We start from the raw sequence: 576,716 nt of genomic DNA, 5'->3' as shown, positions 1-576,716 counted from the left end.
GGGAGCCCCCATGCACAAAGTGTGTACCCTGTAAGGAGAGCCACCCAGCATGAAAAAAGTGCAGCCTGCCCAGGAGTGGCACCGCACACATGGAGAGCTGACACAGCAAGATGATGCAACAAAAAGGGACACAGATTCCCGGTGCCACTGACAAAAATACAAGCGGACACAGAAAAACACACAGCAAGTGGACTTAGAGAGCAGACAACGGGGGGGGGGGGGCAGGGAAGGAGAGAGAAATAAAAAGAAATAAAATAAAGAACTAAAGGAAATCAGGAAAATGACAGATAAATACAAAGAGACTATCAATAGAGAAATAGAAATTATGAACAGGAATCAAATAGAGCTGAAGACCACAGAACAGAAAGTAAACTTCCGGAGGGGTTCAGCTGTAGATTGCAGCCAGCAGAAGAAAGAATCCCTGAACTTGAAGATAAGGTAATTGAAATCATCCAATGTGAGGAGCAGAAAGAAGAATGAAGAAAATTGAACAGAGGCTGAGGAACCTGTGGGACATCATAGGGTTGTGCAGTGTGATAGCCCCAGAAAGAGAAGAGAGAAAGTAACAGAGAGAATATTCAAAGAAATAATGGTTGAAAAACTTCTCAAGTCTAATGAAAGACATGAATATACTCATCCAAGATGCACAATGAACTCCAAATAGGCTAAATGCAGATAAACCTACACCACACCATGTTATAATCAAACTATAGAATGCCAAAGACAGAATTCTGAAAGTTGCAAGAGAGAAGCAATGTGTCACATACAAGGAATCCTCAAAAAGACTGAATGCCAATTTCTTATCAGAAACCATGGAGGCAAGAAAGCGATGGGAAGATATAAAGTGCTGAAAGCAAAAAATTGCCAACCAAGAATTCTGTATCTGCCAAAACTTTCTTTCAAAAATGAGGGAGGGGTGGCGGACTTGGCCCAGTGGTTAGGGCATCCATCTACTACATGGGAAGTCCGCAGTTCAAACCCCGGGCCTCCTTGACCTGTGTGGAGCTGGCCCATGCGTAGTGCTGATGCGTGCAAAGAGTGCCCTGCCACGCAGCGGTGTCCCCGCATAGGGGAGCCCCATGCGCAAGGAGTGCGCCCCATAAGGAGAGCCACCCAGCGCAAAAGAAAGTGCAGCCTGCCTAAGAATGGAGCCGCCCACTCGGAGAGCTGACATAACAAGATGACTCAACAAAAAAGAAACACAGATTCCCATGCCGCTGACAACAAAAGAAACGGACAAAGAAGATACAGCAAATAGACACAGAGAACAGACCACCGGGGTGGGGGGGCGGGGAGGGAAGGGGAGAGTAATAAAATAAATAAATAAATCTTTAAAAAAAAAATGAGGTAGGGATTAAAATACTCCCAGATAAATAAAAGCTGAGGGACTTGGTCACTAGTAGAACAGCCCTATAAAAAATGCTAAAGGAAATTCTGCAAGTTGAAAAGAAAGGAAAATATACAACTGACAAAAGCCACATGAAGAAATAAAGATCTCCAATAAAAATAATGACATGGGTAAGTACAAATATAAATGCTGGTATTAGCATATTTTGGATTTGTGGCTCCACTTTTTACTTCCTACAGACCTAAAAGGCAAATGAACAAAATTCAATGATAAATCAGTGGTTTTGGACTCATAACATAGAAATCTGTAATTTGTGACAAGAACTACTTAAAGGTGGGGGTCAAAGGAGAATAGGAACATAGTTTGTATATACTAGTGAAGTTAAGTTAGTATCAAAGCAAACAAGATTATTTTAGATTTAGGATGTTAAAATTAAGCTCCATGGTAACCATAAAGGAAATATCAGAGAATATGCAAGCTCATAGATACAAAAATTAGAGTACTAGTTGCCAGTGGTGTGGAGCAAGGAGAATGGGGAATTAATATATAATGGGTTAAAAGTTTCTGTTTGGAAAAATGGGAAAGTTTTAGTAATGGAAAGTGGCAAGGCAATATTGTAAATGTTATTAATCCCATTGAATGGTATGCTTGGGAGTAGTTTAGATGGGAACATTTATGTTGTATATATATTCTTACAAAAGAAAGAAGCAGAAAGGAAGAAAGGGAGGGAGGGGCAAATTACTACAGACACGACACTTAAATATAATACATGATCTGGATGGGACCTAGCAACAGGAGAGATAAGGCTGAAAGGGACATTACTGGGACATAGGGAAAAATTGGAAGGTAGACTCAGCTTTATATTACTATTAAATTTCTTGAACTTGAATACTGCACTTTAGTTGGTAACATAAATGAACGTTCTTGTTCTTAGGAAATGTACACGGCAGTATTAAGTGTTCAAGGAGTATGATGTTTGTAACCTACACTCAAGTGTTCAGAAAACGGATTGACAGAGAGATAGTAAGATGATTCATAGTTGGAAGGAAGGGATGGAGGAAGGAAAAAAAGGAAGGAAGGGAGGAAGGGCAAATGTGGCAAAATATTAAAATTGGTGGAATTGGTATCGGGGGTAGGAGAATGTTGGAATTCTCTGTATGAGTTTGTCTTATTTTTATAAGTATCCTGTAAGTTTGAAATTATTCCAAAATAAAAATTTTTTTAAAAAAGAAAAGAGGGATGGTATTAGAAACCAGAAGCCACTGACATTGAAACACACTGTTTATAAGAATTTTGCCACAATGGCTGACAAGACAGCCAAAGACATGATATATGAAATCTGGCAGTTTGCCATGGCATGGCAGAAAAGAACTGACAGTTTGGTGAACCCAAGAGAAGTCACAAAGCAGGAGTGAAAGAAATTTACTAGATTTTAAGCAGGGAAATATTTTTGCTCAGACAGCACAAATCATATAAACACAAACTAGACAGTATCACAAAAGCAATGTAAAATCTAGGCGCACAGAAAGTATTACTTGTGATAGAGACTATACGAAATATAGGAAATTAGGTATTGGTGCTAGGTACTATTTGTGAATTTAAATCCTAGATCCTAGTTTGAAATGTATTTTTAAGTTATAATTCACCTAAACAAACAGAAACAGTGAGATTTCTTTGAGTAATAGGGAAGGTATTAGACTGAAAGCCCAAAGGTTTAATATAATGTTTTTAAACAAATACCATGGCATTGCTAAAATCTAATTTCCTCACTGGTAAACTGAGAAGAAGAATATCAGCCTCAGAGGATTCTGTGAACATTAAATGCAATAATGTTTGTGGGAACATCAAATAAATTGCCAATACTATTCAATGCTCACCAACTTTCTTAGGATTCCTGCTCAGTTGCTACGTAGCAATTTGACCTTACCAGCTGTAAAATATTAGTGGAGATGGGGAGGTTTGACTAGATTATCCCTTTAAACTCTCATATGCTCTGCTTATATAAATCTTCACTTCTTTTCAAAATTACATAAATACATGTTGTAAGACAAGCAATTAAAATGCATAAGTAAGAACACAGCATCCCCACACCCAGTGAGTAGGGAGAAAGAGAAATTCAACTGATAAGGAAAGAGGCAAAGCTGCCCATGTGATCCCATATATTGTATGTGGTATGAAGCTCTGTCAGTCATGAAAAACACTGGTGAAATTTATCAGTGCGATAAAAATTTGAAAAAAAGTATTGAAATGCTGGCTGAGCCCTGTCATACCCCATTAAAAGGACACATGCCAGAGATAACCAAAGAACACACCAATGCCACTTCTCCATTTATTTGGTAAGCTTCTCAGTACAAACGACTGTCTCCCTCCCTGTGAAACCTTCCCCAAATTGCTCTTAGAGCACTGTGGCTATATATATATATATATATATATATATATATATATATATATATATATATATATATATATATACACACACACATATGAATAGTCAGCAAATGATATATATCATTTGCTGACTATGCATTTATAGGTGCTTGGTTTACATGTTTGCCTACTATCATTAGACTGCTAGATCCTTAAGAATTAGAAAAATGTCTTATTCAATTTTATATAGCCTAGCCAAGCACAGTGTCTGACACATAAAAATGTGGATTTATGGAGTGAATAAATTAGTTAAGTGAATACTGAAAACACAATGCACACGAACAGAAGCTGGCTCTTAGGTCAACATAATAGACTTCAAGCTTTAAATGGCGTCTGACACAGCCTCTCCCAAATTTCTCTTAAAACATCTATGAATATGGATGGGGGGAAGAGATAAAAACACACCACCTTGAAAATTAAGACATTTTCCTTAACCACTGTTGGAGACTGAATCATGCCTCCCCCAAAAGACATATTTAAGTTCTAACCCTTATGGGTGTGAGCCTATTTGTAAATAATAGGACTTGTGAAAATGTGATTAGCGCAGGCATGCCAAACTGAATGAGGGTTGGTTTTAATTCAATATGGCTGAAGTTCTTATAAGCAATGGAAATTGGTCATGGAAGTACAGACCAGAGCAGGAGATAGAAGGAGACAGATTGCTATGTGATGGAAGCAGAAATTGAGCCACCCACCAGAATGCTACTGACTTTGAAGAAAACAGCCCACTGATATTTTGAGGTTATACTTCTAGCTTGAAAACTATAAGCCAATAAATTCCTGTTGTTTAAGCCAACCACAGCAAACCTGGCAAACTAAAATAACCGCTCACCCTGCTGATGGAGCTGTGCTGAAGAGTGTAACTGGTAAATCCTGTGTTATTCTACCTGAGCAGAAAGACTCTGCCCGTATGGAAAAAGGTACAAAGACCAGTCATTTCTCCCAAGCAATCTGGGTCCCTGGAATAAGAATCCAAGACCTGTTCCAATCCAGAAACTGGACAGCTGAGCTTCATTAGCTACCTGGTGCTTTCCCTGGTTGCCAGAACATTCTTTCCTACCTTCTCAAACTTATACAGATCCAACTTTTGAATTATGGATAAAAGAAACCAAAGCAATTGGAATGGAAGCCATAATCAAAGACATAATTGAAAAATCATGACTTGGAAAAATGCCTTTCAACTGTGCAGATTTAAAGAGCTCACTATGTTCTAGAAAAAAATGTGTGTGTGTGTGTGTGTGTGTGTGTGTGAAAAAAATTCCACAATGAGGTGTATTCTTGGAAGAGGTTTTAATACAAGGATAAACAAACAAACAAAAAAAACCTCTTCAAGCATCCATGCAGGAAAAACAAATGACATCTAGAAGGGAAAAATATCAAACTGATCTCAGATTTCTCCTCTGTGGTATTAGCTGTCAGAAGGAAATTAAATGAGGTGCAGCGGTGCTCAGAGATGTATTCACCAAGGGCAATGAATGTCTCATGATGCTGGAGGAGGTTGTTGTTATGGGGGGAGGAGTGGGGTGAGGGGGTGGGGGGTATATGGGGTCCTCATATTTTTTTAATGTAACATTAAAAAAATAAAGACCAAAAAAAGAGTAAATGCTTTTCTACAAAAAAAAAGAAGGAAATTAAGCAGAGTCTACAGAATTTTGAGGGGCAAATGTTAGGATTCACTGTGTTGAATTACAAGTTAAACCTATGGACTTTAGTTAATAGTACAATTATAAAAATGTGTTATCATCAATTGTAACAAATGTTCTCTACCAGTGCAAGGTGTTGGTGGTGGCATGGTATACAGAAATCCTGTATTTTATGCATGACTGTTCTGTAAACACACAGCTTCTCCAATAAAGAAAAAAAAAAAAAGGTTGTAATTCAAGATTGTATACACAGCTCTTAACACTTTCAGTTTCAAGTGAGAGGAAACCCGGTTCAAACCAGTTTAAGGGAAATATTAGCATACTGGTTCACAAAACTTCCAAGGTAACTTTAGATACAGTTAGACCCAGAGGCTCAAATAATGTCATTCTCCCTTTTTCTCTTCCTTCCCTATCACCCACCCCACCATCTCTTGCTTCATCCTTTTTCTGCTCTTGTTTCTATAGGTACACTTTTCTCTATTCCAGGAAACATAGCCATTGCCAACTTCAAGCCCACATTGTTTTAGCTCATGATTCAAATGAAAGATAGAATATCTGCATCCATAAGATCTCAAATCTCATGAACATACTTGGTTTGCCTGTACCCATATCATGTCCAGCCACCAAGAACAAAGGGCTGAAGCAATACTGGTCAGGCCTGAGTCACTCACTATCGCCACAGCCAGCATTTACACTGTGATTAACAGTCCCACAAGAACCCTGTGATATGGGAGAGAGAGAATTCCTTAACAGGAAAAAATGGGTGCTGGACAGTAAGAGCAAATGAAACTACATTTCATCCCATGCCTACTCAACACATACTCATACACATTTATGCAATAGAGTTTCAAAAGTGCCTCCACCTAATGTCCAACTAGTGTATAACCAAAATCCACTCCAAAGGAGACAACCCTCCATCACATCCAGTTAATAACTGAACCCCAGGTCCAGGATCTCTGGGGGAAGTACACCTCTCTCACAGCCTGATATGATTCCTCGTCCAGCATCAATGTTATAATCCCCTACACTCCCATTATACAGAAGAGAAGAAAAAACAAGATGCCTTTGATGTATCCACAGTGTATATCATACCCTGCAAACTACCATGCTGACCTTGGATTACCCCAAGGTTTACCGTCTAGACAGATTGACCAGATTCTTTATTCTCCAAAGCTGTGCCTAAATGAAGGCTAGGAAGGCGTCCTCTTTTGGAGGTCCTGCCCTTAGCAGCCCTCTTGGTTTGGTGTCATTACAAAGAACTGGGATTGCCTTAAAAACTGAGCAATCCCAAACTCCTGTTTGTAAGCTTGGCATTTCCTTCACAATTCAATGCCATTAAAACCTAGTCAGACTAGACAATTAACTGAAGCCACTGGAAGAAATAAAGATATTTGGTAAAGATAATGATATAGGCAAATACAAATACCAGTACTATAATATTTTTGATTTGTAACTCTACTTTTTCAGTTCCTACATTCTCTCCAAGGCAAATACATAAAATGTAATGATTAAAAAAAAAAAAAAAAACAAGCTCTAGTCAGCTGCTAGTTGAGTCTATTTTGAACAAGCAACACCAAAAGTCTCGCCTTGCGGTGTCTTGGATTATGGCTGACCCTTCTGTATATCATAGCAACAGGTCTTAACCCTCAGTTAAATGATCCCCACCTTCAATTCAGGCTAAGGTGCTGAGGCAGAGCTAATCCAGCCTGTGCCCAGGCTGCATCCCATGGGTTGGTTATTTACACTGGAATGAACTGTTGCCTTTGTGGCCAGTGAGTGCTCAGCAGGAGATTTGGGAGAGGGATTTCTGATACCCTATCGTTTTTGTTCCCATACCTCCCACCCAGCTCACCACCCATGTGGCCCACCTCCCTGCCTCTTCCAACAGTAAGTTTAGCTTGGAGGAGGAATATAGGGGTATTGACTTTCGTAGTTCCATGAGATACATGATTATCTGACCCACAGCAATCTTAGATTACTGTTCATATCCAAAGGGGGGAAAAGGTACCTCTTGACAAAATTATATACTATTTCCTTCTTAATTTCAGAGAAACCAGTTTACACCATTTTTTTTTCTTTTCTTGAAAGACATGCAAGAAGCAGGCAACATCCAGACATTTTTGACCAACTTCCCTACAGTTTTACTCTCAGCAGGCACATGGTCTGAGTCCAAACAGACAATAGTTGACTGTTTAATATGTTTCAGAACAGCATAACAAGGATCTCAACTTTCCTGCCCTTGATATGGGCATCCATATCACCCTGTGCCAACTTATATCAACCAATTCCTCCTCATTGTAGAATCTGTCTCTAGCAATGGCGTATGCCTAGAACCAATTTTATAACTTAATTCATTTGTAAATGACAGAGAATCAACTCAAACTAACTCAAGATTTTTTTAAAAAGGGAATTTATAGGTTTGTGTGACAGGCAAATCCAAGAGTAAGACACACAGCTAGATCCAGGATCTCAAACAAGTCAAACTTTCTCACTCTCTCTTTATTATCTATCTTCCTTTACATTTCTTAAATTTGTTTGTTTGAGATTTTGTTTGATTAGCTCTGCTTGTGTTGGCGTCACCTCTCCTGCCAAAGATAGACTCTATTCACATGACAGGAAAGATGACCACTGGCAGCTCAACCCTACGTTCACATGGCTCACAATTCATACATGTAATTTAATTCAAGGACCCCAGATAGCCCATTATGGGTTGTGTGCCCACCCCTCCTGGGTAGATCATTGTGGACAAGCCATCACAATTAGCCAGGCCTGGGCCTTACCCACCCAGGAGTGATTTTTGTACCAAAACTACATAGGTTGGGGGAGAAAATGTTTCTCAGCTAAAAACCAGGATACTAGGCAGAAAAGAAAAATGGAAACTCCATCACTATGACCAACTTTCTTTCATGCTTAATGGCATTCCCAAATATTCATGGAATCAGAAAATATACTACCCATTTATCTTTCCTGAGAAGGGTACTTGAGGAAGAATTCTAGCTAACCAAAATATGAATCGAAATTAAAATACTAAGAAATGAAAAGTTCAAATACTTAAAAAAAAAAAAAATACTTCCTTTCCATTTTGAACTTGGGAATCAAGATTTACTTGTTTTTTTGGAATTCTGGGGTGAGTCTTGGCCACTCTTTTCTGAGCAACTTTCCTTCTGCTTCCTTTCCTTTCCCAATTCCAAGAAATCTGATTCTCAAGTCATATGCTCCATCATACATTTCAGATAGCATCTTTTATTGGGTTTGACCAGTTAAAAACTATAATTGGCTGAAGCATCTTCTGGTGTCAAGAATAGGGAGTACTAAAAGAAAAAAAGAAATGCAGTTTGTCATAGAAACACAGGAACCAACCTAAAAAGACACCTATTGGCCAAAACTGGAACAATTCATACAATTTATGTAACAAAATGAATAATGATAGTATTAGGGTATAGCCCAAAGATGAGATAAATACCCATGAGTCCATGCTGATATGGAAAAAAAAAGATTAAATATAAGAAATAGGGAAGGGCAACTCCTCCTTAAAGAAGAATTCCAATTAATAAGTAGGAATAATGAGGGGAATAGAAAATCACTATTAGAAGACCACAGTAAAAATTGCTGCAATTTTATTTCAACATCATTAGCCAGTAGGGAAATGCAAATCAAAACCACAAGGTACCAACTCAGAAAAACAACAACAACAACAAATAACAAGCAAATAAGAAACAAGAAAAAAACACACAAAAAATGAATAAAAATAAATTAAAAAGATACCACCTCATCCCCACATGAATGGCTACTATTAAAAAAAAAAAACAGAAAATAAGTTTTGGTGAGAAATAGGAAACCTTGTATGCTATTGCAGGGTGTATAAAATGGTGCAGCTGCTGTGGAAAATAGTTTGGTTGTTCCTCAGAAACTATAGAATTACCATATGACCCAGCAGTCCTACTTCTAGGTATACACCCAAAATAATTCAAAGCAGGAACTCAGATATTTTTACACCAATGGTCATAGCAGCACAATTCACAATAGCCAAAAAGTGGAAGCAACCCAAGTGTTCATCAATGGAAAAAGGGAAAGACAAAATGTGGTATAAATATACATTGGAATGTTATTCAGCCAGGAATAAAGTTCTGATACATGCTACAACATGGATGAAACTTGAAGACATCATGTTGAATGAAATGTCAGACACAAAAGGACAGCTATTGCATGGTTCCACTTACATGAAATACTAGAATATGCAATTTCATAACGACAGAATGTAGACTAATGGTTACTATGGGCCTGGGGGAGGGGAATCAGAAGTTAATGCTTAATTGGTACAGAGTTTCTGTTTGGGATGATAAAAAAGTTTTAGAAATGAATGGTGTAATGGTAGCCCAACATTGTGAATGTAATTAATACCACTGAATAGTATATTTGCAAGTGGTTAAAATGGGAAATTTTATGTTGCATATAGGTTAGCACAATAAAAAAAAATATTTAATGCTCCAGGCAAGATCCACTGATGAATGCTGAAATTGGCAAGTGCAATTTGAAGGAGAAATTGCATCGTCTCAAATACATACTCATTTCAAAGGGAAATATAGCAGCTTGATAGTAGAGAAACCTGGTAAATACCACCTTAACGAAGTTATCAGGTTAACATCACCAATAATAGAGTATATCAGCATCATGTACCAATTGATATGATGCACTGAAAAGGGCTATAAAATCTTTCCCAAAAATGCGTAATCTCAATATAATCATGAAAAAAATATCAGGCACACCCAAATTGAGGGACATTTTACAAAATACCTAACAAGATTTTTCAAAAATATCAAGGTTATCAAAGACAAGGAAAGACTGAGGAACTGTCACACATTGAAGGAAACAAAACACAATGCGGGACCCTGATTGGGCTTCTGGATCAGAAAAGGAACCTTAGTGAGAAAACTGCTGAAATCTAGATAAAGTTAGTTTAGTTAATAGTATTGTACCAATAGCAATTTCTTAATCTTGACAATTATACCTTGGTTATGTAAGATGTTAACATTAGGGGAAGCAGGGTGAAGGTATGTGGAAAGTCTCTGTGCTATTTTTATAACTCTTTTCTAAATTAATATCAAGATACAAAGTTAAAGACAAAAAGACAATAGATGGTGATATTCTGTGATGGTATCTGTTACAAATGTCTAAACTGTCCACATGGTTGGAGTACAGGATTGAGAAAATTACTAACTAAAGTTTTCCCTTCTCCCCCCAAACAATCATATAGAAAAATATCATTTTTGTTGATAAATCTGAGGAAGAATTTCTATACTTTAAAGGTTAATAAGAAAAAAAAGTTAATAAGAAAAGGAATTAATGATTTATCATCTTCCACTAGACCTGTGTTACAGTGCCAAATATCAGTACACATAATTTGGTCCACTAGGTTTTTAAAGGCTAATATAATAGTATATCATTATAAAAATGTGAACTTGTGTGATCTATGTATCTTTAAAAAAATTTGCTAAAAAAAAAAATGGGAACTCGTGTCCAGTTGCATGTGTGTGAATCACAATACAACCCCTTAATAGCCACATGCTTTGGAGAAGAAATTCATCTTCTCTGTGCCTTACTTGCTTTTTCTGTAAAAAGGGTTAATAATGGGCTTCTCACAGGGTTACCATGAGGACTAAATGGGTTATTAAATACAAAACACCTAGAACAGTGTCTCATACTTCATAAACATTAAATCAAAGTTAACTGTTGTGGTTGCTATTAAATAAACTATACAGGGGATATCACTTGTAATGGAATGCCAGACTTATATTTCAGTCTTTATACTTTTCTGTACTTTTCAAATTTGCTTTAATGCTATATTTTTAAATGGATTTTTAGAAAAAGTTCATACCATATATTTGTAATTTTGATAAAACACATGTACTTTCTTCTTTTATTACTCCTCAATGCCCTCTAGAAAGGCCCCTACTCCTTAACAAGGATTGTCAGACCAGCCCCTCTTTTCCTTTCCAGCCTCTTTTCTGATTCTCACAACTTCACAATCCTGTCATATTTAACTCCTTTGAGCTCCTCAAAATGCCACTTTCTGTCTCCACTAAGCCTTTCTAAATTGTTTCTTTCCTGGAACAATTTTCTCTCCCTTCCTATCCTGACTAATATCTTCACTTCCTTTGGATCTCAGATTATTTGTTTGTGCATTCATTTACTGACTCCATTCATACAACAGATTTTTATTAAGCTTCAACCTTATGCCATGACTCTGGGGATCAGTGGCAAACAAGTCTAGATCCCTGTATCATCAAGATCCTGGCAGAAAATAGATGGCACACTCAAAGTGGGTAATTCAGAGAGAGTTTAACAAAGGGATAATTTACAAAGGTGTGAGCAGGGTGTAGAGAAACTACAAAGGATGGTTACAGTGGACACCGTCACCAGCCCCTGGGCCTGAAGAGGCAAAGGAAGGGAGCAGTTAGTAGAGACTGGAGAAGAGCTTGTGGAGAATGCCACCTGACAGGAGCTGTGGCTTCAGTCAAGGGCACAGCCATCCCCCCAAGACCCCAAGAGAGAGAGCCAGAGGAATAAACACCCAACTCGCCCTTCCCCTCTCTCCCATCTCCTGCTGGTGTTCCACAATAGCAAAACCCAACCTGAAGCCAGAGGCAAGAACGGTTGGTGCAGTCCACATAAATGAGTCTGCCTGGACAATGTGCAGGACAGAGAGGGGCAAGCATCTGGGAAGGCAAGCTGAAAAGCTCAGCACAAACCCTGCTTTCAACAGAGGGTACATTCCCAAAGGGGAAACCAGACAACATAAGATAGCTAATATTCAGTGAGCCCTGCTCTGTGCCAGGCACATTCCAAGCACTTTTTTACATGTAATAACTTCCTTAACTCTCACAATAGCTAATGAATTCCATTTTATAGATTAGGAAACTGAGATGCAGAAAGATTAAGAACTTTGTGTAGTGTTGTAAAATTGATAAGTGAAAGAGCTAGTTTCAAATCCAGGAAGTTCAACTTCCTAGACCACATTGTTTTGTACTCCCTGTCTGCTCTTTGTGTCTGTCTGTTGTGTGCTGGACATTTTTTTTAGGAGGTATCAGAAACCAAACCCAGGACCATCCTGTGTGAAATGGAGGCACCTAATCACTTGAGCCACCTCTGCTCCTATTTATTGTGTCTCTCATTGTGTCTCTTTGTTGAGTCATCTCATTGCATCAGCTCACTGTTTTGCTTGTCTTCCTTAGGGGGCACCAAAAATCAAACCTGGGACCTCCCATGTAGTAAGCAGGTGCCCAACTGCTTGAGCCACATTCTTTTCCCAGGAAATGACTTTTAAGTTGAGTATTGAGTGATGAGAATGAGCCACCACGCAAACAGCAAATCTGGGCTGGGGAAAGGTGGGGTAAGTAGGCACAAAGGCCCTGGCATGAGCAAACCTGGCACATCTGAGGACACCAAATAGGCCTCTGCAGCTGGAGTCTAGTTGGCAAAGGAGAGTGTGATGTGAAATGAAGTTTGAAAAATAGGCAAAAGCCATGGGATGAAAGAAGGTGGCAGGTTTTAAGTAGGGAAATAAGTTGATAAGATTTATGTTTTTAGAGAAGATTGTTATGGATGCTGTGTAGTGAACTTTGGTAGGGGGTGCACAAAACACAGAGAGATCAGTTAGGAGACTATTGTAGTTATTCAGACCAGAGGTGGTGATGGCTTGCCACAGTAAAAATGATTCTGGGTATATTTTGGGGGTAGAACTGATGGGGCTTTATGATAGATTGGCTGAGTGGCGATCAAGGAGAATTTATTGAGGAGAAAACTGGGAAAATAAAAGATGGGGTTCAAGGTCAAGAAGCAATGTTTTGTCCATGTTCATTTTGAGGTCTCTATTAGACATGCAAGTGGAAATATTAAGAAGACAGGAAATCTACAGTCTGGAGTTCAGGAGCAACTTCATGACAGTAGTTAGAAATCAGATAGTCATTAAGTATATATGTAGTAGTATTCATTTATTTTAAGAATTCACTCAATTTTACTGTTGTTAAATGTCTCCATTTTCAATTAACATCATAGGGAGTAAGGCACCCCTATAACATTATATATGGAAAAAACAGTTGACATCTGAAGTCACAAGGCAGATGGAGACTTTCTAGGGAGCAAGCATGGCCAGAGAAGACAGCAGAAGTCTGAATGGTGCTGCCTTTAGATGTCCTGATGGAAATGAGATGGCAGCAATGGAGATTAAGCAGCAGCTGATAAGACAGGAGGAAAATCTGCAATGGTTTGTCCTTGAGTTTAAGAGGAAAAAAAACAGTGTTTTTATGGAAAGGAAGACAACTCTGTTGAATGCTACGACAGGCTATGTGACACAAGGAGAAAGAAATGGCCATTAGTTTGGCAATGTGAGTTTTGTTGGTTACCATGAAAACAAAGGTAAATGGCAGGATACTATCCATGTCTGCTGGAGAAGCACTCCTGGGAGTAAACAAGGACAAAGAAGCAATAGTAAATGTGGGAATGCCCTGTTGCAATGCACAAAGATTTAGCAGGACATCAGATTTGAGAAGGACCATGACCACTGGATGTAATGGGATACCGAATGGGATGCTTCACAGGAGTTTGGAGCCAGCCCTATTTTGCCGGCTTGGCATTTGTTATTTAACGGAGAAGCAGCTCCTCCTCTGGCATGGTAAGAAGGCTGAGGCTCAACTCTTGTGGTTGATCACCTCAGCACTCCACATGGCTGGTTTCAGTGGCGCCCTGCTGGAGACCAGCTCCTTTCCTCGAAAGCTAACCTGCATGAAATCAGTAATGAACGAGTTAACTCTCACCTTTCTCAGTGATCTTGATAAGAAGAGTTTCAATAAGGTGGTGAAATTAGTTGAGAGAATGAAAGGAGAGAAAACAAAAAAGCAAGTGAAGATGACTCTTCCATATAGCTCACTGTGAAGTAGAGTAGAGCAATGTAGCACTAGCTAGAGGGGGACATGGAGTCAGGGGAGGGTTGTTTCCAATAAAGTATTCTAGGGCAGGTTTCTATGCTGATGTGAGCAACCCAGCAGAGAGGGATAGTACAGCAGTGAAGGAACACAGCCTAAAACAGGAGTAAGACCAGCCTTCAGCAGCATGGGGACACTTCCTTCACTGCAACTGGATGAAAGGAAGGGATCACTGCTGGTAGGTCTACAGATTTGGTGTGGAGTAAATGAAGGTGTCCCTTTTGTGTCATCAGTGAAAGTGAGTCTAGAAGTTAGTTTTCCTAAGGGGCCTTCCAAGGACACCTGCACGGAGTCTGTGTGCTCCAGAAAGACCTTTTACCTATTTCTTTTCACTGATAACACTATTTGAATTTTCTGCTTTCTTGAATATCCCTTTCTATACTATTAATTCGCTCCCTGAGAAGGGGTATCCCATCTTGTTTATAATTGTAGCCACAGTACCCAGCACATTGTAGGTGTTCAATAAATATTTCTTGAACAATTGAGCTGTCACTAGATGGAGAAAATTTTTCTTCTACTCTTTCTATATTATTCTAAAGTAATAAACATATTACTTTAATAATAGGAGAAAAATTTAAGTCAAATATAATGCTATTAAAATGAGCAAGAGTAATGGAAAATAGTATTACAGATAAAAGGGTATAGAATGATGATAAAACATATGCACCATGGAGGAGATAAGAGGCAGAAAAAACCTGGGAAATAAAGTAAAGGAAGCATGAAGGAAAGAAAATAAACGTGGGAAGAATTTGGAAGTTGTCTTTAGAAAATGAGTAATGTTGATTTTGTAGATTCTAGTATTAAATATATTTTCCATTAATTGCAAATTCATCCCACAAATGTGGAACGTAAGAAAACCTTTCTTAAGGTTTATTAACTGTGTTAGTTATCTATGGCTGTGTAATAACATGACTTGAAATAACATGACTCAGTAAGCATTTATCATCCCATACCATTTCTGTGGGTCAGGAATTTGGGAGCAGCTTAGTTGGGTGGTTCTGGTTTTTGGAGTTTGCAATGAAGATGTTGGCTAAGCTGCATTCAACTGAAGATTTGAATGGGCCTGACAGATACAATTTCAAGACCATTCACTCAACTGCTTCTGGTTGTTGGCAGGAGGCCTCAGTTCCTCCATGTGGGCCTCTCCATGGACTACTTGAATTCTCACAACATGATAAATGACTTTCCTCAGAGACCCAAGAAAGAGTAGGTGGAAGCCACAATGTCTTTTATGGCCTGGTCTCAGAAGTCACACACCATCATTTCTGCAATATCCTAGTGGTTATGTAAGTCAGTTCTATTTAATGTGGGAGGGACTAGACAAGGGCATGAATACCAGGAGGTGTCACTGGGGACATCTGGAAGACTGGCTCTCACAGGGTCCAATAGGAAAAACTGGGATGGCTCCTTTTTCTGCAATAGTACAAGTCAGAATGAATGAAAGAATGAAGCAAGGTAAATGAATCGTTTTCAGTTTAATGTTTTTGTGTTGATAAGGCAGAAAATAACAGTGGAAAAAAGCAAATATCAAACTTCACCTACCTATATTAAAAGACTGGCCTAGAAGCATAAACTCTGCTTTTAAAAATGCTTTGATTTTTTTAGCACAAAGGGGCAACCTATAAAAATACTTCTTGAATACAGTGGCACAGCAGAGAATAAAAATAGTGATCTCAAATGAAAAATCAAGAAAGTATATCCAAAAATTACTGAATGAACCCTTTTTCCACTCAAAACAGACTGGTGATGAATTTATCACTGAAGACATTTTTAAGCTCTTTGAAATTTTGCAAGAATGCGAAATGTATCACAAGGCAAGTTATTAATTAAAATCAATATAGATCTGGGATTTCATCTATTCAGTGTATGAACTGCACCTACCTCCCCTCCAATTTTCCATCCCTAGCTCCCCATACTCTGAATTGAAATTTTCTTACTTATCTCTTCTTTGTTTGCATCCAATCTGTCATGGATAATATGATACAAATGCTTGGACAGAATTTCTAAATTATGGTGACAAGCGTTGGAGGAGATAAAAAGGAAAGGTAAGCTTAGAAAAAATGAGAGGAATTGAAGACAAAAAGCTCCAACATAGACCAGGGAGATGGTGAATACTCTTCAAGCACATTAGGAGGTAACCAGTCAGGAATAGACATCAAATCTCTGCTTTCTTGGTCCCCGGCACTTTCTCCCTTTGTTATGGAAGTCACCCCAGTAGCTAGGATGACCAACTATCCCAGTTTGCCCAGGACTGAGATATTTCTGTGAATGCAAGATTTTCAGCCCTAAAACCAAGATAGTCCCAGGCAAACAGACAATTGGTCACCCTGGCTATGAGATTTTTTAAAAAGATTTATTATAATTATAACTCCCCCAACTCACTGTTTGTGGTCAATATCTGCTCTGTCTGTTCATTGTGTGCTCATCTTCTTTTTTGGAGGCACAGGGAACCGAACCTGGGACCTCCCATGTGGAAGGGAGGTGCTCCCTATTGTTGTGTCTCTCCTTGTGTTTTCCTCCTGTGCCTCTTCTTTGCATAATCTTGTTGTGTCAGCTCGCCATCTTGCTCATCTCTATAGGAAGCACCGAGAACCGAACCGGGACTTCTCATGTGGTAGGCGGGCACCCAACTGCCTGAGCCACATTCACTTCCCAGCTATGTGATTTTTTTTTTAAGTGTATGTGAGATCCAGGTGCATCTTCAGACTTCTACCCACTACCTCTGTGTACATGGCAATCACATACCCCATCCTCACCCCTACCAGCAACCCCCGCGGGATTCAACATTTTTATTTAGAATTATTTTGGCACTTAACAGTCTGCTTACTGCCATTTAACCATTTTTTATACCTCCTCTCACTAATCCTTTGCAGGTCACACATCTCCCTTTAGAATGATATTGATTCATTCAGCTAATCAAGAATTCTAAACTCTCACTCAAGAAGCTCATGATGAATGCTTTATTCTAATTCAATCTGTCAGTACCCATTTCTCCTCTCCCTGCAAGTAGATCTAATAAAGTCAAATTTCTACTATGTCACTAAATCAGAAAATGCGAGAGCAACAAAGTTGGAAATAGCCTTAGAGAAGTAAGTATTCTTGACAGAAAGGATAGATTGATCCTTATAATATTCAGGAAAAGAAAAAAAATGTACTTAAGAGAACTGTGTTTGATAAAACACAAAGCCACACCTAAACTCTAAATAAATCCTCTCACAAAGCTCTGGAAACTATAGGTTAATATAGCAGTTTGATATTATTGATGAACTCCAAAAAGAAATATCGGATTTTATTTGTAAACTGATCTTTTCCTCTGGGCATATTAGATTATTTTGGATTCAGAGATTTACTTAAGTAATTCTGTAAACCTCTTGTGCCAGTCAGGCATGGCAAAGGGCAGAGTTGAGGGTTCTTAATGTTAGAGTTTTGATGTTGGAGTTTGATACTGAAGCTGGAACCCTGGGAAGAGAGGAACCCTAAGCCCAGAGAGAAGAAGACCTGGGAAGAGAGGAACCCAGGAAGCCTGAGCCCTGTCAGATGTTGGCAGCCATCTTGCTCCAACACGTGAAATAGACTTTGGTAAGGGAAGTAACTTATGCTTTATGGCCTGGTATCTGTAAGCTCCTACTTCAAATAAATACCCCTTATAAAAACCAACTGATTTCTGGTATTTTGCATTGGCACCCTTTTGGCTGACTAAAACAGTTACTATTTGGGAAGGATGGAAAATGAGGACAAAATGAACGTAAGGGTAAAGACAGAGGACTTATCTTTTAAAATGGAGAAAAACAAAGTGCAAAGACTAGGGATCAAGACTCTTTGGTGCAGTGGAAATACAGCTGCCAATGCATGTGTGAAAATATGTCAGAAGAGCTGGATCAAAGAGGAAAAGACAGAGAAAAAGAGAAGGGAGCTAAAGAAGGGGAAAATAATATTAGCATATTCTGCTTAACAAAATTAATATGCATTTGTAAGTATTTAAGTATTCATACTATGTAAATGCCTTTTGCAAATGAGATTATAGATTTGCTTGCAAACAGTAAGCATCTAAATAAATGTGAGGTGCTATTATTTAAAAACAAAACAAAAACTAGTGGAGGATATTGGCAGCGTGCCCCACAGAAATCGCGAGCTTCCAGGAAGATGCTATCTATAAAGAAATGTGCAGTGCCTACAGCATCCCCACAGCTAGAAAACGAAAAATAAACCTCTCTGTCTGAGTTCTCCCATGAATTGAGAGGCTGGCTTGTTAGACAGTAACATGGTGAGCTTCAGGATGGATGTTCAGAGGACAGAATCCTCGGGCTTACGATTGCTCAACGAAGTTCCTCTGCGGGACCAGAGCAGACTTACACAGGGTATTAACCCAGGTAAATGCCCCTCCAGCTCTGCTCCTTCTGGCTGTGAGCACGTCTGTGCTGCTCCTCACTACTCAACTCCCCTCCTCTCCCTCATCCACAGAGCTGACAAAGCACAAGGACCGCAGGGGAAGTTGAAGTCGCTGGGCTCTTAGATCAGTTCTGCAGGACACAGCAAAATCCAAAATAGATTGTGACCTGCTGATAATCTTTCACAGCTAACCAAGTGATCATCGATTAAAAATAGCTTTGACATGTATCGCACATCTATTTCGGGCCTCGTTTTATTTGGAATGCAAATACCGCTGGAAGCCAGAGCGACATGAGCAGCAGCTGGAAATCTACTCAGACATTCTAGCCAATTCACATCAAGCTCAGTTGGCAAAATTAATGCCACTCTGGGGTCCTGGGGAAGGAGAGATTGTTAATTATGCCTCACTGCCCAGTGGTTTCTATTATGGACACATCTGGACTGAGAGGCTCATTTGAAATCCCCAATTTCACTGCTTCCCAGAGACTAAACCAAGTTCAAAAATTGATTTGCGGTGAATAGAGGGTAGCACATGCGAAGTGCCTGGCGCACAGAGGTAGGCCCTAATGAAAGTATGTCCTAGTTTCAAAGGCTCTTTTTATGCGGCAGGTGTTCATATTTTATTCAGTGTTTCTTACCACTTCCTGAAGTACAGTGTTTGCGACAGGTTTCTCAGTAAATAATCAAGAAAAAACACATACCCATCCCTGCACCGCAGGGCTAAAGAGGCTGGTTTGCACAGTGCCCTCATCCACCACAAGCTTTTTTATTTTCATCTCTCTTAAGGGAAGCCAGGTTGGAGGCTGGTCGGTTTTGAACAGAAAGACTTTCAAGGAATGTCTATGCCCTGCATCAAGAAACACAGCCGTTTGTTCTGAGGAAAACGTCCCTCCAAATGATTACCCAGCCCTGTTTTGGCAGCAGGAGGGGTTGAGCGGAGGCTGTACTGTTGGGGGTACTATCTTTGAGGAGAGAATTAAATCAGATACTCAGTCAAAGCAAGGGTGGCTGTTCAAATCCTATGGGGCTTTAATTTTAGCACACTGGCCACTTTCAACTGCACTTAGGCCTCAAATAACACAGGTTCTTCACCTCTCTATCTTCCACTCCGACAATTTCCCATGAGACCACCAGTGTTCCCGGCTGGAGAAGAGAACTGCCCCAGACCAGCTGGAGCCTGAGATAGGGACTTAGTTCCAGGCTCCTCTCAGGAAGTTAGATGTCCCAACTTGAGGTGATGTCAGAAGCCCTGGGAAGGTTTGTTACCTTATATCCACTCTCCCCCAAACTGCCTGATGACTAAGCTTCATTTCAAATTTCAAGGTTTGATCCTTAACAAAGTATAAATGCTCTTAGGAGAGGACAGTCACCTTTTATTAGTTACTTATACCTGATTGTGGCCAAGTCTCCAACCTTTTTCTGACAATTGGAATTCTGATGGGCAGAGGAAAGCTAGAGTGGAGGGCAGAGAAACAGCTGTCCCTAGAGGAAGGCACCATGATTAAAGCCACTGAAAATTAACTCCCCTGGAGAACTTAATAATTTTGCCTACAGCTGACCTTGCTTAGTACATCTTAGTTTGCGTAAGCCACTTGGTTGATGGATCAACTTTACAGAAATTGGCCTTGGATAAGATTGAGAAAAATCAATCAGGTGAGGAACTTTAATTACAGGGAGCTTTTTTTTTTTTCTTTTTAAAATTTAGAGTTGTAGATTTACAGAAAAATCATGCAGAAAATGCAGAGTTCCCATATACCCCCCACACACACATACACACAGTTTTCCCTATTATTAACACTTTGCATTAGTGTGGTACCTTTGTTATAATTGATTATACAATACTATAATCATACTATTAACTATAGTGCATAGTTTACATAAAGGTTTACTGCTTCTGTTGTACAGCCCTATGGTGTTGTTTGGTTTTTTCTTTATTTTAATAACATAGACACCCTAACATTTTCCCTTTTAAACACATTCAAATATATAATTCAGTGGTGCTAATCACATTCATGTAATCGTGATACCATCGCTACCATCCATTACCAAAGCTTTTTTATCATCCCAAAAAGAAACTCTATACCAATTAAGCATTAACTTCCCTACCTCCACCCCAACCCCTGGTAACCTGTATTCTAGTTCCTGACACTATGAATTTATTCTAATTATTTCATATCATTGTCCTATTGTATCTGGTTTATTTCACTCAATATGATGTCTATAAGATTCATCCAAATTGTTATATATATGGGAACATCATTCATCTTTATAGCTGAATAATATTCCATTGAATTTATATACCACATTTTGATTATCCATTTATCTATTGATGGATACTTGGGTTGCTTCCATCTTTTGATAATTGCAAATAATGCTACTATGTACATCAATGAGCAAATATCTGATGGAGTCCCTGCTTTCTGTTCATTAGGGTAGATACCTAGAAGTGGGATTGCCAGATCATATGGTAATTCTATACTTAACTTCCTAAGAAACCACCAAAATATCTTCCACAGAGTCTATACCATTTTACATTCAAACCAAAATGAACAAGTGTTCTTATTTCTCCACATCCTTTTCAACACTTGTTATTTTCTGGTTTTTAACAGTAGCCATTCTAGTAGGTGTGAGATGGTACTCATTGTGGTTTTGATTTGAATTTCCCTGATGACTAATAATATTGAGCATCTTTTGATATATTTTGGTCATTTGCATAGATAGTTCTCCAAAGAAGATATATAATTCTTTTCCCCTTTTTAAATTAGGCTTTGTGTTTTTGTTGTTAAGTTATTGGAGTTTTTATATATTTCATAATCATGAGGTTAAATCTTAATACTCTAAATCTATAACATTCACATTTGCTTTGATGGCAACTTAACTTCAATAGCATACATATACACTGTTTCTCTATCCATTAATCCCCCCACATTTTTGTTGTACTTGTTACAGATTATACATTGTATGTCCAAAATCATAGATTTATCCTTATTTTTACACATTTGTATTCTAGAAACTGTAATAAATAAAAGTAGAGTTAAATACCAAAAAATACAATCATACTGGCATTTATAATAACCCATATGTTTACTTTTACTAGAGATCTTTATGCTGTTTCAATTCACTGTCAAGTGTCCTTTTCTTTCAGTCTGAAGAACTCCTTTTAGCATAGCTTATTGGATAGGTCCTGGTGATGACCTCCCTCAGCTTTTACCCGGGAATGTCTTAATCTCTCACTCATTTTTGAAAGACATTCTCACCACATATTAAATTTATGATTGGCAATTATTTTCTTTCAGCACTTTAAATATTTTGTACCACTGCATTCTTCCCTCATGGTTTCTGATGAGAAATTGGCACTTCATCTTATTGGGACTCCCTTGTAGTTATATACATTGTATACAAGTCATGTACATTGCTTTTCTCTTGCAGCTTTCAGAACTCTCCTCATCCTTGGCATTCATCAGTTGACAATTATGTGTCTAGGTGTGGTTCTCTTAAAGTCTATCCTGTTGGGGTTTGTTGGGCTTCTTGAATGCAAATATTCATGTCTTTTGCTAAATTTGGGAAGTTTTCTGCCATTGTTTCTTTTAATATTCCTTCTGTCCCTTTCTTTCCTTCTCCTTATGGGACTACCATAAGGCATATATTGGTATACTTGATGGTACCACACAAGTCTCTTAGGTTCTGTTCACTTTTTAAAATTCTTTTTTCCCTTCTGCTCCTGAGCCTGAATGACTTCAACTATCTTATCTTTTAGATCCAGCCCCAATCTGCTGTTGAAATACTCTAGATTTTTCATTTCAGTTATTGCAGTCTTTCAACTCTAGTATTGTTTGCTTCCTTTTAAAAATTGCTATCTCTTTATTGATATTCTCATATTGTTTGTTAGTTGTTTTCCTGATATCCTTTAGTTTTCTGTTTTCCTTTATCTCAATGAGCGTAATATTGAAGATACTTTTTAAATGTCTTTGTCCAGTATGTCCAAAGTCTGGTCATCTTCATTGATAGTTTAAGGATTTTTTTCCTTGTTCCTTTGGATGGGCCATCATTAATTTTTTTTGTAATATTTTGTTGCATATTTTGCATTTTAATATTTTTAAGTGTTAATTCTGTGATTTAGTCCCTGAGCTGTGTATTCCTTACATTTGTATCCAGTAGTGATATGACAGATTTCTTTGAGTACCAGGAGCTTACAAAAACAAACAAATGCAAAAAAAAAATTTGGCATGTACTTGCAAGTTGACTCTGCATTGGCTGGTGCTCTCCTTCAGAGTTTAGCCCTCCAATAAAGAAGATTGGCCTGAGTAAATTGAAGAAGCAGAGCCCTCTCTGTCTTTTCTGAGACTGCATCTTGTCCTGGGCTTGTGCTTTATCATGGCCTTAGAAACTCCCCTAATTTGAATGCCCTCTCTACTCCCTATGAAATAGACTTTCTCTCCCTGCCAGGTGCTCTATTTATTATATGATGGAAAGTAGGTAATCCTTTGCCCTGGGCTGCTTTGAATTAATTGTTTCTTAACTGCTTTAGCTGTCCACAAGCTACCTTTGCCTGCAGGGGAACTTCTGGTAGGGCAATCTAGAAAAGAGTTTCATGATTAAGTCTTTCAGGCTGCCACCAGATAGATTGGCCCTGACATAAAAGCACCCCAGTGTGTTACATAGGGGTTACCCTGTTCCTTCCAGATAAAGGTCAGTGGCCCAGAATGGAAGCACAGGCTGGTTCCACACCACACAGAGAGGAAGGGATCAGTAAGGGTACCATGAACTTATTCTACAATTTTAAAAAAGGTTTTATTTATTTATTTCTTCCCCCTCCTTGTTTGCACTTACTGTCAGCTTTCTGTGTCTCTTAGACTTCTTTTTTTTTTTTTTTTAGGAGGCACTAGAAACCAAACCCAGGACCTCCCATGTGGGAGGGAGGCACCCAATTGCTTGAGCCACATCTGCTCCATGCTTGTTGTGTTTCTCATTGTGTCTCCTCATTGCATCATGTTGTTGCATCAGCTTGCAACAACAGCCCATCACATTGGCTTGTCTTCTTTAGGAGGCACTGGGAACCAAATCTGGGATATCCCATGTGGTAGGCAGGTACCCAACAGCTTGAGCCACATCTGCTTCCCATTCTCCTACAGTTTTTAAAGCTGCATTTTCTTGAATCAGCACTCACCCAGTTACTGAAACCTTTAGCCATTTTCTGGAATTTTGAGGAAGATGGTTCAGCCAGTTTTTGCTAGTTATTCATAGGTTCTGTGGGGAAATAGCCACTCTTGAGCATTTTAAAAGGGCTTTCAAATGGCTAGTGCTACACAACATTGCATGTCTATCCCTGGGTAGTATGTTTCCATGCCTGGAAGCATTTAACAGAGTCTGAATGAGTTTCTGACAATGGTGCTAAAGAGGGCAATTTTGTGTTAGATGGGCATTGGAATTAGATCAAGTTTAAAGTCCATTCCAACTCTAAGGTAATGTCAGTTTACTCAATGATCTCATGGAGGCATGTGATTCTAACCAATGGAATTGAAGTCAGTGTGGCATGATAATGCCAAACCAGGAATTCAGGTGCCCAGAATGCATGGGATTGAGGAACCAAGCCACAACTCTTCTGTACCTGTTTGAACTGCCTGGAGATCAAAGAAGGGACTCCCAACTTATCTAGCCTATTTACAGAGATACTTGAGACAGATAAGGGAAAGTTCTCTGGTAGTCACTGTGCAGAAACCCTTGCTCAAGAAGCAGCCTCAGCAAGAGATGCCCAAAGCCAATGGGATAAAAGGTGATAGGTAGCTTTAGGAAATGCCTCTTGCATTTCTTTCCCATGAAAACAAACACTAAGACCATGAACAGTACTTCCAGTTCAAGCTAGAGAACCAAGTAAAAGAAGGAAATGACAGCTTGGGGTCAGATTTGGAAACTAGGTAGAAACCAGAATTGGTCAAAACTAGCTAAGGTGGAACCTGGGTTCAGAAACCTGATGGCTGATGGATAAGAATGGTGCAATGGAAAGAGCAGTGCTTTATTTTGTTTTATTTTTATTTTTTGGAACCAAACAGATTTGCACTCAAATCCCAGTTCTATTATATGATCTTAGGCAATTTACTTACATTTTCTGAGACTTATTTTTCCACATAGGTAAAAAGGAGCTAATAATGCATCCCTCAAAAAGTATGTAAGGGTTAAATTAGATAGGCTCGGGCAGGGGGAGGGAGGGGGGTGTCTCAGAGCAGGCATTCAATAAATTTTAATTATCCTGCCCTCTACTTACTTGGTATAGTAGTTCTCAACTCTGGTTGCATATTAGAATCACCTGGGAAATTTTTAAACCACTCTTATGCCTGAACTTTGCCTGCTTTTAGAGATTCTGATTTAGTTGATCTGGGCAGGGTATAGTCATCAATATTTTAAAAGATCTCCCTAGGAGATTCTAATAGGTCCCCATGATTGAGAGCTATTGTCCAAGTATAAGAGAAAAAACACCATCTTTGGATTGGAAACTTTCTATTATAGTTTAAGCAAATTACTTTATTTCTTTGAACCTTGATTTCTTTATTATTAAAAAGGGAGTAATATTCTGATTTTATAGGATTGCTTTGAATAACTAATGAGATACATTTTATAAAGCTCCTAAAAGAAGTAAATATTAGTAGGATCTCAGTAAATATTAATTTTTACTTCCCTTTCTTGTCTTTAATCAAGGAACACACATTTGCCAAAGTATTGCTAAAATAAATAAGAACAACAGATATGAGACATTACCAATTAAGGCAGCCTTGAAATTAAGATACCTACTAATTTCCTCAGGCAATACTTTCTCACCTATCTTCTGCTAGAACATGGGTTAAATTATAGGACAGGGATAGCAAATATCTTGAACATTTACCCCCATTCCTCACCTCCACGCTCATGGCAGACATCACTAATCAATTACAGCACTCTTTCCTACTGAGCACAGGTGAGGCTTCAAATTCTTTACCACCCAACACACTCAAGCCTAAACTAACAATCAATCAGAGCTGGCATATGTATTGAAACAAATTTGTTATCCCTATCTTAGGTCATGGGCTGCTTTAAACCTGGGGATGAAGCATATTTCAGAAACGATAAATGGGAGCTCAGGTGTTTCATTAGAGAAAAGGCAGACCTCAAGAGGCTCCCAGCACTATGCAATCTGATCTATGCTAAGCAAAGAATTTATGCTTTCTGGTGAGTGCATGGAATGAGTGAAAAGCTAAGGTAGAAAACAAAGAGCCAGTACCTACATGTTGTTTTGTGCACTCAAGGTATGCTAACCTCCCACAATTTTCAGAAAGTGATATCACATTGCTTTTCAAAAGGCAACTTATTTCTCTGACTTAAGAAGTGTGAAACTGAAAATTTCAGTGTTTCTCCCCTAAGGTGATAGGCAAAGGCTCTGATGAGAAAGCCTCCATGAAGTTCAAGTCTATGGATCAAAGCTTGACATTGGTACCTGCAGGCTTGTCACAGCTGAGACCTCGCGAATGCCAAGGCTAACAACTGGTGCAGGAGGCTGGGATCCTTGAACACTGTGCTCACCAAAGGAAAGTCAACAGTTCTGCAAATGGAGGCTTCTGCTAACACTTATTATTGATTAACTCTTTTGCTAGCCATAAACGTGTTCACTTGGTTGCAGAGTAGTGTTTGACTCTGCTGGGAAAAATAGTGATGTGGGTTTGAACTGATTCCACAACAAGCACAGGTTATAATCCTGAAAGCCTTTTTTAAAAGTCTTTTATTTGAAGACTTAAATAAAACTGAAACTCACTGCAATCAATCAATCTCCTCTCTCTCTTTCTCTCTCTTTTTAGAAAGATGGAATGCCTTTCTTTGGAAAGTTTCAGAAAAAGGAGCTAGGGTATGGAACTAATGCAAACAGAGGAGAGGGTTGATTTTGTTTGATTTGGTTTTCACCACTAAAAACTGCTATATCATCACTCCACTGAAGAAGTCAGCTCAGTGGGCGGAAATCATGCGTTGTAGAGGGAGTTTAGAGAAGCAAGCAGAGGTATGGACAGGCAGCCAGAGACCAAGGATGCAGGCAGGCAGCGAGACATGGGAGGGTGGAGGTGAGATGTGAAGGTGATGGGCAGAAGAGACAGCTGGCATAATTGGGAACTGGAGCAAATAAGTAAATATATTTAGACTAATAGGAGCCGACATTCTCATGGCCAGAGAATGAATTTATGAACATTGAAAGGAGGGAAATCTAAAAATAACCCTGAGGTGTTAGACTGTAATTGAGGTATCAGTATGAACTTATATATTGTGTGTAGGTATATTGTGTGTATGAACTTATATATTGTATATTGTGTATGAACTTATATATTGTGTGTAGGTATATATAAAAATATATATACCTACACACAGATATATACATACATACAGATACAGACATAATTATAAGATGTACATGTACATACATATGTATGTATTTCCTAGCTCTTTCCACTGAGTTGGCCTAAAAGCAATGATGTCCCCGTAGTAATGAACATATTGGTCATTGTTTCTACATACTGTCCTTTACTAAAAGAAGCCAGGGGACCTTCAAGTAATGAATGACTCCAGGGCTGTGGCAGAGAACGTACAAATTGAACCTGAAATATGTACTTATGCCAGAAAATAAGGAAATGCTCAATGAGTGATGGGGATATCTCAAAAGGACACAAAAGCCAGCCTGAAAACATCAAATTTGGGAAAACTTGAGCACTTAAAAAACTTAATAGGAATAGATTACAACCAATTGAATAAAATAAGAATTCATGTATCCATGTTGATATAAATAAGTGAATAAGTGACTGAGGGGGGAGAAAAGTTCCTTCTTAAAACTAAGTAAAGTAGAACAAACTATGTAAACACTCACCATTTGGCAACCTTCAAGAAGCTGGTTGATTCAGTAAGTGGATGCTAAGGCTGTTAGTTGGAAGTTTGCTGAGGAGCAGGTTATTGACTAATCTCAGTATGCACCTCCACAAAATACTAATGAAAACTAAAATTCAATACCCCTCTTAAATTTAAGGTGGGGAGACCCAGCAGACACCAACATAAAAAGCACAGGATCAAAGTTAGCATCACGTGGGCAGAAGAGTCAACAACATGCACTTCCTGTTGTGAAGTACTGAGAACAATAAAGCGTCACTTCTACAGAGTTCCTGCCGAGAATGCACAGACTCAGTATGCTTCACAAGAGAACCTCACAGGAAGTGGATTTGGCTCAACTGATAGAGCATCCGCCTACACATGGGAGGTCCAGGGTTCAAACCATGGCCTCCTGACCTGTGTGGTGCACTGGCCCACACACAGTGCTGACACATGCAAGGAGTGCCATGCCACGCAGGGGTGTCCCCCGCATAGGGGAGCCCCATGCACAAAGAGTGCGCCCCGCAAGGAGAGCTGCCCCGCGTGAAAAAAAAGCACAGCCTGCCCAGGAGTGGCACCACACACACAGAGAGCTGACACAGGAAGATGATGCAACAAAAAGAGATACAGATTCCCAGTGCCACTGACAAGAATGCAAGTGGACACAGAACACACAGCAGATGGACACAGAGGGCAGACAATGGGGGGGAGAGGGAGGAGAAAGAAATAAAAATTTAGAAATACTAATAAGAGAACCTCACAGACCCAGACTGGAGGTCACCCTACAGATTGAAAAGACCTGGACTCTTTAAAACTGTCAACAGCACGAAAGGCAGGGCTAGACAGAGAAAACAAGATAACGAAATGCAACACGTATACTTAGATAGTATCATGTAACATAAAGGAAAGAGAACATTTGGGATAACTGGCAAAATATGGATGGGGTCGGTGGGCTGGAGAATGTCGACAAATTTTGCTAACCCTGATGTGGAGGGATGTATGCTTGTTCTATAGAAATGTCCTCGTTTGGAGGAAATACATACTGGAGTATGTATGAGTGATGTCACGTATTTTTAACTTGCTCTCAAAAGGTTTAGAAAAAAGACTGATGATAATGGATATACATAGAGAAAGAATGGGCCATGGAGCAAATGTAATAAAATGTTAACAATTGGAGAGTCAGGTGAAAGAGGTTCAAGTGCTCTTGGTATTTTTCTGGAAACTTTGAAATTATTTACAAATAAATTACATAAAATCTATTATATAGGCATATATATGTGTATACCCACACATAACCAGATGACGAACAAACCAATTTTTAAAATAGGCAAAAATTTGAACAGACCCTTTATAATAGAAGATAAACAAGTAGCAAATATGCATTTAAAAAGTGCTCAATATCAAACCACAATGAGATACCACTACATACCCCAGAAGGGCTAAAATTTAAGAGACTGACAACACCAAAAGTTGGAGGGGATATGGAGCAACTGGAAATCTCATACACTGCAAGTGGGAGTTGTAAAGTGATACAACCGTGTTGGGAAAAATTCTAACAGTTTCTTAGAAAACTAAACATAAACCTACCCTATAACACAGGAATTCCAATCCTAGGTATTTTCCCAGGAATATTTTTTCCACAAAAATACTTTTATTCAGAGAAGAATTTTCATTATAGCCAAAAACCAGAAATAGCCAAGGTATCCATCAAAAGGAAGAGATTGTGTCACAGTCATACAATGAAATATTACCAAGAAAATGGATCAAGCTACTCACACAGGCAAAAACATGGATGAATCTCAAAAACACTATGCTGAATGAAAGAAGCTTTGCACAAAAGACATATTATGGTTCCATTTATATGAGGTTCTAGAACATACATCTATGGTAGAAAAAAATTAGAGCAATGATATGGAAGGAAAGCATGGGGGTGGTGGTAGGGAAGACGGTTGGTTTGGAGGTAGGAAGTTGCCCCAGGGAAAGCATGAAGGAACTCTCCAGGATGGTTTTGCTCACTTCTTTTTTTTTAAAGATTTTTCCTATATTTTATTCAAGAATTTTTACAGTTTTTCAATTTACATTTGTCTTAAAATTTTGAATATAGTGTTTTTGTAGTCAGTTAAGTTTGCATCTCTGTTCATTTTTTTCTATAAATATCCAAATGTTCCATCACCAGTTGTTTGAAAGACTTCCTTCTTGAATTAAATTGCCTTTGCTCTTGATAGGTGTTTGAATTACACAGACTGGGCGGCAGACTTGGCCCAGTGGTTAGGGCATCCGTCTACCACATGGGAGGTCCATGGTTCAAACCCTAGGCCTCCTTGACCTGAGTGGAGCTGGCCCATGCCCAGTGCTGATGCATGCAAGGAGTGCCGTGCCACACAGGAGTGTCCCCCGCGTAGGGGAGCCGCACGCGCAAGGAGTGTGCCCTGTAAGGAGAGCCACCCAGCGTGAAAGAAAGTGCGGCCTGCCCAGGAATGGTTCCGCACACACGGAGAGCTGACACAAGATGATGCAACAAAAAGAAACACAGATTCCCGTGCTGCTGACAACAACAGAAGCAAACAAAGACAACGCAGCAAATAGACACAGAGAACAGACAACTGGGGTGGGGGGGAAGGGGAGAGAAATAAATAAATAAATAAATCTTTGAAAAAAAAGAATTACACAGACATAGTCATTAGTCAAAACTCGATGAATGGTACATTCAAGATTTGTGCATTACCTTGAATGTAAGTTATACCTCAAAAGGAAAGAAAAAGAACCACAAACAAATATTAAAGTTTAGTCAATGATGTGCTTATTGATGTATTTAGGGGAAAGTATCACTTACTTTAAAATGCAGTCCCAAAATGGATGGATTAATGGACAGAGACATTATGACAGTAGCTATGTCATAAAATAAGTACAGTAAAATATTCCTTGTAGATTCTAGGTTATGGACATATAAATGTTCCCTGTAAATATTTTTACCTTTTCTGTATGTTTGAAAATTCCCAATAAAATGTTGGGGGGGAAATTTTTTTTTAAAGATTCATTTATTTATTTGTTTTCCCCCCTTACCCTCCTCCCACCCTGCTGTTTTTGCTGTGTTGTCTTCTCTTCTCATTTTTTCTCCTCTAGGATTCACCGGGATTTGATTGGAGACCTTTGATGGGGAGAGAGGTTCCCTGTCAATTGCACCACCTCAGTTCCTGGTTTCTGCTGTGCTTCACCTTGACTCTCCCCTTGTTTCTCTTTTGATGCATCATCATCTTCCATGACTCACTAGTGTGGGGCACTGGCTCACTGCTTGCACAAGACTGGCTCACCACACAGGCATGCTTTCTCTTCTTCTTTGTCACCAGGAGGCCCCAGGGATCGAAACCAGGTCCTCCCATATGGTAGGCAGAAGCCCAATCACTTGAGCCACATCCACTTCCCTGGAAAATATTTTTAAAAAACAAAATCCTGCTGTGCACTAAAAGTGAGAGAGGTGTGGAGTTACCAATGTGAAAACAGGATAGTGCAAAGCAATCGAATCCACTGAAAAGCTTGGATAAACTGCACTGGAGTATTTCTCCCTAGTGGGTCCTAGAAAAATGAGACAACAGAACATCTACATGTCAGTTCTTTCCATCATGCCTAATGGGAGAGATCACTCAGTCTGACTATCCTTTGACCACTGGTGGAGAAATATTCTAAACCACCAATTCGACCTATTCATTTTTACTGTGTCTGCTTCTGAAGGTGTTATCAGTTATCGAACTGCATGAAAACAACTTGTTTGATGTAACCGAATGTTCTTTCATTTCTGTTCTAGATCGATTGTTATCTACTGGGGAGTATGCATCAGAATCAAATGTATTACTTTTTTTTTTAAGATTTATTTATTTCTCCCTTCTCCCCTCCACCTGCCCCCATTGTCTGCTCTGTGTGTCCATTTGCTGTGCATTCTTCTATATCTGCTTGTCTTCTCTTTAGGCAGCACTGGGAACCAATCCTGGGACCTTCCGGAGTGGGAGAGAGGTGCTCAATTTCTTGTGCCATCTCAGTTCCCTGATCTGCTGTGTCTCTTATTGTCTCTCCTCTGTGTCTTTTTTTGTTGTGTCATCTTGCTGTACCAGCTTTCCTTTCGAGCTAGCTTGCCACGTGGGCTGGTACTCCTGCTCAGGCCAGTACTCCTGCATGGGCCAGCTTGCCTTCACCAGGAGGACCCAGGAATCGAACCCTGGGTCTCCCATATGATAGATGGGAGCCCAATCACTTGAGCCACATCTGCTTCTCAAATGTACTACTTTTTGTTATTAGTATTTTATACAGTGTTCTGCTCCCTACTTTTTGCTTATTGTATCATTGGACATCCTTCCATGTGAATACATATAAAATAAATCATCTCTAAAATGGAAAAATGGTGGTTGTGAAGACTAATTTAGTTAATACGTGTAACTTAAAACAATGTCTGACACACAGTAATTGCTTCATTAATTATTGTTATTCCATTGTAAGTGTTCCATAATTGTTATCTATTGATGGGCATGTAGGTTGCTGCTAATTTTTCCCTATTATAAATAATATGGAAATGAACAGCTTTATACATATATCTTGATACATATAAATATTACAAAGATCAATTCCTAGAAGTGGAACTGCTGGGTCACAGAAAATGTACCTTGTGTCAATTATCTATCTATTGTGTCTCAGTCTCTCCTACAGTCTCTCCTGCTTGTTTGAACCAGGGCTTAGAATCTGTAAACTACCTTCCCTAGACTCTCTTGCTAGCTGGCTTCTTGTTGGTTTCTTTCAGGAAGATATTGCCAAATTAACCTTGAAACAGTTGCATCAATTTATATTCCCACCTACAGTGTATGAAAGGATCTCTTTCCTTACCTGTGGAGTTTAATTTAAAAAAAAAAATTACAGCTATAGGGCCTCATTCCAGAGCTACTGAATAAGAATTTGCAGGAGCAGGGCCTGGGTATATGTGTTTTCTAAAAGCATCACAAGGGATTCTGATGCACAGCCAGGCTGAGAACCACATTCTAGATCTTTGTTTATGAAGCATGGTCCCTGGACAGGTAGCACCATTTGTTAGAAATGCAGAATCCCTGTATTTTAACAAGATCCCCAGGGCATCAAATGCACATGTTTGATAAACACTGTTCTAAGGGGACATCAGATGAGGAGAAATGGAAGCAGGTTTTGTGGGACCTAAAGCCTATATAACTTGGGGAGTCCTTTTTACCCAAGGAGAATACAAAATTGCAAATAAAATTGAGTACAAATTGAATATTTACTTTCAGTAAACAAATCATGGTAAATTACAAATTTTTAAGAGCTGAAAAATACCACAAACATCACAAATCCAGGGAAAAAAATAATAAAACATGTTTGATGAGTTCACATACCTCTATGATATTTTCCTATATACATGACCAAAAATTTGTATTCTATAGAGAGAAGAGAAAGATAATTCATTCTTTCCCTTTTCATGTATACTAGAAATTTGATTAATTTTCTAATTTGATCATTTAGAAGTGTTTTCCAACTCCCCACTTCTTGTTACAAGGTCACAGGAATTTTCAGTTTTGTCAAACGTGGCATAAGTTCTAACCAGTTTCTTTCATTCGTGAGCTGTAAGAGTTCTGGCATCTCATGTTTCTTGTGCACTGACTAATTTTAAATACCCTTTGAATCAATGACATGCATTAACCCTCTTATAGTCCATGTCCTTATATGGGCTGTGTTCATCTTACCATGACTTTCATTTTCCTTCTGCTCTTTTGTTCCTAGTCTGGAACTGTCCCAATTTCTATACACTTCTTTATACTCCTGTTATTTTGTCTATATTTTCTTTGCTATCATGATTCTGTGTCTTGTCTTTAAGATTTTTGCCATCACAGTCGTTAGCTCTTGTTGTGATAAAATGGAGTTTTCAACATTTGGAAGTTTCTGCTAGTCGTCTTCCTTTTGGTTTAAGTTTTCATTTTCCACTAGGATATAGTCTTCCCTTCACCTTTGGTTATTAGTACGATGGATCGTTCAAAAACAATCTGAACTGAACACATACACAAGAGCTACTCAAATGCATTTTAACATTGTGACTACCTTGTATTGAGCTGCACAATACTCTTAGACTTCATTTATTGCCTTATTGATGAATTTAGAAGTTCTGTCAATGGGGTCCTTGTTTCTTGAGGGCTTTTTAATGTGTCAATGATGAGACTGCATGCCATTTCTTGTGAAACCACCAGCATTCGTCTAGCCAAGATACATCAGGTATGCTAAGACATTTGGGGATGCATAAAATGTGCAACATCCCACAAAGACATACTCACTGCTTGCAGTACAATTAACTGTTTTTGCCCCTACAAATGCAGGAATTCTGGTAAATTCTATGTTTGCGCAAGTACCATCAATAAAAGAGACAAAAGTATATTTACAATTGTATGTGCTACATTATTGCGTATATTCTTGACAGAAGAGCATTTCCTTTTTGTTTAGGTATCATTGTGAACAGAATCATCCACTCCAAATTTTACATATCTGATGGCTGGAAGAATTTTCCACAGACCAGTTCTGGCTCTGCACATCTCAAATCTTGTTTCTCCTATACTACCTAAATGTGCCCAGTACCTAGTGTTGTAGATCACATTCATTCCATGGTACCACACATGACCCTGCATCCTCATGCCACCATGCTGGGCAAGTAAACCCAGTGCGTGTTGGAAATTTTCTTGGAAGCCATACCTACACTAGGATGGCTAGTAATATTGTAACCATACACAGCAATAACTGCAAGCTACATGAAGATGTACCATTAAACCCAAAATAAACAAATTCCAGATAGAATTTCCCTTTATCCAGATCTGAAAGATGCTGGCAGCCACTTCAATGCTACACCACACCAGGAGAACTGTGATGGAGGGAGAGATGGATTGCAAAGAGACAGCTGTCTTAACCATTTGCAGTTAAAATATCTTACTTTTGAAATCTTACAAAAATACGTGACTGTGTAAAGACATTGGCACCCCTCCTCCCCGCCCCTGTCCCGGCCCCAGGGCTTTGAAAGGAGCTGTGCAAGCAAAGAACCCTGAAGCTTAAGCTTCATTAACTTCACAGTAAATCTGTCCCCACAGAGTAGCACATAGAATCAAAATGATAGATGAGAAAAGTATCTTCAGAGATCATCAAACACAATCCCCTTGATATAGAGATGAGGAAACAGAGGCCCTCAGATTATGTGAGCCTGGGGAAGTGACACAATCTGGTTAGTAACAGAGCTGGGACAAGAATCTTGACTCCAAGTCCAGGGCTATTTCTCTGAAGTGCTTCCAGCTTTGTGGTTTTCCCCTTAAGATCCCAACACATTGAGAGCTAAATTTATGCCCAATGTATGTGGAAGGAAATAAAAAGTTAGAAGAGGTATCACTCCAGATTTCATTTAAGCAAAGTACCATTTAAATATCCTTTATTCCTGTGATCAGTCTCACAGCCTCTCACAAGATACTTGCCAACAGAGGTATTTTGCTGATCCATTGAATCGTACTTGACAGAAAAAAAATCCCTTCCAAAGTAATAATAATGCATATGTTGATGAGATGGTACTAAAATAGGCATTCTCTACCCTAGAGAAGGAAGGATGCTAATACTAATGCTAATGTTAGGCTATTATAAGTACTTCATGCTGTGGGCTCTATTCTGATTTGCACCTTGAGATAAGGATTTAATGACCCTCACTTAAATTACAGTATCTATTTGTTTTTTATGATAGTATAGCATGTTCCTATACTAACATTTTGATTCAATCATTTCCATGCTGAAGATTTATTTTGCCTGACAATTCACACATACCACATAATTAAAACAACTTAAATATTGGATACCAGGGCCAATTCTGTTGTCTTCATTCATAAAGGCATTGATTAAATGCCTCTGCTGTGCCAGGCACTGTGATAGATGCTGGGAGATGGGGGAAGCAAGCAATTAAGGAGGGGATACAAAAATGAATGACACTGGAAGCAGATGTGGCTCAAGTGATTGGGCTCCTGCCTACCACATGGGAGGTCTGTGCTTTGGTTCCTGGTGACTTCAATGGAAGAGAGCAAGCTGTCACGATGGGCAGGTATGGCAAGCTGACACAACAAGATGATACAACAAGAGACACAAGAAGAAAAACATAAAAAGAGGCTAAACAAAGTAGGGAACAGAGATTCCCAGTGCCTCCTAAAGAGGATGAGCAGGATAGCAAGCTGGCACAATGGGCAGGCATGGCAAGCTGATACGGCAAGATGACACAACAAGAGACACAAGGAAAAACATAACAAGAGACACAATAAAGCAGGGAACAGAGGTGTCTTAAGCAATTAGGTGCCTCCCTCCCACATCAGAGGTCCTGGGTTTGGTTCCCAATGCCTCCTAAAGAAACAAAGAACCAAAGCAGTTCCTGAGGGCTATGGAGACACCCAGGTCCTATCCTATGGTCATGGCAGAAGACTCTGGAGTTCAGTGCCTTGTCAGTGGGTCCTACTTTGGAATTTGTGCTCCTGAGTGTGATGGAGTTGGACTCAGATGTGACATCTCTACACATGCCTCTTCTGTCCCTTTTATTGAACCTGTGGTTGGTGTACACCTAGGAGACTTGAATCTCTGGGCTGTCTCATGTGCCAGCTGGGCCCTGAGCCTTAGCAGTGTTGCAGCACCTACTCTCCAGTTCATTGGACTTAGCCAGGTCAGCTGACAGGGAGGTAAGGATGGACAACCACCACACAAAGGAACCGAGAGAGTCTACAGCTGTGGGCACAAGAGTCCCATCCACCAGATATGTGGGATCAAAGGCCTCTCTCAATTGAGAGGTAGAATGGGCATCTCCACCCCAGGATCCTCAAGACTGGGGAATAAAATAAGAGTGGACTTACTGATATTCTACTATAGAATCATTGTGACTCTAGCAACGGATATATCATTGATGTGGAGACAGTGGCCAGGCAGTTGCTGAAGGCAGAGAGGGAAAAGGAGGTGTGATATGGGGGCATTTTCGGGACTTGGAGTTGTCCTGAATGATACTGCAGGGACAGAGGCAGGACATTATAAATCCTGCCATAACCCACTGAATGGACTGGGGGAGTAAACTACAATGTAAACTATAATCCATGCTGTGTAGCAGTGCTCCAAAATGTATTCATCAACTGCAATGAATGTGCCACACTAATGAAAGAAGTTGTTGATGTGGGAAAAGTGGGGCATGTAGGGAGTGGGGCATATGGGAACCTCCTATATTTTTTAATGTAGCATTTGGTGTGATCTAGATATCTTTTAAAAATAAATAAAAAATATATTTTAAAAAAGATACAAAGACAATGAACAGACACAGCAAGTGCAAACATCGAGGGACTGGGGAGAGATAAATCTTTTAAAAAAAATGAATGACACAAGTTCTTTGCCTTCATGGAGCTCATAGGCTGATGGAAGAAATAGGTACCTGGCCTAATCATGGCAAAGTAATATGGCGACATCTGAGAGCACAGAGGAGAACGGTGATTCTACCAGGGAAGGGTTTGGAGAGCTGACACTTGAGTTAATTCTCAAAAGCAAATGTTCATCGAAGAGAGAGGAGAGAGAGCATTACAGGAGGAAGGACTTGCATGTGCCAAGTTTGGCAATGTGAAGGGAAACATTCAGGATACACAAACTAGAGAGCACAGAGGGGGTAGCAGAACAAAGCGCAAATGCAAGGGGTGTCAGATGAGCCTGGAAAGGTTTTGTAAACCATGCTAAGGAATTTGGACTTGATTCTCTATGAAATGGGAAGCTTCTAGGCAACAAAGTAACATAATACAACATAACGCACTTCTGATGCTGTGTGTGGCAAAGGTCCAGGCAAGAAATAAGGACCTGAGCTCTGAAAGCCCCATTGACTATGACAACCATAACCACCGGCAAAGAATCTCAAGAGGTATCTTCTGAAAACTCTTATATTTCACAGTAAAAGTCTAAAGCCAGAAATGCCAGGGCTGGCTAGTCAGACCAGAGCCCTCCCATTTTTCTCATACAGCAAACAGCTATTTATGATATATAGTTCCTAGATTATTTCTGTAAGTAAATAACACATGTTCCAAGATGACCTGTATCTGATCCTTACCTCCTACCCCAATTTTTCTAATGATTTCATGTACCATTGACTTTTTTTTCTTTACCATTAGAGAGGCAGATCTAGATTTATTGAGACAAATGATGTCAGAGACTTGGGACTTGAGAATCAAACTCCTGCCTTCTTGGTCCTTAAAGAAAACACAGAAATTCACTGGCCCTGTGGGAACCAAAGTGTAAGTTTATTACTAGCAAATCCCCTATAACCCCCAAAATGGGGAGCTGACAGGTCAAAGCTGGACTGGAGGGGAAAAGAGTAAAGTTCAGGGAAAATGAGTCTTCTGCTCCCACCCCCAGTCGATAGCTGGGGCCGGAGCCCTCCTGCAGGTTTCTAATAAGGTGCAGGCCTGCAGATCTGACCACAGGTGCGCTCACACAGCCGTGGGAATGCATGAGGTCTGCCGCAGGCACCAGGACAAAGAGAGAATTTCCTATTCTTGCCCAGGAGAGAGGGAGGGGACAGAGCCTATAACTCCTGTGTACAAGCAGTGGAAGCCAAGGGGCGGTCAGTTATCCCAGTCAAGTGCGGCTGAGTCAAGTCTCAGATTCTGACCGGATTAATCAGCTGCCTCCGGGGGTAAGAGCGCCTCCCCGCATGGTGAGGGGGCCAGACATGTTTGGTGGAAGGAAGGGGTTGCCTGATAAAAGACAGAATGCCCAGTTAAATTTGGATTTCCCATAAATAAACAATGTAGTAGAAATATGTTCCAAAAATCACATGAATCATACTTATGCTAAAAAATAATTCAGTGTTTATCCTAAATCCAAATTAAACCGGGCCTCTGTATTTTCATTTGATAAATCTGACAACCCTCGTAGAAGGCTTCCTGGCATAGACATTCACCTCCCCATACCTGAATTAGAACCTCAGAATTCTAGAAATGGAAGGGAGCTTTAAAGTTGCCCACTCCACCAGCTTGGAGAGAGAACTGTGCTAACTGACACAAAGTTCACAACTCCTCATCACTGGCAGGCTCAGGAATAAGATACACCTCCAGGATCCTATTGCAGGGCTCAGTCCCCTCTGTCACCTTAAGCCCCTTTTGTCCCCTGGCTCATTAGCTCCTGGATTATATGAAAATTCCCCAAGGGTCAAAAACATTATTTTTTAATATCTTCTCCCAATGCCTAACACAATGCTTTATGAGGCCTGGCAGTGCTATCGATACTGTAGCTTGGCAGGCCACGTGGCTAAATTACCTGGATAACTGCCACCTCTTTCCACTTCACTCATACCTTCTGTTTTCTGTGCTTGTGAACCTGTTTTTGCAGTGGGTTGGTTGCAGGGAGGCTGGCACAGTCTTTAGCCAGGTGTGAAAATTGTCCTAACCCTCCTGAGGCTATGAAGTGTGACTTTCTGAATAACATCCCGGCTTTGTGAAGGATCCTCTCTTGTGAGGTAATGGGTTCAAGGAAAACACAGCTGAGATCTGCGAGCTTGCATACAAGGCAGTGGTTCTTTAACCAGGAACTTCAACTTCCTCCCCAGCAGACCTTTGACAGAGCTGCCAGCAAAGAACCATCTGGATGTTCAGGATTAGCTTTCTCTCCTCTCCTTGCCTCCCTCTTGTGGACAAGCAGGCAAGTAGTAGAACAATGGAAGTGAAGAGTCCTCACCAGCCGGCAGGGAAGGACAGACTAATGGGTTCACCACATATGCCGTTTGTCAGGCCAACCCCTCACAAATTTGGGAGGCAGGTTGTCTTCATGGCCTTTCATCACTTCTCATGACTCATACCACTTTGTCCTTTCCTTGTCCCCCAAGACCCTGAGGGTCTTCCCTCCATCTCACCCACCCTCACCTCCACCTCCAAGTCCTTGGTCACTTTCCACTACAACCCAACCAAGTCAATCTTCCTGGAGTTCCAGTGCCCTAGGCAAGTAACTACTTTCTCCTCTGGGGAACTGGCATTATTCTAGTTAGAAGTGAAAGGACTTCACTTCAGTGCTTAAGAAATGGAAGTTTCCTTAGCTAAGCAGTTGACTCGTTATCTCACTTATATTCATAATCCACACAAGAAACCAATAAAGTAGATACCATGATTACCTCCCTTTTATAGATGAGGTAACCAAGGTTTGGAAACATTAAATAACTCCCTCAAGCTTTTAGTCTAAGTGGCGGAATTAGGATTCAGGCTCAAGGAATAGGACTGCAGAAATCTCTGTCTAGTAGAACTTTCGGTGATGACAGACATGTTCTGCATTGTCCAATAGGGAAGCCACTGGCCATAAGTAACTACTCAGTACTTGAAATGTGGTGATTGCAACTGAGGAGCTGATTTTAATTAATTTTAATTTTAATAGCCACAGATGACTAGTGGCTACTGCATTGACCAGCATAGCCTAGAATATAACCACTATGTTATTCTAGTTACCTGCTTCCCCGACACACCCGCCCTCACACACACGTGTACAACACACACTCATGCACAATCTGACTGGGTCAGGAGATATTTTGTTCACTTCATTCCTTGCCCTCAGTCCACACAGATTTAAGTCCAATCCCGACTAGAAAACTGGTAGTTGACTTTATATCTTCTTTGATGCAATAAGGTGAAGAAAAATGAATTGATGCTATATGTTGGAGAAAAACGGCACTTACTGGGACACAGAGACTGATATGACCACAGGCAGAGAAAGAATTTATTGGGAAGCTCTCCCAACAGAGGGAGTTTGAAGAACAGACTTCAGCTCCCACCAGCATGGTGGGGGTCTAAAGAGATACTTCAGCCCCCTCCTGGAAGGGGGGATTTGAATTTATACAAAACTTTCCTAGGTGGGGAAATGATAGTTGGTGGGAGGGGGTTGAGGGTCCAAGTGAGGTACAGGGGCCAATAGGAAGCCCTAGAGGTGAAAATTTTTCCTGATAGTGACTAGAAGATAGTAGGTTAGGGAGTTATGGTTTCTTGGAATGCTGCAGGAGCAGATGTTTCTTTGATCTATAGGAATTTCTTCTCCCTCTGATATGCAGGTAGGGAATGTTTCCATTTCCCTTTACTCCAGTCTCTATGTGGTTTCTTTGTTTAACCTGTGGGAAAATGCCATGACCTTAAGCACGTAGGGTTATAGGAGATGGGGTTAGCCTTTCCCCAATGCATATCAGGAAAAACTGGGCTACAGTTTGTTAACTATTGCAAGCCTCTAAAACTATAAAAGATAAAGATTCTTATCCTTGCTCTGCTAGTGACAAGCCACATAATTTCTCTGGGCCCCAGTTTCTACCCCAGTACAAGGACAGAATTATACTCCATGATCTTGAAGATCACTTCCAGTGATTGCAGTTCTGCAATTCCAAATTGCCCCTACTGAACCTCTCCCCTGCTCCCAAAGTGGCATATGGAAAACAAGAGCACCAGGTGATGAGTCTGGCACCAACAGTGATTACCTGGTAGAAGAATCAGCAAGCATGCTTGATTGTGCACATCCAACACCCCATAATATATGGGGTTCTTTTTTTAAAACCCTAATCAGAGATTTCATTTGCATAATTAACATCTTTAGGAATAATTGCAAATGACACATCTGTTCACCATCACCCCATCCTTGACAAACTGTGTTATAAACACAGTTTCTTCAGCTCTATAAACACTTGGTACTTGTACTTTGCTGGTATCTCTAGTCACTTTCTACCTTGGGAGGGTATGACCCTGTATGACCTCACCTTGTACAGTCCCATCTCCCCCACTGTGGTGCTCAAACTTGATCAGGATCTGCTTGCAATAAATACCTATTTTGACTGGCCACAGAACATAAATAAATCTTAAAAAAAAAAAAACTTATTTATTTCTCTCCCCTTCCCCCTCTCCCCTGGTTGTCTGTTCTCTGTGTCTATTTGCTGTGTCTTCTTTGTCCACTTCTGTTGTTGTCAGCGGCACAGGAATCTATGGTTTTTTTTGTTGCATCATCTTGTTGTGTCAGCTCTCCATATGTGTGGTGCCATTCCTGGGCAGGCTGCACTTTCTTTCATGCTGGGTGGTTATCCTTACGGGGCGCACTCCTTGTGTGTGGGGCTCCCCTACGTGGGGGACACCCCTGCGTGGCACGGCACTCCTTGTGCGCATCAGCCCTGCGCATGGGCCAGCTCCACACAGGACGAGGTGGCCCAGGGTTTGAACCGTGGACCTCCCATGTGGTAGATGGTTGCCTTAACCACTGGGCCAAGTCCACCATCCAGAACATGAGTTCTTAACCTTGGCTTTCTAGACCAAGACTTAAGAGGATTCCCTAATTTTTATGAAGTTCTGGGTGAATATACTTGCATATATTTTCTGGGGAGAAGGTTCTTGGCTTCCATTAGGGTTTCACTGGGTGTCCATGACCCAACAAACAGGTAAAAGCTCCTGCTTAGAGGAAAGAACAATGGACAATGAATACCCACAGACAATGAAGCTGGGTCCTCTCTGTCTTTGGGTGATGCCAAAGATTGTTCCTTTTTGGAAGAAAGGCCAGTTTTATGTGTGACCACCCATGGGTATGATTTGATGGCATCGAGAAGTCTCTCTATCTAGTGCTTCTCAATTTTAGCAAGCCTATGAGTTGCTCTTTGACCTTGTTAAAATGCAGATTCTGATTCAGCAAGTCTGGGATGGGCTGAAGATTCTTCTGGTAGTCCACTGAACACATGGGGAATATGAAGGTTCTAGGCCTGGGGGGGGGCTCTGTCACATTCCCTAATGGAACAGCAAGAATCCCCTGAGTGCAATGGCTAAGACCAATAAGGAAGGATGGCCCAACAATGAGCCCTTGATGCTAATGACTATGCTTGTGAGCCTGTGTGCCTGAAATAAGAACTAGGCCTAGAGCTGCAGGGTGCCTAAGAGTTACCTCCTGGGAGCCTCCATGTTGCTCAAATGCAGCCAGTCTCGAAGCCAAACTCAGCATGTAAATGCATTGCCTTCCTCCCAGGGTGGGACATGACTCCCGGGGATGAGCCTCCCTGGCAATGAGGGATTACTACCAAGTACCAGTTGATGATGTCACTGGAGAACGACCTTGAATAAAAGGGTCAACTCAGACCAGCAGAATATCTCAGCCAACATGTAATATCAGGAATTAAAAATCTTTTTGACCTTGAATAAAAGGGGGAAATGGAAAGAACAAATGAGTTTATATGGCTATGAGTCTCCAAAAAAGAGCTGGGAGGTCATCAGAGGGGTCACCCTTATGTACACCTCAACAGAGTCCCAGAGACAGGTAAAGTAGATACAACCCCAGGTATTGGTTCTTGTGAGGGCTACAGAGACCCACAAGTTCTATGGTCATGGCAGATGGAGTTCAGTGCTGTGTCAGTTGGCCCTACTTTGGAGTGGGAAGAAGAGATGTGGTGTGGGGGCATTTTTAGGACTTGGGGTTGTCCTGGGTGGTACTGCGGGGACAGTTACTGGACATTGTGTGTCCTCCTATGGCCCACTGGGTAGACTGGGGGAGAGTATAAACTTAAATGTGGCCCATTGACCATGTGGTGCAGCAGTGCTCCGAGATGTGTTCACCGAGTGCAGTGAGTGTCCCATGATGTTGGAGGAGGTTGTTGTTGTGGGAGGAGTGGGGTGAGGGGGTTGGGGGGGTTGTGGGGACCTCATATTTTTTGAATGTAACATTAAAAAATAAAGACCAAAAAAAAAAAAAAAAAAATAGAAGGTTCTAGACCAAAAGTACGCTAGCATCTTTTTAGCTCCCCTGCATCTGCTTGTCATCTAGTTACTTACCACAATTCTGAATTTCCTGAGAGATATAGCCCAGAGTACACTTTATTCCCTAATTAACTTTAAAACAAGGATCACCTTTCCTCCAGTTTCCATTATAGTTTCATCGTTTACTTCTAAGACCTAGGTGTTATAGGTTATGTGCAAAATGAAGCTACATTCCCAACCTGAGTGTGTATATTCCCTACGCCTTCAACTAGCTTTAAAGGTAAAGCTATGGAATGAAGTTTGAAGCTTAAATTTAGGACCACTCATCTAGGCTTTTGTCTATTTATGGTAGAATAATATAGAGATGCTAGTCCAGTCATTATTTCATCTCAAGCAGGGTACAGATTACATTATATTCTTATTTCAAAAAGGGAAATACAACCATAAATATCATGGTCCAGGTTACAGCAGATAAACACAATTTGACTGATTTAACTAGTCTTTTGTTACATCTTGTTGCTTTTCTGCTTTTTGCAGCTTGTTCCTTTGCAGTCTAACTATTCGGATAATTTATTTTTAAGTGCACAGTTTAACAGTTTGATAATAGGGAGTAAAGTTGAAGAACCTTATAACCCAGTGATACCACACTTAGGAGATACCCTGTAGAAAAAAACTTCATACACAGGCCTGAGGGGACTGCAACAAAAATTTGTATTGCAGCATTGTTTGCAGTACAGGAAAAACCTATTTATCAATAGGAAAAAGTTAAATAAATGTGAGATTATTTATACCCAAGCAACACAATGATGCAGTTAAAATAATTGAATTAGATTTATTGGTAGCCACATGGGTAAATTGCAGCATAACATGCAATGTAAAAGTTTTTTAAAAAGGATACATGTAGAATATACCACATAGGTTAAGATTAAAATCCCACACTAAAGAGTACTACATATTATTTCCATTAATATATATACTTACATAGAGTAAAAATAGTTTTAACAAGAAAGATAAATTGTGATGTTATTGTTAGAGGTTTGTAATAATTAACAAGCTGTAGCTCAGTTTCCCCTGATATGCATTGGGAAAAGGCTAACCCCATCCCCCATAAGCCTACGTGTCCAAGGGCATGACACTTCCCCACAGGTTAAATAGAGACGGGAGTAAAGGGAAATGGAAACCTTCCCTACCGACATATCTGAGGGAGATGAAATTCCTACAGATCAAAGAAACATCTGCTCCTGCAGCATTCCAAGAAACCATAACTGCCTAACCCACTGTCTTCTAGTCACTATCAGGAAAAAGTTACACCTGTAGGGCTTCCTATTGGCCCCTGCATTTCACTTGGACCCTCAATCCCCTCCCACCAATTATCATTTCCCCACCTAGGAAAGTTCTGTATAAATTCAAGTCCCCACCTTCCAGGAGTGGGATGAAGTCTGTTCTTCAGACCCCCTCCGTTGGAAGAGCTTCTCAATAAATCTTTGTCTATAGTCATTTCAGTCTCTGCATCCCAGTAAGTGCCATGTTTTCTCCAACAGTTATGATAGCCATTCCCTCTGGAAAAGAAGAGAAAGGAAAAAGAGATTTACCTATACTGGGGTGGAAGAAGAGATTTACCTATACTGCAACGTAAGATTGTAAAGGAAGGAAGAGAGAGAAACAATGCTCATATGGCCAAATGGAAACTCTTGAGACTGGGGAGTTGGTACTGAATGTCTATTGTATTATTTTTGCAGTTTTCTTGTATGTTTAGCTATTTCCAAAATGTTAAATGTTTTAAAACAATGGACATCTCACCAGTACAGGGACTTTACCCACTCCTGTGGCCCCCTATTCTGTGGGAACTTCCTAGATCAATTAATGATGGAGGTACAAGTAAACACATCCCAGGATTAAATGCTAATTCTCACCTTTCCTCATCCCACACAAACTATTTTTCCTCACTATTCTATACATGTATTGCCTTTGGTCTCTGCCAGATGTCACTGGCCCTAGGAGACAGGATAAGAGGGAAAAGTGTGAAAACATGAAACCAAACCCTTGTAAGACAAAGAGTAGCACTTCCTGTTAGAGCCCACTTTGAAATGCTCTGTGTTTCTGTCACCCCAGGTATTCTGATTCATTCTGAGCAGATACAGGTCATTTAGCCAGCCGACAGGAGGAACAATTACTGGTGGCTTAAAAGATTGGTTGATTTCTCCGGTGCCTATTTGCCTGCAGTTCTGGCTCTCTGACAAATCAAGTCAGATCAATTTGTACCCTAAAGAGTAAATGGGAGGATGCGATTATTTTCTGGTTCAATAGAAAAGCATTCCATTTCGAAAGGCTGCTGCCTGCATTTCTTTTGAGATTCAGTAGGAAGGGGTCAGTTCCATAGAGGGTAAACTGTGGGTTCTCAGGAAGACAGCCTGGCTTTGCCTCTTGCCTAATCTCTGGGAACAGAGGCAGGACATGGGGTAAGCTGTGAGCATTCTCCACTGAGAGAGAAGTCTCCACATATTCCACTATTAAGGAATGTTTTCTTTGCCTCCTCCAAAGCAGTGAGTCTTCTGTGAGTGAGAAAACATGCTAAAGATTGAGGAGGGTGGAAACCTAACTCTACTAATCCACTAGATTTTGGTCTAGAAAAGTACTCTTGAGAAAGAATCAAAAACTATAAACAAACTTCGAAACAACAGGAGGGAAACAAAGGTGGGAAAACATAGCCAGTTTGGACACTGACTCTGACGCCCTTTATACGACTGCCAAAAGATCTGTGGGCCGAGTTGTAGCGTAGGGGGACAGGCCAGGAAGTAAAGCTTTGAGGGGTTCCAGGTTCCCTGTTCTGTGGGCTTCCCCTGTGGGATCTACATTCTCAGACATGATCTAAAAGTTGAACTCAACCTTCAGGGTCAGATGCTGCCCCACCCCTGCACATTTTCCATTCCCTCACCCACAGACATTGCAATTGACACGGAGGAGATGGAATCATGCAGCAGAAGCATGTGGGCTTTCAGCTGATTAGCTGTGAGACCTTGGGAAACTACTTAAGCTTCAATTTCCTCATCTGTAAAACAAGAACAGTAATAGTACCTACCTCGCGGGGTCGTTGTTAATGGCCTTGGTGCATGTAAAGCTCATAATGCAGTACCCAGTACAGATCAAGTACTGTACCGATGTTCATTAGAACTGTTGTCATCTACTGCCTTAGAAGTGTGATGCTATTTGGTTCCCTGTGAAGGCAGGAGATTTTTTCATCTAAATATTAGTGGGCATAGGTCTGTTACATGCGCATTAGCTCACTGAGTCATTCCCATTATGGAACTGTCATCCTTTCTCGTACTGTGCTCCATGACAATGAGGCATTCACCCTCGTTTCCCCATCTCTACGACAAACTTCATAAGGTAAATTTATTCATCAGTACCACGGAGTAGCCATGGACAAGTCAGAAGCCAAGAGCACTGGTTCTTTCTGTGGCAACAGTCAGTTGTATATTATTTCTGTCTTTCGGTTTCTTCATCTGTAAAGTGAGGATCATTTTTCATGCTCTGTTTACTTCACCGGATTACAGGAAACAAAAAACCATTGCGAAAGAACATTGAATTGCAAAGAATAAGGCAGAAATGTAAGAGTCCGTTGTGGGTTGGTTATCTTTATTCTGGCATCCCCAAGGCCTTGAATGTATAAACACAACAGAGTCTAAAGTGATAACACCTAGAATATAGAAACTACACCTCCCTAACAGTGCTTTAACCATACCTCGCATTGAAAATCCGCCACTGGAACCTTCCTAAACATTCTTGATAATGGTGGATCTCTGAGCTTAAGTTTAAAAATTTTCAATGTAATTATAAATTTCCATCTGTAATCTGCTATATGCTGCCACATGTTACATAAATTTAGCAGATTAAAAGCATTTCATTCTAAAATTAGAAACTGACCAAATACAGTTTCTAGCTGGTTCATGTATAGGATTTGTAGTTGATTCTTTAAACTTCTTTATTTTCCTAAAGGAATGCTAATGGACAAATAAATTATTTACTCCTTTTGATTAAAAGATTTTTTTTTTAAAGATTTGTTTATTTATTTAATTTCCCCCCCTCCCCTGGTTGTCTGTTCTTGGTGTCTATTTGCTGCGTCTTGTTTCTTTGTCCGCTTCTGTCGTCGTCAGCGGCACGGGAAGTGTGGGCGGCGCCATTCCTGCTCTTTCTATTCACGCTGGGCAGCTCTCCTTACGGGTGCACTCCTTGCGCGTGGGGCTCCCCTACGCGGGGGACACCCTTGCGTGGCACGGCACTCCTTGCGCGCATCAGCACTGCGCATGGGCCAGCTCCACACGGGTCAAGGAGGCCCGGGGTTCGAACGGTGGACCTCCCATGTGGTAGACGGACGCCCTAACCACTGGGCCAAAGTCTGTTTCCCTGATTAAAAGATATTAATGCTAAATTGCTATCTAGTATTGTAAAATACTAACCAGTTTGACATTTTCTGACTGTATATTGAAAGTCTCTTAGAACTGTAGCCAAGCCCATTACAACTTTGTTTGCAATAGGAAATGGCTCCCACTTAGGATCGTTTTCTTTGTGTTTCTCTAAAGCCTGGAATAATACCTACTGTTATTGTTATCTGCTGCTCGGTCCCAACAGCAAACGATGCTCACAAAGTACTGCAAATTGTAAATAGTTTATTTGCAACAAGTTATTTCCTGCTGCTAAAGGCTTATGAGCACCCTGCTTTGTGTCCCTGAGCGATTTGGGGATGATTAATCACCACTCCTGCTTTGAGGATGCAAATATAGGCAATTAGGGAAAACGCACTCATTGATATTAATGGGATTTATTTCAGATTTTTTTATAAGTGTGCAATCTCCCTAGTTATGGTGAGATCAGGACCTGAGGCCCTCTTCTTCCAGGGAATGACCATGTCCTTATCTTTGTGCCTTTGTTCACACTCTTCCCTCACCCCACCATTCCTCTAGCCCTCAAAATCATTCCAGTTTAAGAAAAGCTCACATGCCACCTGTTCTGAGACTCCTTCCTACCCCAAGCCCAACCAAATGGTCCTCCCCCTCCTCTAAGTTCGGATAACAACACACCCAAACCTCTGCATAAATGCTTAGGTCCTTCTGCTTTGCTTTCTAATTCTTTTATGTCTGTCTCATATTGAATTTTAAGTTCCTTGAGGACTGTGGCCCATCTCATTCAGATTAGTCTCTCTCAACATACTAGTGTAGCATGATGCTTTGCACACAGTATACACTAAATATGAACTGACTCCTATCATAACAGCCATAACGCAGCCATTCAGTAAGCATCTACTGAGTTCGTCCTATGTCACAGGGTTGTGCCAGGCCCCGCAAGGGGAAAGGAGTTAACTAGGATAAATAAGATACAATCTAGAAAGGCAATAGTCGTGCCAATAAAAAATTATAACGTATTGTGACACACGCTCTGATAAAAATATGCAAATAGTATGGGAACACAGGAGAAGTTAGAGCTAACTCTACCAAGGGAAGTCAGAAAGGTATCACAGAAGAGGCAGCCTTCAAGCTTCCACCTAAAGGATGAGCAGGAGTTCACCAGATGCAGGGGTGTGGAATGTGTAGAAGGCATTAAAAGAAAAAGGAGGGAAGCAGATGTGGCTCAAGCAATTGGGCACACACCTACCACGTAAGAGGTCCCAGTGTCAGTTCTTGGTGCCTCCTAAAGAAGACGAGCAAGACAGTGAGCTGATGCGACAGGCTGGCACTGTGAGTTGACATAACACAATAACACAATGAAGAGACAAGGCGAGGAAATGCAGTGAAGAGACAACAAGTGGGAACAGACGTGACTCAAGCCATTGGGCACCTCTCTCCCACATGAGAGGTCCTGGGTTCCGTTCCTGGTGCCGCCTAAAAAATAATAATAAGGCAAGCACAACACAATGAACAAAGACAGAGAGCAGAGAGCAAGCTCAAACAACATGGGTGGGGGAAGAAATAGATAAATAAAATGAATATTTAAAGAATAAAAAAGAAAAAGGAGTCATTTGTGCAAAATCATAGAGACCTGAAGAAGAATGGGGGAGAAGGATCACTGTGATTGGAGCACTAGGCATGCGGTGACATGTGTAGAGAGAGAAGGCTGAAGAAGTGGAGCCAGACTGGGAAATATTTCAAATGCTCGACTGAGGAGTTCTACCTTAACCCAGCAGGCATGAGATCTACTGGGGTTTTGCCGCAGGAGAATAAGTGAATCATACCTGGCTTTTACAATGGCCGTGCTGGTAGCTAGCAGCTTGGTTAGCCCTTGTTTCTATTTCCTGTCCCTGGCACTGGTATTTCACTACTCCCTGGAAAATGACGGTGAGTGTCCAAGAACACTTAATTCCCCCTAACGCTCCAGACCAAAGCAACCCGATTCTCTGAATACAAATGTACTTTTGCATACTTTCACATAAGCAATCACAGTAAAATAAATGTTGTTGATTAGCGTTGGTCTTCAAGACTAACAGCACATAACTTCTCCCCCCTCCCCCATAAAAAAAGTTTTTATAAAGAGTCAGAGAGGAAGTGAAGTGGGGGGAGGCAAATGGAATGTATGAATAAAGCAATCAGTCGCTTAATTAAGTGAAACTATCAGCTTCTATGAATGTGACCCTGAAGCCTTATTTTGTTTGCATTTCAAATCATTTGTTCTAAAGAACGAGGAGAAAGAGGAAGAGATAGGATTCATCCATGTACCCCTTCCCCTCCCAAACACAAACTCCAAACACACACACACACACACACTTTCAGGCAAGCCGTATCTAGACCCTTTTGTCAACAGTGTGAAGTCTGATTTGCAAGAGAACTGTACCTTCTTGGTCAAACAGGAACTCTTTCAAAATGGAACGTTAGTGAAGAAGAAAGATAGAAAAGTAAATATGAACCATGATGAGTTTTATCTACTGGGCGTAAAAGACAGGCTAGTCAATAAAACATAGCCACAGCCAGGGTGCAGTCTTGACCTGTTGTATTTTCCCTGGAGGTTCCATCCAAGCTGAGGAAGGGGAAAGAGGCTGAGCCTCTTAAATGTGGGAAGGAACAACTGCACTGTTACAGGGCAAAGAAGGGTGCCCTGAGGCTGTACCTGCAAGGGCTGCACGGAATGGGAGAAACATAGAAAAGAAAGCTTAAAAAAAAAAAAAAAGAAAGCTTCACACTTGGAGAAGTGACCCTGCAAAAGAGGTAGAAATGGAAAGAAACAAACAAACAAATACAGCTAGCCAGATGTTTTCAGAATAATTGAAGGATCCTTACGCTATAATCATGGTCAGCCTAGAGGACAGTCGGGAAGTAAGGAGCAATACTTCAGAACCTAGGAATTTTCTGTGCATACAACTATTACTATTTCTCAAAATAAAACATTAGTTCTCTGAAATATAGTTCTGCATTAAATTGGCAAAATAAGCGCCTCCCCCCTTAAAATTGTGTGTTAGCAATATGATCTTTGCTCAATGGCATGCGAAAGATATGCATTTCCTTTTTAATGGCAACAGTTTGCTGTACAAATTCTGCCTGGTGGTAAGAGGTAATTACCTTGCCCAATGGTAATTTTTAATTCCTTTTTGAAAACCTTTTTCAGGTGATCATGAACAAATCACATCCCCCCTCTAGACCTCAGCCTCCTCCTGGACTTGGAGAATTAAAGAGCTTATACCTATTCTTCCATTCCATTCCTTATTAGGTTAAATTGCATGCCCCCAAAAAATATGTGTTCAGTCCTAATTCCTGGTATACCTGTGACTATGACCTTATCTGGAAGTAGTCTTTGCAGATATAGTTACTTAAGATGAGATCATACTGGATTAGGGTGGTCTCTAAATTCAATGACCAGTATCCTTATACCCAAAGTTGGCTGAACTACCAGGTTAAGGGCACAGTGCTCCAGATTACCAAGTCTGTCCAAGACTTCTGACACTGCCTGCAAGTTTAAGGTTTCCTTATACCACCTTCAGGTTCCATAATTTGCTAGAACAACTCAGAAAATTCAGGAAAGCACTATACTAAGACTGCTATTTTACTATAGTGAAAGGATACAAATTAACCTGCCAAAAAAAGAGACACACAGGGCAAGGTCTGGGAGGCTTTCAAATGCTAAGCTTCTGTAGTCCTCAGGGAGGCACTGGCCTACCAGCATTAATGTACAGTGATATATGTGGACTATTGTCAACCCAGGAAGCTCCCTCAAGCTTTGGTGTTTCATTACATAGATGTGATTGACCGAACCGTTTCCACATGGTTGTACTCAATTTTTAGCCCCTCCCTGGAACTCAGGTTGATATCACCTGACTTACTTAACTTCCCAACCCTCTAATCTCATGGTTGGTCTTTCTGGTGTGGCCAGCCCCTGTGCTAAGACTGTTGGTGTGCCTGATCCCACTCTTGAGTCACCTTGCTAGCTTAAACTATCAAGTGTGGTCTCAGGGACCCTCCATTAACAAAGACACTCCTTTCACTCAGGAGATTCCCAGCACCCAGGACAAAAGCCAGACCTCTTTTAAGTGAAACCAAATTCCTGACTACATAACTAATGAAAAGAAAGGACACAGGACACACAGAGAGAGGGATCACAGTGAAGAAGGCCATGTGACAAAGGATTAGAGTGACACAGCTATAAGCCAAGGAGCACCAAGATTGGCCAACACCACCAGAAGCTAGGATAGCATTGGAGAGTGAGGTCCTACAAACACCTTTATTTCAGACTTTTGGCCTCCAGAACTTGGAGAGAATAAATATCTGTCATTTTAAACTTCACTACTTGCAGTATTTTGCTACAGCAGCCCTATGAAACTAATACACATGACACATGATGTATTAATGGGCACATTGTGCCTATATATTCATTACAGGATAAACTCTGAACAGTCCTGGCTGTGTTTTAGAACTTCTCATCAGTAACAGAACCTGGGCAAGGTGAATGGGATGGGTGCCTTGAGCTCTCAGAGCTGTGTTTAAGGGTCCAGAAGACAGACTTATCAAACCACATTTTTGGACTTCTCCTAGCTTCAAAACCATGAGTCAAGGAAATGTATTGGAGAGGCAATATACTTTTTTGGAGATTTTTGTTTGTTTATTACTATTTATTTTTGTTTCCTTTGCTTTTTTTTTTCCTTGGTTCTTGGTCCAGCAGACTGAGGAATGGGAGAACTAGAGTTCCAGAGATACCACAACACTCAGAATGTCCAGTTCATAACAGAAAAAAAAAAAAAATTACAAGACATACAAGAAGAGAGGAAAATGTGGACAAGTCAGAACAAAAAAGACTTTTTTTTTTTGATGGAAATTATTCCAGAAGAAGCTCAGTCTCTGGGATTACTAGTCAAAGATTTTAGATCAACTCCCTTAATCAGGATAATGAGCTAAAGAAAAACATGGACAAAGAACTAAAGGAAATCAGGAAAACAATATATGAACAAAATGAGAATTTTGATGAGCTAGAAATTATAAAGAAAAAAATGGGAATTCTGGAGCCCAAAAGTATAACTGAAATAAAAATTTCTATAGAGGGGTTTAAAGGAGATCGAAGGAAACAGAAGAAAGGATCTGTGAATCTGAGTATAAGATGATTGAAATTGACCAGTTTTAGGAACAGAATGAAAAAGTAAATAAACAGAACATGTGAAAACTGTGGGACATGATCAAGCATAACAATATACACATCATAGGATTCCCAGAAGACAACAAGGGGGCAAATAAAAATATTCAAAGAAATAATGACTGAAAACTTCCCAAATCTGAAAGATATGAATATACTGAAATAAAATATACAAAGAATTCCAAGCAGGATGAAACTAAAGAGATCTACACCAATACACATTATAATCAAACTACCAAGAGCCAAACAGAAGAGGGGAGATGTGGCTCAAGCAGTTGAGCAGCTGCTTCCCACATGGGAGGTCCCAGGTTCAGTTCCCAGGGCATCCTAAAAACAAAAACAAAACAAACAACAACAACAAAAGACAAATAAATGAAAAAACCCAACTCAGGGGACTCAATGTGGCTCAGTTGCGCACTGGCTTCACAAATATGAGGTCCTGGTTTCAATCCCTGGTCCCTCTACCCCAAAAACACACACACACACACACACAAAAGAGAGAAGCAACACATCTCATACAAGGGATCCTTAATAAGACTAACATCATATCTCTTATTAGAGACCACGGAAGCCAGAAGGTAATACAGGACAAATCTAAAGTGCTGAAGGAAAAAAATGTTTTCCAAGGATAATATATCTGAGAAAGATGTCCTTAAAAAGTGATGAGGTAGTGGATATGGCTCAAGCAGTTAAGCTCCTGTTTCCCACATGGGAGGTCTCAGGATTGGTTTCCAGTATCTCCTGGAAGAACAAACAACAAGCAAAAAAGCCAACTCAACGTAGCTGATGTGGCTTGATGGTTGAGCACCAGCTCCCACATATGAAGTCCTGGGTTCAATCCCCAGCCCCCAGTACCTCAAAAAAAAAAAAAAAGTGATGGAGAAATTAAGACATTTCTGGATAAACAAAAGCTGAGGGAGTTCATTACCACTAGACCTGCCTTAAAAGAAATAATAAAGGAAGTCCTTCATATTGAAAAGAAAGGCATTAGATAGTAACTTGAAGCTGTAAAGAAATAAAGACCTCTAGTATAGGTCTGGGTTAATACAAATACCAGTATTTCTGCATTTTTTCATTTGTAATGCATTTACTTCTTTTATGGCTTAAAACTCAAATGAATAAAAAAACAAGCATAAACTTGTTACTGGGTACACAATGTATAAAGATGTAATTGTGACAAGAACAACATAAAGGAGAGGTACAAAGGGATATAGGAACAGGGTATCTGTAGGCAACTGAAGTTAACTTGGTACCAACATAAATTAAATTGGAATAGACTTATGATATTAAATATAATTCTCTTTATAACCATAAACATTTTTTAATCTGACACAAATGTAAATGATTGTAATTCACAATGGCTCATTATAGAAGATTATCTAAACCAAAAGAAAAGAAGTAATGGAGAAAAGGAGGAACAAAAAAGGCACACAACCTACCAAAAAAAAAAAAATTAGCAAAATGGCAGAAGTTTTGCCTCATCAATTACCTTAAATACAAATGGAGTCAATTCTCCAATCAAAAGGCAGAGATTGGCAGACTGAATAAAGAAGCATGATCCAACTATATGTGTTTTACAAAAGACTCATCTTAAATCCAAAGTTGCAAACAGGTTCAAAATGAAAGTATGAGGGAAATTATTCCATTGCAATAGTAATCAAAAAAGAGCAGGGGTAGCTATGCTAATATCATTTAAAAATTGATTTTAAATTAAAAGCTGTTAGACAAGGACATTATATCTCTATAAAGAGGGTCAATTAAACAAGATGGTATAACAATCATAAACATATGTGCCTAACAACTCTATGATTATCTCAATATATACGAAACAAACATTGGCAAGATTGAAGGAAGACATAGACAGCTCTACAAATACAGTTGGAGTTTTGTTTTAGTTCTTTTTTTAAGATTTATTTATTTCTCTCCCCTACCCCCTCACCCTAGTTTTCTGTTCTCCGTGTCTATTTGCTGCATGTTCTTCTTTGTCTGCTTCTGTTGTTGTTAGTGGCACAGGAATCTGCATTTCTTTTTGTTGCATCATCTTATTGTGTCAGCTCTCCGTGTGTGCAGCACCATTCTTAGGCAGGCTACACTTGCTTTCGCGCTGGGCGGCTCTCCTTACTGGGTGCACTCCTTGCGCGTGGAGCTCCCCTATGCAGGGACACCCCTGCGTGGCACAGCACTCTTTGTGCACATCAGCACTGCGCGTGGGCTAGCTCCATACGGGTCAGGGAGACCCGGGGTTCGAACTGCAGACCTCCCATGTGGTAGACAGACGCCCTAACCACTGGGCCAAGTCTGCTTCCCTGGTTGGAGATTTTGATACACTATTTTCGATAGTAGATAAAACATCTTGGCAGAAGATTGACAAGGAAATAGAGGACCAAAAAAGCATCATAAGCCAACTAGATTTAACAGACATATATGGAACATTTCACCCCAAAGTAACAGAGTGTACATTCTCTTTAAGTACAGATGGATAATTCTCCAGGATAATTATATGTTAGGGCACAAGAGAAGACCCAATAAATACCTTCTCTGACCACAATGGAGTGAAGCTAGAAATCAATAACAGAAGGAAAACTGAAAAATTTACAGATTTGTGGAAACAACACAGTCTTAAACAACCAATGGGCTAAAGAGGAAATTACAAGGGAAATTAGCAAATACTGGGAGAAGAATGAAAATAAAGACAACATACCAAAACTTATGAGATACATACAGTAAAGGCATACTCAGAGGGTAATTTTTAGCTAAGAATGACTATATGAAAAAGGAAGAAAGATCTCAAATTAGTAACTTAACTTCACATCTCGAGGACCTAGAAAAAGAAAATAAAAGTAAACCCAAATTTATCAGAAGGAAGTAAATAAGAGATAAATGAAACAGAGAATTTAAAAAAAAATAGCAAATCAATGAAACAAAAAGTTGGTTCTTAGAGGAAAAAGATAAAATTGGCAAAACTAGGCAGAATAATAAAGAAAAAAATAGAAAAGCTACAAATAACTAAAATCAGAAATGAAAGTGGTGATATCACTAATGGTCTTACAGAAATAAAAAGGATTATAAAAGAATAGATGCACAAATGCCAACAAATTAGAAAATAAAAACAAAATGAAAAAAATTCCCAGAAATATACAAGTTACCTAAATTGATACAAGAAGAAACAGAAAACTTAAATCTATAACAAGTACAGAAATTGAGTCAATAATCACAAGACTTCTACCAAAGAAAAGCCCAGAATCAGATGGCTGGTGAAGTCTACCAAACATACAAAGAAGAATTAACACCAATCCTTCTTAAATTCTTCCAGATATTTCAAGAGGAGGGAACACTTCCATGCATATAGCTAGCGTTACCCTGATACCAAAAACTGATATAGACATCTAAGAAAAGAAAATTAAGACCAATTTCCCTTATGAATATAAATGCAAAATACTAGCAAACTGAAGGCAACAGCATATTTAAAAGATTATTCACTAGACCAAGTAGAATTTATCCCAAAAATGCAATGGTGGTTCAACATTAAAAAAATCACTGGAATACACCACAAAGATGGGAGGGGAAATCCACATAATCATCTCAAAAGACATAGAAAAGACGTTTGATAAAATTCAACATGCTTTCTTGATAAAAACACTCAGAAATCTAGGAATAGAAGGGAACTTACTCAGCATGATAAAGGCCATTTATGAAATACCCACAGTAAACAAGGAGGAAACATTTATTGAACTACAGAAACATGCCAAACATTTGACATACTCATTTAGTCTTCAAAACAACTTTTTGATAGATTATGTCATGTTTTCTACCAACTACTTTTTATGCATTTTGCTATGTTTGGGGAATTCCCCAATTTATGGTTCTGCCTCCCCAAGGTAAAATCAGAAAATTTGCTTCCACAGAAACTTTTCATCATGATGCCTAGGATCTGCCACTAACATGTACCCAGGCAAGAGTTTCAGAATTAATGAGCCAGAGGAAGAAGGTGCTGCACGGGACATATTTGCTGACAAGGGTGGTGAAAAAGGCATGCAATTTTCAGGGGTATCAGTTGTTGTAAGACCAATACTTGGACCTAAAGTGGTACTAGTGGTGGCAGAGATACAGTAGCATTTGAGTTCCCAGCAGCCATACAAATTGAAGAATCATTGCTCTGGGGGAAAACAGTGTCAGCAGCTTAACTGCTTGAGTTGTTTCTGCAGCATAGTTTCAGGTATTGACCCCAGAAGCTTAGACTCAAGCCTATTTCTCTAGCCTTACCAACAATTTTGTGAACAACCCAATATCCTTTTAAATTTTTATCTAATCAGCGAGAATCAGCTTCTGTTGCTTACAACTAATAACACTGAACATTCAAAATAAATACTGCTATTTCTTTTTACTGAAAGGAGTTCAGAATTGAAAGATGGAATCTAAAAAGGAAAGAAAAATAACTTGCCCAAGGACATACTGCTCATAAGTAACAGAGGCAGGATTTGAACCCAGCACTGTCTGAGTGGAAACTGGGAAATGATCATGGAAGAAGTATCTGTGTGGAATGGGATAGGAAAGGGTCCTGGCAGCATTTTCCATTTCCACTGACTCTAGAAACTCAGTTGTCAGAACGTTTTTTCTCTTTGTTTGTACTCAGTCACTTTTCTGTCTGTGTGTCCATAAACATATGGTTGATGCTAAAGATCAGTCAGCACCACTGTTCTGATTTCCATTGCTAACTTCAAATATTGCCATATTGCCATGACAGTGATGCCACTATCCAATACAAGACTGATGTAAATAGCAGCAGATAATGAGGCACATTGGCCAAGCTCTGCTTTTGAACAGTGTGCACTACTATCTAGAGAACCAAAAAGAGAGGTTAAAGAGTGAGCTTTATTTCAAAACCCAGCCTATAGATTTTATCAAATGAAAACTGAACATATAGACAAACACATAATAAATCTGAAATCATCTGTTAAGAACTTGAAAATTCCAATATCAAAAAAGAAAGATCTCAGGCAGGTGCTAGGAGTTAGGGCAGTTCCAAACAAAATGGGAAGTAGCAGAAATCTGTCTCAGAGCCCTCATTCTCCCATTCTCTCCCCCTTTTACTCCTAAATGGTGTTCTCAACTCCATCACTCCTCAGATATTTAGATTAAACTCTCTCTCCAGACTCCAAACAACTCACTCATATCTCTTCCAAACCAAGAGACAAATGACAAATAGCAATTTTAAGAACTATTCCTCCCAGAAGCACTTGCACTTAAATTTTTTTAATTATATTTTGTAGTGGACAGTCATTGAAGTTGCCCACAAATCCTTCTGTATCTTATAAAAAATAATTTCAATGTATATATGAATAAAATGTAGGTAACGTATGTATTCATTATAAAGCATAATAAAATAATGAATATTTGTGGGCTTTCCCAACCTAAGAAATCGTTTGCTCTTGTTCTTCCCTTTTCTATTCTCCGGCCTCTTTACCAGATACCCCAAAATATTTTTGGTAGTTTCACACTCTGTGGATCCTACCTTCTCAATTTAAAAATATGTTAAAAACTGTATTGCCCAGCCCTCTCGACATATGATGTAGATTTCACCAATCAGATGCACCCATGTAAGACTGATCAAAACTAAGTTATATGGGGAAAAGGAAGGGCAGCAGGTAACCATACTTTTTGTATGGACTGGAACTAACAGAGGTGGTGGGTTCCTAATCAAGACAGGGGTAGTAGCTCTTTTGGAGGGCCATTTTTGCAGTGAAATACACACTGGAGTTTTTCCTGGAAACTCAAAGCCTGTCTCTTCAGCCTTCCCAGTGACTCTTTAAATTCTTTATCCTTTACTAAATCCCTTTCTGTTTAAAGGAACCAGAGTAAATTCAGTTGGTTGTAACAAAGGAAAACTGACCAATAGTGAAATTAGACCTGAAATGATTGCAAGCAACAGAATTCAAGAAATGGGAACCTTAGATTGGCTATCTGAGCTGGTTGGGTTTGAAATGAGTGAATGTTTTATTATTGATAGGTCACTATTCATGGTACGTGAGGTGGTGAAACTGCTACTTAATTGATCATCTATGGTCATCTTGGAATAACACGCCTACTGAAGGCAAGGTTTTAACTTCCCTTTTGATTGCTGCAACACACCACTATGTAGGACGAAAGAATAGGAGGATGGATTTGTAGGGCTGCCTCTATTAGCATCAGTGAGTTTTTAAAAAGAAAGATTTTAAACTCTCAGATCAAGTGGTTATTAGAGAAACAGGTAGTTTTTATGTCTGCCCTAAAAGAATTTCTTCTCTCTGATCACTGGGATGACATGGCCAAAAAGTAAATGCAGAGTCTGGTCTGGCCAGTTACTGAATTTCAATATAGGTTCAATTCATGTCCTCACTAGATCTCTTCTGTGAAAGTTATTTGGGGCATTATTTGGGAAGAGTGGGCCATGAGAATTGGAATGAACAAATTTGGGGGATCTGGATGACACCAAGTACCCTCAAACATCTTTGTGATTCCCTTGTCAGAAGAAGCAGCCCTCCTCCCCTGTCTGAAGATGCTAGTCTGGCCCTGCTTGAAGATCTTATAAAGACTTCACCTTAAGAGAGTTTTCACATATGGGAACGCTAGTTCTCCCTATTGTCCCACACCCTATGAACTTTAATTCTCTTTTGACTTATAACTAATTCCAGATCCCAGCATGAACATCAGGGCCAATTAGAAAGTCAAATCTGGAAGGAAAAGACTCATACACATAAGAATTACAAGATTTTGATAATTAAATATTGGCAAAAACCTGGAGAATGTACCAGTATTATTCTACCAGAAATATAACTTAATGGCCAAATTATTGACATTGATATGCTAACCAGAGATCCTAGATTTAATGTGCTTAGCTTGAGCTAATTATTAATTCGATTAGTTGACTGAAACCTGGACTCCACTGTGGCCTATTGTTGAAATCTAAGATTTCAGAGATTTAGATAAGAATGTTGGAATAGTAACATCTTACAAATACCCTAACCAAGCCTAGATGACACTCCTTTTTCTAAGGCACTGAGAGAAAAAAAAGTAGTGATGAAAGGAGAACCAGAATCCTTGAGAAGGATTTTTAATTTCTTCTGTGCCCTAGTATGAAGGTGCAGGGACTTGCTATTGAAATTAGTTCCCTGATTTCCATGGGGATGATGGGCACTCAGAGTGGCAGACACCAAAGAGTAGGAGTTACCTCCCAACACCAAGTGGATGTTGTTACTATAATCACAGAATGATTTGACTTGCAGGATTACTGGTAGTTAATTGATCACAGGATTCCTAAGATTAAAGTAGATGGGCAGCCTGCAAAGAATATACTTGACCTATATAATTGAAAAAACTCAAGCACTTGTGAGCCTAGACTTAAATCATCACACTAGAGAATCATGGCCTGCCTTCCAAAACCCAGGCTCTTAATTCAGTGGAAGAAAGGGAGGCCTTTTGCCCTTGAGGAAGGATATCTCACAAGAATCTATGAAAATCTCCTACCCCTTCCCCAGAGGAACCTGCATACATTTATCAAAGCACCTGTGCACTGGAGAAAGGGAAATACTTCCACCTTTTTCAAATTATCGGGCATGGCTTTGAATTTACGCTACTCCCTTGGGATCCATTATGTCACGGTCACTGTCTCCTCTCCTCCCAGTCTGATTAGGGTCTTATGTATGGGGAGCCAATGATAAATGGAATTTGAGACCAAGACTGTCTTATGGTGGGCAGAGTTCTGTGAATCCAACCTATGGTTATTTCCTCCAGTCCCTGAATTACAGTTTGAATGGATTAATGCAACAAATAGCAGGATCCTCAAACTGGCTTCCCAACCCAAAGTAAGCACTATTGGGATTTCCCCTTCTTAATAAAATAGTAAACCAAAAGCAACACTACATTTTGAAGGGAATTCTGGAAATTAATGATGTCAAAGGAAACAGCAAGGATGTTGATTTCTATTACATCCCTGCTTAATTCATCAGCTTAACATGTGCAGTAGACAGATGGATCTTACAGCCTGAGAATGATTATTAAAATCTTAATCAGTAATTTCAGTTGCTGCTGCTCTTCCTAAAGTATTCTCTACCAGGGCAAATTGTCACTGCTCTGGCATCTAGTATGCAGCTCGTGCCCTTACAAAAATGTTTTGTTTTTTGGGGTATTTTTTCCCTACCCTAATATGCCTAAGACACCAGAAGCAATTTGCTTTTTACCTAACAAACCTTCATGTCCTTCCCCTAAGCTATGGATATTCTCTGTACTGTTTTAACAAGTAAGAAAAATGAACTATCATGAATGAGCATTATTTATTTCAGGTCTCCAGAACTAACAGCCAAACAAAACTAACAGAAATATGGGCTATGTAAAAATTCATACCACAGTCAGTGGATGTGCAGAGAATAACTGGGGGATATTTGGGCCTTTCCTATTTAATAAACGCCCAAGAATGAGAATTTTGATTATTTTTCTCAAGCACTCTTAGAAAGACTATCTTAATTGAAGCAGTCCACATGCTGTTATTCCACATGCAGTCAATTTAGTAAATCAAATATTCTAAGATTTAAAAAAACAAAAACAACTCCATGGAACTGACAACTCAATCCTGATCAAAAGCCCTGATAGAGACAATCGGTGAGACTCAACAGCCTTTGATTAGCAAAACATTCTCATTCTCACCAAATAATAGCAATTTCGTTGGGTCTTTTGTTTGCTTGTTAATATAGACATAGCCACAGAGCTATTCCTTTTTCTCTAGGTTCTGAAACCAATACGAATTTGCTAGCTTGACTGAAAGCTTACACTCTCTGGACCTCAACAGAGAAAGAATAACAACAGTACAACCCCCTATAAATTCCATCAGTAGAGGAGTTATGAAGATGAATGAGGCCATATTGGGCCAATTTCCTGTCTTATGTAAATCTAAGACAAAGTCATAGTCACACGGGATTAGAACCACAGGCACTGTTTTTCAAATTCTCAGAAGAAAGTCACTTTATCAACATAAACTTGGCACAATTTTGAAACATAGCAGCATCCATCTTATCGGCCCATTGACTTGCTGTAGTAAGTTGTGGTATTTTCCTTTTTATTTTATGCCCAGAGCCACACAAAGATTAATGTTACAAGTTAAGCAAACAGTACGGTATTTCCAGCTTTCTCTGTTGGCTAATATTACAGTTCTTTCCCAGCTCCCTGAGAACCACCGGGGAAGGTCACACATGTGCTGTGGAGATGGTTAGTACCACTGTCCGTAATGTTTAGTCCACAGATTAATGTCCATGTTCAAAGGCAGGAAAGGCAAGGAAAAGCTGCCATGTGTCATCAGCTGCAGAGGTGCGCAGTGACGAATCAATTTAGAGAGTATACTGTTTACGAATAAGAAAGAAGATCTGTACCCAGCTCTGGGTCAGAAACAAGCCCTGATTTTCTGGACAAGAAGGCAGCAGAGAAATATCACTTCCAAGGAGACCTGCTGGTTTCTAGAGTTTGAAAATATCACCTCTGTCAACAAGTACTGTCAAGAATGTCAGCAAGAGGCCCTTGAGAAACTTTACTTTTGATGCCAGGGGGGAAGAAAGGACTGATTCCTAGGTGATGCTGAAAAGTGAATGTCCCGGGACCCCTTTTCCAGTGCTGGCAGAATTAACAACTGAACCCTCAGTAACCTGAATTAGGTCACAGAGAAGTCAACAGTCACATGTGTCTGAGCACCCGCCATGGGTCAGAAACCAGGCTAACATGGAAGATATACACGGCGTAAGCCAAGAAACCTTCCACTAATTCACAAGTCCAGTAGAAGAGACAAACATGCAAGCTAGTCATTACCGCATAAAGTTCCCAGGACCTGCCTTTCCCCGAGACAGAAAACGATGTCTTTCCCTGTTCATAGGCATAATCAACCCTCTAGATCTGAGCCCAGAGGGCATTTTCACCAAGGTGACCACTGAACACAGGGGCAAAGAGCTGAGGCTGAACAGGCTCAAGCTATATGGCTATTTGTATAAAGCTGGAAAGCCAAACAAACATTGAAAAGAAACATCATGCTACAAAATATGGGAGACTGAACAGTGAGAATCCAACGTGTCACAGAAAATCAGCCCAAGCAGGAGAGCAGCCTTCCTCAAACTTTAATCAAAAAAAAGTACCTGGGCATCCAGTTATAGTATAGATTCTGATTCCCGTAGTTCCTTCCAAAAGGCTAAAGCCTGCGTTTCTAATAGCTTCCCAGAGATGCCAGTGTTTGCCTTGTGTTTTCTTGTCTTCAGATCAGAGTTATCTGGGGAATATATAAAATTCCAAAGCCCAGGCTTCACCCCAGGCCTATTAAGTAGAAATTTGGGGCAGGGGAGGGGGGTACAAGCACCGATAGTTTTGAACCTTTCCAGGTAATTCCAATGTGCAGATAAGTTTGGAAACCACATCTCGCCACTAAGTTGGTTTTTATGTGTAGAATTCATCTCATTCCATTCTAATAAAGAATTGATTGAACAGCCCAGAGCAGAGATTCTCTGTCCTGGCTGTACTTTAGAATTACCTGCATGCATTTAAACTTTTTGGCTATAGCATTTTCCACCACCCAGGAGATTCCACTTTAATTGGTCAGGAATAAGGCTCAGGCATGGGTGGGGTTTAAAGCTGCTCAGGTGATTCTAATTGAAAACCATGAGTTGAGATGATTCCATGTTAACTGGGACCTTCTGTTCAGTCTACCTCTCAGCTCACTAGCTCTAGCCCACTTTTCCTATCTTCTGGGTTTGTCCCCGCATCCCATACTCTGATGTCCATTTGATTATCCAAGTATTTAAGGGTGGCAGATGATTAAGAGAGCACAGTACCCTTTAGTCAAGTTTCTCCAGCAGGTACTAAATGCTGTTAGAAATCATAGATTCAATCCCTCTAAGTATCAGTTAGCTTCATAACACAGAAAATTCTGATGTATGGCCACAAACCACAGAGTTTATTTTAGCCTCTCACATATATGTCATTGACTACAAAAGCAGCCAGGAAAAAAGGCTAGTTCATTCATACAACCTTTCCTGCTAGGGAGGTGGGGCAGGGCAGGGGATTTGGAGAAAATGGGCCTTAGAAGGGTCTCATTCATTCATTGAAATATATATATATTTATGTATTTATTGAGAGCTTGCTATATACTACGTACAGTTCAAGGTGTTAGAATAAAGTCAGCAAGTACTCCCCTAGCTGTGCTTTCTGCCCTTTACCAGATTAGCATCAAAATCCAAAGTCTTGTACCTTAAATGTGAAATAAGTAAAGAACAAAGAACTCATTCACAATATTATCTTTGGGTTGATAAAAAAAATTTTAAAGCATATTTACAAAGTCACTCTATTAAGGATGGAAAAGGGGGAAATTATGTGAGTCATTGAAAGATTTCTGGGGTTAATTATAGCCTCACAATGCAGAGCGTCAGCAATCAGGCATTTTATTAGTCCCTATGTGCCATCCCTAACGTTAGATCTAGAGTTTTATATAAATGCCACATCTAGGGCACAGTGTCAGGAAGGGCTAAGGTGAAAACACTTTATAAACATTGATTACTTCTTGTTATACCTTGCTAATGTAATCTGCTTTGCAGATTAGAATTAGCATAATATTATGAGTAATGCCAGGCAAAAATGGTCTAAACTACAGTGCCTCTTGTTTGGGGATTTGGCTTTGTTCTTCAGGAAGTTGTTTTAGGAAGGGCATAGCAAAACCTTGTATTTTCTTGCCAGAGTTGCAAGGGAGAACAACTTCTTTGCCCTTTTCTTTTTGATATAGCAAATCATGAGTAATAGACTTCATCACTGTATCATGTATGAAGGCTCCTGACCAAGGAACATTCAATAAAATTCTGTTGTCACAAGGTTTTTTGTTTTTGTTTTTTGTTTTTTTGGTTCCCCTTGACCTTTCAGATCAAAACTGTGACTAATAGCAATGTTTGGCCAATTACATTTATGATGTGCTACTTGTCAAGAACCCAAGCCATGCCCTCTCTAGAAACATGGGCTTGTATACACCTACACATAAGTACAACTCTTCAAGGGACTAATTTTCTACTGATTGCATGTTGGCCTTCTCACCTACCATATTTTACTGTAAATACCTGGCAGGCAGAAGCCTTGCTTATTTTGTGGGCCATATTTCCTACCTGCTGTTGGACTTCTTGTAGATCCTTGATCATTGCTCACCCACATCCTTTAACATCACTCACTGAGAAACATTGACATGAAAAGAGACACTAGCCACTGATCCTCCAATCACTGTTGAATCCAAAGGGGCCCCTGGCACTTCCTGCGTCCTGGGAGGAACTCCTGTTGCACTGATGCTTGGGTCCCATCTGCAACATTTAGCTTCATCTAAATCTCTGTATTCTGAATGTGACTCACTCTCTTGGACTCAGAAGCTCCCCCATAAACTGCAAGACATCTGCCACTCTGATGTACACTTGACTGTTCTGAGCTGGCTCTCCATCTCATTCCTCTGGAACCACCTTACCCCAATCCCTTGATCTTTTTCCACTCACAACCCAGAACTGAAAACCATATTAGCTCTTGTGTCACTCGAAAGTAAAATGGCATCCTTAGCCCAAAGACTTTGTTAAGCTTGTAATTCTCTGATGGCAGCAGTAAGAGATGGATCTGTAGTTTTGACTTTTCCCCATGTGAAAAATATCCTTGTATTACTCAATAACTCTGATCCTTTGAGAAAACATTTTTTTCTTATGAGGTGGATTGATGTTGATCACCAAGAGTTCTCATTTTTCCCATTAATCCCATTTTCACATTTTCCTAATGTTAGATATTTCCATCAGTGCTATTGTACTTCTTTAATTATAGAGAAGAGTAAGGAATTTTTTAAGTGCTTGATTCAAAGATGGTCCAAATTTTTAACTTGCAAGTACTTGCGATTAAGATGAACTGCTCAGTTATCAGGGGAATTTTATTTTATGCAACTGATACTTTCATGTTTTTCCCAATTAGAAATATCTTTATTCTTTTTCTCTGTCTATAAGAGTAATACTTGCTCATTATAAAACTTCAGAAATATAGGAATGCATACATGAGAAAGTGAAAATTGCCTGTAATCTCACCACCCAACTTCTGTGAATATTTAGATTAAGATATAATTCACAAACCATAAAATTCACCATGTTAAAGCATACAATTCAGTGGTTTTAGTATATTCACAAGGTTGTATAATTGTCACCACTACCAAACTTTACAACATTTTCATCACCCCCAAACACCAACCTAATAGAAATCACTCCCCATCCCTCATTTACCCACCCACACCAACCCCTAGCCACCAGTCATCTACTTCCTGTCTGTATGGATTCACGTATTCTGGACATTCTATGGAAATGGAATCATATAATATGCAGTCTTCTCTAACTGACTTCTTCCTCTTTGCATAACGTTTTCAGGTTTATCCATGTTGCAGCATATATTAGAATGTCATTTCTTTTATGGCTATTTCAATATTCCATTGTATGGATAGACGACATTTTATTTATCCATTCATCTGTTGATGGGCATCTGAACTGTTTCCACTCTGGGGCTATTATGAATGCTGCTGGTGTGAACATCTGTGTTACTGCAAGTGGATGTTACATACGAAAGGAGTGAGCAGAAGATTTAAGAGTTATTACGTGTTTCTGTGTTTCTTGCTCTTTCCATCTGCCATGAGGAGACTGTTTTCAGCTTGGGTCCCAGAATAAGACACAGGAGCTGAAATGCAGCTGACTACAATCTTTGACATGTATATGGAAAAGAAATCAATTGTTATTAAAAGTCACTGAGAGGAAAGCAGATGTGGCTCAAGCAATTGGGCTCCCATCTACCATATGGAGGGTCCCAGGTTCAATTCCCAAGGCCTCCTGGTGTAAAGCAAGCTGGCCCATGTGGTGCAGAGAGCTGGTACAACAAGGTGATGCAACAAAAAGAGACACAGAGGAGAGACAGTGAGAGACACAACAAACCAGGGAGCTGCGGTGGCTATGGCAATTAAGTGCCTCTCTCCCACATGAGAAGGTCCTGAGATCAGTTCCTGGTGCCTCCTAAAGAGAAGATGAGAATAGAAGACAAGCAGACACAGAAGAAACTGCAGCAAATAGACACAGAGAGCAGACAGCAAGTGCAAGTGGGGTGGGGTGGGGGGATAAATCTCTTTTTAAAAAGCCACTGAGATTTGAGGGTCACTGATACTCTAGCAAAACTGGCTAATGCAGAAATCATTGTTCCACCCAAGGATATAGTGTGACATCTTTACAGATGTAAACTTAAAACAGTGCTATTACAGAAAAGGAGGTCCAAAGAGATTATGGGACTTGTCCAAGGTGACAGAATTAGTAAGAGAGACAAGGTCAACTTCAGACTCCTGGTTTGCAATCAGTTTTCTTTCTAATTAAAACAAAGGAGACAGTAATCTTGGAAATTTTGAATCATGCGGAAAACAGCCACACTAATTGGTTAGCTGGGAATAATGTAAAATTTATAGGGTTTGGGGAAATTACAGGATGTTTATGAAGATCCTCAGGCAAGTGCGTGACTGTTAGACTAAAAATTCCAAACTCGCTCATGCTGTACTAATGAGTTAATACTAATTGGGAAATTGCAATAACTTGAAATGTGTGTGTTGTGCTCCTTGCAAAAAGTTTTTTAAAAGAAGGGAGCGTATTATAAGAGATAATCCTTGTTCTTTATCTCTGCAGCCTTCTGGTCTGGGATCTCTACAGACAAATAAGTGGTTTGCAGGATACAAACCATTTTGCTGCCTCACCAACCTGCCACTCTGATATGCATGATTTAACACAATTGCCTGCCCTTGCCCCAGAGGCCAGAGCTTAGCCTGCAAGGAGCCACTGGGGGGAAGGAAATCGTGGCCAGCACCTACCTGCCCATACTCCAGCTTTAAGGCAGAGTTTCCATCTGTTTTTCTATCTTAAGCTCGTAAACAAATCACAGTTTTTGCATTACTAACTTTCAGAAAGAAAGGATTTGGGTAAGTCACCACTATTGTTAAATATTAACAGGCAGCTTACAAATCGCCCTGGTTGGAGCACTCGGGCTTTCAGTCTTGATTTCACTTGTGGATGATACAGCGGCTACTGGGGGTCTTCAGAAACTAGAGACGTAGCAGGTCAATACAGGAGTCTTCCTTCCTTATATTATACTGAGTAGACAAATAACTGATTTCCATGCTTTAATAAAGGTGAGAATACTTAGGTAAGAAGGATTTTCATGAATTCCTTTTTTCTCAGACTTATATGCATTTATTCACGTAAACACAGCATACTACCAGTATGCAATCATTACATATATTATATTTCCCATAATTATTATGGCATTTTCCTTTAGAAATAATCTCAGTCTTATCCCCTCAATTTGCCAGCAAGGAAAACAACATCCTCACAACTGAAAGGGCATTTCCCACGTGATAAAACAGGTGGTAAGAGTTGGAACTGTAATTCCCACCTCCTGACTCCCTATCCAGTGCTCTTTCCACTCCATGCCATTTTCTTAGCAAGTGTATAATCCAAGAAAGAATGCATAAATTCTGTTCAAAAGAGAGTAAGATGACACCACTGAATCTTCTAGAAAGTTGAACCATGCATAGAAAGTGCCCTGACGATGGGCATAAGCCCTGGCAGGATCTAGGAACCAAAAATCTACTTAAGTGGTGGCTGAATGCGGACACAGACCTTTTTTCTGATGACAGAGTATGACCAAGTAAGTTTCTACAGTCAGCACATTGTCTGCCTGTGGGACAAACCAGGACTAGTGAGAGATAGTGTCTTCAAGAGTGAAAGAACAAGAAACATTTGGAACAAGAAACATTCAAAACAGGAAACTTCTGAAACATTTCAGAGGGCATTTGTAATACACTGCAAATATATTAGCCCATTGAGCTGAGCCAGATCTGAGCTTTGGTCAATAGAAAGAAGGGCGACTGGCTGGTTCCCAGGAGGTTAAATATTCTCCCCATCCAGTCAGGAACCTTCAGGACCCAGGTCTGAAGTGAGAGCCACATTCTGTTGACTAGTTTCAGGGCTTCACCAGGGTGTCCTCATTTCACCACAACCCAGGTGAGAAAGGTCAGGGGAAACAAGATCCTGACAAAGGGGGATGGGAAGAAACTAAACTTACCAGGTGACCCTGCAGTAATGCTCCTGAGCCTGATCCAAGCTCAAGCTTCCAAGAGGGAATTAGAAATGCCCTTCATGGGAGGTTCGCACAGAATTTAGCCTATTTGTTTTTAAACTTCTAGGTCATTCCTAGGTACAGAGTTTCATAAGGCCCCCAAGATAAGCCAGTGTTTGGAAGGCTAAAGAGGTGAGATACCCGGGCTCAGCAAACTTGTGGAAAAACTGACGTCATTCATTGTTTTAAGGCCTCAGAGAACCAACAGCCTAAATGGCTGTGCTTTTTATGCTTTAGACAATTGCTGGGGGAAGCGGGTGGGAGAAGGAAGCTCACACTGTGAAACAGTGTGGAAAGTAGACTGGGTGTGAATAATCATAATAGAAGGATCTTTCTCATATAAGTAGGAAGAGTTGTAAATCAGTGGACTTTTAAGTAAAGACCTGTACACACATGGTTATTCTTGACTCTAAATTTCTTCCTCTCAACTCACCCAGATAGCCTCTGTTCACTGAAAAAAGAAAAAACAACCAAAAAAACACAATTCAAAATACCAAATAAATCTTTACTCTGGCTAGAAAACTCCACTGTGAAGTCATTCCATCACTGCTTGTTATTAAGTAATTTCTGTTTTTAAAAGATGCTGGTGGTTGTTTCCTTTCTCCTTTCAAACCTGCCCCACCTTCAACACTCTCAATCAGCTATATCTGAAAACTTACCTACAAAGCAGGTCAAGGAGGATTTTATCTGCACTTTCAACTGGAACCCAGGAAGTTAGTTTGAGTAGCATGATCAAGGACACAGAGCCAGCCAGGGGCAGAGCACGAGCCATGCCCCAAGAATGCTTGCCCCATTATCCCACTGCCTCTAGAAAACCCTTGCTGAGACTCAAGTTCCTCCAGCTTTTATTGTCGCCATTAAAAATATTAATGGCCCAAGAATCCAGAAGCCTAACTAGAATTTTCTTGAAATGCCTTACCATAGTAGGGGCACACTCTGTGTGAAGCATCATTAAACTCCACTGCCCATGAGCCAAGTAAAAGGAAAGAGCAATCAAATCCCATTTGTGAAACTAAAGGTTTACTCAAAGTCGTTCAAAGTCACCCTCATTAGCCTGAGCTTTTTTTTGGTTTTTATCTTCTTTATTTTTATTAGCCTAAGCTTCTTACCCACATTACAATCCCACCTCCAGGACAAGGAGGCTCACTCCAGCAGCACTCTAGTGTCAGCATCTTCATTGCCAGAGGTAGAAATTATATCTGAGATTTTTTAACGTGTTTAAGGGCCGGCCTTGGTGAGTCACTCTTCTCTTTCTCTCCATCCCCTTGCCCTCTACCCTTTGCAATCCATGGTTATGATAGGAACCCAATGGGAACTACCAAGGGCCAGATGGAGGAAGTGCCTTTTGCTCCCCAATAGCAGGGCAACGTGGGCTCTGAATGTGACCCCACCCTGAAGAGGCCAGGAGCCCAAGACCAGCTCCAGGAACCAATCGCAATGAGATGTTGCCAGTTGTTGGTCCTCCTGACCATGACCCTGTGCTGAGGATGGAGCTGCTGCCAGAACCTCAGCAGTCAGGGCCAAAGTTGACATATTCCCCGGTCCACCAGACTTGTTATCAAAGGCACCTATCCATTTTTCAACACCAAACAGATTCAGAGCACGAGGCTTCCAAATCAAGGTTTGGCCTGTTCGCCGTGAGAAATGTGGGGCTAGCACATTAAATTCTCATTTTAATCACTCAGCCTATGTTTGATGTGGGAGCAAAAAGTCCTCCAAGGGTGGGCCTGGATGACATCAGCCTGCTTCTTACCTGCCAGCAGCATGCAAAGGAAGGACACCTGTTGCCTAACCCCATTTCCACCTGAACTTGTCATGTGACTGTGAGCAAGTCACAGGAGCTCTCGCAACCTTCTCAGTTTCCCTACCTGAGAAAAGACAATGTCCTCACCTGTGGGGTATTTCAACCATGTGTTGAGCACCACAGGCAAAGACACGTGGTAAGCTGTAAAGCACTGTGCTGGAAAGGGAGGCTGTGTTTTCTTTTTCATCTGTGCTAGCATCCTGCCATGTGAAAATGTGAGGATTTGAGGCAGCTGAAGCTGATGTGAAGCACAAGATTTTCATCATCACCAGCATAGCCTAGTGGCTGTCCATTTAGAAGGATTCTCAAGGGCCTTTCTAATTACAATAATGTATTCGTATACCTGTAGTACTAGAAAAACCCAGTACAGCATCACTATTGACGCATTATACTGAACCTTTGTAACCAAAGGTTAAGAATTATATAGATGCCTTTATATTATTAAAAAAAAAAAAAAAAGCAAAAGGTTAGTAACTGAAATTGCTAAAACTGGCTGGATTTAGTCTAGACCTGCTTTTATGATGACCATTCTAAACAGGTCTCAGCCCTGTTTATGGTTATGCAAAATTTAGACTCTCCCTTGTGTTTAATCACTCTGCCTTCTATTGATATCCATGTGGAACACCTTGTGACTAACCTTGACTCTGTACTTTCCTGTCCCAGACTCTCAATCTCCCTTGTGACTGACCTCTACTCTGCACTCTCCTATCCCAGAACCTGGATCTCTGATGATGATGATAACCTGGTAACTCACCCTGGCTGGTACCCACCCCACCATGTTCAACCCCTTGTTGTTTACTACTGAAGGAACCTGTGTCCACTCCACCCCAATTATCCATTAGCATCCTGATGGTATAAAATATTAGAATTTCTGCAGTTTGGGGAGGTTGATTTGAGATTGTACATCTCCGGTCTCCCACTGGCAAACAAATCTTTTCCTTCCTAGCCTAGTTTAGTTTGTCTGTCTATTCTGCCACGCTGAGCAAATTGACCCAGCTGAGGACCATCCTGGCCCCTCTTCATACCCCTTTATGCCTGTCTGTCTGTCTGTGTATGCTCCTAGTTAAACCTCAGTAACACAGGGACACAGAGCTCTCCAGGAATTTTTTTAAAAGTATTGCCTGTTAAGGATATCTTTTTCTCGGATCTTCTCACCAGCTATTCACCTAAAATCAAAGGTCTCCAGGGAGCATGCAGAACCTGGCCTTTTTTCTAAAACCCTGTTTTGTGTTGTATGGAGTACAAACGAGCAGGAATTGCTGGGATGGCAACTGTTTGGAAAGCTGCCTGGGCATGTAGCAAAAGCCTCTGTCAGCCAGACTAAAGGGTGGCTATGGTTTCTGTTTGTTAAAAAGCAAAATAAACAACAACAGAGAAAAAAACTACAGTCTTCAACAAGTAATCTGAAGTGGAAAAAAAGGGAGAGAGATGGCTTCAAGAGACTTAAAATCATGTTGCCGTCACGTACCCCCCATGACGATGCCATGAGAAGAGCCCCTTGCCTCTGTGGTACTCTTCCCCAAAATCCATAATCCCAGTGTAATCACAAAAACACCAGACAAATCCATTGGAGGAACTTTTTACAGAATACCTGACCAATGCTCTTCAAAACTGTCCAAGTCATGAAAATCAAGGAGAGCCTGAGAAAATGGCACAGATCAGAGGAGATTAAGGAACAGTGATGACAACGCAATGGGCATCCTGAACTGGCTCCTGCAGCAGAGAAAGGACATCAAGGGGAAAACTGACAAAATTCAAATAAAGTCTGAGGTTTAATTCATAGTAATGTACGAGTATTAGTCTTTGAGTTTTGACAAATACACAAAGGTTATATAAGATGTTAACGTTAATGGAAACTGGCTGAAGGGTGTACAGGAACTCCCTGTACTGTGTTTACATCTTCTCTGTAAATCTAAAATCCTTCCAAAATAAACTGTTTATTTTAGAAAGAGAGAAAAAATTAAAACAAAAAACTTATCAGCTAATCCTTTTGTGGGATTTTGTTTGAACCCAGATCAAACAAACTATTTTAAAAATTCATTTATAAGACTACTGGAAATACAAACATTGGATATTTGATAATATTAAATAATTAGTTGTTAATTATTTTAGGTAGCTAATGGAATTGTGGTTATATTTTTTATATGAGTATCTTTTAGAGATACAAATTAAAATTTTTAGAGATGAAATGACATGCCTTGAATCTGCTTAAAGTAAAACATATGAGACGGAAGTTGGGAGATCATCAATTAAACAAAACATGAGCAGGTAATTGCTGAAACTGAGTGATGGGTATATGGGAATACATTGTTCCATTCTGCCTTCTTCTGTATAGGTTTGAAATTTTCCAGAGTTAGAAAAAAGTTTAATTTAAAAAGGCAAAGAGGGGAAGCAGACTTGGCCCAGTGGTTAGGGCAACCGTCTACCACATGGGAGGTCTGCGGTTCAAACCCTGGGCCTCCTGACCCATGTGGAGCTGGCCCACGCGCAGTGCTGATGCGTGCAAGGAGTGCCCTGCCACGCAGAGGTGTTCCCGCGTAGGGGAGCCCCACGCGCAAGGAGTGCACCCTGTACGGAGAGCTGCCCAGCGCGAAGGAAAGTGCAGCCTGCCCAGGAATGGCGCCACACACGGAGAGCTGATGCAGCAAGATGACACAACAAAAAGAAACACAGATTCCCGTGCCACTGGCAACAACAGAAGCGGACAAAGAAGAAGATGCAGCAAATAGACACAGAGAACAGACAACCAGGGTGGGGGGAGGGGAGAAAAATAAACAAATAAATAAATCTTTTAAAAAAATAAAAATAAAGAGGCAAAGAAGAAAAGCCATAATCCTCTACATTTTGCCCAGATCCCACTCGTTATCCCTGTGGCTGCACTCGCCACCTCAGCAGCCCCCATTCTTTCCATGCAGTCTCACCAAAACCACAGGCCAGGGCTGGGATCAAAGTTCTCTCTAGACCCGTCCATTTACAAGTCCCTGAGGACCTGCTAAAGAGTCCTGGAACATCATCAGCCAGCAGGGAAACCGACCCCGGGAGCCTGAAGAGGGGCCGTCCCCATCCAGCGCCAGCTCCCCACTTAACTCTGCTGGCCACAGAGGCCACCCAAGCCCAGCAGGGAGAAATGAGGGTGTTTGTCTGGGTCCCCACCGTCTTGTCCTCTAGCCCACCACAGGAGCAGAGAGGTGCCGCCTCTCCCTCTGCGCTGGTTTGGACATTTAACTCCTTTGAACCTCAAAGCAAAGTGGATCCAATCACAGACGAGCAGGAAAAGAAGTGAGTGAAGGCTGAATTTTAATGTAAACTTTTTTCTTCCCAATGCAGAAGTCTTATTAAAGAAACAGCAGGATGCTGACAGGAAACTGTTTGTGAGTAGGAATAACACTTATTATAACAAGTCGGAACAGCAGGCAGATAGGTTTGTTTGTTTGTTAATTATATCTGGTTTTATTTTCTAATGAGTGCCTGAAGAAAGGGGGGAATCATTCTGACAGCTGTTTGAAACCAACTTTTAAATCCTCTTAGATAGAATTTGCAGAGCAGTTGTATTCTACGAAGCAAGAGGAGGTCTCCCTCCCACATTTTGTCGATCAAATCTGTGAAGCTTAATGACTTATAATTCTGTGAATGGGGATCTAAATCCCTGCTTTAATTGATGCCTGTGTCAATAGAAACAAAGTTTTTTTGCTCACAAGCTGAGACATGCGGAATGCATATGTAATTTCCCAGATATAATTTACAGCTCTAGTCTACGTATGATATTGCCAGAAAGACAAAGTTCATTTTCCTTTAAAGGGAAATGTTAACTTTATCCAGATGAACTTAACTAAATGCCTACACAACCATGAATCAGAAAATATACAACTATTGACATAAGGACTCAAATGTGAAATAAAAAACAAAAACACCTGTCTGGGAGTGGGGTTGGGAGTAAGTCAAGGGGCAGCAGTATTTTTAAGGGTAAATTTAAAATTATGCCTCCTGCTTTTTTTTTTTTTTTGGTCAGAAATTAGTAGTTATCTAAAGGAAGCAGCATAATTCACATCGTGGCATTTTTATCCAGGATTAAATTTTTGCATTACACATTCACACTCCATTTCCATTTTTTTCTTAAATCCAGGCGCTTCATAGCATAACTATAAATACCTCCAAGGCCAGTCAAGGCTGCTTTGGAGACCAGGTCCGCGCGCAGGCGTAATGGCCTTGAGGTCAGGAGAGGCAGGAGAAGTGAGCTACCTGCAAGGAGGACCAACGGAAACTTACCATCGGATCACACCTAACCACAGCGGAAACTGGCGCGCCCAAGGCCTGGTGAGGGGCCTGGTGCTGGAAAATACCAGCTGCCGAAGGGGCCGCCCGTCCCCTGACCACAGCACGCTTCACGGGCCATCCCCGGGACTGGGCCCACTCGGGCAGGAAGGCAGGGCCGGTAAAGAGCTGTCGTTCTCAGCCCCTCTTTTGCATAAGGGAGACCAAGGAGAAAGGTGTGACTTACCAGTGCTCATTAGGGAGGGGGAAGAACGGGGAGATCCCAGCCTCGGCAGACACAGCTCGTGCAAGCATGTCGGCCCTCCCGTCCGGAGTGTGCATTTTCGCCTTACTTTAAATGCTCTTACAACTACACGACTAGTCCTTGAAGTCTTTCGCACACCTGTGTCAAGAAACTTTCTACCCTAGGTTGAGGTCTTTCCCCAAAACCGCTCAGGGCCTCTCCAACATCAGTCTGAATCATTTGGGGGGGAGGGGGGCGGGGAGTGACAAAAGAAATAGAATAACTAAGGGGAAAAGCAGAGTTTGCTGACTAGATAGTAGTCCAAAATCATCTCAGTTCCCAGAGGGCTTGCCCTCCTTCCTTTTCTCTTGCATGTCCCTTCTCCCAGACCACCTTTCAAAACTCTGCCTGGAACGATGCCTCTTGCAGGAAGCCCTCCTTGGTTAAAGGACCTGACCCTCTCATTCTACTCCTTGCCACAGCAAGGGTGTCTGTGTTTGGCCTTTGGTCCATAGGAGCCTGTTTTGTATCATTACTAAAGTGTTCCTATGCCTTTGTTTGTGCCTTTATTTCATTTATCTTCTTATTGTGAAGTTCTGTAAGGCGCCTACTGTGTCTTCTCTTTGCTGAGTAGTTCTCCAGAGAACTGTCTCAGGAAGACTGCCCATCAGTGTGTAGCTCCAACATCGAATCGATGAACTGATGGCCTTTGTGTTCCTTCTAAAAGTTTGAGAGAAAAAAATGGTATAAATGACTTCAGTCTGATTTATTTTTAAATACCTGAGCCCATTTTCATGTGTCATATGGGAATAATATTAAATTCCTTCTTATTTTTTTCCCTTTCTGTTTTAAGACTGGCTCGTTTTCACTGAATGAAGGGTTTCTTCCGGCTTGCTTGAACTTTACTAACAAGCTTAGAAAGCAGCCCACTGGCTAGGCGCGAGGCTGGGTCAGCACAGACGTAGGTGACAGAGCTCAGGGGCAGCCGAACACCTCGGGCAGCAGGGCCTCCTGCTCAGAGGGAAGGCTCAGCCCCTCCTGGGGTCAACGCGGTGTCTGCAGCTTTGGGGAGTTTGGCACCAGAAAGGGCTCCAGGCGCTGACTGCGGAGTCCCTCTAGGGAGGCAGAAGGAAATGGAGTTCTTTGTCAAATCCTCAAGTCCATGGGATTCTGGCAAATAGACAGGGTTAATTCCAGATGAACGAAGGTAGGGCAGGAGAGTGGGAGCTGTCTTCTAGGGATTAAAGTAATGGAATTTCCTATTTGAGCAATTCTGAAAATGGAATTTCTTACCCTTTTATTAGTGTCCAAGGTACACAGGAGCCCTCCTGAAGCCGTGGCGGCGATATTTAGCTTTGCGCTGGGATTTAGTGTACGTTGGGATTTGGGAAGGGCAGAGAAGCCGGTGTGGAAGGACACAGCCCTTCCGCCACTGAGGGCCAAGGCGCCAACTCCAGCCCACAAGGTGGCCCCGCTTGGCCTGCTTCCCCACCAGCAACGCACCAGCCTGCTCCCCACAGGAGTTCTAGAGCACCAGGAGAGAGCATGCTGAGAATGAGAAGCTGTATGAAATAAGCTCAGGTGGGGGTTAGGCAAGAAATCAGGTGGAGGGGTGGAACAACGAGAGAAAGACCGTCCAGTTCTCCGCCTTGGGGAGGCACCCCAGCTTCCTCCCGGAGGTCAGGCCGCGTGGTGGGAGGAGCTGGAGAAGGGGAAGGCGGATGGAGGGAGCAGGAGACCAGGGCTGGAGTCACAGGGTTTCTAACTGAGGCTCCGGCACACACTAGCTGGGATGGCAGTAACTTGCCATGCTTTTCTGCTCCCCGGTTCCCTCCTCTGTAAAGTAAGCACGGCCAGCCTCGTGCACATGTCACCTGCCCTCAGAAGGGCCCATGAGCAAAAACCGTCCCCCTCCCCCCCACTTAATGCTTTGTTGCCACCATCTTGAAATTCTTAATGCCAAGGGGCCCCACAATTTTATTTTCCACCGGGCGCACACATTATATAGTTAGTCCGGAAAGCAAGGGTGAGGTAGTGGGTGGGTCTGGTTAAATTAATGTATTCACTTATTTTGTTTTTGTTTTAAACTGTTTATAAAATTATTCCATGAAATCTGGGTGATGAGAGGATGAAAAAATAGAAAGGTGGGAAACGGACTTTGGCCCAGTGGTTAGGGCGTCCGTCTACCACATGGGAGGTCCCCGGTTCAAGCCCGGGGCCTCCTTGACTCAGTGTGGAGCTGGCCCATGCGCAGTGCTGATGCCCGCAAGGAGTGCCCTGCCACATAGGGGTGTCCCCCGCGTAGGGGAGCCCCACACGCAAGGAGTGCACCCGTAAGGAGAGCCGCCCAGCGCGAAAGAAAGTGCAGCCTGCCCAGGAATGGCGCCGCCCACACTTCCCGTGCCGCTGACGACAACAGAAGCGGACAAAGAAACAAGACGCAGCAAATAGACACAGAGAACAGACAACTGGGGGAGGGGAGGGGAATTAAATAAATTAAAAATTAAAAAATCTAAAAAAAAAAAAAAAATAGAAAGGGAATACAGTAAACATGCTTCTGTTGACAAGGTGTGGTATGGAGCAACGGGCTGCTCCAGTTAACTGGCAAGCTTAGCTTAACTCCTCTGTATAGATTATCATAGCAATTAAATACTACATTACATATTAAACACTAAAATTTATACTGATGGTATTTTACTCTTCTGGTTCTTTCAGTGCCATGGGATGCTCATGCTGGATTACAATTTTCATTGACTAATACAACATAAAAAAGATGTCTGATTGCTTTAGTCTCATTTTATCCTAGTTATGTCTGGTAATATTCATAATACCAAGGAAATGTGTATTAAAAACTGAATATGAGTAGGGATATTTGCTGGACTCTGGAATTTCAGAGTTAGGGTTAGGGATAGGATCTGGATTAAAGTTAGGGGTTAGGATTAGGTTAGGGGTTAAAATTAGGGTTAAGGCAGAGTACCTGCCCTTGAGACATATTAAACATGGATATGTGCCAGCCTATTCATGCAAATAAATAAAATATACACACATATAAGCACACACCATAACAGAAGAAGGAAGTCCCTGTTAAAGGCCCATGAGGCTCAGAGAATGTTGTAGGAATTCAGGGCAGAGGGGACTCTCAGGAACCAGGAAGCCAGTCCCAGCCGTCTCTGTCTCCAGGGTGGCACAGGCTGGGTCCCATCGTACCAAGTCTGGGAGTCACCACAGAGTCAATGAATGTGTAGTGAGCAGCTGTTTCACAGGATACCTGACTAGACCTACGGAGATACAAAGGTGGTGGAGCACAGCTCCAGTCCAAGTAAATAGAAAGCACATAAAGTGTGACTCCTCAGTGAGCCATCAGACCTCCCTCTGGCAACTGAGTGACAGAGAACTCTCAGAGAATACGATCGAATAGAATTCTTTTGAGTTATTGAATGAGAGAGTGGGAAAAAATGAGAATACCAATCAGAAGGATCAAGAAAAGCAGTCTTCCAGCCATAGGAATGCATCAGAGAATTGCAAGATGAGAATGTGGCTTAGGGTGGAGGCTCCGGTTTTACTCATTATCCAACCGCCTGACAGTCCCAAGATCTCCCCGATCCTATTTGTTCCTGGTGACATTCACAAAAAATATTGTTAGGCTACTTTTTTTAAAATTGAAGAAATACACAGTATAATTTTTGCCTTGCTTTAAGCAACCCTGATATTTGAAATCCAAACAAACATAAATCACTGAAGGATCCCGGACTTTATAAAATGTCTCACCACAAGATGGCCTAAAAAAGTAAACTCCTATAGAACATTTTAGGTAGAATTTTACTTATAAAAAATTATTTATATGCAACATTAAAGCAGTACATCTGCCACATAAAGTCAGTAGCCTTGTAGTTGACCCAAAATCATAAATAAAATAAGAAGCAGTCATCCTTCATCAGTATTATTCAATTGAGACATCTCAAAGAACAATCTAAGCAACAGTCTTCCTGTCAGAGGCTATTTTATTAAACAGCAGCTTTCCATTTTCCTGCATGTTGACAGGGAGTTGATCTGCTGAAGTAGAAAGAATAAGAAAATATATCCCTACAGGATCATTTCTTCAGCCCCACTAAATATTAGTCTATACACATATATTTCAACTTCAGTGAAGAGTTTGAAGTAACAGATCAGCAATCAGCCATTTCCCAGAAAGTTCTAAAATGAAGTAGTTCAAAGATTTGTAAGCACTTAGAAATAAAGAGGTGATCACTCAGAGTTAGCCTATGTTCACCAAGGAAAAGATCTTGACAAATGACATCCTTTTTAAAAATTACTACACCAGTAGAGTTGAAAAATGCCATACATGAAACATACCCAATTTTTAGCAATAAATTTGATTAATCATGAAATCATCACAGGCAAAGTAGAAAAAGTGGGTATAATGGAAATGCAGTTACATGGATTTGTACGGTTATATGAACTTGCATTTTCTGACACCGAGTGATTGATAAATGGACTCATGGCTGAGCTGAGATTAGAAGTGTAGAAGCTACAAGATGAAGAGTACAGAAGAACATTCTTGCCAGAGAACAGTTCATGAGAGGAAGCAAGGCAAGTAAAAAGAACTAAAAGAAGGCCAGAGTGGCTGGATTGCAGCAAGCAAGGTGGAGCACACTTGAGATACAACTGGAGAGGTACAGGGCATTGTGGACCAGTAAAGGAATACCTTATCCTGAAATAATGGGAAGGCAGTCAAATATGTTAAACATGTGTGGGACGGGAGGTATGTGGATCAGACAAAGAAATCATTCTGGATACATTGTGGGCAATACGGATCAGAATGGTGGCAGTTAGACCATAAGGAAGCTATTTTGGAAATCCAGGTAAGAGGTGATGGTAGCTTTGACAAGGATAGTGGGAGTACAAGTAGGGAGAAGAATTTTTATTTTTTTTTTTGCTTTTTAAAAAAAAATGTATTTATTTATTTATTTGTTTGTTTGTTTGTTTCTCTCCCCTTCTCCCCCATGCCGCTCCGGTTATCTGTTCTCTGTGTCTATTTGCTGCATCTTCTTTGTCCACTTCTGTTGTTGTCAGCGGCACGGGAACTGTGTTTCTTTTTGTTGCATCATCTTGTTGTGTCTGCTCTCTGTGTGTGCAACATCATTCCTGGGCAGGCTGAATTTTCTTTCGCACTGAGCGGCTCTCCTTACGGGGCACACGCCTTGCATGTGGGGCTCCCCTACGCGGGGGACACCCCTGCATGGCACGGCACTCCTTGCACGCATCAGCACTGCGCATGGGCCAGCTGCACACAGGTCAAGGAGGCCCGGGGTTTGAACCGCGGACCTCCCATGTGGTAGATGGACGCCCTAACCACTGGGCCAAGTCCACTTCCGAGGGAGAAGAATTTTGATTCAGATAGAGTTAGGGAGCAAAACTGAATTTGAAGGGTAAGACAGATGGAAGGATCATGGCAACTCCGAGCTCTGACTTGCTTAACAATGGCTGGTGATACTGTTAGGTGAGAAAGGGAGCACTGGAAGAGATTTGAGGGAAAGGTCAAGAGTTTGGTTTTGAATGTTGTGGTTTGAAGCTATATGTACCCCAGAAAAACATGTTCTTAAATTCAATCCGAGTGCCTGTCCTCAGGGCCAGCAAGGGGAGTTGATCTTTACAGTGAGCCAGGCCACTAGGAGCAGGGACCCACACCCTGCAGTCCCCCTGCAGTCCCAGGAGTACATGTGCAATCTGGACACAGGGCCCACCAAGGTCCTGCAAGCTGACTAAAAAGCACCTGCACAGCTCTCCAAGAAAGACCCACATGGACCCCAGGGCTGGCTGAGTGGTGATGCGATCCTGTTGGAGCTGCTTCAGGAAACTACAAAGCAGGAGGTGTCTGGATGTCAATTTGGAGAGACTGCAACAAAATAGTGCTTCCTCAAGGTAAAACTGGATTTCTAACTCTGAACTCGGAAGCTGTGGGAAAGTAAATCCCTTCCCCCTAGGGCAAAGGGCTGCAGCTTTCCCTGAGAACTACCGGCCACAAGGCAGAGTTCCCAAGCCCTGTGTTCCCCTAAACACATGAGCCCTAAGCCCGTGTTCCCCAAACTCCCGCAACCCACATCCCACAGACCCATATACTCCGAGTCCACATTCTCCCGGGCCTCTGTTTCCCAAACCCAGCACTCCCAGAAATCTGGCACTGCCCTAGCCCACTGGGCTAACTTTGGGAGCGGGAGGATTTAGATGGGAGGTACAGAAGGGCCCAAGGAGTGCAGATTCAATTTTCTGGTCCCCCACTTTTACTGAGTTTGGAGAAGCATACCAGCTAACTTGGGGAGAGCCTAGGAAGAGAGGAGAGGCAAATCTGCTGAGAGAGCCCGATTTACCTAAATGCCCTGGGATAGGAAACTTGGTCGGAGTGAACGTGGAGTCGGAAAATTAACTAGCCCCCTGTAGCACACCTAAGGGAGAGGGACAGTAGGCAGTGCTTTCCAGGCTTACAAAAGCATATTTATGGTTCCTGGCAGTGGGTGAGTGCTCTCTCTCCAGAAATTAAGAGACATTATTTTCTGAGGAGAGTTGGTTCACCAGGGACCCATTTGAATCCCCTCCAGGAGCCTTCACACAGCTTTCCTCCTGCCCTGGAAGAGAGGGATGTGAGGAAGGGAGAAAGGGGGATGTCAGATGCCTAAGCAGTTTATTCAATTGCAAAGAGGATTCCTTCTTTGAGACTTCTCTGGTCTTTCTTGTTGGCTTGTTTTCTTGTTTCTTCTTCCTCTTTATCCCCCCACAGCCCTTTTATTTCTTTTTTTCCTTTCTCTTTCTCTTGCTTGCTTCCCCCCCCCCCTTTCCTTTTTCCCTTTTTTTCCTCTTCTTTTCTCTTTTTTTTATATTAAGTGCTGCAGGCAACATTATTATTTGCTGTGCTTCCTTGTCCTCAATTTCCTCCTTCCTGTGTGTACTGATTTTAGCTACCAACTCTATCCCCTTTCCTTTACACCTTTCTATCCTCCATCATTTATTGTTTCTCTTGCATCCCACCTCTTTTCATTTAGCCCCCAATATTTCTGACTTTTTATCTCTAATACCTCTATTCTTTTTTCTTTTATTCACTCTTCATATTATTGTCCTTTCTTTTCTCTTTACCTCTCTCTGGAACACACTGGCCTTTTAATTCATACTATATTCCTCCCATATTCAGTTTACTATCCCATTATAGATACTCCACTTTTTTACTGTTATAACCCCATATAGGAGTTCAATATCCATTCTCCTATATCTCATTAGATTCTTCTGCTAACATCCACTATTAATACTACTTTAATCTTTTTTCTTTTCTCACCCCTTTTGCTGTCTCTGGCCCTAATATTTTCCTCCAAGGGAACTTAGCCAACAACAAGGAAATAGAATAAGAAGATTAAAGTGACAAAGGGAAAACTTAACACGCACACAAAAACAACCTAATTGAACCCTGACGTGAAAAAACTAATCAACTGAATAAACCCATCAAGATACAGTGATGACCAGACAGCAACAAAAAACTATAAACCATACCAATAATCAGTAAAACATGGCCCAATCCAATGAACAAACTAAAAACCAGGAAGAGGAGTGGAATACCAAACAACTAATTAAGGCTCTCAAAACATGTATCATGGACCAATTTAATGAAATGAAGGAAGAGATTAAGGATATTAAGAAAACACTTGGGAAGCATACAGAAGAAATTGTAATCATGCACAAAAAGATAACGGATATGATGGGGATGAACAGCACAATCCAAGAAATCAAAAATACACTCTCAGCAAACAACAGCAGATTTGAAGAGGCAGAGGAAAGAATTAGTGATTTGGAAGACAGTACATCTGAAATCAAACAGATAGTAGAATTGATCAATAAAAAAAAGATAGGAAAAATCCAGCAGGGACTTAGAGACCTGAATGACAATGCAAAACGTGCAAACATACACATTATAGGCATCCCAGGAGGAAAAGAGAAGGGAAATGGGACAGAAGGCATGTTGGAGGAAATAATGGCTGAAAGCTTCCCAAACCTACTGAGGGAGGTGCATGTACATGTCCAGGAAGCACAATGCACCCCAAATAGCATAAATCCCAGCAGGTCTGCCCCAAGACATATACTTGTCAAATTATCCAATGCACAAGACAAAGAGAAAATACTAAAAGCTGCAGGAGAAAAGAGAACCATCACTTACAACGGAGACTTCATAAGATTAAGTGCTGATTTCTCATTTGAAACCATGGAGGCAAGAAGGCAGTGGTATGACATAGAATTTCCAACCAAGAATACTCTATCCAGCAAAGCTAGCATTCAAAAGTAATGGAGAGGGAAGCTGAGTTGGCTCAATAGTAAAGCATCTGCCTACCACATGGGAGGTCCAAGGTTCAAACCCCGGACCTCCTTGACCCGTGTGGAGCTGGCCCATGTGCAGTGCTGATGAACGTAAGGAGTGCTGTACCATGCAGGGGTGTCCCCTGCATAGAGGAGCCACATGCACAAGGAGTGCACCCCATAAGAAGAGCCGCCCAGTGCGAAAGAAAGTTCAGCCTGCCCAGGAGTGATGCTGCACACGTGGAGAGCTGACACAGCAAGATGACACAACAAAAAGAGACACAGATTCCCAGTGCCACTGACAAGAATAGAAGTCAACACAGAAGAACACACAGTGAATGGACATAGAGAGCAGACAACTGGGGGGGAAAGAGGAGAGAAATAAATAAAAATGATAAAACAACCTATCAAAACTTATGGGATGCAGCAAAAACTATACTGTGAAGGAAATTCATAGCCATAAATTCATACATCAAAGAAAAGAAAGAGCTAAAATTGAAGAACTAACTGAACAATTCAAGGAATTAGTAGGAAAAAAAAACAACTAACTCCAAAGAAAGAAAGAACAAAGATCAGAGCAAAACTAAATGAAATAGAAAATAAGAAAGCACTTGAAAAAATAAACAAAACAAAGAGCTGGTTCTTTGAGAAGATCAATAAAATTGACAAATCCTTAGCTAGACTAACAAAGAAAAAAAGAGAGAAGATGCAAATACACAAAATAAGAACTCAGAAAGGGGATATTACCACTGACCCCACTGAAATAAAGACTATCATAAAAAGATACTTTGAAAAACTATATTCCAACAAGAAAGACAATTTAGAGGAAATGAACAAATTCCTAGAAACACATAAGCAGCCTACATTGACAAAAGAAGAAATTGATGATCTCAACAAACCAATCACAAGTAAAGAGACAGGATCAGTCATTAAAAACCTCCCAACTAAGAAGAGCCCTGGACCTTCACAGGTGAATTCTACCAAACATTCCAGAAAGAACTAACACCAGTCTTGCTTAAACTTTTCCAAAAAATCAAAATAGAAGGAACATTGCCTAACTCATTCTATGATGCCAACATTACCCTAATACCAAAGCCAAAGATGCCACAAGAAGAGAAAAATTACAGATCAATCTCTCTAATGAACCTAGATGCAAAAATCCTCAACAAAATATTGGCTAATCACATTCAACAAGACACTAAATGAATTATACACCATGACCAAGTAGGTTTCATTCCTTGTATGCAAGGATGGTTCAACATAAGAAAATCAATTCATGTAATACATCACATAAACAGATTGAAGGGAAAAAAACAAATGATCATATATATAGATTTAGAAAAAGCATTCAATAAAATACAGCACCCTTTCTTGATTAAAAAACACTGCAAAAGATAGGAATAGAAAGAAACTTTCTGAACATGACAAAGGGTATATGTGAAAAACCCACAGCTAATATCATTTATAATGGTGAAATCCTAAAATCTTTCCCTCTAAGATCAGGAACAAGGCAAGGAGGCCCACTATCACCCCTTCTATTTAACATTGTGTTAGAAGTACTTGCTCAAGCACTGAGGCAAGAACCAGATATAAAAGGAATCCAAATAGGAAAGGAAGAAGTAAAAATTTCACTATTTGCAGATGACATGATCCTATATATAGAAAGCCCTGAGAAATCTACAACAAAGCTTCTAGAACTTAAAAATGAGTTCAATAAAGTTGCAGGTTACTAGAAAATGACCTTGAATTAAAGGTTCAATGCAGATCAGCAGAATATCCCTGTCTACATATAATAACATGACGTTAAAATGCTGTTTGACCTAATGTAAGGGGGAAATGAAAAGGAGAAATGAGTTTATATGGCTACGAGTCTCTAAAAAAGAGTCTGGAGGTTGTCAGAAGGATTGCCCTTATGCACAACTGAGCAGAGTCTAAGAGACAGATAAAGTAGATACAACCCCAGGTATTGGTTCCTTTGAGGGCTAAAGAGACCCACGGGTTCTATGGTCATGGCAGATGGGGTTCACTGCCATGTCAGATGGCCCTTCTTTGGAGCTGTTGTTTCTGCGTGATGGAACTGGACTCAGATGGGATCTCTTTTCACAAGACTTTCATGCTACTTTACTGGAATTGTAGTTGGTATTGGGGTTTAAGATATATTTAGGGGATTTGAATCTCTAGACTGACAATATGATAGCCAGGCCCTGAGCCTCAACAGACTTCAGCTCCTACACTCTGATTTATTGGACCCACCCCACTCAGCTAAGATGGAGTTGAAGAAGGACAACCACCACACCATGGAGCCTAGAGTGCCTACAACTGAAAGTAGGAGTGGAATCTGAGCCTCCTCTTGACATAGAGGTGCAACGGATGTAACCAATCCAAGGTCCACAGAGAAAAGGTGGCATTGGTGTGGGAAAAGAGGCCATGGTGGCTGATGGGTATGGGGAATGGGAGGAAGAGATGAGGCGTTTTTGGGACTTGGAGTTGCCCTGGATGGTGCTTCAGGGGCAATCACCGGACATTGTAAACCCTCCCAGGGCCCACTGGATGGAATGTGGGAGAGTATGGGCTATGATGTAGACCATTGACCATGAGGTGCAGAGATGCCCAGAGATGTACTTACCAAATGCAATGGATGTGTCATGATGATGGGAGTGAGTGTTGCTGTGGGGGGAGTGGTGGGGTGAGGGTGGGGGGGTTGAATGGGACCTCATATTTTTGGAATGTAGTATTTTTACAAAATGAATAAAATTTAAAATAAATAAATAAATAAAGTTGCAGGTTATAAGATCAATCCACAAAAATCAGTAGCATTTCTGTACATTGATGATAAGCAATCTGAGGAGGAAATCAAGAAACAAATACCATTTACAATAGTAAATTAAAAAATCAAATATCTGGGAATAAATTTAACTAAAGATGTAAAAGACTTACAGAAAACTACACAATGCTGTTCAAGGAAATCAAAGAAGTCCTAAATAAATGGAAGAATATTTCCTGTTCATGGATAGGAAGACTAAATATTATTAAGATGTCTATCCTACCAGAACTGATCTATAGATTCAATGCAATTCCAATTAAAATCAACACATTTTTTAATGAACTAGAAAAATTAACTATGAAATTTATTTGGAAAGGAAAGAGATGCTGAATAGTAAATGAGATATTGAAAAAGAAAAATGAAATCAGAGGGATCACTCTACCTAACTTCAAAGCATATTACAAAGCTACAGTAGTGAAAATGGCATGGTATTGGCACAAGAATAGACACACTGACCAATGGAACCAAACTGAGAGTTCTGATACAGATCCTCATATATACAGTCATCTGCTATTCGACAAGGCCATCAAACCCACTCAACTGGGAGAGAATGGTCTCTTCAACAAATGGTGCCTAGAGAATTGGATATCCATATGCAAAGGAGGAAAGAGTATTACCATCTCACACCTTCTACAAAAATCAACTCAAGATGGCTGAAAGACCTAAATATAAGAGCCAAGATCATAAAGACCTTAGAAAGCAATGTAGGGAAGCATCTACAGGACCTTGTAATAGGAAACAGCTTCATGAACTCCACACCCAAAGCATGAGCAGCAAAAGAACAAATAAACAAATGGGACTTCCTCAAAATTCAAGCCTTTTGCACCTCAAAGGAATTTGTTATGAAAGTGAAAAGAGAACCTACCCAATGAGAGAAAATATTTGGTAACCATATATCTGATAGGAGACTTATATCCTGCATATATAAAAAACTCCTATATCTCGAAAATAAAAAGACAAACAACCCATTTGAAAAATGGGCAAAACACCTGAACACACTCTTCTCCAAAGAATAAATACAAATGGTTAAAAAGCACATGAAAAAATGCTTAAAATCACTAGCTATTAGGGAAATGCAAATCAAAACTACAATGAGATACCATCTTACTCCCATAAGACTGGCAGCCATCAAAAAAAACAGAAGACTACAAGTGCTGGAGATGATGTGGAGGAATGGAAACACTCATCCACTGCTAGTGGGAATGCAGAAGGATCCAGCCATTCTGGAGGATAGTTTGGCAGTTTCTCAAAAAGTTAGCTATAGATTTGCCATATGACCCAGCAATTCCACTGCTGGGTATATACCCAGAAGAACTGCAAATAAGGACACAAACCGATATATGCACACCAATGTTCATAGCAGCATTATTCACTATTGCCAAAAGTTAGAATCAACCCAAATGCCCATCAACAGAAGAATGGATAAATAAAATGTGGTATATACATATAATGGAATACTACTCAGCTATGAGAAGGAATACAGTACAAAAACACATGATAATATGGATGAATCTTGAGGACGTTATGTCAAGTGAAGCAAGCCAGGCATTGAAAGACAAATACTACTTGACCTCTCTGATATGAAACAAGCAAACCAAACTGTCTCAGAGAATTAGAGACTGGAAGATAGGCTTAAAGGAATTTGAGGGGGGGGGGGGAGAAGAAGGTTGCGAGCTGACGCCTACATGGGTGAAGTCTATGATAAGCTGGAGGTTAGCATTTGTACAGGGAAGAGATAAGATGGGGGCATAGGGATACCATTGGATGGAGATTTGAGGGCTTGAGGGGGCCTAGGGTTGGGAGGATGGGTCAGATGGCCCAAAGAATTGGGGGGAGGGCCAGGGGGGACAGTTGAATATGGGAGAATCTCAGGTATATGGTTGAAACTATAATGTTGAGAAAACTCTTTAGAAAATATAATAAGGAAGGATTACATGTTGAAGGTGCTTATGGAGGGGGCATCTGGCAAAGGGGCACATGGCTAGGGAGTGTGTGAGTGCTCAGTTTGTCATAATGTGTTAAATCATTGGGTGGAGACCATACAATGAATGTGAAGTTGTACCCATGTTCTGGGGAGACCTGATGATCTCAAACAGAGAGAATTGTGTCCCTCAAGAGAATCAGTGGCTCCCAATGGGTTAGGGCAATCTAGTATGTCAAGCTCTCAGCATTGTTGCAAGTATCTTTAAACCTGGTCTCTCAAGTAGTGAAGATTGATTGTCATTCTGGGCCCTGAGGAGAAGGGGAGAGAGGTAAAGAATAGATGGAAGCAGGGCAACTGGGGGGGGGGGGGCAATGGAAGTGCTCCACAAGATCATGTAATGATGGATATAGGACATGTTAACATACACCAAAAATGTATATAAGTTTATAAGCTAAAATGTAAACCATAATGTAAAACATAAGGAAACTAAAAATTTAGAAATTTATACTGTCTAAAACATAAACCATAATGTAAACCAAAATGGAACCATGTTTGATAACTATGTTTCAAAATCTGTACATCAGCTGCAGCAAATGTAACAGGGACATGTAAAAAGATCTTTGCTGGGGAAGGGGGAAAGGATTTGATACTGGATATATGGGAGTCCCCTATATTGTATATGTGAATTACTGTGATCTAAAACTTTTTTGAGGACAAAATTAAAAATTAGAAAAAAAAATTTTTTTAAGGAATGGATGTAGACACTGAGGAAAAAATGAAAGAAAGTGCCTTGCCACTGTACATATAGGGTAACACCTATTACACTGATGAAAGGCAAAATGTTAAAAACAAATCTTTATAATATTGTTCATTTTTATTAATACACCAATTTATTTTTACTTTATCTTAGTATTTCTAAATTAGTATATATACTTCAATCTTTAAACACATCACTATATTTCATTTTCCTATTAATTGAATTTGGCAATATATTAGGCTTCATTGTTGAAGAAATTTTGGACCACAGAGAGGTTCAACTATGGCAGGGGAGGAACACTGGCATGGGGTGTTATTGATGGGAGGGCCACATGGTTGGGAGAGAGTTCTCCAGGGCATGTACATAGGGGACATAAAAATGTTTAGAGAACAGTTACAAATGACAACTGAGGGAGTGCTGAGTTTCTAGCCAGGGGAGCTCTATCACATTCCCCAATGGAACGGCAACCATCCCCCAAGTGCAACAGCAAAAACCAACAAAGAAGGATTTTCCAACAATGAGCCCTTGGTACTGATGACTATGCTTATGAGTCTGTGTGCCTGAAGTATGAACTAGACCTAGAGCTGCAGGGTGCCTAAGAGTTACCTCCTGAGAACCTCCATGTTGCTCAAATGTAGCCACTCTCTAAGCCAAACTCAGCATGTAAATGCATTACATTCCCCCTAGTGTGGGACATGACTCCTGGGGATGAGCCTCCCTGGTGCCGAGGTATTACTGGCAAGCACCACCTGGTGATGTAAATAGAAAAAGACCTTGAATAAAATGGTCAACTCAGATCAGCAGAATATCTCGGCCCACTTGTAGGATCATGTGATAAAAACTGCCTTTTGACCTTGAATAAAAGGGGGAAGTGGCAAACTCAAATGAGTTTATATGGCTAAGAGTCCTCAAAAAAGAGTCAGGAGGTCATCAGAGGGGTCACGCTTACACACTCCTCAGGAGGACCCCAGAAACCACCAAAGTGGATACAACCCCAGGCACTGGTTCTCCTGAGGGCTACAGAGACCCACAGGGATATGGTCATGGCAGGTAGCTCTGGAGCTCAGTGCCATTTAGTGGGCCCTACTTGTGTCCTGAGTGTGATGGAGTTGGACTCAGGTGTGACCTTTCTACACATGCCTCTTCTGTCACTTTTAATGAATTTTTGGTTGGTGCTAGCATTGGTGTGTACCCAGGAGACTTGAATCTCTGGAGTTTCCATGTGCCAGTTGAACCCTGAGCCTCAGTAGAGTTGCAACTCCTACTCTCTGGTTCATTGGACTTATGCAGATCAGCTAACAGGGAGGTGAAAATGGTCAGTCACCACACAGGGAACTGAGAGTGCCTACAACTGCAAGCAGGAGAATTGCATCCATCATCCATGTGGAATCTAATGGATGTGGAGTGGACATCACTATCCCGGGGCCCACAGAATGGAGGAATAAAATATGGATTAGAGGGGGAAAAAATTTTACAGTAGTTCAGATTTTTTTCTATGCATATTTATAATATGCAGATTTGTAAAATTGAATTTTACTATATATTATAATATAATTGTTTTAATAACTATATTGTTGAACATAATTCCCTGTTTATATTTCTATGTCATATTTTTAAGTGGCTATCAAATGTATGGATGTTTATTTAAGATCTGATTTATTTTGAGCACTAAGGTAGTTCTCAATTTTTTCACATTTTTAAACATTTTTACTACAAAAATAAATAAATAATAAAATAAAAAATTCAATCCATTCTTGTGAGTGTGAATCCATTGTAAGTAGATTTTTTGATGAGGAGTCAACCTCCTCATTCAGGATGGAATTTAATTCTATTACTGGAGTCCTTTATAAATGGAATGAATGCAGAGAAAGAAAGTCAGGAAAGCACAAAGGTGAAAGTAATGAAACCTGGAAGATAAGGGAGAGAGCAGCAGATGTCGCTGTATGCCTTGCCATGTGGCAGAGGAGCCAAGGATCGCTGGCAGCCAGTCTTCAGGAAGAAAGCATCAGCTTGGTGATCCCTTGATTTTGACATTTTCATAGCCTTAAAACTATAAGCTTCTAAGCTAATAAGTTCCCACTGTTACTAAAAGAAATATGTTGAGTTTTAGAGACCTATGAGACACCTAAGTGGTGGTGTTAAATAGGAAATTGGATATAAAGGTCTAGAACTTAGATGAGAGGTCTTGGCTGGGGAAATAATTTTGCCATGAACAAAGTATAGAATAAAAAGAGGGTTTTGGACTGAGCCTTAAGTATTCTAATATTTACTGATCTGGGCAGGACAAGATAAGTCTTAAAAAGATAGAAAATTAGCAGAGAAGATAGAGGAAACAAGAAAAGGTATTTCATTGAAGTCAAGAAAAAACAGTGTTTTGGAGAAGATGGGATGATCAACAGTGTGGACCACTGCTGAGAGGTCAAGAAAAATGAATGTCATTAGCTTAAGATAAGTAGTTGATGGAGCAGGAACAAACCTGAGAGTGACCAAAGAAATGAATAGGAAGGGAAAAAATAGAGTCAGCAAGTATAGGCATTCTTTCTAGAAGTCTTTGTAAAGGGGAGAGGAGATTGTAATATTGGGCTAGAGTTGTCTCTGTCCCTGCCCTCAGTGGAAGTCTTGAGGATGCTTAAAAGCTGACAGGAAGCAAGATGGTGGCAGAGTAAGGAGCCCAGAGTCAGCTCATCCTATAGTGCAGTTAGTAATTAGTTAGAGCTATCTAAATTACCTGTTTGGGGGACTGAGGAAACCAGAGAATCATCCTGCAACATCCTTAGAAGAATGGAGAGAGGAGACTGCCCAACTGCAGTGAAGATTCATGAGTAGAGCACTCCATTCTGCAGAGGCTGGAGCCCATCCCCCACTAGCAGCTCAAGCTGCCTCAGGAGCTATTGCCTGCTGAAGTTGGAAGCTTCATTTCCCAAAAATGGGAAGGAAGAGACTGTTGGGCACTAATGTCAGCCACTGATCAATAAGTTCAACTGGCTAAAGACCAATCCTAAGAACAGCTAAAGTTTGAACATGTCCAAGTCAGAAAGGCTGGTAGCCTCCATTCTAATTCTGCCTTCAGCATAAGGGGAAGCAGGGCTGATTGAAAATCACAGTGAAGGTAAAGACCAGCTTCTTTCCACGTAGGTCATATTGCAGGCCTAGCCTAGGCTCCAGCCCCACCTCCAACAGTGAGGAAGCTGAGGGGACCTGCACCAGACTCTCCAGGAAACTGCAGGTGCTTTCAGCCTGCATGGACTAGACTGCTGGGCACTCCTGTGGTTCCATCCCCAACCCTGGATGTCCCCAACAGGACAGAAGGGACAGAGTTCCCTTAGTGACTCTGGGCAACTGCAGCTGCTTTCAGCCTGCTGGGTCCAAACTGTTGGATACAACTCTGACTCCATCCATGTCCCTGACAGGGCAGGAGGAGGGATAGTGTGCCCTCAGCCTCTCTGGGCAATTGAAGTTGCATTTGGCCTGCATGAACTAGATTGGCATGCAGTGAGCAAGCCTGTGAAATCATCTCCTCCTCCAATAAAATAGGAGGGGGATGGTGCTCCCTCAAACTCTCTGGGCAACTGCAGGTGCTTTTAGCCCATACAGACTAGAGTGTTGGACAGTCTGATGGTTCCATCCCTGCCCCTGACAGGGCAGAAGGGGCTCCCTCAGCCTTTAGCTGGGCCTTTAGCCCACATGAACTAGATTTTTGGACACATCCATAGCTCTATCCCCACCCCACACAGGGGAGAAAGGGGATGGAGCTTTATCAGTCTCTTCAGACAACTACAGATAGTCTTGGCCTGCACAGCTTGGATTACTGCGCACACCTACAGCTCTGTCTCTACCCTACCACTGGCATAGGAGAAAGGTGGAAGAAGTTTCATGGGTTCCTGGGACAACACAGGCAACTTCAGCCTCTATGGCTTACAGTACCAACTGCATCCTCAGCTCCTATCCACAACCAGCAAGGGAGAAAGCACAAGAAATAGATGAAAAAGAGCTGAAAATTTTCAGTTTGGCTAAACATGAGGCACTATAAAGTTCCAAATTAAGTTGAAATAAGTATCAAACAGGAGCCATTGCACAAAGCCAAACAAATAGAAAGCCCTAGACTAAAGAGAGAAAAGAGGCCAAGAATAAATACATCTGGTAAATCAGATGCTGAGACACCAACAAAAAATTACAATCCATACCAAGAAACAGGAAGATATGGCCCGGTCAAAGGAACAAACTAGGTCTCCAGATGAAATAAAGAAGTTGAGACAACTAATCATAGATGTTCAGAGAAATCTCTCTAATAAATTCAATGTAATGGCTAAAGACATTAAGGATATAAAGAAGACATTGGGTGAGCACAAAGAAGAATTTGAAAGCATACATAGAAAAACAGCAGATCTTATGAGAATGAAAACCACAATAAATGGAATTTAAAATATACTGGAAGCATATAATAGCAGGTTTGAAGGTTTGAAGAGGTGGAAGAAAAGATCAGTGGGCTTGAAAACAGTCCTCTGAAAGTGAACATACAAAAGAACATAAAGAAAAGAATGGGGAAAATTGAATAAGGTCTCAGGGATCTAAATGACAGCAAAAGATGTGCAAACATGTGTCATGGGTATCCCAGAAGTATAAAAGAAGGAAGAAGGGAAGAAGGAATATATAAGGAAGTAATGATAGAAAATTTCCCAACTCTATTGAAGAACATAGATATCTGTATCCAAGAAACATAACATACTCCCATCAGAATAAATCTGAATAAACCTACTCCAAGATACATATTAATCAGAATGCCAAGTGCCAAAGATAAAGAAGAAATTCTGAGAGCAGCACAAAAAGTAATTCATCATATACAAGGGATGCCCAATAAGAGGAAGTGCTGATTTCTCATCAGAAACCATGGAGTCAAGAAGGCACTGGTATGATATGTAACATACTACAAGAGAAAAACTGCCAGCCAAGAATCTTATATCTAGCAAGACTGCCTTTCAAAAATGAGGGCAAGTTTAGAATATTCACAGATAAACAGAAACTGAGAGTTTGTAACCAGGAGACTGACTTTGCAGGGAATAGTAAAGGGAGTGCTATAACCTGAAAAGAAAAGACAGGAGAGAAAGGCTTGGAAGAGAGTCTAGAAATGAAGATTATATCAGAAAAAAAGTTACTAAAAGTGAAAAAAAGAGTGATGAAAACAAGATATGACAGATAAAGCCCAAAGAACAAAATGGGTGAAGTAAGAACTGCCTTTACAGTTATAACATTGAATGTTAATGGATTAATATCCCTAATTCAAAGACACAGACTGGCAGAATGGATAAGAAAATATAAGCCATCAATATGCTGGTTACAAGAAACTTACCTTAGACCCAAGGATACAAACAGATTGAAAGTGAAAGGCTGGAAAAAGGTATTCCAAGCATGCAGTAACAAAAACAAAAGCAAGCAAACAAAAAAAGCTGGAGTAGCTATAGTTATATAGAATGAAATAAACTTTAAAAGCAAAGCTGTTATTAGAGACAAGGAAGGTCATTATATATTAATAAAAGGGACAACTCATCAGAAAGAAAGAACAATCATAAATGTATATGCACCTAATCGAATCTAAGAATACATTAAAAGAATTATGAATCTTACCTTCCCCCCAGCATGGGACATGACTCCTGGGGATGAGCCTCCCTGGCACTGAGGGATTACTACCAAGCACTGGCTGATGATGCATCTGGAAAAAGACCTTGAATAAAAGGGAGAAATGCTAAAGACAGATGAGTTTATATGGTTAAGAGACTTGAAAATGAGTTGGGAGTTCATCAGAGGGGTGGCACTTTTGCATGTCTCAGCAAGATCTCATAAACAGAAAAAGTAGATACTACCCCAGGTAGTGGTGCTCCTGAGGGCTATGGAGATACCCAGGTCCTATGGTCATGGCAGATGGCTCTGGAGTTTGGTGCCTTGCCAGTGGGCCCTACTTGGGAGTTTGTGCTCCCAAGTGTGATAGAGTTGGACTCAGATGTGACTTATTTACACATGCCTCACTTTAATTGAGCCTGTATGTCCGGGATACTTGAATCTCTGGGCTGTCCATGTGCCAGCTGGACCCTGAGCCTTGGTGAAGTTGCAACCCCTGCACTCCAGTTTGTTGGACTCGCCCAGGAGAGCTAACAAGGAGGTGAGGATGGACAACCACCACATCAAGGAGCCAAAAGAGTCTACAATTGCAAGCAAGAGAGTCCCATCCATCAGCCATGTGGGAATGAAGCCCCCTCTCAATTAAGAGATGGAATGGGCATCACCATCCCAGAGTCCTCAGGATTGAGGAATAAAATATGGACTAGAGTGGACTTACTGGTATTCTACTATAGAATTATTGTGATTCTAGCAATGGATGAAATTATATCATTGATGTGGAGACAGTGGCCACTGGAGTTGCTGAAGGCAGAGAGAGGGAAAAACAGGAGTAATATGGGGGCATTTTCAGGACTTGGAGTTGTTCTGAATGATATTGCAGGGACAGATGCAGGACATTATATATCCTGCCATAACCTACCAAATGGACTGGGAGAGAGTGTAAACTACAGAGTAAACTAAAATCCATGCTGAGTAGCAGGGTTCCAAAATGTATTCATCAACTGCAATGAATATACCACACTAAGGAAAGAAGTTGTTGATGTAGGGAAAGTGGGGGGTGTGGGGAGTGGGGCATATGGGAATCCCCTATATTTTTTAACATTATATTTTGTGTGATCTATATATCTTTTAAAAATAAATTTTAAAAATATATTTGAAAAAAGAATTATGCATCATAATGAAGTGAGCTTTATCTCAGGCTAGCAAGGGTGGTTCAACACAAGAAAATCAATCAGCATAACACACCGCATTAAAAAAATCAAAGAATAAAAATCACATGATCATCTTGATTGATACAGAAAAGGCATTTGACAAAATCCAGCATCCTTTCTTGATAAAAACATGCTAAAAGATAAGAATCACAGAAAACTTTCTCAACATGATAAAGGGCATATCTGAAGAACACACAGCTAACATTGTACTCCATAGTGAAAGACTGAAAACTTTCCTGTTGAGATCAGGAACAAGGTAAGGATACCCTCTATCACCACGCTTGTTCAATATAGTGCTAGAGATTCTAGCTAGAGCAATCAGGCAAGAAAAATGAATAAAAGGCACCCAAATAGGAAAGAAAGAAGTAAAACTTTTGCTATTCACGGATGATATGATCCTATACCTAGAAATTTCAAAAAAATCTACAACAAAGCTATTAGAGCTAATAAATGAATTCAGCAGAGGCAAGATACAAGACTAATACACAACTATCAATAGTGCTTCTATGCACTAGTAATGAGCAATCTGAGGATGAAGTCAGGGGGAAAATTCTATTTACAATCGCAACAAAAAATATCCAAATATTCAGGAATAAACTTAATCAAGGATGTAAAGCGCTTGTATTCAGAAAACTACAGTGCATTGCTAAAAAGACATCAAAGAAGACCTAAATAAATGGAAGGACATTCTGTGTTCATGGATGGGAAGACTAAATATTGTTAAGATGTTAATTCTACCCAAATTGATATACACATTCAATGCAATCCCAATAAAAATTCTGACAGCATTTTCTAAAGAAATGGAAAACACAATTATCAAATTTATTTGGAAAGGTAAGGGGCCCAAAACAGCCAGAAATGTCCTTAAAGGAAGAATGAAGTTGGAAGAGTCTCACTTTTGGTATTTAAATCATATTTCCTAGCTACAGTGGTAAAAACAGCATGGTACTGGCATAAAGAGACTTATAGAACAATGAAACCCAACTGATGGTTCAGAAACAGACCCTCACGTACATGTATGGTCAAGTGATTTTCAACAAGGTTGTCAAACCCACCCAGCTGTGTCAGAACAGTCTATTCAACAAATGGTACTGGGACAATTGGATATCCACATCCAAAAGAAAGAAAAAGGACTCCCATCTCATACCTTATATAAAAATTAACTCAAAATGGATCAAAGACCTAAATATAAAAGCTAAAACCCCTAGAGGAAAATGTAGGGAAAAGTCTTCAAGACCTAGTGGTAAGTGATGGTTTCTTAAATCTTACACTGAAAGCACAAACAATGAAAGAAAAAATGAATAAATGGGACCTCCTCAAATTTAAACATTTTTGTGCTTCAAAGGATTTTGTCAAGAAAGTGAAAATGCAGCCCATTCAATGGGAGAAAGTATTTGGAAACCACATATCCAATAAGGGATTGAATTCCATGTAATATAAAGATATCATACAACTCAACAATAACAGAGCAAACAATTTAATTTTTAAATGGGCAAAAGACTTAAATAGACATTTCCCCGAAGAGGAAAAACAATGGCAAAAAAGCACATGAAAAAATGTTCCATATCACTAGCTACTAGTGAAATGCAAATCAAAACTACAATTAAGATATCATTTCACACCTCATAGAATGGCCATTATTTTAAAAACAGAAAACAGCAAGTCCTGGAGAGGATGTGGAGAAATAGACACACTCTTCACTGTTGGTGGGAATGTAGAATGTTGCAACTGCTGTGGAAGATGGATTGGTGTTTCCTCAGGAAGCTAAACATAGAACTGCTGTATGATCTGGCAATCCCCTTAATTAGGAATATATCCAGAAGAACTGAAAACAGTGATGCAAACAGACATTTGTACACTGATGTTCATAGCAGCATTATTCACAACTGCCAAAATATGCAACCAACCCAAGTATCTATCAACCAGTGAAAAGATAACAAAAATGTAGTCTATACCTAAGATGCAATTCTAAGCTCCTGGAAGATGAAGTGAAATTGGAACACATATGATAACATGGATAAACCTTGAGGACACTATTCTAAGGGAAATAAGCCAGACACAAAAGGACAAGTATTGTATGGTCTCACTAATATGAACTAAATATGAAGAATAAACACACAAAGTTAAAACCAAGACTATAGGTTACTAAGAGGTAGGATGAGGACTGAGAAGGGGTATACTGATGCTTAATGTATGTAGAATTTTCAGTTAGCTTTACTGTGAAAGTGTGGAAATGGATAGAGACGATGGTAACACATTATAGTGAGTATAACACAGCTAGTTTGTAAATGGGATTGTGGCTGAAAGGGGTAATCTGGAGATTTAAGTGTCAATTGAAAGAAAGCTAGAGAATAATCTAGGGACTGAATGACATAGTGAACTCAAAGGCGGATGAGGATTGTGGTTAACAATGCCAATACAAGAATGTTCTTCTATGAACTAGAACAAATGTGCAACACTATCAAAAGGTGGTAAGAATATGGTGATACATGGGAAAATACAATTAATGTAACTTATGGACTGTAGTCAACAGCAATATTGTAATATTCTTGCATCATTGTCAAGGAAGGTACTATATCTATGCTAAGGGTCAATAATAAGTGAGTATGGAATTTTATCTTTTGGACTAAGGTTTACTGGGGCAGTGATTGGACATCACTGAGATGAAAGTGAGAACCACTGAATGTACACTTTGGATAGAATATACAAGGCATGAGACTGTACAGCACAGTGAACATGTGGTGGAAGATGGACTGTAGTTAACAGTACGAACATGAGTGTTCTCTCAGGAACTATAACAAATGTACAATACTAATACATAAGGTTAATAATAGGGGATATATGGGAAAAAAAAACACCAAATGTATATTATGGACCATAATTACTGGTAATAGTCTGATCATGTTCTTTCACAATATGTAACAAATATTCCACAACTGTGTAAAGTGTTGATGGAGGGGTGTTATATAGGAATTCTGCACATTATGCATGATTATTTTGTAAGCTCACAACTTCTCTAATAAAAAATAAAAGTAAAAAAGTATATGAATAGGGAAGAGGATTTGGCTCAACTGATAGAGCATCTGCCTATCACATGGGAGGTCCAGGGTTCAAACCCAGGGCCTCCTGACCTGTGTGGTGAGCTGGCCCATGTGCAGTGCTGATGTGCACAAAGAGTGCCATGCCACTCAGGGGTGTCCCTCGCATGGGGAATCCCATGCACAAGGAATGTGCCCCTCAAGGAGAGCCGCCCTGCATGAAAAAAGCACAGCCTGCCCAAGAGTGGCGCTGTATACACAGAGAGCTGACACAACAAGATGACGCAACAAAAAGAGACACAGATTCCTGGTGCCGCTGACAAGAATACAAGCAGACACAGAAGAACACACAGCAAATGAACACAGAGAGCAGACAACTGGGGGGAGGGGAAGGGGAGAGAAATAAATAAATCTTTTTTTTAAAGTATATGAATAAATAGGAAGTTATTTTAGAGAAAACCATCATATCTACATATGTTATGCATTCTCATAAGATTATTAGAACACAAATCATTCATAATAATTGTATATGGATGAAGGATTGTAATTGGGTAGGGTTTTTTCTTTTCCTTTTTTCTTTTATTATATATATTTTCTTTTTTTCTAAGTTAATATGTATTAATTCTGTTACAAAGAAAAAGCACTGATCTGAAAAGAAAAAAAGCTTACAAGAAGAATCCAGTTAAGACATTGAATATGAAAGTAGAATGAAAGAGAGCACAGCATAAGTAGAGGAGTAGGGTGGGAGGGGAGAGATGGCTATGGAGACTTGCCTTTTAGCAAGAGACATGAGGCAGGTAAATTTGCCTGGTCACAAGGTGGTCACAAATGGAGGAAACTGTTGAAATTATGACCATACTGTTGGAGAGTGAAGCAGTTGGAGCCAAAGTCTTGATGATACTCTCTGGGTTGAAGAGTCCAAGCAAAATATTTATGGGAAGTTAGTAAGATACTACTGAAGAAATCCTAGCCCAAATAAAGAGCTGTTACTATCCAAAATTGAAATAGCAGTAGCCCCTGTGAGTAAGAGTCCTCAGGGATCTCTTCTGAGTTGAAATCCAGACCAGTCATTTTCTAAGGAAATCCTACCAGGTGTGTTTCTTCATCCAGGCCACAAAATTATTTCCCAGAAGCATAACATTTTGCGAATAAGGAAACTGATCTGCACACCTGGTATGGCTCATCTCAACCCAAATGGAAGAATTTGGAGTTCACACGGGTCAAACTTCCTAATGTTTTTAAAAGTGTGGGATACCACCATCCTAGTTATGGTGTCTTCAGACACCCCCAGCCCTGTTAAAGTCAGGGCAGGGAAGAAAATCTACTCTTTTTTTTTAAAGATTTATTTATTTACTTTATTTTTCTTTATTTATCCCCCATCTTCCCCAGATAGCTCTCTTGTCTGTCTGCTCATTGTTTGCTCACCTTCTCCAGGAGGCACTGGGAACCAAACCCGGGATCTCCCACATGAGAGGTGAGTGCCCAAGTGCCTGAACCACATACACCATGGGGTGCGGTGTCTGCTGGCTTGTGGCATCTGCTCGTTGCAGCAGCATCTAGCTTGTTGCAGTAGGGGCAGCCTCTAGCTCATTGCAGGAGGGGCAGCCATCTAGCTCATTTTGTAGCAGGGCGGTGTCTGCTCATCTTCCTTTAGGATCCGAACCCGAACCCGGGACCTCCCATGTGGTAGACAGGCACCCAACTGTTGAGCCACATCTACTTCCCAGGAAATCTACCTTGCCAGGCTTTGTGTAGGTCGCTTGTGCAGCCATTATCTCATTTAATCCTCATAACACTCTGTGATGTCTGGACCTGAGCCTCTACCCAGAGGGAGGGAAATCTGCTCTGCAGATTCTCTAGCCTTTTGGGCTGGTTATTTCACCTACCCAATGGCTTCATATATGGCCCCAGGATAACCTGGCCTGCCAGGTCCATGTGGAGGGAGGTGTCTGAGTTTGCGGCAGGGCATTTCCCTGAGCATTTCAACACTTCCCCAGCCAACCCGACTGCTGGGAAAGGTTTGCATTTTTATCTTCTCAACTTTCCTTTTTTCCAAGTTGTGTTCCAGGCAAATATTTGTGGTCATTGCCCAATAAAACCAAAGTATATAAATGTCATCTGCTAAAAAAGAGAAGGGGGAGGGGAAGGGATTTACTTAGTACTTACCAGGGACCTAATGCATTTTTCTCTTTCAGGCCAATAACAGCAACACCTCCTCACCCTCAAAACGTTTTCATTGTACTCTGACAGTGCCAGAGCAAGCCAATGAACAGAGCTTTAAGGAGGGGGGTGACACCCAGGAAATAGGAGGTAAATCTCCTCCTCTCTCCGCATCAGTTTATATATTGTCTGTCTTTCCACTAGGGACCTTTAGGATCAGCAGTTTCCTTGTTACCATTATCACATTACACAACACCTTCTATAAGAGCACCTCATTATTCAGCTTCTAATGTTCCTATGAATTTTTTCTTGGTATCTTATGTTTCCCAGCTTTATATTCAAGTGATATGAAAATCATAAGTAGAATGCTAGATAGGGAAGCAGCCTTGGCTCAACGGATAGAGCGTCCACCTACCAAATGGGAGGTCCAAGGTTCAAACCCAGGGCCTCCTTGACCCGTGTGGAGCTGGTCCACGCACAGTGCTGATGCGTGCAAGGAGTGCCGTGCCATGCAGGCGTGTCCCTCGCATAGGGGAGCCCCACGCGCAAGGAGTGAGCCCCGTAAGGAGAGCCGCCCAGCGTGAAAGAAAGTGCAGCCTGCCCAGGAGTGGTGGCCTCACACACGGAGAGCTGACACACAAGATGACGCAACAAAATGAGACACAGATTCCCGGTGCTGCTGACAAGAATAGAAGCGGACACAGAAGAGCACACAGCGAATGGACACAGAGAGCAGACAACTTGGTGGGGGAAGGGGAGAGAAATACATTTTTTGAAAAAAGAATGCTGGATATTGACTACTGGACTGATAAAAGCAGCCTCTGAAATAGCACCTCCAATCCCAAAGGATCTCCTCTTTCACAGGGTAAATAAACATGGTACATATGAAATCCCCAAGTGCCCTGAGGATTCCCGAAGCAGATCAGCAATTCAGAAAGCTGCTCCACTCTCAAATTCTTCTGAAAGGAATTTCTATTTCCCTTCCCTCTCCTCCTTTCGTGCCCCTGCCACATCCCTACTTTTCCCCTTCCCAGCCACAAACTTCCTCCATGCAAAAGGGGGGAAGTCTTTCTTTCCAAGATTTGCACCAATCCGTCCCCAACTGAGCTCAGTGATGACTCAGTCAACAAAGAATTATCAAATACCTGCTAAGTGTGAGACTAACCTCCTTTCATTGCCTGTCACTGGCCTACATCGTTAAGAATGAGCAACATAGCACTTTGAAAACACATACTGTGGAAATGCTGAATAATAATGAAAACTAATAATAAGCCATCAGCCTGGGTAGAAAGCAGATTTGACTGAGGTGGATAAAATTACCTGAGGAGTACAATGAGACTACTGAATAAAGTGAGTCAGCACCCACACACGTGTGCTATTTGTAAAAGTGATATTCTTTATTCAGCTTTCAAATCACACCTGGTGTTCAAAGCCTATCTTTTTCCTAAGGCCCTTGAAAGCATTTCCTTTTTAACATACATGTGGCATTGTCTTATTCACTGGAATAATTTCAAGGCATGGTCTCTTTTCACCAGGGCAAATTAGATATGACCATACCTTTGAGTTGCTCACCGTTGAGCAGGGTAGCAGACACCCCCACAAAAAATAACAATAGAGTGTGACAGGTGCTATGATAGCAATCTGTATCATCATTAGAGTAGGGCCCCAAAAGCCAGACCTGGGTTCTACCTGTGGAAGGTAATAAAAGACCTCACAGAAGGGATGAGAAGGAATGACTTAGCCAAAAATGCATGACATTTCAGGTCCACGTTGAAGCCCCGAGTATCACTTTTCCATAAAGTCTTTCATTAAGTGACTAATCTTTCTAGATATAAAAGAAGTTGTTATTTCAGGCAGTAATGAAAGATAAGATTAGGAGCTGTGGTATTGGCGCTACCAATATAGTGAGATGTTTCTAAATGAGGTCTGTGGTCTATATTTTCTTCTACAGAACAATCTATAGTTACTGTCAAACTTTCCTGGTTCTCAACTGGCTAATTGGTAAACAAAATAAATCGTATTCTCAAACAAGTTGAGAAAATTTTCTAACCAGGTATCTACTACAGGTGCACATGCTAGAGCTGTGACTTCACCATTTAAAATACGTCTTGCGAAATTTGAATGAGGTTTGCAGTTTGATTAGCAGTATTGTACCAATGTTAGCTTTTTAGTTTTGAAAATCGTACTGTGTTTTACAATGTTAAAATCATGTTAACATTGGGGAACTAGGGTCAAGGATATATGGAAACTCTCTATACTAGCTTTGTGAATTTTCTGTAAATTTAAAATTAGTTCAAAATAAAAATGAATTAAATTTGTATATATGTATGCATGTGTGTATGTATTTACATTTTTATTAAATCTATGTTACTCAAAAGTGTGTTCCACAGACAAACTCTGTTACTAATCATAGACAAGACAAATATGGAAATTGAAAGCAAGCACTTAGAAACTTTTATAACAATTTAACATTTCTACACCATTTAAGCATATGATCATTCTCCTAGAAGTTTATTTTTAATGCATTTTAAAAAATAATCAGTCCATGACAGATTGGAGGAAAAAATTTTAATGTCCTTCACTGGACATAGTTTGAAGCATTGGATAAGACAACTTGTAATAGTCTAACAAATAGTTGCATTAATAAACAACGCGTGGTCCAGAAATGCTTATTTCACATGGGAACAGAAGAAAATACTGGGATCAGTACCCTCTCCGGTATAAGGAGAGAAGGTTCTAACCAACTTTTAATTCTAATAGATGAGCCTAAGTCATTAGAACTAATCTTGGCCCATTGGATACAGCTCATATTACTTTAATCCAGTGGTTCCCAAGGTTTTTCAATTCATAGCATCTCAGAGAGCCAGTAATTTTTTTCACAGAGCCCCTAGGCTAGACGAAATACCTAGCAGAAATATCATTTAAGTAGTTAGATCCAAACAACTTAGCTATTTCAAAAATAAAGGAAAAAATATTTGTATTTCATTCTTTAAAAACCACAATAATTTATAACAGGATATATATGTCATTTGGACACCATGATGGTTAAGTTTGTGCATCCATTTGGCTAGGTTATGGTGTCCAGCTGTTTGGTTAGGCAAGCACTAGCCTGATTGTTACTGTGAGGACATTTCATGGATTTAAATCATCAGTAAATTGATTGCATCTATGGCTGATTATATCTACAATAGATTGAGGACATTCCCTTCAACAATGAGAGAAGTTTCATCTAATCAGTTGAAGGCCTTAAAAGGAGAAGGGATGATTTCAGCAGTCAGAAGAGAGAATATCCATCTCTACTTCAGCTAGCCAACTTCTCCTGGGGAATTCATTGAAAACCTTCATCAGAGTTCCCAGCTTGCAGCCCATCCCTACAGTCACACGAGCCAATTCCTATTAAAAATATATCCCAATATACTCATGTATCTCCTGTTGGTTCTGTTTCCCTCAAGAGCCCTGACTAATACAGCCACTGACCATCTTCTCACACTTGGAACTCATGGATAGCTCCACCTGTACCTCCTGTCCCACACTGATTTTCATGTGGTATTTGTATTTTATACGAGCAACTGCCAAAAACCCAGCCACTCAAAGAGACGACATTTTTGAAAAAAATAGAGCACAATCTAAGTTGAAAATGAGCACTCCCTAGAGGTAGAGGTCAACCAGGTGTCCAACAGGATATGGAGTCTTGAAATGCTTCCCTTGTCATTCAAAATGGTCCACAGCACCTCTCTGAGTTTGCTATGGTGCCCTGGGTGCCTAGCTCACAGGTAGGGACTGTGGATTTTTTCATTTTAATTCTGTTTCCTTTTTTGATTCTGTGTTCTTATTAGCAAAATGGAAGCGTCTACTCTGTGGCTAGCAACTATCTCTGTTAAATCTGGGGTTAAGCAGAATATACCACTTCTGTCATGCTGTAACTCTGACTTTTCACTCCCAGTGCTCAAAAAGTTGTATATTCCCTCTCTGCTCTTCATCTCTGATGAAGCCTGGACAAGTCCAATGGCCCCAGGGGAACAGTGAAGAGGCCAATGGGCAGGAAACCCAACTATGTGTCTAAGGGAGCACAACAAAATCTTTTGCCTGTTTTGCCTTTAAATAACAATACAGTTCTCATCTATGGTATTTATTTTTTAATTGACAATTAGATCAAGACTGAAAGCAGTACAAAAACAGTTATAAATTGCTACCTTTCTCACACTAATTTTTAACCATTCTCAATCATGTCTTAATCTAGTCCTGATTTTTTTATCCAGTTATAATTATTTCACTCACTCTAAATTCCTGTAGTCAAAAGTCCCTTGGGTCATATAAGTTGCTCTGACAGCAGTACAGTGAATTTAAGCATAGTTTGAAATCAAAAGTCTTTGTTTTTTTCATCTGAATTGGTACCTTCTCTTTCTCATGACCACCACTATCAGCAGCAGCAGCATATGGACTATTTATTCTGTTTGGTTGGTGTCAAAAGTTGGAGAGATGACCTCCCTGTGCCCCTGTTTCTAGCTTTGCCCCGCCTAATTTTCCATAGGCAGGGGAAAGGAGGGGGAGAGGAACTCTTATACTTTTCATATCTGCTGCAAGAATGTCTCTTCCTAACAACAATAAAAGCAACATTTTCTCTCTGTGTTTGTCTCTCTCTTCCTTTTTCAGGTCTCCCAGCTTCTTTAATCTACTGTTTACTAGCTGCTACAGTTGATTCAACCTGCCTCAGATATTAAGCTACTGTCTTCTGGTAGAGAGCATATTCCCTGTCCAGGGATGAAGCTTATCAGAACATACATTTTTAAAAGCCTCTGTCATAATAATCAGAGTGTAGTTTTATAGAGTGGCACACAGTAGCTTCACATTCGAAGACAGGTATCTGATGCCAGGACGCAGCAGAGTAAAGCCCTCGACCACTGACCCCATTTTCACCAGCTTGATGTGAAATTCCCCCTTCTTTCTTGCTAGGGCTTTTCTGTAAATCAGATGTCAGCAAATACATTGGATTCTTTGTGCTTTAGTCTGTTTACCATTTTGAAAGTGTTGAAAGAGTTAGGCACATTATTCACTCAACTGTAGCTACTTTCCAATTACCTGGGGGGATTAGCAGGATACCTTTTTCCAGCAGGGATCCCAGAAGCCACCTCGCTGTGTTTAGAGTCCAGCTGGCACACAGCCTTCAGTGGGAAGGCTGATGGATGGTGTTCAGTAAAAATGAAAAGTCTAGGAAAAGTACAGGCTCCTGGCCCAGAACAAAGCAGCAGAGTGATGGTTCCTTCTGGGAGTAGGAGTGGGAGCGTTTTGTTGCCCTGTTCCTGGGGAAAAAAGTAAAATCTAAACTTCTTGGCAACAGTGACTAATTCCCCATGACAGGGCCTCCTGCTTTTCCAGAGCCCCTTTTTTTTTTGAGTAGTAAATGACGGGCCTCTCAATAAGAGCTGACAGAGGATGAAACAGAGAAGAAGTAAAACCAAATCCTTAAACATTACCCGTATTGTAAAGCAGGGGGACATTTTCAGAAGCAAGGAAAGAGATTAGCCACCCCCAGATCTCCCTCAGACATGTTTTCTTCCTTCCTGACTCATTGGGATTCTTTAGGAAAGCCTGGTGAGAAGGGTTTATGAAGCAGGCAAGGAAACCAGCCTTTCCTGGCAACACGGAGAATTTTTATTTCAGATTCTGCAAATCTTCAAGAACAGACTCGGTGTTCTAGGCCGGCATCCAGCAGGAGTTCAGCTGCAGAGGAGGCAGATCAGATGGTAGGTGCCGTCAGCCAGAGCCCCGAGGACTTGCCTGTGGCAGCACCTCTCTGGAAGTTTGAAGATGCCGGGCCGGGTTCGTCTTCTGAAACATGCAAATGTCACCAGCCGGGAATGGCAGATGCCAAGAGGCGTCTGAAAACAATTTTCCATCTGCTAATGGGTTAGGCTTCCTGGGACACAGATTAGAAAAGTTTGAAACAAAGTGACGGAAGCACCGGCTTGGCTTTTCACGTATTGTTATGGTCTCTCGGTCATTTCCTGCCTTTGGAATTTATTTCCTATCCGGGTTCAACAAAACCTGATGAATGACAAGAAGGGCTTTGCCGCGGACCGTGAGAGGCAGTTCTGCACCTGTTTCTCTGCAGTGGCTGCATGTCCCGTTTTCCGCCCCTCCCCACTCCTGCTCCTGTCTGCTCACACTGAGCGCAGTAGGAGGGATGCCTTAGGAATGGAACGACAAATTAGGGAAGGGAGCCATCTCCAGTTGAGTCAGATGAATCCTCTTGTTCCTGGAAGACAGAGAAAGGACAGGTTGGGGAGAGCAAAAATGAAGCTTCATCTAGGGGTCCCTTTATCCTTTACCACCAGCACCCCGTGAGAGGATGTAGCCCCTCTTGCAGGAAGGAGGTTGAAACCAGCTCTAACCTCCTGGAGTCAGCCAGCAGGCCACAGGACAGGGACAGTTGCGACACAATGACCAGCTTTGTTTTATTGTGCTAGTATTTATTTCCCACTTTGTTCCAAAAAAGGGCTTAAGGTAGCAATAAACTGCCTTTCTAGCAGCATTCCTCTGCTCATGTGAATCTTTATTACAAAATCTTTCTGCAGCCCAGGGTATGCCCTGAACACTCACTGCAGCTCTGCAATGCAGATACCCCCAGAGGCCAAAGGGGACCCTCCAGCTCCCAGGGCTGCAGGAGCTGGTCAACACTTAATGCCGTGGCTGCTGCCCCTGCCCGGCGCTCTGAGTCTGCAGAGGTATATCTCTAGTGGGCCAGGTCCTAAGTTCCTTCTGAACAGCCAGTTCATACAGTCCTCGTCAGGAAGAACTTTACGGAGGCCGTTCCCACAGCTGGAGCCCTTCTCTCTCCACAGTACCCAAGAGGCCAGAGTTCACAGCTTTCGAGGAAGGAGTAATTTTTGCCCCCAGCCTCAGCCTAAACACAGCTAACCTCGCAGCAAGTGCCACAGTCTATAGAGAAGAAGGTACAACCCATGGTCAGTCCTTACCCTGGTACCACCCCATCACCAGAACCTTCAGGATCAGAACTTGTGCTCGGTCAGTTTAAACTGTCTTTGCTAGAGGCTGCAGAATGCCGCCACAGTTGAGGGTTGATAGTGAGGCTGACACTGGGTTCTCCCTGTGCCTCAGGAGTGACTCAAACTGACCTTCCCAGTCATCCCACCAGGTTTTCACAGGAATGGTCTCCTGTGACCGTCGCTGCGATTGTTCCTAAAAGAATTTAGGAAGTTCTAGGGGAAGTAAGTAGGTAGCAAGGGGAGGAAATGGCTCTATAAATACGCAGGGGCAGGGACACCTGGTGAGTATGATTTTTGAAACAAGAAGTCTGCCCAAGGGCCCCAATATTCCCCTACAAAAAATACCCCAGCACATTAAGACATTATGTTTCCATATAAACATGTAACCTGGGGCTGGTAACTGATTCCACGGGTCTGGCAGGGGGTCAAGAATCTGCATTTTTATCAAGTCTACCTGCCTATACTGGTACAGGCCTATGAACCATACTTTGGAAAACTGTGGAAGGACTGGTGAGTCAATGCCACATTAGCAGGGATTAGCAGGTAATGGGGGGGAGCATTGCACCTGGATTCCATGCCAGTCTTTGGCATAGTCTAGCTGTGTGAGCTTGGGCCAGACAACTTAGCAATTGATTTCTCCAAGACTGAAGGCCACAGATGATGAACTGCAAACACTAGCTGTGGGCTGGGTTCTAAACCATGGCTCAGAGGGCTACAAAGTAAGAGGTGACGTCCAAAGGGTCAGAGGGGTTGGGACTCCCCCAGTTGGCCCTCAGAGACCCTCAGAGGCCAAGGCAGACCCTTCGTCCTAACCATTTCCAAGTAGGAGAAAGGGAAAGGGAGAAGACTGTTCATTTAATGCTTGATATGCATTATTTTTTTTTAATTCTCAATGAACCCTAGAATCATTATTCCCATTTTGAAGCTGAGACCACTGAGTATCAAGAGGTTAAATAACTTTCCCTAGATTCCAAGGTCACATGATTATTGAAATGATTGAGCTGAAATTTGAACCCATTTCTGGCACAAAGACAATCATAACTGAAACTTTGGCAGTGGTCATTCTGAAATAGCCTCAAAATACTCTCACCTCTCCCTAACCTTCATCCTACAACTATCCCTCTCTCTCTTCACCTCATCCTAATCTTTTCTCCATCCCTGGCCTCCAACTAATCTCTCAGCCACACTTGGTTTCCTTTTTGTTCTTTACTCTTTTTTACTTTGTTTTTTCTTTTATTTATTATTAAATTTTTTCCTGTTTTTCTTTTGTTTTCTTGGTTTTTCTCTCCCACAACGTCTTGACCCCAGGGATAAAACCTCATGCTGCCACTGCTCCTGGGCCTAGGAGCGCTCTTCTGGCCCTTGGCTACTTCAATACCTTGTAGTGGGTCCTACTGCAGTTTGAGAATCCTCAAAAGTGTAAGAAGCATCTGTAAACTTGCTGACTTGAGAACCCCACCCCCACGTCTCTTCTCAACTCAGGGCAGAGAGAGAAGAGACCTGGGTCGGCCAGTAAGGGCACATTTTTTTTTACAAAATTCCCCAACAAACCTCAATTTCCCAATAATAGTGATCATTCTGGGATGCTGGGCACCCCCTAGTGGGAGTAATGGAGAGAGAAGACAGAGTGTTTTGATGCTGTTCTCAATAATCTGTCCACCCCCAACTTCCTGCCCTCAGCCACCTTTGCCTTCTTGCCCATCTCACTGTTCTTTTGGAATGATTCATTCATCCCACGATGACTGGGCCTTTTGCCCCATAAAGCCCTCCCAGTCTTTAGAGACGTAATGAAGCAAAATTAAGCAGTAGGCAAGTCAGGCAGAATAGCAGGAGAGACTTCCTATTGTGAGAACTTTGAAACCCTGAAATAGCCTTATAAGGCAAACTAAGGCCAAACTGCCCTGGGCAAAACAATGGAGAATATCTTGGAAAGATATTTTTGGAAGTGAGGAGGATGAGGGAAAGGCTATTTCCCTGATTTCAAGATATAAATAAGCTAATGCCCATATCTGACACCCTCAACCTGAATTCAAGACTTATATTAATATCCTATGCTGTTTTACCTCTTCTGAGGGCAAGAAAACACCCAACATATACCCATTTTAGAATGAACAGATGAAGCCTTATCCTGGTAGAGGGGCAGCCCCTCTGTGGACTAGGCACTGCCTACCATGGCAGGACATTCTGAAAATCTGTGCACCATCACCCACTTCTGCCACATTTTATTAAGTGACTTGCAAGGCCAGCAAGATTTAAGGAGTGAGGAAATGGAGTCAACCTCTTGAAGTGAGGAGCTATGGGATATTGTGGTCATGTTTTTCTTTTTTTTTTTTTTTTTTTTTTTTTTAAAGATTTATTTATTTATTTAATTCCCCCCCTCCCCTGGTTGTCTGTTCTTGGTGTCTATTTGCTGCGTCTTGTTTCTTTGTCCGCTTCTGTTGTCGTCAGCGGCACAGGAAGTGTGGGTGGCGCCATTCCTGGGCAGGCTGCTCTTTCTTTTCACGCTGGGCTGCTTTCCTCACGGGCGCACTCCTTGCGCGTGGGGCTCCCCCACGCGGGGGACACCCTTGCGTGGCACGGCACTCCTTGCGCGCATCAGCACTGCGCATGGCCAGCTCCACACGGGTCAAGGAGGCCGGGGGTTTGAACCGCGGACCTCCCATATGGTAGACGGACGCCCTAACCACTGGGCCAAAGTCCGTTTCCCATGTGGTCATGTTTTTCAATCCTTTTCAACATGGTATTCTTTGATCAAACTTCACACATGATTGAAATCTTATTGTCATCTCTTCCCTATGTTCCCAATAAAATATATGGCAAGGTAAGGTATAAAATATATATATATATATATATTTATTTATTTATTTATTTATATTAATATAATGGGTGGGATGGCAACTTTCACTATGACATTCATCCCTGGAGGATCTTATCCTTATGTAGAACCCCCACCACCACAGATGACTTTAGTTGAGTCATCAACTCAATAGTGCCCGTTCAAGTTGATCTTCTCTGATATATCCATTAAAACATTGCTCATAATGCTTCCAACTCCAGTGCTGGATTTGCTATGCCAAGGCTCCTGCCTCATCTTCAGCCTAGTGGCTTTGGCATTCTAACCTCACAACTGCTTGATCCCTCTGTTTTTCATTTGAGCTCCCAAGATCCAGATTCTCCAATTTGCTCATTCCCTTACCCACTATAGTGGTGATCTCATGTTGAACAGCTAAAGTAAAGGAGCAGAAGGTAAAGGATGCTCAATGGTCCAAGCAAGGAGACTCTATAAATATATTGTAGGGCACCTCACATTCCTTCCTTTATAAGACATTTCCTCACAGTGTTGATCCCTTTCATTTATTTTTTCAGAGTCTTTTGATGATGTTAATCTGATAACCAGGAACTTTGGAAGAATCTCTCTGCTCAGGCACTTCCATTTTTGTGTCCACATTGGCCACATTCCAACCTCACTAGCGGCATCACAGAATTAAACGCTCTGTGGAGGGTTAGAGGACAAACTGAACATAAGTTCACTGGACATCTGGGAGAAGGAAGAAAGGTCAAGGCTGCTCCAGCTTGGTCAGCCTCTCAGGCCTGACAGCAGAAGTTGGAATTCCTTTCCGCATAACTTGGATTTGAATTAAAGGCATTTTTAGTCTGGAAACCCTTGGACTGAAAACCCTTCACTCTGCATGGAACCCTCACGGGGCAGAACACGGTTCTTAGCTGGCAGGAAAGGCACATTGACATGTGACCCCACTGCCTTCACCAAGGCAGGAAGACACAAAAGCTGTGGGGGGTTAGCTGAACCACGTAGAATGTTGCTGTCAGCGTAGTCCATTCTAAACCAGATCTGCTGGTCATGCCCTTGTAGGAGAAGTGTGGTGATGTGTTTACATGCTCTGAGATGCAAGCATTAGGGAAAGAAAATGAGAACACAAGGAATTAACCTAACGAGTGATTGCTTTGGGTGACTGGTAGGCAGAGACTAATTATCAGTAAAAAGGCCCCAGCTCTGACAATTAAGGGTAAGAGAATTTTCTTCTACTTCTGTCTCTATTCTAGAAGAAATATAAATCAAACCATAAGTCTAAAGGTAAAGGAACTGTCACCTGGCGAGAGAACTAAACAAGCCATTACATTTTAATCAGACATTAGGACTGTGAAAAGGAATACTTTAAACTGCTAATTAAAGTGTTTCTTTTCTACAAATTAGGATGGGTCAGATTAGACACTGAAAAGAAGGGTTATGAAAAAATTCTTTTCATGCAGGCTAAGAAGCCTTCATTTGGACTATCTTTAGTATGCTAGATTCCTAGCACTGTATGTTTTCCAAAAAAGCAAAATGTGAGCAACCAAAGCAAAGCAGTTGTGGGAAATTCAGATGTGTCCTTTCATGGTAAAGGTGAGGAGAGGGTGGTTCAGCTGGCCCAGAGCTGCACCAAACAGAACTCAATGGTATGCATCTTTGGAAGTGCCCAGAGGAGATGAAACCAACTCTGGGCCCCTAAGGCAGTGCTCATTCGCAGAGGAACAGGTCTAAGTTGCCTGCCAGTGCCTATGACAAGTTAGATAGGCATTATCGGCTAATACCCCCAAGGCAAGGGAGTTAGGTGCCAGCTGGAGATCTCCCAGGAAAGGCAAATATGTAGTTCTTGGATGATATCCCAGGAAACTAGGTGAGGGCTTGAACTATGGCCAGAGAAGCTGGGTGTGTAACACCTGAGAAGCTGGGTGAGGGTCATTAGTTTTATACTCCAGTGCTGAAGAAAAATAGGGTGTGGCAGGTCCATGAATGGTAGGTATGAGCATTCCAAAACCTAGATAAAGTTTAGGGAAGCAGCTTCAGTAGATACGGAACACTGGTCACTCATGCTGTTCTTAAACCTTTTTTTTTCCAGTTCAGTTTCTGGTTGGTTTAAAGCTACAACATAAAGAAGTTCTCAGTAAATTTGAGGCTAAGAGGTCATAAATTAGATGACATGGCCAAATTTGCAGCATGTAGCTAAGGAGAAAAGGCAAGGCTCCAGAAGAGTCTCATTTGATTTGAAAGGGAAGATGGCTATATTGCTGAGTCATTGTAGCAGTTTGATATGGTTATGAATTCCAAAAATAGATAATGGATTATATTTGTAATCCAGTCTGTACCTGGACATGCTTATGATTAGGGCTTTGATTGGGGCATGTCATTAGGACATTGAGTCCCCACCCCTTGGTGAGTGGGGACTCACAGATAAAAGGCATGGCAAAGGACAGAGTTGAGGGTTTTTGATGATGTAGTTTTGATTTTGGAGTTTGAAGTCTTAAGCTAGAGCCCTGGGAAGTATGCTGACAGAGGAAAGAGAAGCAAGCCCCAGGAAGAGAGGAACCCTGAGCCCAGGAAGAAGTAAGACCCTGGAAGAAAGGAACCCAGGAAGCCTGAACCCTCACAGACATCAGGAGCCATCTTGCTCCAACACATGAAAATAGACTTTGGTGAGGGAAGTAACTTATGCTTCATGGCCTGGTATCTGTAAGCTCCTACCCCAAATAAATACCCTTTATAAAAACCAACCAATTTCTGGTATTTTACATCAGCACCACCTTGGCTGACTAATACAGTCATATTTACTGATTTACATATTTTAGTTTGCTAGGCTGCTAAAATGTAATATACCAGATATGGGTTGACTTTTGCAATAGGGATTTATTAACTTAAAAGCTTACAGTTCTGAGACCATAAAAATGTCCAAATTCGGATGATGCTTTCTCCCTGAAGACCAGCTGCTGGTGATCCCAAACCCCTTTGTCATATGGCAGGACACATGGCAGCTTTTGCTGACTCTCCCTTCTCTTCTGGGTTTCATAGCTTCCATTCTGACTTTCTGTCCCCTCTGTATCTTTTACTCTCTGTCTTCATCCTGTTTATAAAGGACTCCAGTAAGAGGATTAAGACCCACCCTAGGTCATGCTTTACTAAAGTAACCTAATCAAGAGGTCCCACCCTCAATAGGTTCACACCCACAGGAATGGATTAGCTTTAAGGACATGATTTTTCTGGAGTCCATAAAAACCTTAAACTACCACAGTGAAATTAAAAGAAAAACCTCAGGTCTTCTTTTAACTTAGTTTTCCTTTCTTCACTTCCAGGAAGGCTACAAAACACCCTATGATGTCATTTTCTCCCTTTATTTTCCTTTTGGCCCACTTATGTCAATGGTATGCTGGAGCCACTTATACCATCACCCAAGAACTGATTGTGTGTATCTCCTTCCCACTCCGTGTTTGGTAAGATCATCTTGGCAGCTTAAAATTAGCCATGATGGGAGTATTTATGCCACGGAAATTGACAAATGCTACAAATCAGGGCTTTCTATTTTTCCCTAGAGAGCCAGTTGTTAAACATTTACTGGCATGTCATGCCTATACCTGAAAGATTTTACATGGGGTAGAGGTAGTGAGCTGAGGGGTAAAATATAAGAGTTTGAGAAGGAGACTGGCAAAGCCCAGAGTGTAGAGAGAGAAGTGGTAGATTGCCCAGCTCAGTTCTGCCTCACTCACAGACATATGCACCCACCCCCAAAATAAGCCTTGGATTCAGTATTTAATAATCATTTGAAAAGAACCTGTTCTATGTCTGCAATAACATGTATGCATTGTTTTCTGCTGGTTATGGGGGTATTTTATTTTCCTACTTGTTTTGAGGTTTATGGTGCAGGGTATAACAACCTAGGGTACACAGAGTAGTTTTCCTATTATGGGTTTAAAGCGTTTTCACATATATCTAATCCCATTTTTTTCCTCTTCCATCACCCCAAATAACAGTACTGTTTGTTTCCTTTTCTCCAAATGTAGCTCCCATTGACCTTGGGCTCAACATTTTATCTCTTTTAAAAGTATCCCTGAGCATGATAACTATTTCTCTCTCTAAAGTAGTTTCTTTAGTTTTAATGTACATACAAATCACCTACAGATTCATATTCAGTAGGTCTGTGGTTCCAGGGCCTGAGGGGCCCTAGTTCTAACAACCTTCCAGGTGACACTGATGCTGCTGTTCAGTAGATCACTTATTGAGTAACAAGTCCTAGATTGGATCTCTAATCAATTTTGTCTCCCACACCTCTTCTACCTCTTCTACCATAAGAAGTCCCACCTACATCTCTGGAAGGGATAGTTCCACGTATCATGGGACTTCCTGTCTCCCTTGACCAGGAGACTGGACCAGGAATAGAATCTGAACCAAGCAATGACATCCATTTGCCAGATAGATTCTCTTGCAAGAACTTGAACTAGAATGCTGTCCTAACCTGGGTGGTTCCCCACAAGCTGAGGCTGAGATAAAGGTTTGCAAGTGTTAATTAATTTAGGGATCTCAGGGACTGTGAAAGTGGGAAGGAAGAAAAACCAGGATGTTATTGAACTGGCCACTACAAAAGGCAGCAGGTGCTCAGACCTGTGGGACCTTGCAATGAGCCTTCTGCTATGCATCTCAGTACTGTCTCAATCATTTTTCCAGCCTTTCCTCTAAAAACAGTATATTAAATGCTTGTTTTCCAGTTTTATCCACCTTCCAATGTTCAATATGATAGATTGGATTATATACCCCAAAATAAACATGTTCTTAATCCACAAATCAATGGTTATAAATCCATTGTAAATAGGACCTTTTTTTTTTTTAAGGCAGTACCAGGGATTGAACCTGGGACCTCATGCATGTGAAACAGTGCTCAACCACTGAGCTATACCTGCTCCCCTAGGGCCCTTTTTTTTTTTTTGTCTTTATTCATTTTTTAAATATTACATTCAAAAAATATGAGGTCCCCATTTACCCCCCACCCCCCTTACCCCACTCCTCCCCCCATAGCAACATTCTCCTCCATCATCATGAGACATTCATTGCATTTGGTGAATACATCTCTGAGCATCGTTGCACCTCATGGTCAATGTCCACATCATAGCCCACACTCTCCCACGTTCCATCCAGTGGGCCATGGGAGGACATACAATGTCCGGTAATTGTCCCTGCAGCACCACCCAGGACAGCTCCAAGTCCCAAAAATGCCTCCATATCTCATCTCTTCCTCCCATTCCCCACACTCAGCAGCCACCATGGCCACTTTCTCCACACCAATGCCACATTTTCTTATATTACTGATCACGATAGTTCATGAATAGAATATCAGTAAGTCCACTCTAATCCATATTCTATTCCTCCATCCTGTGGACCTTGGATTGGTTGTGTCCACTCCACATCTATATCAAGAGGGGGCTTAGATTCCACATGGATGCTGGATGCAATTCTCCTGCTTTCAGTTGTAGGCACTCTTGGCCTCCCTGGTGTGGTGGTTGACCTTCTTCAACTCCATGTTAGCTGAGTGGGGTAAGTCCAATAAACCAGAGTGTAGGAGCTGAAGTCTGTTGAGGCTCAGGGCTGGTTATCATATGGTCAGTCCAGAGATTCAGATCCCCTGGGTATATATTAAACCCCAGCACCAACTACAATTCTGGTAAAGTAACAGGAAAGGCGTGTGAAAAAAGATCACATCTGAGTCCAGCTCCATCACACAGAAACACAAACTCCAAGGAAGGGCCAACTGACATGGCACTGAACTCCATCTGCCATGACCATAGAACCTGTGGGTCTCTGTCGCCCTCAGAAGAACCAATACCTGGGGTTGTATCTACTTTATCTGTCTCTGGGACTCTGCTGAGGTGTGCATAAGGGCGACCCCTCTGATAACCTCCTGGCTCTTTTTTGGAGACTCATAGCCATATAAACTCATTTTCCTTTCCATTTCCCCCTTGATTCAGGTCAAAAAGCATTTTTAACTCGCCTAGGGCCTTTTGAAGATGTTATTTTTAGTTACGGTATGGCCTAACTGAAGGAGGGTAGGCCTTAATCTGATTACAGAAAGCCCAAGGGAGGAGCCAGAAGCAAGAAGTCAGCAGGAAATGGAAGAAAAGGAAAAGCACATTGCCACATGACAGACACTCATTACTAAGCATTCCCTGTGCACCCCTACTTTTTGCACTTTTGGACCTGACCTCTGAACATGATAAAAGTATCTTTGTCATTTGGTCAGATCTTGGTTTCTCAAATATCTTTCTGTCTCTGTGCTCTGAAAGGCCATTTCATGAAAGAAGTTGAAAGTTCCATGTGGGTATTGACATTCCCATTGTTGAGGGCCTAAGATAAAGTGGTCATTCAATGTGTACTAAATTCTAATGACTAAACATATCTCATGATTTCTCTGAAATCCAGTATTAAATGGACATCAACCGTGTCCATCATAAATATTCATCTGTTTTCCTTAGAGGATTATTCATATGTCAAAGATATTTGTGGAGGAAATGAAAGTGATAAATTCAATATATATTTACTCTTATTTGAAAGGCTAATTTATTTTTAGAGTACCTTTTAATAAAAGCCTTTAAGTAAGAGAAATATCCTTTTTTAAAAAGTCTTCTATCTTCAAGCTAATAATTTACACAAAGACAGTTTATTAATGTTTTGTTTGTTGAATGAACTTTAGCCAGTTGACGGGCTATGTAAATAGTCCAGTTCAGAGGAGGGTAATATAAAACACAGTTCTTAAGAGGTCAAATTGATGCCTTCTCTACTAACAGTGCTTTGGAATTGTTTTTCTAGAAAAGAGGTAGCAACGATTCAAGTCATTCCCATTCTTACCTTGTCTCCTTGGTGATTTATAGTCAGTTCCAGAGACTGTTGGATAGAACTGGTATACTGTCTGTGGGATAGAACAGGGCAGGAATTGGTAAACTTTTTCTGGAAAGAGACAAATAGTAAATATTTAAAGCTTGACCATCCTGTCCTCAATTTAAAATTTAACAGGATGAGCGCCATTATTTAGAATTCTCCTGAGAGAGTAGGCCCCAAACAGAAGATTTGGCATACTCCCTCTTTTCTCTTTTCTGTTTTTTAAAATTGCCGTTGAAAATGCATCCTGTGTTGTCCTTCTCTTTGGCAATTTCCTCTGGAGCTGGAGATTTCATTATGCAAACATTCAATACTTTGAAACTTCTTGAGAGGAAAGGAATTTGTTCCAGTCCTGTTATTGTACTTTAAATGAGAGATAGCAAACAGCTGTTGTGATTTGACCTGCATTCAAATTCTATGTGGTTTGTGTGATATCAAATTATATTTTTCTCTGAGATTTATGGCTACCTTTGTCAAAACCTCTAGGTTCCCATAAATCCCCAAATATATCAACTATTACCAAGTCTGTTTGCCTTCCCTCCCAGACCTAAAGGCCGTTCTGGGAAAAGAAAGATTAAAATGTTTCTCTCGGAATGTTAGTTTGACTGAGATGTTATTTAGATTTTTTAAATTGCCCAAATGCCTGGGGTGATCTGAAGGGAAATGCTGCAAAGCCTAATGTTGCCTAATAAATAGGGCAAGTCATGCTTAGTCAGGCACAGTCCTCAGGGAAGAGCAAAACACTCACTCTTGTCCCGAAGGTCAAAGCTCCTCAGCTTCACTTGCTTTCTCTTCTGTGTCCGTATGGGTTTCTAAACGATAGACAACTAGCTCATCATTCTTTATAGCAAACTTGCCCTGTTCAGATTACTGTGTGGTTTCTCCCTTCTGTTTGGACCCAGGGTCACACTGGGCCTGCTAGATAGTGAGCTCCCCGAGAGGAGAGGACCAGGCTGCAAGGCTGGGACAAAGGAGGAACATGTGAGTCCCCTAAATCCTTGGAGCTGCAGGGTGGTACAAGTGCAGAGCGAGCACCTGAGAGTGGGTGCTCCTTAAATTTTGCAGCCTGGGTCCCCTGCCTGGCCACCTTGGTCCAGTCCTCCTGAGCTATAATTTGTTTTTTTGTTTTTTGTTTTCTTTTTACAGCTTAGTCTAGCACCTTCCACAGGATTCTAGTTAGCGCTCAATTAACATTTGGTGAGAGGCTGAACTGACTTTCTCCTTCTCAGGATCATATTTGTGCTGCAGCTTAAGAAAACATTTGAGTCTGGAAGTGCTCTGTGGTGTTCAAAAATGATACTTTAAAATCTATAGACCCAGGTTCAAGCCTAGCCCTGCCATATCCCTGATCAAGTTACTCACTGTACCTCAGTTTCTGTAGCTGTAAAATCCATAAAACAGTAGTACCTATTTCATAGGGTTGTGGGAAGGATTAAAGAAGACAACGCATATAAAGCACTAAGCTGTGTGCCCTCAAATGTTATCTTGTAGTACTGATGGAGGGCTAACGCCACTGCCTATTAAATTAAACCCGAATTCCTCTGAGCTTGAGCCACAGACTGATGAAATAAAAAACAAAATCCATCATGTTGATAATTAGTCCTTCAAGGGGTCTAAAGTCACAGAAGTTGAACATTGTCTCTCACTCTCCCAAGAGTCAACCAAAAACCAAAGTGAACACGATTTAGGAAGGAATGTGAAAAGCATAGCAATGGCACTGATCTTCTTTCCCATATGGGAAGTTTAGATTAGATAAATAAATATACTCCCTATTCTTTCATTTTTTTCTACACTTCAAAAAGTTAAAATTTTATTCAAATTCAAATTCAGTGAGAATGGTTTGTACCCATTTCATGTTCCAGGCATTATGGTAGGTAGCAGAGATTTAAAAATAAATAAGACCTCTTCCTTGCTCTGAAGGAGCTACAGTTCTTGGGGTACAGATAAGCATATAAACAAAGCAAATCTTTTTTGAATGATAGTAACTCTAAGACGGAATTTACCCCCAAAAGGGTGATGCAGGAGGGCAAGGTCGGAAATCCTTCCCAGAGGAGCAAAAGGTAGTATTGGTCCAGCTATTGTGCTGAAGGCATTACTTGCATTATTCAGGGGACTAAACTGGTGTTTTGTCTAAAACTCCCTCTCTATTAGTTGATTTTGAATGTCTAATACTGACAATGATAGCTACCACTTATTGAGTGCTTAGTATATGCTGGGTATTTTAGGAGCCTCAATGCACTTTTTTGGGGAGGAGGCCACCAAATAACTTTATTTGAAAGAATGATAAATGAAAGAACTTGGTGGACATCGATACAACTTATAGGAAAGGTAAACCCAACACGCATGCAGTACCGTGTGATTCTGCGGAAGCCGACATAAGGTTTAGCTCTCATCATCACTGCTTCCCAGAGTGTGCTTGTCAAAGAGATACTCTGCCAAGCCAGAATCCAGGGCCCCCATCTTGTGCAAGTTGGTTACGTAGTTACCCAGTTCTTTGATTCACGTAATGGATCTCAATGAAGTCACACAAATGGGGGTCATTTTTTGTCAGTGGCCAGTTCCAGTAGTGACTGATTCACCCTTTTTTCCAAGTGTAATGCACACTCCATTGCATTCAGCCCACTCTCCCAATCATCTCCTTCTGGTTTCTTGATACCCTGAAGGAAGATTCAGCCACCTCGTTGGTTTCTGCAGCTTCATTAGTTTCTTAGCATGTTCCCTCTCCTCATGAGATTGGTGAAGAAAATATTTGGCAAAGTTCTTCCAAACCACATCATCACAATCAAAGTAGTAAGGCATCAACGGGTAGACATAAGAGGTGTAGAGCTCCAGGTTGCTCTGGCGGTTGATGGTGGCCTCCGAGTCCTGGTTGTAGTTCTGGCGCACCGGCAATGGGGCTGTGGTCATCATGGCGGGCGGTTGAGAAGCGGCAGTGGCAGCTGCGCAACACTGCAAGGATGGTGGAAGGCAGTGGGGGGTGGCTGGCCGACAGGGGCAAGCCCTGGATTCCGTTCAACCACTGTTTTGTTTTGTTTAAGATTTATTTTATTTATTTCTCCCCCCGCCCAACCCCTCCATTGTCTGCTCTCTGTGTCCATTCGCTATGTGTTCTTCTGTGTCTGCTTGTATTCTCATTAGGTGGCTCCGGGAACCGATCCTGGGACCTTCCGGAGTGGGAGAGAGGTGATTACTCTTGCACCACCTCTGTTCCTGTTCAGCTATGTCTTCTTATTTTCTCTCCTCTGAGTCTCTTGTTGTGTCATCTTGCTGTGCCAGCTCTCCGTGATGGCTGGCACTCCTGCGCAGGGTGACATTCCTTGCATAGGCCAGCACTCTATGTGGGCCAGCTCGCTGCATGGGCCAGCTTGCCCTCACCAGGAGGCCCTGGGCATTGAACCCTGGACCTCCTACATGGTAGATGGGAGCACAATTGGTTAAGCCATGTCCATTTCCCCGTTCAAGCACTTTGAAGGAGGAAATCATGGCAACTCTCCACAGAGACGTCTGGCCCTCAATTCATTTTTAATCCTTTGTGGGGGAAAAAAACCCTGGAAGGTAGGAATCATTGTCACCATTTTATAGACAAAGGAATTGAGACTCTGAGAGAACAGTTAACTTTCCCTCATTGGTGGTGCCAGCAGCACCTTCCCCAGCACTGCTCTTAACCTAACTGGTGACTGCCCAGTTTCTAGGAATCTGTTTTCTTTTGGGACACCGAATCACACAAGGCCTATAGAATATTTCTAACTAAACAAACCTGACCTGAATTCCTTTATAAAGCACTGGCTAGCAAATAGGCCCAATCCAACTGGCTTTTATTTACAACTACAAGTTACATTTTACCAGAAAAAATAGAGGTGCTGCTGGAATCAATTTACCTATTATATTACATCTCTAAAAGAGTTCCTCCAAGTTATTCATTGAAACTACAAGAATAATACAAGAAAATGTTCTTGGATTTTATACCATCCTTGGCTCAATAAGTAAAGCTCCCAGCACAAAGCTTGATATACAGCGGGCAGTCACCAACCCTTAATCCTCCTCCCCCTCCCTTCCTCCGGTTCAAGTTGTAGAAACAAAAACAGTGAGCTCTGCAGGCAGGTCAGGAGAGAACAGCCGGGAAGCAGGTGATCCAAAGACAACAGGATAGAGAATCACAGGTGTATCACCAACAAGCATGGTTCATGGCCCTCTCCAAACCAGCTCCTGAGGGATGATTTTGCCAGTTGTGGTTTCAGACGGGGACTGACCTCAGCCCCAAGCCTCCCATTCACTTGGCTGGGAATTTTGCAAGCCAGAGAGGCAGTACATCTACTCTCCATGGCCCCCTTAACTAAGTTCCCTATTAATAGAGATAAATGCGATGAGAATAACCAAGGGACTGCACTGGAAACTATAGAACTAGGATAGGATGCATAAGATGGGAACCCATGCGAAGGCCAAAATGGGATACTCTCTTTATGAATATTCCCAGGGAATAGTTTTGAGGTGCAGGATGGAGGGGGCAGGGCATGTATAAGCATATAGCAGTTTAGATTCCGGTGTTTCAGAATGAACATTTGTAGCATTTGAGCCATAAATTGTCCTAGTTTGGGTTGGAATGGCAATGAGACAAAGAGATTTCTATGTGCTGAGCACTTTGCCTGGTACATAGAAAGTACTCAATAAGGAAGAGCCGCCACTATCATTATCATTAAGACTAGTTCAAAAGCAGTTTGTGAAGGCCATTTCATGAGTCTGTATGTGTGGTGGGTGTTTAGTCAGGGTTCTCTAGGGAAACAGAATCAACAAGGGATATCTGTCAATAGTGTGTGATTATATAAGAGTCTCTCACACAGTCGTGGGAATGCCCAAGTCCAGGTTCTAAAGGCAGGCAATGAAAGTCCAATGAAGGTTCCTGACGAGTTCTGGGAGATGTTGGCTGTCCAAAGACGAGCTGGGAAATTCTCTCTCAATGATGGAATCACTTCCTCTTTTAAGGCATTCAACTGATTGGGTTAAGCGTCACTCTTGCCAATGAGAATCTCCTTGACTGATGTGATTATAACCAACTATCTATGATTTACCACTGCAGTAAAGTCAAGTCCATAAAGACAGTAAAATACAAGTCCATAAATGCCCTTGTATTACAGTTAGCCCAGTGCTTGCTTGATCAAACAACTGGGCACAATTACCTGGCTGAGTTGACACAATAATAGCCTAACCATCACAGTGGGATTCTGAGTTGGGTATTGTGGTAGGCTGGAAAACGTCCCCCCAAAGATATCAGGTCCTAATTCCAAAAGCCTGTCGATGTTACCTTACTTGGAAAAGTGGTCTTTGCAAATGTGATTAAATTAAGGATCTTGAGATGGGGAGAGTAGCCTGGATTATACAGGTGGGCCCTAAATGTAATCACAAGGGTCCTTATAAGAGAGAAGCAGAGAAGAGGTCAAGGTGATGAGAAGATAGAGCAGAGGGAGATTTGAAGACACTAACCTTAAAGATTGGAGTGATGCGGCTACAGGCCAAAGAATGCCAGCCACTACCAAAAGCTGGAAGAGGCAAGGAACAGATTCTCCCCTAGAGCCTCTGGAGGGAGCGCAGCCCTGCTGACACCTTGATTTTGGCCCAGTGATACTGACATTGGACTTTTGACTTACAGAACCATGCGAGAGTAAATTTCAGTTATTTTAAGCCACCACATTTGGGTATTTGTTATAGCAGTCATAGGAAACAAATGCTGGTATTAACTGGCTCTTCAACCTAGCAAAATTTATCAGTAAACTGTTATCCAGCATGAATGGAATGTGTTGTTCCAGTTCATGGGTATTAACTCAATTATGCAGGTCCCAAAACAAGGACAATGGTATGCTGGTAAACCAGTTCTCTGGGCAGAAAAATAAAAGCCCCGATTTGCTGCAAATGCCAACTTCTATGGAATAAATACTCTCAACATGGACAATTTCAAAGGCTGAATATATGGCTTGCAAAATTCCTTACTTTTTAACTATAGGTTCTCACTAGCTGGTATGAGTTAGCCCAGCATATCCCTGGTTAAGGTATTCTAAATCACTGGTAAACTGCTCTAAAACTATATTGAGCATCATTTAATTTCTCCTTGATAATTCTGAAGGGTACTTCATGGTATTATAGTTCCAGAGCGGTGACATGGGGAACATTAATTACTGTTGTACTGTGTGTTCGCAGGGTTGCTAATCAACAGCATTCTGGTAGATAGTTTACAACTCTGTGAAGGGTTGAGAAATAACAGGCAGAAGCAGGATGGCCTATCCTTTATCAGTTGTATGAATTCATTCCTTAGAGAGTTCTGGAAGGAATCCAGAGCAAGCCATTGCCTTACTTAGGTAAATTTATTATGATATAAATAGTAATAGCAGAGACAGAAATCATAATCATTCTCTTCCAATGGAATATGGCCTTATAATTTTCTAAATGAATTGGACTTTCACCTTGAGGAAAATGAATAAAGGCTTAATCTCAACTGGAAACAGATGGAGTGTGTAAAATTCAGTCTCTCTCTTCAACCCCATGCTACTGACTTCTGAACAGCATTCCCCTCATATTTATCAGAAGCTTGGGAAATTTTTCTGGTTCCTGGGAAGAAAGTTAACGAAAACATATGACATCTCTGGCAGGAGTCGCAATTTCACACAAAAACTTTCTTGCAATAACTTCACATATTGCTTTCCCTGGTGGAATCGCTATCTCTAAGGAAAGCTTGAGTCTAAATAACTCTTTTTAATGAAAGTGAGAGTTAAATGCTAAATCTAGCAGCCTATATTTCTCAAGGAGAAATCTTCATCTAATTTTCTATGGATGACGTTATCACAGAGTTAAGTTCTTTCCGTTTTTTTTTTTTCTTTAAGAGTATAAGAAAAATTTGAAACTTCTCAAGTGAAAAATGCCAAGCAAGTACAATTACTACTCATGCAACTCAGCAGAGTTCCCTGTAAATAAAATACTGCAGAGTATTTCCTATTTACATGAAATTAGAGGGGAGGGGGCACCGGAGAGAGGGTTGGCAGAATTTATTCTTCAATTAGATTTGTTATGGGAATCAATTCTTTCAAAATTTCAAAATGTGCCTGATTTATATAGAGATACTTACATATAAAATACATTTATATAAAATATGTAATTGATATGTGTGTGTGTATATATATATTATATATATAATATATAATGTGGAAATAAAAGCAAGAAAGTTAATAGCCATCCTTGCCAGTAGAGTAAAACTATTACAGCATTAAACAATGAGGTTATCACCTGTTGTTTCAATTTGGAAGCAGCACATGTCTTTTATGTGCAAGGGCAGGATCTGAACCACAGGCTCTCTGATGCTGGACCTCGCAGTATGCCCCCCATATAAAGATTTCCAGAATACATTTGTTCATCATCACAGTGCATTGCTAATGCATTGACTAATTGTTTTGTTTGTGGAATGATCTAGACCTTGCATAGAATATTAAGAAAACCTTTGCAATATACATTTTCACAAGCCCGGAAAGTTATTTCCTTCACTCTAACACAAATGTCTGCCTATAACAATTTTAACTAACGGTTTCCCACAAGTAAGTAAGTTCAAGAATCCCTAAGAAGAGTGTAATAATAAGATGTCAAATATCTTGGGTAGCGGGAGAAAGAAAGAGACATGTAGAGAAATAACAAGCCACAGAAACCTACAATGCAAGCTCTTAAACTTGCACATTTAATTTCAAAGGCTACCCCAAGAATTCCATAGAGTGGTCTTGCTCTTAGATAAAATCAGTTACAAGAAATGCAGAAGCAAATGTGGCTCAAGCTGTTGAGCACCTGCCTCCCACATTGGAGGTCCCAGGTTCAGTTCCAGTGGGTCCTGAAAAAACAAAAACAAGCAGAAGCAAATGGAAAAAACCAACTGAGGGAAATTGATGTGACACTGGCTTCTCATATACAAGGTCCCGGGTTCAATCCGTGGCCCCCAATACATTAAAAAAAAAAAAAAAAAGCAAAGGAATAACCCCTAAATAGAGAGAGGATCATGGTTTTTTTATTACAATACAAACCGATGTTTAAATCCTGGTTGTCCATTTACAAGCCGAATAATAACCTTGGAAAATTCACCTAATTCCTCTGAGTCTTATTTTCCTCATTTCTTGAGTAGAATAATTAAACCTAATCCATAAGACTTTTGAGAAGATGCATGGGAAAAGCTCTAATTATTGTCCAACAGACAGGAAGATGCATTTTGTGGTTTCCTCTGAGGCTGCAAGTGAATTGACATGGATTTCTCTGCTGGTTTGTGCTGGAATGTCTGTTTTGAGAGGGTGGTGGCTCCTACACTTCATCTGCCGACCTTGATCACCACAGAGGAGTCACCTGGCTGTGGTTAAGGACAGCCAGGTCCACTGAAGTGGTTCACATCACTTACACTCCCAACCAGGCAAGAGAAGCCCCCAAACCCTTGCCCTGCCAGTTTGCTGCCTGGTTTCCCCTTATTTCACCCCTAGGAAGTGACACAGGGGCAAGCCACACGGTGGTAGCTGACACCATAGGTTATTTTTCCCACTCTGTATCTTTCAAACAGAGAGGCACAGCGGTAAGGAGTGTTTTGAAGTCAAACGACTTCTCTTCAAATCCTGCCTCTGTCCTGTCAATTTCCACTTCTGTGAATGACGTTAACAAAAGTCACTGCCTCACAGGTCCATTAGGAGAATCAACGGCCAACTCTAGAGTGAGTATTCTCTCCATGCCAAGTACTATTCTATGAGCTTTGTATAAATTAGCTCATTTCTCACTTTCAACTCTGTGAAATATTATCCCCATTTTACAGGCAGAGAATCTGAAACAGAGTTTCCGTTGCCTGTCCAAGGAGCAGAGCCCTATTAGGCAAGCTCCAGTGTTCCTGTCATTAGCCACTGTACAACCCAGCCCCTCAAAGAGGCTTCTTTGTGAATCCCTGCTTACGTCACCACCTGAAAGGCCATTGGATCTGTTCACGGCATTTGTGGTCCGGCTCATCAACAGATGAGGTTATAGTACAGACATTTTGGGATCTTTCTGGCTGGATTCTTCCAAGCCATTGGAAATTTCAGTGAACAGCTTGGCAGAACAGTCCACAGGACCTGCAGTATTTGTTTTTCATCCTCTGAGTAATTTGGCACTTGATCTCACCAAACTATTGGGAAATCTATTTTACTGACAACCAACTTCCAAAGTGGTGAATCTTGGCAAAAACGTAGCCATCAGTTAGACTAACAATTTTTCTACGTAATGATTATGTGAGTTTAAGTGCTAAAACTTAGTTGTATAATTTGAAAGGAAAATCTTTTACATTAATGGGTGTAGGAGCAAGAGGGGAATGAGGACAGAGGAAAAGTTTAAGGATTAATGGTAAAAGTTTGCAGATATCCCAAGTGGGGAAAGAGAAAAACAGATGGCAGCAGAAGGAAGATACAACTGCATTCTTATTGGACAGGTTTTGTTTTGTTTTTTAAGATGGTACCAGAGATTGAACCCAGGACCTCATACATGTGAAGCCAGCACTCAACCACTGAGCTACACCCGCTGTGCTCTTATTAGATATGTTTTTATCACCATTTTATCCATGTCTTATAGCTTTTCTGAAAAATCAGAGCAATCAAAAGGATTACAAAATGATTCTCCTCTGCATCAACTGTGTTTCCACCCCCACTCCCCTCATGGCTCCCTCGTCTGTTTGTGCATTAATTTGTGCTCATTGTCTGCTTGTTGCTTTTTGTTCCTGTTTTTGTTTTTTGTGGCTCATTTCTTGCTTGTCTTCTTTAGGCAGCACTAGAAACCAAACCTGGAATCTCTCATCTGGGAGGTAGGCATTCAACTGGTTGAGCCACATCTGTTCCCCAACTGTGTGTTTGTGTTTTTTTAAGACTTTATATTTATTTCTCTCCCCTTCCCACCCCCTGTTGTCTGCTCTCTGTGTGTTCTTCTGCGTACACTTGCATTATCTGGCAGCACTGGGAAACTACGTCTCTTTTTTTTTTTGCGTCATCTTGCTACGTCAGCTCTCTGTGTGCGCAGCGCCACTCCTGGGCAGGCTGCACTTTTTTCACACGGGGTAGCTTCTCCTTGTGGGGTGCACTCCTTGTGCATGGGGCTCCCCTACGTGGGGACACCCCTGCATGGCACAGCACTCCTTGCATGCTGCAGCACTGCACGTGGGCCAGCTCACCACACAGGTCAGGAGGCCTGGGGATCGAACCCTGGACCCTCCATATGGTAGATGGACGCTCTATCAGTTGAGCCACATCCACTTCCCTCCAACTGTGTTTTGTAGAGGAAAGAATAAGTGTTCTCAGACACAACTACCAGGTAGTCTGGGATTTTAGCATCAGTCTTGATACTCACCAGCTTGGGCAAGTTGCTCAACCAATTTGAGCAGAAATTTCCTTTTATCTAAAATTTAAATGATACTATTCATCCAACAAACTGGCTATAAGGGTTAAAGAATGTTAAAATTTTGTCACATGGATCCTCAATAAGTGGTACTGGTTATTATCTTTGATTGGTTTCTCTTTGACTAAATTTCTGTGACCTAAAAAAATAAGCTTTATTTAAGGCAGTTATCCCAATATTTTTACGGATGCAGGAATTTTTTTAATCCAATTTAAATGTATCAATGTTGTTCACTTGAGTGGAAGAAATTCTATAATGGAGAATTCATTTTCTAATGACTAGGCAAAATGAGTTGAGTAAGTTATCTGAGTAGGTCAGGGAAGAAAGCTGTTTTCCCCCTCTCTGTCTCTGGGTTCACTCGACTGCTGCAACCCTCTAATTTGTTTTAGCTATGGAGATATGGCCATTCCATTTCCAGTTTTTCCCAAGAACTAGAACTATATTTTGAAATAGGGACTATTAGATTTAGAAAATCACTTTTATACAAATAGAACTCGTTTACAGTAGTTATTCAAATACCCTGTGACAGCATAATAAAAATTTTGGGGCCTCATTTAATTAAATGTCCTGTGTTTACTATTCTCAGCAAGTAGTTACACATTTAGAAACTACTCTCTTTCATGTATCTAAAACAGTATTTAACATTAAGACAATTTATTAAGAAGTAACTTGGTGATCTGAAAGTGCTGATGTGATTTCAAAATGTATTTAGGATGAATCCAGCCCACTGGGGCTTGTATTCATAGATCTAGGAAGTAAGGAGCTTATCATAGGCTTTTCATAGCTGCCTCAAAATACCAAAGAGAAGATAAAAGGCAGAAATCAGGATTGCCTAATTCAATAAAAAGGAACCTTCCCACAGACTGAATCAAACTTGGAAAACAAATGAATGGAAGATTAAACAATGAAGTCTGAGTAATATTACTTTTTTCCCTATGATTAAAAGCCTGTCGGGCATCGTGAGTCAAAATGTAAACACATACTAGTTATGGTGGAGCTCAGTGAGTTGTACTTCTGGTAAACCACAGCTGCCTCACATTTACCATTGAAAAGGCGCTTTGGGGGAATGAAACTAGCCACCAACTTTCAAGTACATGATACAGTATTCATAGTAAAGAAGCCCTTATGAATGGAGAAGGCATTCTTAAAATATTCTAATAACTTTCGTACATTCCAAAAAATATGTTTATAATATAAAATCCTTATATTTTTCTTATACCTAACTCAAAAATATTCAAGCATTTCCCATTAGGTGCTTAATTTTAAGGTTCAAACTTTGGGATGTCTTCCTTTTTATGAGCTGGCAGCTTTACAAATGTACTAGTCCAAAAATATAGATTGAAGCTTCCTCAACTGCCAAGAAACATGTGGTATAATTAGAGAGAACTAAGTATGGAATCAGTTGATAATAGTAAAACTAGTATTTATTTATTTACTATGTGCCAAACATTATGCTAAGCATTGTAGAAGAATTATTCCATTGAATCAGCAATCCCAACGATACAAAATCCAGTATCCCAGATTATAATCTGGTTGATAAAGAATTAAATCCCTAAATGAAAATAGAAGGCATTTCACAATTTGTAATTTTAAGTTGCTTAAATTAACTGTGTACTGATACATCTAATTATGCATAACAAAGGTCTTCACTCAAATTCTAAGCAATTCCTGTGCAATATATTTACTAGACATTTATATCACCTTTTATTTTATTTTATTTTTTTTAAGATTTATTTATTTTTCTCCCCTCCCCCACCCCCGTTGTCTGTTATCTGTGTCTATTTGCTGTGTCTTCTTTGTCCACTTCTGTTGTTGTCAGCAGCATGGGAATCCGTGTTTCTTTTTGTTGCATCATCTTGTTGTGTCAGCTCTCCGTGTGTGCGGTGCCATTCCTGGGCAGACTGCACTTTCTTTTGCGCTGGGCGGCTCTCCTTATGGAGTGCACTCCTTGCGCATGGGGCTCCCCTACGCGGGGGACACCCCAGCGTGGCAGGGCACTCCTTGTGCGCATCAGCACTGCGCATGGCCAGCTCCACACGGGTCAAGGAGGCCTGGGGTTTGAACCGCGGACCTCCCATGTGGTAGACGGACGCCCCAACCACTGGGCCAAGTCCACCACCATATCACCTTTTATATTAATCTTGCTTTTTGTAGGTCCAGTTGAAGACAAAAAGACAAAACCTCCTTCTCCATACGTTAAATTTACTTTCTCTAACTGATCCTGTCATCAGAAACCCATGGCTAAGTCTGAAGCATCTTCTAAGACTTGGACAGTTCACTTATTCTTCACACAGTATTAAGTACCTACTGTGTTCTGTGCCCTGGGGACACAAATAAGACATGAACACTGCCCTCAAAAACATGCAGCCTACTAAGAGACATGTAAACAAACCATAGAAAATATAATGTGCTACATATAATAGAGTCAGGTAGGAGAGGGCTCAAAGGAGGAAGTAGTCACTTTTTGCTCCGGTCCGGCGGCGGCGAGTCCAGGGGCCTGTGGGAAGAAGCAGGGTGGGGCAGGAGTCGAGAGAAGAATGGAGACAAGACAGGATTCTGATCAAGTCTCGTTTATTGGGGGTAAAACACGGGGATATATAGAGAGGGAAGGGAACGTGTACATAGGTGATAGGCTGGTCTTGTGGGTGGCAGACGTCCAAGGAGGGGATTGGCCAACAGTTCGCACCGGGTCTGTGGAGTTTTGCGCCTTGCGCACGTGTATTGCTGTGGTCACCTGAGTAGTGGCGGGAGGGGGAGAACAAAGAAGCAGGGAGGAGAAGAATAAGGAAATGACAGGGCAGATTTGTGAACTCCGCCATGTTGTGAGATCCACCATGTTGTGGGAGGTTGTAGATAGGTCTCACAGCGGGTGGCTCCCTACAACTTTTCCCAGAAAGAAAGAAAAATTCTAAAAGCCTTCATGGAAGTAAAGAACATAAACGGGAGCATCTTATCTGTAGATGAAACTGTGATTTTCAGTGATTGTTCAGTTTACTTGTATGTTCAATTTACTCTTTTGTCAAAAGTTGAATTGCCTTAAAAAAAAAAATAGCATAGGATTCTATATCTTATTCAGCCACTATTCCACACTGTTTTTCTTCCTATGGCAGACATTCTATTTCTTCCAACACTTATCTTGACACTTTTTTAAAGTAACTAATGTTTTACTATCATTGTAAAAATTCTTTTCAAAGACCTGTGATGCAATCCAGTAATACCACACTTAGGTATGTATTCTGTAGAGAAACTCTCACAAGGAGGCAAGTAAAAGAATGCATATTCCTGCATGTTTGTAAAATAAAAATAATAGAAACAACTTATAGATCCATCAACAGGAAAACTGATAAACTGTGGCCTTTTTATACAGTGGAATACTATAAAGCAGTTTAAAGTAACTAGAGGATATATGTTAATAACATGTTGAGTGAGAAGTTAGAGAAGAAAGCAGAGAATATATCATTTAATAGATAAAATAAACACATATACTGTAAGTACAAAATAGTATAAGTACAAGAGATCACATAGGAATTAAAACAAGAAATTCAGGATCATTGTTACTTCTGCAAACCATGGGAGAGGAATACAGTCAGGTTAGTTATAGGGGCTTTAACTATATCAATAAGGGAGGAGGGAGAAGAAAAGGAAGAAAGGGAAGGAAAGGGAAAAAGAGGGAAGGAGGAAGAAAAAGGTTCTGAAGCAAATATGGCAAAATTTTATTATGACTGAGCTGAGTGGTAGATACACAATTTTTGTTTGTTATTCTCTGTATTTTGCTGCATGTTTGAATTATGCAATATAATGAAAGATGTGCTAATCTTTATAATATTGATCAGCAGTGTTATTAACCAAACCTAATTCAAACAAATCTGGGCATAAAAAATTAACCAACTGGGCGTATCACTTTCTAGTTCCACTAATAAAGACATCTCTTTGCTTCTGGGGAATATTTACATTGCAACTTCCCAGTCCTCTTCTAGCACGTACTTAAAAAAGGCAAATTGAATGTCTTGGTATTATAAAGGTGAGTGCTAGTGCTTATCATCTATTCCGTTGCCAAACCAATTGTGATAGAAAGAGCTGCTGGGAAACACAATGGTAAAGGAGTGACTAACTGTTCCAATACGTATTTATACATTACTGTTTTTTGTTTTGCTTTGTTTTGTTTTTTCTTTTCAGATTTCCCAACTGTTTTAGGAAGGAGGTTCACAATTTCAAAGGTCTCCAAATGAAAATCCCATTGTTAATCATTTTGCTAATGACTAAATTATTAGCTCTAGAGATTAATCGGAATCTCCTGTTGGTAAATAAAGCAACCAGAGACAAATCTATATTTGGTCTCTGACATCAAAGTAAGGTGAAGATTTGAAGAGGACTGGGAGAATGGAGACCAGTCCAAGGCCTAACTCTGCCACCAGCTAGTGATTTTAGGGTGTTTGGGGTGTTATCTCTCTGAGTCTCCATGTCATCATCTGTAGAATGCAATATTGGATCTGATTATTCTAAAATCCTTTCTAGGTATAAAAAGTCTCTCATTTGTTGGCCTGAAACACAGCAAGATATGAGCACTTAGATTAAACTGTGGGTAATAAAAAAACCTGTAAATATACTTTCACAAGTCTGAAAAATGAGGTAGAAATATGTCTCCTTGTCTATATTAGTCAGCCAAAGGGGTGCTGTTGCAAAATACCAGAAATAGGTTGGTTTTTATAAAGGATATTTATTTGGGGTAGGAGCTTGCAGATACCAGGCCATAAAGCATAATTTACTTCCCTCACCAAAGTCTATCTGGAGCAAGATGGCTGCCAATGTCTGCAAGAGTTCAGGCTTCCTGGGTTCCTAAGTTCCTGGGGCTTGCTTTACTCTGGTTTCAAGGTTCCTTCCTTCCTGGGGCTGGCTTCTCTGTCCTCTGCATGCTGACTTCCCAGGGATCCAGTTTAAGTCTTCTTCATCAAACTCTAAAATCAAAACTCCAAGATTGAAAGCCCCCAACTCTGTTCTTTGCCATGCCTTTTATCTGTGAGTCCCCACCCACCAAGGGGTGGAGACTCAACACCCTAATCGTAATTCAATCATGCCCAGGTTACAGATCACATTACAAATAAAATCCAAGGGGCAGAGGTGGTGCTAAGGTCTTTCCTAATCCTGGGCCTTGCATGACTACGTCTTGCCTGCAATGCCCTTTGCCTTACTCTTTTCTCAAAAAATTGTGGTACCATATGTACAACATAAAATTTCCCATTTTAACTACTTCCAAGTATACAATTCAGTGATGTTAATTACACTTACAATGTTGTGCTGCCATCACCACCACCTTTTCCTCCTCTTCACATGGCTGACTTGTCTCTGCTGGAGGCCCTCCCTGCCCACCCTACCTCGAGTAGAGCCCCTTCTTAGGTTTCACCACCTCTGCCCCTTGTTCCCTTCAAGATATTCATTATAGCCTGCAACTGATTTATTTAATTTTTTTAAGGTTTATTTTTTATTTATTTCTCCCCCTTCCAACCCCCAAGCTGTCTGCTCTCTGTGTCCATTCGCTGTGTGTTCTTCTGTGTCCACTTGCACTCTTGTCAGATGGCACCAGGAATCTGTGTCTCTTTTTGTTGTGTCATCTTGCTGCATCAGCTCTCCGTGTGTGTGGTGCCTCTCCTGGGCAGGTTGCACTTTTTTTGTGTGTGCTGGGCAGCTCTCCTTGCGGGGCACACTCCTTGCACTTGGGGCACCCCTATGTGGGGGGAACTCCTGTGTGGCACAGCACTCCTTGTGCATGGCAGCACTGTGCGTGGGCCAGCTCACCACACAGGCCAGGAGGCCCTAGGTACCGAACCCTGGACCTCCCATGTAGTAGGCAGATGCTCTATCAGTTGAGCCACATCCACTTCCCTGATTTATTTTTCTGATTTCTGATTTGGTTTGGTTTGGTTTTGTCTTGTCAGTCTCCTCTACAAGAACTAGAATCCCCAGAGAGCGGAGACTGAGTCTGTCCTGTTCGTTTACTTTATCACCGGAATGTAACAGAGTGGCTGGAACACAGGAAGTCATGAATTAATATGTACTAATTGGATGAATGAATCTCTAGCTTCCTTGAATCCTGAGCAGCCCCTTCATAATACTCCAGCTTCCTTCAGCCTTTCCACTTTGCTTTCTGCCCTGACCTCACTGGTCTTCTCAACCACACAGGATCCTATTCCCTGCCTCAATCTCTTGGCTGGATCAGCCCTTCCGGTCTTGATCCCTCCCCATCAGGATACAGAATGAACAACATCTGTTTGTCTTGGAGTGGTTTCTCTTGCTGCCTCAGTAATCAGCTAAAACTGTTAACCTCAATTCCTCTTTGCTGCCTCTACTTGTCAAAGAAACAGCCAAAACCACAGCTGCTTCAGGATCCCACAGCTAATCCTTGTGAACTGGCTCTAATTATCAAATCTCTAGAAAGCACAAAGTTGATAGTGGCTAATACAATGACAGAATTAATATGACAATGATCCTCACAGGCTGGTCAATCGCATCTGGAATACTATGTTCAAGTTGGACTCTATATCTCAAGGAGGAAATACTGAAAACTTAAAGTATGTCCAGAAGACAGTGATAAGTTGGTAAATTGTTGAAATGGGCATGATTATTACATGCAGCTAAACACATAGACTCTGAAGCCACACTGTCTGAGTTTGAATCCTGGCTCTACCACTTACTATGTGATATCTGGTAATTTAATTAACCTTGAGCCTTAGTTTCCCCATCTGTAAAGTGAGACTAATCATAGTGCCTACTGTAGAGGGCTATTCCAAGAATTAAACAAGTGAATATCTATAAAGCACTTAAAACAGTATCAGGCACATATTAAGTATGAGTGTCAGATACTGTTATGTGAAGAATGGTTAGGAAATTGATACAGTATTTTATTCATTCTCCAAGTGTCTTGCTACTTAGAGTTAGCTCAAGGACTCTCAGCATTGGCATCACCTGTGAGATTGTTAGAAATGCAGAATCTTAGGCCCCACAATTCCTTTTTTTTTTTTTTAACATTTATTTTATTTATTTCTTCCCCGTTTCCCCTTTGTCTGCTTTCTGTGTCCATTCACTGTGTGTTCTTCTGTGTCTGCTTGTATTCTCATTAGGCGGCTCTGGGAACCAATCCTAAGACCTTCTGGAGTGGGAGAGAGGCAAGTACTCTCTTGCACCCCCTCAACTCTGTATTCTGCTATGTCTTCTTATTTTCTCTCCACTGTGTCTCTTGCTGCGTCATCTTGCTGCGCCAGCTCTCAGCATCGGCCGGCCCTCCCGCAGGGTGGCTTTCTCATGCTGTGCAGCATTCCCACACAGAGGGGCATCTCTGCACGGGGTGGTATTCCAGCGTGGGCTGGTACTTCGCATGGGCTAGCTTGCCACGTGGGCCAGCTTGCCCTCACCAGGAGGCCTGGCCATTGAACCCTGGACCTCCTATATGGTAAATGGGAGCCCAATTGGTTGAGCCACATCTGTTTCCCCCCTCCCTTCTGATAATCAGAATCTGCATTTTAACAAGATCCCCAAGGAATAGGCAATTCATGCACACATTCAGGTTTGAGAAGCACTGCTCTAGAAGGCACAACTGGAGCTAATTTGGAAGGTAGAAAGAGACATAGTAAGTAAGAGGTCACTTTGATATAAGAAAAAATAATGATTTTTTCATTCTTTATGCCCCCTTCCCCTCTCTCCTTCTCTCTTCTTTCATTCTTTTCATAAATACAATTTAAAAAGGAAAATGCACACCAGACAGAAAGAAGAAGCAATAAGCAAGGGTATGTCAATCCCACCTCATATGCCATCACCACTCCCTGCCAAGAGCTGCACCAACTGGGCTGCTGCCCCAGATGGTACCGTGCTAGGGCATTCCCAAACAGAAGGCACCAGGTCTCTCTTTCCTCACCTGCCAGAGAGGAGACTCAGAGTCAAAAGCAGGCCAAGATGTTAAAAAATGAGAAAAAAAAAAAGACTTGAATAGGCATTTCTCTAAAGTTATGTAAACGGTCAAAAAGCACAAGAAAGGATGCTCAAAGTCATCAGGCATCAGGAAAATACAAATCAAAACTACAATAAGAGAAATCACTGTGGCTTATTCAGATGAGTTCCCATCTACCATATGGGAGGTCCTGAGTTTGTGTCCGGGGCCTCCTTGTGAAGGCAGGCTCGCCCACATGCTGCCTGGCCCGCAAGTGCTGCGGAGTGACACCCAGCCCACAAGTGCTGTGGAGAGCCTACTCAGCAAGGTGACGCAGCAAAAAGACAGAGACAGGTGAGAACACAGAAGAGTGCACAGCAAATGGACATAGAGAGCAGGGGGAGGGAAAATAAATAAATACAGACATAGAATAACATACAGTGAATGGACACAGAGAGCAGACAGCAAGCAAAAATTTGCAAGGAGGGGGGTTAAAAAAAAACTACAATGAGATACCATCTCATACCCATTAGAATGGCTACTATTTAAAAAATGGAAAACAACGAGTGTTGAAAAGATGTGGGGAAGTGGGAAAATGCATTCATTGTTGGTGGTAATGTACAATGGTGTAGCCATTGTGGAAAACCGTATGATAATTCCTCAGAAATTTAACTATAGAATTAGCATATGATTCAACAATCCCTCTATTATATATATACCCCCCAATATTGAAAGCAGAGACTCAAACAGACATTTTCACTCCAATGTTCATAGTAGCATTATTCACAATTGCCCTAAGATGGAAACAACCCGAGTGTCTAAAAGATGAATGGATAAACAAAATGTGGCCTATCCATACAATGGAATATTATTTATTTGACTGTAAAAAGGAACGAAGTTCGGATGCATGCTACAACATGCATGAAACTTGAAGACAACATGTTGAGTGAAATAAGTCAGAAACGAAGGAACAAATACTGCATGATGTCACTTATATGAAATAAGCAAAATAAATATATTCATAAAGTCAGAAACAGTAAGGGGAGGAGAATGGAGTATTAATGTTTAATTAGTATGGAGTTTCTCTTTGGAATGATCTGCCATCGAACTATAGGAATGGAGGCACAACTTTGTATATGTAATTAACACTACTGAATTGTATATTCAGAGAGGGAAATTTTAGGTTGTTGTCTTAGTTTGCCACAGGGCTACTGAGGCAAAGTACCAGAAATGGGTTGGCTTTTATAATGGGAAATTTATTATGGCTAAAAGCTCACTGTTCTGAAGCGATAAAGTGTCCAAATTAAGGCACCATCAGAGATGTTTTCTCACCAAAGTCAGCAATCGTTGATGCTGGGGTCCTGCAGTGTGGCAAAGCAAGAGGGCTGCCAATCTCTGCCAAGGTCTCTGACTTCCCTCTAGAATCTGCCATCGCCCAGACCGCAGCTGTGGGGAACCAGGCATAGGGCTTTTCTCTCACTCTCAGCTGCTCTGCTTTCTTTCCTAGTTCAGCTGTGAGCTATCAGGCATATGGCTCTTCTTTTCAACCTTGAGTTACTCCATGGGCCCAGCCTCTCAAGGGCCTCTTTCTGTGCCCAAATGCTCTGCTGATTCTGGATTCTCAGACCTCCCTCAGCCCTTAGAGCTTCTCAGTTTCCCTGCAGTTCTCTCTCATACATGGCAAGATCAATGTGGCGGCTTCCTTTCTCTGTGTGTCTGTCTGTCACTGTGTCTGTTTATATCAGCTCCAGTAAGTGACTCTCGACAACAGTCATGACTCACTGGCATAGTCCAATCAAAAGGACCTACACCCACAGGAATGGATTAGTTCAAAAACATAATCTTTTTCTTCTGGGGATTCATAAAAGAACTTCAAATTGTTGAATATAAGTTATCATAAAAACACAAACCCATGATTTGTAACGAAGATATCACACTAATGTAAAATGTTAATAATAGGGAAAACTATATGTGAGAAGAGGGTACATGGGAACTTTGTTCTTCCTGCATGATATTTTTGTAATCCCACAACTATTCCAATTAAGAAAAAACAAACAAACAAACACAAAACAACCTAACTAATTCCTCTTAGTAGTCTAACCACTGAAAGGAAGAGCTTCCCAAAAGGTGGAATCCCAACATGAGCTGCTAGACCACACCCCTGCACTGCAGTCAGGGAAGGTCCCTGCCCCTGCCCTACCCACTGGGGAAGGGGATGGGGAAGCAGGGATGGGAGGAGAAAGGAACTGGGAGCTGCCTAGAGGCCCTCGCATTGAAGCAGGCAGAGCACCCTGTGTCTAAGTCTAAGCCTCACTCACAGAGAAAATCCATGGAGAATCTAGCCAACAACATATTCAAGTCTGGCTCAAAATCACTCATAATGTCTACCAATGAAAATCAATTTCAGCCTCAAGAAGGAATAAGAGAAATAAAGAAGTTGCTAACTGAACTGCAAAGATATATCCAAGAAACCAGGGGAAAGTATATTCTTGTTTGGTCCTACATTGTGACAAAATACACTTTATTTGAAGGGGTCATTTTACAAGAGTCTTGGCTGTAAGGAAAATGCTACAGAAAAAGCAGGCAAGATCATTACAAAGGAATACAGTATCATCCTGCTGATGGGACAATACAAATGTGTTGTCACATACAAGTTTCTAACATCATTTTCTATGCATTCAGTTTTTTAATTAGTATATAAGATACTCTACACCAGGGATCCTATTTTATTTCTTTCAATTTCCATAAATAGAAAGTAATACATTATATTGCATGCAGTAAGTGATCAATACGTGCATTAATGAATTTCAGGAGGTGCTGCTCTCATCAGGACTTAAATCGATTTGATAGTAATCAGATGATTAATAGCATTAATATAAAGAAAGTAAAAGACCAGAATCTCCCCCAATCCTCTTCTCCCTACTTCCAAACAGGTACTTATTACACAGTAAGACAGTAGGGTGGAATGGCTAAGAAAAAGTATATACAAACAAGGATTAAGAATCCATATTCTGCCTCTCATTTGCTGTGTGACTTCTACCGTTAAATGAGTTCACATTTATTGGGCTTCAATTTCCTATCAATAAATGAAGGGAGACAGCAGATACCAAAGCAAATAAGAATTATAGGGCTGGATGTCAAAGAGATAACTGGGCTGAGATTCATTTCTACCATATTTCCTGGCAGAGAGATCCCCAGCCTAATCTTCACTCTGTCCCTGGCTTCCCACGTTGCTGCACGTGAGGAATCCAGCCTGCCTCATTTCTTCATTTGGAAAGTCCATGGCCAGTGAGACCTGATTGGCTGTTTTGGAAAAGACTATAACTCCATCAGAGTCCAGAGTTAAATTATCCTCCATTACAGCAATTAACCTACATTTAATACAGATGGAATTACTCAGAATTTTAGTGGCCCTGGAGGACCGGGCACTTTGGTCTTAGGGTGTGAAGAGATGGGGTCGGAGGAGAGAAGGGATTTGGAATCAACTGATACAGCTACCTGTTGGTGTGTGACATCCAAGAAGCAAAGATCCCTGTCTTCCAGGTGAGGATGGGGGGTGGCAAAGAAAGGAATCGGACTTGTCCTGACTCCCCGCCAAACAAGGCCCCTGTATTTGAGGAGTCTAAAATGTGGATTTTCTTCCAAGGCTCTTCATTACTAAGCCAAGGGTCAGAAAGGTGGAACTAATAGAATCCTTACTTCAATGTCAGAACAGTTGCATGAAAATCTGGTGCCAAATATGTAAGTTATTGTATCAAAAAAGGAGGAGGAAAGCAAAGAATTAAGAGGAACAGGAGTGATACAGATGCCACCCTCCCCCAGTCTTCAGCTATCTTATAATGACCAAAATCACTGAAAGGTTTAGGAAGCCTACACTGTATTTAGGGACTATGTTAAGTAACAGATTAAAGAGAAAGGAAAAGGAAAATAAAATCTTATCAAGAAGGAAATGGGCCCAACAGCAAAAGAATCCCTAGACTATCACTGAAGTAAACTATTTTTTTTTAAAGATTTATTTATTTATTTCTCTCCCCTCCTCCCCCACCCCGGTTGTCTGATCTCTGTGTCTATTTGCTGCGTATTCTTTGTCCACTTCTGTTGTTGTCGGTGGCACGGGAATCTGAGTTTCTTTTGGTTGCATCATCTTGTTGTGTCAGCTCTCCGTGTGTGCAGCACCATTCCTGGGCAGGCTGCACTTTTTTTCGCACTGGGCGGCTCTCCTTACGGGGCGCACTCCTTGCACATGGGGCTCCCCTACGCGGGGGACACCCGTGCGTGGCAGGGCACTCCTTGGGTGCATCAGCACTGCGCATGGGCCAGCTCCACACGGGTCAAGGAGGCCCCGGGGCTTGAACCGCGAACCTCCCATGTGGTAGACAGAAGCCCTAACCACTGGGCCAAGTCCGCCACCATGAAGTAAACTATTTAGAAAACTCTGAACCTATTAACCCTTAGGAGAGGAGAGGAGAAATGTTTATCTTTCTTGGCTTATCTTTCACAGTTCGGAAACTTGGTGAAAGTTCAATCAGAATTACAGAATTGTGTCATAATTTTTAAATGCATTATTGAAGCTTCAACTTATTAAAATAAAAACCAATTCAATGGAACAAGATAAAGATCATGTAAAACTGAACATTTAGAAATGGATTGATTTCAAATGCAAATGTTTCCTGCCCCAAATGGAGATTATTATATATATATATCTGCCCTAAGAGTATTATTCAGATAATGAAAATTGAGCCCAAAGTTGTAATTCAGTTTACTGGTAGTGTTTCTCAAGGTGACTTATGGAAAATAAAATGAAACAAATTTTCTACCTACAGCAAGGATAATTTACATTTGCTTGAATAGTGTTAACCAAGGTTTGGTATTGTCCTAATTTACTGCTTGATTCTTAGCTCATTTAAAAAACAGTAGCAGCTTCTCTAGCAAAATTTTATTCATTCTTTTATGCTATAATTGTAGAAATTTCCTCACTCTTGCATTCTACTAATTTCCATTAATTATCATTAAATTAGCAGATTAAATTTTGTTGAGATCTTCTATTTTCAACCTAAGTGTTTGTTCCTCTAATTTTGCTACCCTCATTAGGGAGCTGTCGGCTCAAAAATATTTGTTCTTTTGTGTTTCCTTATTTCTGTTTACTCTTTTCTCCACCTATAGTTAATCATTGAAGGTTTTGTTTTCATACTACTAAAATGAGTATAAATGGCCATTTTTTAAATCCTTAGCTTTTTTCTTAACCAGAATATTCTAGACCTTCGCTCTGTTAGGAAGCTCACCATTGCTGATACCAAAAAGAGTTAATACTGTTAATAAAGTTAATGTGATCATTGATTGCTATGAAGGTGCTCTGTGTACCACACCGGTCTCAAACCACTGGGCTGTGCAGTCTCTGGGTGGCACTGGGGCACTTGGAGTAAAGCATTGACCTTTTCAGTCAATGAGTCACCATTTTTAAAGCTGTCTGGTGTTTTTAATTTCATTCTTATGGCCTAATGGTGTCTGATATGAATCCTGGAAACTTTCTGCTTCCCACAAGAGGGTCAACACCATTATTTCTCAGTTCCTCTCATAACCTGAAGGGTTACTGGGAGCCCAAACGGTTCTACTTCCTTTGATTCTTGTTCAAAATGTTGTTAATCAAATCTTCAAGTACAGTAAAATCTTCTTACTTAATCCTTTTCTCAGATACTGGAATAGATGGAAGAAAGTTATGGAAAAATACGGAACTCTTGAAAATAACCACTGACCAGGCACCACAGTTGAGAAAGAAAAAAGAGAGAAGGGAAGAGAAAGAGAGGGAAGAAGGAAGGGAGGGAGGGGGAGAGGGAAGGATGAAGGAGGAAAGAAGGAAAGGAAAAGATGCTAATCAAAAAAAAAAAGAGAAAAAAAAACAAAATTGTAGGTTTGATTCATTTTTCATTTGTAACATAGTATGAGAAAAAGCAGATTTTTAAAAACATGTGTAGTTGAATAGATTGTCAATAGATCCAGGGTCTTACCCTTAGGTGGTTGGTAATTTTGATGAAAACAAGTATTGAAATTTGCTATATATGAAAAGAGATCACTCATGGTGGAATTTTTAAAACTTTTTAGTATCTGTGTCAAATAAGCCTAATATCGAGAAAACACATTTCAACACATATAAATGGAAGAGAGCTATATGAAAAAAAAGAGAGAGAGCGAGCTGGTATATTGACCTCTACATTAATTACTAAGAAGTACAATTCACTCACATTTCTTCAGTAAAGAAGATAAATTCTATGGGGATTTTAGCATTATTGAAACCAAAGTAATTACTGTTTAATGACACCAAATTCTCTGATAAAAAGGCTTCTTTGAAGTTTAACATTTTTAAAACAGTATTTCAGATTTCTTATATATCCATTTAAATTCACCATGTGACACTGGAAACCAAATGTATTATACCTACATTACATTATAATGAATCATTGCCACTAGACCAACAGGAAGTAACATAAAAACCCAGAAACAATGTGATATTTTTTCAGAGTTAATTTGATGTTATGTTTTTTTAACGTACCATTTTCTTCTATAGAAGAGACAAATATTCCAACATATATGTGTATTGTATATGCATAATATATAGCATGTAATTATACATGCACAGGCATACATATATAGATGTGCATTGATGTATAAATGACTTCTTAATTTTATCACAAATACATTGCTCTTGTTTCTTCCAGTTATAATTTTAAAATGTTCCTTTTAAAAAATTTTTAAAAAGCATTACATGAAATAGTCTTCATGACATTAGGCATAATCTGCATGTAGTATATGGTTCTTTGGAGGTTTATTTCTTTCTGCATCTAAGCATGATTTTTTTTTTCTTTTACTAAAATTAAATTAGCCATAACAATTATACCAGCCATATCTCCATGTGCTCTAATTCTGGTAGCATCCGCAGATACCTAACCCTTGGCGCGTACTACCTCAGACAGATAGAATCGTGTAAAATTCGAGGAGTGGGCCTTCTGACCCTCTCCCCACCTTGCATTATTTCATAAGACTCAGGACTCAGTGGTAGATACTTATGGCCACACGTCTTTTTGTTTTTTTAATTTTCAGAGAAAGCCTCAAACAATTAGATTGAGTATACTTAAACCGCAGCGTCAGAGCATTTTTGGCAAGAAGGTATCTGAGAGAGCATTGGCACCTCATTTTACCCTGAAGTAAAGTGACTTGCTCAGCACCACACTACTTGGGACCAGAAGTTGGGCCCCATCCCCAGGTGATCAAACCTTCCTGTGTGTGTGCGCTGTGCGATAAACACAAATGAGTGTGGTATGCGCTTCACTGAAAAGCAAATGAGGAGCAGCACTCCAGAACAGCACTCAGCTCTGCAGGAAACACAGTCCTCTTCTCCTTCAGTAGGAATTTATAGATTTCATAAGCACAGCCACATTTTCAAATAAGGAAATAAGGAATAAACACAGCAGCATAGGCAGTATGTGTGCTAAAAACAGAATGTGTCTCTTCTTATCTCAGAAGTACTTCCTATACGTTTTCTTCACTTGAGAAGTGAAGCTAAATTTGACTAAAGACATTTCTGACACATCACATGAGTCTGCCACTGGTTTAGAAGAGAGTGAAAACCGAAAGAAATGCCACATATTTCATGGTGTGATTCAGTTTCTTTCCAGAAGACGCTTCCTTTGAAAAGGCATACATGAGGAATTTACCTTTCAGATATGCTTCTTTTAATTTTTTAAATATAATTGTGATGTAATTAACCTCATCTGCATTTCAAAGCTTCTGAGGCTGAATTTATCACCAGCACTAAGCACAGGATCCCTTTTCATGAATCCAAATAAGGAACAATGTACTGAATTATTAGATAAGCTTCTGTGCTCTGTTTCAAATATTTGCTTGAATTATTTAGCCTCTATATAGATGGAACCTTGAATATGTTCAAATTCTTGAAATATTTTATTATTTAATCTTCATATTCTTAAATCCTGTAGGGTATGCTTTTGCTTTTCATATGGAAGTGAAGATTCAGTCCAATTTTTTTTTTTTAGTAGAGAGTGTATACAGTGCAGAGTCCAGATAGGGGAGGAGATACAAACATAAGCAAAATAATCTTCAGAGATTAACATAAAGTGGGGTTACAAGGCTATAACAGATTTGTAAAGCACAAGTTATAGAGTTTCTGAAGAGAAAGACATTCCTTCAGCTGTGGGCTAAAGGAAACAATTTTAGAGAGAAGTTGACTTCCCTGGGCACTGAAGGACTGATGGGAATTTTACAAGTAGGGGACGGTAGAAATGAGGGGGCTGAGACCTCAACTTCACTCACGTTCCTGTTTCCCTCTTTGAAATCCCTTTTAGGTATGACAGCCATGCAGTCATCTTCTCAGCTAGGACCCTAGCTTCTCTGGATTAAATCATAATTCTGCCTCCCACACCTGGCACATACATTCTGACTATCCCAGAAACCCTCTAGAGGGCTGCCCCTTCTCCCCTTGCGCAGGGAGACCCCCCCATTCAGCTCTTCCAGGCATCCCAAGCAGGCCCTAAAGAAGCAGTGCCAAGCCCCAGTCACAATTTCATCCCATCCCCACCACTCCTCCCTCTTGAGGCCTGCTCGGTGAAAGATGTCCTCCAATGTTAACAATGTTCAGTGATTCAGTGACTCCCCAGATGATATTCTCTTAACATGGCATGTAAAGCTTTTCTGTCCAGTTTCAGCTCTCACCTTTCCCTGGCTTTCAGCAACTCTTTGTAGTTTCCATACCATACACACACACATCCACATATACACACAAACTTGCACCCAGCAGAGTCTAGTTTGCTTCTGTCTTGTGCTCCCTCCTCTGTCTGGAATATTACTCCATCCTCCCAGGACTGTCCAAACAATTCCTACTCATAGTCAGCTCTAATAAATTATTTTCTTTTGAATAACTTCTTGCTCTCTCTCTAAGGTAAATCAATTTAGCCTTGCTGGGCTGCACCCATCATCTCCATCAGCACAACAGTCCCAATGTTTTGCCCATACAACAAAGGATTCTTCCCTCTTAGTAGGCAGGAAGGGTGGGTAGCAGGGAATAAAGCTGTGACTACAAATTAAGCTTGGTTTTTTGGGAGGAGGACAGAGCCCAAATCACATATTTTCATGCAAACACATCTAAACATCACCCAGGTCACATTTAATTATCCTGCTTCACTGGGAGATTACTGCAGTTGTCCAAAAGAAAAAAAAACAAGGGACCACAGCAAGTGTGTGGACAGTGCAATGGCAAGGAAAAGGAAATCCAAGGAAAGAGAATCACTAGGATGTGTAATTAACTGGCTCTGGGGAAAGCAGGAGGAATCCAAGATGATTGTTTTGAGCCTTAGAAACTGAGAGAAAGATGGTGTCTTTGACAGAATTTGGCAGTTTCGAAAGGGGAGGAAATCTGAGGAACTGGCAGGACCTATCAAGTGGAATGTGTCACAAGCAGACCTGTAGAGACAGCTCAGAAGAAAAAAGCCCTGGGATACAGGTAAGGACTCACCTTAGAAATCATTGAAGGGAAATGGATGCAGCTCAAGCGATCAGGCTCCTATCTACCATATAGGAGGTCCAGGATTCGATTCGTGGGGTCTCCTGGTAAAGGCAAGCTGGCCCAAGCAGAGTGCTACCCCAAGCAGAGAGCTGGTGCAGCAAGATGATGCAACAAGAGGAAGACACAGAGGAGAGACAATAAGAGACAAAGCAGATCAGGGAGCTGAGGTGGCACAAGAGGTTGAGCTCCTCTCCCCCACTCCGGAAGTCCCCAGGATCAGTTCCTGGTGCCTGGTGCCGCCTAAAGAGAAGACAACAGACACAGACACAGAGGAATACACAGAGAATATAAATAAAATAAATCTTAAAAAAAAAAAAAACTTACTGAAGATGAGAGAGTGTGGAAGATCAAGAGAGAGAGAGGGTAAAGGACTTGGCTTTGTGGGACATCCACAGTTACAAAATGGAAAAAGAAGTGAAAGCAGTTAAAAAAAAAAAAAAGGAAAGAATGAGATGAGGTAGTTAACCAGGAGAGTGAAGCATCACAGTAGTCAAAGGGAGAGAGGGAAAAAAGGAAGAGCTATCAACATTGTTGGATGCTGCAAGGGAGTGAAGAATGTCGACTGAAGAACTACTTAATTTGGTGATGACAACATGAAGGTGTGATCTTAGAGAGAGAAGTTTCTAAGACTATAAGGGAAGCAAATGGGAGTGGACTTTTAGCCAAGATGGTGCTTTGTAAATGGGAGAAATGTTCACAATCCCAGAATTGGAACAGAAATGATATAGTAAATGGTCTGAAGATGTAGACCTTCTAGATTCTGCCAGAAGTAAACTGGCAGTCAGGAGCTCAACTCCTGCAGAGTATTGGAAGCTAAATATCCCCCAAGGGAGAAAAGAGACTCTCCTGAAATCAAGGGTAGGGATAGGGCTCTCCCCTTGAATGGGCTTTGGGCTTGTACAAATCTGCTACCCAGGGAGAGTAGAAGAGAAAGACATTCTCAGCCACAATCTGACTCTGGAGAAAGGATCTTATAGGATAAGACATGGGTCTGTCCTGGGAGTCCTAGAAAATGGATAGAGGTAACCACAGAATTACTAGATAGGGAAGGTTGAGCCCAGAGAGAGGAAGGAAGAGGGGAAGCAAGGGAAGGGGGGAAGGGAGGGAACAATCGCTAAGACAGCTAAAAATAGAAGCAACAACATGGAGAATTCACACTGACAAAGAATAATGGAACATCTGAAAATTACTTCTTTTAAATGAGTCTGTTCAAGATTCTCAAAGGAATTAAGCAGAGTAATAACACCCGTAAAAATTATGAAGAGCAAATTGGCATTAATGAAACAAGTATGGATGATTATGAAAAGGAACCAATTAGAATCCTGAGCATTAAAAATATAGCCATAGTAATAATTAAAACACACACACACACACAGAATGGATGAAATAAACTTTAAAGTGGACATGCTTAAAGGAAATTTTAGAAAATTGGAAGATAATACTATACAGAGAAATTTACCCAGAACAAAATACATTTACACACTCACACAACTCAGATTAAGAGAAGTGTAAATTAAATGGAAGACCTCAACATACCAAACTACTATGAGTTCCTGATGAAGAGAACACAGGGTACATTTATTTTAAAGATAATAAAAAAAGATTAGCAATAATTAAGTATCCAACTCAAGGAGTTAAAAAGAATGATAATGTAAATCTAAATAATGAGAAAGGAAATAATAAAGACAGGTAAAGAGATTAATAAAACAGAAACACATACACACAAACTAACATATACACATACACACATATCATAGGTGACTAACAAAACCAAAAGCTAGTATTTTGAAAATCTAATAATACTGACAAACTTCTATTGAGGCTTATTTAGAAAAAAAAGAAAGCACAAAAAATATTAGGACAGAAAAGGAGAACATAATTAAAGATTCAAGTAAAGTTTAAAAAGACAAGCTTTTAGAATTTTTAATTCTTAAGAAAATATTAAAAACATCATGTTACTAAATTTGAATACATAGATTCAATAGAAACAATTAGAAAAATATAAATTATCAAAATTAACTATGAAAGAAATAGGGAGCCTGAATAAATTAAAAAAACAGTAGTAGATCAGACAACAATCGATCAAAATATTCCCCTTTGACAAACATCAGGCCCAAATGGTTTTAACAAATGAGATTTTATGAAACTTTCAATCAATAAATAATAGCTATCATATAAAATGATTTGAGAAAATTGGGAAGGAAGCAAATGCTATCCAATTCCTTTATGACTCTAGTACAGCCCTGATACTCAAATCAGACAAGAACAGTAAAGAAATTATAGACCAAACTCATTTCTGAGCAGAATTGAAAAGATCCTCAATAAAATACTAGTAAATTAAATTCAGGAATGTATTTAAAAGAATAAAAATACATTACAACCAAATAGAATTTATCCCAAGAATACAAGAATGGCTTGACATTTTAAAAAATTAATAAATCTGTTCACAATTTTTATTTTTTTGCTATTACAACAAGCCTATGCCAAACATACAATTAAATTCCCTTTGTGCATATGTTAAAGAATCTCTCTTGGGTTTATACTTAGAATAGGCATGGTCTGGAAGAAGGATATGCTTAGCTTTTAACTATTTACAAATTGTTCTCCAAAAGTTTTTTGCACACACTTACACTCGCACAAGCAATGTATGAGTGTCTGCACCCGCAAGTCACTGCCAACACTCATCAGACCTCCATCCTCAAACAAATGCTGATAAGGGTCTTTTGTGAATTCTACAAGTATTTATTGAGCACCGGGGAGAGCAATAGGAAAAGAAGTCCAAACGGTAATGGGCTGAGAGGATGAATATGGTGTTATGATAACCCTGTGATAACTTTCACTTGAACTGACTGTGTAAAGCTGTTTGGTGATTTGACTTAGGTTTTATAAAAGAATCACTCTGGTTGCTGTGCTGGGAACAGACTGTAATGGACAATGAAAAAAGCAGAAAGACTAGTTAGGAGACTATTGATTCAGACAAAAGATGAAGGTGGCTTGGACCACCATAAAAACATCACATTTTAAAATGTTTGCATTTCCCAGAATTATAATGAGATTGAGCCTAATTTCATATGTTTATTAGTTATTTTGAGTTTCCATTTTTGTGAATTACCTATCCATATTCATTTCTACTGTTACTTCTCCCAATCAGTATCTTTGAGCTTTTAGCTTGGTATCTTTTATAGTTCAATATCTTCTCCCACTCAGTATCTTTTACTTTTCTTTGTGCTGTAAATGGAATTGATGTTTTAAATTGAAAAGTAGTCAAATGCATCAATGGACTTGTGGTCTGTGTTTTTTATGTCTTACTGGAAAGCTCTTTCCCTAATCCTATATTATAAAAATACCTACTTTTTAATAAAAGTTTCAATTTTTGCTTTACTTATTTCATCTTTAATCCATTTGAATTTTATTTTTCTAAATATTGTGAGGTAAAGAGTCATTTCATTTTATTCCCTATGGACAACTCATTGTCAAGCACCATTTTCTGAACAGCCCATCGCTTACTGAATTTTACTTAGGTTCTTGACTTCTGCTGAAGAAATGCCCAAGTTTTACTTGCGTGGCCACAAGGCAGAGGAAAAATGGCAAGAGCAGTACTGAGAGGGCAGGAACGGGTCCACAGGTGAGAGAGCATGAAAGTGAGAGAGAGCCTTCAGGCCTCGCTTTTGAACTGTTAATTATTCCACTCCTTTACAATTGGCAGGGAAGGAGTTCCAGGTGTTTGCTGTTTTGATTGATTACCCTACCCATCAAGTCCCCATGAAGGCCCAATGATAAAGTCCTTGGGGAATATCCGGGGCTTCTCCTGGCTTCCAGAAGAAGTCTTTGTTCTGAATGGCAGAATCTTGGGGGTGGGGTCTTCCAGGAGCCATCTTGGGCGTTACTGGTGTCCATGTGGACTCTCTGCCAGGTTCCAGATCTGTCTATTGATTCCCTGTCTTACTAGCCCGCTTCACATCTTTTCCTCACTGATTTGCAGTGCTACTGCTTGTATCATATACTAAATTTCCACTTATGTGTAGGTCTGTTTCTGGGTCCTTTATTATATTTTCACTTGTTTTATTTATTTCTCCCTGGGCTAATATCACACTAATTAAATTATTATAATGTTTATACACATACATATGCAATATATACATCATACAGGGAGAGAGAGAGAGAAATACCTGAAAAAATAGACTCCAAACTCTCCCAAGGTGTTTGCCCTAGGGAGAAACCTGGAAGGCAGGTGGGGGGAGAGGATGGAAGAAAGAATTTTGCAGTACATGTATTGTATGATTTTTCTTTTTAGATCCTTTGTAGCTTTTGTGAATGTAGGTCTTCACCATGTTTAGGAAAAGACCTTCCCTTTTCTACATTCCTGCTCCCAGTCAGGCATTCTGGGGCCCAGATTTGCATTCCAGTTTAGCTACATTCCTGGGCGAAGCAGTGACTCACCAAGTGCGCCCAGGGCCAGGCCCGGCACTGAAATGTGCTTTAGCCCCAGCTCAACATCTACCCAGACTAACTGGGCAAATCATTTCAGGTGGCTTTCTCGCTTCCAGTTCAGTTATAGAACAAACACCTCACAGTGGGGTGAGAATGAGGGTGCAAGCAAAACACAGCTCTATAGGCTGCCTTCTCCCTTTCCAGTGACTGGGAACAAGCCAAGCCAGTCTTGGCAGTGGGGAGGTAGAGATTTAAGGGGAAATGCTTGTCAACTTTGTGCACTGCTCACAGCAAAAGGGCAAGCTGGGGATACCATTGCTGGAAAATATTTAGTGCAGCACAGTGTTCCCTGCCCAGCTAGCAGACTATATGCAGTTTTTTGTTTTGTTTTGTTTTTGTTTTTTGCACTCTTTGGTAATTGTAGGGCAGACAAAATAGCCCTTCACCCCACAGATGAAGCTCTGGAGAGATGAGCCATAAACCACAAAGACATTGAGTCTGTTTGGGGGGAAGGGAGGCAGGGGAGGACAGGACCCAAATGATGTGAATAAAGAGAATTTCATGCCGTGAGTAAAAGCCTACTTAGGTGTCAGTGGCAGCCTAACAGGAAAAGGAGTTAACATGTTTTTGTAAAACAGTTATGTAAAGTATAAAGCTTAAAGAATACAACTAACTGGACTGTTACTGTCTTACTTCCAAAATGCTGGATTCCCTCCTCCTTTCTTCATTCCACCCCCAAAATGATCTAAAACAACCCTATCAGAATTGCCAAACTGGGGGAAAGGTAAACCATTCTGGGAAAGAAAAAAATAGCAGCTGCTCTAGAAATCTTTTTCAGACCTTGGCTAGGATTGTCCAAGTTATTTTTCATTTTCTTTTCTTCTTGGCTGGCTTGACAGCCCTTCAAGATTTCAGCTGGTTCCAACAGAACTCAACAAAGATCGTTCCAGAGCAGTTTCATATTCCTAAGATTCCTTAAATTTCTGTTTCTTTAATTTAGGACGAAAAACTGCCCAGATTGCACCATTTCCTATGCAAGTTTCTTGCAACGCAAGCTGTGCCTTCCTTCTCCAAGAAGAACAGATAGAGGCAGTTCTGGTTGGGAGGTGGGCGGTGGTCCTTTGGCCCAATAGTACGACTATTTGTCTCTTGAAAGCAAGTCCAAACGCTGTCTGAAAAATTTTTGTAAAGGGGGAAAAAAGGAGACTCTCATGTGCTCACTATTAAAAAAAAAAAAAGAGGCCAGGGACTGCATTGTGGACTTCATTAATTCACTAAAAGTTTATTCCACACCTGTGTGCTACCAGGCTGTGTTCTAGATGTTCGGAATAGCGGAATACCGCAGTGAAGAAAACCAAGTTTCTCATCCCTTCAGGGCTCTCTGTACCAGAGGCTGAAATGAGAAGAGAGCTCAAGGAAGCCCTTTCCTCTCAGCTGGGGTCGTGCTGTTCCCTGCCCTCTTTAGGCTTTCCAGTCTCTTCCTTCCGTCTCTGCTTCTCCCATTCCCGTATTATTATACCCTGCACCTTTCCCCTTTACAATCATCTGTCCCTTTGTAAACATCAAAGGAAGCCAAGCAGGACCCGAGAGCTGATGAAAAGGAGGCCTATGAGTCAGAGGAGGATGTTTTCCTATTTTTCATTTATATAACTCTCTGCTCAGAAGAACCTGAGTGTCTTTTCATTACAAGACTAGCTTGTCTCTTCTTTTTTAGCGATTCCTTGCTTCAGCTCTGATTGTCAAAATCTACTCTTAGCTGCACACTGGTGTTGGCCTATAAACTCCCCAGGGCCCTCAGAGCAGGCTGAAAAGCATTTCTTGTTTCCCTAAGAAGGTTTCCCCCCGCCCCCCCCCCCCCCCCCCCCCGTCTTCCCATCCTTCATTTAAGCTATTTCAAAATATCTCCATACTTCTCAAAATTCTCCAGCCACGTCCCACCCCCACCCCAAATGCTCACCCACTAAACCTCAACAGATGACAATGCTTATACTTCAGAGAGAAAATAGAAGCTTTCACAAGAGAAATCCCACCATTTCCAATCTCCAGTCTATGAAGTTATCTACATCTACATGTTTTTCCCTCCCTTTGTAAAGGGACCGGAACTTACAATCTATCCGTTCCAGCCTTTCAGGAGCACCCCACCACCACCATCGCCAGTTATCCCTTTCTTCCTCAGCCCCTCCATCTCTTCCCCTCTGCTGGATCCTTTCCTTCAGCCTAACACAAAATCCCTGGCCTCTCCCACATGAACTAAGCTGGTGCAAAAACTCATCTAAGGATGAATCATGAAAATTATTAAAGAAAGGAACTAGGACAGGATTTACATAAAGATACTATTAGTTGACAGTTGAATCCTTGGGAATTATCCACTATGTCTCTCACCTTTCCTCTCATAGTCTATTTTTATCAACTTTATCTTCTAATTCTTCTAGTAAAATTTTTATTTTGGCAATCATACTTTTCATTCCCAAGACCTCCTTGTATTTCTAATTAGTCTTTTTTATAGCATCCTTTCTCTTGTTTTAGGTACATAATAGCTTCTTAAATCTTTTAAAATACTTATTAAAGCAGGGGTTTTTAACCACGACCCCCCAACAGGTATATGGAAAGATTTCAGGGGGTCTGTGACCTGGGGTTAAAAAAAGATTGACTTATTACCTTTATTTCCTCTGACTTCTAATTGAAATCTAGCATTTCCTTCACTTATGAATGTATGCAATAAATTACAGTAGTATTCATTTCATATCACATTAGTTGTTGCATATCTCAAAAAATCGCTTATGCTCATTCATACTTCAAAATTACGGTAGTTGTTAGACCTGACACTAGTTGAGTGTCATAAAACCATCTGTCGCTGCATTCCGAGAAGAGGTCCATTGTTTTCACCTCACTGGCAAATGGATCTGTGGAACAAAAAGGGTTAAGAATCCCTGTATTAGAGTTGTTGTTTTTTAAAATAAGTTGATTCCTGTTTCCTGAATCATTTCTCTGTCAACTTTGTGGGATCCTTGTCATTACCAGGTGAGAGCTGACGAGTATACATATTTTATCACTATACCAGGTCACTCTCCTGAACTCCAGAGTTGTATTTTCAATTGCCTAGCAAACAACTCTGCTTGGACATCCTAAAGAAACCACAAGTTTCCTGAAAACTTATTTTTTCTTTTATCTCAGTAAATGGCACTACCAGCCACTCAGTTGTCTAAGTCAAAAACCTAGAAGTAATTTTGTCTGACCCTATTTTCCCTCATCCATAATTGATACATTAATTCCTAATGATTCCATCTCCTTAATATCACTCAACGTTGTCCCACTATTTCTACTTCGTTGAAGAAACATAGTTGGTGTAATTCCTGACATCTCTCCATGATTTAACCACTCTATTTCAGGGAATTTCATGATTTGTAAATTTGGGCAGAAAAAGTTAGGGATGCCCAGTTCAGAGCCACCCTTCATCCTCTTGGCTGCTACCTGCCTTCAGTGAGCCACACATTCTAAGCTTCCAGGTGTAGTTTTCCCCAGAGAGTATCACAGGTTGGATTCCCTGGGAAGCAGACTCAGAGATGGAGATTGGCACACAGGGGTTTATTAGAGAGTGCTTTTAGAATCAACATTTGTGGAAGGACGGGGAAGGGAAGAAAAAGAATGGAATGGGGAGGAAAGGGAAGGAAAGAGATAGATTGAGAAGGGAAGGAATGGGGATTGGGCAAAGGGAAAAGGAGGAAAGGGAATGGGATGTCATGGGATGGGATGGGAAAAGGAGAGAAGAGAAGGAGCAAGAAGGGAAAGGAAGGAGAAGGATGGGAAGCAAGAAATATTGAGTGCGATTCAATCTCACTAAAGGCCTCAACTGGCCTTTGGGGACCTCCAGACATGAGATGACCTTCAGAGTTGTCTCAAATTGGGGATGGGTAGCCAAGCTTTTATATTCTCCATTATGATCAGTCACTGAATGTGGGCCGCTCCAGGGAGTGTGATTTGGGGCATGAGGGCTCACTTAGCCTACACTCACATTTTCATAGAGGGCTGCTAGCTTAGGGTGTCAGCCAGCAGCATTCCCAGCAACCAGGGGAGTTAAGTCCTTTATTTTGGAAGGGATCTGAGTGGCACAGCACAATGTTCACCTCAGAGAAGCCAGCCCCAGCCTAGGGGGTTAGTTAACATATCATTTGCTCTCACAGTAAGCTAAGACCTCAAACTTAGCTCAATCAGCAATAAAGGGCACATTTTAGGTTCCATCTGTCAATCCTTTGCTTTATTGCTTGATTTTCTCAGAGCCTAGGCTGGGATGAGATATGACATTTATACCTCAGTGTCCTTATGGCCACTCTTCTAGATCAGGTCATCTTCATCTCTTTCCTGGACTACAGCTGCAGCCTCTGTCTGGCCATCTTACCTCCCCAGTCTTGCCCATCTCCACACTTTGGCCAAAGGGTGATTTAAAAAGCACAAATCTGACTATTTTACTCCCATGCTTAAAAATCTTCTCTACTTTCCTATTGCCCTCAGGGGTAAGGTCTGAGAAGGCCCAATATTTGGGTTGAAGTTACCTGTCTAGCATGATTCTCTAAACACTCCCTTATTCCTCTACCTCTCTGTACTTGATGCTTTAGCAAGAGAAAAGTACACACAGTCTCTATCAGCAACCAAATGGTTTCTTGATTCTGTGCTTTTAAAATATTCCCCAAGGAATATTGAACTATTTTCTTGTCTGCTTTCCTCACTCAACTGTGAGCTTCTTGGGAGCAGGGACACTTCCCTGTTCTTATAAGAGACACTCAGTAAATATTAAATGAATAAATAAATAAATCTAGAAAGAATTTATGGCCTGCTACATGCATATGTATTAGCAATGGCCACTAAACTTATAGAAAATTGTTCTGCCTTCTATTTAAAGACACTCTGAAACAAGAAGGTATAATTTTTCATCCAGAAATGGCAAAGTTACTAACGATAATAATTGAGGCTAGCCAGGCTATAGCAAAATTGGCATTCTGATACTCTGCAAGTATCAGAAAGCATCTGGGAGAGCGGACTTGGCCCAATGGATAGTGTGTCCGCCTACCACATGGGAGGTCCGCAGTTCAAACCCAGGCTTCCTTGACCCGTGTGGAGCTGGCCCATGCACATTGCCGATGGGTGCAAGGAGTACGGTGCCACGCAGGGGTGTCCCGCACATAAGGGAGCCCCATGCGCATGGAGTGAGCACTGTAAGGAGAGCCGCCCAGCGCAAAATAGAGTGCAGCCTGCCCAAGAATGGCGCCACACACACGGAGAGCTGATGCAGTAAGATGACGGAACAAAAAAGAAACACAGATTCCCGGTGCTGCTGATAAGGATAGAAGTGGTCACAGAAGAACACACAGCGAATGGACACAAAGAGCAGACAACTGGGGTGGGGAGGGGGTGGGTAAGGCGAGAGAAATAAATAAAAAATGAATCTTTAAAAAAATAAAAAAAGGAAGCATCTGGCAAAATGTAACAAGAGTCTTCGTATGTTTAAACCATGTGCCCTAATAAGTGTGCACCTAGAAATCTATATAAGCAGTGAGAGAGGCCAAATGAATGTGCAAAGTATTCATCATGCCATGTTTTTCTATTATACTTTACTCTTGATTGTCCATATCTATATTGAGCATGTTTTAATTTAAATGTCAGCAAAAAGTTAGTAAAATGTTGACAGGGTCCAAGTTAGGATTATAGTTTATGGGAGCCAGCCTCAAGGATGGCCTAATAATCTACTTTCTGGAATGCACACCTTGTTTAATTCCCTCCCACATTGTACTAGCTTTGATCTGTGTGACCAATGGAATATGACAGAAGTGATGGCATGTCACTTCAAAGATTAGGTTATAAAAGATACTATAGCATCCATCCTGGTCTTTCTGTCTATGTCTCAGATCACTCCCTCCTAGGGTAGGCCAGCCACATGGCAATAAACTGAGGCCTCTTGCCAAAACCGCGAGTGAGCTTGGAAGCAAATCCTCAAGCCCCAGTCAAGCCTTCAGATGACTGCAGCCCCAGCTGGCAGCTTGGCTGTAGCTTCCTGAGCCCTTGAGCCAGAAATACCCACTTAAGCAGCTCCTGGATTCTTGATCCAGTGAAATGACAAATGTTCTAAGTCACTGGTTTTGTTTTGTTTTGTTTTGTTTTAAAGATTGATTTTATGTATTTATCCCTCCTCCCCTTGCTGTTTTGCAGTCACTGTCTGCTCCCTGTGTCCATTTGCTATGTGCTTTCTGTGTCTGCTCATCTTCTCTTTAGGAGACACTGGAAACTGAACCCAGGACCTCCTATATGGGAGAGAGGCACTCAGTCACCTGAGCCACCTCAGCTCCCTGGTTTGTTGTGTCTCTCATTGTCTTTCCTCTTTGTGTCTGTTTGTTGCATCATCTTGCTGTGTCATTTCACCGCATCTGCCTGTCATGCCACCTTGTCTTCTGCAGGAGGCACCAGGAACCGAACCTGGGTCCTCCCACGTGGTAGGTAGAAGCCCAATCACGTGAGCCACATCTACTTCCCAGACCACTAAGTTTTGAACAGAGGAACCAGTTGTCCTGGTTTGCTCAGGACTAAGGGATTCCTGGGATGTGGTACTTGCAGTGCTAAAACCAGGGAAGTCTTGGGCAAACTAAGTTTTTCAGCCACTCTAGATGTTTTTTACAGCTTTATTGAGATATAACTCACCTACGGTAATATTCACTCATTAGAAGTATACAATTCATTTGTTTTAGAGTTGTGCAATCACCAACCCTATCCAATTTTAGAACTTTTTAAAAAATATGTTTTATTACAGAAGTTGTGAACTTACAAAACAATCACACACATATGCAGAATTCTCATACAACACCCCGCTATCAACACTCCACACATGGTGGAGCACTTGTTACAGATTATTAGATAATCAATTTTAGAATATTTTAATCACTCCAAAAGATAAACACTATACTCTTTAGCTATTATCCTCCAATATCTTCAATTCCCCCAACCCTCCACTAGCCCTGGATAACCAGTAATCTTTCTCTGGTCACCGTAGTTTAGAGGGTAATTTGCTATGCAGCAAAAAATAGAGCATGGAGGACTGTGGGAAGATGGTGACAGACTAACAGGCAGAACTGAATGATCTCACAAAAACAATGGTGAAAGAGGCAAAAGCTGTCTGAGGGACCTGCTTTGAGGGTCAGGAGCCCAGGATAGTGCTGCATAACTCCCAGGAAAATGAAGGACAGAAAGAAGAAAAAGTCAAAATGACCAACATGAGTTACCAAGCCCCTGAGGCGGCTGGGAAGGGCTCCCCTCCCAAAGCCCCAAGATATTAAGCTGGGGTAGAACACCTGGCTCACTGCAGCCAACTGACAGAGAACAGATGTCTTCCTCCCTGTCAGCTATTTCAAGGGAAAAGGCAGGGGAGGTCAAGGTGATTTTCTTCAGTGAATCCAACCAACAGAACCCACTTTGAATCTCCACTCAGGAGATTCGACAAAGGAACACAGGAAACCCTAGACTGAAACATCTCCATGGAAAGGTGTACTGACTAGCACTATCTGCTGTCCAGTCTGGAAATTGCTTGGACAAAACTGTGCTGTCTGCATCCAACCCGTGGGAGAAAATCTGTGCCCCACTAGTGAGTCCCTGGCCCGATTTTGAAAACTTAAGCTGGGCAATTTTAAAGACTGAAAATAAGTTAAATTAAAATTAAAGAAGAACTGTGTAAAAAAAATAAAAAAAAAAAAAACAATAGGCAAGAGAGAGAAATTAGCTACCAGAGTAAATTCACCAACATATTCAGATGCCGAGACATTAGCAAAAAATTACAAGCCATAATAGGAAATAGGAAGAGATGGCCCAATCTAAAGAACAATACAAATATCCTGAAGAGATACAGAATTTAAGACAATTAATCAGCAATAATCACACAACTCTCCTAAATCAGTTCAAACAATTTTAAAAATATATGACTAAAGAAATAAAGGATATTAAGAAGACAATAGGAGAGCATAAAGAACAATTTGAAAGCCTGCAAATAAAAGTAACAGACCTAATGGGAATCAAAGACACAATGGATGAGATTAAAAATAATTAGAAGCACATAAGAGCAGATTTGAATTGCTCAAAGACAGAATTAGTGATTTTGAAAACAGAACATCTGAAATGCAAAAGCCAAGAGAAGAGAATAGAAAAAAATGGAAAAGACTCCCAGGGAATTGAATGACAATGCAAAATACACAAGCATTCACAATGGAAAATGGGCAGAAAGAATATCTGAGGAAATAATGACTGAAAATTTCCCAACCCTTATGAAGGACATAAATATCAAAGTTCAAGAAGGACAATGCACCCCAAACAGAATAAATCCAAATAGACCTACCTAGAGACACCTACTATTCATAATGAAAAATATCAGAAATATAGAGGATTCTGAAAGCAGCAAGAGAAAAGCAAAGCATTACGTATAAGGGAACCTCGATAAGATTAAGTGCCGGTCTCTCATCAGAAACCATGGAGGTGAGAAGAAAGTGGTATGATGTATTTAAGGTACTGAAAGAGAAAAACTGCCAGTCAAAAATTCTGTATCTGGCAAAGCTGTCCTTCAAAAATGAGGGTGAGTTCAGTCTTCACAGACAAACAAAAACTGATAGAATATGTTACCAAAAGACCAGATTTAAAAGAGATACTAAAGGAGGTGCTGCAGTCTGAAAAGGAAAAAACAAAGGTGAGAGATCTGGAGAAGACTTTAGAAATGACTTTATCAAGAAGGGTAAACTAAGGGATAAGAAGACAGACAATAGAACGATATGACAACAGAGAACCAAAGGGCAAAATGGATGAAGTAAGTAATGCCTTAACAGTAATAACACTGAATGTTAATGAATTGAACTCCCCAATCAAAAGACAAACTGATAGAATGGATAAAAAATATGAACTGTCTATAAGAGACTTACCTCAAACTTAAGGACACAGTCAGGTTAAAAGTGAAAGGTGGGGCAGCGGACTTGGCCCAGTGGTTAGGGCGTCCGTCCACCACATGGGAGGTCCACAGTTCAAACCCCGGGCCTCCTTGACCCGTGTGGAGCTGGCCATGTGCAGCGCTGATGCGCGCAAGGAGTGCCCTGCCACGCAGGGGTGCCCCCCGCATAGGGGAGCCCCATGCGCAAGGAGTGCACCCTATAAGGAGAGCCGCCCAGCGCAAAAGAAAGTGCAGCCTGCCCAGAAATGGTGCCGCACACATGGAGAGCTGACACAACAAGATGACGCAACAAAAAGAAACACAGATTCCGACACAGATTCCCGTGCCCCTGACAACAGAAGTGGACAAAAGAAGACACAGCAAATAGACACAGAGAACAGACAACAGGGGTGGGGGGGGAAGGGGAGAGAAATAAATAAATAAATATTAAAAAAAAAAAAAGTGAAAGGTGGGAAAAAGGTATTCCATACAAATAGTAACCAAAAAGAGCTGGAGTAGACCAGGTAAGTGAAAAATAACTTTATAATATATGAGCAATAATTACTCAGTGCAACTGGTATATTGTTCCTGTGATCAGTATTCTGTAATTCCTTTTCATACAAAATAAACACTTGCTTTTAATTGAGGAGGACTGGAAAAGAGATTTACTCTTGAATACTTCATTTTTCTTATTTCTTATTCATATTCTTTAATTAAAATAATCTATCTGGATCAAAAATGATTTAGAATGACTACTGTTGAAAAGATTTTGAGTTTTTCTGCCTCATAAAATTATTAGTTAGCAAATTCTTATCTGCTGTAATTCATTCCAATAAGATGTGAAGAATTTCCAAATAGGAATTTTGTTATCTGGAAAGATTTACAACCTAAATGGAAATGAAATAACTAAACCAATAATTCATTTCATTCTTAGAGACTATTATGTCCAATAGTTAGAGCTATAATATAAAAATTAGAATTATGTTATAATTAATTTCTATTATATTTGAATTGTTATTTACATTTATAAAGGTTTGTTGCTATGCTATTTTTTATAATTGATTATATTAAATATAACCTGGACTTGCACTCTCTTAATATTTGTAATTTCTTTCAATCTCTTTTTCTATTTATTTTACAATTTTACAATAAAGGACTTTTTAACAGCTAAAAAAAAAATTTCTATTCAGCCATAGATAGATAATACAGGGTTTTGGGTCATAGAATAAAGGATGATTTCTTTTTCATTATTCTTTTTTTATATACTTTTCTGAAATTTGCAAATTTTCTACAATAACTATATTTTTGCTTAATATCAGGAAAAAAGTAGTAAAATTCCAATTTATGGAAAAAAATGATGTAATATTTCATGGGAATCAGCTCTACACTATTCTCTGGTAACAGCACTACACCTCTCCTGCAGAGAAGGCCCTTTCCCAGCTCCAGGTAGTTCTGATGTAGTTGCCAATCAAAAGTCAAGGCAGATATTAAATACATGAATCAGGTTTGAAATGATCAGATTTTTTCTCCCAGTAAATTTATACTTGAGGGTGTCCACAGGGACAAAAGGTATTTAAAGCTAGTCATCAAGAGGCAGAATCCTAGAGAGATGGTTAAGGATATCTTGTTTCCAAGATGTCTGTAAACTTCCTCATTCCTGTTCTTTCCTCTCATCATTTAGCAACTCCTTTAACTCTGTAAGCTATTCCTATCTGGCTCCATAAATCTCTTATTTATTTATTTAAGTTAGTTTCTGTTACTTGTAACAAAAGAACTAACTCATCCAAATAACAATAAAGGGAAGTGGATTTGGCCCAACAGATAAGGGGTCCTCCTACTATATGGGAGGTCCAAGGTTCAAACCCAGGGCCTCCTGACCGGTGTGATGAGCTGACCCATGCACAAGGCTGATGTGTGCAAGGAGTACCATGCCACACAGAGATGTCCCCCGCGTAGGGGAGCCCCATGCGTAAGGAGTGTGCCCCATAAGGAGAGCCGCCCAGCGCGAAAAAAGTGCAGCCTGCCCAGGGATAGCGCAGCACACATGGAGAGTTGGCACAGCAAGATGATGCAACTAAAGGAAACACAGATTTTGGGTGCTGCTGACAAGAATACAAGCGGACACAGAAGAACACACAGCAAATGGACACAGAGAGCAGAAACTTGGGGGGGGGAGAAATAAATAAAAAATAAATCTAAAAAAAGAAACAAATAATAATAAAGACCATTGGGTGAGGAAGTTACACCTCAAAAAAAAATCTATAATTCTACCCCTCCAACATCACAATTGGTCCGTCTTTACATAGTTAGATCAAGGTATGCTTATCATTTTACATTTAGATTTTTCAACCTAACATTAAATCTGCAAACAATTTTAGTGTTTCCATGAGATCTTTTTTTTTTTAGATTTTTATTTTATTTCTTTCTCTCCTCTTCCCCCCATCCCCCACCCCATTGTCGGTTCTCTGTGTCCATTCGCTGTGTGTGTTCTTCTGTGTCTGCTTGTATTATCAGGCAGCACTGGGAAACTGTGTCTCTTTTTTCTTGCGTCATCTTGCTGTATCAGCTCTCCATGTGCAGCACCACTCCTGGGCGAGCTGCACTTTTTTCACGCAGGGTGGCTCTCCTTGTGGGTCGCACTCCTTGGGTATGGCAGCACTGTGCGTGGGCCAGCTCACCACATAGGTCAGGAGGCCCTGGGTTTAGAACCCTGGACCCTCCATATAGTAGGCAGATGCTCTATCATTTGAGCCACGTCTGCTTGCCTCCATGAGGTCTTGTATTCATTTTCAACGTATTTTATTATCTATATGATATACTCATATTTTATTAAAATCTAGGTCCAGTGTTTGGATATTTGGGTTGATATACGTTTTTTTTTTTGCTAGCAGATATAATGTTTACAATGAACACATTCAATGCAAGTTTTGTGCTTTAGTTGAGTTATTTCATTGCTTAGGATAAATTTACAAAATTGAAAAATGGATCTGCTAACGGTGTTATCCTTGTTTCTTTCATGCATTTGACGTGTTGCTTTGTAAAGTGAAAGGTGCTTTTGTGCTACAAGTAATTTTCTGTTTTGTAAGTTTGGATATCCATTTATAAGGTATTCTTAGGTCAGACAAATTTAAATGAATGGAATTTACTCAGTTACAAATTGTGCTCTGTATTATAACTGCTATTCAGGCATTCATGTGATTACAACTTTTTAAATTAACTTTTTATTGAATATAACATACAAAAAGAAAATGGCACAAATCATAAGGGTAGAATTTTAATGAACTTTGATAAAGTGAACATACCCATGTAACCACTATGAAAGCAAGGCAAAGAACGTAAATGGCATTTGAGAAATTCCCTTACACTCCCACTGAACTAGTACCTTTTTTTAGGTAACCATAATCCTGGCATTCAGGGATGACATGAATGACATCCATGTCATTGTGTGTAGCAGTAGTTCATTCATTCTCATTGCTATATAGTACTGCATTTTACAGACACACTATAATTTATTTATCCATTCTACTATTGATGGACACTTCCAAATTTTGGCTCCTACAGACAGGACTGGAATTTCTGGGTTATAGATTATGCACATGTTGAGCTTTCTTAGTTACTTGCTGAACAGTTTTCCAAAGTGATATATCAGTTTATATTTCAGCAGTGTTGGAAAGTTCCAGTACAAGTCTTTGTATATACATATGTTTTTATTTCTCTTTGTGGATGTTTAAAAGTAGGATTGCTGGATCTTATGGTAAGGATATGTTTAACTTTATAAGAAACTGTCAAAGTGTTTTCCAAAGTGGCTGAACCATTAACATTCCCACCAGCATATATGAGAGCCACATTTGCTCCTCATCCTCTCCAAAATTGGTATTGTCAGTCTTGCTAAGGATAGCCTTTCTGGTGGGTGGTTTTAATTTGCATTTCTCTGATGACTGATGACGTTGAGAATCTTTTCATGTGCTTACCACCATTCATAAATTGTCTATTCAAATCTCTTGTCTATTTTTAAAATCGAGATATTTTGTTTTAATTTGAGGTCTTAGTGAGTTGTAAGAATTATTTATGTATTCTTGAAACAAGTCTTTTTCTGATATATGTTTTACAAATATTTTTCAGTCCGTAATTTTTGTTTTCATTTATAAATGTCATATGAAGAACAAATTTTTTTTGTTTTCATGAAGTTCAATTTATCAATGTTTTTCTTTTACATTTTATGCTTTTTGTGTTCTGTTTGGGCCAAATACAAGGTCACAAATATTTTCCTCAATGTTTTATTAACAATTTGTTCATAGATGCTTGTTGTCATTCTTCTTTTAACATCCTTACAATTTTTTGGTCTTATTTTACTGGCTAGGCTCTCTAAGACAATATTGAACAGAAATAATAATAACAGGTATTCTTATCTCATGCCAATTCTTCAGGAAAAATCTATCATTTCACCATGGGGTATGATACTTGCTAGGGACTTTTTTGTAGACACTCTATCTAGGAGCCAGGTCTCTCACTGTCTTATGGAAATGGGGACAACTAGAATGAACATTATCATGTTGTACTGGAATTGGGGGATATTCATATGAAATTATGGTGATAAATGGATAGGTAGATTTGAATATAAAAACATATATACATGTGTATACAAATGTTTATATTTGTATTTATATATGTATGTATTTCCACTCTCTGCCCACTGAGAGGACCTTTGCCAATGACACCTCAGGGTCAATGAGCACTCCTAGCCCTTAGATCTTGATATCCAAATATCATTCAATATCATTATCCAATAAAAGAAAACAGAGCCCCTCAGTAAAATGACTGACTTCAGACTCATGGCAGGGCAAGTACAAGATAAGTCTGGAGCATCTTTTTCTCCCAGAATGAGGAAGTGCTCAAAAAATTGAAGACATGTCCAACATCAAACAGCTTGAAGTGACTCCAGCTCATCTAATCTGGGACCACTTCAGCATCCAAATAAATACCAATAGTAACAAATTATAACCCACTGAATAAAATAAGAATCCATGAATTCATATTAATATAAATTTTAAAAAATATTAAATGAATTAAATAAATAGATAAGATGGGGCAAACTGAAAATCTCATTCTAGAATACTAATATATATACGGAATGATGGGGTTAGAAAACCACCATTTTGCAATCATCAGAATAATAATTAGGAAAGCAGCATCAAATGATGTTAAAAACTAGTGGGAGAACAGGATTTTTACATAGCTTCAAAATATCTCTCCACAAAGTGCTTTTAATTCCATAGAGATAACTAACTTTGCAATGGAGAAACCTGGGGAACATCACTTTAACTAAGAGACCAAAGTTAACTTTACCAATAACGGGACAAACGGACATCACATGCGTCATGGTATTTGTACTGAGATGGACATAACATTGCTTGTGTGGGTTTCCTGCCAAAAGTGCATTACCTAAATCTAATCATGAGGAAACTTTAGTTAAACCAAAATTGTGGTACATTATACAAAATAATAGGCCTGTTCTCCTCAAACCATCAATGTCAAAAAAAGAAAAGAAAAGAAAAGCTGAGGAACTATTCCAGATTAAAGAAGACTAAAATGACATGACTACTAAATGCAATGTATGATCCTGGATTGGATCCTGGTCCAGATAAAACATACTTTTTATTATAAAGTACAAATTTAGGAACTTGGTGAGATTTGAATGTCTGTGGGTTTGATTATAATGATACATCCTGATTTTAATAATTTTACTGTTGTTATACAAGTGAATTTCCTTGTTCTTAAGAAAGACACACTGAAATATTTAGGGATAAAGAGACATTACATCTACAATATACTTTTTCTAATTTTAAAAACAATTTATTGAAGTATATCATTCATATATGAACATGCATAAACAATAATTGTATAGTAAAAGTTGTGGACTTACAAAACAAACATGCATGACATCATACAGGGCTCCCATACATCTCCATACCACAAATACCTTGCATAGTTGTGAAGCATTTGTATGTAACACAAATTATGAAAGAGCATCATCAAAGTGCAATGTACTTTTAATGGTTCAGGAAGATAATATAGTTAGATAAAATGATGAAGCAAATATGATAAAATGGAAACAGACATGAAAAATTTTTAAAAAGATTTATTTATTTTTCTCTCCTTCCCCCCTCCCCCCATCCCAGTTGTCTGCTCTCTGTGTCTATTTGCTGCATCTTCTTTGTCCGCTTCTGTTGTTGTCAGCGGCAGGGGAATCTGTGTTTCTTTTTGTTGCATCATCTTGTGTCAGTTCTCCGTGTGTGCGGTCATTTCTGGGCAGGCTGCGCTTTCTTTCGCGCTGGGAGGCTCTCCTTACGAGGCTCACTCCTTGCGCGTGGGGCTCCCCTACACGGGGGACACCCCTGCGTGGCACGGCACTCCTTGTGCGCATCAGCACTGCGCATGGACCAGCTGCACACGGGTCAAGGAGGCCCGGGGTTTGAACGGTGGACCTCCCATGTGGTAGACAGACAGATGCCCAAACCACTGGGCCAAGTCCACCGCCCCAGATATGAAATCTTGGTGAAAGTTTTACAATAGTTCTTTCTACTATTTTTGCATCTTTTCTGTAAAAGTCTGTAATTATTTCAACATTAAAGATCACTGAAAAGAAATTCCTATTTTGCTAAGAGTTTTTAAACACTAATGGATGCTGAATTTTATCAAATTTCTTTTCTGTATCCATAAGGATGATCATATAATTTTTCTCCTTTGTTCTCTTTATTGGACATATAATAAGACGGTTAATGTCAAACCAGCTTGCAGTCTTGAAATAAACACACATTTCATATATTATATATCACTAAATTTGTTTTTCTGGTATTTAATTTAGGATTTCTTTCATCTCTGATAACAGTAAGACTGTAGTGTTCCTTTCTTCTCAGGCTCTCGGATCCAAATTATACTGGTCTCATAAAATGAATTGGTAAGTCTTCATTTTCTATTCTCTGAAAGAGTTTGTACAACAATGGTGCTATTTCTTTCTTAAAATTTTTTTTTAACATTTATGAATTTACTTGATTTTTCTTTATTTATCCCCACCTTCCCCTAGATGGTTCTCTCATCTGTGTGCTCATTGTTTGCTCACCCGGGACCTCCCACATGAGAGGTGAGTGCCCTCCCTGCAGGCTGTGGCATCTGCTGGTCATAGCATCTGCTCATTTCAGCAGGGGCAGCATCTAGATGGTCGTGGCAGTGGCAGCACCTGCTCATCTTCTTTTAGGAGGCACCGGAACCCCAACCTGGCACCTCCCATGTGGCAGGCAGGTGCCCAACTGATTGAGCCACATCCACTTCCCTCTTAAATATTTTGAAAAATTCAGTCTGGAGATTTTTGTGTGTGAAGATTTAAAATTTTATATTTGACTTCTGTAATAGATGTAAGACTATTTGATTTTTCTATTTATTCTGGTATAAGTGGGATTGTTATAGAAATTTGTCAATTTTATCTAAATTTTCAAATTTGGTATAAAGTTCAAAAGAGTTTCTCCTCAACTCTGTAGCATTTATAGGATCCATAGTGATGTAACTTTTTCCAAGTCTGATATAAGTAATATGTGTTTTTTTGTATGTGTGATCAATCTTGTTAGGAATTTATCATTTTTATTATTCTTACTGGTTTTTTTCACCTGTACTTTTTTTAACTTCATTAATTTTTTTCCTTTTTGCCCTAACCTTTGTAATACTTTCTTCTGGTTTAATTGTCTATTTTTTTCTAACTTCTTGAGATGAACACTTAGGTAATTCTTGATTAAAGCTATGAATTCCAGATGTTATAAAGTTCTTTCTAAACACTGTTTTAGCTGCATTTTTTTTAAGATTTATTTTTTATTATTTATTTATCTTCCCTCCCTTCCCCCCCCCCCCCCGCCCCAGTTGTCTGTTCTCTGTGTCTATTCATTGTGTGTTCTTCTGTGTCCACTTCTATTCTTGTCAGCGGCACTGGGTCTCTGTGTCTCTCTTTGTTGTGTCATCTTGCTGTGTTAGCTCTCTGTGTGTGCAGCCACCACTCCTGGGCAGGCTGAACTTTCTTTTGCGCTGGGCAGCTCTCCTTATGGGGCGCATTCCTTGCTCGTGGGGCTCCCCTACGCGGGGACACCCCTGTGTGGCACAGCACTCCTTGCACACATCAGCACTGCACATGGGCCAGCTCCACACAGGTTAAGGAGGCCCTGGGTTTGAACCATGCGCCTCTCTCCATTGAGCCAAGTCCGCTTCCCTTAGCTGCATCTTAAAATTTTGATGCATGATATTTTCATTGTGATTTAGATAAAAATATTTTCTAATTTTTATTGTGTTTTCTTCTTTGACCTATAGATTATCAAGAAGTTTAATGTTTAATTTCTGTGTGTTTGGAACATTCTAGTTTACTTTTGATTATTAGTGTTAATTCCCCTGGGCTCAAAGAATAGTCTCCATATAATTTCAAACTTTTGAAAGATGATGAAGCTTGCTTTATGGACCAAGTTATGGTCACTTTCAGTAAATGTTCCATGTTTATGTGAAATAAATGTGAATTCTGTAGTTATGGGTGAAATATTCCATATATATCATGTCTATTTTGTTAATCAGGTTGTTAAAATGTTGTGTATCCTCACTAATTTTTTTCCCTACTTGTTCTATCAGTTATTGAGAGATGTATCTGAAAGCTCCTATTGTGACTGTGGATTTGACTATTTCTCTTTTTTTTGCTTTATGTATTTTCAAGACTATTGGTAGTTGCATAAAAATTTAGAATTGTTATATTTTCCTAATGGATTGATGTCTTTATTATTGTGAAATTGTCCTCTTTATTTCTAATAATGCTTTAACAGTTTTTTTCTTGGCTAGTGTTGCATGAAGTGTCTTCTACTATTCCTTCACTTTTAACCCTTTAGGGTTTTGTTTCTTTTTAAAGATTTATTTCTCCCCCCTCCCTCGTTGTCTGCTCTCAGTGTCCATTTGCTGTGTGTTTTTCTGTGTCTGCTTGTATTTTCTTTAGGTGACTCTGGGAACTGATCCTGGGACCTTCTGGAGTGGGAGAGAGGCTATCATTCTCTTGCACCACCTCAGCTCCCTGTTCTGCTGTGACTCTTATTGTTTCTCCTCTGTGTCTCTTTTTGTTGCATCATCTTGCTGCATCAGCTCTCCATGTGGGCCAACACTCCTGCATGGGGCAGCACTCTGCGTGGGCCAGCTCACCACATGGGCCACTGGGTATCAAACTCTAGACCTCTTATGTGGTAGACCAGAGCCCAATTGCTTGAGCCATATCCGCTTCCCCCTTTAGGGGTTATTATGTTTAAATTATAACGTGTATCTTTTGTAACAAGCACATACAAGTGTTTTTTAACCATTCTGAAAAATTTGTCTTTTAATGGAATATTATACCATTTATATTTATGGTAATTAATGATATATTTGTGTTTGTAGCCAGCATCTTAACTTTTTTTTTCTATTTGTCCCACTTGTTACTTGCTCCTTTTTATTTTCTTTCTAATTTTATTTTTGACTTAAAGCTAGTTACCAAGCGATGTAGATGCACAAATAGCCTTCTGAAGAGGTCCACTTGGAGAGGAACTAAGGTCTCCCAAAAACAGCCATCAATAACTTGCCAGCTTTCAGATAACTGTTTCCATAGCTGACATCTGACTGTAAGCTCATGTGAGACCACTCAGCTAGAAACATCTGGTCACTGTTTCCAAATTCCTGACCCATAGAATAAGTGAGATAGCAAATGTTTATTATTATTTTAAGTCACTGAATTTCTGGTAATGTTATGTAGTCATAGGATATAGCCATTATCTCTTTAAATATTGCTACTGCCTCATCTTAGACCCTTTTCCATATCCTTTTTGCTTTCCATGTTTCAGTCAGGATATTTTCTACTTATCTATCTCCAGTACACTATCTCTTTTATAATGAATCCAATGAAAAGAAAACAAGACACAATTTCTCAATCAACTTATCCTGCCACACCTACTAGTATATTCCTAATATTATTCTATTTGGTTTTGTGGTCTTGCCTTGGGATCTAACCATAATTAACCATATTATTTCTATGGGAAATTTTAATTCCAAGTTACAAACATATAAACTTCTAGGAACTTTGAGAACCCAATATATTAATAATATATCTTCTCTATATACCACATGTATTAGTCAGCCAAAGGAATGCTGATGCAAAGTATCAGAAATCTGTTGGCTTTTGTAAAGGGTATTTATTTGGGGTAAAAGCTTATAGTGGCCTCTTCCTCTCGGTCCCATATTGAACCCGAGTTGGAGGAGGCGAGTCAGGTCTCAAAATGGAGGTAAAACCGCCGCCCGGTCGCCCCCAGCCCGACTCCGGCTGTCGCCGTCGTCGCCGGCGGGAGGAGGGCCATGATCCAAAGGAACCAGAGCAGTTGAGAAAACTGTTTATTGGTGGTTTGAGCTTTGAAACTACGGATGATAGATTAAGAGAACATTTTGAGAAATGGGGCACACTTACAGACTGTGTGGTGATGAGAGACCCCCAGACAAAACGTTCCAGAGACTTTGGTTTTGTGACTTACTCTTGTGTTGAAGAGGTGGATGCAGCAATGTGTGCTCGTCCACTCAAGGTTGATGGGCGTGTAGTGGAACCAAAGAGAGCTGTTTCTAGAGAGGATTCTGTGAAGCCTGGTGCCCATCTAACAGTGAAGAAAATTTTTGTTGGTGGTATTAAAGAAGATACAGAAGAATATAATTTGAGAGACTACTTTGAAAAATATGGCAAGATTGAAACCATAGAAGTTATGGAAGACAGACAGAGTGGAAAAAAGAGAGCATTTGCATTTGTGACTTTTGATGATCATGATACAGTTGATAAAATTGTTGTTCAGAAATATCACACTATTAATGGGCACAATTGTGAAGTGAAAAAGGCCCTTTCTAAACAAGAGATGCAGTCTGCTGGATCACAAAGAGGTCGTGGAAGTGGATCTGGCAACTTTATGGGCCATGGAGGGAACTTTGGAGGAGGTGGAGGGAACTTTGGCTGTGGTGGAAACTTTGGTGGAAGAGGAGGCTATGGTGGTGGTGGCAGCAGAGGTAGTTATGGAGGAGGTGATGGTGGATATAATGGATTTGGAGGTGATGGTGGCAACTATGGCGGTGGTCCTGGTTATAGTAGTAGAGGGGGCTATGGTGGTGGAGGACCAGGATATGGAAACCAAGGTGGTGGATATGGTGGTGGTGGAGGAGGATATGATGGCTACAATGAAGGAGGACATTTTGGAGGTAACTATGGTGGTGGTGGGAACTATAATGATTTTGGAAATTATAGTGGACAACAGCAATCAAATTATGGACCCATGAAAGGGGGCAGTTTTGGTGGAAGAAGCTCGGGCAGTCCCTATGGTGGTGGTTATGGATCTGGTGGTGGAAGTGGTGGATATGGTAGCAGAAGGTTCTAAAAACTCAACAGAAAATGGCTACAGTTCTTAGCAGGAGAGAGAGCGAGGAGTTGTCAGGAAAGCTGCAGATTACTTTGAGACAGTCGTCCCAAATGCATTAGAGGAACTGTAAAAATCTGCCACAGAAGGAACAATGATCCATAGTCAGAAAAGTTACTGCAGCTTAAACAGGAAACCCTTCTTGTTCAGGACTGTCATAGCCACAGTTTGCAAAAAGTGCAGCTATTGATTAATGCAATGTAGTGTCAATTAGATGCACATTCCTGAGGTCTTTTATCTGTTGTAGCTTTGTCTTTTTCTTTTTCTTTTCATTACATCAGGTATATTGCCCTGTAAATTGTGGTAGTGGTACCAGGAATAAAAAATTAAGGAATTTTTAACTTTTCAAAAAAAAAAGAAAGCTTATAGTTATAAGACCCTAAAGAGTCCAACTCAAGGTTACTTTTCTCACCAAAGTATGTTGCCACGTATTGAAGCAAGATGGCAGGTGATGTCTGTGAGGGTTCAGCCTTCCTCTCTCTCTTAAGGCTCCATGGGCGGAGCTTCTTCCATTCTCAGCTGCAGACTGGAGGACTCATTTTTTTCCAGGCCTTCTTAGTACTCAGGGTCCTGGTCTCTTCAGCTGCAAACTATCTGGCAAATGGCTCATGTCTCCTCGGGGCCCCAGGATCAAGTTCCTTTCCCGTGTCTATGGAACTCTCTCTCTCTCTTCTTGAGTATCTGCTTCTGTGTTCTCCTTGAGTGAGTGTCCATTTATATAGCCCATTAAGGGGGCGGGGACTCAATCCTGCATGCCCTAATGATATGGTCAAATTAAAGCCCTAATCTTAACATAATCAAGTAAATGTAAAATCTTTGAATTTAATACAATTGAAGGGTATCCCATCCAGAGGAATAGGCCAGTTTACAAACATAATCAATATCTCTTTTTGGAATTCATATATAATAGCAAACTTCCACACAACACCTTGGCCCATCATTAAAGAGGAATACTCTGGTCATTTTGCTGTATGGTTTTGCTTCAATATTAGCACCTACAAATGAAGGTGTATAGGTGAAAGAGTGAGCAGGTAACTGAGCCTGGGACTCCTAAGAAGAGGGATCCAGAGTCAACTAATAGGGTAAGAGAGTTTTCAACCAATAGAATCCATTGCTTTAATTAGTAGTCACCCAATCAGCATCTTTCCTAATCAGCCAATCAGCATCTCCCAGTTATATTACCCTGTTTACATAATATGCTAATCTGGTTTTCAAACCCTAACTAATGCCCTTGCTTGGAACCAGTAATTGACCAATCAGAACATCACAACTGGGGCTCCACCCTGCCAGGGGCGGTCACACAGCTTGACTATATCAAGAACAGCTCCAAAGCCCTGAGTGTGCATTCCATCTTTGCCCCGGCCAGCGGAGCGTTGAGCTGCAACACCAAGTCTAGCGTTGAACACCAAAGCCATGAACACAGAGCCAAGCTGCGAACACCAAGCTGTGAGATGCGACACCAAGTTGAGAATGCTGAGTCGAGCTGCAACAACTAACATCTAGTGGCAAATTGAACTGCAACGCGGAGACCTGTGTGCTTCCACTAGCACCTTGGCCAGGCTTGTGCCTTGGTCCAGGCTTAAGGTATAACACCCAAGGCACTTCCACCAGTGCCTCAGGCCAGGTGCCTCGGCAGGCTTGTGCCTTGGCTAGGCTTGTGCAGCAACACCAGGGAGCATTTCCGTCATCACTCTGACCAGGTTCGAGTTCAATACTGAGCTAATTAAAGTTTGATTGTACTGAGGTCAGGTTTCTTCATTCTGAAGTCCATTCGAACTGTGGCGACAACAATAGGCTCTCTCATCAAATTGGCAAAATAGTTGGTGCCCTTGGTTTTCTTTGCCAGGACACAAAAGATATAGAGATGAAGGGAAGATAATTTTCAGAAATATACCCTCCCTGAGGTGCACTGTAGAGTTTAAAATGCTACCGTAAGTACAGATGCTATTAAGGTTTAATTTAGGGAACTATATAGTGGATGTTGTAGCCCTTAGGCCAAAGAATCAGAGGAGGTGGCCTGGTTTAACAAAACATTACAAAGATCCATTAGGAAAATCCTCAGGTGGTGACTTTGACCCAGACAATGGCAGTTTCAGCTTTTGTTAAAAGTACAAGTACTGACTCATAAACTTATTTTGTTCTTCAGTGCTCAACTTTCAATTCCCAGGAAACACAATATAATCCAGACATTTCATTGTGAAGTTTTAGACAAACCCTGCTTTTAGGTGGATGTCTCAAGCACCAAGTACTTTTTACAAGATGTGCTAGGCATGAATTGAACTCATAGTAATTTTCTTTCTTCCCAAACCCCTACCTGATACCACAGGTGCAAATACATATATATATATATTTTTTTTAATTTCCCTCAGCCATCATTCCCACATCTAGTCAAATAAATCCTGGAGTGAGGGCAAAATGACAACAAGGTTTATTAGTGGGTGGTTATGTGCCATACCATAAAAGCAAATGTTTTTCCAAATAATTTGTAAATTTGGCCTAGGATCAGCTGAAAACTAGAAATTATCTGTAAAACAGTTCTGTGGTCATAAAATGGGTTTTTTAAATCTGCTTTTCCCCATAAGAGATCTTCCACACATAATCATTCAAAAGCTGATTATCCAAAATGTGTAAAACACAAACCGTTATTTCTTCTTTTCCCTTCTGCTGCCTGGTTTTTGGTCATTTCACAGCTCATTAGCAGTCTCTCTTTAGGAAAATAAAAGCAAATACAACTCAAACTAGTATGTTCAACTTTCTATGTAAAGGTTTTGTAGGTAACTTTTATAATTATTGGTTAATACATCACTTCCTTTAATAAGCATCTGGTTAGGCTCTGCTGGGCACTGGGGAAGAATTTTTAAAGTTTAAAACATTGTCCCTGTTCTTAAGTTCACTTAAAAAAAATTGGAGAAACAATGTTTGTGTACGATAAAGTCAAATACTAATGCAAGGCAATATATATTTACACAACTACATGAGAGAAGTCTGGTCTTACAAGCATTACTGTATAAGAAATAGGTGATTTAGAAAAGGGAGAGCACCACAAGGACTCAAGGTCATCAAGGAAATTCTCAATAAGGTCATGAGATCTGAGCTAAATATCAGAGAATGGATGAAATTTCAACATGAAAAAGAAAATTCTGCCAAAAGACACAAGAAAAGCCCAGAATTTCAGGGACCAGGGCCAATCTATACTTTTAAATTCTAGTGACTAATATGACAAACTCTTGTCCTACCTAAGAGCTTTATCAAATCTTTACCTTTTAACATATTTGTCTCATATCTATTTTTTCTTTTTTTACTCCTCCCTCCCTTCTTTCCTCCCTCCCTCTCTGCCTCTTTTTAGTAAAGAAACTATACAGATTCAGCTAAAGCCTTCTGTATACTCTATCATTCTCCTTCTTCCTCAGCAGAAGTAACAGCTATCCTGAATTTGAAATTTATTATTACTATGCATATTTTAAAATATTTATCATATGTAGAAATATCTAGTATTTTTTCATGTGTTTAAACTTATGGTAAATGGTAGCATATTCTATGTATTACCTGCCACTTGCTTCATTCACTTAATATCATAATTTGAAACATTCTACTTCTAGTTGTAGTTAATAATACTGTAATTACTGTATAGTATTCCACTGTGTGATTATACAACAATTTGCTTAACCATTCTCAGTTTGATGAACATGTAGGTTGCTCCCAATTTTTTCCTGCATAGACAATGCTTCAGTGAACATTCCTTTACATGCCTCTTGTGCATTTAAGGAAGAACAAGTTGGGTACATATGGAGAAATAGGATTGTTAAATTATAAGATAAGGGCATCTTTAGCTTTAATAAATATTGCCAAATTACCTTCCAATTTATACTTCGTAACAATTTATATTCCTCCTACTATTGTGTAAGAGCTCCAATATTTTCCTTATCTTTGAATTTCTGATGACCACATCACAGACATGGAACTAACAGAATATATGGAGTCAATTCATCCTCTAAACTGTCTCTGAAGGTGATGCGCAGTGTTGAACCTCTCACTATGACCCAGGCCAGCCCCAAATGGGAAAGAAACCTCTAGAAGAGAATTTTGGATGAGCAAAGAAAAGAGAGGTGTGGTTGAGGATTGGGGGCACATTTTATACATTAAAAAAATTTTTTTTATTATGGTAACATATATACTACTGAAAATTTCTCATTTTTACCACTTTCAAGCATACAATTCAGTAGCATTAATTATATTCATAATGCTGTGATACATCACCACTATATATTACCATGTTTTCATCATCCCAAACAGAAATTTTATTCATTTTTGCATCCCTAATACTCAGTAATCAAGGCTCAGTAAACATTAAATTGAATGGAACTAATCTAAACCCCAAACTGCTTCTTTCTTTCACTTCTCTAAGCTTCAATTTTCCTATCTGTAAATTATGGGTGATAATAATTCAAGGGGCCCTTCCAAAGATAAAATGAGATTTAAGTGTGAAACATTTATAAACTCTAAAGAGCAATGCAAATTAAGCTATACAAGATTAGAAAGCTGCCTCTGTGTCGTGACTTCGCAGATATGGCCAGATAACATTTTAGTAACTAAAAAGCAGGGCCAAATTTCTGACTGGCATTCTTCTTGTAATCCTAATACATCCTAGGGCCCCACATGCCTCCAACTCTGCTCAGGGTATATAGGGCACAAAATATTGAAAAATGGTATTTCAATCTTTACTTTGCTGCTCTGAAAGAACATCAAAGGGGAGTTCATTCATGGTTTCGAGCCACACTTCATTTTTTTTTAATTTCTCTCCCCTTTTCCCCCTCAATTGTCTGTTTTCTGTGTCCATTTGCTGCGTGTTCTTCTTTGTCCACTTCTGTTGTTGTCAGCGGCATGGGAATCCGTGTTTCTTTTTGTTGAATCATCTTGTTGTGTCAGCTCTCCATTTGTGTGGTGCCATTCTTGAGCAGGCTGCACTTTTTTTCGTGCTGGGTGGCTCTCCTTATGGGGCGCACTCCTCGCACGTGGGGCTCCCCTAAGCAGGGGACACCCCTGCACGGCACAGTACTCCTTGCACACATCAGCACTGCATGTGGGCCAGCTCCACACGGGTCAAGGAGGCCCAGGATTTGAACTGCAAACCTCCCATGTGGTAGACGGTCGCTCTATCCACCAGGCCAAGTCCGCTTCCCTGAGCCACACTTCTTTTTTTAAAAAATTTTTTTGTCTTTATTTGTTTTTTTAATGTTACATAAAAAAAAATGAGGTCCCCATATACCCCTCACCCCCTCATCTCATTCCTCCCCCCATAACATCAACCTCCTCCATCATCATGAGACATTCATTGCATTTGGTGAATACATCTCTGAGCACTGCTGCACCTCATGGTCAATGGTCCACATCATAGCCCACACTCTCCCACAGTCCACCCAGTGGGCCATGGGAGGACATACAGTGTCAGTAACTATCCCTGCAGCACCACCCAGGACAACTCCAACTCCCGAAAATGCCCCCACATCACATCTCTTCCTCCCACTCCCTACCCCCAGCAGCCACCATGGCCACTTTCTCCACACCAACGCCACATTTTCTTCGATTACTACTAATCACAATAGTTCATGCATAGAATATCAGTAAATCCACTCTAATCCATACTTTATTCCTCCATCCTGTGAACCTTAGAATGGTTGTGTCCACTCCACATCTATATCAAGAGCGGGCTTAGATTCCACATGGATGGGGGATGCAATTCTCCTGCTTTGAGCTGTAGGCACTCTTGGCTCCCTGGTGTGGTGGTTGACCTTCTTCACCTCCATGTTAGCTGAGTGGGGTAAGTCCAATAAACCAGAGTGTAGGAGTTGCAAGTCTGTTAAGGTTCAGGACCTGGTATCACATGGTCAGTTCAGAGATTCAGGTCCCCTGGGTATACATTAAACCCCAGCACCAACTACAGTTCTGGTAAAAGTAACAGGAGAGGCTTGTGGACAAAGATCACATCTGAGTCCAGCTCCATCACACAGAAACACAAACTCCAAAGTAGGGTCAACTGACATGACACTGAACTCCATCTACCATGACCATAGAACCTGTGGGTCTCTGTAGCCCTCAGTAGAACCAATACCTGGGGTTGTATCTACTTTACCTGTCTCTGGAACTCTGCTCAGGTGTGCATAAAGGCAACCCCTCTGATAATCTTCCAGCTATTTTTGGAGACTCATAGCCATATAAACTCATTTGTTCTTTCCATTTCCCCCTTTTATTCAGATGAAAAAGCATTTTTAACTCCTGGTATTATTATATGTAGACTGAGATATTCTGGTGGTCTGAGTTGACCCTTTTATTCAAGGTCATTTTCTAGTTACATCATCAGCTGGTCCTTGGTAGTAATCCCTCAGCGCCAGGGAGGCTATCCCTGGGAGTCATGTCCCATGCTGGGGGAAAGGCTACACATTTACAAGCTGAGCTTGACTTCAAGACTTGCCAAATTTGAGCAACACGGAAGCTCTCAGGAGGTAACTCTTAGGCACCCTGCAGCTCTAGGCCGTGTTCTTATTTCAGGTGCACAGGCTTACAAGCATAGTCATTAGTATCAAGGACTCATTGTTGGAGTCCTTTTCTGGTCTTTGCTGTTGCACTTGGGGGATTGTTCCTTTTCTGGTCTTTGCCATTGCACTTGGGGGATTGTTGCTGTTCCTTCAGGGACTGTGATAGAGCTCCCCTGGATAGGAACTCAGCACTCCCTCAGTTGTTGTTTTTAATTGTAACATCTATGAAAATATCCAAACATTTTTATGTACCCTGGATATATGCCCTGGAGAACTCCCTGCCAACCATGTGTCCCCTGTCAATAACATCCCACATCAGTATTTCTCCCCTGCCATTGTTGAACCTCTCTGTGATCCAAAACTTCTTAAAAAATGAAGCCCAATATATTGCCAGGTTCCATTAATAGTAAAATGGAATATAGTGATGAGTTTAAAGGTTAGATATAGAATACATATTAATTTAGAAAAATTAAGGTAAAAATAAATTGGGGTATCAAAAAATTTAAAAATGCAAAACCTTTGTTTTTGATGTTTTGCCTTCCATCACTGCAGTAAGTGTTGCCCTGTATGCAAATTGTGAGCCACACTTCATGAATCCCATTCCATTCTCTAGTTTTCAAAAACAAACCCTAAACTCTTTCTCTAGTCCCCAGTTTATTGGGCTTTTGTTTATTTTCTCCTCTCTCCCTTTCTGCAAATTCTTTAAAAGATTGGTTTAGTCCCTTTCTGGCTAAATCCTCTCTTCTCTTTTCTCTTCTCTACTATCCATTCCCTAAATTCCAATCACAAATATACCAAGGATAGGCTGGAAAACACATGCCTGGGAGAAGAATGAATATTCATACCTTAATAAATCATGCCACAGCATAAAATTTTTGTTGTGGAATTAAGTAACATTATCTACATTTTTAATGTTTAAAGATGGAGATCCATACGTATTTTCTGTTCCTTTTCAACAAATAAAACAAAACAAAAAAAGGTTGCTAACCATGTCTCTACACCTTCAGCCTCTCAGAGAGCTCATGACTCCAACTATTGGCATTATTTCTATGACTCCAACTTGTATGTCATGATCCAATCCCCTCTTGTACTTTGTATTTACATCTGCCACTACTTCCCTGAATACCCTCTCATCTCCTCAAACTCAACATGGCTGAATGTGAACTTACATTTATTTCAAATTTAGCTTCCCCTCAGGACTACCATGTTGCCATTGTTGGCATTTATTTTTTAAGATTTATTTTTTATTTACTTTTCCCTCTTCCCCCCCACTCACACCCCCCCCCCCACTGTTGTCTGCTGTCTGTGTCCATTCACTGTGTGTTCTTCTGTGACCACTTCTATCCTTACCAGTGGCACTGGGAATCTGTGTTTCTTTTTGTTGCGTCATCTTGTTGTGTCAGCTCTCCGTGTGTGTGGTGCCATTCCTGGGCAGGCTGCACTTTGTTTCACGCTGGGCGGCTTTTCTTACGGGGCACACTCCTTGCATGTGGGGTTCCCCTACGCAGGGGACACCTCTGTGTGGCACGGCACTCCTTGCGCACATCAGCACTGAACGTGGGCCAGCTCCACACGGGTCAAGGAGGCCCAGGGTTTGAACCGTGGACCTCCCATGTGGTAGGCAGATGCCCTATACATTGGGCCAAGTCCGCTTATCCATTGTTGGCATTTTAGAAGCATGTTTATTGGCCAGGTGTGATACGTATCAGAAGAAAAGAGAATGAGTCCAGAGAGACTAATTACAAGGCTTGTGCCACAAAGCAAAAAACAGATGGCTAAACAAACAAACAAAAAAACAAAACAATACAAAGCAAACCAAACTGAATTCAGGTTTGCATACATGGTGTTTTGGGTTTATTTTGAGGGACCAGGGAATGTTCTCATTAAGCAAAAGATACATAAACCCTATGTGCTAAATATTGGTATCAGAAATGAAAGTGTTATATTTTGAGGCTTTAGAAGTTCATAAAACATTCCTAGATATTGGTACCTGATTTACAGTGTTGATGCTGAAACACAGATGGACTGCCTGTACACATTTCCAAACTTGCCCTTAAAAAGAACTTTATGAACTTAATATAGGCTCTAAATCATTTGTAAGTAAAACACAGTCAGTAGGGACATTTTCTTGAGTTCCCTTACTTTTGTTCCTTTTATGATGAGAACAATTATTCTACTGACACATGTTGAAATTATTCTAATATCAGATGCTTGGCTGGGAAAGTTCATTCTATCAGGTGAGTCCTAATTTGAACATATTTTAAAAATCATCTTTAAGTAAACCAGATGATTAGGTCCCAAAGCGAAGGCCTGGCTCTAATACTGAGGAGAGGCATGCCTTGATCTGGATGGGTTTTGCCACAAGTGCAGCACATGGTTTGTTTCCTGGGGCAGAGATATGGGTCAGGTTGAGAAAGTCATCTTCTCAGCCACCTTGTGCTATGAGCAGGGGGTAGGGAATGATGGAAAACTCTTGGCATAGCAATAATTTAATTTCAACTATTTCTAGTTTTTGTCTGTTTTGATCAAGAAAAACTCTAATTCAGGTTTAGACCGAATTAGTGGATTATTTTTTTCAAAGAGATGAACTTTCTAGATCTGTGAGCTGCTTGCTTTTTATTACAGGTTTCATGGGAAGGAGGGAGAGTCTGTAAGAGACTGATAGTAACTGATAGTAGACGAAAGCTTCTAATGAACAGGCTAGCACAATAATACTCTGGGCAGTATTCTATTCTGGAAACACAATGTATGTAATCATATTTGTTCTGGAATAACTCAGTCTGAACCAACAGGTTTTGGGAACCAGGGCTCACCTAACGGGAATTCCAGGTTCAAAACTGCATAAAAAGGAATCAGGGAAACACTATGATATCTGGCATATCACCAGATAACAGAGAAATAAAACCGGAAGTTTTTTCGATAATATTAATTCAGTTATTCTTGGGTTTATCTCTTATCCAGCATGTATTCAATCTGTATCAACTTGTAGCTTTTCAATATTTTGTTGTCTATTTTTCACGCAGCCTGCACCCTCAAGGATTAGTTGGGCCTGAAAAGATATCAGTTCCCTAAAGCACAGGCCAAAGAGCACCCCTTGAAATCCTTGCTTCCCAAGAAGATATGAGGTTCTTATCTAGAAAATTCATTTGTTTTTGCAAGCTCTTATCTGGTAGCAATTTTAGGTAAGGAAACTCGGTGTTCTGTTTAGTTGGCAGTGTTATATCTGCTTGGTGATGAGAAGATGCTATCTGGTCTAAGTTGTTGGTAGTGCAGGAACTTTACAGTAGGTTATATGAAACCAAGTTTCTTGTCCGTGGTACTTTATGGAAGAATAGGTTCAAGCACACCTGTGATGATCTCATTCAGGGGGTAGAGGGGGGCGTGGAGAGCAAATGAGTTTTTTGATGATGTTTCTGGATCAAGAATCAGGGGCCAAGATGTAGTTGAGATTATATAACCATGGATTGTAACTTGATTATAATTAAAGATTATAATCTGAATGGCACCCCCTGGAATTGGGTGGTACAGTGGCCCTGGGCTTGTTGTAATACTATATTTAAAAAGTGAACCTCAGTTTAAATGGCAGTATAGTTGTTAAAATAGGAAGTTCTGAAGCCCCCTATCATCAATGACCATACTATGTTTGGAATACATGTTTGATTCTTCATACCAGAGTTTAGAAAGGTCTTAATAAATTATGTCCATATGGAGGGATTCAGAGTAGGTGTCTGGAGATCATGATGTATGATGAAAGTTGCAGGGAATCTGGGGGAAGCTATAACTAAGAGGAGGCCTGACAGCGGAAGAGGGAATAGGAACTAACCTCCCTAAGGACAAATCCAGTGGATACTTTTCTGTCTCCTCTTCCTCACTCTTTCTTTGGCATTTAACATTGTCGATCATTTTCTTCTTAAAATTCTCTCCTTTGCTTCATTAATACCATTTGACCAGTTCAGGTCTTTTGAGAAGCAGATGCAAAGACAGAAGTAGAGTGAGTACTTTTCTGAGGAAACACCCTGAAGGAGAAGGGGGAAAAGAAGCAGAAGTAGAAGGGAAGAGTCAAATTACAATGTTGGTCTTGAACAGAGAGCGAGAAGGAGGATGGATTGGGTAGGAGAGCCTCAGTCTGCAGGAGAGCTCTGAAAATGTCTCAGGCTAATGGGAAGCTCCAACAGGGCAAAGATTGCCCATTAGAGGAAGGTGCACTGGGTCAGTTGTGCACCATCGTTGGCTGGGAGCACCTGAGGAAAGCAAGATCTCTGCTGGGTTGGATCCCAAAGGCGAGGTGACTGGAGGCCTCACAGCAGTTACTTCGTTGAAAGGAGACCTGAGTGGCACCTCTGGGGCTGCCACACCATTCTAACCCACATATCATACTGTGGCCCATCTTCTTAGCCTCCCTTGCTTGATTCCCTTCCTTTGCTCATACCCTAAATGTTGGGGTTCTCTAGGAACCTATTTTTTGCTTACTTCATCCATTTTTCCTCTGAGAATTTATCTCAATGCACAATTTCAAAAACTGCCATCACTGTAGATTGATGTTCATTTTAAGGCCACCATTTTCTCTCACCTAGACTATTATCTCTTAACTTCAAGGATCTCCAAACTGTTCTCTTTCATCTCCATTCTTTGCCACCTACCTCCAAATCATTTTCCACACTGCAGCTGGTATGATAATTCTAAAGCACAAATAAGATCAATCCATTCCTGTGCTGAAAATCCATCAATAGCTCCTTTCAGTTTTCAGTGAAAAAAAAAATCTAATTATTTAACACAGGCCCCTTCATTGGACTGGTCTCGGCTTACCACTCCAGCTTCATCTATTACCACATTCCCCTCAAATAGAACTACTCCCAGTGTTGTGAATGTACATTTCATTCCTCTGTATGAAGTATATTTTCTTGCCTGGCTAATTTTCTACTTGACTTTTAAGTCTCAGCTTAGATGTTCCTTGCACTGGGGAGATTTCCATGACCTGCAAAGACTAGGTGTCTTTCTCTATGATTCCAGGACTAGGTGAAAAAGGAGCATGCTAGTTAGATGAAATCTTGGTTGTAATCTACAAAGGGTAGTGAAGGGTAGTAAAATGTCACTTGGGTGCTAAACCTTGGGAAAATGTAATAAGAGGGACAATATTTTACATATCAGAACCTCTCTCAGGGAACAGACTATGTGAAGGAGAAAGGAATACTTTATATAAACAGATTAATGCAGGTGATGGTTCTCCCAAGGGATATGCTAGGCAAACATTCTCAAGCCAGCCAATCCCCACCTCTAGCCTAATCGCAGGCATTTCGAATCGTGCGAGGCCATTTCTGTTGTTGTTGATGTCACTATGACCGGGAGCAGTATTGACACGGGAGGGGTGGAGATGCTGTAATACATGGGGACAGCCCCACACAGGGAAGAACTGTCCACCCCAAAATACTAATAGACCCTCTGCTGAGAAACACTGTGCCAGGAGAGATGCAAACCCAGGAGGACCGCTGAATTGCTCAGAATAACAGGGTGGAGGCTGACAGCTAACTCCTGAGGGCTTCCAGCACTACTTGCTCCCCATTCAGAGCTCAGCTTCACCTGTAAATAAATGTTGAGTACACATTTTTAAAAAATATTAGTTTAAGAAAATAAATGTTTTCCTTTGAAAAAGACCCAAATTATTAGCCCAAGGGCACCCAATACTTCCTTCTGGCTCCACTCCCCATTAATTATCTTGTGATTACCTGAGAGTTTGCCTGTATCCCCAACTTGAGATCATGCCCTATTGCATCACTAGAACCTAGTTTAGTGTTGGTGGGCACATAATACTTCTGTGTTAGTTTAGTTCAGTAAATACTTCTGAACTATGACTTCTAAAATCTAAATATTGGCCCTGTAATATATTTTTCTAGTTTCAGATCCACATTTATTACTAATTTTACATTTCCATTTGAGCACCTCAGACTCAACAGGTACAAAACAGAATCAGCTACTTTGATCCAGTTCTAAAACCCTCCCCAAATTAACTCCAGTTCCCCTGATAATGCTGTCATGAGACTCCCAATGGTCTAGGCCAGAAGCTTGAGTGTCACCCTTGTCTCTGCCCATTTCCTCACTTCTCTAAGCCTGTCAATTCCATCTTCCAATGATTTCCTGATTCCACTCCCTTTTCTCTGTCCTCAGCACCCTTGCCTTAGTTCATATGTTGTTAAAATTGTTCTCAAAAATCTCATCTCTATCTCCATTCCTGTGACTGCTGTCCTTTAAAACATTCTAAAATATATTCAAAATAATAGTAACTTATATTTTGAAGGCTTCAGTACCAAGTACTTCTGACTTTTACATGTATTATTTTATTGACTTCTCCATGTTGAAATAACTTCCCAAGTTCCTTCAGTAAAGGGACAGAGACAAGATTTATGACTAGGTAGCTTGTCTCAGAGATGTGCTAGGCTAGGTTATAAAACTTACTCCATTTCTTTGTAGCTTTAACTCTTAAGTAGCTTCTAATCCTATTGGCATATAAGTCTCTTCATTTGCCAGTTCCTTTTTAAACTCATTGCCACCATCTCTATCCACACCATCTAGGTATACAAATTATCTGTTACATGTGCCACATTCTTTCACATACATGTCTATGTCTGATTTTCCTCCCCTGGTGGATGGCCTGGTTGTAGTGAGTCTTTTTTTAAATTTTTTAACTTTTTAAAATAACAGCTTTAATGAGACATAATTCACATGCCATACAAATTCACCACTTAAAGTGTACAATTTAATGGCTTTTAGTATATTTATAGAGTTGTGCAACCAGCACCACAATCAATTTTAGAACATTTTCATCATCCAAAAAAAGAGAGGAGTGGCAGCTAATGGGTATGTGGCATGGTGAGTCTTTTGAGCTAGAGTTTTCCAGTATTCCTTTCCCAGAGCTGGTGGTATACTGAAAATGTGAGTGGTGGTTATGATGAATGAGTTTGGTAAGCCAAAGTGGATCCAGTAAGTTTCAGACAAGAGGTCCTGAGGGTGAAACTGAACACTGACACAGAAAATCATCAAATCCCTAAGCCAGAGACCCAAGGGATGGGCTAAAAGAAAGGTGGTCTGTATATGCTGACAGCTGGGAGCAGCTATCCATTTTACCCTTTTTTTTTAAAGATTTATTTTTATTATTAATTTCTCTCCTCTACCACTACCCGCCACCCCCACCCCCACCCCCCGCTGTCAGCTCTCTGTGTCCATTTGCTCTGTGTTCTTCTGTGTCCGCTTGCATTCTCGGCGCCACAGGGAATCTGTGTTTTTTGTTGTTGTTGTTGCACCATTTTGCTGCGTCAGCTCTACGTGTGTGCGGTGCCAGTCCTGGGTGGGCTGCGCTTTTTTTGTGCAGGGCACACTCCTTGCATTGGGGCTCCCCTGCAAGGGACACCCCTGTGTGGTCTGGCACTCCTTACAAGCATCAGCACTGCACGTTGGCCAGCTCACCACATGGGCCAGGAGGCCCTGGGATTGAACCCTGGACCTCCATATGGTAGCTGGACACTGTCAGTTCCACGTCAGCTTCCCATTTCACCCTTTTTGTGCTCCTTGCTGCCTGACGCTTACATAGGTGGGTGCTTTAAAAGGCTGGGGCTGAGTGGTCACCCTTGTTTGGCCAACTCCAAAGCATTCTTCAAGATTTGGCTTCAGCATTGTTCCTAAATCTTCCTCCCATCTGCATTAATACCCCTCCTCTGTGCTTCTCACAGTTTTGTGAGACCATAAATACCTTGAGGGCAGGCACTGTGCTGTTTCTTCTCTGTATTCTATACAAGCAGACTCTAATAATTGTTGGTTCTGAATTCGGTATAGTCAAACAGATTTGATTTAGCATAAGAGAAAATTTTAAGGTATATTGTATATACGCAGAACGTAGACTAGTGGCTAAGTCTTTGGTGCTGTACTGCCTTTATATATTTATTTTTTAAAATTAAAGTTAATAGATCATAAAGAACATTACAGTAAAAAACATAAGAGGGAAGCGGATTTGGCTCAGCAGATAGAGCGTTCACCTACCAGATGGGAGGTCCAGGGTTCAAACTCAGGGCCTTCTGACCTGTGTGATGAGCTGGCTGATGCGTGCAAGGAGTGCCGTGCCATGCAGTGGTGTCCCCTGTGTAGCTGAGCCCCACGCACGAGGAGTGCACCCCATGAGGAGAGCCGCCCAGCATGAAAAAAGTGCAGCCTGCCCAGGAGTAGCGCCACACATATGGAGAGCTGATGCAGCAAGGTGACACAACAAAAAGAGACACAGATTCCCGGTGCCACTGACAAGAATATAAGCAGACACAGAAGAACACACAGTGAATGGACACAGAGAGCAGACAACTGGGGGGAGGGGCAGTAAGGGGAAAGAAATAAATAAAAAATAAATCTTTAAAAAATAACAAACATAAGAGGTTCCCATATAACCCACTCCCCATCCCCCACCCCCATTTTTGTAAACTGTATTTTTTTGAAGATATATACATCTCAAAAAATGTTACATTAAAAAACATAAGAGGTTCCCATATAACCCCCACCTCCCCACCCCCCTCCTCCCACACCAACAACCTCCCCCATCATTGTGGCACACTCATGGCACTCAGTGAACACATTTTGGAGCAATGCTGTACCACATGAATAATAGTTTACCCTGTAGTTCACACTCTCCCCTGTACTGCCTTTAAATGCCAGCTTTCTTTGTGAATTTGAGCAGCTTAACCTGTTTCTGCCTCATATTCTTATAAAATGTAAAGGATAGTGCTTATGACGTCAGATTTTTGTGAGAATTAAATGAGTTATTTCTCATGAAGTACTTGGCTTGGTTCCTGATACTTTATAAGCTCATGGTAATGTTTGATATCAATATTTTTTATATTATTATGATCATTCACTAGCACAATCTCAGAATAGGTGGATGGCTTAGGCAGGCAGTGAACTCCCTTTCACTGAAGGTATTCAAACAGCAGTAAATCCAGGAGTGATACTATAGAAGCACTTTCTGAGTTGGAAAGATTACATGACTTCAAAGGATCCTTCTAATCATAGAAGAGGGATGCTTTTTCTCTGATTCAAAGAAAGTGTGATCATTAGTGCTACTTCTAGCAAAGTTGAGGAGTGTTAACATTGAGGAAAAAAATAACATCAAATTTGGCTCTATGTATATATTAAAAAGAGCAAATATCTGACTCTTGGTGAGTGGCGAATTGCAAAAGCCCTTTAATTTATGTTGTAACCCATTTGGCCAATCAGGCCCTTAGAGGAAAATCAATCTCTTTTCAAAAGGCTTTGCCCTGCCAAAATAGAACAAACAAAGCTTTAACCAGGGTTCCAAGCCTACTGGAATGTCTTTTGCCTTTTTAAGAAGTCTATTAGTGATGCAAAAGGGTAGTTATCAGCACAGATGATAATCTCAGCAAACAAAACAGTGAAACCATTAGAAACTTCTTGTGCAACATTCAGTCCTAAGAATTTGGCTTTCCAGCATTAAAAAGGCAGAGAAGGAGAAAAGTGGATCTATCTCCAAATGTGGACAAGCCCGAAGGACGGCATGCACTACACGCTCAGGCAAGTGCCTTCAACAGGCAAAAGCACTGTCTTTAGCCATGAGGAACATTTAGTCGGGAGATTAATTCTCAAGAAACCAGAGCCTGAAGGTAGATAGATCTAGAAAAAATCCAACAATTACTGTTAGGACAGTAATTTAAGTGATACTCTTAAATTACGAATGCTTTAAAATAATTACAAATTAGACCATTTAAAGACTACTTCTAAAAGATGAAGAGAGGACTTTTTCCAAACATCTTTTAGTCAATAGGTATTCAGAATAAACTTCTTTGAGAATTTAATAAATACACAAGGCTTTCGTAAGCAAAAATAATTGAAAAAGATAAAAATGGGGCAATTAACTGGAATTGGTTCCTGGCTATTATTTGGTCATACTTATTTTATCTTTAACAGGTTTGATGGGACATAGTTTCTCAGGAGTCACCAGGCATTAGGCCATAGAAGTGGTCAGAAGGTATGGTTGCCTCAGGGTATTAGGAAAGCATTTCTGAAGCAAATATCCCATGCGGTAGGTTCCAACTGACCATCGCCTGGTTATTTAAAACTTTTGGAAATGCCTAATGGACAGTTTACTGAGAGAAAATTAACCCTCCATCATCCACATGCTTTCTTGGACAGAGAGCATGTTGTAGCGCCGGTCTGCATAGCCTGGATGTAAAGCTCTTAATCTGGGTCCGATGCAGGGCGGGGTTTTGGATAAGTAAGGTCACAGCTAAAGAGCTTCCGGATCAGCATGTGTTGACATTTCAAGTGCGGGACAGGTTCCAGTCGACGTTCCACCCTCCGTTCTCCGCCACCTCTCCTCCGTGGGGCTGCTTGACAGTCTGCACTTCTCTGGTCAGGGTTCGTTCTGTGTTCCGCCCGTGTCCCACGCCTTCCACGAGGGATGGCGGCCGGCCGTTCGGCGTGTTACCCCCAAAGCGTCCCGGGGCCCTACGCACTCCACACCTCCTTGGCTGCCCTCTTTGCTCCCACACAGACCAATTCCAAGGGCCCGAGTACCACGTATCCGTCCAGCGCAGCACGCGTTTTTTTTTTGTTTGTTTGTTTTTTCTTTGCGGGTACAGAGGACAGGGCCAACAGCTTCCCTCCAGGGTGCGTTGGACGAACCCTTCCCTGCAATCCCAGAATGTCTGCGGCCCACGGCGGCATCCTATGTATAAATGCTTCTAAAAAGAGAAGCTTGAGGCATTTGTTCCGCAAATTGAAATTACAATACTACCCGCCTAGGTCCGGGACCAGATACAGCAACGCCGGTTAAACTTGGTCACCTAATGACTACTTTCTGCCTGTCTTCCCTGGGTCCGTCGGGCGGGCAAACCCTTTCTGGTACTGCACCATGACGGTCCCACTCGACTTCGTGCCGCACGGAAGGCGGGGGTGGCTCGGGGTCCGGCCTGACCCACAAGCGCACGCCCGCCCGCCCAACCCCGCAGCTCCCGCGAGCGGGGCCGGCAGCGCGCGGAGGCGGCAGCGCGCGGAGGCGGCAGCGCGCGGAGGCGGCAGCGCGCGGAGCCGGCAGCGCGCGGAGCCGGCAGCGCGCGGAGCCGGCAGCGCGCGGAGCCGGCAGCGCGCGGAGCCGGCAGCGCGCGGAGCCGGCAGCGCGCGGAGCCGGCAGCGCGCGGAGCCGGCAGCGCGCGGAGCCGGCAGCGCGCGGAGCCGGCAGCGCGCGGAGCCGGCAGCGCGCGGAGCCGAGGAGAGTTCCCTCTGGGATTGCGGCTGCGCAAGTCGGGCCCAAGCTGGGAAAAGGGGGAGGAGGGTGAAGGAATCAGAGTAAGGGGGAGGGGCGGCGAAAGCGGAAGCCATGTTGGAGTTTCACCCCGACCAAGGGGCTGCGAGCCTTCTCCTCTCTCTGTGGGTGTGACCCGGGTTCGGCGCCGCAGTGCTGCGGGGGGCGGGGACGGTTAGGCCGGGCGGCCGCAGCGGGAGGGGAGCGGCGGCGGCCGCGGCGTGGAGCCGGGCGATTGTGACCGCCGGGGGCGGAGGGGGCCGGCAGCGGCTCCCACTCTCCGTGTGGCCCCCTGAACGCCCCCCCTCCCCTGCCCGGGAGGGAGGCGGGGGGCACCCGGGCCCGCCATGAATCCCGGCTTCGATCTGTCCCGCCGGAACCCGCAGGAAGACTTCGAGCTGATCCAGCGCATCGGCAGCGGCACCTACGGCGACGTCTACAAGGTAAGGGCGAGGGGCTGCGCGCCGTCGAGGCCGCGGGGTCCCGGCCCGGCGCGGGGAGGGCGAAGGGCTCCGCCGACTCTCGGTGTCCGGGTCGGTGTTGACTCGCGGCGGGAGACGCTGGCGCCGGGAGAAGGGGGGGAGGAGGAGGACTGGGCGCCGAGGGCTCGGCTGCCTTGTATTGAACAAAGAGCCAAATGTGCAACCTCGGGACCTCCGAGTCCGTACCTGAGTCCTCCTTTGGACGCGAGTTTTGACACCTCGCCCCTAACGCGCATTACCTGGGAAAGGCTGAACGGGTGCGGCCCCTCAGCTCACCGGCGGCGAGAGGGTCTGGGCGTTTGGTGCATTGGCAGGGTCAGCAGGGCTTGGGCGTTTGTCAAGCCTGCGTGTTTCAGACCGACCTGGGGTTGCCCGCTGTAGGTTGGGAACCGCTGCCCACCCGGCCTGGTGGCAGTTACTGCACCGGCCCATCTCCATGACAGCCACTGAGCGGACTAGCCTCTCAGCATCGCAGCACAGTTGTTTGTTTTTAAATATCCAATTAATAACTTTCTTTTGTAAAAGAGATCAGGTTGGTATGTTGTTGTTGTTGCTGCTGTTGTTATTTTGAAGGAAGAGCAACTTTGCCTTCTCCAGGTCCAGTTGGGCTATGATGCCATATTAAACTTGTTTGTATCGGTGACGCAGAGGTTTCAACTTTTTAAAAAAAAAAACTTTTTAAGTGAGTTGAATACTTAGAAAAAGTACTGATTTGACATGGTAGAATTCAAAGTCCATTAGCAGTACAGCATTCTGTTGTAGATGGACCACTTCTAAATGTGGGAGGATAAATTGCTCTTCCTTGGCCAGCTCAACTCTTGGCCTCTCATAGACTGCCAAGAAGAGAGGAAGATAGTGCCAAATGTGGCAGCAGTCTTGATTTAGCTGTGTATCTTCTTACTGGAAACTGAAGTTGAACTCCTCCTGTTTCACTTAAAACCTGAGGATGCACAAAGAGCCTTAATTTTACATTTGAAAATTCAGTCTTTATTTTGTCCACATTTAAGCGGTAGGTTTTTACTTTTTACCTTCAATGTAATGCATACAAGTCAGATATGTAATACAACACTGCCAGTATTCTGCATCAGTCTTGTTTTGTGAATGACTTGTTTTCCACAATCGTGTTATTTCATCCCTCTTTCCCCTTGACAAATAGCAAGTGTATGGATAGGCTCCTACCAACTCTTACTGAGCAGTACTGCTGTAGATAAATAAGGTACTGGGGTGCTAAGCACTGGGGTTTGAGCAGTGAAAGACATGGTTGCACAGCTTTCTTGAAGCTTGTATATTTTTTTGCAAGAAGAACATTAAATAATTATTGTATTGCAGTTTTCTTTTGTGTTGCAAAGGAAAAGAGAGGGTTAGGAGTAGGATTATGACCGCATGTAACAGGAGGACCATTGCCTTTAACCTAAGATCTGAAAGATGATTAAGCATGCTTCTGCCGGGTGGTGGGGCAGGGAGATGAGGGAGCACCTGGTGTGAAGGCTGAGGCCGGAAGGAACTGGGAGCATTAAAGGATTTGAGAAAAGGCCTATACTGCCCCAGAAGCCTGAGAGGTAGAATGACCCTACGTTTTTGAGGTCTCTTAGGTCTTACAAGGAGGTTGACTTTCTCAGGACAGTGGGGGAGTCATTGCAAGGCTTTAAATCAGGGAGTGAGATTAGATTCAGATTTTTCAACGATCTCCTTTCTGTAGTAATGAGAGTGGATTAGAGTGGAAAGAGCAGTTAGGAGGCCATTGCAGTAGTACAGGCAAGAATAATGGTGTTTTATAATATGGCAGTGATCATGCAAGCAGAAGTGCCTGAATCTAAGTAGGTTAGGACTGGTTGGGGAATCTAGTTATATTCATGAGAAGTTAACTAAAACTATATTAATGTGTAAGTCATAGGTGGCAGTTTGTACAGTAAATTCTTTCAGAGTTCTTTACAATAATAATTGGCCATGTATTTGCTGTATTGAAAAGAACAACTGGTAGTTAAGCCACATGATGAAAAAGGAAAAAAAAAATAGGGCCTGTAATTTCCTAAGGACATCTAACTGCAATAAAGATATAAGTTGGTTAATCTTGTCATCTGTTTAAAATAATGATGATAATAACTAATATTTATGGAGTGCTTATTGCATGCCAGGCACTGTTCTAAGTTTTTTACTTACTCAGTCCTCACAACTCAAAATAGATGCTGTTATTAACTCTATTTTGCAGTTGAAGAAACTGAGACATAGATTAAAGTAATTTGCCAAAGTTGGTAGGTAGGAAAGCCCAAACTTGAACCAGTTTACCTTTAGAGATTGTATTTTTAACCAGTAGGCAACACATTATCTGGAAAGTCTGGACTAGAGCAGATAATTTATTACTGATGTAACAGCGGAGAAACTGAGGAACATGTTTAACATTTAGTTCAGCTTTAGAGTTGTAGCCACACTCTAGTTAATGTGGATCTTTAAGTAGTAGTTGAAATACTTAACTCCTGGAAAGCGGATGTGGCTCAAGTCATAGAGCTTCTGCCTACCATTTGGGAGGACTTGGGTTCGATCCCTGGGGCCTCCTGGTGAAAAAGAAGAGAAAGTGTGCCTGCAAGGCGAGCCAGTGCCTGTGCAAGTGCCCGCGTGGTGAGCCAGTGCCCCAGGCAAGTGAGTCATGCAGCAAGATGATGATGTATCAAAAGAAGGACAAGGGGAGAGTCAAGGTGTAGCACAGCAGAAACCAGGAACTGAACCTCTCTCCCCATCAGAGGTCTCTGGATCAAATCCCAGTGAATTCTAGAGGAGAAAAATGAGAAGAGAAGAGAACACAGACAACAAAAACAGAAAAACGGGGAGAAGGGGGAAAAATAAAGAAATAAATCTTTAAAAAAATAAAAAATAAAAAAACCTAACTCCTGCTTTGCTGCCAGGCCCTCACTGTTTTAGTAGTCTGCCTGGTGGATGTCAGATAATAGATGTTTGATCCTTGCCTTCCATCTTTTAATACCAGAGACTCAAAACATAGATACCCCATGTGGCTTTAGTCAGATACCCCCTGCCTGCTTCCATCTTTTAATACCAGAGACTCAAAACATAGATACCCCATGTGGCTTTAGTCAGATACCCCCTGCCTGCTAAATAGCCCAAAGCTTAAACTACTTGTGTATTTTTCTATAATATGTTGATGCTCTAAAGATGTGTATTTTTCCTTGTTTTGTTGTTTTACGTTTTTCTGAGTTATACAAATTGTGTTGGTTAGAGAAGAGTACATTAAAAGATTTGTTTTTAAAAGCCAATATATGCAATTTGTTCCTTAATCATTGGTATTCAGGTGCTAAAAATGGAATAATCAAATCAATTAAATAAGTTAGAAACCTTATTATTCACAGTCATTCTTAGAGGGCTGGTGTTTTAAGGAATTTTTATTTGAAAACTATCTTACCCAATAATATAATATATGTATTACATTTAAGATGGCATGATTTAGTTAGAAAGCACTGAATGAGGATGTGGAAGATCTGGGATTTATTACCTATGTGACCTTGTAAAATCACTTAGCCTCTTGAGCTGTTTTATTGGGAAGGTATTATTACCATCGTATGCCCTTCTGCTTTTGGTATTATATAATAAGGTTCACCTAACTCATAAGTTACCTTTTTGTAAAATAGTCTTTAGGATAATCTTTTTTTTTTTCTTGGTCAGTGCAAATATAATTTCATCTGCATTGTTTTAAGATGAAGTTTAAAAAAAAAGTCATACCTTATTTTTAAGTGCTCTGTAATCCTGTGGGCTTTATTTGTCAGGTGAAGTATTTGTAGCAGAGATTACCTAGGGATGAACCTAGGGGTTGTCACTTAGAGCTCCATGACTTGGGCCTCAGGAGGCCCTTGAAGCTCTGTGGAATTCACAGGCTTAATGTTGTATATATGAGTGTTTTTCTGGAGAGATGGTTTATTCATTCAAAGAGGTCCATGAGAAAAATGAAGTATTGATCTAAAATTTTGTTATCTGAAAGAATTTTCCTGGAAAAATTAGGTAGTTCTATACCAGAATACATTATCAACTTTTTATATAACTTTCACATTCATTGAGCTCTTTTCTTAGGTAATTTTCAAATTTAATTTATATTTTTCCTACCTTTTAAATTCTTCATATCCTGCTTTTTCCTAGAGTTATGCTGGAGAAAAGCAAGAGATACTAGAGCTAGAGAGAGGGTAAGGCAAAAGATATTTTGAAGGATATAGTTTTATTGTGTTTCTAAGGAAATATATCTAGTCTTACAGCTTCAGCCTCAACCCTGTGAACAGTTCCTAGATCTGTCTCTAGCCTTGGAAACAGATTGTGGAGTAATTTCTCTAGCCAGTTTAAGAGAAAAATCAAAACAGTTTACCTGACTCTGATAAGGATCTGATTTCCTCAAGGAGGAACTTGCCTCCAAGATTTGACCTGTATATGTATCTATTTGCACATGTAATACATTATTTTGTATTGAGAATGTATAATTAGTAAATTCTCTCATGAGAGTACATTGAACAAACATCATGCACTGAGTAACTATAATATGAAAGGGAATGTGTTAGGGACTGTGACTGGAGTAGTAAAAGTGACAAGGCTTAGTATTTGGCCTTAAGGCATTTATAGGGGATAAAATGTGTACCTTCTTGTTGCTATCATAATTTGAGACCAACATCTTATTGGTTTCCTCGTTTCTATCATATCAAACCTCTTACTGGCTGACAGATTCTCAAAATACTCCATAATCTGGACAATCAACTTCTCTAGTTCAGCAGGTGATTAATACCTGGGTTTTAGAGTCAGCCTGCCTAGTTTCCCCACCCACAAGCTGTTTGACCCTGAACCAATTACTTAATCCCTCTCTTTCTGCCTCAGTTTCCTCAGTTATGAATTGGAGATTCTTAGAAAAGTGTTTAGGACAGTGCCTGACATAATAAGCACTCTGTTAATTGCTGTTACTATCTAATATAGTATTTATTGTTCTGTAAAAGTATATTTCTCCTACTACTGTCTTTCTAACTTACCTAACTCCTGCATGCTTCTGCCTCAGGATTTTTGCTTTTTTTTCCTGCCTAGAATATCCACTACATCTACCCCTTCCCCTTATTCTCAAATCTGTATGGTTTGCTTCCTCATACCATCCAGATGTCACCTTTTAATGAATCTGTGTCTTACTACCCTATAAAAAACAACACCCCCTCACTTGCTTTACTAGGAGTGGATCCAGAATTCTATAGGGCCCTCATTAAGAAAAAAGTAAATTAGGATTAAAAATTAGGTACTAAAGTGAATATTTATTTAGAATGAAGAAAAGATGTTCCAGATGCTGTAATCTGAGCGGTCCCCTTCTTCTGGGATCTCTTGAGACAATTAATCAGAAATGTTCCCATATTGGGTTGATGTATGGGTCCCCTGTATGATGTTATGCATGTTTGCTTTTTGTAAGTTCACAACTTTTATGTGCACTTATTTATGTATATTCATGTATAAAGGATATAATAGTAATAGTAATAATAATAATACAGTGGGTTGGAGAGAAAATATACCAAATGTAAGATACTTTGGTTAGTAGTAATATTTTGAGGATGCTCTTTCATCATTAGTTAAAAATATTTCACAACAATGCAAGGTATTGGTGGTAGGGTCAGGTATGAGAGCCCTGTATGTTTATTTTGTAAGTTCACAACTATTACTTTATACTTATTGTTTATGTATGAGTGATATACTTTAGTAAATTAAAAACATAATAAAAAAATAAAATCAGGGAAGCAGATTTTTGGGCCTTTAGTCCATTGACCTCTTTGCTAGACTACCAATAAACTTTCTCACTTGGGGAAAAAAAAACAAGTGCTCCCATAGAATGCTTCCTAATACCACAACTGTCTTCTCCCCACCTAGAACTCCACATCTCCCAGCAACTCTCAACACTCACAGGGGCCTGGTGGGGGGGGCCTGAACTTTTGAACTTCCTGAAGTTTTGTTAGCTTGATAGAAAGTCTCCCTCTCCTCCATACTCTATCCAATTTTTATCATGGCTTATGTTACCAAATTTTTTTTGTTTATTGCCTCTCTCTCTCCCCTGGAGTATAAATCCAGGAAACTGAAAAATTTGCTTTGTTCACTGCTATCTTCCCAGAGCCTCAAAGAGTACCCGAGACATATTAGATGTGAATGAATGAAGGAACTGACATGAGAGGAACAAACCAAGTGCTTTTTGAGTTTTCAGGAGGGAGATCGTTACAGCAGGCTTTACAGAGGAGGTAACATTGTGCTTGACCTAAAACTCTGGCAGGCATTGATAAGTACAGAATGAATTAAACGTTGTGGGTTATTATTAGGCCTAAACTAAATCATTAGGCTTAATGTGAGTGTCTTCTGCTTATTAAGATATGTTCATAACTATTATGTACATATGAAGATATGCTTCCATTTTAAAGGCAGGACCCTTAGTGCTTAGTATAGCTGTTACATACTATTTGATTTTTGAAAATACATTAAATTGGACTTCTAAAAAAAGGACTTTGATCACCAGTACAAAAAGACCTTAGATTTGAGAGATAAAAATCAGTCATATTTGTTTTCTGCCTTAGTTTTGTTTTTTTGCAGTCTTTTCTTATTCTGGAAGGTGCCACGTTGCAGAATGCTAACTGCCTTGACCTGAGATTATAGGTTTGGGCTCCTAATATGACAGTGTATACTGCCTACCATAGTCCTTAAACTCTGGAAGAATTTTAGATTTGACCAGAATTTATGTAGACTCAAATAGACATCAATGATTTTGTTTGTTTACAATCTTCCTACGAATTTGAGCTTATAAGAAAGTTCCTTCTGTATAAATTTTCCACTTTCTCCTGTTCAAGAGCCTTTCTTCATTACCTGTAGACTGAAGTAAAAAAATTTAAGTCTGATGTTCCAGGCACTGTCAGCTTTGCTGTCTGGCCACTGAAGGGTAAGTAAGGTTTAGATAGATTGGAGGAGGGGAAGAGAGCTGGGAGGAGAGAGGAGAAAGGTAAAGGAGGGAATGGGTTGGCCATACAATCCGGGTTAAATACATAGGTATAGGAGTGGAGACCAAAGGAGAGGATTGACTAAAGAGGAAGGTTGGGAAGCGTGGAAAATAAGACCTGCTAGATAAGTAGGGCCAATTTATAATCCTTCTTGAAAACTAGGCAGAATAGTATAAATATCAAGTGGTAAGCTGTTGGGAGCACTGAAGGCTTTGTACAATGCGTAATGCAGTTAAAAGTTCTTCAGGATTGTTCTCGCAATAATAATGAGAATGGATCAGAGAGGATGAAGGACAGAAGTATCTGCTAGGACTGTGAATCTTAAACTTTATAGTTTCAGAACTCCTTTGCATGTAAAAATCATTGAGAACTCCATAATAGTTTATGTGAGTTATAGTTTGCTATTTATCTTATTAGCTGAGGAATTAACTAAGAAATTTTAAAATTGCCATACCAAACCCATTATATTTTAACATAAATAGTGTTTTTATGAAAAACAACTATATTTCCAAGCAAAAAATTGAAATAAGTGGCATTGTGCAAATCTTTAATATTTGGGTAAATAGAAGACAGCTGAATTCTCAATTTTGTCTGCATTCAGTTTGTTGTGGTATTTTGTTTTGATTGACATATATGAAGAAAATCTGTCTTCTAACATGTTTCTGGTTGAAAGAGGATATTTCAATGCCTTTTCATATAATTATGGATAATCTCTTTGATAACTTCTCACAACCTGACAAGGTTAGTTGCAATGTGGCATTCGAGATTATGTCAATGAACTTTTCCTACTCTATGTTAAATTCTATTGTTTACTCTTAGACTTGGAAAGGATCGTTTTTACTTGTGCATGGTTTTGTAACATCCTGTATTGGTCATCTGGAAAATATGGGTTCCCTGAGTTATCCAGATTTTCTCAAAGTTGTTACATTCCATTATACTGTATAAAAAAGACACGTTCATTAATGTCACTAATCTCATCAGGAAGTGTTAATGGTAGAACTAAGATTCAAATATTCCCTTGAAAGCTCTAAATGTATTATTTGCAACAAATAGTACCAATTGCTTACATTGAAGTGACAGATTCATTTCATTTTTAAGAAAGTGTCTGCCAAATACCCAAACCTGAATAACCATAGTTTGCCTGTCAGTCATTCTATCAAATAAAAATGGTGTTCTCTGAAAAAAAAATGACTAGTTCAGCTTGCAGGTCACAATCACACAAGTGCTGTTCTTTGAGAAAACCCTTGTACTTGGTATGTAGCAGATAGTTTTATTCATGCTTCCCATTTTATCACATTGAATATTAAAATGGTGTATTCAAGGGCCAAGATTTAAGAATATTTGTAATGTTTATGTGTCAGTAAGGGCATTCTTTTTTTTTTTTTTCCTCTACAAATGCTTGACAGTGAAGAGTGCAGTGACTGCTAGTACATTTGGGGGGGCCGCTTCCTTGGTTTGTGCTAAGGAACCAGCAACTAACATTGTTTTTGTATCATTAGTACAATTGTCAACATAGTAAAGGGGGGGCAGATATCTTAGTTTTATTATGAAAATAGTTTTGACCTCACATACGCTCAAAAAAGGATGTCAGCAACCCCCAGGGATCCATGGAACTATGCTAGACGATTATATGGAGTAAGCTAAGGGTGAGTTAAGTGCTGACGGGTCAAACAAGGGTCAGAGTAATAAGAATGGAAAGGATGGAACAGATGAAACCATCTTGGAGAAAAATTTGATAGGACTTTATGGAGAAATAGAAGGGAGGAGAAAGATGATTCAAAGAGGACTTCAAAATTTTATGCCTGATTGATTAGTGCATAGTAGGTATTTGATGAATGTTTGTTCAAATAAATTAATAATGGGTGACTGACATCAATAAAGTTGAGATAAATTTTGGATATTTAATTAGAAACTAAAGAGGTCTGTGGGATTTCTTTTCCTCATTTCTTGCTGTGGTTGATCTAAAGAAATACTAATAATAAGCTTCATTTTTCTGTGGAAAATAATTCTTTAGCAATTGTCTTTAGAAGTAACAGAACTATTAAAGGTCTTTATCTTTCTCTTTGCTCTTAATTGCAAAGATATGTCCTCCTGTTCTAGAAAAATGCTTCATATTTGGAGGTAATTGATATAGGGACTATAGAGTAGAACAGTAGAAGATGGGCTAGATATTTTTATTTTTGGATAATGAAAAATAATGCTTTTGTCTGACTCTTTTTAAAAACTATACATTTTTAAAAAGAAAAAGTAGACAAATAAGGGAACTATAAGAACAATTAAAATGACCAATAATCTTACTCCTAAGAGATAAAACTAGTTAAAATTTTATATATTTTCTTCCAGTTTATTATACACAAATATTTTACAAAAATTGGGTATGCTGTGTGTGTATTTAAAATTTTTATTGAAGTGATATATAGACAACAAAATTTTTCATTTCAACCACTTTTAAATATACAATTCATTGGTATTAATTACATTCACAGTCTTGTGCTTCATTACCAGAACGTATCGCCCCACACAGAAACTCTGTACCTATTAAGCATTAACTCCCCATTCCTACCCCCTCCCCAACCTGTACTCTATTTTCTGTCTCTCTGAATTTTCATATAAGTGAGGTTATACAATATTTGTTCTTTCGTGTCTGGCTTCTGTCACTTAACATGATGTCTTCAGTGTTAATCCATATTGTAGCAATGTAGCAGAACTTCCTTATTTTTATGTCTGAATAATTTATTTTATGTATATCCCACATTTTGTTTATCCATTTATCCATTGTGAACACTTGGGTTGCTTTTATCTTTTGGCTATTGTGAATAATACTGCTGTTAAAATTGGTGTAGAGTAAATACTTGTTCAAGTCCCTGCTTTCAATTCTTTGGGGTATACAACTTAAAAGTGGGACTGCTGGGTCTTACGATAATTCCATGTTTAATTTTCTTAGGAACCACCAAACTGTTTTCCACAGGGGCTTTTTTAGTAGCCTCCTAGTGAGTGTGAAGTGATATCTCATTGTGGTTTTGCTGTCTATTTCTCTAGTAATATTAGTGATCTAGTAATCTAGATTATTACTAAAATATTAGTAACCTAGTATTGAATATCTTTTCATGTGCTTATTTTCTACTATGGTACATATTTTAAACATTAAGTTATCATTTTCTCATGCATCTCTTGACAGCCCTGAAGCAGTTAATGTCTGCTGCTAAGGTTTCCACTATAGATGCAAGAAAAAGAAGGTCCTCGCGCTTTCTGTCTGTCTGGTTGTGGCAGCCAAGATTGAATGGGGGAATATAGGAAGTTCTAAAAACAAGGAACGGGAAATAATCTTTGCAACTCAGAAATAAACTTAAAAACAGCAAAAAAAAAAAAAAGTTTTCTTACAGCGAAATGCACAGACCTTATGTGTTTGGATTAGGTGGTTTTTGACAAGTATGTACTTCCGTGTATATTCCATACCCTTATTAAGATATGGAACATTTCCATAACTTTAGAAAGTTCTTTTGTTCCCCTTCTTAGTTGATCCCAATCTCAACATCGCACGCCACATCCCCACCCAGTGGCATTCACTATTGTGATTTCTTTCACTAGGAAAGCTCCTCTAGAACCTCATATAAATGAGTCATGAATGAATTGCCTTGGTACCTTTGTTGAAAATCAGTTAACAATGTATGTATATGTATGTTCTGGACTGTTTTGTTCCATTGAACTGTATCTACTATCACCAATACTTCAGTCTTACTGCAGGTTTAAAATCTGGTAGGGTGAAATTTGGTTGTGTGAACCCTCCAACTTTACTTTTCCATATAAATTTTAGAGTCAGCTTTCTGATTTATACCAAAAAATCTGGTTGATTTTTTTAAAAAAATTTATTTTTAAATAATTATAAATTCATAGGATGTTAAATAGTAATGTGATCCGTTGTGCCTAACACCCAGCTTTCCCCATGGTGACATCTTTATATAATTAGAGCATTATCAAAACCAGAAAATTGATTGACACAATACAATTAAACTAGGCCTTAGTCAAATGTCACCCATTTTTCATGAACTCATTTGAAAAAACAAGACTTTGTGTATAATTCTCTGTTGTTTTAAAGCTGTTTGGACCCCAAAAAACTATATTCTTAAAGTTAATCCAGGGAAGTGGATTGGCTCAATTGATAGAGCCTCCGCCTACCACATGGAAGGGCCAGGGTTCAACCCAGGACCTCCTGACCCGTGTGGTGAGCTGGCCCACACATAGCGCCGATGGGCACAAGGAGTGCCGTGACACGCAGGAGTGTCCCCCATGTAGAGGAGCTCCACACGCAAGGAGTGCTCCCCTCCAGGAGTCCCGCACAAAAAAAGCGTAGCCTGCCCAGGAGTGGCACTGCACACGTGGAGAGCTGACACAGCAAGGTGACACAACAAAAAAAGGCACAGATTTCTTTTGCCGCTGACAAGAATGCAAGTGGACAAAGAAGGACACACAGTGAATGGACACAGAGAGCAGACAACAGGGGAAGGCGGGAAAGGGGAGAAAAATAAGTAAAAAATAAATATTAGGGAAACGGACTTTGGCCCAGTGGTTAGGGCGTCCGTCTACCACATGGGAGGGCCGCGGTTCAAACCCCGGGCCTCCTTGACCCGTGTGGAGCTGGCCATGCGCAGCGCTGATGCGCGCAAGGAGTGCCGTGCCACGCAAGGGTGTCCCCCGCGTGGGGGAGCCCCACGCGCAAGGAGTGCGCCCGTGAGGAAAGCCGCCCAGCGTGAAAAGAAAGAGCAGCCTGCCCAGGAATGGCGCCGCCCACACTTCCTGTGCCGCTGACGACAACAGAAGCGGACAAAGAAACAAGACGCAGCAAATAGACACCGAGAACAGACAACCAGGGGAGGGGGGAAAATTAAATAAATAAATAAATCTTTTTAAAAAAAAAATCTTAAAAAAAGAAAGTTAATCCATTCCTGTGCATATAAACCTATTGTAAGTAGAACTTTTAATTAGGTGTGCCCTAGGGTGGGTTTTTAATTTTTTTTATTTTTATTTTTAAAAAAGATTTATTTATTTATTTATTTCTCTCCCCTTCCCCCCCACCCTGGTTGTCTGTTCTGTGTGTCTCTTTGCTGCATCTTCTTTGTCCGCCTCTGTTGTTGTCAGCGGCACGGGAATCTGTGTTGCATCATCTTGTGTCAGCTCTCTGTGTGTGTGGCACCATTCCTGGGCAGGCTGCACTTTCTTTCGCACTGGGTGGCTCTCCTTACGGGGCGCACTGCGTGACATGGCACTCCTTGCTCGCATCAGCACTGCGCATGGGCCAGCTCCACACGGGTCAAGGAGGCCCAGGGTTTGAACCATGGACCTCCCCAGGGTGGGTTTTAATCCTCTTACTGGAGTCCTTTATAAAAGAATAAAATTCAGAGGAAGAAAGATAGTGTTTGACTTCCTTTGACTTAACCTTGTTCATTTTTTAGCCCTCAGCATATGGACTACTTTTTAAATTGGCAAAAATGGAAAGAAGAAAGGAAATAACTATTTAAAAAGCTATCCAGTTTTTTAACGTATCTAAGGATTAAAACAAAATCCTTAGAAATCTAGTTTTTTTTTTTCATTTGTTAAAAGAAAACTTATTGAAGTATATTACTCATACATAAACAAGTAGTAGTAATAGTTAACTTACAAAACACATATACATAACATCATACAGGGCTCTCATACCTTACCTCACCCTGCCACCAATACCTTGCATTTTTAACTAATGATTAAAGAGCAGCCTCAAAATATTATTATCAAAGTATTTTTCCCCAACCCACTCTATTATTATTATTTTTTAAATATAATTTATACATGAACACACATAAACAATAACTACCATAAAAGTTGTGAATATACAGAGTAAGCATGCATAACATCATACAGGGTCCCATACATCAACCCACCACCAATGCCTTGCATTGTTATGAGACATTTGTTTCGAATTATGAAAGAATATTGTCAAAATCTTACTACTACCTATAGGTTTTAACTTACATTTAGTGTATTTTCCCCCAATCCACCCTGTTATTATTTTTAAATATATATTTATGACAAGTTGTAAACTTACCAATCTTGCACATGTGCAGAATTCCCAAACAACACCCCTCTATCAACACATCACACCATGGTTGAACATTTGTTACAGATTATGAGATAATATCATTAGATTATTACCAGGTCCACAGCATACATTTGGCACACTTTTTCCATGCTCCCCCATTATCAACACAGTACATCTTTGGCATAGGTGCAGGAATATTACATTAATACTGTTAACCACAGTCCATAGGTCACTCCTGTTGCTTTTTTTCTGTGGTTTTCCACATTGCCACCACACTGCAATGGTGATGTCCATTTGCTTTAGCTCACAAAGGACGCTCTTGCAACTGTATCATCAACCACAATACGCATTGACCTCGGCGTTTACTGTACTATTCAGTCTCTAGATTATTCCCTAGCTTTTTGTCAGTTGGCATTTGCATCCCTAGACTACCATTTTCAGCCACTTATAAACTAGCTGTTACTCACTATAATGCATTACCATCAGCTCTGTACATTTCCACACTTTTACAGTAAAGGTAATTAGAACTTCTACATTAAACATCAGTAGTCCATCTCAGTCCTCCTCTTATCTCCTTTAAGAATCCACCGCCTACCACTGATTCTTGAAGATATTTTCCTACATTTTCTTCTAGAAAGTTTATGGTTCTTGCTTTTATATTTAGGTTTTTTAAATCCATTTTGAGTTAATTTTTGGATAAGGTGTAAGATAGGTTTCCTCTTTCCTTCTTTTGGCTGTGGATAGCCTGTTCTCTCAACACCATTTGTTGAATGGACTGTTTTGCCTAAGCTGCGTGGGTTTGACAGGCTAGTTAAAAATCACTTGGGAAAAAAAATCACTTGACCATAGATGTGAGGATATGTTTCTGAACCATCAGTTCAGTTCCATTGGTCTATGTGTCTGCCTTTATGCCAGTAGCATGCTTTTTTTACCACTGTAGCTAGGTAATATGATTTAAAGTCCGAAAATGAGAGTCGTCCAACTTTGCTTTTCCTTTTTAAGATGTTTCTGGCAATTCAGGACTCCCTACCCTTCCATATAAATTTGATAATCGTGTTTTCCAGGAATTTATTTTAAAATTGCTGGTAGAATTTTTATCAGGATTGCATTGAATCTGTATATCAATTTGAGTAGAACTGACCTCTTATTGATATTTTGTCTTCCAATCTGTGAGCATGAAATATTCTTCCAATTATTTAGGTCTTTTTCAGTTTCTTTTTACAATGACTTGTAGTTTTCTGAATATAAGTGCTTTATATTGTTGGTTAAGTTTATTCCTGAATATTTGGGTTTTATCAATCATATTTTATTTTCACCACTCTTTTGACACTTTTAGTTACTTTTATTGATAAAATCTTAATTTCTAGACTCTCAGGCCTCTCTCCTGTCCTGTCTTTTCAGGCTGTAGCACATTTTTTAGTATTTCCTGTATTCTCTTTATCTGAATATTCTAAACGCATCCTCATTTTTGAAAGATAGTCTTGCCAGATGTAAGATTCTTGGCTGGAAGTTTTTTTCTTGCAGTATCTTAAATATATCATACCACTGTCTTCTGGCCTCCATGGTTTCTGATGAGAAATCAGCACTTAATCTTACTGGATATCCTTTATATGTTATGCATTGCTTTTCTTTCTTGCTGCTGTCAGAATTCTCTTTGTCTTTGGTATTTGACATTCTCTTTAGTAGGTGTCTCAGAGTTGGTCTATTCAGATTTATTTGGATGGGAGTATCTTGCACTTCTTGGACATGGATATCTATGTCCTTCAATCGGGTTGGGAAATGTCCTACCATTGTTTCTTCAAATATTCCTTCTACCCCTTTTCGCTTCTCTTCTCCTTCTGAGACAACAATTACATGTATGTTTGCACATCTCTTGCTGTCGTTTAGTTCCCTCAGGCCTTTTTCCCATTCTTCATCTCTTCTTTTGTACGTTTACTTTCAGAGGCCATTTCTTCAACCTCACCAATCCTTTATTCTTCCTCCTTAATTCTCCCTTCTCAAATCTAATATTATATGATTCCAGTGCATTTTTAATTTCATTTTTTGTGCCTTTCATTCCCATAAGCTCTGCTGTTTTTCTGTGTATACTTTCAAATTCTTCTTTGTGCTCATCCAGTGTCTTAATATCCTTAATCTCTTTAGCCATCTCATTGAATTTATTAAGGAGATTTGTTTGAACATCTGTGAATAGTTGTCTCAATTCCTTTATGTCATTTGGAGGCTTATCCTGTTTCATTAACTGGGCCATATCTTCCTGTTTCTTGGTGTGGATTGTAATTTTTTGTTGGCATCTTGGCATCTGGCTTAGTAGAGTATTTATTCTGGGTACAGTGTCTCTCTTTAGTTTAGGCCTTTCTTGCCCTTTCTCCCTTGCTGGTTGTGTAGTAGGAACCAAGAATGTAGCTGGTGCTGTAAGCTGAGGAGGCTCAAGCTGCCCTCATTGCCCCAGGGACCAATGAAGCTTCTCCCAAATTTCTCCTTTGCCTGCAGGCCTACTCTGTAGTTGTCCAGAGAAACTGGTAAAGCTTCATGCCCCTTTCTCCTCTGCCTGGGGTGGGATGGAGCTGCAGGTATGGGCAGGAATCTGTGCCGCACAGGTCTGAGATGACCACACTTGCCCCTTAGACTTCTGATTAATCAGTCTGTGCCAGCCAGATGTACCTGTAGTTACCCAGAGAGACTGGTACAGGGCCTGCCAGCTTCTTCCCTGCCAGAGGTGGGGCTGAAGCCTAGGCTAGGGCTTCAGGCCAATCTGGGTGGAAAGAAGCTGGTTCCTACTGTCACTGTGATTTTCAGTCATCCCAGCTTCCCCTCATGCTAGGGGCAGAGTCAAAATGACTGCTACTGGTCTCTTTCTGATTTGGGCAGTTTCAAACTTCAGCTGTTCTTAGAGTTACACTTTAGTCAGCTGAATTTACCAATCAGTAGCTAACATTGGTGGCCAACCATTTCTTCCTCCCCTGTTTTTGGGAAATGAAGCTTACAATTCCAGCCACAGAATATCTCCTGAGACAGCTTGCACTACCAGAGTAGGATGATCACTGGCCTCTGTAGCGTGGCCTGTAATTTCCCGGAGAGGCTGGTGCAGGTCACCCTAGCTTCCTCCCTGCTGGAGGTGATGCTGGGACTTAGGCTAGAGCTGCAATCCAACCTGGGTGGAAAGAAGCCCCTACCAGCCCCTCATGCCAGATGCAGAGTTAAGATGGCGGCTGCTGGCCTCTTTCTGACTTGTACAGGTTCAGAGTTTAGCTGTTTTTAGGATTATACTTTAGGCCTCCAAATTTACTAATCAGTAGCTGAAGACCGTGCCCAATCCTCTCTTCTTCCCCTGTTTTTGGGAATTGGAGCTTCCAATTTCAGCTGTGGAATAGCTCCCAAGGCGGCTTGTGCCTCCAGTGGAGGATGGGCACCTGCCTCTATGGCATGGAGCACTCTACTTATGAGTCTTCTCTGCAGATGAGCAGTCTCATCCTTTCATTCCTTCAAGGATGTTGCAGGATGCTCTTCTGGTCTCCTGGAACCCCCAAACAGATACTTTAGATAATTCTGTGTGATTACTAACTGCCTGTAGCATGCACTGACTCTGCTGCCATCTTGTTGGTTGTCTCAAAATCTGGTTTATTTTTATATGTGATACATGTGCATATTTTGAAAAATTCATATTTTTTGAGCTTATTAAAGGCTTGAAAATACACTTACAGACATAAAAAGTTTGCCTCATCCTTAAATGAAAAATAAAGAACACTGCTGGGTTTTTTTAGGGAATCCTAAAGAAGTTCATTCTGATCTTGAAAAGCTTATGGTCTGATTAAGGAAAGAAATATGTGTAAATGGAGCATCTAATGAACATTTCTAAGGCAATATTTCAACCATTGAAAGAGAGTAGTAAAATTTGGCAAATACTATCAAAATTCAATATAAGGGAAAGAAGAATTGGGGTTACTCTGGAAAAGACTTCATGGAGAAGTGAATCTTGCCTTGAGACATGGTGAAATATTTGGTTTGCATTTGTAGGAACTGTAAAAGAGGCCATTCCAAAAGAATAAATATAGATAAAAGGACTGCTGTGGAACTGAGGTTGGGGGAGGGATACTAGACCACCATTCTGACTAAAGTAAAGGTCCATGTTGGGAAATGTGATAAAAATATTTAAAATATCCAAGATACACGTGAGTCATCCTGAAGAATTAGGAACACATTTGATTTCTTGTATTATCTTTTCCAAATTAGGACCACCCTTATTTATCTTTCTAACCTGCTTTGGTAGCCAGTTGGATGGTGTTCAGTGAGTTTCCTTTTATTCCCTTCCCCTCACACTGATTTGCTTAAAAGTTATTTGTTTTACTTCTATACTTTGGATAGTTACCCTTAAAATTTCAACATGTGCACTTGAGTCTAAATCTCTATCACTCTATTCACTTTCTTGTCAGTACATGTACTTAAAAATGCTTAATTTCAGTTACTATCTTGCTATTTTGTATTGTTATTGCCTCTTATTTTGGTTCTACAAAATTCTTATTCTTCCCAGACTAGTCCTTATCAGTTTCTTTGCTCAGCATTGTTTTCTTGGCCTCTCACCCCTTCATTCTGGCTTCAATGATCTTCTTCTTATTGACCATCATTTGGTAGGTTCTCCCTTCTTTTTTTGAAAAGTGAGGGGCACTGTGTAACGCAAACGCGGTCTTCCCCCCCCCCCAAAGGTGTCTCTGTCTTTGCCTTTAACTCATGGTTTATTGGAGGTTTAGAGCTCTAGGTTGACAGTTATTTTATCTAGCACTTTCAAGATCTTGTTCTGTTGTCTTCTGGTACTTGTTGCTGCTGAGAAGTTTCTTTTCCAATTTAATTACTTTCCTTGTTGCTAATTTGTCTTTTCTCTCTGATCAACTTTTAAGAATTTTACCTTTGACTTTGGTGTCCTGCAGTTTCATAGTGATGTTTAGATGTAGATTTAAATAAAAATATTTGCTGTTTTTCTTTACTCTGGTGGTGTATTGTCCATTAGTCCTGAAGAATTCTGAGCTTTGACTATTGTTTCTTCCCCACCTCTCTTCTGTCTCCCTTTAGGGCTTGTATTGTGTGCTTCCTCCTCCTCCTATTTCTCTGTGGCAGTTTGAGATTATTTATGAACCCCAAAAAGAGATTATGTTTGTAAACTAATTTATTCCTCTGGTCGGGATACCCTTTAATTTTATTAGATTCAGCTGAGATGTCTTTGATTAAATTAAGATTAGGTCTTTGATTTGGCCATGTCATTAGGGTGATTCAGGGTTGAGTCCCCACCTCCTTGTGGGCTGTGTAAATGAACACTCTCAAGAAGAACACAGAAGCAGATTTGCAAGAAAAGAGGAGCTCCACAGATATGGAAGAGGAGAGAACTTTGATTCTCTGACCCTGGGAATAGAAATGAGCCATTCTCTTGATAGGTTGCAGCTAAAGAGAAGAGAGATCCCAGTCTACAACTGAGATCAGAAGAAGCTGGGTCCACACAGCCTTAAGAGGAAAGATGAAAGCTGAACCCTTGCAGATATTGCCTGCCATCTTGCTTCAACACATGACAGCAGACTTTGGTGAGGAAGTAACCTTGAGCTGAACTCTTTAGGACTTTGTAACTGTAAGCTTCTACCCCAGATAAATACCCTTTATGAAAACCAACAGATTTCTGGTACTTTGCATCAGCAGCCTTTTGGCTGACTAATACATTCTGTAGGTCTCATAGCATCATATTTTTCCCAACTTTTTATTCTGTGTGTTGCATTATAGTATATATCCTTAGGGTCTTTCATTGTGTCTGTGTTTGACCTGCTGTTCAAAACTTCCATTGCTTGAAGTGGATGTAGCTCAAGCAGTTGGGCTCCTTCCTGCCACATGGGAGGTACTGAGTTCGATTCTTAGTGTTTCCTGGAGAAGATGAGCAAGACAGCAAGCTGGCGTGACTGGCAGGCATGGCGAACTGACACAACAAGATGCAAAAAGATGATGCAACAAGGAGACACAAAGAGGAAAGACAATGAGAGACACAGCAAAACAGAGAGGTGAGGTAGCTCAAGTGATTGCGCTCTCTCCCCCAGATGGGAGGTCCCAGGTTCAGTTCCCAATGCTTCCTAAAGAGAAGATGAGCAGACACAGAGAGCACACAGTGAATGGATGCAGAGAGCAGACAGCAAGTGCAAACAATGAGGGGGTGGGATAAATAAAAATAAATCTTAAAAAAAACACCTTCCATTGCTTTAATTCTTAAACTTTTTTTGGAACTAATTTCACACTCACAGGAAAATTGCTCAAGAATAATACAAAGAACTCTCATATACCTTGCACCTAGATTCACCAGTGGTTATCACTTTTTCACTCTATATGCATATTATAATTTTTTTCTGGACCATTTGAATTTATGTTGTAGGAATGCTCCTTTACCCATAAATACTTCAGAGTGTATTTCTTCAAATAAAGGGAATTCACTTAAATAAAACCATAGTTCAGTTGTCAGAATTGGGATATGTTAATACTCATGCGATCCTGTTTTTTACAGACCTTTTTCACATTTACACCAATGGCACAGTTAATGTCCAAAATAGCATTTTTTCCTTAGTCCAGAAACCAATCCATGATCATATATATTGCTTCTAGTTTCTAAGACTTCTTCAGTCTCTTAATTTAGAATAGTTCCTCAGACTTTGTCTTTTCTAGACATTCATATTTTTGAAGGGTACACATAATTTGTTTTGCAGAATGTCTCTCATTTTGGATATGTATACGTGTATGTACACATCCTGAATTACAAGTTTGTAAGCCTAAAAGGGCTAAAAAAAAAAATAACGGTGTCAAAAGAGGATGCTATTATAGGTATGAAAAGAGCTTATAGGAAGCTCTAAATACTGTATAAGAATTTAATTGAGGGAAGTGGATGTGGCTCAAGTGATACAGCTTCCACGGACTGTATGGGAGGACCTGGGTTTGATCCCTGGGGCATCCTGATGAAAAAGAAGAAGAGAAACTTGCCTGCGCGGTGAGCCAGTGCCCGTTCAAGTGCCTGCATGGTGAGCCAGTGCCCATACAAATTGAGTCACGCAGCAAGATGATGACACATCAAAAGAGAGACAAGGGGAGAGTTGGTACAGTTGACAGGGAATCTCTCTCCCCATCAGAGATCTCCAAGATCAAAACCTGGTGAATCCTAGAGGAGAGAAATTGAGAAGAGAACACAACACAGACAGCAAAAACAGCAGGGCGGGAGGGAAATAAATAAATAAATCTTTTGTAAAGACTTTATTTGAAAGATTAGGATTGGACAATCATCTAAATAAAAGTGATATCAGCCATATTATAGGTAAAATATATAAGAAAAAGAAGAGGAATAAAACAAAATATAATTTGTAGGGACTAGGAACTAGCCAAAGAGTAAAAGAATTGTTGAGAAAAAAGAATGTCAGGAAAGTACAGAAGGGAGTTTGATTAACAAAAGGGTGGCATTTGAAGTTAGATGCAGAAGAAAGCTAGCAGGTGGTAAGGACTGGAGAAGGTTGTTGAGTCTAGTTAGGAGGATCTAATTGCTGTCCGTGGAGTTCTTGGAGTAGTTTGTGAAGAATCCTCATTACAAAGATTCGGAAGATAAGAGGAGAGATGGTAACATTTTCTGCAGTGTATTGTGGAGGAGTTTGATCCTGCTACTCCCTTCTAGTACCATATCATTGCTTTCCTTCCTCTTCAGTGTGTTCCTTAGGAATATTTTTTTGAGCGTCTGTGCTGACCTTTGCACCAGTATTGACAAAGAGGATGAAGAGAATATGATCCCTCTTGTCATGGATGTGGCAAACTAGATATGGGGATAGTACTAAGTAATTTACATCATCAAATAATGTGGAACATTTTCTGGTTAAGTAGTAAATTATGTGATTCTCGATAAAAACTCAGAAGACCAGAAAATTATTGCAGTCCTGGCCAAGTAGCAAAGGCTTTTTAGAGGAGATAGGATGAAAGCTGGGCCTTAAAATACGATTTAGATTTAAATGGGTGAAGTGGAAGGGCATTGAAGTTGAGGTGAATGTCTCAGAACTAAGACCTCGTTGATTGAGGTGTAATCAAGAAGGGGTTATGTAGAAAACAGGTTACCTTACATCAAATGATTTGTGTTGGGCAATAATGGGAAATAGGGGATCTTTATAACAGCAGTAATTATCATTGCACATAGCACTGATGGCAGTGCTTACTATGTAACAGCAAGCACCTCATAGGTATTCTTATTTTAATTTTCCTCTTAGTCTTCTGTGGTAGGCATTATTGTTATTTCCATATTACAGATATGGAAACTGAAGCATAAAGAGGGAGGTCAAGAATAGGCCCAAAGTCAAACATTTAGTAATTGGTGAAACCAGGATTTGAACTCAAGCAGTTTTTTTTTTTAAAGATTTATTTTTATTTATTTATTTCTCTTCCATTCCTCCCCCCCCCCCCCCCCCGGTTGTCTGTTCTCTGTGTCCATTTGCTGCGTGTTCTTTTTGTCCATTTCTGTTGTCAGTGGCATGGGAATCTGTGTTTCTTTTTGTTGCGTCATCTTGACGTGTCAGCTCTCCGTGTGTGCGGCACCATTCTTGGGCAGGCTGAACTTTGTTTCGCACTGGGCGGCTCTCCTTACGGTGCACTCCTTGCGGCGCACTCCTTGCACGTGGGGCTTCCCTATGTGGGGGACATCCCTGCATGGCAGGGCACTCCTTGCGCTCATCAGCACTGCACATGGGCCAGCTCCACACCGGTCAAGGAGGCCCGGGGTTTGAACTACAGACCTCCCATGTGGTAGACGGATGCCCTAACCACTGGGCCAAGTCCGCTTCCCTGAACTCAGGCAGTTTTGACTCCAGATCCCGTGATTTACAGTCACTGTGTTTTGCTATAGAGAAGTAGGTTGTACCTGAATATAAGATATCTTGAGAAGCTGTCTTCAGAGCCTAAATATAATATATTAGAAATAAGGGAACCATTGAACGTTTTGGAACAGAAGAGTAGCCAGCGAGCTGCTTGGTGGCAGGGATCATGTCTTCGTCTTATGAGAGATAAAAGGGATGGTGGAGGTTGTACAGTTAATCCTGAATCTGATGTTATAGATTATCTGGAAGATGCTGTGCCAGCCCAAGAGTGAAGTGGTGATGTTAATTAGATTAGTGACAGGACATTCTTTGAGCATAGATGACCTGGACAATGGTGGTAGTATTCACAGAGATGGAAGAGTTGAGTTCGATTTTGGACAGATTGGTTGAAGTACTGTATTCAAATGGAAAGGTTTGGTTTCTTCCTCCAGGAAGTGGTTGATGAGTAGATTAGAAGGGACCAATGGTGAAGGAAAGAGCGCACATGGGAACAGATATTCTTCAGTGATGAGAGTGTTAAGAAAAGGAACATCTTTTGCCCTGAGTTTTCAAAGGAAGCTCTTATCTAACTTGCTGCTCACTTTAATATCTGGAGAATTCATGATTCATGGTTTCACTCTTTCCTTTGAAGTCTAATGAATGAATGAATAAAATATAAAAGACCAATGCTGTCAATACACATGTATGTGAAAGGTATAGTCCTTAGGAAAAGGTTTGGTATTACAAGTTACTGAATATTTTCTGGCTGAAATAACTAAGAATAATGGAGTGAATAGGGATAGTGGGAATAACCACACTTTTTATCAAGAGTTTTCTTTCAATGCTTGTGTATCCTTAAAATCCTTTTTTTTTTTTTTGTATTTCTGTATGCCATAGTATGTGCCTGCTTTCAGTGCCTCAGAATAGTTGATTTATGATCTCCCTCTGTTCCTATACAGGAGGGTTTACACTCTTGTCTCCTTCCATGTAATTCTTAGGAGGTGACAGGTGGATGCAAGGAAGAAGCATTGAAGGTGCAGAGTGGAAGGAAATCCATATGGGCAATGTCATTACTAAAACTTACTCATTTTTTCCATTTACTATTCCTTGCTGTTGCTCCCCCTGCCCTGTGCTCTACCACCCTTTTCCCCTTCAGTAAAAATTCAAACCCCATACTGTAAAAGAGGATTTAGCAAAAATCCTCTTTTTTTTTTTTTTTGCAGAAACAGGCCACACACACAGTTATGTTTACTTTTTGAATGGCATTCAGCTTGAACAATAATAAGCCAGTCATTGTCAATCTTATTTCATAGTCATTATGTTGACATTTTCCTTTTGGGGTCTAATGTTTCTGTTTCGTGGTATGTTGCTTTGCTAACACTACTGGAGTCTGGTAATCATATAAAATGTTTTGATTTGAATGTTTTGTTTTTCTCCAGTAAACTGTAGTTACATGAAGTTTGGCAAACTTATTTTCTTTCAGAAAACCAAAATTGGAGGTTTCTGTTAATTACTGGGCAGAGCTGCTATTTTTACAGTTGGTTTGTATTGTTTGTTTTGAGATTTCTTTAGCTGTTTCTATCAGGATGCAATAGTTGAAATAAAATTTAGGAACTATTTCTATAATGTAACCTATATTGCTTTTATAAGAAATGATCATATAAAAGTGTGAAATTTAAATCAGATCATGCTTTATAAGATTTTAGACAAAATATTAAAAATGTATGATCTAGTTTGTTTTGGTAGGCTTTAGAAGAAAAGTCTGGAAACCTTATTTTATATGGCAGTAAAGGGATTTTAGTAGCATTGTAGAAATTATTTATGTGATAGGCTGTTTTGAAGAGAAATACCTTTTTGTTTATCTGGACAAAATATCAACTCATCTTTTAAAATTCATGACATTTAAAATTTAAAGCTTATTAAATTCTTTACGATTTTTAAATATAAACTTTATTTTAGAATAGTTTTAGATTTACAGAAAGTTGCAAAGATAGTATAGTTACTGTATATTCCTTACCTAGAGTTTTCCTTTTGTTAACATCTTCCATTATCATGGTATATTTGTTACAACTAAGGAACCAACAATGGTACATTACTATTAACTAAATTTCACTGTTGGCTTGGTTTTCACAGATTTTCCCTAATGCCTATCTTCTGTTGCAAGGTTCCATTCAGAGTATCTCATTACATTTAGTCATCATGTCTCCTTAGGCTTCTCTTGTCTGTAACAATTTCACAGACTTTTTGTGTTTTTGATGACCTTAACAATTTTTAGGAGTGTTGGTCAGGTATTTTGTAGAGTGTTCCTCAAGTTGGGTGTGACCGATGTTTTCCTCATCAGTTAATTGGAGTTAAGGGTTTGGGGGAGTATGACCATGGAGGTGAAGTGTCCTTACTCATGACTTATCACTAGTGATGGTCGCCTTGATCACCTGATTGAGGTAGTGTTCACCAGGGCTCTCTACTGTAAAGTTACTTTTCCCCGCCTTTCCCTATTGTACTCTTTAGAAGCAAGAACTAAACACAGTCTACCCTCAAGCTGTGGGAATCTAAGCTTCACCTCTTTGAGGGGCAGGGAGTATCCTCATAAATTACTTGGGATTCTTTTATATGGGAGATTTGTGTCTTTCCTACCATCTATTTATTTTGTTATTTTATATCAGAATGGACTGTTATTTTATACTTTTGCTTATAATTCAATATCACATTATCTAATTTGTTGCCCCAAGTTTTCCACCTTTGGCCATTGGGAGTTCTTTTAGTTTGTCTCCTTTGTCCCTTTGATAGATTCCCATTTATTTGTTTCTGAACCCTGCCTTACTTTCTTGCACTGCAAGATGCCCTAGGCTCATCTTGTATATTCCCTGCCCCAGCCCTATAATCAGCCATTTCTCCAATGAGCTCTGGTTCCTTTTATTGGAGATTAGTATTAGAATCTACTCAACAGATAGAACTAGAAAATATATATGTATATTACTAACCCATGTATACATATATATCTATAATTATTTCTGTATGTTTTATTCATCTTTATCTATATTAACCTAAATGAGCTCATATTGATAGCTCTGGATCTAATCTAGTACCACATGATAACATTATAGCCACCCCCCACCCCCCCACCCCCGCCTCCATTGCTTATCTGTTACTTCCTCCATCTGTCATCTATTTACGTATTTGTTCAATCTTAGTATACCTCTATGGCTTTTTAGGTATTGTCATTACTCTGGTTTAGTTTACAAGCAAAAACTTTTCTCATACTTTTAAGTTGTTCATAGTCTTTCAAATAATAGTTATTATAGCACTTCTGTGCTAAGTTACTGCTATGTGAACTTTAAGACTAAAATAACCAATTTTAGTCTCACATCAATGCTGTGATTTAGGAACTTTATCTCTATTTTACAGAGAAGAATATAGGGACACAAAGAGCTAAAGTGATTTGTCCAATGTTCCACAGCTAGTAAATGACAGAGCCAGAAGTTGAACCCAAATAGTATGTATGGCTCTGAAGTCCCTACTGTTAACTATTAATCAATACCGCCTAGAGTAGGTGACTAAGTGGAAGTGACTTAGTGGTATCAAAAAAATCCCTAAAATATTAGAAAAACTAAATTTCCTTCGAAAGGCAAACATGCCGAAATGGCATTGCATACTTATTACAGGAAATTTGTTTTCTTCTATTTAATTGAGATCGTGCTTGTAGGGAATAATGCATAGACAGCTTTTTATTTTTTTCCTAAAACCATCCCGTGACAATTGCCAAAAGATTATTTTTTTGCCTTCTGGTGGAAGCATGTGGTTCTCACCATCTTCACATATGTCTCTCGCACAGAGTGGAAAGGAGTGGGTCAGAGTTGCAGTTAGCAGAGGATACCTTATGTTTAGCTTGCTGCTGATCAAGTCTAGAACCAAATCAGTTGAATGATTTTCTTTTATTAACATGCCAGAAATATCTTAATCCATTCTGTTTAACCATTCTGTTTTATATTTGGTTCCACTGGTTAGCTCACATAGAAAAGTTTAGTTATTCTTGAGCTTTGTTTTCAGACACTTGCAGTGAGCACGCTCTTCCTAGCATCTGATGTAATTTTTTTCTCCAATTAGAGTAATTTTAAGTTTACAGAAAAATTGTGCAGGAAATACAATTTCCATACACCCCTTTCCCCCACAGTTTTCCCTGTTATTAACAGTTTGCATTAATGTGGCTCCTTTGTTACACTTACGAAATAATATAATTATAATTATACTATTAATTATAGTTCATAGTTTACATTATGGTTCACTATTTGTATTGGACAGCTTTAAAAAATTTTTTTATTCTAGTAGCATATATACAACCTAAAATTTCCCCCTTTAACCACATTCAAATATGCAATTCATTGATGTTAATTGCATTCATAATGTTGTGCTTCTATCATCATCATCATCATCCATTATCAAAACTTGACCATCACCCCGAACAGAAACTCTGTACCAATTAAGCCTTAACTCCCCATTCCCTACACCCATCCTGGTACTTGGTAATTTATATTCTAGTTTCTGGCTCTGATTTAAAATTTTTAACAGCTGTATTAAGAGATAATTAATATGTCATACAATTCATCTATTTAAAGTATATATTTCATTGATTTTAGTATATTCGTGGAGTTGTATGCCAGTTTAACTTAAATATGAGTCTTAATATTAGAGACAAGATAGTGATAGAGGGAGTTTTCTGAATGTGGTTGATTTATAACACTGCTTATATATTAACTGCTATCAGGGGACACCAAAGTAACTATTATTGCCTACTATTATTTAACTTATAAGGATTGGAGGGACATAAAGACCAAAGGCATTAATAGAGAGGGTTTAGTTTGTTTGGTCTTCATTGAAATAATACAATTGTCTTGTTTTCATCATAATTCCATTTTCTTTTCTCCTTTTTATTGGCTATCTCTTTTCTCCCATTCAATTTTAAGGACATTTAATCTTCTAAGTCTGTTTGAACTAAGTCATAGGTAAGTTGAATTTAGGTCATACTTATTACTTGTCTAGCAGTTATGTAGCTCAGAGAGATCTTTTATGCTTTGGGAATTCTCATTTCTTTAGCATGGAGTATGGTAAATTTCTCCTGTTTATGCAAAGTCAGATCAGTTGGCATGGAAAATCTGAAGGAAACTTTAATCATTAATTCATATGCTATGCTTATTTAGTTATGCTGCATTAATTTAAAATGTTACCCATTCACTTGGAGCTGTTTGAGAACTGTAACTTTTAAATACTACCTCATTTCCTAGGAATTTGAATTTTTCAAGTACAGTCTGTCATTCAGCAGAAACGAAGATTAGTAAAATGTGGTTATGAGCCATATCCAGTTGTGGGCCATTGTGCCTGATTTATGGAATTGTTTAGTCTCTTGACCTTTTTTCTTTTTTAAAGATTTATTTTATTTATCCCCCCCACCCCCACCCCATTCCCCCAGTTGTCTGCTCTTCTGTATCTATTTGCTGTGTGTTCTTCTGTGTCTGCTTGTATTCTCATTAGGCAGCTCTGGGAACCAATCCTGGAACCTTCCGGAGTGGGAGAGAGGCAATTACTCTCTTGGCGCCACTTGAACTCCCTGTTCTGCTACGTCTTCTTATTTTCTCTCATCTGTGTCTCTCGTTGCCTCAGCTTGCTGCACCAGCTCTTCATGTCGGCCAGCACTCCTGCGTGGGGCGGCTTTGCCACGCTGGGCAGCATTCCTATGCAGGGCGGCACTCCTGTGTGGGGCAGCATTCCTGTGTGGGCCGGCACTCTGCGTGGGCCAACTTGCCCTCACCAGGAGGCCCTGGGCATTGAACCTTGGACCTCCTATATGGTAAATGTGAGCCCAGTTGGTTGAGCCACATCCATTTTCCTCTCTTGACCTTCTTGGTTCTCCAAAAAAATTGTTGGTGATAGGATTTGTGATTCTTTATGAAATGGTTTCATGGTTTAATTTTGGATAAATGAATTACCATTTATATAATAATTGGTTTTCATTCAGTATTTAAAGTATTTTATATTTTTAGGAAAATTGAGGCACAATAGGTGGGATAGGAAATAGAAACCTGTTGGCAAATGGAGTGGGGATGGAGGTAATTTCTGAAAAACATTTCTGAGATAGTCTCAAAAGTTATTCTGGAAAATTTGCCTAATGATATAGTAAGCCAAAGTGTTTTTGAATTGCTACTTACCTTTTACACACCCCGGAATGATTTCTGAAAACTCTTAAATAGACCATTTTACTGTAAAACTCTAAAATTCCTAAACACTGGGGCTTGGCAGGAAAATGTAACTTTAAGATAAAGAGCAAGATGTTTTTTTCCTGTTTCTGGAGAGCACTAATTTTTCAGAGAAGAGTTGCTTCTCATTTTTGGCTTTTGATGGAGAGGTTGGTAATGGGAATCTGCAAATAACTCTGTTCCATTACTTACAGATACAGAGGCGTTGAGGTGGAAAGGAATAATGTGCTTTGGGAATATATCAGAATCTTGTACATTCCCTGTGAGAGGCAGGGATTCAAAGTCTCACATGAAAAGCAAAAAATGATCCAAAGCTGGACTTATGCAAGAGCTGCTTATTCATGTATCAGGTGGAACTTGGATGTCTTGTACTCCGGGAACCCTCCAGTTAGCGTTGAGGACAGTTTTGTGAGCAAACTTCCTTGTCTGGTAGCACAGTGTGCCCACTTTTACCCCAAGCTTGCTTTTCTTATGAGAAGGCGTCTGACTTTGTTTCCTTTCTTATTTGGCCCTGTTCCTGGAATCACACCTCTGCCATTTTGCTGTTCCACATACAGCCAGTGGATTCTCACAGTTAATCCTATATTTGTAGTGACTGCCTGTGACCTGTTTTGGGCTGCCAGTTTTTGTTTTCAGATATTTTGTGATGGTGCTTGCTTTTCTTACCAGTACCAGTATCTTGACTACTGGCTCTGTACCCGTTCCATTCTCCAGGCTGCACTGGAGTTTCCAGACCTCTACCTTGATCTGGTCCCCAACTTCAGAATCTTGAGATGTTAGGGGAAGCTGGGTTCTACTCCTGGCTGCCTCATTAATTAAATATGACTGTAGTTCGGTTATTTAACCATCCAGAGTTGTAGTTTTCTCACCTCTTGGATAAGTCCTCTTTAGTTTCTTCGTTGGAATTTTAGTTTTCTTCATCTGGTCCAGGGAGGTTAGCTTTGCTTTTTTACTGCTACTCTACTTTATTTGATGGATTTTATTATACCCTCCGTAAAACTGAAAGTTAGGATTCAGTCTCTACTCAAGCTAAGAAAAAAGCATGTAAACATTTGTTGGGTCTCTCTGCTTGTAATAACTTCAGGGATGCAGACAGATGTTCATTATATGTAATAGACAATGAGAAGATGTAAGAAATCTTTAAAAAAAATACTACATTGTCAGTTTAGAATCTGCCAAGTAGATACTACTTGATCAGATGGTGTTAGATTGTTGGATTTGAATTTTAGCTGCTAGCAGTTTTTAGTTTTATGACCTTGGACAAGTAATTTAACTTCTCTGTACTACAGTTCATCATTTGTTAGATGAGGATGATTAATAGTATTTACCTCAAAAAATTATTGTGAAGTTTAAATAATAAAGCATTTAAATTTTAGCACGGTATGCTGCCCATGTAAATACTCTATGTCAACTATCAGTGTAACAGTTTTTCCCTCATCTTCACTGATATGTAAATTACTATATCCATAATCCTGTTTAGGCATCCCCATCTATAGTAGATATTTCCATGAGGGTTTCTAGGGTTTTATTTTTATTTTCATGTTATTGCATCTCAATAGCATTCTCTCTATCACATCATCCAGGTTTTTTGTTTTCTCCTACATTGAGAAAATTCTGATTTTTTTTTTTTTTTTTTTTTTTTTGTCCCTCCTATTAGAATGTAAGCTTTGTAGGATCAGGAACCTTCTCTGTCCTATTCATTGTTTTTCTCCATCTTCTAGAACAGTGCCTGGGGCACAGTAACTCAGTAAATATTTTGGATGGAGGAGAGGAAGAAATTAATTGCTACAGATTATAGCTGAGGAGGAGATGGCAGTGACTTTGCAGCTACATGTTATGGCTGTTTTGATCTCTAAGGCTGTTTCATAGTGTGTTTTCTAGTTTTAGACCCCCAGGTTGTTCCCCCTGCCTACACTCATATCCTGCTCCGGTTTTCTGCATCCTCTTTCCCTGATGAGAAAGGTAGTTTGCTTGGATTTCTTCCTTGAGCTTCTGTCAGTTGATTTTGCCTCTGGAACTATGTTCTTCTCTGACTTGATTGTTTTTGTCTTGTTTGGTATTATTAGTGCAGTGTGCTCTCTGGAACATTAGATCTTTAAGGTGGATCCTTAATTAAAGGTTTCTGTGGTCAAATGAACTTGGGAAATGCTGCTATTCCCTTCTCCCACTTGAAGAGTCACATTGTGTATTAGCACATTAAGTCCTGCAGGGGATACACTCTTTAACTCTGATCAGTTATTTTCCTAAATTAATCATGAACCTAAACAAATTTATTTTTATTTTGCTTTTTTTCACCTCACTGTGACATCCCAATTCCAGGATACACTTTGGGGAAAGTGGGCTAGCCTACTGCTAAAATCCTCATTTTGTCCTTAATGTAGCCAGTATCCTCGGAATCTGAAGGTATTTAGTCATTCTCCCCATCTGCATACCTTCAGATATTTCTTCACTGCTAATAATCCCAGTTGTTCCTTCCCTTCAAATTGTTTTTTTCAACTTGATAGACCTCTCTGCTCCTCAGCCCGTTTGTAGAACAGACATGTTTGATATACTCAGAACGCATTTAATGATGAAACCTTTGCTAGATAAGATTACTCTTTCTACCCACTTTCTCACCAGTCTGAGGAAATGGACTTTCAGAATCCTAACATTTGAGTTATACCATATAACAAAAACATTAGCATAAACTAATAGTAGCTTTGGATCCTGGCATGTAGTATTATACCCTGGCATGTAGTAGGCTCCAAATAAATGTTGAATAATTAAACGAGACACGGAAATCATATACTACTCTCTTTCTTCACCCTTGCGTAGTCAAATGGAGTGACTGTTTAGAGAGGGAATGTAGGTTGGAATAATCAATCTGGATATGCACCACAAGTTTATAGTATAATTCAAGTAAGCAAAAATCTGCATTTATGGCAGAAGTGAGGGGGTCAAACTGATTTGCTGTCTCTCTATACTCTGCTTTCAGATTGGATTCCAAATCCCAGATTTAACAAAAAGTAGAGGCCAAGAAGCCAGTCTTCTGGTGTATATGTCCATTTCCTGTCTTCTCAGGAAATCCATTTTCAGTTTAAGCCATAAAATTATATGATATTTATCTTACTTGAACATATTAATGTTTAATTACAGTCCTAAATTTCATGGGACATCGGATTCTGTTTATCACCAACTTTAAGTATTTTTAACAGTTACTATGACATCAAAATAATTTGTCCTTTTAAACACATTTTATTATTTCTAAAAGGTGTACTTAATGCCTATCTACATTGTATGGTGTGGGCATGTTTCATTTGAAATAGAACATTACATAGAAAAATAATCTGTAGCAATAACCGATGTACCTTTAATATCATTATTCTACATAGCTCTTTTGGAATTATATGTATTTAAAATAGCTGTTTTATTCATTTGGTTTAATTGCTGGAGTGAGAATCTTTCATCTTTGAAAAGCTTTTGAAAAGTTATAAAAATGTTTTTGTACTTCATTGTATTAAAAGTACTAGTAGACCCGTGTGGAGCTGGCCCATGCGCAGTGCTGATGCGCGCAAGGAGTGCCGCGCCACGCAGGGTGTCCCCCGAGTAGGGGAGCCCCACGCGCAAGGAGTGCGCCCAGTAAGAAGAGCTGCCCAGCGCGAAGGAGGGAGCAGCCTGCCCAGGAATGGCGCCGCCCACACTACCCGTGCCGCTGCCGACAACAGAAGCGGACAAAGAAACAAGAAACAAGACGCAGCAAAAAGACACAGAAAACAGACAACCGGGGGAGGGGAGGGGAAATAAATAAATAAAAAAAATAAATAAATCTTTAAAAAAAAAAAAAAAGTACTAGTTGTGATCTTCAGCCACTCATAGACGTTTAAAAAATCAATCCTTTAAATATCATTTTCATTATAACTAAATTAACATTTGTCTCTTGAAGACAAATTCTATTTTTCTTCTCATGCTTGTATATCTGTTCCAAAATCATGTAGTAAGATTTTTGGCTGTTAGAATGAAATGACTATAATGGGTTTAAGTAGAATTTGTAATAATAATATGTGAGCATGGAACCAAAATTCATATAGGTGGTAAACTTTACAAAAAATTCTAAGATCTTTTCATTACTACCAGTTGCTTTGTTATGATTATATTACTCTAATTTTCTAGAACTGTGAAATTCTGTCTGAATTATTGAAATGGGTCCAGGTTGTTACATGAAACAAGTGACTCAGAACAGAATTCTTGGGTCCAGCTGTTTGTGTTATATTCTACCAATCCATCAAGATTTCAGCAGCCTGTTTTCTTATTAATGTAGTGGTCTCTTCCTGAACTAGGACTCAGCCTTCTTGCTAAAGACAGATTAGCAGCCCCTTTCCCCTATTCGAAACTTCTGTCCTCCCACCCAAACCTAGGTGTAAATAATCAGAAATAAGAAAGCACTAGAAGAGGTTAGCCAAAGTTATTTTCTTGTTATAATCAGAACTGAATACTGAAAAAGTAAATATTGGACATACACAAGTACAGCATTTTGTGTTGTTAGGTTTTGAGTGGTAAGAGCTTTTTCAAAATAGCTTTAACAGTAAAAATACCTTTTTGCTATTTTTAGTCTTTTACTGGAATCAACACTTAGAAACTGTCCACTTTACTATCTATCTTTTCAGTTATTTCTTCCCTTTACCACACTTCTTATCTTACTGACTGTGAATTAGAGGTCTGTTTTTACATTTATTATACTATTAGGTAAATTGACATTGATATGGAATGTAACATATACAGTGATTGAACATAAAATTTGAATAATTTTTTTTTTTAAAGATTTATTTATTTAATTAACCCCCCCTCCCCTGGTTGTCTGTTCTTGGTGTCTATTTGCTGCGTCTTGTTTCTTTGTCCGCTTCTGTTGTCATCAGCGGCATGGGAAGTGTGGGCGGCGCCATTCCTGGGCAGGCTGCTCTTTCTTTTCACGCTGGGCGGCTTTCCTCACGGGCGCACTCCTTGCGCGTGGGGCTCCCCCACGCAGGGGACACCCTTGCGTGGCACGGCACTCCTTGCGCGCATCAGCGCTGCTGCATGGCCAGCTCCACACAGGTCAAGGAGGCCCGGGGTTTGAACCGCGGACCTCCCATATGGTAGACGGACGCCCTAACCACTGGGCCAAAGTCTGTTTCCCTATAATTTTTGTTCATAGTGTTAAACTTGGTATCTACTAAAAGATTTCTCTGCCCTACATTCTAACTTTTTCTGTAAGACAGTCTAGGTACTAAATCACCTTAACAGTAAAGACAAATATACAATACGATGTGATTTTATTTTAGAAACATTTTTTAACTTCTGTGCTACGGTATGCATACAGATTCTGTTTGAGGATTCTAAGAATAGTTACAGTGAGAAAATGAGCTTTGAGGTGTTTTCTATCTTTTTAAAAAGATGCTTTAGTTAGTTGTGATTGACAGACAATTATACTGCACATATTTAAATTGTACAATTTGATAATTTTTTATTTATATACATATGTGAAACTATCACCAGAATCAAAATAACACCCATAATCGTCAAAAGATTTCTTGCCCCTTGTAAACTGTGGACCATAGTTAGAAATAATAGTTTGATTGTGTTCTTTCATAATCTGTAAAGCTTTATTTTCTCTTAAATGTTTGGTATGATTTACCAGGAAGTCATCTTGTCCTGGAAGTTTTTTTGTTTTGTGGGTTTTTTTTTTTAAACTACAGATTGAATTTCTTTCATAGATAAAAGGCTATTTAGGTTATCCATTTCTTCTTTAATTAATTTTGGTAGTTTGTATATATAAAGGAGTTTATCCATTTATCCAACTTGAAATTTAATGGCTTAAAATCATCATATTGTTTCCTCATCCTTTTAATATCTGTAGAAACTGTAGTGCTGTCACCTCTCCTTCCCATTGGTAATTTGTGTCCTCTTTTTTTTTTCTCCTGTTCAGCCTGGCTATAGGTTTATCTTCTCAGAGATGACAGAACTTTAGTTTTATTGATCTTCTTAAAGAACCCACTTTTGGTTTCATGAATTTTTTAAAATTGTTTTGCTGTTCTATTTCATTGAATTCCACCCTGATCTTTTGTATTTTCTTTCTGCTTACTTGGATATCATTTGTTGTTGATTTTTTTAGTTTCTTAAGATGAAAGCTGAAGTCATAAATTCAAAACCTTTCTTATGTTCTAATATATTCATTTGATGCTCTAAACTTCTATGTACTGTTTTAGCTGCATCTCACAGTTTTGTTTTCATTTGCATTTATTTAAAAATACTTTCTAATTTCCCTTTTGATTTTATTTTTTTGCTCCATGGGTTTTTTAGAAGTGTGCTTTTTTTTCCTTCCCCCTCCCCGCCATCCTGCTGTTTTTTGCTGTCTGTATCCATTCACTGTGTGATGATCTTCTGTGTCTATTTCTCTTTTTGTCTTCTTTTCTTGTTTCGCCTCTAGGATTCACCAGGATTTGTTCCTGGGGACCTCTGATGTGGAGAGAGGTACCCTGTCACTTGTGCCACCTCAGTTCCTGGTTTCTGTTGCACCTCTCCTGACTCTTCCCTTTGGCTCTCTTTTTTTGCATCATCATCTTGCTGTGTGATTCACTTGTGTGGGCACACCTTTACCAGGAGGCTCCAGGGATCAAACTCAGGTCCTCCCACATATGGTAGGCGGTAGTCCAATCACGTGAGCCACATCTGCTTCCCAGAAATGTGCTATTTAGTTTCCAAATGCTTGGGGATTTTCCAGAGATCTATTATTGATTCCTAACGTAATTCCATTGTTGTAGGGGAACATACTTATTATTATTGGAATTACTTCAAATTTCTTCAGACTTGTTTCTTGGTCAAGATTAAGTTCCATATATGCTGGAAAAGAATATATTGTGCTGTTGTTGAATGGAGAGCTTTATAAACATCAGTTAGGTCAAGTTGATAGTGTTCAAGTCTTCTTTATCAGTTATTGAGAGAAGATTGGAGAATCTAAACTATACCTGTGGATTTGCCTGTTTCTTGCAATACTGTCAGGTTTGTTTCATGTATTTTGAAGCTCTTTTTTTGGAGCATAAACTTCCTTAGGTTGTTATATCCTCTTGATGAATTGACTTCTGTCATTATGAAATGACCCCTATTATTCCCAGTAATAATCTTTGTTTTAAAATTTGCTTTTTGTGATAGTAATATAACCATGCTTTCTTTTGATTAGTGTGAACATGGTATGTATCTTTTTCCTTCCTTTTACTTTAAACTATTTGTGTATTAATTTTTAATATCATGTTTGTTTGTTTTTGCTAGGCAGCATATGTTTGGGACTTGCTTCTTTTTTGTTTTAATCTAATCTGATAATATCTGCCTTTTAATCAGAGTGTTTAGACCATTTATATTAAATGGTATTGATATGGTGGGGTTTAAATCTACCATCTTGTTATTTTTCTGTTTGCCACATCTGTTCTTTGTTACCTTTATCTTCTTTTGAATAGAGTACTCTTTATCATTTCATTTTATCTCTTTTATTGGTTTATTAGCTATTTGTGGGGTTTTGTGTGTGTGTGTGGTTGCTTTAATTCATCACTGACAACCTTCAAGTAATTTTATATTATTTTACATAAAGCATACGAACCCAATGATACCATACTTCTTCCATTCATTCCCTCCTGTCCTTTGTGGTGGTGGTGTCATATGTTTTACTCATCTGTGTTTTAAAACCCCCAAAATACTGTTACTTGCTGTAATCAGTCATTTATCTTTTAAAAAGATTTGAAAAATAAGAAAATAAATCTTTTATTTATTTACCATATATTTACCGTTTCTGGTACTTTTTAGTCCTTTTCATTAATACTTATTTCTGTTAGGTATAATTTCTCTCTGTTTGAAGGATTTCCTTTAGTATTTCTTGTATTGCAGATCTGAGGGTAATTAATTTTCCCAGCTTTTTAATGTCTGAAGTCTTTATTTTGCCTTCATTTTAAAATGTGTTATTGTGATACATATGTATAAAAAACTCTTATTTTTAAGACTACAGTTCAAGTGACATTAATTATCTTTACGGTGTTGTGCAGCTATCACCACTATTTCTGAAACTTTTTTTTATCATCTGTTAGAAATTTTGTTCCCATTAAGCAGTAACTCCCTATTCCCATTTCCTTAGCCCCTGGTATCATCTAATTTAAGTTCTGTCTCTATGAATTTGCCTGTTCTAGACACTTCATTTAGGTGGAACCATACCATTTTTGTCCTTTTGTATCTGTCTTATTTCACTTAGCGTAATATTTTTAGGGTTCCTTCATATTGTAGCATGTATCATTCCTTTTTATGGCCGAATAACGTTCCAGTGTATGTATACCACATTTTAGCCATTCATCTGTTAATGGACACTTGGGTTGCCTCCACCTTTTTGTTATTGTGAATAATGCTGCTATGAAAATTGATGTACAGATATCTGTTTGCACTCCTTTTTCAGTTCTTTTGGGTATATATGCATATGATAATTTTATGTCTTAACTTTTGAGGAACTGTCAAACTCTTTTCCAAAGTACCTGTCAACATTTTACATTTCCACTAGCAATGCATAGAAATTACAATTTCTCTACATTCTTGTCTTCATTTTTAAGGATGCTTTTTTGGGGTATATAATTGAAGGTTGACTTTTTTTTTTTCCCCCTTCAGTACTTTAAAATGTTGGTTTATATTCCAGTTTGCATTGTTTCCAACCAAAAGTCTTTCATTCTTATCTTTATTCCTATGTGGTTATGTGTCTTCTTTTAGTATTTTTCTCTTTATCACCATTTAAAGCAATTTGATTATGATTGCCTTGATATAGTTTTCTGTGTATTTCTTGTGCCAGACATTCATGGAGATTGTTAGATCTGTGAGTTTTTTAGTTTTCATTAAATTTGGAAAATATTTGGCTATTCAGATTTTTTTTTCTGTTTATGACTGTATTAAACTGCTTGAAGTTGTCTTCCAGCTAACTGATGCTCAGTTCATTTTATTCCAGTCTTTTTTCTCTCTTTCATTTTGCCTAGTTTCTATTGCCTTTTTTTTTTTTTTTTAGTTCATTAATTTTGAATTCTGATGCTATCCTATCCAGTGTATTTTTATCTCAGTTATTTTAGTTTTCATCTGTAGGCATGGTTTGGGTCTTTTTCATATCCTATTTTTTCTACATGGTCTGTGTTTACTGAACATAAAGAATATAACTATAATAACAATTTTAATGTCCTTGTCTACCAATTATATAATTTATGATATTTTTGGACCTATTTTTATTGATTTTTCTTGCCATTATCAGTTGTATTTTCCTACTTCTTTATATGCCCAGTAATTTTGATTAGATTCCAGACATGGTGTATTTTAGCTTGTTGCATATTGGGTATTTTTGTGTTCCTGTTAGTATTCTTGAGCTTTGTTATAGGAAGATTTAAGTTACTTTGGAAACAAATCCTTCTGCAAATTGTTCTTTAAGCTTAGTTAGGTGGAACCATAACAGCCAATCGTTTAGGACTAATTTTTCACAATAAGGCCAGGTAATTTTGGTACACTCAAACAAAGTCTCTCTCTCTCTTTTTTTTCCTTTTTTTTTTTCTTTTTGCCCCCGTGGGTGTACACCATTCCTGGTGGTAGTGTAATACCAGGTTGATGGGTGGAGTGGACAGAGCAAGCCCCTATTCCATTTTCCAGCTCCAAAAATCCAGTTAATATATTGTCCTCAGATAGAGGACGTATCAGATATTAAACTGATAAGAACAGATACTATACTTGATCTTAGCCAAAAGACTGAGAAGCAATAATAATGTCTTTTAAATTGTGAGGTTTTCTACTCTGATTGATTGATCTGATTGATGGGAATTCAATGAATTCTAGGTATTCTCTCCTATCCTTTCTGGTGGTTCTGTTTTAGGCCTTGGGCATTTTCTCACACCCATGCATCAGTTACTACTGAGCTGAAAACTTCAGATGGACCCAGTGCAGGACTCTTAAGCTTTCTCTTTGTGTAGTTCTCTCCTCTCTGGTATACTGTCCAGTGAATTCTTCCCCCCCGCCGGCTTTTCTGGAGTCCTAGCTCATCTCAGCTCGGGGAGACCATCAGACATCATCTGTGTTTTCCTTCCCTGCACTGTGACCTGGAAACTATCACTAGGCTGTAGCGTTACAATCATGGGACTACATAGGTGTTTTTGTTTGTTTTTAAAATGAGGTACTGGGGCTTGAACCCAGGACCTTGTTTATGAGAAGCAGGCGCTCATCCACTTAGCTAAAGCTGCTCCCCAGCATAAGGATTTGTTTTTCCTTTTTCAGGGATCGCTGAATTGCCTGGTGGCCATTGTTTCATGTATTTGTTCAAGACCGAGTGACTTGTTATAACTTAGAGTTATAAATTTATTTATTAAAAACAAAAAATGTTTAAGTGTTCAACCAAAGGACCTAGAAACAGAGCAGAGAACACTCACAGGCACTGCAAGGAATGTAAATAATAAGGAGGGGCAGACATTAAACAGTAATAAAAGAGATGTGGAAGGGAAGGGGAGGGAACAAACAGTTGACCTGCAGGATTCTGGCTTGGGCAATTGGATGATGGTGACATTAACAACCAAGGATTTTTCTTTTTTTTTTTTTTTTGGACAGGGAGGTGTTTGAATTGGAGGCACATGGGGAACAGATGGCATTGATTGTTATAGGGAGCTTAAGCTTAGTAAAGAGGTCTGGGTAAATTGAGTCTGCTTATATTGCCACAGGATTTGGGTTCCTTTTTTTAAACTTGCCACCTTGTTTTTTCTTTTTGTGAGCATGCCTTTAAAAATTTCATAGAAATATGAAATACCTTTTTATCAGATTAAAACCTCCTCCCTTATAAATATTATTTGCCCAGCTGGTTCTTAGATATGAGAACAAAGACCTTACTTAGAGTGGTATCTTGTAATAAACTCCAGAACGTATGCTTGTAACAGGAGCCTTTAGCGTTTTGGCACACTTTCTAAGCAAGTACTCAGATTTCTCTGAGTGATGTAGCTGTGACTTAAATTCTCATTTTCTAGAAGTCTTTGCCAGGCTTATTTGACCCTGGTCCTGGATAACTGGGGCAGCTTTTACTAGATATAGATAGCCCATTTGTCCTACTGCTCATTTAACTAATTAAGTTCATAAAATACTTAAAATGATCTGCCCTTACTTAGCTACTCTCATGTATGTTAGTGATCAATGTAGAATTTTTCCCCTTTCTTTCTTTCTAAACAAAACTCCCAGTCACCCCAAAGACGGAAGCAACCATTTTCCCCTGATTTCCATGGCCCTTTTTGTTTTATTAGAGAGACTAGATTGTGGCATATATTGGAAATAGCCTTTCCTTTTATAATTGCATTCCTTGTCTGGATAGGTGGCTACTGCTTAACATCTCAAGCCTCCTGGTTTGAGCATAATCCCAGCCTGACCTACATTGAACTGGCTATTATTAAAATCTTTACCTACATTGTCAGAAGTATTTATTGTCTGACACTAATGTTTATTCTTTTTGTTGACTTCTTATTGACATGAAGTATGACTGTATTTTGAACACGATGAACATTGTTGCATTTTGCTACAATGTGAGTTTTCAAAGTGGAGTGATTTTTCTGGTTTTAACAGATTGCTTTGAAATTTAGTATAAGCATTTTGAAAAGTGTGATTCTATCAGTGATGGTGTTTTACACAATTAGTATTCTTTTAATTTTAATTATTTCTTTAAATAGCACTCATACGGACAAATATTAACCAAGCCACCTATTTAATTTCATCTTTTTATTTCAGATTTAATTTTTTAAAAAGATTTATTTATTTCTCCCCCCTTCATTGTTTTGCACTTGCTGTCTGCTTTCTGTGTCCATTCACTGTATGTTCTTCTGTGTCTGCTTGTCTTCTCTTTAGGTGGCTTTGGGAACCAATCCTAGGACCTTCTAGAGTGGGAGAGAGGCACTCAAATCTCTTGCGCCACCTCAGCTCTCTGATCTTCATCCCTTAATTGTCTCTGCTCTGTGTCTCTTTTTGTTGTGTCATCTTGCTGTGCCAGCTTTCTGCATGGGCCAGCACTCCTGCATGGTCCAGCACTCCTGCATGGGTCAGCACTCCATGTGGGTGGGCTTTCTGCTTGGGCAGCTCACTGAGTGAGCCAGCTTGCCTTCACCAGGAAACCCTGGGAATCAAACCCTGGACCTCTTATCTAGTAGACAGGAGCCCAGTCACTTGAGCTGCATCCGCTTCCCCAGATTTAATTTTTAGATTATTTTAACATGGTTCAAAAAGCAAAATGCTTTATGAAAAGAAATATAACCTATTTTTACTACTTACCTATTTATTCTAATTATGCAAATAGCTAATTCAAATATATATTATTTCTTCCTCCTTTTACTCAAAGGTTAACATACTACTCTTTTGCACCAGATCATTTTCATACCCTTACATCTCTATTAGTACATATGGATCGTCCTTATTCTAGTTTACTGTGTAACATTTAGTGTCTGGATATTTCCATAGTTTATTCAGCTACCCTGTTTTTGGACACTTGAATGTGTTCAGTCTTTTGCTATTACAAACAGTTTCATAGTGAATAACCTTTTACATGTGTTGTTTTATATATATGTAGGTATCTTGATCTTTTAGGTTCCTAGAAATGGGTTTGCTGGAAAAAAGGCAAATGCATCTGTAGTTTTTATAGATATTGCTGTAATCTCTTTATCAGTGTTGTATATTTTGTGTTTTGTTTTAGTTTCTATAGGCTGTTGGGAGCAATGTACCAGAAATGTGTTGGCTTTTATTATGGGAATTTGTTAGGTTAAAAACTTACACTTCTGAGACCATGTAAGTGTCCAAATCAAGGCATCATCAGAGATGCTGTCCCATCAAAGGTCAGCTGCTGGCGATCCTGGACTCCTTTGATGTGGCAAGACACATGGAGCTAGTCTGTTTGTCTGGGTCTCTACCTTATCCTCTGGATGTACTTCTGACACTCAGCTGATGGTGATCAGATGCATGGCTAGTCTCTCCCCTCTCCTCTTGGTATTCTTTCTTTGAGCTTTTTGGGTGGGCCTGTTGCCAAGCCTCTGTATTTGTCTGATTCTAGCCTCTGGCCTCCAGAACCTCTCTCTGAGCCTCTTGGGGTTTCTCTGTCTCTCCTTTTTTCTGTATGACTGTGCTTTTAGTCCTTTGTTTATAAAGGACTCCAGCAAGAGGACCAAGACCCACCCTGGGTCATGTCTCATTGAAGTAATCCAATCAAAGGGTCCCACACCCACAGGAATGGATTTGCTCTGAGAACGTGATCTTTTCTGGAATCCACAAAAAGCTTCAAACTGCCACACAATGCTACCACCAATATATGAAGGTACCTGGAGGGTCCCTGTGTCCCTACAACTTAGCAAGACAGTGGTTGTATTTAGAGGGATGCTTGCCAATCTGGTAAGAAATGTCAGTGTATTTGTTTACTTGCATTCTGTTTTCATGAGTTAGGTTAAAGCATCTTTTATGTTTTAGGGCCATTTGTATTTCTTATTTTTGTGTACTTTGTCCATTTTCCTACTGGGTGGTTTCTTTCTAGGAATTCTTTTTGTATTAGAGGGAATGGCATTTCATGCTATGAATTGCAAATTTTTTCCAGGTTTGTCAGTTTTCTTTTGGCTTTGCTTGTTAGTTTTTTGTTTTTCAGTTTAATTTTGTTTGCTATGTAGAAGATTTTTATTTTTATGTAGTTTGTTTCTCTTTTCTTTTTTGGCTTCTGGATTTTTTAGTCATAGCTAGAAGGTGGAAAGCCCTAACCTACTCTTAAGGGTTGTAAGGAAATGAAAGATTTATATGTATATTTTTCTTTTCTTTCTCCTTTTTTAAACATTTAAATCTTTGATCCATTTGCAGTTTCTCTGGTATATAGTGTGAAGTATGGATGCAGCATGATATTTTTTTAAATGGTCAGCCATTTGCAAAACACCGTTCATTAGAAAGTCCAACCTTACTCCACTGACTTTGAGATGCTGCCTGTACTAAATTCTCATAGGTGTTTGGGTCTATTTCTAGACTTTCCGTTGTGTCCTATTGGTCTCTTTATTCATTGCCACTTCCATACTCTCTTTTTTTTTTTAATGCTTTATTTTTTTCTTCTTCCCCTTCCCCACTGTTTTTTTCCCCCTGTCTCTGGACATTTGCTTTTGTCTTCTGTGCTCTTCTGGTCTTTCTCCTCTAAGGATTCATCAGGATTTGATCCTGGGGACCTCTGATGTGGAGAAAGGTTCCCTGTCAATTGCACCACGTCATTTCCTGGTTTCTGCTGTGTTTCACCTCAACTCTCCCCTTTGTCTCTTTTGTTGCATCATCATCTTGCTTTGTGACTCACTTGTGTAGACACTGGCTCACCACTTGGGCACTTGGCTTGCCAGGTGGGCACTGGGTCACCATGTAGGCACTAGCATGGACACTCAGCTCATCAGTTGGGCATTCGGCTTGCCATGTGGGCACCCATATTGGGCACTTGGCTCACTGCATGGACACTTGCTCACCGCACAGGCACTTGGCTTCCCACACGGTATTGGCTCGCCATGCAGGCATGCTTTTCTTTTCTTCTTCTTTTTTTCTTTTTCTTCACCAGGAGGCCCCAGGGATTGAACCCAGGTCCTCCCATATGGTAGGCAGAGGCCTTATCACTAGAGCCACAGCCACTTCCTCCATACCGTCTTAATGCTTGAGGCTTTATAAAATATGCTTTAATATTTACTAGAGCTGTTCTCTCATTACTTTTCTTTTTCATAGAATTTTTCTGGTAATTATTGCTTGTTTAATTTTCAATAAGTTTAGAATAATGCCATCTCATTTCTGAAATTTTAAAAAAGCAACTGGTATTTTTATGGGGTTCATGTAAATTATAAATTAACTTAATTAAAATTGATACCTTAGTGAGATTTAGTCTTTTAGGAATGTGATTCTAGCTATCTCTTCATTTAAGTCTACTTTACATTTTTTAAAAGATTTTTAATGTTTGCATCATAAGTTTGTATATATCTGATTAATTGAATATGTATGTATTTATGTTTTAGTTGCTATTGGAAATGTCTTTTTTTCCTTTAGAGCTTGTTGCTGTTTGTATATATGAAGGCTGTATGATTATTTGTGTGTTCATTTTATAGTCTGCCATCTTAGTGAATTCTCTTATGTTTGTAGTGAGTTATTCTTAATATTGTTTTAAAACACATTGAAAGAATAGTTACTATATAGCTTTTTTCTTTTTTAATACTGAGGTCTTTGTTGAGACGTTATTGCACTATACATTTTTCCTGGTGTAGCTATGTAGCATGATGAACACTAGCAAATTGAAAAGGAATCATTTCTCTTTTACTTGAAATTTTAAGGTTTTAAATTGATGAACAGTGGTTATTATGTTAAGGGTATGTATACCTGAACATTTACTGGTTTATGTTGCATAAACATAATGTTATGTCAAATAACTGAGTCAGCACAGTTTTTAAAAATAATTTGGTGTTATAGTTACAATAAACCTCATAGATGCTTCATCAAGTGTAGTACAGTTCTTGGGATTTTTTTCCTTTTTACAGGTAACAAGTGTAGGGAATCTACAAGGCTCCACTAATTTGTTTTAAGGCAGGTTTGTCAGTCAAATAACTGAGTAAGCACAGTTTTTAAAAATAATTTGGTATTATAGTTACAATAAATCTCATCAATGCTTCATCAAGTGTAATACAGTTCTTGGGATTTTTTCTTTGTACAAGTTACAGGTGTAAGGAATCCACAAGGCTCCACTAATTTGTTTTAAGGCAGGTTTATATCGTGGCTGTGTATGGTATCTACATAAAGGCTATTCATTTGGGAAGCTGAAGTAACGTTTCTGGTTATGAATAACATGGTAATTAAGAATATAGTTTTTAGAAGCAAGACAGTCTGGGTTCAGATTTGTTAACTTCTCTTAACGCCAGTTACTCTGCCTATAAAATAGGTGTAGTAATGCCTACATCACACAATCACTGTGGAATAAATTAGACACTGAACCTAGCTTTTAAGGCACAATGCCTGGAATATCGTGAGTGCTTGGTAAGTAGCATTTCTTTTCTGATTATTGTTGGTGTGGTATCATCATCATCATCATCATCATATTCTGAACAGTACAAAGGGCCCTATTTGGAATCAGGAACAAAACATTTCCAGTCAGAAAGTTGTAATATAGTACATGAAACTAATATCCTTCTGTGTTAAAAATATACTACTGGTTATGAGTTAATATTTTATTAAAAATCCATGAAAATAAAACCTTTTAGGAAAAAAACTTTGTTTACAGGCATTATTAGTGTGTGCTAAATAATTAGCACATGTGATACTTTATGAATGTCAGTTTTTAATCCCCAAAGATTGAGTCCCTGAAATAGTAACACACATAAGAAATAGCTGGTTTTCATTTGCTTCACAGTAGGAATTCTTGCTGCAGTGGACATTGGCAAATGTCAGTGAAAGAGCCTGTTATCAGCATTGTAAATTGTTTAGGGAATAGGCTATGATCTGAAATGAATGCTTTCACAAAGTCACAGGCCTTCTGTCAATCTAATGAATTTTTATAATGTTTTAATCTTTGAATATGCTTACTTTTAAATGCCAACATTGTTAACTAGAAATTCGTGTAGTTTCCTCATAAAAACCATTTTCCTTTATAGTTAGAAGGGTTAAGGACACTGCCTTACATTTTCATGGAAGACTGTAAAGCTGAATCTTTGTGCCTTTATTTGGTTCTGTGAATGATTTGTGCTTAAAGCCTTCAGAGATTAAGAATCTTCTAATACTGTGAGTAGTTCATTGAATTATTCATGGATGGGTAGATGGCCCACTTTGTCATTTTTCTTGGATACATTTCTTTAGGTTGTATATATATTCTGCTTTTAAAGTTATTAGCATAATACATTTTGTTTTTCTTTATTGCTAATAATGCTTACCTGAAAAAAAAAATAATGAAGCATTCAAAAAGAAATGGAAGTCCTCTGCTTTCATCTCCCTCTTGCCATATATGCCTTCTAACCACTGGTTACTGGTATGTATCCTTTTAGAGCTTTTCTTTTTCTTTTTCTTTTTTTTAAAGATTTATTTATTTATTTAAATCCCACCCCCGGTTGTCTGTTCTCTGTGTCTATTTGCTGCGTCTTGTTTCTTTGTCCGCTTCTGTTGTCGTCAGCGGCACCGGAAGTGTGGGCGGCACCATTCCTGGGCAGGCTGCACTTTCTTTCGCGCTGGGCGGTTCTCCTTACGGGGCGCACTCCTTGCGCTTGGGGCTCCCCTGTGCGGGGGACACCCCTGCGTGGCGCGGCACTCCTTGCGCGCATCAGCACTGTGCATGGGCCAGCTGCACACGGGTCAAGGAGGCCCGGGGTTTGAACCGCGGGCCTCCCATGTGGTAGATGGACGCCCTAACCACTGGGCCAAGTCCTTTTCCCTAGAGCTTTTCTTTATATATGTGAACTCTGTGTGGGTACGTATGTGTCCGTGTATGTTATACACTCATACAGGCAGGTGTTTTTAAAATATATATCATTTATTATGCAACTTGTTTTCTAATTCAATGACATGTTAAGGAAATCTTATGTCAGTACATAGGCTCTACTTCATATGGTATTTTTTTTTTAAGATTATTTTTTTATTTATTTCTCTCCCCTACCCCCTCTCCCCCACCCCAGTTACCTGCTCTCTGTGTCCATTCACTGTGTGTTCTTCTGTAACCGCTTCTATCCTTATCAGCGGCACTGGACTCTGTGTTTCTTTTTGTTGGTCATCTTGTTGTGTCAGTTCTCTTTTTGTGTGTGGCGCCATTCTTGGGCAGGCTACACTTTCTTTCACGCTGGGCGGCTCTCCTTACGGGGCGCACTCCTTGCATGTGGGGTTCCCCTACGTGGGGGACACCCCCACGTGGTATGGCACTCCTTGCACACATCAGCACTGCATATGGGCCAGCTCCACACGGGTCAAGGAGGTCCGGGGTTTGAACCACATAGTAGGCGGATGCCCTATCCATTGGGCCAAGTCCTCTTCCTTATATGGTATTTCTCAGTATAAATTTACCATAATTTTATTTGATCATTCCAAATAATGAACATAGAGGTTATTTCCAGTTTTATTGTAAATATTGCTGTAGTAAACATTCAAATACATATATTTTTGTACATTTTTAAGAGTATTTGTGGGATAGATTGTTAGATGTGAAATTTCTGGGTCAAAGAGTATTTTAAAATTTTGATACTAAAACTTGATCCTTTAAAAATTATTGTCCTAATACAAACAATGAAAAGGTTATTCAGCTATGATATTGTGCTATAGCTAATAGTACAGTTATAGTTTTTTCTAACAAATGTACAAATGTACCATACTCATTAAGGTGCTAATAATAGGGTAGTTTATGGGAACTCTGCATTTTCTGCATAAATTTTCAATAAATGTACATCTTTAATTTAAAAAATTGTCCCTAATATACACAATGGATAATTATTCAGCTGTAAAAAAGAATGAAGTTCTGATACTTGCTACAATAAGAATGAACCTTGAAGACATCATATTGAATGAAATAAGCCAGGTACAATGGACAAATAGTGTATGATCTTGCTTATAAGAATGAAACAGGTAGTAGATTATAGGATACCAGAGGCTAGGGGTTTGGATGGGGAGAACAGGGAGTTATTGTTTAGTGGGCACAGAATTTTTGTCTGAGGGATGAAAAAGTTGTGGTAATGGATGTTGGCGATGGTAGCACAATAGTGTGAATAATTTATACTACTTGAATTATATGCTTGAAAGTGGTTCAAATGGGAATTTTTGAGATGTATGTATGTTACAACAAAACGTTTAAAAAAATATTGTTTTAATTTATACCTGTATCATGAAAATATGTGAATGCCCATTTTTCTCATATTTTTGTCTATTCAAGACAAAATCATTCATTCTTTTGAATTTTGCCAAACTGATAAATCCCAAATGTATTTTATTGTTTTAGTGCATTTTAAATTTTTTAGTGAGGTTGATAATTTTTAAATATTTATTATTTGTATTTCTTTTTAAATTGCTACTTTTGTATCCTTTTGTTCATTTTTTAAAAGCTTTTTACTTTTTTCTGCCATGTAATATCCTTACTTTGTGTGTAGTCAAATTTGTTGCTATTTTTCTCTCTGGCTTCTGGGTTCATGTTATTTTTGGGGAACCTTCACCTCATAAATATCAAAATGTTTTATAATTTCTTCTAGTAGTTCAGAAATTTTTTCTTTTACATTTAAGTCTTAAAATACTTTGTTTTTGTATATAGGATGAGATAGGCACCTAGCTTTTTCCCCCTCAAATGAACAGACAGTTCTGAAGTGCCTTTTCTCCTCTGAAAGTTTCCCCACTAAAATTGATAACCTTTATCATATTCTCAATTTGGACTCTTTTGTCCATTGATCTATCTATTTGCCTGTTCTTGTGCCAGAAGCATACTTCTCTATGTATTTTGTCTTTTTAGTATGTTTAGATATATGGTATAGCAATTTATCCTCTTCATTATTCTTTGAAAAGTTTTTCTTGGTTAATCTCACATAGTGTGCATTTCCCGATATAATTTAGAATGCTCTTTTTATTTTTCTGAGAAAAAATGGATGATATATCCTTATCTCGGTATGACTGTGGACATACGACTTTGCAGGCTTGGGTATGCTGTGCTTATACAACAAGGCTTCAGTCATATTACTCTTTCAGACTTATTTTCCATAACAATCATCAGTGGCTGTCACTGCCTCTTAACCTTTGAGGTTTGCCTCTTTCTTCTCTCTTAGCTGCCTACCCTACTGCCTCTCTCCCACAGCATGTCCACTTTGTTGGCTTTCTTGCCTCTGCTTTTTCAGCTTCTTTGTGGAGTAACTAACCTTTTATAGATTTCACTGGCCAATCAGAATGCAAGCAAACAATACATAGTACATCAGCTTATAATATTTGGTTTCTCAATTGTCATCACTTTCATTATTGCTACCTGCTTAGAGTGCACTTGCAAATACCAAACAAAATTTTTTTCTTAATTTATGCTTTTGGGCTATTTGATTGCTTAGATTTGCAGAAAGTCTGGCCTCCTAATAACTGAGATATTATTGAAAAATCATTATAATATTGTGTTTCTATCAAGTGCAATTTGAGATGAAATATTTCCTTACTTTGCTACCTTTACTCCTAACATTTCAGTTAAATCCTTGAATGTTGTAGTAGGCTATTTCATGCCAGTATAAAGAGAGCATACTCTGAATTACCTGATAAAGTTAATGATACAATTCTCTACTCTTGGCTAACTTTCCCATAAGTTTGTAATTGCAAAGATGATAAATTAGAGATTTTTTTTTTTAACTTTATAAAACGATTATTTGCTTAACATACACATTCTCCTTAAGAGTCATTTAACTATGAATCCCATACTTGGTTCTAAATTTTTTTTTTGCAGAAACTGCATTTACTGTTTTCCTGAATTTACCTAGTATAATTCATTTTAAGCCGATTCAGATAGATTTCTCAATATTTTCCTAGTTCAGATTTTGAGATTTGCTTCACTGGAAAATAAAGGTATAAAAATCCTACCCTGTGTTCTTTGTCTTAGATATACATTGATACTTAAAACTTTTTTTTTTTCTGTTTATAAAAATATTTGGGGAAGTGGACTTAGCCCAGTGGATGGGGTGTCCGCCTACCACATGGGAGGTCTGCGGTTCAAATCCCAGGCCTCCTTGACGCATGTGGAGCTGGCCCATGCGCAGTGCTGATGTACACAAGGAGTGCCCTGCCACACAGGGGTACCCCCGCGTAGGGGAGCCCCACGCGCAAGGAGTGCGCCCCATAAGGAGAGCCGCCGAGTGCAAAAGAAAGTGCAGCCTGCCCAGGAATGGCGCTGCACATATGGAGAGCTGACACAACAAGATGACGCAACAAAAAGAAACATAGATTCCTGGTGCCGCTGATAAAGACAGAAGTGGTCACAGAAGAACATACAGTGAATGGACACAGAGAGCAGATAACTGGGGGTGGGGGAAAAGGGAGAGAAATAAATAAATCTTTAAAAAAAAATATTTGCTTGCTTCATAATATTTAGGAAACTGAACATTGTGGCAAAGAAAATAAACATTACCTGCCTTGCAAATTTAAAATTCAATTTTATGTATATATCTGTAGGTATGATTAATAATAGAATAATAGTTGATATTTATTGATCTTTATCTGCTTGGCACTGTTCTAAAGTCTTTACAGATATTAACTAGTATTCACAACAACCCTATGAGGTAGTTTATCTCATTTATTATGTCTATTTTACAGATGAGAAAACTGGCACAGAGAGGTTAAGGAATTGCCCAGCCAGGATCATATAATTAATAAATGATAGAACTAGGATTCAAACCTGCAGTACATACTTATAACCACTATGCTATATTCTATTTGTATGTATTTATATTTGCATGCATACATGCACCACCACCTTACCTGCCTGCCTATTTATCTTCCTGTGATAAGGGTTCTTAAGAAATTCTAGTTTACCTCTTGGGTCAAAAGTTAAGCTAACAACAACAAAAAAGTAAAATGGGAAATATTTAACTTTTTAATTTGTGTACTTTATTTGTCCATGTATTTGAGTTATGTTCTGAAATGTCCACTTTTTTTGTTTGTTTTTTTTTGAGTTACTGGAGCCCAGGGTTAAACCAAGGACTTCCTATGTAGGAAGCCAGTGCTCAGTCATTGAGCCACATTGGCTCCCAAGATAAGATGTCCGCTTTCAAAATTTAAAAAAAATAGGCTTTTTAAGAGACAGAATTGTTATAAAGGAAAGGCTTTGCTCCATTATGGCCGTTGCTTTGAGAGCGGTTCTGGACACCTCTGGATTGAAAGTATAGGAGAAAACATAGTTATTTATTCTTGAAAACAGTTACTCAATTAAATGTAATGTGACTCTTGTTAATTTTTGCTCTGGAGAATTATAACCTGGAAAACCTGGAGTAAAGTAGGATTTTAACTATTATATTAGTTTAAGCTGTCACTGCTTCATGCCTGCTCTTGAGCATATGTCCTTCTTAGAGATATTTCTGGTTTGCATTGGCCCCTCCTCCAGTTTTTCCTTTGAGATTAATATATATAATTGAAGTAAAAGCCCAACAGTAACAAACAAATGAGATGCTCTCAAAAGGTGTTAGAAACAGAGGAGAAACATGAAAAAAAGCATTACTCATTGTATTAGTCAGCCAAAGGGGTGTTGATACAAAATACCAGAAATTGTTTTTTATAAAGGGTGTTTATTTGGGGTAGGAGCTTACAGATACCAGGCCATAAAGCATAAGTTACTTCCCTTACTTACCAAAGTCTATTTCCACATGTTGAAGCAAGATGACTGCTGATGTCTGTGAGAGTTCAGGCTTCCTGGGTTCCTCCCTTATTCAGACCTTTTTTTCCTGGGCTCAGGGTTCCTCTCTTTCTGGGGCTTGCTTCTGTTTCCTCTGTTGAGCTTACTTCCTGGGACTCCATCTTAAGGCTTCAGCATCAAACTCCAACATTAAAAACCTCAACTCTGTCCTTTGCCATGCCTTTTATCTGTGAGTCCCCACCCACCAAGGAGCGTCTACTCAATGCCCTACTGACACAAGAGATATACTTAATCAAATAAACCTCCAAATCCAATATAATACTATATGCCCAGAGGAAAAGACCAGTTTACAAACGTAATCCAGTATTTCTTTTTGTAATTCATCAATAGTATCAAACTGCTACATTCATATTGGTCATTCTCTTGTAATAGGCAAATTTTTTGTGTGAAAGGAACAATACTGCTAGAAAAGTTTATATGTAGTATAATAGAAAAATGGTTCTAATATCACTGCTAGGAGTGCTGTGTCAGAGTAACATTCATAGACTTATTGAAGCTAAGATAGTCTGTCTTATAAATACATTTAACTTATTTTGGGATTTTATGTCACGAAAAAAGGATCTTATGTCCTTATTTTGCTGATTTTAATGAAAGGTTTATGTCCAGCTTTCTAATATAGGTACATGTTCTGGTAATTTCTTCACTTACCCCAGATCTAAATGTAAGTGAATTTTTAACTAAAAAGAAGTTTTCTGTTACTTAGCTTTGTATTTTCTTTTAATTTTCATGGATAAATTCTGATTACTACTGACAAAAGTGGAGTTATGAAATGGTAGGTGCTGTATTTAATAACTGATATATTTGAAAGACATATCCATTTTTAAGCTTGAAATTACATTAAATGAAAGTTTTGAAAATAAGCAAAAGACTTCTAAAGAGACAAGGATTTTATTGGATAGATTATATTAATATTTGGTATATTTTTATAATATTATAGTTAACCTGGACCTTCAAGTTTCTGCCCAAAAGTTCACTTTATTTGACTGAATTTTTTATTCTACCAGTTTTAATGGTTTTCAAAAAAGCAGTTTTCAAAACCAGTCAGTTTTGTTTTTATTCACTATATTCATCTATGGAGTCCTCTGTGATTTAATTAAAACACATTTCTGACAAGCTCACTTACCAGTTTCTCCAACTCACAGCAAATTAGGAGGTGGTGGGAGTTGCTTCAAGCAGTATAGTGACAATAAGAAGGAATCAATCACTGACAACCTGATGAGAGAAAGAGGGAGAAACCAAAATCAAAAGAACAAAATCCTTAAAATTAAACGAGGAGAACAGTCTGGATTTATGTGGAGAAATCATTCTTAACCTTTGGGTTATAACCTTTTGAGATATCTGATGGAAGTTGTGGACTTTCTTCCTAGAAAGATTCTTAAACACATAAAATTTGCCTGAGGTCAAGAACCCAGGGATTTAGTATAGAGGCAAATAGCTTTATGCAAGTCAGTAGCCTTTAGTAACCTTTAAGAGTATCACTTTGGGGTAGTTTATAAATAATTGATACAGTTGGCAATACTGAGTTAACAGAAAATGTTAAATTTTTACTTCATACTTTAAAACACACTCTAGCCTAATTGGGGTGAAGTGGTAGCTGAATGGGTTTCAGAGACGCCCAATACAGGAGGCAGCTCAGGAGCCAGAGATGCCCAGGATTTAGAAGAAATCTAGCAGCAGGGAGTAGATGACAGAGAAGTTCAAGTGCATAATACCATTAAGTGTCCCCAAATCAGAAACTGCAGATTACAAGGGAAAGCACTTTTTAATATTAATAACAATTAGGTAGAACAGTGCTATCTTGTTACATAAAAAGCTTTTTCCTTTAAATACTAGAACTAAAAATATTAATAAGCAGCTAGACAAAAAGTAGTACATATTGTTTGACGCCATCTATACAAAATATAAATACAAATAGGAAAGATGGAAACAGAACAGCAGCATGTATGTATGGCAGGGGAAGCATAGAGAGATTGAGAAGTGATTATTAAGGGGTAGAACTTTTTTTGTTTGTTTATAATAATTATTATTGGAATAATGAAAATGCTCTAGTAATGATTGAAGTGATGAATGTACAACTATGTGATATACTAAATATCATTGGTTGGAATTTAGATGTTTTTTTTCTTTATTAATATGTATCAAAATAGATTTTAAAGAATACAAATAGAATTGTTCAGGACACCATTAATAAAATATGTCGATCCACAGCCTATAAATAAATCACCTATAAACAGATGACAGGACAATCTCTCCAGAGTTCTTGCCTGCCCATATTCTGACCTACATTCCTTTAGTAAGTGCTCTTTGTTCACCCATTTCTAATATCTGGAATGGGACCACCCTGGAACAGCAGAATGGTATTTTGGAAAGATGTTAAATATATTTTGTAAAAAAAAGTTTCTTAGGTAAGTGTTGCAAAGAGTACATGCCACATTCTTTTCCTAGAGATTACTAATGCACGATAGCACACTTGAAAATTCTGAAGGTTCTACAGTAAGGAAATCCATTTACTTTTTGTTTGACTTTGCATTTGCCATCATTATTTGTATAAAGGACCCACCCCCACACCCCCAATTCTTTCCCTTCTTTATTAGGAAATCTTTGATTTAGAAAAATATATTCTCAAGTGAATGCCATTTATTCTCTGCTGTATCCTTGGGCCCAGAACAGTGCCTAGAATATAAGAAAAAAAAATTTTTTTTTTAAGTCAAAAAGAAATACTAACTGGATATATCCATATAATGGAATACTACTCAGCAATAAAAAGGAGCGAACTAATGATTTGTGCAACAACTTGGGAGAATTGCACAGGCATTATGCTGACTGAAGGAAGAAAGACTCAGATACATGATGTGTGATTTCATTTATATGACATTCTCAAAAAGACAAGGCTATTGATATGACAGAACAAACAATCATTGCCAGAACTTGGGGTAGGAGAAGGATATGATTCCCAAGAGAGTTTTGGGAGGAGATGGAATACCCCCTTCCCAATTGAAAATATTTTGTTGAATATACACAATTAAATAAAATTCAGTCTTTTACTTTCACTAGTCAGATTTCAAGTGTAGCCTTTGAGGCCTACGTGTCTGCTAGGAGTTATTGATAGTGTAACCTTATAATTGATCATCCAGATTAAATAAACTTTTAATTTTTTCGATTCAAAGCAGGTACTATTTATAATTATAATTATGCTGAGACTAGGTGTCCTGAAATAACCAGAGATGTATGCCACCCTTGCCGTTAGTCCTCTGTGAATTGGTTGCCCTTGTGATAGGTGCCTAGTCCAGTTAGCTGTGGAAAAGCAGACATAAACTTATTTCTTTAACAGGAACTTGTGGGCTAGCCATTTCCTTCTTAAAGGGAATATTTGTCTAGAAAACACCCTGAGTTTGGCTTGTACCTTCACTCAAAAAAACATGTATTGTTCTGTCCATGTGGCTTTGCTCATGCTTTCTTTTTTTTTTTTTCTTCTATCCCATCTTTACTTTCCCTTTTCTATTTTTGTTGTAATCTAGCTTATCTTTCAAACACCTGATTAATTTATCCTTCATAAAGCTATCTGTATACTGTCTATAAGACTCACCAAAGATCCAAGGATGCAAATAGATTGAAAGTGAAAGGCTGGAAAAAGATAATCCATTCATGAAAAAAAAAAAGCTGGAGGAGAGCTATACTTATATTGGATGAAATGGACTTTAAAAGCAAAGCTGTTATTAGAGACAAGGAAGGACATTATATATTTATAAAAAGGGCAATTCACCAGGAAGAAATAACAATCAGAAATGTATATGCACCTAACCAGTATACCCCAAATTACATGAGGCAAACACTGGCAAAACTGAAGGGAGAAATAATGTCCCTACAGTAATAGTTGCAGACTTCAGTATACCAGTCTCATCCTTGGATAGAACATCTGGCCAGAGGATCAATAAAACAACAGAGAGTTTGAATAATATGATAAATGAACTAAAACTAATAGGTATAAAGAGAACATTGCACCCCAGAACAGCAGGATATTCATTTTTCTCAAGTGCTTATGGATCTTTTTCCAGGATAGACCATAGCTGGGTTATAAAACATAACTCAGAGAGTTCATCAAGATCAAAATTATACAAAGCACTTTCTTTGATCATAATGGAATAAAGCTAGAAGTCAACAAAAGGCAGAAAAGGGAAAATTCACAAATATGTGGCAATTAAACAACACACTCAAATATTTAAATCAGTGGGTCGAAGAAGAAATTGCAAGAGAAATCAATAAATATCTTAAGATGAATGAAAATGAGAACACAACATATCAATCTGTAGGATGCCATGAAAGCAGTGCTGAGAGAAATTTATAGTCCTCAATACTTAACATTAAAAAAGAAGAAAGAGCTAAAATCAGTGACCTAACTACACAGTTGGAGGAACTAGAAAACTATTTCCCAAAGTTTTTTTTCCCAAACTACTTCCTAAACTATTCCCAAAGCAAGCAGAAGGAATGAAATAACAAAGATCGGATAGAGCAGACGTGGCTTAAGCAGTTTAGCACCTGCTTCCCACACGGAGGACCCAGCGTCAGTTTTTTGGTCCCTCATAGAAACAAATAAACAACAAGTAAAACAAAAGGAGAAAGCCAACTCAGGGGAGCCAAAGTGGTTCAGTGGTTGAGCATCAGCTTCCCACATATGAGGTCCTGGGGCTCATTTCTCGGCTCCAGTACCATGAAAAACAAAGCAAAACAGAAACACAAAGATTAGAGCAGAAATAAATGAAATTGAGAACAAAACAAGAAAAGAGAGAAAGAGAGAATTAACAAAATCGAAGATGGTTCATTGAAAAGATAACAAAATTCACAAACCCTTAGCTAGATTGACGAAGAGAAAAAGAGAGAAGACGGAAATAAAATCAGAAATGAAAATGGGTACACTACTACTAACCTTACAGAAATAAAAGAGGTCGTAAGAGGATACTATGAAAAACTGTATGCCAACAAACTAGACACTGTAGATGAAATGGAAAATTCCTAGGAACTTATGAACAGCCTTCGCTGACCCTAGAAGAAATAGATGACTTTAACAAACAATCACAAGTAAAGATATTTGAACAGTCATCAAAGACTACCCCTAATGAAAAGCCCAGGACCAGATGGCTTCACAAGTGAATTTTACCAAGCATTCAAAGAAGATTTAAGGGAAGCGGACTTGGCCCAATTGATAGGGCATCCACCTACCACATGGGAGGTCTGCAGTTCAAACCCTGGGCCTCCTTGACCCATATGGAGCTGGCCCACGTACAGTGCTGATGTGTGCAAGGAGTGCTGTGACATGCAGGGGTGTCCCCTGAATAGGGGAGCCCCACGCACAGGGAGTGCACCTCGTAAGGAGAGCCGCCCAGCGCAAAAGAAAGTGCAGCCTGCCCAAGAATGGTGCCACACACACGGAGAGCTGACACAACAAGATGACATAACAAAAAGAAACACAGATTCCCAGTGCTGCTGATAAGGATAGAAGTAGTCACAGAAGAACACGCAGTGAATGGAGAGAGAGAGCAGACAACTGGGGAGGGAGGAAAGGGGAAAGAAAGAAATAAAAAATAAATCTTAAAAAAAAAAAAAAGATTTAATACCAGTCTTACTCAAACTCTTCCAAAAAAATTGAACAGGAAGGAATGCTACTGATCTTGTTCTGTGAAACCAATATCACCCTAAAACCAAAGCCAGATAAAGATATTAGGGAAAAAAATTACAAGCCCATTTCCCTAAGTGAATATATATGCAAATATCCTTAATATATTAAAATAATTATTCATCATGATCAAATGAGTTTTATCCCAGGCATGCAAGGGTATTCAACACAAGAATGTTGATCAGCATAATATACCAATATTAATAAATCAAAGAAGAAAAATCACATGATCATCTTGATTGATGCAGAAAAGGCATTTGACAAAGTCCAGCATCCTTTCTTGGTAAAACTATTTCAAAACATAGAAATTAAAGGAAACTTTCTCAAAGTAATAAAAATATGCAAAACCCACAGCTAACATTGTACTCCATAGTGAAAGACTGTAAGCTTTCCCATTGAGATTGGAACAAGACAACAATGCTCAGTGTCACTACTGTTGTTCAATATAGTGCTAGAGGTTCTTGCTAGAGTAATTAGGCAAGACAAAGAAATGAGGCATCAAGATTGGAAAGGAAGAAGTAAAACTTTCGCTATTGCAAATGATATGATCCTATACCTAGAAAATTCTGAAAAATATACAACAAAGCTACTAGAGCTAATAAACGAGTTCAGGAGAATGGCAGGATAAAAGATTAATATGCAAAAGTCAGTAATGTTTGTATACATTAGTAATGAACAGTTTGAGGAGGAAGTCAGAAAAAACTCCATTTACAATAGTGACAAAAATATTCAAATATTCTGGTAGCTGTCATTTTGACTCTGTCCCTGGCATGAGGGGAAGTGGGGCTGACTGAAAATCACAGTGAAGTTAGGAACTGGCTTCTTTCTACCAAGATTGGATCGCAGCCCTAGCCTAGGTTCCAGTCCCACCTCCAGCAGGGAGAAAGCTGGCAGGACCTGCACCAGACTCTCTAGGCAACAGCCAGTGCTTTCAGGTGGCACAGACTGAATACTCGAACACCTTGGGCTGCATCCCTGCACTCCAATAGGCTAGAAGAAGAGCTGGGTTTCCTCAGCCTTGCCGGGCAACTGCAGATGTTTTCTTCCCACGCAAGCTGGTTTATTAAGCACCCTTGAGTTCCTCAGCCTCTCAGGGAAACCGCAGGCACTTTTGGCCTGCACAAACTCAACTGTTTGGCACATGTGGCTCCACCCCCACCCCAATAGGACAAGAGAGGGACTGTGATTGCCCAGCCTCTCTGGGTAACTGTGGGTGTTTTTCCCACACAGACTGAATAGTCAGACACCTATAGCTCCATCTCTACTCCCAAATAGGATAAGAGGGGAGCTGGGTTTTCTTCAGCCTTTCTGGGTAACAGCAGGCACTTTTGGCCTACATGGGTTGGACTGGTGGGTACTTGTGGAACTGTCCCCACCCCCAATAGGAAAGGAGGGGGCTGGTGTTTCCACAGTCTTTCTGGGCAATGGCAGGCCTGCACAGACTAGTCTGTTAGGTACCTGTGGATCTGTTGGGTGCCTGTGGATCCATCTCTACCACCCAGTAGAATAGGAGGGGGCTTGTGTTTCCTCAGTCTTTCTGGGCATGGCAGACACTTTCAGACTGCATGGACTGGACTCTTGGACACCTGTGGATCATCCCCAACCCCATTAGGATAGGAAGGGTCCGGTGTCTCCACAGCCTCTCCAGGCCATAACGGGCGCTTTTGGCATACAGGGACTGAATTGTTGGGTGCTTGTGGATCAACCCCCACCATCTACTAGGACAGGAGGGGGCCGGTACTTACTTAACCTCTCTGGACAATAGCAGGCACTTTTGGCCTGTGTGGACTGAACTGTTGGGTGTCTCTGGTTCTGTTCCCACCCCCTAAAGGACAGAAGGGGCAGTACTCCCTCAGCCTCATAAGGCAACTGCAGGCATATTTGGCCCATGTGGATTAGATTGTTGGGGACTCCAAAGGGTCTATCCCCCCATCAGCAGGGAGGGAGGGCTGGTGTTTCATGAGTCTGTCTGGGCAACTGTGGTCATTTTGGACCCACATGGCATAGATTACTGCCTACACTGCAGCTCCATCCTTGCCCCAGGTAGAGGAGGAAGGGGTATGAAGCTTCATCAGTCTCTACAGACAGTCTTGTCGTGCACAACCTGTATTATTAAACACGGCTGTTTATAATAAAGGATAAAGGTGGGAGAAGCTTCATCAATTCCTGTAGCATCACAGACAGCTGCCTCCATAGCTTACAGCACCAACTACATTTGGTTCCTACTACACAACAACCAAGGGAGAAAAGACAAGAAAGCCCTGAACTAAAGGGCAAAACTGTATCCAGAATAAATAACATCTAGTAAGCCAGACACCAAGACACCCATAAAAAATTACAGCCCATACCAAGAAACAAGAAGATATGACCCAGTTAAAGGAACAAGAAATGCCTGCAGATGACATAAAGGAATTGAGATAACTAACTCAAAGATGTTCAAACAAATCTCCTTAATAAATTCAAGGAGATGGCTAAAGAGATTAAGGCTATTGAGAAGACAATACTCAGGAGACTTCAATCTCTGGACAGGCCATATGCCAGCTGGACCATGAGCCTCAGCAGAGATGCACTTCCTACTCTCCGGGTCATTGGACTTACCCAGGTCAGCTAACAGGGAGGTGAAGATGGTCAACCACCGCACCAGGGAACTGAGAGTGCCTACAACTACAAGCAGGAGAATTGCATCTGTTAGCCATGTGGGATCAAAACCCCCTCTTGATTTAGAGGTGGAGTGAACATCACCATCCCAGGATCCACTGGATGGAGGAATAAAATATGGATTAGAGTGGACTCACTCGTATTCTACTATAGAACTACTGTGACTAACAATGGAAGAAATTGTATCATTGATATGGGAGACAGTGGCCACAGTAGTTGCTGAAGTCAGGGAGAGGGAAGAAAAGATGTGATGTGGGGGCATTTTTGGGACTTGGAGTTGTCTTAAATGATATAGCAGGGACAGATGCTGGACATTATATATCCTGCCATAGCCCACTGAATGTACTAAGGGAGAGTGTAAACCACAATGTAAACTACAATCCATGCAGTGCAGCAGTGCTCCAAAATGTACTCACCAAATGCAGTGAATGTGCCAAAATGATGGAAGAGGTTATTGATGTGGGAGGAGAGGGATGGGGTGGGGTGTGGGTATATGGGAACCTCTTCTACTTTTTTTTTTTATAAATTTTTCCCCTTTTATTTATTTTATTTTAATTTTTATTATTTATTTTTAAATTTATTTCTCTCCCCTTCCCCCTTCCCAGTTGTCTGCGCTCTGTGTCCATTCACTGTGTATTCTTCTGTGTCCGCATGTATTCTTGTTAGCGGCACCAGGAATCTGTGTCTCTTTTTGTTGTGTCATCTTGCTGCATCAGCGCTCTGTGTGTACAGCACCACTCCTGGGCAGGCTGCTCTTTTTTCGTGGGGCGCAGCTCTCCTTACGGGGTGCACTCCTTGCGCGGGGACACCCCTATGTGGCATGGCACTCCTTGCATGCATCAGCACTGCATGTGGGCCAGCTCACCACACAGGGTTTGAACCTTGGACCTCCCATGTGGTAAGTGGATGCTCTATCCATTGAGCCAAATCCGCTTCCCTCTTAACTCTTCTTAATGTAACATTTTTTTGTGTGATCTATGTATCTTAAAAAAAAAAAAACAAAAAAAAAAAAGACATTGGGTGAGCACAGAAAAGAATTTGAAAGCATACATAGAAAAATAGCATATCTTACAGGAATGAAAGGTCCAATACATGAAATTAAAAATATACCGGAGGCATATAACAGCACATTGGAGGAGGCAGACGACATGTCCTCCAAAAGCAGACATACAAAACAACAGATGAAGAAAAAGAATGGAAAAAATTGAACAGGGTCTCAGGGAATGAAATGACAGCAGGAGACATGCAAACATATGTGTCATTAGTATCCCAGAAGGAGAAGAGAAGGGAAAGGGGGCAGAAGGAGTATTTAAAGAATTAATGGTAGAAAATTTCCCAACCTGATTGAAGGACATAGGTATCTACGTCCAAGAAGGACATCATAATCCCATCTGATTAATTCTGAATAGACCCATTCTGAGACACATATCCATCAGAATGTGAAGTGCCAAAGACAGAGAGAATTCTGAGAGCAGCAAAAGAAAAGTGATGTATAACATATAAGGGATACCCAGTAAGATTAAGTGCCGATTTCTTATCAGAAACCATGGAGGCAAGAAGACAATGGTATGATATATTTAAGATACTGCAAGAGAAAAACTGCTGGCTTAGAATTTTATATCTGGCAAGATTATGTTTCAAAAAATGAGGGCAAGGGAAGCGGACTTTGCCCAGTGGTTAGAGCATCCGTTTACCACATGGGAGGTCCGCAGTTCAAACCCCGGGCCTCCTTGACCTGTGTGGGGCTGGCCCATGCGCAGTGCTGATGCGTGCAAGGAGTGCCCTGCCTCTCAGGGGTGTCCCCTGCGTAGGGGAGCCCCATGCACAAGGAGTGCACCCCGTAAGGAGAGCCACCCAGTGCGAAAGAAAGTGCAGCCTGCCCAGGAAAGGTGCCACACACACAGAGAGCTGACACAGCAAGATGACGCAACAAAAAGAAACACAGATTCCCGTGCCGCTGACAACAACAGAAGCGGACAAAGAAGAACACACAGCAAATAGACACAGAGAACAGACAACTGGGGCCGGGAGGGGGGAGAGATAAAATAAAATCTTTAAAAAAAAAGACTATTTTTTAAAAAATGAGGGCAAGTTTAGAGCATTCACAGATAAACAGAAAATGAGACAGTTTATAACAAAAAGACCAGCTTTGTAGGAAATAGTAAAGGTAGTGTTAAAGCCTGAAAAGAAAAGACAGGAGAGAGAAGCTTGAAAGAGAGTCTAGAAATGATAATTATATCAGTAACAGTAACTAAAAATGGTAAAAGAGTGGTGAAAACAAAATGACAGATGAAACCCCCAAAGGTCAAAATGGATGAAATAAGAACTGCCTTTACAGTAATAACATTGAGTTTAATGTATTAAACTCTCCAATCAAAAGACACAGACTAGCAGAATGGTTAAGAAAATATGAACCATCTGTATGCTGTCTGCAAGAGACTCACCTAGACCCCAGGATACCAATAGCTTTAAAGTGAAAGGTTGGAAAAAGATATTCTGTGCATGCAGTAACCAGAAGAGAGAGAAAAAAAAAGCTGGGGTAGCTATACTTACATCAGATGAAATAGACTTTAAAATCAAAACTGTTGTTAGAGACAAGGAAGGACATTGCATATTAATAAAAGGAGCAATTCACCAGGAAGAAATAACAATCATAAATGTATATGCCCCTAACCAGGATGCCCCAAGATAGACAAGGCAAACACTGGCAAAACCAGAGGGAGAAATAGACATCTCTACAGTAATAACTAGACACCTCAATATACCTCTCTCAGGATTGGATAGAACATCTGGGCAGATGATCAATAAAGAAACAACTTGAATTAAAGCTAGTAAACATAGAGAGAACATTGCACTCCAAAACAGCAGGATATACATTCTTTTCAAGGGCAGATGGATCTTTCTCCAGGATAGACCATATGCTGGATGACAAAGCAGATGTCAATTCAACAAGGTAGAAATTATACAGAACAATTTCTCTGATCATATTGGAATAAAGTTGGAAATCAGCAAGAGGCAGGAAAAGGGAAAATTCATATATATATATATATGGAGATTAAACAACTTCCTCTTAAATAATCAGTGGATCAAAGAAATTGCAAAAGGAATCAATTAATATCTCAAGACAAATGACGATGAGAACACAACCTGTCAGAACTTATGGGAGGCAGTGAAGGCAATGCTAAGAGGGAAATTTATTGCTGTCAGTGCTTTCATTAAAAAAGAGGAAAGAGCTAAAATCAATGACCTAACTACACAGCTGGAGGAATTAGAAAAAGAACAGCAAACTAATCCCAAAGCAAGTAGACAGAATGAAATAACAAAGATGAGAGCAGAGTAAATGAACTGCCAAAAAACTAGACAATGTAGATGAAATGGAAAAATTCCTAGAAATATACAGAAAACCTACACTGACTCTAGAAGAAATAGAAGACCTCAGCAAACCAATCACAAGAGACTAAAACAGTCATTAAACAGTCCCCCAAAATGAAAAGCCCGGGACCAGATGGTTTCACAGATGAATTCTACCAAGCATTCAAAGAAGATTTAATACCAGTCTTACTCAAGCTCTTCCAAATATTTAACAAGAAGGAACACTACCAAACTCATTTTGTAAAGCCAACATCACCCTAATAACAAAGTTAGATAAAAATATTATGATAAAAAAGATAATTACAGACCAATTTCTCTGCTGAATAAGGATGCAAAATTCCTCAATACAATATAATCAAATACAACAACACATTAAAAGAACTATTCATCATAATCAAGTGGGTTTTATACCAGGCATGCAAGGGTGGTTCAACCCAAGAAAATCAATCAGTGTAATACGACACATTAATAAATCAAAGAAGAAAAATCACATGATCTTATTGATGATGCAGAAGACATTTGACAAAATCCAGCATCCTTTCTTGATAAAAATACTACAAAAAATAGGAATTGAAGGAAACTTTCTCAACATGTAAAGGCTATGTTTGAAAAACCCACAGCTAACATTGTACATGGATGAACCTAGAGGACATTATGTTGGATGAAATAAACTAGACAAAAAAGGACAAATATTTTATGCTCTAATATGAAGTAAATATCAAGACTAAACACATGGAGTCAAAACCTAGAGTATAGGTTACTAGGAGATAGGAGGAGGGCTGAGAATGGGTACTAATGCTTAATGTATGCAGAATTTTTAATTATCTTGACTGTCAAAGTGTGGAAACGGATAGAGTTGTTGGTAAACATAGTGAGTATAACACTGCTCATTGATAGAAGTGATTATGACTGAAAGGGGAAGTTTAGAGCCATCAATATAAATTGAAAGGAAGCTCATGAATAATCTTGGGACTGAATAATATAGTGGACTCAGAGGTGGATGAGGTAGAAAAACAAGAATGTTCTTCTATGCACTAGAACAAATGTACATAACTACTATAGGATGTTAAGAATGTGGTGTTGCATGGGAAAAACACAATTAATGTAACTTACGGACTATAGTTAACAGCAGTATTATAGTATTCTTGCATCAGTGTCATGGAAGGTACTATGTCAATGCTTAGGGTCAATAATGGGGGTATGGGATTTTTTCCTGTTGGATTGAGGAAAATGTTCAAAAATTTACAGAGACAACTGCACAACTGATGAAAATGAGAACTGAGTGTACACTTTGGATAGATTGTACAAGGCATAAAACTGTATAATACAGTGACCCATGTGGTAGAAGATAGACTAGTTAATAGTATAAATATGAAAATGTACTTTCATGAACTATAACAAATGTACAATATTAATACATATTGTTATTGGGGATATATGGGAAAAATATACCAAATGTAAGCTATGAACTACAGTTAATGATAATTTTCTGATGTTCTTTCATAATCTGTTAACAAATGTCCCACAACAATGTAATTTATTGGGGAGGGTAGATATATGGGAATTATACACATTATGCATGATTGTGTTGTAAGTTCATATCTTCTTTAATAAAAAATATATTAAAACAATTCTTTATTCAGTTAATTAAGTATGCTGACAGGTAATTTGTATTTTTGTCTTGAAGACTGCTGAAGACTTCTTACATTTTTATTGTGGTAACATATATACATCATAAAATTTCCCATTTTAACCATTTTTCAAATATATAATTCAGTAATATTAATATCACCACCATGTGTTTCCAAAATTTTCTGTCATCCCAAACAACTCTACCCATTAAGTGTTTTTTTTTTAAGATTTATTTTTTATTTATTTCTCTCCTGTCTCTGTCCCCGCCTCCCTGTGTCTGCTCTCTGTGTCCATTCACCATGTGTTCTTCTGTGTCCACTTGCATTCTTATCAGTGGCACCAGGAATCTGTGTCTCCTTTTTTGTTGCATCATCTTGCTGTGTCAGTTCTCTGTGTTTGTAATGCCACTCCTGGGTGGGCTGCACTTTTTTCACACAGGGTGGCTCTCCTTGCAGGGCACACTCCTTGCACGTCGGGCCTCCCTAATGGGGTACACCCCTGCGTGGCACGGCACTCCTTTTGCACATCGGCTGTGGGCCAGCTCACCACATGGGTCTGGAGGCCCTGGGTTTGAACCGCGGACCTCCCATGTGGTAGGCAGACGCTCTATCAGTTGAGCCAATCCGCTTCCCCCATTAAGCATTAACTCCACATTCTCTACCCTCTACCTTCCATTTCCATAACATGTAATCTACTTTCTCTCCCTCAATTTGTGTATTCTAGTTATTTTATATAAGTGAGGTCAAACAGTATCTATCCAAAATTTTGTGTCTGGATTGTTTGACTCGACATGTAGTCTTCAGGGTTCATCCATATCGTAGCATGTATCAGAACTTCATTCCTTTCTATGGTTGAATGATACTCTATTGTATGTATATAGCACATTTTATTTTTCCATTCATCTGTTGATGGATCTTAAAGCCTTCTAAATTCATGATTGACGTGATCAGATGTTTTGGGAGCATGTGAAGAATGTGATAAAAGACTTGGTCAAGGAGCTTAGGATATTCTCAGTTTTCGGCCCTTAGGAAGTCCGAAATTTTTATGTTATTAATAGTGAATTTAAAGTCTTAAACTTTCTGCGGGGTAATGGTTTATAATATTTACCTGGCTCAGTTTTTCAAAATTAATTGTTCTAGATGATTGAAAAAACAAAGAAGTAATAGTAGTTGCAGAGTATGAGAGATAATACTGATTTTTAAGATTTACCTTGTTGCATAACCTTCACTATTGTGTATTTATAGACAGCATAATATTTATTTGAGCCAGAAAATCAAGATTCTTGATGAATTATAATGCTCTAAAGTCCCTTCATTAATGAATAGATGGATTTTAATGAGGAAAGGCTCAGAAATTGAGATTTCTGAGAGTTTTTTCACCTTTCTGTCTTCATTATGTGAATTATCTTAATACTGCTAAATGTGTTACATATTAGAAAATATTTCAGACAGCTTGGAGACAAAAAGAGTAGTATTATTTTAGCTGTCTTGTTTTTTATTGACTCTAAAGTACCATAATTTTAAAACTCTTGTTATCCTTTAGAATATTCTGGACTGATGTCCTTTTAAAAATTGTATTTACAAATCAGTTATATAGTAAATGCTGACTTTTGGTGAACTACTCATCGATAGTTTACTGTCACAGTTTCCCTATTAAATATGTGCTGATGTTAGCTATTAGTAAATCTTTTTTTAGGAGAGTACATTGTGTACGACATTCATTTTGGATGGAACTTTGTGTAATCTTCAGTGTCTATAGAGAGTGTGCCCTCCTGTGGCCAGTTGAAAACAAAATTTCAACTATAAAAATAACGTTAGCTTTATATGAGTTCACATTTCTGTGCTCTTCCTTAATAGATCACCCATACTCTGAATTGCTTTCCAATAGACAAAAAACAAAACCATGGCAGAGTTTTAAAATGTTGTGAATTGGAAGGAGTAGCATCTTTTCTTATTTTATTTGGAGGAGATGCTAAAAAAGATACAATTTAAAGGACAGAGCCTAGAGGAGGAGCCCAGCAGAGAAGAGATAAGACAGCGTGAGGAGTGGCATAGTTTTGATAGTGTTTGTGAAGGTGTATGACTAACATTCGTGTGATATACTTGAATTTTTTCCAGCTGCAGTCTGCCCCCTTTTACAAAACGCTTTCAGAATTAGTAATATTCTGGGTTTATTTCTCTGTTTCATCATTAAATGTTTTCTCATCTTAGAGAAAAAAACAGGTATTTATCCAGCACTACCTGTTTAAAACATCTATCTCATTTAATGGAGATTAAATTTAATTTGAAATAACTGCTCAAATCTGTTTATACTGCTTCTCATAAGTTGGTATCATAAGTTTTTATTAGCTATGGACACTTTGAAGTGACACTTTTTAAGTGAATTTTCTCTAGAAATTTCATTTTAATTTTTAAAAATTGGTAGATCTTTTAATACATCTGTTCTTTCTTTGAGCTGAACTATTAAAAATTAAGTTTTATGTTTTTAGCTACAGATATGTCCCATATCAACCTTCTTTAATCCTTGGCTGATATTTTTAATACCCCAGAATTCTTAGAATGATTCTGTTAGTGATGTTATTCCCTTGTCAGATGTCTGACTGATCTTCACCAATCCTTTAATAAGGTAGTGTTGCAAATAAGAACAATTCTAATCACTGTGAAATGGGTCTTTTTGTGATTAGGAATTTGCATATATTGGATTTTGTTGGGGGATCTGAAAATTAAGATAGTTTCAATTAACAGTAGAAAATATTTTGAAAGTTTTGAAAAATCCACTTATAAAGCATTTTAAATTGACAGTGTTTCATCTTTGCCATTTCTGTACAAATTGAAAAGACAGTTTCTGCTTCTTTATACATAATTACACAGTTGTAAACAGCATGAATCTAATATTGTGAATTGATTCTCAGTGATTTTTATTTTTAATATGTGGCTTGCAAAAACCGAATTTGGTTTGTATTGAACTACATTTACTTGACCATACCATCATGTGTGTTTAATAGGTTGCAGGGGGCCTGTTTTCATTCTTATATGTAACAGCTTTAGCTTTTCATATTCTGAGGTTTTTGAAATGCTTTTTTACATTTTTAAAAAGGTTTGTTAATTAAAAATTTTAGCTAGCCTTTGAATAAATGGTGATATAGTGTAATGTTTAGTTAGTTGCTTCGACTCTGGAGACAGATTGCTAGGGTCCCAGCACTCTTGCTTGATTGCTAGTTATATGGTGCTGCCAAGTTCTTTAACTTCTCTGTTCTTCAACTTAATCATTTTCAACACAGAAATAATAGTAGTATATAATTGATAACATTGTTGTGAAAATTAAATGAATTAATATAAAAATACCAGAATAGTGCATGGCACATACTTAGGTCTGTGTGTATATCAGCTACTATTATTATTGCCATTATTAAATTTACACATGAATTAGTGTTAAAACTTGTAGTGAAGAATATACTGTTTGTTTTAAAAATATAAACCAGTTCTGCAGTTCTTGCATTAAGAAAATATTTCCATATAATTGAAAATAAACAGTAAGCTAAAATAACTTTCATAAAGCTTAGCAATTATCTTTTCTTTCTTCTCTTTTAGGCACGGAATGTTAACACCGGTGAATTGGCAGCAATTAAAGTAATAAAATTGGAACCAGGTAAATTATTTGAGGTTTAATGATTCTTATTTTGCCTGAAGCCATTTGATATCTTAAGGTTTATTTTAGTGATTTTTGGTGAACATTCTCTTGTCTTTTCTAGCATCTTTTTGTCTTTTCTAGCATCTTCTGGGAAATATTTCTTCTGTCTCTTTGAGACCTTTAGAAACCTTGTTCAGTTCTTCCCTGAAAAATAACAAATAATTCAGGGAGGAAGGGAACTCCTGAGGAAACATTGTTCCTTTTGAACTCTAATTAATCAAGCTAACCTGTCACAAATTGATAGTATATATTTCCAGATTAGCACTGTCCTGTGCTGAGGAGAGCAGTGTGATACAGGGGAAAGGACTGAACTGAGACTTAAGTAGTTATAGTTCTTTGTCTCTCACTCCCTTGCTCTCTGAATATGGGCAAGTAGCTTCATTTCTCTTAGTTTCAGTTTTCTCAGTAGACCTACCTCTAACATTGTGTGGCATTAGTATCTCAATAGTTATTTTCTAACTTGAGCAGTTTATGGTAAAGCCCCTAGGACTAATCCATGTTCCTTTTTCTGCTCCAGCTATATTTTATGTCTTGAATCCTCCCATCTCCTGCAAAACCCACGTTTTCCTGAGCTAAACACACACTCCTGTTTATCCTCTCTTAGAAAATTCTTCCCACTCTTTTCTCCATCCCACTGTAAGTAGTAATTGTGCTACTTTGTGGACTAAGTTCCCTAAGTATGATAGTACATTTCAGATGCTTCTACCACAAACTGATAATAATGATTTTATTGCTAAAATAGGTTTTAACTGCAACAAGAGTAGAAATTCATTTGATGACTTTTCAAAGGGTGGGCAAACTTTTTCTGTAAAAGTCCAGATATTATTTAAGGATTTTCAAACTGTCTGTGGGCTCTGTCATACAATTTTCTCTTTTATTCTAAAATATAAAAATCATCCCTAGCTGAAGGGCATAGAAATTCATATCCTGCTGTAGTTTACCCACTCCTGATTTAGGAAACTTTTGCAAGTACCATTAGGTCGACATTTTAAGGATGTGTTGATTGACTATGATCGCATTACACTGAAATATAATGAGTAGACTGTTTTTCAGTTATACATGCTTAGAGATTTTGTGTAGTCTAATTACATTCTAGCATTGCAAGGTAAGGTTATTTCTTTCCTCTGAATCTTATACTCTTCTGTTTACTTAAGTAGGATATTTGGAATGGGTGAAATCTGAGGTAAAAAATATATATATAATAGTAAAAATTTGGCCTAGAAAGTAGGCCTGCATTTTTAATCATTAAGAATTGGCTATCATTTAAAAAAAGAGAGAGAGAGAGAGAGAGAGAGAAAAGACCTGGCTATGTTACTTGATGTCACTATCACTTATCAGAAGTAGTTTGTACATAACGTCATTCCTTCGAATCAATTAAGTTCCTTCTCTTTCAGCCTTTCCTGACCCATGGTCTGATAGAATGACTCCTCTGCAGAATAGCTGTGTTATAGCAGTTAATCACAGCTATATTGTCTTTCTAGAAGTGTTTTTCTATATTCCCAGGTCCTAATAGAATTTGTGTCTATAGCACTGAGCTTAAGGCCTAACACAAAGTTATACATTCAGCATATATTCATTGAAACTTACTTAACAGATGATTTTATTTAGTATCTAACTTTTTCTTTCACAGTTATGTGATTATTAATAGTTAATTTTCTACTTAATATATAAATGTAAAGTTTATATTGAAATAATAATTTTCTGCTCTTGTTATATGGGGGCCTAAATTTACTTATTTGGCTTTACAGTACAGTTTTATATACATTAGCATAAATATTTTACTTTTTCATTTTACATTCATGGCTATTTCCTTGTTCACATTACATTTGTACATGGTTAAACACAGACAATATACCTATTAGCAAATTTCCTTGAAGTAATTAGGAACTTGAAGAATTTTATTGTTCACCATTGTCAATTGTTTTCTAATTACTGAAATGTTTGTGTTGTTATGGTGTCAATCTTGAACAACCATGGTATATATTCATTTAATAAAAAGAAAATATAATTTAAAAAGGACAATAACATTTAATTATTCTACCACCCGGAGATAACAAGGCTTATTTACCATTTTTGTTATTAGATACACTTTTAAATTTAGTTAACATTGGATTCTCTACTTATATTTTTATATCAGCCACAAAAATTTTTATTTTTAATTACTTTGCTTTAATTTGCTTATATCCTATGGGAAATATTTGGTTGGTGAGCTTGAATGTATAGCCCATTGGGTAAGAACCCAGACCAGGCTTTTTTGATTCTAGAAGACATCATTTAAGCCCTTTGTACTTCTATTTCCTTATCTCTAAAACAGGGAGAATATTGATATCTCATAAGGTTGTTGTGGGAATTAAACAAGTTTATATATGCAAGGCACTTGAAAATAAGTAGCTGTTACTGCTACCACCACTACAGTTCTCAAGATACGTAGCTGTTTCATCTACAGCCAACTGCTCTCCTCTTCCCCATGAAGAATTAGACCCCAGCCATATAATTTCAGGCCTAAATAATTCCCTATGTATTGCTAAAGGATAAGAACTCAAAACAAAACCACAAGTAGGAACCTTCATCTACTGCTGCTTGGAACATAAAATGGTATAGTCGTTTTGGAAAACAGGTTGGCAGTTTCCTAAAAAGTTAAACGTAATTCGCCATGTCACCCAGCAAGTCCTCTCTCGAATATTTACCTACATAACTATTTCCTCACAAATTTTAATATCAGTATTATTTATATTAAATTGGGAAAAACTTTAAAAATTGGAAATCTAATGCCCCATCAGAATATGGTATAAACAAAATATGGTATATTCATACAAAGGACTGCTGTTTAGCAATTAAAAGAAACTACTGATCTGTGCTATGGCATGAATAAGCCTAAAAACATTTTGCTAAGTGAAAGGAGTCAGAAGAGACCATGTATTTTATGATTCCATTTATATGAAATCTTGAGAAAAGAGAAATCTTTAGAGTCAGAAAGATTTGAGTGGACTCTGGGATGGGTGGAGAGAGAACATGATGGGACATGGGGATTAACGGTTCACATGGATATGAGGGATCTTATTGGAGTAATGGAAATGTTCTAAAATTCATTTATATAGTGATGGTAACAGCTTGGTAAATTTGCTAATGATCATTTAATTATATACTTGAAATGATTGAATTGTGTGATTTAAAAATATATAACTATAATGTCATTGTTGACTCTTAATAGTATTTAATAATATAGCATCATAAAACCAAAGTCTACACATTATATAGTTAGTTGATGTGTGGACCTTATATGTTTTTATGGAGCTATTATTAATATTGTTACTTGCAGTTAATTGATGTTTAAAATTTCTTCTATATCTGTATGTTCCTCCATCGTAAAAAAATTTTTTTCTTGCAATTTTTGTTGAAGAAACTTAGTCGTTCTGTAGAATTTCCTCTTCAATCTAGGTTTTGCATATAGCATCTTGTAGAATTAACATGGTCTACTTTAGATTGGTAGTTAATCAAGAGGCTTGATTAAATTAAATTTTGATTTTGAAGTGGGGAGGAGGGTCTCTGTTGTGGCTGGTATTATGTTCACATTTTTTCTAAGTTAGAATTTTGATGGCCCGTCTACTTTTTGAAAAAAATTAAGTCTGAAATAGTACTACGTGACTTGAGAGATTATTTTAAGAATTTACACCTCAAGTTTTTATTTTTTAAAAACTACTGATATCCAATTTGAATGCTAAATGAAAATGAATTTATTCAGGTATTTAAACAGAATTGTTTAAGTGTGAAGTCAGTTCAGGTATCTCTCTGTGCCCTCTTAATCATTCATGTGGCTTTAATTTATATTTACTTTCTTGTTTTTACTTTGTTTAACCATCAGACTATGCCTTTTTTAACTTAAATTGAAAAAAATTCCATTGTAATGAAAGAAGAAAATACAATTAAACAAGAAGTCAAAAATAAAATAATGATTCTTCCCATGTAACTACAGCATTTTGGTGATTTTTTCCAAATTTGTTTTGTGTATGTTCCCACAAACATTTTCTTAAATACATATAAGCATACATATTGTTGTTTTGTAATGAATCAATATCTTTTTTTTTATGCCTTTTATTTTTATTTTGTGAAGTACCTGTTCATGTCAGTCACTTAACAAGTATTTATTCATTGTTGTGTGCCAGGCATTGGCCAAGATGCTGGTCAAATAGTACTAAATAAGCAAAAGGAAACTTACCCTTGAGAGGCTTATATTCTAGTTGAGGAAACAGACAATAAACATGTTAAACTTGTAAACAAATAAGAAATTCAAAAGCTAAAATTAGATAATGTGGTTGAAACTGGCTGGGGGCTACTTTAGCTAGCTAGTGTGGTCATGGGAATCCTCTCAGAGCAGGTGATATTTGGGTTGAGTCTCGAATGATGAGAAAACAGTCTAATCCTGTGATGATCTTGGGAAGTCATTCCGGGCAGTTCAAGGTGAGTGCAGTGGGTTTGAGATGAGAATAAGTGCAGCAAATTTATCTGCTGCATTGTTGGCCAGGAGGTTGGAAAAGAAGTTTGTTAGAATTGCATTTCTGAAAAAGTAAATGTACTATGAGTTTATCAGGAGAACTTTCCCCTGAGCTTTGAGTCAACAGTCCTGATTTCTCAAGATATTTTTTGTCAATTCCTGGTTCTCATTTATGTTCTCAAAAATAAAAATTTCTAAATTAGTGGTTAGTTATCAAGTCTGTTATTTGGGACATTTTCTAGGATAAGTAGTAGGACTGAAGAGAGGAAATATGGCATATGTGATAGTTCAGTTCATGTGTCAACATGGCTAGGTTAAGGTATCCAGTTGTTTGGCCAGGCAAGCACTGGCCTGATTATTATTGCTAAGCTATTCAATGGATTTAAATAGCTTTTCATTGCATCAGTGGCTGAGTACATCTACAGTCAACAAAGGAGATTGCCTTCAGTGAGAAAAGTCTCATCCAGTCAATTGAAGGCCTTAAAGGGAGAAATGATGATTTCAGCAGGCAGCAAGAGGAGTTTCTGTGGTGGTTTGAAGCCATATATACTGCAGAAAAACAAGTTTTTAAATCTAGTCATTGGAGTAAACACATTGTAAGGACCTTTTGATACAGGCTACTTCAGTTAAAGTGTGACCTACCTCATTCAGTATGGGTCTCAGTACTATTATTGGAGTCTTTTATAAACAGATTGAATACAGAGAGAGGAAGATAAATCTATGGAAGGAAGAAGCTGAAATCAACAAAACCTGGAAGAGAATGGAGAGACCAGATTTCGCCGTGTGCCCTGCCATATGGCAGAGCAGCTAAGGATTAATGGTAGCCAGTATTTGGGAAGAAAACATAACATTGAGGATGCCATAATTCATATATTTTCTTGGCCTCAAAACTGTATGCTAGTTTTTCTGTGTTTTGGTCTGGCCAGAGCTGAGATTCAGAGAGGACTTTGATCTAGAAAAATAGCTAGAGCACAGACTGAAATAGCCTGAAAAAAGATCTAAGGTTTAGGACACCAGGTGAAAGCTGGACACTGCCCAGAGGAGAAAGGGACAAAGGAGGGGAATCATGATGATAGAACTGTAAATTGAAACCAGTAGCTGCTGCTGCTGCTGGCCCCCTCCTCCACACTAAAGACACTTTAGAATACTCAATCCTCTCGGCCTGCGGCTATAGACAAAGGAGGCTCCAGGGATCTACCACCCCGGGAAAGAGGGGGGAGAAAGACACAGCCTAAGGGTGACTCAGCTTCTGACCCACACATTTGGTATGCTGTGTCCCACTATCCCTTCCAGGTCATGTGGGATCATGCTGTGGTTTGCCCTAGGAGCAAGCACAGGATGGGAGAGATAGGACCCACTCACTGTCCCTCTCTTCTAGCTGGGACTGTCTGTTGAGGACACACTTCCCCAGGAAAGTGACACAGCCTTCCAGGCTGGGTGGGACTGTCCCATTGTTTGCCTTGGGAGCTTGCAATGGGCTAAAGATATATGACCCTCCCAGTCTCCTCTACTGACCAGGACTGATTGTTGAGGACACAGAGCGGAGTGGAAATATTTCCTACCTGGGCAAAGGGAAGGGGCTGCCAGAGAAGCCTTGAGAACCATCTCAGAGAAAAATTGAATTGCAAGGCTCTTAGTCACCAAGCAGGAAGCTCTCTATCACATTGATCAGGTCTGTATTACAACAAACATGCTCCAACCAGGCATTGAACTGAGAAGGCTGTCAAAGAGCGCCAGCTGCTGGCAGACAAAGGAAGTGTACCTGAGAAAATTAAAAATAAGTAATAAGAGAGGCTTTTTCCAACCTTTATAATCCCCTTCCCCAAGGCCCTTAGGGTCTGAGAGGGTCTGCAACCAATTACCAGAGCCAAAGCCCATTTTGAGAAACTAGCAGGGACAGACTCAAAGAGCAGTGGTAACACACAGCCTCCTGTCACTAAATCCCTACAAAATAGAAATTGAGTATCTGAGTAAACTACATCTTAGTCAGATGCCTAGACAGCAACAAAAAATTATGAACCATACTAAAAAAATGGAAGACATGGCCCAAGAAAAGAAATATATCAAAGCTTCAGAAGAGACGCAGGATTTGAAAGAACTAATCAGTGAGATGTGCACAAATTTCAAAAATGAAATAATGAGTTGAAAGACAATATGGCTAAAGAGATAAATGATATCAAGAAGACATTGAGTGAGCACAAAGAAGAATTTGAAATCATGAACAGAAAAGTAACAGAGCTCATGGGAATGAAAGATGCAATAGGTGAGATAAAAAACACAAGAGGCTTACAACAGCAAACTCAAAATGGTAGAAAAAGATAAGTGATACTGGGAAGTGGACTTGGCCCAATGGATAGGGCATCTGCCTACCACATGGGAGGCCCACTGTTCAAACCCTGGACCTCCTTGGCCCTTGTGGATCTGGCCCACGTACAGTGCTGATGCACACAAGGAGTGCCGTGCCACACAGGGGTGTCCCCCGCGTAGGGGAGCCCCACGTGCAAGGAGTGCACCTCATAAGGAGAGCCGGCCAGCACGAAAGAAAGTGCAGCCTGCTCAAGAGTGGTGCCACACACAAAGAGCTGACACAACAAGATGACACAACAAAAAGAAATACAGATTCCCGGTGCTGCTGATAAGGATAGAAGTGGTCACAGAAGAACACACAGTGAGTGGACACAGAGAGCAGACAACTAGGGGTGGGCGGGGGGCAGGGCAAAGGGAAAGAAATGAATAAAAAGTAAATCTTTTTTTAAAAAAGTGATACTGAAGACAGAACAGATGAAATTGAAAAAAACAGAGAAGGGAAAGAAAGGAAAAAAATTGAGAAGGGGCTCAGGAAGTTGAATGGCAATGCAAAAAGCAATAGCATACATTTCATGGGAGTTCCAGAAGGAGAAGAGAAGGGGAAAGGGGCAGAAAGAGTAATTGAGGAAGTAATAGCTGAAAATTTCCCAACTCTTACAAAATAAATGAACTTAGATGTCCAAAAAGCCCACCGTACCCCAATCAGAATAAATGTGAACAGAGCTACTCCAAGACACATGCTACTCAGAATGTCAAATGTCAAAGACAAAGAGAAAATTCTGAGAGCAGCAAGGGAGAAGGAAACCATCACATACAAGTAATGTCCAGTAAAGCTTAGTGCAGATTTCTCACCAGAAACCATGGAGGCAAGAAGACTGGTATGATACAAGTAGGATAGTGAAAGAGAAAAACTGCCAACGGAGAATTCTTTATCTAGCAAAGTTGACCTTCTAATATGAAAGTGAGTTAAAAATATTCACAAACAATCTAAGAGAGTTCATAAAAAAGAATCCAGATTTGCAGGAAATATTAAAGGAAGCCTTAGAACCTGAAAGAAAAAGACAGGAGAGAGAGACCTGGAGGGGAGTATAGAGGAAAGAATAGCAGAAAGGATAACGAAAAGAGTAAAAAGACAAAAATAAAATCTGACATATGAAAACCAAAGAATAAAGTGGTGGAAGTGAATAATGCATTTATAGCTATATCATTGAATGTCAGTGGATTAAACTCCCCTATCAAAAGATACAGGCTAATAGAATGGTTTAAAAAAAAAAACATGACCTATCTATATGCTGCTTCCAGGAAACTCACCTTAGAACTACGGATACAAACCAGATGAAAGTAAAAGGTTGGAAAAAGGTACTCTATGCATATAGTAACAAAAAAAAGCGTGGGTACCTATACTGATATCGGACAAAACAGACTTTAAATGCAAAAAGGTTATGAGAGATACAGAAGGCCAATATATTAGTGAAAGGGACAGTCCACCAGGAAGAAACAACAGTCATACATAACTCTGCACCTAATCAGGGTGCCCCAAAACATGACACAAACTGGCAAAACTGAAAGGAGAAATAGACTTTCTACAATAATCGTTGGAGACTTTAACAGCCCACTCACATCATTAGCTAGAACAACTAGACAGAAGAACAGCAAGGAAACAGAGAACTTGAACAGTATGATAAATGAGTTAGACCTGGCAGACATATACAGAATGCTGCATCCAAACTCAGCAGGTTATACATTCTTCTGAAGTGACCATGGATCTTTCTTTAGGATAGACCATGTGTTAGGCAACAGTGTAGCTCTCAATAAGTATAAAAAGACTGAAATTATACAAAGCACCTTCTCAGATCATAATGGAATGGAACTGGAAATCAATAATAGACAGGAAAAAAGTAAATTCAGAAATGTGTGGAGGCTGAACAACACACTCCTAAATAATCAGTGGGTCAAAGAAGATATCGCAAATGAAATCAGTAAATGTATTGAGATAAATGAAAATGGGAACTCAGTTTAGCAAAATTTATGGGATATAGCGAAGGCAGTTCTGAGAGGGAAATTTATAGCCCTAATTGCCTATATTAAAAAAGAACTCAAAGATTTAACCGAACACCTTAAGAAACTAGAAAAAAAAATTCCAAAGTAAGCAAAAGGAAAAAAATAATTAAGATTAGAGCAGAAATAAATTGAGAACAAAAAACTAATAGAGAACATAAACAAAATCAAAATCTCGTTCTTTGAGAAGATCAGTAAAATTGACAAACCCCTAGCTAGACTAACAAAGATAAAAAGAGAGAAGATACAAATAAATACAATCAGAAATGAAAGGGGGAAAGTTAGGACTGTCCACACAAAAATAAAAAGGATCTTAAAAAAAGATCGTAAGAGGATTATGAAAAACTATTTGCCAGCAAACTAGATAACCTAGATGAAATGGACAAATTCCTAGAAATGCACGACCTACACTGACAGCTGCAAGAAATACAAGAACCTAACAAACTTACCACATTTAAAGAGATTGACTCGGTCACCAAAATCTCCCAGCAAAGAGAAGGCCAGGACCAAATGGCATCACAGATGAATTCTGCCAAGCATTTCGAGAATTAATACCAATCCTGTTTAAACCCTTCCAAAACATTGAAGAGGAGGGAAAATTACCCAACACATTTTATGAAGTCAACATCACCCTAATACCAAAGCCAGATGAAGATCCTACAACAAAAGAAAATTATAGAGTAATCTCTCTAATGAAAATAGATGCAAAATTTCTCAACAAAATACTTGCAAACTGAATCCAACAGCATAACAAAAGACTTATAGATCATGACCAAGTGGGATTTATTCCTGGTATGCAGGGTGTTTCAATATAAGAAACAACAATCAACATAATACACATTAACAAATTGAAGGAAAAAAAACCACAAAAAACACATGATCATCTCATTTGATACAGAAAAGGCATTCAACAAAATCCAGCATCTTTTTTTTGATAAAAACACTTCAGAAGATAAGAAAGAAGAAAATTCCTCAATATGGTAAAAGGCATGTATGAAATAATCCACGGCCAACATCATACTCAATGAGAAAAGTTTAAAAGCTTTCTCTCTTAAGATTGGTAACAATACAAGAATACCCACCATTTCCATTGTTATTCATTATTGTACTAGATGTTCTAGCTACGGCAATTAGAAAAGAAAAAAAAAAATTGAAGACATCCAAATAGAAAAAGAGGAAGTAAAGCTCTCACTATTTGCAGATGACATGATCCTGTATTTAGAAAATCCTGAAGTATCCATGACAAAACTGCTTGAGCTAGTAAATGAGCTCAGCAAAGTGGCAGGATACAATATCAACATGCAAAAATCAATAATGTTTTTGTTCAGTAGTACTGAACAATCTGAAGGGGAAGTCAGGGAAGTAATTCCATCTTACAATAGGACTCCAATACCTAGGAATAAATTTAACCAAAGAAGTACGGGAACTGTATGTAGAAAACAATAAAACAAATCAAAGAATACCTAAAGAAATGGAAAGACATTCCATGTTCATAGATTGGAAGACTAAACTATCATGACAGTATCAGTCCTACCCATACTGATTTATAGATTCAGTGCTGTACCAATCAAAATTCCAACAGCCTACTTTATAGAGTTTGAAAAGGCAATTAACAAATTCATTTGGAATGGAAAGTGCACCCGAATAGCCAAAAGCATTCTAAAAAAGAAGAACGACAAGGGAGAAATTTCCCTGCCTGACCTTGAAACACATTACAAAGCTATAGTGGTCAAAACAACGTGGTACTTGCATAAAGAGATAGACACATTGATCAGTGGAATAGAATTGAGAATTCAGAAATAAACATTCACCTCTACAGCTAACTGGTTTTTGACAAACCTACTAAGTCCATGTTAATGGGACAAAACAGTCTCTTCAACAAATGGTGCTGGGAGAACTGGTTATCTATAACCAAAAGAATGAAAAAGAACCCCTATTTCACTCCCTATACAGAATCAACTCAAAATGGATCAACGGCCTAAATATAAAAACCAGGACCATAAAATTACTATAAGAAAAAGTAGGGAAACATCTTCAGGACCTTGTAGTAAAGGGTGGTTTCCTAGACTTTACAGCCTGTAGCAGTTTGGTTCATGAATTCCAAAAATAAATGTTGGGTTATGTTTGTGAACTGGTCTGTACCTGGGCATGATTAAATTATGATTAGGGCTTTGGTTGGGCCATGTCAGTGGAGTGTTGAGTCCCTGCCTCTTGGTGGGTGGGGACTCACAGATAAAAAACATGGCAAAGGACAGAGTTGGAGTTTTTGATGCTGGAGTCCCAGGAAGTAAGCACAGGAAGGAGATTGGTTGTGAGGAAAGAGAGAAGGCCCTAGGGAAAGAAACAAGACATTTGCCTAATAGTCTACAGCTGGCCTTGTGGAGAGAGGCAAAGCCTAGAGAGCCTCATAGCCTACAGCTGACCTTGTGGAGAAACCAGAGGAGCTGAGCCCAGAGAGAAATGCACTCCAGGAAGAGAGGAACCCAGGAAGCCTGAATCCTTGGCAGATGTCAGCAGCCATCTTTCCCCAACATATGGCAAAAGACTTTGGTGAGAGAAGTAACTTATGATTATGGCTGGTAACTGTAAGCTTCTACCCTGATAAATACCCTTTATAAAGACCAACCCATTTCTGGTGTTTTGCATCAGACTAACAAATTCTGACTGACACAAATTTGGTACTGAGGAGTGGGCAAGGGCATTTGCAATTAACAAAATGCTGGGAGGATAAACATTTTCATTATAAGAAGAAGAAATTGGGAGAGAAACAAGAGTCATGGGTCCTCTACAGTTCAGTATACCTGCAGGGTATGTTCCATTCGAGTCAGAGAGTCATTCTTTTTTTTTTTTTTTTTAAAGACTTATTTGTTTCTCTTCTCTTCCCCCTTGTTGTCTGCTCTTTGTCTTCATTCGCTCTATGTTCTGTGTCCACTTGCATTCTTGTCATGCAGGTCTGGGAATCTGTGTTGCTTTTTTGTTGTTGTGTCATCTTGCTCCATCAGCTCTCTTTGTGTGGCACCACTCTGAGGTGGGCTGTGCTTTTTTAGCCCAGAGCAGTTCTCCTTCAGGCACGCTCCTTGCGTGTGGGCCTCCCCTATGTGGGGAACACCCCTGCATAGCACAGCACTCCTTGCATGTGGCAGCACTGCGCTTGGGCCAGCTTACCACGTGGGTCAGGAGGCCCTGGGTGTAGAACCCTGGACCCTCCATATGGTAGGCAGATGCTCTATCAGTTGAGCCATAATCACTTCCCAAGAGTCATTCTTAAGATGGTGGTTTCTTCTCCCTGGAGCCACAAGGGGACAATATTCTCCCTAACCTTTGGCATACAGGCTCAACCCTCTCAGAGCAACAAGTTGAAGACTTGGCCTTTCCTAATCCATGGGGGACAGGCCCACCCCTCTCAGACCTATGGTGTATGACCTTAACTTTCCTAATCTTTGGGGAATATGTTCCACCCTCTCTGTACCATGGGGCAGCAATACTCCCTGAATAGGGTGGGACATCCACCTTCTTCAACTGCTGGAGCAAACTCACCCTCTGGGTACCCATGGGTGGGGTTCCTCTCTTGGCCCAAGGCAATGTGTTAATTCCAGATCTCAGCTTCCATGGTTTTGTCCTCATTTTCTCCCTTCCATGTCCCTTTTGTTCCAGGCAACAGCAATTTTGTTCATACAGTGCTCTCAAAAGTTTGTTGGTCTACCGTGCAGGAAGTAGGGGTCCAAGCCATCAGACAGTAAGACTTTCCACAAATCTTCTCTAGATAACTGCATATGCAATCCAGATTTATAAGTTCCACATTTAGTTAAGTTCTCAAATGTGGCACTATTGTCCGGGGCTTGATTCCAGAGACTTGGAAGTTCTGGAATCAGTTTACGGTTTTTTTTGTGTCCCAATGTTCAGTTCTCAGCTTATCTCACTCATCTAGCATTTTGCTGTAAGCTGCAAAGAGAAGCCAAGCCTTATTCTCTGAGTTTACTTTGGAAAGTTCATCAGCCATATGACCAGGCTTGCTGTTTTCAAATTCTGCCTTCATTAAACATTGGGAGTCAATCTTGGTAAGTTCTCTGCAACTTTAAAACACGGATTGCCTTTCCTCCAGTTTCCAATAATAGTTTCATTGTTTACTTCTTAGGCTTTGTAAAAGTATCTTTAGCATCCATAATCCTATCAACAGTCTCTTGACCTTTTCCATCAATCATCTCACAATTCCTCCAAAAAATATTCATTTCCGTTACAGCATTGTGGTCACTGCAAAAGCACGAACCAACTTTCCGGTACAAATTCTGTATCAGTGAGCTAAAGAGGTGCTGATGCAAAATACCAGAAATCTGTTGGCTTTTATAAAGCATATTTATTTGGGGTAGAAGCTTGCAGTTACCAGGCCATAAAGCGTAAGTTACTTCCCTCACCAAGTGTTGCCACTTGTTGGAGCAAGATGGCTGCCTGGGTCTGCCGGGGTTCAGACTTCCTGGGCTCCTCTCTTCCCAGGGCTTGTTTCTCTCTGGCCTCAGCTGCTCTGTTTTCTCCACAAAGCCAGCTGTAGACTTTGAGGCAAACAGCTCATCTCTCTTCTGGGGGACCTCTGCTATTTCTAACTGAGGCTTTTCTCTATTCCTCTGTGTCCTTACTTCCTGGGCTCCAGCATTAAAATTCCAAAATGACTTCTGTGCCTTGTCATTTTCTCTGTGAGTCCTACTGATGTAGTCCAATCAAAGCCTTAATCAATATTTAATCAAGTAAAAGTGAAACCTCTGAATCCAGTATATTCTAATATGCCTGGAGGGACCAACTACTTTACAAGCATAATCTAATATCTAGTTTTGGAATTCATAAACAATATCAAGCTGCCACACTGGATGTCCATCAGTCAATGAATGGATAAAGTGTATATTCACACGATAGAATATTATGCAAAGTGTAAGATGAAATGAAATCATAAAGCTTGTGACAACATGGATGAATGTGGGGGACATTTTGTTGAGCAAAGCAAGCCAGACACAAAAGTATGAATACTGCATGATTTGTGTCACTCTGAACCAAATATATTGTGTAACATATTGAATGATTTTTTAAAAAAATTATATGTATCCATACATTTAATTGAAAAATTATGTTTTTATTCAACTGTATTTTGTTTTTATTCATTAATTTCTATATTTTTAGTTAATGTGCAAAATAAAGTTTAAAAAAAACATGTATGCTAATGAATTCCTATTATTTATGCCAAACCATTTCATGGTCTCTGCTTTAAGAAGCCTAGGAAATTAAACAGTTTCTATCTCTAATTTAGCTAGCCAATTCTCCTGGGGAATTCATCAAAACCTTCACCAGCATTCCCAACTTGCCCCCTTCCCTACAGAATTTGGATTCCCCAGTCCTCGTGGTGGCATGAGCCAGTTCCTATAAATATATTTCATACTGTCTGCATACATATATGTATATATCCTGTGGGTTATATACTCCCTAATAGTAATGACTATATTTCAAATTATCAAGATAGCACTGATAATCCATGGTGTTTAGTAGCCATAGAAATATGCAAAATGTCACCAGAGTTTTGTGGAGTTAAAAAGGAAGATAGAAGCAGACATGGCTCGTGCAGTTGAGCTCCTGCCTCACACATGGGAGGTCCTGGGTTTGATTCCCCGTTCCTCCTGAAAAAACAAAAACCAAAAATGGACAAGCAAAACAAATGAAAAAATTCAGGGAAGCTGATGTGGCTCAATGGTTGAGAGCCAGCTTCCCACATACAGCTTCCCAGGTTCAATCCCTGGCCCACAGTACTTAAAAAGAAAAAACAAAGAAAGATATTGGGTGATTGTTCCTAAATATGCTGGAAATGTTGTTAGAGGGATGAGCTGAAGGCTACAAATACCCAGCTCAAACACTGGATGAAAGATGTGAAAGTAAACTTTTTCTTGTAGGTCAGGCTTGAAATTTCTGAAAAACCAGATTCAGAATCTCTTTGTGAATTACAACATAAATTTAATTCCAAACTTTCAGGATGTCTGCTGTTAAAGTGAGGGCATTTATTGAAAAGGAATGGGATCCTGAAAATTGGAACGCAGACTTATGAGCTGATAATGATGACAGTAGGGACATTGAAACCCTAAAATCTGCTGAATCTTCTTTACCAGACAAAACTTTAATGGGGTGCCCTGAGATTGATGTTGCGAGACACTGCTAATTCCTCTCATGACCCTCCTCAGACCCCTCTTTTCTTTCAGACCTGTAATTAGACTGAAGCCCCAACAGGCCCACAAAAATAAGGTACAATGTGTGACCCATAAGGAAGTGTACAACACTCCAAAAGAACTGCATGATTTTTCCAGTTTATATAGACAGATCAGCGGAAATTGTGTGGGAATGGAAATTAAGGATGTGGGATAATAGTAGAAAGAACAAAAGTTGGATCAGGCTGAATTTATTAATATGGGCTTTCTGAGCAGAAATTCTGGATTCAGTGTAGCTCGAGGCGTTATTAAGGATTCTGACAGTTTACCTAGGTAGGTTGGATGAAGCATGGACCAAAACTTGGCTGCGTATATTACCTGAAGTCAAAATGCCAGACTTCTGGGTATGATGAGGAGATCCAAAGGCTTAAAGAGCTGGAAAATTAGAGTGGATTTATCAAGTAAGACCTGCCCACCCACCCCAGGAATGTCTAAAGCACATGCTCTTCACCAGGACTGTGAGTAATAAATTTGTGAGCAGTTCTTTCGTCCCTGAAGAGCTCTGTGGTTGCCCTTCTTTGTACATCAGGTATTACTGTGGAACTGCTGCCATTGAACTTGGGTCCTTAAATGCAATGTGATTGCAATGTGAATGATCAGATCCCACGTTGGCAGGAAGAAAGTGGCAGTATTTAATCATCAAATACAAGGCAGGTGTGGTTACCGTAATGGTGAGCAGAGTCAAAGCAGTAACCAGAATAGTCTGACTAACAAGTTCTGTGGCATTGGTTAGTTGATCCTGGGGTACCTAGAAGTGGAATAGAAGGGCAGATTGCTAAATTCTTATTTGATCTGCATAAGTGGAAGAGTTCTAGATCAAGTGAACCAAAGTCTAACTTGAATCACAAAATCAGAGAGTCACATCCCTTTAATTAATTCCCAGACATGAGACAAGTTACAGATTCCAGTCCCCTTGAATGAAGGGAAGGCTGGGTTCTCTTGGGGAAGAACCCTGCTGTACTACCAAAAATGTATGTTGTTAATCTTTCTTCTAGTCTTCCTCAAGGGACCTGTGGCCTTTTACCAAGATTACTATGTGTTGGGGAAAAGGAAATGATCAGACATTTTGGGGATTATTAGACAGTGGCTCAGAAGTGACATTAATTCCAGGAGATCCAAAACTCACTATGGTCCACCAGTTGGAGTAGGGGCTTATGGAGGTTAGGTCTTTAAAGGAGTTTTAGCTCAGGTCTGTCCCACAATGGGACCACTGAGTCCCTGAATCCATTCTGTGATTATTTCCCCAGTTCCATTATTGGACATACTCAGCAACTGGCACAATCCCCACATTCATTCCCTGACTTATGGAGTAGGGTTATTATGATAGGGAAGGCCAAATGGAAGCCACTAGGATTTTCTCTACCTAGCAAAATAGTAAATCTAGCAATTCCGCATTCCTGGAGGTATTGTAGAGATTAGTGCCACCATCAAGGACTTAAAGGTTGAAGGGGTGTTGATTCTCAACATATCCTCTTCAACTTTCCTCTTTGGCCTGTGTAGAAAATAGATGGATCATGGAGGATGACAGTGAATTTTCATAAACTTATCCAGGTGGTGACTACAATTGCATCTGTTTTTCCAGATGTGGTATCATTGCTTGAACAATTGGCAGATTCCTTGGTTCTTGATAGGCAGCTGTTGAGCTGGCAAATGCATTTTTTCCTGATATCTGTTAATAAAGACTACCAAGAAACAGTTTTTGGTTTTTTTTCCAGCTGGCAAGGCTAGAAATATGCCTTCTCTGTCCTACTTCAGGGGAAATCAACTCCCCAGCCCTGTATCATAGTCTAGTCCACAGAGATTGATCGTCTTTCCTTCCCATAACACATTACACTGGTCCATTGTAGTGATGACATTATGCTGATTGGACCTAGTGAGCAAGAAGTAGCAACTACTGTAGACTTACTGGTGAGGAATTTGTGTGTCAAAAATTGGGAGATAAATCCAACAGAAATTCAGAGGCCTTCTACCTCAGCAAAATTTTTAGGCATCCACTGATGTTGGGAGTGTCCCTTTTAAGGTTGGTAGACATCCCTTCTAAGAAGGCTAAACTGTTACATCTGGCCTCTCCTGCAACCAAAAAAGAATCACCATATCTAGTTGTTCTCTGAATTTGGGAGGCAACATGTTTCTCATTTGGGTGTGCTACACCAGCCCATTTACTGAGTGATCTGAAAAGCTGCTCATTCTAAGTGGGAACTGGAACAAGAGGATAAACAAATGAATCCTTCCTTTATACATAGCCTGGACATTTGGTGTGTACGTCTTTAGTCTTAAAAATAAAAGTCTATAAGGGTCATGTATATAAAGTGACATCTTTTTTTTTTAAAGATTTATTTATTTTTATTCCCTCCCCCCCTGCTGTTTTTGCTGTCTGTATCCATTCACTGTATCATCTTCTGTATCTGTTTCTTTTTGGTCTTCTTGTCTCATCTTTTTCTCCTCTAGGATTCACCGGGATTTGATCCTGGGGACCTCTCATGTGGAGAGGTCCGCTATGCCACCTCAGTTCCTGGTCTCTGCTGCACTTTACCTTGACTCTCTCCCTTTCGTCTCTCTTTTGTTGCATCATCATCTTGCTGTTTTACTCAGTTGCATGGGCACTGGGTCACCACGTGGGCACTCAGCTTGCCACGTGGACACTGGCTCACCATGCTGGCATGCTTTCTCTTCTTTTTCATCAAGGAGGCCTCAGGGATCAAACCCGGGTCTCCCATATGGTAGGCAGAAGACCTATCACTTGAGCCACATCTGCTTCCCTAAGTAACATCTTAGGATCTGAAATGCTGTCAGGTCCTTTTAAAATGAAAAACTAGAGAAAATTAAAAACCAGAGAAATTGCTAGCATATTTCTTCAAGTGGATCCAGAAAACAATAGAGAATGATGGATGTGCAGTTGCCCTTAAAAACACATATCCATATAACAACAAGAATCATGGTAGTAAAATTCACAGCAGCTATTTTTAGGGAACTTGCTTAGAAAAATGTGTCAGAGTTTGTACTAAGCTTTTCATATGCATTGTTTCAGTTAATCTCAAGAATCCAGTGTGGTAGGTAGGCATGGTATTGTCCTCTTCATCTCACAGCTGTGGAATAGAGACACAGAAAAATAAGTAATTTGTCTAGGATTGTATAACAGTGGAAACAGATTCAAATCCAGTTTTGTCTTATTTAAAGCCTAATGCCTATGTTATTATGTATACTTTCTTAGAAATGCTTCCTGGAATTTTTACAAATTCCATTCTCTAGCAATATTTTTTGAAAAGTTTGCCTTTCTACTGTCGGACTCATTGTTCATTTTAAAATTAAAATTAAAATTAAATTCTAAGTCTTTATATATTTTTATTTTAAAGTAAGCGTCATTTCAGGCTTAGAGGAAAGTTAAAGGAATAGTAGTACAGAGGATTTCAATATTTCACCAGATTCCTCAGATCTTAATATTTATTACATTTGTCTTATCTTATTGTTAGGGATACACCTTTCCCCCTAAATACTTTACTGTGTATTTCCTAAAAACATTGACATTTTATACATAACTATACAATAATCAATCAGGAATTAATGCCAATATTATTTAATCCAAAGACCTTATTCATATTTTATCAATTGCCCCAGTATTCTTCTAAGTCAAAAGAAAATCCAGAATCATTTGTTCTGTTCATATGCCAGGTCGCTTTAGTTTCCTTTAATCTGAAAGAGTTCCTGTTTTTTCATGACATTGGCATTTTTATGGACTACAGACCAGTTATTTTATAAAATGTTCTTCATTTTGGATTGGTCTAATGGTTTGTCATGATTAGATTTAGGTAATATACTTTGGCAGGAATACTGTAGAAACAACGTTGTGTTGTCCTCAGTGTATCATATCAGGAAACGCTTGCTATGATTTGTCCCATTAGTGATAGTGTTAACTTTGACTATTTGGTTAAGATGGTGTCTGCCAGGTTTATCCACTGTAAGTTAATATTTCTCCTGTGATAATTAATAAATATCTATGGGGAAATACTTTGAGAACATGTAAATTTCTGTTTACTCCTCATACTTTCACTAAGTGAAATCATTCATTGATGATTCTCACCTGAATTAATTATTCTTTTGATGGCTCTCAGATGATGATTTTCTAACTCCATTGTAATTTGGCTTTCTTCTGTATAGGAAAGCTTTCCCTTCTTCCTTGTTTATGTAGTCAATGTAGAGTCATAGAATTAAAAATTTCCCCCAAATGTTTATAATCCTTTACTAACTAGAATTACCTTGATGTATGGTTTATACCAGATTTTGGCCAGTGGGAGCCTATCAAGCTGATTCTTGTGTCCTTCAGCATGCCCCTATCATTCTTTGAGTATCCCCTCACTTTGTGAAACAAAAAGATGTTTTGGGCACATCTTGCATTTTCCCTGCCCAGCTGCTGAGTCCTCTATTCCTACAATGAGTCCTAGTTCCTTTCATGGCAAACAGTATTTAGAATCAAAGGTCTGGGTGCTGGGTGTGTTCATTGCTCCTGAAGAATCAATTGCTTCTAGGCCCTCTTAGCGGCTAGAGCTAGGAAATACATATACACACATAAATATGTATATACCGACCCACATCTCTTTTTGTCCATCTGTCTGTCAAATTATCCATCCACCCATCTAAGTTTCATTCTTATCATTCCAGTACTAGTCTAAAACCAGAAGGTTCATTTTCCTCTTTCGTAACCTAATTTACATTATCCAAAAATATGTATATTTATTTACTTGCTTAAACCTTGAATATATTAAAGAATTTCAATATTGCTAATCCATACCTCTGAGAAAGTTACTTGGGTTGGTTCCCCTTCCTTTCACATGTGGTTATATTATTTATTTGAACTAGAATCAGTACATTTGTTTCTGATTATATTCAGTTTTTTAGGGTACCCCCCCCCCATCTTCTATTTAAGTTGTTTTCTTTCAGATTATTTTTAGTGTATGTGAAGCTTTAACATGATTCTTAAAGTCAAAACTATACAAAAGGCATACACAGGAAAGTGCCTCCTCCCATCCCCTCATTTTTCTTCTATTCTTTTTCTCCTCATTCCCATTTACCTTGTTGATAATCACTTTCTTTGGTGTCAGTTTTATCTTTAATGTGTTTTGTTACCCCCAAATAGCAGGTACATGCATATTTTATTTCCTCCTCTTTCTTTCTGTCATATATGGTAGCATACTAAAGATATTCTTTTGATATTGCTCTCTTCAATTAACAGGATGTCTACAAAATACTACACATTAGTTTCTAGAAAGTGTCCTCATTTTGCATAGTGCTCCATCTTATGGATATGCCATAGTTAATCCAGTCACTCTGTGTGGGCATTTATATTGTTTCCATTATTTTGCAACATAGACAAAGCTAACAATGTTCATATATTTTTAAATAAAATTACTTAAAGGGGTTTGTAAAACATATATCATCTATACTAATACATGCTTACAAGTTGAATGAAAAGTGAAAGAAGCCAGAAACAAAAGGTCACATAGTGTACGATTCCATTTATATGAAATGTCCAGAATAGATAAAGCCATAAAGTTAGAAAGAAGACTGGATGTTGCCAGAGGTTGGAGAAGAGAACATGGAGAGTGACTGTTCAGTAGGTGATGTGGTCTCCTTTGGTAGTGAGGGAAATGTTTTCGAAGTAGAGAGAGGTGATGGTTGTACAATATTGTGAATGTATAGATGCTGCTAAGTTGTATACTTTAAAGTGGTTAATTTTATGTTAGGTGAATTTCACCTCCATAAAATCTTCTATATCATTCATATAATAAAAATAGCCCTTTACTTGATTTTCCTCATTTATATTGGTAGCATTGACAGTTCAGTCCTGGTTAATCAGTGCCTCTTCAAAAACTTCCCATGAAGAAGAAACCCTGAGGTTTGTCATTTTAATGACATTGTGCCTAAAGTACACATTTTCTACTTGCACCTTTTGTTTGCCTAATCAATTTTCTTTACCTCTCTTGTATTTCACTTTGCAGAGGTTTTTGTTTTGTTTTTCTTTTGTACTGGAAAATGTTGAAGCCTAATGATGATGACGTGTGTATTTTTGTGTTTCTTCATGGTCAGGGATTGGAGTGGTAATAAAGTAATCTAGAAAGATACTTTGGACCAGATTGTGTACCATAATGTTTTGTATTCCACGTCATAAAATCTGGTGTAGGGAAGTATATAAGGTTATTAGAGAGAAGACTAATATTTTGGTTGTGTTTTAGAAGATGTCTGGCAGTAATGTGGAGGATGTATTGAAATTTAAGTTAATACTGGAAACAGGAAATCCAACTAAGAGATGTATTAATAAGGATATTAGCATATAGGTTGACTGCTATAACAAAGAAATCCAAAAATAAAGTGACTTAACCAAGACAGGAGTAATATAATGGTTTAAGGTGAGCCCAGGTTTGCAGGTCAGTTCTGTTCCATGAGGTCATTCCTTCTATCTATTGTTCCATCAACCAGTAGAGCACTCATTCATCTCCTGGTCACTGGTGTATCCATTTTTAGCTTGCAGATGAGAGACAGAATCATTCTCAGACTAGCAAATTTTATTCTAAGGAAGTGAAATGGAAGGTGGTTTGTTGATTCTTTTAATCTTTTCAGAGAATCACCTTTTGGTTTCCTTAATTCTCTGTCCATCTGTCTCTAATCTTTATTAATTCCACTTATTTGTTCACTTTGGGTTTAGTTTTCTCTTTGTTTTTTACCTCCAGGTGAGACATTTGGTTATGGGTTTGAGATCTTTCTTCCTTTTTTTTTTTTTTTTAAGATTTATTTTTATTTATTTCTCTCCCCTTCCCCCGCCCCCGCCCCGCCCCGCCCCATTTGTCTGTTTTCTGTGTTCATTCGTTGCATGCTCTTTTGTCTGCTTCTGTTGATGTCAGCGGCACAGGATCTGTGTCTCTTTTTGTTGCATCAGCTCTCCGTGTGTGCGCCACCATTCCTGGGCAGGCTGAACTTTTTTTTTGCACTGGGCAGCTCTCCTTACAGGGCGCACTCCTTGCGCCCTGTGGGGCTTCCCTATGCAGGGGAACACCCCTGTGTGGCAGGGCACTCCTTGCGCGCATCAGCACTGAGCGTGGGCCAGCTCCACATGGGTCAAGGAGGCCCGGGGTTTGAACTGCAGACCTCCCATGTGGTAGACGGACGCCCTATCCATTGAGTCAAGTCCACTTTCCATCTTTTTTAATGTAAGCTTTTGGAGCTATAAATTTCCCTGTCAGCACAGCTTTTGCCACATCCCATGTATTCTTATTTTTATTCATCTCAGGATATTTTCTAGTTTTTCTTGTGACTTCTTGTTTGACCCATTGATTAAAGGTGCATGGAAGTTTGGTATTGTTTATGAATTCCAAAAATAGATATTGGGTTGTATTTGTAATCTGGTCTGTTCCTTTGGGCATATTAGGTTGTATTAGGCTCAGAGGTTTTACTTTTACTTTGTGAAATCAAGACTAGGGCTTTTATTTGACCACATTATTACGGTGACTCAGTTTGAGACCTTGAGCTATGGTCTATATAAATGGATGCTCAGTCAAAGACAGAACTAAATAAACAAAAGAAGAACACAGAGAGTTTAGTTTCAGATGCTGGAGCCCCAGGGAGAGAGCTGAACATTTGCCTGATAGATTTCAGCTGATGAGACCAGAGCTCTGTTCAGAGCTGAGAAATCCAGGAAAGAAGTGAGCCCTGGAGGGAGATGAGCCTTATGCTAGCCTACAGCCAAGATCAGAAGGAGCTGGGACCATGGAGCCTTTGGAGGAAGAGGAAAGCTGAACTCTCGTGGAGACCGGCAGCCATATTGCTTCAATACATAGCAACAGACTTTGGTGAGGGAAGTAACTTGTGCTTATGGCCTTGTGACTTTAGCTTCTATCACAAATAAATAACCTTTATGAAAGCCAACAGATTTCTGGTGCGTTGACTAATATAGGGTGTATGTGGTTTGATTTCCTCCTTTTTGAGAATTTTCCAGTTCTCCTGTTATTGATTTCTAGCTTCATTCCGTCATGGTTGAAGAAGATATTTTGTATGATTTTAGTTTTTTTAAATTTATTGAGACTTGTTTTGTGACCTATAATATGGTCATTCCTAGAGAATGATCCATGTGCACTTAAGAAAAATGCATTTTCTGCTGCTTTTAGATGAACTCTGCTATAGATGCCTTTTGGTCTAGTTGGCTTATAGTATTATTCAGGTCTTCCATATCCTTATTGATCTACTGTCTCTCTAAATGTTCTGTCCATTATGGAGAGTGGTGTACTAAAATCTCCTACTATTAATGTAGAACTGTTTCTCCCTTCAAATCTGTCAATGTTTGTTTCATATATTTTGGGGCTCTGTTTTTAGGTGCATGTATGTTTGTAATTCTTGATGAAATTAACTCCTTAAATATGTAGTGTCTCTTGGTCCCTTGTAATATTTTTTGACTTAAGGTCTGTTACTGTTTGTCTGTTACTAATAAAACAACCCGAGCTCTCATTTGGTTACTGTTTGCATGGAATATTTTTTATATCCTTTCATTTTCTGTATCTTTACCTGTATCTTTGAATTTAAGGTGAGTCTCTTGGTCATGCTTTTCTATCCATTTTGGTAATCTCTGCCTGTTGACTGGAGAGTTTAACACCTTTACATTTAAAGTTACTACTCATAAAGCAGGATTTCTACTATTTTGCACTTTGGTATTTTTGTTTTGTTTTGTTTTTAATATGTCTTATACCTTTTTTGCCTCTCAGTTCTGCCATAATTGCCTATTTTTATATTTTGTTCGTCCTTTGTAGTGAGCTCTTCAGAATTGCTTCTCATTTTTTCTGGTCATATTTTCTTTGTGGTAAGCAAGGGGCCTAAATTTAGTATCATGAAACTATAATACAGTATTGTTTGATTTGATACAAGCTTAACTTCAAAACATTCATTAACTGTATTTTTGTACCCCTCTGTTCCCCTTCCCTATTTTTATTTATTTTGTCACAGATTATATATTTATATAAGTCCCAAACCATATATTTAACATTACCTTATGCATTTGCATTTTAAACCCTGTAATAAGTAAAAAGTAGACTTACAAATCATTAATACAACAACACTGGCATTTATACTTACCAGAGTTCTTTAATTCTTCACGCAGCTTCAATCTATTATATAGAGTCCTTTCCTTTCCATATGAGGAATTCATTTTAGCATTTCTTGTAGGGCCTCAGTAGTGGTGACAAACTTCTCTCAGCTTTTATTTATCTGAGCATGTCTTAATTTCTCCCTCATTTTTGGAAAGCCATTCTGACAGATATAAGATTCTTGGTTAGCAAATTTTTGTTGTCAGCACTCACTTTATTTTTTATTTTTATTTTTTTTAAAGATTAATTTTTTAAATTTTGCTTCCTTTCCCCCCACTTTGTCTGCTCTCTGTGTCCATTCGCTATGTGTTGTTCTGTGTCTGCTTGCATTATTGTCAGGTCTCACCAGGAATCTGTGTCTCTTTTTGTTGCATCACCTTACTGTGTCAACTCTCTGCATGTGCAGTGCCACTCCTGGGTGGGCTGCCCTTCTGGTGGGCGGTGGCTCTCCTTACAGGGTGCACTCCTTGCACATGGGGCACCCCTACGCAGGGGACACCCCTGCATGGCATGGTACTCCTTGTGCATGGCAGCACTGTGAGTGGGCCAGTTCACCACACAGGCCAGGAGTCCCTGGGTATTGAACCCTGGACCTCCTTTATGGTAGGCAGACGCTCTATTAGTTGAGCCACATCCACTTCCCTCAGCACTCACTTTATGTATGTTAGTCATCCCACTGCTTTTATGTCTCCATGTTATCTAAGACTATACAGGATTTATTTTTATTGATGTATGTTCTAGTCTTCTAGATTGCCAAAAGCAATATACCAGAAATGGGTTGATTTTTTAACAGTGGGAATGTATTATGTTACAAACTTCTAGTTCTTAGGCTGTAAAAATGTCCAAATCAAGGCATCATCAGTACTATACCTTCCTCTTGAAGACTGGCTGCCAGCACTCCTGGACTTCTCTATCACGTGACAAGACACATGTGGGTTTTGTTACTTTTAGGCTTCTTGCTTCGTGGCTTTCTCTTCTGAATTTTATTATCTTATAAATGACTCTAGTAAGAGGATTAAGAATGAGGTGGGTCACATCTTAAGTTAAGATCCTACTCACCAAAAGAGCCTCCTTACAGTGGTCCACACCAACAGAACAGGATTAACTTTAAGCACACTTTTCTGGAGTCTATACAGGTTCAAACCATAACAGTGTTCCCTTGTACCATGACCTGTTTCTTCTCTCTTGAACTTTGGATTCTCTCTTTGTCTTTGGCATTTTGTAGTTTGATTATAATGTGTCTTGGTATGAGTTGTTTTTGGTTTATCCTGTTTGGAGATTGTTGAGCTTCTTGGATGTTTATAGTCATGTGTTTTATTAAACCTAAAAAATGCTTTCAGCTATTATTTCTTTGAATATTCATTCTGCCCCTTCCTCTCTTCACCTTTTGGCATTCTCATAAAGGTTATGTGGTATGCTTGTTGATGTCCCCCCAATCTCTCAAGCCCTGTTTACTTTTCTTCGTTCTTTTTTCTTTCTGCTCCTTACACTAAATAATTTCAATTGTCTTTTACTCAAATTTGCAGAATCTTCCGCCATCTCCAGTCTACTCCTGAACTCCAGTGGGGAATTACAATTTTGGTTACTGTGTTCTTCATCTGCTGTATTTATTTTGTTCCTTTTTTCTGATTTTTATCTCTTTATTGATATTCTCATTTTGCTATTATTTTCTCGATTTCCTTTAGTTCTTTGTGTTTTCCTTTATCTCTTTGAGCATATTTAATGCAATTATTTTTTTAAGTATTTACCTGGTATGCCCAAACTCTGGCCTTCCTCATTGATGATTTCTAATGTTTTACCCTACTCATGTGTGCATAGTGTTTCCTCTTTCTTTGCATGCCTCATAACCTTTTATTGCATATTAGACAGTTTGGTATTTTAATTTGTTATCTTTGGAGTTTAGTCACTGTGTGGTTTGTTCTTTAAGCATGCATCATCTAGTGTTATCACAGCAATTTTTGTAAACATAAGGCACTAACAAAAAAAAAAAAACCATGTACACAAAACACCTTTCTCAGTCTTTGTAGATTGGTCTGTGTTAAACTAACAAAAAGGTTTTTTTGTTGTTGTTTTTTTCTAGCAAAGAGTTTAAAGAGCAGCCTGGGGTGAAAGCTTAGGGTCCTCCTTGATCTTTTCTGCATATACTTCTTATTCTAGGCATGCACACATAGCTCTAACAATTTCCCTTTTTATGCAGATCTGAAATTCCTTTTTCTTCTAGGAAATAGTGTTTTCTTCTAGTTCCAGGTGTTACACTGTATGTCACAACAGCCTGCAATCCTTTGCCCCAGGCACCCACATTCTAGCTATCCTGAGAGCCACTTCTAGGAGCAGGGCATGACTAGCTTGTGACTAGTGTCCGGGGTTAGTCAGGCAGTCACAGGACAGATTGGTGTAGACACATAGGCACCCTAGTATGTGCACAAGGGTTACACTGCTCCTGGAATCAGGACCAGGGATCCAAACTGGGAGCATTTGCCAGCTCTGCACTGAGTCTGGGGAGATGGGTATGGGAGGGGGCAAGCAAGGGCACCAAGAGGTTTTTCTATCATTTTTAAGTTGCCTTTTTCTTGATTCAGCATTCACTCAGTTGCTGCAATCCTTTAACTGTTTCCCAACTCTGAGAAAGATGGTTCTACTAGGTTTTGCTCTTTGTTTAAAGCTTCTGTGGGATGGCTCAGTCTACCATCTTAGTCATGTCACTCCAGGAAGTCTTGTTAAGTGAGTTGGGACAGCTGGATATCCACATGCAGAAAAATGGAATTGGAACCTACTTTCAACATATACAGAAATTAACTCAAAATGGATCACACATCTAAATGAAAGATTTAGTAATAGTAATTGTTTGAGAAGTTTATCTTTTTTTTTCTTAGTAAAAAGGGCATGTTTTAAGGAATGAAAAACAGAAAGACCTCTTGGTAAGAATTTTTGTGATTTTCATTAGATTATTATTTAAGACAAACCTTCATATCTGTTTTCTTTAATATAAGATTCCTGGTTTCTGACAGGGTTTCTGGCACCTAATATCCATTCAGCAAATATTGATTGAATGAATCAAATTAATGAGAGAGATATGGAAACTGGAATAGAAGATATAGCTTAGAAATGGATTAGTTTAAACCCTGACAGTTATTTGTACTAATTAATAACAAGCATTTATTCAAACTTATTAAGTGCCAGGCACTGTTGTGTTTTATATATCTTGACTCATTTAATCCTTATATTAGTATCCGTATGTTTTTATATATATAGAAACTAAAGCAATGAAAGTTTAAATAACTTGACTTAGTTGGTGTAAAGCTGGGATTTGAACCCTGGCAGTCTAGCTCCAGAGCTTGCTCTCTTTCTCTATACTAAGGACTTGACTGTGTTGTGGGTACCATTGGTATCATCACATTCAGGTGAATGTTTATCAGAAAGAATAGAGGTTTCCTGATTATACCCTAAAACTAAATTTAAAATCTTTGGTGACAGAACTAAGAATCTACATTTTAACAAACTGATTTCTGTGCATCTTAAATGAGTAAATGAATTTCATTGGACTAAGATATAAATGTTTTCAAAACCAGTATATCTGCCTAAATTGGACATCTTTTGTGAAGAAATGGATGCATAATAAACCAAAAGATCAACCAAGAAATAAACTCTTTTCTGAAGAGAATAATGTAGTAAGTATAATTAGCAAGCTGTTCCTCACACTCTTGACTTGATGTATAGGTAGAATCTCAAGTGACTATTGGAAAACTAAGAATTAGTCACTCTGAGGTATTAAAAATTTAGCACCATTAGGCTAGAATAACAGGTAGAGATAAAGCTTCAAACGTAACTGAAAGCAGTATTTCTGCCAACAGTGGTGCAGCTTTAAAGCATCCTATCAAGCACTGTCTTTGAGTGGCTATGGCTTCCTTACCCCCTGGGAAATTTTGAAAATCATGGATTATCAGAAAGTTGGCTCTATGTAATTATATCAGCAAGAATAAAACATCTCACCCTTGCCTAGTGATTCTAATTCACTTTAATATAGAGAAGTAGTCTTGATAGTACAAACCAGATGCAGAGTTTCAGAGGGGTTTCTGGACATCATAGTCCATATCAATCTTAGTAACTTGGAAGGTAGCAGGACATTATGTTCACTTTGCTGTGGAGTCCTGAAGTAGACCCCTTTACCCCAGCTCCGCCTTGCTCTAAGTCTATCAAAACACTGCTACGTTTAAATTTCACCTAAATTCTACTCTTCCCCCAAATCTTGTAGTAACTGTATCTGTTTCTTTTTGGTGAGACTGCCCAAGAGTCCTCTGATGTGTGGTCTTCCTCATTGGAGTGGTTCAGTACACCTGATGGTGTCAGACTGCAGGTTTGTTCCTGTGATCTTTAGGCTGATTGGACTAGGACACTACCAAGTCTTCAGACTGATTTTGAAAGAAAATTAAAAATAGATTAAGGTGAAAGCTTGAGGCAGAGCTTACTAGTAGAATAGAACTTGTACATTTGGGCTGCACTTTCATGTTCTGATAAGGAATTAAAAGTATCTACATTATGAGTCCCTTGAATCTTACTTTTTTTGTGTGTGTTTTCAGATCAGTATTTTAGACCATAAGGAACTTCTTTTAGATCATCTATCCCAATGGTTGTTAGATGTTTTACAGCTTTCAAAAGTTTAGTCACAGAAAACCCCTACTGGAGGAGAAGTACTGTTAAAAAAATCTCTTAAGACTAACTTTTACATCTCGTATTGCAGAAAAGTATAACATTTGTAATTTGCTCAGTCACATACCTTATTTGTAGATCTAATTCTCCTTATTCTTGGCTCATGTTCTTTTGTTTTTCACACTAAAAAACACTTAAAGTTAACTTATAATTACTCGTTTGTGTTATTGTTTGCAGTTTTTGAAGTAAAATATAAATGTAGACAGATAACAACATTGATTAATTAGGTAGCAACTTGTGGGAGAAACTTCTAAATGAAGAAACTTGTTCCTTTTCCAAGACGATAAAAAAATACTGAGATTGATAAGCAGTGAAATTCATAGTGAGAAGAAAATAAGCTATGTTTTGTTTCCATGAGAGCAATACTTAATAGATTATAGAGTGGGTATAGCTCAGTGGTTGAGTACCTGCTTTGCATGTACAAGGCCCCAGGTTCAATCTCTGGTACCTCCAAAAAATAAAATAGATTATAGAGCAATATTTGAAAATTGTGAAAGGTACCAGTAAGATCTCATTCCACTGGGTTTTTTTTTTTTCATGGAACTCCAGAGTTAGTTTATGAGTCTTTTTTTTTTTTTTGTCAGCTTTTACTGCTAGGATATTAGTTTTTTTCCTGTCCTGAGAGATAAGAAACATTATTTCCTCTTTTATCTTTCATCATAGTATAGCAAGACTTTAGAGAAATTGTTTATATAGCTCCTTTTCCTATCTCTCTTGAGTGTTTCAGTTAATCCCTTACCACCAGTTGTTTACTCTTTGTTTGCTGCCATTGTGCATAGAGTAGTTATTACATCATTTATGATAATTACTTTTCAGAAGTTGATCATGGATGTTTAGCCACTCTTTAATATATTAGAACCATATTTTTGACTTGAGGATGACTATACTGGATAGATTTGGTATTTACCTATTGAAAAATATTAATGTTCAAAAATAAAGCAAATGACAAAGGACTTATTTAGTATATCTGCAGCTGTTTTCCTCATTCCTAGCCCAGTGCATCTGTTCAGTGAGAGTGAACGTTTATTTTGTATTTTAGTTTGAATGGAAGATAAAAAGACAGTGTTCCTGCCTTCAAGGGGCTTATTACTCAGTGTGAAAATTAACTAGAGTTATGTAAGTAGCTGCCTAACTACAGGAATTTATCCATTAAGCAGAATGTATGTGAGTATATAGGGGTTTGGTGCTGACAATGAGGAAGGATGTTGGCTGTGACTATAAAGAATTAATTCACAGGGTATAGAATAGCTGCCTTTAACTGTTTACTTTGTGAAATACTTAAGATAGGATATTGTGAAAGGACACTAATGAAAAAGAGAGGAGTCGATATAAATTTACTTGGTGGGTTCAATAGAGGTTGTGAGACTCATTTCACTTAGGGTGATTAAGAAAGATAGAGTTCATTTGAGCCTTTAAGACTGGGAAGGGTTTTGCTTTATATAAGAGAATGGAAGATATTTTAATTGTGAAAGCAAAGGTGTTGAAGAACTAGGCGTGTTTGGGAATCAGTGTGTAGTTTCATTTGACCAGAGTAATAGGCTCTGTTTGGGGGTAGTGGGAGATAAGATGTGAAAAGCAGATTGATGATAGTTTAAGTTACCTCAAAGGTTTAGACATTACCATATAGACAGTGAGATTTTTTTTACAGGTTAATAACATGGTGAGAGTGGAACTATAAGTAAATTCAGTATGTGTAGGACATATTGAAGAAAAGAGACCTGATGGTAAGAAGACCTGGTACCATTACAACATCCACATTACATGAGATTTTAGGGTAGAGTATTAGAACTTGAAATATGCCTCGTTGGTTACTGGTGGTAAGGGAAAGGGATACAGTATGTGTCAAAACTTTATTTTGGAGAGAATAGCTTTGCCAAATTGTTTTGACAAACTAACATTTGGGAGCTAATATTTTCATGAGTTTTATTTATCTGTGGTTCAAGAAAATGCTTAGAACAGTGTCTGATACACAGTAAGCACTATACTATCTAGCTTCAAGAATAGGTCAGAAACTACTGGAAAACTTTATTTTATTTTTATTTATCCACTCCCCACCCCTTCAGCTTGCTTGCTCTCTGCTCTCTGTGTCCATTTGGTGCACGTCCTTTTGCGTTTTTGCTTGTCTCCTTTTTTGTGGAGTCACCTTGCTGAGTAGGCTCTCCGCCGCCTGGGCCAGCATCTCTCTACCGCGTATGGGTGAGCCTGCCTTCACAAGGAGTCCCGGGGTTTCGCATGTGATAGACAGGAGCCCACATGACTGAACCACAGCCACTTCCCTAGAAAACTTTATTTTCAAATCAAGTCTGGTAAGAGAGACCAGACAGTCAGTGGAGCTTGAAGCATCTCAAAATCAGGATTATTTCTAAACAGTATGGTTCTGGTTGGTGGGCAGGGCCAGAGAACTGGTCCTGGGACATCACTCCCAGTTATGGGTACCTACTGTATTGGGGTCTTCCATCAGAGCTACTCAGGTAAACCTGGCCCTCAAAAAAGCTGGATCCGAGTAAGAGAAAATCTCCTAGCAGGTTAGTCAGGAATCTCAGGTTAAGCCATTCTACCTGACTACCTAGAAACTGTCTGTTCTTACTGTGGAGACTATTTCCTCAAATATTCCTTTAAAATAAGAAGGGAACAGATTTGATTGGGGGATGGAAGAGAACTGTCAGGGCTTGCCCTAACGATCTCATACTTATGATTTGAGCAGGAATTTGGGAAGCTGCCTATTATTTTTTTACTTTGCCACTGACAGCCATTTAATAAGGGTATTTGTAGTACATAATACTTTTTAAGTTGAATTAACAATACCAAGCCACTTTGGTTTTAGTATAAGTATTTCTCTTTGTTCTTTCTGCATAGTCTCTGGTTCACCGCATTTGCATTCAGTGTAGTTCTGTTTCTCTCCAGGACAAGTGTTCATTCAGAAACCACAGCATGTGACTCTGCTATAGGATTGCCAGATCTTACTTTGAAGAATTTAGGCACAGAGAGAGTAGAAGGAGAGAGATTATTTGCTAATATAGTCTGACCAGGCTCAAATACTCTCCATTCTGCATCCCAGCACAGTTGGAAAAAGTCATTCAAGTACAGGATAAGCTTGTGTATGTGGGCCATCTAGTAACCCAATCTGCCAGAGTGTAGAGCTACATTTGACACTCTTGGAGTATAAGGATTTCTATCCTAACTTAAAAAAGAATTACTTTTCGGTGCTAAAATTATATTGTGTTATTTAGTAATAAAAGTACCACATATTTTCCTAGTGAATTATTTGTTGATTATCATATCCAAGATATAATAGTAATAGTAGCAAATAGTAGCAAATATAGTGCTTACTCCATATCAAATACTGTTCTAAGCATTTACATATCGTAACTAATTTAACCCTTACAACAATCCTGAGATAGGTGGTTATTGTTGTTATTCCCATTTTACAAAGGAGAACATTGTCACAGAGAGGTCAGGTCATTTGTGAAGTTCACACAGCTTAGTTAGGGGTAGAGTTGGGATTTGAATCCAGGTAGTCTGGGACCAGAGTTGATACTCTCAATCACCGCACTGTATTTACTTTAGATTATCACTAAAAGTAATACTAATATCATACTACTTTAGTTTATTATGTTTTGAAATAAATGGGCATTTTGAAACTTACCTTCCCTACTAAAACACTCATATTTGTTTTTTATTCTAGGAGAAGACTTTGCAGTTGTGCAGCAAGAAATTATTATGATGAAAGATTGTAAACACCCAAATATTGTTGCTTATTTTGGAAGCTATCTCAGGTACATTGTTTCCCTTTTGGAAAGTGATAATGACTCCATCACCCAATACATTAACAAAATAAAATTAGTGCTAATACCATGTTTTACAGTTTCCTTCATGTTTTGGAGATATGTCAACATAAATGGAATTTTTATTTAAGACTTCATTAGAACTGTAATCAATATTTTATTTTGAATCTTATCTGTTGTACTCTTGGGATTTCTGTATATGGTTTCAGTGAGGAAGTTAGCAAGTAAAAATTGGTCTTCCTTCAGTCGACTGGAGATATAAATGCACCATTCTGTTGCCCCTTCTTCTAGATTAGGGTGGATATAGAAATTCAGGAGCATTTCTTCCTGGTTTGTTTCCATTAGAACCTTTGTTTTCTTTTGTATTTCTAGCCTCAGAGTATTGCATCATCCCTTTCCTTCATTTCGTCCAAATGACTAAGACTATAATTATTTATTTCAGTGACTTATTTTTCTGAGATCTAGAGTGAACTTCAGAAGGACTATGAATTTGCATCCTCTTGTTTTGGTAAAACCAAGCTGGGTTCCCCAGGTCATGTTCCATTGATCTCAGAGTCAAATATTATTTTTGCTACTCACTTCTATATGCAACTCTGAGGTGAACACTGTGATCTAGTTATTTTTAAGATTCCTTCCAAAGGGAAGATTGAAAAGTGTTTTCTTATATATTTAAAGAACAAAAGCAAAACACCAGTTTTGTTCCTATATGCTGTACCAATGTAAAGGATATACGGATACCTTTGTTGCAGGCTTTCATCTCATATGACCCTGGTATAAAGCACTTTAACTCTCTTGATACGGTACAACACATGGCAAAGGCTGGGAATTCTGCCCTCCTCATCTTTCCAGCTTGTATAAAACCAACCTGGACACCTTTGGTTGTCCAGTCTTCACTAAGTTAAATGGGTGGGATTATTGTAGACACCGTTTTTTAATTAATTTTTATTTTATGGAGCAGATCCAGCTCAGGCAGTTATTGTATCAAGTCAAAGAAACAAATCTCTTAAAGTTAGTTGAATTCATGATAACAGATAATCACAGTTAAAAACATCACTTAAAACCATGTATTTTACTGTTACTAGGACTAGTAAAATGACCTACCTACACTTAATTGAGGGAAATGTTACAAAGTCTTTTTCCCAAGAGCAAATAAGCCTTTTAAAGAGTTTTTGTGCTTTCCATGGGCATTGATCTAAGTGTTTTTCTCAAACTTTGTCTGCATCTTCCAGAACTATGGGGCCATTCAAAGCCTCACCTCTTACTTAATTGGAATAAGCCCCATGCATTTATGGCACCCTTGGTGTGGTGAAATGAGTATGCTTTTTGTTTTTTGTTTTTTTCTTTCTTTCTTTCTTTTTTTTGGCCAGAGAGACAATCACTGCATTTTGTAGTTAAGATCTTGAATTTTGGAGTCAGAGTACCTGGCTTGAGGCCTTGGCTTAATCACTTACTAACTGATTTAAGGCAAATTTCCTAAGTACTCTTTGTCTTAGTTTCCTCATTTGTAAAATGTGGATAATAATAATAGCTACATAATGGGATAGTTATGAAGATTTGGTGGGTAAATAAGTGTAAGCTAAGGACATCACTTGGAACATAATAAATGCTCAATAAATGTTAACTGCTATTATGAGTACTGTCTTGACTACTATTTCTTAACTTCTTTTTAAATACCATCATACTAGTGCCTCCTTTGCACTTTCCAACAACACTGTTAGCAACATTACTCCTATGGTAGATGTTAATTCCATTTTACAGATGCTCGAGTGGGTTTAACATCAGGTTATTGTGTTTAACATTCTAACATTCTAAGTTATTGGCAGAGTGGGGTCCTAATACTATCTGTACTTTCTGTTATATTGTTTTTGTAGATCACTGACTTCTGACTTAACCTTTTTATGTCTTTTTTTTTTTTTTAAAGATTTATTTTTTTATTTATTTTAATTTCCCTCCCCTCCCCCGGTTGTCTGTTCTCTGTGTCTTTTTGCTGCATCTTGTTTCTTTGTCCGCTTCTGTTGTCGTCAGCGGCACAGGAAGTGTGGGCGGCGCCATTCCTTGGCAGGCTGCTCCCTCCTTCACGCTGGGCAGCTCTCCTTATGGGTGCACTCCTTGCGCGTGGGGCTCCCCTACGCGGGGGACACCCCTGCGTGGCAGGGCACTCCTTGCGCATCAGCACTGCTCATGGGCCAGCTCCACATGGGTCAAGGAGGCCCGGGGCTTGAACCGCGGACCTGCCATGTGATAGACGGACGCCCTAACCACTGGGCCAAAGTCCGTTTCCCCCTTTTTATGTCCTTGACCAAAAAAAACAACCAAATAAATCTCCACTCCTTCCTCCCCACCCCAACCCCCAAAAATGACTAATGCTAAACTAAGTTGTACCTTTGATTTTCTGAGTTACTTAGGCAAGAACCTTTCCATGCAATGCAGGTAGGCAGCAAAACATTTGATCATGTTAACCACCAAACTGCAGAGTCCTCTTGGGTTTATATCCATTTTTGTTGATTAGTCCTGGTTCCTACTTGGGGCAAAATAGTACGACTCTTTTTTTTTTTTTAAAGATTTATTATATAATTCCCCCACCTTCCCCGGTTGTCTGTTCTCTGTGTCTGTTTGCTGTGCCTTGTTTCTTTGTCTGCTTCTGTTGTCGTCAGCGGCAGGGGAAGTGTGGGCGGCACCATTCCTGGGCAGGCTGCACTTTTTTTCCGCGCTGGGCGGCTCTCCTTACGGGTGCAGTCCTTGCGCGTGGGGCTCCCCTACGCGGGGGACACCCCTGTGTGGCAGGGCACTCCTTGCGTGCATCAGCACTGTGCATGGGCCAGCTCCACACACGGGTCAAGGAGGCCCGGGGCTTGAACCGCGGACCTCCCATGTGGTAGACGGACGCCCTAACCACTGGGCCAAGTACATTTCCCAGTACAACTCTTTAGTAACACCCCTTAACCTTCATTCCAGACATGCTACAACGGAAAGCCAATTCGAGGTTATGATTGACAAAAATTTTACTTGTTTTAGATTTCAGGAAATGTGTATTCTGACTTTATTTTAAATATCCTTTTTTAAAAGTAAACTTCCTGTTGAAGCATAATGTGCATACACAAATCATAAGTGCATAGCTCAATGTAATAGTATATTTTTATTTTAATTCAAATACTGTAAAGACAATACAAAGAGGAAAATTGTCCAGAAATCAATGTAAAAAAGACAAAATTAGGGTTAGTTTTCAGTGGAATTTTGTTCTTTTGGTGTTATATAATCTAAGATTAGGAACTACTGGTTTAAATAATGATTTTATTCTGTAACTGGTGTAGCTGATGAAAGTGATGAAAGACAATGGCATAACATGGAACAGTTTTAAATCTTCCCTTTCTGTAACTTTTTTCTTCTATAGAGATTTTTCCTTATTCCCTAATTAAAGTCTAGACTGTCTAAATTTGGAATGTAGATTACTAAGGATTAGACTTGTAGAATGTTAGAGCTGACAGGGACTAAGAGGTTTTGTCACCCAGCCCACCTCTTTTGCAGATAAAGAAGTGTCAGATAAATAACTTCCTTTAGGTTACCCAACTACTACTCATTGTTAGCAGTGGGATTTAAACCTGATTCTGTGGCTCCATGGTCCACTGTCTTTTGTATACCATATTCCTTATCCTAGAAGGAGAAATTAAATCTCAGAGGAAAAATATTTCTCCAATTACAAAGGGCAAAGAACTTGTTTGTTTGAGCTTGATTTAAGGAAAAAAGAAAAAAAAAAAAAGAACAACACTAAAATAAACAGTTTCTATCAAATATCTTCCTTCCATGTTACTGCCATTATAGCCTGTTGTAAGAAATTTAGACAAAAAATTGAAGAACTTGAAATGGGTTTGACCCTTGATGAATCAAGGGTTTGACCCTTGATGAATTTTCCCCTTAGGGAAGCAGACTTACCCTGTGAATTTACTCACTTAGTGGCCAGCATATACCTAAGTTCCAGAAGCCCATTTTACAACAGAGTAGCTATGCCCACCTCATGAAGAAAAAAAAAATACTGAGATTGAGCCTCTTGAAAAGGAAGATAGGTAGCAACTCTTCTTAACAGGTCCTAAACTGCTCTGCTCTTCAGTATCAAAGACCTGTATTTATTAAATGTCTGATTACATGTGCTGTACAAGAACTCAAGAGAAAAAAGATTTTCTCTGGAAGTTTAAAATTTGAAGTGAATAGTAAAGAAAAAGGAAAAAAAAAAACCAGAAAAAAAGTAGTACTGGCCTAGTTGTATGCCTTTATATACTTGTGTGTGAATATTTATAAAACAACAGAATCAAATCATCGTAGAGCTATTCTCTACTCCCAGTTCAGCTTCACTATTGGTTTTCTTAAGCTAAGGATGATTTTAGCTACAAGTTCCTTTAAAGATTCCTTAGGCCTGTATATCTTCTAAAAATAAGTTATGGAAATAGTCATGCTTGTCTAATTTGAACTCTTAAACCTCAGGGTGAATAGCAACAAATGGTCCTTAAAAGATAAATCTTACCCATACAGAAAGAACTATTTTATTTAGATCAGATGTTTTAAATCTTTAATTTAGAGTACTGGTTTAGGTGAGCATAATTTATCCATAATAGTAGCTTACATTTGTAAATCATCACCATTTACAAGATGTTCTTACATTATTTCTTACAATATAAAGAGTATTGTATTGGTTTCTAGAAATCAAGATAGATAAAACCTAGTTGTTGCCCTAAAGAGCTTATAATATAATAGGATAAATAGAAATGATCAAATAGTTATACCATAGTATCCTGGGCATAATTATAGAATTTTGATGTAACACCAGAAGTGGTAAAAATGATAAATAGTCTAATTTTGTCAAGGTAGGAGAATCAGAGAAAGCTCCATGAAAGATGTTAATTCCCAAAGAGGGTGTGTTTTAAAGGATTGGTAGGGGGAAGCGAATATGGCTCAAACGATTGGGCTTCCCGTCTACCATATGAGAAGTCCAGGGTTCAATTTCTGGGACCTCCTGGTAAAGGAAGCTGGACTGTACGATGAGCTGGCCCTCTCAAGAGTGCTGGCCCATGTGGAGAACTGGTACAGCAAGATGACACAACAAAAAGAGACACAGAGAAGAGACAGTAAGAGACATAGCAGACCAGGGAGCTGAGGTGGTGCAAGAGATTGAGCACCTCTCCTGTACTCCGGAAGATCTCAGAATCAGTTCCCAGTGCTGCCCGAAGAGAAGACAAGCAGACACAGAAGAACACACGGTAAATGGACACAGAGAACAGACAAAGGGTCAGGGGAGATAAATAAATCTTTATGGGGGGGGGGGGGGCGCGATTACTAGGAATTTGGTGTTGTGGGTGTGTATAGAAAATGGGAATTTCTGGCAAGGGGAATGCATGCATGAAAAGTCATGAAGTGTTCAGGATACAGCTGATATTCTCATTAGAGCATAAGAGGAAAAGGGTGTAGTTGCAATAGGTAAGGCTGTGGAGATTTAGGCAAAAAAGAACCTTTTATGCCTTATTTAGGATCTATAGTTGTTACGCATACCTGTTGAAAGACAAGTATTTTCCGTGAAGAATGGACTAGAGATAGGGGTTTTAGATAGGAAGTGAGTTCGGTTAAATTTATCACAGTAACCCAGAAAATAAATTAGCATGGTCTCTTGGTTATATAAAAACTTGGAAAAGATTTAGGGGTTTTCTTGAGCCCTAGAGAAGACCAGGGAGGGAAACAACAGGATCTAAACTGGAAACATGTTTATAGGTGCCCTTTTGAATGCTCAGAATATGAGAATGAAGATTATAGTTAAGCCACACTGTTTATACCTAGCTACCCTCTTCTTTAAAAAGATAAGCTTTTTAAAAAAATATAGCCCCCCCCCCCACTGTTTTTGCTGTCTGTGTCCATTTGCTATGTGATCTTCTGTACCTATTTCTCTTTTTGTCTTCTCATCTCATCTTTCTCCTCTAGGATTCACCGGGATTTGATCCTGGGACCTCTGATGTGGAGAGAGGTTACCTGTCAGTTGTGCCACCTCAATTCCTGGTCTCCTCCTTGACTCTCCCCTTCATCTCTCTTTTGTTGTGTCGTCATCTTGCTGCGTGACTCACTTGCATGGGTACCTGGCTAGCCATGTGGGCACCCACTCACCACGCAGGCACCGGCTCACCGCACGGGCACTCATGCAGATGCTTGGCTCCCCGCCCAGGCACTGGCTTACTGTGTAGGCATTTGCATGGGCAACAGCTTGCCATGCGAGCACTCGCCTCACCGCACAGGCACTTGGCTTGCCACACTGGCACTGGCTTGTTGCGCAAGCACACCTCTTCTTCACCAGGAGGCCCCCGGGATCAAACCCAGGTCCTCCCATATGGTAGGCCATATCACTTGAGCCACATCTCCTTCCCAAAAAGATAAGCTTTTAATTGTGGAATATTTTAGATTTACAGAAAATTGCAAAGATAATACATCAACTATCCTTTATAACCTTCACCCACCTTTCCCTAATGTTGACATCTTACATAATCATGGTACATTTGTCAAAACTAAGAAATTAATATTAAAATAATGCTGTTAACTAACAGATCTCATTGAGATTTTGCAGTTTTTCCACTAATATTCCCTCTTTTAGATTTAGTTTTCTCTTTATACTTACACAAACCACATTCATTTCTTTCAAGTGCTATAATAAACAGAGGTCAAAACTCAGATACACAAACTTTTGTTCCACTGTATTTTGACCTTTCATAACTCCCATTATTATAATTTGTCCTTTTCAAAAGTTTTTACGTCCCTAAACTCAAGTGGAACAGTATTCTTTGGGGACGAATACGCCATTTTTTAAAAATTTCAAATGTTTTTAAAAGAAGTTAAAATAAACATACACAATGAAAGTTTGGACAAACTTAGTTAACATAGTTATTGATGAGATTGACAAAAGGAAAGCATGGTCTTCACTAAAAAAAAAAATGTATATATATTTTTTCTTTTTTGGGTGATTAAAGTGCTGTATTATATATGCTTTTTTGTTGTTGAATAAAAACATACATTTCTCATTTAAATGTACGGAATACATTTTTTTTAAATCATACAGTATGTTTCACAATATATTTGGTTCATAGTAACACATCATACAGTATTTGTCCTTTTGCAGTAACTCATCATACAGTATTTGTCCTTTTGCGTCTGGCTTGCTTCACTCAACATAATGTCCTCCAGGTTCATGTTGTCATATGTTTTATGACTTCACTTTTTCTTACAACTGCATAATATTCTATTGTGTGCCTAGACCACAGTTTGTTTATCCATTCATCTGTTGATGGGCACCTTGGTTGTTTCCGAATTTTGGCAACTGTGAATAATGTTGATATGAACATTGGTGTGCAGATGTCTGTTTGTGTCACTGCTTTCAGTTCTCCTGGGTATATACCCAGTAGTCGTATTGCAGGGTCATGTGGCAAGTCCATCATCAACTTCTTTAGGAACTGCCAAACAGTTCTCCACAGTGGCTGTACCATTGTGCATTTCCACCAACAGTGAATAAGGTTCCTATCTCTTCACATCCTCTCTAACACTTGTAGTTCTCTGTCTTTTTAATAATGGCCATTCTGGTAGGTGTGAAATGATATCTCGTTGTAGTTTTGATTTGCATTTCCCTAATCATTAGTGATGTTGAGCATTTCTTCATGTGCTTTTTTGCCATTTGTTATTCTTCTTTGGACAAATGTCTATTCAAGTCTTTTGCCCATTTCACTAAAAAATATTTTGCTGTAGAGAAATGTATAGCAGTCATAAGATTTGTTCTGTACCTTAACCACTTTTACATAATTTTAGAAATTACAAATAAAGTATTGAGAACTATGAATTTAAGCATTATTAAACAAGCTTAAAAAATCCTATATGTAAACCACTTCTTTTAGTTAACCAGGACATTTCCCTGTGTTGGCAGTTAATGTATCTTTGAACACTTTTTTTTTTTTTAAAGATTTATTTTTTGGTTTTTTTCTCTCCCCTTCCCCTCACCCCCAGTTGTCTGCTCTCTGTGTCCATTCGCAGTGCATTCTTCTGTGACTGCTTCTATCCTTATCAGCGACACCAGAAATCTGTGTTTCTTTTTATTGCGTCATCTTGCTGTGTCAGGTCTCCGTGCGCGTGTGGGCAGGCTGCACTTTCTTTTGCGCTGGGCAGCTCTTCTTACGGGGCACAGTCCTTGTGCATGGGGCTCCCCTACGCGGGGGACACCCCTTCGTGGCAGGGCACTCCCAGTGCACATCAGCACTGCACATGGGCCAGCTCCACACAGGTCAAGGAGGCCCGAGGTTTGAACTGCAGAACTCCCATGTGGTAGGCGGACGCCCTATCCGTTGGGCCAAGTCCACTTCCCTGAACACTTTTTTTTTTTTTTTAAGATTTTAAAGGTTAAAAATGTACTTTATGAAATATAATCAGTAAAAATTTTATGAACTGTATAATATGTTGATACATGCATACATTTGAACACATTCAAATCTTTAAATAGGCAACTCTTTTTACAAAATTACTATGAAAGGACATTTTCCTAGACCATATTTTTAATGTTAGAATATGTTTAATTACAGAAAAGTCAGGTATCTAAAGAAGTACTTAATAGAGTGGGTAGTTTAGTGACCATTAATACTATTTATTAGCACTTTGCCTTTCTATTCTCTTTATTACATTTTTTTTAAATTTTTTTTTTTTAAAGATTTATTTTTATTTATTTAATTCCCCTCCCCTCCCCCGGTTGTCTGTTTTCTGTGTCTTTTTGCTGCGTCTTGTTTCTTGGTCCGCTTCTGTTGTCGTCAGCGGCACGGGAAGTGTGGGCGGCGCCATTCCTGGGCAGGCTGCTCCCTCCTTCGCGCTGGGCGGCTCTCCTTATGGGTGCACTCCTTGCGCGTGGGGCTCCCCTACGCGGGGGACACCCTGCGTGGTGCGGCACTCCTTGCGCGCATCAGCACTGCGCATGGGCCAGCTCCACACGGGTCAAGGAGGCCCGGGGCTTGAACCGCGGGCCTCCCATGTGGTAGACGGACGCCCTAACCACTGGGCCAAAGTCCGTTTCCCTAAATTTTTAAAATATATTTTTATTACAGAAGCTGTGAACTTACAACACAACCATGCACATGTGTAGAATTCCCATACAATACCCCTTTACCAACACACCACACCTTGTTGGAACACTTGTTACAGATTATGAGATAATACCATCAGACTTTTACTACCAACCATGGTCCAGAATGTACATTTCAAACATTTTTCCCATACCCCCCTTTATCAACACAGTACATTTTTGGCATTGATCCAAGAATATTACAGTATTGTTGTTGGCCACAGTCCATAGGTCACACCAGTTGTATTTTTCCAGTGCTTCTCCACATTCTCACTACCCTACAATAGGGACTTATATCTGCTCTAGCTCACAAAGGACACTCTTGAATCTGTACCATCAACCAGAATTCTCATTAACTTCTGGGTTCACTGTGTTATTCAGTCCCTAGATTATTCTCTAGCTTTCTTTCAGTTGACATTTACATGCCTAGAGTACCCTTTTTAGCTTCAATCCCATTTATAAACCAGCTGCTACTCACTACTATATTGTGTTACCATCAACTCCACCCATTTCTACACCTTTACAGTCAAGTTAATTAAAACTACTACATACATTAAGCATCACTATTCCTTCACAGCCTTCCTCTTATCTCCTAATAACCTAAAATCTAGATTTTTAACTCCAAGTGTTTAATCTTCATATTTAGTTCATATTAATGAGACCATGCAGTACTTGTTCTTTTGTCTCTGGCTTACTTAGCCTAATGTCTTCAAGATTCATCCATATTATCATATGTGTCCCAATTTCATTTCTTCTTACTGCAGCATAGTATTCCATCATATGTATATACCACATTTTGTTTATCCATTCATTGGTTGATGGACACTTGGGTTGTTTCAAACTTTTGGCAATTTTGAATAACGCTGCTGTGAACATTGGTGTGCAGATTTCTGTTCCTGTCACAGTTTTCAGTTCTTCTGGATATATTCCTAGTAGAGGAATTGTTGGATCACATGGCAGGACTATATTTAGCTTCCTGAGGAACCACCCAATTGTCTTCCACAGAGTTTGCACCATTTTACAATCCCAACAATAGTGAAGGAATGTTCCTATTTCTCAGCGTCCTCTCCAGCACTTATGTTTTCTGTTTTTTTAATAATAGCTATTCAATGCGTTGTAAGATGATACCTCATTGTCATTTTCGTTTGCAGTTCCCAAATAGCTTGTGATAAGGGAGCATTGTGATTTTTAGCCATTTGTATTTCCTCTTTGGGGAAATGTCTATTTAAATCTTTTGCCCATTTTAAAATTGAATTGCTTACTCTTTTATTGTTGAATTATATGCTCTTTATATAGAATGAAAATCAAACCCTTAAAAGATATGTGATTACCAAATATGTTTTCCCATTGAGTGGGCTGCCTTCACTTTATTATATTTTTTTGCTCCATTAGCATGGTTATACTTTGACCATGCTCAAGCACTGACACTGCTGTTTTATTTGGCATTACCATAATACTTATTCATCACATTTTGCTATTTAGTATCATATTTGAGAAATGGAACTGTACACATCATAATTTCCAGTTTCTGAGAGAAAGAAGAAACATGCCATATGTTGCTCATAATTTATTGTTTCTTTAAGCCACGGTTTCTGCTCTTCGGCACTTTAGGCTGGACATTTCTTTGTTGTGGGAGACTGTCCTTTGCGTTGTAGGATGTTTACCATTATCTCTGACTTCTACTCACTAGGATGCCAGTAGCACCCTTCACCACCAACCCCCACTTGTGACAACGAAAAATGTCTCCAGACATTGCCAAATTTTCTTGGGGGCTGCGAAGTCATCTCTGGGTAGAACCACTGCTTTTTGTTTTTACTTTAAACAGAAATTTTAGTGGAACTACATTATGGGATACTTCCCTATACCAATATTTCTCAAGAGTGTTTTCCATAAAACATTAGTTCTGAAGGATGCTAATAGGTGTTTTCCAAAAGTTGGGTCAGTTGAAAAAATAAGTTGGGGAAACAGTGGACTAAACAAAGCTAGACAGCTTTTATTTCTTTTTTCTCCTCCTCCTCCTCCCTCTCCTTACTTCTCTTCCTCCTTCCCCCCCTTCCTCTTCCACCATCACCCCTTTCCAACCCTCTCCAATTCCCATTCTTCTCTTCTTCCCTCCTCTTCCCTCTTCTTTTCTTTCTACCCTCCCTTTTACTTCTGTTCCCCCTCTCCCTTCTCCCTCTTCTCCCTACCTCCCTCTCTTTCTACTTACTCGAGGATATCTCAGAGCCTTTAATATACCAGTGACATTATTTTCCAAGAGAAGGCTATAGTTGGTGATGTTTCTAAAACTGATTTACCTGTAGAATGCTTTCTTTCTGTAAGTATGCTTTGCATAGGTTTTGTATTCAGTGCTCCACACTTTGGAAAACAGTGCTGAACTCGGGATTTTCTTTTTAAGTACAATTTTAGGTAATAGGTCATTTTATGTATATAAGTACAGTAAGATTTTCAGATCAGTGTAATATTAAAGCATTATTAGCGTTAGTACCTCTATGCTCTAGTAAATATTGAACTAGAAGAAAATAAAGAATTTTTTCTTTGCTTATTTTTCTATCCCTCATAAGATTGATAATTTTATAGAATAAAAAAGATCTAAGGAATTTGTTGAGTCAGGAAATTAATACTGATACATTGAGCTTTTCTATCAGTGGTTAATTTTATTCTAAATCAGGTACCTAGGGACAAAGATTTTTATAATTGATTGGCCTACATAAAATGAGCCAGTTGGCTCAATCCTTTTCCTGTTAGATCAGGAGTTCTTAACAAGGGGTCCATGAGCTTGAATTGAAATTTTAAGAAACATCATTCTTTTGGGGATGTGTTGGTGCGGATGTGATATGTTTACTAAATAATACACAGTGTAGTGTGGACATAATAATGGGTCCATGGTTTTCACCTGACAGGGAAAGAGGTCCATGGAACAAAAAAGGTTAAGAACCCCTGTGTTAGATAGATGGCTTTTTTTTTTCCCTAGCTTTTTTGATAATACCATACTTTAAGTAGAATGTTATACATATGTAAAGCATTTAGACAACTTTAAAAAGTATAATATTAATATGTAATACTGAATATTTTTCTTTTGCCTATAAGCTGGTAAGTCATTTTATATAAAATGAATAGAAATAATCTGTGCCAAGCAAGTTGGAAGAAAAGACATGGACCAACTTCTAATAGAAGATGGTATAATATTGAAATATGTAAGAAAGCAGAAAACTCACATTTTTGCATCCATTTTCTTCATTAAAAAGAATTGCTTTCAAACTGGAAAGAGTAGAAAAAGCATTATTAAGAAGGTATTCAAGCACAAGATAGGCAAGTAGATAATTGTAGAACAGCTACACCCTGTCAGTGAGTTTAAACTTTTAGATTTATATAAGTTATATCTCGTTACACTGAAAAATAGCAAATGTAATTGTCATCTATCAGTGAATGTCCTTCGACAATTTGGTGTCAAAGATCAGCAAATGACCAATTTTCTAAGGAAGGGAAAAGGTGATTTCTAGAATATACAGACTACTGAACTTGATGTCAATTATCAATCTCCAGCAAACATCTAGAATAAATTATTAACTGAATAATTAGTGAGCACTATAAGAAGTTTTGATTAGTATGGTTGATTTTAACTAATTTCATCTCTCTCTTTTTTTATCTTTAAAAGAGGAAAAGCCAATTTTATTTGTGTTCACTAAGTTCCAGAAGCAATTTAAGATGATTTATGTAAATACAAGATAAATTATAAAAACAGCTTATATTTATTGTGCTCTTACTATACTCCAGGTCCTTTCATCAGTTTATATGTTATTTCATTTGATCCTTAAAACTTTTATATTAGTAAACAGAACCCAAAACAGTCATTTATCCTTGGTTTTTGTAAGCTGTGTGAAATCCCAGATACCTGTTCCTCTAGGCATTTGCCACAAATGAACATGAAAGATTCACTTCAGGCAGATGTGAAAATACTGAGTACTGGTTCTCAAACATTTTGTGCTCAAAACACCTTTTATTATTTTATTCTTTTAAAACTTATTGAATACCTCCAAAGAGCTTTTGTTTATGTGAGTTATATCTATTGATATTTTCCATATTAGAAATTAAAACTGAAACATTTTAAAACACAGTTTGTGCGTACCTATTCTAGCACCTGACAAGGGATGATGTCATCATCGCTGTCATGTTAGCCTCTGGAAAAAATCACTGTACTCTCATGAGAGAAAGAAAGCAAAAATTGAAAATAACTTCTTAGTGTTATTATGAAAATGGATTTGACCTTATGACCCCAAAAAGGGTCTCAGACTTTCAGGGATCCCCAAACCATACTTTTAAGTATCAGTTTTCTAGAGGAACCTAGAGTAATCAGGCCATGGAATCCTGCTTTACAGACACCAAATCAGAGCCTAATTGGCACTCTAAGAAATATAGGCTGACAAACTTGCCATGTTCTTATATCTCAGTTTAAGCAAAGGCAGAAAGGTACCAAATGGTAATTCTAAGTAATCCATATAATTAGAACAATATACCTGTCACCAGTGAAAAATTGTTTCTCATATTTCTTTTTTTAAAAGATTTACTTATTTATTTACCCCCACCCCCATTGTTTTGGGCTCGCTGTCTGTTTTCTGTGCCTGTTCACTGTGTATTCTTCTGTATCTGCTTGTTTTCTCTTTAGGCGGCACCAGGAACCTATCCTGGGACCTTCTGGAGTGGGAGAAAGGTGTTCAATCTCTTGCACCACCTCAGCTCCCTAGTCTGCTGTGTCTCTTTTTGTTGCATTGTCTTGCTGTGCCAGCTCTCCATGTGGGCCAGCACTCCCCTCAGGCCAGCTTGCCTGCACCAGGAGGCCCTGGGAATTGAACCCTAGACCTTCCATATGGTAGATGGAAGCCCAGTCTATTTAGGCACATCCTCTTCCATATCTCTCATATTTCTTAAGCTCTTTAGTAAGCCCACTCATACAGATCAAAATGTCTTAACAGGAAAGTCCTTAAAGTAGCTGCTTCTCAAGGGTGGATAATGGTCTTTCAGATGTTAACCAACCACTTCTGGAGCATACAGGTGTCTGTTTCCAAAAGGGTACTTAAAAATGTCCACTCACTGCCCCTACAATGTGGATTAAGCCTAACACAAATATGTGTCGTACTTTGCTGAAGTACTTTAAATTGAAATTCTGCAAGGGCTGATAAGGTGCCTGTCAGAAATAAAGGGACTTTTTTTGTTGTTGCTTAACGGTGAGAGTTAACAAATAAGGACAAAGTCCTGTGCTTAGTTTCAGTGAGTCAGATATGAAACTTGGAGAGAAAATTGGTCTGACTGCCTTTTACATAAAAAAGGTATATAAGGGGAATGGGTGTGGCTCAAGCAATTGAGTGCCTGCCTCCCATCCGGGAGGTCCCAGTGCCTCCTAAAGAAAACAAACAATGAACAGACAATGAGGGGGAAAAGAAGTACAACAAGCCCAATGTGGCTCAGTGGTTGAGCACCAGCTTCCCACATACAAGGAGCCAGGTTCAATCCCTAGTCCCGGTACCTTAAAAAAAAAAAAGTATCTATGCAGACATTTTAGTTAACTACAGATTGCAAACCAGCAGTTTAATGTAGTTGCTATGAAACTGAAGGTAGCCTTCAGGAAACTTACAGGGGTTGAATGGGACCTCACATATATATTTTTGATGTAATATTATTACAAAGTCAATAAAAAATAAAAAAATTAAAAAAAAATAAATAAATAAATAAATAAAGGAGATAATTGTGAGTTGTTAGAGGCTTTGGGGGTGTTTAGACTTCTCACGGTGTCACATCCATCATTTTGGATAAAAACTACACATCTGCTTGTCCCATACATTCATTCTGAAAATTCTTAAAGCCAGGCCACAGCACAGCTAACTCATATTTTGCCATCAGCTGTTATGCCTCAGTTTCATTGGTTTGCAGGCTACCTGCACATGGTAGATCCTGGGTGGCTTCAGATCTCTTCCTCTGGGCTTCAGTCTCTTCAGCTTTACTTCTAAAATCGTGGTCCCTTACTACTCTTTACTTTCAAAGATAGCTCGCCTTTGCACTGATAGCTTGTGTTCCCTTGTATACTGCGTGGTCTACCACATCTAACCAACTCAATTCACCTCTCAGGTCTGGCTAATCCCACCACCACCACCACCACATGTGATCCATCTCTTACAACTCCACTTTTTAAGGCACTGTTCATGCTGCACTCAAAATAGTACTTAGTTCTGGGTACTGTATCTTAAATCATCTTTAAATGAGAGACATTAATAAACTAGAAGCCATCCAGATGCAGGTGATTAAATGGAGGAGTCTGCAAATCAGGCATTGTTTCACAATGTGACCCTAGTTTATTTCAGCTTCATATCCTGCTCTTGTCTCTTTAGATAGCCTGTGTTCCACTTAGTCAAATGTGATGTCTTCTTTCAAGTTTCCATTCTTTTGCACAGGCTTCTTTTCTTTCTCTCCCTGGTGAATTCCTACTTTAACTTCAAGACCCAGTTCAAATGTTATCTCCTCCATAACACCTTCCCTTGATTCTGCTAGGTATTCTGTCCTCTGGATTTGCATAGCACTTTATACATGCATAAATTATGCACTAATCAAAGTATAATCTAATTCAGGGGTCAGAACATTTTTCCTGTAAAGGGCCATATAGTAAATATGTTAGGCTTTGTGAACCATACCATCTCTTTCGCAGCTCTCAAGCCTGCTATTGTAGTGCAAAAGTAGCCATAGACAGTACAAAAATGATTGAGCCTGACTCTGTTCCAATAAAACTTTATTTATAGGCTCAGAGATATGAATTTCATATAATTTTCCCATGTCAGTAAGTAGTCTTTTTATTTCTGTCCAACCATTTAAAAATATAAAAACCATTTCTAGCTCCTGAGCTATACAAAAGTAGCCAGCAGGCCAGATTTGACCTACTCTTCATAGTTTGCTGACTCCTGATCTTAATTGATTTTATTCTTTCAGCCACTCATTCATTCATTCATTCATTCATTCATTCATTCATAAGACAAATACTCATTTGCTGGCTATTCTCCTAGGTGCTGTGACTGCAATGGTGAGAGAGACAGGCATTACTGAAGGCCAAATCTTTTTCTCCGTTAGATGCAGCTTGCTGAGTTAACAGACTTTCTCGATCATTTCTACCCTCTGAGAATAGTACATTTCCCAGTACATTTTAGGAGATGAAGTAATGAATACTTGAACTTAGGAAAGAATAAAGGAACAAACTATGTATATAAATCTTTGCTAATTATTTCTGTTATGATTATCTGATTATGGTATCCTAGAATATGAGTGTGAGAAAGAAATGCTATGTAAAGCATACTCACAAGTGAGTGTTAAATTTTTTTTTGTTTTTTGTGTCTTTATTTTTTTAATGTTACATTCAAAAAATATGAGGTCCCCATATACCCCCACCCTTCTTAACCCACTCCTCCCCCCATAACAACAACCTCCTCCATCATCATGAGACATTCACTGCACTTGGTGAATACATCTCTGAGCACCGCTGCACCTCATGGTCGGTGGTCCACACCGTAGCCCACACTCTCCCACAGTGCACCCAGTGGGCCATGGGAGGACATACAGTGTCAGGTAACTGTCCCCACAGCGCCACCCAGGACAACTCCAAGTCCTGAAAATGCCCCCACATATATCTCTTCCTCCCACTCCCTACCCCCAGCAGCCACCATGGCCACTTTCTCCACACTAATGCCACATTTTCTTCGATTACTAATCACAATAGTTCATGAATAGAATATCAGTAAGTCCACTCTAATCCATACTCTATTCCTCCATCCTGTGGACCCTGGAATGGTTGTGTCCACTTCACATCTATATCAAGAGAGGGCTTAGATTCCACATGGATGCTGGATGCAGTTCTCCTGCTTGCAGTTGTAGGCACTCTTGGCTCCCTGGTGTGGTCTTTCCCCCCTTAAAGCGCTAAAGCCTGGGTGATGATCTCTCAAATCAGCTTTTTCCAAACAGAAATCCCTATATGAACAGGGCCAGTCTTCTTTAAATTAACTTATGTAAAGGTGTTAGTTTTAAAAACATCTTTAGTAAATAAATAAAAAGGAGATGTAAAATATTGTGGTTTGCTTGGTGAATCTTAGTTGCGAAATTTCTTCTTCTTTCGGAATTTCTTTCCTGCTGCATTTGCTGCTCTTTCAGCCATGATTTCTGAGTACTTCCTTCGGTTATACCTTCTGAACTCAGAATCAGCCAACAGTTCTTCCACAATAGTTCTTTTCCTTTGCTTCTTGGGAATTCTTGAATGGTAGAAGTCAGCTGGATTGTCAGCAATGGTTCCAATCTGGAAATACTTGGGGAAGCCGTCTCTATCATTTTTCTTGTAAAATCTTTTTGGGTCCATGCTAGCTCTCATCTTCAGTGCTTTGAGATCATTTTTAAGTTCATCTGTCAATTCTGGAGCTTTCATACCAAACCAGCCACCACCTGCTGTTTTTTGTCGCTCTTTTTTCCGTTTTTTCTGAAGTTGAAGCTTGGATTCACTATATGGTGGGACACAGTAGTTTTTTTCAAAATCAGGTGTAATAACGGTTTTCTGGAGAAGCTCATTTTTCTTTTTCTCCTTAATCTGTGTTAGGGTTCTTTTAGACTGTAGTTTGTCTGCATTGAAATTAATATACAAACCACCCAATTGCTTGATACTCAGACCAGGGTCTATGTTGCTGCTTGTCAACTTCAGAAGTTTAGACTTTGTGTTATTTAGTAAATCTTCATCACTGAGCTCATCTTTATTTTTGTCATTGTCTGATAGATCTTCTTCACTATCTTCATCCTCTTCTTCCTCCTGCTCATTTTCTTCCTCAGTGGTAACCTCACCTGCCTTGTCTTTCTCTTCCAAGTAAAAATTTTTATCAGAACTCAATCCAGGAGTTGTGTCAATCACAAACAATGCATTGTCACATGATGTATTTCCTGAGTCTTGATCACTCAGGGACTCCTTTTGACCACCATTTTCAACAAAACATACAGTGTCCTCTTCATTGTCACTGTTTGTAGACTGCTGGCTTTCATCACTGCTGAGAACTAATAAAACAGAATCACCCTTGTCCTGAGATGTGTAGGACTCAGGTATGTATGATTTGGTACCACACTCAAAATCGACATTCTTTTCATTGTTCATGTCTTTATCCACACCTATAATTGTGCACTCTTCTCTAGCATCACTATCATCACTATCACCTTCTTCACCTCCATGTTAGCTGAGTGGGTAAGTCCAATAAACCAGAGTGTAGGAGTTGCAAGTCTGTTGAGGCTCAGGGCCTGACTATCACATGGTCAGTGCAATTCAGGTCCCCAGGTATACACTAAACCCCAGCGCCAGCTACAGTTCTGGTATAAGTAACAGGAGATGTTTGTGAACAAAGATCACATCTGAGTCCAGCTCCATCACATAGAATTTTGTTTGTTTTTTTTGAATACCGGGGTCCAGGGATTTAACCTGGAACCTTGTATGTGGGAAGCCGGCACTCAACCACTGAGCCTCATTAGCTCCGCTGAGTTCGTTTTTTTTTTGTTTGTTTTGCTTGTTATTTGTTTTAGGTTTTGTTTTTAGGAGACACTGGGAACCAAACCTGGAACCTCCCATGTAGGAAGCAGGTGCTCACAGCTTGAGGCATATTCACTCCCTGTGAGTGTTAAATTTTAATAGAGATTATTTTGGAAAGATCTTCATTGAGTCTTTAGAAATGATGGTAAAGTTTACATTCTGTCTTGTTATTGATTGAAAGTGCTATCAAAGTGCTGTCCTTTGAGATGCATTGGCATTTTTCTTTGATGTTACATCTACATAATTTCTGATTATTAATAATTAACTTCTATAATACCGTGAAAGGGGTAGATGAGTAAACTGTGGGGGAAGGGGAGTTTTTAAGTAAAGGGAAATCTTCTCTTTTGGATGTGTCTGAAGACAGCTTTATATCTTACAAATGATGACAGCTTTATATTCTATATTTTAAGTATTAAATCTCAAATTGAGTTTTAGAAGCACATTATTTTACGAGATTACTTATAGAGATTAGTTAGCCTCTAATTAAGATTGCTCATTGCATTTATGTGGTTTTTTCCAAGATTATAGGTACAACCTTAAAATACTTATTACCTCAAACAGATAGTATTAACCATGAAAATATGATACATGCTTATTTTTTCTTTATAGGCGAGATAAACTTTGGATTTGCATGGAGTTTTGTGGAGGTGGTTCTTTACAGGATATTTATCATGGTAAGAACAAAGTTATGTTTTTTAGGGAGTATATAGAATATCTTAACATAAAGCTATTTAAAATATTAAAACATTAAAATTGTTTATATGAAAGAAAGCTATGTTTTATCATTATTATCTTATTTGGATATGTAAAAGTATTTCCAGTATGTAGGGTTGAAAGCATTCGTTTTATAAGTTGGACCATAATATGCGTTTGAATTATTTGCTAATTATAAAGAACGCATATTGTAGTTAGTTCAAAATTTCAAGCTCAGACTTCTAGAAAACAAGCAAAAGGTCTTGACAGCTAGTTGGGTGATATTAATACATGAGTAAAAAATAGATAATTTACTCTCATGTACTAAAGAAACATCAATTAAATGTTTACTCTCTCTGAGTGTGCATCTGAAGAATTATAGAATAAATAGAAGATTTTTCATTGGTATTTCAATGGAGTATATAAAACTTGTAAACAGTGTTTACTGTTTTTTCTTCCATTTTTGTATTCTAGTTCTATTGATGACTTTATTGTCACAAACTGCACAGTAGGCTTATTCTTTTGCTGGAGGTATGCATTTTGATTGATGAAAAGTAATGTCTTTACTTTGACATAATTTGAGAATTTGACATAATTCATGATGTCAAATATTGGAGTTTTTTTTTCTCACTTTTTTCCTATAGAATTAAGGCTCCTATTTCCTACTTTTGCATTTTTTAAGTAATTTAAGGAACTGATTATAACAAAGCAGGTGATTTAAAAAAACTATTTGGATAAGAATTTTGCTGTTTCCATTTCACTTCAGTTTACTAGATCTTGGTTAGGTTTCATTAACATAAAGATTGATGCAGTTGTATTTTAATGTGCTACTAACTACAATTGGAATAGAGAAAGGAAAAAATGGAATTGCTGGAATTAGTTTAGGAGGCTTAATGAAGAAAGTGGTCCTTAAGTTGGTCTTTAAAAGATAGGTAAATTTTGGATCGAAAGAGGAAGAATCGTATTCTAGGAGATAAATGCAGCAAGAGTACAATGATATAAAGGTGTCCTGTTCTTATTGAACAATATATATGGAAGGAGGGGGGCTCAGATATGGAAAGCCTTGAAAACCAGGGGGAAGAGAATGGGAACATTTCTGCTTTATGAAACAATTTTTCTTTTTTCTTCTAAGGATGTTTTTGATTAAGCATGGCTGTTCCTTAATGCATATTTGAAAAACTTTTCTTTGTAAATAAGGCATTTTGATTTCAAAGGTTCAATGAAAATTGAGAAATATTTGGCTTTACTGAACATTGTGGAACAAATAATATATTTCTAGAACTTTAGAAGTTCTATATGTAATAAATTAAAACAGCGGGTTCCATTTTTTTGTTTTAATTTGGATTACTCTCTCCTATTGCTTCCCTCCTTTTTCAATTTAATTTCCTTCTTCCTAAATTCTTTGAGCAGGGTTTCCAAGTGATAAGTTCTCTCAGTATTTGACTGTCACTCTTAAATGGTAGTTTTAACTGGGTATAGACAGATATCTCTAGATTGACGAGCATTTTCTCTCAGCATTTTAACGACTTCAGACCACAATTTTCTATCTTCTGTAGTTGTTGGGTCCTACTGTGTTTAATTTTTTTTTTTAAAGATTTATTTCTCTCCCCTTGATCTTTTACAGGTAATCTGCCTTTTCTCTCTAATTGATTTTAAGAGTTTTCTCTTCATTTCTGGTGTTTTCAGTATCTAAGGGTGGATTTTTCAAAATTATTCTAGTTAAAGACTTAAGGTGCTTCCCTCTGAGAATTTAGCACTTTTGTCAGTTCTGAAAAGTGCTCAATTATATCTTCAGGTATTTTCTCCTGCAGCCTCTCTTCTTTCCTTCTGGAATTTGAGTTAGATATACATTAGACCTTCTGAGTCTGTCCTCCATATCACTTAAACATAATTTCATATTTTCTACTTTTTATCATGTAGTGGAGCACTCTTGAATACTCACATCCATCTTCTGGTTCACTAGTTTTATAACTGATTAGTATATTTATTAGGTTTTAATTTTTCATGACCATGTTTTTCATTTCTAGAAAGTGTTTCTATTTCATGTCTCCCTCTCCTTTTTGTGTGTCTTATTTTTCTTAATTTTTCATTTGTTCTGTTACCTCTTTAATCTTTTTAAGCATACTTATTTTTCAGACTTTCTCAGATTGCTTAATAGTAGTTCTATCATATATGACACATTATTGGTCTTAGGTGTCTAATTCTGCTTCTCACTTGTTGACAAACTCCCCTTTTACCTTTTTTCATTATGGAGCAAGAACACAGTTCAGTACAGCAATAGGTTTTCATTGTTCCAGTTCCATTTCAACCACCTATCATTTGTAGTACAAGAACTAGGACTTTTAGTGATTCCAAATGTAGAGTTAACAAAGTAAGATGAATTTGTTAATACAGGCTTATTTATGCTGATGAGTAACTAGATCAATGGAAGAAACAACAGTTTTGCAATACAGTAAATAATTTCAAGCAGGCATGCTGGAATTTATATGCTTATACAAAATTGAAACCTACCTATCTCTCTGTTTACTCAAATGGCGCTACCCAGGTTTCCACCAAGTAACTTCCTCGTGGCAATTTCTACTACTCTTTGGCTGGTCTTGAGTGCTGTCTACTTGAATGGCCATTTTATATGTACTCCTCTATTCCATCTGTCTCTCTCGTCTTACTCCTCTCCCCCTGCTATGTTATTTAGGGAGTAGTGTGATATCCTGGATTTCTTTATTTGGTGAAAGAGAAAGTCTTCTTTTCTAATAACCCTAATGTCTGTGGAGTTTTTCTTAATTTATTTTTTGCAGTGTATTGGAACCATATTTTCATCACTTAAACAAAATTTGCAGAGAATTTCCTTTTTATTGGTAAAAGCCAGTTTTTTCTATTTTTCTGCATATTTCTGAAGTATCATTAAACGAATGTTTATATTTTATTTACTGTTCATAATTCCATTACTAACTTCGTTTTAGTCAGGGTTCTCTAGGGAAACAGAACTGACAGGATATATCTGTAAATAATATGAGATTTTATAAAATTGTCTCACATGACTGTGGGCATGTACAAGTCCAAATTCCCTTAGGGCAGTCTGCAAATCAGGGTCTCTGATGAAGGTCTTGAATGAGTTCCCAAGGAGATGCTGGCAGTCTGAAGTAGAGATGGGAATTTTCTTTGAATGGTGAAATCACTTCCCTTTTTAAGGCTTTCAGCTGATTGGATGAGACCTCACTAATTGCTGATGGCAAGCTCCTCAGTTGATAGTAGATGTAATCAGCGCTATATGCAATCAATTCACTGATGATTAAAGTTCCTGAAATGACCTTGTATTACAATGAACCCAGTACTTGCTTGACCAAACAGCTGAGCACCGTTACCTGGCCAAGTAGACATATTAGCCTAACCATCACACTACATGTTTTTTTTCAAATTATGTCTTCTTTAAAAAGAGGTATATTCGTTATCTACTACTGTTTACCAAATGATCCCTCAGTTTGGCAGCTTAAAACAAGACACTTATTATCTCAAGTTTCTAAGGATCAAGAATTTGGGAATGGTTTATCTGGATGATTCTGGTTCCTGCTTTCTCATGAAGTTGCAGTCAAGCCAGGCCAGGACTAGCCTACAGATGACTAGGGCTGAAAAACTTGCTTTCAAGATGGTTCACTTACGTAGTTGTTGACAGAAGGCTTTAGTTCCTTGATGGCTATTCACAGGAGATCTCTGTTTCTTACTCTGTGGATCTCTCCATACGGCAGCTTGAGTGTCCTCATGATATGGCAGAGCAAGTGATCCTAAAGAAAGCAAGGAGTAAGCCACAGTGTTTTGTGTTGAACACCTAGAAGTTGAATATTATCACTTCTCTATTCTGTATTCTATATATTATCACTATCTCTATTCTGTTCTTTAGAAGCAAGTTAAGTCCAGACCTCACTCAAGAGGAGGAAAACTAAGGTCCACCCTGAAGAGGGAAGTAGCAAAGAAATTGTGGATATATTTTAAACTACTTTGGAGGGGTAGGAGGATTTTATTAACTTTTATTTCATAATACTTTCATACTTATAGGGGAGTTACAAAAATAATACAAACCCCATACAGAGAAATCAAATATATCCCTGTTCCTTCCAGATATCCAGATACACCAATTTTAACATATCCTCATATTTGCCTTATCATTCTACCAATCTATCTATATATCTATCAGTCCATTTTCCGAACATGTGATGTAGGTTGTATACGTTACACTCCTTGAACACTTATTACTGCAATATACATTTCCTAAGAATGAGGATATTTATCAAGTTCTAGAAATTTAATATTGATATAAAGTTTACAGTCTATATTAAAATTGTTTCATATATTCCAATAATGTCCCTTTGAGCCTTATCTCCTCCCATTAGATCTCATTCAGGATTGTGTATGGCATTTAATTGTTATTATTCCTTTAGTTCTATTTTTTTTTAATTGTGAGAATATATAAACAACATAAACTTTTCCATCTCAACTATTATCAAAAAATACCCTCCAGTGGAATTTATCATATTCACGATTGTTATACCCTCACCACCCTCCATTATTAAAACGTTTCCATCTACCCAAATAGAAAGCTACACCCATTAGGCACTAACTCCCCAATTTCCCCTGCCCCCTGCCCTTGGCAAACTATGTTTTAATTTCTGTCTCTATGAGTTTGTGCATTCTCCAATATTTTCTTTGTAGTTAGCTTAAACAGCTTAAATTTAATATTCTAAATCTGTAACAGTCTCATTTGCTTTATTACCAACTTAACTTCAATAGCATATACAAATTATGTTCCTACAGCCCTCCTTTTCCCCACCTTTTTGTAATTCTTATTACAAATTACATGTTTCTATATTATGAGTCCAAAAGCACTGTCTGTCATTACTTTTTATGAGTTTGCTTTCTAGATCCTGTAGAAAGTAAAAAGTAATACAAACCAAAAATACAATGGTACTGCTGTTTATATTTCTCCATGTCATTACCCTTTCCAGAATTCTTTATTTCTTCTTGTGGCTTTGATGTTGTCTATTGTCTTTTCTTTTCGTTAGCAGAACTCTTGGTTGCATTTCCTGTAGGGACCAGTCTAGTGATGAACTCTTGCAGCTTTTGTTTATATGGGAATATCTTAATCTCTTATTTTTGAAAGAAAGTTTTGCTGGATATAGAATTTTTTGGTTGGCAATTTTTTGCTTTCATTGCTTTAAATAATTCCACTGCCTTCTTTCCTCCATGGATTCTGAGGAGAAATTGGCACTTAATCTTAATTGAGGCTCCCTTATTTATGTCACATGTTGTTTTGCTCTTGGAGCATTCAGAAAGCCCTTTATCTTTGGCATTCACAGTTTGATTATAATATGGCATGGTATGGGTCTATTTGGGTTTATCCTGTTAGGAGTTGAGTATGTTAGGCACGTATAGTTATATCTTCCACTAAATTTGGGAAGTCTTCAGCCATTATTTCTTTGAATATTCTCTCTGCCCCTTTCTCTCTTTTGCATTCTGGGATTACCACAATGTATATATTGATAGACCTTATGGTATCTCAGGCTATGTGTACTTTCTTCATTCTTTTCTTCTTTCTGTTTATCAGAGGAGATGATTTCAGTTGTATCTTCAGGTTCACTGGATTCTTTTTTACTGCCAGCTCTAATTTGCTGTTGAAACACTGTAGGAAATGTTAAGTCTTTGTCTCTTTTGTCCAGCCATCAATGCATTGCCCCCAGCAGCACAACTTGACTGCTCTCCAACAGCATTCTGCCTTTTAAACATAGGAACTTGGTGGGATGGCAAGTCCTTCAGGCCACCACCAGACAGATTGGACCAGACATGCAAGCTCCCAGTATACATATGAGGATTATTTTGCTGCCCTCGAAACTGTCACCGGGCATCAGCATTGGTAACACAGGCCAGCCTTACGCTTAGTTGGTTGGGGAGTAGCCAGCCAGGGCACCTCAAGATCCTCCTATTTTTAAGTAGCCTTTTGCTTCATTTAGTACTTGCCCTGTTGCTGTAGTCCCTCAACTCTTTTTTGGAGCTTTGAAAAAGATATTTCTACCAGTTCTTGCTGCTTGTTAAAGCTTTCGTTTAGTGCATGGAGCACTGGAGTGTTTCATTCCACCATCTTGATCTGGCAGATGGAAGCATTTTTAATTTACATTTTTAATTAGCTCCTCCTCAGAATATTTTTGTTTTTCTGGGACACCAATCATCTTACATTTTCAATATATATTTGAGCCCTAAACCTGAGTGAAAAAGAGGCCTCTGATGATAAATTCTAATAGCGTTTTTCCCCTATCCAGATAGTGGGCCATGACAGATATTTTTTTATTGTCATTTCTAAGTATTATTTTCAGGGTTTTTCTTGTTTATCCTATTAGGGAAACAGAACCAGAAGGAAGCCTGTGTTAAACTGAATGAGAGTGGGTGAGCTTAGGAGCCACAGAAATTAGTTATATGGTTTATCTTCAGGCAAAACAAAACAATTTAAGTGAAATAGATTTTTCTCTTCCACAATTGCAAAATACCAAAAGTACTCCAAACTAAATGCTTTTACAAATCTGTTAAGTATGGGTTTGTGTGAGATCACTACCTTCCAAAGGAGTCCATCATTGGATTTAATTCTGTTTCTAGAACTATCTGTCCCATCTAATGCTTTTCTTTATTCTAAAGTCATTTAATAGCAAAGCAGAAAACTGTTCAAATGTCTTCTTTAATGAAAAGATGCACACATGTAATCAGATATTAGAATAACATTAAGCTATATATATTGATATGGAAAGATGTCCATGACAAGTGAAAGGGCAGGTTACAGAATTGTATTTGCATTTGTGTTTATCAGTGTGTATGATACACATTTATTATTTAAAATTTCTCTGTATAATATCATCTGGTAGAGTATTATACTCTACCAATGATAAGCAATGTCATTGAACAATATTTTGGAAAAAGAAGGGATCTTTATTTTCCAAACTTCTCTATTGATAGGACTTTTTCATGGTGAACATACATTAATTTTTATCGCTAAAATATTATAACTTTAGGAAATAAGTATTGATTTAAAAGTAGCCATAATATATGTTACACATCAATTTAAAAATCTTTTCATAAAAACAAGCTCAACCTCTTAGACATCTGTTTTAGTCTGCTAGGCTACAGAAAGCAATATACAATGAAATTGGGTTGGCTTTTAACAATGGGACTTGATTAGCTTACTAGCAACAGTTTTGATACCATGCTATGTCCAAATCAAGGCACCATCAGGGTGATGCTTTCATCCCCAAGGCCAGTGATCCTTGACTCCTGCCACATGGCAAGGCATGTGGTGGCATCTGCTGGTCTCACCCTTCTCTTCTATGTTTCATTGATTTCAAGCCTCTTGCTTCCATGGCTTTCTCTTTCTTTGTCTGAATTTCATTCTTTTATAAATTACTCCAGTAAGAGGATTAAAATGTACCCTGGCCATGCCTTAACTGAAGTAGCCTCATCAAAAGGTCCTATTTGCAATAGGTTTATACCCACAGGAATGGATTACCTTTAAGAAGGTGATTTTCTGGGGTACATACAGTTTCAGAACACCACAACATGCTTGCTTTCTTTTTAACATTTGTGTAAGGTATAAAACTGAAAATATAATCAGTTTTAGTCAATATTTCAGTCACTCATTCATTTGTTCCATAAATATTTGTTGAGCTGTTGTTCCGTGCCAAGTGCTGTTCTAAACACTGGGGATAAAACAGTGAGTAAAATCAGACAAAAACCACTGCCTTGGTGTAGCTTATTTTCTAGTAGAATTGTTTAGATGTATTATAAGTCTGTTGTTTAGTTGTCACTCTCTGAAAAATTTTCTATGGCTAATTTTATTGATGTTAATTTTCTTCTTTTATAGTAACTGGACCTCTATCAGAACTGCAAATTGCATATGTTAGCAGAGAAACACTACAGGTAAATAAAATGATAATTAAAAAGTAATATTCTTTCATGAACATTCTTCATTAACAAAAAGACCTTGATCATGTCATTTAACCAGGCTGTGCTCATTTGTTCATCTTTTGGAACACTGGAGAAACAACTGAGTTTGTCTTTAGGATTAAATAAGATAAATGTGCTTGGATGGATTTTTAAAAGTAATTCTTCCATAATTTGTTAAGCTATCTTTTGTCTGTTATTTGACATTGAAATAAAGTTAATATATATATATATAATACTCTTTATTAAATGTTCTTATATTGTGCATTATCAGTTAAAATGAAAGGATTAAACATGCTAGTTTGTTGAACTTTTGAGTAGTTTTAGTACATATTTTTTTTACTATTTGAGTAATAGACTCAAATCTTATTTACAAATGAACACTTTATTAAAGCATAAATGTAATTATATAACTTCTAAAATCTAAGCAGTATGGATTTGTTACTGTATAGTTTTATATGTACTACCATGAGAATTGAAACACATTCTGATACCAATTGGGTATCTACTTTTTAAAAGTTATTTCAAACTATTTGCTGATTTTACTGAAAATTATTTGTGTTAAGAAAGTTAATGGTTCTCTTTGAGCTTTGCCTTTCTCGTTTTCTTGATTCTGTTCCCTTTTAGGATATCTCAGTAAAGTAGGTTAGTGATTATCAGACCCTCTGTATTGAATAAGGAAAAAACAGAATTGATTACATATAATTTCAAAGAGTGCTCTATGATAAAATCTTGTTTCTTTTTCTGTTTCTTTTAAAAACTGCAGGGATTATACTATCTTCACAGTAAAGGAAAAATGCACAGAGATATAAAGGTATATATCATATTTTTAACCTAATGAGCCCTCTTCATTTTTAAATACTTTGATCAAACTGTTGAGCACAATTGTTTTGATTATTCCATTTGATGAATTTTTTATCTGAAATATAGTTTATTACTGTAATAAAACTGAGTGACAGTTAAAGCTTGGTGTATAGCAGCTTTATTGAGACATAATTCACATAACTTAAAACTTACCTATGTAAAGTATGCAATTCAGTGTACTAATAACTCATTTTAGTTTATTTGTACCTATTAATTTGTGAAAAGCAGGTTAGATCCATAGCTTCCATCAAGTTACAATTTTTAGGAAGTTTGTGCTCATTATGCAAGGCCTTGTATGCCATTCTTTCAGTTTGGTCCCAATAGGGTGGATTCTTACCGTTGCCACCGTTTCCTCCCCCTTGTGTAAGCTACCATTATATCTCATTGGGGCTTCCATAATAGCATTCTAACAGGTCTCTTTGCTGCCATTCTCATAATGGTTTTACAGTCAGTTTTCTACCTGGCAATCAGAGTGATCCTTTTAAACCAGATCATGACACTTTTCCTGCTTATAAGCCACCATTTGCTTCCCATCATATGCAGTCTAAAGTCCACGCTTTTTACTATGGCCTTCAAGACCCTGCATGATCTGGACCCTGCATTTCTCTCTGATCTCATCTCATGCTTCCATCTATTTTGCTCATTCTGCTCCAGGTACACTAAACTTCTCTTCTTGGAATGTGTCAATCTCATTCTGAACCCAGGGATTTGTATTTGACATTCCTTTCCTATGCCTAGAATGTTCTTTTCAAAATTTGCTTGGCTATACACCCTCATTTCATTCAGATATCTGTTCAGATATTACTGCCTTAGAGAGACCTTCCTTGTCTTCTTTGTCCTCAGGGTTCTTATTTCTACCTAGTTATAAATCATTCGTTGCTGCATTCATTCATATATGTAATCGGTTTTTAGGTTTCCTTTCTTTTTTTCGTTCAATTTACACTCTCCTTAGTCTTATTCATTACTGACACCCTTCATCTTAAAATTGCACCTTTATGCTAAGTAGCCTGTCAGGGAGGGAGGGAAAGAGGTAGGATCAAAAGCCATAATGTGTAAATGACATGATATAAGCTGTCACTTAGGAAAACTAATTTGGAGCTGAGGAGAGAACAAAATTGAAGACTCAGTAGCATTCTTGGTAGCTAGGTTCTAGATCAAGTTAAAATCCTGCCCTAGTCTATTCTCCCTCCTCCTTTTCCTTTCCCCCAATATTCCATAGAGTTACAATATCATCAGTGGTTGCAGCTCAGCTCCACTGGTGACATTTGGAAACTGGGAACCCTCTTTTTCTTTTCTTCTTTTTTCTCCTCCAGTCTTTAATTTTTTCTTTCTTTCTCTTTTTCCCTCTTCCTCCCTCTTTCTCACTCACTCTTGCTTTCTTTTTAGTTTCCAAGTATTATTCCCCAACCCCAGCCCCATCTCTCCTGGCCTGTACTGACATACTTACATGATTGATGGCTTTCTGGACTAAAGAGGCTGCTTGCTTATTTAAAAGTTGCGGAAAAGGCAAAAAAGCATACAATATTTTGGGGAGACAGTATTTCTACCTCCTCCAAAAGTTTTGCACTTATTGAAGATGAAGTAGTCATTATCATCTTCTTAAGGTGAGATCAAGAAGCAAAAGTGACTGAATTTCTTCCAGGTCTTGGAGAAAGATATTTTAATTCTGTGGGCCTGTGTCTCCTTGTTTATATACTAGATGGCCCTAACGTTTCAAACGGACATGTTAGGATAGACAGCCTCGTGTTAAACAGCAAGGTACAATCTCAAGTACCACACTGTTCAATTGATAATGAGTTCCTAAAAAGGAAGTTCTGTTTGTTTATTTGTTTTGAGCAGGAATTAGAAAAGTGTAATAAAAACAATTGAAAATGCTCTTACAAGGTAACACTTTAGAGACAGTATTTGATCTGTAAAAAAGTAACATTTAGTTGAAAACTAGTAATGTATCATTTCCATATTAACATTCATGCTATGTTAATAGCTGCTTTTTGCATTAATGAAAAGACAGAACATTTCATAAGGATAGCCAAATTACATAAAAAGTGAACAGTAAATTTTCCGATGGATATGATGATTTACTATTTTGATCAGTCACGCTTTAAATTTTAAGTAATGGTTTAAGGCTGCAATTTAAGAATATTTTAAATACATATACTTAATCTATTATATGTGCTGATGAAATGTGTTTCCTACTTTAACTAAAGTGTTCTCACTTTGAAGGGAGCTAACATTCTACTAACGGACAATGGTCATGTGAAATTGGGTAAGTAGATTGGAATTTTGTTTCTTGCATGACTCTGTTCCAAAACATAACACTTTTATGTTTTCCTTTGTAGGATTAGGTTTCCCCTCTCATGGAACACTGTTTTTTTATTTTTAGATGGAAATCTCATTACAGGGCATATATAACGTCCCTTTATGTTTCCTTATCTCTTATTTGGGGATAAAATCTACCCTTCACATATGACAGGCTCGTTGTAAGAATATAGTGAAATAGTATCTTTTGGGAATTCTTTCATCTCCATTACTGCGCATGTGACTTCTAGTAAGAAATCCATACAAAATTGCTCCATAACAACAACAACAACAACAACAACAAAAATGCAAGCAAAAATAAAATCCTATGTTGTTTGTTTAAGCTTTTGAAAAAGTAAATGCAGTATTACTTACATAAGAATGCTATTTAGATCCTAACTGTTGCTTTATTTCAAACAGTAGCTTAATGTTTGATTTTGTAACCTTTGGTTGTTCCAGTTATTTAAATAGAGTTCAAAACTTAATAACTTAATATGAGAATTTAAGACTGGACATAGTTTCAATATAGTAGTTTTAGAAACAGTTGTTTACTAACTATTCAAAATAATTTGGTATTTCATATTTACTAAATACTTCCTTTAATAGATACTATATGTATTTTTTGAGTTGAAGAGTATTTAGAACGCATCAGTAAAGTAGAAAATATTAGAATCAACATACTTATCTTAAGGAATAGTAACAACTCCTACATAAAGATAAATTTCGTGATATTAATTGATACTGGTATTGGAATGAATTGCTAAGGTAATATTTTGGGAATATTTTGTTTGGATGTCTTTTTAAGTAAAATGGACTTTCCAACATACTTAACTGATTCATTTGCTGTTAGTCACCAAGGGTGTGGCTGAGAAGATATGAAATATAATTATATTTAAGGTCCCTTCCAGTGATATTCCTTGAATTTCAGGTCCTGAGAATTAGAAATTATAATATTATTAAATCTGACAGCCTAGATTCTCTCAGCTGTCTGTTTCTCATTAAAATTCTTTAAACTCGACCTTCATTGTCTTTTGAGTGAGTCAGGAATATATGGCGATCTATTTGACTATGATATACACTGACTACTTTGTAATATTTTAATGCTAGTTCATTAAAGATAAACTTTTTAATTTAATATTTGCATATACCTCATTTCTGTGAAGTTAATTATTTAATGAAAATAATAACTGAAAGTGTCTTCTCACATTGGCTTTAAACCATTCTTTCAGTTTTCTAAATGTTTCTTATTTTTTCAATAGCTGATTTTGGAGTATCTGCACAGATAACTGCCACAATTGCCAAAAGGAAGTCTTTCATTGGCACACCATATTGGTAATTGTATTTTAATTGACATTTAATTTTTTGGTGTCTTATGATTATTGTGTACAGCATTTCTAAAAACTAGACCGGTCAAATATTTAGGGACTAAAACAGATTAGGAAGAAAATTATCAGTAGGTGAAATAATTTAGGCATATACACATATTGATGGATAGCACAATCAAAGAATATTTTACCATGTTAATTTTCCTTCAGCAGGAAAGATGTTTAAGATTGATACGGCTTTCAGAAGCCTTGCCGTAGTTCTGGCTTTACTGGAAAAAAATGCCTTTTGCTCCTAAACTATATCATGTATTTTCACAAATATTTTTATATCTGTCTTCCTCTATCCCCATTTCTAGTCAATAATTTATTTGGATTATTCTTCTTTCAACATTATATTATTCATAGTACCTCTTTGCTGAAAGTTTTGGCATGTCTTGGTTGCCCACAAGATCAAATGCAGATTTCTTGGCAATTGGAGTCTTTTGTGGTCTGCCCTCCATCTGCCTCAGCAACCTTAATTCCTACTATTCTCCCCCACAGATCTTCTTTTCTAGGTATATATCTGTGCTAGGTATTCTTTGAACATGCTATGAAAACTATCCTATTCACGCGTTTATTCACACAGTAAATATTTTCGACTGCTTAACATTGTGCTAGATATGATATTAGGCACTGTGAATATAGTTGTGGATAGGTATAGAATTTCTTTGTTCAAAGTATTACATTTTCTCAAGGATCAGCACTCTGAAATCATACCTTCATTTTAAGTGCTGCTGCTCCTCTGATGCCTTCCTTGTCTGACTCATCACTGACTCATCACCAATGGTATATCACTCATCTATGTTACTTATTTTGGTAACTAGGATATGAAATATATCAGTTTTATATTGATTTGTCTTGGAGAAGTTCTGTGAAGATGACAGTGGACTAGACAGGCAGGGCTCAACTCTCTCACAAAAGCAATGGGAGACAAAAGCTGTAAGGGTCAGCAGATCAGGACAGTGCTGCACAACCCACAGGAGGATGAAGGACAAAGAGGTGAAGAATCCAAAACAACAAATGTGAGTTACTAAACCCCACAGCAGTTAGGAAGGGTACCCATCTCCCACCCTCAAGGCATGCAGCCTGGCTGAAACCCCTAGCTCACTGCAACCAACTGAGAAGGGAACAAGATCTTCCTCCCTGGGTAGTACGAGGGTACATTGGAAGGCGGAGAATGGTTTCTTTTCAGTGAATTCAGCCAGCAGAACCTGCTTTGAATCTTGGCTCTGGCCAGACCAGAAACACCAGCAGGTGGAGGTTGAAAGAAACATCCCCAACAATTTCCATCTGCTGGCCAGCCAGGAAACTGCAAGGAGGAAAACTACTTTTAGGTCCCTCTTAGTCCCAATTACTGGGAGAAAAATCCACACCCCATTAATGAGCCTCTCACCCAATTTTGTTTTTTAAAGGTTTTTTAAAATGTATTTTTCCCCACCCCCTCATTGTTTACCCTTGCTGTGTTTGTTCATCGTCTTTTTATTTCTTTGGGAGGCACCAGGAACTGAGCCCAGGACCTCCAATGTGGGAGGGAGGTGCCTAATCATTTAAGCCACCTCTGTTCCCTGCTTTGTTGTGTCTCTGTTGTTTTTTGTGTGTGTCTCCTGTTGCATCAGCTTGCCATATCTGCCTGTTGCATCAGGTTGCTGTCTTGCTCATCATCTTTAGGAGGCATCAGGAACCTTTGCTCCCTGCTTTGTTGTGTCTCTCATTATGTTTGCCTTCTTATGTCTCTTATTGTGTCATCTTGTTTTGTCAGCTTGCTGACACAAAAGGCACCAGGAACATAACCACAGACCTCCCATGTGGTAGGCAGGAGCGCAATCACTTGAGCCACATCTGCTTCCCCCCGGCCTGATTTTGATAACTTAAGCAGGGCAATTTTAAAGATTCAGAATAAGTTAAACTGAAAAATCAAAGCAGAGCCATGAAAACAGACAGACAAACAAAAAAATCCCACTAGACCGCCAGAGTAAATTCACCAACGTTTTCAAATGCTTATACATCAACAAAAAATTAAAAGCCATACCAGGAAACAGGAAGAGAAGGCTCAGCCAAAGGAACAAACCAAATATCTGGACAAGATACAATATTTAAGAGAACTAATCATTCATCATCACACAAATCTCAAAAATCAATTCCAAGAATTGAAGGAAAATATGACTAAGATATTAATAGGTGACATTAGGAGACACTGAGTGAGCATAAAGAACAATTTGAAAGCTTGCAAATAAAAGTAACAGAACTTATGAAAGATAGAATGGATGAGATTAAAAATACATTAGAGGCACAGAACAGATTTGAATTGCTTGAGGACAGAATTAGCGATATAGTGGACAGAATATCTAAACTTGAAAAGACTGGGAGAACAGAGATAAAAGAATGGAATAGGGGCTCAGAGATTTGAATGACAATGTGAAACACAGAAACTTACATGTTATCATTGTCCCAGAAGAAGAGAATGGAAAGGGGGCAAAAAGAATATTTGAGGAAATAATGACTGAAAACTTTCAAACCCTTATGAAAGACATAAATATCAATATCCAAGTAGGGCAATGCACTGCAAACAGAACAAATCTAAATAGACCTACTCCAAGACACTTACTATTCAGAATGACAAATATCAGAGATAAAGAGAAGAGTCTGAAAGCAGCAAGAGAAAAGCAAAGCATCTCATACAAGGGAACCTCGATAAGATTACGTGCTAACCTCTCATCAGAAAGGGTGAAGGAGAAATGAAAGTGGTATAATGTATTTAAGGTAAAGAAAGAAAAACTGCCAACTAAGAATTCTGTATTCAGCAAAACTGTCCTTCAAAACTGTGGATGAATTCATACATCTTATTGGAATGAATTACAGCATAACCATTTGCCAACTCATAATTTTATGAGGCAGAAAAACTCAATCTTATTCAGATAGATTATTTTAATTAGAGTATGAATAAGGAGGGTGAAAGAAAAATGAAGTATCCAAATATATGTCTCTTCTCCAGCCATCCTCAATTAAAAGCAAGTGCTCATTTTGTATAAAGAAACTTACAGAATACTGATCATAGCAACAATTTGCCAATTGTACTGAGTAATTATTGTTAATCTACTATAACGTTATTTTACATTTATCTGGTTTACTTCAGCTTTTTTTTTTTGGTTACTATCTACATGGAATACCTTTTTCCAACCTTTCACTTTTAACCTCGTTGTGTCTTTACACGTAGGGTGGGTCACTTGTAGACAACATATAGACAACTCATGTTTTTTAATCCATTCGTGCAAAAGTAATTGCAGTTTTATGTTGTTGAAATTTGCCATTTGATATTGGCATACATTCTTAAATAAATGTGGTTATGTTATACATCATTTTAATGTATTTCTTGCTGTATATATTTTTGCTAATGACTTATTACTTGCTGCTTACTTTTTATGTATTTTAGACAATGGAAATGATGTTAGACAAAAAACAAATTCAAGCAGTTTTCTTATTTGAGCTTAAAATGGGTCGTTCAGCAGCAGAGACAACTTGCAACATCAACAACTCATTTGGCCCAGGAACTGCTAGTGAACATACAGTGCAGTGGTGGTTCAAGAAGTTTTGCAAAGGAGATGAGAGCCTTGAAGATGAGGAGCATAGTGGCCAGCCATCGCAAGTTGACAGGGACCACTTGAGAGCAATCATCGAAGCTGATTCTCAAACTACACAAGAAGTTGCTAAAGAATTCAAGGTCGACCATTCTATCGTCATCTGGTATTTGAAGCAAATTGAAAAGGTGAAAGAGCTCGATAAGTACGTGCCTCGTGATCTGACTGAAAATCAAAAAAATTGTCGTCTTGAAGTGTCATTTTTTTTTTCTAGGCAACAACAGTGAACCATTTTTCAATTGAATTGTGACATGCAAGAAAAGTGGACTTTATATGACAACCAGTGATGACCAACTCAGTGGTTGGACCAAGAAGAAGCTCCAAAGTACTTGTCAAAGCCAAATTTGCACCAAAAAAGGTCACGGTCACTCTTTGGTGGTCTGCTGCTTGTCTGATCCACTACAGCTTTCTGAATCCTGGCAAAACCATTACATCTGAGAAATTTGCTCAACAAATCGATGAAATGCACCAAAAACTGCAACACCTGTAGCCGACATTGATCAACAGAAAGGGCCCAATTTGTCTCCACGACAGCGCCTGACCACACATCACACAACCAACACTTCAAAAGTTGAATGAATTGGGCTATGAAGTTTTGCCTCATCCGCCATATTCACCTGACCTCTCACCAACAGACCACCACTTCTTCAAGCATCTGGACAACTTTTTGCAGGGAAAACACTTCCACAACCAGCAGGATGCAGAAAATGCTTTCCAAGAGTTTATCAAATCCCAAATCTTGGATTTTTATGCTACAGGAATAAGCAAACTTATTTCTCATTTGCAAAAATGTGTTCATTGTAATGGTTCCTATTTTGATTAATAAAGATGTTTTTGAACCTAGTTATAATGATTTAAAATTCACTGTCCGAACTGCAATTCCTTCTGCACCAACCTAAATATCAGTCTATGTCTTTTGATTTGGGAGTTCAGTCCATTAACATTCAATGTTAATACTGTAAAGGCATTACTTCCTTCATCCATTTTGTCCTTTGGCTCTCTCTTGTCATATCATTTTATTATCTGTCTTCTTATCCTTTAGTTTACTCTCCCTAATAATCTTCCTTTCTAAACTCTTCTCCAAACCTTTCGTCCTTGTTTTTTCCTTTCAGGCCACAGTACCTCCTTTAGTATCTCTTGCAGATCTGCTCTTTTGGTAACATATTCTATCAGTTTGTTAGTCTTTGAAGGCTTTGAATTCACCCTCATGTTTGAAGGACAGTTTTGCCAGATACAGAATTCTTGGCAGAATTCTTGGCTGAAAGAGAAAGTTTTTCTCTTTCAGTACCTTAGATATATCATACCACTTTCTTCTCTCCTCCGTGGTTTCTGATGAGAAGTTGGCACTTAATCTTATCGAGGTTCCATTGTATGTGATGCTTTGCTTTTCTCTTGTTGCTTTCAAATCCACTCTTTCTCTCTGAAATTAATAGTAGGTGTCTTTAAGTAGGTCTATTCAGATTTGTTCTGTTTGGGGTGCATTGTCCTTCTTGGATATTGATATCTGTGTGTTTCATAAGGGTTGGGAAGTTTTCTTTTCTGTATTTATTCAAATAATTTCTTTCAAATATTTTCTGCCCCTTTTCCATTCTCTTTTCCTTCTGGGACACCAATAATGCAAATGTTTGTCCATTCAGCATTGTCTTTCAGTATCTTGAGGCTCTCTTCCATTTTTTCCATTCTCTTCTCTTTTTGTTCTCCTGTCTTTTCCAGTTTAGATGTTCTGTCTTCCAAATCACTAATTTGTCTTAAGTAATTCACATCTGCTCTTATGGGCCTCTAATGTATTTTTAATCTCATTCATGGTGTCTTTCATTTCCATAAGGTCTGTGACTTTTCTTTCAAGACTTTCAAATGGTTCTTTATGCTCTCCCAGTATCTTCTTAATATCTTGTATTTATTTAGTCATGTTTTCTTTAATTCTTTTAAGTGATTTAGAAGAATTACGTGATTATCACAGATTAATTGTCTTAAATCCTGTATCTCGTCAGGATATTTGACTGGGCCATCTCTTCCTGTTTCCTAGTATAGCTTGTAATCTTTTACTGATGTCTAGACATTTGAATATGTGAAGAATTCCCAAATAGGAATTTGATTATCTAGAAAGAATTATGGACTAAGTAGAAATTAAATAACTAAGCCAGTAATTTATTTCATTCTCAGAGATTATTATATTCAATGGTTAGAACGATAATTTAAAAATTAGAATTATGTCATAATTTATTATATTAATATTTGAATTATTATTTGCATTTATAAACACTTGTTGCTATGCTGTCTATTTTTATAATTGACTATATTAAATCTAACCTGACCTTGCACTCATTTAAAATTTGCAATTTCTTTCGGTCTATTTTTCTGTTTATTTTACTATTTTGCAATAAAGGGCTTTTTAGCAGCTAAAAAGAAAGTCATTGATTATATACTTGGGATAGATCATATGGTATGTGAGTATATATCAGTTAAACTACTTAATAAACAAATAATTGTGCAAAAGTAGCCAGAAGTAATAACTATGTATAGCAGGGGAAGCAGATCGAGAGGTGAGGAATTTTCTTGTTTGTCTGTTTTTTATTGTTATTATTGAAATAATGAAAGTGCTTTAATAATAATTGAAGTGATGCACAGCTATGGGATTATATCAACTACCATTGATTGTACATGTTAGATAAATTGTATGCTTCATTAATATGTATCATTAAAATTGATGTTTAAAAAGAAAAAATCAAAAGACAAAAAATTGGAAGACATTTGAAACTCATATCACAAAAAGCTATTTCTTTAATATATAAATAGTGCCAAGAAACAGACAGTCCCTTAGATAAATGGATAAAGGATATGAATGAGATATGGAAAAATACAAATAATTATTCTTTAAAAAAAAAATGAGGGTGAGTTTAAAGTCTTCACAGACAAAACTGAGAGAGTGTATTACCAAAAGACCAGAAATACAAGAGATGGTAAAGGGAGTGCTGCAGCCTGAAAGGCAAAGACAAGGGCGAGAGTCTTGGAGAAGAGTTTAGAAATGAAGATTATTAGGGAAGGGTAAATTAAATGGTAAAAAGAGAGACAATAGGAAGATGTGACAATGGAGAGCCAAAAGATAAAATGGATGAAGTGATAAAGACTTTACAGTAGTAACATTAAATGTTAATGGCTAGAACTCCCCAATCAAAAGACATAAACTGATAGAGTGGATAAAAATATATATATATGAGCCATCTATATGCTGTCTACAAGAGACTTACCTCAGATGTAAGGACACAATCCGTTTGAAAATTTAAGGTTGGAAAAAGATATTCCACACATATAGTAATCAAAATAAGGTCTGGAGTAGCAATACTAATTTCAGACAGAATAGATTTTAAATATTGATCTGTCTTTTTATCAAACAAATCAAACATATATTTTTAAAGCAAAATAGTGCTAAAAAGGGATTATACAGAAACTCTTCTAGTTTTGTGTTCTGCCATCTCTAGGTTATTTGTAATCTTCTGCTATGACATATGAAAATTATAGCTCTCTCCATTCATCTTCCAGTCTGCCTCTACTATGTCAATTAGTATATACCAGTATAGCATTTATTTTCTTGATAAAATTTTTCCTGAATTTAATAGTTATTTCTTTTTAAATTTGTTTAGTTGGTTGTTTTTAATTCCTAACTAAGATTTCCCGTGTGTCCCCCCCATTTTACAGTTCTATTAGCTACATTTTGTATTAGTTTGCCCATAGGGCTGCTGATGCAAAGTACCAGAAATCTGTTGGCTTTGATAAAGCCTATTTATTTGGGGTAAACACTTAAAGGCCCAAGACTGGGGAAAGTCCAATTCAGGGCACCAAATGAGACATGCTTTGTCACCAAAGTCAGCTGCCATATGTTGTAGCAAGTCCACTGGCAGTCTTTGCCTGGTCTTGCCTTCCCCTCTGGGCTTCATCTTCCTCTTGCGCTTCTTGGGCCCAGCCTCTTTAGGCTTCCTGCTTAAGTGATCCTGTTGTCCTCCCTCCCCTGGCTTGGGGCTTGTTTCTTTCCAGATCTTCTGTATCAGTCTCTGTCTGTGCTCTTCCCAATCTCAGCTGTAAACTGTCAGGCTAAATAGCTTCTCTCTCCCCCAGGCCCTTAGCTGTTTGAGCCTTCTCCTTTCTGTCACATGGCAGGATCAGAAATGAAAGCTCTCTCTTCCTGTGTCTGTGGTGGAGCTTCAACCTGAGCATGCCCACTATTGTAGTTGAATCAGAAACCCAAAAGGACATTATCAAATAATCTAATCCAAGGCCTCTCAGCTGAATTAATGCAATTAAAGAATATCACACCCAGAGCAATAGATTAGTTTACAAACATAATCTTTCTCTTGGGGGATTCAAACTGCCATACCTTTTATAAAATTTTCTCGATAAAGCCTGTCAAATTATCATCAGTCCTGTTTTTGTTTGTTCATTTGTTTTTGCTTTGTTTGTTTGTTTTTTCTTGGAATAAATTTTCCAGGAGCCCACTTTCCTCCTATTCCAATCCGGACTGTTCTTGTCTTTTGCATAGCTTTCCCTTGGGATTTTTTTCAGTTTCAGCTTGAGTGTGTCCTTCCTAGAATCAAAGTCTTCTCTTTTTTGATTTACTCTCTTCCTTTTGTAAAGATCATGCTTTGGTAACTTCCTGAGAAAGGATGCTTGGGGAGAAAAATTTTTTAGACTTTGCATGGCTAGCCTCCCATTTGGTTGATAATTTGAATGGGCTGTCAATCGCTCTCCTAAAAAGTATTGAGATCTTGCTCTATTATCTTCATTTCTCTGATGCTGATAAGAAGCTGGTGTCCTTATGATGTGTCATCCTTTGAATGTAATCCTCCCCACCCCACTCCCTAAATGATTATATACCTTAGGATGTTTTTATTTGTTGTTTTTTATTCACTGTAATTGTCATTTGTGCTTTTCAGTTAAGTGATTTTTAAAAATGTCTTTTAGTTATGGGAAATTTTCTTGTATTTCTTCATAATTTCTTTCCTATACTTTTTCCTGCTCTCACTTTCTGGAACCCATTATTTATATCTTAGACCATTTAGACTAGTCCATTATTTTCTTGTATTTTCTCTCAAAAAAAAAAATCTCTTTATACTTCCTATAACCGTACCCACCTTTCTTTTTCACTCCTTTTCCTGAATACTTTAATTCAAGAATTCTTTTACTTAAGAATTCTCTCATTTGCTTTAATGGCATTTTCCCTAAAATGTCAGATGATCCTTATCCATTGGTTCACATTGAAGAGCAAGAACAAGGCACTAAAAGGTGATAAGTAACTCTGTGCATGGGAAGTAGGGTGTCAACCTGTTTGCTGTTTGCTAATGTTCTAGAACTAGGCAGTTGAAGAAAGCTGGGGAACCCACTGTTCTGTGCCCACACCTTTACTTAATCATATCCCCTCTTCCCACCCTCTGCTCTCCTTGCTCCTGATTGTCTTGAGTATGAAACCTCTCAATCAATTTTGCCTGTTCCTCATCTGGTGGAAATAGGGAAGGAATAATTCCTGGGTCTTAGTGGATAAGAATAGGAATCTAGTGGACTAAATCCTCCTTATGTAGACTTGACACTTTCAAACACTCACTTTTATTACTTTGTAGTCCTAATTTGTCAGCCTTCGTGGGGTCCTTACGGGCTTACTGGCTTGCTGGTGGTGCTTCTTTCTCTCTGAGTGTGCTTAGGATTGTCCTTCCTTTTTGTGACATTATGAACTCTTCTGTTTTCAGTCTTATGTGTTATGGTTCTAGGTAAAACATGTCCCCTGGATATTTCAAATATAGTATGTTTCTATTTCTTTCTTCCTTGTTGGTTTGGGGTGATTACTGAGAGTGAGAGGGCTTAAAGAGCTACCTGTCCTTACTTTTAGGCACTCTGTCTCCTCAAGTTGATTTTAAACATCAGGGGAAATTCTCTTATATCTCATTGAATCTCCAGGGTCTAGCATGGTGCTGTTTACATAATTTATAAATGTTGATGATGACTTATTTCCAGCTCCAGCTTCAGAAATTACAAACTCTTGTCATTCCTTTTATAATAAGGTCAGGAATATGTTAAGGCATATCTCTTTCTAATTGCACATTTTTCACTTCATTGACAGGGGTAAAAAACAGAATGGACTTACTCATCTAACAGGATTAATGTTCACAGATAATTTTTTAAAATCCATTAAAGTGGATTCTCAAAATTAATATATATGTACCTTAAACATTTTATTTTAATTTGAGACCTTTAAATGTACATCTATTCATACTTTTGATATAGGACGAAGTGATAACATTTTCTTTGAATGTATAACTAATTAGCATTCTATTTTAATAATGCATCAGTTGTGTTTCCCAGCTTTGTGTCTCTAAAGTGCATTGAAAACTTAGTCTTGGAAAGCATGTTTTGTGTGTGTGTGTGGGAGGGTTGTTTATTTTTTTAGTCAGCTTTATTAAATAATAAATTTATCATTATTAGGTGTACAGTTCTGTGAATGTTGAGTAATTTGTACATTGTGATAGTAAAAAACATCATGAAAGTCCAGATAAAAGATTATTTTCATTACCCAAAAAAAGTTTCCTTTTGCCTCTTTTTAGTAAATTCCCTTCCTCCATCTCTAGTAGCTGGCAACCACTGATATGATTTCTTTTTCTGTAGTGTTAACTTCCAGCATGTTATACAGATGGAATCATATGTCTCTATCTTTCCCAGTCTTTTACATTTACTTTGTTTACCTAACTTGTCAGTTTTTTTTGTTTTTTGTTTGTTTTTCTTTGTTTTTAGAAACTTGTCTTTAACAGTTTCTAACTTTTTTCCTAAAGTATTCAACCTAATTTTCGTAACAACTTCTCTTTTTACCTTCATAATCAGTTCTCATAATATTTAATTACAAATATAACTTGAATGAACAGGTTCAAAGGTAAACTCAGTTGATGGTAGTAATCACACAACTGGCAGTAGTAGAAGTAAGTGAACAGGTGGCCTATTAGCTGGAATCATTCATTCATTTTTTTTAAATAGAGGAATGGATAGCATCAGCAGATGTGGCAAGCTAGTTGAGGGGAGGCCAGTTAAATCACCTGTTTGCACATTTCCACTAGCTAGCTGAAAATTAACCAATCAATAAAGTAATAATTAACATACTTTAAAATTGACTTTATTTATGGTAATTTGCATTTCCCTAGGGGCTGCTTTAAGATAGAAAAGATTTTAGGACCAAGCATTTTGAATACTGTTAGTTTTTTACTGTACTGACTTTCCTGAAATCATACCAGGGAAGCAAGTGTATTTATTTATTTTTAAGATTCATTTTTTTATTTATTTCTCTCCCCTTCCCCCCTCTCAGTTGTCTGCTCTCTGTGTCCACTCGCTGTGTGTTCTTCTGTGACTGCTTCTATCCTTATCAGTGGCACCGGGAATCTGTGTTTCTTTTTGTTGCATCATCTTGTTGTGTCAGCTCTCCATGTGTGCAGTGCCATTCTTGGGCAGGCTGCACTTTCTCTCGTGCTGGGCAGCTCTCCTTACGGGGTGCACTCCTTGTGCCTGGGGCTCCCCTATGTGGGGGACACGCCTGCATGGCACGGCACTCCTTGCGCGCATCAGCTCTGCGCGTGGGGCTCCCCTATGAGGGGGGGCACCCCTGCATGGCAGGGCACTCCTTGCATACATCAGCGCTGCACATGGGCCAGCTCCACACAGATCAAGGAGGCGGGGGGTTTGAACCACGGACCTCCCATGTGGTAGGTGGAGGGACGCCCTATCCATTGGGCCAAGTCTGCTTCCTGCAAATGTATTTACATTTGTATGGCTATGTATGTAAATCACTCTTGATTTGTAAGAATTGAGATGCATATCTGAATTAGCTGTTTTCAAAGCTATTGTTTAGGTTTTGAAATTCTTTTAGCTGAAAATCAGTGTCATCATTTAAGTCAAATACAAATTTAAAGAGATGTAACTGGAATAAGACTTAAGGAAGTCAAATGAAAAAAATACTGTATTTTCTTTCTGTATTAGTCAGGGTCCTCTAGGGAAACAGAATCAACAAGAGATATCTGTCAATAGTATGCGATTTTATGAGAGTCTCTGACGTGACTGTGGGGATGCACAAGTCCAGGTTCTGCAGGCAGGCTGCAACCAGGGGTCCAGTGAGAGTCCATTGCAGGTTCTTGATGAGTTCCAGAAGACATTGGCTGTCCAAAGACAAGCTTGGAAATTTTTACTCAATGCTGGAATCACTTCCCCTTTTAAGGTCTTCAACTGATTGGATAAAGCATCACTCATTGCTGATGGCAATCTCCCTGATTGATATAATTGTAATCAGCTATCTATGATTTATCACAGACAGTAAAAGTCAATGGTGACTGAAGTCCATAAATGCCCTTGTATTACTGTTAGCCCACTGCTTGCTTGACGGAACAACTGGGCACAATTACCTGGCTGAGTTGACACATTAGCCCAACCATCACATTTTGCTCTGCATAAATACTTATTTTTTAAAAATTTTATAACATTTCCCATCATAATAAAACTGAAAGAAAAAACTACTAAGTTTGTAGTAAATGTGAATTAAATACTAAATATGAAGAATATTGATACCTCAATGAATAATTTTGGTGAAGTAAAAACGGAGGCCAAGTTGCAGTTTATTGGTGTGAGGAAACAGCTAAAAATTCTTCACTGTTTCTTATAAAATTTTATTTCTTTATAGAATTTTACATGTCTAAAGGAAGAAAGATTGGAGTATAGATATATTTTGGGCATGTTGCTCTATTATAATTGTAAATTTTTATAACCCTTTATAGTAAATAATATAATAATGTACACAGGAATCACCAGTGGGGCTTGGGATGGGTGGTCTTATGAGATGTCAGTATCTGGAAGCCCTTGGGAAAGGTGAGCCTTTTAATTAAGCCCTTATTTTTCAGAAATCAAGGCCTAAATAGGTCTCACCTTAGATAGGTATAGTTCCATGTATCTCTGGTGGGAAAATGAAGGAAGATGCAACAAACAGAAGGTTTTTCTTTTCTGGAATATTTCCTTCAGGATGGCTCCAGAAGTCGCAGCTGTTGAAAGGAAAGGGGGTTACAATCAGCTTTGTGATCTCTGGGCAGTGGGAATAACTGCCATTGAACTTGCTGAGCTTCAGCCCCCTATGTTTGACTTACATCCAATGAGGTCAGTATGTCATAGTTAAAGAACCTTATGCTCAATTTAAGGTTTTTCCTTCCTAGTATTATTTATTATTGCCATGAACGAATAATTTTCTTATTCTTCCTTTATCTTATTTGCAAATAAATTGTTGTGGAATTTATATAATATATATTAAAATATGAAATATGAAAATTCTATGTAATGATGTATTATTTTTTCAGAGCATTATTTCTAATGACAAAAAGCAATTTTCAACCTCCTAAATTAAAGGACAAAATGAAGTGGTAAGTATTTTTGTATTATTTACTTATTTATTTTAAAGAAGTTTAAAATCTGTTTAACTCCTTTTTAAGAATACATTGAAAATGTAAAAATAATAGAGTATTAAACCACCTTACATTACATAATATAGATATTTTAAATGGATGTCATCATCAATTTTATGTACTTTCATGAAACATTATGAACATCCGTGAAACATTGGGACTGTTAAATATGTTTATGGCACCAATCAGTAGAGTTTTATACACACTAATCCTGGCAAATGTCCCTTGCATGTTTATTAATGAAATGACGCTTCATTTTTCACGTTCATTTATATAATCTGAAACTTTGTGTTATTTATTTTTATAGTAAGATATGCAAAAAATAAATAATTTAAGTGTCTGATTCTCAAAACTTTTTAGGTCAAATAGTTTTCATCATTTTGTGAAAATGGCACTTACCAAAAATCCAAAAAAAAGACCTACAGCTGAAAAGTTACTACAGGTATTATTTTCCCCTGAAATCTATATTGTTTTCAAAAGATAAAATATCACTTAATCAGAGTTCTAATGTGTGTTCTGTATTATATTATTTTATTTTTATAGCATCCTTTTGTCACACAACCCTTGACACGGTCTTTGGCAGTTGAGCTGTTAGATAAAGTGAATAATCCAGATCATTCCACTTACCATGATTTTGATGATGATGATCCTGAGGTAGGAATTGTTTTTACCAACTCGTGTATAACTAAATATATATATTTATATCAAAATCAATTTTCTGGATTTCTTGGTCTAGCTTAAATTAACTCTTAAAGAAAAATTAACTCTTTGAGTTTGTCTCTCCTAGGGAGTCATGTACTAGATTTTTCTTTTTGGCTACTTATAATTGACTGTTTATTGCTGAAAATGGCAAATGCAGAATCATCTAATCTACTTGTTGAGATTTCTGTAGTTATTTCAAAGTAGTCATTTTAGATGAAGCTGACAAATCATCCATTCTAAAATGGAAAATAAATGGGAGGGAAGCGGACATGGCTCAACTAATAGAGTGTCTGTCTACCATATTGAGGGTCTGGGTTCAAACCCAGGGCCTCCTGGCCCATGTGGTGAACTGGCCCATGCACAGCGCTGCCACGTGCAAGGAATGCTGTGCCACGCAGGAGTGTCCCCTGCATTGGGGAGCCCCATGCACAAGGAGTGTGCCCCGCATTGAGCCGCCCCACATGAAAAAAGCACAACCCACCCAGGAGTGGTGCCACACACATGGAGAGCTGATGCAGCAAGACGACACAGTGAAAAGAGACACAGATTCCCAGTGCCACTGAGAATGCAAGCGGACACAGAAGAAAGCACAGCGAATGAACACAGAGAGCAGACAGTGGGAGGGAGGGAGGGGAGAAATAAATCTTAAAAAAAAAAAAAGAAAAGAAATGGGAAATACCTAAACAGTATGTTAGAGTACACTTGATTTTTCTATTGCTTTTCTCTCAAAAAAAATCTTTGTACCTTACTCTCTGCATTATTAGAGGTTATTAAAAGTATAGGATTGACTGTTGGTGACCAAAATCTTATTTATCCACTATGGATATGTTAATAAATAAACCAGTTAAGAGAGGGTAAAATAACCATAATGTGATGGAAACATTGATTACAATAGACGCTTCACTTATGTTAGCATATTTAACATTCCCAGCATAGCTAATAATTGTGGCACCTAAGATAAACTCAGTATATGCAACATGGCACAATTCTATTATTGTCTTTGTGTCAGAAGTGATGGCTTTGAACTCTACTGGTTTCCTGCAAGGCACTTAAAGGATATAAATTTCATTGGTGGTTCTAAAGGAATGATAGCTCTCAGTGATCAGAAAGGTAGTCACTGATTTTCCTAAATCAGAGGACCTTCTTATTAATTTAGGATTTTCCAGCTTGCCATCTTTATACAACTGTGATAAAATAGGCTATTTGTCTTTTTGTTTAAAGGTCTGGAAAGGAGTTTGGAAACATACTGTAAGAAATGTTAAATATTATTGATATAATAATTCTCCTAGGGAGAAAATGTTTTTTGTTTTGTTGAATTTTGTTCTGTTAAAAATTTATAAATTTTATAAACTCTTCTAGTATAGAAGACTTATTTCCTACTGAATTATTTAGGTACAAGGTTGTTCTTGATCTGCACAGCAATGTAGGACTATAAGAATGACTGCAAGCTAAAAAACTAGCAAAACCATCTTAAATGGTGGGAAAAAATTATAATTGTCCCTTGACCTTCAAATTTTTTTGTCAAACTCTCATACTGTCCATGATATATATATGTTTGGGGAAGCACTTGCTTTCTTCTCCTCATATAACTTAATAATATAGAGTATCTTTTCTCCAACGTTTTATTCTTTTCACATTCAATGTCATTGAAATGTTATTGTTCCCATGATGTGAGTTTTTTTAAATGTCGCTTAGTTTATACATCTTCATCCTTTTGGTTACAACTGCTTTCCTTTAATTACAGTGATAAGTTCACCTTCATTAAGTTCCTCTGGCTATACATCTACAGTCTCTCAAACAGCAGCAGTGTCAGCATTCTCACAGTCAGCTGTTTCTCCAGTTCCTTTTGTTCAGTTAGTGTTTCACTTCCAGCTTATCACTTTTCATTCTTTGTGGCACTTTTATCTTTGTTGGCTAATTCCCTCTTTTGGTTATCAGTTTTCATAAAATGCCTCATGAGTTTACTGTCACTGAGAGACAGGTAGGCAACAGAATTACACACTTTGCTGCCTTTGTAAAAACTGAATACCAGATATGTAGTGACCAGTCACCAACAGACTTTGAGAGAAGCAATTTATCAGTGAACATGATGTCCATCTTTTATTTATATAGTGGTTTGTAGATGGGAGAACTAGCAGTGAAATTCATACTTTATGCAATTACTGTTAATATATGGTAGCAAATGAAATTTGAACAATGTTCTTTGGGATTGGTGTTATTTAATTAAACCATGGTAACTTAAATTCATTCATATCAAAACCATGTAAGGCTAGGACTACCTACACTCTGTCAGTGCTCTAAATGTTGCATTATTGTCCCTTTCCTCATACTATTTACTTATACTAAATTTTAAAGTTCTTTTATCAAATTTTATCAAAGGGAAAATAATAGGTCACATTTAGAAACAATCTGTGAATAAAGATACATCTGAAGCTTTCTCATCTAGCAGAGAAAGAAATTCATTCTATCAGGAGTATATGGGAAGCAGATGTGGCTCAAGAGGTTGAGGTCCCACCTCCCACAAGGGTGGTCCTAGGTTTGGTTCCCTGTGCCTCCTGAACAAAAACAAACAACAAGCAAAACAAACAAAAAAACCAACTCAGGGAAGCCAATGTGGCTCAGTGGTTGAGAGTCAATTTCCCACATATGATAGCCTGGGTTCAATCCCTGGCCCCTGATACCTAAAAAAAAAAAAAGTATGTTGTTGGTTTTATGAGTGTAAATTGTTATAAACCTCTCTATATATCAGCTCTCCATGTGTGCAGTGTCACTCCTGGGTGCACTTTTTCTGTTCAGGGCGGCTCAGTGCAGGGCACACTCCTTGAGCATGGGGTTCCCCTATGCGGGCGACACTCCTGCATGGCACGGCACTCTTTGTGTGTGGCAGCACCACATGTGGGCCAGCTCACCACACAGGCCGGAAGGCCCTGGGTTTGAACCCTGGACCTCCCATATGGTAAGCGGATGCTCCTATCAGTTGAGCATATCCACTTCCCTCCTAACATACCTTAAGACAGTACTTTTCCCAGAGAAATTCTTGCTAAGAATTTTTTTTTTAATTTTTTAAAGAAGCTTTAGGTTATATAATTATTATATTAAAAATATAGTGAATTCCCATATGCCCCACCGTCTCTCCCTCCCATACTTTCCCACATTAACAACATCTTTCATTATTGTGGTACATTTGTTACAATTGATGAACACATATTAAAACATTCCTACTAGCCGTGGACTATAGTTCACCTTATAGTTTACACTTTGCCCCACACCATTTTATAGGTTATGACAAAATGTATAATGGCCTGTATCCACCATTCCAATGTCAAGCAGGACAATTCCAGTGTCCTGAAAATGCTCCCATGCATTCTTCCCTCTTCCTCTCCTTAGAACCTCTGGTGGCTGCTGCCTTTATATCAGTGATAAAACTTCTTCCACTGCTAGAATAATAATAATTCTATAATGGAATAATAATAAGTCTACTTTAGTCCATTGTTCATTCCCCAATCTTGAGGATTTTAGGATGGTGATGGCTACTATTTCTAATTGGGAGGGGGCTTACATCCCATGGGATAGATGCTTTCATTTGCAGACACTCTCTGATCCTTAGGATGGGCATAATCCATCATCATTTGTTTGCTAAGAATTTGTAATTGTAATTTCTAAGTGCACACAATTTAAATGTGTCTAACTGGCATTTCAGCACTTGTTATAATACTATACCTGTTGGATGGAAGTTGATTATTCTGGAAAATATCTATCATATATACTAATTCTGTTTAGTTCTTAAAATTTATTATAGATCATGCAGAATGGAAAGAAGAAATTTAATTTTTTGTGGTGTCGTATTCCCATGTACTTTCTAATTTAAAAATATGATACACTGAAATAATTGTAATCTGATTTTTATGTAACATAATTTTCTTCTATATGTTAACTCATTTACTATGTACAGCGTTATAAGATTTAATAACTTCATAGTTATGCCATTTTAGATGGGTTTCATCCATGTCCATCGATAACCTATGTGTCTAACTCAATGTGATAGTTTTGTTTGTTTGTTTGTTCCCATATTTTATGAGCAAAATCCAAGGTATTTTGGATGGTATGTTGAAGTTCTTTGGGTGATGAGGCTGATAGCCAGCCAACCAAGACTGCATGGAAGGACACCTTTGTTAGATTAAAGGCTCTGGAGGAGAGGGGAGAATGAGGGCGGCAGAAGGGCCCTCTCGGGTTACCTAATCTCCTGCAAGGGTCTGTGGAGCAGGGAGGTGGGGAGAAGCAGATGTGTGTCCTGGGCACTTGCCTTTATTGTGACCCAGAGGGGAGAGGTAGGGCTGTCCGAGGGATACAAGGAATTAGAAGCTTCAGACTATGTGGCCTGAAAGGCAGAAGCAGCAAGGGCTGTTTGGAGAAGCTGAGGCCAGCATCTTATCATACAAGCCACGTGGAAGTACCTGCCCTGCTCGTAAATTATGTGGCGTAAAAGGGCAGAAGCTGCTAGAGGCTGTTCTTACCACTCCAAATCATATACAGGTTCAGGCCTTGCTAATTGCTCTTACACCCAGGGCTGGGCTAACTGGGGTGGCAGCTCAAAAGGGCAACTTATGACTAAACCAGGCAGGATGGCGAGGCACCAAATAAATTTGTCTTATGCCATTACATAAGGTGTTTTTTTTTTTCCAGCTTTACAGTCTACCAACTGAATGCCCTGTGTCACTTAATTTTGACTCTGGGTCCCTATTATCAAATGAGGAATAATATTTGTTTCACAAGCTTATTTTGCAGACAAAATGAGCTAAAGTATGTGAAAGCACTTTGAAAGTGACAAAACATGCACATGTAAAGTTTAAATACCTAATTTTAAAAATTATTTTTGCTGTCAATATCTTAATATTTGGGTCTTTTAGATTTATGTATCTTTATTTCCTGTTAATTGCCTACACTGAGGAAAGTTAACTTGGGTCCAATTCTTTTTTTTTTATTTTTTATTTTTTTTATTTTTTTTATTTTTTAAAGATTTATTTATTTATTTAATCCCCACCCCCTTCCCCGATTGTCTGTTCTCTGTGTCTGTTTGCTGCATCTTGTTTCTTTGTCTGCTTCTGTTGTCGTCAGCGGCACAGGAAGTGTGGGCGGCGCCATTCCTGGGCAGGCTGCACTTCTTTCGCGCTGGGCGGCTCTCCTTACGGGGCGCACTCCTTGCGCATGGGGCTCCCCTACGCGGGGGACACCCCTGCGTGGCAGGGCACTCCTGCACGCATCAGCACTGCGCATGGGCCAGCTCCACACGGGTCGAGTAGGCCCGGGGTTTGAACCATGGACCTCCCATGTGGTAGACGGACGCCCTAACCACTGGGCCAAGTCCGTTTCCCTGGGTCCAATTCTTGATCTACCTTATTGTTGTTTCTAAAAATTTGTGTTCAGATGTTTATGAATTAAATTTGATGCAAAGATATTCCTAAGAGTGTGAGTGTACCATCGAAGGTACCATTTTCACACACCAAAAAAACTGTTTTATTAGGTATCATAATAGGTACATGAGAGAGATGCTTCCTCACCACTTAAGGTGAAGTCAAAAGTTTAGGATGGAGGTACAGAACTTTTTCCAGTTGGACCTCTTTTGCTTCCTAACATTGGAGGAATGTCCACCAATTAATGCTAAGTTTGAGGACTCCACTCACCCTCAGAGTATTTCTCTCTGAAGGTGGCAGTATACCTAGAAAGGCTTTAATAAAATAAAAAAAAAAATAGAGGTACTTCTCTCATAAAACATAATGGGGGCAGGGAGATTCATGTTTTCTAAGAAAAAAAGACCATAAATCATTAATGTCTTTTGGTATTATTTCTCTTAACACCCTTTTTGATATAAGTTGAGGCACATCTTTAAATTTCAGATTTTCCTCTGCAACAGGTAAAGCTAAGTTGGCAGCATATTTTGAGCAATTGAATTATTGAAATATTCAATTTGAATATTTACTTATATTCAACTCATTGAACATTTTTGAGAACCTGCTCTGGATAAAATATACTTCCTAATTTTGATAAATTCAGTTTGTTTGAGGAGCAAAGAAAAGGAAAATAGGCAGTTTTTGTTAGGGAAGTCAGAGATGTTGCCGCAAAGGAATCCGACATTGTTGGAGAGGAGTTTGCTGATGTGAAGGTGTAGGAAAGGACCTAAGCTAAAAAAAAAAAAAATAATTAAAGCATTTAGGATTTTTTTTTAAGATTTTTTTTTCATTTATTTCTCTCCCCTTCCCCCTCCCCCCCCAAGTTGTCTGCTCTCTGTGTCCATTCGCTGTGTGTTCTTCTGTGACTGCTTGTATTTTTGTCAGTGGCACCAGCAATCTGTGTTTCTTTTTGTTGCATCATCATCTTGTTGTGTCAGCTCTCTGTGTGTGTTGGCACCATTCTTGGGCAGGCTGTACTTTCTTTCACGCTGGATGGCTCTCCTTACGGGGCACACTCGCCCTACGTGGGGGACACCCCTGCATGGCATGGCACTCCTTGCGCACATCAGCACTGCGCATGGGCCAGCTCCACACGGGTCAAGGAGGCCCAGGGTTTGAACCGTGGTCCTCCCATGTGGTAGGCAGACGCCCTATCCATTGGGCCAAGTCTGTTTCCCAGCATTTAGGATTTTTTAAGTCTTTATCCTTTTAAGTAAATAACATTCATGTAAAAATAAGTGTAATCCAAACAAGCTTACTTATGATTACACATCTCATGTAAATGTTCACTCTTATTTCATTTAGTTAGATTCTTATCCATTATAATAAATCACTGTTACATTAAGTAATAGCTTACAATGTGTGACACTTATGCTGTGAAATTATTTAGAATATTGATTAGTATTTTTAAAGGAAGCTTGAAAGATAAATGTATTTTACTTGGATTTCTACTCTTCTTAGCAGTTACATTTCTTCAAAAATTGAAAATACATGAGATGAAGAATAAAATTAATAAAATTTTACTTTCCATTATTCCCATACAATGCTATGTCAAACCCACACAGCTCAGGCAGAACAGTCCATTCAACAAGTGGTGCTGTAAGGGGCGCAGACTTGGCCCAGTGAATAGGGCATCCACCTACCACATGGGAGGTCCATGGTTCAAACCTCAGGCCTCCTTGACCCGTGTAGAGCTGGCCCACGTACAGTGCTGATGCAGGCAAGGAGTTCCATGCCATGCATATGGGAGCCCCACGCTCAAGGAATGCTCCCTGTAAGAAGAGCCGCCCAGCACGCAAGAAAGTGCAGCCTGCCCAGAAATGGCGCTGTACACACAGAGAGTTGATGCAGCAAGATGACTCAACAAAAAGAAGCACAGATTCCTGTGCCACTGACAACAACAGAAGTGGACAAAAAGAAGAACACACAGCAAATGGACATAGAGAACAGACAACTGGGGCGGGGAAGGGGAGAGAAATAAATAAAATAAATCTTAAAAAAAAAAATGATGCTGTAAGAACTGGATATCCATAGCCAAAAAAAAAGGGAAAGAGGACCCCTATCTCACATCTTATCCAAAAATTAACTCAAAATGGATCATAAACCTAAAAATCAAAGTAAGAACCATAAATCTTTCAGAAAAAATTGTAGGAAAATAGCTTCAGGCTGTGGTGGTAGGTGGTGGATTCTTAAAAGAGATAGGAGAATTGAGATGGGCTACTGATATTTACGTATGTAGAAGTTTTAATTAGCTTTACTGTAAAGTGTGGAAATGTATTGAGTGTATAGTAACACATAGTAACAGCTAGTTTATAAATGGAGATGTGGCTGAAAATGGTAGCCTAGGTATGTAAATGCCAATTGACAAAATGCTAGAAAATAATCTAGGAACTGAATAGCACAGTAAACCAAGAGGTGGATGATAATAGTGGTTGATGGTACATATGCAAGAGTGTCCTTTGTGAGCTAGAGTGAATGTACATTACTACTGCAGGGTGGTGGGAATGTGGAGAAGCATGGAAAAATACATCTAGAGTGACCTATGGACTGTGGTTACAGTAATAATAATCTTGCATCTGTGCCGAGACATTACTATGTTGATAATGGGGCAGCATGGAAAATGTGTGCCAGATGTTCACTGTGGATGTAGTAACAATCAGATGATATTATATTATTTGTAACAAAAGTTCCACCACAGTGTGATGTGTTGATTGAGGAGTGTTGTTTGGGAATCCTGTACATGTGCATGAACATTTTATAAGTTTACAACTTCTGTTATAAAAAAATCTTTAAAAAATAATAATAATAGGGTGGGTTGGATGAAAAATACACCAAATGTAAGATAAGGACTATAATAACAGTAAGATTTTGACAATATTCTTCATAATTTGTAACAAATGTCTCACTACAATGCAGGATTGTTGGTGGAGGGTTGATGTATGGGTCCCCTGTATGATGTTATGCTTGTTTGCTTTGTAAGTTCACAGCTTTTACTATACACTTACTGTTTATGTATGTTCATATATAAATGATATAAAGATAATAATAGAGTAGTTTGGGGGAAAAATACTTTGGATTTTAGTAATATTTTGATAATGCTCTTTAATCATTAATTAAAATGTTTAACAACAGTGCAAGGTATTGGTGGAAGGGTGAGGTATAAGAGTCCTGTATGATGTTATGTTTCCATTTTAAGTTCACAACTATTACTATACACTTACTGTTTATATATGAGTGACATACTTCAATAAATTTTTTAAAAAATCAGAAAGTTCAGTGTTCATATATATTGTTACAAGTTATATAATTTCAGGTAATCTCACTTAAATTATGGTTCAAATTGTAGCAAAAATGGAAACACATGCCTGTGTCTCCGTTGAATGTCTATAAATATTTATATATGTATATACATATTGAATATTATTTTTTTTGCAAAAAGGCATCTAAGCTCAGTATCATTAGATGATAGAAGCAAATCTGTACATTATCTTTCTTTTCCATTCAGAATTTCTTGATGTCAGAGTAGATCCAAAATATTTTGTGTATTTGATTCTTCCCTGTTCAGTGGATTTGGATAACTCTAATATTATACTTACAAATAAACAAAATACATTATTGCTTACATTTAATTTCACATGTATTTAATCTAGTCCCATTAAGTGCCCTCTCTATTATAATTAATGATTTAAAGATATTTATATTTTTATGTTCATATTTTGAGCAGCTGTCGTGGTTGCCTTTTTAATATTTTATAAATTATATTTTGGCCCTACTTTTACTTATCTTTCATATTTAAGTAATACTGTGTACCAGACTATGACTTGATTATCAAACGGTGCATATCATTGAATTTGTTCTTTCCTAGCCTCTTGCTGCTGTACCACATAGAATTCCCTCAACAAGTAGAAATGTGAGAGAAGAAAAAACACGCTCAGAAATAAACTGTAAGTATATACTATACACAGTTAATAACTGAACAGTGGAAAACAAGATCTCAAGTTGTAGTTTATATATATATATAAACTTCTAAGTAAACCAAAAATTCTTAAAAGTAAAGTTGAAGGCAGTAAGAATTTTATATTCCTTTTGTCTGGGGAATGTTTTGGGAGGGGGAGGAATAATTTATATTATTGTTGGGAAGGAGGCACAAAATTCCTGGAATAGGCAGGATGAAAATAATATAAGACAGTGCTTCTCAAATTTTAATGTTCAAATCTCACCTAAAGAGCTCATTAAAATGTAGTTTCTGATTTGTTAGATCTGGGGTGCGACCTGAGGGTCTTTATTTCTAACAAGCTCCCAGGTTATGTTGAGACGGATGGTTGAAAGGCCAGACTTTGAGTCGAAAAGAGAATTAGAGTTCTGCAAACTAGCTTTTGAGTAACCTAAAAGCATTTGAAAAATGGGTTCTCAGACCCCTCGTCTCCACAGATCCTGAGTCATTAGCTTTTAGTGGACCGAGGAATCTACCTTTTAAAATCTACCTAGGAATTTAACATGTAATTCTTACGGACAGCCAGGTTGTGGGCCTCCTGGGAAAGACCATTCATTCACATGGGATCTGGTACTATCAACTCATCAATGATAAATTCTTCCATCAGGAATGTCTGGAATATTAGTGCCTTAACTTTTTTTTCCGCCTTAGAAGCATTTATTCCCTGTGGCTTGGAATGCTAATTTAATGCCTTCAGGCTTATGGTAACATTTTTTGTGGGTTAAAGATTCATTCTATAAGGAACCTGACATACAAAATGACGTTACTAAAATTAAGTAATATGATTAACTTTAGATGGCTGCTGTTATGAAATTATTCTCATTTTTTGGCTAGATTAGTAACAATAATAATACATTTCATATTTAATTAAGACAAATCCATCTCATCATCTCAAAAGCCAGGTAAGGTAAGTGGAGGCAGGCATTGTCACCATTTGATAAAAAAAAGAAATGCAGAGATGAAGATAGCAAGCCCTGAATCCCTTGACTTTCAGCCAAGTGTCCTTTTTTTTTTTTTTTTAAATGTCCACTTTATTCCATATAACACTTAACCAAGTATCATTTACAACTGAGGAAAAAGAGATGGCCCATGAGACTGATCTATGGTAGAAATGTAGTCCCAATTTTATACATTTCTAGGCATCCCTAGACAAGTATATCACAATGCATACATTTTACAGAAGATAAAAGGGATCAATGAACTTCAGATAGTAGTCCCTTAAAATATGTGTAGGCAATTTGTTTTAACACCATAGGAAATGGTTTATAAAATGTTATTTTATTTTATGTTACTCTGCTGTTACATAGGGCATAACATTTTCACAAGGCTTTTTTGGGACTACAGTCAATGATCAGCAACACACAATAGTGGTCCAACTCTCTAATCAACAATCACTAGACAAAGTGGATACCCTCTTACATGTGCACAAATCTGCATGGAAAAGTACTAAAATTTTAGACTTGGACTTGGTACTTTAATTTATATCCCCTTTCTAGTGTATTAAGAAATGACATGCACTTTAATTTGCCAAAAGCAATGCTTGTATTCTGGCAGCAACATGCTACTTCTATTACATAGTAAAGTGAATACCAGAACTACAAAGGCAGGAGTGTAAGTGAATTTTTATTGGGAAGGGAAGTTGTCAACTTAAACAGCAGCATGTGAAGAGTGAATAAAGAAACTCCCTGTTGCCACAGATATACTTGACTTCCTTAATATATATTTTGTAGGAGGCATTTCAATTTGTGACCCCCAGCCCAGAAATGTCAAATGCTTTTCCATTCAATCTAATACTTCTGGATTCCTACTAAAAAGGAATACATTAAGAGCACGGAAAAGTTGCTTACTGAAAGGAAATCCCTGAAGAAGAGTAAGGTAGAGAATGTAGAAATTAAGAAATAATGTAGAATTCTCTTTAATTGTAATTAACTACGTTTTCTTATCTTCACAGTAATACAAAACACAGTCACTTGCAGAACTGGTTCAGATTACTTAAATAACAGATACATTTTAGTCCTCTACATAAGTGTTTGGAAGTTACTTATGTTTATATGAAATGAAGCTATTAATACTTTTCTACAGCAGTACTGCACACCAGGAAGGCCAAGACAAACACAAATCAAGGAATGGAGTTTTCCCAAAGCTGCAGTGTGAAAAGACTAAACAGTTGATTCCATACACATGAATGGGTTTCTTTACTATAGGAAATCCAAGTGGAATAAGGAATGGAAATGTGTAAAAAGGTTTCTTGAGGGGAAAGATGACACCCTGTATGCATTTAGTTTTCTGCCCCTTCTGCTGCATCGCATTCTTCTCCTGCACTGTCTGATGTCCATAATGTTAGGTTGTCTCTAAGCAACTGCATGATGAGGGTGCTGTCTTTGTATGAGTCTTCATTCAGTGTATCAAGTTCTGCAATGGCCTCATCAAAAGCCGTTTTAGCCAGTGTACAGGCAAGCTCTGGGTTATTAAGGATCTCATAGTAAAATACAGAAAAGTTAAGAGCCAGCCCCAGGCGGATTGGTTGTGTGGGTTGCATCTCTTTCTTGCTTATATCAAATGCCTCTTGGTAAGCTCCTTGGGAATTGTCTATCGTTTGTTTTCGATCATCACCACATGCCACTTCAGCAAGGTACCGGAAGTAATCTCCCTTCATTTTCAAATAGAAGACCTTACTCTCTGGATTAGTTGCATTGGCTATTAGATACTTATCCAACAATTCCAGAACCGTGGTGCAGATGGACCTCAGTTCCGACTCCACTTTCTCCTGATAGTCCTTAATCAGCTGCAACTTCTTGTCCGAGGTGTCGGTTTTCTGCTCGATGCTGGAGATGACCCTCCAAGCGGACCTGCGGCCCCCGACCACGTTCTTGTAGGCCACCGAGAGCAGGTTGCGCTCCTCGTTGGACAGCTCGGCCCCCAGCTCCGTCACGGCCTTCATGCAGGTGGCCATGTCGTCGTAGTGCTCGGCCTGCTCGGCCAGCTTCGCCTTCTGGATCAACTCCGTCTTCTCCGTGGCTGGCGCGGGGCACGGCGGTGTGGGGCTCCGGGCGAGGGCCGGGGAGGAGAGAGAACGGGCGAGGCGCGCGGGGCGGCGAGCAGCGACCCGGCTCAGGAAGAGGCCTCCTCGGCAGCCTTTCCCGTCCTGGCGGCCGCGATGTGAGTCCCCAGCCAAGTGTCCTTTACAGACTTTGCTTTATGTCAGTAACCAGTCTTTTGTAAACCTTCCCATATAATTTTGACTCGACCACAAACTGTATACTGAGTTCTTGGTCAGAGTTCTGTGTTGGTGATACCTAGAAATGCTCTTGAAAAGAAAAAGTTCTTGAAAGCAGCCTGTTGTACAAATTGTCCAGAATTAGGGTTTGATACTTTCTTTGCTAGCAATTAATTGTGTAACCATGTAAAATTACCTTGAGAGCACCTGAAGTAATGGGATTTAAATTTGCTGATTTCTCCCTAAAAGTGTTTTTCTGAGAATGACAACCTTAGCTCTTATTATCTGATTCAATTAGAAAATTATATTGTCAACTCTTTAAACCAAAGTGCAGTTATTTCTGGATCTCCCCTTGCTAATTTATATCAGTAATTCTGAACTTGTATGTACATACGTATGTGTGAGCAATTTGAAACGCCACCTGCATGTTGATTTTTCTGAAATTCCTATATGCCCTTCTTTTAGTGGAAGCGGACAGTGCATTACGGGCATCCTCCTTTCTCCCCCTTATCCAATAATGAGGGCATCCATCTGGTATGTTGAGGTATCAAATGGATTAAAATAACTACCTTGGCTCTGATCAAGATGGTGGAATGAGAAACTAAAGGGCTCTATGCTCCCATAGGCACTTTGAATAGTCAGCAAGAACTGGCAGAAACATCTTTCTTAAAGCTCTAGGAAATAGTTAAAAGATTACAGTAACTGGGCAAGTGCTGAATCAAGAAAAAGGCAACTTAAAAGTGATAGAATCCCTGGCACCCTAACTGACCTACTCCAGAGGGAGCAGGGTATCCCTCATACACATATTGGAAGTTTGTATACATGGTCCAGTGGCCTGAGGGACTGGACCAGGATACACATTACAGTCTCATCATCCCAGAACTTGCCCTGTGTGTAGAAGGCAGTTGACAGTACTCTGCCACAGAGCAGAAGAGCAGTCAAGTCGTGCTGCTTGGGGCAAAGGATTGCTGACTGTAGGACATAGATTGCAGTGCTTGGAATCCTGAGAAAATGATCCCAGGGAAGAGAGGACATTTGTATCCATGTAAACAGGAATTCCCAGGGCCATATGCCCATACCTTCTGGAGAAGACCCATGAACATAAAGAATCCAGGTAACTCCTTAGCTTTGGCCTTGAGCTATTCTCTAAAATCATTGTCTAGATAAAATCTGGAGAAGAGTAGTACTCCCTCAAGTCAATCTGCAAAGTCTGGGGAAAGTTTTCTTCTTAGTCTTCTCAGTTCCATCCCTGACTCCTCCTCCATCTTCTCCTCTTCTGCCTATTTTGTTGTTGTTGTTAATTCCTGGCATTCAAAGAAAGCTCTTACATAACATACTGGCTGGATACAAGCTTAGAAACAGATGCCTTAGAGACTAAATTCCAGTGATAACACATTGAAATATCAAAATGTCTGGGTTTCAACCAAAGATTACAAAATATACAAAGAAACTTGAAGTTGGGAAGCAGACTTGGCCCAGTGGTTAGGGCATCAATTTACCACATGGGAGGTCTGCGGTTCAAACCCTGGTCCTCCTTTACCCGTGTGGAGCTGGCCCATGTGCAGTGCTGATGTGCGCAAGGAGTGCCGTGCCATGTAGGGGTGTCCCCCACGTAGGGGAGCCCCATGCACAAGGAGTGCGCCCCATAAGGAGAGCTGCCCAGCGCAAAAGAAAGTGCAGCCTGCCTCCTAAGAATGGCGCTGCCCACATGGATAGCTGAAACAACAAGATGACGCAACAAAAAGAAACACAGATTCCCGTTCCGCTGACAACAACAGAAGTGGATAAAGAAGAAGACACAGCAAATAGACACAGAGAACAGACAGCTGGGGTGGGGAGGGGAGGGAGAGAAATAAATAAATCTTTAAAACAAAAACAAAGAAGGAAAGAAACTTCAAGCAATGGCCCAGGCAAAGGAAAATCAAGCTTTAGAAACCATCAGTGAGGAAGATCAAACCTGGGACTTACCAGACAAAAACTTTCTGAAAATTGTCATAAATATGTTCAAAGAGCTTAAGGAAACCATGGAGAAAGAACTAAAGGAAATCAGAAAAACGATAAGTGAACACAAAGAGAATATCAATAGAGAGACTGAAATTATGAAAAACTATCAAACAGAGCTGAAGACCTCAGTAACAGAAATTAAAAATTCTTTAGAGGGGTTCATCAGCAGATTGGATCTGGTAGGAGATAAGACAATGTGTATCTTCCATTCTGAAGAACAGAAAGGAGAAAGAATGAACAAAAGTGAACAGTCAAGGGAACCTGTGGGATACCAACAAGCATAGCAATATACACATTTTTGGGACTCCCAAAAGGAGAAGAAAGAGAGAAAAGGTCAGAGATAGCTGAAGCTATCTGAAGACTTCCCAAATTTAACAAAAGACATGAATATACATATCCAGGATACTCAATGAACTTCAAATAGGGTAAACCCAAATAGACTCACACCATTACCAGGTTATAATCAAACTGCTGAATTCCAGAGATGAAAAGAGAATTCTAAAAGCCAAAAGAGAGAAACAACATGTCATATACAAGGGAATCTCAATAAGATTAAGTGCCAGTTTCTTATCAGAAACCATGGAGGGAAGAAGGCAGAGGGATGGCATTTTTAAAGTACTGAAAGCAAAAAATTGCCAACCAAGAATTCTATATTCAGTAAAACTAATTTTCAAAAATGAGGAAGAGGTGGCACGTGGTTTGGTCTCCACTGGAGTTGCCGTAGCAGTTTCGGTGCTGTGACCAGGTCTGTGATGGGTGCTGCCAAGGCCGACCGCTGGGCATGGCTGCTTGTGCTCAGCTTCTAGTTTGGGTGCAGTGTCCTCAGGATCCTCCTTCATGTCCAGGGTGCTGCAAAAGGATTCAAAGCAGGAAGCGCAGTTGGTAGTGGAGATCCAGGGTATGAAGCATGAACTCTCTACCATCAAGCATGGATAGGACAGCTCAATTAGCCAAGATAAAATGGGTTGTCAGTTGTTGCTTTCTTTGTATTACAAGCTGCACTGGTGATCTCACTTATTTGGAATTATTATTCTGTCCCTGTGGCTGTGGTGCCAAGTAAACCAATAATTCCATCTGATTATCTAGTTGCATTTTCTACTAGAGTAGCAGGGGGCATTGGAATTACTTGTTGGATTTTAATCTGTAACAAAATTATGGCTAGTGTGCTTTACCCTTTCAATTGAAAAGGAAAACTACAAGACTTTTTTCCCCCAGTAGAAGTGGTGACAGCAGACATCCTTGTCTTGCTCCTGATGTTAGGTGGAAACAGCTACAAGACTTTTAAAATGTATTTTCTCTTACTAGGTTACAAATCTGATTTGCAGGTTTTGTTTTTTTTTTAAGAAACAAAAGTGCACAGGTTAACCTTTCGATTTCACACATTTTTTCTTTTGTGTGTGTATGATTCTTATGTAAGAGTCACAATTTTGTACACTGTCATTGAGCAAGGATGGTCAGTTTGTGGCATATATGTATCAACCAGCATAATATCAGATTTATAAAAAATACCCAGGAATCTGTATACTGCTACTCCTGATTTGCACTCTTGGTTATTTTTTGCTCAGATTGCCAATGGGAAAGTCACAATTTTCTAACAACTTCAGTACTTTGAAGATCTAGTGCTATTTTTAATCCAGATTTAGAAAATAACTTAATTTTATTACCACTTCTAGAATTTGAAAATTTGTTTTTTAATCTCATGCAATACTACTAAAACAACTACACTAACTGACATTAACTTGTGCTTTTTTTCTTCCTCCATTTAAAATGTCATTTTGGGAACAAGCCTTGGCTGTTACAGTATTATTTACCTATTTGAAGCTGTTGATTTTTCTCTTTGTTTTATAAATGTATTCATGAGAGAAAAAAAATGAAAAAGAGATTAAGACATTCCCAGATAAAAGCTGAGGGAGTTCATTACTGAACTGGCCCTATAGAAGATGTAATGGAGGGTTCTGCAGGTTGAAAGGAAAGGACAGTAGACACCATCCAAGCTGCATGACAGAAGAAAAATCTCTGTTAGGGTGACAATGTGGGTAAATATAAATACCAGTACTATTGTATTTTTGGTTTGTAATTCTACTTTTTACCTTCTACATGATCTGAAAGGCAAATGCATAAAATGTAATGATAAATCAGTGCTTTGGGGCTCATAATGTATAAACATCTAATTTGTGACAAGAACTACAAAAAGGTAGGGGGTGAAAGGGTATAGGAACATAATTTGTATATAATATTGAAATCAAGTTGGTATCAAAGCAAATGAGATGGTTATAGATTTAGGATGGTACATTTAAGCTGAATGCTAACTACAAAGTATTGGAGAATATGCAAGCCCGTAGAGACAGAAATTAGAATATAAATTGTCAGGGGCAAAGGGCAAGGGGCAAGGGGTGGGGAGCTGGGGGGGGTGCGTCATGGGAAGTTAGTGCATAATGGGGTAGGATTTCTGTTTGGGGAGGTGAGAACGGTTTAATAATGGAATGTGATGAGGGTACTGCAAGATTGTGAATGTGAAAGTTTATGTTATATAAATGTTCCCACAACTGAAAAAGAAAGAGCAGCTAAAGAGATAATGAGAATTAAATGCAATACATGGTTCAGGAGGAGGGTTCTAATAAGGGAAGAGAAGGAGTCAGAAAGACATTATTGAGACATATGGAAAAATTGGAATATAAACTATAAGCTTTATATCAATGTTAAATTTCTTTAACTTGGTAACTGCACTTAAGGGGGTTACGTAAGTGAATATCCTATTCTTAGGAAATATTCATGGCAGTAATCAGTGTTCAAGAAGCATGAAGTATACAGCCTACTCGGGTGTTCAGAAAATGGATTTTCTGAACAGATAGATGGATTGGTAGATCACTGGATATTTATAGATAGATGGGATGATATAACAAATGTGGCAAAATGTTAAAATTGATGAACCTGGCTACCTGGTGGGTAGGAGTATGTTGGAGTTCTCTGTTTGGACTTAGTTTTTTAATATGTGTGTTAATAAAATCCTTTTCTGCCCATTGTAATTTCTAAATGACTACTGGTGGCATATAGGAAAGCAATTTTTTCTCTGTTTTGCATTTTATATGCAGCCATTGGTACTATTGTTTGAAGTCATGGTTTAACTTAGGGTTCACTGTTTTTTATAATTGCTGTGTTTTTTAACTGTCCTGTAACTTTTAAAGTATTTTTTTAATTTACAAAAAAACTACTTTTTATCATTTTTTTCATTTGATATTTGAGGTTTTTATATCTTATACAGTATTCTAACAAACCTCTATTGGAATTTTTTGTGATTTCATAAGAGACATGATATGTAGAAGAATGCTCAGTAATTGCTATTGACTAGCCTATTGACAAAAAAGCTTTGGAAAAAGTGATTTATTTTATTAATTTTATATATTTCTTCCTTTCCATAATGTTTTTATGTGTACACATACTTGGTGTCTTTCCATGCAACTGGTTCATCATTCATGAACTAAATGATGTTTTGGCAACAAATATGTAAAAACTGACTCATTTTGCAGATAGTGTGTCATTCCTTCCCTTTTAGCAAGTCTCCTCTGTCTTCAGTTTAATATGATAAGCAAAGAAATAATAATTCTCTCTTTGTCTGCATTCTTAACTCATCAGTGTAAAGAGTAAACATGTATTTGCAGTTTAATATAATACTCTATATAACACTGCTGTGTATTTCAAAAGTTTGCACGCGCACGGCACACACACATCTGCCTTGGATGCTCTTACTGTTCCCCCCGTGTTCTGAGTGTTCCCTGTCAGCCAGTTAGAGCCCAGGTAGCCAATAGTAGCTACCTTCTGGCCATTTAAGTCTAAACCAGTGGTTATCGGAGTGTGATTTATGAGAACTGCGAGTCTACAAGATTAAAACTGTTTTCATAATAATCCTAAGATGTTATTTGCCCTTTTTAAAAATTTTTATTCTCTCAAATGTTCATTGGGGTGTTCTGAGGCTACTTTACATGTGATATAGCAATAGATTGAATGCAGATGCATATCCAGTGATTTTTATTTAAGCTAGACATTAGAGATTTGCAGAAAAATAGAGCAATGTCACCCTTTGCAATACATTTTTTGTTTTGACAACATAAGAAAATGTTATTTATATGAACATGTGAAAAAAAGTTTGAAAACCATTTAAGCCGTTTGCATTCAGCTACTCTGTTTTCAGTTGGGTATGTTTTGCATCACCCTGTTTATTCTCCTGTGGCTTCTGTCTTCTGTCATTTATTTTGTGTTCTGGTGAATGGTCTTAACCTATAAAAGCTAACAAAAGTGATCTAGGCAACAGTAGTGGACCTGCTGGTGCAAAAAAATGAGACTTTATTGCTGCATGTTAAAATGCATATTTCAGGTTGTAAGTTAAAATCAGATTTAGGGTGTATCAAGATGCCTTTAAGGAAATGATTGAGAAAACATACTGCAGATACTCTCAGCGAAGAGCATTTTACACAATTCTGTCCTGAATTGGTTGTATTCACTAGTGTATGTACTTACTTCACTGTGGCTCTTCTTGTATGCCAACAGGATCAGTTTTGACCCATATTGACTAATGACAGGTCAATAAGTAATAAACTAGAGCTGTCTCAAAGAAGCTAAGAGGGCGTTTTCTTCCAGATACTAAAATGTGAATTGTGTGGTGGGTAGCTTTTGAGATACCTTCAAAAAAATGGTGGAGAAAACAGAGTTAAGAACCATTAGATAATTACAGATAGCTAGGAGTTTTGTTGTTGTTTTCATTTTTTTTTGAGGTACTGGGACCAGGATTGACGCAGGACCTTTTATGTGGGAAGCCGTTTGGCTCCCCTGAGTTGGTTTTTTTTGCTTGTTTGCTTGTTTTGGTTTTTGTTTTTAAGGAGGCGCCAGACACCGAACCCAGGCTCTCCCTTGTGGGAAGCAGGCACTAAACCACTTGACCTATATCCCTTCCCTAGGAGTATTTCTTTTGATACTAGTAAGAGAATCATAAACAGCCCTGCAGCTGTGATTAATAATGAACAACCAATAGTAACTGGGAGATTCAGTAGCAAAAACTTGTCATAACTTTACAGAATTTGAAGAGAGCAGAGGACTGATACCAGCATGAGCATGGGGAATGAATCTCCAGAGGGACTTTGCTATGAGAACTCCCCTTTCTGGGAATACATTCCCTGTCCACAGAGTACAGGAATATTTAGTACCTATTACATTTACTTAGACTCTGTCCTTGTTATGAAATTTAGTAAAACAGCATCTCTACACTCCTGCACTCAGTTATTTATCCAATCAAGTGTTCTCATGTGACAGTAACACAGTGCTTATAGGTGGACAAGATCATCCTCCTGTTACTTAATTACAGATTTAATTTTGCTAGTGTAGATGAGAGCTATTCAATAGGCCTCTGTTAAGGTGATATGTATGTTAGTTGTAATACCTTACTACAATTATTTTATAATCTTTGATGTATTATATGTGAACAGGTATGATGAACCCATTCTTGAGGAGCCTCCTTATTTTTAAGGGCCAAATTTGATATCTGATTCATAACAGCTATAATGCATAAACACTTTCATACATGTAAGTGGAGATCTTTATAGGGCTGTATTGCTCAACTGTTTTTTACTTGAAATTTCTCTTGCTAAATATTCAAATCTGGTGGTCTTTAATGATATTAAAATTTCAAAATATGCATACTAAGTTATAAAATGATTACGCTTTGAAGCCTCTTCCCCACCTTTGTTCAAAATTGCTGTTTTGGTCAAAGCTCTTTACTAGTTGAACTATAATGTGTTTGTGTCTGTTTTCTTTTTAATGATTTATGTTTGTACCTCTTGTTTTATCTCAGTGACCTTGAATGCTTGACCCAGGTTATTAAAAAGAACAATAATGAGATACAGAAATTAAAGGAAAAGGTAGTGAAACATTATATATATTAGAATAGCAAGGGAAAAGGTGATGGTAGTACAGTTAACTTATATCTACTCTAACTAGTCTATACTTTAGTCACAGTAATTTATTACTTATTTATTGCTGTGAAATAAATTACCCAAAAACTTAGTGGCTTAAAACATTTATTATCTTTCATAGATACGAGGGCCAGAAACCAGAACATCTTAGCATGATGGTGCTGGCTCAGGGTCTCTCATGAGGTTACAGTCAAGATGTCAGCTGGAGTTGCAGTCATCTAAAGCCCTGACTGGGCTGGAGGACATGCTTCCTGGCTCACTCACATGGCTTTTGGCAGAAGCCTTCAGTTCCTTGCCACGTGGCCTCTCCTTAGGGCTACTCACAACTTTGTTTCCTCAAGAGTAAGGGACTCAAGAGCAAGAGCCCAAAATGGAAGCCATATCTTCATCACTTCTGCCATATTCTTTTGGTCACACAGACCAACCCGGTTATGATGTGAAAGGTAACTGCATAAGGTTATAAATACCAGGAGGCAGGAATCACAGAGGACCACCTTGCAGGCTGGCCCCAAGGTGTTCTGTTAACTTCCTCTGCCCACCTAAGCTCCAAATTAGGACTGTCTCTATTTTATGCTGGGTCATAATGATGTAGCAAGTTAGATCCTGACTATAGCATACATATAATTTTGCTAATCATCTTTTTTTACTTTGAAAGGGCATAGAATTAAAGGTTAAGTTTATAAGATTTTAAACTAAGATTCTGGAGCTTTTTAAAAGTCTTTGGATTGTGATCAAGTGTATGGTTGATGGTAAAATTAAATTTGCTTTGCCATGGAGTAACATTTTAAATTATTACCATCATTAAGAATATAGAAACATATCCTGACTACTTTTTTCTTTTTGTAGTTGGCCAAGTAAAATTTGATCCACCCTTAAGGAAGGAAACAGAGCCCCATCATGAACTTGTAAGTTGTGTAGTCTTAGAACTTAACATTGAAAATAAATGTTTTAATTGTTTTTGTGATATATGGGTCTTGACTAAAAAAGCTAGTTATTAGTATTTTCAAAAAGCATTTGGGGGAGCAAAAGAGTAAATAATTCTAAAATTGAGGCTAAATAAATCTGTGTTGCTAAGATTGAATATTGGCAAAATTATTTTAGGGGAAAATTAATGGTTTTACCATTCTCTGGTTAAATTTTTTCATGCTGGTCCTTTGATTTTTTTTGCTTGTTTGTTTTGTTTTTCATTTTTGTGGGGCTTCTTGTGTGTATTTATTTATTAGGATAAATACCAAAGTTTTCAACTAGCATCATGTACCAATACTAGCACATCTTCTCACTAAATGTATGGGCAGTCTTTTGTATAGTATAAGCCAGTTTTCCAAGCTTAGAGAGGGTTAAAATCTGTTTAGAGTGCTAAAACTAAGGAGAGATTAAGCATATATACTAGATCAAATTTATTGTTCATTTAAAGTTTGCTGACTGTGAATATTCACTTTTCATGATTCTTTTGTTGTTGTTTCATATACTCCTCTCAAGATATATGATAATATATTAGATAAAGTTTCAGAAGCAAAGTGCTTTCCAAATATTTTAGATGTTACTATTCTATGGAAGAGTAAGAAATGAGACTTAAACAAAAACAAACAAACAAAATTAATCCTAATAAAATTACTTTGTTAGAACTCTAGATATATGTGTTTCATTTTGCTTTTCTATTTAATAAGAAGAACTATTAATAAATGCTAAGGGTTGAAGTGGGAACTTTCTTACTAAATTTAATGTTTATTTTAACCCATTCCACTAATTTAAAATTAAGGCAGTCAAAAGGAGTCTTTAGCTTGTATCTCATAGTTATTCTACTTTAGACTACCAACCTGGAGGAAAGGAATGACAAAAAAAAATTCTGAAAATGATCATATTATATACTACCAAAGACTGGCATTTATGTAGAAGGGTGGAAGGTCAGAAGAAAAAGTAAGCACGATGTTTATAATGCTAATTGTGTTTTGTTAAGGCAGTTTGATCTCAAGTTGGCATTGCTTGTATGGAAATCTGTACTAATTTAGTTACTGTATTATAGAGCAAAGTTGTTACAATGTTGCTTTTTTAGAAGCTGATTAACATGACACTTTGCAATTGCCTTAATAAAATTATGTTAGCAGGACTTACTCCGCTTGTGAAAGTTTCCCTTTGTGAATTTGTGGCTTTTAGTCTAAGTGTAAATAACCTGGGTTTCTTGATCTCTGTCTGCTGAACAGCCCGACAGTGATGGTTTTTTGGACAATTCAGAAGAAATATACTACACTGCAAGATCTAATCTGGTATTTCTCATCTTCTGATATTCTTTGTCAGCATTGTTTTAGTCTTGTTTTTTTTGTTTTGTTTTGTTTTGTTTTGTTTTTTAAGACCAAACCCAGTTTTAATGAGTTGTTTTAAGCATTGTTTTAGAAGTTGCTATCATTTAGCAAGCTTCCATTTATTAAGGATTGTAGTAATTTTTTCCATAACAACTTGAAAAATATTCACAAATATGTTAAAATGTTGTAGTGATAAAAATGTTTTCCTTTTTATGAGAAATATTAATATTTCATTTTCTTAAACATGAGGTTTTTTAAAATTACATTTCCTTATTAAAATGTCCATTTTTAATAATATACCTTATTTTAATGAACTGGAAACTGATTTTTTAAACTAATTTACCCTTGGGGGAGTGGGTGTAGCTCAGTGATTGAGTGCCTGCTTCCTATGTATGAAGTCCCATGTTCAATCCCTGATATCTCCTAAAAAAATAAATACATAAGTAAAAATAATTTATCCTTGGGTTAACAGTAAAATCAATCTCAGAAGAAATGATAATTTTACAGCATTGTGTCATATCCAGTTTTCTCAGGCCAAAATTGGACCATAAAGCATCCATGGAATTATGTATACTAAGATTCTCATAACATTAGATAAGGAAAAATGGAAAATTAACTCTGTAAATATTAAGTAAATAGTACTTTCTACCCCCCCCCCCCTTTTTTTTTTTTTGGCCAGAGCCCCAAGTTTCAGAGCCCTTTGTTTCTGTCTTTTAAGTGTAACTTCCCTTCTCATTTCTTCCCTGCTGTTGTAACATATCTCTTTCAATTCTGGTTGCCTTAAACGATTTTTTGTATAAATAGTTCAATCTGCCTAACATTTGTAGGCTATAAAAGAGACTTAAGATATTTCTTTCTTTATGGAAGTTGCAGTGTTGTTGAACAAAAAATACACATGTAAACTCTTAGTCAAGCAACAGAATATACAGTGGATTGCTAAAATTGTGTCAGGCGTCCACTGTTCCTGAGAAGATGCTAATGTAATAGATACTGTCAGGTGTCCACTGTTCCTGAGAAGAAGCTAATGTAATGGATACTATAGAGAACAGACAGGAAGAGCATGTGAGCTAATGTGGCTTCTCTGGCTTCTGAAAGGGACCAAGACTGATTTCAGTATTGGGTAGAAACAATTGTATATTCTTCAGGAAGACAGTGGCGATACACCTCCTGCATTTCATGGGAATTAATGGGGGAACAGACATTGGCACAGACAAGTTATGAGAAATGTCAGGTAGTCAAAATTATGGAATTAGCTTAGAAGATAGATTTAAGAGGAAATGGTAAATGAAGCCATGAAAGTGCATGTGTTCCCTGTAGTTAGGTGTGAAGAAAAAAAGAGGACAGAAAATTGATTACCACATTGGTGCTGTGATATAACATTGGAGGTGAGGAAGAAACAATTGAGAGAGGGGCTCAATGGTTGAGTGCCGGCTTCCCACACATGAGGTCCCAGGTTCAATCCCCGGTACCTCCTAAAAACAAAACAAACACGAAAAAAGGCAACTCTAATTTGGGAGCATTTGTAGCTCAGTGGTTGGGCACCTGCTTCCCATGTGCAAGGTCCTGGGTTCAACCCCTGGTACATCCAAAAAAAGAAAGGAACAGTTGAAAAGGTCAGAGGAGAATCAGTAGATGCATGTCACAAAGGAAAGATACATCATCTGGCCTAGAGAGGCCAGAAAGTATGAGGATTAAGAACAATCCTTATTGTTCCTTTATTGGAACAAGATGGGATATCTGAGGAAAGCACAGTCATTGATTTCTGGAATGAAATTTTCTTCAGAATTAGATATATGTAGGCTAGAAGGACAATTAGTGAAATAAGTTGTAGAAATAAAAGATCACAGATTCAAAAGTTAAATGGACTCGGTTATTTCTTATTAATAGTCTGCATGCCAGAAAGTCAACAACAACAACAAAACCCAGAAGCATACTACTTTGGAGTTAAATATTCTTTTCTGTAGCCTTCTGGAACTAGCCTAGTAACTTCAGCAAGTTATCATGGCAGTTTTCCTAAAACTGCTTTTTTCTACCCCCATGATCAGGAGTTTATTATGAGTCAGGGGAGCAGTTGACATGAGGACTGGCATATAACAGAGCAAGACTTTGAATACAGAGGTGTCTTGTGACACAGTGGAGTTGTAGGAAGAATAATTAATTTGTAGATAGCTCTAGCAAAAGAGGGATAAATGAAGTCTTTGTCAAAATCTACCATTTATAAAATAAACCTTAAAAAACTCACTTCTAATGACAATAACACAGAGTTTTTTATATACAAGGTATTATTCTAAGCACTTTACATATGTTAACTGATTTTACAATTATGGGGAATTAAGCTCCAAAGAAACTGAAATTGGTCTAAGGTCAGTTAGCTTGTAGCAGGAAAGAGGAGCAAAAGAGCAGCAGAACTGGAATTTGACCCAAGCATCCTGGCTCACAGAGTTCACACCTAAACCACTGTATTTGTCACCTCTACCCAACATCATCACTGTTTTTTTTTTCTCTGGGTTCCCTCTCTCTTTCTTTTTTTAATCAACATGCATGTTTCAATAGTAGTTTCATTCCCCCAGTTTTATCAGTCTTAAAATTTTGACACTATGAACAAGATTTCAACTCTTACAAATGCTTGTTGCTGGCCACTAGAAAATTGATGAACCCAAAATATTTAGCTTTCATTTTAGTAGGTATTTGGCACTTGACAGCCCTAAGTCTTTTGGAATGCAGATATTTACGCCGTTAAAACCCTGCTGCTTTAGAATTTCAGGTCATAAGTGATAGGTGGTCAAGTGCTAAATATTTGTTACTACAATTGAGTCATTTTTATTTTAATCATTAAAAGTATAGGCATTCACAATATACGAAGCCAGAAGAACAGAGCTTGATTTGTAGGATTAGCTGTCAATAAGAAAGGTCTTTAAATTTTGAAAGAGTAAATTTGATGTCACACAAACTTACCAGAATGTGATCATTAAATAGTAAGTTTCACCAGTAACCATCAAAACTGACTTATATATTCTGAGAAATACTCTCTTTAGATTAAAAGATTTTATCACACATCTTTCTGAGCTGATGCTGTCTTTAGTTTTGTTATATACTGGGGTTTTCTTGTTTTTTTTGCCTCGTTTTACTGGGTGTTTTGGCCCATTTTACCAATGACAACTATTTGGTTTTGTTGTATATTGGGGTTTTTTTTTTGTTGTATTTTGCCTTGTTTTACTGGATATTTTGGCCCATTATACCAATGACAACTATATTGAAAGTTAATTATATATAAAAAACTATAATAATAATGGAGGTACGTAAAACAGACATTTCTCTGAAGAAGCTTATTATATACCTGAAAAATTAGAATAAAAATTTTAGTTATAATTAAAAACAAAAATAATTGTCAAAAAGATAAACCCGAAAAATAAAATAAAATAAAAAAAGAATGAAAAGGAAAAAAAAAAGATAAACCTGATGTAGGTTACCCCTGAATGTCAAAATTGAATAAAGTCATGGGAGCAGATGTGGCTCAAGTGGCTGAGTGGCTACTTCTTCCATACAAGGACCCAGATTCTATCCCCAGTACCTCCTAAAAACAACAAACAAAAAACCCAATACAGGAAGCCGATGTAGCTCACTGGTTGAATGCCAGTTTCCTGGGTTCAATCTCTGGCCTGGTACCTCAAAAAATTGAATAAAATCACTTAAATTTATTCTGGAAAAGAAACAGTAAATGCTAGTAAATGTTTTATTTAAATCTGCTAAACTATTACTTATAAAATTTATGTTTTAGGTCACTTTTCTTACCTAATGAAGACAGTAATTTCAAGGGAAAACTCATTTCAGAATTAATTGATGAAAGGACATTTTACAGAATTTCAAGCTAGCCTGCTGAAATTAATATTCAAGCTTGCAATACAAAAGCCACGTTATTCAGTTTCTTTTTTTATATAATAATATATATTTTATTTATTTTTAAAATACACATAGATCACCCAAAATGTTGCATTAAAAATATAGGAGGTTTCCATATACCCCACTCCCCATACCCCCATTTTTCCCACATCAGCAACTTCTTTGATTAGTGTGGCACATTATTCAGTTTCAAGTACCTTAAGTCTTTTGCTTTTATTTAGGCAAATTACCACTTGATCAGCTAATGTTCTAACCCCACTTGCTTCACTGATGTTTTAAATACAAAATCTTCTTTGAATTATCCTGAATTTATTCCCGCCTTACTTCTGTAAATCATCTACTACATTAACCAGTATCTCAACTTACTAATAACCTTATTCATCCCATAATTTTGTTTTCTGTTGAGAAAAAAAATCTCCTTTTCTTGCTGTTCTTTTTCTTGTTAAAATAATTTTTTCTTTTGTGTATTTGTATCCACCAGTATCTATTTTCTTGACTTCTGCTGTTTTTCTCTTGAAGTGTAGACTTTGTGATTTCCCAAGGGGATTTTAAATCATGCATTTTCCTTTTAATTATTCCACTTTATATGCTATGTTCTTTTTCACTTGTTTCTCACACCATGATTTCTTAAAGACTCCATTCTAGGTTTAGAAATACTCCCCCACCTATTAGTATGAACCACTTGATGTTGGGACTCTAACCCAAAAGCTTTTTTCCCCCCAGAAAGTTATTTTGGGCTTGGATAACCATCTTGATCTTTTGTTTGAGCCTTTAGATTGATCTGTCAGGCCATTGCATGTTTTCAGTCCACGTTGTCACTTCTTTGACTTTACTGTGTAATTAAATGTTGTCATTAATAAGTTGATGCCTGATTAATGCTTCTGGTTGCCTTTTTTCCTTCTCCTTTATTATTTGTTTATTTATTTAGCCTATGTTGGCACACTCAAATGTATTCTTATTTAGCTTATAAGGGACAGCCACATGAATATGATACCACCATCCAGGGTTATTTAGACTGCCATTTCTGAGCACAATTTTGATAGTATTTTTCTAACGTAGAATAGCTTCCAAATCTTTTTTCAAAATATTTTACATCAGTCTTTCTTAGACTGTCCTAAAGATACATAAGTGATAACTATTAACTTGTCCTGGTTTCATTTTTCTTCCTCTTTATTTGCATTTCCTTGACTGATTTATTTTCTGAATTTTTGCCATGTAATAGGGTTTGTAAATTGTTGCGTTAAATGAAATTAGATACTTTTTAGAAGGATTTAGTGTAATTTCTTAAATGTAAATTATGATGTGCTTATTAGCACATTGTTTTGTTCCATGGTTGCTCAAACATAATTTGATTTAGGGAGAAGAAACTTTTGATAAAGAATGAACCCCTTTCAATTTTAGCATTCCTGGTAAGACTGGGCACATACCCTGTTTTCTCACCAGACTTTGATGTATCTACAACTTCTCCCCAACCCAGATGTTATTCTTTAAATAAGCCTGTGCTCAATTTTCTTTTAAAAACTAGTTATTTTAGCTACATCTCTTACCTTCCTAAAATACACCACTGATCTCAAGTAGATTTTCTTTTTGAATCATTTTTATCCACCTGCTAATTGTCAATGATCAGATGAACTGGCTGTTCTTATGACACATCTGTGTTTATTTAATAGAAGCCATGGCCATGTTGCACAATTGGGTGCCTTTGAAAGCCATCATTTGGATTAAGGGTTTAAGATTATATTAGCTAAAGAAGTCACTGATTTAGTAGAGGGTCCAATCATCTGTAGCTGAAGGAAACAAACAGATTTAGTTGTGTATCCATAAGGATTAGTACTTCTCTTTTCTGAATACCAAAGTTTAAAGGTTCCTTTATAAAAGTCATGACCATTTAAAGTGTGCAGTATAATAATAGTTGTGTGGCCATCTTGTGATAACAGTGATTTTATCCTATTAAGATAGATGATTATAAATTAAGTAGAACAGGTATCCTTCATTAGCATTTCATGTATGCCAGTGTGATATCAAATAATCTTTTTTGTGATGTATTATTTTTTCTATTATTATGCATGAAAGAATACTGATATTGAAGAAGACAAAATCTGAGCCTTGTCTAAATGAATAGTTTTATTTTTGTTTTCATCAGTTATTTTTTTTAAGAAATCAGTTTTGTTTTGTTTTGTTTTTTAAAGATTTATTTATTTATTTAATTTCCCCCCCTCCCCTGGTTGTCTGTTCTTGGTGTCTGTTTGCTGCGTCTTGTTTCTTTGTCCGCTTCTGTTGTCGTCAGCGGCACGGGAAGTGTGGGCGGCGCCATTCCTGGGCAGGCTGCACTTTCTTTTCACGCTGGGCGGCTTTCCTCACGGGCGCACTCCTTGCACATGGGGCTCCCCCACGCGGGGGACACCCTTGCGTGGCACGGCACTCCTTGCGCGCATTAGCGCTGCGCATGGCCAGCTCCACACGGGTCAAGGAGGCCCGGGGTTTGAACCGCGGACCTCCCATATGGTAGACGGACGCCCTAACCACTGGGCCAAAGTCCGAAAGAAATCAGTTTTATTGGTACATATTAATAGACGATCTAACTCATGCAAAGTATGCAAACAGTGGTTTTATCACATAGTTGTGCATTTTTTGACATGTCTTAGAGCAATTAAATAAATAAACTTATATATTGCTTAGAATCCTTTTATTCCTAGGCCAAGTATTTTTTGTGATTTAGTATTATATTCATGCATCTTAATAAGGCTAATGTGTTATCTTTTGATAGGAAAATAAATAAGTAGCATTGAACAGACATTTATTTAGGGCTTATTTTGTGTGTGCCAAGTCTTATGGACTGCAGGGAAGTCAGATGGATTTGAAAATGTCCCTTTCTTAGAGGAGCTCACAGCATGGCCACTATTTTTACAGACTTGCAAATAGATTAATTAAAATGCAGTATAGCAGAGCTGGTGTAGTTCAGTGGTTGAGAACCTGCTTTCCACGTTCCAGTGCTAGAGGAGACCTGTGTATTTATATGTTGTGGAGACTTGGCAGAGGTTGCAACTATCTGCCTGGAACTGTCTTAAAAGACTTCTCTAACGGGTGATTTCTGCATTAAGTCCTGATCTCTTACATCTGACAATACCTTTTAAAAAGAGAAAAAAATATATTAAAGTGCAATATATACTAATGAAAATAAAATTCATTTAAAGTGCTAAATATTCCCCTTTATAGTTAAAACAGTGTTTGAAATGTGGCATAAAAAGGGAATTAACAGCAACTTAGTATTTTCCATACTTGGTAGATAGCACATTTTCTCTTTAGAGCAGAAGTTTTTAACTTTTTTCATTCTACAGATCCCTTTGCCAATCAGGTGAAAGAAAACCATAAACCCCTTACTAAGTCGGCACTATATTGTATATTATTTAATATATCACACCCGCACCAACATGACCCCACAAGGGTAATGTTCTTGAATTTCAACTCAAGTTCACGGACCCCTGGTTAAGAACCCCTGCTCTTGAGGGTGTTACAGTTAAACACATATATTGTTTATCTCTTTAAATTTCAATTCTTTACACTCTACAACAACCTGGCAGCATTCAGTGGAAATGTTTAAATAGTTGAGCAACTGCCTTAATAATATTCATTTGAACTTTTCCTAACTACTCATCTTAAAAATTCGTAAAAATCCTTCTGTACAACTTGTAATCTTGATCAAGTTCACATATAATTTATTTTAAAATAGCACCCTATTTTATCTCTTTAAGAAATTAATATTACCTGTACAAAACTGCAGTAAAAATACATGAAGGTGTGCATGTTTGTAAATCTACAGATCCATACACACATGCATAATTTATTTTGAGTCCCATATACAAAGTTAAACTAAGATTTTTGTTGTTTGTTCTCTTTTTAATCATTTTGCTCCATTACACCTTGAGAATAACTTACATGAGCTATTTTCCTTCTAAAGATTGTGATTTCAGAAAACTGATTTTAAAAACTGAAAATAGCAGTAACCGTAAATGAAACTTGCATGAATGTAATTATGTGAACATATTCCCAGAAGAATACTGAATTAAATAATAAAAATACTTAAATCAGGACAACAGACTTCTAAAATATTTTATTGTTGAAGTCCTGTCATGCCTTTTTAAAAATATATAGCAATACAGATTTATTTAGGGTCTGGTGTTTGTCTTTTAAAAATAATTATATATAAAAGCATCCTGATACATTTTATACTACTATTTTACTTAATGTTTTATTTTGTGCTATTAGGATCTACAACTAGAATATGGACAAGGACACCAAGGTAGTTACTTTTTAGGTGGAAACAAGTAAGTAAAGTTCTTTTAAAAGTAAATATAAATTCAAGAATAATTAAGTTGCCTTTAATATTATAATATTCAAGGTGGTAAATTGTTTTAGCTGGTAGATATATTTTGTAATATGCTTTCAGTTTTTTTGCATTACTGCATTGCTTAATCATTTAGTTAATTGTCACAGCCGGGAGGAACAACCTAAATTTTTTATATCTAGCTAATTTGCCGGCCTTATGTTAGAGAAAACCAGGTAAACTCCATCTGAAGATAAATAGATATTTCAGTAATATATTGCTTTTATTTGTAAAGTTGACCTGCTTTTTCCTCAAAAAACATTCTTTGGTGCATGCCTTGCATGTGTTGGCTACTATAGCTGGAAATTGCCGCCACACTATTTAGAAGTCCCAATGTTTTAGCTTTGAAAGAGTCTTTTAAAAAATGGGTAATAGTTAAAATATGTGTCTATAAAGTCTTAAAGGTTAATTTATGCAAGAAATTGAACAATTTTTCATTGCCTACTGTATACCAGGCACTATCTAGGTGGTAGGAGCACAATGGTAAAAAAGAAAAAAAAACTGTGTTTAAGTTCTAACTGCTGAAACAAGTTTTTCACAGGCCAAAGTTAGTAAGATATAGGGGACAGGACTATACTTTTTCCCTGAACTCACACTTCCTGAGTTCATGGATAAATTATCATTATCTATAAAAACTAATTTAAAAGGGAATATTATTTAACTTGTCAAAATCACCAAAACTGCCAAAGATCAAATTCTCCCAGCAATGTAGATATTATTTTAATAGAGCAAGTTAAATTTTCAAAATATTTCGTTTACGTTAGAGAGTTGAGACATATGTCTCCACATTTCAAGTTAAACCTTTGGGAAATGCTGAGTAAAGACAAAGAGCTTAGTTGTAGGAATAAAAATGCAAATTCAAGTCTCTATAGCCCCCTCTCTTTATAAAGCTAAATGTTTAATTTTTTTACTAAAATATACTCTTTTTACACAACAAAAAGTAGTAAAGGCTTTGACTAACAAGCTAGAGAAATGCACCAGTTTCGATTTAAGCTGAACCTCAGTTAGATACGTATGAGGATTTTATTATTAACCTTATTTATGTTTTCTAAACTGGAAAATAAGTATAAAATTTCCTTGGTGGGAAAATGAAGTTTTATCTAAATAGTGCCTTTTTGGTTTGTCCTAATTAGTTAATGGGTAGGAAAGTTTGTCTCCTAGTAGATTATCAAATAAAAATTCCAAAGTGTTTTGCATGACATCTTGTCTAAATATGAGGCCACTAGCTTTAAGGACTTTATTAGCAAATAAATACTAGCTTATTTTAAGAGACTGAATAATCTGATAGAATTATTCACTTTACCTTTTTTTGGGTTCATTTTAAATATTTGATATTTTAAGATTATGTATTTGCAAAACTATAGGAAAATATGGCTTTTCACTAAATGCTTTGTGAGATTCCTTAGTTTCCATTGTCTGAATTTTTATTGTTAGACATTTTCATGGTTTATATCTACTTTGGCTAGGTGAAATGTTAATAATTTGCCCCACCTTCATTTTTTGATTAATTGGATCCCTGCTTAAGGAACTGTATTCTATATAACGATTCACTGGCAAGGTAGGTTGGCCAAATGTTTGACCTTTGGCTGTGTTTTGTGTACAGGTATATACATACATGTGACATGAGCATGGATGTAGCACTTCTCTTTCTGTATTGATTTGTCTGCTTTATTTTCGTGACTAGGCTATGTTTTAAAACTCACAGGATTTCCTGCTTTTTCCAGAGGTGAACAGGCAGACAGATTTCCATTTGTGGGTTTCTACCTATTCCAGACTGTGCAAGGACTGTCTAAATTCAAATTGTTACATAGGCCTTTGTTGTTGTTTTTTTTAACAGAAAGCATAAGTATTTTGACTTAAATAAACTATCTTCTTTTCTTTTGAATTCTGATATCATTGAATTTTAGGAATTTTTAAAAAGTAATTATGTAAAACCCAGCAACATTTTTTTTAAAAAACTAAGCTATTTCAGATTTTTTTAAAATTTAGGACAGAAATTCTAAAGATAAATTATCTACTAATGACTCAACTAATCATAAAAAGAGTAAATCAAATTAATGATTCCTGGCACAGTAGAGTGTAGTAATAATGGTAAGTCTGGAGTCAGAACTGGCTCTTTCAATAGTCTACATGAATTTGAGAAACCTCAGTTTGCTCTTTTAAATGGGGATTATAATGCCTATCTCAGGGTTTTAAGGGCTAAATGGAATAATCGCTTTAAAGGATTTAAAATGATTATTTAGGATTTAGTAAATGCTTATTTATAGTAGTTCCTCAGTAAATAATTGTTAATTGAATGAACAAATGGAATAATACAAATGAATGAAAGTGCTCTAGAGTTTAGAGAAATGGGGGGATTTTTTTCTCTTTTTTTCTTTAATGTAATCAAGGTAATATTTGGGGGGCCAGTTAGGCAATTTTAAAAGAGTTTAAGTAAACAGCAGCATGAATGCCTTAACTAATTTGATTATGCTGAGATGCTTGGAGTAATTGGTAGCAGTTTTAGATTTCTCTCCATATAAGTTCCTTCCCTTCATCAATTAAATCTGTTTGTACATTCTTCTACTTTAAACTTTTTAATCAAAATTTCCTGATTATTATAGAATGACTTAGAATTCATTATCTGAGGCCATTGTTTTGTTTTGTTTTCTTTTTTTTTTTACTTTTAAAAAATTTCTTAATAAAAAAGAATCCAGGTGGTCTAGTGAATAGTGGCATTTTTTATTTTGTAGGACTAAATAAATCAGTATCATATTTTCTCCAGTGCTCTCAAGATATACAGTATTTACTGTAAAACGGACCTTTCGGCAAATTTGGCCATGTTCCATTTTATCTTTTATAAAGCCTAAAAAGAAAACCATATAGCTTCCTTTTCATTAGGAGTTTATGAATTCTGTGACTTCTTTTAACAAATTATCTTGACACATAGTAGGAAATATATGAGTAAATGAATGAAAAGTATATACGAGTATTTCGACCGTGGTCTAACTGCTTTTCCATGTTCTCTTCAGACTTTCTCTCTTATTCTTAGAGAATCTAAAATACTCTCAGGAATATTCTTTGTTTAAAAGTGGAATGCTATATGAACACAATTAAATATGGTAATTGAAAATAAAATGACTCCCTGATTATTTTCAAATCCTAATAGTCCCTACTAGAGAAAGAAATACCTCATAAAATGTTATGATACGCTTAAGAAAAAATATTTTTCACATTTTCCAAAGTGACATCAAAGCTCACTGTACAGTTCAGAGACATTACTATTTAACTTTAAAGCATGCCTCTCAAATTTTTACATTTCAGGATCCGTTTATAGTCTTAAAAATTATTGAGGAGTCAAAAAAGCTTTGTTTATATGCTAATTATCAGTATTTATTGTACTGGAAATTTAAACTGGGAAATTTCCAAAATATTTTTAATTTATTTCAAAATAACAAAAATATGCCCCTTACTTGCTATAATACGTAACATTTTTGCTGTGGATTTTTAAAAATTCCTAATTCTTAATAACCAATTCAAATGCCACCTCTTTCATGGTGCCTTCCTTCTAACAACACTTGATCACTCTCATGAGTCTTAAAGGCAGCAAATAATTATAAGCAAAACAGAAAAATTTTTGTTGAGGCCCACTAGTAGTATTTTTATATGAAAAATAGTTAATTTTTGCTAAAACAAAATATTTAGTAAGAAACGTGACATTGTTTATATTTTTTGCAAATCTTAATATCTAACTTAATAGAAGACAGCTAAATTCTCATATCTGCTTCTGCCTTTAATCTCTTTTGATATCACACTTCTTGTCTCTGGAAAACTCCGGTGTATACTCATGAGAGAATGAGTGAAATAGGTAAATGCCTTAGTGTTATGAAAATAGTATTGACCTTGCAGATCGCTTTTAGAACTGACAGTTTAAAGAAATACTGTTTAGTCAATTATCGTACTACTACAGAAAACACTAACTGAGCACATAACTGGGTTCTAAATTACTCTTCTAAGTACTTTACCTTTACTAATTATATCTTCGAACTTCACTTCTGTGATCCCCATTTTACAAATGTGGAAACTAAAGCATAGGGAATTCAAAACAGCTTATTCAAGGCCATATAGCTTACATGGATGGAGGCAGGATTCAGAGTCAGGTGGTCTTTTGTTCAAAGCCTGTAATCATTTTGCTATACTGCCTGTAGACAGAAGCTCCTGCCGCCTAGTAAATCTGACCTCTAGAAGAGCTTTATGTATAAAGATAATAGACTTTTTATATTTACAAAATAGGACTTGCAATTAGTTTATGGTTTTCCTATGTCCGTTACCACCCCAGATTCATAATTTTGTCATTTTTAAAACTTAAAAATTCCTTTTAATTGTTATTAAGCAGGTCAAATTAAAATCTTTGATGGCTGAAATCTATTCCATTTATTGCTTTCAGCATAGTTGTACCATAATTTTTGGTCATTCTTAGGGTAGTTTTTCCCATTTGTATTAGTCAGCCAAAGGGGTGCTGATGCAAAGTACTAAAAACCGGTTGGTTTTTATAAAGGGTATTTATTTGGGGTAGAAGCTTACAGTTATCAGGCCGTAAAGCATAAGTTACTTCCCTCACCAAAGTCTGTTGCCATGTGCTGGAGCAAGATGGCTGCTGACGACTGCCAGGGTGCAGGCTTCCTGGGTTCCTCTCTTCCTGGGGTGCATTTCTTTCCGGGCTCAGCTCCTCTGTTTTCTCCACAAGGTCAGCAGTAGACTATGAAGCTTTGTAGACTTTGCCTTTCTCCATGGTTAGCTATAGACTATTAGGCAAACACCTTGTTTCTCTTCCTGGGGCCTTTTTTTTTTCCTCATGACCAAGTTCCTCTGTATGTTTACTTCCCCAGGCTCCAGCTCCATACTCCAGCATCAAAACTCTAACTCTGTCCATTGCCATGTCTTTTATCTGAATCTCCACCCCCCAAGGGGCGGGGTCTCAACACCCTACTGACATGACCCATTGAAAGCCCTGCTTGAAATTTAATCACACCCAGGTTCAGACCAGTTCATAAACATGATCCAATATCTATTTTTGGAATTCCTAAACCATATCAAACTGCTACACCAATATATATTAGAAAAAAATTATTGGAAGGTGCTATCTTATAAATTTTTTAGGAAAGTAAATTTTCTTGGATTCACTTTTACCCCAGTAATTTATCAGTAACCATATTCCTCTCTATCCCATTAGTTTTAAGAAGGCTACTTAAGTTTTTATGCATGAAGAGTATAATATAGGAGGTATCCCACATGAACTTGGCAGTGAAAGGAAGTAAGGGAACTTTAGAGGAATGCCATGAGTTTCTCTTTCATTCCTGAAAATCAGTTTTTATGCACTATTCCTAATGATAAGATCCTGGCACCTGGTCTAATACAGGCTTAGTCTCCCAAAAGTGTAAATATGTTTGCCAGTGCACCACTGGAGAACAGATACTTCAGGTAAGTGAGTGTCTTCTGTGAAAGCAAAGTGCTGCTACATTCATGTATTCACATCACATGCATGCATGCTTTTGCAGAGATCCAACTGTTGAATTTCATTTTGTAGGATTGCCTGAGAGCATGATGTTTTTTTTTAAAGTGCTTCACCTTTCTTATTTTAAGAAAAAGAAAATAAAATTTCAGGTGTCAGGTAAAATATCCTGGGTAAAATTTGAATCCTGGAAACTCCTGACTATGACCCTGCAATTACTGTTTTGTTGGTCCTTTTGTTACATTTCTAGTGGGTTTTCTTCTGGTGGAATTAATATTTTTCAGTAAGCATTAGGATTTATTCTCTTCATTTAAAATAAATATGTAAATATGAAAACTACAGAAAATAGAGATAACTCATTAAATACAGCTTGATGTTTCGAGGTACAGAGATGACCATTGTAGCAAATTTTCAAAAAGTAGTGAAAACCTGATCATTACAAAAACTTATGGGTAAGGTTAAAGTGATGAAAATATATACTTATTTATTTACATTTCTTTTTCCTTTTTTCTTTTAAGGAGTCTCTTGAAATCTGTTGAAGAAGAATTACATCAGCGGTAATTTTTTAATTAAGCTTAAAATAGTTTCTACTTTTTTACCACAGATAAGTAAAGTCAGTTTGCTCCCACTCTCTCATGTGGCCTGAAGTTTTTTGTTTTTAATTTGAATCTATGCTATAAAAAATGTAACAATGAAATTCTGTCTTGCAGTAGCCTTGTCTGCACTTTCTAAAATTTCTTCTTGAGCTATTTTGGTACAATTCATTTAAAAATCATGTAATTATCCTTCTGGTTTCTTTAGTGGCCATGTAGCCCATTTAGAAGATGATGAAGGGGATGAAGATGAATCTAAACAGTAAGTTCTAGATGTTTATTTAGTTTCTGTTTCTAGTAAAAAATAAATGTCATCTTACCTGGTTTCATATATATGACTGCTTAATACTGACAGTGGTTTTCAAATTACTGATAACAAAGTATCATGGGTTGTACCATAGTTTCTTTATTGTAGTTGATACGAAAGAACTTTGGAAGTGGGAAAAAACTCATTAATAAGCATCAACGTTTTATAATTGGTTAAATTTTATCTGATGTGTTTCAGATAAGCAAATGCTTTGGATATAAGTGTTTATTTTTTAAAAGGAAATATTTTCATGAATGTATGCCATTGATATATAGTCCTTTGGGATGTGTGTGTGTGTGTGTTTTTAAGAAAGTAAATGCAGCTAGATGATAGAGTGACGAGAGCACCTGCCTAGCAAATGGCAACATAGAGTTTTCCTTCCACCTCACTATTCTCTGACTTAACTAATCTGAGCAGTTTGTGCTTGATCATCCTTTTGTTCTTTCTAGTTCTAAAACTCTCAGGTTATAATGAATCTGAGCTTCAGTCAAATAAATTCTGCCTGTAATTTCATAGAGCACGTATACATTTTTTGATGCACTTCATCAAAGATATCTCAATTCTATCAGTAGAAAAATGAAGCTTATGATACAGTAGATTTTATTCTCTATCACCTTCCTGTTTTTCCTTAAACCAATATTAATTACCTTTTCATTGGGAAAAAACTGAAATTGTAATAATTATATTTTCCAGTTTTAATTATAGTATCTTAAAACCAAGAAAGTGTATCTACCCAATATACTACAGGATAATACCCAATTCATCATAACTTGAACATTTCACAAAATATTTTGGAAAAAAATTCAAGATCTTAAAGTACTCATTTATGTAGGTTTTTCTTCTATGTCTTTGAAAAATAAATCTGTTTAATGATTCATTTGTAAAATAGAGTTCTGATTCTAAACTTTTGTGTTTTTAGTTCAACGATGAAAGCAAAAGTTCCACCTCCTTTGCCACCAAAGGTAGACATTTTCGTTTTGAGTCACGGGATGGTGTGTATGTGTGTATGCAGACACTTACACATGTGTGTGTGTTCTGCCATTTTAACACTGCATTGATAGTTACTGCATAGTTTATTTTCATTTGGGATCCACAAAGAAATCATAAAGTTGCTAACATTGATAAATAAGTAGATGGTAGTGATTAGTTTTATTTTGTTTTACAGATTATTCAACTGGTTATTAAGTGTTCATTCTAAAAGTACTAATTTGCACACTGAAAATGATTACTGGATTAGCATTATTTCATATTTTTTAGAAAACTCATCTTTTTTTTTAAGAATTTTTTCTTAAAATCTACAATTTACTAGGACTGATTACCTGAGAATGGGTAAAAGGATAGTGATTTATCATGGCAGGTGTTTAATTTTTAGAAGATGCTTTAAAAATACAAAATAGGACAGTAGTTTTCAATTTTTTTTCAACAGCAAAACCTTTTTATCAAAATCATCATAAAATAATATCTTATAAAATAATAAAGTAGTTCCCACTGATGGAGTTATTGTGAAGTTAAAATAAGTCAATATAGAAATAGTAATATAAATTTATTTAATAAGTTCATATTCATAACAAAATTTAATTATAAAATAGGCAATGAAACCGTTTTAAAGATTTGATATTAGGAATTATAAATAAGAGTTGAGTTTTATAAGTTGCATCCAGGGTGTTTCCTTTTTTTTTTTTTTTTTCTTTTTTCTTTTCATTTTATATTATTGAAAAGAACCTTGATTTCAAACAGTAAATAATACTTGTTCAGTTTTACATTAACAGAAGTATAGAGATCTCACTTTAAAAGAAAGGTATGCTGAGCAATCTTCCTAATAAAGGATCCATTTAGAATAGCTTATAAATTATCCAAACCTTCAGCTTTTTCTATTGTATGCAGAATAATTTCTTGGACACCTCACATTGCTGTGTTAGTACTCTTCAACACAATAAAATTATAATTGGTACCTTCCCCTACACCCAATGATTAGCCTAAGTGTTAATATTAAAATGTATTCATTTAAACTGGAGATCAGAAATACCAGAATAGTTTTGATGGGCAAGTGTAAGTAGAAAGGCTTTTGAAAAATTAACCGGAAGACATATAGCCCCTACCACCACCCCATTTGTTTAGTACATCAGCAAAACCTGAGAAACACATCTGCGTATGATGCAGTTTTAGGATATATTTTTAAAATAGTTGAATATGTTAAGATAAACCTAAGTCAGATATTTGCATGACCTTTAAACTCTGATGAACAATTTGAAAGTCTCTGTTATAGAATATGTACTCCAGGAAATAATTTTTTGTTTAATCATTGGTCTCCTTTTCTGTTTAATTCAGCCTAAGTCCATCTTCATACCACAAGAAACTCATTCTACTGAGGATGATAATCAAGGAACAATCAAGAGGTGTCCCATGTCAGAGAGCCCAGCAAAACCATCCCAAGTTCCACCTAGACCTCCACCTCCCAGATTACCCCCGCAAAAGCCTGTTATTGCCTTAGGTAACTGGGGGGATAGGGGCTGGGGGGTGTGAATGAAGGGAAGTGTGTTACCATGTTTTCATACTAATCTGGGGAAAAATGAAGGAAATCTTTTAAGAGATTATTTCTAAGTCCTTTGAGGGAAGAAAGAAGAAAGATAATAGCTATAAAGATGTTTTCTGCTTTTTGCATTGTGGATAGAAGTGTTTTTACGAAAGGGTTACCTAACCAAATCTACAATGTTTTACCCCTTGTTTCTTATTTCATATTTAGTCTTTTTTCTTTTAGACACCTGTTAATGCCCAGTTCACCATTCATCTGCAATATAGAAACAATAGCAATTAAACTATGAACAAACAAAGAAATTGTTTTGATTCTATACCCCTTTATTTTCCCCCATTTGATCATATTTAGGGAAACTTGTCACTGTTTTCTAGGTATTTGTCTCCTACTTAAAACTAAAACTTGTGGTGGTTTTCTTCTTTTTCCTTTCTTTTCTTTTTTCTTTCCTTTTCTCTTCCTTCCTTCTTCCCTTTCTCCTTCCCTCCCTTCCTTCCATTTTTTAAAAATCTTTTTTAGATTACTGCAAAGCTGGTTCTGTATTATCCAAAAGAGCAACTAAAATGTTTCTTGGTTAACAGACTATAAATTGTCCCTTTCCTGAAAATAGCTGTGAATTCAGTCTTCCTCTTTTATATTTTTAACTCAAACAAATACATTTACAATCTAAATTTAAATTTGTCTAGATACCAGAAAAAAAGATATAAAGAGGAAAATATATAAAACTTCTTACTTCAGTTCTAAATATTCTGATTGTATAATCCCAAATGAAAATTGAAATTTTCTGTTAATATTTTTCTTTCCTACTTTATAATTTTCTAAATGAAAATTTTTAATGAAATTTAATCCTTTTTAAGTATATTTAAATAAATCTTATTAAAGGAAATGGAGTGAGTTCCTTCCAGCTAAATGGTGAACGAGATGGCTCCTTATACCAACAACAGAATGAACATAGGGGCACAAACCTTGGAAGAAAAGAAAAGAAAGATATACCAGTAAGTATTGATATTCATAATCTCTACTTGTATTTGTTTCCTTTTTCACTATTAAGTTAGTTTTACACTAATTAGTTAAACTTTATCAATTAAATACTTTATAATCAGTATATTGATATTTTACTATATTAATTATAATGAGTTATAACTTACAAAAATTTTGGTGGGGGGGAGGTAACCTTGCTGTGCTAAACTTCAGTAATGGCACTCTGTTATTCATTACTATTTAGACCAACTTGTCATAGAATGTATTATAAATTTGATCTTCTACATAGAGGTAAACATTTAATATTCCTGTGATTCTTTAGCAAATCACTATTACTATTCTCACTGATGAAAGTTAGCTCTTAAATTCCTCTTTCTGTCTCAGGAAATTATGGAAAGAATGACATGGGCAGATAGCTTCTCTCAAGACAAATTTCTAACTGTAGCTTACACAATTAGTGATATTGCTGGTCTTACTCAAAACAATAGTAAGAGGGGAAATTAAGATTATTTCCTAATGGATAGAAGGTGAAATTAGACTTAACAGCTATTACTTTTACAATGTTAGATAAAGCACTATGTTGTGTTATTAAATATGAAGACTATTTTCAGAGATCATAAAAAATTAATAATTTTAAACATTTGTGAAGAAATTATCCCCATCCATTGGAAGATATTCATCTATCATCATAGAATTTAAAACAACAGCAAAAAAAAATTATTAAAGTCTCCAGTACTTTAACAGGATATTTTTTGGAGTTTTGTGTATGTTAATATTTGTTATTTTTATAGAAACTGTATAATTTCATAAGTTTATGTGGATATAGCTATGGTTTTGTACAATAATGCTATTGCTAGAGCTTTTTGTATAATCTCTTAAACTTTTTTTAAGATTTCACTATAGAATATAATATACTATTTTTTTGTTATCCAGTTATTATTTGACTATAGCTATCCATTGTAATGTGTAAAATGTAGGATATTTTTAACGAAAGTAAAGTGTCCTTCAGGAATGGGTTTTATGAAATACTTTGCAACCTTACAGTGTATTTTTGCTTTCATCCATTTTAGATTTTAGCAGCCCTCCTAATCTGTTAGTACAAATATGCAAGCTAATGACTGCAGCACATTATAATAACCTTTCAGAGATGTATGCATTTTTTATGCATGCATTTTTAATTTACTTTTTCTGTTACCTAATTTCATTAGGAAAATGAGCATGGCTATAACATAGGTTAAGCAGTATCCAGGGTATATTTAAACATGATTATAGTTTGTGCAGCTTTATGAAGTGATTTACAGCCAATTCTGCTGATGCCTAAGTTAAATCTGAGAGTTATAAATTCAGAGCTCTCTAATAAAAAATGAGTTTGCTAAGATAATGATATAACTATATGTAATGTAAGTAATTTAATATATAGTATAAGGGAATATCAATATGAAAATATTAAAGACATTGGTTCTTTGCAAAATAGAATCAAAAGTTATCAGAAATTAGTGGCAATAATATATGATAGTGTTGTACCACCTCAAAAGCATATTTACAAAATAAAATATATAGTCTTAATTTCATAAGTGTCTAATAATTACTCAAATAATTAGTACTACATCAGATATTTCATTTGCATAATACATATGAAGTAAGTTAATTGTAGTTTTCTGTGTCAATTATTGAATCTTTTAAATGATTCTGATTTATATCAGACTGAAAAAATTATAATTCCATTCCTTAAAATGCTGCTATTAAGACTAATCTTGAGGGAAGTAGACTTGGCCCAATGGATAGGGCGACTACCTACCACATGAGAGGTCCGCAGTTCAAACCTCCGGCCCCCTTGACCCGTGTGGAGCTGGCCCATGTGCAGTGCTGATGTGCGCAAGGACTGCCCTGCCACGGAGGGGTGTCCCCCGCATAGGGGAGCCCCACACGCAAGGAGTGTGTCCGGTAAAGAGAGCCGCCCAGCGTGAAAGCAAGTGCAGCCTGCCCAAGAATGGCATCGCACACACGGAAAGCTGACACAACAAGATGACGCCACAAGAAGAAACACAGGTTCCTGGTGCTGCTGATAAGGATAGAAGCTGTCACAGAAGAACACACAGCAAGTGGACACAGAGAGCAGCAGACAACTGGCGGGAGGGGGCGGGAAGAGAGAGAAATTAAAAAAAAAAAAAAAAAAAAAAGACCAACCTTGAAAGAAATCTAGACTTTGATAAAATTCATGTTCAAAATATAATCTATCCCATCCAAGAATATTGCCACTTGGAAAAGTCTCTGGCTTCCTAAGGAGGAAGTGGGTAAAGAAATGTGCTTCTTTTGCTCTCCTTATATTATCTGTATACGTCAAACAAATTCAAAACACATTTTAAACAAGGCTAATAAAATCTACAGACCGGGAGAAAATATTTGCAATAGCTATAACAGATAAAGTGTCCAAATCTAGAATATATAAAGAACTCCAACAAGTTGGGGTTGGGGACAACCCAAGTAGAAAATGGGAAAAAACAATCCACAGAAGAGGAAATACAGAGGACCAATAATCAGGTAAAAGAATATCAACCTTCGTAGCAATCAGAAGCATGCAAATGAGAAACACAGGAGAAAACATTTTTTGCTCATTATTGTGATAATATTAACTGTCTGTGAGACTGTAAAGAACCAGAAACTCTCATACATTGCAGCTGAGGTTGATTTGACATGAGCACTCTAAAAGGCAGTTTGGCAGTTATTATCCACTAAAATGTAAAAGCTACAGAGACCCCGCATTCTAGTAGTCTCACTTCTTACACTACTGTCAAAAAAATGGATTCATGCTCAAAAAGGCATGTATGGGTGTTCATTTCAGCATTGTTTTTAACAGTAAATGACCCGGCCCGCAGGTCAAACGAACTGGCACCTGAAAGAGGGAGTGGGAATTGGGGGACAAGAGGCGAGAGAAACGGAGACAAGACAGGATTCTGATCAAGTCTCCGTTTATTGAGGGTAGAGCATCAGAATATATACTAAGGGGAGGGTATTAGCGGGGGTGATAGGCTGATGAAGCGGCTCTTCCATATAAGGCAATAAAATGCTGTTACACCACTTGCTATAGGTTGTGAGTCTTCAATGCTGGTCATGGCTTCAACATCTTGTTGCGCAGGCGCAACACTTTTTGCCTGGGAAACTGGGGAAAGGGGAAGAAGAAGGCGGAAGCACAGGGGTGGAGTAGGCGTAGTTATGAAAACCTCCATGTTGCCGGAGACCGCAAATGCACGTAGCTCCGGGCGGCTCCCCACAAGTAAATAGTAAAAACAGTAAACAATTTTATTAATAGTAAAATATTTTTAACAAAAATTGAAAATTATTTACCCAGTAATAGTTAGGAAATAGTCAAATGAAAAAGGTTGTCTTCATATTATGCTGCAGTATGAATGAACCAAATCTATATATATTGGCGGAATGCTAAGACCCAATATTGTGGCAAAAACAACAATTAGTTATGCTAAATAATGCATAACTCTGTTTGAAACACAAAAACAGTAGTATTTTCTATGAGTATATGTATTAAATGAACACAAAAAGGACTGGAAGTATACAGTAGTACATGAGGTCATATAATTGCCTGAAGGAAGATTTGGAAGGAACACACCAAACCGGTTTTCTTTAGAGCATATGCTAAGAATTTGCTCCTCCTATGGAGGAGTTATAGGGATCTTCAGCCTGATCTATAATGATTTGATTTATGAAGAGAATGTGTGTATTCATATATTTTATTTGACTAAAAGTGTTTGAAATACAGTACTGTTATGCAAAACAGCAGAAAAGTATAATCATGCATATTTTTTTTCTAGAAGCCTATTAGTAATGGTCTTCCCCCAACACCTAAAGTGCATGTAAGTAATAAATATGTTAAGTTTCAAACTAAATATAATGACAAATAATTGTTTGAATATTTACTTTTGGTTAGACTTTTTTTTTTGCCTGTTTGAAAGAACCTAAATCACTGTTGAAAATAATCTGATTGCTAATTTAAATGTCAATTGATTACATCTGAGAATTTGCTTTTCAAAATAAAATTATAATACGTTATGCATTTTAAAGCCCCTTCATTCAAAAATTTATTAACATCTTATTTGCATCTATTTTTGAAGAAATGTGAAAAGGGCATTTGGGTATAATAGGAAGTACAAAATATAGATATGACACTTTTTTTCTAAAGAATTTCAATTATCATAATAATAGTTTTAAAACTGGAAAGAACCTTAAGGAGCATCTGGCCCAAGCATTTTATTTTGCCATGAGTAAAACATAGTTAACCAAGATCGCAAAACTCTACCCTACTCCAGCCAGACCTACAACTATAGTTTAGATGTCCTATATTATAGTCTGTTTCTTTTTCTTTTTTTTTTAATTAGATAAGTTGTCTTTTTACGTTGAGTCACTCAACAAAATATCAGCAAACTGAATACAAAAGCACTTTAAAAGAACGACACATCGTGATTAAGTAGGATTTATCCCAAGAATATAAGGGTGGTTCAACATAAGAAAATTACTTGATGTAATACATCACATTAATAGAACAAAGGGAAAAATGCACATGATCATTTCAATTGACATAGAAAAGGCATTTGACAAAATTCAGCATATCTTCCTAATTGAAAAAAATCCAGAAGACTAGGAATAAAAGGAAACATCTTTAACATTATAACAGACATCTATGACAAACCCACAGCTAGACTTTAAACTAGAAAACAATTGCATTTCACGTGTTATATTTAAGACTTTTCACTGTTTCATATTTGTTATTTTTTGTTTTTCCAGATGGGTGCATGTTTTTCGAAGGTTTTTAATGGGTGTCCCTTGAAAATCCACTGTGCAACATCATGGATAAACCCAGATACAAGAGGTGTAGTACTCTGTTTTTATCAATTATCTTTCTAATTATATCTTAAACTGGGGCCATGAACGATCTCTAAACTCAAAAGGGGTGATAATCAGAATAATTGTTATTAGGAACTAAGGACTATTGTAGTCCCTCTCTTACTATATATTTATATCTTAATATCTACCTACTTATCTATAAAAGGTTCGTATAGAGACCCACACACACATTTTTTTATTGAATCTTCTAAAAATCCAACAAGGTAGATACTTTTATTTCACAGGTAGGAGAACTGCCACTCAGAGGTTTGTTTTTTCACAGCCAATCAATGGTTCAGCTATGGCTTGACCTCAGTTTTGTCTAACCACAAAATTTATTCTGTTAACTTGCCTTACTAATCCTAAATATTGATATGCTAATCCTAGCATTCAAAGTGTTATCAGCAAACTTCAGTTTAGTCCAGAAAAGTTCTTAACTTGTTCTCTTATGCTATCTTAAAAACAGGTCAAAAACAAAAAACTTAAAACAAAAAAATACAGGTCAGACAGGACCATGGCCAAGCTTCTTATACCTTCTAGAAGGTATTGACTGTCCTAGCAAGTACGGAAGTTATAGTTAAATGCTTTAATAAGCCGTGATCAGACTTTTTCTGTGTTTTTTTTTTAAATCTTAGTGCTTATAATAAAAGCCCATCTGCAGAAAGTATTTTGAATCTGTGTCTAGTTTTTCATGACTTATATTCTGTATTTTTTAAAATCATTTCTTAAGTGAGTTTTAGAAAAAGGAGCTACAGATTCTTTGCCAGTCCATACCCTCTGATGAATGAGGAGGCCTAAGATGCTATTCTTCAGACCCTCCCTTGCATAAATGTCTTCTTCAGTACTTTAAGGCTTATATATATATATACCTTAATTCATTAGTGTATAACCTAGAGCAGGGGTTCTTAACCTTTTTTAGTTCCACAGACCCCTTTGCAAGTCAAATGAAAACCACAAACTCCTTCTCAGAACGTAGCAGCAGATAGTTTTATGATACTCAACATTGGAGATCAGAGAAATAAAGATAATAAATTGATTTTTTTCAATTCACGCTCATGGACCCCCTAAAACCGTGGACTCCTTCTTAAGACCCCTGACCTAGAAAGTCTTACCTCTTTGCATTAAAATTAAAAATAGGAGGGAAGCGGATGTGGCTCAAGCAATGTGGCTTCTGCCTACCACATGGGAGGTCCCAGGGTTCCGTTTCTGGTGCCTCCTGGAGAAAGCAGGCAGGCATGGAGAGGTGATGCAACAAGATGATGCAACAAAAGAGACACAATGAAGAAAGACAATGAGAGACACAAAAAACCAGGGAGCTAGGTGGCTCAGGTGATTGAGCCCTTCTTTTCCACATGGAAAGTCCTGGGTTCAGTTTTGGTGCCACCTAAAGAAAAAACAAGCAGACAAAGAAGAAGAACACACAGCAAATGGATACAGAGAGCAGACAGCAAGCCCAAAAACAATTGGGGGGGGGCAGGATAAATAAATAAAATTTTTAAAAAACAACCACAAGAACAAAACAAATAAATGGAAAAAAAAAAAAAAGAGAGAGCCAATGTGGCTCAGTGGTTAAGTACCAGCTTCCCAAATACATGGCCCCAGGTTCACGCCTCCATCCCAGTACCTCAAAAAAAAAATCAGTTTAGTGGGTTGTTTTTGTTATTTCAGATCAGTACTTGATATTTGGTGCTGAAGAAGGGATTTATACGTTGAATCTTAACGAACTTCATGAAACATCAATGGAACAGGTATGCTATTTTGGTTTTTTCCTTTTTTCTTTTCCACTTGTTTCAAGTTATAAGTAGACAATAAATGAGAAATAAGTTTCAGTTCGATATATCACTTACTGAAGATAGATTCATAGAACTAATCCTTTCCCTTAAAAAGCTCAGAATCAAATAGGGGAAACCTATATATAGTAGAGTTTACAGTATAAACCAGTAACTACAACAGAGCAGATGCCACACTAGGAATGAGTACCAGGTACAGGGCACAGGCAGGAAACACCAACACCTCCTGTGGAGAGACAAGAAGAAGGGGCAATTCAGAGGAGGCTTAAATATGGTGAGTTTGCCAGACAGTCAGAAAGAGGATATATATGAACACATGGAGTTGTGCAACAGCATGGCAAGTATGGAGAACCATAAAAGGACAATTTGACTGAGTATAGAATAGTGACAATAAAAGGAGCTAGGTGGGTAGGCAGATGTCAAACCCAGAGCTTTGGATAATCAGATCCATTTTTTAGAAATATCTGTAGGACGGTGAGAGCTACTAGTGGCTATGGTCAGAAGGTGAAGAAGTGTTATGTGGAAACAGAGGTAGAGAAGATAAACGGAAAAAATGGGGTTCTTATATGGAGATATTTTTTATTGTCACAGTGCCTGGGGAAAGCTTTTGATATTTAGTGCCTAGAGGTCAAGAATACTAAACAACCTACAAAAATGATTCTGCTGCCGCTGCTGTTAATAATAGCTAATTCCTTTATAAAGCTTACCATGTGACAGGCACTGTTCTTAAATGCTTTTTACATATATTAACTTATAAATCTTCAGCCCTCAGAGGTAGATATTCTCATTTTACAGATTAAGAGTTAGAGGCACAGAAAGGATTAGTAACTTGCCAAAGATCCCACAGCTAGTAAGTGGCTAAGCTGGGATGAACTCAGGCAAGCTGACTGCATTCCCTTAACCACTTCACCATACTGCCTCTGCCAGCTGTGGAGCTCCTGTTGAGATCACTGGCCCTAAAGAAAGATTAAAGAGCTAGAATTCACCAGATTGAACAACCATTTCAACATAGAGGTTAAAGAGAGGTCTCGGTTGACCTCTAGGTTTTCAATTTCAGTGACTTCGTGAATGACAGTACCTCTAGACAGAGTGCAGTGTACAGAAGCTGGTTTGAAGGATGTGATAATGCATCCTTCAAATGATCATGTTGAGTTTTTGGTGTCTGTGGGATGTGTAGCCAATTCTCCATTATCAATATTTGTTATTTATAAATTCAATGGAGAGGAAAATCCATAAGTAATGATAATTTCTTTATAACCAAGCATTTCCATCTTTTCTCAAAACAACTTTATCAGATTTTCTAACAAGAATCTAGACTTTATGATAGACTAACTTTTTTTCTTTTTTAAGGAGGTACTGGGAATTGAACCTGGGACCTCGTACATGCGAAGCAGGCACTCAAGCAATGAGCTACACCCGCTCCCCTATAAATCTTTTTTTTTTTTAAACCAGGAAGTGCTAGGCAATGAAAAGACTGAAAAATGCTTAAGTATAAGAGAAAATTAGGAAAAAAGAATCTTCTTCTTTATAATAATTATTAAATAAGTAACTTAAAAGTGATAGTATTTTTCTTGGATATAATGGGATCTCTAAAATCATATTATCGCTAACAATATTAATTGTAGGAACAGAACCAACCTCATGCATAGATAGAATAAGCATTTATCCACCTATTATTTAAGGGACTAGAGTGAAGGCACCCATCAACCCCACCCAGCACTACCTTCAATAGAAGCTCCCCTTCTTAGGTGCCTCAGCATTTGAAATTACACTATTAGAGTAAATATTTTCTTGGTTAGACATTGCCCTGCAAAGTGAATCATTCTTTCCTCTTAGAGGAAGCCTGCAAGAGTAGAGAATGAGTATATGTGAGATCCGGAATTTTTTTTTTTTAATTCATTTTTTTTAAAATATTACATTCAAAAAATATGAGGTCCCCATTCACCTCCACTGCCCCCATCCCACCACTCCCCCCCCACAGTAACACTCTCCCTCATCATCATGACACATCCATTGCATCTGGTGAGTACATCTCTGGGCATCGCTGCACCCCATGGCCTGTGGTCCACACCATAGCCCACACTCTCCCACGTTCCATCCAGTGGGCCATGGGAGGACATAACTGGAATGTTTTAAATCTTACTGTGAATTTGATTATTAGTTTGGGTTTCTCTGTACTCTAGGGAAACTTGGGTGCCATGAGTCCACTTAGAGGAAGATATTGAAAGTTGAGAAAATGACACAAAGCAGAGTTCTGATTTTAATTTTTTTACCTGCTTTCATTATTTAACTAATATTTATTGAGTGCTCAATGTACACCAGAAACTTCTAAGTACTTTACAACAATTACCTCAATTAATCACCACAACTGTATGAGGCATAGGTGCTCCAGTTTACAGGTAAGAACAGTGGGACACAGAGATTAAGTAAATCAACCACTCTCACCCTTAGTAATTGGGAAAGCAGATAGCTCAATCTAGGCAGTTACACGTGGGAACCTACCCTTGTTAACTATTATGTTATTTTGTTAAACCCATTGTTCTTAGAGGAAGTAGACATTAGAAATCTGTAAAAGCTTTAAAGTTTTAATGTTTAAAATGATGATCAGCAGTAAAATCTAACACATCAATGAAATTTTGCATAAATAACTTTCTATTGTCCCTATGTTGATAATATGAAAGGAATTAGTCTTGTACTAGTAGCACTTTACATATGCTTATATTAAACAAAACCCACTTATATTTACAAATAAATAGTCTCATAATAAGCCATGGATTTGATAATAGAGAAATACTTTAAAGTGTGTATTTGTAGGAAAGTAAACCTAATTCAACACTGAATTTAAAAAATCCATTTCTTGCTACTTGGTGACGTATATGGCTATGTGGTCTGGTATAAGTTGTTGCCTCTTCCTCTACCTAATTTTATCAATGTATCCAGTAGATTACCAATTCTGTCTTGTATTTTTATTGAAAAGCATAAAGTAGGAAATGTGTATTGATGTCCATTCAGTCTGAGGCACAATACTGGCATATTTTCCAAATTAAAAACTATATGGCAAAGCCACATTTTCCTTGTTTAGAGAAATAATGAGTTTTATGTGAGCTTATTTTCCAAATAAATGAAACAATCAGATTTTATTTAAGTAACTGTTTATTTAAATCGTATTCCAATGTATTACTTTTTTGCCCTTCTTTTATTAGCAGAACTTAATTTACCTTTTCTCTCTTAATTATTCAGGGCAATCAGGGTGACTTTGGGCTATAATAAAGTAATGTCCCCAGAGATCTTGCTACGTTGCATCATTCATCTCTTCTCTCATAACCCTGTTCTCATCTCAATCTATTTTGGAGTAACCTTGTAGGAATTGCCAGAGCAAATCCAACAACAAGACTTGTTTCTAAGAAGAGCTGGTCAGGGGATCATTTCGAGAACCACTGCTACTCATGATGAAATATCATAATATAAGAGTAGTTATTTTTTTCCTTCAAAATATATGGACTGTATTCTATGAAATTCACTTTTCTTTGCCCGGACTACTAACCACTGTGAAGTTTCCAGGGGTGTCTCTCAATTCTTATGTATTAGATTTCATATTCCATACACACACACACACACACACACACACAAACACACAAACACCTTTTATGATTTATATATTTTCATCTCATTATTTCCACCCTTTACCACATACCTAGAGTCTTCGCATCCTGCGTTCTACTCTACTTGATCCTTTTCTTGTATCTTTTGGATTCTAGAAGTCCTTCATGTCCAGATGCCTGTATAAGTTCATTTTTTAGGAGTACATAGGAGAGTCTTAGAGCTAAGCGTGACTAATTACTTAACCCAGATCCAAAATAAAAGAATATACATTATTTGAAAAAGTTAGATTTTTCCCTGCACAGTTTCAGATTTCCTAGTCCCCTTCTCATCTTTAGAGTTAGATAATAATTTATCTTTCTCCCAGATAAATGAATGTATATCATATAGTTTTAAATGCTACGTAAAATGAATTTCTATAAAAAATAAGTTATTTCTTCTGTAATAACTGGCCTGTTAATTTGCTTACATGGGCAATATATATGTTTACTATTGTGTATTTCTCATTATAAACTTTGTACATTTTTTTAATCAGCTATTTCCCCGAAGATGTACATGGTTGTATGTAATGAATAATTGCTTGCTATCAATATCTGGTAAGTCATTAGCTTTTAAATACCTTACAGTTGTACCTATTTGTATTATTAGCTTTTATATCATATTTAATTTTCTCTGCAGGTAAAGCTTCTCAGCTTTATTCCCATAATTTACCAGGGCTTTTTGATTATGCAAGACAAATGCAAAAGTTACCTGTTGCTATTCCAGCACACAAACTCCCTGACAGAATACTGCCCAGGTAATTGTACATTTAATAATGTTTTTATCCTTTTCCTTAAAATAATATATTGATAATTCATTCTAAGAAATATTTATGCTTCAAAAGTAAAAGAGCCCTCATTTTGGATTGGTAGAAAATATGTGATGAAAAAAACTATAAAATAATTTTCTTCTCTTTTTTTATTATGGTAACATATATATATATATATAATATAAAACTTGCATTTTAACTATTTTTTAATTTTTTTTTATTAGAGATATTGTAGATTTACAGAAAATCCTGAAGAAAATAGAGTTCCCATATACTATCACACATGTAATTTTGAATTAGTGTGGTACCTTTGTTAACAATTGATGAAACAATATTATTAAAATGATACTATTAACTGTACTCCTGATGGTTTCTGTTAGGGTTCACTGTTTGTGTTAGATGGTCCTATGGTGTTTCATTTTCAGTCTAATAACATATTCACCCTAAAATTTCCCCTTTAAATTCAGTGGTTTTAATAACAGTCACGTTACTGTGCTGCCATCCCCGTCATCATTACTAAAACTTTTTTATCCCCTCAAACAGGAATTCTTTACCCATTAAACATTAACTTCCCATTCTTTATCTCCACTGTAGCCCCTGGTGACCTGTGTTCTAATTTCTGACTACAATTTGCTTTTTCCACTTATTTCATATCAGTGAGATCATACAGTGTTTGTCCTTTAGCATCTGGCTTATTTCACTCAACATGATCTCTTTAAGGTTCATCCATGTTTCTACTTATATCAGAACTTCAGCCCTTCCTACAGCTGAATAATATACCATTGAGTGTATGTATATACCATGTTTTGCTTATCCATGCATCAGTTGATAGACACTCGGGTTGCTTCTATCTTTGGCAACTGTGAATAATGCCACTGTGGAGATTGGTGTGCAAATGTTTGTTCAAGTCCTTGGTTTCAATTCTTTTGATATATGCCTAGAAGTGATAATTCTGACTTTTTGATGAACCATGGAACTGTTTTCCACAGTGGCTAAATTAAGAAATAATACATATTCACAAGTATTTATCACATTCTCATTCTAAAATTAATTTATGCTATACTTTCCAATTATATCAAAAATTTTCTCTATGATCTTTTAATTCTATTTTTCTGTGAGGTTAAAACTAAATTATTTTCCTGTAATTTGCTGATAATTTTATATCACATATAGTGCTTTTGCTTTTGACATATTTATGTTAACTTGTGTAAAATGAATTTTTCTCAAGGTACATTTTTTAGACTTAGAAAATCAAAGTGATTTATTAAATAAGGTTTTTGCATTTAGAGATAATTACTTGGGAATTGAAGAGCTTTTCTACTTCTGGAATTTTTATTAATGATATACTGTTCCTTTTGGTTGTTATAATTTTATATCTCATTTGTTAAATAAAAAGTCTCCTGGGTCTCATATAAATTGTATTTTACTACTTTTATGGTATAGCCATCCTCTTTCATATTTGCTGCAAAGCAAATATGCAAAGTAATGTAAAACCACAGTTTTCTGGTACCTCGAGAATCTGTTGTTCGCCATTGCTAAATTTATAATATAGCTTAAGAGTTGTACCTTTGTGCATAAAAACTTCTAAAAAATCCACCTTTTTATGAAATTCATTTAAAAATACATGGCATGCTTTTCTGTCTTCCTAAAATAGATTATATTACATAATGGGATCTTTTCTTGATGAATAAGAGTTGTGATTATGAATTTGATTCATACTGTGCTGTTAAATGTACTGTAATACCTGTAGTTGACATTAGGGGGTTGCCCTTATAACTAGCCTCAAAATTGAGTTTGGGGAATTTCTTACTTGCCATGTAGTTTATCTGTCATTGTGTACTACTGCTTGTATGCCTACCTATAGCACCTCTCCATCCACATTTCTGCCTTAATATCCCTAAATTCCTATGGGCATAGAAGCTAAACAACAAGCTTTAAAGTATATGAGTAAAAAAAAACTAAAGGTTCATAAGCACAGTCATCAATATCAAGGGCCCATCCATCCTCCTTCACTAGTCACTCACCCTGTACTCAGAGGGTCCTTGCCTATCCCATTAGATAATGTGACAGAGCTCCCAGGATGGGAATTTGATATCCTTTCAGTTATTGTGTGAATCTCCACCCACTGTGACAGTGCCCCATGAACACTGGAACTCTTTCATAAACCTTATAGCCATGCCCCAGGTGAACCTCCTCGTGTGCATCCCCCATCACTGACAATCCACAGTAATGATTCTGCCACAGTTGTAACCTGTCTGTGACCCAAAACTTCTTCAAAAATGAAGCAAACAAAATAACCAAATACAGTTAAGAAGAAAATGAAATGATGGTTTAAAAATAACAACAACAACAAAAAAAATCCTAAGGAGTATAAGGCAATACATTTAAATGCATTTACTTTTTGAGATCTCTTTTTGTCCGAAGAGAGACCTTTTTAGATTGTTTTTAGCTCTGTTCAAGTCTACAGACCAAGCGTTCCTTTTTTTGTTCCATGGAACCCTTTGCCAGTCAGGTAAAAACCACGAACCCCTTACTAAGTCTACACTACATTTAATAAATATATCACACCTGCACCAACACATCCCCACAAGAATAATGTTTTTTTGAATTTCAATTAAAGCTCACTGACCCCGGTTAGGAACCCCTGGAATACACTAAGTGTGCAGGAAACATCCCAGTATAGATGATAAAAAATTAAATAGGTACTGCTTCTTCTTTTAAGGAGTTTTTGTACAGTTAAATTTTATATTTAAGTTATTATTTCAGGGATTTTGTTGAATCAATGTCTTTAATGTTAGTAGCACCCACAAATGTGTCCTTCCCACTTTCTTTAGTTTTATTATCTAGTAATAAATTACCATAAAATGAATTCATAATTCTTTCATTTATTGGCAGGAAATCGTCACTTCCTTAAACTTCCTTTGAGCATCTTCTAATGCCTCATGGTTTTCATTCTGAAGCAAGTATTTGTTGTACCATGTTATAACTCTTTAGTAAAACTCAGCTTTAGAATCTAGGTAGACTTTACTTTAAATCCTGTATCTTCCCCTTCTAGGTCTAGGACCTTGGATAAGTTATACAGTCTCTTCCAAATGTATTCATCTATAAAATGGAGCCAGTGTACCCATCTTGCGGTGGTGTTTTGAAAATGCTATGGTTTCTGGAACTTAGTAGCCTTTCAATAAGTAGACCTCTTGTCATCATTATCAAGCACACTAAATTGACCTGTGTCTGTAGTGTATCCTAAAATAGCCTACATTAAATTCAGTACATACGTTGTTTAACTTAGAATCCCAGTTAATTGGGTACTGGTAAAATAAATGTTATTGCCTTTTTGTAAAATCATGACTAAAATTAAGGCAAGTATATAGATCATTATAGAATATTGATTAAATTTGTATAACATTTCATTGTGCTGCCCATATTTTGAATAGTTTCATGGTTGTTGACTCTAAGACATACAAAACTGTCAATTTTTCTTGTCAGTGTAGTATTCTTCCTTATGGTCTCTTTGAACCTGGCAGTCAGCTAATCATCCTGGGTCTTGACTAAATCAGCATCTTAAACCCTCATTTAGCTTTGGGAGTGAGAGTGCAGGTTCACAATTTGGACTAAGAACATTAAACTAGTTGTCAGTGGAAATTTATGGTTCTGGTTTTTTAAAAAGTTAAGAGGGAAAGTGGATGTGACTCAAGTGATAGGACTTCCGCCTACCATATGAGAGGATCCAGGTTCAATCCCTGGAGTCTCCTGGTGAAAAAGAAGAGAGAGTATGCCTGCACGGTGAGCCAGTGCCCGCTTGGCAAGCCAAATGCCCGTGTGGTGATCCAGTGCCCACGCAAGTGAGTCATGCAGGAAGATGATAATGCCACAAAAGAGAGATGAAGGGGAGAGTCAAGGTGAAGCACAGTAGAAACTTGGAACTGAGGTTGTGCAGCTGACAGGGAACCTCTGTCCACATCAGAGGTCCCCAGGATCAAATCCTGGTGAATCCTAGAGGAGAAAAAGTGAGAAAGAGAAGGCAAAAAGAAATAGATACAGAAGATCACACAGCAAATGGACACAGACAGCAAAAACAGCAGGGCAGGGGGAAGGGAAGGAGGAAAAATAAAGGTTCTTTTAAAAAATGTTATTTTTAAGCTTTATGAATCTCCCTGTATTTGAAAGGGACATTTTCATAATTACATATTTAATTTGTGAATTGAATGGTAAAACTTTCTAATATAAAGTTAGTTAAGGAAAACAATTTGAGATACTTTAACCAAACATTTGAAAACAATATATTCTAGATGGCCATTGTAGAATCCAGTACCTCAGCATCTGACTAATATCATTTTAGTGCCATAATATCAAGAAAATTCTAATTCACACAGATAAGTACTCACAAATGGTAAAATTTTAACAAGTTATTGTGCAGACTTATGATGCCTTTGTTTACACTGATCCAGAAAAATAGATAAGAAATAGTAGGTGATTTTTCTTTCCAAGTTGAATCACTACATGTACTGGAGTCAGACAGTCTGAGACATTAGTTTAGAATTCTTTATCTCTAAATTGCTAACTGTAATATGACCTTAAGCAAATTAAATCTAAGCCTCCAATTTCTATGATGTCACTTACCTCACAGGATTATTAGGTGGAATAAATAAAAAACTTATAAAATACCAGGCATGTGGGAAGGATGCAGTGTATGTTAGCTATAATTATTATAGATCTTCATAAATATAAAAGTCAGTATGTTGCAAAACGTAGTAAAGGCTAAAATTACAATACCATGTGTTAAATGCTTATTTATTACTTAGCTGCCAAATATACAGTGACAACAGTATCCATCAAGAAGATTCTTCTGAGCTTAATTGAAATTGCATCACATATGTGCTGTACACGTTTTGTTACCAGAGAAGCACAACTCTGATTTTTAAAAAAGCAAACAGCGCAAAACAATGACATCTAAGCTTGGACACATTTACACATTTTAATATCTGTACAAAAATGGAGAAGTTTAATTTGGAGGTTTGTACAACTCTGTGCCCTAGCAATCTCCATTGGACTAATTTTCATTATGAAAGACATTTAGGAAGATGTGAACTGTTAGCTGCCAAAGAGTGCCATCTGCTGGCAGACCAAGGAAGTGTATGTGAGAAAATTAAAATTAAGAGGCTTTTTTCGACCTTTATAGCTTCCCTCCCCAAGGACCTAGGAAGCAGGTCTGCAACCAGTTACTGGGTCCAGAGCCCAGATTTGAACAACTAGCAGGGACAATCCTCACAATCCAGGTTAAGCCAAGAATCAAATATCAGTGGTAACACACAGCCTACCACCACTAAATCCCTATGAATGAGAAAGAAATTGAGCATCTGAGTAAACTATCATAATCAGATGCATAGCCATTAGCAAAAAATTATGAGCCATACTAAGAAAATGGAAGACATTGCCCAAGAAAAGAAATACACCAAAGCCCCAGAAGAGACACAGGATTTGAGAGAACTAATTAGCAAGATGCACACAAATTTTCAAAATCAAGTTAATAAGTTGAAAGACAATATGGCTACAGAGATAAATGACATCAAGAAGACATTGAGCAAATGCAAAGAACAATTTGAAATCATGAACAGAAAAGTAACAGCTCATGGGAATGGAAGACACAATAGGTGAGATCAAAACCACATTAGAGGCATACAATAACAAACTCAAAATGATAGAAGAAAGAATAAGTGATACTGAAGACAGAACACCTGAAATTGAAGAGAAAATAACAGAAAGGGTAAAGAATGGAAAAATCTGAGCAGGGGCTCAGAGAATTGAATGACAAAACACAAAAACATACGTTTCGTGGGAGTTCCAGAAGGAGAAGAGAAGGGAAAAGGGGCAGAAAGAGTATTTGAGGAAATAACAGCTAAAAATTTCCCCTCGTACAAAATATATGTCCAAGAAGCGTACCGTACCCTAATCAGAATAAATCCAAATAGACCTACTCCAAGACACATACTACTCAGAATAAAAAATGTCAGCTATAAAGAGAAAATTCTGAGAGCAACTAGAAGAAGCAAACCATCACATACAGGATACACCCAGTAAGACTTAGCACAGATTTCTCTTCAGAAACCATGGAAACAAGACAGTGGTATGATACAATTAGGATATTGACAGAGGAAAACTCCAGCCGAGAATTCTGTATCCAGCAAAATTGTCCTTCAAATATGAAGGTGAGTGTAAAATGTTCACAAACAGAAACTGAGAGAGTTTGCAAAAAAGATCCACCTTTGCAGGAAATATTAATGGAAGCTTTAGAACCTGAAATAAAAAGTCAGGAGAGAGAGGCCTGGAGGAGGTATAGAAGAAATAGAGAAAGGATAACCAAAAGAGTGAAAGACAGACAAAAATAAGATATTTACATATGAAAACCAAAGAATAAAATGGAGGAAGTAAATAGTGCATTTACAGTAATATCATTCAGTGTGAATATATTGAACTCCCCAATCAAAAGCTACAGCCTGACAGAATGAAAACATGAGCCATCCATATGCTGCTTACAAGAAACTCACCTTAGACCCAGGGATACAAACTGGGTTGAAAGTGAAAGGTTGGAATAAGATACTCCATGAAAATAGTAACCAAAAAAGAGCAAGGGTAGCTATACTAATATCAGACAAAACAGACTTTAAATATGAAAATATTATAAGACATACAGAATATCTGTATCTAATATTATCTGTATCTAATATTAGATAATTATATTTAATATATTATTATATATTAATAAAAGGGACAATCCACTAGGAAGATATAGCAGTCAGAAATATCTGTGCACCTAACCAGGTTACCCCAAAATACATTAGATAAACTTTGGCAAAACTGAAGAGAGAAATAGACACCTCGGCAATAATCATTTGAGGCTTCAACATCCCACTCACATCATTAGATAGAACAACTAGACAGAAGATCAACAAGGAAACAGAGAATTTGAACAATATGAGAAACAAGTTAGAGCTAACAGACGTACACAGAATGCTGCATGTAAACTCCACAGGTTATACATTCTTCTCAATTGCCCATGGATCTTTCTCCAGGATAGACCACATGTTAGGACACAGTGCAGCTCTCAGTAAAAATAAAAAGGTTGAAATTATACAAAAAACTTCTCAGCTCATACTAGAATGTAACTGGAATTCAATAATAGGAAAAAAGTAAATTCACAAATGTGCAGAGGCAGACCAGCACACTCCTAAATAATAAGTGGGTCAAAGAAGAAATTGCAAGTGAAATCAGTAACTAATAGAGACAAATGAAAACGAACACACAGCTTATCAAAAAGTACAGGATATAGCAAAGGCAGTCTTGAGAGGGAAATTTACAGCCCTAAACGCCTATATTAAGAGAGAAGAAAGAGCTAAACTCAAAAATTTAACTGACAATTAGAGAAACTAGAAAAAGAACAGCAAACCAACCCCAAAGCAAGCAGGAGGAAATAAATAAAAATTAGAGCAGAAATAAATGAAATTGAGAACAAGTAACAATAGAGAAAATCAACAAAAGCTGGTTCTTTGAGAAGATCAAAAAAATTGACAAACCCCTCACTAGACTAACAAAGATAAAAAGAAGGTACAAATAGATATAATCGGAAATTAAAAGGGGGAAGTTACAACTTGACCCCACAGAAATAAAAAGAATCATAAGAGGATATTATAGACCCCGCCCTAGCGACTACGGAGGCGGCCACGCGCCCTGGCGCCTGCGCACTCAAGCATGAAGGCGGTGGCGCTGGAGAGCAGCGCGGGCTCAGCATCCACCCCGGAGGTAGCTGAGCTCCGCCAGAATGCCCCGGAGACGTTTCTGGAAGCCTCCAAGCTGCTGCTCACCTATGCCAACAACATCCTCAGAAACCCTAATGATGAAAAATATAGATCCATCCGGATTGGAAACACAACTTTTTCTACTAGACTGTTGTCTGTCAGAGGAGCTGTTGAATGTTTATTTGAAATGGGATTTGAAGAAGGAGAAACACATCTTATCTTTCCTAAAAAATCTTCAGTGGAGCAGCTGCAAAAAATTCGAGACCTGATTGCCATGGAGAGAAGTAGCAGATTGGATGGATCGAAGAAAAGCCACAAAGTAGAATTATCTGAACAACCTTCAAGCAATATCCAGCATCCTACAGTGCATTCTTGAAATCCTGTTGGGTTTACCCAGCACCCAAGGAACAGTCAAGTACAGTCATCAGATCCACTCTATCCTACAGTGGTAATATTAGAATTTATCTTCATTAACTGTTCCATTCGAAATGTTGAAACAGCAAAAGCTTTAGCATTGTGTTATGGTGTATTCTTGAATTTCTGCCCCAGTTATTCTTGATTCTTTTTAATTCTAACATATCCAAATTTCCTCAGCTCTTTAAAAGCTTGGCAAATTTGTAACAAAAGTAGGGAAAACATAACTTTCTCTTATTTTATTTATACTTTAAAATCTTAATTTGTTGCTTATTCCTTCTAAGACAACCTAAATTTTGTTCATCATTTATAAATGTGCCTATTGCCTTGTTACTTAAATCAGTTAACAAATTAAAAAAAAAAAAAAGATATTATAAGAACCTGTATGCCAACAAATAGACAGCCTAAATGAAATGGAAAATTCCTAGAAATGTACAAACAACCTATACTGACACTACAAGAAATACAAGAACTTAATAAAACAATCACTTTTTTTTTATTGACTTTGTAATAATATTACATTAAAAAAATATATATATGTGAGGTCCCATTCAACCCCACCCCCCCCACCCCCCCCTCTCCCCCCCCAACAACACTCGTTCCCATCATCATGACACATCCATTGGATTTGGTAAGTACATCTTTGGGCACCTCTGCACCTCATAGACAGTGGTCCACATCATGGCCCATACTCTCCTCCATTCCATCCAGTGGGCCCTGTGAGGATTTACAATGTCCGGTGATTACCTCTGAGGCACCATCCAGGGCAGCTCCATGTCCCAAAGACGCCTCCACCTCTCATCTCTTCCTGCCTTTCCCTATACCCATCGTCCACCATGTCCACTTTTCCCACTCCAATGCCACCTCTTCTATGTGGACATTGGATTAGTTGTGTCCATTGCACCTCTATGTCAAGAGGAGGCTCAGATTCCACCTGGATGCTGGATGCAATCCTCCCACTTTCAGTTGTAATCACTCTAGGCTCCATGGTGTGGTGGTTGTCCTTCTTCAACTCCATCTTAGCTGAGTGTGGTAAGTCCAATAAATCAGATTGTAGGTGCTGGAGTCTGTTGAGGCTCAGGACCTGGCTATCACTTTGTCAGTCCAGAGATTCAAATCCCCTAAATATATCTTAAACCCCAACATTAACTGCACCTCCAGCACATTAGCATGAAAGTCTTATGAAGGGAGGTCCCATCTGAGTCCAGATTCATCACACATAAACACCATTTCCAAAGAGGGGCCATCTGCCCTGGTAGTTAACCCCATCGGCCATGACCATAACTCTCATGGGTCTCTTTAGCCTTCAAAGGAACCAATATCTGGGGGTTGTATCTGCTTTATCTGTCTCTCTGACTCTGCTCAGTTGTGCATGAGGGCAATCCTTCTGCCAGCCTCTAGACTCTTTTTTAGAAACTCGTAGCCATATAAACTCATTTCTCCTTTCCATTTCCCCCTTACTTTAGGTCAAACAGCATTTTAAAGTCATGGTATTTTATGTATACATGGATATTCTGCTGATCCGCATTGAACCTTCCGTATAAGGTCATTTTCCAGTTGCATCATCAGTTGGTAGTTGATAGTGGTCCCTCGTTGCCAGGGAGGCTCATCCCCGGGTGTCATGTCCCACGCTGGAGGGAAGGCATTGCATTTACATGCTGAGTTTGGCTTCGAGACTGGCCACATTTGAGTAACATGAAGGCTGACAGGAGGAAATTCCCAGGCACAATGTTGCTCTAGGCCTTGTTCTTATTTTAGGTTTATCAGCTCACAAGCATAGTCATTGGCATCAGGGGCTCATTGTTGAACCCTCACTCCCTCCCGGTCCCCGCCGCTGTACCTGGGAGACTGTCGCTGCTCCCCTAGGGACCACGACAGAGCACCACTGGCCAGGAACCCAGTACCCCCCCTGCTGTGGTTTTTAATTGTTGCCACTATGAGTATATCCAATCATTACCATGCACCCTGGACATATGTTCTGTACAGCTCCCTGTCAGCCATATATCACCTGTCATTGATATCCCATACCAGTATCCCTCCATTGCCATTGTTGAAACACTCTGTGATCCAGAACTCCCCGTAATTTGAAGCCCAATATAATGTCATGGTCCCTTACTAGGGATTGGCATATAGCAATGGGTTTAAAGGATAGATAAAGAACTTGGATAAAGTTAGATAAAGAACTTAGATAAAGAATGTTGATTTGAAAAAATTCCACATCCTATCCTTTTTTTTTTTTTTTTTTTTTTTCCCCCCCTAATTATTCAGCATTTCTTCACAGGAGTCCTAGACCACAGCAATGCATATATATAATATACAGCACTCCCACACATCCACCAGAAAACCTTTTCCCTTCCACAGCGATACTCTTACGCCCTATTCATATCATATTTACTTAAGGTGATGTACAGAGTCTGAGATATTAGCTTTCTAACAAGGTAACATCTGTGCTTACATTATGGTGTGTACTTTAGGATACACAGTTCTTTACATTTTTAGTTATCCTATGTTTTACATTATGATTTACATTATCAGTCTGTCATCTCCTATATGTTATGGTGTAATATTACATGTTTTATATCCATCCTTGTGTACTCTCAAGAAACTCCTCTCTTGCCCCCCATTTACTTTGGTTCCACACATTTAACGTCCATTTTCCCTTCCACCTTGGTGCCCACAGTGACAGCCAACCTCCGTTTCCTGAGGAGCCACTTCCAGAGATAGATGGAATAGTGTTCAGGGCCTAACTTGCTCAACTGCCCTAATGCCCTGGGAGCCACCCTTTCTCTTGAGGGATACAGTTCCCTCTATTTGATGGCATTAGTCCTCCCCAGGATGTGGGTCCACCCCCACTCTCACTACTTGGGATTGCACCCCATGGTGTCACCCACTCTGGCAGAATGAGCATTTAGACATTCCCCAGGAGCCCGTCCTGCATCAGACCCTCCCCCCCGAGCATTCTAAACAGGCAACCCTCTTTATTATATTTTGATATGATTTTCTCGGCATTTACTCTCCACCACCTCCTGACCCTCTCCTGTGTTCGTATGCTACCCCTCCCTCCCCCCACTTTTGGGCAACGTTACCCATCCGTCCCTCCCCAGCCACCCTCAAACCCGTAAAGCCCCAACCAAAGGCAACCCCTTGCCCCCCTTTTATCTCTTCTTTGTGTTCATACTTACCACCATCTCGTCTTAAATTCCACCCCTGCAGACATCGGCTCATATCCTTCCTCCACCCTCCGATTTCCTGTAAGCCTATCGTTCAGTCTCTTGCTATCTAGGGCAGCTTGTTTATTTCATATCATTGAGGTCATGTAGTATTTGTCCTTCAATGTCTGGGTTGCTTCACTCAACATAAGGTTCTCAAGATTCATCCATGTTATCACATGTGTTTGTAGTGTGTTTGTTCTTACAGCCGAGTAGTATTCCATTGTGTGTATATACCACATTTTATTGATCCACTCATCTGTTGATGGTCATTTGGGTTGATTCCAACTTATGGCAATAGTGAACAATGCTGCTATGAACATTGGTGTACATATATCAGTTTGTGTCCTTGTTTTCAGTTCTGCTGGGTATATACCCAGCAGTGGTATTGCTGGGTCATATGGCAAATCTATGGCTAGTTTTTTGAGAAACCGCCACACTGTCCTTCAGAATGGTTGGATCCTTCTGCATTCCCACCAGCAGTGGATGAGTGTTCCCTTCCTTCACATCCTCTCCAGCACTTGTATTCTTCTGTTTTTTTCATAGCTGCCAATCTTATGGGTGTAAGATGGTATCTCATTGTAGTTTTGATTTGCATTTCCCTGATAGCTAGAGATTTGGAACATTTTTTCATGTGCTTTCTTGCCATTTGTATTTCTTCTTCGGAGAAGTGTCTGTTTAAGTCTTTTTCCCATTTTTTAAATGGGTTGTTTATCTTTTTATTTTCAAGATATAGGAGTTCTTTATATATGCAAGTTATAAGTTTCTTATCAGATATATGATTGCCAAATATTTTCTCCCACTGTTGGGCTCCCTTTTTACTTTCTTGACAAACTCCTTTGAGGTGCAGAAGGCTTTAATTTTGAGGAAGTCCCATTTATCTATTAGTTCTTTTGCTGCTCGTGCTTTTGGTGAGATATTCATAAATCCATTTCCTATTACAAGGTCCTGTAGATGTTTCCCTACACTGCTTTCTAAGGTTTTTATGGTCTTGGCTCTTATATTTAGGTCTTTGATCCATCTTGAGTTGATCTTTGTATAAGGTGTGAGATGGTAATCCTCTTTCATTTTTCTACATATGGCTATGCAGTTCTCCAGACACCATTTGTTGAATAGGCCACTGTCTCCCAATTGAGAGGGTTTGGTGGCTTTATCAAATATTATGTGGCTATATATGTGAGGTTCTATATCAGAGCTTTCAATTCGATTCCATTGGTCTATGTGTCTTTCCTTATGCCAATACCATGCTGTTTTCACCACCGTAGCTTTATAGTATGTTTTGAAGTCAGGTAGTGTGATTCCTCCAATTTCGTTTTTCTTTTTCAGTATGTCTTTGGCTATTCGGGGTCTCTTTCCTTTCCAAATAAATTTCATAGTTAGTTTTTCTAGTTCCTTAAAGAAGGCTGCGTTGATTTTTATTGGGATTGCATTGAATGTGTATATCAGTTTTGGTAGGATAGACATCTTAATAATGTTCAGTCTTCCTATCCATGAACAAGGAATAGTCTTCCATTTATTTAGGTCTTCTTTGATTTCCTTGAACAATCTTGTATAGTTCTCGTTGTATAAGTTCTTTACCTCTTTAGTTAAATTTATTCCTAAGTATTTGATTTTTTTATTTACTATTGTGAATGGTATTTGTTTCTTGATTTCCTCCTGATCTTGCTCATTATTGGTGTACAGAAATGCTACTGATTTTTGCGCATTGATCTTATACCCTGCGACTTTACTAAACTCATTTATGAGTTCTAGAATCTTCGTTGTAGATCTCTCAGGGTTTTCTATGTATAGGATCATGTCATCTGCAAATAATGAAATTTTGACTTCTTCCTTTCCAATTTGAATGCCTTTTATTTCTGGTTCTTGCCTCAGTGCTCCTGCAAGTACTTCTAAGACAATGTTGAATAGGAGCGGAGACAGTGGGCATCCTTGTCTTGTTCCTGAGTTTAGGGGGAAGGAGTCTAGGATTTCTCCATTGTAAGCAATATTGGCTTTAGGTTTTTCATATATACTCTTTATCATGTTCAAAAAATTCCCTTGTATTCCAGTCTTTTGGAGTGTTTTTATCAAGAAAGGGTGCTGTATTTTGTCAAATGCTTTTTCTGCATCAATAGATATAATCATGTGATTTTTTTCCTTCATTCTGTTTATATGGTGTATTACGTTGATTGATTTTCTTATGTTGAACCATCCTTGCATACCTGGGATGAATCCCACTTGGTTGTGGTGTATAATACGTTTAATGTGTTGTTGAATATGATTAGCAAGTATTTTGTTAAGTATTTTTGCGTCTAGGTTCATTAGAGAAATTGGTCTGTAATTTTCCTTTCTTGTGATGTCTTTGTTTGGCTTTGGTACTAGGGTAATGTTGGCATCATAGAAGGAGTTGGGTAATGTTCTTTCTGTTTCGATGTTTTGGAATAGTTTCAGCAAGATTGGTGTCAGTTCTTTCCGGAATGTTTTGTAGAATTCACCTGTGAAGCCATCTGGCCCTGGGCTCTTCTTAGTTGGGAGATTTTTGATAACTGATTCTATCTCTCTGCTTGTGATTGGTTTGTTAAGATCATCAATTTCTTCTTTCGTCAATATGGGCTGCTTATGTGTTTCTAGGAATTTGTCCATTTCCTCTAGATTGTCATTTTTGTTGGAATATAGTTTTTCAAAATATCCTCTTATGATAGTCTTTATTTCTGTGGGGTCAGTGGTGATATCGCCTTTCTCATTTCTTATTTTGTGTATTTGCATCTTCTCTCTTTTTTTCTTTGTTAGTGTTGCTAAAGGTTTGTCAATTTTGTTGATCTTCTCAAAAAACCAGCTCTTGGTCTTGTTTATCTGTTCAAGTGCTTTCTTATTTTCTATTTCATTTAGTTCTGCTCTTATCTTTGTTATTTCCTTCCTTCTTCTTCCTGTTGGGTTACTTTGTTGTTGTTTTTCTAATTCCTTCAAATGTGCAGTTAGTTCTTCAATTTTTGCTCTTTCTTCTTTTTTGATATATGAATTTATGGCTATAAACTTCCCTCTCAGTACTGCTTTTGCTGCATCCCATAAATTTTGGTATGTTGTGTTATCATTATCATTTGTTTCAAGGTAGTCTTTGATTTCTTTTGAGATTTCCTCTTTGACCCACTGTTTTTCTAAGAGTGTGCTGTTTAATTTCCAAATCGTGGTGTGAAATCTGGGCTTCTGTCCCTTGCAAATCTCCAGCTTGACTCCACTGTGGTCAGAGATAATGTTTTGTATGATTTCAATCTTTCTGAATTCGTTCAGCCTTTCTTTGTGTCCTAGCATATGATCTATCTTGGAGAATGATCCATGTGCGCTTGAGAAAAATGTATATCCTGCTGTGTTTGGGTGTAGCGATCTATATATGTCTATTAGATCGAGCTCCTCTAATATACTATTCAGATGTTTTGTTTCTTTGGTGATTCTCTTTTGAGATGTTCTGTCCAGAGTTGATAGTGGTGTATTAAAATCCCCCACTATAATTGTAGATGTATCTATTCTTTCACTTAGTTTTTCCAGCGTTTGCCTGACGTATTTAGAGGCACCCTTGTTAGGGGCATAGATATTTATGATTGTTCGATCTTCTTGACAGATTTTCCCTTTCACTAAAATGTAGTATCCTTCTTTGTCTCTCACAATTGTTTCACATTTAAAGTCTATTTTGTCTGATATTAATATAGCTACTCCTGCCTTTTTTTGGTTATTGTTAGCTTGTATGATTGTTTTCCAGCCATTCACTTTCAATCTCCATGCGTCTCTGGGTCTAAGATGTGTTTCTTGTAGACAGCATATGGATGGGTCATATTTCCTTATCCAATATCCCAGTCTGAATCTTTTGATAGGTGAGTTTAATCCATTGACATTCAGTGTTATTACTATCAAGGAATTATTTGTGTTAGCCATATTTTGATTGGATTTGTGTTTGTCATATTTTGTTTGTTTATTTTTTTTTGTCTTTTTGTTGTTGTTGTTGTTGGTCTTATACTCTCCTCCAACTTTGCCTTTCCTGTTTTTTCCTTTCTTCCTGCAGAACTCCCTTTAGAATTTCTTGAAGGGGAGGTTTCTTGTTGGTATACTCTTTCAGTTTCTGTTTGTCTGTGAATATTTTGAACTCTCCATCATGTTTGAATGCTAGTTTAGCTGGATAGAGTATTCTTGGTTGGAAGTTTTTTTCCTTTAGTACCTTGACTATATCATACCACTGTCTTCTTGCCTCCATGGTTTCAGAAGAGAAATCAGCACTTAATCTAATTGAGCTTCCCTTGTATGTGATGGTTTTCTTTTCTCTTGCTGCTTTTAGGATTTTCTCTTTGTCTTGAGCCTTGGATAATTTGATAAGTGTATGTCTTGGGGTGGGCCTGTTGGGGTTTATGACTTGTGGAGTGCGCTGTGCTTCTTGGATATGTACCTCTGTCTCTTTCAGTAGGTTTGGGAAGTTTTCAGCCATTATTTCCTGCAACACTCCTTCTGACCCCTTTCCCTTCTCTTCACCTTCTGGAATGCCTATAATACGTATGTTTGAGCGTTTTGCATTGTCATTCAGGTCCCTAAATCCTAATTGGATTTTTTCTATCTTCTTATTGACCCCTTCTACTATCTGTTTGATTTCTGATGTACTGTCTTCCACATCACTAATTCTCTGCTCTGTCTCTTCTAGTCTGCTGATATTTGCTGCAAGTGTATTTTTGATTTCTTGAAATGTGGTGTTCATTCCCATCATATCTGTTATGTTTTTGCGTATGTCTGCAATTTCCCCTCCAAGTGATGTCTTCATGTTGTTAACCTCTTTCATTACTGCATCAAATTTGTCGGTGATAAATGTTCTGAGTTCTTTCATTGCTTGTGCCAAGTTTTGCTCCCCTTCGTGATTATTGGTTTGTTGATTGGATTCAGTCATGTTTTCCTGGTTATTGGTTTGGTTTGTAGATTTTTGTTGCTTTCTGGTCATCTCTTTATTTTGACGAATTTAATCAGTTCCTTAGCTTCTTTGTCTGCTTTTGGAGGTTAATTAGTTGTTATATTTGCATAGGTGTTATATCTTCTCTTTTTCACTTTTTTCTTCTTATTCTAGTTACTTGTTGTTGGTTAAGTTCACTTTAGAGGAAAGTATTAGTGTTGGGAAAAGGCAATTGTGTAAGCAAGGGAAAAGTGTAAAGTAGTATTGGTAATGTATGTTAACAAAGCAAGAATATGAGATCTGGGAGGATGGAGGTTAGATTTATGTAGATTGTATAGAGTTATAGCTGTAGGTAGAGTACCTTTTATGAAGTAGATGACTGAATATGGGCGAAATATGGTATGAACTACAAAGCTATTGTTTTCATGAGAGAGGGAAAAAGAAAAGAAAGGTAATAGTTTCAAGAGTGGATAACAGACAGAAAACAGAACAAAGGTATTAGAAATTAAGAGTTAGACACTTTGTGGATCAAAGAACGGGAGGTAGGGGGTGGAATATAGGAGAGACAGTAGATGATAGTGGATATTAAGATGTAGGGGAAGGGGGATAGTGTAGGTAGCCTAAATCAGTTCACACAGAAATGAGGCAGTGGAGGATGGGAAAACCCAGCAAATGTGAGGTGTTCCCTGTAGCACCTATTGTGTACTTGAATTAAAATAAAATAAGTGGAAAATGAGGGACAAGAGGGAAAGAGAAAACCGAGAAAGAAAAGAAAAAAAAAACTAGTTATAATAAAGAAAAAAAGAAAGACAAGAAGAAAGGAAGAAAGAAAACGAGGATAGGCAAACGGTGGGGAACAGATAGGGGGAAGAGAGATACAGGTATACACGTGTCACAATTGCAACACTATCTAAAACAACAACCAAAAAAACCCCCCAAATAACTATATAAAAAAAAAAAAAGGACTTTGGGGGACACGCTAGGAGAAAAGACTAGGGGATAATGCAATATTAGCAATCAGGGCGTCAAAAAGAGTAAAAAATAAGATAAAGTGAAAATAAAAACAAAACAATATGAACCAATAAAGATAAAATGCAAACGTTAAGGTCCAGGGCACTCATGTTCCCCAGGTAGACCCCAGGGCGTGATGGATTCAGGGGTGGAAAGTCTGAGACACTGAAGACTCAAGAGGTGTGAGTCTGGGGTGTGGACCGCCAGAGTCCAGGGGACCCAGACCTGGCAACCTCAAATCTGGTCCACAGAAAGCTTAGGAGCCCCGCAGTGCAACACAGCCCTCAGGGATCCCCGTAGCTGGGTGCCAGCCCCGTGGGGGAAGCCAGATCCGCGAATTCTATATTGAATGTCTGATCCCTGAAATTCACCTACTCCTCAGGGTTTCAACCTTTGGACAGCTCCCTCCCTGTGCTCCCACGCAACGGCCACTTGAGGGCGCCTCTACACCACGGCCAGTTCAATGACCCAGATCCCAAGCCCCACCGGGTGGGGTGGGCTTCAGCTGGAAACTCCGAAAACAGACTCTAAGATCTGAAATCCCAAACTTCAGAAAATATTCCCCAATCAGCTTCCAGACGTGTCCTCCTCCCTCACTGCACCCTACAACAGTCTCCCAATTGTGTCCCCTTATTGCCCCAAATCCAATTCCGTTGCAGATCGGCAGCCGGACCTGTGGGGATGGGGCTCCAGGCGGAAGCGAAACCCCCCCGTCCGGCGACCAAAATGTCCCCGCTTCACAACAAAGCACCGTCTGTCTCCCCGAATCGATCTGCAAAGGAGTCTTGTCCCAACAATCCCTCACCAGCCAGCCCAGTATCCGCGAATTTCTCAGCACCGCAAAGCCTCCAGAAAAAGGAAAAAAAAACCAAAAACCCTGGCCGCCGCGGCTCCGGAGCTGCAGGAGCGCCCGCTACCGCGGCTCCGCCCACCCAAGGAGGGAACTTCCCGAGCCCAGCTGGGACCTCCGTTTATATATTATAGACGTATCCTCTCTGTTACCTTCCCACCGAATTGACGTCCAGACACCTTCCAACCAGCAAAAATCCCCGAAACAGCGTGGTCCCAAAGAGCCTTCAACGCTGCCCAGCCGCCCCCTGCAGAGACATTACCAGGCAAGCTCACGCAGCCACCATCTTGCCTCTCTCCACCAACAATCACTTTTAAATTATTGAATCCATCATCAAAAGTCTCCCAGCAAAGAAAAGTCCGGGACCAGATAGATGACTTCACAGATGAATTCTAGCAAGCATTTTGAAAAGAATTAACAACAATCCTGTTTAACTCTTACAAAAAATTGAAGAGGAGGGAAAATTACCCAACACATTTTATTAAGTCAACATCACCCTAATACCAAAGTCAGATAAAGGCACTACAAGGAAAGAAAATTACAGACCAATCTCTAGTGAACATAGATGCCAGAATTCTCAACAGAATACTTATAGATAGAATCCAACAGCATATCAAAAGACTTATACACCAAAACCAAGTGAAATGTATTAATATTCCTGGTGTGCAAGCATAGTTCAGTCTATGAAAATCAGTCAATGTAATACACCACATTAATAAATTGAAGGAAAAAAATACATGACGGTCTCAATCGACGCAGAAAAGGTATTTAACAAAATCCAGCGCCCTTTTTTGATAAAAACACTTCAAAAGATAAGAACAGAATGAAAATTCCTCAATATGATAAAAGGCATATATGAAAAACCCATAGCCAATATTGTACTCAATGGGGAAAGTTTGAAAGCTTTCCCTCTAAGATCCATAACAAGACAAGGATGCCCACTGTCACCACTGTACGTAGTACATAGTTACTCAGTATTGTGTAAGAAGTTCTAGCTAGGGCACTTAGACAAAAAAAAAAAAAAAAAAAAAGGCATCCAAATAGGAAAAGAGGAAGTAAATCACTGTTTGCAGATGACATGATCCTGCATATAGAAAATTATGAAATATCCACGACAAAGCTACTTGAGCTAATAAATGAGTTCAGCAAAGTGGCAGGATACAAGATCAACATGCAAAAACCAGTAATGTTTTTCTCTACTACACCTGAACAATCTGAGGACAATTTGTGAACTTACAAAACAAACATACATAACATCAGACAAACATAACATCTCACCCTACCACCAATAACTTGCATTATTTTTAAACCTTTTTTAACTAATAATTAAAGAGCATTGTCAAAATATTACTACTAAAGTATTTTTCCCCTAACCAATCCTATTATCTTTATATCATTTATATGTGAACATACATAAACAAATGTATAGTAAAAGTTGTGAATTTACAAAGCAAACATGCATAACATCATGCAGGGGTCCCATACATCAACCCTCCAGCAACACCTTGCATTGTCATGAGACATTTGTTACAAATTATGAAAGAATATTGTCAAAATCTTACTACTAATCGTAGTCCTTATCTTACATTTGGTGTATTTTTCCCCCAACCCATCCTATTATCATTTTTTAAATATATTTTTTTTATGACAGAAGTTGTAAACTTATAAAACAATCATGCACGTGTGCAGAATTCCCAAACACCTCTCCATCAGCACATCACAATGCGTTGTGTCATTTGCTTCAGATAAAATAATATCATCTGATTGTTACCATGTCCATAGTGTACATTTGGCTCCCCTTTTCCATACTGCCTCAGTATCAACACAGTACATCTTTTGTATAGATGCAAGAATATTATATTATTAGATAGGTCACTCCAGCTGTATTTTTCCCATGCTTCTCCACATTCCCAACACCCTGCAGTAGTGATAAAAATTTGTTCTAGCTAAGAAAAGACATTCTTGCATCTGTACCATCAACCACAATTCTCATCTACTTCTTGGTTTACTGTGCTATCCAGTCCCTAGATTATTCTCTAGCATTCTGTCAATTGGCATTTACATAACTAGACTACCATTTTCAGTCACATCCCCATTTATAAACTAGCTGTTACTCACTGTGTCTTACCATCCACTCTGTATGTTTCCATACCTTTACAGTAAAGCTAATTAAAACTTCTACAACATTAAGCAACAGTAGTCCACTCGGTCCTTCTTTTATCTCCTTTAAGAATCCACCATCTACCACCAGGTCTTGAAGATATTTTCCTACAATTTCTTCTAAAAGTTTTATGTTTCTTGCTTTTATTTTTAGTTTTTTGATCCATTTTGAGTTAATTTTTGGATAAGGTGTGAGATAGAGGTCCTCTTTCCTTCTTTCAGCTATGGATGTCCAATTCTTTCAGCACCTTTTGTTGAATGGATTGTTCTGCCTGAGCTGTGTGACTTTTAACAGGCTAGTCAAAAATCATTTGACCATACCTGTGAGGGTCTGTTTCTGAACTATAAATTTGGTTCCATTGGTATATTGTGTCTGTCTTTAGGCCAGTACCATGTTGTTTTTACCAGTAAAGGTAGGTATTATGATTTAAAGTCCGGAGATGAGGGTTCACTTTTCCTTTTTATGATGTTTCTGGCTCTTCAAGACTCTTTACCCTTTCAAATAAATTTAATTGTTGTGTTTTCAATTTTTTCTTTAATGCTGGTGGAATTTTTATCGGGATTGCATTAAATCTGTATATCAATTTGAGTAGAATTGACATCTTGATGATATTTATTCTTCCAGTCCATGAGCATGGAATGTTCTTCCAGTTATTTAGGGCTTTTTTGATTTGTTTAACATTGAGTTACAATTTTCTGAATACAAATGCTTTACATCATTGGTTAAGTTTATACCTGACTATTTGAGTTTTATTTGTCATATTTTATTTTTACTACTCTTTTGACACTTTTAGTTACTTTTATTGATATAATCTTCATTTCTAGACTCTCCCACGCCCTCTCGCCTGTCTTGTCTTTCCAGGCTCTAGTGCACCCTTTAGTATTTCCTGAAAATCTGGTCTCTTGCTTAGAAATTCTCTCAGTTTCTGTTCATCTGTGAATATTCTAATTTCACCCTCATTTTTGAGAGACAGTCCTGCTGAATATAAGATTCTTGGCTGGAAGTTTTTCTCTTGGATGTTAAATATATCAGACCACTGTCTTCTTGCCTCCATGGTTTCTGGTGAGAAATCAGTACTTAATCTTATTGGATATCCTTTATATGCTATGCATTGCTTTTCTCTTCCTGCTCTCAGAATTCTCTCTTTGTCTTTGGCCTTTGATACTCTGATGAGTATGTGTCTTGGAGTTGGTCTATTTGAATTCTTTCGTATGTGAGCACATTGTGCTTCTTGGACAGGGATATATATGTCCTTCAATAGGGTTGGAAAATTTTCTACCATTATTTCTTCAAATATTCCTTCTGTCTCTTTTCCCTTCTCTTCTCCTTCTGGGACACCCATGACATGTATGTTTGCACTCCTTTTGCTGTCATTTAGTTCCCTGAGATCTTGTTCAATTTTTTCCATTCTTCATCCCTTCTTTTTATATGTTCACTTTCAGAGGCCATTTCTTCAAGCTCACCAATCCTTTATTCTGTCTTCTCCAATCTGCTATTATATGATTCCAGTGTTTTTTTAATTTCATTTATTGCATCTTTCATTCCCATAAGATCTGCTATTTTTCTATATATGCTTTCAAATTCTTGTTTGTGCTGTTCCAGTGTCTTCTTAATATCCTTAATCTCTTTAGCCATCTCATTAAATTTAGTAAGATTTTTTTTTAACATCTATAATTAGTTGTCTCAGCTCCTTTATGTCATCTGGAGGCTTATCTTATTCCTTTAACTGGGTCATAGCCTCCTGTTTCTTGGTGTGGATTGTAATTTTTTTGTTGGTGTCTTCACATCTGGCTTACTAGAGTATTTATTCTGGGTGCAGTTTTTCACTTTAGTTTATGGCTTCCTATCCTTTCTCTCTTGCAGGTTGTGTACTAGGAGGCAAGCATGTAGCTGGTGCTGTAAGCTGTGGAGGCTCAAGCTGCCCTCATTGCACCAGGGACCAATGAAGCTTCTTCCAACTTTCTCCTTTGCCAGGTGTAGGGACAGAGTCACAGCTATGTGGAATAATCTAAGTGCAGGCCTAGACTGTAGTTGCCCAGAGAGACTGATGAAGCTTCACATCCCTTTCTCCCCTGCCTGGGACAGGGAGGGAGCTGCAGGTATGGGCAGCAATCTGTGCAGCGCGGGTCCAAGATGACCGCAGCCACCCAGGTAGACTTCTGATCTCCAGTCTATTCCAGCCAGTTACCTGAAGCTACCTGTACAGGCTGGTGCAGGGCTCCTCAGGCTCCTCCCAGCCAGAGGCGGGGCCAAAGCCCAGGCTAGGACCACAGGCCCATCTGCATGAATGAAACCGGCGCCTACAGAAACTGAGAGTTTCAGTCAGCCAGGCTTCCCCTCTGGCTGGGGGCAGAGTCAGAATGGCTGTTACTGGCCTCTTTCTGACTTGGGCTGGTTCACACCCCAGCTGTTACCAGGGTTACAGCTTAGCCAGCCAAGTCTATGAATTAGCAGCTGAAACCGGCAGCCAACGGTCTCCTCCCCCATTTCTGGGAAATGGAGCCTCCAACTCCAGCCACAGAATAGCCCCTGGGGTGGCTCGAGCCGCCAGAGTAGGATAGTCACTAGCCTCCACATTTGGCTGGTAACTTCCTGGAGAAGCTGGCGCAGGTCCCCGCAGCTTCCTCCCTGCTGGAGGTGGCACTGGGGCCTAGGCTAGAGCTGCAGTCTGATCTGGATGGAAAGAAGCCGGTCTCCACCAGCACTGGAATCCTCAGTCCGCCCCGCTTCCCCTCATGCCAGGATTGGAGTTAAAATGGTGGCTCCGGACCTCTTTCTGACTTGGGTGGGCTCAAACTTTAGCTGTTCGCAGGGTTATACTTCAGCCCACTGAATTTACTCATCAGTAGCTGAAATTGGTGCCCAACCATCTCATCCTCCCCCATTTTGGGGAAGTGGAGCTTTCAATTCCAGCTGCAGAACAGCTCTCGAGGTGGCTTGTGCCTCCAGTGGAGGGTGGGCACCGGCCTCCATGGCCTGGAGCACTCTACTTAAGAGTCTTCTCTGCAGATGGGCAGTCTTCTCCTTCTACCCTTCAAGGTTGTTGCAGGATGCTCTTCTGGTCTCCTGGACCCCCAAACAGGTGCTTCAGCTAGCTCCAGAGAGCTCTGGGTGTTTGCTAACTGCCTTGTAGCAGGAGCCGACTCTAGGAGCTCCTTACTCCACTGCTATCTTGCTGGTTCTTGGTCAACTGGTTTTTGACAAACCTGTCAAGTTCATTTTAACAGGACAAAAAAAGTCTCTTCAACAAATGGTGGAAGAAAAAAAAATAAAAATAAAACAACAAAAAAGGGAAGCAGACTTGGCCCAGTGGTTAGGGCGTCCGTCTACCACATGGGAGGTCCGTGGTTCTAACCCCGGGCCTCCTTGACCCATGTGGAGCTGGCCCACGCACAGTGCTAATGCACACAAGGAGTGCCATGCCACGCAGGGGTGTCCCCCGCATAGGGAAGCCCCACGGGCAAGGAGTGTGCCCCATAAGGAGAGCCGCCCAGCGCGAAAGAAAGTGCAGCCTGCCCAGGAATGGCGCCAAACTGCACAGAGAGCTGACACAACAAGATGACGCAACAAAAAGAGACACAGATTCCCGTGCCACTGACAACAGAAGCGGACAAAGAACACACAGCAAATAGACACAGAGAACAGACAACTGGGATGGGGGGGAGAAGGGGAGAGAAATAAATAAATCTTTAAAAAACAAAAACAAAAGAAATGGTGGGAGATAGTTGAATACCCCTATCTCACTCCCTATACAAGAATCAACTTAAATTGGATCATAGACCTAAATATCAAAGCCAGGACCATAAAACTACTACAAGAAAATGTAGGGAAACATTTTAAAGACCTTTGTGGTAGGTGATGGTTTCTTGGTCCTTACACCTGAAGCACACACAGCCTAAGAAGAAACAGATAAATGGGACCTCCTCAAAATTAAGCACTTTTGCACCTCCCAGGACTTTGTCAAAAGGGTGAGAAGGTAGCCAACTCAATGGGAGAAAATATTTGGAAATCATATATCTGATAAGGGTTTAATATCCAGGACATACAAAGAGGTGTTACAACTCAACGAAAAAAATACAAACAACCCGATTGAAAAATGGGCAAAAGACTTGAATAGACCTTTCTCCAAAGAAGAAATACAAATGGCAAAAGAAAACATATGAAGAAATGCTCTCCTTCACTAATGATTAGGGAAATGCGAAACTATAATGAGATTTCATTTCACACCTATCAGAATGGTGACTATTAAAAAGACAGCTAGAAGTATTGGAGAGGATATGGAGAGATAGGAACACTTATTCACTGTTTGTGGGAATGCAGAATGGTAAAGCCATTGTGGAGAACTGTTTGGCAGTTCCTAAAGAAGTTGAGTATAGACTTGCCATTGACCTTGCAATACCTCTACTGGGCATATACCCAGAAGAACTGAGAGCAGTGACATGAACAGACATCTACACACCAATTTTCATAGTGGCATTTTTCACAATTGTCAAAAGTTATAAACAACCCAACCGAAGAATGGGTAAACAAACTGTGGTGTATTCACATGATGGAATATTATGCAGAAGAAAAGAAGTCATAAAGCATAAGACAGCATGGATGAACCTGGGGGACATTATTTTGAGTGAAGCAAGCCAGATATAGATGGACAAATACTGTATATTTGTGTTACTATGAACCAAATATATTGTGTAACATATTGTAAGAGTCAAAAAAAAATTTTATATGTATCCAGCACACTTAATTAAGAAATGTGTGTTTTTATTCACCTCTTTTCTTTTTATTTTTTAATTATTTTTATTTTCAATTATTAAGTGTACAAAATAAAGTTTTTAAAAAAGACACTTAGGTGTATTGTGTATATTTTTTAAGTTGTAGTTTTTGAAATAGATTATAAAATATTAAATTTGAATCAGGTGTTTGCAGAGTCCCTAGAGCTCCTCTGCAGAAAATCTTTCATTTTTACTGAGGAGGGAGATAAAGATGCCTAAATAAAATTTCTTACAAATTAAATTAGTGGCAAGACAACTTTTTATGTAGCTTAAATTATTTATGTGTTAAAAATATGTTTTTCCAATTTGTGGCTTATCTTTTCACCTTCTCAATGGTATCTTTAGGTAAACCAAAGTTGTTAATGCATTCAGCCAACTTATTCAATACATTAAATGCCATCTATTGGGAAGCAGAGGTAGCACAAATGATTGGACTTCCTCCTACCACATGGGAGGTCCCAGGTTCAGTTCCTGGTGACCCCTTAAAAAGGCGAGCTGGTGTGGTGGGCAGGCGTGACAAGATGGAACAAGATGACGCAATAAGGAAAGGCAATGAGAGACACACGAACCAGAGAGCTGAGGTGGCTCGAGTGATTGAATGCCTCTCTTCCACAGAGGAGTTCCCAAGTTCAATTCCTCATGCCTCCTAAGGAGCAGACACAGAGCACACAGCAACCACAAACAGTGGGGGAGGGCAGGAATAAATAAGTAAAGTAAATCTTAAAAAAAAACAAAAGGCCACCTATTCGTCAGGCATAGTTTAAAGTGTTAAGGATGCATTGGTGAAAAAAAGTCCAAGGTTTTTTCAGTATTTTCCTGTATGACTTGTTCTTTTTGCATTTACTTAGGAAATGCCTAGGTCATATTTTTCTATATTCTAAATATTTATAGTTTTGTTTTTCCTATTTAAATCCTTAATCCATTTGGAATTGATTTGGGAAAGAAAAGTACAAAAAGGATCCCATATATTCTTATTTTTAATAGCTAACCTATTATATCAGCACTGATGATTTGAACAACCCATTCTTTCCCCATTGATCTGTAATAACTCCTTTATCATATATTAAGTGCATACATGTGTTACATTTTAATTTTCTTTTATATTTTAGGAAATTTGCTGTATCAGCAAAAATCCCTGAAACCAAATGGTGTCAGAAGTGTTGTGTTGGTAAGTAAAATGTCCAATAACACATAGCCCTCCTGTTTTACAGGGTGGATTAGAAAACTTCACAAGTTTAATTTTTCGAAGTAGCATAAAACAGTATTAATCCTGGGGCATTCTTCAAGTAAGAACTTATTTTCTCCCTTTTAGTAAAAGTTTTTTGGCCATACCAGCCCCATGTAGACTAAGCCTGAAAAAGCACCTTGCATATAGCAAGTGTTTGGCAAATAAATTATTGACTGGATAAATGGAGAAAGAGGCATGACTTTTTATAACAGCATTTAATCACACCCTGTTCTCCAAGGGGCCTGTTACTTATCGTTTACCATTCTGCTTAATAATGGCTTGTAAGACTGCATTTTATTCATTCAGCATGTATTTTCATGCCTTTAATATGTGAAACCTTGTGCTCTGTAATATGAACATTACAGACTCCCTGTTCATATACTATTAGCCTAAATTTTCCTCCACACCTAACAACTAGCTAATTTATTTACATATAGCCAAAAAAAAAAAAAGGTTTCCTTCCTTAAGTTATTAATATTATAAAAGGGAAGTTGAGGTAAACGTAAACCACTGTCCCACAAGGTACTATTTGGAAAGGACTTTAAACATAAGCTTATTTTAAAAGGTGGCATTTGGGCTAGACCTCAAAAGGAGAATTTATAACTGAATAGTTCTGGAAATTATAAAGTAAACATGGATGAAAAATCATAAAACTTATATAATACTGACTATTCCAGTTTAGCTGGAATATATAATATAAAGAGGAGAGTGGTAGGTTATTAGCAACAGTTAGATTGGAGACCAACTGTGAGAGACCTTGTGCGAACAATCTGGGAACATAAACTTCTTCACTGTACTGTAAGGAAGGTCCTGAGCTAAGGAAGTGAAATAGAAAGGAAAAATTATCTGAGTATGAAGGGGGAAAGAAGATGTCAGGCAGGACTCAAGAGGACTTGGCAGAATGACAGTGTTGTTACCAGGAAGCAAGAAGAGCAGCTGGCTTGGGATCAAGGAGGATGGTGAATTTAGCTTTGGATGTTATGGTTTGAGTGCCATCAAACTGACCTTGACTCTACAAGGCACAAAAAGAAACAAAGTTTTCTTGGAACAGAATTTCCTAAATAGACTTTCTATTTGCTTTGGCTGGGTGATTTTACTATATACCGTCTCTCTGCCATTTAAATATTTCAAACCTATGTGAAGTTTATGGACCTAACTGCTGTAATCCTTTATATAGTTTTAAAAATTTCATCTTTATTTAAAATACATTTTTTACTTTAAATTTTAACTAGGAAAAGGAAAACCCAAAATCTGAGCAATTCACTTTTATTATTTATAAATTTGTATTTGAGATTTGATTAATCTCTGTACTGTTTTCCAGTGGCCATAAAAGTTTAATAAAGAGGGAGATGTACAGTGTTTTCTTTAGTTTTAGGACCAAAGCACTATTGCCTCTGAACATAACTACCAAAAGCACTTTCAACCACCTGTCCTTTCCACTGTATCCTATCAATTTGACAACTTCTCCACAAATCTACTTTTACCTTTTCTCCAGGATCTTGCGGCCTTATCTAACCACCCTGCTACCATAACGCTACCCTACAGTCCTTCCCCTTATCCCCATCTCCTTAACGACCAGGAGTTTCATTGTGCATTTTAACAAAAAGCCTGCAAGTGAGGGAGTTTCCTGCTGTTACGGAAATAGTATTTCTTTTTTTTTTTTTTTCCGCTCGTGATTATTTTTGTAAGGACTTTGTATAATAGAAATTATATATACTTTTATTTACCTTGACAGTGAGAAATCCTTACACAGGCCATAAATATCTATGTGGAGCACTTCAGACAAGCATTGTTTTATTAGAATGGGTTGAACCAATGCAGAAATTTATGTTAATTAAGGTAAGTATGAAAGTTAACCTACGTTATTTTTTTTTTTTTAAGAATTACCAGGGATTGAACCCAGGACCTCGTACATGAGAAGCAGGCGTTCAGCTACTAAGCTACAGCCTGCTCCCCAATTTCCCAACTTATATTAATGATTTTTAATTATGTGTTGGGGTGGTGAAAATCCACCCAATTATCATAAAAGCTTTGTCATGAAAGCATGGAGAATTAGTTCAGGGCTGTGATAGTAAAGAACTGGAAGGAGAGTAGCTCACATACAGTCTGGTGTCAAGAACAGAAGGTGCTAACAGATGAACAAAATGTGTTTTAAATATAGTCTCTGGCTGACCTCCTGTATCACATCAGAGAACACCTTACAGGTTGGTGTTCAATCTGTAAGAATAACCATAATGAAGGGGAAAAAGTTATCTGTTTTGGTTAAATGCCTGCCTATTTATTTACCCAGCCCTTCCCATGGAAGCTTTTTTGTGCCTAAGTTTCTACAGTATGCTTAACTATTGAATAGTGTTTAAACTACTTACTGTTACTCAACTATAATTGACATTTTAAGGAAAACCTAATTTGTAAAATGTATAAAGTATAGACTCAGTCACACCAAGGAAATGCCAAATGAATTTTTTAAAGCTCTTTTCTTTGTTGTCATATATGGGTTAAGTCTTATTTCTTGAGTGTTTTACATCTATGTAGAAATTGGGGTCGGAATATAATTGGAGTGGGATTCTGCCTAAATTTTAAAAGAGAATTTTAATTTTCACAAATTAGTATTTACTAACCTCAAGGTAATGTTCAAAGAGGTAGAAAAATGGTTTTAAGAATTTGAAACCCATTGAGATAGTATTTTCACAAAAAAAACAGTGGTTTTCAATTTTTTAAGCCAATTTTGTTCTCAGCTTTTCTTTGTTCTTACCTATTTGACAAAAGCACACATTATCCTAGATGTAGTGGAGAAGTCTACACAGTTTGATTTTTCCGCAACCCTTTCTTTTCGTGAGTGCTCAGGGGTATTTGTCAGGAGTGGAAGGTGGCTCAGCAGTTGTTCACTTCAGCGATGGCCTGGCCTGTTCTCCCAGGGACCAATGCCTGCGAGGCAGAACCATTTTAACTGGAAATCATTGTATGAAAAATTGAATTTGGCATGCAAAAGATTATGTGATTTAAGGATGTCCGTGTTTAATGTACTAAAACTGAGGGTTACGTGAAAGTGAATGGAAGTCAAGATAATCTATGCTAGCAGTAAAGGAGATGTAACAGTACTAGGATTATTCATCACAAATAGGAAGGATTTATTCCAGAGAGGACTCAAAAATGAAAAGAATTCCATTTTGATGATTTAAATATTCTACTGATCTACTCGGTATGTTATGTATAAATATAAAAAGAACCTGTTTAAAGCTAAAGGTAACATCCATACTTTTTGAAAAAAAGCTAGAGGTTAAACTCTGGAGCATAAAAGAGGCGCCATTCCACACTGCTTTCAGTATATAGTTTTGTGTGTTCTGGCCAATGCAATAAGATGAGGGCAGAGAAACATTGAAAGCATACATTTAGGAAAGGAAACAATTATATTTGGGAAATAGATTTGGATACATAGAAAATGTGAAAGAATTAATTCTTTTAAAAGTTTTCCATTTGTCAAATTAAATAAATTCAGTAGCTTTAAATACCAACAATAGCCAGTTGGAAAATATAAGGAAAACACAACCCATTCATAAGTGCAACCTAAATATAAAACATAGAAGAAAAAAATGGTAAAATTATGTGTAAGACTAATATTTTTAATGAAATTATAAAAGACTTGAATATAAATCATGACTTCCTCTTGAAATGTCACTTTTTCCTGAACTATAATTGAAAGTATTATATTTTCAAGTGTAGACAGTTGCAGTTAAAATTTCAACAGGAATTTTCTATCAGAATAATAAAAAAACAAGGCCAGTAAAAATTGTTTTGAAAATGAAGTACAATAGGAAAAATTCAGCTAAGCACTTCTTACATGTTTCAAGTTAGCGTAGCCAACATAGCCCTGGTTTACTTGGGCAAAATTTTACAAATGAAGGAAATCTTACACCTTCTTTTAAAATAAAGTTGAGTTATATTGGGAGTTGAAGTAAGAAAAGTATTATAGTGCCTATTAGGTAAAAGGGAACAGTGAACATCTGCCTCTATGTACTCATGTTTCCTAGGGTATGTATCTAGGAGTGTTATTGCAGGGTCATAGGGAAAGCATTTCTTCAGCATTAGAAGAAATGTGAATTCATTTCTTTGTAGCAATATAACAATTTTAAAGTTTTGTAAAATTAAAACCTGTTATATTGTAAATGTTAGGAGTTCATTTATCGAGTAAAATCACTTCAAATAGTGAGGCTAAATTTCCCTCTTTCTTGTGACTTTTTCTGTCCATACTTACAAAAGGGGTTTCTCTAGCTAGCTATAAGTTCAGTTCCCTCATCCGTGTTTGCTCAGTTGGATAAGAAGCAGAGTAGTATAATAGGAAGCATCAAATTGGGAGGAGTAGACCCTGCCACAAAGGGCTGGGGGATTCTGAGTCAGTCACCAACTCCTGGGCCTCAGTTTCCAACTCTGAAAACAGGGTCGGAAGGTGATGAATAAGTTCCTGCCTAAACCTAATACCATGAAATTATATGATTGTAACTTTAAAAGTGTTTTCACGGTGTTAAACCTTAAATCTTTATAAAGATACTTCATAATTGAGATTGTTACTTTCTGTAACAAGAACTAATCTTTATAGTAGAAAGCTGTTTTATATTGTTTATAGAACTAAAAATTCTTAATAGTATTGTCATGAAATTATTTGGCTTTTTGTTTTCCTTTTTTTGATGTATTTTTGTTTCTCCCTCCAGCACATAGATTTTCCTATACCATGTCCACTTAGAATGTTTGAAATGCTGGTAGTTCCTGAACAGGAGTACCCTTTAGTTTGTGTTGGTGTCAGTAGAGGGAGAGATTTCAACCAGGTGGTTCGATTTGAGACTGTCAATCCAAATTCTACCTCTTCATGGTTTACAGAATCAGGTTTGTGGATTTTTTTTTTAATTGAGTTAAAGTCAATATATATTCTAGTTTTATAAGTAATATATTTATTGTATCTCTCTTTAAGCAAAAATTGTGCATGTAAATCCAGTCTTATATAACTATGATTAAATTGAAAGATGATGACTTGCTTTAAAGTAGCTAATTTATTTGATGTAAAAACAAGTCAATTAACAGAACATGTATATTGCATGCTTACTATATCCAAAGTATATACACCAATTTTTTAATTTAGAAATGAATATGATCTCAGTCCAGTCCTCAATGGCCTATATTTGATGTATATTAATACAGTTTTGCAGGAACATATCTATTACTATAAAATTCAGTATACCTGGATCATCTTGTGAAATTTAAGAAACAAAAGACATACTGTGTGACATTTTGAATAACTTTGTATTTGTTTAAAAGTTTTTAATACTTTGAATAGTATATTCATTTCAGTTCAATGTTTTCTATTTTTTAGAGTTTTGTACACATCAAATTGTTTAGCGTGTTGCTTATTAATGAATCTTTTTGCATTTTTAATGTAAGCATTTAAAAATCTGGCACTTAAAGTTCTCATTACTCTCACACATAATTTTCAAGTAATTAATGTAAACTAAAATGGTATATATCTGAAAAATTGCATTATTTCATAACTCCACTTACCCTGCCTCTCTGAAAACTGTCATGATTTTATCTTATTAGTCAGACTTCATAACTTTACTATCAGGGTTGATAAAAGAGATCACAGAGTATTTGATACAGACCAATGGCTCCCTAACTTGAGCCTGCATCGGAATGACCTGGAGGATCATTAAAACACTGCTGGGAGAGCAGGTATGGGTCAAGTGGTTGAGCACTCGCCTCCCACCTGGGATGTCCTGGGTTCCGTTCCTGCTACATCCTGAAAAAACAAAAACAAAACAATAAGCAAAACAAATGAAAAAACTAACAGGGAAGCCTTTGTGGCTCAGTGGTTAACCACAGGCTTTCCACATACAAGGGCTTGGGTTCAGTCCCTAGCCCTGTACCTTAAAATAAAAAATAAAAAAACACATTGCTGGGTGGTGCAGGTGTAGCTAAGTGGTTGAACACCTGCTTCGTCTATGTGAGATCCAAGGGTCAATCCCTGGTACCTCCTTTAAAAAAGGAAGGAAAAAAAAAAGCAAGACACATTGGTAGGCCCCTCTTTCATTTCATAAGTTCTTAAGTGATGCTGTTGATGTTGGTCCAGAGACCACACTTTGAGTATTACATATATACACACAAAACTCATGCTAATTGAAAGCTGAGTCAAATAAAAGGAAAAGTTGAATTATAAAAGATTTTAAGTATAATTTGTTTTCCACTATATACTTGTAATTAAGTGCTAACCCAGTAACTTTAATAAATGTTTTTTTAAAAAGGTATGTTTTGTAATTAGCATGCAAATCATAAGTAAACAGTTAATTTTTAAAGCATAGTATTTGCTTTGCAGCCCCTTATACCTTTGTTTTTAGAGGCTTATTAAGTTTTCTCTTTAAAAATACCAAATTGTGGGAAACGGACTGTGGCTCAGTGGTTAGGGCATCCGTCTACCACATGGGAGGCCCGCGGTTCAAGCCCCGGGCCTCCTTGACCCGTGTGGAGCTGGCCCATGCGCAGTGCTGATGCGCGCAAGGAGTGCCCTGCTACACAGGGGTGTCCCCCGCGTAGGGGAGCCCCACGCGCAAGGAGTGCACCCATAAGGAGAGCCGCCCAGCGCGAAGGAGGGAGCAGCCTGCCGAGGAATGGCACCGCCCACACTTCCCGTGCCGCTGACGACAACAGAAGCGGACAAAGAAACAAGACGCAGCAAAAAGACACAGAAAACAGACAACCGGGGGAGGGGAGGGGAATTAAATAAATAAAAAATAAATCTTTAAAAAAAATAAATAAATAAAATAAAAATACCAAATTGTGAATGTAAATGACAGCACCAAATTATATATTTGAATGTTATTACATTATGTATCTTTTAGTAGAATAAATATTGGGGGGAGAGGGGAAACAAAGGGCTGTACAACACAAAAAGGGAACCCTAATGTAAACCACAGACTGTGGTACAGTTAAAATAATACTTAATATTTTTTCATCAATGGTTACAAATATACCATACTAATACAAGATGTTAATAATAGAGGTATGGGAAGTGGACTTGGCCCAGTGGTTAGGGCGTCCATCTACCACCTGGGAGGTCCACGGTTCAAACCCAGGTCTCTTGACCCGTGTGGAACTGGCCCATGCGCAGTGCTGATGCGCGCAAGGAGTGCCGTGCCACGCAGGGGTGTCCCCCACGTAGTGGAGCCCCACACGCAAGGAGTGCGCCCCGTAAGGAGAGCCGCCCAGCACAAAAGAAAGTTCAGCCTGCCCAGGAACGGTGCCGCACACACGGAAAGCTGACACAGCAAGATGACACAACCAAAAGAAACACAGATTTTCGGTGCCGCTGACAACAACAGAAGCGGACAAAGAAGATGCAGCAAATAGACACAGAGAACAGACAACAACCGGGGCAGGGGGAAGGAACAGAAATAAAAAATCTTTAAAAAATAATAATAGAGGTATATGGAACTCTTTATTTTCTGCAAACCTATAACTTCTCTAAAAATAAAAGTAAAAACTATCGTTTAGAATGGTTTGCTGTAAAAAAATATGCAAAGGCCATTTTAGAAGGCAGTCTTTAAAGGTCTTGAAAAAGGCTCTTGATCAGTCTTTGGTTAATAGAGAAATGTTAAGGAACCAATTTCCAATAATTCATTGATAGGCTGGAGTTTGTTGAAAACCTGGACAATTGTTTACCAAAAAAAGTAAGGGAGTGAGTTTTTGGGGGATTGAAAAACATATACTTCCAAAAGCCTGGAAATAATTACATGTCCTTGTTTTCTTTTGAGTATATGCAAGATGTATCATATGACACTTCTATGTTTAACTTTATGAAGAACTACCAAATTCTTTTCCACAGTGGTTTTACCATTTTACATTCCTACCAGCAATGCACAAGTCTTGAAGTTTCCCTACATCCTCACAAATACTTATTTTCTAGTTTTTTTATAATAATAGCCATCCTAGAAGGAATGAAGTAATATCTCATTGTGGTTTTGATTGCATTTCCGTAATAGCTAAGCATCTTTTCACGTGCTTATTGGCCATTACTATATCTTCATTTCTTTAGAGAAATGTCTATTCAAGTTCTTTGCCCATTTTTTAATTGGCTTGTTTCTTTTTGTTGAATTTTAGGTGTTTTCATATTCTGGATATTTAAACCTTATCACATATATGCTTTACAACTATTTTCTCCCATTTTGTAGGATTCTTTTCTTTCTTGAAAATTTACTTTTGAGACACAAAATTTTTTTATTTTGATAAAGTCCAGTTCATCTATATTTTTTGTTGCTCATGCTTTTGATAGTGTAGCTTCAATATAGTTTTATAATTTGTACTTGATGTACTTGTTTGACCTAGGTTCATTCATTCGATATTTTTTGCATGTGCTAGACACTAGTAAATAATGATAAACAAAACGTAGTTCTTGACTACCTGAGCTTAAAATTGGAAGAATATTTTAGAACTAAGGTATTTCTGTAATTTAGATGACTAGAATTCCTGACTCCCAATTTCAAATGTGAATGAAAATAATGCCACACCACCAACATAATGACAATAGCTCATACTTACTATGTTGAGTGCTTGAAAAATTTAGCATAGTTTGAACCCAAGCAGCATAGCTATAAAGTCCAGGCTATCACCCACTACATTAAAGATTTATATCCATTTTAAATATAGTGACCCTCAGAATTTTTTAATGTCTGTATGCTTTAAATTTCTTTTTTCTGTGGGTTTATTGAACTTTGTTTGTGTTTTAGATACCCCACAGACAAGTGTTACTCATGTAACTCAACTGGAGAGAGATACCATTCTCGTCTGCTTGGACTGTGAGTTATTTATTTATGAACATCTTGTTTTAGTAAGATTACTTTTGTCTTAGTTTCTAAGTGACCTTTTTTTTCTCTAGGTTGTATAAAAATAGTAAATCTGCAAGGAAGATTAAAATCTAGTAGAAAATTATCATCAGAACTCACCTTTGATTTCCAGATAGAATCAATAGGTAAGTCAATTTGTATTTAATGGTAGATTACATTAATAACTATAGTTCCTTGATATAGTTCCTGTATCTTCCCTGAAGATTTGGCATTTTCAAAAGAAATAAGTATTATTTCTTATAACAGTTATGAATTTCCATTTATTTCAGACTACTTAAGTACTTTGCAACTTGCTTTACTCTTTTGTAGTTTTGCTATAGTCTTCTCTGGTCCACTTCCCTTCTTTCTTGCTCTTGTCACATTTTGCTTGACAAAAGCTTTTTCTGGCAAAGGAGAGTAAGGTGAAAAAAATTGTGATTTATGGGATAATCCTAGGGAAAATGAATGATAGTAAATTTAGTATTTAACTATACACAATTTTTATTGGTGTCCTTTATTAGTGAAATAAAGATAATTGGTTGCATATGTGTTGGCAGAGGGTAAGGCCAAGGGCAAATAGCCTTTTCCCCCCCTGGTTTTATTTTTCCTCTTCATTCCAACCAGAACCTACTTAGTTCTGTATTTCCTCTTTCTCCTCCATCACCCCTACTTCTCCCCGCTGCCGCCCGATGGTGATGATGATGATGATGATGATGATGATGATAATGATAGGAAGTTACTGTTGAGGAACACCTGCTCAAGACACTGAAATGGAATCCAGGCCTAAAATATTATAGCCAGGGTTATAAAACAAAATAAGCAAGGAACAGAAACTCAGAAGTATGCAGGCCTGAAGTCAAACAGGCCTGCTGGGCTCCCGGTATACAAGTATACAAGTTGACCTGAGCTAGACTTTTGAGCAATAAAGACTAAAAGTATTCCACAGCAGATGGAAAACTAGAGCCAGACTCCTTGCTTCACTGTTCGAGGTTCTTAGTAACCAAGATTCTATAAGAGGAATAAAGCCTGTATGGGTTTATACGGGTTTTTATCCACCATTCAAAGAATAAATAATCCCTATCATATAAACAAACTTTTTGAGATTACAGACCATGAAGGAAAGCTGAACACATCAATGTATAAGACCAGCTAAACCCTGATACTAAAATCAAACAGATTCCTACAGAAAATAAAAATCTTAAGTAGATATGCAAAAAGCATTCAATAATATCCAAGTCACTTGATTTTTAAAGACGTAGACACTTCTCAACAAATTTGGAATAGAAGGAAATGTCCTTTAACCTAACAAAACCTATTTTAAACATCATATTTAATGGTCAGACTAAGATGAGATAAAAATGCTTGCAGTCATCACATTTCAACATTGTCTTATTAGACAAGAAAAAGGGAAGAATGAGGACTAGAAAGAAAAAGGTTTCTTGCTGATGGTACATAGTATCTACACAGAAATACAAGAGACAAGATAAATGACTAAAACTGATAAGATAACTCAGACCTGCTAGATATATACAAATGAATGGCTTTCCTAGAGACCATTAGTAATCAGTGAAAAATTTAATAGAGAAATACAATCCCACTCACAATTTAACAAGACAATAAAATACATAGGAAATAAATCTGATCAAAACATGTTTAAGGGGTGGGATATGTGGGAACCTCATATTTTTTAATGTAACTTTTTTTGTGATCTATGTATCTTCAAAAAACAATAAAAAAATAAATGCTCATTAAAAAATGTTTAAGACCTTTATGTATGGAAATACCACATTATTATTTAAAAACATAAAAGAAGATTTGAACAGAGAAAAACTTCTACAATCTTCATGGGTAGAAGTTTTGAGAAAGATGTCAGTTCTGCACAAATTAATCCACAATTCAGTGCACTTAAAATGAAAATCCCAACGAAGTTTTTGTGCCACTTGATAAATTGATCTTAAAATTCATATGGTAAAGTCAAAGAATAAGAAAATAAATTTTAAAGAATATGTGTCCTACTTGACATTGAAACTCATAGTATAGTGATTAATAAGTGTGGTTATCAGCACAGGGATAAAAAACAACAACAAAAGAATGGTATAGGAGAGAGCTCAGAAATACAAACCACATGTAAATGGAACTTTATGGCATATATCAATGGGGAAATGATGGACTACTAAACAAATGATGCTGGTAAAATTGGTTATCTGTGGGAAACAAAATTAGATTTCTTTACTCAATCCACACAAAAATATGGATAAAATATATAAATATTAAAAACAGAATTAAGATATTTACAAGCAACATGTGCCTTATGTCTCAGTAATTCTTCTTTTACATATCTACCCCGGAGTAGATCTTGCACATGTATGCAAGAGAAGGCTAACAGTGCTTATTGCCACATTGTTTGTAATAACAAAAAAACTGAAAACAACTTAAATACTCATCATACCAAATATATGAAAGTTGGAAACATGAAATATAAAGCTTATTCTGATAATATATAAACCTACTGTGTAGTGATAATAAAAGCAAGCATGAGAAGTTTAAGAAATTTATAATAATGGTTATTTCTGGGAGGTATATTGTTTATTTCTGGGAGGAAAGGCAGGAATGGATTAGGGCAGATTATATAGGAGATGCCAGCTGTATTTATGTTTATTTAAAAAACATATGGCAAAATTTTAGGATTTGATAGCTGAGGTACATATATGTGTACATACATATATAAAATATTTTTCTATAGGTTTGAATATTTTATTTTTTGTCACTTTAACAAAACAAAAATTTCTATAACAAAAAATTTTTCCAGTGAATTTTCTTTTTACTTACCAAAAAAAGGAGTAAATTCTATATAGTATATTTTAAAACTTCCAAAAATAAAGATGCTATATAAATTTAAAATATCTAATATTAGTTACCAATTGAAATAATGTTATTAAAAAGAGAAAAAGGGATGAAATGATGTTTACCAGTTGAACTTTTGTAATATTAACAGTAATTGAGCTATTCTTGCCTGCTAGTTTGCCTACAAGACAGTGTGCTTGCTTTCTGGAAACATGGAATGCAAGGTAGAAGTTTTAGATCTAATGAGGTAAGTCATCTTTTCTAAAAATTATGTCCATTAAATAGTCACAAGCCATTACTAGATTCTACTTAAAACAATTCTCTAACTTTGGAAAATTCCTAACACAAGTAATAATTGACTTGCTAATTTTATTAATATTTCCTTTACTCAGTCTAGTAATAAAACCAAATCAAACATACTTTATAGCCAACTTTATTACCCAGATAACTTCAGTACATATTTTATGTGCAACCAGATAATCAATCACCCTTATACTCAGAATGGTAGCTTTCTAATACTACTAAAAGTTAGCCAACTGTAATTTTTTTTCAAGAAATGACTATTTCTTTTATCCTTATTCCTTTGATGTTTATAAGATTCTTTGTCACTTTTTCTCTTCCCTTTCAGTAACCTTTATGTGCATCTCATGAGTCCTTCCAACCTCAAAGGAATAATTTCACTTTTAAGTCATGCGATATATACAACTTAGTTCAGCATTTATACCAGAAAGTGCCAGGGCTATAAACATGAACAAGACATGGTACTTAAAAATTCTTACAGTAGCCCAAGCCAGTCTCTGCCAGTCACAGTAGTGTAAGTTGTGCTTAATCACTGGAGGAAAAGTAGAGCTTCAGGTTTCTCAGACAATAAAACAGCTCGTTTATGTCCTAAACTGTCATTTATTAAGCTCAGAGCCTTTCATTTAACAAAGTAGGCAGTAGAGCATAGTGCTCATGAGCAGTTTCAAGGGTAAAGACTTCTGATTTGAGTTTTGATTCTGATACTCATACATCATTTGAGTTATTAAGTTTAAATGAAATGAAGCTTGTAATATGCTTGGTAGAAAAGTTGCAGGCTTCTCTAGTAATCAAAAAAACAAAGCTTTAAAAATGGTCAGAGACACTCATGATGCCCTTGCTGGCACCTCCCCAACCCTTACCCTGGCACCTTGTGGAGCCAACTATGCTTCTATTGTGTGTCCCTGGTCTTGTTTTAGAGGGAGCAGAGTAACCTATAAGCACGTGCTGGGAAGCTTGTGTGTCCGTGCCAATCTGTCAGGTGGTAGCCTGAAACACTGTGCCAGAAAACTCTTCTTGTCCCACCATCCTAGAACTTGCCCTCGGCAGAAGTAGCTTGCAGACAGCTATAGCACTATAAGAAACAGTTAAGTCACAGTGTCCTCAGGGAAAGGATTACTTGCTTAAATAATATAAAGAGCACCCAAGGAGTGATGAAAGTCTATTTCATAGGGAGTACTGAAGGCATTCAAATTGCTATAAGTGGAATTGTAGAGACCACAAGCAAGCATGCACCCAGGAAAAGACTTGGTCTCAGAGAAGACAGAAAGGACCTGCACCTACTAGACTTGCTGTTATTTAAAAACAAAACAAAACAAAAAAAAAACTGCAAGTGTTGCAGAGTATGTGGAGAAATGGGAACACTCATTCACTTCTGGTATAAATATACAATGGTGCAGCTGTTGTGGAACTTCCTGTGGAGGTTCCTCAGGAAGCTAAGTATAGAACTGCAATATGATCTGGCAATCCCATTACCAAATATATATCCACAAAAACTGAAAGCTGGGACACAAACATATATATGCACACCAGTGTTCGTAGTGGCATTTTTCACAATTACCAAAAGATCGAAGAAACCCAAGTGTCCATCAACGGATGACTAGATAAACAAAATGTGGTATATACATATAATGGAATATTACTCAGCTGTGAGAAGGAATGAAGTAATGACACATGTAACAACATGGATAAACCTTAAGGACCTTCTGTTGAGTGAAATACGCCAAGCACAAAGGGACAAATACTGCATGATTTCAGTGATATGAACTATGTATAATAAGCAAACTCATAGAGATAAAATCTAAAAGATAGATTACCAGGAGATAGAATGGGAGTAGAGAATGGGGAACAAATACTTAATCTGTACAGAATTTATAATTAGGTTGATTGTAATTGTAATGGTTTAGAAATGAATAGAGGTGATGTTAGCACAGCAGTGTGAGTATAGCTAACAACACTGAAGTATGTGTGTGAATGTGGTTGAAAGGGGAAGTTTTGGGTTGTATATATTACTAGAAGGAAATCTAGAGGATAACACAGAGAACCCAGTGAGGGCCAAGGATTGTGGTTAATAATACAAATATAATAATATTATCTCAGGATCTATAACAGAAGTATGTCACTAGTAGAAAGCATTAAAAATAGGGTAGTGTATGGGGGGGAAATGCACCTAAAGCAAAATATGGACTATGATTAACAGTAATGTTTTAACATTCTTGCATCAGTTGTGACAAAGATATCACAGCAATGTTAAGTGTCAACAGTTGGGGAGTGGGGAGTGATGGAAATTTGCTATATAAATTATGTTCTGTCTGTTAAATTAGCATAACCCTGGTAAGAAGGTGAAGATTTGACAACTGTCAGATGTCTCGACAGGGCTTTTGGGAAATTTCAGACATTATAGAGCTATATACTTCTATGTGATATAAAGGTATCCTTGTTGCCATAGTTATGTTTTCTAGATAGAGGCCCTCACAGAAGCTAAAAAAATATTAAACTTCCCTCCTTGGGAAGTCCTGCTTCTTTCTCAAATAAGATGGCCAAAAGCTCCATAATATATATACCTTGCCTATTAATAGAAAACAGGCTAATAAGCCATTCCTCAATTTTAGTAATTGGATTTATGAACCATATACCTGTAATAATGAAACTAAGCCTAATTACGATTAACACCTAAGAGTTACCTTCTGAAAATGGCAACTCTCTAAGCCACACTCTGTAGATAAACTCACTACCTTCCCCCTGACGTGGGACATGACTCCCAGGGATGAACCTCCCTGACACCAGGGATTATTACCAAGTATGAATCAGCGATGCATTTGGAGAAAGACCTTGATCAAAAGGAGGAAATATTACATAAAATAGAGTTTTATGGCTAAGAGATTTCAAAATGAGTTAGGAGGTCCTTCCAGAGGTTATACTTAATAGAGGTCTCAGACTTCGCAAACTGCTACAGGAAAGAAAGCCTCAAAGAAAAGTGCACTGGGGGACTTTAGGGACGTCTAGACACTATAGACAAGCTACATGGCCTCACGAAATTAATACCCCCTCCATGGGCTTTATCTGGGAATATATGAAAAGCTATTTCCCAAATATAGCATAGTTATACTCATTTATAAATTCCCTAATCATGATTCTTTTTTTATTTTGAACTATGATTTTCAATCTTCCTGCTAAGTATATTTCTCAGACACTTAAAAAGTCTTCAGATTGTTCCTATGCCAGTTGAGCCATGAAACCTAGCAGATATGTGGCCAACTCCTACTCTCTAGTTCCTCAGGCTTGCCCTGGATAATGAACAAAACAATAATGATGGCCCAGCCCTGTCCCAAAAGCAAAGAGTATTTTCAACTGCAATCAAAGCAATTCCATTTCTCTGCCCATAATATATATACATCTTTTCAAGCAGAGTGGACATCATCCCAAATCCTTCAAGTTTGAGGGATGAACAAAAATAAGGGGGAAGTGTAACTGCTGACTAAAGTAGATTTATTGTTACTGTAGTTATTATCCTGTGTTAACTGAGTAACTTATAACATTGCTTCTAAAAATAAAAAATGTATCATGTACCACAAGAGTACAGAAAATGATGGCCCATCCAAAGGAACAAGATCAAAATCCAGACCGTCAATGATTTTGGACACATTGGATAAAGACTTCTCAAAAAGTGATCCTCAGTATGCCCAAGAGATAAAAGACACCACCGAAAGAAATATAAGATACCAGGAAAACAATAGAATCTCAATAAAAAGACAGCAATGTTTTTTAAAAAGAAACTAATAGAAACACTGGAGTTGAAGACTGCAATAACTGAAATGAAAAATTCCCCAAAGGATTTCAACAGTAGTTTGGAGCTAAGAGAAGGAAAGAATCACTGAGCGTGAAGACAAAGCAATTAAAATAATTCAGGCTGAGGAGCAGAAAGAAAAAACAATCTTAAAACATGAACAGACAAATAGACCTGTGGGACACCCCATCAAGTATATCAATATATACATTGTAGGAGTCCCAGAAGAAGAAGATAAAGGGTAAAGGACTCCAAACAGGATAAACTCCAAAAGAATCACACCTATACACATAGTAGTTAAACTGTTGAACACCAAGGACAGGGAGAGCATTCTGAAAGCTGCAGGAGAAAAGCAAAAGGCAGTGGTACAAAATTGCTGAAAGTGCTGGGAGAAAACAATTGCCAGGGAAGCAGATTTGGCTCAAGTGATAGAGCATCCACCTACCATATGGAAGATCCAGGGTTCAAACCCAAGGCCTCCTGGTGTGGTGAACTGGCCCACACGCAGTGCTGCTGCACGCAAGGAGTGCCATGCCACACGGGTGTCCCCCACGTAGAGGAGCCCCACATGCAAGGAGTAGGCGCTGCCAGGAGAGCCACCCCACTCAAATAAAGCACAGCCTGCCCAGGAGTTGGGCCACACACATGGAGAGCTAACACAGCAAGATGTAGCAACAAAAAGAGACACAGATTCCCGGTGCCGCTGGCAAGAATGCAATCGGACACAGAAGAACGCACAGCAAATGGACACAGAGAGCAGACAGTGGTGGGGGGAAGGGGGGAAGAATAAATAAAAAATAAATCTTCAATTAAAAAAGTTGCCAAACAAGAGAATTGTGTATCTCGTAAGACTGAATGATGGAGAGATTAAGACATTCCCTGATAAACAGAAACTGAGGGATTTTGTCACCATTAGTCCTGCCCCAGAAGCAGTGCTACAGGAAGTTCTTCAGACTGAAAGGAAAGGAAGGAGACCAGACAGTGGATTGAAGAAATAAAGACTCCTGGTAAAATTACCCATATAGGTAATTATAAATACCAATGCTGTTATATATTTTGGTATGTAGCACCATTTTTTACTTCTTAACAGATTCTAAAATGGTAATGTATATAAAGTAATGATAAATATATGATTTTGGACAGACAATATATAAAATATAATTTGTACCAAGTACAACAAAAACATGGGTGTACCTAAGGGAATAGGAGCAGTGTTTGTGTATGCTATTGAAGTTAACTTGGTATCAAATCATACATGAATGTTACAGATTTAGGATGTTAACTTTTAGCCCCATCATAACCACAAAGAAAATATATGAAAAATATATACAGAAAAAAATGAGAAGGGTCTCAAAGTTGTATAATATCAAATAAATATGAAAGTGGGCATTTAAGGAAGAATTGAGAGCCAAAACGATATGAGAGTTACAAAAGCCAAATGCAGAAGAAAGTCCTCCATTAACAGTAGTTACTTTAAATGTATATGGATTAAACTCTCCAGTCAGAAGTCAGAGATTGGCCAAATGGATAAAAAGCATGACCCAACTATATGCTGCATACAAAAGATTCACCTAAATTCAGAGATACAAATAGGTTAAAGGATGATAAAAATATACCATACAGGGAGCAGACTTGACCCAGTGGTTAGGGCGTCCGTCTACCACATGGGAGGTCCGCGGTTCAAACCCCGGGCCTCCTTGACCCGTGTGGAGCTGGCCCATGCACAGTGCTGATGTGCACAAGGGGTGCTGTGCCACGCAGGGGTGTCCCCCACGTAGGGGAGCCCCATGCGCAAGGAGTGCACCCTGTAAGGAGAGCTGCCCAGCGCGAAAGAAAATGCAGCCTGCCTAAAAATGGCGCTGCCAACACGGAGAGCTGACACAACAAGATGACCCAACCAAAAGAAACACAGATTCCTGTGCCGCTGACAGCAGACGCTGACAAAGAAGAAGGCACAGCAAATAGACACAGAGAACAGACAACTGGGTCAGGGGGGTGAGGGGGAAGGGGGAGAGAAATAAATAAATCTTAAAAAAAAAAAATATATATATATATATATATATATATATATATATATATACCATATAAATAGTAACCAAAAGAGCTGGAGTAGTTATACTAATACCATCTAAAATAGACTTTTAGGTCAAAACCTGTTACAACAAAGAAGGTCACTATTTACTGATTAAGTTCACCAAGAAGACATAACAAAAATATATATGCACCTAATATCAGAGCCCCAAAATATATGAAACATATTGACAGATTTCAAGGAGAAAATAGGCAGTTATAAATTAATAATAGGAGACTTTAATACACCATTTTCAATAACAGATAGAAATCTAGACATAAAATCAGTTAGGAAATAGAAGATTTGAACAATGGTATAAACCACCTGACCTAACAGACATTTATAGAACATGTCACCAAACAGCAGCAGAATACACACTCTTCTCTTATGCACATGGGTCATTCTCCAGAATAGATATATTAAGTTGCAAAACAGGTCACAATAAATTCAAAAATATTAAATCATACAATGTATCTTCTCTCATCAAGATGGAATGAAACTGGAAATCATAGTGGAGAATTGGAAAATTCACAACTGTGTGGGAATTAAACAACACTCTTGAAACAACCAATGGGTCAAAGAAGAAATCACAGGAAAATTAGGGAATATCCTGAGGCAAATGAAAATGAGCATAAAACATGCTAAAACTATGGATGCAGCAAAGGCAGTGCTGAGAGGGAAATTTATAGCTCTAAATGCTTAAATTAAAAAGGAAGAAAGGTGATGGTAACACATTATAGTGAGTATAGCTAACACAGTTGGTTTATAAATGGGATTGTGGCTGAAAGGGGAAATTTAAGGACCAAAGTGTCAACTGAAAGAAAGCTAGAGAATAATCTAGGGACTGAATAGCAGTGAACCCAAAGGTAGATAAAGATTGTTGTTGGGATACGGATGTGACTCAAGCAGTTGGGCTCCCATCCTACCTTATAGGAGGTCCAAGGTTTGATGCCCAGGGCCTCCTGGTGAAAGCGAGCTGGCCCGTGTGGTAAGCTGGCCCATGCGGAGTGCTGCCCCGTGCAAGAAATGCCGTCTCATGTGGAAATGCCCCCCCACACATGGAGTACCGCCCCACACAGGAGTGCTGCCATTTCAGGAATGCTGGCCCACTGGTGCCAAGATGATGCAACAAAAAGGGACTCAGAGGAGAGACAATAAGAGATGGAACAAATTAGGGAGCTGAGGTGGCACAAGAGAATGGTTGCCTCTCTCCTACTCCAGAGGGTCCCAGGTCAGTTCCCAGAGCTGACTAGTGAGAATGCAGCAGACACAGAGGAACATGCAGTAAATGGACACAGAGAGCAGACAATGGAGGAAGGGGGGAGAAATAAATCTTTTTAAAAAAAAAAAAAAAAAAAGATTGTCATTAATGATACAAATACAAGAATGTTCTTCTGTGAACTAGACCAAACGTACGTCACTATCACAAGGTGGTAAGAATATGTTGATGCCAGGGAAAAATACAATTAATGTAACTTACGGACTATAGTTAACAGCAGTACTGTAATATTCTTGCATCAATGTCAAAGAAGGAACCATATCAGTACTAGGGGTCAATAATAGGGGTATATGGGATTTTTTTCTGGACTAAGGAAAATGTTCACAGGTTTAGTGGGGCAGTGACTACACAGGTCTGTAATGAAAGTGAGAACCACTGAGGTGCACTTTTGGTAGATTGTACAAGGCCTAGGTCTGTATAACACAGTGAACCATGCATGTGGTTAGATGATAGACTATGGTTAACAGTACAAATATGTGCATGTTCTTTCATGAACTATAATAAATGTACAATACTAGTATATAGTGTTAATAATAGAAGGTGTATGGAAAAAATATACCATGTGCAAGCTGTGGTCCACAGTTAGTGGTAATAGTCTGATGATGTTCTTTCATAATCTAACAAATATTCAACAACAACGTGTAAGGTGTTGGTGGAGAGTGATGTATGGGAATTGTGCACATTATGCCTGATTGTTTTATAAGCTTAAACTTCTTTAATTTAAAAAATGCATATTAATAAAAAGAAGAAAGGTCTTAAATCAGTGTGCTAACCTCACAACTGGAGGATGTAGAAGAAAGAAAAAAGAACTAAACCCGAAGTAAGCAGAAAGAAGGAAATAAAGATTAGAATGGAGATAAATGAAATAGAGAATTTTTTTTAAATGAAATCAAAAGTTGGTTATATGAAAAGATCAATAAAATCAACAGTCCTTTGCTTGACTGGCAAAAAAAGAAGAGAAGCAAGTAAGTAACAAATAAAAGAGGATACATTATTACCAACAGCCAGAAGGTGGATTATAAGATGATACTGTGTACAATTATAAGCAAACAAATTACATAACCTAGATGAAATGGACAAATGCTTAAAAACCACAAACCAAAAACCACAAACTTCCTACACTGCCTCAAGAAATAGAAGAGATTGAATCAAAATTAAAAGCCTTCCAACATAGAAAAGTCGAGGATTTTTTCAGACTTTGCTGATGAATTTTGCTAACATTCCAAGAAGCCTTATGCTGTCCTGCTCAAACTCTTGCAAAAATTGAGAAGGAACCCTCCCTTCAGTGAGGCCAACATCACACTACTACCAAAGCCACATAAATATGTGACAAGGAAGGAAAATTGCAGACTTATATCCCTTATGAATTATGAACAGAGATGGAAAAATCCTTAACATTTTAAGCAAACTGAATCCAACAGCACATTAAAAGGATTATACACCATGATCAATTGAGATTTATCTCAGATATGTAAATGATAGTTCAACATAACAAAATTAATGTAATGCACCACATTAATAGAACAAGGAAAAACACTGTGATTACCTCAGTTGATGCTGAAAAGGCATTTGACAAAATCCTGCACCCTTTCTTGATTAAAAAATAAAAACACTTAGAAAATTAGCAATAGAATGAAACTTCTTCAGCATGTTAAAAGGGCATCTGAAAAACCCACAGCTAACATTCAATGGTGAAACTGAAAATTTTCCCCCTAAGAACAGGAACAATACAAGGATGTCCCCTTTTAACCATTATTATTCAACAGTATACTGGAAGTTCTAGCCAGACCAGTTAACAAGTAAAAGAAAGGTACCCAATTTGGAAAGGAAGAAGTAAAAACTTTGTCTTTGCAGATGACATGATTATATATATATATAATCCTGAAAAATCAACAAAGCTACTAGAGCTAATTTAGCAAAGTGGCTAGTACAATATCAACATGCAAAATTCAGTTTCTGTACTCTAGTAAGGAGCAATCATAAGAGGAAATTGAGGGAAAAAAATTCATTTATAATAACAACTAAAAGAATCTGATATCTATAAATAAATCTAACCAGGGATGTAAATGTCTTAAACAAGGTAAACTACAAAGCATTGCTAAAAGAAATCAAAGAAGACCTAAACTTATGGGAAGACTTCCCCTGTTCATGAATTAGAAGATTAAATATTGTTAAGGTATCATTCCTGCCTAAAAGGAAGTATAGATTCAACTGTGTTCCAATCAAAATTCCAACAATCTTTTTTGCAGAAATAGAAAAGCCAGTCATCACATTCATAGGGAAGGGTAAGGGGTCCAAATAGCCAAAACTATCTTCAAAAAGAACAAAATTGGAGGACTCATACGTCCCAATTTTAGAACTTACTACAAAGTTCCAATAATCAAAACAGCATGTAATGGCACAAGGACAGAGGTAGACCAATAGAACAAATGGAGAGTTCAGAAATAAACCCTTACGTTATAGCCAACTGATTGTTGACAAGGGTGCCAAGTTCCCTAATGGGGAAAGAATAGTCTATTTAACAAATAGTGCTGGGAAAACTGGATATCTATGCAAAAGAATAAAGATGGACCCCCACGTCACACAATATACAAAAATTTTTAATGGATCAAAGACTTGACTATAAGAACCATAGTAACAAAACTAGAAAAAATACAGAGGAAAGCATCTTCAAATCTAATTTAGGGAAGCAGATGTGGCTCAAGTGACTGGTCTAATGCCTACCACCTGGGAAGTCCTGGGTTTGGTTCCCGGTACCTCCTAAAGAAGATGAGAAAGACAGCGAGCTGATGGTACAGGCGCAGTGAGCTGAAGCAACAAGATGACGCAACAAGAGATGCAAGAAAAATGTAATGAGGCACAACAAAGCAGGGAGCAGAGGTGGCTCAAGCCATTGGGTTCTTCCCTCCCACATGGGAGGTCCCAGGTTTGGTTTCCAGTGCCTCCTAAAAAAAAAAAAGGCCAGCACAGAGCAAGGGGGTGGGGAGAATAAATAAAATAAATCTTAAAAAAAAAAAAAGAGGTTGTATGTTAGTCAGTGGTTTCTTAGACACCAAAAGCATAAGTAATGAGAAAAAATAAATGGGAACACATCAAAATTTAAAATACTTGTGTATGTGAGGACTTTAATTATGAAAGTAAAAAGACAACCACAGAATGAGAGGAAATATTTAGAAAGCACCTGTCTGATAAGGTTTTAATATTAAGAATATATAAAGAAGTCCTACAACTCAGTAACAACAATAAGACAACCCAATGTTTAAAAATGGACGAAAGACTTGAGAATAGTCATTTCTTCAGGAACATATACTAATGGCCAAAAAGCATATGAAAAGATAATCAACATAATTAGCCATTAGAGACATGCAAATCAAAACCACAATAAGACACCATTTCACACCTACTAGAATGGCTACTTTTAAAATAAAAAAGTGTTGGTGAGGATGTAGAGAAATGGAACACTTTTGTTTGTCATTGGTGAAGAGAATATAAAATGGGTCGGCCTCTGTGGAAAACAGTTTGGTGAGTCCTCAGAAAGTCAAGTATAGAACTACCACATGACCCAGGTATCCCACTTCTAGGTATATACCCAGAAGAATTAAAAGGAGGGACTCGAGCAGATATTGCATGCCAGTGTTTATAGCCACATTATTCATGAGTGCCAAAACATGAAAGCCACTCAAGTGTCCATCAACGGATGAATGGACAAGCAAAATGTGGTATATACATACAATGGAATGTTAGTTAGCTTTAAAAAGTGATACAACAGCATGGATGAACCTGTTGACTGAAATAAACTAGACACTAAAGGACAAACATTGTACAACCCCACTCATTTTGAAATGGAGTTAGCAAATTCATAGAGTCAGAAAGTAGGTAACAGGTTACCAAGGTCCAGTGTGGAGGTAGGGAGTTAATGTTTAATTGGTACAGAATTTCTGTTTGGGGTGAAGAAAGGTTTTGGTAAGGATGGTGGTAATGGTAGCACCACTTTGTGAAGTGTGATTGATACCAGCAAATTGTGTATTTGAATGTGGTTAAAAGAAAAATTTTAGCTTGTATATATGTTATTGGAATAAAAATTTAAAAAACAAAACAAAAGGGATTGTCCATCCCAAATAGTGAGCCCTAATGTAAACTATGGGCAATAGTTAATAATATAATTTTAATAATATTGTTTCCTTAGTTGTAGCAAAGTTACCATACTAGTGGAAAATGTTAATAATAGGGAAAACTGCATATGTGTAATAGGGGTATATGGGAATTCTATATTTTCTGCTTGATTTTTCTGTAAATTTGTAACTTTTCTAAAAGATATATTTTTTAAGAAAACTCTAATGTGCTTTCAGGAGAAGTTACTGCCATTATAATTTGGAATGTTTTTAATTCATTAAGCTGTGAACAATGGTTTTCTCTTTCTCCTGTAGTAGTCCTATTCTTATTTCCTCAACTGGTAAATTGGTTCACTGGGGACTTCTGGAAGAATGTATTCCATCACACAATATTTTATTATTTCAAGAGAATGGGGAAGAAATTGGAAAAATAAGCATTATCTGTTGAGCACTTCCTTACCTACTTAATACTTATAAGAACACTTCAAGGAAGATGTTTTTTATCCCATCTTGCAGATGGCAATACCATTTCCAAGAGATTACATATAATTACATATCTTGTCCAATGGTACAGCTAATAAATTGTTCAAGTCACTTGACTTATGCTTCCTTTTATGCAACATTGCAGCCTTCAAAGTATAATGTCCAGATACAAAGTGGCTTGCTGCTTTCTTGCTAATGCTTGCTTTAGCATTAACATAATATTAACATAAATGACTAAAATTTTCCAATGAATAAAATAGACTGGTTGCTTTGCTTTTAGGTTTTTCCCTTAAGGTCTACAATTTAACAAGTAAAATGGTTTTCCTTCTGTATTTCATGATTAATTCAAAATCAGCCACTTTTCCCATACCAACAAATTGATACACCTATGTGCCAAGTTAATAAATCAAGTCATACAGTGATATATTTCCATCTTATGAGTTATGTTTCTTTCCTGTTGTGTTATAAATGAAATGCCTATATAAAATTTTGTGTCTTCAATTTCAGAAATTGAAATTCTATTTTAATTTAACAGGTAACACAAGAAATTTCAGATAGCACAAGAATTTTCAGGCTGCTTGGATCTGACAGGTATGAGAAGTTGTATTAAATATTTAATACTAAAGGTGTTTTATAAATCCAGCATGAACCCAGTTTCTTTTTCAAGAGAATTGAAATTTCTACAATAAATATGTTCAATATTGTATTTTTCACATTATAAGAATTCACAAGTCAGAAAGTTAGAAAATGCTTGGAAATGTTCCTGATCGTCCATGTACAGGAATTTATAGATCTATCTGTGCTGGTTTTGCATTAAACTTACTATCTAAAGTCTGATTTACAGCACACAAAAAAAGAAATACCATGTGTTAAAAAACTGAACTTTTTGTTTTTAATGCCTAATAAGATTTGAGTTCTAATTTGGTTTCAGATTCTTGAACTGCAATTTTTTTAAGAATTTCTATTAAGTTAGTTCCCCCCAATATTGTTTGTTTTTGTTTTTGAAGTACCAGGGGCCAGGGAATGAACTCGGTACCTCGTATGTGGGAAGCCAGCACTCAACCACTGAGCCACATTGGCTTTCCTGAGTTCGTTTCATCATTTGTTTTGCTTGTTGTTTTGTTTTGTTTTGTTTTGTTTTGTTTTGTTCTGTTTTGTTTTTTCAGGAGGCACTGGGAACCAAACCCAGGACCTCTCATGGGGGAGTTAGGCACCCAACTGCTTGAGCCACATCTGCTTCCCACCCCCACCCCCCAATTTTTCTTAATACAGGTTTTTTCCTCCCTCTCATTCTTTCTTATAAGAACAGTGCATTTAGAGGTGTGAAGTGGCAGGCAGTAAAATTACTTCCCAGAGCTGGAACTGGCCCTTTAATTATAGTGGTTTGCAAATGATTTCTGTAAATGAACAGCATTTATAAAGGCATATAATAGAGAGGTATATAATGGAGAAAGTTTTTCTGCTAATAATAGTTTTCAAGAATAACTCTTTGTTACATGTTTTTTTGTTTATTATTTTAGGGTCGTGGTTTTGGAAAGTAGGCCAACTGATAATCCCACAGCAAATAGCAATTTATACATCCTGGCGGGTCATGAAAACAGTTACTGAGAAATGCTGTGCTTTGACAGTTAACTATAGAAAGAACACTACTGCTGCAACATTAATGGATGCTTGAAGCTGTACAAAAGCTGCAGTAACCTGGCTTCAGTTACTTTGTAATTTATTGTGGCATGGGCAAAGATGGAGAAAAGTTTTGTTTTACGTGGTATGGATATATTTAGCATATTGAACCACACAAGTGCTTAATTCATTGTTATGTAATCTTTGTACATATAGGCAGTATTTTTCTGTAAAATTTCATATTGCTGAAGAAAAGCAATGAGTTTATGTACATAATGTACTTTTATGAGATGTATAAGTAACTGTCTTATGTGTACAGATGTAAATGTTGATGAAAATTGCAATTGGGGTTAATATTTTAAGAATTCTTTAGTATATTCTTGGGTGTGATTATATTACAAAATGGGATGCTGGCAATGAAAACAGTACATTTAACACTATTGTATTTTTATTATATGTAATTTAGTAATATGAATATAAATCTTGTAATTTTTAAAATTGTAATGGAGGATGTAATCATTTTATAATCTTGTTTTTAATTTTAATGCAAGTACACTGGTGTTTATATTTGCACAAAGTATTGATATGTGATGTATTAAGTCACAAAAGTAAGCTGTGACATTGTCAATATGCATTTGGCTCCACAACATCTTTTTTAAATGTATTTGGATTTGTTATGTGAAACAAACCAATCAACCACCGTGTTGTAGTAACTGGTCTTTTTATATTTTAAGCAGAATCCTGTAAGATTGCTTGTCCGTGCTTAAAAACAATACCTTTGAAAAAATATTGGATCACAGAATAGCGGTACCGTGACAATAACACTGCAATTGTTGTCTGAATTAACAATATGTGCAAAGAAAAAATCAGCGTTATTAAAGAGTCCATACCAAACATTTCATATAATCACATTGAAGAACTATCACATTCCATAGAGTGAAGTGGTTCAAATATCTAGTAGAATTTTTACTTTTGTTGGCCTTATTTTATGATCATTTTTCATGTTTCTTTTGACTTAGAGTATTAACACGTGGCCAAAATAATTTAGTTACTACCTCATACAAACAATAGAATGGTTACTACACATCACAGGCACTTAGTTCTTGTTAAAGGTCATTTTTGATTGCTATTTTCCAGTGGAATATGTATATAACACATTTTAGCAAAATACACACTTTGGGCTCTTTTTTGATATGTATTCTTTATATGTTAATATGAGATATACTAAGAACAAACTAAGTTGTGATTTATGGTCTTCATTTATTTTAATTGATAATGCTTTTAAATATGTTCCTGATTGTACATAGTGTAAAATAAACATGTTTTTTAACATGCTGTTGTATAGTAGCTTGTCATCTTGCTTGATATGTATATAATAAGATTAAAATATATTTAAGGAAAAATTGGTTTTTATGGTACGTTTAAATCCTTAAATATGCAATTGTCCTTCCAATATCAATATTTTTATTTGATCTCAAATTTCATGAATCAGTAATAGTCCCACAAGTGAGAATTTTTTGTAAGAGCTTCAGTTTCCTGATCAAGAAAATCCTATGTTCATAATTCTTTTGGTTAGAACAGGGGTGAGCATACTACAGTCTTTAGCCCAATCTGGCCCATAGCCTGTTTTTGTAAATTGTTTCATTGGACCATAGAATGTATTCATTTACATAGTTTGTGGGTTCTTTTTATACTACAATGGCAGAGTTGAGTGGTTGAAAAGAAAAACCTGTATGGCCCACAAAACCTAAAATATTTACTATCTGGCCTTTTGCAGAAAAAGTTTGCCAACTCCTTGTTTGAGGAGGAAAAAAGTTTGGGAACTGCAGTTCTAGAGGTAAGAAGAAAAGACTAAGTGGGAAGAACTGGTTTGGGGTTATAAAAACCTCCATTTATAGTATTGCTTGTGCCACTACTTGTCACTGTGACCTTGGATAATTTGCTTTACTGCAGACTAGTTCCCCTGTCTAAAAATGTGATTTCTAAGGCATACAGATGCCAGTAAATGTAGCAGTTGTATACATTTTCACTTTTCCCAAATAAATACATGGTGACTAATCTTAGCATTAATGATTGACTAATAACTGTTTTAAAACATCTCTCACCAATCTAATATCATCAGTATGCTGAACAACAGACTGATGGAAAAGATTTTCAGAAAACCAAGTTGCTCTTGTTGGCATTTATTAACAAGGTTTTTATTCCTCTTTTTGAACCCTGTTTTTCCAGTTTCCAAGTCATGTAAGTTATATAAAGGATAAGATTTCAAAATGTTTAACCATTACATTTAACTCTCAAGCACTTAGAAATATTTCCAGAAAATGTACAACTGGTTCTGCAGACCCCTGGAATCATAATCTTTGGAATTGAGGCCCAGTAACCTGTATTTTACTAAGAAGCACATGTGATTCTGACATGCAGCCCTGTGTTAAGAGCCACTGGTAGGCACGGAATGTAAATCAGTGTTTTGGACTGTGGTCCAAGGATCACCTGTCTCAGAAAGAATCATCTATTATAGCTAAAAACACAAATTTTGGAACTCTACAAAAAATTTTGATTGTTGATTTTTATGCAATCTAAAGCAAGACAGCTACTGAAATGTTGAAAATAATCTCATCTTCATTGAAGTTCAAGCTTTCTATCTTGTTACCTAGGTGTCTAAACATTGGTTTTGAGAAGAATGAAATCAATTGTTTATGGACCTGTTGTCCTTATCAATCTTGCTAGTGTGTCTCTGATTGCAGTAGAAACCTGGAAAATAAAGGACAGATGGATAAGTATTAATTTTCACCAGTACTGTAGAAGGGAGATGAAAGTGTGCTGTACAAAATAATAATAATGGGTAGATACTGAGAGTATTATTTGGAGGTATATTATTGTCCAATTCATGTATTTGTGTACCAGGTGCTGTTCTGCATGGTTTATGTAGATTCTCTTAATCCTTAAAGAACAACCCAATGAGGTTGGTATTGTTAAGTTCAATTTACAAATGCAAAAAGTGAGGCACAGAAAGATTAATTTGCCCAAGACTCTATAGCTGTTCAACTGTAGACCCAGGATTTGGACCTCTGCAATTGGTTCAAAGTGTTTACTCTTAACCACTGTACTAGATTATATGTTAATCAGAATACATGCAATATATCCACTGCCCTTTTAAATACATTCTAACGGGGCTCCCCCCTTTTTTTGAAATTAGGCTTTTCTCCAGGAGTTAGTTTTAAAATTCTGATTTTCACTGTTTTCTTGCAGCAAGAGAAATGAACGTCCTTATTTTTTGCTTTACCAAAAACTTGGTGGACGATAAGGCAAGACTAAAGGATAGTGACTAATGACACAGGATCTTAATAACTGAAGGTCTCTGCCAGGCAGGAAAGGGACTGATCAATATTCATTTATGTGTGCTCCATTTTAATCCTCTGGATGCTTTGTGAAGGAACAGGACTTAGCTTGAAGACAATGTTAAGCGAAAAGATAGTTAAAATGTATCCAGAGCGCCTTCACGACGTCTTCGGTGCGGCCACATTTTGATGTCATTGGCTCCGCCCCAAGGTTGCGCACCGAGTTGATGATGCAGGACGAGGTGATGGACGCAGGACGGCGGGATTGGGGAGGGCGCTCCGGAAGCCGCGGGACCGCGCAGCCTGAGCGTCCTGGTTGCCCAGGAAACGCCGCGGCGGTTCCGCCCGGGAGTTGCTAAGCAGGCCGCTACCTGCGCAGAACCACCGCGCCGGGGCTGGGGCCGCCCGAGGCTGCGTCACCCTCCCTCCTGTCCGCGCTGTAAGTGGGGGTGCTGGTCGTGTTGGCTGGCCGGGTGAGGTGGCTGTCGGCGGGGGCGTGGGGATGGCGTCTGATGGAGAGAAGGGGTCTGGATGGAGGCTCCTAGAAAGGAACGAAGAAAGTTCCCTGAGGGAAGAACGGTGCCGCCTTCCGGTTGGTGGTCTCTGCAGGGGAAAAGAAGGGGTAGGGGCGAGAAGACTAGAGGTGGCACGTGGCTCCTGCCCGCCGCACGACCGACCTGGTACGGGTCCTTGAGGACTGGGAGAGGCGCGGCCCTGGGGAGAGGCGGCGGCGGGAGGTCGAGCGGGTGGGACGAGGCTCTCAGGAGTGGGCAGAGGAGGGGGCGATAAGCTTTCCGGGGGGCGCCCTTGCGCGTGACCGAGAAGCTGGGCGTCCTTAAATGAAGGTCGAGGCTAAAGACGTGGACTGATGCCAGACTTTCGGATCTGTTCTGTGTAGATATTGTTGTGATAGTTTTAAACGCCATTAGTTTCTTGGATTGTGTAAGTTACATGGTTTTCTGGTTTTCTGTCGATGCTTTTAATTGAACCCGATTTTGCTGTCACCAACCCAAGATTATAAACAAGTGTGTATTTCTCTTTAAATACAGTAATTAGGTATTTTAACACACATGCTGAATGATTTTTTAGCCCATTTTTCTGTTCAACAGGTTGTGACTTTTAGCCTATAGAATCCCTAACTGGTCTGGCCTAGGCTTAAAAAGCGCTCTTTTCCAACCTCATTTCCAACTCCACAGTTTATGTGAGTTTCCTAGGAACTTTTAAATAAGGAAATTATTGTGTTGAATTTGTATTTGTTAAGCTCTCAGGACCTGATTTGTGATATAATTAAGAAAAATAATCAGCCTCCAGGTGTTTTCTCTCTTTCTGTGTACATTTTAAGCAAATCCTTGCAGAAATTTCAAATAGAAAAATTTCAGGGCATGTAATGATCCATTCAAGTATTTGTCTACCTTTCTAAATACACTAGTGGGCCTATGTCAATACCTGTCTTTGCCTTTGTACACAGAACTTCCTTAACTTTAGAGTCTAGTAATTTGTAAATGCTGAACTCAGGAGGCTCTGTAGCCAAGAGGTTACATAACCTCAGATTGAAGGGCACTAAAATGGCTATGAAAAATGTTTTCAACCAACTGCATTTATTCCCTACCAATAATATATCAGTTTAACCTTGATTTCCTGCCCAAGCAAGTACTATAAAAACAATAAAACTTGTACTTTTTGCCTTTACTAAAAAAAGAAAGATTACATATTTAGTAGAAAAGATAGAATGTAAAAATTACATATTTAGTGGAAAAGATAAAACTTCAAAAGGTTGAGCACCTACTGTGTGCCAGCCAGTGAGTAAATAACATAAACCACTGTGATAATTAATATATTAAAAAGAGTATGGGGGGAGCAGATGTGGTTCGAGCAGTTGAGTTCCTGCCTCCCACATGGGAGGTCCTGGGTTGGATCCCCAGTGCCTTCTAAACAAAACCAAACAACAGCAAACAAATGAAAAAGCCAACTCAAGGGAACCAATGTGGCTCAGTGGTTGAGCGCTGGTCTCCCACATACAAGGTTCTGGGTTCAATCCCCAGTCCTGATACCTCAAAAAAAAAAAAAAAAGTATGGAAAGGTTATCATCACGGCACGTGTGCTGAGTAAGAGTCTTACTTTGGGGATTGGGGAATGTTAAGCAGAACAGTCAGTATTTAAGTTTTGTCAATTATCCCAGTATTATTCTTTATAGTTATTAATATTTCTCCCCCTCAAGATCCAGTTCAGGGTCACATAATGCTTTTAGTTTTCACATCTCTTCAGTCTTGCTCAATCTGGAAGAGTACTTGGGACTCTGTCTTTCATGCCCTTGACGTTATTTTAAGAGAGTGCTTCTCCAATTGGCTATTGTATAAGTCAAGCACAGGGGTGCTGATACAAAATACCAGAAATTGGTTGGTTTTTATAAAGGGCATTTATTTGGGGTAGGAGCTTACAGATACCAGGCCATAAAGCATAAATTACTTCCCTCACCAAAGTCTATTTTCACATGTTGGAGCAAGATGGCTGCTGATGTCTGTGAGGGTTCAGGCTTCCTGGGTTCCTCCCTTTCAGGGTCTTCCTTCTCTCTGGGTTCAGGGTTCCTCTCTTCCTGGGTCTAGGCTTCAGCATCAAAACTCCAACATCAGAAACCCTCAGCATCAGAAACCCTTAACTCTGTCCTTTGCCATGCCTTTTATCTGTGAGTCCCCACCCACCAAAGCCCTACTGGCACAAGAGGTTTACATCATTACTTAATCAAGTAAACCTATAAATCCAATGTAATCTAATACGCACAGAGGAAAAGATCAATTTATAAACATAATCGAATATTTCTTTTTGGAATCAATATCAAACTGTTACAGCTATATCTACTGTTTCCTCATTAGATTCAGGTTTTGCATTTTTGTCAAGAATACAACAGAAACAGTGTTTTGTGTTTTTGGCGGCTACATTGACTTTTGAAGAATTTTCATATAAATGGAATTATAAAATATGTAGCATTAGGTATTTTATGTTCACCTATGTTATAGTGTATATCACTATCTCATTCCTTTTTTCTTTTTTTTTTTCACATTTCACCCCATTGTTGTTTGCACTCACTGTCTGCTCTTTGTGTCCATTCACTGTGTGTTCTTCCATGTCTGTTTGTCTTTTTTCTTCTCATCTTTCTCTTTAGGAGGCACTGGAGCCAATCCTGGGACCTCCAGTGTGGGAGAGAAGCACTCAATTGCTTGAGCCACCTCATCTCCCTGGTCTCCTGCATCTCTCACTGTCTGTCCTCTGCACTTCCAGTTCTCCGCAGGATGGGCTGTCAACTCTCCATGGTGCAGTCCAGCTTGCCTTCACCAGGAGGCTCTGTGAATCGAACCCAGGGCCTCCCATATGGTAAACGGGAGCCCAATCGCTTAAACCACATCTATTTCCCACTACCTCATTTCTTTTTATCCCTGAATAGTATTACATTGCATGGGCATTCCACATTTTCTTTATCCATTCACCAGTTGATGGACATTTGGATTATTTTCTGTTTGGGGCTGCATACATGTCTGTATGTAGACAAATTTTTTTTCTTCCTTGGTAGATACCTAGGAATAGAAATGTTATTTATGTTTAACTTTTATATTAAATTTATGTTTAACATTTACTTAATTTTTTTTTATTTATTTCTCTCCCCTTCCCCCCGCCGTTGTCTACTCTCTGTGTCCACTTACTGTGTGTGCTTCTGTGTCCACTTGCATCCTTGTGATGTGGCACCAGGAAACTGTTGCTTTTTTGTTGCATCATCTTGCTGCGTCAGCTCTCCGTGTGTGTGCGGTGCCACTCCTGGGTGGGCTGCACTTTCTTCCCATAGGGCATCTCTCCTTGAGGGGCACACTCCTTGCGCATGGGGCTCCCCTATGCGGGGGACACCCCTGCATGTCACGGCACTCATTGAGCTCGGCAGCCCTGCACATGGGCCAGCTCACCACACAGGTCAGGAGGCCCTGGGTATTGAACCCTGGACCCTCCATATGGTAGGCAGACGCTCTATCAGTTGAGCTATAACCACTTCCTGTTTAATTTTTAAGACAGTGTTGAACTGTTTTCCAAAGTGGCCATGCCATTTTACATTCCTACCAGAGTTCCACTTTCTACACATCCTTTCACCACTTGTTTTTGTCAGTCTTGTAGATTTTAGCCATTCTAGTGTAGTTTTAATTTACATTTCCCCAATGATGAGTAGCATCTGTACATGTGCATATTAGACATTTGTATATCTTTTTTGATGAAATGTCTATTCAGATCTCTTGCCCATTTTTAATTGGGTTGTCTTCTTATTACTAAGTTGTAAGAGAGCTTTATCTATTCTGTATATGTATCCTTTATCAGATGTATGATTTGCTAATATTTTTCCTCAGTCTGTGCCTTGCCTTTTCATTTTCTTAAATGGAAAATTTTTCTTTAGAAGAGCAAAAGTTTTTCATTATGGTAAATTTCAGTTTGTCAGATTTTCTTTTGTGTGTCATGCTTTTGGAGTCACATCTAAAATCTTTGCCTGCCTGAAGGTCCTAAAGATTTTTCCTCTATATTTGTTCCTGTGTTGTCACTTACATTTAGGTCAGTAATCCATTTTGAGATTGTTTTTAAATGTGGCATTCTTAATATTTTTTCATATAGATACCCATTTTTCCCATTATCAGTTGTAGAAAAGACTATTCCTCATTGAACTGGAAACTTTGTCAAAAGTCAATAGACAAAAAATAAAAGACTTTGGGGAACAGATATAGGTCAAGTGGTTTAGTGCCTGCTTCCCATGTACAAGGCCCCAGGTTTGATCGCTGGTACCTCCTAAAAACAAACAAAAAACAACTCTCATTGGGAAACAGATGTAGCTCAGTGGTTGAGTGCCTGCTTCCCATGTACGTGATCCTGGTGTAAATCCCCGATACCTCCAAAAAAAATAAGTAAAAAATAAAAGGCTTTATTTCTTGACTCTATTCCATTAATATATATGTGTTTTTTTATGCCAATACCATTATCTTGATTTAATGTTACTTTATAGTAGAATTTGAAATCAAGTAGCATCAGTCCTATGATTAAGTTCATCCTTAATCAAAGTTACATAGGCTATTCTAAGTCCTTTGCATTTCTGTATAAATTTTTTTTTTATTTATTAAATATTTATTTATTATTATTTTTTTAAATTACATTTAAAAAAATATATGAGGTCCCATTCAACCCCACCGCCCCCACCCCCCACTCCCCCCACAGCAACACTCTCTCCCATCATCGTGATACATCCATTGCACCTGGTAAGTTCATCTCTGAGCATCACTGCACCCCATAGTCAATGGTCCACATCATAGCCCAGACTCTCTCACGTTCCATCCAGTGGGCCCTGGGGGGATCTACAGTGTCCCGTAATTGTCCGTGAAGCACTATCCAGGACAACTCCACGTCCCGAAAACGCCTCCACATCTCATCTCTTCTTCCCGTTCCCCACACCCAGCAGCCCCCATGGCTACCGTTCCCACACCCATTCCACATTTTCTCTGTGGACATTGGATTGGTTGTGTCCATTGCACACCTATGTCAAGTGAGGGCTTAGATTCCACATGGGTACTGGATGCACTCTTCCCGCTTCTAGTTGTAGACACTCTAGGCTCCATGTTGTGGTGGTTGACCTTCTTCAACTCCATGTTAGCTGAGTGGAGTAAGTCCAATAAGTCAAAGTGTAGGAGCTGAAGTCTGTTGAGGCTCTGGGCCTGGGTGTCATGTTATCAGTCCAGAGATTCAAATCCCCTACATATATCTTAAACCCAGCACCAACTACAATTCCAATAAAGTAGCATGCAAGTCTTGTGCAAAGAGATCCCCTCTGAGTCCATTTCCATCACGCAGAAACACCAGCTCCAAAGAATGGCCATCTGTCATGGCAGTGAACCCCTTCTGCCATGACCATAGAACCCGTGGGTCTCTTTATCCCTCAAAAGAACCAATACCTGGGGTTGTATCTACCTTATCTGTCTCTTAGACTCTGTTCAGTTGTACATAGGGGTATTCCTTCTGACAACCTCCAGACTCTTTTTTAGAGACTCACAGCCTTATAATCTCATTTCTCCTCTCCATTTCCCCCTTACATTAGGTCAAACCGCTTCCCGAAGTCATGTTATTCTATGTAGACAGGTATATTCTGCTGTTCCGCATTGAATCTTTGATTCAAGGTCATTTTCTAGTTGCTTCTTCAGCTGGTATGTGGTAGTGATCCCTCGGTGCCAGGGACGCTCATCCCCGGGTGTCGTGTCCCACGCTGGGGGGAATGCATCACATCTACACGCTGAGTTTGGCTGTGAGAGTGGCCACATTTGAGTAACATGAAGGCTGTCAGGAGGAAACCCCCAGGCACAATGCTACTCTAGGCCTTGTTCTTATTGCAGGTGCATAGGCTCAAAAGTGTAGCCATTAGTATCAAGAGCCCACTGTTGGGCCCTCCTTCCTTCCTGGTTCTTGCCATTGCACCTGGAGGATTGCCGCTGCTCTCCCAGGGCCCACAACAGTGACCCCCCGGCCAGGAGCCCAGTACCCCCCCAGCTGTTGTTTTTAATTGTTTCCACTATGAGTATATATAGACATTACCATATACCCTGGGCATATGCCCTGTATAACTACCTGTCAACCATATATATCCTGTCAATAACATCCCATATCAGTATTCCTCCGCTGCCATTGTTGAACCACTCTGTGATCCAAAACTTCCCGTAAAGTGAATCCCAACATAATGCCAGCTTCAGAAGAGTCTTAGATCACCAAAATTCATATATACAATATACAGTATTTCCCCAGATCCACCATAAAACCTTTTCCCTTCCACAGCAATAATCTTTTAACTTATTCATATCATATTTCCTGAAACTGATGTACAGATTCCGAAACTATAGTTTTCAAACAAGGTAACATTTGTGCTTACTATGTGGTCCATACTTTAGGTTGTACAGTTTTCTAAATTTTTTAGTTATCCTATGTTTTGTCTTATGGTTTTCATTATTAGTCTGTCGTCCCCTATATGTTTTTGGTGTAATATTAGCTGTTTTATATTCATCCTCGTGTACTCTCACATAACTCCTCTTTTGCCCCCTTATTTACCTTTGTTCCATCCATTGCATGTCCATTTTCCCCTCCCCTTAGGGCCCACAACGCCTGCCAATCTAATGCCTTGGGAGCCGTCCTTTCTCACGAGAGATACAGTTCTCTCTATTCGACGGCATTAGTCTTCCCCAGGATATGGGTCCACCCCACCCAATGGTAGAACCCACCTTGGCAAAATGAGCCTTCAGCTATTCCCTCCAGAGTCTGTCCCGCATCAGACCATACCCCCTGAGCGTCCTAACCAGGTAACCCTCCTACTTATACTTTGATACGTTTTACTCAACATTTAGTTCTCAATGAACTTCTGGCACTCTCCCATGTTTGTATGTTGCCCCTCCCTCCCACCTATTTCTTGGACCATATTACCCCTCTTCCCATCCCCAGCCCCCCTCAAACCCAGAAAACCCCACCCGAAGGTAACCCCTTGCCCCCATTTTGTCCCTTCTTTGTGCTCATACTTACCCCCAGCTCATCACAGATTCCACCCCTACAGACATTAACTCACAGCCTTCCTCCACCCCCCGATTTCCAGTAAGCCACTTTTCCAGACTCTAGCTCTCTGAGGCAGTTAACTTATTTCATATCACTGAGGTCATATAATATTTGTCCTTCAATGCCTGGGTTGCTTCACTCAACATAAGATTCTCAAGGTTCATCCATGTTATCACGTGCGATTGTAGTGTATTGGTTCTTACAGCTGAGTAGTATTCCATTGTGTGTATATACCACATTTTATTGATCCACTCATCTGTTGATGGACTTTTGGATTGATTCCAACTTTTGGCGATGGTGAACAATGCTGCTATGAACATTGGTGTACATATATCGGTTTGTGTCCTTGTTTTCAGATCTGATGGGTATATACCCAGCAGTGGTATTGCTGGGTCATATGGCAAATCTATGGATAATTTTTTGAGAAACTGCCAAACTGTCCTCCAGAATGGTTGGATCCTTCTGCATTCCCACCAGCAATGGATGAGTGTTCCCCTTTCTTCACATCCTCTCCAGCATTTGTATTCTACTGTTTTTTTCATGGCTGCCAATCTTATGGGAGTAAGATGGTATCTCATTGTAGTTTTGATTTGCATTTCCCTGATAGCTAGGGATTTGGAGCATTTTTTCATGTGCTTTTTAGCCATTTGTATTTCTTCTTTGGAGAAGTGTCTGTTTAAATCTTTTTCCCATTTTTTAAATGGGTTGTTTATCTTTTTGTTTTCGAGATCTATGAGTTCTTTATATATGCAAGTTATAAGTCTCTTATCAGATATATGGTTGCCAAATATTTTCTCCCATTGTGTGGGTTCCCTTTTTACTTTCTTGACAAACTCCTTTGAGGTGCAGAAGGCTTTAATTTTGAGGTAGTCCCATTTATCTATTTGTTCTTTTGCTGCTCGTGCTTTTGGTGTGATATTCATGAAGCCATTTCCTATTACAAGGTCCTGTAGATGTTTCCCTACACTGCTTTCTAAGGTCTTTATGGTCTTGGCTCTTATATTTAGGTCTTTGATCCATCTTGAGTTGATCTTTGTATAAGGTGTGAGATGGTAATCCTCTTTCATTCTTCTACATATAGCTATCCAGTTCTCCAGGCACCATTTGTTGAATAGGCCATTCTCTCCCAGTTGAGAGGGTTTGGTGGCTTTATCGAATATTATATGGCTATATACATGAGGTTCTACATCTGAACTTTCAATTCGATTCCATTGGTCTGTGTGTCTCTCCTTATGCCAGTACCATGCTGTTTTCACTACTGTAGCTTTGTAGTATGTTTTGAAGTCAGGAAGTGTGATTCCTCCTATTTCGTTTTTCTTTTTCAATATGTCTTTGGCTATTCGGGGCTTCTTTTTATTCCAAATAAATTTCATAGTTAGTTTTTCTAGTTCCTTAAAGAAGGCTGTGTTGATTTTTATTGGGATTGCATTGAATGTGTAGATCAGTTTTGGTAGGATAGACATCTTAATAATATTCAGTCTTCCTATCCATGAGCAGGGAATATTCTTCCATTTATTTAGGTCTTCTTTGATTTCCTTGAACAATCTTGTATAGTTCTCGATGTATAAGTTTTTTACCTCTTTAGTTAAATTTATTCCTAAGTATTTGATTTTTTTATTTACTATTGTGAATGGTATTTGTTTCTTGATTTCCTCCTGATCTTGCTCATTATTGGTGTATAGAAATGCTACTGATTTTTGCGCATTGATCTTATAACCTGCGACTTTGCTAAACTCATTTATGAGTTCTAGGAGCTTTGTTGTAGATCTCTCAGGGTTTTCTATATATAGGATCATGTCATCTGCAAATAATGAAATTTTGACTTCTTCCCTTCCAATTTGAATGCCTTTTATATCTGGTTCTTGTCTCAGTGCTCGAGCCAGTACTTCCAAGACAATGTTAAATAGGAGCGGAGACAATGGGCATCCTTGTCTTGTTCCTGATTTTAGAGGGAAGGATTTCAGGATTTCGCCATTGTAAACAATGTTGGCTTTAGGTTTTTCATATATACTCTTTATCGTGTTCAAAAAGTTTCCTTGTATTCCGATCTTTTGGAGTGTTTTTATCAGGAAGGGGTGCTGTATTTTGTCAAATGCCTTTTCTGCATCTATAGATATAATCATGTGGTTTTTTTCTCTCAATCTGTTTATATGGTGTATTACATTGATTGATTTTCTTATGTTGAACCATCCTTGCATACCTGGAATAAATCCCACTTGGTCATGGTGTATAATTCGTTTAATGTGTTGTTGAATACGATTAGCAAGTATTTTGTTAAGTATTTTTGCATCTAGGTTCATTAGAGAAATTGGTCTGTAATTTTCCTTTCTTGTGGTGTCTTTGTTTGGCTTTGGTACAAGGGTAATGTTGGCATCATAGAAGGAATTAGGCAGTGTTCCTTCTGTTTCGATTTTTTGGAATAGTTTCAACAGGATTGGTGTTAGTTCTTTCCAGAATGTTTTGTAGAATTCCCCTGTGAAGCCGTCTGGCCCTGGGCTCTTCTTAGTTGGGAGATTTTTAATGACTGATTCTATCTCTTTGCTTGTGATTGGTTTGTTAAGATCATCAATTTCTTCTTTCGTCAGTATGGGCTGCTTATGTATTTCTAGGAATTTGTCCATTTCCTCTAAATTGTCATTTTTGTTGGAATATAGTTTTTCAAAGTATCCTCTTATGATAGTCTTTATTTCTGTGGGGTCAGTGGTGATATCACCTCTCTCATTTCTTATTTTGTGTATTTGCATCTTTTCTCTTTTTTTCTTTGTTAGTCTCGCTAAAGGTTTGTCAATTTTGTTGATCTTCTCAAAAAACCAGCTCTTGGTCTTGTTTATTTTTTCAAGTGCTTTCTTATTTTCTATTTCATTTAGTTCTGCTCTTATCTTTGTTATTTCCTTCCTTCTTCTTCCTGTTGGGTTACTTTGTTGTTGTTTTTCTAATTCCTTCAAATGTGCAGTTAATTCTTCAATTTCTGCTCTTTCTTCTTTTTTGATATATGAATTTATGGCTATAAATTTCCCTCTCAGTACCGCTTTTGCTGCATCCCATAAATTTTGGTATGTTGTGTTATCATTATCATTTGTTTCAAGGTAGTCATTGATTTCTTTTGAGATTTCCTCTTTGACCCACTGTTTTTCTAAGAGTGTGCTGTTTAATTTCCAAATTGTCGTGTGAAGTCTGGGTCTCTGTCCCTTGCAAATTTCCAGCTTGACTCCACTGTGGTCAGAGATATTGTTTTGTATGATTTCGATCTTTCTGAATTCATTAAGCCTTTCTTTGTGGCCTAGCATATGGTCAATCTTGGAGAATGTTCCATGTGCGCTTGAGAAAAATGTATATCCTGCTGTGTTTGGGTGTAATGATCTATATATGTCTATTAGATCCAGCTCTTCTAATATACTGTTCAAATGTTTTGTTTCTTTAGTGATTCTCTTTTGAGATGTTCTGTCCAAAGTTGATAGTGGTGTATTAAAATCCCCCACTATAATTGTAGATGCATCTATTCTTTCACTTAGTTTTTCCAGTGTTTGCCTCACATATTTAGAGGCACCCTTGTTAGGAGCATAAATATTTATGATTGTTCGATCTTCTTGACAAATTGTCCCTTTCACTAAAATATAGTATCCTTCTTTGTCTCTCACAATTGTTTCGCATTTAAAGTCTATTTTGTCTGATATTAATATAGCTACTCCTGCCTTTTTTTGGTTGTTGTTTGCTTGTATGATTGTTTTCCAGCCATTCACTTTCAACCTCCATGAGTCTCTGGGTCTAAGATGTGTCTCTTGTAGGCAACATATAGATGGGTCGTATTTCCTCATCCAGTGTCCCAGTCTGAATCTTTTGATAGGTGAGTTTAATCCGTTGACATTCAGTGTTATTACGTTTAGAGAGTTATTTATGGTAGCCATATTTTGGTTGGATTTGTGTTTGTTATATTTTGTTTGTATTATTTTATTTTCCCCTTCTATTTTTGTCTTTCTTGTTGCTTTTACACTCTCCTCCATCTCTGACTGTCCTGTTTTTTCCTTTCTTCCTGCAGAATTCCCTTAAGAATTTCTTGAAGGGGAGGTTTCTTGTTGATATACTCTTTCAGTTTCTGTTTATCTGTGAATATTTTGAACTCTCCATCATTTTTGAATGCTAGTTTAGCTGGATAGAGTATTCTTGGTTGGAAATTTTTTTCCTTTAGTACCTTGACTATATCATACCACTGCCTTCTTGCCTCCATCGTTTCAGATGAGAAATCAGCACTTAATCTTATGGAGTTTCCCTTGTATGTGATGGTTTTCTTTTCTCTTGCTGCTTTTAGAATTTTTTCTTTGTCTTGAGCATTGGATAATTTGACAAGTATATGTCTTGGGGTGGGCCTGTTGGGGTTTATGACCAGTGGAGTGCGCTGTGCTTCTTGGATATGTACATCTGTCTCTTTCAGTAGATTTGGGAAGTTTTCATTCATTATTTCCTGCAACACTCCTTCTGACCCCTTTCCCTTCTCTTCTCCTTCTGGAATGCCTATAATACGTATGTTTGAGCGTTTTGCGTTATCATTCAGGTCCCTAAGTCCTATCTGGATTTTTTCTACCTTTTTATTGACCACTTCTACTATCTGTTTGATTTCCAATGCACTGTCTTCCACATCACTAATTCTCTGCTCTGCCTCTTCTAGTCTGCTGATATTTGCTGCAAGTGTATTTTTGATTTCTTGAATTGTGGTGTTCATTTCCATCATATCTGTTATTTTTTTGCGCATGTCTGCAATTTCCCCTCCAAGTGTTGTCTTCACACTGTTAACCTCTTTCATTACTTCATCAAATTTGTCAGTGATAAATGTTCTGAGATCTTTCATTGCTTGTGCGAAGTCCTGCCCCCCTTCCTGATTTTCAGTTTGTTGATTGGATTCAGCCATGTTTTCCTGATTACTGGTTTGGTTTGTAGATTTTTGTTGCTGTCTTGTCAACATTTTTTCTTTGACGGGTTTAATCAGTTCCTTAGCTTCTTTGTCTAGTCTTGGAGATTAATTAGCTGTTGTTTTTGCGTAAGTGTTATATCTTCTCTTTGTCACTTTGTTCTTCTTATTCCAATTTCTTATTGCTAGTTAAGCTCACTTTAAAGGAAAGTATTAGTGCTGGGGAAAGTCAATTGTGTAAGGGAGGAGAAAGTGTGAAGTAGTATTGGTGATATATGTTTACAAAGCAACAATATGAGTTCTGGGAGGATGGAGGTTAGATCATGTAAATTGTGTAGAGTTATAGTAGTAGGAAAGTACCTATAATGAGGTAGACGACTGAATATGGGAGGAATGTGGTACGTACTAAGAGGCTATTGTTTTCGTGAGAGAGGGAAAGAGAAAAGAAAGGTAATAGTTTCAGGGACGAATACCAGATGGAAAACTAAACAAAGGTATTAGAAATTAAGAGTTAGACACTTTGTGGATCAAAGAAAGGGAGATGGAATATAGGAGAGATAGCAGATGGTGGAGGATATCAAGTTGTAGGGGAAAGGGGATAGTGTAGATAGGCTAAATCTATTCACAGAGAAATGGGGCAGTGGAGGGTGAGGAAACCCAGCAAATGTGAGGTATTTCCTGTAGGACCTATTGTATTGTTAAGGTAAAATAGTATAAGAAGAATATTGGGGACAAGAAAGAGAGGATTGAAAAAAAAAAAAAGAACAACAAGAACAACAACAACAAAAAAAAATTAAAAAACAAAAAACAAAAAAAAAACCAAAGAACAGAAACCCCGCCGCCAGGCTCGGCTGGGCTCAGCTGGGCTCCGGTCCCCTGCCCGCCGCCCGCCGCGGCTCGGCTGGGCTCGGCTGGGCTCGGCCGGGCTCGGCTTTCCCGCCCGCCGCCCGGCGCGGCGCAGCACGGCTCGGCTCTCCCGCTCGCCGCCCGGCGTGGCGTGGCTGGGCTCGGCCGAGCTCAGCTGGGCTCCGCCCCTCCGCCCGCCACGGCTCAGCCGGGCTCAGCCGGACTCGGCTACCCTGGCCGCCGCCCGCCGGGGCTCCGCGCGGTGTTAGCTGCCTCGGCTCCACCTACCCAAGGAGGGAATCCTCCACACGTAGCTGGGATCTCCGTGTATATTTCACAGATGGATCCTCTCTGTTACCTTCCCTCCAAATCGATGTCCAGACACCTCCGGACCAGGAAAAATCCCGAAACAGCCGGTCCCAAAGAGTCTCCGACGCCTCCCAGCCGATTCCCCCCAGGAGCTAGTAACCGGGAAGTTCACTCCGCCGCCATCTTGCCTCCCCCTCCTGAAAAGTCCCAATTTATATCTTATAGACCAGTCCTTTCCATTACCTTCCCACCAAATCGATGTCCAGACACTTCCTGCCCTGAAAAAATCCTGAAAAAGCCTGGTCCCGGAGAACCTCCAGCGGTGCCCAGCTGCCTCTTCCCAAGAGAGACGGCAAGGCAAGCTCACTCAGCCACCATCTTGCCGGAAGTCCTCTGTATAAATTTTTGGTTCAACTAGTCAATTTCTACAAAAAAAAAACAAAAACAAAAAAAAAACACATTGGGATTTTTAGGGATTGAGTTGAATCCATAGATCAATTTGTGGAGAACTGAAATTGAGTTTTCCAGTCCATGAACATGGCATTTTTCACCTTTAATCGCTCTCTTCTTTAATTTCTCTCCAATGTTTTATAATTTTGGTTTTGTTGTTGTTGTTGTTGTTGTTGTTGTTTTTGAGGTACCAGGGTCAGGCGTTGAGTTGAGGACCTTGTACATGGGAAGCCAGTCCTCAACAACTGAGCCACATCAGCTCACCTGAGTTGGCTTTTTTGTTTGTTTCTTGTTGTTTGTTTTTAAGAGGCACTGGGAACCGAACCCCAGACCTCCCATGTGAGAAGTGGGAGCTCAACTGCTTGAGTCACATCCTTTCCCTTATAATTTTTATTGTACAGATATACTACTTCACTTGTTAAATTTATTCCTAAGTATTTTTTCTTTATGTTACTGTGAATGGAATTGTTTTCTTAATTTCATTTCCAAATTATTTTTGTCAGTATATAAAAATACAATTTATTGTTGTATATTGATCTTGTTTGTATCCTACTATGTTCAAGTCTTTTTCATTAGTTCTAATAAGTTTTGGTGTTTTTTTTTTTTTTGGTAGGTTCACTAAGATTTTGTATATATAGTATCAAGCCATCTCCAAATACAGACAGTTTTACTTTTCATTTACAGTCTGTATTCCTTTAATTTATTTTTCTTACCTTATTGCACTGGCTAGAACTTCCAATACATTGTTAAATATAAATAGTGAACGTGAACATCTTTTTCCTGGTCTTAGTGGGAAATCTTTCTTTCTTTCACCATTAAGCATGATGCTAGCTGTAGGGTTTTCATAAATGCCCTTTATCGGTTTGAGGAAGTTCCCTTCTGTTCCTGATTTGTTGAGGTTTTTATGAATCTTTTGTGAATAGGTATAGATTTTTTAAAAAATATTTATCCCCCCTGCCAGCCATTGTTTGTACTCCTTCTCTACTCTCTGTGTCTGCTTGTCTTCTTTTAGGAGGTACAAGGAACCAAACCTGGGACCTCCCATGTGGGGTGGAGGCACCTAGTCACATGAGCCACATCTGCTCCCTGCTTGTTGTGTCTTTCATTTGTATCTCTTCATTGCAACAAATTGTTGCATAATCTCATAGCTACATCTCATTGCATCAGCTTGCTGTGCCCGCCCTTCACATCAGCTCACTGTGTTACTCATCTCCTTTAGGAGGTACCGGGAACCAAACCTAGGACCTCCCATATGGGGGGCGGGTGCCCAACTGCTTGAGCCACATCTGTTCCCCGATAATGGATTTTGGGAAATAACTTTCTGCATCAATTGAGATCCTCATGTTATTTTTGTCCTATATTCTACTGATACGGTGTTTTACCTTATTGATTTTCAGATATGAAACAACCTTGCGTTCCTGAAATAAACCTCACATGTCATGGGATATAATCCTTATGTTTCTGGGTTTGGTTTGCTGATGATTTTGTTAGAGATTGTATGTTCAAGAGACTAATGATCTGTTGTTTTCTTGTGATTTATTTTTATGACTTTAGTTTCAGAGTAATAATTCTGGCCTCATAAAATGAGCTGGGAAGTGTTCCCTACTCCTGTTTTCTGAAAGAGTTTATGTTATTGGTATTATTTCTTCATTAAATCATTGATAAAATTCAGCAACAAAACCATCCAAACCTGGCTTTTCTTTTGTGGGTAGATTTTTAATTTCTAATTCAGTTTCTTTACTTTTTGTAAGTGTAATTGGATTTTCTATTTCTTCTTGAGTCAGTTTTGGAATTTTGCATCTTTATATGCATTTGTCCAACAAAGTTGTCTAATTTGGTTGGGATATTAGTCAGCCAAAGGGATGCTGATGCAAAATACCAGAAATCTGTTGGCTTTTATAAAGAGTATTTGGGGTAGAAGGTTATAGTTACCAGGCCATAACGCAGTCTGTTGCCACATGTTGTAACAAGATGGCTGCTGACATCTGCCAAGGGTTCAGGCTTCCTGGGTTCCTCTCTTCCTGGAGTTCTTTCTCTCCAGGATCAGCTGCTATACTCTTTCCACAAGGGCAGCTATACACTATCAGGCAAACGGCTCTGTCACTCTCCTGGGGTTTCTGCCATGTCTAAGGAGCCGTCTCTATTCCTCTGTGTTCTTCTCCTGTGTGTTTACTTCCCAGACTCCAGTATCAAAACTCCAAATCAGTGCTTTGCCATGTATTTTATCTGTGAGTCCCCATCCACTAAGGGGCGGGGGCTCAGCACTCTACTGACATGGCCCAAACAAAGCCCTAATCATCATTTAATCAAACTCAGTTTACAAACATAATCTAATATCTATTTTTGGAATTCATGAACCATATCAAACTGCTACAGTTGGATAAAGTAAGTTTATATTATTCCCTTGTAATCTTTATAATTTCTGTAGGATGGAAGTAAGGTTCCCTCTTTCATTTCTGATTTTGATAATTTTTGTGTCCTCTTTTTTCTTGGTTATTCTAGTTAAAGGTTCATCAATTTTGTTGATCTTTTTCAAGAACTTCTTTTTTGAGGAACTAATTTTTTTCCCTGTTGTTTTTCTGATGAGAAGTCAGTCATTAAGCATATTGCTGTTCCCCTGTATGTGATTCATATCTCTGTTGCTGCTTTCAAGGCTTCCTTTTTGTCTTTGGTTTTTGGCAATTTGATTATCATGTATCTAGGTATGGATCTCTGTGTTTATGCTACTTGAGGTTTATTGAGCTTCTTGGATCTGTACATTAATGTTTGTTGTTTTTAATCAAATTTGGTAAGGTTTTGACCATTTCTTAAAATATTTTTTCTGCTCCTTTCTCTCACTTCTCTTTCTGGGATCTCATTATACATTTGTTGATACTATTGATTTTATCCCCAAGTCTCTCTGGCTCCATTCATCTCCAGTTGTTTTCCTCTCTGTCCTTCCTGGTATTTGTCTTTTGATCTATCTTCAAACTCATGGATTCTTTCTTCTGATATTGCAAATCAGCCCATCTAGTAAAGTTTTCATTTTATATTTTTCCATAGTTTCCATTTTTCTGTTGAGATTCTTTGAGTCATTATCACCATATTTCTTTTAATTCTTTAAATTTAGTTTGCTTTAATTATTTGAACACATTTATAAGCATGTTTATAATAGTTGTTTTTTGTGGGGTTTTTATTGTTTTTTTTTTAATTTAATTGCCTTTTTTTTAAAGATACATAGATCACAAAAGATATTACATGAAAAAAATATAAGAGGTTCCCATATACTCCACACTCCACCCCACTCCTCCCACATCAACAACTTCTTTCATCATTGTGGCACATTCATTGCATTTGGTGAATACATTTTGGAGCACTGCTGCACTGCATGGATTATAGTTTACATTGTAGTGAACACTTTACCCCAGTACATTCAGTGGATTATGGCAGGATATATAATGTCCAGCATCTGTCCCTGCAGTATCATTTAGGACAACTCCAAGTCCCAAAAATGTCCCCACATCACAACTCTTCTTCCCTCTCCCTCCCCTCGGCAACTACCATGGCCAATGTCTCCACATCAATGACACAGTTTCTTCAACTGCTAGAGTCACAGTCGTTCTGTAGTAGAATACCAGTCCAGTCTAATCCATATTTTATTCCTCCATCCTGTGGACATCCTGTGGTGATGTCCATTCCACCTCTAAATCAAGAGGAGGGGGCTTAGATCTCACATAGTTGATGGGTGCAGTTCTCCTGCTTGCAGTTGTAGGCACTCTTGGATCCCTTGTGTGGTGGTTGACCATCTTCATCTGCCTGTTTGAAGTCCCTGTCAACTAAATCCAACATCTGTGTCCACTCAGACTCCGCTTCTATTGACTTTCTCTTTTTCATAGCTTGCCTCATAATTTTTTGTATTGAAAACTGGACTTTTTGCCACTGAATTGTACACTTAAAAATGACTAAAATGGCAAATTGTTTATCACATGTGTGTTTCCACAGCAACAAAAATAAAATAAAATGGACACTTTAGGTAATATATTGTAGCAACCCTGGGTTCTGATTTTCTCTTCTAAGGGTTTTATATGTGATTTGTGTTTTGTTTGTTTTGTTTTTACAACCTGTTGGTGTGCCAGAATGTCCTCCCCCCTAGATAGTGGCTACTGATATCTCTGTTCAGACGTTTATTCTTATTTTATTTTTCAGCCTCACTGTCTAGGGGCCACCATTGTGTCTGTATGCACTAATGACTAGAACAGCAGGTAGGCTCCAACACCTCAGCCCATAGGTCTTCTGCCCTCTACCAGTGGATCAGTGTGTGCGTTGAGCTCATTCAAAGTTCAGTCAGTTCTCAAATCTACTTTAGCTTTAGCTTTTCTCCAGGCCTTCTTGGGTTCCTCCTTGCATGCCTGTAGTTTCCTGGTTAACCAGGGATATGTGTGGAGAGCTAGCCCTTCTGTGGCACTCTCCTTTTCAGGATCTTCCCATAGATTTCTGGTTGGTCTACTGCTGACCCCAACTGGAACAATATCTTTGGGCTACCAAATCATTGGTTTTTCACCCATTTCTTTCTTAGTGAGTTTGTAGTTTTACTGACAGTGTTGTCTCAGGTTTTCAGCCTCTGAGCCCTATCAGGATCACCACCTCTGGGCAGAAGGCTGCTGGTTTTCATGGCCAGGCCACAGTGATAACACCACTGCACCCACTGAGCTGGGCTACCAGGATGGTGTGGGGGGTTAGGAGTAGCCCCAGGCATGAAGACCTCAGACTACTACTGTTTATGAGGGGAGTTCTAGCGGCTTATCATGAATAAACACTTCAAAATTTGCTTTTTGCCTTTTGTTGATTTCCAGAGCCCCAGAATTAGTTGTTCTAGGCAATTTTGCCCAGTTGCATAATTATGGTTTAGGAATATGATTCACCTACCTCTTTACCTCACCACAGGCAAAAAGAGAAAAAAAACATAGTGCTTTTTGGTGGGAACTTTTTCTTTTAAGTAACTTTATTTCTTATATGGAAATCAGTCTAAATCCTTAATCTTTAATGGGGTCAAATTTGGTAAATTATTTTTCTAAGAAATTACCCATTTCATCTAGGTTTTCAGAGATTACAGCAAAAAATTTTTTTCTGTTTAATGGTTATTCCCTCTTGTTATTTCTTATTTTACATATTTTTTTCTTTCTTTTACTTGAAGTTAGTTTGTGATTTCCTAGATTAAGTGTTTCAGGGAACCAGGATTTTTATTAATTGATTAGATCTATTTATATATTGTCTACTTTATTTTCTGCTTTTTTTAGAGATTTGTTTTATTTTTAAATTTATCCCCTTTCCCCCACATGGTTCTCTTTGTCTGTCTGATCCTTGTTTGCTTGTCTTCTCCAGGAGGCACCAGGAACCGAACCCAGGACTTCCCAAATGAGAGGTAAATACCCAGTGGCCTGAGCCACACCTGCTCCCCACAGGCTACGGTGTCTACTAACCTGTGACATCTGCTTGTTCAGGCATCTGTTTGCTGTGACAGGGTGTGGTGTCTAGCTCTCTTTGCAGCAGGTGCAGGCGTCTAGCTGTCCTTGTGGCGGGTGTAGGCATCTGCTTGTCTTCTTCCAGAACCTCACATGTGGTAGGCAGATGCCCAACTGTTTGTGCCACATCCACTTCCCTACTTTAATTTTATTATTTCCTTTCTTGTTTTCTTTTGGTTTACTTTGTTCTTTTTCTAGTGTTCTGAATCAGGATTTTAATACATTTAATTTTATTCTTTCATTTTTATTGATTTAAGTCTTTAATTTTTCTTCTCACTGCTTTATATCAGTTTCTCAGTCTAAGGATTATTGGCATTTTGGATCAAATACTTCTTCCCTGTGGGACATCTGTCCTATAAATTGCATCCCTGGCCTCTTTATACTCATGGCAATCAAATCTGTCCTCAGACATTGCCACATATCTCCTGGAGGGCAAAATCACCCTTATTTGAGAACCACAGCTTAAATTTATTCTATAGATTTTGATATGTAGTGTTTTCATTATCATTATTTTTTAAGTCCATAATTTCAATTTCCCTTTTTACCCAAGAGATGTGTAATAAAAAGTTTTTTAAATTTCTAAGTGGAATTTTTTTTAAGTTTTATTCTAATTTCTACTTTGATAGCATTGTAATCAAAATGTTGTTTGTATTGTTTCTACTTTATGAAATGTACAGGCACTTTCTTTGTGACCTAATATATAATCAATTTTTGTGATTATTCTATGTGTGCTTGAGAAGGTGTATTCTATATTATCAGAGAGTAAAATTATATATATCTCCCCCCAGTCTACCTTATTGGATCTATTGTTTAGGTCTTCTATGCACTTAAATGTAGACCTGTTCTTTACTGAGAGTGGTATGTTCAAGTCTTATTACCAATGTGTCTACTTGAATTTCTCCTTTCATGTTCTGCATTTCTGCTTTATAAAGGTAATTGCTGTGTTATTTGGGCGTTAGTATTCAAAACTACTACTTCTTCGTTGTGAGTTAGGTCTTTTAGCATTAAAAACTGCCCCTCATTTTTGCATTTCATACCTTTTTGGCTTGAATTCTACGTCATTCGATACCAGGATCACATACCTGCTTTCTTATTGTTTCTGTCAACCTTGTATACATTTACCCATCTCTTTATATTTAACTTTTCTGAATCACTTTAGATGTGTCTCTTATATATAGCTTATAGTTGGATCTTGCTTTGTGAAACAAATGGAAAATCTATATTCTTAAATGAATTAATAAGCCCATTCGCATTTTTTATATGTCTGATACTAGTCTCTATTCTGTTAATGTTATTTTATAATTACTATGTGTATTATATTTGCTGTTTATTTTTTTAGTTTCTTTTGGTGGTTAGGAAGTTTTCTATTTTTGTTCAAATAGTTACTTTTGTAGTCATACTTAAAAAAAAAAATTTAAAACCTGCCCATAGTCCCTGTTTTCCTATTTAACTTTTTGCTCTTTGGTTTTTCAGTATTTTAATGTTATTTTTTGTTTATACTTATTGCCTATTTTTCAGTTAGCTTATTCTGCTTTTCTCTTTCCTTCAGCATTCTTCTTACATTTTTAGTTGCATTATCTTTTACATTGCCAGAGCTTATAACCACTATATATTATTCTTCTATCCTTGTCCTTACCTTTGTTTTAGTCTTTAATAATATATTTAATGACCACCATTGATCCTTGCTAAAATTTGCCCAATCATCTCTAGTAAGAGATGTCATCCCCCAGTAAAGTTTTCAAAAAAGCCTCTTGAGTACAGCATTCCCTGAATTCTTGCACATTTAAAACTCTTTATCTATAGCCTTGATATGTGAAGGAAAGCTTGACAAGATGGAGAATGAATCTTTCGTTCACACTTATTCCTTCCAGTTTCTTGAAAATGCTGCTGCATTTTTACTTTGCTTTGTTTGTTGCTCTTGGTAAGTCAGATATCAGCCTAATCCTTTTATGCTTAAGTTATTTAATCCTTTTGCCTGGAGGCCCTGAGGATTTTATCTTTGGCAGTTTATTCTAATATGTTTCAGAGTTTTTCATTCTCTTGTCAGTTTTCCCAAATACTGCTGTGCCCTTTCAAGATATATATTCAGGTCTTATTTCCAGAAAATGTTCTGGATTTTTAGTTTCAAATATTTGTTCTGTTCCATTGTTTTGTTTTCTTTTTAGACACTCCAATTAAACATGTGTTGACTCTTCTTTGCCTGTCTTCCATTTCAATTACTTTCTCTCTCAACTCTTACTTTTTTTCTCATTTTTTTTCTTTTAATTACTGTCTTGCCTTTCTTTGATGCTTCTTATTAAATTTTCATTTGAATATCTCCTGTAGGGACCTTGTAATTTAGTCTTTATTTCTGAGGTAAATTTGTCTTTTTCTTTCATTTCTTTCCTAAATTCAATCATCATTTTATTCCTTTGTTGTTGTTGTTGTTGTTGTTCATCTCTTGTCTTAGTGTTTGAATTTCTGATTCAAAAAGGCTTTTCATATCTGCAAATGATTGTTAGAGCATATATAAAACATTTTGGAGTATTGTGTTATTTTTCTTCAGCCTCATGGTTAGGTGTATTCTAAGTGATTTTCATCCACTGAAATATTTTATTTTCATTTCTGTTTTCTTCCTAGACCACCTTTGTATGGGATAGTTTTCCTCTTTTATTTCTTGGGCAAGATTTAGTTTGTGTTATTTACAATAATCCGAGTTCAAGATTCCTCCTCTGTCACTGTTGCAAAGTATAGTTTGTCTTCCTTCCTCCCTCCCTCCCTCCCTTCTTTCCTCCTTCCCTCCCTCCCTCCCTTCTTGCCTTCCTTCCTCCCTCCCTCCCTTCCTCCCTTCCTCCCTTCCTTCCTTACTTCCTCCCTTCCTTCCTAGGAGAGGGGTTTCTGTGTCCTTTGATTGTCACATTCTCTTTTACAAGATCCTAAATTTATCCCTCTTGGTTCTTTTCCTCTTCACTGATCAGTCTGTAACAGGTACCTCATCCATCCCTCTTATCCTCCTTTTCCCCAGGAGTACCACCTCTATCCCCATATACTTTTTTTCCTTTTAACCCCCCTCCCCCCAGAGCTCCCTCATCTCTCTGCTCATTGTCTCTCCTAGTTGTATCTGCTCATTTTCTCTGCTCATCATGTCCACTTGTTGTCTGCTCATCTTCCTTGGAAGGCACCAGGAACCAAACCGAGGACCTCCCATGTGGGAGGTGGGTGCCCAACTGCCTGAGCCACATCCACTCCCTTCCCCATGTACTTTTAAATCCTTTGCCTATAGTCAGTGCTCTGACCTAATAGGAGATGCTTTCAGTATTTTTGCACTTGAGAGGTATTTTCTTTTCTGGGAGAATGATCTTAAGTCTATCTTGAGCCCTTCTTTTCCTCTTCTCTCTTCCTCAGTTTTTCCAGACCCCACCAATCCCTGTCTTTGCTCTTTGCACAGGCTTTCAGTGGGAGGTCAAGAGATATCTCTGCCAGAATTTGGGGCTTACTTTTCTACTTCAGTCTGTAGAGTTCTTTCTTTCTTATCACTTTGGAGGTTTTGGATTTGTGTGGTTCTACTTGTTCTTCTAACTGATTTGTATAGCTTTGTGGAAAATGTATGAAGAGATTTGATTTTTGCAGCTGCTGTTATCTTTGACAGTCTAAGTTCTTTGCCATATGTATCTTGATAAGACTTGTGGGTATAATGTGGAGCAGGTTTATGAGGTCTGTGTAGGGGAAAATAAGGAAAGAAAGAAGATTGGGCACTTGGTATAGAATATACCAGTTTTGAGATGATTCTGACCATCTATTTTGAGATGTTCATCAAGAAAGTGGATAGTTGGTCTATACCTCAGATAAAAGATTAAGAATTGTTCCTTTTAAAAACTCTAGCCTCAGTAAGGTGGAAATAGAGCCATTAATTCCTTTGTGGAATTCCTGCCTCAGTCTAACTTCATTCTGAGTCAGACTCAGATTCATCTTCTACACGGGCTTTAGAAAACAGATGATATTGAGAACTTCCCAGATGTTTTAGTTTGCTAATACTTCTGAGAGCAAAATACCAGAAAAGGATTGGCTTTTATAATAGAAACTGTATTAGGGTAAAACTCACAGTTCTTACACTGTGAAAATGTCCAGATCAAGGCATCATCAGATATGTGGTCTCACCAAGATCAACTGCAGGTGATCCTGGAGCCCCCTGCTACATGGCAAGGCAAAATAGCGGCTCTACTGATCTCTTCTCGTCCGGGCTCACTTTCTGCCCGAGCTCAACTGTGGGTGATCATGTTGCAGGGCTTCATCTCTTCAGCTTTGAGCTGCTCTATGGGCCTTGCCTCTTGGGAGGGGCCTCTTTCCATACCTGTATGCTCTCCTTATTCCAGCCTCCAGCCTCTTTCTCAGCCTCTCTCTCAACCTCTCGGGGTTTCTCTTTCCGCAGCTATCGGAGCTCCTGGAATCTGCTTTCACATGGCAGGGTAAAACTGGCAGCTCTCTTTCTGTTTCTGCTTTCAGTTCTTCCCTTACAGAAGCCTTCAGCAAGAGGTCAGAGACCCAACCTGTGTAACACCTCACTGATGTAGTCTAATCAAGGGCCCTAAAGCAGTCTAATCCAAAAGTGATCTAATCAGAAGACCTCTTACCTGAATCTAATGCAATCAGAGGAAACCACACCCACTGGAATGGGTTATTTCAAAGACCATGATCTTTTCCAGGATTCACAAAACTTCAAATTGTCATAACAGGTTAAATACTGTTTTCTGGCAACTTATTTTATTGTACTCAGCAGTTTGGTTGATGTGATAGAGAGTTATATCTAGTCTGAAAAATCAGTCATTTAATCTGTTTTTTAAAGAAGGAAACATAGATTAATAGATCATTAGACCACTTACCTAGACCTAGAGGGAAATAAGAAAAAATGCGTAGACTAAAACTTCACAGTTAAGTTTTTTTGCATATTCATAGTTTTCCCCAAAAACCATAGTGCTTATCAAGTAGATTAAATTTATAAAGCTAGAATTTAAAGTAAATATTAATTAAATTCGTAAAGTTCTGTACCAGGAACTTTCTAAAGGAAATTCCTTGCTTCTCCTATTCCATTCTTGTCTCAGCCACCTATTCCTAGGTTAAGGAAAGGCAAATATATTTATACCTATATCTAAATACCCTTAAGATAACAATACTATGTAAAAATACAGTACAGTTAATAGAGATTTGAGAACATAATCTGTGATGGATTTTCCATGTGTTACGTGAGTGTGTATTTTGAGTTTTCTTTATTAGGAGAGGAAATAGAATCCACTAAAATAAGATTCACATTGTAAAATAATATGTTAGTGGATTTATCCAAGTAAACATATCTTCTGGCTGTATACTTTTAGGGTGGCAAGTGAGAATAGATGATTTCTTTCTACATTAAGATAATCTATGGATGGAAAAGACTTAACTAAGTAAAAATAAATTGTACTCATTTAAAACATGAGAAATTTTTAAAGTGGTCAAACTCTTTATTTGACATTTTATTAATACTAAGACTTAAATAATTGAATTGTGTGATCTATTTTTTTAAGATTTATTTTATATATTTCTAACCCTCACCCCTCACCCCCCCAGCCCCCACTCCACCCCTGTTGTTTGCACTTGCTGTGTCTGTTCATCTTCCTTATTTCTTTAGGAGGCACCAGAAACTGAACCCGGGACCAACAGTGTGGGAGGGAGTCACCTAATCCCTTGAGCCACCTCCATTCCCTGCTTTGTTGTGTCTCATTATGTTTTTCTTCTTCTGTCTCTTGTTGCATCAGCTCGCTGCCTTTCTCATCTTTAGGAAGCACCAGGAACCACCCAGGGACCTCCCATGTGGTAGGCAGGAGCTTTATCGCTTGAGCCACATCTGCTTCCCACAATCTTTTGAATTAACCTAGAGGAGGTATCCTGTAATGATGAAAATTGATCTCTGGAACCTAATTGCTGGGTTCTGATTCCGTACTGACTTCATTGTGCCTCAGTTTTCTCATCTATATAAGAGGATTAAAATAATGCCTACTTCATACAATATTCGTACAGATTATCCATAATTTGCTTGGAACAGTGTTATTTAAATACTAGCTACTATTATTAGACTATATTGATAAGATTCTGCTGGGTGAAGTGGGGTGGGATTTTGGAGAGTACTTAGAATTTTTATATTTTTAATTCTGTACTGCTTTATTTAATTATGTTGGTCTTATTGGTCATTTAACATGTCATCTAGTCAGCATAAAATTCACAAATGAATGGTATAAAAAAATTAAACCATTCCTTTAATGAAGAATTAGAGAAATCTATCTTCTTTGTGCTTTATCATATTTTCCTTGAGGGCTTAGAATAAAGATCTGTGTCTCCATATGAATAAAGACTAAGAGCAATAGAGGATGTTCTAGAAAGATTTTGTTTACAAAAAAATTTTTGTTTTTACTGTTTTTAATGGCTGCTTTATTCAACTGCCCACATTTTCTCTCTCTTCTCACCACCAGATGGAAACGAAGCATTTTGTATCATGTCTTTTTACACAACTTTTTCTAGTCAATGCAGTTTTTAAATGTCAAAATAAATTTTTTTTAAAAAAGCACCATATTTAAGGAGGAAAAAAATAAACACCATATTTAAGAGTATGAAATGCTCCTTCAGCTGGATTTTACAGCATCATGGTTTAATCACTTACTTGAATATGATGAAAACAGTAGATTGGATAAGGTTCCTTTCAATGTATTCTTTTATTTTTTTTTTTTTTACTTATAATTCTCTTACACAGTAAATTTAACTGTAATATAACATTATATTCAAAAGATCTCTTTGAAGGCTGTTTCTGACTATTCTAATCTGCACTGTGACCATGCTGTTTTGCACAAGAATTTCATTCTTTTTATTTATTGGCTTATAACCAAATAGTTCCCAATGCTTTATTTATTTATTTTTTTTTTAAGATTTATTTACACCCCCCACCTCCCCGCCCATGCTTTAAAATACAATTTAACACATTTTCCTTTACTTCAGAGCTTGGCTTATTTCCCCTTTTGACTCTGACAGACCGTGAATGAGCAACACCAATTCCTAGTATATTCTCACTGAGGTCATTGAAGTCTCAGGGAAAACTGGTTTCTCTCTTGACCAGCTGTTTCAGGATCTTTGATGCTCAAGGTGGGAAGCCCCCCACTCCCCTGTCCTCAGAGGTCACAGGACTCCAGCAGCCACTGGACTAGAAGAGTGGCTGTCCAACCCTGGAGGCCAAGGATTCCACAAGTCAGCAGTTTCCTCAAAAGTCATGGGTTCCACCTTTCACTATTATCCAATCTGTAGCCTGCAAACCCCAAATCTGGTTTACGAGTTCTAGACACAAATAGACCACCTGCACCGGGTATCGGGGAGTGTTACTCACCTCTTTGTCTCCTGCCATAGCTTGCCAAGTGTTAGCAGAACGCTCGGGTTTCTGGGTTTCTAGGTTCTTGGCTTCATCGCAAGTATGAATGCAGAGATGTGCCTGTTTAGAGGCCAGTTAACCAGTTAAAAGACTTTATTAAGATATGAGAAAAAAAGGAAAAATACACACCTGATGTTAGTGATAAACAGCACTCACTGGGACACAGAGACTTGTGATTACAGGCAGAAAGTTTATTGGGAAGCTTTCCCAACAGAGGGGGTCTGAAGAACAGACTTTAGCCCTGCTGCCAGCATGGGGGGGGCGGGGTTTGAAGAGAGACTTCAGCCTGCCTCTGGCAGAGGCGGTCATGAATTTACACAGTACATCATTAGGCTGGAAAATGTTCAGTCAGTGAGAGGGGCTTAGGTAAGACCAGAGGGCCAATGGGATGGGTAGGGGTGGTGGGCTAGGGGTAGTGAATTGTAGGGACGCGGGAGGGGTTGGTGGTGTCTTGTGGCTCCTTTATCTATTCTTGTGAGGAAATGAGCTATATCTGAGCACATAGGCTCTGGATGGGGCGTTGTTCTATGTCACAGGAATGCAAGTCACTTTTAACTATTATAAACCTTGTAAGGGAGAAACCTCTAATACCGGAGACATGGGTGCAGGCCCTGCTACAGGATGAGACGCACCTTCCCAAAATCTTTTAATTCAACTAAAATAATAATATGAGGTCACTGTGATAGGTAGAAGAACTGTATAGGACAAAACTAAACAAAAGTATCACTAACAAAGGTATACTTTAAAATTAATTAATGGAAATACACCTTTGACATCCTTGGCAAATTGGTTTTATTTAGTAGACTCTGAGAACATCATCCTTTATAACTTCTTTTAAGGTGAACAAATCTGTTTTCCAGGTGCAACATCATTCTGCAAGTCAGTACAATAATTTTGTCACTTCGGACATAATGGAAAAGTATGAAAAATTAGCTAAGATTGGAGAAGGGTCTTATGGGGTTGTATTCAAATGCAGAAACAAAACCTCTGGACAAGTAGTAGCTATTAAAAAATTTGTGGAATCTGAAGATGATCCAGTCGTTAAGAAAATAGCACTAAGAGAAATACGTATGTTGAAGGTAGGTTAATTTTCTACATAAATTATCTATAATATATATGTAGACATGGTATTGGGCAAAATGTGAATGACAAAATGATAAAGAATTTTAAGGTAGTATATGATTTTTTCATTGGACTTAAATTCCTTTGTGGCAGCAACTTTGGGAAATAAGTTGATTTTCGCTTTGGGCTTTGCTCTCCTGGTCAGCTGGTACATAAGAGTACAGCTGTAGATTGTTAAAATACTGACATACTTAGCCTTCTGGTTGATAAGCACTCCTCCCAGTGTTTTCCTCCCCACCCCAACCTCAAGCCCTGGCCCCTCCTCTGGAGCCCCCTCAAACCCTCCTCCTCCCCTCACAGAACAGCAGGGGCCCTACAGGTCCACCCCAGTGCTCTGGTAGACGAGATACTGACTGGCTCCTGCCTGTGCCGGGCTGGTTCTTAAACATATTGAATACCACCCCCAGTATGTATACATTTTTTTTTCCTGAGAGTAGATTATTTATAAATTTCTAGGGACTTGCACAATCAACAGTAAAACTTTGAAAAAGCTGTAAAATGATTCTATTTGGCTTCTTATGCAAAATAAGTGATTACATAGTTAATATACGGGTGCACTCTATTTTAAAAGTCACTTAGATGTAAAAACAAATCTTTCTGGTCGGTAACAGTCTCATTCCCAAATAGAAACTTTAAATTGATAGAGAACCTTTTGCAGGCAACAGCCTCCCAGCAGCCTGAATTTATTGGAATATGTATACATTTTTTATGCAAAGGTTTTTGTTATAATTATAATATATAATAGAATTTGAGATACATAAAATCTCAAGGTAAAATTTTTCCTATCCTAAAATCTTACAGTTTTAGAGACTGTAGAGATGCTTCTCATCCAGCACATTATCAGAAAGGAAAAGACAGTACTGAGCAGTACTTCTCAGCCTTTAATGTGCATAAGAATCCCTGGAATCTTATTGAAATGCAGATTCTGAGTTGGAGTGTGGGGTGGGGCCTAAGAATCTGCATTCCTAATAGCTCCCAGATGGGACAGAAGATGCTGCTTTAGGACCACACTTTGAGTAACAAGACTCTGTGATTTACTTTCCTGGAGAATGCACAGCCTACCTTTACTTTTGACTTTTTAAACTATTTTTAGAAAACCCCAGAAATTTAGTTTATAAAGAGGGGAACAATAGTTATCATATAATCTACCCTTTTAAACAAAATGTTATCTGCAGTAGGTTTCCGCAGACAAGTTCCAGTGCTTTATTTAGAATAGAATTTGATATGCACAGTTTTCAAGAACACATCCATCCTGATTTTTTTAAAATGGTTTGCTGTTTCTTCTTTACCCAGCAGAGGGCGCTGGTCAGCTGGCCAGCCCTGGCTTGGGTCCCAGAACTAAGCTACCAGCTGTGTTGTTTGATAATAAAAATTGTGCTTTGACCCCTTCTCCCAACCAAAGTCTCCAAGTAAAGTCGATGCTCAGTTAGTAACCCCTGGTTTACCAGAACCCCAGTTTGATAATGAGCTTTAAGGTAACAGCCAGATTTCAATTCAGCTGGTCTCTCTGGCGGTGACTTTCAGAATGTCACCTGCTTTTGGTGTTGCAACCATGCATGCCCTGAACATATTCCTTCCTGACCTGTCTACCTTACCTTCCTCACATACTCTTGTTGTTTAAATTTGATTTGCTAATGTTTACTTTAGGCAAGTCATGGAGTTTTTGTTTTTGTATTGTTTTGTTTTGTTTTAGGGGGGTGATGCTAAGTCCCTTTCCTTTGCAAAGGAGATATAAATTGCTGACCCACCCACAGGCAGGAGGCTTGTCGGGTTCGACCTTGATGTTGCATCCAGCTGTGGCATCTGAAGCCCGCACTCCTCTGGGAGGTGTCCTGCTTCACTTACGCATCACAGTTTTACTGCAGCACACAGCAGCTGGCTTACTGGGTGGACGCCCTCCTAGGCAGTGGAGCATATAGAAATTGATTTGGTGCTCTAGGCATATTTTTAATATATATTGGATTCCCTTTTCTCAAACTGCTGCGCAGCGGTCATGTAATCACAGGCTGCTGTTGTTTTGGGCAGACCACACTTAGGATCCCAGGGATTGTGGAGAGCCCTGTACCTAAGCCCCTGTCCTGGGCCTGCTGTTATTTATTGAGCTTCTGCTACACACAAAACGCAGGATTCTCCCTCATTATTGATCTTTCTGGGTATGTGGCCTAGGGTTTGGAAAGTTGGTTTGTCTCCTATGATGGAAAAATAACAGCAAAAATGAGTCAAAAGTAGGTATAATCATATGTCCTGGTTTGTCCAAGACAGTGCTGGCTTAGAGCTGTTGCCCCAGGGTCGCTTCAGAAGTGCCCTGGTTTATATGCTAAATTGTATCACCCTGCTATAGTCGGGGTGACCGTACGTAGCATGGCATGGAGTGTAGTCCTGGCTTGCACCCATCGTCCTGGTGTGGACGATTAGATAGTCACTCTAATTATGGATCACCATATTCAGAATTTTCCCCTTTATTACAATATTAAACTGAGGCTGCATGGTGAAATGCTTCAGTTAGGAAATATAATTTAACATGTAAAAAATATCTAAGCATAAGAGAGAACAATAGAATCAAAGAATAGAGCTGAATATGTAGAAGTAAAATGCCGACTACCTGGGTTCTCCTAGAATAGGCAGTTTAACCAGACTTGTGGGTTGTGGTCTAGTATTGCTGAGAGCCAGCCTCCCATACTAGAGTCCAGACTGGTTCAAATACAGCTGACAGTTCCATTAAATTCATGGCAATGGGTAAGCTAAGTGGCATTGATGATTTTTATAATCTTCTACTCAGTAATTCCATTTCCTCAACTTCTTATTTAAGCTATTTTATGATTTGGCTATTTTAGGTTTCCACAAAATACATAAAGTAGTTTTAGTTTTAGTACTTGTATTTTAACTTGTGTATCTCCTTGCTTTATTTGCTAGAAAGATTCAGACAGTTTAGTTATCATCTATTATGGGTGGATTAGTTGAGATCTTAGATTTCTCCCAGTTTAAGATTCTATAATTCTCATTAAGAGCAATTTCTCTTATAACTATAATGAAATTCTGTACAAGAGATGCATAGAAACTGATGAGCAAGGACTTCAGTCCTTAAAATTGTAAGGGGAGGAACTATTATTACAAATAGATCCCTAAATGTTGTATTTCAATTTCTTTGCAGCAATTAAAACATCTAAACCTTGTGAACCTCATTGAAGTGTTCAGGAGAAAAAGGAAAATGCATTTAGTTTTTGAGTACTGTGATCATACACTTTTAAATGAGCTGGAAAGAAACCCAAACGGGTAAGTAATCTAGAAACTGAAGCCCTGTTCTCAGTTTCATCCTGTGTGGCATTAACTATGAGAAATTTCCCACCTTAGCTATAGTTCCCTTTCTACCCTACATGCATCTAGCTTCCCCTCTCCTGTCTCAGGTAAGATGTACTCAAAGGGCAAACAAATCGGTTTTTTTAAAACTTTATTGTAACAAATATGCAACTCAAAATTTCCCATTTTAACCATCTTCAAGTGTACAATTCAGTAGTAGTAATTACATTCACAGTATTGTGCTACCATCACTGGTATCTGTTACCCTACTTTTTCATCACCTCAAACACAAATTTTGAACCCATTGAGCAATAGCTCCCCATTTCTCCCTCCCCACAGCACTTGGTAACCTCTAATGTACTTTCTGTCTCTGTGACTTTGCCTATGCTAAATATTTCACATAAGTGGAATCATACATTTGTCCTTTTGTGTCCAGCTTATTTAACACCTAACATAATGTTTTCACAATTCATCCATGTTGTCACATATATCAGAACCTCCTTCCTTTTAACAGCCAAGTAATATTCCACTGCTTGTACACAACACATTTTGTTTATCCATTCATCTGATTGTGACTATGCTGCTATAAACATTGGTGTGTAAATATCTCTGAGTCCCTGCTTTCAGTTCTTTTGGGTATATAACAAGAAGTGGGAGTGGCTGAAGCCACTGAAAGGATTTCCACATTTGCTGCACCATTCTATAATGCCCCAGCAATGTAAAAGGTACCTCTTTCTCCGTATCCTGAAAAAAGGTCAAACAAATGTTAACCCAGAGGAAATATAATTAGGAAGATAAATCTGCATATAAAATAAATCAAAATGTAAATTAAGAGGAGCAGATGTGGCTCAAGAGGTTAAGCATCTGCCTCCCACATGGGAGGTCCCAGATTCAGTTCTCAGTGCCTCCTAAAAAAAAAAATCAAGACAAATTAAAAAACAACAACAACTCAGCGGAGTTGATATGACTCAGTGATTGAGCCATATGTGGCTTCCCACATAATAGGTCCTGGGTTCAATCCCCAGCCCCCAGTACTGCAAAAGAAAAAAATTGCATATCAAGGCAAAGTTATATATTGGATTATCTGAATTCAAGGAACGAACCACAGTTCAATAGGAAATACATTAATATAATTCATTTATAGGTTGAAGGAGGAAAAAAAAATGCATATGATTGGTAAAAGTTAAAAGGCATTTAATCAATTCACAAATTTTCCTGATTATTAAAAAACAAAATAGACAAAAAAAATCTTGGTAAACTAGGATTAGAAAAATGCTTTTGTTTTAGTTTTCATGACTGCTCACACAAATACCATGCAGTGTGTTGGCTTAAACAGTGGGAGTTTATTAGCTCATGGTTTTAAGGCTAGGAAAAAGTCCAAATCCAGGCATCATCAAGGTGATGTTTTCTTCCCAAAGACTGATGTTCTAGGGCTGACTACCAGTGATCCTTGGTCGTGGGTTCCTCTCTTCCTCTCCTGGCCTCTCCTGGCCTCTCCATTTACCTTTAGCTTCTTCCTTCCCCTGACTGTCTCTCTTTCTGTCTGAATTTCATTCTGCTTATAAAGGACTCCAGTAATAGGATTAAAACTCATCCTAGGAAAGCCAGTATGGCACTGAGTCTCTGCCTGCCACATGGGAGTTCCCGGGTTCAGTTTCTGGTGCCTCCTAAAGAAGACTAGCAAGACAGCAAGCTAACACAACAAGCTAATGCAGCAGGAGACACGAGGAGGAAAACATGATGAGAGACACAACAAAGCAGAGAGCAGAGGTGGCTCAAGCAATTAGGTGCCTCCTTCCCACATCAGAGGTCCCAGGTTCAGTTCTCAGTGCCTCCTAGAAAAACAAGGAAGACGAACAGACACAGCAAGTGCAAACATTTGGGGGGGGGGGGGTGGAGAGAAATAAATAAGTAAAATAAAATATTGGAGGAAAAAAAAAAGACTCATCCTAATTGAATTGGGCCATGCCTTACCTGAGGTAACCTCCTAAAAAATCATACTTAAAATGAGTTCATACCCACAGAAATAGATTGTCTAAGAACAGGTTTTTCTGGGATAGATAGCTCCAAATTCATCATAACTTATTTTCTTAACATAAAAATAAAATCCCTCTTCACATCAATTTTATACTCAATGGTGAAATACTGCAATTTCCAATACAGTGAGCAACAAGACAAAGACATCACTTGTTCCCACTACAATGTAAAGTTGTTCTGAGAGTTCTAGCCAATGTAATGTAATAGGAAAAACAAGTACATATCTTTTGGAAATGAGATTAAATTTTCATTCTTTTCATGATGTAATTGTTCTCCCATAAGATCTAAGAGAATTACCTTGTGTTATTGAAACTAATGAAATTCACTACAGTAATCACTACAGCCTACAAATATCAGATGTAAAAATCAGCAGCTTAATAATGATCAGGAATTTAGAAAATCTATGAAGGATCGCATTCAGATATTAACAATAAAAGTATAGGAATAAATATATAAAGGATGTTGAAGATCTACATTAAAAATGACAAAACTGGGAAGCGGACTTGGCCCAATGGATAGGGCGTCCGCCTACCACATGGGAGGTCCGCGGTTCAAACCCTGGGCCTCTTTGACCCATGTGGAGCTGGCCCATGCGCAGTGCTGACACGCGCAAGGAGTGCTGTGCCACGCAGGGGTGTCCCCCGTGTAGGGCAGCCCCATGTGCAAGGAGTGCGCCCCATAAGGAGAGCCGCCCAGCACGACAGAAAGTGCAGCCTGCCCAAGAATGGTGCCGCACACACAGGGAGGTGACACAACAAGATGACACAACAAAAAGAAACACAGATTTCCGGTGCCGCTTGTAAGGATAGAAGCAGTCACAGAAGAACACACAGGGAAACGGACTTTGGCCCAGTGGTTAGGGCGTCCGTCTACCATATGGGAGGTCGCGGTTGAAACCCCGGGCCTCCTTGACCCGTGTGGAGCTGGCCATGCGCAGTGCTGATGCGCGCAAGGAGTGCCGTGCCACGCAAGGGTGTCCCCCGCGTGGGGGAGCCCCACGCGCAAGGAGTGCACCCGTGAGGAAAGCCGCCCAGCGTGAAAAAGAAAGAGCAGCCTGCCCAGGAATGGCGCCGCCCACACTTCCCGTGCCGCTGACGACAACAGAAGCGGACAAAGAAACAAGACGCAGCAAATAGACACCAAGAACAGACAACCAGGGGAGGGGGGGAAATTAAAATAAATAAATAAATCTTTTAAAAAAAAAAAAAAAGAAGAAGAACACACAGCGAATGGACTCAGAGAGCAGATGACTGGGGGGCAGGCAGGGAAGGGGAGAGAAATAAATTTAAAAAAAATAAGATAATAAAAATGACAAAAATTACTAAGATACAAAAAAATTTTGTTTAAATGAGAAGTTCCTGGATCAGAATATCTGTGACAGTTTGAAATTATTTTATGAATCCTAAAAAGAAAAAGATTCTGTTCTTGAATTAATCCATTCCTGTGGGTGTGGGGCCCTTTCGATGGGACTATGTCATATGTCAGTGAGGCCTGACTCAGGTGGGGTCTCTGCCCTCTTGCTGGACCTTTATATAAACAGAGACAGAGTGAAAGGAAGCTATTTTGATCCTGCCATGTGAGAGTAAGGAGAAAGTAGAGAGACGACTCCAGGTTTGCCTCCAGCTGCAGAAAGGTGAGAAGTCCCAAGAGGCTCAAAGAGCTGAGGCCCAGAAAGAGATGTGTGATCACCCACAGCTGAACTCAAGGACAGATGCCCTGAGAGGCTGAGAAAGGTCCTGGAGTCTGGAATCAGCAGAGCACAGGGGCACAGAAAGAAGCCTCCAAGGGGCTTGGCCCCATGGTGCAGCTCAAGGGTGAGAAGATGGGTCCTGCCATATGCCTGATTGCCATATGGCAGGTTGCCACTACCACTAGTAGCTGATTTTGGTGAGAAAACCTCTCTGATGGTCCTTTGAGTTGGACATTTCATGGCCTTGGAACTGTAAGATTTTCCCCTAATAAACTTCCCCTTATATGAATTGTATGCTTTATTAATATTAATCAATAAAATTGATTTTTCTTAAAAAATTCCATTTCTGGTACTTTGTTATCAACAGCCATAATGCAAACTAAGACAATATTCAATAATACTATGAAGATGCCACCTCCCCAATTTATTTACTTAGTTGCATAAAATTCTAATCAGAATACTAATGGGATTATTTTGAAACTTGAAAAAGTTAGACTCAGTGAAGAGGAAAAAGGAGAACTTTAACTGCTGAAGATTAAATCACAATAATTAAAACAGTGTGGTAATGACACAAAAATGTACAGAAAGACCAGTGAAACAAATAAGAAGTCCAGGTGCAATCTCAAATTTATATACACATTATAGTATATTAATAAGGTGGCTGTGGAAATCAGGGAAGAAGGACCTGTTTATTCCTTGATGGACATAAGAACTGCTAGCATTTACTTAGCACTTTCGTACACTATAATATGAGAAGAAAATAGAGGTGGATCCTTATGTTAGCCTGCCAATTGGCTGCAGAAGCAAAGTACCAGAAATTTGTTGGCTTTTATAAAGGATATTTATTTGGGCTAAAAGCTTACAGTCCCAAGGCCATGGAAAAGTCCAACTCAAGATACCATAAGAGGTACTTTCTCACCAAAGTCAGCTGCCACGTGTGAAGCAAGATAGCAGGCGATCTCTGTGAGATTTTATCCTTCCCCTCTGGGCTTCCACTCTCAAGCTCAGCTGCTCTGCTTCTTCCCAGTTTCAGATCTTAAGGCTTCTATATCAGTCTCAGCTGTCCTGCTCTCTTCCCAAACTTAACTATTAGCTGGTTCAACTCTCCCTGGGGCTTCAGCTGTTTGATCCTTCTCCTTTTTGTCACAAGGTAGGATCAAAACTGACAGAGCTCTCTCTTCCTATGTGTCTCTATGAGTATCTGTTTCTATCAGACCCAGCAAGGAGGTGGAGACACAACCTGAGTCATGCCTTACTGAAAATCAAAAAGCACCAATTGTAACATGTAATCTAATCAAGACAGCTCAGCTGAACTTAATGCAATCAAAGGGTATCACACCCAAAGGAATAGATTCGTTTACAGACAGAGCCTTTCTCTTCTGGGGATTCATAAAATAATCTCAAACTGCCACAATCATTATTCAATCTTGAAAGGAAAGGCTTTTCTAAGCGTAATAGCTAAGGAAAGAAACACTTATAGAATGGGTGATACACAAATTTTAGAGATTGCCTTTGACAAAATACCATGAGCAAAATTAAAAAGAGATGGAAAATTGGGTAAATTTGTCAGATTAGTAGGCGTTATGTAAACACATACAGATTTTTAAAATCCATTTTAAAAAATACTAGCACCCACTAGAGAGAAGGAAAAAGAATAGCAGCTATGTACAGCAGGGGAAGCACAGAGAGATTAAGAGGTGATGAGTTTTGTTTGGTTTGTGTTTATTATTATTATTGGAATAAAGAAAGTGCTCTAAGAGTGATTGAAATGATGAATGTACAAATATGTGATTACACCAAATACCATTGATTATACACTCTAGATGGATTTATGCTTTTATATGTATCCATAAAATTGATTTGTTTTTTAAAAAAATACTAGCATCCAATCCGACAATACATTTAGTCACAAAAAAAAATCTAGTGAATTCCTACTGTGCACCAGGCACTACTATAGGTTCTAAGGATATGGCAGTGAATAAAACATACAAAAAATCTCCCCTCCTAGAGTTTACATTCCAGTGGATGTGATAAAGCTAATTATTTTTAAAAGGGGATGCAAAATGACCAATACACCTATGAAAGCATGTTTATCCTACCTATTAATAAAAGAAATTTTAAAAATTTAAAATAAAGTACCATTTTCCCACCTATCAAATTGGCAAAGATTTTTCACAGCTCAAGAAAGCAAGTATTGGAGCAGGTGTAGCTCAGTGGTTGAGTACCTGCTTTGCACATACAGGGTCCCAGGTTCAATTTCCAGTAACTCCTATAAAAAAAGTGAGTATTGTTAACAATCAGGGAACCAGGTGAGAGTTCACAGCAAGGGAGAAGATAATTAGGAGGGAAGTTTGGCAGTGTGTATGGATCTTTTAAAACATTTTCACCCTTTGACAGAGAAATTCCACTTAGAGACAATTGTAGTAAGAAAATAATCAGATAGGTGCAAAAAGTCATGTTAAGAATGTTACCACATTATTTGTAACAAAAAAAGACATAATTGCCTAATAGGAAAGAATTGGTTAAATATATTTTGGTAGAGCCATACAGTAGAACAATTTGCGTCCAGCCCATTAAAAAGCAAGGAATAGAAGAAGAGTTAATGTCCTAGGGAAATATTCATGAGCTGGTATGGGAAAAAAATGAGATTATAAAGTAGAATATTCAGTGTAATTGGAAATTTATTTTTGAAAAATAATGTAGATTAAATAGATGGATGAACAGAGAGATAGAGATATGCATTAAAAATAGTTTTGGTAGATATACACCAAAACACTAACTGGTGATTGTATTGTGGCTGATCTCTCTTCTTTGTCCTTTTTCCAATTTACCCATTAACCTCCTAAATGCACATCCATTACCTTTAACATAAAAATTTTTTAAAAAGTTAAAATTGTTGAAGTAGCTCAGTTTATTATGAGCTAAATATGTTTTGTACTTTGTCTTAGAGGTGGATGTTTTTAGAGGTCCAATCAATTATCTTATAAATTAGTTTGCAAGTTAACATACGTTTTCATCAAGTTGGCAATCTATACCTGCTTCAAGTATTGTTCAAGGCTCTGAAAATAAATTATACAGTCTATATCTCAGTTTAGTTGCACTGTACACACCCTAAACCTTCCTACCTTTAGAACTTAATCTTTAAATTGTATAAAGTCCTACTTTCTACTATCTCTGAGATTCCTCCATCCAAGTGGAATTACTTCCCTCTGCACCTCCAAGAATTTTACCTTTAATCACTGCCACTGTGCTTGGTACTTAACTCCTTTATATTCTGCGGGGGGGAAGGGGGGAATTTTTGTTGTTTAAATATATTTCATGATTTTATGTGCATATTCTCTCCATTACTAGACCACATTTCTTTAGGGAAAACTCACCTAATTCATCTTAACAGCTTCCTCAGTGCCCAACGTTCATTCAGTCGTTTCACTCAAAACATATTTTATTGAGCACTTACACCGGTGCAGAGTATACAAGATAGGCACTAGAAGCTTGAAAATCTAATAAAGATACAAATATACAAAGTCATAATTATAAATTTTAAAGTTGACCCATTAATGCTGATGCAAAGGATGCACAAGAGAAGCAGCCAGTATCTGTTGGAGCTGAGGAATTAGAAGATTCTGAGGGGGAATTGTCATTTAGCCTGAAGCTTTGAAAACGGTTGGCTAGTTAGACAATCTTGGAGGAACGCATTCCAGAGTGCGAACAATGGATAAAAAGGCAGAGAGTCGTGAAAGAGCAAGGCATGTATGTTCAAGGAACTCCTATGTTCAGTGTTTGTTTGTTTTAATTTTGTTTTGTTATTTTAGATTTATTTATTTATCCCCGTTTATTGTTTGAGGTCACTGTCTGCTCTCTGTGCCTGCTCTTCTTCTCTTTAGGAGGCGTCTTGAACTGAACCCAGGGCCTCCCATGTAGAAGAGGTGCTCAGTCACCTGAGCACCTCAGCTCCCTAGTTTGTTGTGTGTCTCATTGTCTTTCCTCTTTATGTCTCTTTTGTTGTGTCATCTTGTTGCATCAGCTCACCATGCCTGCCTGCTGTACCAGCTCGCCTTCTCCAGGAGGCACTGGGAACCAAACCTGAGAGCTCCCATGTGATAAGCAGAAGCCCAATTGCTTAAGCCACATCCGCTTAAGTATGTATTTAGCAATCCCAAGGATCTCTGAAAGACCCTTCTTTCCACTGTTCAAGTTTTAGAAGTTTATTTAGCAGTGCCAGCCTATGGAAGTGCTCTCATCAACCCAAAGACTTGGATCCACATAGGGGAATGCAAGTAGGAACAATGCAGAATATGGCACTCTTTTTAATGATATGCTGGGTAGTCCAGATAGCAATAATTAGTTAAAAACATGCATCTACTTTTAATCCCTTCCTAAAGGCTACCTAAATAACAGCCAAGAGAGTATTTTTAAAATACTCAGTGAATCACAATCAGAGGTAAATGATCAGACAGCATACATACCAAGCCTACTGGACCGCTCTTTATTAGGGGATACTCACAGAGTTAGGAGTCTAGACTGGTGTGAGGCATAAGGTCATCATGTAATGGGCCTGTGGGATGAGCTGCGGGAGAGTGAAATGATCAAGGAACCCAAGGACTGCATTATAGCATGAAGACAGAGTTGATACAACACTGAAGTAAAACAGTGAGGGTGTACTCTTTTCCCTGCCACAGGAACACTTAACTAGAGAAAAAGCATCTCTTAAATCCATAGCTGTACACCAAATACTGTGACTATTGGATTTGTTCCAGTAAGGAGACTACATGTATAAAAGCACCTGCAATTGGCATTATCTGACTAAATTTTACGTTTAAAATAATCTATACTCAATCTTCAAAACCCACTCTGCTCCACAGAGGCCATTAGTAAATTAACTGGGAATGTGACAGGAATGGCCACCCCTGCCAACAGGGAGGAGTTCCCCCTCCACATATGATGCACTCTTTGTGCTGGCATAATCCTGCCTGCAGGAAGCTTCAAATCCAATGAAGAGACATTGAGGCCTGCGCAGGCCCCGACCTGTCCATGGTTTGGGGTTGCTATCAGCCTCATAAACTAAAGTGGAGGGTTTGTCTTTTGGGAAGACAAAAGTCGTCTTTTCCTCTGAAAAATCCTCCTACATAGGTGGCTTTGGGATTTGCCAGGAATAGGAGGCAGGGATCAAGGTCTTGAGAGTTTGGGTTTCAGGTGAGGTGTAGAGAAAAGAGAGTGATCACAACCAGGATGTCCAGAGTGGAGTGTATTAACAGTTCAGAAAAAAATCTAATGAAGAAACAGATACCGAAAGAAATAATTATAAATGATTATGGTGTTTTAAAATTACACCAAGAGCAGATGTGGCTCAAGCAGTTGAGCACCTGCTTCCCACATGGGAGGACCCAGGTTCTGTTCCCGGTGTCTCCTAAAAAAAAAAACAAAAGGAAAAACCAACTCAGGGGAGCCAATGTGGCTCAGTGGTTGAGTGCCAGCTTTCTGCTTACAAGATCCCCAGGTCCAATCCCCAGCCCCGGTACCTAAAAAAAAAAACAAACCTACTGCAGGCCCCTTCTGGCTGGCTAGGGCACATCATGCACTTCTATAAATGAGACGACTTTCTTCCTCAGTTACTTGATCATAGAGAATGGGTGCAGGTTGAAGGAGGGATGAGAATACACCAGCAGTATTGAGAAACACATGTTGAGTGGAGCACCAGCGTCCCAAACAGCAATATAGTGCTCTGTCCCAGATGATAAAAGGGGAGAGTCTGCCTTTGAAATGGCTTCCCAGCTTCAGTGGCACAATGGGGTCCCTGGACGGCTGGGGCCCGGGAGTGGTACTTGACTTCCAGGAGCATGGTGGGCATGGTTACCGGAACCGGCAGCAGGGCCAGAGTGATGAGCCGGACAGTTTATCTGATCTTTGAGAGTCTCCCAAACCAAAACAAATGGGTAGATCACCAGATTCTATTTGTTCTTTATAAACGTGGTGACTAGAGGCCTGGCTTGAGTCACCACAATAGCCGCAGCCTGTCCTCCAGTTCCTGAACCAAAATCAGTTCACCGAGGCAAGCCTCACAAATAAAGGGGAGAGGGCCATCCTAGAGGAGCAGCCCTACGATAACACCACACACTTAATTCCTCCTAGCCTCCCCCCAAATAACCTACGGTTACTTATCAAGACATTGGAAAAAGCATTGGAAAAAGGGCAATACCCAGTCTTTCAGGAATTACTGGGCAATTACTCTGAAGTAAAGTAATCACTAGTGACCTTGAAAACCGCTGTGGTTCAGAAGTCAGGTAACAGATGGAATTTTGACTTAAATCCATGTCGTGGCAGTCCCAGTGGGTCCATGAAAGCATCGTGGGGGCTATTCCCCATTTCCTAACTGGATAGTTGAACTAGAGATACTAGCAAGTGGAAAAAGAGCCAGTTGGCATTCTTTTCAAAGGAACAAAAGTTATTATGGTAAGAGGAGCCTAGAAGTGAGTAAACTCACCATCAAAATCAGATCCCTAGGGATCAGCAAAAATTTACGAGCCATACTAAGAAAATGGAAGAAATGTCCCAAGCAAAGGAATATATCAAAGACCCAGATGAGACACAGGATTTGAGACAGCTAATCAATGAGATTCATACAAATTTCCAAAATCAAATTAATGAGTTGAAAAACAATATGGCTAAAGAGATAAAGAACATCAAGAAGACACTGAGGCACAGATGGCTAGTGGTCGGGGAGCATGGTGGTGTCCTCAGGTTTGGAGAGGGAGGAGTGGCAGGAGCAGCCAGCAGCAACAGCAAAAGAGAGCGGCTGCTGGCCGTGCTGGACCATGTAGAGGTCTTGTCGATGGAACTTATTAAAATGCTGGCAATTTCAAGAAACCAGAAGATACTACAGCCTGGGAAACCAGAAGATACTACAGTCTGGAGAGGAAAACCAAATCCTGAAGTTAATTCACAGAGATTAGGAATTTCAAGAACTAATGAGGGAAGCAGACTTGGCCCAGTAGATAGGGCGTCCGCCTACCACATGGGAGGTCTGAGGTTCAGACCCCGGGCCTCCTTGACCCATGTGGAGCTGGCCCATGTGCAGTGCTGATGCGCACAAGGAGTGCCGTGCCACGCTGGGGTGTCCCCCGCATAGGGGAGCCCCATGAGCAAGGAGTGTGCCCTGTAAGGAGAGCCACCCAGCACAAAAGAAAGTTCAGCCTGCCCAGGAATGGGCACGGCACTCAAGGAGAGCTGACACAGCAAGATGACGCAACAAAAAGAAACACAGATTCCCGTGCCGCTGACAACAGAAGCGGACAAAGAAGAACATGCAGCCAATAGACACAGAGAACAGACAACTGGGTGTGGGGAGGGGAGAGAAAGAAATAAAAATAAATAAATCTTGGGGAGAAAAAAAAGGAACTAATGAAATTGGCACTTACTCCCTGAAGAACTGAGAGCAGTGACATGAACAGACATCTGCACACTGATGTTCATAGCGGCATTATTCATGATGGCTAAAATATGGAAACAACCCAGGTGAACATCAACTGATGAATGGATAAACAAACAGTAGTGTATACACACAATGGAATACAATGAAGCTGTAAGAAGAAATGAAGTCATAAACCATATGACAACATGGAGGACATTATGTTGAGTGAAACAAGCCAGACAAAAGGATAAATATGGTATGATTGCCCTCTTATAAACTAAATATATTGGGTAATCTCATGGAGTTAATAACTTGAGTATGGGTCATCAGAAAATAGAAAAAGGTTGGACAATGGAAAGCTGAGGGTTAACTTGTACAGAATTGGTAAAAAGGATGTATGCTAATCGTTGAAAATGAATAGAGAAGGTGAAAGCACAACATAATGTTTGTAACTAGCAGTGCTATTTTACGGGTATGACAGTGAAAGGGAAAGCCTAACCTACAATCTGATTTATTGGACTTACCACACTCAGCTAAGATGGAGTTGAAGAAGGACAATCACCACACCATGGAGCCTAGAGTGATTACAACTGAAAATGGGAGGATGGCAACCAGCATCCATGTGGAATCTGAGCCTCCTCTTGACATAGAGGTGCAATGGACACAACCAATCCAATGTCCACATAGAAGAGGTGGCATTGGATTGGGAAAAGTGGACATGGTGGACGATGGGTATGGGGAAGGGAAGGAAGAGATGAGAGGTGGGGGCGTATTTGGGACGTGGAGCTGCCCTGGATGGCGCCTCAGGGGTGATCACCGGACATCGTGGATCCTCACAGGGCCCACTGGATGGAATGGAGGAGAGTATGGGCCATGATGTGGACCATTGTCTGTGAGGTGCAGAGGTGCCCAAAGATGTACTTACCAAATCCAATGGATGTGTCATGATGATGGGAACGAGTGTTGTTGTGGGGGGAGAGGGGGGGTGGGGGGGTGGGGTTGAATGGGATCTCACATATATATTTTTAATGTAATATTATTACAAAGTCAATAAAAATAAAAATTTAAAAAAAAAAAAAAAAAAAGAAAGGGAAAGCCTAAGGTCATGTATACTACTAAACGGAAAGTTTAAAAATGTAACATGGGACTGTATAGCATAGAAAAACCTGAGTCATGTGAAATATGAATATTGGTAATATTGCATATGACTCTTTCTTTGAAATGTAACAAATGTATGTTAATGTTAAAAGGTATTAATATCAGGCACACACACAAAAACACACACACACACGTTATGTTAAGTGAAAGAAACCAGACACAAAGTATAATATATGGTATGATTCCATTCATATAAAAGGTAAATGCAAATCAATTTATAAAGGTGAAATTAGATTAGTGGTTATGCAAGGCTGAGGAAGGATAGGGGACTGAGAGGTGACTGCTAAGGGATGTGGAATTTTTCTTTTTGGAGTAATGAAATTGTTTTAAATTTTGGGGGGGTGATGAATGCACAACAGTGTGATTATACTAAAAGCCATAGATTGTACACTTTAGATAGATTTATGGTGTGTGAATGTATTTCAATAAAACTCCTTTTAGGGGGAAAAAAAAAAGGCAGGTCTTGGGTTAGCCTAAAGTTCATGACTGCAGGATCAAAATGGAAACTCACTCTGGAAACAGCCTAAAAAATAATTGTACTCCTACAATAAGGTGAATGATTACAGTCATTCTATGAAGTATTGTGAATAGAAACACAAATTGGGTTAAGGTAATTGCTCATCAGTGGGGACTAATTAAGTAAATTAAGGTACGTCCATACGTTGAGATTCCCTCCAGCCACGCAGAAGCCTGTGTACCTATTAGTGTCTGTACCTATCTGCATAAAAGGTTTCTGACAGGGTGGGAGTAGCTTCAGAGAATAAAGTCAGTGGCTGAGAGACAAGTATGGAAGACTTTGATCAAGCTCTATGATACCTCCTACTGGTGGCTGAATTCCTGATAAGTCTCCATTTCCAAATGTTCCTCTGACACTTACTGCCAAAATGGGGTCTTTAGACTCATACTCGTCTATTTGGTAACAACCCACAAGTCACCTATAATATGGGGGGAGGGCAATCCTTTTGCAAGTGGAAAAAGCTGCTCACACTTAGAAAAAGTATTAGGTATACTTTGTATAAAATAATATAAACCCAGTGAAATAACCCCTTGAAGTGGGCCGAGAGATAGTAAAGCAATTTTCATTACAATTTTAAAAAAAAAACATTTTCTGGACAGCCTTTGTACCATGCTAGTTGGTCATAACAAGCATGCCTGTTCCACTTCCATTCCCAGCCCTAGCTCATGGAACTACAGGCTAGGAATTTTCATTTCCTTTTTTACTTTTTTCCCCAGAGTTGCTGATGGAGTGATCAAAAGTGTATTATGGCAAACACTTCAAGCTCTTAATTTCTGTCATAAACATAACGTAAGTAACATTCTCTAATTTATTTGTTAATTTCTTCATGAGGGCTCCTTTTTTCTAAGTAACTCAGAGTTCTATTTGAACAGCTAAAGACAGGAGAAAAAATTAGACCCAGAAGAGCAAATCCAAAGAAAGTTACCGAATATGAGGAAAACTGTTAGATTATTCGTGGCTCTTTTTCAGACTCTGTAAGAATCAGATTACTTACTTTCTTATATATTAGAAGTTTCTATAAAATTTTTTAATTTTTTTTATTAAAGTTAATAGATCACAAGGAATGTTACATTAAAAAACAAAAAAACAAGAAACATAAGAGGTTCCCATATAACCCTCTCCCCTCCCCCCACCACATCATTTTTGTAAATTTTATTTTTTTGAAGATATATACATCACAAAAAAAATGTTACACTAAAAAATATAAGAAGTTCCTGTATACCCCCCATCCCCTCACCCCACTCCTCCCACACCAACAACCTCCCTCATCACTGCGGCACACTCATTGCACTCGGTGAACACATTTTGGAGCACTGCTGCACTACACAGATAATAGTTTACCCTGTAGTTCGCACTGTCCTCTAGTACATTCAGTGGGTTATGGCAGGATTTATAAAGTCCAGCATCTGACCCTGCAATATCATTAAGGACAACTCAAAATCCCAAAAATTCCCCCACATCACATCTCTTCTACCCTCTCCCTGCCCTCAGCAACTACTGTGGCCACTTTCTCCACCTTGATGCTAAAATTTCTTCTCATCAAAGTAGTTTTATAGTAGAATATCAGTAAGTCCACTCCAGTCCATATTTTATTTCTCCATTCTGTGGACCCTGGGATGGTGGTGTCCCCTCCACCTCTAGATCAAGAGGGGGCTTAGATTCCACATGGATGATAGATGCGATTCCTCTGCTTACAGTTGTAGGCACTCTTGATTCCCTGGTGTGGTGGTTGACCATCTTCACCTCCCTGTTAGCTGACCTGGATAAGACTAATGAACCAGAGAGTAGGAGTTGCCACTCTGCTGAGGCTCATGGCCCAGCTGGCACATGGGCAGTCCAGAGATTCAAGTCTCCTGAGTATGGACCATCCCTAGCACCAACCACAGGTTCAGTAAAAGTGACAGAAGAGCCATGTGTAGAAAAGTCACATCTGAGTCCAGCTCTGTCACACTCAGGAGCACAAATTCCAAAGTAGGGTCCTCTGACATGGCACAGAGCTCGAAATCCATCTGCCATCACTATATACCGTGTGGGTCTCCGGAACCTTCAAGAGAACCAGTACCTAGGGCTGTATCTACTTTGGCTTTTTCTGGGGTCCTGGTGAGGTGTGTGTAGCCACAACCCCTCTGATGACCTCCCGACTCTTTTTGGAAAACTCTTAGCCATATCAACTCATTGGTCTTTGCCACTTCCCCGTTTTATTCAAGGTCAAAGAGCAGTTTTTAACACTTGATTGAACATGTAGGCTGAGATATTCTGCTGGTCTGAGATGACTCTTTTATTCGAGGTCTCTTTCTAGTTGCTTCTCTAGTTCGTGATTGGTAGTAATCCCTCGGCGCTAGAGTGGCTTATCCCCAGGAGTCATGTCCCACGTTGGGGGGAAGGTAATGCATTTACATACTGAGTTTGGCTTAGAGAGTCCATATTTGAGCAACATAGAGGCTCTCAAGAGATAACTCTTAGACACCCTACAGCTCTAGTCCTAGTTCATATTTCAAGCACACAGGCTCCTAAGAATAGTCATCAGTATCAAGGGCTCAATGTTGAACCATCCTTCCTTGTTGATCTTTGCCATTGTACTTGGGGGATTATTGTTGTTCTTTTGGGAAATGTAATAGAGCTCCCCTGGGTGGGAAGTCAGCACTCCCTCAGTTGATGTTTGTAACTGCTATAAAAATACCTCACATATATCCTAACATATTTATGTTCCCTATAGACATGCCCTGGAGAACTCCCCCCCCCACCCACGTGCCCCCCATCAATAACACCCTACACCAGAGTTCCTCCCCTGCCATAGTTTAACCTCTCTTTGGTACAAAACTTCTTCAACAGTAAATCCTAATATCTTGCCAAATTCAATTAATAGGAAATTGAAATACAGGGGTGGGTTTAAAGTTTAGAAATAGAATACATAGTAATTTAGAAATACTAAAATAAAGTAAAAATAAATTGGTGTATTACTAAAATTATATTATAAAGCTTTGTTTCTACATTTTGCCTTTCATCCCTGTAATAGGTGTTATCCTGTATATGTACAGTGGCAAGGCACTTCCATTTCTTCCTCAGTGTCTACATCCTTTCTTTTTTTTTTTTTCCTGATTTTTAATTTTGTCTTCAAAAAAGTTTGGATCACAGTAATTCACATACTCAATATAGGGGACTCCCAGATATCCAACATCAAACCCTTTTCCCCTTTCCCCAGCAATGATCTCTTTACATGTTCATGTTATATTTGCTGCAGCTGATGTACAAATTTCGAAACACAGCTATCAAACATGGTTCCATTTTGGTTTACATTATTGTTTATATTTTAGACTGTACAAATTTCTAAATTTTTAGGTTCCTTATAGTTTACATTTTAGCTTATAGACTTCTATACACTTCAGATGTAAGTTGACATGTCCATCATTGCATTCTGTAAACTTTTAATTAGCCATGGTACTAATGATTCCCATGAAAAATTTTTAAAAGGTTCAAGTAATTTTTCAGGATATCAGTAGTGGAATTCACTGTAGTTGGTTTTATTTTATCTCTTAACTCTTTTTCTGTCCTTTAACAGCTCTGCCTTTGTTTTATTTTTGTTTGTTTATTATCTATGCCTTTTTTTAGGACGTACTAGGAATTGAACCTGGGACCTTGTATATGGGAAGCAGGCACTCAACCACTGAGCTACATCCATTCCCCAATGGGAGTTGGTTTTTTCGTTTCTTTTGTTTTTTCAGGATGCACTGGGGTTCAAAGCTGGGACCTTGTAATAGGAAGCAGTCACTCAACCACTTGAGCTATGTCCACTCCCCCATTAATTTTTTAAAGCCATAACTCTCAAATGTATGCATGCGTGAGGATTCCCTGAAGGACTTGTTAATACACCAGTTGTTGGGGCTCAAGAATTTGCATTCTAACATTTTCCCAGGTGATGCTAAAGCTGCTGGTCTAGGAATCACAGTGTGTTACAGGAATCATTTTGGCATACTGCTTCCTATGTATAATTTAACTTCTTTCCCTTGTATTTCCTTTATTTTTTTTTCATTCGTATTTCTCCCCCTTCCCCCCGACTCCCCCCTCCATTCTCTGCTCTCTCTCTCCATTCGTTGTGTGTTCTTCTGTGTCTGTTGTATTCTCATCAGGCAGCTCCAAGAACCCATGCTGGGACCTTCCAGAGTAGGAGAGAGGTGATCATTCTCTTGCTCTACCTCAGCTCCCTAGTTCGCTGTGTCTCATATTGTCTCTTTTCTGTGTCTCTTTTTTTGTTGCGTCGTCTTTTTGCGTCAGCTCTCCATGTGGGCGGGACCACTCCTGGGTAGTCTGTCCTCCTGTGCAGGGCTGCACTCCTTGCACGGGGGCCACTCGTTGCGCCGGGGGCACCCCTTGCACCAGGGACACCTGTGTACAAGGCAACACTCCTTTCACGTGGCAGCACTCCATGTGGGCCAGCTCGCCACACAGGCCAGGAGGCCCTGGGTATCAAACCCTGGACCTCCTATATGGTAGGCAGAAGCTCTATCCGTTGAGCCATATCTGCTTCCCTGTTTCCTTTAAATTGGTATTTATATCTAGAGGCTTGATTATATTTTTATATTCACATTCAGTCATATGTGGTCCTGTATACTTCCTATTATATCACATCATGAATTGTCCCATTTGAATCATTCTAAAATTGATCAGTGGGTTCAGGAGGTGTTAGTCTGATCCCTTCCATTATGAGTTTCCCTTTCAACCTTTCGTACAATGTTTTTAGCTTCAGCATCCTTGATGATTATTGCCTACTTGTGCCTATATCCACTAACTAGTTCATTAGGGTTAGAAGAAGACAATTTTCTAATTTTTTTTTTTAATAACAATTTTCTAATTCTATTACTCCTGCATTCATTAATTAAAACTCAATAGAGAAGAACATACCATTATGGACTCTGGTTACTACAAAATAAAATTAGATAAATATGTGATTATTTCCATTTATTTGTCTTTGTCAATACTCAGAGTGATAAGTCAGTGTCTTGGCAACCTCCAAAGGTGAACAATGAAGGTTTTTTCCACCTTGGGAGAAGGTATCATCATAAATGAACCTCAGGTGACCATGAAGTTTTATGTATGTGACGTGTTTCAATCCTTTGCAGTTATTGTTTTCTCTGATGCTCAAATTGTCACATATTAGGACTGCAGGAGCTTCTTCAAGTTTACTCTTGTTTGCTTTTACTATTAAAATATTTCTTTTAAAAAATATTTCAAGACCTTTTGAGTTGATGCCTAGATAGAGACAATGTTGAGGCAAGGATGCAAACTTCAATATGGTCATGTTGGTGTCAACAGAATGTACCATAGTAGTTTAGAATTGCTGAAAAACACAGTACAAGATCATGGAACTAAGTTTCAATAAATTGAGAAAGCTTCCTTTAGTTTTAAGGAAGTCGGTGAAGTTTTTGTTAGAATAAGCCAGAAGCTTTTATTTCCCACTAATTAAATATAGAGAGATAATTGTGCATGTGATACATAAATATATTCTTCATGGTGCAAGTACTTGTGCTTTCAAATACTCATTAGAGATGAGGCTGAATTAATTCATATCTCTGTTGTTTTCCACCACGCTTTAGGAATTATTGAAGTTCACCTTATATTGCTGTGGAATACATATATTATTATTAGTTAAAATAATTTTTAAAAAAATACTATTCAGGGAGCAGATGGCGCTCAGGTGATTGAGTGCCTGCTTCCCATGTACAAGGTTCCAGATTCAATTCCTGGTATCTCCTAAAAATAAAACTAACAAAAAAACAACTTTCATTGGGGAGCAGATATATTTCAGTGGATGAGTGCCTCCCTCCCATGTATGAGGTCCTGTGTTCATTCCCCAGTACCGCCTAAAAATAAATAATAAAAATATACTATTCACCATAAATGTTTTCACTTTATCCTTATATAAACACACATTTTCTAGTGTACTAGAGTATAAGCTTGAATGCTCTGTATGTAGTTGATTGATCTTTGTATCTCTTACAATGCCTAGCTTATTTATTTTATATAAAAGGTACTCAACAAGTATTTGTTGAATATGAACAAATGAATCAGTTAATCAACATACTACCTGATTGTGACTCACCATTTCTAGTGGACCCAAACATTATTGTAAGTCAGTGGAACTGTCATCATTTCTCTGTTTGAACCAACATGTTTCACATGTTAGCCTTTAAGATAGTGAAAACATCCCATTGATGATCTATGATCTCTATTAAAATTGGATAATTTTTCAGACAAACTTCCCTCCTCCAAGGTGGAAATTACCACTGAACTTTGGTTATCTCGTAGTCTGATACTATGGAAAGCCTTTTTGTATCTATCTTATTTTATTTATTAGCTAAACTGTATGCAAAGGATCAAAATCTAATTTACATATTAGCTGTTACAATAATATATCTAAAACCTTTATGCTGTCCTTATTTTTAAAGGAACCCTCATGATACTCTCCAAGGATAGAAAAGGCAATCTGACCCAGTGGTGTTGCTGTAGACTCACAGCTTCCAACCTTGTTATCTCCAGAGTTGTTATTCTAACCAAGACCATGAAGGCTGAAAAAGTAGTAAGAGATTAATGCCTTGCTACTCAAAGTGTGGTTGCATAGAGATCACCTGAGGCTCATTAGAAGTTCAGGCTCTCAGGCTCACCACAGACATACTGAATCAGAATCTACAGGTTAACAAGATCTCCAGGTGATTCACATGCACATTAAATTATGAGAAGCACTGGATTTAGTAAAATAACCTACTGTTTTGTCTCTTTCTTGCTCTATAATATCACTGGAATGAGATAACCAAAGTGACCCATTAAGCCTTATTTTGAACTCATGGATTTGTGTATATTTGTTGCACTAATTAAAGAAAAAGAACTTCATCTCAAAATGGCAAAACCACACAGTGATTTCTGGTTTTAAATATGTCAGGTTGCAACATCTATCATCATCTTGTTGATGTTAATCTTTTAGTTGACAGGAAAGGGTTCTCTTTCCTCTCTCGTTGCTATGTATTTCCCTAAAGCTCAAAAAGAACTTCTCAGATAAGGAAAACTGTCATTCAGTACGCTATCTAGGAAGCAACAGGGTGGGAAGATGGTGGAGAAGGAAGCTCCAGGAATCAGTCCCTCAACCAAAACAACCATTGAATTGGCAGGACCTGCCTGAATCAACAATTTGAAACTCTGGAGTCTCATGGAACACTGTGCGGTGTCCAGGGAAGAGATGAAGGAAGAGCCTGGTAAATTGCAGTAAATAACAGTGAATTTCACCCCTCCTGTAGTGGCTACCATCCATCATCCCCCAACTATATGGCTAGCAGCAATGGGGATTGCATCCTGGGCTCCTCGTGCAGCTTGCTAGTGCCAGGATAGGCTATGATGACCTAGTCCTCCAAAATTGAGTGGTATGTGGTCTGATCACTGATCACTGCTTTGGATTACCTACTTCAGATCACTGGGAGGCCAGATCTGAGGGCAGCCATTATTCCAATGCCCATCAGCCAGGTGCAGCAGAAGAGTCTTAAAGAAGCAATACCTTTTTCTCTCTTCTCTTTCCATTCCCCTTCTTGGAGCAAAAATAGTTTGGCAAAGTCACAAACTGACAGCTGCAGCCTTCAACATCAGGAAAAAAAAATGCAGCAATCTCAGAAAACTAGACGTAGAAGTTATAACATAATACTTAGAATATCCAATTCTTAACAAAAATTTACAAAACACACAAACAGCAAAGTATGGCCCATTTACAGGAGAGAAAAATAATAATAATTTGCCAGAAACCATCCCTGAGGAAGCTCAGGCATTGGAATTATTAGGCAAAGATTTTAAATCAACTGTCTTACATATGTTTGATGAGCTAAAAGGACTCCATATAAAAAGAACTAAAATTAAGAAAGTCTTGTCTGAACAAAACAGATATTTGAAAATTATAAAACAGCCAAACAAATTTTGGAGCTGCAAAGTACAGTAATTGAAATGAAAAATTCATTAGACGAATTCAACAGCAGAAGAAAGGATCCATGAACTTGAAGATAAGACAATTGAAAATTTCTGGTGTGAAGAACAAAAAGGAAAAAAAATGAGGAAAATGGACAAAATCTGAGGGACCTGTGAGACACCATCAAGTATACTAACATACGTATCATTAGAGTCCCCAAAGGACAAGAGAGGAAGAAGCAAAGAAGCATTTGAAGAAATAATTGCTGGAAACTTTCCAAATCCGATGAAAGACATGAATAAACACATCCAGGAAACAAAACAAATTCCAAGCAGGATAAACTCTAGGAGATATACTCCAAAACACATTATAGCAAAATTGTCAAAATCCAAAGACAAAGGATTTGAAAACAGCAAGAGAGAAGCAACTTGTTATTTACAAATGAGCACCAATAAGATAATAGCAGATTTCTCATCAGAAACCATGGCAGCCAGGAGACAGTGGAGTGACATATGTAAAGTCCTTAAATTTTGTCCAGCAAAATTATCTTTCAAAAATGGAGACATTAAAATATTTTTCAGATAAAAACTAAAAGAGTTAGGGAAGCGGATGTGGCTCAACAGATAGAGCATCCACCTACCATATAGGAGGTCCAAGGATTCAATACCCAGGGCCTCCTGGCTCATGTGGGGAGCTGGCCCATGTGCAGTGCTGCTGTGTGCAAGGAGTACCGGCCCACATAGGGATGCCCCTGCGTAAGGGTCCCCCACACATAAGAAGTGGCACCTGGATAAGGAGAGCTTCCCCACGTGAAACCGCAGCCCGCCCAGGAGTGGTGCCACACACATGGAGAGCTGATGCAGCAAGATGACACAACAAAAAGAGACACAGATCCCCAGTGCCACCTGATGAGAATACAAGCAGACACAGAAGTTCACAGTGAATGGACACAGAGAGCAGACAACGGGAAGAGGGAAAATAAATGTCTTTAAAAAAAAAAAAAACTAAAAGAGTTCATTGCCATAAGACCTGTCCTGTAAGAAATGCTAAAGGAAGTCCTTCACACAGAAAAAAAAGGACACTAGACAGTAACTCAAAGCTATAAGAGAAATAAGGAACATTGGTAAAGGTAACCATAAAGGTAAACATACAGTCCTGTATTATGGTACTTTGGGGTTGTAATTGCTCCTTCCACCCACACACCCATATGACTTAACAAGCAAATGTGTAAAATGCTGTCTACAAGAAACACACTTAGGTAAAAAAGAAACACAAAGAAGTTGAAAGTAAAATGGTGGAAAAAGATACTCCATACATCAGTAATCAAAAGAACCAGAATGGCTTTGTTATTGTCAGACAAAACAGACTTTAAGTATAAAAAGATTACAAGAGAAAAAGTAGGATATTATATATTGATAAAAGGTTAAGGAAAGCATGAAGATATAATGATTATAAACACATATATATTCTACAACAGAGCCTCAAAATATATGAAGCAAAAATTGACAGAATTGAAGGGAGAAATAGATAAGTCTACAATTTTTGGAAAATTCAGTATACCACTTTCAATAATCAATAGAACATCTAAATAGGAGATTGGTATGGAAATAGAAGATAACACTAGAAATCAATTAGACCTAATGGATATATATAGAACACTCCACCTAACAACAGCAAAATACACATGGATCATTTTCCAGGACACACCATGTATTAGGCCACAGCAAATAGTAAGCTTTTAAAATTTTGAAATCATGCAAAATATCTACTCAGACCACAATGGAATAAAGCTAGAAATCACTAACAGAAGGAAAACTGGAATATTTACAAATATGTGGAAAATAAACCACATTTGATTAACCAACCAATTTGTCCAGAAGAAATCACAAAAATTAGAAAATATCTTGATGAACAAAAACACAATATAGCAAAACTTATGTGGCTCAGAGTGTATGTGGCTCAAACAATTGAGCATCTGTTTCCCACATGGGAGGTCCCAGGTTCGTTTCCCAGTGCCTTCTAAGAACAAAACAACACAACAACAACGACAAAAAAAAAACCAGCTCAGAGGAGTTTAGTGGTTACACACCAGCTTCCCACATATAAGATCCCAGGTTCAACCAGTACCAGTACCTCAAAAAAAATAACCAAAAAATTATTGTGTGCAGCAAAGGCAGCTCAAGGGAAACTTATAGCTCTCAATGTTTATATTAAAAATGAAGGGGAGAGAGCAGATGTTGCTCAAGCAGTGAGCATCTGCCACGTGGGAGGTCCCAGATTCAGTTCCCGGTGCCTCCTGAAAGAAAACAAAAGTAAGCAACAAGCAAAACCAACAGTAAAACCAACTGGAAGCTGATGTGGCTCAGTGATTGAGCACCAGCTTCCCACATGCAAGGTCCCACGTTTGATTCCCAGGCCCCAGTAGCTCAAACAAAACAAAACAAAATAAAAACGAAGGAGGAGAAGGTATAGCTTAGTAGTCGAGTGCCTTCTTCCCATGTACAGGGTCTGCAGTTCAATCCCAGGTACCTCCTAAAAAAGAGAGAGAGAAGAAAGATCACAAATCAATACCCTAACTTGCCATCTAAGGAAACTAGAACTAAGAATACTAAACTCTTAAAGTTAGTAAAAAGAAGGAAATTGTAAAAATTAGAGATAAATGAAATAGAGAACAGAAAAACAATAGAATCAACCAAACCAAGAGTTGGTTTTATGAAAATAACCATAAAATTGACAAACCTTTAACTAGACTGACAAAGAAAAAGAGTGAGGACTCAAAATTAGGAATTAAAGTGGGGCTATTATTGCCAACCTTACACAAATAAAAAGGATTGTAATAGGGTACTGTGAAAAATTGTACACCAGGAAATTAGAAAGTCTAGGTGAATGGACAAGTTCCTAGAAACATATAAATTGCCTAGTCTTAACACAAGATGAAACAGAAAATCTCAACAGAGCTATAATAAGTAAAGAGATCAAATCATTTAAAAACCTCCCAACAGAGAAGAGTCAAGAACTGGATGGTTTTACTGCTGAGCTCTACCAAACATTTAAAGACTTAACACCAGTCCTTCTCAAACTCTAACAAAATATAGGAGGGATTACTTCCTAATTCATTCTATGAAGCCACCATTACCCTGATACCAAAGCCAGATACAACAGCACAAACCAAGAAAATTGCACACCACTTTCCTCATGAGTGTAGATGCAAAAATCCTCCACAACCTTCTTACAAATGAAATCCAACAGTGTATCAAAAGAATGTGAATATATCTCAATAAAACTGCTTAATAAATAAATAATTGTGCAAGAATAGCCAGAAATAGCTGTGTATGGCAGGGAAACAGATTGAGAGGTGAAGAATTTTCTTTTTTTTTTTTTATTCATTATTATTATTGAAATAACGAAAATGTTCCAATAGTGAATGAAGAGATGAATGCGTAACTATGTGATTATACCAGATTCCATTGCTTGTACACTTTGGATGAATTGTATGCTTTATTAATATGTTTCAATGAAACTGAATTGTTTAAAAAAAAAAAAAAAGATGATGCACCTTGACCAAGTGAGATTTACTCCAGGAATGCAACAATGACTTAACATAAGAAAAATCAATCAACATAATAAACTACATTAATAGAATGAAGAAAAAAACATATCTCATTTGATACAAAAAGTTACTTAACAAAATCCAGCATCCTATAATGAAAAACATTCAGAAAACTAGGAATAGAAGGGAACATTCACTACATGATAAAAGGCATTTATGAAAAGCTCACATCAAATATCATACTTAATGGTGAAAGACTAAAAGCTTTCCCCCTAAGATCAGGAACAAGACAAGGATGTCCATTGTCACCACTGTTATTCAACATTGTACTGAAAGTTCTTGCCAGAGCATTCAGACAAGAGATAGAATTAAAAGGCATCTGAACTGGAAAATTAGAATTCAGATTATCTCTATTTGCAGATGACATGATCTTATATAGAGAAAATCACAAAGAATCTACAATAAGGGAAACGGACTTTGGCCCAGTGGTTAGGGCGTCCGTCTACCACATGGGAGGTCCGTGGTTCAAACCCCGGGCCTCCTTGACCCGTGTGGAGCTGGCCATGCGCAGTGCTGATGCGCGCAAGGAGTGCAGTGCCACGCAAGGGTGTCCCCCGCGTGAGGGAGCCCCAAGCGCAAGGAGTGCGCCCGTGAGGAGAGCCGCCCAGCGTGAAAAGAAAGTGCAGCCTGCCCAGGAATGGCGCCGCCCACACTTCCTGTGCCGCTGACGACAACAGAAGCAGACAAAGAAACAAGACGCAGCAAATAGACACCAAGAACAGACAACCAGGGGAGGGGGGGAAATTAAATAAATAAATAAATCTTTAAAAAAAAAAAAAAGAATCTACAATAAAGCCTCTACACCTAATAAATGAATTCAGCAAAGTTGCAGGATAGAAAATGAACACACAGAATTCAGCTAGGTTTCTATAGTACAGTAATGAAAAATCTGAAAAGTAATTCCACTTACAATAGCATGTAAAAGAATAAAATACCTGGATATAAATTTAAACAAGAAGAAGAAAGACTTGTACACTGAAAACTGCAAATATCTTTCATTTCTAAAAGAAGTTAAAGTAGACCTAAATAAATGGAAAGATATTCTTTGTTTATGAACTGGCAGACTTAATATTGTGAAGAAGTCAATACTGCCTAAAGCAATCTACAAGTTCCGTGCAATCCCTTTCAAAATTCCAGCAGTCTACTTTGCAGAAGTGGGAAGGCTGATCTGCAAATCCATGTGTAATTGCAAGGGTCCCCAAATGGCCAATCTTAAAAAAGAACAAAGTTGGAAGATTTAATATTTTCTGATTTCAAAACTTACTACAAAGCTACATTAATTAAAACAATATGGTGCTGTCATAAGGAAAGGCATATAGACCAATGGTATAGCATTGGGAATCCAGAGAAACCCACACATCTATAGCCAGTTGATTTTTGGACTAGGGTGCCAAGTCCATTCAATGGAGGAGAGAACAGTCTCTTTAACAAATGATGCTGAAACACTGGAAATCCACATGCAAAAGAAAGGATGTGGATTCTTACTTTTTACCTTATACAAATATTAATTCAAAATGGAACAACAATCTAAATATAAGAGCTAATATTAAAAATTCTTATAAAAATATCTAGAGAAATATCTTCAGGACATTGTAGTAGGCAGTGGATTTTTAGGTCTTACACCAAAAGCTCAAACAACAAAAGAAAAATAAATAAAATGGACTTCATCAAAATTTAAAACTTCTGTGCATCAAAGGACATTGTCAAGAAAGTGAAAAGACAACCTACGGTATGGAAGAACATGCTTGGAAACCACATACCTGATGAGCGTTTAGTATCCAGAATGTGTAAAGAATTCTTACAACTCAATGACAAAAAGACATCACAATTTTAAAATGCACCAAGTGAACAAACTAAAAATATGTTCAATATCACTAAGCGATTAGGGAAATGCAATTCAAAGCTACAAGTAGATATCATTTCACACCTATTAGAATGGCCACTATTAGAAAAACAGAAAACTATAAGTAGTGGAGAGGATGTGGAGAGATAGGAACATTTATTCACTGTTGGTGGGAATGGAGAATGGTACAGCCACTGTGGAGGACTGTTTGGAAGTTCCTAAAGAAGGAGAATATAGATTTGCCACGTGACCTGGCAATACCACTACTGGGTATATTCCCAGAAGAACTGAGAGTAGTGACACAAACAGATATCTGCACACCAATTTTCATAGCAGCGTTATTCACGATTGCCATAACTTGGAAACAACCGAGGTGTACATCAACCGATGAATAAATGAACAGACTGGTGTATACACACAATGGAGTATAATGCAGCTGTAAGAAGAAATGAAGTGACGCATATGACAATATGGATGACCCTGGAGGACATTATGTTGAGTGAAGCAAGCCAGACACAAACGGACAAATACTGTATGATTGAGCTATTATAAATGAAATATATTGTGGAATCTCTTACAGTTAATTATTTGAATATGGGTCACTGAAAAATGGAGGGTTAACTTGTACAGAATTTGTAAAAAGGGTATGTGTTAATCTTTGAAAATGAATAGAAAAGGTGGAAGCACAACATAATGTTTTTAACTACCAGTGCTATTATACGGGGATGACAGTGGTTGAAAGGGAAAGTTTAAGGTCATTGTGCTAAGTGAAAGAAACCAGACACAAAGTACTACATATTGTATGAGTCCATTCATATAAAAGGTAAATATAAATCAATTTATAAAGATAAAATTTGATTATTGTTCATGTAGGGCTGAGGAAGGATATAGAGGGATTGAGAGGTGACTGCTAAGGTGTGTGGAGTTTTTCTTTTTGGAGTAATGAAATATGTTCTAAAATTTTTTGTGGTGATGAATTCACAATATTGTGATTATACTAAAAGCCACTGAAGGGAGCAGAGATGGCTCAAGCAAGTAGGCACCTCCCTCCCACATCAGAGGTCCTGGGTTCAGTTCCCAGGGTCTCCTAAAGAAACAAGGAAGATGAAGAGACACAGCAAGTGAAAAAACAATGAGGAGGTGGGGAGAAAGAGATAAAATAAATCTTTTTTAAAAATTGAATAAAAGCCATTATTATACACTTTGGATAGATTGTATGGTATGTGAATATATCTCAATAAAACTGCTTCTACTGAGCCTCAACAGACTCCAGCACCTACAATCTGATTTATTGGACTTACCACACTCAGCTAAGATGGAGTTGAAGAAGGACAACCACCACACCATGGAGCCTAGAGTGATTACAACTGAAAATGGGAGGATTGCATCCAGCATCCAGGTGGATTCTGAGCCTCCTCTTGACATAAAGGTGCAATGGACACAACCAATCCAGTGTCCACATAGAAGAGGTGGCATTGGATTGGGAAAAGTGGACATAATGGACAAAGGGTATGGGGAAAGGCAGGAAGAGATGAGAGGAGGAGGCGTCTTCGGGACATGGAGCTGCCCTGGATGGTGCTTCAGAGGTAATCACCGGACATTGTAAATCCTCACAGGGCCTACATGATGGAATAGAGGAGAGTATGGGCCATGATGTGAACCAATGTATATGAGGTGCAGAGGTGCCCAAAGATGTACTTACCAAATCCAATGGATGTGTCATGATGATGGGAACGAGTGTTGTTGGGGGGGGGGAGAGGGGGGGTGGGGGGGTGGGGTTGAATGGGACCTCACATATATATTTTTAATGTAATATTATTACAAAGTCAATAAAAAATAAAAAAATTTAAAAAAAAAAAAAAAAAACTGCTTCTAAAAAATGCACCAAGGATTTGAATAGACATTTCTCCAAAGAAGACATTCAAATGGTCAATAAGTATATGACAACATGCTCAATGTCATTAACCATTAAAGAAATGCAAATTAAAACTATAATGAGTAACCACTTCACACCCTGAAAATAAGTGTTAACAAGAATACAGAAAAATTAAGAAACCTTGTACATTGCCGGTGGCAGTGTTGAATGGTATAGCCACTGTGGAAGACAATTTGGTGGTTCCTCAGAAAGTTAAACATAGAGTTACTATAACCCAGCAATCCCACTCCTAAGTGTCTGCCCCAAAGAAATAAAAGCAGGGACTCAAAGAGACATTGCACATGACTGGACATTGAATGTTCATCTCAGTGTTGCACAGCAAGCTGGTGCAACAAGAGACAAAGAAGAAAAGCATAATGAGAGACACAACCAAGTAGGGAGCAGAGGTGGCTCAAGCAATTAGGAGCCTCCCTCCCATATCAGAGGCCCCAGGTTCAGTTCTCAGTGCCTCCTAAAGAAACAAGGAAGACAGACACAGCAAGTGCAAACAACAAGAGGGTGGGGAGAAATAAATAAACCTTAAAAAAAAAAAAAAGCTGTATAGGGGAGCAGGTGTAGCTCAGTGGTTGAGCACCTGCTTCCCATGTATCAAGTCCCAGGTTCAATCCCCAGTACCTCCTAAAAAAATAAAATAAATGAAATAAAATAATAAAAAATAAATTAAAAACATTCAAGGATTTAGGGGTGAAGAAGTTTCTCGTTTGTTTTTTATTAGTAGTAGTTTCAAAATAATGAAAATGCACTACTAATGGTTGAAGTGGTGAATGTACAACTATGTGATTATACCAAATACCATTGATTGTATTCTTTGGAAGAATGGTATGATATATTAATATGTACCAATAAAGTCAATTTGAGAAAAAATAAAATGAAATAAAGGAAAATCAGAGAAAGAAACTAAAGGATGTAAGGAAAATCATGAATGAACAATATGAGAATCTCAATAAAGAGAAAGAAATTTTTTAAAAAGCTGTATAGGTGGAAGTTTCTGACAATGATTCTTGAAATTGAGGGTCTGGTATAAAGTATTATGGATACCTCTTCTTGCTAGCTTGTGAGCGAATAAAAATGAGATTGTATCTCAATCACAGTAACCCAGCTTGACCAATGTCTGCCAGAAGCTGTATGTGGAACCCATGTTTATTAAAATTCTTCTCTTACTGTGACTTGCATGTTTCTTATCCTTGAATAGAAAATAAGCTGATTGCAGAGACACTGCAGGGAGTTTGCCCTGAATGGAGCTTTGCAGTGTAGGAAGTGGATGCTATATGTTTAAGCATATTCCATCCTCCACACTGTTTTACTGTTTCAGTGTTTCAGTATTTCTTACTCCCTTTTTCTTCAGTATCTTTTCCCTCTCTATCAGTGGCTTCTCTTACCTGGCCTACACCAATAAATTTTGCTGTTTGTTTGGAATGTATTAATACTTAATTTGCCTTAATACTTTTTTGGTTGGAAAGAAAGGTTTATGAATTTCACATGGATTTGCATTAGATAAAACACACACTCACATTTAAATAAGCCAGTAGACAGGTATCAGTGTAAGTCTATTTACTTTATAACGCTACATGTAGAGTGTAGAAATTTTGGAATTTGATGCAAACTCATTTGAGGTACATAATTTTCTAATTTAATCACCATTGATTGAGTGTTAGTCTTAGTTCTATATATGTGTTGCTTTAAAAAGTGGATGATATTAAAACTGTGGGGTTCTTTATTCCAAAAGTGTAATTTTTAAATTAATATCTAAGGCCTTAGGCTTTTAGTGGCCTAAAAACTTTTCCAAACTGCTCATCATCTAAATTATCAAACAGTTGACAGTAATTAAGACTAACTAGGAGCAGCTTCTGTTACCAGGGCCTTTTTCATGACCTAAAATGAATTTAGGATTCAGGCTCTTTTTTCTTCTTGCTGAATGGCTATTGTAGAAGCAAAGAAAAATTATTTCAGAATTGCCAACCTGACGGACATTCAGAGGGACTGGCAGCATGGCAGAGAAGGAAGGCAGGAGGCGCTGACTCACATTACTCTTGAATCTCTAGACTCTGGCAGGGGCACCGGCAATCTCAGGACTGTTGTGAGAATGAAATCAGTCACATGGAAGTGCTCTGAGAAGTACAGCTCTTCTGATGAGGGCCACATTATAGAAGGAGAGCGCTGTCATTTTTGCCCATTTGATTGTTTGGGGATTGGATAAACTGGAAGGGTGAAGTTCTGAAGGATAGGGCCTATGTGTTCTCTCAGATTAACCGTGTGTGTACCAAGGGTGCTCCCAGCTCAGTCCTCTTCTGGGAGGGAGCATGGTGCCTTTGCTTTATTCAGGATCAGTAGAATGATGCAGTAAGGTTTAAGGTGTGCTAGTATAAAAGAAAAATGGAGTTTCTCTGAGTAAGAGTGCCTCTTAGGGGTGTCCAGCTCTCCTGGGAGGGATTCTAGCTGCTTGTGTGCACATCTCACGGGAGAATTGCTAGGCATTCCAGGGTAGCTCACTGTTGAGGAAATCTAAGTGTTTCTCAACCCCTGATGCCACATGCTTTGGTATCACTAGAGTGACTCTAGGTTCCAGCATACCCAGAACAGGTCTGGTATGTGCCTGGTGTCCTGATTTGGATGATAATTAATCTCATCTCTCAAATTTTAAGTTCCGTTGTCATTCACATATTTTTCCAATTTCTCAAAATTGTAATTCTTATCCAACCTTAATTGGATTCTTGGGTGGCAGCAGTTCTTAGAGGGATACTGAGTCTAATCTCATGTAGAATTTTATTTTTCCTCTTATAGTTTAAATAGGGCCCAGTAAAAAGTGGAAGAAATAATTATATGGTACTCTTTCCTCAAGAAAAACAACGAAACAAAACAGTTTTCATGTCCCAGCAACATTTTTAATATATTTTTTCTTTTGGATGACAGGATTTACAAGTGCAAAATTGCCAATTTAAATTCCTTTAGAAAAATGGAAGAAACCCATATTTATTTTTATCTCATAAGCTATGTTTATCCATAATTTAACATTCATAGTTAAAGTTTAAAATTAAGCCTTGTCTTTTTGGTACTTCAAAGAAATAATCAAATATTATCTTACAGTGTATTCACAGAGATGTAAAACCTGAAAACATACTGATAACTAAGCAAGGAATAATCAAGATCTGTGACTTTGGCTTTGCACGGATTCTGAGTAAGTAGCAATTTTTTACTAATTTTGTCCAATTCCGATAACTGTGATATGATATAGTTTGAATTCTTACTTTAGATATTAAATATATGTTGAATGTCATGTTATTAGTCTTCAGAAAGGAAACTCTGCCTTTAACCTTTTAGTCAGTACATTAGTTTGCACTTCAACTCCACTCCATTCGACAAGAGTTTATTGGCTGTCATATTTATGTGCTTTGCCCTATAGGGGAGGAAACTTATTATTAGATGCATTTCCGCTCTTCATGCACTTATAATCTGAAATAGAAGGAACAATCAAAGAACAACACAGGATGATTGGCAATAAAATATTAAAGGGAAGGTGCCGACAGTTCCCTGGGGGGAGATACTAATGTGGACGAGAGTGGTTGGAAAAAAACTTCATGGAGCTGGTAACACCAAAAGAGTAAAATGATAACAGAAGAGAAAAGATTCAGAAGCAGTGCTAAGAAAAGGTAACTCATCCTAGGCAGGGGAGAACTTAAGGGAAAGAGGAACAAATAACTGTTTCTCCCTGAATCTGAAAATTTGCAGTGGACAAAAGCATACATATTAGAAATATACACATTGCAATATATGTATGTGCACAATCAGTGTCCTTACGCAAAGATTGGAAACAAAAATGGATCAAGGCTTTCTGAGGTTCCTGTCCTTGGTAGTTTAAGATGATGGAATCCCAATGAAATTGTTCTCTGTGCCATGTGGTTGCAAAGAGAAATGAACAAACACTGGACGACGTTTGAGCAAATATTGATAAATCCATATCATGAAATAATAGGCAGCTATTAGAGGTGATGTTTACAATGTTCAGTGACATTGGAAAATGTTTAAGATGTGGTAAGTGGAAAAGGAAAGCTACAAATTTATGTCATTATAAACATTAAGAACATAAAAGAATCATTTCAAATAAAAGCTACCTCGTAAATGTTCCTTTGGGAGATTTTTCTTCATGGTCTGGCAATGCTTCTGAAAATATAAACCCACTCAATTTTTCCTTGAATATTCATTTTGCTTTCCTGCTGAGACCCTTTAGGAAACATAGTCATTTCTTCTCTGAATGCAGAACACTAAAACTGAGTTGAAAATTAGGGTCATCTGTCTCAGAAATTTAATTTTCATAGTCTCTGAATGGTAAACTCATTGTGGCAATTTCAATAATAATTTCTTCTGCCGTGATATTTGTTATAAAAAAAGATATAGTGCAAGAGACTGACAACTTGTTAATAATAGTTTAAAAACTCAGTGAGATATGAGCTCAGGGACTGCTCACAGATTAGTTCCTTGTAAATACTGGTTTGGGGCACTGCTGGGTCATTACTGATAAAATAAGAGAGGCAAGGGCAGGGGACACTGAAGCCATGCCATGCTAAAAGGCTAACATTGGCACAGGAGACTTAACCACATAAACAATTAAAGTTCCTTAAAAATACACTGGAGAGAGAGACAGAAACAGAGAGGAGAGAGGGAGATACATAGAGAATACAATTTTAAAACAATCAAGGGCGAGAATTTTTCAAAATTAACAGCTTGATATAAAAAACTGACAAGCTGATAAGAAATAAGCACTAAAATTCTGAATTAAAAATTAGCAATGTGTTAACAGTTAATTCACAGAAGAAAGAAAAAAGGCTAATAAAAATGAAATAATCTTCCATTGTCAAAGAAATGCAAATTAAAATACTACTTTTCGTCCTTCAGTCTGGCAAAGATTTTCAAAACAGTAGTTTTCTCAAAGCTCACCAGGTTGCTTTCAGTGGAAACAGTTTGGATCACATCCTTGGGTAAATAAATTATAATAATATTGTTTCCTCAATTGTGACTAATGTAAAGTGTTAATAAAAGGGGCAAAATGTCAGGGAGGTATATGGGAACTCTATTGTCTGCATGATTTTTCTGTAAACCTATAATTTCTCTAATAATAATAATAAAAACTGAACAGAGATATCAGCAGCCATTTATCTGAGGTTGGGGAGAGGAGATTCTGGCATACATGCAAGTTGTAAAAATAAAAACAACTCACAAATAAAACCCCAATCAAAAACTTTTGTAAAGTGCCCTTTGAACCTTTAATTTCACTTTTAGGATTCTCTCATAATCCAATATGCTACTCCCTCCCAAAAAAAAACATACCATAATGTTCACTGTGGAATAATATATTTCTGGGGGAAAAATTGGAAAGAACCTAAATGTTCAGAGATAAAGAAATGGCTAAAGAATTTATCTGATTTAATATAATATCTTAAAATTAATGTTTTGAAAAACTTTAATGAATTGAGAAAATGCTGAGGCTCACACTATGGGAATAAATGAAAAAGAATGCAGAACTAGGGAAACGGACTTTGGCCCAGTGGTTAGGGCGTCCGTCTACCATATGGGAGGTCCGCGGTTCAAACCCCGGACCTCCTTGACCCGTGTGGAGCTGGCCATGCGCAGTGCTGATGCGCGCAAGGAGTGCCGTGCCACGCAAGGGTGTCCCCCGCCACGCAAGGGTGTCCCCCGCGTGGGGGAGCCCCACGCGCAAGGAGTGCGCCCATGAGGAAAGCCGCCCAGCGTGAAAAGAAAGAGCAGCCTGCCCAGGAATGGCGCCGCTCACACTTTCTGTGCCGCTGACGACAACAGAAGCGGACAAAGAAACAAGACGCAGCAAATAGACACCAAGAACAGACAACCAGGGGAGGGGGGAAATTAAATAAATAAATCAATCTTTAAAAAAAAAAAAAAAAGAATGCAGAACTGCATGTTTAGCCTGCATAGACAATGTATGTGTCTGTGTGTGTAATATTAATACAAGACTGGAAAGAAACACACCAAAATGTTAACACGGCTTCTTGAGAATTACTTTTATAACTTTAAAATATATATAAACAGGGAAGTGGATGTGGCTCAACTGATAGAGTGTCCGCCTGCCATATAGGAGGTCCAGGGTTCGAACCCAGGGCCTCCTGGCCCATGTGGTAAGCTGGTCCACGTGCAGTGCTGCTGCGTGCAAGGAGTGCCATGCCACGCAGGGGTGTCCCCTGCATAGCAGAGCCCCACACAAAGTCTGCCCGCAAGGAAAGCTACCCTGTGCAAAAAATCGCAGCCTGCTCAGGAGTGACGCCGCACACACAGAGAGCTGACACAGCAAGATGATGCAACCAAAAGAGACACAGATTCCCAGTGCTGCCTGACAAGAATGCAGGCGGACACAGAAGAACACACAGCGAATGGACACAAGAGAGCAGACATTTGGGGCGGGGGAGCTGGGGAGAGAAACAAATAAAATAAATCTTTTAAAATATATATATATATATAAACATATATATAAAATGTTCATATCTCTCAACCTAGTAATTCCTCTCATAGAAAGTCATTCTAAAGAATTAATCCTAAATCCAGAAAAAAACTGTGCAGAGATTGTCAATCCAGTATAATTAATAATGGTAGAATATAGGGGAAAATGGGAAAGGTAAAATAAATCATGGCACCATCACTTGGTAGGATGATATGCAGACACTAAACTCAAGTTTAGGAAGAGTTTATAATAACATGGTAAATGTATATAATTAGATGAAAAAAGCAGGATGCAAAATTATATATATAGTGTGATTACACATACTTAAAAAATTATGCTGCTAAAAAAAGAAAGAAGGTGTTTATTAAGGGATAGAGCTTTTTGTGGGTTTTTTGTTTATTATTATTGTTGTTGTTGTTGTTGTTCTTGGAATAATGAAATTGCTCCAGTAATGATTGAAGCAATAAATGTACAACTGTGATTATACCAAATACCATTGATTGTACACTTGGGATAAATTGTATGCTGTATTAATAAGTATCAATAAAATTGATTTTAAAAAGAAAAAGACTGGAAAGTATACACCAAAATATTAACACAAGGTTTCTTTGGGTGGTATAGCTTGGGTTTATCTTCCTTCTTTCTGTTTATTATTATTTTCATATTCTCTATAGTAAGCTTATATGATTTTTATGGTAGAAAAATGTTTCAAAGAAATAAAATATCATCCTTAACTAGTTAGTGGTTATTTTCTTTCTGAGTCTATTTCCCAAATTTCTTTATTTTTTTAATTGTGATAATATCCTATAACATAAAATTTGCTATTTAAGCCATTTTTAAGCTTAAAATTCTATGGCATTAATTACAATCACTGTGTTGTGCAACCATTACCACATCTATATACAAAATTTCTCATCACCTCAAACAAACTCTGTACCCATTAGACAATAACTCCCCTATTTCCCCTTCCCCATAGCCCCTGTACCTCTAATCTACTTTCTGTCTCTGAATTTGCCTGTGCTAGATATTTCATTTAAGTAGAATTATACATCATTTGACCTTTAGTGTCCTGCTTATTTCACTTAGTGTAATATTTTTCAAGGTTCATCCGTGTTATCGCATGTTTCATTCCTTTTTATGGCTAAATAATATTCCATTGTATATATACACATTTTGTTTATCCATTCATCTGTTGATGGACACTGGGGTTGCTTTCATCTTTTGGCTCTTGTGAATATTGCTGCCAAGGACCTTAGCATACAAGTATCTGAGTCCCTGTTTTCAGTTCTTTTAGGTATATACCTAAGAGTAGAATTGCTGGGTCATATTGTAATTCTCTGTTTAACTTTTGAGAACCTGCCAAATTGTTTTTCACAGAAGCTGCACCATTTTACATTCCCGCCAGCAATGTGCAAGGTTTCCAGTTTCTCCACATCCTCAATAGCACTTGTTATTTTCCATTTTATTGATTATAGCCATCCTATTAGGAGTGAAGTTGTATCTCATTGTGGTTTAAATTTGTATTTTCCAAATGGCTAACAATGTGGAATACCTTTTCATGTGCTTTTTGGCCGTTTCTATTTCTTCTTTATAGAAGTGTCTATTCAAATTTTTTGCCCATTTTTAACTTGAATTGTTTATCTTCTTGTTAACTTGTACAAGTTTATATATATTCTGCATATTAATCCCTTATCAGATATATAACTTCCAATTATTTCTCCCTTTTTGTGGGGTGTCATTTTATTCTCTTGATTGTCTTTGATTTACAAAAGTTTTAAATCTATATTTTTTCTTTTGCCTGTGCATTTGATGTTGTATTAAGAAACAATTACAGGGAAACGGACTTTGGCCCAGTGGTTACGGCATCCGTCTACCACATGGGAGGTCCGCGGTTCAAGCCCCGGGCCTCCTTGACACGTGTGGAGCTGGCCATGCGCAGTGCTGATGCGCGCAAGGAGTGCCGTGCTACACAGGGGTGTCCCCCGCGTAGGGGAGCCCCACGCGCAAGGAGTGCACCCATAAGGAGAGCCGCCCAGCGCGAAGGAGGGAGCAGCCTGCCCAGGAATGGCGCCGCCCACACTTCCTGTGCCGCTGATGACAACAGAAGCGGACAAAGAAACAAGACGCAGCAAAAAGACACAGAAAACAGACAACCAGGGTAGGGGAGGGGAATTAAATAAATAAAAATAAATCTTTAAAAAAAAAAAAAAAGAAACAATTGCAAAATTCAGGGCCATTTTAATTTGGGGTATTGATGCTTTACTTGATTATACCGGATGATTCTTAATGTTCTAAATTTTCTTTTTGTCTGCTTTAAAAAACAAAAAAGAAATTCAAGGCCATGTAGATTTGCCCCTATGTTTCCTTCCAAGAGTTATAGTCTTGGCATTCTTTAACTGTTTTTTTTTTTTTGTAAAAATGATTTGATAAACCTTTTTTTTAAAAAAAAAGATTTATTTATTTATTTATTTCTCTCCCCTTCCCCCCCCCCCCCACCCCGGTTGTCTGTTCTCTGTGTCTATTTGCTGCTGCTTTGTCCCTTCTGTTGTTGTAAGCGGCGCTGTAATCTGTGTTTGTTTTTGTTGCGTCATCTTCTTGTGTCAGCTCTCTGTGTGGGCAGCACCATTCCTGGGCAGGCTGCACTTTCTTTCGCGCTGGGCGGCTCTCCTTACAGGGCGCTCTCCTTGCGGGTGGGGCTCCCCTACATGGGGGACACACCTGCGAGGCACAGCACTCCTTGCACACATCAGCACTGCGCATGGGCCAGCTCCACACGGGTCAAGGAGGCCCGGGGTTTGAACCGTGGACTTCCCATGTGGTAGACGGACGCCCTAACCACTGGGCCAAGTCTGCTGCTCATTAACTTTTATTATTGAAAATTTTATATAATTTTTTTAAGATTTATTTGTTTATTTCTCTCCTTCCCCACCCCCACCCCCACCCCCCCCCACCCCCGTTGTCTGCTCTCTGTGTCCATATGCTGTGTGTTCTTCTGTGACCGCTTCTACCTTATCAGCGACACTGGGAATCTGTGTTTCTTTTTGTTGCGTCATATTGTTGGGTCAGCTCTCCATGTGTGCAGCGCCATTCTTGGGCAGGCTGCACTTTCTTTTACGCTGGGCGGCTCTCCTTACGGAGCACACTCCTTGCACATGGGGCTCCCCTATGCGGGGGACACTCCTGCATGGCACAGCACTCCTTGCGCACATCAGCACAGAGTATGGGCCAGCTCCACACCGGTCAAGGAGGCCTGGGGTTTGAACCGTGTACCTCCCATATGATAGGTGGACGCCCTGTCCTTTGGGCCAAGTCCTCCTCCTAGCTCCTATTTCTTGAACCATCTTTTGTGGCAGTTAAGCACATTGCCTGAAGCCTTTTCTAAGGAGAATTGCCCAGTTATCCATCTCTGCAAGCCCACCTTGTTTACCAAATGCTCCTCCTCTGTTCTGCATTTGTAAAACCCACATATGAAACCTGCCTTTTGAAAGTTAAAGGCCAGTGGAATCTTCTCACCAACCTGCCTTCAGCCTCAAAGGAAGAAGCAGGGTTCCTGAGTCTTCAAGGTCATGTGGGAATTGTGGCATTTGCTTTCACCCACTTGCAAGTGCCTTGGCCCCAGGGGGTCACACCTTTGGCAGTAGGACAAGACTGGCAGTGAGGCTGCGCCCAACTCTCCTGTCATCTGCCTATCACATACCACCCATGACTCAGCCCGAGGATTCAAACTGAGGTTTTTTTCTTAATGAGTCCTAAGTAACAAATTTGGATAGAAAAATGAGTTTAAGGCAGCTGTCCAGCACCATCCTGATAGTAATGTCAAATAAACAATAGTTGGTTTAGACTTAAAGTTCCACTATAGAAATCCTTATTTTTCAACCTGATTGGAATTATACAGATGTTAACTGGCTAAGGTACCTTTGAAAAGTGAATTGACTAAGTCAGTGCACAGTATAACTGAATGAATGCCTCGGTGCATTAACTTTAGGAATATCATGGCCTCTGAGAGTTATTGAAGCTTGCCTGCCCTTGGGAGTAGCTCACATTTTGGGGGACAATGACTCACCAGGTCTGATGCATTTCCAGTTCCAGGAGATGCCTACACTGACTATGTTGCTACAAGATGGTACCGAGCTCCTGAACTTCTTGTGGGAGATACCCAGTATGGTTCTTCTGTCGATGTGTGGGCTATTGGCTGTGTCTTTGCAGAGCTCCTGACTGGCCAGCCACTCTGGCCTGGAAAATCAGATGTGGACCAACTTTATCTGATAATCAGAACACTGGGTATGTATTGCTTTTATGGCCTACTAAGTTGCTAAATTGTTGAAGTAACAGTATGTTGTTGTAATGAAAAACAAGCATTTTCTTTCTTCTCCAAAGTGTTGCTCAAGGTGATTGTTGCGGGTTCTGGATTATAGCCAAATCCTAATGCTCTTCCCAATATATAGACCCATAACTACTCTCAGGGAAGAGCTTTCAGATGCCTTTCCAAGTAAAATCAATTAGCCCTGGAATACACTATACTTTCATTGTCCGTTTCAGCTTAAGATAGGAATGAGGATATGAGTCAGCTGTCTAGAGCTTAACCTAAGAGATAATTGACCAAATGCAATTTCTATCCTCTGTAAAAGAGGGTCGTTCCCCACTCCCTTTCTTCTCGAGCAGGGGGTCAGCAAACTTCTCCTATAAAGGGCCAGATGGTAACTATTTTAAGTTTTACAGACGTACAGCCTCAGTTACAAAAGCAGCCATAGTCAATATGGAAAAAAAAAAAATAGGCATAGTTGTATTCCAATAAAACCTTATTTATGGACACTGAAATTTCAATTCCATATTAATTTTCTTATGTCTCAAATTACTGTTTTTCTTTTAAACCACTTAAGTCACTGGCCATACAGAAACAGAAGCCTGGCCTGATGTGGCCCCCAGACCAGAGTTCCCAGGCCCCTGCCCTAGAGGTCAAGAGGTTGATTGTATGTCCTGAGTGCTGCCCTGGCTATGGCTGCTAGAACATAAACTCATATTAGCATTTCTCCTTTGTATAGAACTTAAGAAGTTACACATTACTTTCATACAGTCTCTCTTAGTCTTAAAGAAAAACCACTAAGGGAGTGATAACAGTTTTAATTGTACCAATTTTACAAATGATGAAACTGAGGCTCAGGGAGCTTCCATGATTGGCATGAAGTCATGCAGCCAGTTAAGTGCAGAAATAGGAATGGGTCAGTGGGTCACTTTCACAAGCTGTTGTAATTCATCAGCATCTTCAGCATTTGTTGTCTCCCTCTTCCTGACTGGAAAAGAATATAACCCAAAAGCTTAGCAGCAGCTTTATACCAGAAGCATAGATGCAAAGAAAGTGATACCTCTACATACAAGATGAGCACTCATTCATTCCTTCCCCTAAACCAAAGGTTCTTAACCTTTTTTGTTCCACAAACCCCTTTACCAGTCAGGTGAAAACCACGGACCCCTTACTAAGTCCACACTGTACTGTGTATTTAATAAATAAGATCCCACCCACACCAACATGTCCCTACAAGAATAATGTGGTTTTTTAAATTTCAATTCAAGCTCATGGACCCCTGGTTAAGTACCCCTGCCCTAGACTCTCTTGACAGCCTGCCTACTAAGCAAGGGAATTCCTGCAGCAAGGGAATTAGTGCAGTTCCCTGTTTGTCACCAACACGTTCTTCTGGAGAATTTGGCAACATGAAAAATGTGGGGTAGAGTATCACTATAGGTCACATGTTCAGTGAATATTGTCCATTTGATTGATTTCCTAAAAGGTTTGTGGAAATTTATGGTGAGCTTTGTTATTATACAAACCCGAGTTAAAATTCTGGGTTTGTCATTTGAACTTGGAAAAGTTATTAAACCTCTGTGAGCCTCAGTTTCCTCATCTGTATAGTAGAGACTAAAGATACCACCTATTATGAGACTGTTATAAGATTAAATGGGTTCATGTGTAAAGCCCCTGGCACCATTTTCTCACCTCTTTTGATGGAAGGTGAATGGCAGACCAAATGAAGTGTGGTAGAGACAGTTGTGTGGATTGACTGACCTTTCCTGAGAAGCCATGCTTTTGCAGTGACCCCTTCCTCCAAAATCAAGAGAAAATGACTGGGCTCAATGTTTCTTTCATACCTAGACCTCAGAAGATAACCATATAGGCCCTGTATTATTTTTCCTAAGTTTATCTTGAGTTCTGTGGCTTTTATTTTGCAGGAAAACTAATCCCAAGACATCAATCTATCTTTAAAAGTAACCAGTTTTTCCATGGAATCAGTATACCTGAACCAGAAGACATGGTAAACTGCTCTAATTTGGATACTTACTATTCATGTTGCTCCTTTCTTTAAAGGGATGGAAATTTTTTTATGTTTGTGCTTTTGGTTTCTGTTTTTTTTGTGACATACAGACTCAGATCAAAGAAAATATATAAAAGATAATAAAAGTGAACCAGAAGAATTCTTTAAAAATTTTACTTGTCCTGTCTATTCAGAGATTAAATCAGTGTTCAATTTGAAGTGAAAGTATATTTAATTCCTTACATAAGTACTTTGATCTTTTTGGTTCAGAGCACTGGAGTAATTTTCCCTGAAATAATTATTTTCTCATAAATTGTACTTACTACAGTCCTCCTTATTTTTTAAAGGAGGTACTAGGGATTGATCCTGGAACCTTGTACATGGGAGGCAGATGCTCAGCCACTGAACTACATTCACTCCCTGTCTTAAGTTTTTTCTCAGTTTGTAGAACCAGGTTCAACTCAATAAAAAAACATTTCTTCACTATTTATTATTTTCAAATGGAAGGCCATTCAACAAAATGGTCTTCATTCATGGTAGTCATTAAACTCTAAATCACAGTGGTCATCTCTATCCTCTTGCTGAGTTCTTTGCCTTGATTTTGGGATGTATCAGTGAATACTTGACCCTCTAACTCTCTGTAGACCTTGATTTCCTGTCTGTGTTACCTAATTCTGGGTTATGATCTTTAAAACTCCATATGATCTAGAATCTGCCTATGGAAAGAAAGGCATGCAGAATAGGTGTGTCCGCAGGGATGCAGGGATGCAGAAAGAGCTGTGTAGCCAGATCATGATTTATGATGCATGTGCACACTCTAAGTTTCAAATGGCCCAACTGTCTGTAGATACTCTATGCCCACTTAAAATCAATTATTTAATATATTTTGACTTATATACCATTTTTCTTTTTAATGTATTTGTTAAAGATTGAATAGACTACAAGATTAAAGACTTAATTAAAAAATAATATCTGTAGAAGATGTTTAATTTAAAGAATAAAATATAACAAACCCCCATGTGTCCCTTGCCCAGGTAAAGAAATAGGATATTACCATTATTTTGAAGTGTCCCTCTCCCAATGTGCTCTCCTCCTCAGTGCTATACCTTTCCCTCCCCATGACTCTGAATTTTGTGTTTATCATTCTTTTGTTTTCTGTAGAGCTCTTACATATGTAGTTCAACATGTTTTCATTAATCTTCAAAGCATTCCAGAAAGTAGATAAGACACAGCTATCATAGTACTCTTGTCATATTTCAAATGGAAACTTTGGGACCCACATTTACACAGCATCAACTTAAGACCTGGTGCAATCAAGAAAATAACTTGTTTTTATTTCAGACTTTCATGCTATAGAATAAAATTATGTAAAAACATGATTTTTATAAAAACTTCAAAAGGAATTATCTAACCTACTAGAGGTACTTTCTCCAAAGTGTCCTTCTTGGTTTTTTAAAAATATTTCACAGTACATTTTTTTAAAAGATATATTTCATTTATTTATCTTCCCCCACCTCCTCATTGTTTGCTGTCACTCTGCTCCCTGTGTCCATTTGCTATGTGCTCTCTGTGTCTGCTTGTCTTCTCTTTAGGAGGCACCAGGAACCCAACCTGGAACCTCCCATGTGGTAGGCAGAAGCTCAATTCCTTGAGCCACATCCACTTCCCCACAGTGTTCTTATTACCAGTACATTCAAAATATGTTACTTTGTTGAGATATAACTTTGAATTTCTTTATTTTGTTTCCTAGGAAACTCTTGAGGAGAAGTTCTCAGATGCTCATCCCATGGTTTTAAATTTCATGAAGGTACTTCAAAATCAGTTATAACCATTATTAATTATAAATTGTAATGGTTGATCCTGGAAACTCTAAGAAAGGTGGCCAGTGGGTCAAATACTACCAAAGTAGAATATAGTCAATGAAAACAATAAGAAAATGTAACATTGGTGTTTTCCGCAGTAGTAGTTTTAATGTAGTCATTGAAATTAGTAGAAAACCAGCAAAGTCGAAACCACGCAGACAGTAGACCCAGCCCTTACACTAGGCCCAAGAGAGATGGTCAAACAAAGGACACATTCTAATAAAAAGCAGAAGGAACTTGCCTGTGACCTGTCTTGCAGTCATGCTTGACCCACTGAGGCCATCTAGAAGGTGCGAGCCTTCTATCCAACATGGATAATGAAAGCTCAATGGGGATGGAGATACTAGTGAGGCTATCTATCTTTAACAAACAGTTGCATTCTATGAATATCTACGGCAGTGATTTCCCATTGTGGCTACTCATAAGAATGACTTGGAAGCTTTTTAAAAATACAGATTTCAGTATATTACCTCAGATTTACAGAAGCAGAATCTCTATGAGTAGGGCCTTGGAATCTTTAAATATCCCCTTAGGTGATCATGATAAGCAGCCCAGTTTGAGACTCATCTGATCTAGAAGGTGGGGTCAACTGGATGGCAACCTTTGTGCTCATGCTGGTCCCTGCTGTGGTGCTATCAAGGGCGCTGGATTGCTCCAGTCTGAGCCCTCTCTGAGACTCAGAGCTCAAAACCTGTGTGTACTCACACCCTCCTTACCCTCCTCCACCTAACCTCAGCTGCTATGTACTCTGGCTCCATGATTTGACCTGCCTTCACCCAGAACTATGCAGGTCCTGCCTGGAAGCCCAATTCCCTGATTTTGTTTTTAACAGCTCATTCTGACTCACCTGCAATTCAGCAAAACCTCCAAGGGAGAGGGGAGGCATCAAGCACTGTAAGCCCAACCCATTCTCAGGTAGAGGCCAGAGCCTCAGGTGGTTTACTGCTCCAGGTAACCAGAGAAAAAGCTCCCTGGAAGGCAGCTCAAGGACATGAAAACTCCATTGTAGAGGACAAGCTCCTCATCTCAAGGGATGAAGTGCCTTGTTGGCCTGCCCATGATTTTGGGTGAAGCTAAATTTGTTATTCAAATTTGATTTAGACTCATAAGTATCAAACTGAGACCCAAGTATTCTCTAAGTGGGTCAAGGATTGTGCTATTCTATGGGCCTACCCTCTCTCTCAGATTTCTGCCCCCTGTTAGATGTAAGAAGGCTTGGATTGAGATTTCAACAATAAATGCCAGCTACTACAACAGGAAGTTTTCCTATGGGACTGGGTTATCTTCTATGAAGGGAACTGCCTGGATAGGTAAAACAGTAGTCAATAACAGTGCCAGGGACAGTGGTGGCATGCAGTGGCCCGTCTACAACAAGTGTTTGTATTCTCTTCATTAAGCTTAAACATGAGACCATGCTCACAGTTTTACTATTTATTATCCAGTTTTTTTCCTATAGTTGTGGCCATCCTATCACTATACTAGTTTGATCTGGTCATCAAGAGAAAGGGAGGCAGATTTGGCTCAACAGATAGAGCATCCGCCTACCAAATGGGAGGTCCACGGTTCAAACCCAGGGCCTCCTTGACCCGTGTGGAGCTGGCCCACACGCAGTGCTGATGTGTGCAAGGAGTGCCATGCCACGCAGGGGTGTCCCCCGTGTAGCGGAGCCCCACAAGCAGCACTCCATAAGGAGAGCCACCCAGTGCGAAAGAAAGTCCAGCCTGCCCAGGAGTGGCACTGCACACACAGCTGACACAGCAAGATGACGCAACAACAATAACAAAAAAGAGACACAGATTCCCTGTGGCACTGACAAGGATACAAGTGGACACAGAAGAACACATAGAGCAAATGGACACAGAGAACAGACAACTGGAGCTGCTGGGGGGGGTTAGTAAATAAATAAATAATAAAAAAAGAGAAAGTTGTAGATTATTAGAGTTTTAATAAAGGGCTGTCAGAGAGATTAGAAATTTCAAGAAAAGGATTCTTCCTTGGGAATTGTATTACCAGTTTCTCATCCCTCATCATCCTGACTTCTCCCAGGTTAGGAGCTCCCCTAACAGGGAGCATCTTCGAGAATTCATCAGGCCCTTGGAGTGCAGAAAGTTATTAATCTAGGCAGACATGGACTCAGAAGCCTCAACTCCATCAGATTCTTATCAGTGCTTCTAAAGTTAATCAAGCAGGACATTGTTCCAGTCTAAGCCCATGGAGCAGCTCAGTATTAGCCACCTCGTCTAAGAATCTAAAAATTCTAATAAAGACCCAGAGGTATTTAGTGATGGACTAGATCTCAATAAAATGGAGGCCCATACAAAGGAAGTGAATGAATTCAAGATACATTAAGAAGGATTCAAGGAAAGCTCTCTCATACCACTAGCTGGATATAAGCTTAAGGAACAGATGCCACAGAGTCTAAATTCCAACAGTAACACATTAAAATATTAAAACGCCCAGGTTTCAACAAAAGATTACAAAATGTACAAAAAAATAGGAAGTGATGGCCCAGGTAAAGGAGAAGCTTAAAGCAATAGAAGCCAGCAATGGAAAGAACCATACCTGGGACATACCAGACAAAAATTTTAGAAGCGGATGTGGCTCAACCAATTGAGCTCTTACCTACCACATGGGAGGTCCTGGGTTTGGTTTCCAGTCTTCCTAGAGAAGACAAACAAGGCAACAAGCTGGCACAATGGGCAGATGCAGCAAGCTAATGCAACAAGATGACACAACAAGGAGAAAGACAATGAGAGAGAAAGAAGGGAGCTGAGGTGCTCAAGTGATTGAGTACCTCTCTCCCACATGGGAGGTCACAGGTTCAGGTCCCAGTATCTCCTAAAGAGAATACAAGCAGACACAGAACACACAGCAAATAGATCCTGAGAGCAGACAACAAGCACTAACAACAAGGGGGAATAGAATAAATAAATCTTTTTTAAAAACTTAACACATCAGGTTAGGCATAAATTTACATGTTTCCCACGTACTAGGTCCTTGGTTCAATCCCCAGCACCTCCTAAAAAAATCATCCTAAATATGTGCAAAGAGCCAAAGGAAAACATGGACCAAGAATTAAAGGAAATCAGAAAAATTAAGGTGAGCACAAAGAATATTAATATAGAGATAGAAATTATGAAAAGGAACCAAATAGAGCTGAAGATCATAACAGAAATTTTAAAGATCCCTAGAGAGGTTCAATAGCAGATTGGAACTGGCAGAATAAAGAATCAGTGGACTTGGAGACCATTGAAATCATCCATTCTGAGAAGCAGAAAGAAGAAAGAATGAAGAAAGGTGAAACAGAGCCTGAGGAATTTGGGACACCATTGAGCATAGCCAATATACACGTTGTGGAAGTCCCACAAAGAGAAGACATAGAGAAAGAGGCAGAGAAATTATTCAAAGAAATAATGACTGAAAACTTTCCAAATTTAATGAATATACACATTCAAGATACTCAAATAGCTCCCTACAGGATAAACCCAAGTAGACTCACACCATGCCATGTTATAATCAAACCATTGACTACCAAAGAATCCTGAAAACCACAAAAGAGAAGCAACATGTCACATACAAGAGAACCTCAATGAAAGTAAGTGCCACTTTCTTTTCAGAAACCATGGATAAGGGAAGCAGATGTGGCCCAGGCAACTGGGCTCTCGCGTACCACATGGAAGGTCACTGGTTTGGATCCCAGTGCCTCCTAAAGAAGACAGCAAACTGGCGCAATAGGCAGACATGGCCAGCTGACACAACAAGAGACACAAGAAGAAAAAGCATAATGAGAGGGAAGAAGACTTGACCCAATGGTAAGGGAGTCCGCCTACTACATGGGAGGTCCACGGTTCAAACCCTGGGCCTCCTTGACCCGTGTGGAGCTGGCCCATGTACAGTACTGATGCACGTAAGGAGTGCCATGCCACGCAGAAGTGTCCCCCGCGTAGTGAAGCCCCATGCGCAAGGAGTGCACCCCGTAAGGAGAGCCACCCAGCACGAAAGAAAGTGTAGCCTGCCCAAGAATGGCACCGCACACACGGAGAGCTGACACAACAAGATGACTCAACAAAAAGAAACAGATTCCTGGTGCCACTGAAAAGGATAGATGCGGTCACAGAAGAACACACAGTGAATGGACACAGGGAGCAGACAACCTGGGCGGGGGGGGCAGGAAGAGAAATAAATAAATCTTTAAAAAAAAAGCATAATGATAGATGCAACAAAGCAGGGAGCAGAGCCTCCTGGTGCCTCCTAAAAAAGACAGCAAGATACAACAAGAGATACAGGGAGGAAAAACATAATGAGAGGCACAACAAAGCAGGGAGCAGAGGTGGCTCAAGTGATTAGGCACTTCCCTCCTGCATCAGAGGTCCCAGGTTCAGCTCCCAGTGCCTCCTAAAGAAACAAGACAGACAGACACAGCAAGTGAAAAACATTAACGGGGTGGGGAGAAATAAATAAATAAATAAGATCTTTGAAAAAAAAAAAAAGAAACCATGGAGGCAACAAGGCCATGGGAAGATTTTTTTTTTTAATGTTAAAAGCAAAAAAAGAATTGCTGACCAAGAATTATCTATCTGACAAAACTGTCTTTCAAAAACGAGGGAGGAAATGAAGAAATTCTCAGGTAAACACTGAGAAAGTTCGTCACCACTAGACCTGCCCTACAGGAGATGCTAAAGAAAGTTCTGCAGGTTGAAAGGAAAGGACAGGAAGCAATGACTGAAGCCACATAAGGAAATAAAGATCTTCAGTAAAGATAATGACATGGGTAAATATAAATACCAGTACTATCGTATTTTTGATTTGTAACTCCACTTTTTACTTCCTACAGGATTTAAACAGCAAATGCATAAATTATAATGATAAATCAATAGTCTTGGACTCAAAATATATAAATATGTAATTTATGATAAGAACTACACAAAGTTGTGGATACAGAGGAGTATATGAATATAGTTTTTTTGCTATTGAAGTTAAGTTGATATCAAAGCAAACAAGATTGTTACAGATTTTGGATGTTAAATTTCAGCCCCATTGTAACCACAAATAAAATATTGGAGAATATGCAGACTCAGAGAGACAGACAGTACAGATCAGGTTACCAGGGATAGTGGGAGGCAGTCGCAATAGGGAGTTAATGCAAAATGAGTACGGGGTTTCTGTTAATGTAAAGGGAAAATTCTAGTAATGGATGGTTGGTGAAGGTACTGCAACATTGTGAATGTGATTAATCCCACTGAAAACTTGAATGGTATGTTTGGTAGGATTTGGGATGGGAAGATATATATGTTGTATATAGGTTTCTGTATTAGTTAGCCAGAGGGGTGCTGATGCAAAATACCAGAAATCTATTGGTTTTTATAAAGGGTATTTATTTGGGGTAGGAGCTTACAGATACCAGGCCATAAAGCATAAGTTACTTCCCTCACCAAAGTCTGTTTGGAGCAAGATGGCTGCTGACGTCTGTAAGGGTTCAGGCTTCCTGGGTTCCTACCTTCCTGGGGCTTGCTTTTCTCTGGGTTCGAGGTTCCTTCCTTCCTGGTGCTGGCTTCTCTTTCCTCTAGGTGCTGACTTCCCGGGTCTTCAGCATAAAACTCTAAAAACAGCAGAAATCCTCAACTCTGTTCTTCGCCATGCCTTTTATCTGTGAGTCCCCACCCACGAAGGGGTGGGGATGCAACGCCCTAATCATAACTCAATCATGCCCAGGTACAGATCAGATTATAAGCATAATCCAATATTTCTTTTTGAAATTCATCAATTACATCAAACTGCTACAGTTTCCACAATTTAAAATAAAAAAGGAAAGAGAAACTAAAGAGATAATGACAAATGCAATACATGATAATGGGTTGGATCTAAAAATGGAGCAGGAAAATCTCAAAAGGACGTTATTAGGACATAAGAAAAAATTGAAGTATATACATTGTAAGCTTCATATAATGTTAAATTCCTTGAACTTGATTATTGCATTTAAGGTAGTTACACAAATGAATATCCTTGTTTATAAGAAATGTACATAGAAGTATTATGTTTTAGGGGTATGATGTGTACAGTCTGCTTTCAAATATACAGAAGATAGATACATAGATGATAGATGTAGAAATAGATGGACACGCATATCACATAGTAATGAGACTCAAAGTATTGTTGGGAGACTTTTGGGGGGCCCCCAGATCCTTTCACAGAGTCTGGGGTCAAAACCATCTCGAGGGGAACAGAATTAGGTTAAGTGGTTGAGCACCTGCTTCCCATGTACAAGATCCTGGGTTCGATCCCCAGTACCTCCTAAAAACAACTCTCATTGGGGCATGGATGTAGCTTAGTGGTTGAGTGCCTGCTTCCCATGTATAAGGTCCTGGGTTCAATCCCTAGTACCTCCTAACAACAACAACAACAACAACAAAATCATCATCATAATAAGATAAATAAGCAGATAAAAAAAGGAAGGAAGGAAGGAGGGGGAGACAGGGGCAAAGGTGGCAAAATGTTAAAAAATATATATATATTTTGAGACGTAAAGCAGTAGGACTTAGTTATGATTTAGATGTAGGGAGTGAAACTGAGAATAGTGACAAGGAGGTGTCCTTGAGACCAGAGATGTTAACTAGGCAATTGGGTATGTGGGTCTAGTGCTCAGAGAAGACTAAATATACATGGGGAAATCTCTGGCACACCTTGAAAATTGAAGCCATGGCCATCAATGAGATCAGCTAGAAACTGAGAACAGATGAGAAGAAACAAGAACTTAGTACTGAGCCTTGAGGAGTTCCATTCAACCATTGTAGAGAAGGTACACTAGCAAAAGCTGATTTGAAAAGGAGTGGGCCAGGAGATAGGGGAAGGAAAATGAGGAATCAGAGAAGCCAAAGAAAGTTTCAAGAAAGAGGCACGGTCAGTAGTGTCTAATACTATTGAGATGAGAATTCAGAATATCTCCTGGATTTGAGGTTGTGGAAGTAGGGATCATGGGTATTAATCCCACATTTGTGGGATGGTGGAGGCAGAAGCCAGAAAGAAGTGGTGAATTAGAGACCACCACAGTTTGTACTCAGAACAGTCTTTCTGTCCTGGTTATATCCCTGTCAATATTGGGGTTTTAGGAGACTGATTCCCAGTAGCAGCTGGAGTAAATCTGTATCATGGATCATTAACTAGTGGGTCGTCTGCTTGGAATAGGTATTAGATGTGGAGTGGCGACAGTCTGGTTACACTGAGCAGAGTAGCTTCTTAAAGAACAGGACTAATCAGAAACATCTCCAAAGGGCAAATGAGACTGCTTAGGGTCAGGCAGTTCTCAGGGGTCCCAGAGAATCTGAGGACAGCTTTGGAAGGACAGACACACTCCTGGGCAGCCTATGGCTAGAGCAGTCTCCGACAAAGCAATTGTCTTGACACCTGAATGTCCCAAAGCCCAGTTTGTTAATGTTCACGAGCCTTATTTCTCTCCTTTGGACATAGAGCAAGAAATTCCAGATCTTCTGTGCCTGGGTATTCTAAGGCTGCTCCAATTCTTTGTGGACCATTATCTTTATTGGTGGAAAAAGTCTCATTCCCTGGCCAAAGAGCATGAGGGCTTTTTAGGGAAAAGTGTCTTTGTGTCGGGACTACCACTCACCCCTCTGCTGCCGTAGTCCTTCCCAAGCTGGGGGCCAGAGTTAAAGGCTTCTCAGAGCCTGAAATGTAAAGGGGCATGAAGCTACCTTTCCTTTTTGCCCCTATTTCTGCTTGTATGGATGGAAATTCTAGTTACCCCCATTAAGAGTCTCTCAGTAGGAGGCTTCCACTTCTTCAACCATCTCCTTAAACCAGTGGCATCATAATCACCTGGAGGACTTAATACACATTGCCCCCAGGGCTTTTGACTCAGAGGGTTTGGGGTAAACCCAAGAATTTGCATTTATCACAAGTTCCCAGATGATGCTGGTGTTGCTCCTTGAAGACTCCTGCAAACTATTTGCTTTGAAGAGATGTCACTGGTGGAAACACCTGAGCTAAATGTAGCCATTTCCAGAGACAATGAATGTTAATCAGTTCTACCCTCAAAAGACTTTGATGTGGTAAAAGAAAAGCAATCCTAGCTCTTAACAAGTTCTATGCACTCGATAATGTACAAACTTGAAGATTTTCTAAGCTCATATTTGTTCAGAGGTTTTGGTCACAGTAACAAAATAAATCCCTCTCTCAGTATTGTCTCTGCTTTTCTCTTCTTCCAAAGGGGTGTCTGAAGATGAATCCAGATGACAGATTGAGTTGTGCCCAACTCCTGGAGAACCCCTACTTTGACTCTATGCGCGAGGACCAAATGAAAAGAAAAGGACGCAATGAGGGAAGAAACAGAAGGCGTCAGCAGGTACTTCTGTTCAAAAGTTAAAAGTTTTACTTTAAAAATTTTTTGCCCTTTTTCTACCTTTCAAAGAGAGATCAGGTGGACACCAAGAACTTTTCTTTGTATTTGTTTAGTTGTATTTATTTATCTTAATAAATGTTGGTGTTTGATGTACTAAAAGTAAATATCCAGATTGTTGCAAAGTCTTATTCCAAATACACTTGCACCAGATTATTGCACAGCTCTTCAGATTTACCTCCTGCTGGATTGTATATCCACAACACAACCGTTCATACACTTCAGCCTTGATAGCCTCCAAACACACAATAAAGGAAACATGATTCTTTCATCTTTTCACCAGTGGCAGCCACTGAGGCTGCCTGTCCTTGGCTTTCCCTTGAAATCAAGGTCAAGCTTGGCTAGATATAAAGGGATGAAACCCGGAGATCTGGGAGCCAGTGCCTGTCCTTAAATGTGCCAACACTGCAGCAGAAAGGTATAGTGACGATTATGACAGACATTGATTCTGCAGCATATTAGGCAAATATCCTTCACTTGGTTTTCAGAAGTTTCGAAGTCAAACATCAACTCCATGAAAACTGTTTGTTTTTTGTTTCTGTGGGGTTTTGTGGTGGTGGTGGTGGTGTTTTGGTCTTTTTCTTGGTTTGTTTTCAATTTAACAATCAGGTTTTTGTTTTGTTTTGTTTATTCTTTTTGAACATTGCTTATTAATAAACCAGGAAGATCATTTCCAAGCTATCAGACAATCCTCACAGTTTACATTCACTTAGTCTTCCACCTTTGAGCTACTATTTGGTCTTATTAGCATGTGTCTACCATGAAGGAAGAAAGTAGTCTCTTTTTTCCAACCTTTTAATCCTTGAAATATAAGTTTTGGGGAGAGAAAGATCAAACTACCCAATAAGATGAAATATTAAGTTTATCTCTGTTTACCAGAAATCTCTGGGCATCCCAATTCTTATTACATAAGCCATTTTACCTTTTATTTTTAATGTGTCTACAAATCAAGCCCAATGCAATTTACTTGAGTAACGAAAGAATGGGGTTTTCTTCAAAAATGACTGAGGCAGTAGTTCGAAATACAGTGTGACTTGTGTAAAAGAACATTGTCCCTTTAAAGACATCTCCCCAGATTCCCCACTACTGGCCTTGGCGAGTGAATCTCTACCAGGAAAATAGGCAGTGACACTGTTCTACCTTGCCTCTGACACATGCACACGCAGCCCTCCATCACCTTCCTCTTGGGGCTCTCTCACCACACTGGGCCTTGGCGGGGTGAGGGAGTGGGTGGAAATGCTTCTTTTCCTTTAATGGCCCCGTCTACAGCCAAGCTGTCCTTTCCTTAATATCCTGTAGCCCAGATGACACAAATCAGAAACTACTGGGAACATTCTAGAAGGCCAGGGAAAACAAAAAGAAAAGAAACAAAGAACATCTAGATAATCTGGCTTACAAAGATTTTGTTGTATTCAGCTGCATTCCGTTTGTTTGCGAGGTAGGCCCCACTATAGCACCCACCCATGAGACCACACCTAACCACCTCCCTCCTCCAGAGAGCAAAACCAGCAGAAAGGCAGGGATGCCTTTCAAGTTCTGGTATTCTTTCTGAAAATGTACCTCTTTCCTAAAACATTTTACCACATCAGGAAATAAATCAAAAAATTACAGAAAAGTCTTTTTGTTTGGTGTGATTATTACTTTCTGAGTTTGGATTTCTACCTAGATATCCCAGCTTCTAAATCTTTAAGTGGATGACCGACAATTTTCTTAAGACTATATTATTTAAAGTTGATCATTAAGAGGTTTTTAAATCTTTGCTGTTTTGCCAATTTCTTAACTATTAAATATTTGAGTTGAGTAGAATGTGGACTCCTGGAATTATTAATACATGGCAGGCATTTTTCTTTTAAACACTGACTAGATATTCAGAAATGAAAGTATTAAAATAAATCACAGTACGTCCATGAGAAAAAGTAATAAAACCTAATTTTTAAATATGGAAAGATGACAGTTTTTTAAAAGGTAACCCTGCATAATTTTTAAATTGATGAATTTTGACATCTTTGTACCACATGTATCCTTTTTGTTTTTAACACCTTTAAATCAAACTGTAGAGATAGGAATTGTTTTCAATTTACTTTCCTATTTTTGTCTTGTTCTGCTATTAGAATCAACTGTTGCCTCTCATACCAGGAAGCCACATCTCCCCCACACCTGATGGAAGAAAACAAGTCCTCCAGTTAAAATTTGATCATCTTCCAAACATTTAGGAAAATGTTCTTTCAAGTGGAAAGTAATTCAATACGTACACATTTTTGTACAAGCGAGATAAGAATTCTCTGTTTCAAATGCAAATGAGCCATATGAAAATTAAGATGCCTTCTAGAATTGTTTTGCTCTGATGTTGCTTTTCCCTTTCCCCATGCTTTTTACATGCCAATTTTATCGTTTAGAACATTTTCTTCAAATGTTATAAAGCCTGAAGCTGCACATATGGAAGAGACATTTTCAGTTTCATCAGAGCAGGCCTTCCTGAGGCAACTTATATTGAGAATTTGTGGGCTGATACTGTGAGATACAAAAAAGGTGTATATATATATATATGTAGATCGTCTTGTTTCGGCTAACCACATAATGTCTTAAAGCAATATCAATAACCTGCCTTGCTGTTGTTTGTGTTGGGAATGACATTATATTTCAGCGTTTTAATCCACTTTTATTGTAACCTGGTCTCTTGGGCAATGCTGGTATTTTATTGTATTTTTATATTAGTATAGGACGGGAACCACGAAAGGTCATCTACGTGTAGCCTCTGATTCCAGGCCAGACTCTGCTTTTTGTCTCATAAGGTACTGATAATTCTATTGTAATGCGAGCTAGAGAAAATTCCATACATTTACCTAGCAAATGGTGGACAAACTACAAGCAACTACCATCTTCTCTGACACTTTCTGAACACCTTCCTTTGACTGCAGAGTGCAGTGCTGAACTTCCTTAGGCTGAGTTTCCTTCTCCTTTTCCCCTTCCTGCAAAATCACCTCACTACCTAAACCATTCCACCTGGCTGTATTTTCTAAATAGCTCCCTGTTGACACTCTAAGCCTTCGCATCAGCAACTATGAATGTGTGCAGCCCTGAACTAGTGTGTCCTCAACGCTTACAAAAGCAGAAAGATTATCTGTCAGTTAACTTCGTTTTGTTTCTATTACCAAAAAGAAGAAGAAACAAACAAACCAAACACCTCAATAGGTGAGCCGAATTTACATTGGGATATTTTCCTACGTAAACCTGACAAGCTGATACTATAAAAATAAAAAAGTGCTGTGGGATGTTTCAAAGTACTTTTAAGTTGTGCCTCTAAACTAATAACGTGGTGCTGTCTGACACCCTTTAGCATCAAGGCACAAACAGTGGCGTTCCTGTCAATAAAAATTAAGAAAGAGTATTGCGTTCATTCTTTCCTGCTGCTGGGTCTGACATGCTAACTTGAATGTTGTCAAACTTTGCAAATACACATTCTTCCAGAAATTCCTTGTGCCTCACCCCCAATATTTAAGCATAAATGAGTATTACTGAAACAGAGTAACACCCTATGTTCAATTTAAAAGTCCACTGTGACGGGCCAGGCACGTATAAACAGGACTGTGTAAAATTCCAGAGAATTTCATTCAGATATTTAGGGGCATACCTTCACTGAGGAATTACAGCATGGAAAGAATAGTTCCTTGCTCCCTTGAAGGACATTCTAAGTGGGCTTATTTGACCATTTAACATTCCTAGTTAGTATGATAGAAGCTGTAGCTAAGGTCTTTTTATTTTCAGCTTATTATAAAGAACAGACCTCTTCAGATTTATATCTTCCATGCATTTTTTAATAGGATGATACCTCAGGTTAAAAGAAAATTAAAAATAAAAGATAAAGGCAACTTTGCTGAAATATTTCTTCTTAGATTTCTTAATGTTTTTTTATTTAAACCTTTGTATTTCCAAACCACTCATGCTGCTCCAGCTCTCATATATATATATATATATATATATATATAAGAAAATAAGAAGATAGCAAGAGGCTCCACTACCTATTTTGCTTCTAACAATGCCTCAAACAATGGGAGTTTTGAGCAGGGCTTGGGGTTAAGCGGGGGTGGGCAGTGACTATGTTCCCTTTTTTTTTTTTAAAGATTTATTTTTTTATTTCTCTCCCCTTCCCCGCTGTTGTCTGCTCTCTGTGTGTTCTTCTGCATCTGCTTATATTGTCAGACAGCACTGGGAAACTGCATCTCTTTTTTTTGTTGCATCATCTTGCTGTGTCAGCTTGCTGTGTCAGCTTTCCATGTGTACGGCCCCACTCCTGGGCCGGCTGTGCTTGTGGGACACAACTCCATGCACATGGGACACCCCTACACAGGGGTGCCCCTGCGTGGCACAGCACTCCTTGTGTGTGGCAGCACCGCACATGAGCCAGCTTCACACGGGTCAGGAGTTCCTGGATATTGAACCCTGGACCCTCCATGTGGTAGGTAGATGCTTCATCAGTCGAGCCACATCCGCTTCCCTCTTCCCTTATTTTTTGCGTACACTTAAAAATTAATTCAAACTAGCATTTCTCGTCCTTTTTTTTTTTTTTCTTCAGACAGATTCATCATTAGGCATCCCTGGGGTAGTGAGAGAAAAAAGCATATAATGCTTAGAAAAATATTCTGAAGCAGTCATATTACCTACAAATAATAATAATAAATACTTCTATAATGGTATTTGCAGGTTTAACTTTTCCTGGGTGATCCAGGCCACACAGCATTGCAAAGCTGCCTCTACCACTGAGGCACACAAATCTCAAGCTGCCACCCTTTTCTGTTTCCAGTGCATATTGCTGGCCTTTGTACCACATACATTTCCTCACATGTCACAGCCCCAAGGAAGACAGTTACACTTCCAGGTCTAGTGCCCAAATTTTGTAAAACTTTTGTAAAATTGATTCCCAGAAAATCATCTTGGCCCAGGCTCTTCACAGCTCACTTGATTCTGTAACCATGCATTTCCTGTAGAATCATGAGCATTTTCTGTCTTAGCTGGGTCTTGTCTCACACATGCCAGCTTTCAAGCTACTTAACTTATTTGTATAGCTCTTTCCTGCTGCTGCCCAAATCCTCCACCGTCATGGTGAGCGACACCACCTGAATGCTCCCTTGTTCCCCACCTCTGCGTGACCTCTCCATGCCCTAGTTTCTTCTTTCATGCACATGAACCTGAGGGTCCTCAAACTGTTGCGTTGGTTTTTTTGTGGGTTTTTTTTTTTTTTGGAAGGCTCCTTACAGACCTTTAAAAGTGCATTCTTATCCTTAGAGATCCTGCTTCTTCGGGGAAGAAGGAAGTGATAGAAAATGGCATTGAATTAGACTGCTGTGACCCTGCCGGCTTATTTGTTTGGACTTTGGTCTCCCCACTTCAGTCCTGCTGACATTTGAATGCAATTGTTCCAACTTGCCCTAACTACAGAGCCCTCCTAAGGGTCACTTTTGAAGATTATTTTAACTAGACTGTTGTGTTCGAGAGACTTTTTTTAATCCGTTGGATTAGGGTGATAATTGAGTAAAAGGTAAAAACAAAGCTCCCAGGCAGGGAATGAAAAGTTGAAAGAGAAAGTAGATTTTCCTTCTTGTAAATCAGGTATTTCCCTGTTCACCCTTACTGTTGCAGATTTCCCAAACTACAAGACATAAGAAAACCAGTAAGTTATTTTGAAACAGTTTTCAATTTTGAAGATGCTTTATGCTCCTTTAGCTGCCACAGAATTACCAATTTTATTAAAAGGTGACACTTTCTTAGGCATTTGTTACCACCAGTGATTTCCAACCCTGGTTTTGGGATAATTTGAGTGAAAGTGATTCTTTAAAACTAAAAAAGTTTTTTTTTAATTAAAATATAGCACCACAAGACAAATGATCCTAAAATTGTACAAATAGTGGTATCTTGGAAATATTGGGCATCAAGTGTAAGGTATTATCTAATTTGCAAGAACTGAGATTTTTAATGCATGGAGTTAAAGCATAAAGATAAATGCTACTCACAAGTTGAAGTAATGTGCTAGTTAACTGTTTTCTGTTAAAATTATTAATACAACCACTTCATTCTTGTTTTAGTAGAAGACAAAATGTCTAAGAGTAGTAGCTTAGAGCATAATAGAAAGACTATTTGGTCTAGGAGTTAGAACAGCAAGGTTCTAGACATGGCCTTCAGCTCTCTGAGTAGTCCAGGCACAATGTGTAACTTTTTTGTGCCTTTGTCTTTCATTTATAAAATAAGGCAGTTGGTAAGCTACATGATTTCTGAGATTCTCCTTTAGCTCTAAAGTTCTTCAGTTCTCTATAACACATAGCGCTTGTGTCCTGGACCTATTTCCCTCTAGAAGAGACTTACCAGAAATTGTTTTTCATTAACAATACTAAGATAAAATTTTGTTGTTTATGGTCTAGCCAGGCTCTGTTTTCCCTCTGTTGCTTTCTTTCACACTCATACTCAACCATACCCTACCGTTTCTGTCAAGTCAGTGGTAGTTTAGACAGTCATCTAACAGAGGTTAAATTTTATAAACGAAAGTAGGTTTAAGCTAATTATCACTAGATTTAGTTAACATAAATAAACAGGTGTGCTTTTAAAATGTGGAGTGATATGTACTCATTCTTGTGATGTTTTAATCTAACTCTAATTAGCTTGGAAATATACAGGCTGTGAAATATTGAGGCTATCCATCAAGGAAAAGAACATTTAATAATTTCTAACTTCAGTACAACCTTTAGTAATTTCAGTAAAGGACAGCTTAATGGAATTCTACAAATATAACTGAATAATACCCTTCTTATATTTCAGTAGCAGATACTCAGGCTCAGACAACTTTTTATTAATACCTATAATTTACTCAAGCTGGGAATCGGACATCCTACTCAACGGACAAAAATGATTTGTATTATGAAGTTGCAAATTTTCCTTTTCTGTCATAAACACCAGTCACTGGCCATAACTCTAAATACTGTCACATTGAGGATGCTATATGTCTTATGATATTAGAACATACTTGTATAGAAGCAGGTCTATTTCAAATCACATGAAATTGTGGCTGTTTGTTAATTAGCATGTGATAATTAATATAATGATAAATATGAACTTCTAGAAACAATTTACTATGAAGCTGTTTTAGTTGTATTGTGTTAAATTAGCCATTTCTTCTAAAATATACATAATATTTTAGCATTTGTTTTTAACTTACCTTAATATATTTAGGAAACTTAAGTGTGGGATTAAATACTTTGGTGACTTTATATTTCTATATGTATAACCTGAATATGTTCTTTAACTTATTTTAATAAAAGTTAGAAATACATGTCTCCTAATTTTTCTTCAAATCAAGTATTAGTCCATTGTCTAATCCTTTGTATAAAGTGAGAAAAACTGTCATCTTTATGTAGAAATTCCAGAACTTGTTATTTAATTTCTAACAGTTGGAATATCTGAACAGCTAACCTGGCAAACTATTCCAAAAGCAAAAGCTTTTCCAGTCTGACTAGCTAGGTATTTACCCCTAGAACATCTTTACAGCTTTACTTTAAGGCTATAACATTTTTTTCTTTCAATTCATCAAAATAAATCTCTAATCCTTTATAATATTTAAGCTACAAGATATGAGTTTTGTTTTGTTTTGTTTTGTTTTGTTTTGTTTTGTTTTGTTTTGCATTTCCAATTCTTGGCTGTTAGAGTAGTTACTGTTGTGGGCTTAAAAAGGTAAAAAGGCTTAAGACCAAACTCAATGTAATGATCAAAAGACAAGAAAGCATTTAGTAAAATAATGAATGAGGTCACTAAGAATGCTTCAATTCTAACTTTTATTTTCTTTTGCACTAACCTTTCAGTGTTCATTTTTAATAGTGCTTCTTTTTCAAAGGATAGAATACATTGTTTCCAATAATGACTGCAACAATATCTTCATCCTGCATGCCTTTTGCAAAGAGACTTTGGCCTTCCTTTCATCAAGAGGTGAAGTCCCCACCTTGACCTTCCCTTTCCTTAGGCAAATAGAATGCAGCAGAGGTAATGCTATGCCTGTTCTGGGCTTTGCCCTTGCGAGGCCTGGAGGCTTTTGCCTTTTCTCTCTGCAGAGGCCAGCCACCTTGCCCTAAAGAAGCTTAAGCCAGGTTACTTAAACATACTTATCTTACTTACTTACTTATCACATAGTGATAAGACACTGTGTGGAGAGAAAGAGGCCACGGAGGAGCACTGCCGGGCCACACAGGGGAGTGAAGCCTTCCAGGACTTTCCAACAGGGACTGTAGAACATATAACTGCCCAGCCTAGCTCAGTGAATCCACATTGTGAGACATAATCAATTGTTGTTGTGTTAAGCCATAAACAATCGTTGTTCACATTTTGGGATGGTTCGTTATGCAACCATAAACAACTGAAACTTTGTGTTTTTAAATTTCACAGCATTGTTACATTTTTAAACTACCCTTTCAGTAATATACATGACCTTAGACTTTCCCTTTCAACCATTATCGTACTTGTATAATAGCACTGCTAGTCAGAAACATTATGCTCTATTTTCACCTTTTCTGTTCTCTTCCTAAGATTAGCCCAGAACCTTTTTACCAATTCTGCACAAGTTAACCCTCAGCTTTCCGTTCTCTAACCTCATTCTATTTTCCGATAACCCATATTGAAGGTAGTAACTCCATGAGATTACACAGTATATTTAGTTCATAGTAGCACAATCATACAGTATTTGTCCTTTTGTGTCTGGCCTGTGTCACTCAACACAATGTCCTCCAAGTTGATCCATGTTATCATATGCTTCACGACTTCATTTCTTCTTACAGCTGCATAATATTCCATTGTGTGTACACACAACAGTTTATCCATACATTGGTTGATGTATACGTGGATTGTCTCCATCTTTTGACAATTGTGACCAACACTGCATAAACATTGGTGTGCAGATGTCTGTGTCACCGCTGTTGATTCTTCTGGGTATATGGTATTGTCGGGTCACATGGCAAATCCATATTCAACTTCTTTAAGAACTGCCCAACAGTCCTCTACAGTGACTATACCATTCTACAGTCCCACCAACATTGAATAAGCATTCCTATCTCTCCACATTGTCTCCAACACTTGTAGTTTTCTGTCTTTTTAATAATGGCCAATCTAGTAAGTGTGAAATGATATCTCGTTGTAGCTTTGATTTGCATCTCCCATAATCACAATCGCTAATGATGTTGAACATTTTTCTCATGTATTTTTCGCCATTTTTATTTCTTCTTTGGACACATTTTCTTTTTTTTTCCTTAAGATTTATTTATTTATTTGTTTCTCTCCCCTTCCCTCCCACCTCGGTTGTCTGTTCTCTGTGTCTATTTGCTGCGTCTTCTTTGTCCGCTTCTGTTGTTGTCAGCGGCACAGGAATCTGTGTCTCTTTTTGTTGCGTCATCTCGTTGTGTCAGCTCTCCATGTGTGCGGCGCCATTCTTAGGCAGGCTGCACTCTCTTTCACACTGGGTGGCTCTCCTTATGGGGTGCAATCCTTGTGAGTGAGGCTCCCCTACACGTGGACACTCCTGCACGGCATGGCATTCCTTGCGCGCATGAGCGCTGCGCATGGGCCAGCTCCACACAGGTGAAGGAGGCCTGGGGTTTGAACTGTGGACCTCCCATGTGGTAGACGGAAGCCCTAACCACTGGGCCAACTCCGCTTCCCTGGACAAATTTTCAAGACTTTTGCTCATTTTTTAATTAGGTCACTAGTCTTTCATTGTTGAGTAGCATCTCTTTATATATCAGGAATATTAAACCCTTATTTCCTGATATTTTCTCTCATTAGTCCACTGCCTTTTTACCCTTTTCACAATGTCCTTTGAGGTACAAAAGAGTTTAATTTTGAGGAGTTCCCATTTATCAATTTTTCTTTTGTTGCTTGTGTTTTGGGTGTAAGATCCAAGAAACAACCACCTACCACAAATCTTAGTGGTGTTTCCCTACATTTTCCTCTAATAGATTTATGATCCTGGCGTTTATATTTAGGTCTTTATTCCATTTTTTTTTTTATTCTTGTATAGGGAGTGAGTAGGGCTCTCCTTTCATTCTTTTGGTTATGGATATCCAGTTCTCCCAGCATCATTTTTTGAAGAGGCTGTTTTATCCCATCAATATGGATTTGGTAGATTTGTCAAAAACCAAATGGCTCTTGAGGTGAGGGTTTGTTTTTAGACTCTCAATTCTATCCCACTAATAAATATATCTATCTTTATTCAAATACCATGCTGGGCTTATTTAAAAGATTTATTTTATTTCTCCCTCATCCCCTGCTCCCCCCGTTGTCTGCTCTCTGTGTACATTCACTGTGTGTTTTCTGTGTCTGCTTGTATTCTTATTATGGCTCTGGGATCCAATCCTGGGACCTTCTGGAGTGGGAGAGAAGCAATTACTCTCTGTGCCATCTCAACTCCCTGTTCTGCTATGTCTTCTTATTTTCTTTCCTCTGTGTCTCTTGTTGCATCATCTTGCTGCGCCAGCTCTCCGCATCGGCCAGCACTCCTGCACAGGGCAGCTTTCCCATGCTGGGCAGCATTCCCATGCATGGCTGCACTCCTGTGCAGGGCAGCATTCCCGTGTAAGCAGGCACTCTGCGTGGGCCAGCTTGCCCTCACCAGGAGGCCCTGGTCGTCGGACCCTGGACCTCCAATATGGTAGATGGGAGCCCAGTTGGTTGAGCCACATTTGTTTCCCACCATGGTGTTTTGACCACTGTTGTTTTGTAATATGTTTCAAGGTCAGCAAGTGAAAGTTCCCCCACATCACCATTTTTTAGAATGCTTTTGGCTGTTTGGGGGTACTCTCCCTTCTAAATAAATTTGGTAATTGTCTTTCTATTTCTGTAAAGTAGACTTGGAATTTCGGTTGGTATTGCATTGAATCTATAAATCAGTTTGGGTAAGATTGACATCTTCATAAAATTTATTCTTCCAAAATCCATGAACATGGAACATCTTCCCATTTGTTTAGGTCTTCTTTGATTTCTTTTTGCCTTGTTTTGTAGTTTCTGAATATAGGTCCTGTATGTCTTTGGTTAAATGGATTCCTAGATACTTAAGTCTTTTTGTTGCTATTGCAAACTGATTTTTTTTACCTGGTTTCCTCCACAGAATGCTCAATGCTAGCATACAGAAACATTGCAGATTTTTGCATATTGATCTTGTATCCTGCTCCTTTGCTGAACTCATTTATTAGCTCAGGTAACTTTGTAGACATTGCAGAATTTTCTAAATATAGGATCATGTCACAGTTTTACTTCCCCTTTTCCTGTTTGGATGCCTTTTTTTTTTTTTTTTTTTTTCTCATCTAATGGCTCTGGCTAGAATTTGTAGCACAATATTGAACAATTGTGGTGACACTGGCTATCCTTGTCTTCTTCCTGGCCTTAGCTTTCAACCTTTCACCATTGAGTACAATGTTGGGTGTGGATTTTTCATATATGCCTTTATCATATTGAGGAATTTTCCTTCCATTCCTGTCTTTCAAAGTGTTTTTATCAAGAAAGGATGCTGGATTTTGTTGTATGTCTTTCATTTCTGATTGTATTTATTTGTATCTTCTCTCTTTTTTTCTTTCTTAGTCTAGCTAAGGGTTTGTCGATTTTATTCATCTTCTCAAAGAACTAGCTTTTGGTTTTGTTGATTTTCTCTATTGTGTTTTTTTGTTGTTGTTCTCAATTATATTTATTTCTGCTCTAATATTTATTATTTCTTTCCTTCTGCTTGCTTTGGGAATGGTTTGCTATTCTTTTTCTAGTTTCTCCAGTTCAGTTAGATCTTTGATTTTAGCTCTTCTTTTTTAATATAGGAGTTTAGGGCTATAAATTTCCTTCTCAGCACTACCTTCACTGTGTCCCTTAAGTTTTGGTAAGTTGTGTTCTTGTTTTCATTCATCACTGTATGTTTACAAATTTCACTGACAGTTTCTTCTTTGACCCACTAATTGTTCAGGAGTGTGTTATTCAACTATGCACACTTGCATATTTTCCCCTTTCTCGTCTATTATTGATTTCCAGTTTCATTCCATTATGATCTGAGGAGGTGCTTTGTTTAATTTCAATCTTTTTATGTTTATTAAGACCTGCCTTGTGACCTAACATGTGGTCTATCCTGGAAAAAGATCCATGAGCACTAGAGAAGAATGTATAACCTGGTGATTTGGAATGCAACATTCTGTATATGTCTGTTAGGTCTAACATGTTTTTCATATTGCTCGATCTCCCTGTTTCCCTGTTGATCTTTTGTCTAGTTGTTCTATTTAATGATGTGAGTGGTGTGTTGGAAGTCTCCAACGATTATTGTAGAGATGTCTATTTCTCCCTTCAATTTTACCAGTTTGCCTCATGTATTTTGGGACACCCTGTTTAGGTGCAGAGATATTTATGGCTGTGACAGCTTCCCAGTGAATTGTCCCTTTTATTAATATGTTATAGCCTTCTGTATCTTATAACTTTCTTGCATTTAAAGTTTGTTTTGTCTGTTATTAATATAGCTACCTCTGCTCTTTTTTGGTTGCTGTTTACCTGGGGTATCTTTTTCCAACCTTTAACTTGCAGCCAGTTTGTATCCCTGGGTCTAAAGTAAGTCTCTTATAGGCAGCATGTGGTTACTGAGCATATGGCTCATGTTTTTTTAATCCATTCTTTCAGCCTATATCTTTTGATTAGGGAGTTTAATCCATTCACATTCAATGATATTACTGTAAATGCATTATTTACTTCCGTCATTTTATTCTTTGGTTTTCTTATGTCATATCTTATTTTCTTCTGTCTTTTTAACTTTTTTTTGGTTATTCTTCTGGTCTTCTTGCCTTCTACGCTCTCTTCAAGCCTCTCTTTCCTTTTGCTTTGGGACTATAGGGCTCCTTTTAATATTTCCTGCAAAGGTGGATTGTTTTTACCAACTCTCTTTGTTTTTGTTTATTTGTGAATGTTTAAATTTGCCTTCATATTTGAAGGACATTTTTGCTGGATAAAGAATTCTTAACTGGCAATTTTTCTCTTTCCGTTACCTAATTGTATCATATCGCTGTCTGATCACATCCATGATTTCTGATGAGAAATCTGCACTCTTACTGGGCTTCTCTTGTATGTGATGGATTGCTTTTCCCTTGCTGCTCTCAGAAAATTCTCTTTATATTTGATGTTTGACATTCTGAGTAGATTGTGTCTTGGAGTAGTTCTATTTGGATTTATTCTGATTGCGGTATGCTGTGTTTTTTGGACATGTAAATTCATTTCATGAAGGTTGGATAATTGTCAGCCACTGTTTCCTCAAATACTTTCTGCTCCTTTTATTCCTCTTCTTCTGGAACTCCCATGTTATGTATGTTGTTGAGTTTCATACGATCACTCAACTCCTTGAGCCCCGGCTCAGTTTTTTCCATTCTTTTCTCTCTGTATTCTCTCTCTTCAATTTCAGCTGTTCTCTCTTATGTGTCACTTATTCTTCTGTCATTTCAAGTCTGCTGTTGTATGCTTATATATGCTAGACTATTAGTTTACTACCTTTTGTATGAAAAGCAGTCAGTTGGTTTGGATCCTGATGGATGTTTTTTAGCCACTCCTCCTCATCTCCCTCCCATTCACTGGCCATCAGCTAATGATCATTTTCTGTGCTCTTTAAGGAAAAGACTAATCTAATTGCATGAGCAGAGCTTCTCCTTATAACTTAAAAGTTCTCTAGCAGCTCTAAATATTCAGGATGACATTCTTTCCACAGCTTCCCTCTCTCACCTGGGCAGACACCGGGTCCGCACTTGATACCCAATCAAAGATCAGGTCTTGGCTCTGGCACTCATGGATCATGACCTTTGCTCATCAGTGTCCTCACCTACCTTCTTAGGTGATTAAAAGCACTAATCTGAAACAATTATATTACTGTGTTTTGCAATGTAAAAAGCTATATAAGAAAGATGCGAGAGAAAGCAAAAGGAAGGTAGGAACTAAATTGGCTTTAAATTTTTTTTTAAAGATTGATTGATTGATTGATTCCCACCACCACCACCACCACTACGGTTGTCTGTTCTCTGTGTCTATTTGCTGCGTCTTTTTCTTTGTCCGCTTCCATTGTTGTCAGCGGCACGGGAATCTGTTTCTTTTCGTTGCATCATCTTGTGTCAGCTCTCCGTGTGGGCGGCGCCATTCCTGGGCAGGCTGCACTTTCTATCGCACTGGGCGGCTCTCCTTATGGGATGCACTCCTTGCACGTGGGGCTCCTCTACGCGAGGGACATCCCTGCATGGCACAGCACTCCTTGCGCACATCAGCACTGCACATGGGCCAGCTGCACACGGGTCAAGGAGGCCCAAGGATTGAACCATGGACCTCCCATGTGGTAGACAGACACCCTAACCACTGGGCCAAGTCCCCTTCCCTATTTGGCTTTAAATTTGAGAACTCAGAAAATGACGATAAAACTTTGGGAAAGCAGGAGGAAGAAATGAATAAGAAAAGAAGTAAACAATGTATTTACAAACAGTGGCAGTGCTGGAGAAATACAAGAAGGTGCTTATTGATAACACTAACACAATGGACACAACTCTGGCAAGTCTTATGAAAATTATGTAAAATATGGAATATAGCTTTAATGTTGAAAACTAAGAGAATACCATATATAAATCTGCCAAGAATTTGAAAATCTATATGAAATGGGATATTATATTAGAAAATATAAATCACATTATGTTTTAGATCTGTATTTAATAAACTTAATATATTTGGATTTTTTTAATCCAGTCTTATAATTTTTATATTTTAACTACATCATTTAGTCTTTAAAAAAAAAAAAAGCTATATAAATTTTAATTATTATTCTTATTATCCTCTAGAACTTTGGTCCCTTGAAAGAAATTGAGTTTTATTCTTATTTTTTGTAAGATTTATTTATTCCACACCCCCACACCCCCACACTCCCATTCCTTCCTTGTCTGCTCTCTGTCCATTCACTGTGTTCTTCTGTGTCTATTCTCATTAGGCAGCTCCGGGAACTGATCCTGAGACCTTCCAGAGTGGGAGAAGGGCAACTGCTCTCTTGCACCACCTCAACACCCTGTTCTGCTACGTCTTCTTATTTTCTCTCCTTTGTGCCTCTTGTTGTGTCATCTTACTACACTCACTCTCCGTGTCGGCCGGCACTCCTGCACAGGGCAGCTTTCCCACACTGGGCAGCATTCCCATGCAAGGGGGCTTTCCTGTACAGGGTGGCATTCCCACGTGGGCTGGCACTCCGGATGGGCCAGCTTGCCCTCACCAGGAGACCTGGGCATTGAACCCTGGACCTCCTATATGGTAGACAGGAGCCCAGTTGGTTGAGCGACATCTGTTTCCTGAAAGTGAGTTTTATTAATGCTGTAGTTGCCATGTTTCCGAATCCCAAAATGTGAGACTTATCCTTTTCAGCCACCCGTATCCTCCATTTGATAGCTTTGTGTTTCCAACATGAAAAGCTCTTTATGTTCCAGCAAACAGAAATGTCGAGTTTTTCTTTTTATACCAAATTTAGTTTATTGATACTCTTCAAAAATATTTGTTTATTGTCTAGTAAATACTGTCAGGTAATAGGCATAAACAGAAGGAAGCCTGCACTCAATGGAATACATTGCCACCAAGGAGAAACAGCCCTAATAGAGTTAACCAGAAAGGTACAAATTAAGATGTCACCAGAGAACCTAAAGACATCACCAACACCAACATCATGACAGAAATCCTCACCATGACTGAGGGGTTTCGTGGAGGACTGAAATGATCAGAGATAGAAGAGTTGAGTGGGGAGGTATCAATAAATTTTGAAGAAAAAACATTGTAAGTGGGGAAGTATACAAAGCAAGTTTAATATTGTGTCCGTTGGACAGTCTAGGGTGAATAGCTATAGGAAACACTCAACTAGAGAAAAAGCAAGCAATCCAGTCTAGAGACACAAGTCTGAATTTAATCTATATCATTCAGCAACAAAATCAATGAGGCACTGAGAAAGTGTTATTACAAGAAAATTTAGTCCTTATCCATGAGAAACACTTGCAGTGAGATAAATGGAAAGGAGGGGAATCATCAGAAATCCTAGCTGAAGGAAGCAGACTTGGCCCAATGGATAGGGCATCCATCTACCACATGGGAGGTTCGTGGTTCAAACCCCGGGTCTCCTTGACCCGTGCGCAGCTGGCCCACGCACAGTGCTGATGTGCACAAGGAGTGCCATGCCACGCAGGGGTGTCCCCCCGCATAGGGGAGCCCCATGTGCAAGGAGTGCACCTGGTAAGGAGAGCTGCCCAGCGTGAAAGAAAATGCAGCCTGCCCAGGAATGGTGCTACACACATGGAGAGCTGACATAGCAAGATGATGCAACAAAAAGAGACACAGATTCCCGTGCTGCTGACAACAACAGAAGCGGACAATGAAAAACACGCAGTAAATGGACACAGAGAACAGACATCTGGGCGGGGGGGTGGCGTGGGGAGAGAAAATAAATCTTAAAAAAAAAAAAAAAGAAATCCTAGTTGAAACAGTCTCCATCTCAAGATCTCCTTGCAACTGTTCTGTCCTCTTCTTTCCTAATTATCTTCGACTTTAGCCAAACCTCTACTTTTCTTGTATTTGAATCCTGTGATGGTTAATTTCATATGTCAGCTTGGCTAAGTTATGGTGTCCAGTTGTTCGGTCAAGTATTCCCTGGCCCGATTGTTACTGTGAGGGTATTTTGTGAATTTAAATAATTAGCTGGGAAGCAGACTTGGCCCAATGGATAGGGCATCCGCCTACCACATGGGAAGTCTGCGGTTCAAACCCTGTGCCTCCTTGACCTGTGTGGAGCTGGCCCATGCACAGTGCTGATGCACGCAAGGAGTGCCGTGCCACACAGGGGTGTCCCCCATGTAAGGGAGCCCCATGCGCAAGGAGTGCGCCCCGTAAGGAGAGCCGCCCAGCACGAAAGAAAGAGCAGCCTGCCCAGGAATGGTGCTGCACATGGAGAGCTGACACAGCAAGATGACACAACAAAAAGAAATACACCAGTGCCACTGATAAGGATAGAAGCAGTCACAGAAGATCACACAGTAAATGGACACAGAGAGCAGACAACTGGGGGCGGGCGGGGGGGGGGGGGTGGCAGAAATAAATAAAGAATAAATCTTTTTTAAAAATTGTTTAAATTAATAATTAGCTGATTGCAGACTAGTCTAAAACCAACAAAGGAGATGACCTTAAGGTAGAGAGAAGTCTCATCCAATTAATTGAGGCCTTAAAGGGAGAACTGAGGATTTCAGCAAACAGAAGAATTTCTATCTCTGCTTCAGCCAGCCAACTTTTCCTGATGAATTCATTGAAACCTTCACCAGAGTTCCCAATTTGTACCCTACCCTGTGGAATTTGGACTTGCCAATCCCATCAATCACATGAGCCAATTCCTCTACTACCTTAATATTTACATAGATACATAGATAGATAGATAGATAGATAGATAGATAGATAGATAGATAGATAGATAGATAGATAGATAGATAGATGAATGGATGGATGTATCCTGTCTATTCTGTTTCTCAGGAGAATGCTGACTGATAGAAATCATATCCTATGTCATCAGTTTTATCCTCCACCAAATACCCATCTCTTCACTCCCTGTTCTGACAAAACTTTCCCCATTATGTAATTTCCTGCCTCCTGGATCTCTTCCTACCACGTGCAGTTTTCACATCAAAGGAATCACCATGTATTAATCTTGTCTAATAGCAACCCCCTGCAAAATACCAGTACTAAATTTATCTTACATTAAATTTGAAAATGCTCTTAGATCAAATTAAAACAAATGCCTAAAATATATTTATTTTAGAGATTAACATCTCTCTGGATGCAGTATACTTTCTTATTCTTTAAATGCAGTCCCATTTAGAAAAAAAAATCCCTCACCAAAATTGACTCCATTAAATTTTCCCTCTAAATCAGGTTCTTAGCCCATGAATGGATTTCAAGGAATCCATAATTCCCCTCAAATTGCATGTAAATTTATGTGAGCACATGACCTCAAAAAAGTTTAAGAACAACTGGTCTAAGTAATCAGCGCAAACTGCCATTTAGTTTTTTTGTTGTTGTTGTTTTTAAAGATTGATTTATTTATTTCTCTCCCCTTCCCCCCCCCCACTCCAGTTGTCTGTTCTCTGTGTCTATTTCCTGCGTCTTGTTTCTTTGTCCACTTCTGTTGTTGTCAGTGGCACGGGAATCTGTGTTTCTTTTTGTTGCGTCATTTTGTTGTGTCAGCTCTCCGTGTGTGTGGCGCCATTCCTGGGCAGGCTGCACTTTCTTTCACGCTGGGCGGCTCTCCTTATGGGGTGCACTCATTGCACGTGGGGCTCCCCTACGCAGGGGACACCCCTGCGTGGCACGGCACTCCTTGTGCGCATCAGCAGTGCACATGGGCCAGCTCCACACAGGTCAAGGAGGCCCGGGGTTTGAACCACGGACCTCCCATGTGGTAGAGAGATGCCCTAACCACTGGGCCAAGTCCGTTTCCCACCACTTAGTTTTAAAACAACAACAGCAGCAACATTGGAAGTACTCTTTTCCATTTCCAAATCCAGTTTCCAAATGTAACCCAGGGCTACTAGTGCCCCAAACTCCCAAAGAAGTCTGTTGCTTTAATACCTTAACAGTTAACAGCTGGCAATACTTCCAACCTAAAACAACCTTGCCCTGCAGTTCATCAGCTTGTCTTCCCTTTATGACTTGGACTAGACTAGAACAAGTCTATAAGTATTTCTGCTCCACTAGCTGACTGACTCAGAAGAGATAAAAAAATCCCTTCCTCATTCTGCTTTAAGTATTTAACATTTAGAATTTCATCTGGGAGATGAAAAGCAAGTTTAACAACTGATATTTTTATCTCCCTAAGTTCATTAGGGAGATAAAAGTTTCAGTTGTTAAAATTTGTATGAGGGAATTGGATGTGTCTCAAGCAATTGGGCTCCCATCTGCCTACCACACAGGAGGTCCAAGGGTTCAATACCCAGGGCCTCCTGATGAAGGCAAGCTGGCCTGGGTGGCGAGCTGGCCCCCGCAGAATGCTGTCCCACGCAGGAGTGCCATCCTGCACAAGGAGTGCCAGCCCACATGAAGAGCTGATGTAGCAAGATGACACAACAAAAAGAGAAACAGAGGAGAGACAATAAGAGACAATAGACCAGGGAACTGAGGTGGCACAAGAGAATAATCGCCTCTCTCCATTCTGGAAGTTCCCAGGATCAGTTCCCAGAGCCACCGAATGAGAATACAAGCAGACACAGACGAACACACAGTGAGTGGACACAGAGAGCAGACAGTGGAGGGAGGGGGGAGAAATAAATTAATAAATCTTTTTTAAAAAGATGTTTTAAATAAATTTGTTTATTGGCATAGCTTTCCCAAGAGCTGATAATATGTATGCTGAAAAATTGGAGGCGTGGCCAGGGGTAGATGGGCCTTTCTTTAGGGGTTAGTTGGGTACAACACCACAAAGGGTACGAAATGGAGACAGAAATATGCCTGCAGCTAGCTGCGTCTGCCTGTAGCCCTGGCCATCTTTTCTCCCAAAGAATATCCTTCAAAGCATTGTGGTGAAGTGGAAAGCACCTTGGCTGGGTTCTAGAGCCAGCTCTGTGACGAAAGTGGTACTGGGCATGTTTCCATCCATTACTGGCCCTTGTCTGTAATAAGGAGTAGTCAAGGTGGATGATTTTAAGAGCCCTCCCAGCTAAGGTATTTTGTGAGATGACATAGACAGCCCATCACCTCTCTCTTGTCCTGCTCCTGTGTCCTCTTCCACCCTCCCTTTCTCAGGTCTGTCCCAGTTTGAATGGAGAGGTGAAAAAAGGATGCAGTTAGTGACAGTGCTCCCTCCACTTCACAAGGAAGAAGCTAGTCCTACATGCTTCCACCCTCCTCATCTTCTGTTGGTCTCCATTCTCCATCCAAGACAGCTACAGAGAGCCAGCTCCATGGTGATAAAAGCAAAATCCCGGGGGTACAGTTGCTTTGCGAGAAAGAGCCCAGTTTTTATTTTTTAAGCAACCAAAAGATATATGAGATATAAGATGTTTTATGTTCACCATTGGCCTTGGTTTTGGTTTTCGTTTTGTTGTTGCTGTTTTGCTGTTTTGTTTCACCTTAGTAAGCACTTTAAACTTGTTGTCATAGATGAAGGCATGCCATAAATAGATAAGCTGGGTGCCACTCTGGATAGGAAGACTATCATTCTCGTCCAATAAGTACACAACATGCCCGTTGGTCAGTAAAATCAGCAAAAAGGAATGTGCATAGCTGACAGAAGAGTATTAAATGCAAGTGAAACTGAAACTTCAGTTTTCAAATTGCACAATTCCGAAGGATTAAAGTAAATCCTTGGCCCAGATCCCAAGAAGGCTCCATCTAGCAACATTGCCAGGAGATTTGCCGGCACTCTCTCAGAACGCAAAATCCCAGAACATTGTTTATGGTAGTTTGGATTTTATCTCAGTTTGCTGACGACCTTATCTTACACAAACTTATACCATGTTTTTTAAAAAATTTCCAGATATTCTAACCCCTTAACAGGAGTAATAATGACCAATGTAGTTGAATATTTTAGAGAATTTGACAGGATCAAAACTAAATAGAAGCATTACATAATTATAGAAATCTCCAAGTCTTATGAATTAAAAAGGAAAGAAATATTTTAAATCAATGCTGTAAATATAAAGCCACTATCATAAGTTGAAATATAAATCATTGGTGTATTATGGAGGCAAATTATGACATTGCAGAATTTATGACTATTTCACAATTTCAATTCATTTTTTATTCCACTAATTTACACATATATTTAGATACATGTCTATTGCCTCTTTTTTGAGGTGTGTTAGTTTCCTGGCTGCTAAAACAAACACTGTAAAATAGGTTGGCTTAAACAATGGGAATTTATGGGCTCACAGTTTTGAGTTTAGGAGAATTCCAGAACTGAGGCATCAGTAAGGTAATGCTTTCCTCCCAAAGTATCTGGGAGGAATGGCATATTGGAGCTGACCGCCTGTGATCTGTGGTTCTCAGCTTTTCCATCATATGGCAATGTACATGGTGGCTTTTTCTCCCTTCTCTTCTGGGTTCCATTGACTTCCAGCTTCTGGCTGCTCCCCATGGCTCCTCAGTATCCAATTTCCTTTGCTTGTAAGGACTTCAGTCAGGTTGGATTAAGACCCGCCCTCATTCAGTTTGGGCACACCTTAACTAAAAACGTCTTCAAAGGTCCTAGTTACAAATGGGTTCACATCCACAGGACCAGGATGTCGTTGTTTAAAGTCTCCAAGACTTGGGAAGATGCTCATGATAAAATGTTCAGTGAAAAAAAGATTGGAGAAAACTGCAGGAAAATACAACAAATTGTTAGCAATGGTTAACCCTTAGTGGTAGGATTGTGAGTGATTTTTCTTCTATATAACTGTGTATTTTGCAAATTCTCTATGATGCACATGTTTAAAATTGTATTGGCTGGCTTTTTCTACTTAAAAAAATAATTTAGGTTTCTTGTAGGCCATCTGGAAAATATAGATAAAGCCAAAGAAAATAGTAAATCACTCATGATCCCATTACCCGAAGATAATAGCTCTTTCCATTTAGATGAGTCTTTTTCTACCTTTTTCTTTGTATGCATGTGTGTGTATTTTGCTTTTACAAAAACAAAATTTTACTAGACATAATTTTTGTAACCAACCTTTGTCAGGTACAGACATTTAAAAAATCTCATTAAATGCTCTTCTACAATATCCTATTGGCTGCACAGGTTCATAATTCATATGTAGGCATCCGTTGCTTTTATAATTGAAGCACTATTCATATGTATGGATAAATCTTTGTGCATTTATACAATCTTTTCATCTGAATAGATAGCTAGAAATTGAATTTCTGAATCAGATGGTCTATAAAACTTCATATATTTTACCAAAATTTTCTTCAGAAAGAACTTAGTTGTATCAGACAGTGTTCATTTTTTCCCACTTCCACCAGTGCCAGGTATTATTAATCTGGGGAGTAAGTTTTATTATTTATTCTCTTACTAGAAAAATGATAAAAGTTAACTAAAGAAAACATAAAATGTATAAATAAAGAATAAAATACAAACCATCAAAGGTACCACTAAGTACTGGTTTTCTCTCTCTTTCTACATCTCTATGTACATATGTATATGTACTACATATACTTTTAAATTTACTAAAATTAAATTGTAAGTAATAAAAAAAATGTATTTATTAAGCACTGACTGTGCTAGACCCTATGCTATGTATTTAAAGTGAATTACTTCGTTGAATATTTATGCCCCTATATAAGAGTATTGTTAGTACTTAATATCCTCATTTTTCAAAAGGGGAAACTGAGGCTTAGAGAGAAACTTGCCCTAGATATATAACTAATATGTAGCAGAACTAGAATTAAACTGCCTTTTGTTAGAGCCTCTGCTCTTAGCTCCAGGGAGATCTCTATCCCCTGGTACCTGGGATGGTCAACTTTATTAAAGCATAAGTAACAGCCCAACCCATTTAACTTAGGCAAGATTTGATTTTAATTAAAAGGATGCTTGTGCATAAAAAGGTGATTGAATAAATAAATAAATGAGGGGAGACAGGACATACCCTCTGTATTAGTCAGCCAAAGGGGTGCTGATACAAAGTTTCAGACATCTGTTGGCTTTTATAAAGGGTATTTATTTGGGGTAAAAGCTTGCAGTTACAAGGCCATAAAGAGTCCACTCAGATTGCTTTCTCACCAACGTCACTTGCCCCGGGTTGAAGCGAGATAGCTGCTGATCTCTGCCTGGTCCCTCCTTTCCCTCTGGGCTTCCTATATCACTCCCTGGCATAGAGCTGCTTTCTTTCCAGGCCTGCTCCGCTGCCCAGCTGCTCTGTTCTCTACAAACTATCAGGCAAATGGCTCATTTCTCCTCGGGGTCTTAGCTCTTAGAGCCTTCTCCTTTCTGTCACATGGCAAAGTTCTCTTTTTTTCCCCGTGGGTCTTCTTGAGTGATGGTCCATTTACAGAGGCCCACCGAGGGGGGCGGGGACCTAACCTGAGTCAGGCCTTACTGATGTGGTCAAATCAAAGCCCTAATCTTTTCCCCACCCCACCTTGTTGTTGTTGTTTTGCGCTCGCTCTCTGTTCTCTGTGTCTATTCACTGTGTGTGCTTTCCATGTCTGCTTGTCCTTTCTTATCGTCTTTCTCTTTAGGCAGCACCAGAAACCAATCCTGGGACCTCTGACATGAGGGAGAAGCACTCAGTCTCTTGAGCCACCTCAGCTCCTTGGTCTGCTGCGTCTCTCACTCTCTCTCCTCCGCATCTCCCTTTGTTGCATCTTCTTGCTGCACCAGCTCTCGGAGGGCATGGGCTGCTAGCTCTCTACAGTGCAGGCCAGCTCGCCTTCACCAGGAGGCCCTGGGAATCAAACTGGGGCCTCCCATATGGGAGATGGGAGCCCAATCACTTGAACCACATCTGCTTCCTCAAAGCCCTAATCTTAACAGGTAATTTAACTGAGGGCCCTCAGCTGGATCCAATTTAATCAAAGGGTGTCACACCCAAAATAGATTAGTTTACAAACATAATCTTCCTCTTTTTGGGATTCATAAATAATCTCAAACTGCCAAAACCTCCTTAAAAAATTCCAAATAATATATGTACATACTCCTCCCCCCCACCCACCAAAGGCAGAGTTCGGTTCTCTTCCCCCTTTGCGTGTGGGATGGACTTAGTGACTCACTTCCAAAGAATAGAATATGGAAAGGAGAAAAAAACCTAACTTTATAGTGAAGAAACCTGGAAGAACCCACCATAAGCAAATGATCAAGGTTAACGTCACCAGTGATAAGCCATATCGATATCATGTACTCCAGTCTAGCATAATGAAGACACTTCACCACCACAGTAATCTTCCCCAAACCCATAACCCCAGTGTAATAGTGAAAGAGAGAAAAAAAGACAAACCCAGAATGAGAGATAGTCTACAAAGTACTCAAAGCTGTCAAGGTCATGAAAGACAAAGAGTGACTAAGAAACTTACATTTCAGAGGACAAGGAGAAATGACAACTAAATGCAATGTGGGGGAAGCGGATTTGGCCCAATGGATAGGGTGTCCGCCTACCACATGGGAGGTCCAAGGTTCAAACCCAGAGCCTCCTGACCCGTGTGATGAGCTGGCCCACACGCAGCGCTGATGCAGGCAAGGAATGCTGTGCCACACAGGGGTGTTGCCCATGTAGGGGGAGCCCCACACGCAAGGAGTGCACCCCGTAAGGAGAGCTGCCCAGCGCGAAAAAAGCGCAGTCTGCCCAGGGTGGCACTGCACACACGGAGAGCTGATACAGCAAGATGATGCAACAAAAAGAGACACAGATTGCCGGTGCCGCTGACAAAAATACAAGCGGACACAGAACACACAGTGAATGGACACAGAGAGCAGACAACGGGGGGGGGGGGGGGGGGGGGGGGGGGGAAGGGCAGGGAGGGGAGAAAAATAAAAAAATAATAAATAAATGAAATGTGGGATCCTAAGTTGGATCCTGGAGCAGAAAAAAAACTTCTGTGGGAAAACTGGTGAAATCCAAATTTAGTTAGTAGTAATGTACCAATGTTGGTTTCTTAGTTTTAACAAATGTATCATTTTTATGTATGATATTAGCATTATTAGGGGAAGCTGAGTGAGGAGTATTCAGGAACTCTCAGCATCTTTTTTATTTTTATTTTTTGCAACTTTAATTCTAGAATCATTCCAAAAGCATATTTTTAAAAATTAAAAAAGATGGTTGTTTCAGTAGGGACACCATCTGTGGATAGTAGAGATAAGATTTTAACTATGATAGGCTTTCCAAACTATCGCGATCTAACCAGTCTCCCCTCTTTTTGTCATTGCTTCCGGTAAGAGTGGGGCCAAAAGAGAAAACCCACATGGGGCAAGGCAGACTGATCTCTAGGCCCTGAACTCGGGGGCTCCCACTACTTTTCCTCTTGGGATTTTAAACCAAGTTTAGTTTATGCAGGACTGAAATGGCTCTAGTCACTGTTATTGATTAGTCCAAGTCTCTGATATAGTCTAACTCCAATTGTTGGCCACCAAAAAAGGAGTTGGTGAAGTGATTTCAGGTATCAGGGAAGTCTGGGACTGGATGCTACTCCTGCAGGGCTGGTCGGTATCAAAAGTGGGGATGGAAACGGGTGTGAAGATCACCAAGTACTCAGAGAACAACTTAACGCTGTTCCTTATCTTTGGCTGCACTATCTCCCCAATATTCTTTACATCATGAACCAGGGCCATTTCCATGGATACAGAGGCCAACTCACTCGGAAAAAGGACACAGTGGATGTGCCATCCCAAGAATTTATAAAGGCAAATGCCAGGCTTTTGCATGAATATGCATATGGGTGCACTACACATTTGAAATAGCCTCGCGGACTGCGAGAACATTTTGCTGCCTTATTTTTTCACTTCATAAATCACAAACATCTATCTGTTATGGAATGTTCTCCAAATCTCCAAATGTGACTTTTCTCAAAATGGTTAAATAAGGGACATCCATCACTGGGATACTCTGTAGTGTTTAAAAGAATGGGGTAGCTCTCCATGTACTCATTAGACAATCTGCAAGAATTAACTGTAAAAAGCAAAGGATAGAGTTGTGTGGATAGTATGCTACCGTATACACTAAATTATATACATAATATTTATATGTGTGTTAGCGTGTATACACGCACACAAACACATGTATATAGGGAAAGATTTTCATCTCTGAAAGGATTGAAGGAAAACTGGTTATCAGAAGCCTTCAGGGAGAGAACTCGGGGGCTAGAGAATAGTGGGGAGAGAAAAGCTTATTTTTTACTGAATGGCTCTTTGTATCTTTTTGAATTCTGTAACAGGTTCATGAATAATTTATTTTAAAATGATAATTTTTTAAAACTTACAACATCATAGTTAATGCCTGCTTGGCATGTACACTAGGCTATTAAAATGATCACTCATTTTTAATGCTGCATGCCACATCTTAGTAGCTAAATCTTTGCCCATGCTGATGTTAATTTTCCTCAAATAACTTGCTCTAAATGAAATTGCTATATCAAAAGGTGGGAACATGATTAAGGTTTTTGATATGTTTTACTAAATTCTTCAGAAACATTGAATGAACTTACACTCCCACCATCATATGTCCATATACCATCTCCTATATCCTTATGTCCTCACTAACAGTAAAGAATATTTGTGTTATTTTTATTTTTATTGGATAAAAATAAAATAGGATATTTTTCCTTTTTTGTTTCATAAGGAGTACATAAATGGTAAACTTTCTAAGTCCTTGCATATACGAGTATATATATCTTCATAGTTTCATCAGTTACATATTTGAGAGTTCAGAATAATTTTCTCTCATTTTACAGGCAGAGCTCCATTACCTTTTACTATCAGGTAATATGTCTGACTTTGTCAGACTTGCGTCCCTTTCTAAGTTACCAGTTTCCTTTTGCTTCCCTCTGCAAGAATTTAGAGTTTGGACTTTGCATTAGCTGACTTTCACTAGATTATGCTGCATAACAACCTCTAAATTTTAGTAGCCTGCAATAACAAGTGTTTGTTCCCTGCTCGTATTCCAGGCCACTGGCTGTGGTTGGCTGCTGATTCCCTGCTCTAGGCTGTGGTGTGTGTGTCTTCTTATTCAGGCATCCAGATTAAAGGGGCAGCTCCTACAGAAACATGCCCTTCTTGTGGCAGAGGGCACTGGAACAGAAGGCCTGGGGGAAACGCAGTGCCTGTAGAATCTTCTGTTCAGGAGTGGTGCAGATCTTGTCTGCATATGGTCTGTTTTCCTAAGCAAATCACCAAGCCAAGCCCAAGTAAATACCACCTACAGGGAAGGAGGGAATTGATCGTGAATAAGCCTTATTCTTAGAGTTCTGAATTTTCCCTAGGAAGTTATCTATCCTGTCATGAGTTCAATTCCTTAATGTTCATAAAAACTCTACTCATATAAAGCAATCTGCATGTAGTAGTTTTTACTAATGATTGGAAGAAAATGAGAAGAGCCAGGATAATTATGGCAGTGATACGAAAAGATTCAAATTTGAATCTTGACATTCGTGGGTGTAAAAGTCCTTTGACTGCCTTACCACAGGGGGACTTTCCTCTTCCACTTCATCCCATGTAGCAACGGCACATGTTGCTGTCTTCTCTCTCTTTCCTATCTCAGCTCCTCACTCCTCTGCTCTCTTCCATTCTTGGAATTTTGGGACTGATATCCTGGAACTTGAGCAGGAAATGGGTGTCTGAGAGAAGGTTGAGTATGCCTGTTTCAGTTATCTTTTGCTGCATAACAGACCGCCCCAACTCTCAGTGGTTTAAAACAACAACCATTTTATTATCTATCACACTTCTGCAGTCTAGCTGGAGTTCAGCTGGATGATTATTTCTGCCATTCTCATCTGGAACTCTCATGCAACTGCAGTTAGAGTGGTGGGACTGAAACATCCAAGATGGCTTCACTCACTTTTCTGGTATCTTGGCAGGGATGGCCAGAAGGCTGAGCTTAGCTGGGGTGCTGGGACACCTGGGTCTCTCTCTCTCTACCTGTGTAATCTCAGGGCCTTTCTCTCCTTACGATCTCTTCACTTGGTAGAGAGACCCTCCAGCAGGGTAGCTGGACTTCTTACAGGTTTTCTCAGGACTCCAAAAAGCACAAAAGCAGAAGTTACCAAGCCTTCTTAAAGTCAGGGCGCAGAATGGGTAAAGTGTCACTCTGCCATATTCTATTGGTTAAAGTTAGTCCCAGGGGGAAGCAGATGTGACTCAAGCAATTGAGCTCCTGCCTACCATATGGGAGGTCTGAGGTTCACTTCCCTGTGCCTCCTGGAGAAGAGAAGCAAGATAGCAAGCTGGCGCAATGGGAAGGCGTGGCGAGCTAAGGCAACAAGGTGACACAATGAGGAGACACAGGAAAGACAATGAGAGACAACAAAAGCAGGGAGCTGAGGTGGGTCAAGTGATTTGAGTACCTCTCTACTACGTGGGAGGTCCCAAGTTTGGTTCCTGGTGCCTCCTAAAGACAAGCTGACACAGAGAGCACACAGCAAATGGACACAGAGAGCAGAGAGCAAGTACAAACGAGGGAAAGGAGAATAAATAAAATAAATCTTTAAATATATAAGTAAATTTAGTCCCAAGGCCAGCCCAGACTCAGGTCTGGCAGAGCATGACTAGCAGGAGGTATGCTGCTTTGGGGACCATCTTTGGAGAAAGATGCCATAATGCTTTAACAACAACAACATTCAATATTATTCATGCTTTTGTTGAGTATACTTATAAAGTAACAATAATATTTAATATTCATGATCTAACATTAAATTGTTCATGTTAAACACTTCTTCCACTCCTAACCTTCCTTCCCCCTCCAAATAGATATAGCATGACTTAGTTCTTCTGTTGGATACCTTTATACCTCTAAATAATATACATACACCTTAATTTTTTTAATCAATCTATTATGCTCACTTAATAAGTTGGGAGATATTTTTTGCGCATGCCTGCCCCATCACCTCTTCTCTCTTCTTTCAACTTGCTAACTTAAGTCTGCTATAATTTGCATTATTAAGGAAAGTGGACTTGGCCCAATGGATGGGGTGTCCACCTACCACAGGGGAGGTCCGCGGTTCAAACCCCGGGCCTCCTTGAGCCATGTGGAGCTGGCCCATGCGCAGTGCTGATGCACGCAAGGAGTGCCGTGCCACGCAGGGGTGTCCCCCGTGTAGGGGAGCCCCACACTCAAGGAGTGTGCTCTGTAAGGAGAGCTACCCAGCGTGAAAGAAAGTGCAGCCTGCCCAAGAATGGCGCTGCACACATGGAGAGCTGATACAACAAGATGACACAACAAAAAAACACAGATTCCCAGTGCCGCTGATAAGGATAGAAGTGGACACAGAAGAACACACAGTGAATGGACACAGAGAGCAGACAACTGGGGCAGGGGGAAAGGGGAGAGAAATAAATAAAAATAAATAAATCTTTTTTAAAATTTGCATTATTAAGATTGATAACATTTATATTGTGCTCTGTGATTAGAATTGGTTCCATGCATCTCTATAGATTGCTTTTAAAAACTCAAAAACAGTAAGCAGAGTTTACATTATCATTATTCATCCAACAAATACTTCTTGAGCACTTGCTATGAGCTAAAATTATCTAAGAACTAAGGATATAGCATGAACAAGATATTCAAATCCCCTGCCCTCATGAAGCTTACAGTCTATTGACGCTTACAGTCTAATTTATAGGAAACAAATATTTTTTAAAATTTCAAGTGTAATGAAGAAAAACAGATGGAAAAGAATGACAGAAATGGGGGCGACTTTTAGACAGGGCAGTCAGGAAAGGCCTTTCTGATAAAGTGACATCTGAATAGAAACCCGAATGAGGGAGTACTTTTGTAGTTATTTAGGTGAAGAATATTCCAGGCAGAAGAACAGCTAGTGGAAAAGCTTAGAGGCAGGAACTTAATGTACTTAAAGAACAATAAGAAATATTGCACCTCTAGGGAAGATGGTGGAATAGGGAACTCCAGGACTCAGTCCTTCCAAAACAACTATTAAACATGCAGCAACTCTCTGAAACAACTATTTTGAAATTCCAGATTCCAGAAGAACACTGTACAACATAAAGGGAAGGGCGGAGAAAGAGGCTGATAAATTATGGTAAAAAACTGTAAATTGCTCTCTCTGAGCAGCAGCTGGCACCCATCACACACGCTTGCGGTAGGCCATGGTGAGATCCAGTCCCTGGTTAGTGGCTGCTCACAGAAAGGGACATAAAAATCCTCTTCCCCAAGTGGATTAGTGACTGCATGGCCAGTCACTAATCATGGCATTTGATTAACGAATTCAGATCGCTGGGTCCCAACTCTGAGGGCAACTGTTGTTTCAACCCAGGTCAGACAAAGGCAGTAGCAGCCATTGTTTCAATCCTCCCCAGACACGGGCAGAGACAGGAGACATTGAAAGATACAAGGCTTCCTCAGGGATGCACAGTGTGTTACATACAAGGGAATCCCAATAAGATTGAGTACAGATTTCTCATCAGAAATCATGGAGGCAGGAAGGCAGTGGGTTGAAATACTTAAAGTGCTGGGGGGGAAGCAGACTTGGCCCAGTGGTTAGGGCATCCATCTACTACATGGAAGGTCCATGGTTCAAATCCCGGGCCTCCTTGACCAGTGTGGAACTGGAGCAAGGAGTGCACCCCATAAGGAGACCGCCCAGTGCGAAAGAAAGTGCAGCCTGCCCAAGAATGGCACCGCACACACGGAGAGCTGACGCAACAAGATGACACAACAAAAAGAAACACAGATTTCTGTGCTGCTGACAACAACAGATGCGGACAAAGAAGAACACGCAGCAAAATAGACACTGAGAACAGACAACTGAGGTGGGTGGAAGGGGAGAGAAATAAAATAAAAAATAAAATAAAGTGCTGGGGGAAAAAAATGAGGGAGAGAGTAAGGAATTCTCAGATAAACAAAACCTGAGGGAGTTCATCACCACTAGACCTGCCCTTCAAGCAATGCTAAAAGGAGTTCTTCAGAACAAAGTGAAAGGACACTTGACAGTGGCTCAAAGCAGCATAAAGAAATAAAAACCTGCAGTAAAGGTAACCATTTGGGTAACTATAAATTCCAGTATAGCTATATTATATTCCTCGGAATGTAACTCCACTTCCTACTTCCTACTGGTGCTAAAATACAAATGCATAAAGAGTAAGATAAATCTGGGGTTTTGGACACAATGTAGAAAGATGTAAGTGGCAATGAGAATGAAAAAATGGTGAGGGGGCAGAAGGGTAAAGAAAAAGTATATAGGCATGCTATTGGTGATAAGTTGGTTTCACACCAAATATAATTGTTATATATTTGGGAGATTAAATTTTAACCCTATAGTAACCACAAGGAAAACAGATGAAAAATATATCCAGATAGAAATGAGGAGGCACTCAGTATGATACAACACAAGAAAGCAGATAAATATAAAAGTAGGCTTTAACAGAAGTGAGGGACAATAAAGGTGTGACTTAAAATGCTAAATAGCAAAATATCAGAAGAAAGTCCTGTATGATCAGTAGTGACTTTACATGTAAATGGATTAAGCCCTTCAGTCAAAAGTCAGAGATAGGCAGAATGGATAAAAAAGCACGATCTAACTATATGCTGTCTGCAAGAGACTCACTTTAAAGTTAAAGATACAAATAGGTAGATGGTTAAAAAAAAAAAAAAGATAGAAAAAAATATACCATGCTAGTAGTAACCAAAACAGAGCTGGGGTGGCTATACTGATATCAGATAAAATAGACTATGTCAAAAACAGGGACAAAGATGGTCATTACATACTGATAAAGGGGACAGTCTAACAGGAAGATATAACAATAATAAATATTTATGCTCCTAACAGCAGAGCCCCAAGATATATGAATCAAATACAGACAGCTTTGAAAGGAGAAATTGATGGTCCACATTAATAGTAGGAGACTTTAACACACCACTCTCTAAAGCAGAGACAACATCTAGTCAGAAGCTTAATAAGGATGTACAGGACTTGAATGATACACTAAACCAACTAGACCTAACAGACATGTACAAAACATTGGGCACAACAAAATTAATACACATTCTTCTCGAGTGCACATGGATCATTCTCCAGAATAGAACAAATGTTGAGTCACAAAACAAATCTCAATAAATTTTAAAATATTGAAATCATACAATGTATATTCCCCAACCACAATGGAAAGAAGCTGGAAATCAATAACAGGGAGAAAGAGGGAAAAATTGCCTTTCCCACTTTTGCCCATCGGGATACATGGAGAAAGGTACCAGCATTTAATGCATTGTCTTGAGCCTACAAGAACCTTCCCTTTGTGGGTCTTATATAAGAAGGGAAATTTGAAAGTGATGTCCCCAACATTCTTCACCAGTTTCAAGTGACTAGCTCTAAGAAATTGAACTTCTCTCTAAATTCAATTAAAAAAAAAAAAAAAGCAAATGAAGGAATGCTCACCAGATAAATCCCAAAACAAAATGCCTACTTTGGACAATGAAAAAGAGATCAACTTTTTTCCTGAGAATTTTTCCGAGTGACTCTAACACCCTAAACCTATCCCATAAAGAACTTAAATGATCAGGGCCAGCCATCAGCGAAACTATGAAAAAGGCCATTTGCCTCTGTCTCCTGAACTTAGGCACACAATCACACCCACACACATTCAACACCAAGAACCTATGGTCATTTTTCTTCCTTCCTTTACCCTCACGAAAACCCATTCTCAGGAAAGAAGCCAAAGACCACATCCTCTTAAGGTGTGCATAACTGGAAAAGCATCACGATAGACTTCTTTCCCCTTACGTCCAAAGAATAGGTCTTTATTTGTGAAATTTCCTGCATCTGTCAGCTCAGTACTTGAGTGGCCATTTCCCAAAAGTCTCACATAAAAGACTTGTTATAATTTTGTATTCTTCGACAATTTGATAGCTGAAAGATGGTATGCTATGACTTTAATTTGCTTTTCCTCCATAATTAACATTTCATACGTATCTCACCTTCTGCATATTTTCTTTTGAATTTGTTTATTCATGTCCTTTCATAGCTAAATGGAAGGAGCATTGGACGGGGAGTGAAAAGACCTGCAAGTTGGCCACAGTCCTCATAGCTCAGGCCTTGGTTTCTTCACCTATAACAGGAGGGAGGGCTGGATTAGGTGACTACAATTCTCTCAGAGCTCTAAAGTGGACAACTGATCATACAGTTCTCTGTAATTTTTGCTTAAAAATAATCAATCTTATAGAAAAAGATAAAATCAAGAGCCAAAATTTTCTGTTGCCCTTCCAGGCTTAATAAACAACAATTCATCTGTAGCCTGAAGATGAAAGCCCACTTGCATCAATGTAGACAGGCCTATGCCTCTTTTTTTTTTTTTTTAAGATTTATTTTATTTATTTCTCTTCCACTTTCCCCCCATTGTCTGCTGTCTGTTCCCATTCACTGTGTGCTCTTCTGTGTCCACTTGCATTCTTGTCATGTGGCACCAGGAAACTGTTGCTTTTTTTTTGTTGTGTCGTCTTGCTGCCTCAGCTCTCCGTGTGTGTGGCGCCACTCCTGGGCAGGCTGCGCTTTTATCATGCAGGTCAGCTCTCCTTGCATATGGGGCACCCCTACGCAGGGGATACCCCTGCACGGCACGACACTCCTTGCACACAGCAACACTGCACATGGGCCAGCACACCACATGGGTCAGGAGGCCCTGGGTACCGAATCCTGGTCCTCCTATATGGTAGGGGGATGCTCTATCAGTTGAGCCACAACCTCTTCCTGCCTATGCCTCTTTTGACTAATTTCAAGGTGGATTTCTGAGACCTTTTTATTTTAATTGTCCTTTCTTTTTCTTGGCCTCCCCCTCCCCCACCCGACTGTTTTTGCTGTCTATGTCAATTTGCTGCATGATCTTCTGTATCTACTTCTCTTTTTGTCTTCTCTTCCCAATTTTCCTCCTATAGGATTCACTGGGATTTGATCCTCGGGACCTCTGATGTGGAGAGGTTCCCTGTCCCCTGTGCCACCTCAGTTCCTGGTTTCTGCTGTACTTCATCTTGACTCTTCCCTTCATCTCTCTTTTGTTGCATCCTCATCTTGCTGCATGACTCACTTACGCGGGCACTAGCTCACTGCTCAGGCACTCTCAGCTTGCTGCATGGGCACTTGGCTCGCAATGCAGGTACTGGCTCACTGCTCAAGCACTCGACTTGCCATGCAGGCACTTGCGTGGGCATTCAGCTCACCATGTGGGCACTCAGCTCACCGCATGGGCACTCGGTTCACTGCCCGAGGATTTGGCTCACTGCACAGGCACGCTTTCTCTTCTTTTTTGTACCAGGAAGTGCCAGGATTGGACCCAAGTCCTCCCATATGGTAGGCAGAGGCCCTATCACTTGGTCCACATCCATTTCCTGAGACCTTGATTTGCCTGATTTGTGCTATAGGAATTAGTTTAATAATTGCCTTTCTTAGACACTATCTCCTATATTTCCTTAAATGTGAGAATAAGGCTACATTGGATTGTATCTACATTGTTTAAATACAAACTCAATAGCCATAGACTGGTTCAAGAAAGGATTGTTAAAACAAGTACCTGGGAGAGAAGTAAATTTTAAAAAATTTAAAAAACAAAACAAAACAGACAATAAGTACCTGAGGTGTGATATGGGGGCACTTTTGGGACTTGGAGTTGTCCTGAATGATATTGCAGGGACAGATGCAGGATGTTATATATTCTGCTATAATCCATTAAATGGACTGGGAAAGAGTATAAACTACAATGTAAACTATAATCCATGCTGTGTAGCAGTGCTCCAAAATGTATTCATCAAATGCAATGAATGTACCAAATTGAAATGAAAGAAATTGTTGATCTGGGAGGAGTGGGGGATGTGAGAAATGGGGTATATGGGAACCTCTTATATATATATATATTTTTTTTTTTGAAGATTTATTTATTTCCCCCTACCCCTGCCCTGCTGTTTTTGTTGTCTGTGTTCATTTGCTGAGTGATTTTCTGTATCTGTTTCTCTTTTTGTCTTTTCTTCTCATCTTTCTCCTCTAGGATTCACCAGGATTTGATCCTGGAGAACTCTGATGTGGAGAGAGGTTCCCTGTCAATTACACCACCTCAGTTCCTGGTCTCTACTGCGCTTCACCTTGACTCTCCCTTTCATCTCTCTTTTGTTGCATCATCATCTTGCTGCGTGATTCACTTGCATGGGCAGTGGCTCACTGCACAGGCACTTGGCTTGCCACACAGGCACTCACGCGGGCACTCAGCTCATTACGCAAGCACTCACGTGGGCACTGGCTCATCACGCGGGCACTCTCGTGGGCACTCAGCTCACTGTGCAGGCCCTTGGCTCACTGTGCAGGCACTTGGCTCCCCATGCAGGCACTAGCTCACTGCACAGGCATGCTTTCTCTTCTTCTTTTTCACCAGGAGGCCCCAGGAATTGAACCGGGTCCTCCCATATGGTAGGTGAAGGCCTTATCACTTGAGCCACATCCACTTCTCTCTCTTATATTTTTCAATGTAATATTTTGTGTAATCTATGTATCTTTAAAAAAAGAAGATAATAAATTTTTTAAAAATGTTTTTAAGTACTTGCTTTATCATGAAAGTAAAATGACAACCTACACATTTTGGAAACCACATATATGAAAAGGGTTTAAAATCCAGAATACATATAGAAATCTTACTAAACTAACAAGAAAATACAAACAACCCTATTAAAAAATGGCCAACCCTGTGGTGAGCTGGCCCACTCACAGTGCTGCCACACGCAAGGAGTGCCATGCCACGCATGGGTGTCCCCCACATAGGGGAGTCCCACGCACACGGAGTGTGCCCTGCAAGGAGAGCCGCCCCAAACAAAAAGTACAGTCCACCCAGAAGTGGCACCACACACACAGAGAGCTGACACAGCAAGATGGCACAACAAAAAAGAGACACAGAATTCCAGCACCACAAAAAATGCAAGAGGATACAGAAGAACACACAATGAAGGGACACAAGAAGGCAGACAATGGGGGGGGGGTGTGGGGAAAGAAAAAAATAAAAATTTAAAAATAAATCTTTAAAAATAAATAAATAAATAAATAAATAAATAAATAAATAAATAAATAAATAAATAAATGGTGGCCAAAATGTAAAGTGGGTATAGCCTAGTGGTTTAGCATTTGCTTTGCATGTATAAGGTCCTGGGTTCACTCCCCAGTACCAATTATTATTAAAAAAATAAATAAAAATGGCCAAAAGATTTGAATAACCATTTCTCTAAAGAAGATATACAAATGGCCAAAAAGCACATGAAAGGCTACAACTAAAAAAATGGAAAACAAGTGTTTGAGAGGATGTTGAGAAATAGGAACATTCATTGGGGAAAGTAAAACAATGGGAAAGTAAAATGGTACAACCACTGTGAAAGACAGTTTGGCAGTTCTTCAGAAAGTTCGCTATAAAATTACCATATGACCTGGCAATCCCACTTCTAGGTATATACTACAAAGCAATGAAAGCAGAGACTCAAACATATTTGCACACCAATGTTATAGCAGCATTATTCACAATTGCCAGATGATGGAAGCAACCCAAGTGTCCATCAACCAATGAAAGATAATTAAATGACATGGATGAAACTTGAAGTCATTATATTGAGTGAAATAAGCCAGACACAAAATGATAGATATTGTATGATCTCATTGATATGCAATAATTACAAAAAGAAACTCATAGTCAAAATCTAGAATATAAGTTACCAGGAGAAGGGGTGGTGGTAAGGAATAGTGAATTAAGTCTTAACAGAGTTTCTCTTTGGGATGATAGAAAAGTTTTGGTAATGGATGGTGGTGATGGTAGCATAACATTGTGAATGTAATTAAGAGCACTGAATTATATATTTGAATGTGCTTAAAAGGGGAAATTTTAGGTTTTTTTGTTTTGTTTTTTTTAGGTACTGGGGGCCAGGGAATTAACCCAGGGCCTCGTATATGGGAAGCTGGCACTCAACTACTGAGCCACGTCAACTTCCTGAGTTAGTTTTTTGGTTTTTTTGTTTTGCTTGTTATTTTGTTTTTGTTTATTCAGGAGGCACTGGGAACCAAACCTGAACCTCCCACGTGAGAGGCAGGCACTCAACTGCTTGGGCCATATCCACTCTCCTATGTTGACTTTTTGTTACTAAAATAAAATTTGTAAAAAACACCGTAAGATTGTACAACACAAACAATGAATCCTAAGTTAAACCATGGACTATTGTTAATAATTATAAAAATGCACTACCATCAATTGTAACAAATGTACCACACCAATGCATGATATTACCCCACTTCTGGTACCAAGATGTATTAGTCAGGGTTCTCTAGGGAAGCAGAATCAATAAAAGATATCTGTCAATAGTATGCATGTTATAACAGTCTCTCATGTGACTGTGGGGATGCATAAGTCCAGGTTCTGCAGGCAAGCTGCAACCAGGGGCTCCAATGAAAGGTCAGTGGAGCTTCTTGATGAGTTCTGGGAGATGTTGGTTGTCCAAAGACAAGCTGGGGAATTCTCACTCAATGCTGGAATCACTTCCCCTTTTAAGGCATTCAGCTGATTGGATAAGGCGTCACTCATTGCTGATGGCAATCTCCCTGATTGATGTCATTGTAATCAGCTATCTATGATTTACCACTGCAGTAAAGTCAATGGTGACTGAAGTCCATAAATGCCCTTGTATTATAGTTAGCCCAGTGCTTACTTGACCAAACAATTGGACACAATTACCTGGCCAAGTTGACACAATAGCCTAACCGTCACAGTTGTATTTTATGCTTGATTTTTCTTTAAATCTGCAACTTCTCTAATTAAAAATTTAAAAAGTACCGGCCACTCACCTGATCAAATCCAGGTATATCAATAAAAGTAGTGACTAAAATACCACAATCTGGTTAAAAACATAATTACCTAAAATCCTATTTTGGAAAGAGGTAGACAAGACTTAACAGCATCACCTTTAAATTTTCCCAATATGGACTCTACCAACAAAGAAGTAGATAAGTGATTCTAGATGCAAAAATACAAAAACTCTAGACTATTTTAAATAACCCCCTACAAAAGTAGGCATAAGTTATTCTTGATAGATTGTTTCTTCCTAAATGAAACAGTCTTCCAGAAAATGAATCCAAGCCCCACTGTCAAACCTTTCATGTCATAGAATCCCATTGTTACCGGATTTTATCTAGGTTCTTTGACTATGCTGCAGAAATGAATTTCAAGAGCATGTCAGGTGAGTTAGGCCTGTAATTTATTCAGGTAGAGAGGACAAGAAATTGGAGAAAATAACAGATCTGGGGTGTTGGAGAAAAATGGCGCTCACTGGAACACAGAGACTGATAAGACCACAGGCAGAGAATTTATTGAGAAGGTCTCCCAACAGATGGGGTTTCAAGAACAGACTTCAGACCCCCCCTACCAGGATGGTAGGTGTCTGAAGAGAGACTTCAGCCTACTCCTGAAAGGGGGGGATTTGAATTTTTATACAGAACATTCCTAGGGGGGGAAATGATAGTCAGTGGGAGGGGGTTGAGGGTCTGAGTGACGTGCAGGGGCCAATAGGAAGCCCTAGAGGTGAAAATTTTTCCGTGTATGGCTAGAGGCTGGTGGGTTAGGGAGTTTGGTTTTCTTGGAATGCTGGAGAAGTGGGTGTTTCTTTGAACTGTAGGGAGTAAAGTGTTTCTTTATCTCCCTTTGATATTCAAGTACTGAAGGTTTTCATCTCCCTCTGATATGCATATAGTGAAGGTCTCCATCTCCCTTTACTCCTCGTCTCTACATGGTTTCTTTGTTTAACCTGTGGGGAAGTGCCATGCACTTAGAAACATAGACTTATGGGGGAGGGGGTTAGCCTTTCCCCCATGCATATGAGGGGGAACTGAGCTACAGCTTGTTAATTATTGCAAACCTCTAACAAGAGGTCCCAGGTAGAGAGGAAGGGGTTGAAAAGTGATAAAGTGGGCTGATTTACAGACCACAATTCCCCATTACAGGTTGAAAATCCCCAGGTTTACTTGCATAGTGACCCAAATGGGGGAGAAGGCAGCCAGCATCCGGGCCCAGAGGCAAGAGAGCGAGAGCAAGAGAGCTCATTCAGGCCTCTCGTGTGACTTTTTGAACAGTTATTTATTCCACCTCTTTGCTCATGGCAAGGGAGGAGTTCCAGCTGTTTGCTATTTTGCCTGATTAACCCACCCATCAGTCCCTTATAAGAGCCCAATGAAAAAGTCCTTGGGAATATCCGGGGCTTCTCCTGCCTTCCAGAAGAAGTCTTTGTTCTGAATAACAGAATCTTGGGGGTGGGGGTCTTCCAGCAGCCATCTTGGGGGTTATTGATGTCCAGGTTCCAGAGCCATCTGTTGATTCCCTAATTAACTAGCCTGCTTCACTATCATTCAGGTATGTACCAGATGTGGCTGAGTGAGGGTGCCAGGGTTAACCTGCATGCTAACTAGCAGAATGCTTCATTTTTTATTTCCCAGATAACAAAAAGTTCTGACACTTCCCTCCATAGGACTTTCTTGACCACTCCCTTAGGTACCTGCTTTTCCCTTTGGAGATGCCTGTTCCAGATCAGTGAGTCTCAAAAACCAATTGGATTTTCTGGACTCCAGCAAAAATAAGAAAATATCGACAATAAAATAAGCTTTTCCTAAAGCTAAGTTAATTGAAAAGGCCCCCCTTTATTTGGGGATTGTTCTTGGGAAAACAAAACAAAACAAAACAAAAAAAACCTAAACTGCCTTTTCATTTTTAAATGAATGATGGAAAACCATGGTAGTTTTCATCAAACCCTTTCTTGGCAATAAATAACTAAACTCGATCCCTCTAAAATATTTTTTAATTGAACTCTAATGTAAAAATTTTAAAAATCTGCAATTAATTGTTCTACATTATATAGTATTTTAAATAGCTCTTGCAGAGGGGTTGGAGAAATGTGGGAAAATGTTAAGGAGCCTGCATAGCATATAGAAGTGAGGGACATTAAAAAAATAAAACGATACAATAAAATGCTGCTTCAGAAATTTAGGTTTTTCTGAGTAGCCAGAGCTTATCTCATCACTGCTTAATGGTAACCCACAACTCTCAAGATCTTAAAATATTTTTTCATTGATCCTTATTCATTGGTTTTAGTTATTAAGTTAACACTCACCAGGAAAGAAACTGAACAGAAAAAGATTTCATCTCAATTCCAAGGTATTATATTCAAAGGTATATCTCTGTGGTCAATATTTTCTTGAGAATTTCCTGATTTTAGAAAATTAGTCCCCTACATATCAATTTTACCCTATAGCATCCTATTCAGTGAAATTTTAATTTTGAGAACAACATATTTGTTCAAAAATATTCTGCTTGATTGCTGAAAAAGGCCCAAACAATGGATCAAATCATCAAAGCAAACTAAAATGTAGGCGGCAGACTTGGCCCAGTGGTTACGGCGTCCACCTAGCACATGGGAGGTCTGTGGTTTAAACCTTGGGCCTCCTTGACCCGTGTGGAGCTGGCCCATGAGCAGTGCTGATGCGTGCAAGGAGTGCCATGCCACGCGGGGGTATCCCCCATTATAGGGGAGCCCCACGCACAAGGAGTGCACCCCACAAGGAGAGCCACCCAGTGTGAAAGAAAGTTCAGCCTGCCCAGGAATGGTGCCACACACACGGAGAGCTGACACAACAAGATTACACAACAAAAAGAAACACAGATTCCCATGCCACTGACAACAACAGAAGCAGACAAAGAAGACGCAGCAAATAGACACAGAGAACAGACAACCGGGGTGGGGGGGAGGGGAGAGAAAGAAACAAATAAATCTTTAAAAAAAAAAAAAGAAACTAAAATGTAAATCCCAAACCAAGCCTGGGAGCCACACCCGACTTCCCTGGTAGTAGGATAGAGCCTGGGGAAATAAGGCCTCCAGGTTGCAGGGAGGGGAGGGAGTACTGCTTTTGTCAAACTCCTTCTTGGTACTATGACTGTTTTAGGAGCTTTACTTCGTCTCATTTAAAGAATATAAATGAGACTATGGAAAAAATATAAAGGGAGGTCAAAAAATTCCCTACCTATCTTTACCCACCAAATACAAAATCATATCTTAGCAGAAACTGACAATGACAGATTCCAGGAAGGACTGGGTGGAGGTGGCTGCCAAGAACAGTCACCTCCTGGGAACCCTAGCACACACCCCGCACACCCCGCCCCCAGAACAGGTGGCTTGGGTTTTTGCAAGACTTGGCTAAAGAGCCAGTTAAAGAAAGTGTGATAATTTTGGAGAAAGGGCCTGCTGTTTTATAAGATTATTTTTAATGAGCTATTTTCTGGGGGTTGATTAAATTTGGAAATAATTGCATCTTGGGAATAATTTCAGAATCTCATTGTAAACCTGAGGTTGCCTCAGGAATTCAGAGATGGGTTGTCACCAATTGCCAGTCCTGAAAACAAGCATCCTTTGTCTACAGAAGAGGTCGCAATCATGCAAATTTTTTCTCATTCTTCTCTGCCTGGAAAGAGAATCTCATTTGGCCAACTTCTCTTTTTTTCTCCATTTTCTAGATGAAATATGCAAAATACAAATGCATGAACAACCAGATCAGCAGATCATGTCATCTGAATATTGCAGATAAAATTAAAACATGACAAGAAGTTAAAATTTGCCCTTGGGAAGAAGCGCGTAAAAGACATTTGCATAATGATATTATTAAAAGTTTTAATAAATCCAGGATGAGATATCAAATGATTATGGGGAAGAGTGGAAATTACTCGTTTGAAAAATTCAGTTATAAATAAACTATAAGAGAAATAGTTTAAGGATATAGAATATTTAAAAATTGGAATGAGAACTCGCTGTTTTATTAATTGAAAAATTATTGTTTATATTGTTTAAGGTTATATGTCTAATTCATTTCTGTTTATTACTCTACAATTTATAAAGCACCTTTACACCTATGATGCCATCTGATTCGAGCGACAGTCTGTGGGGTAGACAAGGCAGCTATTATTAGATCTATTTTATCGATGAAGAAACTGAAGCTCAAAATAGTTTTGTCCAAGATTGTACTGGCTTTAGTTGGAACCCACATTCAGGTCTTGACATTCAAAATCCTGGGCTCTTTCCAAAGTCTCAGACTGCTTCTATTCTCTTCCTGAAAATGTTAGGAAAGCTAGGTATTAAGTTATTCATAGAACAAACTCCTTAGTATATTGTACTTACTATTACAAATTTAGAAAGTGTAGCGATTAATAGCATGGCCTGTGGAGCCGCTGCTTAGCAATGTCAACTGGGGTAAGAGACTTAACCTTCCTATGCCTGCATTTCTTCAGCTGTACCTATATCTTTAGGTTTTTGAAAGCAATAAATGAGTTAATATATGTTAGGCATTTGGTATCGTGCTAGCTCACAGTAATCATTTACTAAGTATAAGCTATTATACTTATTATATATATTATTTGAAAACTTAACTTTTATGTTTAGGTAATTCTAATAAGCATTGCAATATTAATTAAGTAGCTATATAAAATTTGCAAATTAAATTTATGTTTAGGTTATTCTGATAAGCATTGAGATATTATTTTAAGTAGTTGTATATATTGTATTACACAACTCCTAAGACTATGCAAATTAAAGACTCAAACCAATGACCTTATTTCATTATCTCTAGTATGCTCTTGCAAATTACACATAAGTATCTCTGTTATCTGATCAAGGATCAGATCTCAGATTCAAATTAGTTAACCTAAATTCATAATAATGTGGCAACTTACGATAACTACCCTGAAATGTCCTAGTGTAAGAGTCGTGAGGATGTCAGTATCATTGTTAATGGCCTTTTTCTTTTCCAAAATAATGGTCAAACTCAGTTACCTCATTTGAGTATATTTATTATGTAGAACATTCTTTACATACAAGATGCATTTGGAGAAAGGTTAAAAATGGATTTTGTTCTTGCCCCTCCCTCCCCAAGGCTTAGTATCAAAACAGGTGAATACACAGTCACAAATCCCTGAGGGTTCCTGAGCCAGCAAGGATGCTCTCAACAATTCCTGGAGCTTGGAGGAAAGAACATAGCAACAGCTTGAAGGGGATTCCACTAAGCAAATGAGGGACTGTTTGGACTCAAAAGCAGTGGTGGTTATAATTGGTTTCAGGACAATGAATTTCCCAGTCTACAAATCCACAGTGATAAGGGGACAGCTTTTCTGTTCCAGAGAATACTGGTTAATAAACATTCAATGGATGACAGAAATTCACCATTTTGCAATCCCAGTGTTTATAACCAATTCAAGCAAGGATTATCTCAACCAGTGGTTCTCAAACTTCAATGACCATCTGAATCAGCTTGAGGCTTCTTAACACACAGAATCCTGGTCTCAACCCCAGAGTTTCTGACTCAGTGGGTCTGAGGTAGGGCCCAAGAATTTCCATTTCTCCCAGGTGATGTTTCAGGACCACACTCTTGAGAACCACTGATCTAAAAATGGATAATGGGATGTTGAGAAACAAGATATTCACACAAACACAAGTTTTTCAAATTGAAAACCAATTTCTGGTATTTTGCATCAGCACCCCTCTGGTTAACTAATATACTTCAATTGAAAAAAAGAACTAAAGAGATAATGACAACTTAATGCAATATACATGCTGAATGGTATCTAAGAATGGAGCAGAAAAGGCTCAAAAAGGACATTTTTGGAACTTAAGAAAAAATTGGTGTTTAGACTGTAAGCTTTACATCAATGTTGTTTCTTTTTTGTGTGTTTTCTTTTTAAGTTTCACTTATTAGCTAATGATGTTGAACATTGTTTCATGTGACTTTTGGTCAGTTATGTTTCCTCTTTGAAGGAACATCTTGTATTAGTCAGCCAAGGGGGTACTGATGCAAAATACCAGAAATCTGCTAGCCGTAATAAAGGGTATTTATTTGGGGTAGGAGCTTTCAGATACCAGGCCATAAACCATAAGTTACTTCCCTCACCAAAGTCTATTTCCACGTGTTACAGCAAAATGGCTACCGATGTCTGCAAGGGTTCAGGCTTCCTGGGTTTCTATTTTTTTGGGTCTTGCTTCTCTCCGGCATCAGGGTTCCTCTTTTTCCAGGGCTTGCTTCTTCCTGGGCTCTGGGTTCCTCTCTTCCTGGGGCTTGCTCCTCTTTCCTCTGTGTGCTTACTTCCTGGGGCTCCAGCTTAAGACTTCAGCATCAAACTCCAACATCAAAAAAACCCTCAACTCTGTCCTTTGCAATGTCTTTTATCACCAAAGGGTGGGGACTCAACACCCTAATGACGTGGCCCAATCAAAGCCCTAATCATAACTTAGTCATGCCCAGGTACAGATCAGATTACAAACATAAACCAATATCTATTTTTGGAATTCATAACCATATCAAACTGCTACATGGAGAAACATGTATCAATATAAATCCTCCTATCCTATACCCTCTCACACATACCATTCAGAGGGATTAATTACATTCACAGTGTTGCAGTACCCTCACCACCACCCATTACTAGAACTTTCTCTTCACTCCAAATAGAAAACCTATGCCCATTTTGCACTACCTTCCCATTGCCCCTGCCCCTCACCCCTGTACTTTCTGTCTCAGTGAGCTTGCATATTCTCTGATAGTTTCTTTGGTTCCCATGGGCTTGAATTTAACATCCTAATTCTTAAGAATCTTGTTTGCTTTGATGTGAAATTAATTTCAATAGTATACATAAGCTGTATTCCCATAATCCTTCTTTCCCTCACCTGTAAGTAGTTCTTGTCACAAATTACATATGTATTCATTATGAGTCCAAAACCATTTATTTATCATTACATTATATGCATTTGCCTTTTAAATCCTGTAGGAAGTAAAAAGTGGAGTTACAAATTTTAAAAAAATACTACTGGTATTTATATTTACAAATCTTTATCTTTACTGAAGATCTTTCTTTCTTCGTGTGGTTTCAGTCATTGTCTAGTGTCCTTTCCTTTCAACCTGCAGAATTCCCTTTAGCACTTCTAGGGTCAGTCTAGCAACTGTAATGGTTATGTTCCAGGGTCAGCTTGGCTAGATCGCGGTGTCCTGGTGTTTGGTCAAGCAAGCACTGGCCTGATAGTGACTGAGCGTATTTTGTGGATTTAAATCATTAGTCATTTGATTGCATCTATGGCTGATTACATATACAATCAACAGAGGAGACTGCCTTCAGCAATGAGAAAGGTCTCAATCAGTTGAAGGCTTTAATGGGAGAAGTGATGATTTCAGAAGTCAGAAAGAATTCCTATCTCTATTTCAGCCAGCCAACTACTTCTGGGGAATTCATCAAAATTGTCATTGGAGTTCCCAAAATATGGCCTGTCCTAAGGAATGAATTCCAACTTGCCAATCCTCAAAGTTGCATGAGCCAATTCCTATAATAAATAAATCTCTTAATATTTACATATGTATGTATACGTATGCAAGTGTATATGTGTATGTATGTATGTATGTGTGTCACACATACATACATATATCCTGTCAGTTCTACTTCTCTGGAGAACCCTGACTAATAGAGTGAGGAACTCCCTCAGCTTTTGTTTATTTGGGAATGTATTAATTCCTCATTTTTGAAAGACAGTTTTGCCAGACGTTGAATTCTTGGTTAGCAATTACTGATTTCAGCATTTTAAATATATCTTCCCACTGCCTTCTTATCTCCATGGTTTCTGATGAGAAATTGGTACTTATTGAGTTTCCACTGTATGTGACATGCTACGTCTCTTTTGCAAATCTCAGAGATTTCTATCTTTAGCATTCAAGCATTTGATTATAATGTGTGAGTCTATTTGGATTTATCCTGTTTGGAGTTTGTTGCACATCTGGAATGTGTATATTCATATCTTTCATTAAATTTGGAAAATTTTCAGCCATCATTTATTTGGATGTTCTCTTTGCTTTTGCTTTTTCTTCTCCTTGGAATCCCAAAATGTGTATATTGGTATACTTGATGGTATCCCACAAATTCCTCATTCTCTGTTTACTTTTCTTCATTCTTTCTTCCTTCTTCTCCTCATACTGGATAATTTCAATAGTCTTATGTTTAAGTTCTCTGATTTTTTTTTTCTTCTGCCAGTTTCAATCTGCTGCTGAAACTGACTAGGGAATTTTTAATTTCTGCTACTGTGGAAGACAAGCTTTGTTTGACTTTTTCATACTTTCCATCTCTCTATTGGTATTCTCTTTGTCTTTATCTATTGTTTTCCTGATTTCCTTTAATTCTTTGTCCGTGTTTTCCTTTACTCCTTTGAGCATATTCAGGATCATTTTTTTTAAAGTCTTTGTCTGAAATGTCTGGTGTTTGATCCTCCTCACTGATGGTTTCTACTGCTTTAATCTTCTCCATTGCCTGGGCCATCACTTTCTATTTCTTTATATGTTTTGCAATCTTTTTTGAAAACCTCAACATTTTGATGTTTTAATGTGTTATCACTGGAATTTTTTTAAGATTTTTTTTTATTTCTCCCTCCCTCCCCCAAAAGTTGTCTGCTCTCTGTGTCCATTCACTGTGTGTTCTTCTTTGACCACTTCTATCCTTATCAGCAACACCAGGAATCTGTGTTTCTTTTTTTTTTTTTAAGATTTATTTTTTATTTATTTCTCTCCCCTTCCCCCCCCCAACACTTGTCTGCTTTCTGTGTCCACTTGCTGTGTGTTTTTCTATGACCACTTCTATCCTTATCGGCAGCACCAGGAATCTGTGTTTCTTTTTGTTGCGTCATCTTGTGTCAGCTCTCCGTGTGGGCGGTGCCATTCTTGGGCAGGCTGCACTTTCTTTCGCACTGGGTGGCTCTCCTTATGGGGTACACTTCTTGCGCGTGGGACTCCCCTACATGGGGGACACCCCTGTGTGGCAGGGCACTCCTTGCGTGCATCAGCGCTGTGCATGGATCAGCCTTACATGCATCAAGGAGGCCCGGGGTTCGAACCGCGGACCTCCCTGTGGTAGGCGGACACCCTATCCATTGGGCCAAGTCCACTTCCCATCACTGGAATTTAGACCTCTGTTCTTTACGCTTGTATCAGCTAGTGCTATGACAGAGCTTTCCTTGAAAGCCAGGAGCTAACAAAAAAAAAAAAGGCAAAAAAAGCACTGGACAACTAGCAAGACAATGGCAGAGTAAGGAGCTCCTAGAGTCAGCTGGTGCTACAGGGCAATTAGCTATCTAAAACACCTGTTTGGGGCTCCAGGCAACCAGAAAAGCATCCTGCAACATCTTTGAAAGAATAGAAGGAAGAGACTGCCCATCTGCAGAGAAGATTTGTGAGTAGAACACTTGATGCCATGGAGGTCAGAGCACATCCTCCACCTGGCAGCACAAGCCACCTCAGGAGCTATTCTGCAGTTGGAATTGGAAGCTCCCATCCCAAAAATGGGGGAGGAAGAGACAGTTGGGCACCAACTTCAGCTATTAATTAGTAAATTCAGCAGGCTAAAGTATAATCCTAAGAAAAGTTAGGGTTTGAACCTGTCCAAGTCAGAAAGAGGCTGGTAGCCACCATTTTAACTCTGCCCCCAGCATGAGGGAAGAGGAGCTGATGGAAAACCACAGTGCTGGTAGGGACCAGCTTCTTTCCATCCAGATCAGACTGCACCTCTAGCAAAAGCCCCCGCCCCACTTCCAGCAGAGAGAAAGCTGGGGGAACCTGAGCCATCCCTCTGGGAAATATAGACCATGATGCCGAGGTCAGTGATCATCCTACTCTAGACGTGCAAGCTGCCTCAGGAGCTATTTTGTGGCTGGAAGTGCAAGTTCCATTTCCCAAAAATGGGAGAAAGAGACAGTTGGCCACCGATTTTGGCTACTGATTAGTAAATTTGGCTGGCTAAAGGATGACGCTAAGAACAGCTGAAGTGTGAACCTGTCCAACTTGGAAAGAGGCTGGTAGTTACCATTTTAACTCTGCCCCCAGCATAAGGGGAAGTCAGGCTGACTGAAAATCACAGTGACAATAGGGACTGGTTTCTTTCATCCATATCAGCCTGCAGCCCTAACCTAGGCCTTAGCCCTACTTCTGGCATGGAGGAAACTGGCAGGCCCTGTACCAGCCTATCCAGGTAACTGCAGGTACATTCAACTGGCACAGACTGAATAGCCACAAGTCTACCAGGGCAACTGTGGTCATTGTGGACCCACATGGCCTATAATGCAACTCACACCTGCAGCTCCATCCCTGACCCAGGCAGGGGTGAAAGGGGCATGAAGCTTCATCAGTCTCTCTGGGCAACTATAGCCTAGGCCTGCATGACTTGTATTATTACATATGGCTGTGGCTCTGTCCCTACCCTTGGCAAAGGAGTAAGGTAGGAGAAACTTTATTGGTCCCAGGGGCAATGAGGGCAGCTTGAACCTCCACAGCTTACATCCTTGGCTCCTACTACACAGCCAGCAAGGGAGAAAGGACAGGAACCCCTAAACTAAAGAGAGAAACTGCACTCAGAATAAATACTCTACTAAGCCAGAAGCCAAAACACCAATAAAAAATCAAAATTCACATGATCCAGTTAAAAGAACAAGATAAGCCTCCAAATGACATAAAGGAGTTGAGACAACTAATCGTACATTTTCAAACAGATCTCCTTAGTAAATTCAATGAGATGGCTAAAGAGATTAAGGATATTAAGAAGACATTGGATGAGCACAAAGAAGAATCTGAAAGCATACATAGAAAAATAGCAGATCTTATGGGAAGAAAGGTGCAATAAATGAAATTAAAAATACACTGGAATCATATAATAGCAGATTTGAGGAGGCAGAAGAAAAGATCGATGAGCTTAAAGAAATGGTCTCTGAAAGTGAACAAATAAAACAACAGATGAAGAAAACAATTGGAAAAAATTGAACTGGGTCTCAGGGAACTAAATGACAGCAAGAGATGTGCAAACATACATGTCATGGGTGCCCCAGAAGGAAAAGAGAAGGGGAAAAGGATAGAAGGAATATTTAATAAATAATGTTAGAAAATTTCCCATCCCTACTGAAGGACATAGATAACCATGTCCAAGAAGCACAACACACTTCCATTGGAATAAATCCGAATAGACTAACTCTGAGACACATATTAATCAGAATGTCAAATTCCAAAGACAAACAGAATTCTGGGAGCAGCAAGAAGAAAGCAATGCATAACATAAAGGGGATACCCAATAAGAATAAGTGCTGAATTCTCCTCAGAAACCATGGAGAGAAGAAGACAGTGGTATGATATATTTAAAATTCTGCAAGAGAAAAACTTCTAGCCAAGAATCTTTTTTTTTCAAAGATTTATTTTTTAAAATTTATTTCTCTCCTCTTCCTCCCCCTCTCCTCCAGTTTTCTGCTCTCTGTGTTCATTCACTATGTGTTCTTCTGTGACCACTTCTATCCTTCTCAGCGGCACCAGGAATCTGTGTTTCTTTTGGTTGCGTCATCTTGTTGTGTCAGCTCTCCGTGTGTGTGGCGCCATTCTTGGGCAGGCTGCACTTCCTTTTCGTGCTGGGCGGCTCTCCTTACGGGACGCACTCCTTGCACGTCGGGCTCCCCTATGCAGGGGACACCCCTGCATGGCACGGCACTCCTTGCACGCCATCAGCACTGTGCATGGACCAGCTCCACACGGATCAAGGAGGCCTGGGGTTTGAACCATGGACCTCCCATGTGGTAGGCGGTTGCCCTATCCATTGGGCCAAGTCCACTTCCCAGTCAAGAATCTTATATCCAGCAAGATTGTCTTTCAAAAATGAGGGCAAGTTTAGAATATTCACAGATAAACAGAAACTGAGAGAGTTTGTAACCTAGAGACCAGCTTTGCAAGAAATATCAAAGGCTGTGTTACAGCCTGAAAAGAAAAAGCAGGAGAGAGAGGCCTGGAAGAGAGTCTAGAAATGAAGATTGTATCAGTAAAAGTAACCAGAAGTGTCAAAAGAATGGTAAAAATAAAATATGATATATAAGACTCAAATATTTAGGAATAAACTTAACCAACAATGTAAAGTACGTGTATTCAGAAAACGACAACTTGTTGTTAAAGGAAATTTTAAAAAGGCGTAAATTGGAAGAACATTCCATGCTCATGAATTGGAAGACTAAATATCATCAAGATGTCCATTCTACTCAAATTGATATACAGATTCAATGCAATCCTGATAAAATATCCTCAAACATTTTAAAAATAAGTGGGAAACATGATTATCAAATTTATTTGGAAAGGTAAGGGGTCCTGAATAGCCAGAAACATTTCAAAAAGGAAAAGTGAAGTTGGAAGACTATCAGTTCTGGATTTTAAATCATATTACCTAGAGACAGTACAGTGGTAAAAACAGTAGAGTACTGGCACAAAGACAAACACATAGACCAATGGAACTGAACTGACGGTTCAGAACAGACCTTCACATCTATGGTCAAATGATTTTTGACAAGCCTGTCAAACCCACCCAGCTCTGGCAGAACAGTCCATTCAACAAATGGTGCTGAGAAAACTAGATATCCATAGTCAAAAGAAGGAAAAAGGACCCCTATCTCACATCTTATCCAAAAATTAACTCAAAATGGATCAAAAACCTAAAAATAAAAGTAAGAGCCATAAAGCTTCTAGAAGAAAATGCAAGAAAATATCTTCAAGGCCTGGTGGTAGGTGGTGGATTCCTAAAGAAGATAAGAGGAGGACTGAGATGGACTACTGATGCTTAATGTATGTAGAAGTTTTAATTAGCTTTACTGTCAAAGCTGTAGAGTTGATGTTAACACATTATAGTAACAGCTGGTTTGTTAATATAAATGGGAATGTAGCTGAAAAGAGTAGTTCAGGGATGTAAATGCCATTTGAAAGAAAGCTAGAGAATAATCTAGAGACTGAATAACACAGTAAACCCAGAGGTAGATGAGAATCGTGGTTAATGGTAGAGTGTCCTTTGTGAACTCAAGCAGATACACATCACTATTGCAGGGAGATAGGAATGTGGAGAAGCATGGGACAAATACAACTGGAATGACCTATGGACTGTGTTTATGATGTAATGATGTAATATTCATGCATCTATACCAAAGATGTACTGTGTTAATAATGAAGGAGTATTGAAAAAGTATACCAAATGTACATGCTGGACCATGGTTGGTGGTAACAGTCTGAGGATATTATCTCATAATCTGTAACAAATGTTCCACCACGGGGTGGTGTGTTGATAGAAGGTGTTGTATGGGCATTCCACACATGTTCATGACTGTTTTGTAAGTTTACAACTTCTGTTATAAAAATATATTTAAAAAATAATAGGGTGGGCAACCGAACATTCTGCCATATCAATGTTCATTTTTAAATATGGTCCTTTCAAACTTGGTGACAATGCAAAGAAAAACAAAAATTATGTTAAAGTACAATTATGCTGACCAGTGAAGATATCCTAATACGCTATTTTTTAAGTAGCATTTTTCCATTATAAGAAACCTCCACATCTTAACCTGACTCTTTAATTTGAGAAAATATCCTCTAGTTTTACCACCTCTCCTTTCCTTTCAGTTCAATAACTTGATATAATTACTTCATTTTCTAGAACCACACCTACCTAATAGTGTGCATAAGTTTGTCTCTGAAAGGGACTGCTTTGTACTAAAAGAATTTGAAGTTACTATAGTACAAGCTTATAGCAAAACCCATTTGAAAAAAAACGAGGGAAACGGACTTGGCCCAGTGGTTAGGGCGTCCGTCTACCACATGGGAGGTCCGCGGTTCAAACCCCGGGCCTCCTTGACCCGTGTGGAGCTGGCCATGCGCAGTGCTGATTCGCGCAAGGAGTGCTGTGCCACGCAGTGGTGTCCCCCGTGTAGGGGAGCCCCATGGCGCAAGGAGTGCGCCCGTAAGGAGAGCCGCCCAGCGCGAAAGAAAGAGCAGCCTGCCCATTGAGCAGCCTGCCCAGGAATGGCGCCGCCCACACTTCCCATGCCGCTGACGACAACAGAAGCGGACAAAGAAACAAGACGCAGCAAATGGACACAGAGAACAGACAACCAGGGGAGGGGGGGAATTAAATAAATAAATAAATCTT

General features: G+C 38.7%; 4 protein-coding genes, 1 non-coding gene and 3 pseudogenes across 27 annotated transcripts; 4 read left to right on the top strand and 4 right to left on the bottom strand.

Moving 5' to 3' along the window:
- Positions 1-120,466: 120,466 nt before the first annotated feature.
- LOC139436700 (ferritin heavy chain pseudogene) lies at positions 120,467-120,994 on the bottom strand (annotated as a pseudogene).
- A 48,639-nt stretch (positions 120,995-169,633) lies between these two features.
- Positions 169,634-171,197, top strand: LOC101434325 (heterogeneous nuclear ribonucleoprotein A3-like). 2 transcript variants are annotated; one of them, XM_004480204.4, is made up of 2 exons: positions 169,664-169,692; positions 169,759-171,197. In XM_004480204.4, the coding sequence occupies exons 1-2, from the start codon at positions 169,687-169,689 to the stop codon at positions 170,815-170,817; spliced, it is 1,065 nt and encodes a 354-aa protein (XP_004480261.1). In that variant the 5' UTR covers positions 169,664-169,686; the 3' UTR covers positions 170,818-171,197. The 2 variants fall into 2 exon arrangements, with proteins under 2 accessions (XP_004480260.1, XP_004480261.1); XM_004480203.3 differs by having other exon boundaries at positions 169,634-171,197.
- A 17,681-nt stretch (positions 171,198-188,878) lies between these two features.
- Positions 188,879-440,444, top strand: MAP4K3 (mitogen-activated protein kinase kinase kinase kinase 3). Of its 5 annotated transcripts, none has more exons than XM_058278440.2 (34): positions 188,879-189,122; positions 256,637-256,694; positions 289,344-289,434; positions 308,760-308,824; positions 316,735-316,790; positions 317,581-317,628; positions 319,902-319,944; positions 321,236-321,308; positions 334,009-334,140; positions 334,338-334,400; positions 334,803-334,884; positions 334,986-335,096; positions 344,457-344,535; positions 356,616-356,674; positions 357,971-358,033; positions 366,236-366,294; positions 372,363-372,401; positions 372,646-372,699; positions 373,664-373,706; positions 375,073-375,235; positions 376,157-376,269; positions 380,083-380,124; positions 381,053-381,137; positions 382,820-382,899; positions 387,077-387,137; positions 387,220-387,337; positions 413,569-413,627; positions 415,423-415,526; positions 418,394-418,565; positions 422,453-422,521; positions 422,602-422,694; positions 425,569-425,639; positions 437,957-438,012; positions 438,942-440,444. In XM_058278440.2, exons 1-34 carry the CDS (start codon positions 189,027-189,029, stop codon positions 439,027-439,029), a joined length of 2,688 nt encoding a protein of 895 aa, XP_058134423.1. In that variant the 5' UTR covers positions 188,879-189,026; the 3' UTR covers positions 439,030-440,444. The 5 variants fall into 5 exon arrangements, with proteins under 5 accessions (XP_058134423.1, XP_058134425.1, XP_071064885.1 ...); XM_058278441.2 differs by lacking the exon at positions 188,879-189,122 and adding an exon at positions 231,747-231,841; XM_058278442.2 differs by lacking the exon at positions 357,971-358,033.
- LOC111761087 (small nucleolar RNA SNORA31) lies at positions 199,316-199,449 on the top strand (annotated as a pseudogene).
- LOC111761086 (U2 spliceosomal RNA) lies at positions 226,895-227,085 on the bottom strand. The gene has a single exon (XR_002794550.2). It is a non-coding gene; the product is annotated as a U2 spliceosomal RNA (small nuclear RNA).
- Positions 306,544-307,778, bottom strand: LOC139436745 (deoxynucleotidyltransferase terminal-interacting protein 2-like). The gene has a single exon (XM_071208785.1). The coding sequence runs from the start codon at positions 307,722-307,724 to the stop codon at positions 306,684-306,686; it is 1,041 nt and encodes a 346-aa protein (XP_071064886.1). The 5' UTR covers positions 307,725-307,778; the 3' UTR covers positions 306,544-306,683.
- On the bottom strand, positions 346,196-349,676 carry LOC139436746 (14-3-3 protein theta pseudogene; annotated as a pseudogene).
- A 1,940-nt stretch (positions 440,445-442,384) lies between the features above and the next one.
- Positions 442,385-566,410, top strand: CDKL4 (cyclin dependent kinase like 4). Of its 18 annotated transcripts, none has more exons than XR_011646086.1 (12): positions 442,702-442,818; positions 461,851-461,890; positions 470,274-470,492; positions 473,687-473,808; positions 487,359-487,431; positions 505,055-505,145; positions 512,520-512,717; positions 514,662-514,744; positions 516,495-516,551; positions 524,828-524,962; positions 527,128-528,208; positions 530,300-532,334. XR_011646086.1 is itself a non-coding variant. In XM_058278432.2 (12 exons), the coding sequence occupies exons 4-12, from the start codon at positions 470,325-470,327 to the stop codon at positions 540,327-540,329; spliced, it is 1,245 nt and encodes a 414-aa protein (XP_058134415.1). In that variant the 5' UTR covers positions 442,743-442,818; positions 460,675-460,730; positions 461,851-461,890; positions 470,274-470,324; the 3' UTR covers positions 540,330-541,536. The 18 variants fall into 18 exon arrangements, 11 of the variants coding, with proteins under 11 accessions (XP_058134419.1, XP_058134413.1, XP_058134418.1 ...); XR_011646089.1 differs by lacking the exon at positions 530,300-532,334 and adding an exon at positions 522,174-522,318 and having other exon boundaries at positions 442,711-442,818; positions 527,128-528,399; XM_058278432.2 differs by lacking the exons at positions 527,128-528,208; positions 530,300-532,334 and adding exons at positions 460,675-460,730; positions 540,012-541,536 and having other exon boundaries at positions 442,743-442,818.
- Positions 566,411-576,716: the final 10,306 nt, after the last annotated feature.

Source organism: Dasypus novemcinctus, chromosome 17, assembly GCF_030445035.2.
Source record: "Dasypus novemcinctus isolate mDasNov1 chromosome 17, mDasNov1.1.hap2, whole genome shotgun sequence".
Taxonomy (NCBI): Eukaryota; Metazoa; Chordata; class Mammalia; order Cingulata; family Dasypodidae; genus Dasypus; species Dasypus novemcinctus.
Note: the sequence above shows the minus strand (reverse complement) of the source record. Positions and strands in the feature narration are given on the sequence as shown.

Excerpts from the sequence above, each read along its gene's own strand:
- LOC101434325 (XM_004480203.3), top strand. The coding sequence starts at position 169,687 with ATGGAGGTAAAACCGCCGCCCGGTCGCCCCCAGCCCGACTCCGGCTGT.
- MAP4K3 (XM_058278440.2), top strand. The coding sequence starts at position 189,027 with ATGAATCCCGGCTTCGATCTGTCCCGCCGGAACCCGCAGGAAGACTTC. Across the intron at positions 422,522-422,601 it reads CATTCTCGTCTGCTTGGACT|GTTGTATAAAAATAGTAAAT; the intron begins GTGAGTTATTTA and ends TTTTTTCTCTAG. Across the intron at positions 425,640-437,956 it reads GAAGTTTTAGATCTAATGAG|GTAACACAAGAAATTTCAGA; the intron begins GTAAGTCATCTT and ends TTAATTTAACAG.
- LOC139436745 (XM_071208785.1), bottom strand. The coding sequence starts at position 307,724 with ATGAACAATGAAAAGAATGTCGATTTTGAGTGTGGTACCAAATCATAC.
- CDKL4 (XM_058278430.2), top strand. The coding sequence starts at position 470,325 with ATGGAAAAGTATGAAAAATTAGCTAAGATTGGAGAAGGGTCTTATGGG. Across the intron at positions 487,432-505,054 it reads ATTTCTGTCATAAACATAAC|TGTATTCACAGAGATGTAAA; the intron begins GTAAGTAACATT and ends ATTATCTTACAG. Across the intron at positions 512,718-514,661 it reads TCTGATAATCAGAACACTGG|GAAAACTAATCCCAAGACAT; the intron begins GTATGTATTGCT and ends TTTATTTTGCAG.